Source organism: Stegodyphus dumicola, chromosome 1 (genome assembly GCF_044657685.1).
Source record: "Stegodyphus dumicola isolate Sdum_Otavi_A_Nest chromosome 1, ASM4465768v1".
NCBI lineage: Eukaryota > Metazoa > Arthropoda > Arachnida > Araneae > Eresidae > Stegodyphus > Stegodyphus dumicola.
Window position 1 is genome coordinate 68,063,499 of NC_140768.1, and position 576,716 is coordinate 68,640,214.

The 576,716-nt window shown below is 32.7% G+C and overlaps 1 protein-coding gene across 1 annotated transcript; it reads right to left on the reverse strand.

Moving 5' to 3' along the window:
- Window positions 1-13,883: 13,883 nt before the first annotated feature.
- Window positions 13,884-473,383, reverse strand: LOC118198090 (SCY1-like protein 2). Its single transcript, XM_085816142.1, has 17 exons — window positions 472,954-473,383; window positions 438,453-438,613; window positions 323,692-323,839; window positions 314,743-314,889; window positions 298,689-298,904; window positions 284,428-284,622; window positions 252,089-252,214; window positions 156,004-156,180; window positions 121,660-121,782; window positions 92,357-92,470; window positions 90,167-90,299; window positions 70,877-70,995; window positions 63,856-63,959; window positions 60,471-60,592; window positions 49,590-49,798; window positions 38,393-38,560; window positions 13,884-28,323 (listed from the first exon to the last, which is right to left on the reverse strand). The coding sequence occupies exons 1-17, from the start codon at window positions 473,092-473,094 to the stop codon at window positions 28,300-28,302; spliced, it is 2,427 nt and encodes an 808-aa protein (XP_085672268.1). The 5' UTR covers window positions 473,095-473,383; the 3' UTR covers window positions 13,884-28,299.
- Window positions 473,384-576,716: the final 103,333 nt, after the last annotated feature.

A 576,716-nucleotide genomic window follows, 5' to 3' on the forward strand; every position in this document is an offset into this window, starting at 1 on the left:
TAAAAACATTGTGGCTACAACGTTTACCCGTTAATATGCGTAGCATTATATCTGTTAGTAGTGAAGATTTGTCAAAAGTGGCTACAATGGCCGATAAGATTTGGGAATTAAACCCTGTTACTCCCCAAATAGCTGCTGCATCATCCATAACGGTAAAAACGGAAGTGATTGAAAGTTTACAAAAACAGGTTAGTGAACTTAGCTTACAAGTTTCTGCTTTAAACAAGCAACGCCGCAGTCGTCCCTATTGTCGTAACCGATCCAAATCAAGAGATAGGAGTTACAGTGGTAACAGATCTAGTGATATTTGTTACTATCATAAAAAATTCGGTGATAAGTCATTTAAGTGTAAACAACCCTGCAACTACTCATCAACATCACAGACAAATAGTCCGGAAAACCAGCTCCCCGTCTCTCATTGACGACGGAGGGACAAGGGGTGCAGCTGAGTCGTCTTTTCATCAGCGACAAAGAATCAGCTACCCAATTTTTAATAGATACCGGGGCAGAAATTTCTGTCATTCCTCCCTTGCCTGCAAATAAAAAAAACATCTAAAAATTAGAACTCTTTGCTGCAAATGGTACGAAAATTAAAACATATGGCCAAAAATTACTCAAGCTTGATCTTGGACTCAGACGATCATTCACATGGCCTTTTGTAATTGCAAACGTAAACAAACCGATAATAGGCATGGATTTTCTTGCAAATTTTAACCTTTTGGTAGATTCTAAAAATCGCAAGTTGATTGATGGTACTACATTCTTAACAACCAATGGAACTCCTTGTTTTCAAAATAACAATAATAATAATATTCCGATTTTAAATGCCGTAAATGATCCATATAAACGTATCATTAACGATTTTCCGTATTTGTTAAAACTGAATGTAGTTAATAATAAAGTTAAAAATCATAACATCGAACATTATATCGAAACCAGAGGTCCACCAGTTTTCGCTAAAGCCAGGAGACTGTCAGCTGAGAAACTTAAAGCGGCTAAAAAGGAGTTTGAATTTATGCTCCAAATGGGTTTATGCAGGCCATCCAAAAGTAACTGGTCGAGCCCACTACATCTCGCTATGAAGAAATCAGGTGATTGGAGACCTTGTGGAGACTATCGAGCGTTAAACAACGTCACGATTCCTGATAGATACCCTCTCCCATTTTTAACAGATTGCAGTTCCATTTTAGCTGGAAAAAGAGTTTTCTCATCCATAGACCTCATTAGAGCGTACCAACAAATTCCAGTTCGCGAAGAAGATATACCGAAAACGGCCATTCTCACTCCCTTTGGCTTATTCGAGTTCCCATTCATGACGTTCGGCCTACGAAATGCGGCCCAAACGTTCCAACGTTTCATGAACAGTGTGTTGAATGGACTAGAATTCGTGTTTTGCTATTTGGATGACATTCTAATAGCCTCTCCAGATGAAGAAACTCATCGAAAACATATACGAGCAGTCCTCGAGAGACTAAACGAATATGGCCTGTGTATTAATGCGGCAAAGTGTAAATTTGGTCAAACAAAACTTGCATTCCTGGGATACGAAATGTCAGCTGAAGGACTTAAACCTCTTTCAACGAAAGTTGATGCCATCAAAAATTTCCCAGAACCAAAGTCATTTACTAGTTTAAGACGATTTTTAGGCATGGTGAATTTTTATCACAGATTCATACCAAATTGTGCGAAACTGCAACAACCTTTAACAACATTGCTCAGTGGTATTAAAAAGAACTGCAGAAAAGAAATAACCTGGACGGCAGAAACAAGAAACGCCTTCCATATCTTAAAAGATGCACTTATTCATGCCACAAACTTAACTCACCCATCCGAAAAGGCTGAAATATCGCTAACAACTGATGCTTCCGAAAATGCCATTGGAGCCGTTTTACATCAGATTGTGAATAATGAAAAACAACCCTTAAGTTTCTTTTCCCGAAATTTGATCAGCACAACAAAAATATAGTGCCTACGACAGAGAACTCTTAGCCATCTATACAGCAGTAAAACATTTCAAATACATCTTAGAAGGGCGAACTTTTGCAATATACACGGATCACAAACCACTAACATTTGCCTTCCAACAAAATTTGGAAAAAGCTTCGCCACGACAAGCTAGACAACTGTCATATATTGGACAGTTCTCAACCGATATCCGATTCATACAAGGGCATGAAAATACCGTCGCTGACGCTCTCTCTCGCATAGACACCATTTCTGTACCATCTGCAATAGACTTACAAACTATAGTAGACTGTCAAGAAGATGACGACTTGGAGACACTAAAAAACAACCCAAACTTAAAAATCCTATAGATCCCTATACCGGACAGCAACAAGAAAATTTACTGTGATACTTCTACAAATTATAATCGACCATACATCCCTGCAAAGTTTCGGCAGAAAATATTTTCTTAATCCATAATTTATCTCATCCTGGAATAAGATCCACGATAAAATTGATAACACTACGTTTCATATGGCCCAATATGAATAAAGACTGCCAACTATGGACTAGAGCATGTTTATCTTGCCAAAGATCTAAAGTTCACAGACATACACATTCATCTTTGGGAGAATTCAAAGTACCTCCACACAGATTCCAGCATTTAAACATAGATCTGGTGGGTCCGCTATCTCCTTGCAAAGGATTCAAATACCTTCTAACCATCATCGATCGTTATACACGATGGATCGAAGCGGTACCGTTAGAAGATCAATCAGCAGAATCTATTGCTAAAGCTTTGATTTATACTTGGTTTTCACGCTTTGGAATTCCGAATCGCATAACATCTGACCAAGGTCGGCAATTTGATAGCCAACCTTTTCAAGCTTTAGGAAAATATCTTGGTTTTCATACAAACACTACAACTGCGTACCATCCAGAGGCCAATGGCCTGATCGAAAGACAACACCGAACTTTAAAAGCAAGTCTCAAATGTCATCTACTCGAATCAAAATTATGGCTGGAAGCATTGCCTTTCGTTCTTTTAGACATAAGATCTGCCATCAAGGAAGACTTAGGTTGCTCATCCGCAGAACTTGTATACGGAACTTCTTTAGCATTACCTGGTGAATTCTTTTCAACAGTACCTCATATGAAACAGTCTGAATTTTCTCAAAACTTTCAGAAAATAATAAGAGCTATGAAGCCAAGTTTTACCACCACCCATGGAAATAGAACAGTCTTTGTTTCTAAACATCTTTCCAACTGTTCTCACGTATTCCTATACAACAACATTAATAATTCGTCGCTACAGCCTGTCTATCTTGGACTACCGCTCGAAGAGCAAGAAAGGATAAGTACTTCGATATTGAAATACAAGGAAAAATTAAAAGAGTTTCAATAGATATACTAAAGCCATGTTTCTTAGTGCAAGATTCTGATATTCCTTTCCAAAACTCCCATTCCAAGAAAGCGGAACTTAGGGAAACACCTGCACTCAAGAACACTGAAGAAAATTCAGAAAATCATCACGAAACTAAGACTACTAGAACCGGCAGACATGTGAAATTCCCCAGTCACTTTAAAGATTATCTTCCATAATCGCTGTCACTAGGAAGGGGGTGTGTAGTGTCGCTTCAGTTCCGTCAAGTTTCTAATTAAATTTAGTTAAAGCGGAATGGCAACACCTTCTAGTCTCCGCGAAGAACGAAGTAAACAAACTTTGAGTTTTTGTCACGCGATGCTACGCGCATGTAAAATGTAAATAAATCTTATGAATAAGAATCTATAACATCGTAAGGAATAAAATATTGGTTCCATTGAAGTCAGAGAAGTGTTATTTTCTATATTTGCACACCAGACACTTCAATACTACGACAGATACGATATTTTCAAATCTAACGTATGGCAGCTGGTGTAAACGAGCCCGTAAGGCTATTATTGTTCATTGTATGGAAGTACAGAATAATAAAGCATGAGCAGTGTTTATAATTAACAATGAGTCATAAAGTTTTTCAAAAAGTTTGATTTCATTTACAGACGATCATATGGAAGATTCCATAAATTCCATGCCTTAGCTTGGAATTAGCGGAAGGTCATGTGCTGGCGTCGTCAGACGTTTTTTTGATTAGCTGTTTTTATATCCTGAATGACCTTTTTACGATATAATGAAATGAGGTTCCCCCTCTAAACTTTGGGAAAGATTAAAAATAATTTCCACGAAAACATGCAACTCTTTCATTAGCCTATGAAAACCGCTCGATAATAAAACTGAAGAATACTCATCTATATATATATGAGCAGGAAAGATACGTCAGCTACTCCAAGGACTGTAATATTAGTATGAATCCTTCAGCTGAAGAAGCAAAGAATGACGGAAGAGGATTAGGCGGATAGTGTAGGAAAAACAAAAACCTCCCTTTTTTTCTTTTAAAATTTTAAGGAAAAACATTTTAAAATAATTTTCACTTTATAGTTGCTCATATACCCTTGGGGCACATGTATCTAATATAATGCTTTGTGCTGCTTGTATTTGTAAGAAAAGGATTTCGAGGTTAAATTAAAGGAAAATTCTTTTGTTAGTATTCAGTTGGGTAAATTTGGATTAAGGATTTAGGGTTTTCTAAGTGTGGGCCTATACTCTGAGCTTCAAAATGGATATTTATTTCTCACACAAAAATTAATATGAAATTTGGAAGTTGATTTAAGTCTGAAGTCGCTAAAATCAGGATCACGTTTTCAACCTCCTACTCTGAGTTTTGTAATTAGTTCAAAACTAATGATTCGATGATACTTTAGGCCAGCGGTTCGCAATTCTTCTAGCCTGTGACATATTATATACAGTGCATCAGCTTTTCGAAGCACGCTTTTAATTTTCCTTGTTTTAATATAAATATTTTAATTTTCTTTGTACAAACTAAGGAATACTGTGGCACCTTTAATAGTCACGAAGTAATCTTTAGGAATTACTGTTCTTGGTAGTGTCAAGTTCTATATAGTTTCCGCTGCTCAAGATAAAATCCTTGATTTTACGCACCGGGAAACCCTAAACCCCAAAAATATCATGAAAATTAATTTAAACGCACTGTGTAGAAACCATGGAAAATACATTTTTTATTGTTAAGAAAATAGTTATTTCATGAAAAGTAATAATGAACTCGAATAATATGAATAATTTTAAATATTTTCATAAGGATCTAAAATAAACTGCCAATAGCAAATCAGAGGTAATACCGTGGGACTTATATTAGTATAGGGCTATAACTTAATTTAATGCAATATCTAAGTGTGTAAAGTCAAGTAATGCTACAATTATTTTATCGCAAAAAAACAATATAAAAAAAAAACAGGTTTCTCTTTCGTTAACCTGTGGATTCAACCTACTTTGAATTATGAATTTGTTATTTTATTGGTCCAAATTATTATATCCCTTTCAGTCCATTTAATAATTTCATTAATTACTTAATTCTTTCACACATTGTGCGTTTTTATCACTTTCAACCCATTTAATATTTTTATTTCCTAAAATCTTAATTGATTGTTCGGGAAGAAGACTTTTCGATAACTCTGAGTGGGTGTTCATTGGAACATCAATAGTTTCATCTCTCAATAAAATTTGCTCCATGATATATAGCCAGAGTTTTCACTAAGCTGTTAGTAAATATATATTGTTTAAATTGTTTAAGGTAATGCAAACCGTAATAATTGCATCTATTTATTGAACTGATCTTGGAAAATCGTGACGCTTCAATCAGAGTTTAATAAAATTTTCACAAAATAATTCTTATATATATGTTTATATTTAAAATTTTGAATAACTACTGCATCCGTAAGTGAATTAATATTATCCAGTATGTAAATAAGATATTTTGAACGAAAGACTAATTGAAAATGACAAAAGACGAGAAGCAGCTGTTGAGCATTTCCGAATATTGCAGAAACGGATGCTAGTAGAGCCATCTTGACACAGGAATTTTAACGAAACGGATACTAGATTACAGGGTGCGTCAAACCATCGGATGCCCGATTATCCAACTTTCATAGTATAAATTTTATTGCATCTTAAAAGTTACTAATTTTTTTCGAAACTGTATTTCAATAATAGGAGTAACAACAAGTTTAATTATCTTACAAAAATTAGTCTATGGCAAGATTTCTTGTTCATGCTGTATTATTCCTAAAAATATTCTAATAAATTATAAGTATTTGAGGAACAAAAATTTTTAATTCATGGAGCCAGATGCTATGAAATTCGCAGGTGGACGCCGTCACGGTAACGCGTATGACTGACTGCTCTACATTATAAGCGTTCTACAGCGTAACAAGTGGTTCTGAACTATCAAGTCTCACATCATTGTATTCAGGAACAAGTGCTTTGTTAATGAATTTATGTCCCAAGTTTGGAAACAATTATTTCGTGTGCAATTAGTGTTTTACCTTTGATGGATGTCATGTGTTTGTGTTTCCGTGCAATCGTCAGCAGCCTCACGTGATATATTATGGTGGTAATGCCAAGTGTGTTTCGATCAAGTCCAGAAATTTGTAATTATATCTTAAAAATTAATATCTCAGCCCCATCTAAGGACTCCAAGCTGAAAACCTTTTGGAGGGACGCAAGCTGCTTCTGTTCTTCCTAATTCTCAAACTCTTGTGTTGTTAACCTCATTAAGTCAGTTTTTTACCCGACTTCAATATTTTTCATTTTTCTGCAGTTAAATCAATTTAGCAATTTTCGCCATTACTTCTGACTGCTATGCTGTAACAAATCTCGCTGCTTACCTGTAATTTATTTGTTGGAATCAAAGTTTTTCATTATTAATTAATATTCATTAACGTGATAATTTTTATTATTTTCTAGTGTGCCTGTTATTTTAATACTGATTTAATATTTCTTTAAATAATTAAATTTAATTCGTAAAAATGTAGTATATTTAAAAAAATTTTCTACATCACTTTCAAATTTTCACAGGGTATTCCAATTGCTGCATTTCGTTTTATTGCCCCTAATTTACGTCGTCAGCTGTGTTTGCCTGCAGCAGTGCTAATTAATTATTTACCCTGATTAAAAAGTTCTGCCATTTTTTGTCATGTGGAATCAGTTCTTATCTGAAAATTTCAAAAGTTTGAGCATATTTAGTGCCATTTAACGGATGACTTCTATAAAATATCTCAAATGAGATAAAATTCTGCTTTTGCTGCCTTAATATTATCTCTTACTTAAAATAGTACAGTTATAAGGCACTTTCTCTCTCCTGTGAACATGCATTTCTAGTGTAACTGGAAGAACACTCGATGCGTACTCGAAATGCCTAGGGTTCGAGTCTCGGCGAAGCCATTGCACACTTTTCACGTTTTCAGCATAAAAAGAGCTTGAAGACTGTACACTGTGTAGCGAAAAAGTAAAATAAAAACGTTTCATTATAAAATAACCACAGAAATATTTTAACTTTTTTGACGAATTCGTTAAAAATAAGGAAAAGAAATTAAAAACGAAATAAAATTTTTCTAAACACAATGGTTATTCTAATTTTGGAAATTGTGGAATACGGAGCTTCAGAGTTTTCAATGACACTGCTTGACACCAATTTCTAATGCGAGGTTGTAAGTTAATACTTTCCAGCAAAATTCTAGCCTCACGTTCGATTCACTACGTCATATTTCTTTCAAGCATACTTGTAGAGTCATTAGGTTTGTCCTAGCAGGGAACACGAAAAGCAAAAACCCTTTTCGTGTTTCGTACTCCTAACCTGCCGAGTGCTAGATAGACGTCATACCAGTTCTACCCCAAAAAAATGCGTTATGAAAGGAAAAAATAACTTAAGTGCTAAGGAGAAGAAAACATTCTCACGCAAATATATTTTTGAGAAAAGTCATTGTAAACTTAATGGCATGATCAATGATTCGAAGAAGTTCACTCGCTGTTAGTTTTCTTCGCTCTCTTTAATCCATCTTTCCCAAATGTTAAAGATTATGATTGAAACTGAATAAAAACTGGAAAAAAAGAGACTAAAATTTTGATTGTCATAGAAGTGAAGAAGTAGTTGATAAATGTTAAGACTATACCATTATTTGTGTAATATATCTTCTCGTCTAGGAATGCTCTTTTTGTTGAACATGCTATGCTTTTTTTACAGGAATTTATTTTTGAATGTAAGATTGCTAGTAAGTTACTTTTCAAAATTACTTGAGCTCAGGCGAGAAAACTATCAACAGACATAAAATAGAAATAGTGATTATTTATGAGCTGAACTTAGTTTCTAAAGCACAGCATTATCTTTAGAAGCAGGCTTTAAATATGGCTTACCATCTGTGAAGGTTTTGTCATACGCATTAATTAATTCATAATGAATGTTAAATGCCATTTATATCGACAGCAAAAATGTAAATAAATGTTTATAAAATTAAAATTCGGCTTCCTTTCACTTAAAAATAAAATCTAGCTTAGAATCCAGACACTCATGTTTTAGGAAAAATCCTTTTAGTAAAAATAACTTCATTGAGTTACAGATGAAGCTTGGATCACGAAAGCCTTACTTCACGAAGAATTCGGTTTAAGAGCAAAGTATCTGAATAAATATGCCTCTGATGATAAGGTGTGTTTCGAATTAGGAACATTCAAGCGGGAAACAAATGATTTTTAAAGATATTTTGAGCTAACTTATGCCAATATTTAACACACAAGGCTAACTACAGGATCACGAATTCCGATGGAAATGAAGGCCAAAATGGATTGCACCCAGGTTGCTTAGGACTTTTTTGTTAACTACGATAATGTGTTTCGTGTAAAAGATACGTAATGACCTGAACAAAGCATTAATCTAAATAAAGTTTAGTGATTTATCTTAGCTTAATATATTTTAAGCAATACGTACATTTACATACGAAGGTTAATACCTTTTAAGAAATAAGTTACAACCAAATTAATCTTTATTCTCAGAAATAAGTTACAACCAAATTAATCTTTATTCTCAGAAATAAAGGAACTAGTTGTTGTTATTGTCACTGTTCCTAACTGCTTAACCATTAGGCTAGATCGGATCCACGAGTCCTCGAACCGCCAATAAATTTAAAATAAAGGTAAGTCTTTTAAATAGGTCTTTTACAAATTCCAAACAGGTAAGAAGATAGATGTTCAGGAGTGAAATGATGATTATTACATTTCCTACGCATGGGACAGATCTTATTTTTCAGGTCAAATTTAAGGCATTTCAGGCGTCCACTTGAGGCCCGGTGGTGCAGTGGCTAGCGGATCGCGCTGCAGCACCACAGGTCCGGGGTTCGATTCCCGGGCTGGGTAAGGTCGACTCAGCCTTTCATCCCTTGATTTTCATCACTTGGGTCAATAAAATTAGTACCAAGTTTGCTTGGAAAAATACTGGGGGTCCTGCAACAAGCTGACCACTTGTTCAGGGCATATGCTTACGCACCCCGGGGCACACGGTCAAGAAAGCAGATATCGAGCACTGCAGGTCTTGACCCATTTTAGGGCTGTTACGCCACTGAGTTTAGTTTTTTTAGATGTCCACTTAGGAAGCTCGTCAAAGCTGAGCATGAATAATCCAAAAAGCAATAGCACCTCCCGGCTGCCTGCCAAAGTACCAGTCATGAGCCGGAGGAGAATACCAGGAAAAGGCAAAAGTAGATTTAACTCTAAGCAAGCAGATCTCCAAAAATGTCAGGGTGGGTGCCAGTGGTCAGAGTCACTAAAGTACCTTGCTTAGCTAAGGCATCAGCCATTTCTTTACCACTGAGGCCAGTATGTACAGGGAGGCCCTCCACAATTGCTATAAGTTCGGAATGAAGAACAGAACAGTGATCAGGGTTTTTAGTCTTAATTTTAAAGCTACTGATACTAATAGGTGTGCTAATGAAGACTCTACTACTCGCATAATGAGCAGGTAGTGTAGGTTGGCCAGCTGAATTCCTTTTATTATGAACACACATGAAGATATAATATGCACATTCCCTAAAGAAATGAACTAAACTGATTAGTTAAAAACAATTAATAATTTAATAACATGTTTTGTAACTGTACTATTCGCATAATTGTAATTGTAGTATATGGTTTATAGGTGATAATCACAGTTATTTCCATGGAAATCATGGTTTCAAAAGCACAGATCCATGTTCTATTACCCACGATCATGCCTTTTAAGAACGTCCGACGTTCTCAGAACGCGACAGGAACGTCATGTGGTCCCGACTTTATGCGTAAGCCGACCTCACGAGGAAGTTTCGCCCAGAATGAACAACAAATTCGGTGGACGTAAACACAGTTCAAAACGTTGATTCGGAAATCTGAAGTAAGTCCTTGTCGATATCTGTGAATATGTACGTCTGAACGATTTAGAGCAATCTGCAACTGAATGCCTTGGCTATGTTTCTCCGTATAATAAAGCAAAAGAGTAATTAGTGACAATTTTTTAGATTGATTCAATACAGAAAATTTAGTGTACGTAAAAGAAATCTTCAGAAAGTTATTCTAGTATCACATATTTTCAATAAAACTGATTCATTTACACTCGTTCGTACTTACCTTATACCTTAAATAGCCCTAAAGCCATCCAGGATTCGAATTTGGGTTGAACTATTGATATTCATCAGTTTTATGCACTTAGACATGCGTAAACGTTTTTTTTTAACTATTCTGCTGATTTCTTATTTTTACATGGTACGTTTGCTTTGTCAATTTCACTGATGAAGCAAAAGTTAGCCAAATTTATTAAAGCCAAAATTAGCCTATAAATTATCTCTTTCAAGGAATAGACAGAATAAAACTGTTATTATGGTAACTTTTCAAAAAGATTAATAATTTAATTCACAATAGAACTGTGTTTGAGTAAGAGCGTATATATAAGTAAATAAGCAGTGTTATGTGTTATTTTGTAATCAGTCCATAAGAATAGAATCTATGATTTATGAAAATGCCAATCAACTGCAATTCTATATAGTTGCTATTTTTTCTCATATCACATCATTCATAATCATCCGCAAACCTGTAAATAAAATTTATGTAGTTACTACTAAAACATCTGCGTGTTTTATTGAATTTATGATGCTCGCATGATAACAGATACTTGCCATGTCACCACTGATACTTGTGGATAAATATCTGACTTTCATAACTGTTTATAATGATATGAACACCATCAGAAACTAAATTTCTTTGCTTCAGGCAAACTGAAATTTGTGTTTGATCGCTTTCAAAATTAATAGTTTTATGGAAAGTATAGGGCCCCCTTTTATTACCTAATTTTAAATACCTTAGTTTCTTTGTCAGGACACTAACGTTTAAAAAAATTAGACAGTTTCTATTTTCTGACTACGCAAATCGAACAAATACATAAATCAGATATTACAGAAAAAACTGCAATTTTTTATTGCAAGCTGAAATTAGGTGCATTTGAGTAAAAATTTCATTATATGATGCAATTAAAAATTAAAATGAACAAAGTTTCAGAAAAACATCTTGTAAATACTATTTGCATCATTATCACATTTGTCAAACGAGACGATCACAAGTTTTAAAAAAATCAAACTAAATTTCATATTAAAAATTTTATCCTCATCTTTTTCTGAAATAAGTATCTTTTTAAAATGTCAGCTACTTTTACCACGCATCTTAATAATACGAGTGAAACTGTAGCAATTAATAAATATCAGATTTTATTATGTGGCTCTCAACATACTCTTGTTTCGCAGCACTGCCTCTGTTACACTTTTATGGGACACTGCATCACTGAATATTAAAAAAATGGATATCAATTGCATAGGCTGCATCTTTATGAAAGAAACATTTAATGTAGATTCTGCCAAACTGGGAAATAATATTTGGCAATGCCATGAATGTGTGTTTTCTACATATATCAACAATTCAACTTATTTTCTGTGTTTTCTGCCTTCATCTTCATTATTACCACCAATAGTTCTGTCATTGAATTTGATTTAGTATTTATCAATTATTTTAATTCTCAGGTATGCATATATGGAATTAGTTTCCTTTACTTAAAAAGATTATTTGAAAGTAAGATGCTTGTTTGCAATGATATATTGCTAAAGATATATAAGCATGAGGGAAAAATTGTTTTAAAGGACATAAATTATATCTTAATAGACATAGCCATAATCAACACACCAGACTATAATATAATTTGCTATCTGACAATTTTGAGCAACAATATATATATTTTTTCTTCCTTTTCTTTTTTTTTTCTAAATATCTTTCAAAGCCAGAAAACGGAAAATAAATCCATGACTGTTTCAGAATTTAAATACAAAATATTCAAAGAAAGTGTGAAAAATGTTGAGAACAAAATGTCATTTTAATCATGAATATTTATAAAATTATGTTTAATATTTATAAGAACTGTTCAAATAAACTATCACTAACAGAAACACATGCGTCACAATATAATGAATTGGAAAAGGAAAGAAAAATCATTCTGAAACCTAATTTAATATATATTTACTCATTCATCTACATGAAAGAAAAGAAAATAAATCAATTATTTCAAACATAGCTTAAAATATAGCATTCACTGTTATAGTTTATAATAATTCGTACATTTTAAATAAAAGGAAAATAATTTTTATCATCTTATGCATAGCACAAAAGTTTAATAATTATATTTATAAAATAATTTAAAAAATTATCATGTAAATAAATAACTGATGTAAAATTATTTTATTTTACGTAATAGCAAAACGTAAAATTGTTATACGTTACATTTAAAAGTTTTTCTATTAACATAATTACAGCGACAAGAAAGAATTTGTTTTAAATGAACAACGAAAAAAAAAAAAAAAAAAAAAAAAAAATCAGAAAACAGCTGGATTCAAAATCACAACCTGTTGGTTCATGAAAAATTTAACACTTCGGTAAATCGCCAAGGTTCGGGCTGAAGAATCACAAACAATAGAAAATCGGTGGTGTGTGTGGTGGTGTATTTAATTATGGCAAAGCACACTAGGGCTATCTGCCTAAGGGGAGGGATGCCTTTCGTGGAGGACTTTCTAAGGGAAACTGGCTCGTATACACGTTACACATGGGGAAAACCACGAAAACGCCCATGCAGCCAGCCCGTTCGCGGGATTCGAACCTCGGACCGAACTACCAGTGTTCAGCGTCTTTACCGCTCGGCCGCTGGTGGGCCTCAATAGAAAAAGAAAATCGGAAATATACTCAAATGCAAACAGACGATAAATTAAAATTCTCTTTGTCAGACTTCTCAGAACCTAAGAATATAGTAATCCTGTTAAGTGAAAAAATATTCTAGCTCATTTAATTAATATAAACAAATGAGGTAAAAAAGTACACTGCTTTGTAGCTTATGATAACAAATTGCTTACAATAGCTTTATAGCTTACAAATATCGATTTATAAAGCTGAAAAAAAAATGGTACATTATTTGTAATGAAATTAGTCTTATAAGGTCCATGGAAATTATGATCAGGAGTAAATATTGCGTCATAAAAGTTCGCTAAAATAGTATCAGAAACTTCAAACAATTTGCCACATACGTTATTTAGTAAGCAAACATTGATTCAGTGCCGCCAACACGTGATTTCCATAAGCAATTTCATTGGCTGTCGCCTCCAGCAACACTGTATCCTGTCATTGTAATTGATTACGATTCCTGGCATAGGCATCGAAGACATATATTTGACGCGCCGGTAGTATGTTTCCCCGTGTAGACGGACTGTTATAGCCGCTCCAAACGTCGAGAGATACTTATTCGGATATAAGTTTCCTCGTGTAGATAGGCCTTAAGTGTCACAATATGTTTTATACTTCTATAGTATCATATATTTTTAGAATTTTAAACAATTTTTCCAAACATAAAATTTTTTATTAATGCATCGAATAATGTTACATATCTTTAAAAATCTAAACATATTTAATATATAGAGTGCAGATAAACAATGAAAATTACGAGTCAATCAGAAAACAAAATCTATTTATTTCGATTTTAATCATAAATTACAATGAAGTGTTACAAAAAAGAGCATCATCATGACTTTGAAAGTACAATAGTGGCAGAAAATAAATGTGCAGCTTCAAGTGGGCAAGTACATTCAACTCAAAAGTGCATTAAAATATAACACTGATTGCTCAAATATTCAACAACAATATTAGCCCTCTTTCTATAATATTTGATCTTCACAGTCCTGCTGATTTACAATAACTAGTATAAAATACACTATCCTTTACAAAAATGAGATAGAATATTCCATTTATTGCTAATTTTGTGAATCGAATAGGATACAATTTCGCAGACGTAAGTGATTTTTATATCACCTGCAAAGATTAATAATTTGTTGAATATCAATACCACTTTCAGAAAGTTTAAAACATTTAGAATTTTGTTCAATATATGTAAATAAAATTGATCTAAGATTAAAAAAGATCGGGAATGCGTAATTGTTTATGTTTTGTTTTCTAAGGCTTAGAAAGTATTTTTTTACATAATGCAGTTTGTCTGTATTTGTTCCGTTAAACTGTTGCGATAATTATATGAGTTAAGCACATCGTTCGTTTTATTACATTTTGTTTTCATTTGATTTTTCTTGGTTCATTGCAAAACATGTGTCCATACTACACAGTATTAAAAAAATTAGAACACGAAAAGGCTGTATCAGGTCTAATTTTTAAATTTAACATAAAATTAAACTAATTCAAAACTATAATTTTCATTGATGCCAAACGTTTTAAATTAATTTTATAAGTTTTCATTTTTTATTTATTAATTTAATGACACACAATTGTTTAGTAAGACATTAATTATCCTGAGAATTCGGAATTAAAAAGGGGTTAAGAGCTTTATTTTGTTACATGTTGTTCTACACGAGTACATCTGATTAAAAGTTCGGGAAAAATAACATGAAAAAATTTTGGAAATAGTCTTCATTCCAAAGATGGGAAAAATAAAATTTTAAATTAGACAGTCTTCATTATACTTTAATGAGTTAATAATATTTCCTAAATTACAAGCAAAAGTCGCAGGAACATTCGACAAAAAGCTATTGAATAAGGGCATTTTTCCTTGTTTGTTATCAACTTAAATCCAAGACATTTAAGAATAAATTTGGGTATTAACTAAAGAAACAACTTATTCATTTTGTAACACTTTTGTTAGGGTAAAACAACATTCACTATTAAACCTATTCTGATTAAAAGTTTTTTAAATGTTTTATTAATCGCAACCTCTTAAATTTAGCGTGTAAAGGCAGAGAAGTTTTCTTTTTAACAAGTTAAAGGAAAGTAAATACTTCACTGACTAGAATTTTTGTACCACAGTGTCAATATTTCTTTTTTTACAACTTTTAGACATTTAAAATATTAAGACTTCTTATACAAAGTGCCTTATTTTAAGAAACTTTCAAATTAAAAAAACAGAAATATATGTTTAGCATCAGTATTTAAATAAGAACCATTTAAACATTCTCGACATACCGCAAAGTAATAACTTTGATGATGTTACCAGTAGAATTACATTTTTGAAACCTTGGGAATTAGTTCATTAAGTGGCAGAAAACAAAATTCATAAATTAATTGTAACTTTACCCAAAATAAATCCCTTTCGTTTCTTTTTTTAATATCAATAAAAGCGATTGGGAGAGATAATTGGGATTAGACATGATTAATGTTAAGACCAAAATGTAATTCAGTTTTAATTTCACACTAAGAAGACTTTACATAGAGCACTAAAGTTACAGATTAAATTAAAATATGTTACACAAGTATGCTTAAACGAAAGTCCTATTATAAATATTAAATTTTAAATATACCTTTTAATCATTAAAACTTATACTTTTGAGTATAATTTTTCTGAAGAATAAATATAATTTAAAAATATTGAGGAATGTGAGTTTTTGAAATAATTATATATAAAATTTCAATGCTTTTACATTAAAAAGGAATAAATTTTATGGACAACCTCTGCATAAACATTCCATTACATAAATTAAGTTCTAGAATGAATTTTTTTTAAGAATTTTGTTTAAGAACTTAAGAAATTTGTTTGTTGCTAAGTAGTATATCAGATGTACAATCAAAGCTTTTCCTGTACTTTGCAGTGAAAAACAGCTTGTTATGTCAGATGGTTTGTCCGTAACCATTTTGATTCATTTTTTGAATGACATTGGAAATTGTTTTCTATTTATATGCATGCAAAAATAATTTAAACAAAAAAATTATAAAAAATGGTGCCTAATTTCATTATATTCTCTACATATTTAGCCATATAACTTTAAAATCGTTAATGTACGTTACCATGTTAAACTTAGAAACTTGCAACTTAAAAATGCATTATACAACGCTGCTAAGATTAAATGGTACTTCCTTCTAGAAGCAAAGAACACACGTTGTCGCCCAAATTGACAAACGTATATGCTTAATATGTAATATGCAGATTTCAAATGTCGCCAAAAATTCATGAGGTAATCGCTTTGATAAGAAAACACTCATTTAAAATGTTTTGGTTCCGTTAGAATTGTTCAGGTTAATTATTAGAAAGCGATAATGAACACTTATCAACTATACGGAGAACCTGAAAAACAATAATTGCGACTTCGGACAGCAATAAAACCCTCTATCTGAATGTACTTTATATCTCAGCTCAGTCTGTATAAAACTTGTGATTACAGAATGTATTCAACTAAAAGTTGAATTTTTCTGTGAATATAGCAAATGTGACACAAGAGTAAAATCAATCTGATGTAATTTCGAGTACTATACAATCTAAGCCTTAGATATCCAGTTTTACACATAAATTGCACATAATCTAATTATATTTCCCTGTTTCAAGAGAAAAACACCTTGGAAATTCTAACTCTCAGTATCTTAGAACATATATATCAAAACAGACATAATTAACATTTCACGACAACAAAAATATTTCCATAATTTACTCGTCACAATATCAACGCTAAAACATAAAACACATAACATTCAAATACATTAAATTGGCTTAATACTCAAACAAAACACTATATTTAAAATATAAATGAATTAAGTTTCACTTTTCGTTCATAATTATGAGCAGAACAAACCATGAAACACATATTTCAACGTCTAATTGAAAGTACAGCACTTACCTTTCCTTAAATGCATTTAATTAGTTACTAAGCCTAACACGTTTCACGCCAGACATACCACTTGATGATTGTTGCTTAAGATATGATGTGATTTCAGCATTATGACATATATTTTAATACAAAATGTTATGACATATTAAACATTGAATTTTTAAGTATAAGAAAGAACCATTACGTTATTTTCAAACAGATAACAACAGTAAATGACAAACTAAAATTTCATACATCACTTTTAATATACTTTGTTTACATATATAATTATTCGCTTTCCACCTAATTATAATCTGAAATAATCTTTAAAACAATGGTTTCCAACTGATGCCATACAAAAATAGGCATTCAATAAATTACTTCATTTTGACATTGCATTCAATAAATTATTTCGTTTTGACATTGCTTTCAATACATTATTTCATTTGCGCAACTAAACATTTTATGGAAAACATGGAAGGCTCTTTTAAGAAAATTCATTAAAAAAATCTGCAGTTAATCAAGTCATCGTTTAACATTTCATATATTTAAGAGAATAATAAACACAGTTTGGAACTAATTTTTGAATAAATGGCAAAGTAAACAACATAACTTGTTGCAAAAATTTGGTTTATCCATCAATAAGACAAACGTATACATATTGTTTTCAAGCATTTTTAATAATTTCATTTCGAATTATAAATTAAATAGTGCAGTCATGACGGAAAAGCTTGTTATTTATAACGCTTCATATGAGCGTGTTCTGACAAGTTAAGCACATAATCTAGAACATTAAATGTTTCAGAAAGCATAATATTTACTTAAAAGCAAACAACCCATTTTGATGAGTTTCATTCAAGTATAGGATAGCTTAAGCATGCTAATAAAGTTATAAAGAGAGATTTGTGGTTTTGCAATATATCAATTTTAAGTCAGTAAGCTTGCATATCGAAAATACTATATGATGCATATCAACAACAAAATGGAACAGAATGAGCTAAAGATTATAATTTACTTAACAGTCTGTGTATTTAGCTGGACATCGAATGAAATTTGAATGTAGGACTTTCCTATTTCCCCACGGCTAGGCTTACTTTAGAGATGAAACCTTTTATGATAAAACTTTAAATATGAGGAAATAATTCTATTTAATACAAAGGTAACCTCTTTTCCAAAACTGGGACATAGAAACTCGAGAGAAATTTAATAAACAAACATTAGATACAGTATAAAGGCAATTTAAATTTATACAATAACTGAGCAAGAATTTTTAACAAGTTTGACAGATTCGTAAACCCAACTGATATGCCTTGACCCTACGTAACTTTCTCTGACACAAAAAGGAAATGCATTTCTTTGTCACTTATCAGCTTGCAAGTTACTATCATTGAATTATCTTTGCCGCTTATCAGTTTTCATTCTTGCTCTTAAAATGCATCAGACAGACTAAATAACAACTAAAAGTTATAAGAAAACAAGGAATGCATTTTCATATAATTTGCTATCATTTTATATTCGCATAGAAATCGTACTATAAAATATATTTCTGTCATCATCAATTTTTGTTTCTAACATTGTTAAATACTACTCAAAAACAAACAATTAATTACAATTAAAAAACGGAATAGAAATTTTTATTGTTGTTGGAAACCAGTGTTTTAAAATTAAATGTGTACGGGGTATTCGAAAAAAATGGTTACGAGCTTACTTCCTAGAATAAAGTTTTCAGGGAATTTCTTAAAAGAAGCTGCAGAATTTTATGAAAACATGAAGGTAGAAAATGTCGGTAGAGAGTTTTAGGTGACTAGTGTTAATTTAAAATTCCAATTAATATTAGAGCATTTTAAATATGACCCGGATGATGGAATGATTAAAAACGTTGAAAAGATTACATATTTAGAGCATGCTATTATTAGATGCAATCCTTCTGCTCTGCAATGCATCTTTCACAGCTTTCTAGAAGCAGTTTCATATTTTCTGCAAAGAAGTTTGAATATTTGCACATGCACTTTAAAAAATTTGATGATATGGAGAATGTATATGGATATTAACAGGAATGTAGCAGCATATTGGACTTGCTTATGGGTTACAGAATTTTGTTCCATATTTCATGAAAAGTTTCTTCAAAAATCCTATTCTTTTTAAGATCTCTACCTCAACAATAAAATACTAAAATTCAATTATATGATACAGGTTTATGAGCTTAGAAACTTCCAGTTTTGTCATCACTCTAGTTAAATTCAGCTTCAGAGAATAAACTCCAATGTTTTGTAGAAAATGTAATTAGATATATATGCATTGGATGTCTAAAATTTGTTGTGTTGCAGGAATTGCCAGACAAAATATTCAAACTCCAGGTCATTTGTAAATGCCATGAACTGTGTAAAACATAATGGTAAAATATTCAAGATTCTTTAATTAGTAAAGAATAAAATTTTCCAGTCGGCAAAATTTCCAGAGATACCCGAGTATGTTTGCCGATCGAGATAATGTTTTTGTGCTTATTGTTTGAATCACTCAGACTTCTGGAAGAAAATTTAAGGAATAGTTACAAAACAAAGGTTACTTACTTGGGTGAATAATACATCTGAGTTCGGCCAGAATAATATTGGTCTTTAATATCAGCTAGCTGCATTCATGTATGAAAAAAATATACATGAAAGTTGATCGCCGTGAACAGAATATTTCCAAAAATAAAGCGTGTTCATCTTAATGCATTAATGCATTAATGCATAATGTAGATTTCAGCAGTTGGGAGTTTTATTCTACGGCGAAAATGCATCAAGCATTTAGTTACATTTTTCTTATAGGACGCTTTTCATCTACAACCTTAAACGTTTTCATATAATTCTGCATCTTATTTAAAAAGTGTAACTGAATGTATACGGCTTTGCACCTTTTTCGAAAAAAGCATCTTAAGTGGAAAAACAGCAATGTATTTCAGATTTACTGTTTCTTACTTATTTGAGTAAATACTTTTATAAAATATGTACATTTCAAAAGCCAAATTGTATGAGCTGATACACCCAACAGACACTTTTATTTTTCTCACATATATGAGCATATAAAGGTGATATGAAAAGAATTTCACATGTTAATCCATGTAAAAGTTTAAAACAATAATATAAATTATGACTACTTTTGCTATCAGCTGATACACCAATAGAAACTGCAATTAGCATATCATTTATTTGAGTAAAAATACTGCATATAATTTAAAAGCAAAAGTAATTCTGATAATTAATAATTACAATTTATAAACTGATGCTTATTCAGCTCAGCGAGAAATTTAAATTTTAATACACATGAAAAGCTCAGTAAGAGTCAATTTATTTTTTATCTGTACAAAGGACACATTATTGGTAGCTCAGATCTACATGAGGCACTGTTTATTTCTTCAATAGCCAAAATTATGTTTCAAAATATTTTTAAAGAGAACGAAATTTTATCTACTGATTTTTAATAAAATGAAGTAGCTATGGTATTTGAGAAGATATAGTAACTGAAATTGAAGAACATGGACTTGATTTAGAAGGAGCCTTATCTAAATTAAATACAGTACTCAAGAGCTTTATTGTACAGGAAACAGTTTTCAGCAATTACACTTCCATGGATGTTTAGTTTTTGTGTAAAACTTTATGTTCTTTATCCTCAAAATGGTAGATGTTTAAAACACCCTGCTTAAAATCACAATTTACAGAATTTCTTAACTAATTGCTTGGTGCAACACATCGTTTATTATCACTCGTCAATTAGGTAGAAGATTTGAAGTCTTATTCTTAACCAGTCACTTAGCAAGATTCTGAAACCATTTCTATAATTATCAGAATATTTTCTCTTTTAAAATCCATATAAATAACGAAACTACTTTTCCTTTTACCTACCAACTAACAGGATTTCAAAGACATTTCGTTAAATGTACAGAAAGTTTTGAATTATTTTTAATTTCTGAAGAAATAACGAAATACCTATTTTAAACTTTTACCTTGTAGGAACTTGGAAACATTTCTCTTACTACATCAATATTTTGTATTTTAGTTTCTTTGTTAGAAATAATGAAACCGCATGCGACAGTTCAAAATGGCTGATTATGAGGATTTTTCATTAAAATATTTGGAAAAATCTCGTTAAAAATATTTCTGACGTTAAAAATGAAATGAAGATTTAAATTATAAACATTTACATTAGTGATTTTACATTTCTCAGTTACTCAGTAATTATAGATTCATTATATTGGAAGGATAATTAAAGGTTTTGGCAGCATTCTAAGACCTAGCTGTTTTGCGAAGTCACATGAAGGAAAATGTAGATATTATATTTTGCGCAGTAAGAACTAAGTCGCGAAGAAGGATAATACATGACAGAATAACGTAATGTAACGTTCCCAATTATGAAAATTTGGGAACAGATGCTACAAATATCATAATTAGTAACAAGTACAGATATTGCTTTTAAGCAGATTTTATTACACTGAAAAAAATGCATCGCTAACAACTTCATAAATTTAAGATAATATGTCTAGCAAACTACGGTGCTTTCAGACACGGAAATTTGAAATGATGCCTCTCTAACTGATGCTGTGGTAGTGAAATGTAAAATTGTGGAAAATGTAAACAGGTCTGCAAGAACAAACTAACAACAAACTTCTAATTTTGTTCGCTAGTATATTTCTTTAAAAGCATCTTATCTAATGATAAAAACACACTCGTATGGTACAAAACAGAGATTAAATTATTCATGGACAATTTATTCAGTTACAAATGTTTACATTTTGTTTGTAAACACAAATAATAAATTATACGGAACTTCGATCCTTGGGTTTTAAGAGCAATAACTAGGAAAAAGATCCCAAAGCTATGATTAAAAAAATAAGGTTTGAAATCATCGGGAGTAGATGGCAGAATCATCTTGTATATTGCTATAATATAAACGGGATTACGGTTTTTTTAATGGTTGTTAGTGGTTTTATTCGTAAAATATAATCATAAATTGATTCTAATAGCAATGTTATCATAGTTATTTTCCCCATAAGCTAAGATGTATCTCTAAGAGAAGGATTAAATTATGCAATATGTTTCTCTTCTTTTTCTGAAGACATTTCATATTTTATTTTCGTCAAAAAGTTTCATTAGCGATGCAGACTTAAGTGTCTAGTTTCTGGCAACAAAATTTAAAACTTCCTTTTAATGCAATGCATGCTGTTATTTCTAACAACTGTTGCTATGGAAACGTGCGGTAAATATAAAATGTTCTGCTTCTGCCAGTCTTGATGAGGCTTATTCGGAAACGTTGACGGAGATGATTACTTAGCCCATCGGTTACCATGGTAACAGATTAACTTTTCGAAAACGATTTAAGGGATTTCATTATAAACATTTACAAGCTCTTTTAAGAAGAGTGAATGCTGTTTACCAGAGAATTTTAAGATGAAATTAACACCTTTGATAGAATTTTGCTTTGAAAAATTTATTTTACAGACATAATTAATTTTTGTAATGGGAGAAAGTATTTCACAATAAATGATATATGCAATATATCATTTATTGTGCATATATCATTTATTGTGTTTTCACAGCACATAGTACGTAAACCTCTGCTTATTTTTAATTAGAATTTCTTGCTTTTTATAGGCAGAAATGTGTTAAATATTTTAGTGTAATTGAAAAATATTCTCTATCTTTATTACTTTTAAACGTGATTATTTTATTAAGGTAAACTTCAAATATATACGTGTCTGTAAGACAGCAACATATTTGTAACCGAATAGTTTAGGTGAAAATGAATTTTCACAATACAAGGCTAGGAGTTACTTGATGCGAAAGATGAAAGTGGAGGTGTCTGAAAGTACGTTTTAGAAAAATAATTTGATAACCTTATTAATTTCATTTAATTTGATAGTTTAGATACTTAACGGTTTCGACGAAATTGCTGTTATTCTTGATGTATTTCTTTAAGATATGCATTTATTTTTCATAAACTCAAGACTATGATCGTGTTTGTTGGAATTTTAGCAATCAAGCCTCATCTTATAAGGTATTTTATGTTAATTAACCAATTTTTATGATTTGATTTTTTGTTATAACTTCTCTTTTCCAGTAGGCCTTACCAGGATGCAAATGAGACTGAAGAGTAGTTATCGTGAGGAGTTTGAATATTTTAGATATACAGCTTAGGGCATCAACGCTTGTATCAACTTTACTAACTATTGGTCAATTCTGGCTGTTAATATTCTGATATTAGCCATTTGCTAGCCGAAGTTAAAATTTTGAGCCATCTTAGTGACACCTAATTTGTACAGTCTTCGGCTATGATCTTTTCAAATTGTAAATTCAACTTAAGAGTTATTTATGTGGTATTCAACTTGTGGATATTACGGATTTGTGGCTGTTTAAAAAAATATAAACTCATTATGTTATTTTAAATGTCTACAAGTGGCGGAAATTGAAGTGCTTTTTCTGTTCAGATCAAGCTTAAATAAAAAAGCAATTTTAGACGAAACAGTAATTCATTTGTCAGTCTGAAGAATTTTGTACTGATATTATTGATTTAAGGCCCTATAAGTTTGATTTACAAACCCAATACCTCCTGGTTTTCAGCTTGGTATAAAATTCAAGGCACAGGAACGGGAGAAAAACCGCGATCAAGACTATAGGGTCATTAAAGAAGTCCAAGAACCACTTGAATAAAGTTTATTATTGCAACTTATTAGATTCACCAACTGAAAAACGCATTTGTTTTAACAGCAGTTAACTTAAAGTTAAAATAACTAATTTTTAAAACAAAAACGTCATTAAACGACTAGATTATTTATGTAGAAATAAAATATTTTCAGATTTTCCCACATGTAATATCATTTCATGTTTTGAAATCGGAAACTGGTGATATGGTATAATGTTGAAGTACAATTTATTGAACTTGTAGTCATGCGTAAAAGGGCAAGAAAATCTTGCACAATATGTCATTCCTACAACACGGTTTCTGTCTAATATGATTCGAGAATTAAAGAGATTTCTCCTATAAAACAACATTCTGTAAGAATGTTTCTCTCTATAGTCTTTTACTTTAGAATAAGCAATGCAAGGCCATTCTCCCCCCCCCAAACAATGCCTCAAAACCGCGGAAAGTACCTCGGAAAAGAGGTCGAATCATCTAATTTGCTAAAATTTCCTAGTTCCCTCTGTGAAGTGATGACGACACGTAACACGATTGTAAAAGAAGGTAAGATCTCTTCCATCTTAAAGTGACTATTTTTAAGTAACGGACCATGACAAGAATTGAGCACAAACTGACCATATTGCCATTTTTGAGTACTTATGACATCATAATTAAGAGAAATTACTGTAAGGGAAAAATTAAAAGGACTAGAAAAATTTAAAAGAAAGTGTAACTAATTAATTAATAACTAATGTCTAAACAATTGGAGTTATATTTACTGAGCGAAGATTCTTCGAGAAAAAGAACAAAATCTGGCACGTGTTTCGTCTTATGCAATTAAACTGATAGAAGTTACTCGGGTAAATGTAAATAATAATTTTAATTATATTTATCCGAGAAAAATAAGAGATCTGTTGCAAAACACAGAACACAGACGTATAAGTGTACGTAAGACAATTTCACAGTTGAGGATATTTCCCCAAATGAAAATGCCCTTATCCAGTGGTGATTAGTAATGATAACAAGAACGTATTAGTATCTAATTTAATATTAATATCGAGTACTTTCAATAATTTATTGTTTCAATAAACATATTTGTATTAGTTGAAAAATGAAAATCGTAGAGTTTTCCTCCTCACATTTTACATTCTCTGATTGCTGTACTAGATTTTTGGTTTGGATAACTGAGTTCAATTAATCTCTGATTCTAAGGAATCTAATATCTTCATATTATAAGGAATGCCTGTATTTCACATAGAGAATTATTTAACATTAAAATGTTCTTCAAATGCAACCTTATACCCGCCCCCAAATTCATATATACCAGTTTCATGAGTAAATTGAACAATTTAAATGTTAAACATTTGCTTCCAGAGATTTATTTTATATATTGTTGCAGTTAGAGATATACTTGAAAATATGAAACCAATTAAACATTAAGATAAAATGCAAATTTATGAAAAAAAAAAATAAATTCGTAAAATATATTTTATGACATATTTTTTCTAGACGGTACTTTTCTTCAAGACACAAATATAATATGTAAAATTCAAAGAAAACACTTTTTTAACTGACTTTGTAGATTAGAAGAAAGATTATTCAGTTTTACAGAAATAAGGAAAGTACTCTGTTATTTTGTCCTTCGAAAGCTTAACTATTCAATCTCTCAATTAATCTAAAAGCATTTCTTCAACTGATGATTCTAGTGTTCATAATACTCCAAATAATGATTGTTTCCCTGGTATCTGATTATTTACTGTCTTCCTTAATGTAATCATCTTAATTCTTGTGACATTTTTACTAGCATGACATTTTATTTCCATTGTTACCCAAATTTAGGTGACTTCATATCTCGGAAATAGACATTTTATTTCTATTGTTACCCAAATTTAGGTGACTTCATATCTCGGAAATAAACAGGAGATTGAACCAGATTCATTACCAAAATTTCAACAAACAGAATCCTTCTATGACCTTAGTTCTGCAGTTTTGTACACGATCTGTATACTAATTATATTAGAACAACAATATTTATTGCTGATGATTAAATATAGGTGTTCATGGCTTTTGTAAATTAAATCAAAGAAATTGCTGAGAAGCTTAAACGACTGATAATTTCTTTGTCTGTTGAAACGAAAAGTCTTCAAGAAAAGTATCTTCCCAGGTAAGTATTAATAAAACTGTTATGCATTATATGCTAAAACACTACCAAAATTCTGTCAGTGCTAGACACTTTCATGCACTGAAACCAAAAAGGAACAACAAAACGAGAAGATAGAATTTTAAAATGATTCGCAGATTTTGTCTGTCGTTTTCCGCTAAAATGTTGGCGAAAGTCTGAAACGTTATAAACGTCTACTGTTCCCAATTCAATGAAGACGCTTTCAAGAACGGTTCTGACATTTAATTGTTTTCACATAGCATACATTATTAACCATAAATGTTCAAAATGAACATACTTTTTTAATAATAGGTAACTAGATTTTCAAATTTATGTTTATTATAAAGTTTTTCTTTATTATAAAGATTTTATAGTGGATACAATTGCGGGTTGTGGGGAGAAAATGACAGAAATTCCTTTAGAAATGTGTTCAAGAAAATCTTTTCAGTTGATAACTGATAAAATAAAAATAAAAATAAATAAAAATGTCAGCCATATATAACATTTACCCTAAACAAAAGCTTATGTTTTATAAATTCACAAGTAAAAGATTAATAAAAAATGTGTTACCTTTTTACTGTTTACATCAGACTTCCGCATATAATTATAAGATGTACTTACTATGATCTGTTATTTTAAAATAATTAATTCAAGGTTAATTTACTCCGCTCGAATTGACTCCTAACCATGGAAACAACAGCTGCAGAAAAAAGACGTCTCGCTTAATTATTTTCCCCACTTCATTTCCATTTAGCGTGTTTCGCTTCATAAAAAGCATACAAAAGAAGACTGTCTGAAAGTGCAGTCAGATGAGGCGGAGAAATAAACGCTGTGCGGTGATAACAAAACGATTTATACATTTTTATTATCTTGTATAAAAAAAGGGATTTGTACTTATGACAACAAAAGTTTTTAAAGAAAATCAGGGTAAATTATACTGTTGGGTGAAACGCTTTGTAAAAGGATTGCTTACATCAGTTCATTATCTTTAATAATAATAAAAAAATTAACAATAATCATAAAATTAATAATAATAATAGTAACAAAAATAATAATCAACAAACAAGTAAGTTAATAAATAAAAAACGTGTGTGATACTTGTACAAACTGATATTATTTTTTATCGCGACATGTTTCTAGTACTTGATCAAGCTACTGTTCCCAATTCAGTATAAGAAAAATATATTTATTCCGGGAGAAATGCTTACGTGCGTTTCTTTCGGAATTTCATTACTGATAAAATTTACAAAGTTATTTATTATTTATACTAATTAATATACTAATTATAAAGTTTATGCTATAAATCATTTATGAAAGTGTTTTTCAGCTAGTTCTTAGAAGAGGATATGAAAATACTAATTATATGCAGCTTTGCTTTCATAATACTAGTTCAGTGTAGATGATAAAAGAAGAAGAGATTGAAAAATAAAGGAAAAATTCCAATTGTAATGGAATAATTATTAATAAAATACTTATAGGTTAAAAAGTAATTATCTGATTCGCGGATAATTTCAGATTGAAACGATTTTCAGTTTACTTATCATTTGCAGCGATTATTGGCTTCCAAAATGAAATCATCAACTGTATTCTTTGAAGAAAAACTGTTTTACATATATCATCTAAGATACTATTAAAATAAGATATTATGGGTAATAATCATACATTCCCTAAGATAGAGGTACAGAAGAATATAATGCAGATTACAATTGATGCATACTTTGTTTCAGAATGTTTAGGTTTCCTTATATTATTTTGCTGATACTCAGTACTTTAAAATATTTCTTAATTAACATTAGCAAATATTTATTTACATAGAAAATATATCTAGGCACGAGTGCTAGTGCGATAAACAACTTTTCACCGTCTTTCTTAATCTATTTCATTTTATATACCAAAAATACGCATATTTTGTGCATTATATATTAGCTTTTACATAGCTCCTTTATTCCTAAGTCAAGTCCAGTTCTGCCTTAATTAAACGTTAAATGCACACAACATTGAATCCACTGTAAGGAAGGTCAACATACGCACAACTATAAAAATCTTTTAAAACGTTTATAATATACTTATGACATCCACACTTAAAATTTGTATGAATAGGGAGGAAAATATTAACAATTATATGATATTTCTTACATTACAGTACGAAAATTCCATCTTCGATATATGCAGGCCACGCTTGTCCATTAACTTGCAGTATCAAAATCCACCAAATCTTGATAGTCATCGAATGTTGAGAAATACTATTCAGTAATTCTAAATTTCATCATTTGTACAGATTGTCGAGTGCAAGACTAACATTTGTCTTGCAAAAAAAAGGATTATATACTTATAATTGAGTTTCTACTTTTATTAAGGATATATGAAGAAAAGGGGGATATATTTTACCATGATTACGTATTCTTTTTCCATTTGGAATATTGGACCTTTCAGCATGATTATTTGGTCACCAAAGTAAGATAGGAGTTGTTTACTTATTTTCCGGAAAAGAGTTGTTGCTGAAAAGGAAAAAAAAATATATGAGACAAGATTGTAATCTAAAACAAAAGTTTTGCAGAAAAAATGAACTGAAGAAAACTCTTTGGCAAATTCGGATAATTATCGAAAGTTCCTATGAATATAATAATATAATGAACACGAAAACTCTAACATTAAATGTAAAAGCAGAATGGAACTTTTACTGTAATCTTCGGTACTGAAGTTCAGGAAACATTAAAATGGGGTAAACAGGAAATATTGTGGCTACTGTATAATATCAAAATATTTTATGAATGACAGTATTGAAGGTATCCAAGTCGTAGCTTTCGGTAAACTGTTAAAGGACATACTGTCAACTATCTCTATTTCACACTATCAGAATTAGAAATAACTGAAAAAGGAATAGAACGGAATGCACATTTTTATTAAGATCACTATTTGATTTTAACAATGTAAACAAGGGCTAACGTTCTTTGGTAGGATGTCTTCATAGAGAAAGCCAGTTAACTTTGCATAACATGAGAAGAAAACTCCATATTCTCGAGTGCAACCTGAGTATGCGCTCGTTTTCCTCAGGAAATTCTCTCAAAAGATATCTCTCTACAGATAATTTGGGAGAATTTTAACCAACTGTTCTTTAAGAGAGAAACAAATTAAGAATATTGCTAATTTACTCCCGTTACTAATTGTTCTGTTAATTTAAATAATCTTAAACTAAAATACAGCACAGTAGCAATTTCAAACAATTATTACATTTATTTAGAATAATATATAAGGCAACATATATATGGATTCGGCAAATAACAATCTAGCAATCTTTATTGAAAAACAGTTACGCACTATTTAGGAGCTTAATGTTTTCGCCTCGGTTTCAAGGCCTATGCCAATAAAAGTTAATTTCAGTTGAAGTAGAACTATGTTATACGTTAAAAAATAATAAGGTAACTAGATTTTAGAATTTTCTTGAGAAAAGCTTTTTTTCCATTTTGTGTTATAGAAATAAAGGCGGTTTTTTAGTTGAATCATTGTTGATATAAAATAACCATTAACGTAAAAAATTATTTTACTTGGGTGATTTACGTAAGTATTCCATAGAGTTAAAAATCTGCCAAATTATCTGGATTTTTTGTATATCGGATGGACTTTCACCACAGCTGATCCTTATAGAGTCCCGCCGTATTTAATTACAAAAAAATATAAAAAATAGAAGAAGAAACTTTTTGAAGGCTTTAAGAGTGTTTAGGAAAATGATATCCACATTTTCAACTTCATCCAAAAAATAAAATGCCACATTCTACATCAAATAGCTGATTCTTTGAAAGTACAGTTTCCATTTTGCACTGTGAAAACTTTTCACCTGAATTATTACAAGCATTTTCTTCTCTGCAACAGAACATATTAAATCAATCATCTTTTGGAAGAAACGGATTTAAAAAAACACGTTTTTCGGTGTTCTAAAGGGGACCGTACGACGTGTGTGGATGCACAACATTGTGGATTCTAAAATCCATTGTTTTACTTTATTGTGGAATTCAAAAAAGAGTTCAAGCATAATGCAATTCTCTTCTACTCAGATTCCTTTAAAAATTGTAAAAAAATCTTATTCTTAAAAAGCCTTGATGTATTTCTGATCGAAAAAAGAAAAGTAACATTGTTTTCTAAAAACGGTAGCAGAGTTTACACACAGGATTCTAAAATAAGCGAATAAAGTTGAATTTCAAAGTGATGAATTAGCATTTGCAGAGAAATATTACTCGTTCTTTTTCAGGTCACCCAGATTTGCTTTTGAATATTTACTGAAGAGATCTGCTAGATTTTAATATTCTTTTGCAGAAGTATCGCAGACAATATTCAGTTTAATAATAATCAAGTTTATTATGATCAAAACATATCTTAACGAATATAATGTTATTTTGATTTTTCACCAATTATGAAAAAAAATATATTTTAATATTTTGGAAGTTTGGTGCAAAGCTTGCAGTTGCTTTTATAATTCTCTTCTTGGGTAATAAAAATCATTAATTCTTTCTTTGTAAACCTTATTTAATATAAAGTTCCAGAGAAAGAGCTCTAGCAAGGTAAGATCAGAATTCCTTAACAGTCATAAGATTAGAAATTAAATTTCACTGTTCTGGTAATCGAGATTTCAGCTGTGTTATACATGATTCGTAGAATGTTACCGTGCTCCATCTTTGTAAAAGAAGATTCGTTACAATGGCAGTTTTGGTTGCTCGATTAAAAAAAAGAAAGATATGTACTACTTTTCAGTTTATGCTATACAGCTGATAACAGTTTCGACTAAAACCATTTTACTCATCAGGCTGCACCAGACATTGACCTCAAGAGAGTTACAAATGTGTGTCTTCATGTGCTATACGTAGATGTTTATGTCACAGAATGCACATAATGTTTTCGAGTAGCTGAATTACATAAAAACACTTTTAATTCATTTTTCATGATACATACTTTACAAAGCTCTCATGAAATTGCACTATTCATTTCCAGAAATCGTTTTTTTAAGTGCTGTTTACTAAAGGGTAAAAAAATTGAAATAAATACTATTATTTTTCAATAAAACTAAAATTTTGAATGAATATAATAATTATTATGACAGTAAAATTGCCATTTTCTGCTTCTATTTTAGCAAGAGTTTTCCTGCCTTATTTTGTAAATTTAAAGAGATTAACGAAATAGAATCTCGAAGTTCTCTGCTAATCGAGGAATTCGCAAACTTTTTGGGGAAAAAAAAAAAAAAAAAAAAAAAAAAGCTTTTTGGGTAAATACAAAAACAACAAAACAACCTGCAAACATTAGTCTAAGAGAAGTTACATGTATTTTTTGCACATTTAAAAGTAAAGGTCTTTTTGAATAATGCTTTTAGTTGGAAGTAAAACATTATTTGAAAATTTAATTTTCATATATGAAGAGCTTATTCTTTTATTACATTCCTCTTTTAAGCTATCATATACCGAAATACTTGATACTGAATTCAAAATGCCTTATGAAAGGTACAGTCATTAGAGTGGATTCAGCAATAGTGAATCAGAGAGAAGAGTACTAGAGAATTAAAAACAAATTTACAATTTAAAAAGCTCTGAAGAGCAATTATGGGTTTGCTTTCAACGATAACTAATTTTACTCAAGAGAAAAAAATAAATTAACAGTTATTCTGAAGATGCATTGTTAACTGAAGTAATACATGGCATTTGGAATTACTTAATTAAAGCATATAGTGAGCCGAAAATAAAGCGCGATAAAAGATTTATGATAATGAGCTGGTAGAAATGCAAGCTTTGCATTTTACACGCCATCTGCATTTGAAAACAGCCTTCAGATGCTGTCACAAGCTTTTCTGTTTAGTAATAAACTACAGCTCTCTTTGGCAAAACTTAATTTAGAAATTCTTATCAAAGTGGAACTCCCACGATTTATGTCAGAACCTGAAGGCAGATGTTAAAATTAAAATAATGATAATAAAATGAACACCGAATTGTTATAAATTTTATTTGTTGGGCTTAATAATTAACAACATTGAATTATTGTTACGCAAGCATAATTATGAAAATATTATTAAATGTTCTCTAATCATACATCGAGCAGATATTAATGAACAGATATTAATTATATTAATGAGACATCGATTAGTGATATAAAAGTAGTTCTAATAAGTTGTAATTTAATAATCTAAGTCAACTTCAGATTTAGAGAAAGTATGACATTCTGGATAGCATCGAATACTATGAATAAACGAAAGAAAAAAAATGATTTTTCTGCATCCTTTTAAATGGAATATTTGATTTCAAAATGCTTACTAGTTAATGTCTCAAAAAAAAAAAAAAAAAAAAAAAAAAAAAAAAAAAAAACTTCACAGCTTCTTTAGAATAACTAAAACACTCTTGGAAACACAATGAAATAGATAAAGTTTAACTTTGTCTACATTTTCCAAGATTGAATTATTCAGATTAAGCAAAACACGCATGAGATATTTTGGCTAAGAAATGCCTTCATGGAGGACATTTTAAGGAAACCTACACCGTATTCAAGTTACACACTAAAAAAAACATGAAAACACTCATTCTGTTCGCCCAAATAAAAACCTCAAATTACACGTGTTAATTACCCCTCAAATTACACGTGTTTAGGGGTTTTATTGCTTGGCCAATTGTGAGCCATTTATCTTTTACCTGGTAAAAAAATCTTAATTTACGAATACATATGAAACACAAAAAAGAATCTTTAAGACCTATATTTTTGATCCACTAGTCCACATATTTGAGAAAAGTGCGTCTGGTCAACTTAAAATGTATTAAGGGAAGTATTCGTTAACATTTTCTACAATTTTAGTAAAAATGGAACTTGATTAATCGACGAAAATGTGTAAGTTTGATTTTCGTTCGACGCGACATCTTTAACAACATCTGTGCCCATCGCTTGACTCATATCAAAGTTTAACGTTTCAACTTCTAACTCATATTTCATTCTGTTCGATTTCTTATGCGTTAATATTTCGAATAGCAATTCATTTTCTAGAATTTGTGCATTACAGAAGTTAACTTTTTAATGATAAGTTTAGCACATTACCTCTTAAATGAATAGCCTGTCGGGAGCAAAAATTTAACTCCTGAAGTGGTATGAGTTTTTATAACCGTGCACAAGTTAAAGTGTATAACAAGTATATCAGATGGCTTTTGGCATTCTCAAAAATCCTCTATAAAATGTAAATAAATATTATGCGTTTTTTTAAGGAACCAAGGACTCGGAAGATAGCAAAAATGTTCGAAACCAGAAGCTGGAAGTTCGTCAGTGTTCTATTCCTAAAATAGCACAAAAACTAAATGGTGAGGAATGAGTCTTATAGCGCGCTTTAAGAGTGAATTTAGGACTTAAAAACTCCTTACTTGAAATAACCGTATTTTAATTACTTAACATTGCATAATGTTTTTCTGCATTTTAATTTCTTATACTAGATATTATCTCTGGAAAATTGAATGATCGAAAGCATAGTGTTGAAACTGTATAGCGAAGACTAAGTTTTTTCTCTGATATAAAACCGAACTTAACTACGATTTTAACTATTCATTCTGCTTTTCCTTATATAGAGAGAGGTTAAGCTATTTGAATGTGGTAAGGCACATGGCGTCTATCTACCTAAGGGGAGGGATACTTTCGTGAAGACCTTTCTTTTTGTTACATGTAGGAAATCCCTGAAAGCCACCAAGCAGTGAGCCCGTTCACCTAGTATGGATCCCAAGCCGAACTCCCAGTATTCAGCGATCTTAACTATATACTCGGCCCCTATATATACTCGGCTAGTTATATAGTAACTATATACTAGGACAGTAACTATATTCTCGGGCAGTATACTCGGCCGCTAGTGCAGCCTTCTTATAGGGAGTGATTTTCCATAAATTTCCAAATTTGAGCCTTATGAGCTACTAAGAGCTGAGATTCCGTGATTTTATGGTAATCGAAGATACGCAGTCTCATTTAAGAGCATTTCAAATATATTAAAAAGCTAGCAAATCTTGAGATGTTTCCTACATACTGTCAAGTCAATTACAATCAGTTCTGCCAGAATTGCATACAGTGCAGAAGGTACGTGCATGTTCATACGTATATAAAACTCTTTGCTCGAAGCAAAACAAATGTATAAAATATTTACCCGAAAACTTCAACATAAAAGAAAAAAATACACATATTTATACAAGACAATACAGATTTTAATTAAAATTCCTTTATATTAAACATACTAAAAAGTTCAATATTTTATTGGCACACTGTGTTACTTTTTTGCCGATGTTTGTGTCATATACTTTCTGAGGTTAAGTAATATCCATGCAACGTTCCGCAGATTTATGATTAATTAAAATTCACCGTAATATAAGCTCAGATTCTCAGGTTTCATTGTGCTATCTTTTATTATTTCTCAATATCCTAGAATTTCTCTTAATTTTATTTACACATAAGAAGTGCTTTTCTTAACTATATGAGCAATGTTTACATAGTTCTTTCCACAAAGCAAAATTTAAGTGTATTCTTTGGCGTCAGCAGAAAAATGCTCTTACATATTTTTAAAATGTTCAAAATATGCCTACGACTCGAAATCATGCTAAATTTAAATAAAAAATTATTAACATATTTATTACAAATTTAAGTACTAATCTTTTTGAAATTAGAGAAAGAAATTATTGCTCACTCAATACTCCAAACATTTACCTGAAATAGTGGCAATTATTTAATAAAAGTCGAAGAAATCATGAATTGAATTGAAGAAAAATTAAATAAAGATTGGAGAATAAGAGAAAGGTATTTACTTTGGCAAGTGTTTGCAATTTGATTTTAAGCACATTTCCCTTTCTTAAATATTTCATGTTTTCAAACCTAATTGGTGAATAAGTAATGTGCTGTTGGTTTGTAATTATTTCTACTGACTGATCTCATTTTCATATTGGAAAAACAAAAGTTTAAGCAATTTACAGTACATTTCATGTTGTATTTCAGAGATAAAAAATTATTGGCGTTTTTCTACCTGCCGTTATTTACATTCTTTATCACTGCAGATAGTGTTTTTAGGCATTTTAGGGAAATAGCTTCAAGCTGAGTGCACATTTCTTCAATTTATTTTATAATTATGCTTCGAGTTTACAGTTAACATGCTACACAAAATTTAATTAGCAAAAAATATCAGAAAAATGAATTACAGGAATTTATTATTCTGATTCGATTTCGTAATTAATAGTCCACAAAAAATTTGAGGAAAAGTTACATATACTATTTCCATGCCAAAATTTGTCTACTTACCATCCAAGCGCGGGAAGCGCAACCGTTATCTTTACTTTATCAAAGCTCTTAACACCCTTTTATTGAAGGTGATCAGAAATTATTCGGAAGAACTATTTTTTCCTACTTTTTGTTGTTGCTTATGCTCACTTGTCTGACGTAGTCAGCCCAAGCCCACGAAATTCCTCGTGGGAAGAAGTGCTACATTACGCCTGATGTTGGTAATAACCTTAAGTACCATTCAGGTGACAGTGCGATTCTGCCCCCAATTTTGATGGAGAGCATCCCGGGGGGATGGTTGCGAGGGCCTTCCACCCCTCTCGCCTTTGACCAAACCACATGAGAGGGGTTTCGGCTCAGGGTAAAAACATGCGAGTGCCGCCATGCCACAACGATGCTATACATTTACAAACATTCACGCCTTCTCCTGGATTTGAACCCAGGCCCTTCAGCAGGGCAATCAGCGACGCTAACCACTATACCGGTTGACCGGACTTTCCTACTTGGTATAGGACAATGGTCTTTAAACATTGTTCATTCGGTTACCCTTAAAACTCTTTTGTCGACTTTGGAAAACCGGTAACTGTAACTTTTTGTGGAATCCTTACTATTCTGAGGAACGTTAACGCAAAGAAGAGTCGAAAATAATCAGCGTTGGGTGTATTCTATATCACAAAGAAAAAGAAAAACATTATTTTATTAATAATTTATCGCGAAAAACTGTTCTGTTTTGTACTATTTTAGGTAATAATCAGAACAGAAATAAAACAATTATTAACAATTATTAATTACTTAATTATTTTAGATCTTTAGCTTTCCGATACAGTACTCAAAATATCTTCTCAATTTTGATTTTGACTTACGGAAGCTTTAGAGAAACTATAGGGAACTCCAGGTTTTCCTAAGAACTCAATTTCTTTTTAATGTTTTTTCATATGGTTAAAATATTTTAATGTGCCAAGAAGATAAAAAGATAGCGAAATCATGTTTGAATTGATATATACCATTTTGATTCTTATTAATCCAAATTATTTTAATGTACCAGGTATTTATGCAACCAAATCAACCCAGGTTAAATTTGCAATAGAAAGTATATAGGACTATATAGGACAGGTAAACAAAATAAGCCTATAATTTTCTAATATTCATTTTTAATATTTCCTTATGTTTACACATATATGGATATGCCAATCAATACAAAATATACCATAGTATAAAATCATACAATATAAAATTACTAAGAAAGATGTTAGGTCATAAATAAAGTTTTTCTAATGATGAATTTACATGTAATTTTGGAACAAAGCACATTTATAACAATCGGCATATTTAAAAATAGATTTACATATACATTTATAGCATTAAAATTTCGCCGCTCAACCGGTATAGTGGTTAGCGTCGTTGACTGGCGTGAGAAGGACCCGGCTCCGGCATGGATGTTTGTAAATGCAAAGTGTCGGTGCGGCACGGCGACACTCTAAATATGTGGCGAGCCGAAAGTCCTCTCGTGTGGTTTGGTGGAAGCAGAGAGGGTGGGAGACCATCGGCCCCGCCCTCTTGGGATGCTTTACATCAAAATTGGGGGCGGAACTGAACTAAATCGCACTGTCACCTGTAAGGTGCTCAAGGCTGTTGCCAACGACTGGCGTACCTTGCGCTCCTCGCGTTGAGGTATCTCGTGGACTTAGACTGACTATAGGTCAGACAAGCGAGCATTAGTAACAACACCTTAAAATTCCAAGAACTCCAGTAACGCTGATGTTACGTCATTAGTACACTGCGCGTAGAACAACATCGCGTTCCGCAAAGTTAACTTTTTATGGAAAATCGTATTAGGTTATTACTCAGACTAAGAAAATATTTATAAATAAAAAAAAGACATATTGTTGTAATTAAAAAAGTACAAAACAAATGTTACTTCAAAGGATTTTCTTTCCTGATTATTAAGTACTTGGTAAGTTTTTTTTAAGTTGGTGGATTTTGCTTGGAACAATGACTGATGCAATATTCTGTATAAGTTTCGTGGTAAAGATCGTACGCCTTTTCAATGTCTCTCAGAAAATGTGCTCTTATTTTTTCATTTGGACCAATCTATATTGCAAAATCAGACAGTTCCTCTGCCTTTTTTAACAAATAGTTTAAAATATCTTCTAAGCCCATTTACCTTCTTAAACAAAATTGCTTTTGCTGTCATCATCCGATTTTTCAGTCGTCTTTCTTCGATCAATTTCTTGACTTCTAATTCTTCCATAGCTAAAAATTCTTCACAGAAAAATTGCTTTTGCAATCTGTAGGAATTCTTGAGTGTCATTTTAGATTGAAAAGTGTTAAACACTTCTTCGCCGAGACGATGGCAAGTAATTTGGATACCAGCTCATTTACTGTTCCCGAATGAAAATAAAATCTCGTATGAATGAAATTCTAACGTTGGAAAATTAAATAGAAAAAATTAAAATACCGTGTACATGTGAAATAGTGTTCCTCAAATCCGTACTTGGCAAGTGTTTACTGCATAAAACAGTCTAGAAAGACCCTTTTGGGATACATTCGCAGCACAGTAAAGGTACTCGATGAATACTGTCCTTTCTTGTAATCGTATATTCACCTTCTCCGTCCCTCTAAGTATCGGATTGGAATAGCGCGTTTCAGTTGAAAGCTGATCCTTGCAAATTAAACTCAGTTCGTATCAGTATTTCTCATTTCTCTTGTTCTCCGTACTCGATTTGGTTCCGTCGATTTTTCCTTGTTGTGTCTTTTACTTATCGCATTAAGGCTGCTTAACAATCAGTCTCGCACTCAGTCCTCCAGTTCTTTCTATTTCCTCTTTCTTCTCCCTTTCCGACAGTATTTTCACTAAATTATTAATTAAAACTGACTTCTTGGGCTAAACTTATCGATAAGCAAACACGGCTCTGATGCTTACATGATCTTACTCTGGCTGAAGAGTATATATCACACCACCTTTTTCCAAATCAATTATAAGAGCAACCGATTTATTATTACTCACTGCCCTTTCGCTTTTGCCTCGATAAGGAGAACCTAAAGTCCTTTTTTAAGCTCTCCTTTACGCAGCTGGAGTACAGGAGATTAATCGAAACGACTCTTAAGAATAATAAGAGCCGTTAAGGCCTAGTCTATCTATATTTTATACCTTCAACAGTTCAAAGGAGGTATATAAAAGTGGCGCGGAGTAAGAGATTTTTTTGCATCTGAATAATTATCTGAATAATTACTCTTTTAAAATTTTAGAAATTTTTTATTTCATAAATTTCTTTTACAGACGAAATCTAATTATAAAAAGGAACCTACCACACCAGATCCAATCTGTTGTAGAATACTGGAGGCTTGATTGGGAGCTCCTCCGGGTACTTGTCCCGCAGTACGTTGCAAATCTGTAGCACAAACCGCTGCTGCTGAATAACGTCGCATTCCAGGCCTTGTAGGAGTGAAAAACTCTATATTGAAGTTAGGAGTTACCTGAAGAAACACAAAGCATATATTATCCGCACAGTGCAATAATTTTAAACCATTAATATAATGAACACATGCTGTCAGATATTTGAAATCTGAGCAAAGAATAGCGATAAAATTTTGTTGTTAAGCGAGAAAAGTAGCAACCGAAACATACACTTGAGATGCTGTGTAAAGGGCACGGTTTCAAGCAGTAGCATGGTCCATTGTTTTGTTCCCTTGGTACGGGATTGAAGCTGCTGATGATGAATCCAAGAACGACTGTCATTGGCAGTCTCGAATGAATATTGAAAAAGTTCGACAATATTGTTGAAAAATCGTTATGTGTCTTTTCAAATGACAGCTCGTCAACAAAAACACTGTTAAAAGCATGAACATGAAATAAGACAATAAGACTGGTGTTTATATATCATGATTTGTACAAAATGTATGCATTAATCCTAATTTCTTACAAAAAAGTGTGACGAGAAATGAAATCTGCTGCAGATAAAATGACAATCGTCTGCTGAGGTCGGAGGAGGTTCATTTTGGCCGCAGAGATTTCGGTTTCAAAGATCTTGATTAAAGAACATGTTGATGACTGGGTTTCGAATGGAAAGGAAAGCAATCACAAGATTTTGTTACCGAGGGACTGACGGGGAATTCGATATTTTATAAGATATAAAGAACAGGTTTATGAACACAATTCAGGGCTTGAGGCCTAAAAACCTCAATCGAATAACAGGTTTCTGCCGCATAGCAGTACGATGTCACACAGTTCCATTATCGTCTAGCAGTTTCTAGCAAATCAAAGTGTCACAATTCCACCCCCAAGCTCACTAAAATTTACTTCTTCAGCCTACATCTTCTACCCGCAAGTGAAATTCCACTTAATATTGATGTCACTGTGATGCTGTTCCGAAGGGCCCTTCAAATTCCGGAGAAGGGATGGATGTTTACAAATGTAGAGTCTATGTGCGGCATGGGGTTAATTTAAATATGCGGTGAGCTGAAAGTCCTCTTAAGAAGTTGATGGTTGAAGAAGAGGGGTGGAAGACCCTCGGACCCGAGACAACGACAGGCGCAATATTGCTCTTCTTGCTGCGATTAATATCGTGGGCTTGTTCTGATGTTACTGTCAGACAAATGAGATTAAGTCACTAGAACAACAACACAGTTTAATTGTTTTCTCTTACATATTGGTTATACACAAAGAAATATTTCACCTACACTTAAAATATGCATAATTAAAAACGAAATGGACAATTTATATGAAAACGTTAAGGTACTAATAATAGAAAGGCATGAACATCCGTGACAGTAAATGCCAACATTATTTTTAGTGCACTCCTTTTTAAATGTGACTTATATTTGAAATCATTTAAAAGGAGTGTTTTTATCACTTTTTGTGAAAAAAAAAGTGATAAAAAGGTGACATTTCAGCAGAAATTAAAATTATTTGTGATGCAGTAGCATGTGAGACAATGCTGTCGCCGATGATGTCGAAAGAACTATTGTCGAAAAACAAAATAAAAAATTTTGGGAATCTATCGTTTGTATTATAACGTTGCGCGCCTCTAACTAGCACGCAACCTAGAGGTGACTGTGAAAGCTTGTATCAACCACAGAGTCTTATAAAGGGTTTAAGTCCCTTTTTATTCAACGTACTAAATTACAATTGCGTCCTCTTGACGCTTACAAACTGTGCCAACTAGGCAGTCAAATAAAAATAAAAACCTGAAAAGAAAGTAAAGACAATATTCTAACTACGAGGCTCTCTAAAATAACTAACTCACCGCGTTTTACAAAATACCGCCGCTAATTCAGCAGACTTGAAGCTCACTGGAACAATTGCAACTACTTCCCGCCAAGCACATAGGCCGCAACGCGGGGTTCTTTAATTCTCGATTTCTACCTCCGCGCTCGCGAAGTAAGAATAACTCTCTCACCGAACTCGTTTCCTTCTATTTAAACCATACTACTTCCGCTGATAATTTGAATGCTTGCGCGTTCTACTCAAATTTACATATTCTGGCATTGGCAGTTCCAGGGGAAAGTAAGGCTTGACAGGAAAGATAGTTTAAACTTAAAATAAATGTTAGTTAAAATAAATATAAACCCTACATTTGCCGCTGCCAGAATTTGGAAAACTTGGAAGCAGGTCCTACAAACGACCTGTTGTAAGTTTATCTAATTCTGAACTAACTGGCGAAAGCCTCGTTTACACAAAAAAATCTTATGTAACAATTAAAATTCTGTTAGTCGTTACAAAGCTTTCTTCTTACAGCAACTTTTCCTGGACTTCATCAATCAATCTTGGTCCTTCCTTCCAGCATCTGGAAGGAATAAGTATCAGTATCTTTCTACATACATTATAATTTACACTTTCTTGACACAATAAATTTTTGTTTTTAACGATTCGTTTTTCTTAGTTATTGCTTACTTCACATTCATTCAATTTTTCAAGCATTAATTTAACTTTACCCTGGCTCTCCACCATGTGTGGTGTCAAACGGGAATATTCGTGTTTTAGTTTTACAACACTTCCCCTAACCACCATGATTTGTTAGAAATCAACAACCAAATAGACACACCTTACTCGACATTCTACAACTCAATGAGCTACTTTAATATTCTTAAAAATTCAAATGTAGGTGGAGAACCCTACAAAACACATTCATTCTAACTTCCCCCTCATTCATCTTTAAACATGCAGGCTTTCGCTCTAAAGCATGACTTTACAGTTTAATACTTAAATTTTGACTTCATTGCTTTTAAGCATTCACTTTTAGCATCTACAATTTTATGCTTCTAGACTAAATTCTACTTTTACATAACATGCAAGTATTTACATACATTTACAAAAGTTTAATACATATGCTTTTTACAATTTACCATAAAATGAATAAGAGAAAATAAATTTTTACTTTACTCATTCTTCGCCAAGCTGGCGGTACTGGAACTAAAATTCTTATTAGTACAAGAATACGAAGTTATTTTTATCTCCGGCCAAATTTTGGCTTTAACATAACAGAATTAGTCTTTCGACCAACAGAAAATGCTTGTTTTTAGCTTTTACACTTAAAGAAAATAATACTTTTGCCTTAGCTAAATAAAGTAAAACAAAACTAAGTCTCAACCGAGACATATTGACTTTCGTCAAAACATAGAACTTCGTACTTATGCATAACATTTCGGAACAAAAGAGAAAAAAAAAATATAGAAGGTTTTAACTTATCTTTGAGTTTTCGATGCTTGAAACTCCGTCATCCGTATTTGACAAAATTGATCCCAAGTTAGAGGTGTCATGGATGTCAATCTTCTCCTTGTTGATCTCCGCGTGTCGTCCCCATTGATCTTTCTTTTGCGTCCTCTACATGCTGGCCTCTTGACGGAGTAATCGTCTGGTTGTTGTCCTTTGCGTTTCTGCCTGGGACGGCTGGTCTTGACGTCCTCCGGTCTGGAGTCCTTGAATTTCTTCTGTTCCTCGTACTTCTGTGCCTCCTGTTGGCGTTTCAGTTTCCGGAACGGCGGCCTTGCTGGTACCTGACTCTGTGGCCGTGTGCGCGTTCTCCTTGATGTGTAATTTCTCCTGCCATCTTTTATAGGTGGTGTTTTCGTCTTTACCACGGTTTCTTTACCCGGTTCATCTGTATTTTTGTTTTTCTTAAACGCCGGAGTTTGAAAATCCTTTTTTCTTTTTGATACCGACGTCCGGGTTGTAGAAGTGCTAGGTCTCTCTTCAGTTCTCCGTTTCTTGGGTGGTGGAATAGTTGTTGCAGTCTCTGGCCCTTCTATTTCGTTTAGACTTGAGTCCTGCAAGAAACTTTTAAGGATTTCAAAATCATTTGGATTATAGTATTTTTTCACCTGGTCGGGACTTGCTTTACAGATTTCCCCTCTCTCGTTTTTAAGATATAAGACTACTCCTTTGATTTCCTGAATTACATAGGGGCCTTCAAACTTTGGAGCTAGCTTTGCCATAAAATTGTTTGGGGCACTTGATAAAGAAAATTTCCGTTTCAATACTTTATCCCCAACTTTAAAATCTGCTTCACGGCGTTTTCTATCGTAATATAACTTTTGTCTATTTCTTGCCGTATTCGAAGTTTTAAGCGCCTGATCAATTAGTTTTTGCACGTCCTTTTGTCTAAATTCCTGCTCTCTTTGTTGCACAAAGAATAATTTATTTAAAGGCGTAATTAACTTTCTGCCTAAAAATAATTCTGCTGGAGTTTTTCCCGTAGTATCATGATGTGCCGTTCTTAAAGCATAAGCTAATTCATTTATGTAGCCATCCCAGCGCTTGTGATGTGTGCTAACGTAACTGCGAATTATTTTTACAATGTTTTTATTAACTCTTTCTGCTATGTTAGCCTGTGGTCTATACGGAACCATTTTGATATGGCGTATATCAAGTCCATTGCATATGTTTTCAAATATTTGACTAATGAATTGTTTTCCGTTATCGCTAATGACATTTATCGGTGCACCGTATTTTAAAATGTATCTGTGTAAGAATGCATCTGCGACTGTTTTGGCTGACGCGCGTTTAAGTGGAACAATTTCTATCCATTTTGAAAAATGATCTACTATTACTAAAAGAAAACGATTTTTATTTAACTCGCTCTGGGGGAAGGGACCAAGGAGATCTATGTCTAAAATTTCATTCGGAAATATAGCGCGAATGCTATTTAAGTACCCGGCCGGGCTGTAATTAATATCATTTATTAACTGACATTGATTGCAGGACCTGACATACGCCGTTACTATTTTGTATAATTGCGGGAAATATACCGCCTCGCGTACCCTTTTTAAAGTCTTTCTGACCCCGAGATGGCCCGCTGTTTTTTTTTTCGTGCAACTCCTTCAAAATGCTTAATCGAAGCGAGGCTGGGATGACTGGCTTATACTCAAGATTTTCGTTCGTTGTTTTCGTATAGAATAATAAATTATCTATTATTTCATAGTTTTTTGCTCTATTTCTTATCGCATCGATATCTGTGTGCTCAAAGCTTTCGGGGTCTTTCAAATAAGCATAGATATTTCCAAATTCAGGATCAGCTTTCAGTTCAGTAATAACCGTATCTCTAGAATCTAAAATTTTTGAAGTCAATACAGCGCATTTAAGTTCATTACCTTCATCGTCCAGTTTTATACGAGAAAGTGCGTCAGCTACATTGTTTTCCTTACCCGGTTTATATTTTATTGTGATATTATATTCTTGGAGTTTTAAAGCCCATCTTATTAACCTGGGCGTTAGGTTTTTTCCCGAGTAAAGTCTACCAACAGCCGCATGATCCGAAAAGACTGTTACTGGCGATTTGCCGAAATAAACTCGAAATTTGTGTACAGCCATTAATACGGCTAATGTTTCTCTTTCTGTAGCTGTATAATTCCTTTGTGTTTGATTCAATGTTTTACTAAAAAATGCCAGCGGATGGTTATTTTGCATAAGAACCGCACCCACCGCATAGTCTGATGCATCTGCCGCAATTTCCAGGTTTTCGTCCCCCTCAGGGAATTTTAAAACAGGGGCATTAATAAGCGCTTCTTTTAATCTTTCAAAAGCCGTGTTAGCTTCCGCTGTCCACGTAAATTTACTCCTTTTTCTTTTGATTACTAAGAGTGGTTCAACAATATTAGCGAAATCTTTTATGAAAGATCGATAGTAAGAACATAGTCCAAGGAAAGACGAAAGTTTCTTGGCGGTGTTGGGCGGTGGGAAATTCTTAATAGCTTTTATTTTTGAATCTTGCGTTTCTATACCCTTTTGCGAAATTTTATAACCGAGATATTTAAGTTCTTTAGTTGTGAACTTGCATTTTGAGGCGTTAATTGTAAGACCGGCCTCTTTTAATAATTTAAAAACTTCTTCTAGGTCTTTAATATGTTGTTCCAACGTACTACTCGTTATAATTATATCATCTAGATAGATTAAAGTCGGTTTTCCTAGGACAGGCTTTAGAACAATGTCCATAGCTCTCTGGAATGTTGACGGGGCCCCACACAACCCAAAGAGAATGCGTAAAAAATGCATAAGTGCCCGATTTTGTTATAAACGCGGTTTTATGTATGTATTCGGGTCTCATAGCTATTTGATAGTAGCCAGACGTTAATTCCAACGTAGTCATGTATCTTGTAGATTTAATCTTTCTAATAATTTCCTCTATAACCGGCAAAGGGTAAACTGGGAATTTAATAACGCTATTAAGTTTTCTGTAATCGATAGCAAACCTCCAAGCCCTTTTATCCGAAGGAGGAAACTCGTTCTTTTTCCTACATAATACGACTGGACTCGCGTATTCACTATTTATGGGCGTTATTATTTTATTCTTTAACATCTCCTTAATATGTTCTTCGATGATTACGTCTTTTTGTTTGTCATAGCGGTAAGGTTTAGTCCTAAAAGGTTTTTCGGCATTTAATTGAATCTTGTGAGTCACGATCTGACAGTTTCCCGGTTTTTCTGAAAACAAATGAGAAAAATTACTCACCACTTGCTGTATTGCTTTACTTTCCTGGTCATTCAAATGGCTAAGGTCCAATTCAGGTGTCTCCACCGGTTCCACCACCCTCTGGTCCATCTCCAGCACCACGGAACTATCTTGAAAATTTAATTTGGCCCTCGCGGCCCTTAAAAAGTCCATACCTAAAATAAGAGAGTGTTGGAGGTGTTTCACCGCAAAAATTAATACTTTGAGATTTTCCTCTTTTATCTGTAAGTTCAATGATACTTTCCCGATGCAGTGACATGTTTTTCCTTGCGCCGCTATAATTTCCGTATTTCTGGTTTTAAAGAGTCGTATCCTATAAAAATTCTTTTTGAAGAACTTTTCACTCATGAAATTTCCTTCTGCTCCTGTATCGATGAGGGCTTCTACTGGTACATCGCCAACCAGGACTTGTATAATTGGTAGCTGTGAGTTTTTTACGATGACTGTATTTAGATGTCTATTTGAGGGTTTTTCTAAAACTTCCGGGGTCTGGACCCTCCCTTTCACAGGCCCCTCTAGTCGTTTAAAGCTTTCCTTTCAATCTGTGTCTTCTGGGTACGCGGATGCTTATTTTCAAATTTTCTTTTTGGGCCTTGCCCTTCAAGTTTCGATGCGTTAGCTTGATAGTTCTTTCCCCCATATGAGCGATTTCCATTTCTTGTTTCCTCCTTCCTTCTGGTACTTTGAGAATATGTTTTCCCTCTCGCTCTTTCCGCGATTCTGCGATTTTGAAACTTCACCGCCAATTCGAAAAGTTCCTGCAATGTGGTTGGGTTTCTAATTTCAAAGTAGTCTTGGACAGCGGGTAACAATCTTGGTAATATTATTTCAATTATCTCACCATCGGGTTTTTTCCCATACAACATATCCGTTAGTTTGATTTTTCATAAAATAAAGTCCGTCAATTGTGCTGTATCCCGTTGATAGAAACTATATAGCTCGGCTTCCAGCCGTGCGCGATCTTTCACAATGGGGAAGGCCTTTACTAACGATTTTTTGAAATTTTCAAATGTATACGTCGGGCTTCCAAATTCACCTATTAGAAATTTTCCTATATTTTTCCACCATAGCGCGGCCTGTCCTCTTAGTGCTGATGTGGCGATGGCGACTTTTTGTCTTTCAGGCACAGGGTAGAGCTGAAAGTGGTTTTCTAGACCTTCGAGAAATACCGCCACCGAATTTTTTCCGTCGAAATGGACGTTTGGCTTGATTGATGCTCTCAAAGTCTGGACCAGGTATCCAAATCCTTCTAACTGCGTTGTCATCTCTTGTTGTTGTCCAGCGGCTTCCATCCAGTTTTCGGCCATTTCAGTTCGATAAGTGTTCGGGCGCCAATATAACGTTGCGCGCCTCTAACTAGCACGCAACCTAGAGGTGACTGTGAAAGCTTGTATCAACCACAGAGTCTTATAAAGGGTTTAAGTCCCTTTTTATTCAACGTACTAAATTACAATTGCGTCCTCTTGACGCTTACAAACTGTGCCAACTAGGCAGTCAAATAAAAATAAAAACCTGAAAAGAAAGTAAAGACAATATTCTAACTACGAGGCTCTCTAAAATAACTAACTCACCGCGTTTTACAAAATACCGCCGCTAATTCAGCAGACTTGAAGCTCACTGGAACAATTGCAACTACTTCCCGCCAAGCACATAGGCCGCAACGCGGGGTTCTTTAATTCTCGATTTCTACCTCCGCGCTCGCGAAGTAAGAATAACTCTCTCACCGAACTCGTTTCCTTCTATTTAAACCATACTACTTCCGCTGATAATTTGAATGCTTGCGCGTTCTACTCAAATTTACATATTCTGGCATTGGCAGTTCCAGGGGAAAGTAAGGCTTGACAGGAAAGATAGTTTAAACTTAAAATAAATGTTAGTTAAAATAATTATAAACCCTACAGTATAGCAAATATATTTGGGTTCATTTCTTTGGAAAAGAATAGATTAACAAGTCAAATAAGCTCTGCATATGTATAATATGTGGCATTAAAGGATGTAAATTGATTTGGTGAAAACTAAATAATTGTAAGAACAATGGTGGAAATAATGTTTAAGGTGAGAAGCGGTAGTGTAGAAAACCTAAAGCTGTATGCAATATACACTGAAGACCTTGTAGAGACATTAGGATTTTTTGGAGGCCGGAGAGAGGAAAAATGAGCAACGCCTTCGCCGGGAATCGAACCTCGGACCTCTGAAACACCGGCTCACTGAGGGTGACTGGGGATTTTAGGAGACCCAATTGCCAAATCCTGGGTGTGGAGATTCATCATCCACGACCTTTTTAGTTCGAGCGCCATTGTAGAGACATTAGGATTTTTTAGAAGCAAGAGAGATTGAAAAATTAGCAACGCCTTCACCGGGAATCGAACCACGGACTTCTGAAATACCGGCCCAGTGTTCTGACCACTAGACCACGAAGGCAGGAGAAATACCTTACAACCTGAAAAGGGCACAGGCAATGGTTTTATGTGCTACAAGAGACCAACATCGTAATTTTTTAACATGGAGGTAAGATCACAATAATTCTATGTTTAGGCAGAGATGGCTGCTGAATAAAACTCATCCTGTTCTACATCGATTGATCATCCAGATTGAATGTCATTTAAAGATTGCACTGTAGAAGGAATATTTAGAACTTTTTTATATCCCGTGTTTATAAAACAAATATTACAAATTATTACAATAATCTGTTGATTATATTCGATGGGAGAAGTTAATTTATTCATATTAAGTGATAGATTATATGTACTTGCAACAGGTGAAGGGCATTCTTGAGGCTTCTATATCGACAAAAATTATTATTCGCTAATTGGCAATCGGTGGCCTACATGCTAAGATGGAGTGAAAAAGGCAAGAATTTTGTTTTCAAATTTTATTATTCCCTGACCCAACACATAGTTCTGTTCCATGAACTTCAGGTTCCACATGAGGTAAATAAAAAATCAATGTTAATGTTAATGAAAACATCAAACTATTTTTTAACAATTGTTTTAACGATTTTTTTTACATTTTGTTTCCTGACCCAATACATGGTTGTCATTGGTAAAAAAATGCCAGTAAAACAGTTTCAGCTTAATCATCTTCAGGTTCCACAAGAGAACCAAAATATTCATCTTGGTGTCCAACTTCGTAAATTCGTTCCGGGACTTCATTCGACTGCGTATGAATCCATCCCTGGCTTCTGCACCACATGTTGCAAATGAAGCTTCTATCACTAGTCTCACATGCCTCTCTACTACTTGAGAATGTTGTTATTTATTTATTTTATTTGTTATCTTTTTTAAAATATTTTTTTCGCTCCACCCTACTACACGCATGGTGTCCGTTAGGAAGGTTGAGCCAACAGCACAGGCACCTCCGTTTGCGATATATCGGGAGAGAGCCACGTGGATTTTGAAGTGGCATATTGGGGTGTTTTTCGAGGAACCACCCTTTTGTTTAAGCAGTAACAGTCATTGTGTATGATTCGGAGATGTCAGGACAAGTCCAATCTGGCTTCAACTGTGGAACGCCATACTACAAGAAAACGCGCAGTCACGGTTTGAGACGGCATAGACTACGATAGCAGCTCACAACTAGTCCGTATTGTTGGCAGTATGACTGTGCAACGATGCGCGGATGACGTTCTTCCTCCGATAAAACTACTCCTCCTTCAGTGCGTGCCGAATACCATTTACCACAACGCCAGGCCGCACATGACGCATTTCAGCCAACATGACTTGCAAGTTACAAAGGTGCTTCCTTGGCCATCTATATGACCAGATCTCTCACCCATAGGACATGTCTGGGACGTGATTGACCTCGCTTGTGTGTGTTGAAACCGCCCCGTTAAGAAGACGAACTGTGGCAAATGATTAACAAGGAATGGACATTTAGCCCCTGCACGCTCCTTGCGTCTGTACTCAGATGTGTTGTTGCCTGTATCGCCCCCAGCGGTAATCCTACAACTTATTGAGCGTACCGTGTATTCGATCGTTTTATAAGTGCATCATGTTGCAATAAGCATCATTTATTGTTAGCTGTTGTGTTTCTCCTTCTGCCGAAATTCGTCACTTTCTGTGCATGCGTTCATCACTTTCAGCGTAGTATATTAAACAGTGCTTTATGTATATTAAACAGTGTCTCCATTAGCTTTTAGGGCTTATATTTGATAATTAAGACACAATAACACGCCGAATAAATACTAATTCAGAAATCAAACAACAAAAATCAGCGTTATATTTACAAAACTTTGTAAATATAACGCTGTTTGATTTCTGAATTAGTCTTATATTTGATGTTTTTTAAATTTTTTGTGTTTCTATAAACCTAAAATACTTATTAAAAGGTGAACAAGAAAGGATACGAATTAAAATTCCAGTAAATTGATAGGAAAGGAACTATTATATAATGAAAACTGCATATAATTAATTAGCTGCGTTTAGGGAAATAAGCTACCCTGAAAGGAAATGGAAATAGTAGAGGAAGTCGAACACATGTTTTCCAGGGTAACAGATTACCAATAACTAAGGGTATAGAAGGGAAGATAAAGGAATTCGTGCTTTCACAGCCATTACTACCTTGGGTGTCCAGCTATTGAAGCGATTGTCTTGACCCCCAGAGTGTCTCCTGATGGGTAACATTCCAGCACTTGAACCTCGCTTTAGATTGCCGTCTGGACTGGCTGGTGCGACCAAGATCCTCGGCGGCTGGATGGTGTTATCTGAGTGACGTCGTCCCGGAAGATTACCCTGGACAGTCAATAAGTTTGAATCCGGTGAGGAGGATGCTAAAAGTAAACGGAAGATGATTAGGAAAAGCATAATTGTACTTCATCATAACAGGACTGAATACAGTCTAATAAAATGCGTTTAAATTGTAAATGGTTAGAAAACTAACAGTTACGAATAATTTTATAATAAAAGTAATACTGACAATGAAAACCCCTTGTATTGATCTCCAAAAATGTCACCATTTGATATTTACAAAGATCAGCTCAAATGCTATTATAAAATGTTAACTTAAATTAAAAGTTACCGAGTTAGGGAAAAAAGATAAATAAAAATAGTTAGTTTCCTTTTAAATATTTCGTGATAAAATATCAGTATTAAAATTTGGCTCTAACTTCAGTAATAAAAAAAAATTGCTTCAGAAGATAAAGCAGATATTCTTTTCTCCTGTTCTAGAAATGATTCGTTTCTTCTTAACATTATTTCTCTCATAAAAGCTTCTCGAATTTTGAAAATTTCTACATTTCGTGCTGGTAAGCAAGTCACTACGTGTATTATTTTATAATTAATTATCATCAGTATGTTTATCAGTAACTTAAATGCACAGGAAAAATATGCGATTTAAAATTGGAACGGATTTACGAAATGCAAATTTCTAACATTTTGAAATTTTAATTTTATTAACATTCTAATAAGAATAAAACTCAAATTTTGAGATCTTTTTAAAAATTAAAAATCGTTTAAGTGATACATTGAAATCTTAAGAACTTATTTCACAGCGAAATAAAGTTTTATTTAATTTTAAAAGATTTGAACTTCTAGTTATTTTTTACAACAATTTTTCATAATTTCGGTTAAAACTGTTCTTAAAATGGATACGGATGCATATTATAATATATATATATATATATATATATATATATATGCATTTATATATCTATATAATTTATAAAACTAATAAAATGAATATGAATAAATAAAGATTGAGTTAATCGGGTTTTTTACTGATTGGGATAAATCAGGTTCAATAATAAAATAAATTAAAGAACGAAATAAGCCGTAGAAATTTAATTAAAAAAATTTTATAAGATAATTAACTATAATAAAATTTTACCAACTAATTGACTGCTGATTATCGCCGATGTGGCTGTTATTCTTTGCAAAAATTAAAACGAAAAATGTTGATTAATTTTACGTGGTCAGTATTTTACAACTAAAACAAAATATAAATTAATTTAAATCTTTTTTACATTTAGGGTATTTTTTGAAATGCAGATTAATAAAAGAAGACAATAAAGGACAAAGGAAAAGTGGAAATGGAAAGACTTAATATTTCTCATGCTTTATAATATGTAGATTGATTATATTGCAAATGGCATGGTAGAAATTGTTGATAGTATACAAAAGCTAAAAGTTTGGAAGAGCCAGTCCTAATTAATACTTACTTATTGCTTTCATTAATTTTCTAATTAATGTATCAATTACCTCTTTGCTTCAATTTAAGCACTTCAAGATTTATTAATTCTATTTATCCATTCCATTGATGTTTTTATGTTATTTCATGTTTGTTTCGAATTGGGAAGTACTAAAATTGTAATAGTTTATGAATTTAATGGTTACTGCAACTGCGCAAGATTAATCAATTATTCTAGAAATTTCAAAAAAATTATTTAACATATAATATAATTTAAATTTATTGTATTTATATATATATGTGTGTGTGTGAGCAAGATATAACAAAATATGATAGCTGTTTTAAAAAAAAGTAATTGGCGACCTCAATATTAACATTCTAAATTTGGTGATCTGCCCTAAATTCATCTCTTCTCACAGGTTCCAGTGTTTTCTATCTTACGTAACGTTTTAATGCAGATGCTTCTTGTCCAATCAAATTAATTGTAAACCAAAACTCTGAACTGAAACTTTTCCGACTCCCACCCTGCTTCCTCTGAAGTACTTTGATACTCTGCATTTCCGCACAGCTATCCTGCTGAAGAGACGCTGTTAAACCATGCTGCTGCTTACTTACTTAAGATGACGTTTACTTCAAAATGCAACTTACTGTATTCAAATATAATTAGGAAACATCTTTTCTGAAAAAGGATGATTTGATATGCGTAAAAAAATAAAGATTGTGATTTTTCAAGATACGTAGTGCTAAATTGCGTCATCATCACTCTGCCACTACGGTCTTCTCTGTCATCTACGCAGTATCTTAAGCTGTTAAAGTTCCAGTGTTTTCATCAACGCATTTTAAAATCATTACACAAATTTAAATTAGATTATATGTTATATGCCATATATGTGGTATCACAAAATACCCCCCCCCCCGCCAAATTTTTTATTATACATATTTGTCGGGTATTTTGAAATCCGTTATTTTCGGACTATCATTCAGTCTCCAATAACCATTATACCGACGAGAGAGGAACATCTTAAAAAGTGCCTTTACCTGAAAGTACTGTCAAATTACAAAAAAATATGGCATGTGAAACTTAAATGGATAAAATTTATTTATATGGTTATGCATGAAATGGATCTTGTAAAAGTACTTGTTAAATCTAGGTATAAAATGCACGTGGATTCTAAGAACAAATTCCTAACATAAATATATAAGATAAGTATTTTGGTTTCCTAAAAACTGGTAAATGTAAGTGAAAAATAAATATGATAATGTGATTCAGAAAGGTCAAATGTTTAAAAACAGCGCATAAAGGGACAGAAGTAATATTTATATTAAAACTTTAGAATATACATATTTAGATTTTATTGAAAATTCTGCTTCCAGGTTCTTTAGTTGAAAGTGACATTTTACTGTTGAACGCAGAAATGAGAGGATTTATATTGCTAAAACAATAAATTTTTATTTATGAGGAGAGAAGAGAGAAGAAGCAATATTTCGAAAATATGAAGTTTTCGAAATATTATTGCTATTTCATAAAATGTAAAAGTGATATAACGTTTCACAGTTCAGATGATCTCTTTTAATACTGATGTAATTAAATCATATCGAGCAAACAATGCTTTTCAATGAAACAGCTTTCGAACATAATGTATCAACTTTAAATTTAACTTAATATATTTTATATCACTACCTTATAGAAATTTCAATCACCACTTAAATTATTAAATCCAGAGTACATCTCAAATTGAATTTGTGTTAATTGAAGTTTCAAACTTCGTATTTGGTATAAAAAAAATCGATTCGGAACCAAATTAATCTTTTGCTTTTTAAAATACATTTATCGTTGATATCGATTAATGCCAAATCGATTACTTCCTTTCCATTTCATAAGAATTTGCTACCTTTTCTCTTTATTCAATTTCAATTTCTCAGTTTTAATGATACCTTTCTCATTATATCGTACTTTTGAAAAAAGACCTTGCTATTTAATTATGTCAAGAAATCTTATAATTGAGTAGAAAATTAAATTGCGTTTTATTCTCGAAGACAGAGGTAAGTAAGGAAAATCATCGAAGTGACATTTTTAATTTTCCCTTTTGCGTTACTTTAGATGCCTGTTCGTATTAAATAATATTAATTGCGACTAGATAGGAATATCGGCTAGTTTGAAGTTATATAATTGCTTTGGAGAAGAATAAAAATACACTCATTTCTTTTTCTACAACGATATATATATATATTGTTTCAATTCCTTTATTACGAAACATAAACATTTATAACCTTTTCAGAAAGGCACGTATAAAAATCCAAATAAAATAATGATTTGTAAAAGTAATTAGTTTAGCACATAATGCTTAGCATCACTTCATAACCGCAAGTCTTAATTCGAATCCACTTAAGAGGATAAATAGAAATAGACGAAATAGGAAGTTTTATATCATCATATTAAGAAATTCGTAATCTAATGTGATTATAGGTATGATAATTTAAAAATGCTTTTTAATTTTCTTTTTCTGTAGTATAAAATCATGTATATGTATTTGAATTAAATAATCTGGTAGATTTTTAATATCATTTATTTTTATGGCAGATAAATTGAAAAACGCACCAACGGACTTCGCTTGTTGCAACTTCTAGAGATGGTATCACGAAGCATTAACATGTAGTAAGTTCTATAAATGTATACTCAGTTATACGGAAAAATCTTTTATTCGGAATCAGTGAGGGCCCACTGCTGTCTGTTATCAGAGATTCTACTGTAAACCGAAACGGTGAAGTCTATCTTGCCAAACAGGCAGAATCCTAATGTAGCTTCGAAACTGTTAAAGTATACGGCGCAATAAATAAATAAATAAATAAATAATAAAAAAAAAATAATTAAAAAAGGGAACAGTTCTCTCGTTTTACTGGGCCGATGGACGAAATTCAAATTGCGTTTTTCATGTCTCGAAAGTGCGACTTAGGATATATATTTAGATTACATATAGCATTGTTCTAACATAGGTATTTTGACACAAAATGGGTCTTTTTCTGAAATAACATACCAACTTTTTTTCATATTTCGAGTCTACGACTCAAATTATGCCTAAATATTAAATTTTGTAAAATTTGGTGCGAAATTTACGGAGAAATTAAAAAATTCAGCTTGGCGGACTTTTTTTCAGTTTTCACCAAGAATAATTCACTTGGCGAACTTCTTAATATATGGCAACCTATTTTCCTTTGCCTTCCATTGCGCAGGAGCGGATAAAAAGCCACACCCTTCCTACCTTTTTACATTGTGCATGAGAGAAAAAATATCACATCGTTCCTACTTTCAAATAATTTTAACAAAGTGCGTAAACCACATTAAATGTTATTATTGCTTTCAACAAATACGCCGAATTTCAAAACGCTCCAATATATAAATTCACGTATCTCTTCGGAAATTTTGAATAAAAAGCTCGTATTTTTTGCAGGTTTACTTAGAAATACATGTACTTTAAGATGGCGGTAAAAATTTTATAGGTCATAACACGAAATGTTTTCCAAAAATTTATAAAAATTATTTAAAAATACAAATTTAAAAAATGATTGATAAAAAATGGGTGAATTTTATTTGGAATGAACCTAAATTTCGAACTATGAAAGAAAGAATCAAGTAAGTGCAATAAAAAAGAGATATTAATAAATGCATATCAAATTGAATTAACATTGAGGAGCTAAAAAATTTTGGTAATTTTAGCTCCTCAATTTTTTAAATTGAGCTAATTTTTTAAAAACTACTCGGGCGATTTTTACAAAACTTGGCAGGTGGGCATAATTTGAGTCGTAGAATTGAAATATGGAAAAGTGGCATGTCTTTTCAGAAAATGTCCGATTTTGGGTCAAAATACCTATATTAGAACAATGCTATATATAAATCTAATACATATCCTAAATCGCGCTTTCGAGACATGGAAAACGTAATTTGAATTTCGTCAATCGGCTCAGTGGAACGGGAGATATCGAACTGCCCCTCTTTTTTTTTTGTGCATTGTACATTGTTTATCAGTGAAAAAAATATGCTTGTTAATAATATTTTGGTATTTCTTAAAGTCATTATTTAATGATAATTTTGTTCTGCATCATTATCTAAATTTTCGACCGTTGTTTGAAGATGTTAGATAGTATTTAATGGTTTCAGAGTTAGTTTCTTTCTTTTGCTATGGTTCGTAAACATGTTTCGAGCTAATTTTGCAAAGACTATAAGTTCTTAATTAATTCTTCTATCCTCATTTCCGAATGAGTGCTTCTTTTTTCTTCATTTCTTTCATCAGTAACAACCGAGAGAAGAGAACATTTGAATCATGACTGCAATATCGATCTCTTAAAGACAAATTAAAGAAATTTCACACCTTTAAAATTTTTCTTTTGTTTTAGGATGGGAAACTCGAGCTCTTTCTACAAAGCACAACCTTTGCAACAAGGGCTTCATGCTCTAGAACATTCCATCTTTATAGCAATAGCGACAAAAAAATAAAAATTCAGAATCCACTTTGACTCGGCATTAAGAAGCGTCTGGATGTGATTCATAAATTCAGACAAATGAGAAATAACGTTTACATTTGCGTTATATGTCCTTTTTATAAAGCCCACTGCGTAACAGCATAGTAATTACGAAGTTATATTGTATCCTCGGCTAAAACAAGAACTAGAAACATAAAACATCCAAATCTTCTTGATACTTCTGTGAGAATTATGATAGAACAACTTCTTGTAAAGAACTATTGTATGGAATACGTATAGTTTTAGAAATGGTTGAAGATATACATAGTACATGAGTAAGTTTTGTTATAATTAACATGCTATCTTTTATGGTGAATCTTTCCCCCACTTTCATAATTATTCTACTGAACTAAAAATTGCATATGAAGTTAGTTTAAATGACCAGAAAAAATCTAAGTTTAGAGAGACAGCTTTGACAACTTAGGACTCTTAGTGTGTGATTCTGTTTCTTATTTCTGGAGTGCAGATTGTTGACGAGTTAGCGTTTCAGTTGTGATTACGTTACAACGCGCGTTCGCACAGGACCCGTGTTCTGGATCTTAAATATTTGATTAGTAGTCAACAGACTAATTAATATATTATCAGGCCGAAAGCAACAAAAGTTAAGTTTTGTTACTTTTCTGAGTTGTAACTTAAAGATGAAGTACTAATAAAGATTTTAGTTTGATTTATTCATTTGCTGGTATTGGTATATGTTACAAAAGGATGAAACATTGTCCATATATTTTCTATTTTAATCCCAATATTTTTAAAACACTAAATAATTTGTTCAAATTGCCAAAATTTTGGTGAAATTTCTGGGAAAGGGACAATTTGGTTTGTTAACACCGACTCACCAATTTATTTACAAATCTAATTTTCTTTATACCAAATGGGTATGAATTACAAATCTTGTTCAAATATTTTCCAATAAATTTCCAAGTACATTATTAATTGAAAATACATTTTAACTTTATTTCATATAAAGACAATAATGTAATGCAATTTAACAAATAAAAAGAAGTATAGCTCTCAGGGAATCGAAGGAGATGAATATAGTAAATTATTGCGAAACTAAGAGACTTTATTATTAGCCAAGAAACCAAGAGACGCAAGTAATTATAGAAGCACGATTCTAACCTAAACCAAAGACTCATTAACTTGCTTCGCAGTTAATTTAATCCACGGACCACTGCATGAAATACCAGAAGGACACTGTTCCCTTCTACTGGCATATATGCCAGGGCAAATCTGCCGGAAGTCTTTTCAGCCCCCGTGAGATTAATTCAAACACTGTTCATTCAAAGTTTACTAATCCGTGTAGACCAAATAGAATCAATTCTTAAAGAGCTCATAGCAAAGCTTCTCTGTACATAAATTTTAAGATTCGGTTTGAACATAAAAAATCCTCTTACATTTCTCAAAGCTAAATTTAATTTATTTTCTTTGAAAAATGTTCAGAAAACGCAAGAAAGGAAGCCATAAATAAATTTTAAACTACTTACTAGACGAATAAGAATATTGTAAGCTTTAATAATATTGCTAAATTTGAATAAGAATTTTTCAAGCTGTAACATTATAATTAATGCTGTATCTAAAATTATAAAAATAAAATTTTTATATTTTGTTAGTCCAAGGGGGTAATGTGCACAGAAGGTCTATTAATTTCGTTTTGGCATTTTGCCACAGTTTATTGTAAACAGAATTTCACTTTTCAAATTGTTGCCACCATGTATTAGAGCCCTGCATTATATTTATAGAAATTAAATAATTAAGAATCTGCATGAATGTATGCACCGTGAAAAAGCAACTGTACCTAAAGACATCAAATTTCGAATAAAGTAGTCCTCCACTCGAATACGGGCAATTGGAACCCATTTTTAGAATTTGTTTTATTATCTATTCCATATTTTATAAAACTTATACGAATTTTTGATTAACAAACTCAACGATTTCAAAGCGCGTAATGGCAGCACTGTACGAAAAAAATAAACATTTTTATCTCCAGCGCTCGAGACTGTGTATCGGAAGTTCTAAAGATATGTTCATTTAAAAATTATTTTGCGATATTGCTGTTGAACTGAATTTCATGGTTTAAGTGCGAAGAACATGATATTTAATAAATAAAGGTAACACACAAAACGTTAAAAAAACGCCCCTTTGGGTGCATTGTGTAATCTGAAATCTTTCATATTTTTCTTTTCTTTTTAATAATTGCATTATTTTTAATATGTCTTTTATATGCACTTTTTAGCCCTTTTGTAGCCAGAAAGGCTTTTAATTTTGTTTAGGCGTTTTGCGTTGAAAACTTAAATGCGTTGAATCACTTTTCAAATTTTTGCCACCAAATGCTATCACCCTATATTATATTTAAAGAAATTAAATAATGAAGAAACTGCATAAATGTATGTATGTTCCTTGCAATGTGATAAAACAACGGTACCTAGAACGACATAATCCTGCATTCTAAAGATATGCTCAATTAAAAATTATTTTGCGATATTGCTCTTGAACTGAATTTTATGGTTTAAGTGCGAAAAACAAGATATTTAATGAATATAAGTAACACACAAAATCTTAAAAAAACGCCCCTTTGGACATACTTGAAATTTAAAATCTGAAACGTTTTAGATTTTCTTAATTTTTAAAATTTTGTACTGATGATTCACGTTACTTTAAAATAAGGTAAAAGAACACGTAGCTAAAATTCCAGTTATAAGTAATATAGTCGCATTTATCTTAAATGTGGATCTGAGCATTTAATAAAAATAACAGTTTTCAAAAATATAACAATCTAAAATTTGCTTTGTAAGCCTGAATTGAAAGTAATAACTCAAAATGTTTATTGAGTTGAATAGGCAAGCACCTTTCCCATGGCATATGCATAATCGAGTCTTCTGCTTAACTTTGTTATGTAATGGGAAGACGGTAAAATTTCTAACATTCACTCATCTGCAACATTCAGCTCAATTTGTTCTAACTTGTTGACACAGCACTTAAGGAGAAATAATTACTTTAATATTAATGAAGGAATTTACTCGCTACATACTAAGCTAAAAGAGGTCATTAGTTTGAGCTATTAGATGAAGTTGGTTTCTTCGTTTGGAGGAAGCACTGATTTTGAAGAGTTTTATGGCTATTCAGAAAATACGCTGAAGGCAGATTTATAAAGGCTGCGTCTTTTTTCAGAAATCTTAATTTTAGAGGATATAAAGGAATGAGAACATAACTGTAGACAAATGTCCTAAATATATTTTTATTATTTGCTATTTATGAGCATGGCATTTCTAATGACTGTCGGAAAGTTGCTGTAAATTTTATAAATATGCGTTACAAGAAGGAATTTTTACAAAATAGCTTTAAACACATATATAAAGAAAACTTATACAACATCTATATAATAATATTTATAACTTATAAAACATATTATACATTATAAAACTTATAATAATTAAGCTGAAAATATAAATATTTGGATAGTATTTTAGAGTGTGTCCGTTGCTATATATTTCTTTGTAATATAATTTACATAGCAGGTAATACCTGCTACAAAGAATCAGAGAATTACTGTGAATACTGTTGCAAGGAATCAAGCAATTATTGTCTTTTAGAGATAATAGATTTATGAAAATGGTTTACATTCAGATTTTATTTTAAGATCGGATTTTGGTAACTTTAAGACACTGAATGCATGAAAATCATGGTTCTTAAAATCATGAAATTTTCAAATAAAAATAATATACTTTTATAATTCAGTAAGCAATTCGAAGAAATTTCATTGGAAAAGGAAAGCAAACCATCCTAAGACAAAAAGGCCAAAATGATTTAATGTGAATTAGATATGAAACTTTGTGTTTACACGAGAGTAAAAAGCAATTGCATAAAATTACTGTGAATATAAACAAGGTAATTTAATATTATAATTGAATTTGATAATGAACATTTATATAATTATTTAAATGTAACATTTTATTTTACAATATCCATGGAATTCGAGCCACGTATGCTCTGTGTTAACTGAACGTGTCAACTATTCACATTAAGCATCAGGCATTGAGGAATGTGATAATTTATTATGAAATATTTTTTGTTTTCTATAATATGTGCAATAAAATCTGTTTCATTTATAAGACTTATTAGGGTATCTAAATAATTTGAAGTTAAACAAGCCGTCAGCCAGAAATTCAAAGGCGAACATATGTGATGTTGAAACACGAAACACCAGAGCTAATAAATTTTCAAGCAGCACATACGTTAGAAATTAATTAAAAAAATTCTCGCTTCTGAAAACGAATTCTTATCGCTCATTAGTAAAAAAAAACGCAATGAAGATGTGTTTCCTTAGAATAATATTTTTTTGCGACATGGAAAAATACTTTTTACTTTTATTTTTGTATTTTTTCTACCGGAATAATCCTGAAGAAGCAAGCAATAAACCCATTTGAATAACATCAGATATTTATTTCGGTTAGATACTCATTATTACTATACGTTTCATCAAAAATTTCTTGTACACTGTAATTTTTAATGTAAAATTATTAAATCGTAACTGGAAATTTCAAATTCAGTGTAACAAGCACCAAGAAATAAGATGAACATTACACATACGTATTTATGTATTCTTATACATATCTTCCTTTATTGATTCACCACGAAAAGCAAATACAAAAGGAAGTACACTGAAACTACCGAAGAAAAGGGGAGTAAACTTAAAGTAAATCAGCAAATAAAAAGTGTATCAGTAAAATTCGTTTTAAATAGAGTAGTATAAAGATAAATTTAACGAACAAAGCCTAACAACGGAAGAATCTGTGACTTACCTGAGCTACTCCTTCTAACCACATCGTCCATGCTTACTGATGTTCTTCGTGACTGTAACCGCAAAAGAGGAGGTCTGTGAGGATAACCTGTTGCTTGTTCCATTGAATACTGAACCGGTAAGCTATAAAATAAAAAATATGCAGTCATATAAAATCGTAAAATTTAAGCATGTTAATTGCAACACATACCTGGTGATTCAACTGAGTATGTACAAATTTCTGAAAAGAGACGGTTGCACAAAGATAAGCAGGAATCATATAACATTGCAGGGTTTGAAACGCGAACTTCATATCTTAGTATATGGGAAGAACGAGAAATTAAACAGCCGCACGCCCTTAAGAGATATTTTTGCATACTATATATTAGCAAAATATATTTATAATACAGATTGTGCTCAGATTTGCAACCGTGAACTATAACACACATTTGAGATCATAGGCGCATGGAATCACGTACATTTTGGAATATTCCTGGCTTGTTTTAGACTTTTGAAACAGTTACATAGCGAGAGAAATATGCTAGTTCTGATCAATTTATGGGGGTTTTGTACATCAGCCATTTTATGTAATCATAAAATAAGTAATCAAGACCCGTCGTTAAGTTAAACTACTTTCCAGGTGGGCCGAAACATGACGGCATCCTGAAAGAACATATAAGCAATGGCCGGACAAAACCATTTGCGAATTACATTTACGTCTCAGACCTTACATTTCTACATGATTCTGATTTGTCTTCATGCACTTGCCTCTTCCAGGAGTTTGTATCCGCTTAGCACAACCCCATGAAGTTTTATTGTAATTGTTATCGGATGTTTGTTGTAAAAACTCTAAATCTTTATAAGTGCTACTTAAGAATAAATTGAATGAACTAGGGATGTCTCGAAATATAGCAAAGGATTCTTACCAGCACTGTCAGAGCAACGTACTATCGACCTTAAGTTTTGCAAGGAAGCCAAAATAACAATAAATTTTAACAAAAGCTTAGCTAAAAGTGCTATTCGCTTCGGAGTGTTTGAAATCTTTCTTTTCGTGAAAATAATAAAAATATTTATAGTTGCTGGAATATAATAATATTTATATTCCTGAATGGTTATCGGATTTGACTCAGCGACCAGCAAAATGTGAGAACAAAGAAACCTATTATTTTCATGCCACATGTTAGTTGCTATTTTTGTATTTTGCTTCATGTTATATGACGCAAAATTTTGACAACCAAAGCATTTTGTTCAAATGGACCTTTGATCAAATAATAACATATTGATTTATCCGGAATAATTTTTTTTTCGAATCTTCACACAGCTGTGCATGATCACAACATGCCTAGAAGGATTACTATCAGAACGTTGAAGGAATGTTATATGAAATACTAGTCATTCTATGGACGTGGTTATCTCCTCATGACAGATTTTTCTAAGTGGTGCATCGATTTAAGGAAGGAGGCAAATTGTTTGATGTGCCTAAATGTAAATGTGGTGAGTAAGCAGGATGTGGCAAAGTATAAATGTGCTTTGTGTTAAATGATGGCAGTCTTGTAATAAACGCGTGATAGGAATGACAATTTTATGTGATCTTTTCTCGATATTCTGATTGGGTACATTCGCCGTATAACGCGCAACCTTATTCCAAATGCTTCACCCCAGTCCAAAAATAATGTGTGAAGGTATAACAAAAGCATAAAATGAAATTAATCCTGACATAATTCAAAAGTCATTTAAAACTGTAGTATATCTAACAACATAGATGGAGCAGAAGATAATTATTTATTTATGGATCAGAGTAACAGTGATGGTAAAGATGAAGCAGAATTCGATAATACCCGAAGATATAACGGAAAACCAATAGACAAACTTTTCCTGTTATCCGATAATGAAAGTTTTTAAGTTCATAGTGCATGTCATTTCTTTTATTTCTAAATCAGTTCCTTTTTAAATAGTACCGAAGGGTTTGATATTATTTCATGTAAAGCCTTGAAATGAAATGTCTATTTCATTTATCTTAAATAAAGATAATAGTTATCCACATCGAGAAACAAAGTCATTTTCACAAGCTACAAAATAAATGTGTAAATATGAAATTTTCTAGGTTGTCCTGGAAACCTTGATTTATATTTCTGATTACATCGTTCAAAAGCGTGAATCTCATGTTCTTCTTCTGATCTGGTAGAATGGAAAATATCAGCTGGAAGGAATAATGAAATTAAATAATACGTTAGCGAGAAAAAGTCAAATTTAAATTTCAGATCTGTTTTACAACACCACTATTGCATATTTAGATAGCAATATTTGCTCTCTCGCCTTTTTACGATGAATATACATTATTAAAAATGAATACCCTTAAACCCGAAATTTTGATGAGAAAAAAAAATTAATGTGAGTTCTTAGTTTCTTAAAAATGGGTACTCGAACAGATTATTTTAAAGAAATGTGATTACTATACTTTTTAAAAAAGTTATTAACGAAAAATTCATGAGATAAGAGCAGTGATAACAGGTGATGCATGAGCGTTCAGAAATTGCTTTTATTTACAACGGTAATTTAATTTTATGTTATCTAAAAATTTAAACATCATTATATCACCCAATAAAAATAAATTTCTAAATCGACAAAATAATTTTAGTGTACCGCTATTAATCTCTTGTTTTCCTTTGTCTTCCATCGAAGTATACAAAAGTAATATAAGCAAAAATATTGTTTTTGTCTGTTCTAGAGCGTGCTTAATTCATGTAACAAAGTAAAATTATTCTCCTAGTTAAATTATTTAGAAATACTGGTAATGTGTTAACAATATTTTCCATTAATAATAATATGGACTATTTCTCGTTCCCGTAAATTTTTTAACTGCTGTGATATCCCATAAACGTGGATATCGTACCGGCATTAGCCTGGTTAAACGACAGTCTACCATTTAAGTATAATATAGTGTATGAAAATAATAAAAAAAGAAGAATAGAGTACGAGGACTATTTAATATGTAATAATAATAAGTAAAAAAAGTAAGAAAGAAAAGAGCTCCGAAAAAGTAATTCTGTATTCTTAAACCATTCTTTGCTACTACTTAATGAATTTATCAGTTTTATAGTATACGTGCATGATAGAAGAAAACACACACAAAAATTCTGTAGTATATGGCATAAGTAATTTATAATTTATATAGTTCAAAACTTTTCTTTTGATGCAGTATAATTATTTTGTTAAGTAACCAACTTTTTTTCTCCTCGAATTGATGTAGAGATTATTCGAAAAATATTGAAATATATTCATTCGAACATTATTTTGTTCTAAAAAATTAGATTAAGAAGCTGAAAATATACGAAACAGTGTAAGGCAGTTTTAATAAAATTTTGTGTTTAATTCTGCAGTAAAACGAAATATAGAGCTTTGCTTACATTTCTGTCGAAGGAATGGACAGCTTCTCTAGTTTCAACTTGTTCCTTTGGCTCCGCGCGACGTGTTCCAACATATCCCTCAGCAGCTCCACTAAGGCTGTAAACTGTCAGAGAAAAAGGATCTTATATTTAATTTTAGGATGAGAAGCAAAATCTTAAAATCTTATTTCTAAAATGTCTAAAACTACATTTTAGACTGTTATTTCTAAAAAAGATTTGTAGTGTCTGAAAAAATAAATGTCCAGAGGCTGGATCATTCCCGTAAATCCTTCAGGTACCAGGTCTTTTTCTGTGACTTTACCATCAGGTACTTCGGAAGCAGACAATGCATGAACATACAAAAACTAGAGACGTCGTTACAGAAATACGTCCATCTGTACACACTTCAATGATACATTGTTGGTTTTACAGCTCCTAAACGCTTGTCGTTCTGCCCCTAAGACTTCACAGTTTTTCTTCTTGTAATATAAATATAAACTTTCGAAAAAAATATGGGTTTCCGGAAAACCGGTATCAAAGGATAGAAGGGGTTTACTTGTCAGTTTTGGTCATAATCTTGTTCTTCAGCTTTTCATTAAAAATCAGCTAACCCTGACTGGTTACGCACGCAGGGTGTTTTGTAAATTTTGGAATAGTAAAAGTGAATTAAATTTGCGAAATTATTTTTAAATGTTTGTTAGCATTATATAAGGTCATCAAAAAGATGGACTGATTTTTAAGAAGTTGTTAAGAAAACTGTTTGAGAAAGGTTTGCAAATTTTTTACAAAATTAACACAAAAGTTAAAATTTTTTTAGTGTATAACTAGAAAACTTTAATACGAGTTCTGTTAACTGGTGTGCAGTTGTCAATGCAGTCTTATGGTTCCATCCACGGAAACGGGAGCGTATCTCGTATAACTGTAGTAAAGACAGAAATGATGTCTTTTGCAGTATCTATTTCCCATACGTTAAACGAAAACTGCGTTGAAATACCTGAAATTTTTGTACCAAACGATACGCCCTGAACTTTTATAGTGCGGTCTTCATACGAAATGTGTGATTAAGAACGTGGTAAAACTGTTACTGAATAAAGCTTCATTGTAAAGTTAATCACCCTTTTTAAAATTAAAACCTGGCAATTTTCTAATTATTTCGGTGTAAAAACAGAGAAAACTGATTCATGGTAAACACAACATAGTAATTTAAAGTTCTGTTTAGCATTTTCGATGACTTTGTACTTTGAAAATGTCCGAATTTAGTATTCATCTTGACGAACTCGAAGGTTGAAGCAATTAATCTAAATGGACATGAAAGGTTAGACTATTTTTAAAAGTATGATCTGATTTATGCTTATTAAATACTGATTTGATTAAATACTGATAGCTCGTGTATTTAGTCAAAAGTCTTTGGATACAAATACTGAAAATATACTTAGGAACTTGACACGGACGTAGGACGGAACTTGACACGGACGTTCCTTGACGTAGGAACTTGACATTGCGAAAACAACAGCTTCGATAGTTCGTTCCTTAAGCCAGTCTATTGCTGATTAACATGTAAAAGTGCAAATGATACCTAATGCTACATTATTAATCTGTATGAAAAGGCAGTATTTAAAAGTTAAATTTCTTGATTACACAATTAGTTCAGATGTAGCGTAACACATATAGATGGAACTGTAGCTGTACTAATCGCAAAAGGAGAAATTTCTCCGATATTGAATAATGAAATAAAATATCATAGATCTAGAACAATTTCTTTGAAATTAACGTATAATCAGATTTTATTCACCAGGGTTACAAATGGAAATAATTCATCAATTTTTGTAAAACTTAGATAATAATAAGCTTACCACAAAAAACTGATAAGAAAATCTGCTTACCATTGTGCAATAATAAGCCTGATACAGCTGAAAAATTTATTTAATCACGTGCATCGATGTATAAAATTCCGATGAAAAGGGAAATTCAATAGGCAGAGATTGTAATATACTTCCAAAAATCTTAATGATAAAAATAATATTGTAAAACTAACACTTAACTTTTCTTACGAGTATATTCACCTAATGGTATTTGATTGAATTATTTCCTAAATTTTTACGAGTTAGCTCCCTGACTAAAATCAGTCAAAAGCCTATATTTAAAATTCAACAGATTTTATTTGTTTGCTTCTAGCGGGTTGAAATTAAACAGAAAATTTTCAGGCTGAGGATGTATTATTTATTCATATTAGTTGGAAACACTTTATACAACATGTCTTTAAATTTACAGTTATCAACATCAAATCCTCTGAAGCAAGACGCGTAGTTTTAACTTCAGGTAATCAGTATTGAAAGGCAACCTCCAGTGGTTAGGGAAGCAATGCAGCCTCGGACCGATATTAATTCTTTACCGCTCGAATAGCAAGGTAGCATTTAACGAACAGCAAGGTAACTTTGGGCTCAGAAAGACGTTTGAACTTAAGGAGCTTTTGTACTCCCTTGATTATTTTTTAATTTGCATAACGTTCTGAGCGAATATATATAACACGAATTAAAGAAGCCACTCAACTGGTATAGTGGTTAGGGTCGCTGATTGCCGTGCCGAAGGGTGCGAGTTCGAATCCCGTAGAAGCTACGGACGTTTGTAAATGTATAGTGTCGGTGTGGCATAGTAGCATTCTAAATATGCGGCGAGCCGAAAATCCTCTCGGTCGGGAGACCCTCGGACCCATCCCCCATGTGCTGTCCATCAAAATTGAGGGCGGAACTGAGCTAAATCGCATTGTCACCTGAATGGTGCTCAAGACTGTCGCCAACGGCAGGCGTAATCTAGCGCTCCTTGCGACGAGAAATTCCGTGGGCTTGGGCTAACTTCGTCAGAAAAGTGAGCATAGACAACAACAACAACACGAATTAAAGAAAGATGGTGTTTAAATTACTTTTAACTCTCGGGCAAAAAACTTAAAACAACTGTTAGTATAATTTTATAAAATGTTCACAAATGATGTAGCAGATTCTTGGGTGTGTCACTTTTGTGCAATCTCTGAAGGCAAGTATCTACTCCTAATGGAATAACGTAGGTTGATAATAACGCTGAAGTCCAAACTTTATCATGATAAATGTCAGGATTCAGATGAAAATTTTAATTTCTCATGTTCGAAATTTTTCTTTATATCTCAGACAGACTTGGTAATTAAATATTGTTTCTATATCAGCTCCTCGCTCACTAATATTCAAACCTAAAAATTTTCCAACAACTCTCACAAGATGCAAATTATCGAACTGTAAAGGTCTATCTTAATTTTTCATTTTTTTAATTGGAACGCGAGTTTAAGACAAATTATTCGAGATATAATTGATAGAAGTTTTTTTAAATATCCTATATATTATATATATTAGCTGATAATTAGCAACCTCGATATAAATCTTTAAATTCATTAAAAATTCATTACAATAAATCTCACGAGTTGATTTAGTTCCACTACAGAATAAGACCATTATACTTTTAAATTTCCTCTTTTAGTTTCTAAAAACCGTTAGTAAGAATTTTAGACAGTTCAAATAAATAAGAATTATAGTATTTAAATAGGAAATAATTTATCTTCTCATAAATAGATTTCTTTTGTACTCAAATACAGTAACTAATTCCTGACCCTTTGTTCGTAAAGCTGCATCAAACACTGTTGTTCTTTATATATATATATAGAAAAATACGAAGTATTTGCGTTAATTCTTAAAGTTTCCGATGACCTAAACATTCCTCGTGTCTGCACACCAGCTTCCTCGACAAATCCTACAGGGGCTTAAGTAATAAAATATTTACCTCAAAGTGACATGAATGCTATGAAATATGGACTAATCCCAAGAGCTTCTCAAAGACGTGAGGATTAGGCTTAGCGCGCTGTTGGCGGGCGTTGGAAGAAGGGTAATATTTCAGGATTAACAACGGACTGTTGAGCTTGTATTTGCGCTGTAACTTTTCTGTAGAATTTTATGTTATTTTTCCTTTGTTTTTTTAATGTTTTACTTAAACATGATGCTTAAAAATTCCTGTGTATTGACAAGGAGTTTGTGTAAAAAGTTTTCATAATGAGAAAGTTAAAATATATATTTATAAGACTGATTTACCACAAATTTTTAAAATGCGTTTTAATTGCAAATTAAATAAAAAAAATGTCTAATTCTGTGTGAAAAGAGAATTATTTTTTAACGTCTGGAGCTAGCAATTTGTACTTAAAACATTAATTTTCCCTCTTTTAAAGATGATTGAATGCGCCGATAGATCACTGCTATTTCCAGAAAACTCTGCTTCTGCACTAAAGGCCTCGGATAGGAGTCTCGCTCGAATACTTGTGACTGTAATATTTTTGTAGAAAGGGCACTTAAAATCCGTAGGTATGAAAGTTCATTAGCGAAGGTAACGGCAGAGAAGTGCAAACATGCCATATTCGGTTTATATGCTCAGGGTCACGTTGTCGTCCAGTTTTCGTTCTACTTTTAAGTTTGATTTACAATTTTATGCACTGACTTTTCAGATGTACAGCGTGTCATGAAAGCTTTGTAAAAATAACTCTAAACGCATTATGCACGATTTACAGAAATATTATGCAATGGTCATCGATAACAATTACATTTAAAGAAATGAATCAGATAGGCTTTCTTATTAAGAGGAATTTTGTCACGTAACCTCGTTTTAATAAAATTAATACAGAATTAAAATTTTTATGTGGAGCCTCACAGGAAAAAAAAAGCAAGTACACTTTCCTAGAACGAATTAAAAAATGATCAGTTATTATATGCTAAGATTTTAAGGAACGGTAAACAGATATCGCTGTCGCTGCATATGCTAAGTTCTGCATGCGAATGTCTAAAAAATAACGGCATTGCTATTCAAGCATCGATTTAGAAACATAGATTCCATACTATCGTTTGCAGAAATGTCTAAATTCAAAATAACTGTGTGAAATGACTGTCCCTAAAATCGGCGTGTTTCGTCTTTCATCTCAACGTATAAAAAGTTATATGAATCACATAATTATGAGATTTTTTCTCAGTCCCAATTTTGCACATATAACGGATAGGTTTTCAGCTGAGAAATATTTAGAATGTTAGAAAACAGCTCCCTAACCAAAATATTTCTCGTAGAGGACTAGAACAAAAATTTAAATTCATATATATTTCTACTGAACGATATCATCTGATCAAAACCATCCTAAGTTTTAGACCTACCATAGTTGATTCATTTCTTACACTGGAATCACGAATCTACGATAACCGTTCAAGAAGTACATAAATGTTCAGACCTTAGAAACGACTTGTATATTAAAACTACAATGGTTTGCAAACGCATGACTGTTACATTTTACTCAATTTATATCAATATGTTCCACTGGGGAAGTTTTAATGTTAAATTTTAATAAATGGAGCAATTGTTTGTTTCGTTTGATTGAAGAAACTGTATTCTTAATCAAAACTGGAATGATGCTGGGCAAGACAAGGCTTTATCATTGTCAAAATAAATGCATCCACTCATAAGGTTACTTCATTAATGCTGAAGCCCTGGTTGAACAACAACAATAAAAACAGCATGAGTAAATGATGAATGATTCACTTTATTTGTCTGCGTAGAAAAATTGAAGAGATAAGATATACTGTAGAAATGAGACGAGATTGTAGAAAATTGATAAAATCAGAAGATAAAATTAAACTTAAATGAATGATATCAAAATGGTTTTGTCATTGAACCTTGTTCTTGCATATAATAGATCACGAAAGTTTAAATTTTGTTCAAAGGAATGAGAACGCTCTGGTAAAAAAAATAAAGGAATGTTTCGATTATAAAATTCCATTATCTGACAAAAACAGAATCACGTAATGTTAATCTTTTCGGATGTATTCTGAAAATACCTTGTAATAAGGGTGGGAGCTTAAAAACTTTCAGCTGTATAAGAAGACAGTAAACTAATATGAAAATGTTATTAAAAAGCACATTTTCTACACCATCCAAATCATATTTTCTTTTACCAAACTGCAGGTTAGGACATTATTTTTCCTTGAGTTTAGATCAGTACTTCTTGCAATATATGTAGATTTTATTCTCCTAGCCCAAAAATTGAGTTTTTAAGAATTCCAAATTTGAAAGAAATAATTAGTGCACGTTAGAAGACTTATTGCGGATATATTCAGCTACGGGTAAAGAAAATGTTTCATTAATACGACCTTCGTATAATATGCACACATTTATTAAAATTTAATGAAGATACTTATGATGTAAAACAAACAAAAATTTAATTTTATCTGCTATTATTAGTGGAATGTGCACGTGCCTTTTCTCTCTTTTTCCTAAATATGAAAATAACGAGTTTCGATATTTTTTCTTAATGTTAGAAAATATGGAAAAGTAATGAAAACGTACTACTACTATACTGTATAGTACACGTACAGAACAGTTATATTTTAGATTAGGTTAATTTAGTATGGCAGAGAAATTCGAGGGCTATTTGTTTATGAAGTGGGGTGCGTTCGTGGCGAACAATTTAATAGAGGACTTGTATCAACTTTATACACAGAAAAAAAACAGGAAACCTCCCATGCAGCCGATCCGTTCACCAGGATTTGAACCTGGTCGAAGTGTTCAGTGACTTTTTTGTTAGGCCACTATTGGCCTGTAATAACTACGTGAAGAAATATATAAATCGAAAGTCAACTTCAAAAAAAGTCACATTTTAAGAACAAATTGGTCCACAATATTCAAAGAAACCGGGAAAATAGAAGACTGAAAATTAAATATAGTTGCAGAGGAAATACACTTGCTTAATGTAGATGTAATTGGAGCCGAGACTATTATCCACGTTATCATAGTTAACGCAAGTTCATACTGTTTAATTAAAACAGACTGTTGTTTTTACAGTGACATGCATGCATGAAATAGCGATCGAAAACCGTAGGCACAGCAGTATCACTATCATGACTTTACGACATATAGATATAACAGAATACCTGTTTGTAACATTTTAGGAAACCGAAGTGAAATTACGATATGGTTTGAAATAGTAATATACCTGATCCAGCTTGAGTGCAGGGCTGACGACTACTGGAATCAGCGACGGCATTACCTTTGTAGCTAACAAGTTGACAGTTAAGCCGTACCGTTTGTCACCAAGCATGAATTTGTAAATTCCTAGAACGAAAGAAAATAGCGTGAATAATCCATGATAATAAAGAAGAATATTAGAAGTATCGAAGTAATTTATCTAATAAGGAGGAAAATTTATGTGAATGATGAAATGACATATCGCAACATTCAGTTAAATTATGCAGTCATACCAATATTGCAATTCAAAGGTAAATACCATAAAGCAGAATATGTTGTTATCGACATGCTATTATTTTGAAGCATTTTTAATCATGTTAGTACTACAATTTTTAACACAACTGGAATATTAGTAATTTTATACAATTAACACTAGAAGTATATTATTAGCATCCAAAGGACCATTTTTTGCATAGCAGCAAATTAAAATTCAACTGTTTTCCTTTTATGGCACCTTTTGCTTTTTCCATTTCTTTTCCCTTTAGATATAAAAAAGTAGTGATCTGAGCTATTTAATTGCAACAAAGCAAACTTGGATGCTACTTCGTAATCGTTTGGTTTATTTGATTATGGCAAAATATGAAAGAGCTCTCTGCCTAAGGGGAGGAATGCCTTCGTGGAAAGCTTTATAAGGAAAACTGGCTTGCATCCATGTTACACATGGAGAAAGTCGCGCAAACACCCATGCAGCCAACCCTTCTCCGAGATTCAAGCCCACGTCGAATTACCAGCATTCAACGCCTTTAAGATTCATAATGGTATAAGAGTGCAAGGCTGCTAGCCTTGTTCTGAAAAAAGCTACGTTAATTTATTTTACAGAGGCATGCATTTGAAATTTAATCATTTCGCATGGATTCATGGAATGTGTTACATATATTTAGTTAGTTTTGATTACTCAAAATCTCAAGTTAAACCACATAGTATTCGTTCTTAGTATCATGATTCATAATATTTGTTCATATTATGTACCCAAAAGGACTGGAAAGAAAATATTGTCAAGTTGGCTCTCGGCAGATCATTCATATTCAAACAAAATTAGGATTCCTAAGTCTAGACCATGTCATGTCAAAATGCGACTACTGTACCTATGTAAGCAACGGTAAAACATTCAGTCTTCAGATATCAAATAAAAAGAGTGTAAAACGTATTTGAAGGTTACTTGAAATATGTGCTCCAAGACGAAGGAGACAAACTATCTTGAGACATAGTTTAAATTTTGGAAGTGTTGCCATATACATTTAGCGTCTATTAAAAAAGAAACATAAACGTGCAGTTAAATACCGATAATGGCTTTTCTAAATTATGGAAAAGCGGTGATGTGCCGTGATTTTTATCAAAGGTGAGTAAATATGAATAAAAATTAGAATCCTCTGTACAACGATTAACCCTACCTTTAGATGAATTTATGTTCTCGAAATACTAGGCACTTTTAGAAGTGATCGTCTTTGGGAGGCTTTACATTATTTAGAATAGGAAAACTAATGATCGGAGTATTGCGTAGCAGGCTCTTAAAACCTTAGTGAATGTTCTTTAAACCTTGATAATGTAATAAAAATTTAATGAATAATTTTTTAATTTAATGTAGGCCATAAAAATAAATACTACTTTGGAATCACGGGCACAATGCTTTTTTTATACAAACGAGAACATATGGAGTAGAATTATTCTTTATGATTATTTGTTGATTCTTTTAAAAAATATGGTATCCCCTAAAGATCTGTAGACATATCAATGAGACTAAGGACTGTAACACAGAAAGCTGATCAGTGCGTAGTCATTTAGTGTCTTCATAACTTCCTTCGTAAAGCTGCTTTTGAAGGGACTCATTCTTCGTTACCAATTCTTTCTCCATAGTTTAAACTCCGAATTATTGTGCTAATATATTTACTTCGAATTCTTTCACGCATTATAAGAAAACTTTCATGGTCATGAACTATAATTTAGTATTATAAGTTAAATTAATTTTTTATGATAAGAAATCTGTAGTTAACAACACGTCTAAGATTACTATGGGAACAGGTGAAAATAGCTCTTCTTCTGATGAAGCTGTCGCAACTGGAAAGCATTCCAGTGAAAATCCCATTTGTATGATTTCACACTCGAACGCGAAATGTTTTCGAAACAGGTAGAATGATGCTAAAATTTGTGAAAGCTAGATAAAAATTACTTGAAAGTATTATTATTTAAATACAAAACGCTAGGGGTCTAGACTGATACCTCTAATTTATTAACAGCATGCTGTCGTGCAAAACGATTCCCATATTTTCAATTTGTTTTGAGAAAGAAGCCTCTTACGTTTGGACTTTCAAATTTTTATAAATTTTACTTTCACCTTTCTAGACAACTGCTAAAATGAATTATTTATTTTGCCAGAAATGAACATTCTGCATTTCCAAAATCTAATATCTGTTTCAAAAGCTACATCTATCCAGAAACATACTTGCTCAATCTTTGTTTCTGCAGTCTCTGTTTATTTTTTCAATCGAACTGTTATATACATTATAGAGATAAAAGAGGGTTTAACAAGACATTTTATACTAATTTTTCCATATTTTTCTACATAAAGTTCTACAAACATTGTCGGATCTATTAATATATACAATTATTTAATATTGGTGTGTATCCTATTGGGTGGAGTCATTGCCACAACAGATGTTTCACTTGAAATCATTTTTATCCAATTCTTTTGTCTTTCTTAGTAAGAAAAAAACAACCCTTTAAAATTGTTGATTTTGCTACGGAGTTCGATAAGGGAAGTACTGTTAGCTTTAAACCGCTTCAGCTTTTAGTTAGTGGAAAAGGAATTGAACATAGGCCACACATATCATGTTATTTTTATACTGAAAGCGCTTTCAATTCGAGTGATTGCATCAGGAAAAAAAACCACGGGAGTTTATAAGCGCATTGGAAAGTTTCATTTTGAAAGTGGATTGGATTGTCCAGAAGATTTGTTTCGTGCTACTGAAATAATTTTATATTTTCGAAAGATTTCATAGGATTCTGTTAAGATACTTGTCACATCGAATCTAAGTACGAGTAAAATCTCGCGATTTGAAATGAATTGATCGTTTAGAAATTTAATAAACATTCCTTGCCTTCTAACCCTGTTTTGAAGCGCAGAACCAATGAAACATATTTTTATATTTTGAAAGTGTTAATGGAACGCTATCTAAATTTTACAAAGCCGCTTAGTGTAATATCAATTTAAGGTATACCCGGCTTAGTAGAATAAATTTTATATGCTTAAAATAATTTCAGTAACTAAAGGCTTATTCTATTAAGCAAACTTGATTTTATTTTCAAATGCTTTGTTCAAAGTAAAAATTATTAAGTACATGAAATGGAAGTTAAAAATTAAAATTAAGCGAAGTGAGTCTTATTAAAATTTAACAAATCAGCTTTATTGAATCAATTTTTCAAAGCCTCTACTTTATTTCACTTTTAGTTCACTAGTTTACGTGCAAAAGTTAAGGAATTCTGCATGCTTTTAAGTATTTGAAGGACAGAAGTTTAAAATATGTGCGACAGCATATGATTTGAGAAAAGAGGCAGATTTTGGCACAATTTTATAAAATGAATGTTATTATCCGGAAGAGGCATTAACCCAGAAGGTCTGTTAGTCTCGAAACGCATTTTGCGTTAATTCATTGTAAATGGCAGTATCACTTTTCAGATAGTTGCCACCAAATATTATTGTCCTGTATTATGTTTAAAGAAATTAAATAATGAAAAATCTGCATGAATGTATGGATGTTTCTCGCACTGCCATAAAACAACGGTACCTAAAGCCATCATATTTTAAATAACGTAGCCCTTCACCCGATTATGGGCATCTGGAAGCCCGAATTTGGAATTTATTGTCTATTTCATATGTTGTAAAACTTTAACGAATTCTTGATTAACAAACTGAACGATTTTAAAGCGAGCAATGGCAACACTGTACGGAAAGAAACATTTTTATCTCCGCGAGAGACTCTCCATCCGAAATTCTAAACATATGCAATTTTTAAATATATTTAGCTCAAAGGGGCATTGGCTAAAATGCTCTCGAAAAGTATATGTGTGTGTTAATTAAAAAGTACGCTCCTTTGAGCATAATATAAAGCTTTCAGATTTTTTCTACTAATTTTGCTTTTTATTTTGCTATTCATCGGTTTTATTATTCTACATCCTAATTTTTTTTTTCAATAAACTTCAGGTATGGGGAAAAAACAACGGCCTAGGCAAATTTCATGTCGCTCTGATTTAATCATACTTATCCAGAAACTAGATAAGGCCCCAAACTATTGGATATATAGAACCCTCTGTAAGTCTGTTATAATATATTTTAATACTATTTATACCATATTTCAATTTTTTGAAGGCCCCTAAGAAAGTGGGGGGGGGGGCATAAGCTATAGATTGTGTGGCTTATACGTAAGTCAGGCTCTAGACGTATCATACACAATTTTCAAGGCGGACTTTGGTATAATATTAAAATTATAACTTGCACATAAAATAATCTAATGGAATTCATTTACAATTTGAATTAATTTTATTTCGAAAAAAAAGGATATGGAAAGCATAGTTGGAATTCGCACCGCTGCATAGTTGGAATTCGCACCATTGTAAATGGTCTGACGGAGTAAAAACCAGACATATAAAAGGAAAAGAAAAAAACGACGAAAGTTACGGGATTTTGTCAGCCTAGAAAACTCTTGATGTAGTTCGTCTACACAAACCAGAATAAAAGGTCTAACATGATAATTAAAAGTAAAAGAACAAGAAAATGACAGCAAATGGGCAGCGTAAACAAGAAAATAAGCATATACTAGACAAGATGTTAGACTACGCGGGAGAACAAATTGAGCTCGAATTTAAACGGCGACATAATTTTGCATTAATTTGTGTTCAGCCTATTACCTGAAAAATAATCTCTATGTCTTGTCAATGGAAGACAAGAAAAATTCAATAAAGTTTTTTCCAACAACCTAATTAAAAATTTATTTAAATTTAATTATTGTTCTATTTAAACGTTGTTTTAAGCAATTAATTTTTGCCTTGATTAAAAACCCGTGACGAATGTTTACCTACCTGTGCATAATTAAAATCTGAAGAACTACTTCTGGTTCATGAATGCTTTCCGAGTTTTTATGAATACCTATACATTGATTAGTACATATAATTGGGGAGTTTAATGTACTGCTACTAATAAAAATAATTAAAAAAGTTAAATATTCTTTTGGTTTCCCCATTTGTTCTGTCTATTGATAAGCATTCAGTTTGTTCTCATAATTTAAAAGTAAAGCGGGAGAGGAGAAGCAAGAATTTCATCAAGATAATTTTCAAGATTACACTCATTTATTTGTGTCGATGAAAATTAATTATTTCATATAATGGGAGATTTTAATTAAAATCTGAAGAACTACTTCTGGTTCATGAATGCTTTCCGAGTTTTTATGAATACCTATACATTGATTAGTACATATAATTGGGGAGTTTAATGTACTACTACTAATAAAAATAATTAAAAAAGTTAAATATTCTTTTGGTTTCCATATTTGTTCTGTCTATTGATAAGCATTCAGTTTGTTCTCATAATTTAAAATTAAAGCGGGAGAGGAGAAGTAAGAATTTCATCAAGATAATTTTCAAGATTACACTCATTTATTTGTGTTGATGAAAATTAATTATTCCATATAATGGGAGATTTTTGCTCACGTGCAGTTTATGAAAAATTGAGCAATAAATGAAACAAAATCTCTATATATAATAAAAGAAAGAGTCTGTGTGTGTGTCTTCCGTTCGTGCTTGCGCTTAAGCTAATAGACACAGGGCTACGAAATTTGGTACATAGGTGCATCTAGACAAGAGCCAGTGTACCTCGAAGCGCATTTTTCAAAATTCGAATCAGATTTTTTTTTACTTTATCTTTTTTGATAAAATCGTATCATTTTGAATAGTTTCACACTTTTAAAAATAGGGTTTTGGCAACAGTTTTTCATTCAACGCTTTGTATACCGGACTGCTGACTGTTGAAAATATGAGATAAAATGCTGCTTATTTTCTTTTGATTTTTGGACACACAATTTTTGAACACGCGCATCGCAGTCTTGTTATTCTGACGCGCATGTGTCTCGCGTAGCACAAGAGAAAGAATTTCCTTCCCCCCTCTCTCTCTTTATTAGCTAATGGCAAAGAAATTTGTATATTTTGAAGTATGTCATCCACAAAGCACAATTTTGATTGGTTATTGCTTTCTGATGATAGTTTCATTCTTTTAGAAATGTGGTTTTAGCAACAGGTTTTCATTCATTGCTTTGGATATTGGACTGCTGACTCTTTTCTCTTGAAAATATGAGATTTATTACTTATTTCATTGTAATATTTTTATATTATGTTTTAATTATGCATAATTTTAATTATATAAAACGTTTTGCATAATTTGTTTTAGGAAACAGAATTCTTAACTTCCTTTATACCATTTAAATTCTTAAGATTTTGCAACGGGAAGTTGGTTAATTTATTTATTGGGATAATTAATATTTGTATTAAGGGATATTGCTTATTTCACTGTAATTTGTTTAATGCGGGATACATTTTTATTGATTTTTTGATAAAGTTGTTCTGGAGAGTAAAATTCTGTGCAGGTTTTGAATTTAATGTTTGGTGTTTCCTTTAGGCATTTTTACTGTACGTTTAACAGCCAGACGAAAGCTGGCCGCGTAGCGGCTAGTACATAATAAAATGAAACGCATTTCTACACACATAATGACTGACAAGTTTTCATAAAAAATACTGCTGAAAAAGGAAAGGTCACGGCGAAATATACAGACAAAATTTTCAATGCCTTAATTAGTTATTATCTTTTCTGTAATAAACTTTTCCGATAATTAGTAAGATATCGGAAATAGACACTTGCGCAGAGATGAAAGCATGACATCATGAGATTGAAAAGTCTAATAGCCCGTAGGTACAGAAAAAAGGCATTCCGTAACAGTCTGTAGGAGCTCACTCGGTAGGAGTGAAGCGTGATCCGAAATGCGTCAGGGAATGTTCATGATTCTCTGTTAAATATTATGATTTCCAGACTTTATTTAAATTTAAAATGTACGTAATACATTTTTAATTTTATAAAGCTTGGAATTCAGAATATTTTCATGGTCTGAAAGTTCTTTATTCGCAGTTTGCTCATAAAACTATGGATTAATATTTTACTGACTCTTCGGCACATCAATAAAGCAAGCTTTTGCTGAGTTGAAAAATAGGAACACATTATTGAAATATGGATAGAATTTGCAGTTGCCTCGCCAGGTTTGAATAATAAACAATCATCCTTCATCGATCTGTCTGCCACCTGCCAGGGAAAAAAAAGACATGAATCGGATCGCTGCACTAACATTTCAAAGAGATTCAAATGCAATTTGAAACTCAGTCGGAGGTATCTTAAGCAAATCAATCTAAAATATGAAAACGGAATATTCACTTACGCGATACGTCTTTTTTTTTTTTCAACCCATGGTACGATTCCAAGATGGAAATTTTACTATATTTCATTTCAAGTAGGATTTAAAAGTTTAGAAGGATTTGCAAATAACATGAATCATGGCTGCCGCAACAGAAAATTACTCTAATGTTCAATATTAATATTGAATTTCAGATTTACCTCCAAATTATTTTCGACTATTATCGATATTTTATTAATTTAATTATTTTTAAAATTTCATATAACACTTTTATTGGAATTAAATTATTTGAGCAAAGCTAAGTATATCTTTAAAAAAATAATCCAGAAGTATAGTTTAATATTCATGAAAAAAATCAAAAGGGAATTTTCTCCGGAAATAAAGAACAGTTATTAAGTTGCCAAATGAAGTATGTGATTATTTCTAACTCAAAGGCAATTGGTGCTGATGTACAAAAACATTAAATTTTCCTGAAAACCAATACATATAAACTTCACATCTAAATGTGGACGTTTAGGCTTACAAATTTATACAGTAATAGCACCAACAGTCGGTCAGCTAATTCACTAGTTAGTACTCACACTTTGAGTCCAACCATCTGAGAAGTATTTATCAGAAACTGGAGTAAGATTATAATGGTACTGCATGCTGATTTGTTACATGTGCATGTAATATTTAACACTGCAAGCTTGTTTACGTTTGACGCAATGCGTAGCATAATATTTGCAATAATTATACTTCACTGTATAAGGAATATATTAATATTCCATAGACATATTATATACATGCTATAGCTATGCAATATGAAGTCTGTGTTATATTAGATACACATTTAAATACCTAATATAACATAATAACGCTATACCAGGCAGTTACATGATGTGTGTTAATTTTATAATATCAAATTTCCAACTGACGTAATTTATTGGTCAGTTTTCTGCTTATTGAGAAGTTCCAGCTACTCTAGCCGCAGATCAATCAACTCCTTAAAAATCACTGAAGCCTTTTATTGATTATATTTCAACATCCAATAATCGAGGATAGATCTTTTTTAGCTTTATATACATGTTGCCGAAAATGCCGGGAAATCAGAAGTGCATAGTGGTTGCTTACACTGTAGAGACATTAGGTTATTTCGATTCTGAGAGACGTGACAAAAGAGCAGTGCCCTCGCCGGGATTCGAACCTCGGACATCTCGAATACGCTCCAAGTGTGCTACCGTTACACCACGAAGGCATGCTAAGAAGGCGGGAGAAATACCTCATATTGTAATTTTTGGTCAGTTTTCCCGGCATTTTCGGCAACATGTAATTGTTATATCACATGATATGAAGCTGCCGATAGCAGGATGTTATATACCAGTACTACCAATTTTTTACCCAATACTGCTATTTTACTTTTTGTCTTTCACCTCATTTTCTATAACATAACAGCAATTATCTTAGAGAGTTTGCTCTGGTGTTGCCATTCTGCGTTTTACAAATCTTACTTATCTAGAATCATTATTTATGAGGTTTAGAAATCTTACTTATCTTTTCCATAGCTAAAAAAAAAAACTAATATTTTGCATGCTCGTAATCTTAAATTTCGTATTACAGAAACAAAACGTACTATGAAGAATGGTCAAGAATGTTTAACTCCGACTGAACTATTAATAACCAAATTAAAAATAATCTAAATAATTTCATTACAGTTCTAGATTTTAGGATCAAGGATTCTGAGACTTACCAGTGAAGAAATTTTAACAAAAAGAGTAATCTGCAAAAGCAAGCCGAGACAAACATCGAAAATTTCTCAAACAAATGCATAAAGATTTCCAGTTTGATTTCGTGATAAAACAATTCTTTATATATTTTAAAAGCCCCTTTAAATTACTCAGGGTAAAATAATCCTTAAAAATAAATAATTCACCCATAGGAAATGTTTGTTATTCACGAGTTTCACTTGCACAGCAATTCATATCTATCTAGCTGAGGTTATCCATGCAAGATTAATCTGCTTTGAAACACAGAAATTCACTTATCGCATTTGCTGAAACTATAAAACTGAAGCACCGCAAGCTTGCACATCTAAGCAGTATAGCAAAAAATAAAATAAATATTTCTCTTTTTGAAGAATGAATGCTTACAGTATCATTTTATTTTATATTCAGTTCTACCAAAGAAATGCTTTGGTAAGTGGAGTTCTTCGTTTCTATTGAAGTGCGATAAAAATGGTTAAAAGTATATATTTTCTTAAAGTAGGACTTCAAGCTTTATTGATTGAGTTCATTTTAGGAAGTCGAGATGTTTTATATACCTATCTATACTTATAAATGCTACTGAAACAAAACATATGTCACTGCAAAGTTTCATTTTAAGTTTTATTAACCGAATAAATTTTCAAATTGGTCTGTCTTTCCAATTATCATATTTATGAGCCATACTCATTCCAAGCATGCAATGAAATTGCGAAATTTAGTATAAAAGTAAGATAGTTATGGCTAAGTTATAGCAATAGCGTATAAGAGAGCATCATTCACTCTTTAAATATATAAATTAATTTCGTATTAAATAACATGCATGACGTTACGATATAGCAGTTGCAGCAACTGTGAAATAGCGACGATTATGACCTTTTAGAGATAATCATGACCAATGACCACTGTTAGAAATTATGATGATTATTTACAGACTGTGTTGTGAAAAAGTGCAGGAACATGCTAGAAAAGTTCATGAAAAAAAAACTACTCACATTTTTTTATCAATCTAATTCGTAGTATAGAGGGTATTAACTTCCTTTAGGTATTGTAGGTTAAGCTTAACAGTGCACTTATCTTCAGAAAAAATGTGATGGAAGATTTATCTGAAATGGTTGTTATCATAATTTTGAAACCAGATGCTTCAGAAATTTAATGGGCAGTTGCTTTTCATTTGGTAAAACGAATAAATAACAATCATAAATAAAGCTTTTCATTATTGTTCTTCTGTAGAAAGTTAAAATATTCCTTCAAGTATTAGTGCTGTGATTATTGAAATTTGATGCGGTAATTCGAAGGCCCCAATTTCGAATCTTTTCATGAGCATTCTCAGTATATGAAATCTCTTCTCGATATATCGGCACAAGATCAATAACGGCATGACAAAATAGAAATTTTGATAATTATATAATAATAATAATTAGAAGGATTAATGCATATTTGTCAGGTGTCTTAAATTGTCGCAGGCATACGACCGATATTGCATAGTGTCGACATTGGCATAACATTGACGCCGCGCAGAATAACACGTCGTGTCACTAAACTGGTAACCTAACACTGGCACATAATCAATTTGATTAAACTATTATCTTTACGGTGCCATAAAATTGTTATGACACAGGACGGATGCCAGTATTGAAGTGAAACTAGTTTTTCAGTTGTCAAGTCGATCCTGTGTCTCTTGGGAGGCTGTCAGTATTAGTTGGCTATAGCATATAGTATTGGTCATGTGCCGCATTCCCGTGGATAGGATGACGCTCGTTTGAGAAAATCTCGGATCGGTTTCTAGGATTGCTTATAAAGTTGCTGGGAAGAATTAGTTTCAGGCGTGGTATTTTTGGCGACATATTTTCAGGAAATGGCTAATACAAAAGTATTTCCTTCTTCCTTTTCACTTGTCTAAGAGCCATATCTAACTGAAAATCTGATAATTCGGTAAAAAAAAACAAATCTAAAAGAATTAATCTGCCTTCTGCGGCTGGCTAGTGCTGGCCTTCTTACTGCTAATATTTGTTAAGATTTATTTTGCTTGCTGCGCATAAAATGTTTGCTTGGTATGAAGAAGGAATACCCTACTTTACTCAGACCTGCAGCCATGTAATTACATGTGCGTTGCATATCAAAATGAATAAATTTCTTGTAGTTGATCAAGTTTAAAGTAAATATATCTACAAATTAGATATTAAAGATGCCATTCTCGCAATTCTATTATAAAATATAACACCAACCATTTCTAAACTGTACAAGGTGAGCTAGTCTAACCATCTCATAGGTAACCTAGTATCATGTTCAGAATTGTGTAAGTTTCATTACATTGTTTATGTTTTTTTTGTGGGGTAGTCAGTATATGTAATTTTTGGAGTATGTATTATCAGTTTATGTAATTTTTGTATATCGATTTACAATATCCCGCTTAAATGAAGCAGCAAAAAATATATTGTTCAGCAAGTAAGTCCAGAAACTGTCATTTTCTTAAAAAATAGTTTTTTTTTATTATTTCATTCTGTACAGATATTTATTTGACGCCTAAGAAAACCACGAAAATGCGCATGGAGCCAGCCCGTTCACCAAAATTAAAACCGGAGTCAAATACCAATATACAGTGATGTTAACCACTTGGCCATAGGTAGGCTTAAACATTGGAGCGGTATTTAACTACTCGCAAGCAATGTGAGAAAAACTTTAAACATTATTATTATAAATGATGTATATATAGCATATGTATAAAAACACAAAATTAGACTCTTTCTATAGTGAGAGATTTACTAATAACAGGGGGGGGGGAAACAATCTTTTTTTTTTGAAAACTAAAATTGAAACAAAATTGAATAAACAATTTTTTTAATGAAGATTTTGTTTTTTTCATCTCCTGTTAGTAAATTTGCCATTGTGGAAACATTTTAATTCCGTTTTTTAGCTCTGGATAATTTAATTTTTTTCACATATTGCGTGGCATTAATATTGTTAATTATTAATTTCTTCCAATTTCTAATCTGTAAATTATATGTATAATAAAACTTTTGTATTGACAGGAAAGACAGTGCTGGCCAATAAACATGAAACTCAGTCATGGCCCTTTGACACAATTTTTAACTCTGGCTCAGTATCATTGAAATACACATTATTAAATCGACGCAAGAGAAGCGCTTGTTATTCAGCAATTACAAATGCTTATTTCACAGGTTTGCACTATACAGTTTGTGATAAAAAGAGACTCTGAAGTATAAGTTAAGGCATGAGATGAGTGGAGATTATACGACTGATATTAAATTAAGAATGACAAAGTTACTGCATTTCTAAACAATTTCTAAATGTGAAATGCATTTCTAAATGTGAAACACATAGTATCACGTATTTACTATTGATTAATTAAAGTATTATTTGAATCCTTTTCAATACTGTTCGGTAAATGATATCAGTTTCACTTTTGTTGTTATGAGTACGTTTGTAAGCCGTTATTTAAAAATCTTATGACAGGGATAATTTTTGAAATAAAGCATATCAGAAATATATATATATAAGGGTTGCCTGAAATTATTGAAACGAAACGCAGCACTTCCGATATATTATTTAGTTTTGTTACGTTACAAGTGATACTTAAATAAAATAATTTCTGCTAGTTCAAGAGCGATGCCTGTTATTCAAGAAAATTCGTCATCAGCCCATTTTTTTCCTACGCAATCATTAAAGTCTATGATATACACATACATACACACACATATATATATGTATAATATATATTTATCTGAGTATATTTTAATACTAATATAGAAATGAATTTTAATACACATTTGTGCTAAACAAATGTGTTATACTTGTTTATGTTACACGATGTGTAAAACCACCCAATTTGCAATTTCATTCTCTAACGCTGAAAGTAGTTTTCAAGTGTTATCGAAAAAAATTCGTTATTCTGAAGAATCTGTTTGAACCATATATTTCAGATAAAGAAGTTAACCGGTTTATAATTTTGTGTGGTGTATGAAACATAAATGACAGATAAACACTGGTTTAAGTAAGTTTCTACAGAATAATCTTAAAATAAATATAACAATCCTCGTCTAAAAAAAACACAGGAAAGAAAACGAAAATGCTATGTATAAAACAGAGAAAAATAAAATATAAATTCTTTCCAAAGGCAGCCGTGCGTCGTACAAGCTGCTGCACATGGCTGCCTTTGGAAATCGTATCACAGTCTCTCGAATTCTAACAGGAATCTTTTATATTCAATATTATAAAGAGCAGCTGTTGGAGTCAGGATCAAAGATGTGATTATCTATGAAGTCCGTTACCTATCTACACAAGCGTAGCAAATTCAGCAAAAGAAATTTAAATTTATTAAACTACATACTTCTTTTATACGAACAGGTGATTTTAATGGCCTGAATCCTTTAGAGGAAAGTTGAGAAACAAATTCTCAATGACAGCAATCAATCCAACAGGTTGAATTAGCCCTAAAGAATCCTCTAATAATAAACATTTATATCGGGAAAAAATAATTATTTTGCCCAACTAAAAGACCATTTCAAATTCTAGACATTCTACGTGATCTTTACATTATTTGGTATTTCTCAGGAAGCCTAATTTTATTGATAATTTCAGTAATAATTTAAAACATATAATGCAGAGAAAATTATATTCACTTAGTCATAATATATTCAGTTGCTGATAATTTTGTAGGGAGATATCATTTAGATAACAATCATCACTTCAGGTAGAAATATCAAATATATATATATATATATATATATATATATATATATATATTATCAATTTAAAATATTATTTGTCTTTGGTCAAAGCAGTCCTTGTCAGTTTACATGCATTTGTAAAGCCCCACATGTATACTGCCAAATCGCATGTATTAAGTAATCTGAAAACCAAAGAAAATTTCAAACCTTCCTCTTTGAATAAATAAACAGCATACATATAAAGGTATGGATACAATCACTAATGCAACTAAGATTTCTGAGGCAAATGTCCCAAATAAATGAAAAAATAGGAGACCAAAAGAAACGAAAGATTAAATTTTTTTGTGATTATTTACTTTATTGAAATAAAAACTAAATTAAACTTCCATATAACATGCAGATTTAACAAATCCTACTTCAAAGTTTAGAAATTTACGAAAAGCTTAAAAAATTTGGTTAACAGCTGTGATTCACACACACACACACACACACACACACACAAAAAAAAAAAAAAAAAAAAAAAAGAATACTGATGAAATAAAAATTTAGGTTTAAATTATAACCGAAATACTTTATTCCCATCTACAGCCTAGTACAACGTAAATGAAACCTGCATGTCTAAGGTTCATAGCGCGCAGCCAGTTTAACCTTTGACAGCACAAATATTTTTTGGTGAGCTAACGGTCAGTAATGGGCTTATTTGATTAAGCATTTCTTGCATTTAAGGACTGTCATTGACTAATCTTCTCATCAGTAGAAGTTTTACCGAAATAAATCTTTGCACACAATAAAGGAAATTTTGTGTTTATTAAATCCAGTAAATATACTACGTAGTGAAATTCTTGCTGTAAAAGAAACACATACAAATTTAGATGGTATAATTATGAAGCCACTCCACCACGATGTCACTTCACCACGATGTCAAACTATTCAAATAAACTTGTACCTTATTTTGAATAATATTTGTAATTAGAAGAACAGACGTCCAGGACCAAAATTTACGGAAAGAAAATCTTAAAACTGTAGCTACATTTTTCAAATGTATTGTAAAATTACAAAAAGAAACAAATAGTGCAAACATCCTGAAGAACGTTTCGGCTGCTAAGCCATAAATAAATGTTAATTAATGCAACTAGTATCTAAGAACAGGGAGAGAATTATGGCAAAACAATACAACAATTACTTTCATTTGTATATATTCAGGATGAGCACTCATAACAATATATTTTGCACAACTCCATACAGTTTCCGATAAATTAGAGGTATTCAAAATTTTATTAAAAATTAACTTTTCATACTAAATATTTATTATACAACTGTAAGCTGATATGTATTTTTACTAAGCAAATTTTAAAGATTTGATGTTCAGTATATTAGGTGCTTCTGAATTGCGAAATTTTCAATTATTGGTGGATATATCAGCGCGTAACTTCATAGCAAGTCAAGAAGCATCTGTAACCAAATTATGTAACTGATGCTAGAAATTGCATTTACTACTGAGAATGTTATTCAAAATACGAAAAAATAAATAAAAATGTCCAAAAATAATAAAAGTCTGCAAATTCAATTCTTCGCGTGAACAACTTTAGATTTCTTTATCCTCTACATTCTACAACAAAAGTGTTTAAAGAAGAAAATACAAGCGTGCTTAAAGGCTTACATAAGAGAAGAACTATCGTACATACTAGTAGAAAAACAAAGAGAATTTTTTCTTAAAATTTTTTATGGGTTTCTTTCCCACCATGTTTCTTTCGAAACGCGATGAAATATTGCCCAAGAAAGGGAAAAGAAAATATTTCTGGGATAAAGTAACAACGTAAAAAAAATTCTTTTCTATCTTTTGACACTCATCTTATATCTGGTGAGATGCAAATCCTGTATGTAAGAAGACGGAAATCAATAAGGAAGGACTAAGACTCAATCGATTCACGAAAAGACCGCTAGATGGCGCTCTAAAAAGAAAATATTTCGAAATCGTGTCGGAATAGAATCTGTTTAGCGCTAGAAAGATGAACAATGGCGTATCTTATTGATTAAGAAACAGAACATATTAACTTTTGAGACTTTTCCTTCAACCAAGTAATAGGCACTTCTTTTCTTCTTTTTTATTTGCATTCTGTTTGACTTATTGTTATACGACTGAGAAAGAAAAAATGAAAGATTTTGTCTCTTAAGAAAAGTCAATCTTTCTAAAACTCTTTGAAGCTATGCGAAAAGAATTTATTTGATCTTTAAACTATAGTTTTTAATGATTTATTTCTAGATTTTTCAGAATATTAATTACCAGCTACCCATTTCATTTCAAGCATGAGCAGAATAGCGACTGAAATGATTTGAAAGCACGAGTAGAATGGTACTTGAACTTACTTAAAAGGAAAAGTAATTGAAAGTACATTTCTAAGAGATTAGCTCAGTCTTTCATTTTTACCCCTAAAATATACTATTTTGTACTTTTGTTAAAACTGCAGAAATTGAAGTTATTTCAAAAGCTACAAAAAGATACTTTGTGGATTAACAAATGATAAATTTTAAAATTAAACCAGTGTACGTATTAAATTTTCATTATTTCAGAACATTTTAATTGAGTATGCCGATATATTCTGAATGATGCATGAAGAAGATACAATAAAAAGACCACGTTCTTTTTTACTGTAAGAATAAAAGATTCTATCGAGTAAGGATCGGACATTTAATATTCGAATCTTATTACACCGCTGCATTCCAAAATGCAAAACCCCGAAGCAAGCATTCAGACAAGTGAAATTTGCTCCATATGTAGACTTCAACAAGTAATGCATATGATCAAAATTTTCGCACATATATGCAAATAATGTCCAAGAAGCATCTAGAAGCACTATAAAAAGATAAAACGAAGTACTGAAATTTTGTATTTTCCTGCTCTTACTTAAAGTAAAAATCTTCAGTGTCTTGTCAAAAAAAGCGCAGTCATTCATTTTGGATTGCAGCGAGTAAGTTTCTGACTAGCTTATAGAGACTGCGAAATATCGAAACTATTGGACCAGTCTCGTCAAGCTAACAAACAAGAGGACAAGCATGTTTTGAGATGGCAATGACGGATCACACAGTAGCATCAAGAAATCTGGCCCAAGAGTTAGCAATTTGAGTCAACAATTTGAGTCAGGACGACGTTTTCCTCAGAGTACAGGAATCTTCGCAAAGTATTATTAATACGTAATAAATTTAGCATAAAGGCTATGCAGAATGTAAATTCAACAAAATCTCGACGCGGCTCTTGAACGGCACTGAAGAATGCTGTTCTATACTTTTGCGGGATCCGGGACAACACCCAGTCTATGTAATCCATCTGGGTGTCTACACCTGCTTTCACCTGTTCACCTACCAGCATACTCGACAGCCACCTGTACATCTCTGTTGGTTTGGAGAATCGGCTTTATAAATTTGGCTATACTGAAATGAGATAATGCTCGACCGCGTGTGGCATGCAGCGTTAAAACAATTTTTCATTGCCCACCACAGAGTACTAACTGGATCGCTCATTCTTCCTCTACGGAACCTATCGAACACATCTGGTTGAAGACTTGTGAACATTCATAACTCGAAGAATTTCGAAGAACAACTCGAAGAATTTCTGCTGACTTTAGAAAGATGAAAAAAGTCACGTCAAATAAAGAGAAATGGTAATTGAGTGATATTTGTAACCTACATTTTTTTTCAACTATGCCATTCGACAAATCGTTGCTCAGATCGTTCTCTTTAAAATTTAACTCTAGAATCCAAGGGGCTCGTACTAATAGCCTATTGTGCCAGTATCTTCAGAGAGCGATTACAAGCGCGAGATTGAGTAAGTAAAAAACTTCAGATGTGCCCTTGCCTACTTTTTGGGCATTAGCATTACGTAGGTAACTTACGTAATTATCTCATGCTTTTTGAAGGGCAATGGTCATTCACAGTTAGATTACAGTTTTGTTGAAAAAAATGTAGGAGTAAATAATAAAAAAGTATGGAAAACTGTTTAGATTTATCATTTAAAAAGGAACGGCTTAATGTCTTTAAAATTCAGTTTGATTGTAATGACCAGTTTCTCGCACTCTTTCAAGATTTAGCGTTTACTCACGAGTAATGGGCTTATTTAGTCCAGTTTGGGTTCAAATTATGCTCAAGCTGGAATTTTGTCATTTGTAGTTTTCTCGGTGATAAAATGAAACTATGTTTGGGAAGATAATGAGTAACGTAATTTATGAGTCCACTTATTACAAATTAATATTTTCTGAATTTTGAATAGTTCGTATAGAATTCATATAACTATCAAAATTGACTTTTAAAAACCTTTAAATAAAGAAAATTTCTTAGGATTCTTTTTAATTCAGTAGGCTGATTATTCCTCGAACGACTCAAACAGTGAAAAAGTGACAGTTTTCAGCGAAACTGGATAGCTGTATGAAGTTCTTTTAGTTTTCCTAGTACATTTTTCGTGACCAGTTCACAATACAAATCTTCTATATTGGCATGCCTCATCATAGCTGATAACCTTAATGTATTTCGCTGTAATTAAACAATTTAATCCAGTATTTTTATTAATATAGAATAATTTTTAACGCATCAAATTAAATTTTCAACCATAAATATACTTTTTTGAGCTTCGCAAAATAATATTGAATGAAAATTCATTCACTCTAACAAACGTCGAAAACTAAATCATTGGTCGATATTTTCTACGGTAAATTTATTATTTAATGATATAGTTGCATCTCAATCATATTATAATCTGATCTCTATCGTACTATAATCTAATCTAATCTCTCTCTATTTGTACCTTAGCCAACACATTAAAACCCTTATTCCCTTTAAAAGAATATTTTTCCGAATGAGAAATCATGTCAAGAATCTTATGAAGCATTAGAAATTTTCATTCAGTTTTACATTTCATTCTCAATTGCAACCTGCTTATCTTTCTCACTTTAACATTTACCTGAAATACATTGGATTAAAAACTGCAGTTCGCGTAGTTTTATTTGCTTTAGACATACTATATAAATCAGTGGCTGAATTAATAAGTTTTTAGGCAATGCCTTATTCAGCTCTTCCCGCAAGTGCAATTTTTCAGAGCACGTTAGTTTTTTTTTTAATAATACAGAGGCGTATTCAGTCATACAAAAATAAAAAGACTCAGAATTCTCACTTTCCATATCTATGAGCCTGGAAAACTAATTAATAAACTAGTATTCTTGTATTTATAATTAAGTCTACAAAAATAAGGAAATCTTTATATCATTACGGTTTTTCTGATTTACAATAGAGTGATGACGATAGACTAAATTTTAAATTATTTCCAAGGGGAAAAAAGACGTAATTCAGGGATGTAGGGGTTCGATGGATGTGTAAATAAGATTAATTTACTTACTTACTACCGGCATAAGAATGGCAGGGTCTTGTATTTTGGCTTTGCTGAGCATAGGAAGCACCTCATCCAGTATATCCGTTTTCTCCAGTTTGTCAATTATTTTTTCGATGCATGTCAGTGCATTGGCTTGCACCTAATACAACAAGAAATAGTTCAATTCAGTTTACTGAACGTAAAAGTTTCAAAATGTTCTGAAAATTTGCATTTTAAAATTATTATCTTTATTTCAATCAATAATTCATTTAGTTCAACTTTCCCTTTTTTATTTTATAGATTCTGTTAGGCATTTTATTTCGAAACAGAAGACATGATAAATCCGATTTGGTTTTGCCAGGATTCGAGTTCTGCACCTTCCAACTAGGTAAATATGCTTGTCAATTACACCACCAAAGCATATTGTAAGAAGGGAGAAAAACTTACAATCACAGTTAATACGAATCTATCAAAGGATAGGTACGGAAAGCAGAAAGTATGGTAAATGCAAGCATAGAAATAAGGTCAGTTTGAATTAAAAAAATGACGGCAAGAGATTGTAACTAGACTAGTTTCCAGCCTTACTGGTTTAGAATGTTTTTTTGAATATTGTAGCTATGCCCTAGAAGTTATATATAGAGGAAAGAATAACTTGTAATAATATGTTAATTGTTAGATTATATGGTTTAGATTCATGCCCCAATATATTACAGTGAGATATATTTGATGTATCACCTGATGCTAGACGTACGGGGACGGGAGACAATACTACTTAACCTCTTGGTAGAATAATGGTGTCTCTGGCTTCCCTGTTAAAATTTGGTAATCTGTTAACTGTTAAAAACCTACAGTTATTTAATTTGAAATATGGAATCCTATCACTATGGTAGCTTCAATCTGCCGTGACCAGAATAAATAGTATACGTACCATATATTTAGGTAACCAGCTATGAATATTACAACTTACATCCAGTTTTGAGCGCAAATAATTTCTGCGGCGGTGGAAGTGACGAGAATCTTGAAATTTTTTTTAAGAATATATTTAAGCATTACTTTATATGTGTTATAACTAGGGTTAACGGCAGACAGCAAAATTTAATGAAAGAAATTTTTCTGCATATTATCCATATTTTTGAATAAAGCAGAACATAATACATAAGTATATACAAGAAACGGTTATGGGTGATAATATAAGAAATGCTTTGCTGTTATTTCAATATATATCTAAGAAAATAAATTTATGCTTAACACAGACTCTGATATAAGCATAAAAGTAGACACAGAAAAAGTAACAAAGTGTGCTGTAATTACCAGATATCTGAAATACTCTTTTGATAAGATCTGATTAAATACAGTACAAATTTATCCTAACTACAATTAATATAATTTAAATGAAATTTTCATATCTGCTCTCTTTCAAAGCCATGATCATTCTATTCAAGTAATACAATTTAACTTAAAACATCCAGAACTGAATTACATACAGTAATTGACTACTAATATTGCTTAGTTATATACTAAGCGTGTCCCGGCTACTAAGAAGCTTACGACATCTTGTATCTACTGCACGCTCAGTAGAATTAAGTCCAGTTGGTACTTTTTGATTTACGGAATAGTGACAAAATATTTTTTAACTGTTTCAGGGTTAGGCTTAGTAAATAGGTAGCAATTAAAAGACTGAAAACCATCCTAGCAACACGATGCTAGGCGAAATATGACGAGTAACTTTTATCATAAAACGATTACTCCTCATCTGCCGCAAGAACAGACAAATGCAAAGTTCGTGCAGCTCGTTACCTTTTCCATTGATTCTAACTGGTAACTTCTGATATCAAAAATGGAACTATGCAGCCAGTATTTAGTTAGTTGAGTAGTTTACTAGTTTAAAAAGGCTCTTAGTTTGGAAGTATTCCTCTATTATTAAGAAGAAGCTGCTAAAATAATAAATAATTTCTGCAAGTATTGTAATAAGCCCTTTCCTGTACTTGAAAATTGCAGTAGATTTCAGCTTATAGTAATTTTCAAACTACAGGTTTTAATTACCAAATTTTATTTTTCGCATAAAATTTGACCTGCGTTCCGTTTCGGCGAAAATCAGCTAACATGCTAAAAATTACATGTGGAGTTAGGATTAAACTTCTTTACTTAAAATGTGATATGAGAATGACTGAACAAAATATGTACAAATACAATAATTGAAAGTTTTGCCTTTCTTACCTTTATGCCATTATTATTTTCAAAGACTTGTTTCGTCCGTGGCAGCACCATTTTACGGACGGCAGTTTCTTCTAAGAAATCAGCTGTCTGAGCCACCGCATGAAGAGCAGCACACTAAAAAAATAAGAAACGACCATTTTAGCAGCCAACAATATTCTCATGGGTATTTATTTTTCAATCTAACTGTTCGTTTTCTGGTTTCCACTCTTGGGAGCAGTCGAAAATTCTTGAGAAAGGTTGATGCGTTTACTTTATACTCGAGACAGTCTCCTTTTTCTTAAATTGTGTTTGAAATTGGCTACTGAAAAGAATGGATTTTTCTCTTCTTTTTTGTCTTTTTAGTGAAGTCATTCATTCCGGTTTACGTCAAATTTATATACTTAGATTTAAAGAAATTATTTTAATAATTAAAACTGGTAAAATGCGATATAAAAAGCAGCGTTTAGAAGGAAGTATGGTGAAATTTTAAGTCATTTTTTCCTTCTGTAAAATATTTACTGTACTCAAGAGTAAGAGATGCAAACAATTCCGAAGATCCTCTGTTGAGGACTAATTTGTGGAATAAGATGAGAAACAATAGGCTATTTTAATTGAATATCGAAAAAAGTATATTAAATTATAGAATATTTATGCGTGCTTTATTTTGTGACTTTAAAGTGAACTTGTATTTTTTCTGCTCATCTAGTCACGTTTACTGTGAGACACTATGTCACCTACGCAAGTCCATCAAGAACAAACGGCCTGTGTTGCTCACGGCGGGAGTGATTTTGTTCCACGATAACACGCGTCCACACTTCTTCAAGGTCCCGCAAAGTGTAATGGCCAAGTTCAAGTGGGAGCAGCTTGAGCCATCCCCCCGGATATGTTGCCCTGCGATTTCCATGTGTTTGGTCCGCTAAAAACACATCTCAAAGGGAAACGTTTCAATTCGGATGACGAACTGAAGGATGAAGTGGAAGTCTGGCTCCTGTCACAACGATAGAAATTCTCTTAACAGAGAACCCTTCGGCTCGTGAAACAGTTGGATAGTTGTGCTCATGTGTGTGGTGATTACTTCTGAATAGACTTCAATTATAGACGTAGCGTCGTTTCGTTCCTTTTCATTTGAACACCCCTATATAATATGTATAGAATATACATCTTTTGAAAAAGGTCAAATTTCTTTCCTTTCAACTAATTATTCCACAGAATATATCTATCTATCTATCTATATATATTGAAGAAGAAATTTAATCAGTCATTAACAGCTATTTATAGTTTTTATTCACTCGGGCAAAGCCAAACTACAACATTTCGGTAATTTAAAGTCCAACTTTTGAAAGTTTTAATTTATGGTAGAATTAATGCATCGCGGTTTCCAGTTTCTGAAGTTTCTCTAAATTTATTCAATTACCTTCCTGGCATTTTAGGGTAATCTTCTAAAACGTTTCTGTAAAATATATAAGAATTAAAGTACCTACTGAATTATATTTTTACATGAGATTCGTTTCAGTGTCATACGAAGAATATTACATCGGGAAAAATTAGAAAATGCAGTTTAACAATTCAGGATAGAAATTACGAGAATTTAATTGCTTACTAGATCGTATTTATATATATATAAAAATCATGTCATGTTAGGAACAAAGTGATGGTAACAGTCTGAATATATAGATTTCAGCATAAACTCTTTATTTTCAACTAATTAAACAGTTATTCGTGAAACGTAGCGTTTAAATTTATGATGTTTTAGAAGCTACAACTGACACTTTCAAAAGTGCCAGTGTTAAAATTTGTCATTTGTCAAATATCTATATAAGTAACACCTATACTGAATAATATGACTTCTTTGTTTTTAAGTCTCCTTGAATTTATTAAAAAGGCTAGCAAGTTGCAGCACTGATTGATAATAACTGGAAAGCAATGAGTAGTTATTTACTATCCTTTGAGAATGAAGTTGTAAAAACTAAAACTTTTTGCTTTTACGATCCGCAGTTATTCAGCAGACTGAAGAACGTTTTTTGGAAAAGAATTAAAAATCATCACATTTTTAACTTTAATAAATTTAAAGAGTAAAACAATCCTACTGAAATTACTACATTGAATGATTGAGGTAGGTAACGATTCGTTATGTGCGCAAGTTAACCCTTCTTGGGATCGCTTTCATATAGACTTGTCTACAGAAGTGATTAAATTAATATTATTAACAGCAGAAGGTAAATCACCAAACAGGCTCCATTATAAATACGCCTGTAAAATAGAGTGAAATATAAGGCTAACTAATTAATGTACACTTTTCTCACTTGGATTTGATTTTTTGTTGTGGTAACGTTAATGTCACTTTATTTAAACAATAGGAGGTTTCTGTTAATTATTACTGTTGTTAAAACTTTTAGAGCAAGGTAAAATCAAATCACCTGCACAGGGGAGTAGCTAGAAGGGGCAAGGGGGCATCAGTCTCCGGGTGCGTAATGGCAAACAACACATTGAGTTGATCAATGTTAACGAATTTCGCTTAGTGTGCATGCTCAATGGTGTACCGTTGGTGTGGGAGGAAATATTGACGACTAAGGGGGCATAAACAACACTACACAAATTAGTCATGCTGGTTTTACTGTTTTTACAATTGCAATACTACGGAAATTTGTTGTGTGCTTATTGCATGAACTTACGTTTCATTTCATTTTAGTTTATTTTGTTCATAAACATTACATTTAATATCAGTTATTTGACTTTAATTCAGTAATTTAAACTAGATTTATTCTTTAATTTGTGAAAGTATATACGAATGGAACGTATGGTTAATATTCAATTGCTTTTATGCCTCAGAAGTATAATCAATAAACATTCAGCTAATTTATTTTGTAACATTTCCTCTTTTGTAATCCTTTTCAAACGAAAATTTGCGTAGTTTACAACCGATATTTACACTCTAAGTAATGAAGCAACTTACAACTTAACAAATTTTAAAACCCAGAACTGTTTATGCCCAGGTAAACACAGTATCAATCATATACAGTATTTATCTTCTTTTAAAATTGCGCTAAATTCTACTCTGGGCATGCGCAGTAAGCGAAGTTCGTTTAACTTAGATCAACTCAATGTGCGGTTTGCCATTACACTCCCCGGGCGCAGAATCCAAGGGGCGCCAAACTGATGTTACGACATTTTAAAATTAAATGTTTTCCATCCTTGGAAAGCAGTAGGGGGCGCGAAATCTTCAGTTGTCCCTAGGCGCTGAAAATCCTAGCTATCACTCTGCATCTGCATATAGTTGTACATCATATTATGTACATACTCTATTACACTAATTATCAGATATCAGTGTTGATTACCATTTTAACTATAGAAATCTAGTTTATATATATATTTTGCGGTATGAATATTACAAATATTTCATTCCTGTTTTATTATACTTATGTAATAGTTGAATTTGCTTTTGAAATTATGAATTTGTGTACTTTCGTATTATTTCAATTCCATTTTCTTAGATCATTAGGAAAATTTTATTTAACTTTGACAATTTTATAAATATATGTAATGGTATTATTTGGATTTAATTTACCGTACGCAGTGACAAAGAGTAAGGGATGCTTTTCACATTAAAGCTTCATTTTGTCATTGTAGAAGAATATTTATTCCAAGAATTCTATTAGAAAAATTGTTTTAAAATCTTTCAGTTTATTTTTACAATCTTTCTTTTAATGGGAATAAAAATATTAGGGAAAGTCATTTGTAAGGAAAAACAAGAAAAAATCAACTAATTATTTTTAAATCCATTGCTGAAGTACTTGTTTCTTAACAGCAACGAATTAAAAAAATTTTTCAGCAGATGAAGTGTCCGTATCAATGATGTACTTAGTGTCTATATTGTTTAATTAATTTGCCCAGTAAATAAGCACAAAAGCAAGATATAAATATTTGTACATCTATTTATTACTATATTTGAGTAGTATTCACACACTGAGAACAAGATATAATCAACGGAATTCTCTTTTCATCATATAATGCTTTTTCATTTGAAACAAGGACAATTTAAATTACTTGAAAAGAAGCTAAGTAATTCTCAGAAAAATTAACTGAGCGAAATCAATTAGTTTAGTTCAGTAAATTTAATTAACTGCATATAATTTATTACTGAAAATGGAGATTGGAGTGAAATGTTTTCCAAGCTTAGAAATTGACAGACTTATTCCTCAATAAGATTAAGCAATATGGGTAGAACTCAGTAAATCTTAATAGTGCGTAACTGTTAGAAGTAAAAGACTTAAATTAAATTACAAAGGGCAAGCAGAATTTAATTATGTGTTTTAAAGCCTTCTTTGAACATTAAGAGATTAAAGTGATAAAATTAAGATTTGGTTAGCGCGAGTCTGGGAGTAAGTATATAAAAGGTTTCTTCAAGTCCCCTTAAGGGAGAAAAAGAAACAACACTGAAGAAGAAGATTTGGTAATTAAGTATTATATACGAGAAGAAAAGCAGCATGTTGCAACTAAAGCAAAGAGTGATTTTTAACTCGTTATTTTTTTTTCTAAACTCTGTTCTTTAAATTCTATTAAAATAGTTAAAGAATTTTACACATTTTTTACGTAAAATCGTAGAAATTTATGACAGTATATATAATTAACTCGTTTGCTCGACTAATAAAGTAACAAATTCGTAATGTCCCTTTGGTATACGTAAAGCCCATTAAGAATGAATGTTGCAGTAACTGTAGTGGTATAATATAAAGAAATTCGATAATTTGTTTACTTCCTTATATCACATATAGTTTGAATGCATTTTATACCTAATAATTTGAAGCATCAAATGAAGTCACGCAATAATTTATACGTAGATTTTTCTGGCAAGTTCCTATCTGATTTTGATGGAAGTTCCTGCATGCACATGCAATATTTCAGAATCTACGATTCTAACAAATTTTAACTGAAGAACACATAACTCGATATTTTTGAAAGAAAAACATTGTTCTCAAGTAGGTGACAGTACGATTTTGCCCATATCCATCCCAATTTTGAGGGAGAGAAACCCAGGAGTTGGGTGCTAGAGTCTCCAATCTCTCATCCTCTACTACCAATCTGCACAAGAGGACTTTTAGCTCGCCATATATTAAGAGTGCCTACTTGCCGCAAAGATACTATGCATCTACAAACATCCATGCATTCTCCGAGATTCGAAACATTGGCCTTTCGGTACAGTAGTCAGAGTCACAAACCACTAACCCGTTTGAGCGACTAATACTCAAGTAAGGGAAATATTTAAATAACAATATAAATGAGATCCAAAAAACTGAAAATATTGCACCATCTGATACTATACAGGCGTCTGAAAAACTGTAAATGCAGTTTTTGGATCACGGGATGAGTTGAATGTTATCTAACGGTAAAGATCCATAAATGATCAATTGAATTACAATAGCATAATAGCTGTGTCTAGCCTTACTATTACCTTATATATTACTTATTACTTAACCTTACATATTACTTTACTGGTTAAGAAAATCTCGAGATTTATAAGAGACCTTACTTTACTGGCTAAGAAAATCTCGAGATTTATAAGAGACCTTACTTTACTGGTTAAGCAAATATCGAGATTTATAAGAGACCTGGTAATTAGCCTATCACGGAAAGCAACTAAGTGAACAACATCAAAATTTCGATGTGTCATGCTAATACATATTTAGCATATATATATATATATATATATATATATATATACACGTATATATATGTATATGTGGGATTCTAACTCCATAGCCTAACATGTTTCCTCGCGCGCTGTCTAATTTTTAGCTGTTTACTTGCACGGGTGAAATTGATAGAACTCTCGCCACTTTGTTTTATGAAAAGGAGATGAACGATGTTATAGATATGTTATTAGATGAACGATGTCATATTAAGAAGTTTTATATGTATTAATAGATGAACGACACTATAGTATAAGGTATTTCTACCGCCTTCTTAGCATGCCTTAGCTTCTTAGCATTCTTGTATTTTGTTTGAACATGAATTGTGATTGCCCAAGACAAGAACCCCCCACCCCATATATATATGTAACTTACATTACTATTTTAAATGCAACTATACCTATTTCCGATTTCGTTTCGGTTTTATATATATATATATATACTATATATATAACCGGAAAGAAATCGGAAAGAGGTGTAGTTGCATTTAAAATAGTGATATAAGTTTATTATTACAAATAAATGCTCTTTGGAAAGGATCTATTAAGAAAAATCAAAATTTGTAAAAATTCTTATCTAAGAGTATCTTTACAACATTATATTTTAGTTAGATATATCTGAAATTATGCAAAACAGTTACGATTTAGACTACTAAAATCTATCAAGATAATTAACAGTAAGAGACTTTAAGTATGTAGAGAAGTCCTCAATTGGGATAGGTAATTCCCCTTTGCATTCATTATACGACAATCGCTCTCCATTGCTATTAAAATAATACTATTGATTGTAATTAATGGCATTACGAAAGATACAATATTTATTTAAAAATGTGCTAAGTTATGTGTTACGACAACTTCCCGTCACTACGTTGCATTATATCCTCAAGGCATTCGAGTCTAAAACATGCTCGAATGTAGTCTAGTAACATATCTGTTACAATACTGTTCTTTTTTATTACCATTGTGTTTAGATTCCTTTATGTATGAGCGTTTATAGGGACCAAGAACAATGTTTTAGCAAATAAACTGTAGTTATAGGTTTCGTTGCCGAAGATGTTTATAACAGATCTAATTTGCGAGAACCTCTCTCTCGCTCTAATTCGCGCAAACCTTTATGTCTAAGAGTAAAATGTAAATCCTCGGTTTGATTTTTGAACAAGAGAAAGTGGTCACTAAGGTGGCATCTAATTGATTAATATACATTACAAAAAGAAGTCAAAAGCACTTGCACAAATAAAATATATATTAGAAAGGTTCAGGAAAAGAATCCTCTTAAGTATGTTTTAAAATAGTCTGATTTAAAATTTCACAATAATGAAATAAATTTAGTACCACGCAGAACAAGCAAAATACTTCTCACACATGGAAATTAAAGAAGTGGTGGAGTGAAGTAAGAAGAACATATTTACAGATTTTTTTCCTTACGTATGAACTTATATTTAAACAAAACTTTACTGCCACTTTGACTTCAATAAGTCAAAATTCATTATTTGAGATGGATTGCAACAAAATCTTCAACATGGCTTCTCGTAAGCAATGCAATCTTTGATAATTACTATTTTAAGTTCTGCTGCTGTATTTTGTTGTTTATTTATAGAATAAACACAAATGTGAAAAATGTCGTTGCATTTTTTGAGGTTTCTTATGAAGTTTATGAAGCACTTCATAACGCCATTGTTCCTCCTTAGAAATCATTCTGTAACTGAAATTGGCGCAGAACAATTGCATTAACCTACTGGAAGTTTCGTTTTTCCGAATAACCAAATTTGCATAGGGTTCCTGTTACTGCCGTAATACTAAACATAGAGAATTAAACTGTCATAAACATAATACGTTAGAAAAATCATGCTACTAGAGAAATTTCCGTATTTTAATTCAAATTCCCTTGTTTTTCCAAACCCTTTTTTTTTTTTCAAATAAGGCAGGTTTACTCATTCTATCATTAACATGAAGTATAGTTTCCAGTGCTCTAAGTCAGGGTTTCTTAAACGTTTTAGTGTGGGGACCCCATAATATTTACGAAACGTTTGTGAGACCCCGTAAGCACTGAGGAAACCCGACACACGCGTTAGTGAAACTGTCAGTTTCTTCACCTGTACTATAATATACTAGTGTAGGTTTAGGTCATTAACGTTAACTTTTAAAGTAAAATGAACGTTTCTATTAAAAAAAAATACGTCGAAATGTTTTCGCTTTTGTTTGTTCATATTGTCTTATCCTTATCTACTTTCAGATATATTATGTAAAAATATTTTGTAATTGTAAAATTATTACAATAAGTTAAAGAAATATTAGAATTGCTAAACTTTTTCGCAACCCCTACTGCAGGTCCCTCGAGCCCAATTGGGGTCGGAACGCACAGTTTGAGAAACACTAAGTTATAACTTCTTCTTCACTATACTAATATTCCGCTTTCAGTTACCTCTATTATTATTTAATGGAATACGAAGTATTACTATTACCTTCAACATTTTATTGCTTTGTAATTATTTTCAAAATCCGACGCGATTCTCTCGAAGTTATCTTTTTCTCGCAATTAATTTTTTTAAGATAACTGCGTGAGTGAATATACATTTTGATATCAGAATAAATAAGCTTCTGTAATTGTAATTAAGTTTGTATGTTTCATCACTTTTATATTAGTTTTAATTTGAATATGGGATAGACAATGCACTTGTATCTAATTTACATTACCTACAATATTTTCGCATTTTACGCAAAATAAAATTTCATTTCATTTTCAAGCTGTCCTCATAAATTGCCTTTCAGGAGAAAAAGCAAGGAATAATATTAAATTTGTAATTTATTTTAAATGGACTCCATAAAATAATACGACGTAAAATCGCCTTATGTGATAAATTATAGAGTGTGCCTTATCTGTTTTTTGTGTATTTCGCTGCAGAGACTACTTGGTATTTCAGACAAGGAAGCATGAAAAATCTCCTTGTCCTCTCCAACATTCAAACCACGAATTTTTAAATTTTTGCGAGTATTGCTAAACATTTATACCATGAGCGATTGCACTGGAAAATGCATTTTTTACATTATTTTTCACTTGTAAGCCAATTGGGAAAAGACTCACTTTCAGAAGAATAATTCTTTACCAACTTCTAGGGCCAAAGTAGAGACCATTAGAAATTTTGAAATTTTAAACCAAGAAACATGAAAAGTCAAGGTTGCTGTCGCAAGGATTCAAATCACGGATCTTGCAGTTTTTTTTAACTGAACGGTTTGGACTGGATTGCATTGAATACAGGAGAGTACAAAATGACTATTTGCCTAAAAAGATGGATGCCTTGATGGAGGAACTTTCAAACCTGTCTGGTATTTACAACACACATGGGGAAAACCACCTCTCAGTTAACTTATTTGTCGAGGTTTTAATATAATTGAGGTCCATGAATAGCAATTATTTGCTCAGCCGCTGGTAGGCGAACCTTGCTAACCGCTTATTTCACGACACTATGAAATGAGAAATTCTTTATATTTTCGCTCATTTAAAGGTCAACTGTGGAGAAATATAAGATTCTATCAACTAAATCGAAGCGGTAAAGAATTATCGTCCACAATATTTTAACTTTTGCGCTACTATGAAGACCATTAAACATTTCGGCCGATAAAACACGAAAAATAAACTGTAGCCTCCATATATTCAAGTACCGGACTATTACCGACTTCAAGTTGTATGCCTTTCGCTAGTAGCTTTTTCCAATAGAAGGGAAAAAGCATATATTAAGACCTTTTGTGTCTGCATGGCTATATTTAAGGATTTTCTTTGTTTAATATGAATTATACTCGTTATTTAAATGATCTTTCTCATATTTATATTTTGAGTACACAAGAGATACTGGAAGCCCGGAAACTTCTTTTTATCTGATGGATAGTTATTTAAAATAACTTCAATTTTATTTCAAACTGATTTACTCTCACAGTGTTTTGGAAAAGATTGTACCATAAGGACTTAATGCAGATTCGTAGGTGTGTCTTCTTCAATACTGTCATAAAAAGAAACAAAAACATAGATTTTAATAACTGTGTATAATTTAGTTTATAAAACATCAAATCTCAGCCCTGTACTACATACAAGTGATAAGGATGTCAGAAAGTGTTGAATTCTTTCGATTAACATACACAGGAGGTTTAAATTTAAAAAGTGAATCGAAATTATAACAAATTACAATGGTAACCAGATAAAGTAAAATGATAACGAAAGTAAAATGATAACGAAAGTAAAATGATAACCAGAGAAATGTCTGTTTTTGTAAAACATTGTTTGTCACACACTCTTGAAATGAATAAAGTAAAAGTTTAGAAAACACGAAAATAGGAAAAATATCGATTCTATTGTTCAAATTTCACTCAGGAATGAACACAATGAAAGCACAATTCAAAAATTTCAAAATATAAGATATAAAAGGTTTCGCAATCGCTGATGAAATTGAAAAATTTCCGAAAAGATGATAGAATTTATATTTTACATCAAAGGAAATTCTGAAAGGACGTCTATAATAAAGTATAATAAAGCTGTGTGCAAACTCTCATATTTCTGAAAAGAGGAATAGAATAAATGTTAAGACGCTGTGCACTAATTTATAGTACAGTACACTAATTCATTCTCTGGAATTTGTCGTCTATTTATTTTTGCTCAATTATTCTTATGATTGGCTTCGTTTCCTTGAAATTGGAACACGAATTTCTCAAAATGACATTTATTTTCTAGGTAATGTCAAAGACATTATAACTTTGAATGTTATTTCTATAACATATGGCTACTTAAATTATACTTTCTTAAAATAATGTACATTTAAACATTCGAAAACTGAATTTAAACATGCCCTTTTTTTATCATTTTGCGATTAACTAAAATAGAATAAAAATTAAATTCAGTTTCTACCTCAATAATTAAGATTATTTCCTTATTTCCCACATCGTTAATGTAATGTTACAAAAATTTCTGTTAAACTCAGATATCTTAATTTTACAAAATAGTTTGCATGGAAGACTTTTTATAGTTGGTCGAAAAAGTCCGAACAGTATTTTGCACGTTTCAATAAAAAAGCAAATATTTAAATTAGCTTATTTCATGCAAGGATTGCTGAAACATATGCCGGTTTCAAAATTATTAGTAAGTTAAATGCAAGCTTGCAATATATTTGAATTATTACAATGGACCTTATCATAGAAAATGCATGAGTTTAAGAAATGAAACGTACTGTCTTCAGTCCTTTGACGCCACTGACAGGCGATAACAAAACACAGCTTTTAATGTCGAAGCTGGTAAGTAAAGAAGAAGCTATACTTATCATATTCTATATCAAAAAGCTGAGTAGAGTGACTTGCATTTCAGAGTGGATAGAAAGAAGTCTAAATTTGCAGCAATTTTGTTCCACATAAAAGACTTAAATAGCTAGACATAAAAGACTTAAAGAACTTGGCATTTGAGCTGGAAAAATGCTTTTGACTTTTTTGATGTGTGAGGCGTCAGGTACATCTCTAAAAGATCCGGGATCGAGCCTAGCACAGTAACGAAAAAGAAAATCAATATTTGCTGAAGGTTCCATCAATTGGTAATTCATTGTTTCATTAGTAAGCACAGACATTAATAACTCAAAAAACTTATCTTCAAAAACAATTTGTTTCTCTCTACGAGTACAGATATCATTATTAGACACACAAAGTTGCACTGCAACATAATCTGCGATTTAATTATATAGAAAGGAATCTTTTCCGCTCTCTCCTTCATCCACCGCTCTAAGCTCCGAAAATTATATAAACTCTGACTTTCTAGAATGTTCATTCTTTCCCTTATTCTCGAAAAGACACTACACTGAATACTTTTTCTTTACTTTATGCAGCGTGTGTAATTATAACAGTTTTGTTTTCATTATATTTAAGCACTACTTCAAGTTCAACGCATTATTTGACATGATTTAGCCATGCAAATGATTGCAGCTGCTTTTATTTTACGTAGTCTGCTCCTATGAAAGTTTTCAAGGAAATGCTGTGCGTTTGAAAAGCGAGTGAGATGCATTAGGTCAAAGTAAAGGATGGCTATCTCTTCAAAAGAGGTTTTATTGATTACAGAAGACATTATAATGAAAGATTTTAATAAAAGACATTTAAATGTTTACCATGGAGAAAGAGAGGAACCATGAAATAGTCCAACAACTAACTTCAGGATTTAAACCCAGGCGATATTGTTATAATTCGGAATCTAAGTAGTTGAAAAAGAATTAAAGGTGAGACAATAAATGCATAGTGACTTTCGAGAGAGACGCTCAGTACCAATCATGAGAATTAAACTGCTGCCCCAAATTATTGCAGGTTGTTCGAAACATCGAAATAAGTTGCATCTGAGAGCTTCATGACCGTCTTTCGTTTCTCCTCAGAGGAGATTTATATGGGAAATTTACGTCCCATTGCTCTGCGTAGACGCGACAAACTTAAAATTCCCTGCTTTATCTGAATTTCTAACTATTTTTCCATCGACTTCAGAGCTAGCATCTCTGATCTCAACCTCAACACCAATAAAACGATGATAACAGCAGTCGGAATTGGTTTTAACACTTTCGGCTACTACTGGACAAAAGAATTCTCATTTTATTTATTGCCAGTTTTGTTTTTGAAATCCATATTTTAGGTGCCTGGAATGGTTTATTAAAAATTACTTGTTGAATCACAACTAGTTATGCATTTTTATCTTTAATATAAATTTGATATGTTGCTTAAAACGTATTGTTTTATCAATTAATAATTCAAATACAAAAAAATCGAATTTTTAATTTTATTACATTACTTGTCATAAGAATATTTTCCTATAAACAAATAAAATACTGCATGTTCTAGAAAGGTAGAGAAAGGTTCTAGAAAGGTCTTTATCTTTCTAGCTATCATATTTCAAAATATCATATTTGCTCTTCTACATTCAAATATCAATTTCAATGAGGTATAGAAAAAACATTTTTAGTTTCTTCAATTTTAACAGAAGGTGCAATAACAAACCCACTGTGAATATAAAGTTCTTTAATGGCAGATGTTATTTCATACAAAAAGTGAGGCATTTCACATAAATAAATAATTTGCAATTTTGAAATACCTTATACTTTTCCTAAAGTTTGTTAAAGAAGTTGCTATTTTGGGCCCGACAATGACATCTTGATTAAATAATTATCATTATTTTATAATAAGTAATGATCGTTTACTATCTGAAGTTACAAACTTATACTTTGAAGGAAAGAAATGAGATGGCCTTATTAAAATATAAAAAGAGCGTATAAACTTATTTCAGTTAATTTAGTTCTGTATGTTACTTTATCAGATTTATATCCCTTTCTAACGACTATCTTCGTATGCTTATTACGAAACAAGTAAGAAAATTTTTGAAAATTATATCTTCACTAGAAACTTTATTTTTGAACTTAAAATGTAAACATGATTTTATATTACGTAGAAAGTGGTTACAGCTGTATATCAATTCATTTAAGAATTATAAATCTCAAATTATTACTAGGGGTCTTAATTTAGAAAGAAGCACATGAAAAAACAATCGGAAATTATAGTATAGTATATGGATCAAATCTGCAACAACTACAAAAATACTTTTTTATTTATTACTTAAAGAAGGGGACGGATGAATTTCAGAATAATGAACCTGTTTGTTCTCTTATGCAGCTCTTATGTTTGTCCTAGCATTATGTAAATAAAAAGAAATATCCTTATTTGATTATGATTATAATTTATGAGAAGTCATGCACTAAAATTATGAATAAAATTTCTACATTTGATGCAATTTAAATAAAAGTGCTTACTACACACTTTATCTGTCTTCATAGTGGTAATATTTACATCAAATGTTATCTTCCTTACAATAGACAAAGACCTTTAAATTACACAGTTAAATTCTCTGTCATTTTGCAACTCATTTGAAATAGGGCGTTTGTAATTAAAGAGACCTCATTCTTAACTCTCTAGAGTAAAATTTATTCGATATATGTAGAGGACGTTTAGCATATGTTGTTGCATACTTTTGTATACTGGCCATTGACCAACTTTATCAATAATTCTCTTTTCAGATTTCTCATCCGTAGGAATTTCATTAGGTACAATTTGTATCGTCAAGCACTGAGCGAAAACATCAGTTTTTCCATCATTCACGGAAGTGAATCTGTTCTACTTCCTGATTAGATAAGAGTGAGAACTGGATATTTTAGGCTAACGTAGGTAGTTTCAAAAAGAAACATCCTCTAGATTTAGAGGATCAATCTTATCTCTGAATAGTTCTTTTTGGTGATTACTGATAAGGTGATTTCGGTGATTCCTGTATTTTTCTCGTGAGTCGATTAATCTCCGTCTTGCCTGCAGGATCCCAGGTTCTGTTGAATTCTTTGCGAAGACGGTTATGTCTAGTAATCCTAATATCAAGGGCGTATAGAAACTTCCCCTTTTTTCAATCATCGCTGGCTGGTGTATTGGGTTGACGGAGAAAGCTTCGTAAGTGTGGGGTAAGTTTTACTGCAACGGAGTCAATATCAGTAACACACTTGGGCTGTGATACATGAATAGAAGAATAGGTTGCAATGATGGAGAGTAGTTTTCAGTCCATAAAGGTGTGGGGAGAAGAGTGTTTCATGCTCCAGTTCTAGCGATAACAAAAGCGCAATCTGAGGAAAGTTCAGTCACAACGCCCAGTGCTATAGGGATATTAAAATTGGTCAAACGCACAGTTCTCATGGGTGCAAAAGAGACAGGGTTATAATTATTCATGATGGGTTTTGGATAGCATGATTGAGTTTTCTGAGTTTTCCCGCTGAAGTTTGAAACAAGAGAACAGTCTTCGAGTATAAAGATGGCTGCAGTTAACTCAATAATTATGCTTTTAGCTCTGTCAAGCTTTTTAGTGAAATCTACGACATCAGAAAATTTCATGACTATTTGTGGTTGAGAACAAACAGTTCATGACTACTCTCTCAGAGTTAATCATTTTGCTCTACATTTCACTTTTTAGCTTAATACATACAACTCATAAAACGTCAGTTCCTGGACTCAGTTTACACAAGTAGCAGGTTCTGATTTAGATTCAATGGGAAGATAGATGTAAACATGATTGTTCTCCACTAGTCGGTGGAACACGAGACCATTGACGTTCGTAGAATTGCATCCCCAGTCAACGTGTCTAGAATTAAAATCCCCATTGCTCACTGTGGGGGCTGATTATTAAGTAGTTCCAAATCTGTAAGGTTCAATCTATTGCCCGATGGATTGTACAAGGTACAAAACACTGTATCACCGGATTTTCGGGAGTTTCATATTAACACACACTGACTCGAAACTCTTGCTGTTATCGGCTGTATTGAGAGAAAAACTCAGATTTCGCATAATGTAAATGAGGACACCTTCAAAATGGCGGATATGTCGTTCACAGCAAAAGCATGGAAATTTTGAAGTTTTAAGCTTTTCCGTATGGTTCTTTGTAATAAACAAAACTTTCACGTTATGAACACTATTGAAGTGAAATTCATGCAACGGCATATTAAGATTCTGTGCATTCCTTAGCACTGTTCTTACGGTTGCAAAAGACACAGAGTTCTAATTATTCATGATGGGTGTTGGAGGGCCTGATTGAATTTTCTGAGTTGCTTCCGATGAGGTTTGAAACAAGAGAAGAGGTTTTAAGTATAAAGATGGCTACAGTTACCTCAGTAACGATGCTTTTAGCTTCGTCAAGCTTTTTAATAAGTTCTACGACCTACGAATATTTGTGCTGAGAAGTGTTCATGAATACTCTGTCAGAGTAAATAATTTTGCCCTACATCGCATTTTTGGCTTAAGGAAAAATATACAACTTCTAAAACTTAAATTCCTGGAAGCAATTGGCACACGTATCAGATTCCAATTTAGGCTTGGTGCAAGATCGTAACTTATGATGATGGATCTGACGCACTTTTGTGAAGATGGCACTGAAGAAGGCAGCTTAAGTATTTATACTCGGAAATTCTTTGTTTGAATTATAAGTGATGATTGTAGAAAAGCTCATAGGAATGCGGATTTGTGCAGGGAAAGAAATGCTGTGTCAGTGCAGATGTGAAGGGAGTTATATTATTATTTACATTTAGATTTGAAATTTAAAGACGTACTGCCAAATAAGTATTTTTTACCTAACATGAAGAAAGCAAAGAAGCAGGAAATATGCAAGATTAATCCTGAAAACAAAAGAAAATTAAATTCGCAAGCAAGAATTCAAATGAGTCAATTCCTTTGAACGTTTTCAAGGAAGAAAAAGAAGAAAAATAATAATTATTTTCTTACATTTCTAGGATTAATTTCTTATATTAAATGTTTTTTGCGTTCTTCTTGCTAGGTAAAACCTTTACTAGTTGATGAAAATTCGAAAATTTTCAATTTAGGCTGTTAGGCGTTTTGCAGAATTTTAATAATTCTAAATCAAATACTTTCCAGTTTTGTTATATATATATAATGTTGAATGATCTTAAATTCACTTAGTTCGAATATATATTTCCAATTTTGTTACATATATATATATATATATATATATATATATATATATATATATATAATGTTGAATGATCTTAAATTCACTTAGTTCGAATATATATTTCCAGTTTTGTTATATATATATATAATGTTCACTTTTGCTTTTGCTTTTTTTGCAGTTAAGGAGTTTTCTTTACAGAGATTTATGCTTTTAAAGCAATAGAGGTTTAGAAAATACTAATTAAAAAATATAATTAAAATTCTGATTAAATCAAATTTTTAATTTTTCATAGTTTAAATTCAATTTCTGTTCCATGAAGATCGTATATGTAACGTTTTCTTATTTCTTATTATAAACTATTCGTTTATATATATATTTACACACATAATTTTATAAATGTTTATCGACTAGAGCCGATCTCAGGCTGCGACCAGATCATCCTGTTTATCTACGTATAAATAAATCACCTACGTAATTATTATCAAAGTACATCTAGTAAAATGCTTAAAAGAAAATATATAGTTATTAATGAAGTACTAAAGAAGGCCTTAATTGATTTGATCAGTATCAAATGTAGCTCATTTTGAACTTTTAGCTCACTTTTTGCACATTTAAACACTTACATTACAGATAGAATCTGAAAGTGCATTTTAGTAGAAAGAATACTAGCATAAGTTTTATTATTATCTTCTCATTCTATGAATTAATTATTAGCCAAAAAACTATTGAAGAAGTAACCTGAGCGCACCTTCATTCCATTTTTTGTTAACAAAACTGAGTTGGATTTTGTTTAAGATTCAGTGATTCATTGTACTGTAAAACTCTGTCTTCTCTTCAGAAACCAGTTACACTAAGCATGCATTTCAGTCATCTTTAGTTCACGATTACCTCATAGATAAAATACCACAGATATTAATTTCTAACTGTTATAAACATTAAACAAAGACGAGAAAGTAGCTAAAATAACTGTAATATAAAATATCAACCAATCAGATTTCCTTTATTCACTTTTTCTTATTTTACACAAATGCTCTACATGCCCAATATTTAAACCAAATTATAAATAATTTTACAATAAAATTATATACAAAACATTTTTAAAAATATAAGTAATAAACGAATTTTCGTTAAGATGATTTACAAATACAACATTCAACACATTGGTATAGCTTGCTAAGCTTCATAAAGAGCTGCTGAAAATACATTTTGAAATGCTGATGCATGTATTTTCAAAAATCAAATATATTTTATCTGAAATAGTACAGAAATACATAAGCATGAATTCGTCTGAAAGGATTCCTATCTTTTTCTACAGAAATAAAACCGGATCATTTCATTCGTCCTTCCGCGAATGTAGAAACGGGTTTGAATAAACATCATATTACATCGTTCGAAAAGTATGGAACAAAGAAGGGAACGAGTTCTTCTAAATTTAAAACATCTAAAATTGCGTTTAGATCCTTGGGAAAAAAATGAAAACGAAGGCTTCTTTTCAAAGCCATATTTGGAGGCTGGGTTTGAATGGACGTTTCCTTTTTTTTAACGATTTTGTCAAAGCATATTCACATATTAGTTAAGAATAAAGTTGAAATCTCTTAGCAATGGTATATTTCAGTTATCTTTTTATTTATTATTAGTTTTATTTATTGAAATAGTTAAATTATTGTAAAGAGTTAAAATTGGTTTGAATTTTCTTTTATCTGACTATTAAATTAATCAAATGCTAATAAAAATACAAAGTATATTAAAATGAGCAAAACGAATTACCTTGTGAAAGTTTTTAATCACACTTCAATGGTTTTGAAGGTGAACATACAGGGTGTCCATAATTTATTCATCAGATAAAAATAGCCTTCAAATAATACCGAATAAGAGATCTGACTGAAATTTATTTGGCGTTTCAAGAAATTTTATAGTAATACGCTTCAACATGAGCATCATTAGTTGCTCGAAGAATATCAAGTATGTCCTCTATATCCCTCCAGAAATTTTTAAGTATTTGTTGAGATCACAGTAGCTGTTTCTGTGGTGATTCGAATTTTTAATTCTTTGATGCTGCGAATCTCAGCAGAAAAAACTTGGTTCTTTAAGTATCCCCAGAAAAAGAGTCGAGTGAAGTGTCGTCCGGGATGGCCATGAAATCGTCCCATCTCTACTAATCCAACTATCTGGCCATGTTTCACCAAAGAAATTACGCACATGAGTTGCCCAAATACAGGGATACGATTTTCTGAAGAATTTGATTATCACTACAGATATAGTCAAGGGTGTCTAAACACTTTTTACGGACGAATAGATCATCAGGTTTGATTTGTTGACAAATCTGCAATTTATACGCAATCAGTTTCAACCGTTCACAGAAACCTCTATGAACAGTCGATCAGTGAATTTCTTTTTGCGGACTGGCATGGCGAATTGGAGTTACTGTGACTGCGCACAAATACACTCTTTTGCAAAAAAATCGAAGCACCATGAAGCTTGTTTTTGATGAAATTGAATATGTGCATAGCTCATACACAGATAATAAAATGATAAAAAAAATCAGGGTCATAATACCTGTTCACGGCTCACAATTACCCATTGAGTGTTCAAATTAGTAGTTAGTCGAACCGCCCCTGGCGGCAATGCATGCTTGAATTCGTCGAGGAAAGGAGTGGTAGAAGTTCCTAATGTCATCCTGCGATTTCCTAATGTCCTAATGTCATCCAGTTGTCGCTCCAGTTCTGCGATATTTTGTGGTGCCCGAATATGGTGGCCTACCATGTCCCAGACATGCTCGATTGATGAAAGGTCCCGTGACCTTGCTGGCCAAGAAAATGGCAACATGATGACGTGACATGAAGGGTAATGCAACTGGCCGCAGGATGGTATCAACATATCGTTGAGCTGTTAAAGATGTACGGAGACTGACTGAAGATGATGTGCTGTCATAAGAAATACCGCGCCATACCACCGCACCAAGTACCACACCATACCACCACGGCTGTATGCGTTTGTAAAACAAAGACTGGAACTGTTGGCCCCGTCCAGACACAAGAGTGAAGCGGGATTCATCGCTGAACACTATACGATGCCAGTCTGATGGCAGCTATGATGATCGGCTACGACAACACTCCAGACGACTCCGCGCTTATGTTGTGGTGTCAAAGGCAAACGTCTTAAAGGCCTCTGTGAGTGTAACCCCGCCTCAGACAAGCGCCGTGAGATGGTAGACGGTACCACAGGAGGCATAGACGTGGCTGTAGTGCGGTGAATAGTCGATAATGATACTGTTGGGGCGGTTCGGGCCTGGCGAACAGTCATCCTATCTTGCCTCATATTTTTTATCCTTGGCCTTCCTTGGCCTTTATTTCGTCGGTAACTTCCTTGTAGCACCCATTGCTGCCAACATCTTTGCACAGCAGTATCTATACGCTGCAGGTGGCGGCGTATTGCTCGGTATGACCCACCCAGCTTTACGCAAACCTACGATGCGACCACGTTCGAAGTCTTTTAGTTGTCTGTAAGGTCTTCGATATCGTCGTAATGGCATTTTAGTTGATTCTTTACGAAATTACAGTGGCAGAAACAACAAAAACAAAACACACACACACACAAAAAAAAAAAAAAAAGAATAAATTTTCCACCTTTGTTACTGTTTTTATTCTTTGCGAATTGCGCACTAGAAATGCGCTCTATGATCGCAATTCCTGTTAATTTGCCTTGAAACTTTGATCATATGCATGCTCGATCAAGGTGTTTTTGCATACCGAATTTTGTCACGATCGCAAAAGTCCTTCTTGGTGCTTCGATTTTTTTGCAAAAGTGTGTACATCCCAAATGACGGAAACATTTTTATTTTACACAAAGAGATCTGTGTTCACAAGCGGTCCCTTCAAAGATAACGCAGTTACTTTTTATGTGTTCGTCAGCTCAGGTTGGCGGTAAGAAATTTTTTTAAATAAAAATTTCTGCTTCAATTTAACATGCAGGAAAGAAGAAATCAATTACTCACAACAGAAGTTATAATATCTTACATGTTTGTAGTACAATTACAAGCAGCATTTACTTCTTCGATACTTAACATTGCTTTAGTTAAAGAGTCAGAGACTACAGTTCTAGCTTTTCGAACTACTAAGACTGATTCCTGCCTCTTTAGCATTTCACTTAGACTATCATCGAGGTGATTGAAAGCGTGAACAAATGAGACACCGAAGTATATTGCATCGTATATTGCAGAAAAATATAATAAAAAAGTACCTTAACTATTTAGGGTAAACTAAAAATCTAATTGACTTCCAATTAATATAAATTAATTGTAAACTTCAAGAAGTGACTTGATATTTTGCAGCGAGGTTTTATCCCCTTAATTTGGTTAAGAAAATATGACATCTGACTGAAGAAAATCATTAAGTTGCAGAACTTTAAATACGAAAATACTTGAGAATTCAGTTAGGTGTCCACCACAGTTCGTTAAGCACGCTTTTGAGATTATGCTAGATGTCTATGTTCACTTGTTTGAAACTATTTCATATTCTCTTGTTATAGATGCTACAAGGTCTTTAACAGTGTTAAATATTATGAAAAACAAGTAATTACTTTATGATATGAAAAGTTTATTGATTATCTGTATACTCTATCGGAGAGCTAGTACTAGTATCTATACTTTCACAGCCTAACTGAATGTTCTTTTGTGTATAATATTTTGATAATCTAATTTGTTTGGCTTCTATTTTTAAAATTTCGTTCAGATTATTATAGGATCTAAAATTAGGTCCAGATGAACTGGAGTATATGTACAAAATAATGATAATAATAATTTTAAGACCCGCTGCTGTTAATAAAAGTATCAATGAAGCTAAAACCTTCTTTTCGTAACTCTTTGTTGGAGAGGATGTGTTCAATAAGCATAAGTCACATTTCGGGGAAACAATGAACTTCATACCTGAAGCACAGCGACCTCATCTTGACCCAGGAAAGAGGGTCTTTTCAATTTTCTGAGAATATCAGGCGGAATGATGATTTGCGGTTCTGAGCTACTTTAGTTATCCACTAGGATAAAGTTATTTCAACAAGACCCCGTTTCGTGAATGCTTCTTCCCAGAACCGAGGCCTCCTGGTTACAGTTCCCAGTAACAATTATAGATGACCCCGTGGGGAAATATATTGCACATGACAAAATAAGAGACACAAACACTTCCAATTAATAGTACACATATAAAACTGCATAATAGAAATGATTCGAAATTCAGATGCATAGCAACATTATTCCAGTGGCATAGTGCTAATTAAAACAAACAGTTCTAAGATTAATATTCTCCTTCTTCGCAGAAATTTTCCATTATTGAAAATGCTACTTCAATTGCGTTATCAATTATAGTTTTGTAAACTTGTTATCCATACCCAATTTTCTTTTATGACCTAATTGCGGGTTTCATCTTGGCCATTAAATTATTTTTCAACAATTCTTTGCATCAGAATTTAGCTTAAAGGTTTGTAGACTAACAAGCGATGTCCAATTAACAAGATCACAACAATTTTTCTTTTGCCTCCTTCACACAATTGCTTCTATTCTACTCGCATGCTGATTTTCTTTATTTAATTTGCGAGTATGTTTTGGTATAAATGAATCAATTCTCTTATGTTGTTGATTTGTGGGGAGAAAGACAGACAAAGGATCTTTCCTTTAGTTTTTTTTATTATTTTGATATTAAGGCACGTTAAAAATAAATGTTTAATTAAAGGAGGTTGATACATTCTGAACTGAATAAGATGTTGTTTCAGAGTAGTGAAATATTTGATTTCAACAATCACTAATAAAATATAAAGCATTATTAATTTCTTTTGCAAAAGAACGGAATATTGAGAATTATTTTACTATTAATCAATAATCAATAAAATGTTTTGAAAGTCCAGTAAAAAACTTCTGTTCTAATTATTTTACAAAAATTAAGAATTAATTACAAAATACATTATTGATTCGGAGCTTCAAAAAGAATATCACATAATACAAATTTAACGCATTATTAATTTCTTTTTCAAAAGAACGGAATATTGAGAATTATTTTACTATTAATCAATAATCAATAAAATGTTCTGAAAGTCCAGTAAAAAACTTCTGTTCTAATTATTTTAAGAATTAATTACAAAAAAAATTAAGTTTTCCGTTTCCGTTATATGAGATTATCCTACTTTAATCGTATCATGATAATCAAACGTTTTTCAGAACGAACAGAATTCTATAGTAATGGTATGTGATAGCTGATTTAAAGTAATGCCTTTTTACTTCCTTGTACGAAGTAAAAAGTAAGTATTGTAATCGCGAAAAGTTTCAGGCAGCATATTTCAACGAAAATATCCATTTTCAACTCTATCGAATGCAATTTAACGATGTTTTTGCGTGATATCTGTACGTAAGGACAGAATAAAATACTCTTTTCCTTCAAAAAATTTTAAATCTGCTTTAAAATTAATTCTGAAGAGAATTTTTCGTGGCGTCTGTACGAACGTATGTACGTACGTGCGTATCTCGCATAACTCAAGAACGAGTAGCCTCAAGAACGTTGAAGTTTTGTATATAGGACTGCTATAACATGTAGATGTGCACCTCGTATTTTGGTTGCAATCGGCAGCTCCAAACGTATGTAAATATATTTATATATATATATCCACTCTATTACCCGGCTCAGTGATCTCAGTTTCTTTACTCTTATATATTTGTAAATTGTAAATTTTTTGCTTTAAAAATGGTCGAATTATGTTGTTTTTATCTTCCGGTTAAGGATTTTATGCCTTTAGTAAATCTGTGAGCAATATTTTTAGAATTATCAGCAATTTTAAAGTTGTTTAATTGCCGCTAAGCCTGTTTTTAATGGCGGCCATTGATGTTTACATTTGAAACAGAAGACTAGTGGATTTGTTGCCAATCTAGAGAAACTTAATTTCGCAACAAGAAAGATAACGTATTCATTTATTATTGCCAATTAAATCATGCTTAATTCTTTCTGGAATTTTTTCGAGGAAATAAGCGTTTGAGATTTACTTCGTAATTTTTAATACAGATATTTTGAGTTTTTATGTATTTTTGCCTTCTCGCGAAGTGAGAACTGAATTAATTAAATGAGAAATACTCAATCGTCTGTGAAAAACTGTTTCCTTTTTGGTTTTGTTTGCTTAATTTCTTTTATACATAGTTCTAGCTTTATTATAGTATTTGAATAGAACACGTGGCAACGATTAGATAATTCTTTAAATGATATACATTTTGTGCATTCTTAGTTATAATATGAATGAAATATAATGCTGTTAAGTTAATCTAGTGCCAGAGTGTCGCTATGGTAAACAAAGTGAATTTTAAAGAACGCATTTATTCTATTGTGGTTTATGCGCTGTCGGCGAAGTAAGTTTAATTCAATCTAATAAGTTTAAAGAAAATGCAAGAAAAAATGCGTATAATTTAATATTCCGTACAAGGAAGTCATGTGGTGTACACATCAGATTTTTTAATTAAACTGACAGTATAAACGTAAATACATTTTACCGTTTGAGAAGAATCATACCGTTATTAAAACGTAAATTGTTTTAATGGATCCCACTGTTCCACTCTTGATAAGTAATATACTGTTATAAAGTGAAAGATAACTGGATGACCACCTATGTTACGTGAACCGGCACTTTGCCTGAATTGATAGAGAATTAAAGAGACATGTAGGTCACGAAAGGACGGCGGCGTTGTAGCACAGGATATCGCAACATAATATATTACAACGGGAAAAATACGTGAGTTTTAATTATTTCTAATTACAAAACAATGTACAAGCATGTCATCCAGGATTTCAGACAAATTTTTTTTTTTTTTTTTTCCCAAATGTTTACCACACTAGGAAAGAAAATTAAGAAAAAATTGTTCGATTATGCATATATTCCCATTTAGTTTTAATTACTTGTTATAAACACATAATATTCTGAGTTTTTTTAAACACCATTCTTTTTCTGAAAGGTGATGAAGATTTAAGTTGACTAATGGTTCAGACATTGATAACTATTAAATCAAAATATCAGAATCACAAATGAAAAAAAAAAAAAAAAAAAAAAATTTATAAAACTGTATAAAGTAAAAATATAATAGCAAAATGTGTTATAACTACATATGGAAATTTGAAATTTAAAATTTCATATTAAAGCAATATTAGGGTTTATAATTAATTGTCAGACGAATGTGGTATCAGAGAAAAACCAAAACAGATTAAAATGTGAAGGCTATGAAAACACATTTTTTAATAGTGTAATTTACATAGCAGAAGTGTTTTAAAATCTTGATTTTGCTTTTAACCTTTAAGATAAGCAATATCAATAAGATGAGCAAAGTCTTAGAGTCACATTGCGGTCACCGAAATTACGCTTATCATCTTATCAATCTAAGCATAATGTAATGAAAATGCAAATACCAAAATATTTCCGTAATTAGCATTTTAGTTTGCAGCAAAATGGAAACTGTTTTTCCCTAGAAAGCTACATATGTACTTTCTCTGAAAGAGTAGTTCAAGAGAATTTCTTCAGCCTCTCAGTTTAATTATGTAGTCTTTTGTGTACTAGTTTCGTTGAAAAGCGAGGCCTTTTCTACTATTCCAAAGCAGAACGTAAAAAGTGATCCTCTCACAAGTTGTCTTGGTTATTAGTTTGCGGAGTTTCATTTAATTAATCCAACAGTTAATTTTTTATTTTAAAGCAAATTTTCTTTGATTCTCGTCTTCACTCATGCTTTCTTGCCAGAATGTTAATAAGTTAGCGAGCGTGTACTCAAATGAGGTAGAAAGAAGTTAGGAATTAAGGGAAGATTTTGGAAGCTAATTTTTGAAGGTGATGATAGGCTATTATTACTACAGTTAAGTTTCTCGTTACCTATTTTGAGTTAAAACAGAAGTGTTGGATTTGTGTACGCCCAAGTGGAGCCATCAGTGAAATTATATTGAGTTAAAAAGTTTTTTCTTTTTCACTCTTCTCTTGAGTTTGTCATATTTAAGATCTGAGGATAATTCTTCACACAGTCGTCTTGGTCTCGTTACTTTTATGTTACCGAAAAACACGAGATTCTATAAGTTATAGGTTCAAATACTAGGTAAGGTTTAAATCATCGAGTATTTAAGAAGACTAGACTCAAGTACGATATGGGTGCTTAAAATAACTCTCATATGGTCGGTTCTAAGCGGAAAGGAATGTATGTGTCCTCATATTCTTAATTAGAGTTCTGTCGATATAAATTAGAGTGGTGTATTGTGAAATGTTTACTCGAGTGAGAAATCTGGAGGGAGGTCTGAAGAGAGGAGGGCACATAGGAACCTACAGCTAAAAAATTATGTGTCAATTATTGTGTTGAGAAGAAAAGAAGATTGAGGAATATTATAGCCATCATGAATGCTTACAGGTTTAAGACATAGACAGTATATTAATATTCCAAATATGGATTCAAAGAGTTTTCGATAGGAACACGGGAAAGAAGAAAGGTAGAAAACTCAAAGTACTACAATTAGATATATTTTTGCCTAATTTTAAGTATGCGTCTTCCCTTTATACTGTGGAATTTCGCGTTCCCAATATGGTATTCTTTTTTTTCAAATTAGAAACTCTCTGCATGGTTACTAATAGTGAATTCTGTAATAATAATTAAGCTTAATATTTAAATTCACTTTTGGGTTACACATGTTATACAAGTAAAGCTAGTAACTACATACCAACATAGCATTATCCCCTAAAAATAAAAAGAGAGAAAATATCATTTGAAGTGTAATTGTCAGTGCAAATGCCATACAGATTCCTAAAACTCATATCTGTTATTCGAGAAAAAGGATATTGTAAATTCCTTTCTCTTATATTTATTCTTTTTCTTATTATTTTGTTCAAATGGGTTTATTTTCTTGGAAATAGAAGAAGACTGAAGACGGTAGATCTTTTCCCTAAACAAGGCTGTTGAAATAGAGTAAAGAAAAGTTTGGTATCCATTTTAAGAATTTAATTAATCTTATCCAGTGCCAACGTTGAATGACACCCACATATTGGTGCTATTTAATTTTATTTTCTTACAAGTACGGAAGCGCATTTAATTATATAAACATAGTACAAGAATACATAATTTAATTACAACAGTAACTGTAATTTATTTATATCAGAGTAATAAAAAGATACATAATTTAGTTGTAAAAGCGCTTAACGTATTTTAGTTAAATAAAATATCTATAGTTCAAATAAATCTGTAAAACACATTGGTCTATTTGTATTAAATAATAATTATATGGCGACTCTACTTACAACTGAATTGCAGAAGCTCAATATCAGCATAAAAATGGACTGATAGAACCATCAGCTAGGGATTGAGACGAAAATTAAAACTACCGATGTTTTATTCTGTGTGTTGAAATTGTTAAACGAACGTAAATAGAAATTGATTGTCAAAGAAAATTCATTGTAATATAAACGCAATAAATACATCTGATGGAGAAAAAATAAGATTTATTCTAATAACAAACTACAAATTTTGTAGCACATTGCAAATAGAAATATATACGATACAGAAATATATAAAAATAGAAAAATATACGACGACATATTTTATCAGTTTTAGTGCTCAAACTAAGAGATTTAAAACTCTTCATCAGAATTCTCGAGAACTGCAATTTATGGAGACGGATTCAAGAAGATATTTGTATATTTATAACAAATAAAAGAGGCAATAAATATTCATACATAAATTGTTTCACGAATCCTCTTATTTTATTCAAAAATAGGCACTGTAATAAAAAAAATGTAAAAAGAAATGCACTGAAACTATGTTCTTATAGAAAACAATCCAATCCAATAAAGAATGTAATAAAACGCTGAAATAGCACAGATATTGAGATAAAATAAATTTGAAATTTACTATGTATACTATGTAATGCTGGATAAATGTCGGGTTGAAATAAAGATACTGAAGCACTTTTTGGTCGATTTAAATGTAGAATATTTAATTCCAATAGTTGGGAAATTTATCAAAGATTACTGGAACAGCCAAAGATATTTAATGTAATAAAATGGTTTCTTTACTTATCACTTTGTGTGGCGTTTACTCAAAACCTTCACAGTACGCTATTATTAATTAAAATTGCTTTTCTCTTCCTAAAATTTATAACTACTTCGGGCGTTAATTATTTCTTGTATCCTTTTCTCTTATTAAGTGTTTCTTCTATTAGGATCAACAACTCTAACTTTCCTTTTATGTTGTTGCATAAAAATGCCACCATATAATATAGTTCCACGCTTAATTCTTATCAGTTGAAGCTTGACAGACATAAGAGCTACGTAAATGCACTAACAAGATACTAATAATTACTCGAAATCAAGAGGCAGAATTAATTAATCTTCAATAAACACTTTAGAGAAAGCAAGGTTTAAGAATGCAAGAAATATGAAACATCATTTGTGTGCTTGCCAGAATTTGCATCACGTACCTTATAATACCAGCTGGTCATGCTTAGCCATTTACAGCACGACAGCACGCACAAGAGAATGAAATACAACTTTATATTCTCCCCTAAGTAGAGATGCATATAGCACCACCTGGAATTTATTGACTGGGTAAAAAGAAGAACTCGACCAAATTCAGTTGGTAAAAAATTATTGTCAATTTTACTTTTCGTTAAGAAGCCACTTTGGAGACATTTGCTAAGTTTATCGGCGAAATATCACGAAAAATCTATTACAGATTATCTTCCATTTGCCAACTGGACATGCTTCCTATATGTACTATAATAATATGCATAGGAAGGATGCGATTAATTCCTGACAACAATTAACATATAATGAAGAGACTAATAGTATTAGTCTCCTCATTATTATCAGGACATGTATGGGCTAAAATACATATTCCAAGTACTGAGAAAATCTGGATAATTGAAAGGAGTATCAGAGCAAAAGCAGGTCTTGCTTATAAGAATGGTGCAGAGCCCGCGGCCGAACCCATTCTGGAGCCAAACTTGGGGACGCAGGAATCAGCGTCAGGGCTAGTAGAGACAGTATGCTCAGTAAAGAAACCTCATAAACAGCCTTCATGAACCCAGGAACTCACAGAACAGTTGTTTATCCTGACACGTAGCATTAGCTACCAATTGATAGACATTAGCGGACAACTTTAACCAACAACATTAACAAGCTTCCATTTAAACTGGAGCAGAGGATAAAACAAAGTGTTAGGTTTGGTTTGGTTTATTGAGATTACGTAAAGCACACTAGGGCTATCTGCCTAAGGGGAGGTATGCCTTCATGGAGCACTTGCTAAAGGAAACTGACTTGTATACACGTTTCAGATAGAGAAAACGCCCATGCAGCCAGCCTGTTCAAGGGATTAGAATCTCGGACCGATTTACCAGTGTTCAGCGACTTTACTGCTCGGCCGCTGCTGGGCTTCTAAAAATGTTAGAAACTGTACTTTTCCCCTCAACTCCCAAGCTCCTTCTTTTCAGCCTTGCAAGTCTCCAATTACGCGAAACAATGCAAGTTGTTTTCACACATTTGGATACTAGGGACGAAAGGTCTGCAACTACATCTCATAGTGAACCCCAATGTTTGAAGATGAAACCATATTAGGAAAAAAAAAAAAAAGAAAATTAACAGCAGATGACAAGGACGAAAGGAAAGATCAGTAGGGTAAAGATAGAGATATGATGAAAGTTGAACATTTTGAAAATTAACCCTTTATCTACTGAGATATTGATATTAATTCGTTCTTTAACTCATACATTTACAGTTTGTCGAATACAGCTATATCGCTTTTTTGAGCTATTTACGATACAATATTAAATTATCGTTACGGACTGACCTAGAAGTATAAATTTCATCTTGTAGAGACATTAGATATTTTTTTTTGAAGCAGACGAAGTGAAAAATAAGAACGCCTTCGCCGGGAATCGAACCACGGACCTCTGGAGTAAGCGTCCAGCGTGCAGACTACCACATCACGAAGGCATGCTAGGAAGGCGGGAGAAATACCTTGTTATCTAAATTTCAATAATAAAAGTGTACGTGGATCACAATGACCCAAGTCTTCATTCTGGCGATTATAGCAAAGCATCTAGATTATATAAATGTCAGTTTTCGTTTCCTTTGAGGAAATTAACATATGAACTACAAGCTTACCTGTATTTGAGGCGTAGTAGAGTCGAATGCGTTGTACAACATGGGTAGGACTTCTGATTTTAGATCACTTTTTGGCGTCTTCTTCATGATGATATCCATATTTTCTAGTAGAGTTACTGTAGCCTGAAAAGAAATTTCCTACAATGAAACATAGGATAGTTTTGAGCAATATTAATATATAGTTATCTTTCCTCAGAAAGTAAAAATTGTTTTGTCTTGTATAATTATTATTATTTTTTCAAACGTTTGCATATTATGTAATTAGAACTCATCTACAGGATGATTTGTTTTAGAAAAGCGTTAGACTAACTTTGCTATACTTATGTGACTATAATATTGCATAATAAATATGTGAATAAAATTGGAGTAAGTTTATTAAAAGATTTAAACGCAAAGAGGTTGTAGAATTAGTGCAAGATATCCAGTTATGATGCATGGATTGTTTCAAGCTTAATTTTTTTTATTTTAACTGCGCTTATCATGTACAGTATTAGTATTTTAAAAAATTTAATCTGAAAAGCAGGATATAATTACCCTTTTGCAAACTTTAAAAATATTTTAAACAACGGTGAAAAAATTAGTAGGAAAAATCTGAGTAAGAGAGTCCGGTTCTGTTGAACATCCTCTTAAGAATTCTCAATACTTGATTTCTCTATGTTGAGCTAAAAGGAAAATTACAAAATTCACGAATCAGTTTGGAGCAAAATAAACTTTGAGGTCTTAGACCAGGCCCTTGATAGCCTAAATAATTATCAGACCTCTGATTGGTCAAAGTTATATATTGAATCTAAGAAAATCTGTAGGTGGTAGCCATTTGAAGAACTAGTGCCAAATGTCTAGTTCTGTTTGCATGGATTAGTTTAAAATTTATTTTTACAATTTCAGTTGTGCTTGTCATGCACTGCTATTATTAGGCGGACACCTGTGGAGAAGGATCTAATTCTTCTGCTACCAAACTTGAGAAATATATTAAACAATGGTGAAAAAACAAGACAGGAAATATGATTAATACAGTCTTGAATGTTTGAACATCTTTTCAAAAATTTTCTATCAGCCAAGTCTACATTTTAACCAAAAACTTATGAACCTGCACCAAAAGCAGAAGGTATCCATGTAAGATCTTCTTACATATTTGATCTAAATTCTGTTAAGACTAACTTTTTATTTATCCAGTTATTTGGTTTTGTTTTGGTATAGAATAGCAGAAGCACCATGCATCTGTTGATTTTTTTAAAATTTTAAACGTTAGCAAACTTTAGAGCAAAAAGGAAAGAATTCAGTATTAAAATGTCAATAGAGTAAAAAGAAATTTAATAAAAGGCATTTTAAGAAAATTTCAAAATACAAAATATCTTTAAAATAAAATCTGCTTTTATTCCTTTGATTTCTTTTAATTCTGCTACAGTTTAAAATTTAACTAGATAATACACAACCGTATTTTCAGAGTTAGAGATACTTATTATTGTGTGCCTTAGATGGTGCCCAGACTGCATAGCGCTAAGTGGCGCTGACTATCATACCGAACGACACGGGTTTCAATACCGAAGAAGACGTAAGTGTTTGTAAGCATATTCTGCGTGGCAAAAGGGCGCTCAAATTTCATGGCGAACCCAAATCCTCTGAAGAGCTTGGTGTTAAAGGAAGAGAGTGGAAGACCGTTGGACCGAGCCCCGGGATATTCTCCTTCGGAATTCCGTCCGGAGCGAACCTGGGGGCAAAACCTTAGCAGCTGAGAAGGTTGGGTGACACCTAATATTCCTGTTTTGATGCACAGGTGCCAGCCTTACTTCATTCTGTATGTACCAGCTAAATAAAATGAGAATAAGTGATGCACCGCAAAAGTAAATGTGAAAGTATACAATATTTTTTCCACAACACTAAAATTCACTAATGAGCTTAAAATTATATTATTACACGATCTATATAATGAGGCAAAAAATTTTCTATCCATAATTTTAGTATTATTCATGCTATCAGTTCATATTCTCAGATATCTCTTACATCATGGGTTTACCGTTTGACTTAGGTTACATTGCAAACGCTAAAAATCTATCTAGTTGTGAAACGTGCTTGCTAAGAAGTGTCGGAAATCCATAAAAAACCTTGTAATAACAGAAAAATTTGAGTCAGGAAGCTTCAAAGGAAATAGCAGAAAATGTTAACCGCTAAAAATATTAAAGTTAGAAAATTTCAAATTCCTGTCTAAAAACTAAGAAAAAAAGTCAACAGAGACTTAATGCTGCATATGGGAAAAAACCAAGCTAACATGAAAGATCTAAAGAGTGAACTGACTGGTGCTTAGGAAATGGAAAAAAATCCATTGACGTTAAAAAAGTTAAAAAGTAGGAAACGCAGTGAAAGTTTCAACAACAAATTTTAGAAATGGAAACGAAATTTTCTGCTTTTGAAAATGTAACATCGGAAGTTATTTATTACCCTCAATCTCAATATTTTTCTTACACTACTTATGATAATACTTTTTTGGGGGGAAGGGCTTATTCGCAGGATTTATCACAAGAATGGAATGTATTGGCTTCTGCAGTATGAGAATACATGAAACTGTTTTGCAACTTCCGTTTTATGCAAACTATGTTTTATTTCTCAAAAATTACAAGAAAATGATATAAATTCCTCCTATTTCCACTGAATATTATAATAAACCATAACTTATAATATTAGAATGATGATCGTATTCGAAAAAGCGGAAGACTTTCAAGGTTACACGCCGACTAGTGGGAAATTATGTTGTTAAAACATTAAAGAATTTTTAATACTAGGACAATTAACACATTCCTGTAAATTTTTCCTTTTTGTCCTAAGGTAAAACATAAGTAACTGACGGGCTGCTTCACGTTGCTAAGTGCAGGATACCTTTCATAAGAAACTGGGCTGTCATGTTTCTTGTAAGGATGGCAAATGACTGTTTTGAAAATGAGCAATAACGCTCTCGCTTTCCATGGAAGTTATCGCAGAAAACATAGTCTAAAATTATTCAGATACACTGCTGGCCATTAAAATTGTAACACTATGAAGGACAGCAGATGCAAAAAAGATGTTGCATGTAAAGAGTATGGCATGCAAACAAAATGATAAAATTTGTAAGCATTTTGGAGGTTTGTAGAGGTGCGAAATTAGTAGGAACAGCTGCCACCTCTGGCAACTAAAACGGCCCTTACCCCATTAGATATGAAGTTAAATTGGGATTGGATGACAGAAATTGGCAACTCATTCCATGCTGCTTCAAGTCTATGCCACACTTCATCAACCGTATTAGCCGGAGAGGGATGGCGGGTCAGTCTCTCTGCAGCCCGTGACCAGATGTTTTTAATGGGTGACAGATCTCGTATATACAGCGCAGGACAGAGCAGCAATCGAATACCCTGAATATAGAGGATGATCAGGACACGACGTACAACATGTGGTCTTGCATTACCTTGTTATAACATAGCGTTTGGCAGGCCTCGAAGATAGAGCACAACCTTTGGACGTAAAATGTCAGAAATGTACCCATCTGCGTTCAAATTACCGGTGATGCGAACTAGAGATGTACACGACATGTGTACCCAATGCTTTCCCAAACCATCACACCAGGTGCATAGCCTCTATTCCGATATCAAATGCAAGCAGGCGACGTGCGGTCTACTCGGACACTCCAGACACGTATACGGCCATCAGAACCGGCACGTAGAACCGAGACTCGTTTAAAAAGGCGTCATTGTGCCACTCCTGTACTCAGCTTTGTCATTTGGCGCACCAGAGTCGCCGTCTCTCTTTATGCTGCATTGTCAAGGGAAGCCGAAGTAATGGTCACCCTGGTGATAGTCCACGCTGCTGCAAACGTCGACGCACTTAACGAGCTGATACAGAGCTTGCTAGAAATATGCCCATTTCCTGACTAATGGTCCGTGATGGGGTAGTGCAGTTTTGCAGGGCTCACCTCACAATATGTCTGTCTTCTCTGGTGTTGAGGGGAGGGCGTTGAGATCATGCGTGCCGTTCCGTATGACTCTCAGCAATCCATTGATTCCTTATTCGCATGACAGTGGTTGGATGTCGACCAGTGCGACCGGCGATATCACGGAACGATAATCTGCACTTTCGATTGGTAAAGATCCTGCCTCTATCGAATTTCTAAATTTTCTGGTAAGCATTTTCTCTTCTTATTCGAGGCATAACACGATATTCTGAGCAAACGCGAACCTTACAAAGCACTTTCCAAATGAGAAATCCACTACACAACTTTTCTTTTATGCAGTGCGTCAGGTGATGTTTCTCCCTCCTGCGTCGTCTAAATGCGCTGAAATACTATTTATTTGCATATCTCAACTTCTTCTTCCTTTCATGTGATTTTGACATTCGTCAGATCATTCCTTCCTGGTGTTGCAATTTTAATGGCCAGCATTGTAATTATTCATGCAATAAGCTATTAACAGTTCCTCATTTACTTCAATTCTGAAAAACAAAAGATATGTCTATATGGATCTTATGCAATTTTACCGATGCAAAGAAAATACTAAACAGTACTTCGGAGCAAGTCCTTTCCGAAAACAAAACAGGAATTTACAGGCCTTCAAGTAATTTCCATTATAAATTACCTTTCTCCCTTGGGAAACACTAACAATGTAATTATTATTAAAATTACTTCTCCACAAAATAGTTTTGTAGGAAATTATCACATCGGTATGATAACATGATATCATAGCAGCTCTTTATTTATCTTTCTAAAAATTGATATTAGACTTATATTTGTGTTAAAAAATAGCACTTTTACACTGGTATTCATGCATTGCTTTTTATAAAGTAATAACTTATTTAAATGAATTAAGCTTATTTTAATATCTTATTTTGATAGTTAAATTTGCATACTTAAACGAGTTTAATAAATCAGTACTCATTTACACAATTTGGCTTTCTAATTAAATATGTGTAAACAATATTTTCATTATTAAAAACAGCTCACTTTTTCATGTGTATTCAAATAACTATTCTAAGACTTTATTAAAAATTATTGTAAAGAATATTTAAAATAATTACGAATGATTCGTACTACACAAAGACATATTAAATTTCATTAATGTTTACCACAGCTTACGTAAAAAACAGTTTTATTTTAAAATTATTAAGAACTTATTTTTATAAATTTTTTTTAAACAAGCGAAAAATTGTCTACTGCTAGAAGACGGGAGCGGGGAATTTTTTGGTATTGCGGGAAACATCATTATTTTACTTTTAAGTGGTAAAAGCTGCACGCAGCCTTCCAGTAAAGTTATTTTTTAAGGTATTCTATTTTAATAGGTTGGCAAAAGATTTCAACCTTTTTCAATGTTCTTGTTTTATTTACGTTTTAAACAGAGAAAGCAGGTTTACTTTCTAGTCCAAACTATTAGATAGACGTACTGTGTTAATTGTGTCTTAGTTGCTATTAATGTCCTACTGACCACTTAAATTTCCAGTGATTCTAATTTTCAGTTCAATTTTGATTTGAGTTCAACTTGAAATTCGTTTATGTGAAGAGAAATTTTTCAGACTATTTGATGAGAAAGAATAGGAATGTTTCCAAAGTCTACTGTAAGAAGCACATACAGTGAAAATAATTCAGCACGAAACTGAGGGGGATTGAAATACTTTTTCGTGTTAAAAAGATACTGAAAAAAGTCTGAAAGGTTTCAGATTTTAAATTACGTCCAAAAGGGCGTTTTTTTTAACATTTTGTATGTTATCTTTATTTATTAAATATCATGTTCTTCGTACTTAAACCATAAAATTCAGTTCAAGAGCTATATCGCAAAATAATTTTAAAATGAGCATATCTTTAGAATTTCCGATACACAATCTCGCGCGCTGTAGATGAAAATGTTTTTTTCTGTACAACGTTGGCATTGCTCGCTTTGAAATCCTTGAGTTTTTTAATAAGAAATTTGTTAAGGTTTTACAAAAGATGAAATCGATAATAAAACAAATTCAAAATTTCAAATTTGGTCTTCCACAAGCCCATATTCGGGTGGAAACATTGAATATTCAAAATTTGATGGCTCTATGTATCGTTGTTTTATCACAATGTGAGGAATATACATACATTTATGCAGATTTTTCATCATATAATTTCTTCAAATATAATGCAGGAATCTAACATTTGGTGGCAACATTTTGAAAAGTGATTCGCCCTTTATAGTGATACAACGCAAAATCGCGAAACGAAAACAATAGTCCTTCAGGGACAAAGCCCCTTTGGACAAAGGCCGAGATTCTGTAGCGGAAATTCTAAATTTAAAATTATTTTGCGACATTGCTATTGAACTGAATTTTATGGTTTAAGTGCAAAGAACATGCTATTTAAAAAATAAATGTAACACACAAAATGTTAAAAAAACGCCTCTTTGGACGTAATTTAAAATCTGAAACCTTTCAGATTTTTTTATTTTTTACTTATAATTTATTTTTTTAATAATTCCCCCCCCATTTGCAATGCCATTGTACACTTGTTTACTTATTTTGTTAATGCTATAACTTACCTGTGTAAGACTTGTGGTATACTTTGAGGAACACGAGGAGATGAAATTAAAGAAAATGTGGTATGTGGTATATAGAAATAAATGAATAATTTCTTAGCTATGATTGTGTTTATCTGTCTAAGACCACTACAGTTTAAAATTTACTTATTAGGCTATCAAATCGGGCTTGAGTTGCAATGTTTGCAGTTACATATGATTGTTAAATTGTTCGTTTTGAAATCGCTGATGTAGAGAATTTCATATTTAACTCACTAACAAACCAAGCCATAGATTTAAGTAATGAATTTAATAATGCTTTGATTCAACGTAAAAGAAGGAAAACTCTTTATTCTGGTGATTTTTGCAATATCTTTTTGATCTCCAAAACTAGAATTACAAATGCTACGAAATATTTTATAAAATCTGTAAAACTTTAATTGAGAGGAAAATTGTGGAAGTAATTGGAAAAGTGTTTTGAGAGGAAAAACACAGGCTACCAAACTACCAGAAATAATATGTGACACTAATTCCGAAAATTTTCCGACTGCTACGTAAGGAAAAACTTTCGGTAGACGCCCAGTTCGAAATAAAGGCCAAAACCGAATTACTTCATGAAAAATAACATTCATCATAAAGTAAAATTAAAATTTAAATGAAATCGTCAAAAAGAAATTGGAATATTTTTAGCAGGAAAGAATTAAAAGAAAATAAATCCAAATAGCATCTTATTTTCTAGTAACTAACAGTCAAATATGAGTAGGATATGAGAAAGCATTCTCAGTATTTATTTTGTACAAAAATTAGATCTAAATTGTAAATGATCCTTTTATTTGAGTAAGACAAAATTTAACAGATGACACCACTCGTGTTGACAGAAGTCAACAATTATGGTTTAATGGAAGACGATGGATGAAATAAAACTAAGCCAAGTAAGTTAGCCCAACAGCTGCACAAATAGAATAATGCGCAAGTTGGCTATGACTTAAGATCGGCTAACAAGCCAATTGGCGAGAATAACTCAATGCCCAGAATGACATTCTAAGGAGAATTGAAATGAGCAACGTGGCCTTTAGGCGAGCAGAACGCTGTCTAATTCTACCCTTTCAAACCTTCCTTTAAATACTCTCTTCTTTCTACCTCATCTGCGTATCACAGGAGCTAGAAATTTACATTATGAAAGGACAACGAAAATGAGGGAGATAGGAAAGACGATTAACTTGAAAATAACTTGTTAGAAACTAAATATAAATTGGAAGTAAGGGCCTCGAAGAGATAAATGCAGAAGCAAAAATAATTGTTACAATAGGTTTGTTTAGCATTTAGTAAGTAGTAATACTAATGGTAAGAATATTTTAGTTGTGTTATAAAATATTAAGTGTTAAGGTTTGTATTACAGAAACCAGAAGCTGAGTTAAAAAATACAACTCTTTATACGAAAGAAAAAGCTTCATAGCATTTGCTCTTGATATGAAGAATAGATTTTCTTTCTTAACACTCACAGATGGCGAAATTCGCAAAAAGAATCATGTACACTGCTTTAAAAAAAAAAAAAAAAAAAAAAAAAAAAAAAAAAAAAAAAATGGGACAGTGCTATATCTCCCGTTTTACTGGGGCGATTCACGAAATTAAAATTGCGTTCTTCATGTCTCGAAAGCGCGACTTAGGATATATATTAGATTTATATATAGCACTATTCTAACATAGGTATTTTGACACAAAATCGGACTTTTTCTGAAATAACATACCATTTTTTTTACATATTTCGATTCTACGACTCAAATTAAGCCAGAATACCACGTTTTGTAAAAATCGTACGAGTAGTTTTTGAAATATTAGCTCTCAAAATTTTAGCTCCTCAATGTTAATTGAATTTGGCAAATATTTATTTATATCTCTTTTTTTATTAAACGTTTTTGATTTTTTCTCTCACATTTCGAAATTTAGGTTCATTCCAAATAAAATTTACCCATTTTTTGTGTTTTATTTTTTAAATTTCTATTTTTAAATAATTTTTATAAATTTTTCGAAAAAAATTTTGAATTATAACATATAAAAGTTTTACCATCATCTTAAAGTAGGTATATTTTTAAGCATATCTACAAAAAATTAGACTTTTTTATTCAAAATTTTCTAAGATATACACAAATTTACATATTTTCGCGTTTTGAAATTTGGCATCTTTTTTTTGAGCGATAATAACGCCAAATGTGGTCTATGGATTTTTGTTACACTGTATTGCCACAGCTATTTTTAACCTTAAATTTCAAGTAAAATTTTACGGAGAATGAATTATATGACACTTTTTCCCTCAATGATGCGTAATAAATATTTATTAATACTATATGAAAAGCTAAAAACTATTTTTTTAATAAATTTTTTAATATTTTTTTAAAATTTCTTTCTATCTTTTTTTCTTTTTCTTTAAATAAGAGTAAATTTTTGTAAGAGTAAATTTGTACCTTCGGCGTTTTATCGTCTGCTACTTTACTTCGTTTAAATCGAATTGTCTAAAACTGAGAATTTTCATTTGATGTTTATTTGAATTTTATGACATTAACTGCACAATTTATTTCTAAACAAACTGATGCTTTTGAAGTGGCTGAAAGAACAGCTGGTACTATCATCCATATTTTTAAAGCACAGTATATTTTTATAGAAACATAAGATTTAGAATAATCATTTTTATAAAAGTCAAATTATGATATAAATATACAACCTTCTAGAGACTGAATTAATGGAAGTTCAATGGTTATGTAGAAATGATCTGCAGTTACTTAATCGCTGGATAAGTCAGCAGATTCCGTGGACAAGTAAGAATAATTATATAAAAGACACCCAACATTCTGAATTCAATTAACAACGAGGATACGATGTTTTTTAAGTGAATTCAAGAAGTTTTAAAACATAAAAAATCAACTCATTTTTTATCCTAAAATGTATTTTTGTGCGTAGCGTATTTTCATTATTCTAATTTAAAATTCTAATTTAGAATGTAATTGTCAAGAACTGATTCCTAATCATCAGTTATATAATAAGTAATTATTACGGTTATTAATAAATCCTTCTTATAAAGTAATTGCAAATATTTCAAAAAACTTTCTGTCTGAATGCAAATATTTTTCTGTGCAAATATTTTTAATTTTATATTAATCAAGATTGCACACGATATTATTTATTTGCACTTCAATTCTTAACGTCAGTTCTAGTAGAAGTTACAAATCAATTATATTTAATTAAGGATTTGGATTGGATTGGATTGGATTATTTAATTATGGCACACGAGGGCTATCTGCCTAAAGGGAGGGATGCCTTCGTGGAGGACTTTCTGGAAACTGGCTCGTATACACGTTACACATCGGGAAAACCACGAAAACACTCATGCAACCAGCCCGTTCGCGGGATTCGAACCTCGAACCGAACTACTAGTGATCAACGTCTTTACCGCTAGGCCGTTTGTGGGCCTTTATGAAATGGAAGGCCATAACTTTATTTAAAATGATTGTCAGAAATACCAAAATGTTTCGAAAAGTTGGATACTTTTTAATATACTTTCAGAATGCTTAAAGAAAAAGAGAAGAAAAACAAATTTTTTCGTAAAATTTAGTATTTGTATTTTTTTTTAATTTAAAACTTTTCAATGTTATGATATTTGATTCTTGCGATTTCAAAAATAAAATATTTGACTAAAATATGAATAACATTTTAAGAAACCAAATGTAGGATAAAATTGTGTAAAGCAATGAGCACAATGATAAAACTGTTTAAAGCAGTGTATGCAAGTCATCCTAAGTTAAAATGTCGGTTATACATCTCTCTTATTTATATATATCTTTTCTGAACGGAACATTGAAAGGCGTGTAAAACTGTGCTTTACTGTATTTTCTCTTTTAATATAGTATGCAGTTTTCAAACTCATCGTAGTCTGGGTTACAAAGTATTCTTCCGAAAGAAACGCAGTTCAAATAAATAAAATCAAATTCTGGAAAATTGATATTAATAAATATATTTAAAATGCTCAGTTCGAAGGAATAAATAGAAAATTTTAAAACAATTATTTGAAGAGACAATGCAACACAAACAATTAAAATAAAAGTATAAAAATTTAAAAATTACTTAAAATAATAACTATGACGAAAAATATATATAAAGAAAACTATTAAAAAAAATAAATAAACGCTGCACCTTTATTTACGCAGTTCGAATAGGTAAATAGAAATTTTTGAAACAGTTATTCGAAAAAAAAAAAAAAAAAAAAATGCAATTTAAACAATTAAAATGAAATTCGAAAAAGAAAAAATTACTTAAAATAATAAGTTATAATTAAAAATATAATATAAAGAATATTATTTGGAAAAAAGGAACGATGGTGACTTTTTTCCTCTTACGGGAAAGAAAACTAGGTTGCCATATATTAAGAAGTTCGCCAAGTGAAGTATACTTGGCGCAAACTGACAAAAAAGTGCCAACATAAATTTGTGAATTCCTCCGTAAATTTCGCTCCAAATTTTACAAAATTTCATATTTAGGCGTAATTTGAGTCGTAGAATCGAAATATGTAAAAAAAAATTGGTATGTTATTTCAGAAAAAGTCCGATTTTGTGTCAAAATACCTATAGAATAGACCTATAAATTAGAATAGTGCTATATATAAATCTAATATATATCCTAAGTTGCGCTTTCGAGACATGAAGAACCCAATTTGAATTTTGTCAATCGGCCCAGTAGATCGGGAGATATAGGACTGTCCCATTTTTTTTTTTTTTTTTTTTTTTTGAGCAGTGTACATGCAAGAAAAAATTTCTTGCTCATAATTTCATTTCATTTCAGTTAACAGAACAATAATAAATAGGACTGTAAAACAAATTTTTGTAATAAATTTCAACTTTGAGTTATTTTTTATTGTTTTTGTTTTCTGAGTTCTCTACAACAGAAAAGCCTTGATACTATTCTAACAAATGGCATTCGTTAAAATCTCTCTGAAAAACAAGCTTATTTTCTCCGCTTTTGTTTTCAAGTGCATCACACTTAAGAAACGAGCTGTGCACCTTGGGGATTTTGATGTTTTGACATCTTGATGCAGTTTTGCTTTTATTTCATTATTTATATCTTTTTTACAGTAAAGCAGATGTATATATTATAAGACAGAGACCTCCGCTTTGTCTATATTTTAATTAGGAGGAGAACTTCTCTTTATTAAATTTTAATTAGGGAAAAAGTCATTAAATATTGTTTCGCTTACAAATAAAAGTTTAATATTCTCCAAATTACTTAGTTTATTGGACTCCCTCCAATAGTAAGTTTACTATTTAATCGTACTCATCAGTAATTTCGCTTTTATTATTTTAATTTATTGAAGAATTTCTCAAAAATATAGTTTTCTATTATAATAACACTTTTGTGCTTATTGTATTGCACAGTTTTACATCATATTACGTTTATATGCAGTTGACGTGAAAAATATGCAATACCCTCACGAGGACTCAAATATGCGCCGAGTGTACTATCGTTACACCATAAAGGCATGCTGGAAGGAGGGAGAAAATACCTTATATACTTCCCCTCTTAAACGACGACTGTGGATTAAGGGATCTAATCGACAAATCCTGGTGGTGGCGAATTATTGTCCACCAGGCTTTCGTTCGGGCGCCACTGTAGAGTCAGTAGGATTTCGTTTGAAGCAGGAGACATGAAAAATGCGCAATGCCCTGACCGGGACTCGGACCTGGACCTCTCGAATATGCGCCGAGTGTGGTGCCGTTCTACTACGAAGGCATGCTGGTAGGAAGGAGGAAATAATGTATACATTATTGTAAATCATTTACTCCAGTTTGGTGTTATAATATAAATATCAATAATCAAGGTAATTTAATAAAGAAGATTACGTTCTTGCTGTAAGACATTGCCTCAAGTTCTCAAGTAGTTTATCGCCCATTTATATACTTTCGATGGTAATTTGGAATTTTGATTATATTTAGTCGTTAGCGATTGTGATTCGTTCATATAATACAGAAAAGTAAAATAGTTTGATCCCGAAGGCTTCCTGAAAAGGTACTGATAGAGAAAAAGTGTCAAAATCTAAAGAAAAGTCTTTCTTAAAGAAGGCTATCAGCCTTCTTTAAGAAACTGATATGAGTTGGGTATAGTTGTACTAACAAGAATTTGTTCAGAGGTCTATGACCAACAATTCTCAATGGCTATTTCTGATGTCATCTAAGCATGGATACTTGTTTGAGTGTGAAGATTATTAGCAGCACCAATATTTAGTTTTAGTTAGAGAATAGGTAATGAATGCTAGAGAAATAGCTTGGATTTGTAATAAAATATTTTGAGTATGATATACTACTATGCATGATATTTCATCCGTCAATATATATATAAATGGGTATAGAACTGTTCCTTTATTTGCGCTGTGTACAAATATGTGAAGATATTAAAAAGAATTTTCTTTAGGAATAATCAGGAGCAATGTGCTAAGCATATGTTAAGAACAATACATAAAAAATATTAGTATTTAGTTAAAGTTTTAATTTAACTTTAGGTTAACTTCAGTTTTAATTTAATTAAATTCTAATTAAAATCACGTTTCCAACAACATGCCAGAATTTCGGCACAGCAAGAGCGACAATGCTATTCTCTCTGCTCGGCTCGCGTGCTGCTTTCTGTGAGCGCATGCGCAGAACAGCCAAACACCACGTTGCTGGAACGGTGAAGCGCGCAGTTCCAGACTTTTGTACCTTTCTCACAAAGTGGGGGATGGCTACTGACATTAAGCTTAAATATTATGTATTGTAAAAGTATAAAGAAAAAATTAAAGACTAAAGGGCACACTATATTAAATATTAAAAATAATAACAACTGAAAATAGGGGGTACTGCAGTTCCACAGTGCTTATTACGAGTCGCCAATGCTTTTTACACTTTTTACAATGACTCAAAGTTGGCAACATTTTTTAACACTAAGAGGCATTTTACATTTTACATTTGTAGAATTTACAACATGTGTTTTTACAATAGCTCACACAGGTAGCAGCTTTACACTCAACTTTACACTGTATTAGAGACCTCTGTTTTTACAGTTTGCAGTAAAAACTACTCAACTATTTTAGCAAATACTGGTACAGCTCAGAAATTCAAATATGCATCTAGGTAAGTTAAATTAAAACTTGCTATTTACTAGCATTTTTATTATTATTTTTATTATTTTTTATTAGTTGAATATAGTTTATTTTAGGTTTACATGCATAATTCGTGTTGGGAGAAGTTTTCTGTAGGCAAAAGTTTCTAAATTACTTTGGTTTTCTAAAAAAATTGTTTTTATTACTCTTAATTAACTTTTAATTAATTTAAATTCTAGTCATTTACTTGCTTTTTTCTCAAAATTCCACTGTTTAAATTAATTTTTTTGTAATTCACAACATTTGATTCTACTTTTGGTTTTGAATTTTACTTTTACCCTTGCCTATATGGATGAGAAACACGAATTGAGTAATTGAAGACTTAGGTTTGGGGGCAACTTCCCCTTGATAAGTCTGCCTCGTGTCTGCTCAACAATTATTCACTTATGCAATTTTTAGGAATAAATTTCATTTTTTGGAATAATATATTTTTTCATGGTTTTAGATAAGTGCAACTAATTTACAAATGCTCTTAGAATTTAAATTAGTTCACAGCAATAATAATTAATTTTATTTCTTTGAATTAAAATTATTAATTTAAAAAATTATTAAATATTAAAATTTATTAATTAATTAAATTTTAAATTTTAATTATATATTTGCTTTATACGAATAGAGAATATATGTTAAATTCAAATTTCATTCCTTACAGCAATGGCGCAAGAGAATTATTTAAGTTTAATTTTACTAATTTCTTGTGAAACAAATATGTGTAGATATAGATACAGCTCAAAACTTAATCCAATTGCGCACTGATTGCACCAACACGTGGTGGTAGTAATGGAAAATAAATTATAATAAATTAAAAATTAATTCGTTTAAAATCCGTTCCGTATTCCATTTGGAATAAAACAAATAGTAGTTTTTCTTTATATGCTACACTTAAACCATTGCAGCAATATAGTATGGATGTTGATGTTCGTAACGCAGTTGAATTAGGCATATTTATCAAAATTCTAATATAAAGTTTAATTTTGATTAGACTGTCTAAAAATTATCTATCTCTGTTATTAATTAAATGGGCTTATTTATATTTACTTTAAAGAAATTACTTTTAAGCGAGTTCTATATTCTGTAACATCTTACAACATATTTCCTTTTCTGTGTTCTTTGGATTTTCTATACTATTTTGTAAAGTTTTGACTAAATGCTTCATCTGTGCGCTCTAAGATTGCTCACAACTTTGCTCACAGCTACTAGACATTGTCCTATCTTCATCTCATTTTTAATACCACTCGCTTCTTTTAATCACTACTATTATTTTTTAACTCGTTAGAGTTTTTTTTTATTTATTCTTCAAAATTTATTATAACTTTGTAGAGACATGAGGTATTTTGGAAGCAGAAGACAGGAAAAATGAGCAATGCCCTCGCCGGAACTCGAACCATGGACCTCTCGAATACGTGTCGAGAGTGCTGACGACTACACTACGAAGGTATGCTAAGAAGGAGGGAGAAATACCTTATATACTCTCCCTTTTAAAGGGCGACTGGGGTTTTAGGGGACCCAATAGCCAAATCCTGGTGGTGAAGAATCATCATTTACCACCTTTTAGTTCGGGAGCCACTGTAGAAACATTAGGTATTTTTTAAAAGTGTAAGGTATGTGAAAAATCAGCAATGCCCTCATCGGGAACCGAACCACAGACTTCTTGAATACGCGTCGAACGTGCTGAAAACTACAACACGAAGCCATGCTAAGAAGGCGGGAGAAATTTTTTATAAATTCTTCAAAAATACAAATTTTTTACACATAACTCTACAAATTTATTCGATCGCTGAAATGGCAAAATGGTAAAATTCAATTAGATTTAATACTAAGGATCACAATATTTCTCCTTCATTGAACTGACACATCACTTGATATTTTGGCTCGTAGCTATTGTAGTTGCATTTGGGATTTATAATCCAGGTAATTCGATGTTTGTAGCCCGAATGGGCTATTAGCCTAAATGGGATTTTCGCTATAAATGGCTGTATCATCATAAGCGGCTGTATCAGTTTTCAGATTGTTGTCACCAAAATATTATCGTCATTTATGATTTTTAAATTAATTAAATAATGAAGAATCTGCAAGAATGTATGTATATTCCTCGCATTGTGAAAAAAATTACGATAACTAGGGCCATTAAATTTTAAATAGCCTAGTCTTCTAGATGAACATGTGCACCCGAAAGCCCGAATTTTGAATTTCGAATTTTATATTGCATATTTTATAAAACTTTAATGTTTTATTAACATACTCAACGATTTGAAAGTAAGCAGTGGCAACATTGCACGGAAAAAAAAACATTTTTATTTGCAGGCGACTGCGTATCGGAAATTATATAGATATGCTCTTTCTAGATATTTTGCGATATTGCTATTGAATTGAATTTTATTTGAAACAAGTGGAACGGCATGATGTTTAATTTAATAAATTTAACCAGTTGAAAAAGTTAAAAGCTTATTACGTTTTAGTACTAACTGGATATTAATACTTTTCAGTATTAATATCCAGTTAGTACTAAAAAGAAAAAAAAAATATTTTGGAAGCCATCTTACTAAAGAAACTGAAAATAATATGATAAGCTGAGAAAATTCTGAAAAAAATTTTTAAAAAATGTATGAACATATAACATATACTGGCTACGCTGCTTTTAAAATTTTTGTAATTTGGTTGTTAAATTGTATAAGGCGTTATTACGAAGAAAATTATTCTTAATCATAAAGCTAAGAAGGCAAAACTAAGCAGGAATGAATGCAGCAGCAGCAGACTAGTAGATTGCGAGCTGAACGAAAGCGTAAAAAATATCATTAACAAACACTATTGGACGACCGTTAAAATCTGAACCTTTCAGATAATTTTTTTTCCCTTTCAGAAACTATTTATTTTTACTATGTTTATGTTACATTATACGATTTTCCTAATTATTTTTTAATTATTAATCATTTAAAATTAATTGTTCATCTAATTTCATTACTTAGCACTTGTTAGGCTTAACACGAGTCTTGTGCTACTGAGCATGTTTCATTTGAAAACATTTTTTGCTCTATAGTACTGATTTAAAAACAAATTCTTCTCATTTTACCTCTTAATTTATGTTTTTTAGGTATTAGATTTTCATTTGTTATTATGTTTTCGTGAGCTGAATCATTCATGTTTACATATTTTTTTTTTACTCGGCGTGCTCAAATAAAAAACGTTTTCAAGCTTATTTGTGGTTTTGTTGGGATAATTTTGCCATGTTTTGCACTAATTACTCCGCCCTGTATGGTATCAAATTTCTATATATTATTATTATTATTTTCATGCGTTGGGTTGCCTGTATTCGTATGTTTTATTTAGTGGACTCAGAATGTTCTAAAAAAGGTTTCAGACTTATAAACATATTAAAGCTTTTATGGTTATAGTGGTATAATTTGGAAATTTTTCTCACTACTTACTCCAGCTTGTAGGCGTTGGATTGATAAGAACACCGACTAATTTGATTGATTTTTTGAGATTATTTTAAGTATTAAACTCTGATTTTTAACTTGTGTCTTTATTAGTTCAGAAAAAGGCTAATTTATTTACTTCTATTATTACTATCAAATCCTTGATGACGATGCAACGAAAGATGTAAATTATTTTTTCGTTTTCATTTTCTGGTTTTAACATTTTTTGCTCATTTCATGCAGTTTACCGCTGCATTTTTTTATTTTTTTATTTTTTGCATTTGGTGTGTTCTGAATTTAATATGGGATGGATTTCAAATGCACTACTCACTACTTTAATAATTTTGCATTATATATATGTATATATATGTCTGTAACTTGTGCTAAAGCTGCATCAATAATTTATTATTAAAAATATTTATATATCATTTCCAAGGAAAATAAATTTAATTAAAGCTATGAACTATTATAAAAAACTTTAGAAAGTATTTTTAAGTAGCTTTCCAAATCAGTAAATACTTACTAAACCTTTTTCTAATAATTCATAGCTTTAATTAAATTTATTTTCCTTGGAAATGATATATAACTATACGTAACAATTTCGATGCACAGTCGGTATGGCTGAGTGGTAGGGTGAGATAAAAAAGTTGATATTAAACTAAGTTCAGCCAATTATCATCTTTATTTCCAGATTTCCAAGCACACTAGAATAACTCGTCGTAGATAACCTACTCTTTAATCATACATTTACAATAATTTCTTATACACATTGGTTTTTTTAAAAAGAATGACTCAGGCATTTAAGAGAAGCGAAGCGGGAAGATATTAGCAATGCAGAGCTAGGCAGAAGAATGACATAGTTATTGCGTCAAGAGTATTTATACCAAGTCCAAGGTATAAGTAGAGTTAATCTGTGATTGGTTAATACTAGTTTTATTAGCCCTTATGATCATTACATAACGTAGAAAATCTCGAATATGGAAGAACAGATAAATTTAGGGATAGAACACCAAATCTAGAAATATTAATTTTGAGGTCGCGAATTTTTTTTAAAGCAGCTATCGTATTTTGTTATATCTTACACACATACACACACACACACACACACACACATATATATATATAGAGAGAGAGAGAGAGAGAGAAAGAGAGAAGCGAAATTCGACACCAATAAATTTTAAAATTCCCTATAAATATGTACCAATGAAAGAAGAACCAATGAAATGTGTAATAATAAAATCTCAAGAAATAAATACAAATGCACGCAAAGGAAGAGGAATGCAATCAAATGGAACATAACATTGTCGAGAGGATGTACACCAGACTCAATTGACCCTTCCCTCCTCAATGAAAAACACTGCGTTTCTGTTATCTAAAATTAGCTAATGAAACAGACAAAATTATTTAATTAAAACAGTTCACCCGAAAATTCCCAATTCCTACCAATTCCGGAGAAATTTAGGGAGTTTTACCCCGGAACAGTGACTGAAAATGAAGGTTCGACTTGCTGAGTATACTAATCATTATGGAAAGGAGTTATGATCCGAAGTTATGCGACTGATAAGATCGACGTAAAGCGGGTAAGTAAGAGCCTAACTTTATACATTAATGGAGCATTAAAATAAATACGCTTACATAAAATGGAGTTATTTCGATACCGATTGTTTCATGAAGTTTGAAAAATTGATCTGACAATTCGATGTTTTTTCTAATGTCCGAACGGATTTATTATAGATTAAAAAGACATCACTTTAAACAGAATATATATAAACAAGCAACAACATTCGACTTCGGCTGCAAAGAGATAACCAAAGCAGATTTCAAAAACAGAAGCTGTCATCCAAGCTTTAAAATTTGATTTCCAAATCATTGGCAAATTAGCTTTAGTCTTATTTTCTAAAACTCTTGGGTTTTCAAAGAGACAAATTAACAACGGTTTAAATTTACGGGCACTAGATATATTCGTAACAAATACCACTTACAACCGATCTTGGAAACCTTAAAGTCTGGAAAGTTTTTCTTTCATTTTTAGGCTTAGTATAAGTTATTTTAGTATCTTCTTTCAGAACAAGGATGCTTTTGTCCACGCGAGGCATTGCTTAGCTGCTATAGCAGCTTTTCTCTCTCAAAGTATTTAAGGTCTCAGGAAAATGAATATGGTTGGAAGATGAAGCCATTGTATCTCTACTTCTACACTTGCCACCTCTTTGCGATGCAGTATCGCGGTTTTAAATCGTAAGAACCATTCCTTACTAATTTTAAAATTTTTATTTTGGATGCTTTCTAGCTCCTTTTTTCGTTCTCTCAAAAATCAGCTTAGCTTGATAACACTCTGTGCTTTTAACAAATGAACGACTCTGCTCTCTAAATTGATTATCACACCGTTATTTCATTATTGTTTCCGTCTCTGCGACGCTTAAGAATTATGCTTCAGTTTAAGACCGCGAATTTTTCAGAATCTTAATCTTTCAAAATTGTTCTTATTTTGAATTCCTGAAGATAATATTTCTCTGATAATTCACAAATTTTCATTCACTATCAAAGTTTTAAATAATTTTAAGTTTACATTGCCGCGTTAAAGTTTTACTTTTCTTAGCAGATGTAGTAGAATCAATATTATTTCGTTTAGATGGTGTGAATATATTTTATAACTTTATAATAAATGTAACAATTTATCCATTGTACGGTCTTGCTTTGAAAATAAGTCTTGGAACCAGTTGAAGGGTTGTAACAAGATTCATTCTATTGAAAGCAGCAGAGATGGAACGAAGGAGTGTTAAGTGTACCAATTTGGCGGGAAATAATTTTTTTTCCCTTTTGCTTTATAAAACTTAAAATGTGAAAGAAATCAACGTTATTTATTCAGTAGTGATATAATGCTAAATGAGAATTCTCGCTATTTTTCTTAAACCGCCCGTGATTCTTCAACAGTTAAGATATCTTTTCTCAAAGAAAACGATTCTAAATTTATTAACGTTTTATTCAGAGCATTTCGCCTATAAGAGATCTAGAGAAGTCAGAAATTATTTAACAACTCGCATGAAACACGTCCAAATCTATCTTTTCAAATACAGTATTTATTACAAATGATCGCGAAATGATCTGCATTGTGGGTGAGGGAATAATTCGGCTTATTTCATTACAGCAAAGGACAAGACGACTATCTGCCTAAGGGAAAAGAAGCCTTCGTGGAAGATTTTCAAAGGTAAACTGGCTCGTATTCTTGTTTCAGATGGGTAAAATCACGAAAACGCGCATTCAGCCAGCCCATTCGCCGGGATTCGAACACCCGGACGAACTCCCAGTGTCCAGTTACCGCTCGGCCGCTGGTGGGGGAATGAAGAGGGAACAGAAAATAAAGAACTGCGTTCTCTGTAAGTGGGGATAGAGTAAATTGGGTGCCACTATATTTACTTAAAATTTTAGAGGTCTTCGAAAAACACAGTAATTGAATGCTTCTTGCTTTTACAAACTACATAGTTGTCAGTATTTTTTTTAATAATTTCATGCATATAATTGTACCAGATTTTGCTCGAAGAGATCATTCAATAATGAAATTTGCATTGTCATTATGATAGTACCAGCTTAAGTAATAAAATGAATAATATTTCATCACAAAAATGTCAAACGTAACAACAATTTCATTACCTTTAATCTAAGAATCGTAAGCACAAGTTTTCATTCATAATTTAAATTTACACTTTACATGAGTAAAATGAATTGATTAATTGATTAAGCCAAAGCACCAAGCAGGTAATCGCTTTTTGTGAAGCGTTCTTGAAGAACTTTCAGAAGCAAATGTGTATAATTGTAGATGTAGAAAATAGGCTTAAATAGTGTTCTAACTTTAATTTAAAACTTCGTTTGAGCATACTCAAGAAAGAGAAAAATATTGAGAAACCATGCCTGCATAGGTTTCAAAATAAATGAAACATGAAAAATATATGTTTGCTTTTCATTACTACATTTATAAATTACAACATATATTCTAACAGCAGCTCGCATTTAAAAATAAAGGATTAAATTTCTCAATAAACACTGAAAATTATATTCTTATTCATATTCCATTTCCATTTACTTTTCTTTTGTAAATTTTATATATTAGCCGCCATTATAATGAAAACAAATTGTAATGAAAAACAAATCTGATTTTAAATATTTCCTCAGAGAGTAATTCTGATAATGCAAGAATTCTGCATTTAAAAGTTTCGCAAATGATCTTGTTGTCTTGTCCATAAATTTCATAGACAAGTTGCTAGAAGCAAACGATCTTATTTATCAAATACTAATTCAGGATAAAACGAACGTTTCATTTTAGAAAATAATGAAATATTTTAAAGTAATTTTTTTATATGATTATTTATTATGATGTATTTAGTAAAAGCCAATTTGCCTCCAAGTAACAACACCAAAAACACATCTCTGAACTATAAGTTTTAAAAGCAAAATATATAGCTATAAGAAATTTTAATATTTAGTAATTTTAAATGTTAAGCTCTTTAATATAAATACTGTTGGTACTAAACCAAACAGAAATACCATAAAATAACACAGCAAAATATTTTAAAGCACATTTCAAACATGTATTGATTTAGCTTTATTAAGCATTATATAAATTTGTGATGAAAAGGGAATTGTGAGACTTTATATATCCTTAAAATAATTTCTGATATAGTTAAAATTATAATTATAAACTACACCTATTAGTTTTCAACAATATGCAACTTTCCCAATAAAACAGAAATAGATTTCTTATAAGAATTTTGCACTGATTATAATGAACTCATAAGGCTAGGATATTTAAAAAACATTTTAAAAGCATATATTATTAAAAGACATTGATATAAATATTGTTCAAGAGTGCCATAAGAGCTTCAAGTTGACTATTTACATGAATAACAAACAATGTGTTACCGAGGTATTTATTACATGGAGACATCTATTATTAATTACAGTATTACTAAAATACGTATAAAAATTATCAATTGATATATCATGAATTAGATGACTAAAATTTTACAGAAACTGGTGTACGTTAAATGAAATACATTACAAATTAATGTCATTCAATTATATCAATTGAAACAGAATTAAAAATGAAATGAAGTTTAAATAATCTAATTATAGTATTTATTACTTTAAGCAGCTTAAAGTTTTAAACAATTATTTATTGATTAAAATTGAAAGATAAGATTTTACGCAATGTCGAATAACTAGATTTTTAGAAAATAATGAACTATTTTCCAAGCTGCGTAGAAATTAACGTAAAGTTTAGTTCGTTCACGCTACGGCAATTTTTGCTAAGGCAGTAAGTTAATAAATGCATGGTATTGTTTCATAACGTTAGAGTTTTAAAAATTTCGTTTGTAGCGTTAAAATAGCTTTGAAGGAATTATCAAATATCAGTTTGCCTAATTAAATGCAAATTACCATCGCTCATTTTGAGACATTTTTGTACGTTGTCATTTAGAACAAAGACGAAATGAATTATTTTAATACTACGCAAGTTAAATTACTCTATGAATGCTGCAGCACCCTATATAATCGCATATGACAAGGATTATTCCGTTAGAGAAAAATATTTTAAAGTCCATTTGATTAAAACTGAGTGTTAAAAAAATTCTTTGTCTTTGTCAAATTATCTAACAGAGTTGTTGCCGAATATTACAACCCCAGTATTATTTGTATACGAAATTGCTGATTTGTCATTTCGATATCCTTGTGTCGCTTTTTACCCCTTTTACGCTTTTCGATACTCTGGAACTTTGAAAATTAGACAAAGTTTACATAATATTTGAGTTCACATTATTACTGATCTTCTATCATTGTCACTCGTGCCTCTGATATTTTTTCAGGTTTTAAAACATTAATCAAACCTACGTCACATGGGATTAAGATTAGTTATAGGTCTTAATTTCAGTAACAGCAAATGACATATTCTAGATACTTGTTCTAGTGCTTAGATGCAATGTAAGTAGATGCTATTGAAAAGCTTCAATTGTTACTCTATCATGTTGTATCATGTACTATTAAAGCTTCAGTTGTTTACTCTATCATGTAACTTTCTTGGGCAATTAAAATAAAAGCCTAAAATTTATTTATTTAAATGATTTTATTTATTTATTTATTAAATATTTTAAGAAAATCTTAAAAAGGAGTGGATGAAGTAAATGATGCAGTGTAATATCCAGATACCTAAAACTAAGTTATTTATGATAGTCATTTTAAATAAATTTAAAGTGTATTGAAGTTGAGGTAGATGATAAGATTTTCCGCTTATCAAGAGATGGCAGTCGATATTGTCTGTTTCATTTCAGATTACAGATTTCTTTTGATTTGATATAAATGGCTGGAATTTAGAAAACGAAACAACATAAGATATCAGAAAAGAGGAGAAGAGATACTATAAAGAATGCTGGAAAGATATCCTAAAATTCAAAGAATGCTAATTTGAAACCTAAAAAAACAACTCAGCAAAATATTCTATTTCAGCCGCCCTGCAAGGTAAAAAGTGTCTTGTGAAAGTGATAAATTGTTTAGTGATGCTGATTTGAAAGTAAAATTATAAAAATATTCTTTATTAATATGTATTTAAAAGTCCCTGAAAACAGAAAACTATATGCATGTGTTTGGTTTGGTTTATTGAGAATATGGCAAAGTACACTAGGGCTATCTGCCTAAGGGAAGGGATGCCTTCGTGGAGGACGTTTTTAAGGAAACTGGCTCGTATACACATTACACATGGGAAAAACCACGAAAATGCCCATAGAACCAGCCCGTTCGCGGAATTCGAACCTTCTCGGATCGAACTACCAGGGTTCAGCGATTTTACCGCTCGACCGCTGGTGGGCCCTATATGCATGGGGAAACAACATGTTTAGAGTATTAAGTTTCATAATATATACCGAGAGAAGTGTTAAGAAAAAAAAAAGGTTTTCTAAATAGTCTATAAATTATCTGAAAAATAATAGATGATTTACTTTTCAGAAATTATCAGGAACTATTAATTTTCCTTCACATGTTAAGTGAAGTAAAATTAATAGTTCCTGACACAAACGTACAAATTAGTACTAATTTGTACGTCATGTTTTATTTTATTTTATTTATTTATTTATTTATTTTTTTGTCAACAGGCTTCTCAAGAAATTTGTATACATTTGATGAAAAATTAAGAAAACATTTTATTTTCGTAATTTTATCATCGAACGTTATCATAAGACACTTAATTCATAACTTATTTTAAATCTTGTTATCCAAATTATTTCAAGAAAAGCTATAAACGTGATCCAGAGATAAGGAAATAATTGTCTTACATCTTAAATTAATGAGTAAAATTATGCAAGTTTCAAACATATGTAGTAATAAATGCAACTAAGTGATGAAAAGAAAATAAACATAGCTTCTGAAAACGTGTCTTGAATCAAGACGAGAAACTAAGAGCAAAATAGGAAATCTCTTTATCATTTAATCCGCATATTTAAAACAATGAAATCGTGTTTAGGAATCAAATACCATAATGTAGGAATTTGCCATTAAATTTCTGGTGTTAAGAGATTAAAGGCTCTGAAAGCTAATTATGTTCTATTACGTCGCTGGAACTTATCTAACCGAAATTAGTACAAATTGGAATGTAGTCTTAAGTTTTAAAGCTCTCAGAAAGCAACAAACGGAAAAGAGAAATTACTTGAAATAAATAAATTAAATGTAAAGGGGATCGTATATAAATTTTGGAAAGAAAAACATAAAGTATAAAAAGTGAAAAGTGACCTCCTACAATTTTTTCTAATACTATTTGAATTTCATATGATTCGGAAAACGTATATTGATTTTTTGTGGGAGCTCTGCTTCGTTGAAAGTTGTAGATGTAGCATGACAACACTTCTCTTATAAAGAACCAAAATTGAATGTGTTAATATTTAATTTTTCCAGTTTGCTGAGCTATTAGAATATTTACCGTACAAATTATGATAAATGGGAAAAAAAGGTTAGTTTGCTGTAATTTGTATTATCCATGTAATCGTTCTTAGATAAATAAATATTAAAGTTTTACAAAATATGAAATAGACAATAAAAAAATTAAAAATTTGGATTTCCAGGTGCACAGGTTCGAGTGGAAGACTATGTTATTCAAAATCTGATGACTCTAGGTACCTTCGTTTTTCACAGTGCTAGAAACATACATACATTCATGTAGATATTTCATTATTTAGTTTCTTTAAATATAAAACAGGGCGATAACATTTGGTGCCAACAATCTGAAAAGTGTACATCGCATTCAAGTGATTGAGCGCAAAATACTGTTTCGAAGCTAATATATTCTGTCCTAATGCTCCTTTGGGCCAATTAATTAAAATAATGTTGCAGTAACGAAGCAAATTGCAGATAATCTATTTGGTATACTTTATACTATTTAGACAACAATTATAAAACATTTAATGCAGTAGATAGCAGTATATAAGTAGTACATCTTTAAGTAATAGTATATATGTTGTAGTACACAAATAGCAGTGCAGTTAGTAGATTAAAGTCCAAAAAAGAACAATGAACTGAACTCTTAAGCTATATTACGGATAAACCTTTTCCTAGCGAATTCAATAAGTTACGATTTTAGTTAAGATTTATTCAGACTCTTATGCATTTAAAAAATTCTTCTTTCTTTTAACCGAAGAGAGAAGCGCTTATTTTGACCCTTTCTTTAGCCCTCTTTTTTTAGCAGCAGATAAAATTTCTTCATGTTTAACTGTTCTGTGAGATTTAATTGCCCACTTTCCCACGATATTTGCAGATACTCTTCAGCATTTCTTTAGCTAGGTGAAGTTTACAGGCAATTTCGACAATTCTTAAAAAATGGTCCAAGTATTTGGAAAATGTGTTGTGAACAAAAACTCTCACAAGAAATACGGTTCCATAAATCATTCTCAAACACAAAAGAAAGGTTGATGTAAGGAATGAAAAATGATTTTGCTGAAGCGACGCTGTATTAAGTTTTGTTATTCACAGGGAAAAAATGACACAAGCAAGAAAAATTTAATATGCATGAAATGGCATAGAAGTTGCAGGTGAAGTAAAAGATGAGCGGTAATAGATCGTAACAGAAAAGAATACAGGAAAAGCTCTCAAAAACGAATAACATTTGCATTAACACAAAAGTATATGCAATGAAACCAAATTAAAATAAAATAACACGTATTCTGTTAAAGGTATTACATAATTCTAGAATATTGTATTAAGAACTTTAGACGCTTGGAAAAGTTATAATTCTCTGGTATGTTTCTATGTTACAGCTTGTAGAGTCATTAGGCTATTTTGAAGAAGGAGACATGAAAAATGAGCAATGCCCTCGCCAAGACTCGGACAAGGATCTCTTGAATACGTGCCGAGTGTGCTACCATTACCCAAGAAGACATGCTGGAAGGAGGAAGAAACTACCTTATTTACGCCCCATTTTATAGGGTAACTGGCGAATAGGGCATCCAGTCGCCAAATTCTGGCGGTGACGAAATATTGTTTACCACCTTTTAGTTCTGGGACCGCTGCAGAGTCATTAGGTTATTACACCATGCAGGCATGCGGAAAGGAGGGAGAAAAAGTTAAATGTATAATTCTATTAAGGTTTAACTTGGCTTGATTATTATAAATTATTTACTTAATCTAATGTACTATTATGAAACTTTTCAATTAATGTAGCTATATTTTATGTATACGTAGGAATAGAGCTTTGATTACATATAGTATGCATAAACTACATTTTACAAAATAGCTTAGTGAATAAAAAAGCTACATTAATCAGAAAGATTGGATACCAGCACTGAAATGCTACATACGAAATTTTCTAACACTGCAAATTATTTTGCTTATCTAACACTCCAAGACAAGATACGGCTTTCTCGATACAAAACATTTTATGAATATAAAAGAATTTATATTATTATTAGTATTATTAAAATATTAAATTCGCGATAAATTTAGGGAGTATTTTATACAAGAAGTTTCGAAGAAGACATTCATTAATGTGAATTTCCACTGTTCCTTATAAGTGGATTTTTCTTAACTCGAAAATTTTTGCATGTTGATTTTTTAAATGAGTTTAGAATTACTTTCATAATATTTCTCGCGCTCAATCAAAGGAATTCAAATATTAATCACAAACTACGGAGCCTGTATACAAAACATTTCCTGTGAAATCTTTCATGATAAAATAATTTGAACTCCCCCAGATGTTTTAGCCATTTAATCACTTCGATACGTAACAATTTGCTTTCGCATCGAAATCAGCATTTTTTATGTTTTGAGTTGCTCAAAAAATTAAAGAATCTAAAGATAACTTTTTAAAGTTTTATATTAGCTTGTTTCTGCTGTTGGAAGTAAAGGAAGTTTACTGAACATGAAAAAAAAATTGTTTAAAATTAAGGCAGAGAAGCAGACTTAGTATGCCGTAGATTTTATACAAAACATTAGTAATCATCAGGCAATAAGGTGCAGGCTTCTTTTCTTCAAAAACATAAAAAATGAAAGAAAAAAAGGTTTTTACTCGTGAAGAAGAGAGCGAAACTTGCATCTGGTCGTTCTCGAAATTGATTCGGTTTCGTTTAAAATCTAGATCAAAAATAAAGTTGCTTTTTGCCTAATATCAAATTTCACACTAGTAAGTTTCCCTGCAAATTTTTATGAAAACAAAAAAATCATTCTAAAAATTTTCACCGTCTGTATCAAGTGGGCATAAGGCAGATATTCTACAATAAAGTTATAAAGTTGAATGCTAATATTATTTATCCATGACTATTTTGATACTTTTACATGCTACAACATCACTGGCAATATTTATAATAGTGAACTTCTTGATTTGAAAAGTGAAATAAACAAATTTCCAATGTTCAATAATTGGACAGTGAACAACAATTTGATTTTTAATCAAAAATAATTCATATAGGTTTTCATTTGGTGAGTAAGGCTTCCTTGAAGCCATTCACAATCACAAAAATGTGTGTGTGTGTGTGATTATGGCAAAGCCTCAAGGGCTATCTGCCTAAGGGGAGGGATGCCTTCGTGGAGGACTTTCTAAGGGAAACTGGCTCGTATACACGTTACACATGGGGAAAACAACGAAAACGCCCATGCAGCCAGCCCGTTCGCGGGATTCGAACCTCAGACCGAACCAGTGTTCAGCGACTTTACCTCTCGGCCGCTGGTGGGATCAGTCACAAAAATGATCTTCAGTAAATGGCACTAATTCTTATTCAGTGCTTTCAGTGTATTAAGATCTTTGGTTTTGCCTCTTTCTTTATTAATGTTCTCAAGAAATGGTACTATTTAATTTTCATTTTTGCTCCTCCCATTTATTTCTATACCAAAATCAGTAATTTATACTTCAAATATTTTAAATTATTTGATGGGTTTTTAACAGTTCTTGCATTCCACTAATTCATGATAAGAATTCAAGATCCTTACTGTGTAACAACATCACACAGTTAGTTAGAATTTTGCCTAAATTTGTTAGCTTGCATGCTATTTGGGTCCGAATATTTTTTCAACACGCACATTTTTGTGCATTCTCACCTGCTAAGAGTAACTATGGAATAATATGTAAAGTGCCTTAGAAGAATATAATATATTGGAAAATAATATATTAGAAGAAATTAATATATTTGTCATGACGCGATGACCACGCATGCGCAGTTTAGCCGAACGGCCTGCAACGCCTCTCTCTCATGAGACTTACTAGAGAAGAGTAGTTAGTAGGTAGTAGCGAAGTAACGAAGGAAACGTGTTGTATGTCAGCTTAGATTCAAAATACGAAGTTATACTTGTGTGTTAATCGTTTGTACTTATTATTTTTATTTGTGTGTTAATAAAATTTTGTGCCGTTAAAATGGCTCTTTTATGCAACGCACACAATACGATACGTCTACGGTAGGAATTAAATACATAACCAGAATCTACATGCCCAAGAAAAAGAAGGATATGACAGTGGTGTCAGAACAGGAGGATATGTCATTCTGCAAAGTTCACGGAAAAATGCGTAAGTGAGTCTTCAGAAAGGTAAGAAATTTGTTGAATTTATTTTGTGGTAAAGTGGAATTCAAGGTTACAAAAATGGCTGAAGAGCTAACGAAATCTAAGAAAGAACGGAAAGTTATTCGTTCAGCCATTACTAAAGTAACAAATGCTATTGAATCATTAATTGCAGCCGGTGACCTTGAAGAATCACTGGAAATTTTAAAAGTAAAAGCTATTTCTTTGAGAGCGTTAGACGAAAAAATTAAAACTTTGACTGATGTTAATGACATTGTAACCGAAATCGAAAGTGCCTTGGAATACGAAGAAAAAATTGCGAAATGGAGCTTTAGAGGCACAAAATTATTGAAAGAAAAAAGAGATAGCAATAATTCGCTAGTTTCTAATGGTTCTTCTAATAATAGTAACAATTTATCTATTTCTGGTGTCGATAAAAGTTCTGATTATAATGTTAAATTGCCAAAGATTATGATTGATACATTTTATGGGAATGCTGAAATGTGGCAGACATTTTACAATTCTTTTGACACGGCAATAAATCAAAACGAAAAACTATCTAAAGTAGATAAGTTTAATTACTTGCTTAGCCTGTTAGGCGGTGCAGCTTTCAAAACAATAGAAAGGTTTTTCTTTATCTCCAGAAAACTACGACGAAGCTTTTAAAATTCTCAAGGAGAGGTATGGTCGAAAGGATCTCCTTATTAATTCTTACATGCATAAACTTTTAAATTTACGGCCTGTCCGAAGTTCTAATGACATTAATTCTTTGAGGGAATTATATGATACCTGCAACGTACAAGTAAGGTCACTAAATTCGATAGGGGTCAAGACCGAATCGTATGGAAAGTTACTATACCCTTTGTTAATGAAATGCATACCTCAGGATATAACGCTTGATTTTGCTCGTCAAAACGCAGATGAGGAAACTTTTAATGTCGACAACCTCATGAAATTTCTAAAGCGGGAAATTGAAAGTCGCGAACGAACTTCATTAAATTTATTTTATTCTAAGAGTCACGCTAATTTTCTTGGAAGGCATTCACAACCAAATGAAAAGCGAAACAACTTCCACACTCGGAATTCATTCAACGCCAACAAATTTGGTGCCAGCTATTCCCCTAATGTAAGCAAAATTGCAGTTGTTCGAACTTTCCCTTGCTTATTTTGCGAAAGCGAAAATCATGCTTCGGAAAAATGCGTTATGTCTCCGGAAGAAAGGAAAAAAGAGTTTAAGGGCTTCTAATTGGTGCTTTATTTGTTTCGAAAGGAATTGTAGAATAAAAAATTGCCCTCCTCAATTAAAATGTTCAAAATGTAATTCTAAGTATCATAATATATTGTTGCATGAAGATAAGGAAAGGGTTGCTAAAGAAGAAACTAAGAATAATTCTAACGCCGCAACTGCAAAGATTTCTTCTAAATATTTTACTGCGAATCAAGAAGTTAAAGAATTAATAGATGACTTGCCAACCGTTAAACTTATATGTAATGGTAAATTAATTAATGCAATAGCAGATACAGGCACGTAATTAACCGTTGTCAAGGCCGACATTGTACCAGAAAAATACCGTACGCCACATGGAAGTGTTATCCTCACGTCAGCTTTCGGGCAAGCTTTAAAAGCTCCTCTCATTAACGTACCTTTAGTAATATATTCTGAAAATGATAAATTTATGTCACCTATTTTTATAACATGTTCAATGGTGGATAAGTTATGTAATGATTTACTCTTAATGCGTTAAGGGGAGATGATAAAAGAAAGTTTAATTTTGAATGTAGAAATGTAAACATTACTACTGATAGTTTCGGTGAAATGCCTTTTCAGGAAACTGAAAATTTTGACGAAATACTTAACCATGATAGGGAAAACCTAATTAATGAAAAATCTAATGAAACTGTTAAGAAGATAATAGAATGTTGTGCTCTTGTATATGAAGATACAGGTAAGGATGATTCCAAAGGTAGCACGAGACACGATCAATGTGTTTCGGATTCAGACCTGTTTCGAGTGCAACAAATGATCTTTAAAAACATGCTGGCAAAATGTTAAGAACGGAAGTAATAACTTTATTGTTATTGACAACTTTTTGTATCATAAAGATAAAGTTCTAGGAGAAAGAGTTTACCAGTTAGTCGTTCCTAAAGAAAGAAGAAAACAAATTTTGGACTTAGCTCATTCTAGCTTATGGGGAAGCCACCTGCGAACCAAGAAGACAGCCGAACGTTTGAGATATTCGTTCTATTGGCCGGAAATCAAGAAAGATGTAAATGAATACTGCAGTGCTTGTACTTCTTGTCAACTTCAAGCGAAAAAGCGTCCCTTTGATGGAGTTCCGATTACGCCAGTAACACGTCCTAAAGAACCATTCCAGGTAACTAATGTGGATATCCTAGGACCTGTAGAGCCAAGCTGTAGAGGTTACAAATATGTTCTGTGTGCTGTTGATCAATGTACAAGGTGGCCCGAAGCGGTGCCATTGAAGAATTTGAATGCCAAAGCAACATGCGATGCATTGTTGCAAATCTTTTCACGCACAGGAATTCCTCAATTTGTTGCTTCAGATCAAGGAACTAATTTTACTGCTTCGTTGACCCAAGAGTTTTTGAAAAGGATCGGATCGTCCCCAAGGTTCTCGACTCCTTATCATCCAAGTTCAAATGGCTTGGTAGAAAGATTTAATGCTGTTTTAAAGGGAATGATACATCATACCGTTAGAGAACATTCGAAAGATTGGGAGAAACATCTACCGTATTTACTTTGGGCTTACCGAGAAGATCCTAATGCTACGACTGGTGTTAGTCCGTTCCAAATGCTTTATGGAAGACGTCCTAATGGCCCGTTGTCTATTTTGAAAACGTCATGGATTAATGAAACTCCTGTTCCACATGGACAGTTAAGTTCAGTTACCGATTATCTGAATGATTTGAAGACGAAATTGGAAAAAGCTGCTGAATACGCAGGACTTACAAATGTTGGAAAGCAAAAAGCTTATGCATTCTACCGTAACCGAAAGACTCGTCATAAAGAATTCAAGGAAGGTGACAGGGTTATAGTTTTAATCACTGATAGCCAAAACAAAGTTTATGCCAGATGGACGGGACCTGCTACGATCATCAAAAAGCATACTGATTATAGTTACATAGTACAAATGCCTGACAATTCATCGAAGCACGTTCACGCAAACAAGATACGAGAGTTCAATACCGCTGTGAATAATGTCGGTGTGATATATGATACAGATATTGATTTCGGCGAAGTTGAAAACGTTCCAAGAATTGTTTCACGGAAAGCAAAAGAACACTATTCTAATGAGGAATGTGGTTTTACGCACCTTGAACCGCATAAGAAGAAAGAACTTATAGAAATTTTAAAAAGGCATAAGAACCTAAGAACTGGTATTCCGAAAATCGCCAATGGGAGAGAACACAGCAACAAACTGAAACCTGGAAGTATGCCAGGAAAGCAGAAACCGTATCGAATACCTGAAGTTCTAAGAAATGAAGCTGATCGTCAAATAGATAAGCTTTTACAGTTAAAGCTAATCGTTGAATCAGAAAGTGAATATGTGCATCCAGTAATTTATGCGTTAACAAAATGGAACAGTAACATTATGCGTAGACTAAAAGACCATGCTGAGTTTATTGATGACGTGACTTAAAATGACATGATTATATTTTCTAGTGAGTGAAGCATGACTGAAGTTATGAACTATGAACTATAAGACATTTTGACTGTTTAGTTTGAATTTCTTTTTTTTTAGCTAAAATGCTAAATTTTTTTTCTAACGTTAGGTAATGTGTTTAAAGATTTAGCTAGGGTTTGCTAAAGTATTATGTTTAATGTTAATGATTGATTTGTATTGTCTTGTTTATATGATAACTGCTTATATGATTATGATTATGTGAATGAATGTTACACCTTTTTAAATGAATAGGATTACTGAATTTATGTTGAAGTAATTTCACTTTAAAATGGTAAGAATTGGTTAATTAAGTTCGAAAATTTCATGGATGTTATTTTATTTTGTTTCAAGAAATGTTTATATATGTGAATTTGACAGGTCATTGAAAGACGCAATCAAATCTTTTCGAGGGGAGGTGTCATGACGTGATGACCACGCATGCGCAGTTTAGCCGAACGGCCTGCAACGCCTCTCTCTCATGAGACTTACTAGAGAAGAGTAGTTAGTAGGTAGTAGCGAAGTAACGAAGGAAACGTGTTGTATGTCAGCTTAGATTCAAAATACGAAGTTATACTTGTGTGTTAATCGTTTGTACTTATTATTTTTATTTGTGTGTTAATAAAATTTTGTGCCGTTAAAATGGCTCTTTTATGCAACGCACACAATACGATACGTCTACGGTAGGAATTAAATACATATCTTGAATCTACACGCCCAAGAAAAAGAAGGATATGACAATATTGGAAAATTCTGTCCAATAATACGTGTCTGTTACCTACATTCAAAACCAATAAATCATTCAAAGCATAATTTAAGAGTTTCGTATGGATCTAGACTGAAACCAACATTTTCGTGACAGTATGGCAATTTTGTGGTTTTCGAAGTGAATATAATTCAGTTTTTTCAAAAACGTTCTCCATAAAAGCATCTCTTCCTTGGTAGATATCCCCATGTGATTTACATTACCTAAAATGTTTCAATTAACCATCGAAATTTTATATTATTGTTTACTCTTTTTGCTTCTTTGGGATTTCTAGATACCACATGAAAAACTTCGTGTTAATCATTTTGAGCAGAAGAATTTGAATTTCTGCTCATAATGATTATTTATGATAAGCTATTTTTGAATTTCTAGCAAGCTATATAAAATATTACTTTGAAACAAATGTGACAATTTTATAAAATAAGCAAATGCGCATTACTAATAAAATTGTTTGGAATAATTTACTAATATTATATACATATTTAAAAATGAAAATTCAGTATCAAACAAATTTAAGGAATGCAGTACCTATTTTAATGTTTGGAGTCTTACAGAATGACAAACACGTCCTCATGTTCTTAATGTAAACATATGTTGTCTTGGGTAACCCCAAGTGTTTGTTAACAGTTTGTGGTTAACGCTGACCTAATGAGAGTTAAAAACAAAACTAATGCTAAACATCCTTAAAAGAAGATGATTATCATCTTGAGCAGCATCTTCCTACACGCTAAATCCTAAACTTGAGTCTTACTCGAAATATAACGCTTTAAATGTGAAAGACGTATGGCATAATTTACAGTACCTGTACACTCTTTGGCATGGCAAAGACAGCTCTAAAGACAGGAAGGATAAGTTGCGTATATTCTTCAGTAGTGGACTCTTCTATCATGTACAGAAGCGGCTGGAGTGCTGCTGCTAGTACTTCAGGTGTCTGCAGCTCAGAGTTGAGTGATGGTAAGACATGAAGATACCAAAGTTTCTAGATTTTGAAAACGAAAGAAAGATTAGGAAAAAATAACATTTATCAAAGGATTAGATAGCTGTAGAATATTTTGATCAATTATTTATGGAGCATTAATATATTTGATAAAAGAATTCAAAAATCATATATGCATAAAGAAATTAATTTTCTATGAATATGCTTGTATTTTCTCAGAATAAACCAATTTTTCAACATTGAAGGATATTTATTTAGGCAAATTCTGTATAAGAAACTTTGCACTATTTTGATTTCCAGAATTAAATTATGATACTTTGTAATTGTCTTAAATATATTAAGCCCTAAATTTATTCATAAATATCAGCAACCTATTCTTTCTTGGTAAATTAAAAAATCTTCGTAACCATGCAGTAAAAGAATTTTCACAAATAAGGGTTTTAAATGCACAAAGAGTTTTCACATATTTTTGCAACGATTTGATTTTATCGATGAATTTAAGTATTAACTTTAAAATACAAATGTGACTGGCATACAATTGGAATAAAGTTTAGTTATCGTCTGCAGCAATTAAAAATATTCTTTTCTTCAAAATGTCGCCGAAAAATAAACAATGAATTGAAGGGTATATTATTGCGCTGTCTGACGAGAAATACGCTTACTCAATTATTAAAAACAGAAGTGAAAAGCATGGTTCTAATATTTCTACATGTAAAATAAGTGACATAATTAATATGAAAGGAAAGAAACGTCAACATTTACATCTGACAGGGAAAAAGGCAAAAAATGCATACTCAACAAAGGCACGTACAGATCTTATTAAATCTAAAATCGTATCTCATGCTTTAAAGGAAAATCCAGCTCCCCAAAGAGCTATTGCAAAATCTTTAAATATCTTTATAGGAAATATAAACAAAATTATAAAAAACTAATAAAAATATGATGGTCATCGTCTAACACCGAAACCTGTTTCTCAGCGTAAGACTATGTGCAGATTGCTGTATGAAAATTATTTTGCAGATGAAAAATGGAAATATGTAGTTACAGGTGATGAGGCTCGGATATACGTATCTGATTGCAATAGAAAAAAGATCGATTTACTACTCAAAAAGAGAAGGAAAAGACTTAATAAGTTAGAGAAAATTAGGAAACATTGGACGCACTCTGGAAGAGTGTGAAGGAGGAGTGGAATAAAATTAACCTTGATATTTTAAGAAAGGATTTTTATCTTGGAAATCAAGATGTAATATTGTAGTTCAACAAATTTTATAGGACTTCACAAACTTTTAATTAGTTTCAGGAAACTTTCATAGATTTATAGCATTCCCACAACCTTTAGACATTTATATTGACAGATGCTAATGATATTTGGCGAAAAATGTCTAAAATCTTTATGCATTCTTAAAATGTAAAATGAATAATATTAACTTCCCAAACAATACAGTGTTTGCATGTTTATTTTATACGTCTCCATAATTCGAAATCTTTTATTTTTTACAATAATAAGCCTATACGTAAACTAGGACATAAATATGCTTTATGTAAACATCCTTACATTTAAATTTGATTTAAAATGCAATTAAATTGCTGATTTCTCTACAAAATTATGAAACTTAGTTGAAAGCAACTGGCAGTAGACCTTAAATTAATAAATTTTAATTAAACACATTCCAACTTCAAGGCTACGCTTTGCACCATTTTGTTCCAGTCTGCAGAACGTTACGTCATTCTTTTCTGCATCTTCTCTGCACTGCGAAATCATTAGCCCAATCGCTACTCAGTATTAAAAAAAAGAATTTCCGGATTATAAATATGACTGCAATTAGTACGCATCACCTTTTTCTCGCTCGCTGTTGCGTAAATAAATCACGTCTCTCGCTTCGTCTTCTTTCTCTATTACATCTACAAGAAAAACTGTATATACAGAAATTGCTGGGTGCGCTTGGCATCATTAACGTGGCACCAGTTTAAACAAAAATGCACATAATTTTTTCTGTTGAGGATAAAAATGATGTTTTAGCGATCATCTGCGCCGCCGTTTTCTCGGATTTCTCTAATACATACATATATATATATATACCAATCAATATATATATGTATCTATATATCAATATATAGATAACTATATCAATATCGTATTTTCTACTAATTTTGCAGGTATAAATCTGAACCCTAAAAACTCCAAATATTAAGTTATGAAATTTTAATTAAAATATGAATAAAGTTTTAGAATAATAACATACAGTCCTGAAAGTTAATAATATTTTACTGAAGATTTTACACGCATTTGGTTTCATAAACAAAAAGATACAGTTCAACATGTAAGGCGCTTTAAATTTTCGATGAAACTTTACAATGAAGATGCTTTCTTCTTTTCAATCACTATTACTCATTGAGACCTTAAAAAGAATCTAAATTTAAGAAATTTCATGAAATAAAGCAACTAAAACTATAATGGACATAGTCTCCTATATTTTTGTAAAAGATTTCAAGAAGCAATTGACAGTTCTAGAATTTAAATTAATGAATATAAAAATTACAATTACAACAATTATAATTTTAAATGGTTAGTAGAATAATAATTTTGAAGATATTATTAGGAATTAAAAATGAAAGAAGAAATAGTAGTTTTTCGGTCCTTTTTAAGAGACTTTAATGACGTATCATAAACGGATGTCAAAATAGCATAGCTATCTGAATGAAACAAAATCAGCAAAAATGTCTTAACATTTTTGAAGTCGTCTTTCTAGTGTTTTCCTAATGGAAGCAGTGCGCAAAATAAATGTATTTTTACTCTTTTTCAAAGCAAACATAACTTGTGGACCGTTAAATGTTTCTCTATCATAGGTGTGAAAAATGTAATATAATTAAAATAATAAAAATGTAATATATATTTGTGCTGAGTAAAAGAAAGTTTGATACAGAATCGTAAACTGTGCTTTCTTCGAATACTAAAAATTAAATTTCTTGAAATGGTAGGAGATTTACCGGAAGCACAAACTGAGGTATGGACTATTTGAAATCTTGCAATATATTATATCTCATAATATAGTCCTAAGTATAATTAGTTAGCTAAATTATAAACTAATTGATTTTAATTAAATTAATTACAGTCTATTAAATTAATAACAATTACAGTATATGAACATACTTTTCCACGGAAACTTTAAGAAAATGCAGAAGTCATAATGAATTTTTGTTGTATGAATAAATATAATATTTTGTTTACTTTTTGTCTTAAAATTTCTAATTTATTTTATTCCTTTGAAATTTCATTTTTTGCATAGAAAGTTATTTCACTGAAAATATGAAACTGGTTGTGTCTTGTTTCAAAGCATTAAAATTGCTTCTAGATCATTCATTACAAAGTCTCCAAAAACCATTCTAATGAAGACTTAAATTAAAATGTTTTCCTTTAACATTACCTAAAACAAAAAAAAAGGATTACATTTAGAAATAAATGAAAGCTGATTTTATAACTAACAAAATATTAAGTTTGAAGTGATAAAATTGGTGTAACCTATATATGAAAGAAAATGGTCAGTTATAACGTAAACTAAATATTCTGAGCTTTAGAACTCAGTTCCACTTCTCTTGTATTTAGAATAACCATTTGGTAAATTTAGTATTAACAACTTGCTTATGTTTCATTAATTATCTAAATAAACTTAATATGTCATTTCAAATTACTCCATCAGAACAAAGGAAATGGAATTTAGTATTAAAGGATCTGCAGATGCTATCTTTCTTATATTTTGGAGCAAGAGTTATCCGAAATTCTAGACATGACTGTTGTCATGGGAACTGACCCACATAGTCTAGGAGGATTTGTTCTTTGCGTAAGTATAGAAAAGGTAAACTCAAACCTAGATGCGTTTTAAGGTAGGGTTTTCACCGCGACCCTTTAGGGCTGTCTGGTGTCTAACCACAACACCAATGAATTGCGTAAATGGAACAGCTCAGGAACTATCAGGATTTTATTTACCTGGTTTAATAATTGACTAAACTGGTTAAAAAAAGCTGATGTGGACATAACGTAACTTCCTTTTGCCTCTATTAAATTATACACATTTTTTGTTGCACTTCATTTAAACTTATTTCATTTGAAAGCGAGATAACATTATCCAATTCTATCAAGGGAACAGTTACATAGTTGATAAAAATATGAGTTTTTAATAACATCAGATATTTATATAATTATTAATTCAGCGATTTTACTTAAAATATTAGGAGAGAGTTAAGTGCTTTTATTATTTTTTTAAATAAATGAGGGTTACTTATCTATCTAATATTATATTTTTTAAGTTATAAAAATCGACTCAATGAAAACAAAAACGAAACATTTCTAGGTTAATACATTTTAATTACATTTGCAGAATGTGTTTACTGGGTTTAAAAACCCTTCGAATAATATGCCAGTTGGGCAGTGCTGATTGCAACAAATAAGCGAGGTGTACAAGTAGGTAATATAACAGTTCCAAATACAAAATTTTAACATTATCCTTTTTAGATGCATCATCGTCTCCTAGCAGAGCATGTTAGGGCAAAATATAAACTGTTTCTGAACGTAATATTTTTGAATGACTATTAAAAAAGGTACATCTTAATAAATTAGCTGTTTAACTTATATTTGTGTGAGATCTGGCTATTTTAAAAATTTGTAAAAGACGGAGCGGAAATAATTCATAGAGTCGAGAATTTTAGCCAGTCTGAAGTTTTGTCGTATTACGGTTATTCCAATTATTATTTTTGTCCTATTACGGTTATTCCAAAGTCTGGCCTGGAGCTTCCGAAAGGTCATCATGAATAATCATAAGTACGATCGAAAGCGCTATTCATTGGTCTAAAATCTTCTGTGTATACAAGATAACTTTGTATTATTTTCTTCCTAATTTTTATTCTTTATGCAGATAACTAGATGAGTGAGCGCCAGGTAGACAATCAGCCTTGTCGAGCTAGAAGACCAAATTACAATCGAGACCCGGACGGATGTTCACAAAAATTTTATTTCGGATACTTAATGAAGAGTTACAGTAACAAAACTTGACCATTGATTTACTTGTACATTCATTAAAAGTGAAGTTTATGTACTTTTGTTTAAGTTATGCAATTTTAACTTTAGGCTCCTACAGTTCCACAGAGCCGCGGCACTGGAATCACAATTTCAGGATCCATCGTATTATAAATAGCAGCATGATAAAATTTTGTAGTGCAGAGCGAGACTTTAAAACTTTGATATAATACATCATTCTTTAGTTAACTGTAGATTTCATATTAATAATAATTTTACATCGCTTGTTATCATGATATGTACACTGTGCAAAAAAAGGGGTAGGCACATTTCTTATTTCCCGTTCTATTGGGCCGATTGACGAAATTCAAATATCGTTTTTCATGTCTCGAGAGTGCGAGTTAGGATATATATTAGATTTACGTATAACGTTGTTCTAATATAGGTATTTTGACACTAAATTACAGTACATGCCCATTAAATGTTATAAGTTTTAAGTAATTTTTATATTTCAGATAATAATTATAGTCGAAATATCAGTTGAATTAAAACCTTTAAAAGCTCTTTTGTTTCATCTTGAGTTTTGCTTTGAATTTCTAAAAAAAGGTACTCCATTTAGTATTACAGGTTTAATATATTATCGCATTTGAACGAAGCTTAGAAATAAGCCAGAACATTTTTTAAATAAACCAACTTTAAATAAACAACTTTAAACAAAACAAAAAACTTGTAAACTTAAATGTAATCTTCAGAGCAGAAAACTCGCTTTGCGCAATAGAGATGCTTAAATCATAATAATTGTAATAATTAAATTCAGTTCTAAATAGCTATACAGTTCAAAAGACTCATTTCTTCCAGCCTAAATGCGATGCAACATAAAGCCTAAATGCAACATGCAAATAAGGATAATTTAGCCAACCACCTCGCGTTGTGAGAGGAAAGATGGCATAAGGTTTTATCCTTGCCTTCGAGTAAAACATTATTTCATTAATGATGCTGATAGTTGGATAGCACGCAGACGCATAATTACAGAAGACACAATAACAGACAACTAGTTTTTGTTTTAAATTCCTGATTCTGACTAAAATTGATGTATATTTAAAATAATAAGGATATGATTATCTGAATGAGTTAAAAAAATAATAATTCCTTTTATTCAGCTTCACACTTATACGCATGCTCCGCATGCCCTAAGATGATGCTTTTTCCCGTGTACTATAGACTTTAATTTTCCATTCATTTTCACCATTTAAACACGTATTCTGGTAGGAAAGTAAGGAAAAGTGATGTGATAGTTTTTTTTTTCACTCTATTCCAATTTATTCAGATATTTTTAAGTCTCTAAAGTGGTCTTAAAGTTTTTGAGCCTCATTTAATGAAGTCAATGCGTGGAACCTATATGTCCCATCCGCAGGGAAAAGGTTAAAAGTCTTTGTCCGGATTCAAATTCATGCTTAGTGATATGGCGGTAGGCTTTGTGATTAGACGCACTGACCTCTAAGGGAGTTAGAAGTCTAAATAACAGGAATCTCATAGAAAGCCTAGAAAATAAAAGTAATGAAAAATATGCTATTAAATTAATAATAATTGCATATTTTTCGATTGGAGAAAATTTATTAATAAAATATTTTGTGCTGGACTGATGGTAACCGTTCTGGAATGATTGTACCCACATTTAGACAAAAAATGCTGAATTAAAATACAGGACAGGTTTATTTTGAACCTTAACATATGAAATGAAATAATAACAAAAAGTAATTTCTGAGTTCAGTCTTCTAACACACATAACACATTTGCAAAGTCATACCCTTTTTTAATACTTTTAATATTAAAAATTGTTGATTTGTAAAATTTAATCTCGTTAAGGAATTAAATCTCGTTAAGGATACCTTTTTGTTTTTGTTTTCTGGGTCTAAGCGAAATTTCCTATAATCTTATTCTGCCATTTTATTTTATTCATTTAATTTTTTTCACAGCTTCATCAAAATAAAATATTTTTGTACAAAAATACTTCCAGTGTGTCTATAGCAAGAATTTGAATACAGCACTTTAACAAGACAAAAATTACAATATTTTAAGGTCAGATCATTGTAACAAAAATGAATTAATTCTTCAGAAAGGGATATTAAGATTTTGGGATTATCATAACTCTAAACGCAATTATTGAGCCTATTGCCTTACGTATAATTGATGTATTATTGTGCTTAAACCACCAATGCCCACTTTTGCTTTAAGACTTATTTTTCGTAGCAATTATGCTTATCTTCGAGAATTTTTCTTGTTTTGTCCTGAGGAAACTTAGCCAGAAACAACTTTCCGAACTGTCCACAGATGGCGCTGGAGGAATGGATAAAATTTCGGAAAGCATTTTGCAATTACAAAACGAAATAAGCCAATTTAAAATGAATAATTCTTTATTCATTCTTTCAAAATGGGTGAGCGGAAAACAAGCGGACTTCATTTGATGCACTTCTAATTGTTACGCGTTACAGTTACTCAGAATGACGAGTAAGCCAATTTGTTAGGTTTAAGGATCACGAAATGCCTTTTGTTTCACTTTTTTTAAATTGAAGTGAACAAATTAATGAATTCTATGAAGCATACAGGGCTTTATTTTCTAATTTTAGAGCTTTAATCCTTTCAAAAATAACGTTTTTTGGATGAAAACACGTTATTTTTGAAAGAAAAAAAGAAATAAAATAATGCTGCAAAAGAAAGCAAAAATATCTGATGTGTGCACCACATGACTTCCTTGTACGGAATATTAAATTATACGCATTTTTTCTTGCATTTCATTTAAACTTATTGGATAGAATTAAATTTACTTCGCCGACAGCGCATAAAGCACAATAGAATAAATGCATTCTTTAAAATTCACTCTAGCATTTGTTTACCATAGCGACACTCTGGCGATAGATTAACTTAACAGTATTAATAGTTATATAACAGTTAACTTATATAATAATTATGTAACGGAAACGAAGTTAACTGTTATATAATCCAATAATTATATAACAGTTAACTTATATATTTCGTTCATATTATAACTCATAATGCACAAAATTTATATCATTTAAAGAATAGAATTATCTAATCGTTGCCACATATTCTATTCAAATACTATAATAAAGCTAGAATGATGTATCAAAGAAATTAAGCAAACAAAACAAAAAAGAAACAGTTTTTCACAGACGATAGAGTATTTCTCATTTAATTAATTCAGTTCTCACTTCGCAAGAAGGCAAAAATACATAAAAACTCAAAATAGCTATATTAAAAATTACGAAGTAAACCTTAAACACTTATTTCCTCGAAAAATTCCAGAAAGAATTAAGCATGATTTAATTGGCAATAATAAAAGAATGCGTTATCTTTGTTGTTGCGAAGTTTCTCTAGATTGGCAACAAATCCACTAGTCTCCTGTTTCAAATGTAAACATCAATGGCCACCATAAAAAAAGGCTTAGCGGCACTTAGACAACTTTAAAATTGTTGATAATTCTAAAATTATTGCATACAGATTTACTAAAGGCATAAAAACCTTAACCGGAAGATAAAAACAACATAATTCAACCATTTTTAAAGCAAAAAATGTACAATTTACAAACATATAAGAGTAAAGAAACTGAGATCACTGAGCCGGGTAACAGAGTGGATATATATATAAATATATTTATATACGTTTGGTGCGGCCGATTGCAACCAAAATACGAGGTGCACATCTATATGTTATAGCAGTCCTATATACAAAATTTCAACGTTCTGAGGCTACTGGTTTTTGAGTTATGCCAGATACGTACGTACATACGTTCGTACAGACGCCACGAAAAATTCTCTTCAGAATTCATTTTAAAGCAGTTTTATAATATTTTGGAGGAAACGAGTCTTTTATTCTGTTCTTACGTACAGATATCACGCAAAAACATCGTATAATTGCATTCGATAGCGGTCAAAATGGATACTTTCGTTGAAATATGCTGCCTGAAACTTTTCGCGATTAGAATACTTCCTTTTTACTGCGTACAAGGAAATAAAAAGCAAGAAAATAAAGCTGCAATGCATCAGTTTTCAGATATTTCTAAATGATTTCAAATATTTCTCTTCTGAACATTAACATTTAGAATTATATAAATTATGGCTTGATCTTTATGCATACCAGATTTAAGTTTTATTTCAGAAGGATATGATTCAAATAAATATACATAAAAGGGACATTTGATTTTTAAGAAACCTACAATCAAATATTTGAAAAAGTACAAGAAGAATGAATTAGAAAATGGCAGCAGAAAAAACGATTATACAAATTTGACTAACACTGATGTAGAATCAGATAACTTACAGCACAGCTTTCGAGACTTGTAATAATTTAAAGTCTACTTGTAATAATTTAAAGTTGTAATAATTTAAAGTAATAATTTAAAGTCTACAAGTCACAAACGTTTATTTTATTTCATACTGAACTGACAGGTGTTATCATCCATTTTTGACAATGTTCCTCTGCTGTTTTACATCTTAACTCTAGAACTTTTAACACGCAAATATTTTAAATTTCTTAAAAGAAATATATACTTAGTTAACCCAAGAATAAAATCTACCTTTTGTTATTATGTTCTACGTATTCATTATAAAAGCGAACTTTTGAAACAATGAAATGCGTTTTCCAAATGACAACAGAAAACCGTGATGACAGAAAAATATTGATGTAATATAAACATTAGCTGTTGCTCCTTCCTTTTTGCAGCCAATCAGACTTCCTTTTTTACAATACACTAAGCTTCAAGTAAATTGTTCGCTTTAACATCGTTATCACGTTCAGTTGCCGAAACTTAATATTCAAAGCGATTTCTTCATTCTCAGAATGACGTTCGGTTATTTTTCTTTATTTCATAGTTTTCTTATAATTTTCTCCTTGTGATTTAATAGTGGCTAAAATTTTCATCATTGATGATGTGTAACTGAGACTATAAAAGAGGAAATAAAATAAGTACAATCAAAAATATTTTTAAGGTACGTTTTTATTTAAAATGAATATGATAATTAATGACCTAGCAAGAAATAAAAAAGAATTTATCATATAATTTAATGGGACTAATAGATAAAATACTATATTTACAGAATTCATCTACACTTATATATCAGGAACAATAAAAGTGTGAGGCTCTTAATAATCAAATCCATTAATTTAATTGTATTATCATCATATTTTAAGCCATTATGTTTTTACACTTGCTATGAGCGCCCCACGCTTTTATCATTCGTAATATATAATTATAGATGGATTCTGGAAATAGAATTATGTTATGTACTATTCTCATGAAACTGTATGATAAGTTCTTTTTCTCTTTTTAGTGTATTAATTATCATATCGATTTTAAATAAAAGCTTTTTGCAGAAAAACATTTCTTGACATTGCATTTTATTTCATTTAAATTTAATCTAACATCTTAATAACAGCAGAGAAATAAAGCTGCAAAAATAGTTGGAGTTAACATGGGAATCGACGGAAACAACTTGATGACCTAGACTGGATTCAAACGAAAAACCTGTGAATTCTTGATTTTTCAATTATTTACTTCTTTATTGCTAATGCTTTAATTTATTGCTAATTATTTTTTATTTATTGCTAATTGTTTTTATTTATTTATTGTTAATGCCCAAACTAAAATAAGGACAACGTCTAAAGAAAATTCAGCATTTAGTCTGCCCCCCCCCCCAAGATTGAAAGTTCTAGCGGCACCAATAAATACCATGCAACAATTTGGATTCATTGTAGATACCATAACATTTAAATTTAGATTTTTTGCTTTATATGGTACCGGAAATTCAAAAGATTACGATAGCAGGAGTCACATTACAAGGACCTGGTGCAGGTGTATTGGAGAGTTCTTGTGGTGTCAACTAGAAAAGTGTGACCTACAAGTACGAGATATCTGAAACCATCTCGTGAAAGCATTAATAAAAGACAGGGCCAAGTTCAAAGCAGAACATTTTAGTAAATACCAGTTGACAGGTTGAGGAACTGACCGAGTGTTATGTTATGGAAAATTTTAATTTTTAATTCGTTATATGGGAAAAGGTGCGATGTAGAAATGATTCAAATTGTTTTGCCTAGGCCGCAACTGCAAATTCAAGATTTCTTCAAGTTAAGAAATCCAAGCACGCTCGAGAATTTTTTTAAGCTCGATATTATGTTTGAAAGCAGGAGGGCTGCTGAAACTAAGCGTACAAGTGGTAGGATATAGCTAGAGAGCGAACGGTCATTTTTATAGGCCTATACCAAAAGGAAGGCCAAGGTTAGATGGAAATAAACGCTTTGTAAGTACACAAAAGTTTTGAAACGTGAAGTGACGATTGCCAAGAATAAGCTCAAAAAAGAAACCAAGGGAAAGGAAGCAAGCAGAATTTAAACTAATCAGGGGTGCTGAAAGTAAGAGGACACAGTTCACCCGGCGGGAAGAAAAATCCCTCTAGGATTCAATCCAAGCAGTAGCTTAGCGAAGCATAATTTTCGAAACTACATTAGAAAATATAAAATGTTTGGAGAGAGCAAAGGTATTGTCTCCCAAGGGAAACAGTGTACATGTGTAGGAAAAGTCACAGTAAACGTTTAATTATGGAATATGCAGTAGAAATTAACATTTTTCTTTGTGAAAAATCTCCAAGCTTCATCAGTTTTAGGAATGAATAGAACAGTGGGGTCTAAAATAGATTTTCTGGAGGCAAAAGTGCAGCTAGATATGAAAGAAATTGAGGTAAAAGAAGCGCAACCTTCGAGCATTCAGATGAGCCAGCTGCCGATGGAATAAAAAAGAAATCTAGAACAGTTGGTAAATCGTTTTTCTAAATTATTCGACGATAACTTAGGCCAAACTCAAATTGTCAGCCACAGAATAGACACAAAATAGGTTAACCCGTAAGAGCAAAGACCTATAGTTATGGTAAAGATAAGGAGGATGTAATGAAATGCTGCGAAAAATGAGATAATAATTCCCATAAGTAGTCCTTATGCTACTGCTGTAGTACTGTGCCGAAAGAAGTTTAGTCTTCGACCTGCGGATTATAAAGAATATAACATTTTGAAAGTTGATTACCGAAAATTAAATAATATTACTAAATATCCTATGTATTCATCGCCCATATTAATGGAAGGAATAATTAGGAAAATTAAATCAATTATCAAATTAAAATCAACGAATTACATGAAGACGGTAGATCTTACTTCTGGATATTTCGAAATCTGTATAAAGACAGAGGCTGCAAAGGTTCTATAGGACTTATAATATCGACATTAACAGCTTCGAACGGTAATAATGTTTTAGAACTGGGGTGATTATAAATCATATCGTTATTTCCACGGTAGTTAAGAAGTGTGTTCGGCACTTCTTAACTAGCGTGGTTCGCATGATTGATATTATTCTGCACTTTATCCATATTGTACCAGGAAAAAAATATATCTGATTTTTTCGTTTGCTTTCTTTATTCCCATGTGAGCCCCAAAAATATATACATATGCTAATTTTCAAACATATTTTCTTTGAGTCTTTGGAAGAATTAACTGCTGAACTGAATCATCCACATTTTTATCTTTACGGAAAATTATATTATCAAGTTCCATTCAGTTTCATTTTCTCTGTTTTAAATTACTCCTTATTTCTTCTAAATTAGAGTAAGACATCTACTTCTCTCTGAATTTCAATACATTACTCAGATGGTCATTCTAGAACACCTGTATTGGAGTTTTTACTGAATGCCTGTTGACAAATGTATCATCCCTGCTTTTGCATTTTGGTTTCTTCATATGAGCGAGGGATATTTATTTTAGGAGTGTTGACTCCCCGTAGTTTAAACATCTCAACGTTTCACTTTACTTATTTTACAGACACAGCTACTTAGTAAATCACTAAACCTACACTACTAATAGCTGAAGTATATACAGATTCGATTTGCATCCTGGCACCAATATAAGCACCAATATAAGATATAATATAATGGCTACTGCACCAATATAAGATCCAGTTGTGGCCGGTATCGTGTCTTGTACACAGTTAATGACATCTAGGTTAATCGTTTTCCTTTTCTTTACAACAAACTAACGTATATAAACTTTATACAAAAAAAAAAAAAAAAAAAAAAAAAAAAAAAAAAAAAAACTATATAACTATATTAACAGCAACAGAATAGTTAATTACATAATTCTTTCCAATGTACACGAACCGGAAGCTAAAGTTAATTTTTTTTTCACTTAGAAGGTGCTACTTTATTTTAAGTTTAAAATTTAGGACGAAAAGCACTCAAATAGTATTAGTAATATATTAAAGGCAAAATAATTAATTGTATCGTATTAAATACCTAACGTTCCGAGATAGATTTATGGTTGATAGAAAAAGAAAAGGACTTACTCTTGTGATGGTGTTTTCCACGTGGGCTGTCATATACGAATCCTCTAAAAATCTTTAAAGCCAGTACACATCTGAACTAATTACAAATCTTTTGGTGAGTTTAAAGTGACACTTGAGGAGAAAGACCTTGATTCTTCATTTCCTGGTCATCTCCTTTCCCTTCCCCGTTCGTCGAAGCAGAAATACCGGAAGACTTTTATCGATTAAAATCCCATCTCTTCCGTGAAAGTGGGCAGGCACATTTAGCAAAAGATCTTTCTAAACTGAAAGCGAAGCTTAAGAATTTATAAGAAACGGAATACACTCTCTAAGCTTGATATTTTGACGTGTTTGCTTCTAAAACAACTCATGTATGGGAGGCTATGTTTGTTTTTCAGACTCTAAATTGTAAGAAGATCAAGAAACAAGGGATCAATGTACATAAAACATACGACTCAAATTCTTCATAGATCTATGAAATACTGTTCTGGTTATACTCCCTATAAATAGAATGGCTGCATATGTATTCGAGTGTTCTCATAGTTAACATGAATATTATATTTTCAATTAGAAATCCCTTTATGTAGGCATATTTTTCCTTAGAAAAATAACTCCCATGTGCTATAGAATTTAATTCCTTAATAAGTTAATAAAATAAAATAATGAAATCGGTTTCTAGACCTCTTTATAACTGATTATTATTTGGTATATAAATCAATAACATCCATGAAATAAATTCAGTAATAATGTTTTGAAGAAACAACATGAGCGGACTAACAATTTCTAAGCGAAGTTCTTAGTTTAAAGTTTAATTTCTAAGCGGACAAAGTTCAAAGTTTAATTGTTAAAATCTTTATGAAAAAGCAAAATTAACTATGATATTATTCTTTTTATCTCAACGAATCCAAGGTAACTATAACTATAGTAATAATTAACTTGCTAACGTTGAATAATTATAGATGGGCCTGATCTTGAATATTGGGATAGAATATATCGCTGTTGATAATTATTGCTTATGTATCGCCGTTTGATGATCTAGTATTGTTGATCTATCACTGTTGATGATCTAGTGTTGTTGATCTATCACTGTTGATGATCTAGTGTTGTTGATTGCTGCTGATGATTAAGTGCTTTGGCGTTGTTGTGAGGCTTGATAAACTCGATGCGTGGTCTACTATTGCAGTCATTCACATAATTCAATGAACGTAAGGCTAAAAATGATTTGACTGAATTGAATAGCATTGGAACATTAGAAAATTTGGAATAGGGTAGATCTTGTAAACATTATAATTAGGAAAAATGGAACCATAAACTGGCTTAATTTTCCTAAAACACACTGCACGGAATTCTAGAGAATCTAACGCCTCTCTATGGTGTTAAAAGAAGAAAAATAAGCTATTAATTAACAATAATTACTCTTGAATGTGTTCCCAAAGCATATTTTGCTTCTTCAAGGAGAAAATACGAGTATATGGCAGCAGATATTTTCGAAAGACATGCGGTAATATCAGTCCGAGTTATACCAATAAAATTAGTTCTATTAATTCTGCTTAGTTTTAGACACCGTGTTTTGAAGCAATACATTTCCACAGTTAAAGATTTAAAATGCTTTCTGAGAAAATAACTTTTAATGTTGTCAGATTAAGAGCTAATAAGAATTGCAATTGAATTATCTTTTGAAAAATGATTGTTTTATTTTACTTTAGCTCAGACCTTTTTGTTTCGAAACAGTTGTTTTGTATATGAATTCATATATTCAGTATTTAGAAATGTTCTGAAGTTTATCTTTTAGGTAATAAAATGCATTTTCAATGTGAAAACAGTTCAAGAACCCTTAGCAATCGTTAATGTATCCGGTAAGCGGTCGAAGTATTTTTAATTCTGAAAAGGTAATGTACGATAATTATGAATACCATACATTTCTAATGATTCTGAAGCTTTTTGCTTTCACCTAGGATTAGTATAGTACGACTAGTATAGTCTAGTCAATTGAATTTTAGAATTTTAGATTTGTGGGAAGCTGTATATTATATATAAGAGGTCTCTTTGCCATTCAAAATGAGGGCTGAGGTTCCAATTATTGGATATTATAAGAAATCTGCATTTAATTGAATGCATTGCCGATAAACCGATAAACCGAAAAAATTGATAATTACCGATAAAACACTCACCTAATTTTTCAATAACACTTTAACTATGGCAATTTTTATCAACAAATCACAATTATCATTTGACTTACATTCAGCAAGAATAATTTAAGAACGTACGAGCATAAATAAATAAATAAGACATTTGAAAACAGATAACGTTTATACATGCATGAAGATAAAAAATCATACACCTCCCTTTTTAACTTTTTAAAAAATGGAAATGAAAGGAAAAAATATTTATTATTCTTTAATAGTTATGAATACAAAATATCAATATTTGAGCTGTTGTAAACAATTAAAAATGATAACTTTTCGGCAGAAACTTTCACATGCAAGTTAATGATAATTTTTGTCTACTTCTACACCACATCTCTTGCATTAATCTTGAATTTCGGCTTGAAGAAAGCTATCGGACTGATAAATTTATCAATTACATTGCTTACTGTGATTTTAATGAAATATGATATTTTTTCTAGAAACAAAATTTTCACATTCAGTACTAAACTGCCGTCAAATCTCCACAGAAAAAAAAAAACTGAATTTAAATTTTACAACAATAATAAATTGTTTTGTATACAAGATACAGCCTTTCAGTAGTGTTGAGTGAAACAATTGAGACAAATCGTTAGGGAGAAATAAAAATGGCTACATATGAGAATATTCGTCAGAAACATAATATTTAAATTAACTTCTGAACACAAAAGTAAAGAAAATAATTTGATAAAGTTGTTGTCATATATAATATAAAAAATGCATGAAATGAGACATATTCCTCACAGTTACTTAATTTTAAGATGGCAAAATCTGTATTGATATCTATTTGTAAAATAAAAATATATAAAGCAAAATTCGAACTTTAATCTGTCATAGTCTCCATTTTATTTTCGATAATTTAATTTAAAATTTATTTCCACTTTTTTGTCTAAAATATTAACTGCTTCTAATAAATCTCTCTAAATTGAATCATTACAAATTAATCTATGTCATGTGATCTTACAAACGATATTATGTAAGTACTTAAATGAAAGCTTTAGCCAAACAAGCTAAATAAAATTAAAAGTCTTTATGGAAACCTTGACTTTTCTTCTAAACGTTTTTTGTTTTTAAATGCACCCATTTCTGCTCTTTCTTTTTGTTAAGATATTGCCGCTTACTTTTCTCTTTCATCAATCATATTATCATAATATGTTAGACCAGGTAAAGATGGGATTGAGATGAGTAACGGAGATTGCGCCCATTGCTGTGTGTGTAATTCACAATAAGAATGTGCTTGTCAAGAAGTCGTTTGTCGAGAAATAAAAAGTGCTAAATCGGCACAACGGCTAGTTGATCTGCAGCTTATTTCTTTATACTTCAGTACCAGTTTTCCATATTATTATATACACACATATAAATGCATACATAATACATACACTGAGACATTTGAGATTTTGATGCCGTTCAAATTTCAATGTGGTGCAATTTTTATTCACTAAGTATCTAATCCACTTTTCTTAAATAAATACTTAAAGAGTATCGCTACATATAATAAAAGAAAGAGTCTGTCTGTGTATGTCTTTCGTTTGCGCTGCGCTTAAGCTAATAGACCCACGGCTACGAAATTTGGTACATAGGTGCATCTAGACAAGAGCCAGTGCACCTCGAAGCGATTTTTTCGAAATCTGAATTCGAATTTTTTTAATTTTATATTTGGTGACGAAAATCGCGTCATTTTGAGACATAATGGGCTATAGGAAAGCGAGATTTTACTCTACACACTCCATTTTCACATCGTCATGAAACGTAGACACTTAGCTATCTTACGAACTTAAAATGTGTTTCAATAAATCGATTCAATACGATTTTATTTAACAAAGTGAGCTTAACACCTTTTCAACGGGATTCTTTCTAAAAAAGTTTATTTTTAAAAATGTACAGTTTATTTTTCTTTGATTTTTGGACACGTTAAACTTTCATCCTTTCGACTGCTTTTACAAAAGGAATTTTGGAAAAATGATAATATTTTGTATTTAAAAAAATTTAAAGGAAGCTTCTGAGTACACTTCTAACATCTCACATCTTTAAAAATGTGATTTTGGCAACAATTTTCCCGTCTTATTGTTGTTGATAGATTTTTGATGAAATCGCATCATTTTGAATAGTTTCATTCTTTTAGAAATATGGGTTTGGCAACAATTTTTCATCGTATTTCTTATGTCACTATTTTTAAGAGATTGGCATATTTCATTGTCATTTTTTTATATATATATACATTTTTATTGATTTTTTTGATAATGTTCTTCTGCAGAGTAAAATTCTGCGTGGAATTTTATGTTTTTTTGAGTTGCTTTCATGTTATTTTTTGCTTATTTCACTGTTTGTAAGATATTGAAAAGTTTTGCATGATTTTGTTTCTTCAACGGAAAGTTGGTTAATTTTTTTAGTAGGATAATTAATATTTGTACTAAGGGATATAGCTTATTTCATTGTAATTTTTTCCTTGAAAATATAAGATAAAATATCATTAATTATACTTTGCTTTTCAGAAGTTTTTGTTTTTTGTATTCTTTTATGTTATTTATTGCTCATTTCACTCTCTTTAAGATATTGAAAAATTTTGAATGATTTTTTTAGGAAACAAAGTTCTTAACCTCCTTTATACCATTTGAGTTCTTAAGATTTTGCAAATGGAAGTTGGTTAATTTACTTATTAGGATAATTAATATTTGTATTAAGGGATATTGCTTATTTAATTGTAATTTTGTTATACGTAATAACTTTATTTATGAAGTTGTTTTGCAAAGTAAAATTCTATGCAGTTTTTAAATTTAACGTTTGGTGTTCCCTTCAGCCATTTTCCGGTACATTTAAAAGCCAGACGAAGGCTGGCAGCGAAGCTGTTAGTTAATTTATAAAATTACATGGATTTAAAACAAGTGCCGCTGAGAAGCCATCTTGTTAATGCTTATATTAAATTTATATAATAGTAAAGTGCAAAATATCAAAACTAGTAGCAGAAACGGTTTTTTAAAGGCGAGTATCAAATTGATAATGAGCAATCGAGGTAGGAATTTTGCGATGTGCAGAAGGTGTAAAAATTATAATTCCAAAATTTCTTTTGCTTCCACCTGTAATGTTGCAAAAATGTAATAGTTTCAGTTTCTAATTTTTAATATAAAAATATATCCCTTCCTTTTCTAGGTATTTTACAGATTACTTCGTTTTCAATTTACCTGCATAGTGATAAAAAGTTGCGAACAATGAAAAGATAACACTTACTTCATAGCTATTTGAAATTTAGTCGATATGAAATGATATCAAAAATGCTAATTTTATTTCTTTAATCTCGTGGGCCTTCTATCTGAAAAATTCTGCAGTACTTAAAGTTAATAACATAAACTGATACATGTTCCATATGTACTCATTTTCATGATACCATATTATGTTATGTCGAGAATTTCAATTATTAATATGTGTTTTAAGTCATTATTATTCTAATATTTTTATTTGTATTCATGTGTATTTTAATCTGGAAAAAGAAGTATTCTTAAGCTCTTAAGGTTTTATTTAACTTGTTGTTCTTGAGTAGGAATTGTAACAAAGGCGAGAGACGGTTGCGAGGACACACATCTGGTTTATGGCCGTTTCACTAACAATGTCGCCCTTTTAGCTCATGCGTGTGAAACGGAAGTTGTTTTCTTGCCGTTTGTAAGTTTGCAGTTTTATTACTTCAAGACAGTGGGGGTGGCTGGTAATTGGATTTTCGTAAAAGCTTAGTTTCACTTGTTAGTTGGGGGGTCTATTTTTTTTCTCACGTTATAAGTGCAGATGTTTTTCGGATTCCATTGTCAGATTTTCTGGTGTTTGATTCGTCATGGGTGTGTCATTTTCTCAATTTAGATAACATAAAATTCCGGGATTGGTAAGATATAATTTTATGATTTTTTTGAAAGCCTATGAACTCACAGAGGCGGAGAAACTGAGTTTTCCTGGGTGCTTGAACCATGCTAGAGTTTAATTCCGATTCTGATTTTCAAGAAGAGTAAGAGGAGAAAAAGTGGGGGCTTGACCCTTCGGGTCTTGCTTCTCGCGAGCCGCGTGAACAGCCGGCAGAGGGTATGATTTTTCTCTCGGCTTTTAGCTGGCGAGAATTTGCGTTGGCATAAGGCATAGAGCTCAGCAGAGGAATTTCGATTTCTCTTATCCCAAGAATTGTTCGGCAGATTCTCTTGGTGATCCTGACATCCTGATGCGGTATTCCTGTTTTTTTACCGGCTTTGACTTCCTACTTAGAGTTTGTTCCAAAGGTGCTCTACGCTTATAGTGAGTTTCGGGGCTTCCAGAATGAAAGAGACTCGTGTAGGACCCTTCTAAGGTGTGCATTGCTGTTTATTCTGCCTGTGCCAGCTGCGTCGTTTTTTTTTCATCATTCCATGCTCTGGAATTTATTTATTGTAAGGACAGCTTCAATGGTGTTGCAACCAAGTCATCTTTAAAATTCGCAAGAACTGTCTGCCTCCATTAACGATGATTTTGTGAATAAAGGACAACAGGAATAATGTGGTGCTCGAGTAAACTTTGGACGCGGGACGATCGGTTGAACTCTCTAAAACTCCGTATTAATCCGTCGATGATGGCATTCTCGATCTCTTCGAATGCTCAACGCAATGAGTAGGACGATCTGTTGAACTCTCTAAAACTCCGTATTAATCCGTCGATGATGGCATTCTCGATCTCTTCGAATGGTCAACGCAATGAGTAGGACGATCTGTTGAACTATCAGCACTCCATATTAATCAGTCGATGATGGCGTAGGAGTTGAATGTATGAACTTCACCCTGTGAGTGAATTTTTTTTCTGTCTTTTGTATTAAATTGTAACTGAGTAATGATACTATATTAATATACGGTACAACCGCCTAAATTGTGAGTTATGTAATGTTAAAAAAAATTAGTACACCTAACATGAGTATAAGATTTAAAATGATATACATGTTAATTTACATCTTAAGGTTAATTTGTAGGGGACTACCTCTTAAGGTTAATTTGTAGGGGACTGATCAGTTTACCTAGTTATCATATGTTTGAATATTCTAGAAATTAACAAATGTGTTTGATATGTATTTTATGTTTCATTTGTTTAATTTAGTGTAGTTTCTGTGGTCTCTCATGTCCCTCCATTTGTTTGAGCCGGGAGGCTTTTAAGAAACATGGAGTTATTGATTTTCCCTTTACATAGGTTACTCACAACGCAAACCTAAAAAGTTAAATTGTACTATACCACTATACGATTGATTGATAGATATGATATACGAATATTTATAAGAATATCGAAATGGTATATGAATATTATGAAATAGTTTTTGAATGTGAATTATCTGATTTTGATTTTTTTTTTTTGTCACTGTTGGTGGAATATGTTATGTCGAGAATTTCAATTATTAATATGTGTTTTAAGTCATTATTATTCTAATATTTTTATTTGTATTCGTGTGTATTTTAATCTGGAAAAAGAAGTATTCTTAAGCTCTTAAGGTTTTATTTAACTTGTTGTTCTTGAGTAGGAATTGTAACAAAGGCGAGAGACGGTTGCGAGGACACACATCTGGTTTATGGCCGTTTCACTAACAATGTCGCCCTTTTAGCTCATGCGTGTGAAACGGAAGTTGTTTTCTTGCCGCTTTGTAAGTTTGCAGTTTTATTACTTCAAGACAGTGGGGGTGGCTGGTAATTGGATTTTCGTAAAAGCTTAGTTTCACTTGTTAGTTGGGGGATCTATTTTTTTTCTCACGTTATAAGTGCAGATGTTTTTCGGATTCCATTGTCAGATTTTCTGGTGTTTGATTCGTCATGGGTGTGTCATTTTCTCAATTTAGATAACATAAAATTCCGGGATTGGTAAGATATAATTTTATGATTTTTTTGAAAGCCTATGAACTCACAGAGGCGGAGAAACCGAGTTTTCCTGGGTGCTTGCACCAGGCTAGAGTTTAATTCCGATTCTGATTTTCAAGAAGAGTAAGAGGAGAAAAAGTGGGGGCTTGACCCTTCGGGTCTTGCTTCTCGCGAGCCGCGTGAACAGCCGGCAGAGGGTATGATTTTTCTCTCGGCTTTTAGCTGGCGAGAATTTGCGTTGGCATAAGGCATAGAGCTCAGCAGAGGAATTTCGATTTCTCTTATCCCAAGAATTGTTCGGCAGATTCTCTTGGTGATCCTGACATCCTGATGCGGTATTCCTGTTTTTTTACCGGCTTTGACTTCCTACTTAGAGTTTGTTCCAAAGGTACTCTACGCTTATAGTGAGTTTCGGGGCTTCCAGAATGAAAGAGACTCGTGTAGGACCCTTCTAAGGTGTGCATTGCTGTTTATTCTGCCTGTGCCAGCTGCGTCGTTTTTTTTTTTCATCATTCCATGCTCTGGAATTTATTTATTGTAAGGACAGCTTCAATGGTGTTGCAACCAAGTCATCTTTAAAATTCGCAAGAACTGTCTGCCTCCATTAACGATGATTTTGTGAATAAAGGACAGCAGGAATAATGTGGTGCTCGAGTAAACTTTGGACGCGGGACGATCGGTTGAACTCTCTAAAACTCCGTATTAATCCGTCGATGATGGCATTCTCGATCTCTTCGAATGGTCAACGCAATGAGTAGGACGATCTGTTGAACTCTCTAAAACTCCGTATTAATCCGTCGATGATGGCATTCTCGATCTCTTCGAATGGTCAACGCAATGAGTAGGACGATCTGTTGAACTATCAGCACTCCATATTAATCAGTCGATGATGGCGTAGGAGTTGAATGTATGAACTTCACCCTGTGAGTGAATTTTTTTTTCTGTCTTTTGTATTAAATTGTAATCGAGTAATGATACTATATTAATATACGGTTGTACCGCCTAAATTGTGAGTTATGTAATGTTAAAAAAATTAGTACACCTAACATGAGTATAAGATTTAAAATGATATACATGGGACATGACAGACCACAGAAACTACACTAAATTAAACAAATGAAACATAAAATACATATCAAACACATTTGTTAATTTCTAGAATATTCAAACATCTGATAACTAGGTAAACTGATCAGTCCCCTACAAATTAACCTTAAGAGGTAGTCCCCTACAAATTAACCTTAGGATGTAAATTAACATGTATATCATTTTAAATCTTATACTCATGTTAGGTGTACTAATTTTTTTTAACATTACATAACTCACAATTTAGGCGGTTGTACCGTATCTTAATATAGTATCATTACTCGGTTACAATTTAATACAAAAGACAGAAAAAAAAATTCACTCACAGGGTGAAGTTCATACATTCAACTCCTACGCCATCATCGACTGATTAATATGGAGTGCTGATAGTTCAACAGATCGTCCTACTCATTGCGTTGACCATTCGAAGAGATCGAGAATGCCATCATCGACGGATTAATACGGAGTTTTAGAGAGTTCAACAGATCGTCCTACTCATTGCGTTGACCATTCGAAGAGATCGAGAATGCCATCATCGACGGATTAATACGGAGTTTTAGAGAGTTCAACCGATCGTCCCGCGTCCAAAGTTTACTCGAGCACCACATTATTCCTGCTGTCCTTTATTCACAAAATCATCGTTAATGGAGGCAGACAGTTCTAGCGAATTTTAAAGATGACTTGGTTGCAACACCATTGAAGCTGTCCTTACAATAAATAAATTCCAGAGCATGGAATGATGAAAAAAAAAAAAAACGACGCAGCTGGCACAGGCAGAATAAACAGCAATGCACACCTTAGAAGGGTCCTACACGAGTCTCTTTCATTCTGGAAGCCCCGAAACTCACTATAAGCGTAGAGCACCTTTGGAACAAACTCTAAGTAGGAAGTCAAAGCCGGTAAAAAAACAGGAATACCGCATCAGGATGTCAGGATCACCAAGAGAATCTGCCGAACAATTCTTGGGATAAGAGAAATCGAAATTCCTCTGCTGAGCTCTATGCCTTATGCCAACGCAAATTCTCGCCAGCTAAAAGCCGAGAGAAAAATCATACCCTCTGCCGGCTGTTCACGCGGCTCGCGAGAAGCATTGTTATATCCAAAAAAAATTATATTTCTATTTTAAATACTTTATTCCATTATAACTTAAACTTAACTGATTCACTGTGGTGCCAGATAAATTAACAAAAAAAAAAAAAAAATCAAAATCAGATAATTCACATTCAAAAACTATTTCATAATATTCATATATCATTTCGATATTCTTATAAATATTCGTATATCATATCTATCAATCGTATAGTGGTATAGTACAATTTAACTTTTTAGGTTTGCGTTGTGAGTAACCTATGTAAAGGGAAAATCAATAACTCCATGTTTCTTAAAAGCCTCCCGGCTCAAACAAATGGAGGGACATGAGAGACCACAGAAACTACACTAAATTAAACAAATGAAACATAAAATACATATCAAACACATTTGTTAATTTCTAGAATATTCAAACATATGATAACTAGGTAAACTGATCAGTCCCCTACAAATTAACCTTAAGAGGTAGTCCCCTACAAATTAACCTTAAGATGTAAATTAACATGTATATCATTTTAAATCTTATACTCATGTTAGGTGTACTAATTTTTTTTAACATTACATAACTCACAATTTAGGCGGTTGTACCGTATCTTAATATAGTATCATTACTCGGTTACAATTTAATACAAAAGACAGAAAAAAAAATTCACTCACAGGGTGAAGTTCATACATTCAACTCCTACGCCATCATCGACTGATTAATATGGAGTGCTGATAGTTCAACAGATCGTCCTACTCATTGCGTTGACCATTCGAAGAGATCGAGAATGCCATCATCGACGGATTAATACGGAGTTTTAGAGAGTTCAACAGATCGTCCTACTCATTGCGTTGACCATTCGAAGAGATCGAGAATGCCATCATCGACGGATTAATACGGAGTTTTAGAGAGTTCAACCGATCGTCCCGCGTCCAAAGTTTACTCGAGCACCACATTATTCCTGCTGTCCTTTATTCACAAAATCATCGTTAATGGAGGCAGACAGTTCTAGCGAATTTTAAAGATGACTTGGTTGCAACACCATTGAAGCTGTCCTTACAATAAATAAATTCCAGAGCATGGAATGATGAAAAAAAAAAAACGACGCAGCTGGCACAGGCAGAATAAACAGCAATGCACACCTTAGAAGGGTCCTACACGAGTCTCTTTCATTCTGGAAGCCCCGAAACTCACTATAAGCGTAGAGCACCTTTGGAACAAACTCTAAGTAGGAAGTCAAAGCCGGTAAAAAAACAGGAATACCGCATCAGGATGTCAGGATCACCAAGAGAATCTGCCGAACAATTCTTGGGATAAGAGAAATCGAAATTCCTCTGCTGAGCTCTATGCCTTATGCCAACGCAAATTCTCGCCAGCTAAAAGCCGAGAGAAAAATCATACCCTCTGCCGGCTGTTCACGCGGCTCGCGAGAAGCATTGTTATATCCAAAAAAAATTATATTTCTATTTTAAATACTTTATTCCATTATAACTTAAACTTAACTGATTCACTGTGGTGCCAGATAAATTAACAAAAAAAAAAAAAAAAATCAAAATCAGATAATTCACATTCAAAAACTATTTCATAATATTCATATACCATTTCGATATTCTTATAAATATTCGTATATCATATCTATCAATCAATCGTATAGTGGTATAGTACAATTTAACTTTTTAGGTTTGCGTTGTGAGTAACCTATGTAAAGGGAAAATCAATAACTCCATGTTTCTTAAAAGCCTCCCGGCTCAAACAAATGGAGGGACATGAGAGACCACAGAAACTACACTAAATTAAACAAATGAAACATAAAATACATATCAAACACATTTGTTAATTTCTAGAATATTCAAACATATGATAACTAGGTAAACTGATCAGTCCCCTACAAATTAACCTTAAGAGGTAGTCCCCTACAAATTAACCTTAAGATGTAAATTAACATGTATATCATTTTAAATCTTATACTCATGTTAGGTGTACTAATTTTTTTTAACATTACATAACTCACAATTTAGGCGGTTGTACCGTATATTAATATAGTATCATTACTCGGTTACAATTTAATACAAAAGACAGAAAAAAAAATTCACTCACAGGGTGAAGTTCATACATTCAACTCCTACGCCATCATCGACTGATTAATATGGAGTGCTGATAGTTCAACAGATCGTCCTACTCATTGCGTTGACCATTCGAAGAGATCGAGAATGCCATCATCGACGGATTAATACGGAGTTTTAGAGAGTTCAACCGATCGTCCCGCGTCCAAAGTTTACTCGAGCACCACATTATTCCTGCTGTCCTTTATTCACAAAATCATCGTTAATGGAGGCAGACAGTTCTTGCGAATTTTAAAGATGACTTGGTTGCAACACCATTGAAGCTGTCCTTACAATAAATAAATTCCAGAGCATGGAATGATGAAAAAAAAAAACGACGCAGCTGGCACAGGCAGAATAAACAGCAATGCACACCTTAGAAGGGTCCTATACGAGTCTCTTTCATTCTGGAAGCCCCGAAACTCACTATAAGCGTAGAGCACCTTTGGAACAAACTCTAAGTAGGAAGTCAAAGCCGGTAAAAAAACAGGAATACCGCATCAGGATGTCAGGATCACCAAGAGAATCTGCCGAACAATTCTTGGGATAAGAGAAATCGAAATTCCTCTGCTGAGCTCTATGCCTTATGCCAACGCAAATTCTCGCCAGCTAAAAGCCGAGAGAAAAATCATACCCTCTGCCGGCTGTTCACGCGGCTCGCGAGAAGCAAGACCCGAAGGGTCAAGCCCCCACTTTTTCTCCTCTTACTCTTCTTGAAAATCAGAATCGGAATTAAACTCTAGCCTGGTGCAAGCACCCAGGAAAACTCGGTTTCTCCGCCTCTGTGAGTTCATAGGCTTTCAAAAAAATCATAAAATTATATCTTACCAATCCCGGAATTTTATGTTATCTAAATTGAGAAAATGACACACCCATGACGAATCAAACACCAGAAAATCTGACAATGGAATCCGAAAAACATCTGCACTTATAACGTGAGAAAAAAAATAGACCCCCAACTAACAAGTGAAACTAAGCTTTTACGAAAATCCAATTACCAGCCACCCCCACTGTCTTGAAGTAATAAAACTGCAAACTTACAAAGCGGCAAGAAAACAACTTCCGTTTCACACGCATGAGCTAAAAGGGCGACATTGTTAGTGAAACGGCCATAAACCAGATGTGTGTCCTCGCAACCGTCTCTCGCCTTTGTTACAATTCCTACTCAAGAACAACAAGTTAAATAAAACCTTAAGAGCTTAAGAATACTTCTTTTTCCAGATTAAAATACACATGAATACAAATAAAAATATTAGAATAATAATGACTTAAAACACATATTAATAATTGAAATTCTCGACATAACAATTAGATATTTCACTATTAAAAATTTAGATTCTGAATGCGACTAACTTTTTATCTTTTGCCTTTATAAGAACTTGAGATATGTAACAAGAACAGATGAATGTACATTAAATGTAATTTTTGTACTCTTAGCGACCACCACAGTTCGCTGATAAATAAAAAGCAACATTTTCATTCCGTTTTAAGTTTGTTTATGTCTATTGCATAAATGAGTTTTGCATGGATCAGGATTAATACTATGATTTGAAAACAATTTTAAGGATACAATAGTTCAAATGGAACGCGCAAATAGAATACACCAGGATTTACTTTGATTTTATTTTACCAACAACAAAGCCTAGCCTATGAGATAATATATAATGCAAATACCTCTGCAATCTACAAATGCTATCGTAATACTGGTGATATGAATTTCAAATGAGATTCATTTGCTTCATGCATACAATTCATTCTGATTTTTGCTGCCAATTTGATTGCAGATTACATCTAATGAAGACCTATATATTTTTGATTGGGAGTACGTTTGGTCATATTGTTGACCATGGTGGTACTTGAAGGTATTGCAGATATTGTTTGACGAAACCAACAATGAGTACACAGCTATTATGTTGTAGGGTCTACTTGTCTAACTTCTAAGTGAGAACTGTAAGAGTAGTAACTACACCAAAGAATGGTTAAAAGTACCTTTTATTAACTGAAACCATTGTTAAAATTTACAACGCGTCAACTCGACGCTAACACACTACGCCTCACTTGGGATGTAACTGAAATGACAGAACTAAACTAAAAATTCGAAGATATGCACAAGTAGTAGAAATAAGCTACAGGGCTCAGATACTTTCTCTTTCTTAAACCCGCGTCGAAACTAGGGACAGCAAGTAAATGTAATTATGCAACGTAAACCAGCAATAACTCCGGGAGCAGAAGCGTACGCAACAGAACTGATGGCTATAGCCTAACTCTTGTTTCAGAAGGCAGAATTCGCATTACTTCACGCGCGCTACTAAATTTAAATATTCTGGCATTGATAATTAAGGGAATGAAGGCTTATGTAAAGTTTAAAATTAAACTTTAACTAGTTAGTTAAAATAAATATAAATCCATGCAATGTAATGGAAATTGGAACTAAAAGCCTCCCAAGAAGGACGAACTACTAAGCTTTGACTATTGTATCTTATAGCTGTGAGCCCGGGATGAGAACAGGAGGTGACTTGCTGTCATAAATAATACCATCACATAATGTGATACTTAAGAGATAAGATCGGCGACAGCGAAGAATATCGGTAACCATCTTCTCTCTCGGATGTCAGGAGTTAAGGATCTGTCCATCGTCAACACCCACACAGAATATTGATTTAATATTGAAGGCAACAGTAATCCATTTTTATCCTAGTTTATAGTACTTCAATCCCGACACAATTTGATATTAGCATCAACAAAGATGTAATTTAAAAATTGGCAAATACATAAAATTTCATTCCAACTTTAAAGGGCATCTTTTTGTAGCTTTATATGAAAGCAAGTAAATTAGATCCCCCTCGGTTTCACATTCGTGTAAATCTCTATAGTTTTTAAAGTAGTTACTGATTTGTTTGATGCCATTTTACCCCATGAATGCAAGTCCATAAAATAATACAATCTAATTTATATAAATAAAATTAGTAAGAAAAACAGGCATAAATACCTAATTTGAAATTTAATTTTCAGATCACATAAAAGTCCTGCGAAATTTCATTTGAGGAAAACGAACATAAATATTGTAATCTGAAATTTCATATCCAGATCATTTAAAAGTCTTCTGGTTTTATTTCGTTTTAAACAATCTCATAATTGCATAAATGCATAGCAAAATATTGTAGTTAACTCGCAGGATTGGGTGGAAAAACACAACGTTTAGATTAGAAAAAGAGCGGAAGTATTACTTTTGAATTCCCAAATTTTCTAAAAATATTTAAAGGCAAAATATTCTCGAGAAACAAGGATAGAAATTTTTTTTATAAATCTCCATATTTTTCATTAGGAAATCTCGAGAACAACAGCTCTGCGAAATTCCTAGAATTAGCTGTTTTGTTTTGTTATTTCTTCTTTATTTTTATTGGTTTGGAGATTAACATCTTTCCATATTATCATCTTCAGTGAATTACTATTATCTTGAGATGTGTTTGCGTATACACATCACCTTCTTGCGTCAGACATTTTCAGAACATCGCAAAAGAAATTAGCATTATTTTTATTCAATGCAGCAAATATAAAAAAACATTAAATATAATCTGAAAATTTGCCTTTAAAGGATACAGTGAAGGTAAAAAATGTACTTCATTCAATTACTTTATCTGAAATTATGAAAAGATCATTATTCTTATAAAATATACTTAGAGAAAACAATTTCCACACTATTAAGTAGATCTTAATGCTTTTTATATGAATTAATTGCGAAATGTACACAATGGAATAATTCGGAGAATATATTTGAATTATAATTTAAGGTAAAAGTTTCATAAAAATGTTTCTGAATAGTTATTTTAAGAATGAAGGAAAAGGCTCAGTATTTTAAAATTTTGTGCTCGAAATTCCTTTTAATGTAAAGGATTATTCAATCTGAAATAGTCTCATTTTCTGCAATTCGGTTTGATTTATGCAATTACGGCAAAACCTCGAGGGCTATCTGCGTAATAGGAGGAATTCCATCGTGGACAACTTTCTGAGGGAAATTGGCTCGTATACACGTTACACATGGGGTAAACCACGACAACGCTCAACGAGCCCGTTCGCAGGTTTTCAACCTCGGACCGAACTACCAGTGTTCAGCGACTTTACCACTCGGCCGATGGTAGGCCTTCTTCTGCAATTCGGTATTAGATATAATTGTGATAGACTAGTTGTTATGGAAATAAAAGTTTTAGAGTCATTATGTTTCTTTAAAGCAGCTGCTTCTTAAAATTCTTAAAGATGTGCAATGTCCTCACCAAGCTCGAAATCTGGAACTCTCGAATACGCGTCGAGTATGCTTCTAACTACACCACGAAGGCATGCTAAAAGGACGGAGAATTTACTTTATGTATTCTCCGTTTAAAGAGTAACTGGGGATTAAAATATCCAAGTGCCAAACCTTGGTTGTGACGAATTATCGTCCACCATCTTTTAGTTCCGGCGCCATTGTAGAGTCAGCAGGTTTCCTTGGAGCTGGTGAAGTGAAAAATGTGCAATGTCCTCTCCAAGATTCGTGCCATGGATCTCTCAAATACGCGTCGACTATGATTACAATTTCATTACTAAGGCAAAGGAGAGAGAAATTATCTTATAAGGTCTTAAATACATTGCAGTTGTAGTTAAGAACTGGGTTCGACTACGATGATCAACTTAACCAATTTCTTACACTGCTTTGACAAGAACAATTGGATTGAGATAAAGAATATCTATATGCTTGGTAAGGGAACCAATGATAGACTGAAAGAAACACTGTTCATTTTTGTTCACTTTTCATGTAAAAATATTTTAAATCGTAATAAGAATAAAAGTTGGGAACTGAATAAAAATGGTATAATACATGTAACTATTATCAATAATGAGTTTGGTAGATTTGCAAAACGTAATTTTCACAATTAAAATTTGAAGAGGTCATAGCGATAAGTGTAGTTGGTAGTAAATGTAGCTAATAACAGATAACAACAAAAGAGAGATATAACTTACAGCCAACTACAGAACAATGGATTAATTAAGATGTTCTGATACCTAATTGTAATTACGTCATTTGTGTACACTGGCTACACCTGAAGGATTCTTTCCTTTGAAACAGTAATCTTTTATCACAATGAAATGAAACTACTGTTACTTTAAAAATAAGTACTTAATCATTCGCCGGGTATTTCCTTAAAAATTTAAGAAACTGACAACTAAGATTTCCCTTGGTAAATTAGAAACTGACAGCTACTTTTTCCCTCGATAAATTAAGCTTTTACTTTACACAAGAATTTTTTTCGTTTGCTGTTTTAAACATGAAACCCAAAATTAGAGTTTCTTATGTATTAATGAAATGGTTTTTACTTTAACACGAAACAAACGTGTTCTTAATTTTTTACGACATAGCATTCAATCTAGGTATTATTATAACAAAGATTTTTACGTACGTAGCTTACAGAATTTATACATTTGGCTTATTTAATATCGAATAAGTAGCATTAATGGTACCAATTAAACGGATACATTTCCTCATATTCCTGCTCCTCCTTGAAATTTTCATCCCTTTACGATATTCTAGTATTAAAAGTTGGTAAATGAATTTTTCGATGCTCAGGTAACATTTCTTTATTTTGTCCTGTTTGACATTATGCGCAGTAAAAATACACTAATTATATTTAGTAATACATTAGTAGCGGTTACTTTGGAACCGAGGAGGACATTCTATGATATCAGAGAATGTCTAGGAGGATATTGTGAAACGTATGGTACAGAAATAATCGCAAGACAAAAAGGTTTTGTTTGGTTTATTTAATTACGGTGCAGCACATGTAGGCTACCTGCATAAGGGAAGAGATGCCATCGTAGAGGACTTTCTAAAGGAAACTGACTCGCACGTATACTACGCATGTACAAAACACGGAAACGCCCATCCAGCCAGTCCGCTCGCTAAAATTTGAATCAAACTACTAAGTGTTCAGCGACTTTACCGCTCAACCGCTGGTGAACCCGTAAAGCAAAGAAAAAGTTGCGACAAATTTTCGGTTTCTCAAGTAACCAGTTATTCTGGTGCCCTTTCGGGTTAATCTTCTTATTTTTCCGTGAGTCGTCACTAGAACACAAGTTAAATAAGGTTTATTTTATTTAGTTTGCCTTGAGAATGAATATTTATGGTTTATTAAAAACTAATGAGATTCCTGTGGCCATGAAGACAGTCAGTTGTTTAAAGGAACAGAACTAAATCTCAAAGCATGACTTTAATTGCTGTATACAATATAGTAGAAAATAAGATTAAATTGGTGATTTAATGATTGTTTCACAGAAATTTGATCTAAGTTATTTCAAGTTTTATGTTATGATTTGATTCTAATTCTACGACTATCGATGAACAAGCGATTGTAATTGCAAGTTTTGTAACTACAACTCGTAGAAAATAAGTCCACATTTTTTTTAATTCACGAATTATTTGTTACATCTAGAGAATGGATTGCTACACGTGACAATGATTATTTTCCTAAGTGAGATAATTTTCTACGGGCATGCTTAAAGAAATATTATCAGTTTAATAGCTTAAAAAACCTTATTATCCTTAATACTTTAAGGAGAAACTGGACAAGGATAATAGTCATATTTTGCCTTTTTTGTCTGTAGTTTCCAACGAAAGAAAACCATCGTTGTTTAAGCACAGTATCATTTTGATCTACAAAAAATATTCCATTAGTCTGTGAGCAGATTTCGAAAACATTTAACTCTTTAGAACTTACTTCGAAAACGTTTATACCCCATAAAACTTTTATCACACTTTTATATACGAAAAGGTACTGACAAGTTTAAATATTAAAAAGGGGATTAAGAGCAGAGCAAAATTTCAATCTAAACGCGCGTTATCTTCTGACTCATCCCGAATCGATAGAAACAAATGAATGTAACATGCAATGCTAAGAAAACTGCTTGTTCCTGCTCTATGATCCTAAAGTATTCATTTTAAAATTGCATTCACTCTACAGCTATATGTGGAAGTAGTCACAACGTGTGAAACAGTATTAAACTGGTTACAATCTGAAAAGGATTACCACAGTCGTTAGTTGTCTGTGGTATCTGTGAGCACAAATAAACAGTGCACGATGAGGGAAATCGAAGGAAATACGTAAGCAAAAAGATTATATTTCTGTCGTAAGTCCATCGATACGTCTTTGCATGATATAATTGCTTTGATTGCAATTATTCCACACCTTACTGAGACTCAAAAATACATGAAGAGTTTTCTGTTGTTTTGTTGCGTCACAAGTAGTTACGCCATGCGATTGTTTCTCATATATGGCTGCAAAGAAGTTATAGGAAGGTGGCGAGCAAAGCTTGCATTGGAGGAGGAGAAAAAAGTGAGGCTACCAAGAATCAAGCCATCTTTGAACGTTGGAACGAATGTAATGTTGAGGAAGAGACTCCGTGTATACCAGAATGCACTAGAAACATTAAAAAGGGTTACAGTTCATGTCAATGGGATTTATTAATTTTTAGTTTCGAAACAGGTCATGCAACGAAACAACAGCCATAATTCACGAAATTTTATATTGGTCTAAAAGGACCAAGTTCTCTTTTTAATGTGCAAAGCAATAATTTTTAGGGATGATAAAGGCATCCCTGAAAATTTTATATATGACGGAAGTACTGATCGAAATCTGCTTTCACATTATATTGTAGATAATTTTCATTTTATTTACTTGCTGGAATACCTTGGAACGAAATGTTTTGAACGTACACTACATAAACGAACAGAAACATCGTTATGTATATTACATATATTGCTTATAATTTATGAACATAATTTTCAAACAACCGTTACAGATGCTTATTATGTTTCCAAAGATCACATTCAGTATATAAATCAAACTTTCCAAAGTTTCTGAATAAATATACGTTTTATATAATGACTACTATTTTTCTCTGAGCAGAATTTAGAATGGTAAGGAGATATGTGAAAAGGTGCACCATTCTATATTATTTCCTTCGAATTCTTTGACATGTTAGTGATTAAAATAACATGCAACTACATTTTTTTCACATTTCAAGAATTGTAAATCAAATTTTTACCTTATTTCGATTGCAAGAAGAGCAATATCGTTTTACTTGAGAGCATTCTTCCATTTTATATATGGCCAACCAGCCATGAAGTGGTTGAAAGCGTGTAACACTAGTAGTCTGAAATGCATTCAAATCTTAGCGAACGAGTTAATTGCATGCCAAATTTTGTTCTCGAAGTGTAGCGTGAATACGAGCAGTTTTCCGAAGTGGAACAATAAGGCTTCCTTCCCTTTTAGACACGTAACTCTACTTTGCCGTAGTCTAGTAAATCATAAATATATTTTATATATTGTGAAATGACATTTTTTGCTCTTTATAACTCCCAAGTAATTCACACAAAGATATCAAAAATCAGCATTATGTGAATAAATTGTTTCTCTGATTTCCCCAACCTCTATCAGCTTAGTAATTCTAAACATGGGATATTTACCCACTCTATGTAAAAACTTCTAAAGAATGAACCAGATAAAATGAGACAAAAAAAGGGTGAATCAAAAGTAATAGGAAAAGTAAAAACAAAATGTAACAATAGTATGACGCCGGCTTTCAGAGAAATGCACAGAAAGACATCGGACGTTTTTCATAGTAAAATATTTATAACCTAAATAGTTACGCTATTCACCGATAATTGCTGTTTCCGTTGTGTTAGAAATTCTTGCAGTGGCGCAGCACACTTCTCATACGTTTAATATGACGGCCGTAATTTATGAGAATGACGATCAGTCATTGTACAACAGTCTGCACACCATCGAAGATAGTTTAGCTATAATTTCTATCTCATGATGGCAAAGAACTTCATTCAGCATGCCCAGTCTTTGTAATTTGTGATTTTACGTAAAAGTGGAACTATTCAGATAATACGGGTTTTTCATTATTAAAAAAAATCCACGTCTTTCTGTGTATTTCTGTAAAAACTGCGAACCTGTTAATACTTTTGAATTACTGAAGTTGTACTCTTTTTACGTGTTCTATATCGTCCGGTACATTGCTTTGAATCAGTTGCCAAAAACACCAAGCCAAACGTCAAGAAACTGGAGCACGAAATTGTCCTAAAATTGATAAGAAATTGATTGTATCCAAACACAGAAGAAAATACACAATGGCTGATAAATCGTATTTTGGTCTTAAATTTAGTGGAAACTCTAGAAGTTATCACTAAACATTTCTTAGCACTGACCGGGGCGTTTGATAGTAAAGCATTTGGAAAATTCGCTATAAAAGTAATTGTACGAGATGCCACAAACTTTCAATGCTTCTATAAACTTCTCTAGATACCTAAATAATGCTAACTATTTGTTCTACACATATGGATACTATCAAGATAACAGATCTGTTTGCGCTTTCATTCAGTACATCGATGAACAAGAATGTTTGTTACACATGCAAAGCACAGCTACCACTTGACAACAGCATCTTCCAGACAGAAAGCAATAGCGACGGCAATAGTCTATGTAGTAATCAATAGATACAACGACACCGGTAACCTCATTCTCTCATGACTGCATGCCACCTAAAATCCAGTAAACGTTCTCATGTTAACAATAATATTCAAAAGGATTCATTAACCTCTTGAAACATCTTAATTTTCATCTCCACTGTATAACGATGCATACCAGAAATGTAGGAAATGAGCTAGAAGATGTTTTGGCAAAGGAGGCAGCTCACAACAACCGGCCAAATTCACTACATCTGACTTTATCGCACTCCTACCTCTCGAGGTAGGAGTGCGATAAAGGCAATACCTTGCAAAATGGCAAGACAAATGAGACCTGTATCATAAGGCTATCTCGACACCTAATTCCCAGTCAACTTTCATAAACGCTGCCTATGCGATTCTGACCAATGCATCTGAGAAGTACAGGAATTCGCGAATTTCACCTGACGAGCTGCCCAAGCAGCTTCTCAGATACCTAAATAACGCATATGGTAGAATTACGTAAGAAGAATTGCACAGTACAGGTGGCAGAATACTATATCACCGAACAAAAGGCACTTATCACAAAAATCATGGTCATCCTGGGCAATGCGGCAGCATAAGGAGCTGGATCTGTTACTTACTCTTGTGTGTTGTTACACAGTTTCTCTTTTTACGCAAATACTCTCTTTTTACGCAATTCAAAAATTTTACGCTTCTAGTATTTCAAAGCAACATATAAGTTCATATGCATTACCCAAGTACTAGGAATCTTATGTATTATGTATTATTTTTCAAACTATCATGGAAAGCGGATTCTAGCACAGCGGGATGCGTACGAAAATACAGTTTGACCATCAAAAATGATGGCAAATTCTTATGTCTCCATCCTTTTCCCTTATTGCTGTTCTCCTCCTCGGCAGGACATACTTTCTATTTTTTTCCAAGAAACTGCAAGTGGTTCCGTTTGAAATCAATGCGTTTAAAAAAGTTTAGATTCCTTTAATTACACAACATGATCAAAATCATTAAATGAAAGTTATTGTGAACTATTTAAGTACACACGAAACTAATTTTATGCCTAACTATATATATAAAAGCAGTCTAACGTTATTTAAAAAGTATTTTAATCGTAAAGAAGACGTCTAAAACATGAGTCAGTTCGAAATTTTAACTTTCACTATTTAACTGAGTTTCTAAAAAATAGTGAAAGCATGCATGAGAGTAGCTAGCGCAGATCTTCGTAATATAGACCAAAATAAATTATTCAGCAATTTTTATGTGCAAAAAGAAAATAAAATAAACAATTGAATAACATTTTTCTGTTAGTAAGATTTAGTTCTATATGTAATGTAGTAATAACTTAAAAAAATCTTAAATTTATTTTATTTTCATTTGGAATTATCTTTAGTAAATGCTCTTGCTGAGTATTATCAACAATCTACCGAGAAGATTTGGAAAAAAATGAAATTGTATTTTTTAAACAACATTGCATAATTTTAAGGCTTGCAACCGAGATTCTAGCTTTTCTATAGAGAGGCTCATATGTTTTCTGAGCTTCTTTTATCCCATTTGAACGCATGCTTCAGATAAAGACTGTAGTTGATATCAATAATGATAATTATTATGTAAGCTATATCCTTATTACCAGAAATGAAACCTCTTTTAAAAATTTAGGTCCTAATATCAAGAAAGAGACTTCAGTGCGAAAACAAAGCAACCGTTTCAAGGATTACAATCTGCCGAGGGCAGACAGTGTGTGGTACTTGAGACATTATATAGTCTCATAGATCACTAGACGTCCTTCCAGTAGTTGGTTTTCTATTAGATTAAGTCAAAAATATTTTCTACCATATCAGTATTTTTTTTATCTGAAAGACCCTCCAAAACACTATTTACATACAGTTCCATTATGCATGCTTTAGTCAAATAATTTATGAATTAGATTTTTACTCTGCGACAAAGGGTACAGTTTTCCTTTATATTATAAAGTATTTTCTCTCTCCTTCTAGCGTGCCTTCGTGGTGTAACAGTAGCACGCTCAAAGCGTATTCGAGAGGTCTAAGTTCGAGTCCCGGCGAGGGAAATGCTCATTTTTCATGTCTGCCGCTTAAAAAAAAAGTAATGACTCTACAATCTTATAAATCAGAAATTCCTGTAACAAGATGAATTTGTAGTTATAAATGAGGGAAATTTTACCTTGAGTGAAAACTTCATCTGATTAGAAGATGTACCGTTAGATCTATACTTTCAGAGTTGATTTCTTCATTTACTTAGCTGTAAACTGTAATCGCTTACTGTGATAAATAAGGTTTTATGAATTGCTATCATCAGAAATCGTTTAAACTGTTATTCTTATTAGTTGCTCAATTTTAAACTACTAGTTACAAAGTGCCCGTTTCTTATTTGAGTAGGTTTTTTTTGTTGCTTACAATATGACGTCTAAAATTTAATCATTGGTAAGTAACTAGTTAGAAAGTGAGAGGTTGGGAAATATTAATCCTTCTAAACTGTAGTCATTAGAATTATATTTGTTAGCTTTTCTAATCATTTTTAAAACAGTATTCTTAATTTACATATAAATAATTTCATTGAAATAATTTTTTTTAGATCGTAACTGAGTACGTTTACCATTTTATTTTTTAAATACTCTATTCAGAAAATTAAAAAACAAAATAGATACATGCACCTATATTTAATTAAAAATTCTTACTTTCACGAAACCCACAATATTGCTACACCTTATCACCAGACACCCAGATCTTGTCGTGGATTTTCTCTTCGAGTTTGTTTCAGAAGCCTAGTTTGTATTGCTGAGATAAAATACAGCTGCAGAAGAAACTATGACAGCATAGAAATACACACTTATTTACAAAATATTCCTTCCTATAACCAGATTTCGAAAAATTACTAACCATCACCAAAATATTAAGAAAGATAGAAATTCTTTAGAAAAAAGAGCGGATACCTACAAAAAATTTATTTTTCCTTTAAAATACGGAATGAATTCAGAAATAATACACTCAAAAGCGTTCGGCACATTATCATAGCGGACACCTTCATTTAAAATACGACTCCGTTTCCTTTGAGCAACCGTTTCCAGGCTTCGAACTAACTGAGTCATAGAATCCATTGAATATTTATCCCACTTTTCCTCTAATCTTTCTGGAATACGAACTTTTACAAAATTCCTCTTCCTTCGAATCCGAGTTGTAAAAAAGGAGACCAACAAAGGGAATTCCTTTTTCATTTTCTGTCGTAGGGAGCAATGGGAAAAGAAAAAAAAAAAAAATCCGAAACATGTTTTCGCGTTTGAATCCCAAGAAAATTTTTCCATATAGTCTTCAAACCATGCAACAACTTCAATTTTATTTTCAGTAAATACCTGTTTTCAAGCAAATCATGCAAGATAAGTAAGAAAAACGTGAAAAAGTGCTATTAGTACCTCAGATTATATGAATAGAGAAAATATGGAATTAAGGCACCTGGACTATCATTTTCGAACAAACGAGTAAATATGTTACATGAACGACGAGAACTTAAGTGAGTTTACAGTATGTAAGTAATAAAATAAACATGCTTTCGAACTATCTTTGTGAAAACGTCTTTCATTTAATTCCATGTCAAGTGTAAGTCTTCAGCAATCACTAAACACAATCTTCACTTAAGTCAGAATTAACTAGTCAGTCTCCATTAAATACAAGATGGTTAAACTCAGTCAGAATAAACTAACTGTTCTTTTATAAGAAACTCAATTTCCAATAAATCTCATGAATGAATTTTCACCAGCAGGAACAAAAATATGGTAGGACGTAAAGCAAATAAGCACGTAAGTTTAAAACATTTTATTTCCAATTAAGACATATAAAATTCATTTTACTTATTTTAGACAAAAATAGCATTATAGCCACCATTTACGTAAAACATGTTACAGTACCATTGCTACAATTAAGCTAGTATATACCATATCATACCAGAACGAAAAGTAATAAGACGTGTGAATTAGCTAAACGCTCGCGAAAACGCCAAAGTTGGCGATCGCCAACACTCGTATAATTTTCAAGGCATAAACACTGCCTAGTTCGTAAGAAATAAAAAGAACTTCACTTAAATTTTTTGTAATCTTTTAAAGTTCGTAATCTTTTAAAATTTATTGATATATTGTTATTGCTTAGAGTTTAAAATACAGATGTTTTCTTCATTATGCATAATAAAATCACTTTACAAACAAAAAAAGAATAAGCAATAAAGAAGATCAGAAAGCAACAGTCTTTTATAAGCTAGGCAAAAGCTTTTCAAGGATACGTGGCTGGAAGAGAAACGTATCTGCAATAAATGCGCTTTCATACATAGCATTTTCGCACATTGTTTCAGCTTTGAAAGGGTAAAAAAGAAATCAAACATATGATTAGGGAGCAGCAGGAAAAGTCCACTTACAGTTCAAATCAAATTAAATTAACAAATATCCAGTTTAATGATTTAGAGATGAAGAAACAAATATAACTTTAAATATGCCACTGCTGTCATTAATATTTAAATATTTACCTCGGTCAAACTGCATAAAGTTTTACAGCGTAATCTCTGATTTATTAAATGAAATTAGTGACTTCTTATTTTTCTAAAAGTCAGGATTTCTTTTTGTAAAAAATGTGTCAAATCTGCTATTAGTAAATCACTTATCCATTGTATCAGGATCCGTACATAAATTCCAGATCTAAAAAATGAAAGATACCTCAAAGCAAAATTTTGCCTTTTACACTAAATGCTATCTACATATCTTTTGAACGATAGCAAGAGAGAAAAATAATGGGAAAAATGATTTATTCAAAACGATTTAATTATTTTTTAGTTATCATTGAGAATTCTATTTTTGGTGCATATAATTAGAAGTAGTTATTTTATCGTGACAATGCATACATGAAGGTCAGCTAGAGAAGAAATCAGGAAAGGTTAAAAAAAAAAAAAAAAAAAAAAAAAAAGCAGATCATTAAAAAATAAAAGTTAAAGTAACAAAGCTACGCCATTAAGATGGTTATTATGTTTACTTTAACACGCTTACAAGTTTTGAAGCAAACTAACTAATTTTGTTTACGTCAACCACTTTCCCTTTATACTTTTGCTGTCGCTAAAAGTAATTCAGAAGCTGCAGATCAGAAGAAAAATATTTAAAGCGACAATTCAAACGGTTAGAAACAGAATTAGCAAATGCATCCACCATGTGACTGCTTAAGGGAGTTAGCTAATTAATGTTTAGTCAGCTTCAATTTACTGCAAATAGGAATTTAAGTAAATTGGGTTTAGATTTCACTAGGAACGATTTTAGTGAGACTGATGACGCCGATAGGCCATAACCATTAAATGTCAGAGTCCGAGTCTACTGCTAGGGTTTTAGTTCGCTGTTAGTTTAACTCTGCCATATGCTGAAAATTGTGCACTATAATTTATATTAAAGTTTATATATAGCTATTAGAAGCGTACGTCTATGTAGAGCCACTGGTGTTTTGAAGTAGGAGATTTGAAAATTGTGGAGTTCTCTTTTCGGGAAACGAACTCTGGACCTCTCGAATACGCGTCAAATATGTTTCCGATTACACCACAAACCTATGCGGAAAGGTGTGAGAAAATACCTTATATGCTCGCCCATTTAAAAAGCAAATGGAGATTACGGAACCCACTCGCAAAATCTTGAAGGTGACGAATTTTCGTCCACTGCCTCTTTAGTTTGAACGCCATCTGTAGAGTCATTAGGTTTTTTTGAAGCAGGAGACGTGAAAAATGAGCATTGCTATCGGGCTCTCGAATACACGTCGATTATGCTTCCAATTACACCACGAAACTATGTGGAAAGGACTGAGTGAGTGACGGGGAACGTGGGTACCATTCATCTACCATTGTGGTTAACTGGTTTAAGTCGAAAGGAACGATAAAATACCGAACGATAAAATAACTGGTTTAAGTCGAAAGGAACGATAAAAATTATATATTCGCCGTTTTAAACTAGTCGCCAAATCCTGGAGGTGACGAATTATCGTCCGCCATCTTTTTAGTTCGGACGCCATTTGCAGAGTCATGAGGATTTTTTGAAGCAGGAGACGGGAAAAGTATGCTCTTGATAGGACTCGAACTCTGGACCCCTCGAATACGCGTCGAGTAGACTTCCAAGTATGAGGAAAGGACGGAAAAAATCCCTTATATCAATAAAAGTATTTAAGTTTAATTTGAGTGACTATTGAACTTCTAAAGTACTTTTTGGGCAAAGGCGAAAGCCGCGGGTAATTCTTATGTTTTCTTATGTTTACAGTTTTCTTTAAAATATATAAAATATCAAATATAAGATTTACCGATTTACTGATTTCTTAAAAATATTTCACATGAATAATTTAAGTGGAAGTAGGGTACAGATCATTAAGTTATGCAAAAAATGTGTTATTCAGTCATTTTGCAATTTTTCTTCAAGCAGTAATTTCATTACTTTGCAAGAAAGAGCCGAATTCAACTGTAGAATAGGTAATCGATATTTACATTTAAAGGTCTTCATCATTCTGTGGCTCTGATAACAGCTCACAAAAGGAGCAACATTATTTCGAAGGAAAGTGCATTATTTGGATGTATTTCTTCCCATGATAATAATTACTAATAGTGGTAGGAAAGAAAATATATCTCATAGGAGGTATTGGTATTATCCAGTGTTCAGTAACATAATAAGTGAAGGAAAACATCTGATGCCTTAGATGTACAGAAACATTTCTATTATGCAATGGAGATTTACTGAGCAAGCCAACCACTCGCATGAAACAATAACAAAGAAGCTTGTTTTGTATTATTTATCCAACGTTATTTGAACTAAGCATGTGAATTGATATAATAAGATATTGCCGAAACTGAGGCTAAAGATCGAATTTATAAAATCATTTAATTCACTTATTGCACTCACTTCATTTAAAACGAATAACAAGCGTCTAAGAATACATTATATGACAACGTGTAATGTGAAGTACAGAACCTGAAATACATTTTAACGAAAATTTGTACCTATTTAAATTTTGAAATGAAATATTAAAATTTACTTTAACTCTGCTATTCCTTGTTAAGTCATATCCACAGAGTAAGTAACTATTAAATTATTAGATTCAAATTTGCATATGTGACATAAGTCCCATAAATTTTTCGGATCTTAAATATCTTTGCCAAAGATACATATATACAGTTATTGTGTTAAGTCAGCTGTTTCACTGTCAATTACAAAAGTTTAGTCAGTTCAGATTTTAATATCTGATTACCGCACAGGTCTCAATAAAAGGTTACTTCACACATATGCTGCAAATTCTGTAACAAAGCTAACTAAGCGCTCTGCCTACAACAAATTAAAGTAAAACTAAGTAAATACTTTCTCTGTTAACAAAACACAAAGGAATTATTTTTGGTATATTTTTAAATCTTAGTGTGTCATATATTTTTAACATAAGATGAGAAGATTTTCGTAAGAGTATTTAAGAAAGAAATATATCATTCTATATTCGGGTCAGTAAGGCAATAGACCTTCATTTTAATTTAATCAGCCTTCAGTTTCCTTTTCTTGCTTGAAATTTCGCTCCTTAACTTTCGCTATTTTTATTAAAATTCTCGTTACTTCCACATAAGGATTTTCCATGAACTATACATTTTTTCTATTTTTCTTTTATTTCCACCTTTCTTTTCTTGGTTTTAGTATCTAAGACTTTAGTATCTATCTAGTATAGTCTCTATCTCTTGTTAGTTTAATATCTGTCTCTTGGTTTTAGTATAACAGACATGGACTATCATCTATGTCTGTTAGAAATATGACAAAGACGGGATTTATTTGTACAATTCCCCATAGAAATACAGTTGTTAGCTAAACTTTATGAGATATATTGTACTTTCATAACTAACAGTTGTTGCATTGTCTGCAACTATAATTGACTTGAAGAAAACCTTTCTTTGTAGTTCAGTTTAAGAAGGAGTGTTTTCATGCCTGTTAGGAATCAGATGTACAGTTGAGACTGTAAAGGGATTATTCCCAAGAGTCTCTGCAGAATTAATTCACGATGTGTTGGGAAAATTGAGATAGAGGTTTCTTTTGCATAACCTTGACATATACCTCTAACTTTTATCCTTCTGCAGAATGTATGCAGGCTTTTCACACAAAATTTATCTTTTTCTTACTGACTATGCGTGACTGAGACGTTACGACACAATTCTGAAAATCCGTTGTATTACCAAGTGTGTAATGAGACAAATAATTCTACAACAGGATATGACATTTTAAAAGACCAAATTGTTATTCATCTGCGGTATTACATTATTTTCTGTTATAAATGTGGGAGTAATTCACAGACAAAGGGAATTTTCCACTTAAATAAGAAAATAGCATATAATGAAGGCTTCTCGGAATAAAAAAGTGTTATATAATTATTTGACGTGAGTTTAAACTTAGAACTCACGTAGGCATTCTAATTTTTCGGATGTATGAATCTAAGTGTTATGTCTTCAATATTTGCTAAGACTCTTAACTTGAACCATTAATAATTATTGCTCATATTTTTTTCACGTTAGTTTATATTCCTTCTAAGGTGTTGTCTATATTACATGCCAAAGCATAATATAAGGTACTTATTTTTTGAGATTTCATTGTTCATTTATCAGTTATAAAACCTTTGCTTATTTCCAGTTTGAGTAATGAAAAAACAATAGTCTGGGATCCCGTATGATACGTAAGCTAACCAAAACGTAAGCTAACCTTGCTTACAATCAACTGACTTTACTAGTCAGTTGATTGTAAGTTATTTTAATTTAAGAATGATGCGAGTAAGATATATCTGATGTAAACTATAATGGGTTTCTCAGACCCAACCCCTGCACTTACGACATTTTTTTCCACCGATGCACTCACAGGTTAATTACACAGCATGTTAGGATATATCAATAATATGTCTTCACAAATCACTGGCAAAAATATAGCTTACAGATATTAATGGAAAAATCAATTGTATATTACAACAAATTATATATTGCACATAGCTCGGGGCTTTGTTTGCTCTTGAACTCTTACTCTCTTGAACTTAGCCAAAACAATTGTTTTTTAAAGAAAGGTTAAAATGTCAATGACATTATGTTTACTGTTTACATGCGAGGCAAATAAAATTGTGTGTTTAATATCCATATCTACTTAAAGTTTAAAAAAAATTATTTTGTTATTATTTTTAGCGTAAAACAGAAATGGAATATGTGTTTAGGGAAATAATATACAATTTCTTTATTCAGTACTTTTATTAATAACAGGACATTGAATTTCTTTAACTGAAATAAAATTATCTGATACTATTTAGTTCTAAAATTGAATATGTTAAAAGAAAATAAATTAAAAGACTATCACCTGTTTAACAGAAAGTACAAATTTACTTAAAGAAAAAGGCAACCCAGTTATCTGAATTTTCTGTTTTTAAGTATTTCACACAAATCCTGGTTTAAAAATTCCACTAAATCTGAAACTAGAACAGAATTTCAATGAAAAGTTTCCTTATTTACAGAAATATTCATCAACGTATTCGAATGAATTCAAAATATTTTAAAATTAAAACTCTCTTTCAAATTATTCGCGTTAAAAATATGAAAACAAACTTGATTTTGAAACAATCGATTTTTAAAAACTGGCAGTCATTTGCAGGATGTGAAAATAAAAATATTTAAGAAATTTTGTAAGAATGGGGGAATATTGGAAGAGAACGGAATGTATAGGATGTCATAACAGTGTCGGAGGGTTTTCCCATCTTCCCTCTCCACCATACCTACCATACCTGCGTCATTTATTAGTAACTGCCACATAGTAATCCTAGCCGTAATCTGAGCTTGTGAGAATAGACATTCAGGGCATTATTTTGATTATTCCTCGTTAGTCTAATGGTGATCAAATAACTTGTAAGCATTATGTAGTAGTACAGAACAAAGTAAAGATAGCAGAAAGATTATTAGTTTAACATTATTATCTACAACACTGCATAAAAATAACAATAAGAACATAACTGTGGATGGCTCTAAATTTAGTGAGTAACATGTAATTTTTAAAGTAATGCTGAACACTAATTTCATCCGATAAATGTACGCGGAAAGTAATCATAAGATACACAAAATTCACTCTCGTTAAAGAAAACGGATGCTTGTAATATTCAGTGTTTTCGTTGATTCGGGTGTTATCATCAAATGGGAAAGGTCTGTAAAAGACTTGAAATATCACCTCAAGAAACCTTTTAGTTTCAGAAGACAATATGCACTCCTTAACGGATAACAACAGATGTCATTAAAATTCCTATAAACATGTATATCATAGTATTCCCATTCCCATTGCTATAAATGGAAGTCATAAAGTGATCGATATCGATCTCAGGAATAAATATAACCGCTGAGGTCAAATCGTACTTCTGTGAGAAGTCATTAGCAGTTCTGTAAAATTTCCTGAAAACGGAAAATAATAATTATAGCAATAATGATCATGCTGAACTTTGTTTACAGTGTCAGCAGCTGGAAGCAGTCGCATCGCATTCAGCAAAAGAAGCTATGAATTTTCCACCAAGATGTCATCTTTTTAGATTTATTTTAAAGTATATAGATTTTTAATTAGCTAGGAATCAGTAAAGTAATTTGATTGTTTTGTGCTTCCTTGCCATTTTTGGATTTTAAACTTATTTTTATGAAAATTAGATATTATTTTTCAGTAGCTTTCGTTCCCCAAATCATATTTTAACCGAATTTTGTGAGAACAGGAAATTAGCCGCCCAGTCGGTATAGTCGTCAGGGAAGCTGACTGCGATGCCGAAGGGCCTGGGTTCGAAACGCGGAGAAAGCATGTTTGTAAATGTGTTTCCCTTCATAGGAAAGGCGATGGTGCACCCCCTATTAGGTGCCTCCATAATAAAGAGACCACATCTGGCCTTGTATAGGTTAATGGACTGAGTTACATTTGTAATTGTTAACAATCTGCCATTGGAAAAAAAGAACAGGAAATTATCCGTAGCATATACCGTTAGGAAGAAGCCAGCAAATTGCTAGGCAGAATAACACAAATGTAAAACTATATTCTAGAACGGATCGGAACTATAATACTTCGCAAAATGCAATGCCTGATAGGTTACTATAAGCACTGTCAAACGGCCTAAATTCGAAACATCAAAAACTTATAGGAAGCATAGTGCTTGGCTAGGTTTCTGGAATCATTTTGAAGTATCAATGCATAATAATGAAAGATTTGAAAAAGTCGAAAATATATTTACGTAAAACGTTACTCGCCAGGAAATGCTTTCTACTTGGGGTTGCAGAATTTCACTGCGTAATCAGATATAGTATGACTGTTGACTATACTGACTGTTGTATAGCACTGCTTAAATAAAGACTTGATCAGACTGACTTAAGTAAAAGTCCTAATATAAATAAATTGTTATCATTGAGCTAGTAGAGAACTCCAATAATGCAAAAGCATTACGAAATTTGTACGATGTGTGTCAGGTACGGTTATAAAGTTTATAAAATTTTAACATCACCGAGGTGCTTTCGTAAATATATTATGCCCTTTAATTTTACACACATTTCATGAAGAGATGAATTTAGAATGCAATAGAAAACGTAAATCACCTTCAGAATTTAACATAAGTGAACTTTTAGTTTTTCAAAGAGTGGAAGTAAAATGTAGAGACGCATCTAGCTTGTTAATTAATTCTAATTACAATAACGCTAATAGTAGAGTAGGAAGAAAACTGACAAACAGGATTACGTTTTCGAAAGAGAATATTAGAAGTGAAGCTGCATTAACCAGCTCATTGCAAGAAAGGCTGTATGCTGCTACAAATTGGCTAATGGTCATTCCGGATAGAAAACGATAAAAAAGGGTAAGGGTTATGTTTTCGTTTTTTTTAAAACGTAGACACGTCGACAAATAGAGTTGCTGTAAAGACATCCGAAAATTCTATAACGAGAAACATTTAAATTTCATAGTTAAGATGAATGAGACAATACCTCAGCTTGAAAAATGTACCAGCTTCAATTTATAATTTTCATAGCCACGAAAATGTAAGTATTTTACTATAAACTAGGGGTGTTATTTTAAAAGCAAGAAGAAAACAAGAATTAGCGAAAATGTTATACGATTATGAATCTCAACGTAATACTAGTTCCGACTCTGTGGGGAAAACGTGGCGCTTGCTAAGAGCTTTTAATTAAATTATCAGATATTGGGAAGCACTCGGATATTGATATTTTAATAGAACCAATTATTTGTGCAATCATTTATCTACTTAGTCAGTCAAGTTCAGCAGGAGAATTATTACTGCTGATAGCACTTTCGGGTTCATATTTCAAGAAAGAACATAGTTTGATTCAAGCTCTTCAGTGGCATGCACAAGTAATGTTACGATTGAATAGTAATGTATTTCTGAGCAATTAAAGCCTTATGAAAATTAGAAGTCACAAAAATCAAATCTGAAGTGGAACGGAAACAATGCAATGAAGATATTATGCACTTATTCGAACGTAATACGATCTACAAGGATGAAAAATATGAAACAAAACGTCTGTCGAGAAAATTACACCAGGATTTAGATAATAATTATGAGGTCGATAAGGACTTGCTAGGTTGTGAAATAAATTAAGAAAATATCTTGAACTATTCCAGCAGTATGAAGAAGTATTAGGGAATAGCTAATGGGATTTTGAAGAATGCCAATTTCAGATACTGGGTAATTCGAGTTATTACCTTTCTCAGGATGCAGTTGCTAGAGAAGAAAACATTCACCACTAAATTACATATTGTCTATCGCGCATCATCTAAATATATAAAAACTAGTATCTTTAAATGATTTCCTTGATCCGGGAATTAATTTTCTATCAGATTTGTTTAAGATAATATTGAATTTCCGTAGATTTAAAATTGGATTTGTTGCAGATATTTAAAGGGGCTCATACACCTTAAACCCCTTATGAGCTTCGAATTATGTGACTGTTGCAAGAATTGAGATATTTTATCTATTTTAAAAGCAAATTACCTCCAACCTTTTACAGCAGACTACATAACATAGCTGCTTTAGGAACTAGTAACCAGAAAGTTTGTGTTGCCACAAATATTTTTGTAATTTAATTCGCTTTGTGACAAAATTTTTCGTCATTTTTCCACCTTGCGCGCATGATATTTTAAAAATGGCTAATGGTAGTACATGCTTGAAATTTGATGGAATTCTTTACATGGGCACTATTTTCTAGCTGAACCAAAAATCTGATGAATATTTTAATATTAAAAAATGTTATGCAGGAAAACATTACAGATTTTTTTAAATAAAATACATTTTATAAACTCAACTCCAAATAAAATAAAACATGAAATTCTCAGTTTTTTTGGTTTACAGTAGTTTTCAAATGTTATAAAAGCTATACATAAACTATGGAATTAAATAATGCAACATATAATTTTAAACTGTGCGCGCAAGGTGAAAATATGACGAAACTTTTTGTCACAAAGCGGATTAAATTACAAAAATATTTGTGGCACCACAAACTTTCTGATTACGATTTCAGAAAGCGGCTATATTATGTAGTCTGCCATAAAATGTTGGAAGTAATTGCTTTTAAAATAAAAAAAGTTATCCCAATTCTTGCAACAGTCACATATTCGAAGATCATAAGGTGTTTAAGGTGTATGAGCCCCCTTAAAATATTAAATGCACATTACTGCAAGAGATGCATATTTTCTCATTTGCCTATACCTTAAGAACACTCAAATGAATCACCAAGTGAATGAATTTAAATTTAGATTTGCAAGAGTTCCACCTGGGATTTTATCTTTCAGCAATTTAGCAGTTTAATAAAGCGAATTAAAAAGCAAATATTCTTTTAGTTTGCTTTTTACTTCTTTCCATTTCTTTTTTCTGCTACCATGAGGTTACATTTAACGAAATAGACCGGAAGTAAAAGTGAAGCTTGTCGGATAGTACAAAACATTTATGTAAATGATTTAATTTACAAAGCACACACTGTAAAGAAAGCTTCGTCCTCGTTTCTTGATTGCGAGAAATAATACCGAAAGCCAGCATGATGTTATGAAAATCTGCATACATTCTGTTAAACTGAAAGACGTATGGAAAGACAATCCTTATATTGACAAGCCTGTCTGCAACAACAAAGATATACATTGAAGGTCTTAGGACTTATAACAGAGTAAAGGGGAAAATTTTCTGAAAATCGATTTGCCCAGCGTTTTAAGGGTGATCGAATGCTTTGGAGAAATGCTAGTTGCAAAACGTAACGTATTAATAAGTACCAGAGGAAAAGTTTTCGATCCGTTCGGCTTGACAAAGGTTAGAATAAAAACTATACTACATTCACTTTGGGAAAAGGGAATTGATTGAATGGACATTTACTTAATGATTTGCAGCCGCAATGGTAGGAGTGGTGTATAGAAATTGTTATGTCGGAAAAATTATTTAAATAAAATTTAAGATTTAAAACTTCTTATTGATTAATTGAAACAACTGGCGCCAAAACTAGGTACAATTAAATCCCTTAATTTGACTAACTTCTGATTGAAATTTGAATAAAAATTGCAAGAAAACATATTTTTAAAAGTAATTCAGTTCTTTCAATATTCAAACTCATTTTAGTAGTAAAACGCAAGGTGAAATGAATCTTCTCTGGAGCCTTGTTATAAAATACAAAACAAATATTTTTCAATAAAAAGGGAAATTCATTTTATTCCCAAAATTTAAAAATGACATCTCTCATTAAAATCTGTATACTTAGAGTCTCCAAATAATTTTCCTTAACCCTTTCCGGCACGCTACATGTTAAAGTCGGAGTTTTGATAAAAAAAAAAATAAAGGTAGGCAGTCTAATTAGGTTTAGAGGAGTTCACAAGTAAAATTTTGAGAATATAGCACTTATCGTTTTAATTCTGTGGGTGTGCCCAAAGTGGCACAATTTGTATAACTTTATATAGTTATACAACTTTTTTACATTAGGAACGATATTCGATTTCTCTAATCTTTCCACGATTACAAATGACAGTATCGATACCTGACATATGTAATTAACAAAACCAACTCGTGCTTAGGGTATTCATAAGTGCCAAAACTTAAAACATTTGTAAAACAAAGACCTGAAAATATTCAAAGCATTATTAATTACTTTAAAAATTCAAGGTGATCATGCAGTGTTGAAAGTAATTATAATAACGTTGATATTATGGCATCTGGAGAATCTATATTCCTATAAAAATTGTCCCATGTATTAACAAAATGCCATTTACAAAACAAGACAGTAAAATTTAAAAAATAATTTTAATTACTTGAAGGCACTAAATTTTGCTGATACATAAATAAATTATTTTTAGCTTAAATAAAATTCTAATAACTTAATGTTACTCAGATTATTGGAGTTTGGTCTAGATACCTAATCGTGCATATTTATGGATATTTCTAAAATTTTTAAGTGCCCATATTAGTACATTTCTGAAAAGTAGATTTGACAATCCGTTATTATTCTCGAAAGTAAGTTTTACTTTTAACAGCTGTTTTAAAATTTACATCTCCCACGCATGTTTTGCTGAACCTTCTATCAAAATATTCATTTTTACTTTGCAAAGCCGAAAAGCAAAATCTTATTTTCCACTATGCTAGGCAAGAATTTCAGAAACAAAATATACAGCATTATTTTTACGTTCAAAAAAACTAATCTGTTGAGAAAACAAGAAATTTAGAAAAAGAAAGCAAGTTTCTTGTGAAAACATGTTTATTTTGGTGAAAGATTTTCTGATTTGTCTCTTTGCTACTTTTATGAAGAAGGAAAAAAATGACAAATTGTAATGTTAAATTAGATATGTCAGATTTTTTAGAAGATCATCTGAGGCAGTAAAATTGTTTCTCTGGAGTAAACATAACTTTCTGATTTTTGAGCCTTGTCTGCTGTTTCCTGTCCATACTAGAAGCAATGATTATGCGACATTAATGCACATGAAGTAAACAACATGTGAATAGTTTGTTAAGGCAAAAAGTAGCACAAAATAAGAATGCCAGATTTCACAGAATAACATATTTAGTTGCGTTCTGAGCTCTTTCATTAACTCAATTTCTCTGAAGATGGAGAAATGGTGAGATTCAATTTACAGTGAAAAACCAACTATCTCGCATGATCTTCCATCTCATATTTTATGACTATTGTTTGATTATTAATTCAAAGTTAGTGTTACTTAAAGCTATGATTTCAGCTATTGCTTATATCGTAGTTACAATTTGAAAGCCCGAATACAGAAATAAATAGATTTTACGTCTATTTCACTACTTGTGAGTGGTGACGTAGTGGAATTCTACCTCACTTTGTGAGGATCAAATACAAATAGTACATAACAAAATTATAAATCTTCTTTACTTGCAAAGAAGAGCTAGAACGAAAAATTCTTTCGATAGCTATGCATTTCTAAGTATATGTCTAGGTATCTATTTCTTGGAAAAAATACGTATTGCCTATGATGTCTAAGACCCTCTGGATTGGATAAACTAAAATCTAAATCAAGATTAACTTACCACCTAGGTTAAATGCTGGTAAATCAGTGAAGCACAGGAGTTTTTCTAAATAGCAGGCAAGCACGACAGCCTTGTGCAGAGAGAAACTTCTAACTATTACAACTCATGCGGTTGCACCTTTCTCTCACTTTATACTAAACCAAGCAAATCTGCTTAATTCTCCGGACTGAACGAGTACGTGACGAAATGAAAACACGAGAGAGATGCGAACCAACCTCTTAATTGTTAGTTAAACTCATAATAAACTGTTACATCTTACCATTTTATTCATTAATATTTTATGTTTTTTAAGCTTAAAAATATTCAGTGGCACTACATACTATTCATTGTAATATTTCTTGATTTAGAATGCTTAGTGTTTTTAATTCCCTTCAGTAATAGCTTACATTCTTGCCATACACAGATGATAAAAAGAACAGCATAAAACTCTCCTGTGCAAAACAAATAAACAAATGGATATGGAATAGCATCGCTGGCGTAATATCATACCGTCCCCTTCTAAAACTTTTAGGTTATCCTTAAAACTATTTCAACAGGTAGCGAGCAAAATCGCTTTATTCCTAAGAAATGCATAAAAATGGTTCTTTTGCCGTCGAATATAAAAGCAGTACATAACTTATAGGGGTTAGTGAGCAAGATAAGTCATAAAAGGATGGATCAGGGTAAGGATCTCATTCCGACTCATGACAGAAACGCTTTTGAAACATAAACAGATTAAAAGAAATGTAATGTATTTTTTAAAATATATTCGAGTGAAGGAGAAGAGTATTTTTAAACAATGTATTGATTCCTCGCAAAATCTGCATAATTTATTTCAGTGACAATAATGGAAAAAGTAAACGTTTTAATTCAGATGTATGTGTATGGATTACTGAAAAGCTTTGTTAGTTGTAGTTGTCTTGTCCATGAATTTCATGTAAGAATGGTTGCCAGAGTCTCAAGGAGGTTGGATTTCTAATTCTGCCCTGATATTGAGGGAAAGCACCCCCGGGAGTGGTCCGAGGGTCTCCCACCCCTTTCTCCTACCACAAATCCAGACCAAAAGGCTTTCGGTTCGCCATATATTTAGAGTGCCCCCCATGCTAAAAAGACACTATACATTTAGAAACATCCATGCTTTCTCCAGGATTCGAATCCGGGGTCTTCGACACCAAAGTAGGCTACCCTAACGACTATACCTTCTGGATGGCTAGCTTTGTTACTGAGGACGTAAATATATTTTCAAGAAAAGGTTACCAATCTTAGATGTACCGCTTATGTTTTAATGAAATATTTTAAGAGAAGTTTCTCTTTTTTCATTCGATAAAACTAAATTTTTGAAATTAATATTTTAGGAATTTCAGAGTCCTGAATATTTCTTTCATTTTAAATAGTAGTACTGGAGTGGTATGCAATTATTTCTTTGTAAAAACAGTTGGAGAACTATTTGAATTACGTTGTGATATCTTACGCTTGCAGGCCATAACTAAATAATTACTCATTTTGTTATAATATCTAATATTCATATATGTTTTTGAGAATCCTAATCAACAATTCGGAAAATAAATACAGATTTATGTATATGAATAATTTTAAATAAATAAGAATGTTAACCTATTATTTATTGACAACTCATTTATAGGTTATACCTATAAATGAGTTACTTCATATCCTGTCGTTAGTGTTAAATGTAGAAGTCTTTTAAACTGAAAAACTGCTTATGAAGTCTATATTAGCTATATATCTACTACAGAGGAATTTCAAAAATATCCACTACCGATCATTAAATAGATATTTAAACTATGCAACTATAAACTGCGTTAATCGATCCCGGAAGCAAACAATTTTCTGAAAATAAAACAGATAAAATTTTCTCTTGAAGTCGTTCATTCAGAGTTAATGGAAAGCTATTTACGGCAATATTCTCTTACGTATTTTACAGGAGCTTTTAATGGAATTATGGTTTCTCTGTAAGCAATTTTCTTTGGAAACAAAACAATTATTATTATTAATGACATGGAAAGGCAGTGTACTAAAATCCTCCAAATTAACTATATTAAACTTCAAAATGTGAATAACATAAATTCTAAGATTAGATTCCATTATAAAATTAATTTTATGTCACATATTCTGCAAATAATCTAAACGAAACCTGGTAACGTTTACTAATTTTTTTTTAAGTTTCATGAAGCAGAAAATGAAACGTTAGCAGAATAATTTATTAATGCTAAAAATGAATAATTAATCAGTCATAAGAAACTTTATTTACTTCTTAATGCACAAATTGCCAGATACGCTCCTCCAGGGAGGACTGCAGATGTGATGCAAATGTTGAGATCAGTGCATAAATGCAAAGAGGACTATTGGGAAGGAATAGAATCTGGAATTAATTTCGGTTCACTTTCACATATTTCTCGTCATCTGATTCAGAATATAATTTTTATTAATATTAAATATATTAATAAAAACAATAATTGTATAACATTACATATTCATTTAATTCAAAATGTAATTCATTATATTAAACTTTAAAATGTGACTGGCATACATTCTAAAATATATTCTTATATAAAATACATTCGATTTCACATATTTTGCAAATAATTTAAACAAAATTTGGTATCGTTTACTATTTTTTTTAAGTTTCACGAAGCAAAAAATGAAACGCTGGTAGAATAATTAAATAATGCTAAAATTAATTAATAATAAGGAATTTTACTTAGCATCTCAGAAATGATGTTGAAGCCCCTATAATCAATTTTAAGAAATCAATTTCATTACGTGAGGGATATAGTTTTTATGGTATATCAAATCTTAGAAAAGGAACAGAAAATATTGTGTCTTACTATGACGTTCGTCAAAGATAAAGAAAAAAAAAATATTTTTAATCCAAAGAAGAGGAATATCTGAAAATCGACAGAAATTAATTCTAGATTCTATTTCTTCTAAATAGTTCTCTTTTGCATTTATGCACTAATCTCAAAATCTGCATTACATCTGAAGTTCCCCTTGGAAAAGCATATTTGACAATCTGTACATTAATCTGAATGGCCTACATACATTTTAATCAAAGGAGATGCAGAGATCGTTCCAGTGTTACCGGGTCTAAAATTGATTGGGCACGCTCTTATCTAAGATTTACACAAAATCTTTTTAAAAAAACTTAAAATAAGAGATTTACATCACAATCCTGCCTAATTAGTGTTTCTTCACCTGAGGCAAGAAGCAGAATTTGCTTCCCTGCCTGAAGCGCATATAAAATATATATGTATACTTCTTCTTTTCAATAAATCTTTTAGATTTTAACACTTATATTTTACAGTAATTCAATTATAGTCCTTTATATCCAGAAAAATAATGCATAGTTTATAATTTAAAAGTTGTTTATAATTTAAAATGAGAAAATGGTTGATCGTTTTTGATAACCAGACAAAATAATTAATTTTGAAAACTATAAATTGTAATGCAATAAATGTAGAAAAGATACTACACTAATTTTCAAGACAGTGATTATTGAAATTCAGTAATCGTAATATTTACAAACTGCTTTATTTGGCTATTTGAAAAGGTATCAGGCTTGCATATATTTTAGCTATATAAATTTACATAATAGTCTGCCACCATTAATTTATCCTCAGATCCTTATTTTTCTTGAATTTACTGTACAGCAAAGTGAGCGCATTTTTAATACTGAAAAGGTTTTGCATTCCTGAAATTACCCAAAACATATTTATGTTCATTGGTTCAAATTGCGTAACTATAATGGTTTTACCCATTCATTATTTTGCATTTCTTCACTTTTAACTTAGATCAATTAATTATCCTTTCATCTTGGTAAGTTCTGCCCACTGTTGTGAGAGTAAATAAGAATGTAAGAACATCGACATGGGTATGAATCTTCATGCATAGGCTCGCTGCACAGGATTTTCAATGTTTAGTTATGCGTAGCGTTAAATTTATAATAATAATTTATTATAAATACGTTTTCAATATTGTCTTATCCTTCATCCGTCATTGATTTTCCCAAATAGCTTTCATGTACTAAATTTTGTGATTTCACATGTAATCCGGTGAATAAGTTTGATTCCAAACACTAGTTTAAACAGTGCATACATATACGTTCATTTAAATTCTATTTTACGAATAAATACCTTCTGAAATTTATATTTAGTTTTAAAATTCCTTTAGAAAAATCAGTTCGTTTTAAATATATTTATACCAATTTATCTTAAAATAAGCCGAATAAAAATTTAAAATATATTCTTGTTTATCAGTTTACTTATAATTAGCTGAAGTGAGTGTTTTAAAATAGTTCTTTTACTATCAAATATGTTAGAATTAGCGAGGACTTTTATTTTAATTCTTTAGGAACAAACTTCAGAACATGCTTCATATTTGATATTAAATATTTTGCACTTCTTCATATAAACAACAAAATAGTTCAGAAAAGCAGAAATAATTTCTTACTTTATTTCTTCTGATACTAGCAGTTAAATTTCTTTCACGCCGAGGTATTTTATTCGCTAGTAGTTCTTGAAAAATAAATTTCTAATGGTCCTTCAAATGAAATATCATTCTTGCCAATCTTTAACCCTTTGCGGAACAGTGTGTCCGGTCTAGACACACCTAAAAATTTCCTTCTGTACGCACAGAAAATTTTAATGAAAAAGAATTTATAGGTTGTGAAGTTCCTTCCCCTGATGAAAGAGGAAGAACGGAAGTGACTTACTCCGGAAAAACCGGTCGAGGCAGGCTGGTGGGGGGAAGAAAGACTGGAAGGAGAGGGCACTGGGAGTTGGACCGGCGAGCATGCCGTGTGAGAACGTAGAGAAAAGAAATATGTTTTAATCTTTTTTTTTGCGCGCCTTGTATATATATATTGTATATAGTTTATTTTACCGTGTACTCGTTGTATGGTGTATCCATAGTGCAGTTGGTGTAATAAATTAGTGAAGAAAATGTCAAAGCGGACAAGTGTTATTTTCCCACTATGGTAAGCTTACACAGAAGAACCCACCTCGTGTTTGAACGAGCGCGAGGCATGACAAATGGCGCAGTCGTACAGGATAGTGGGAAAAAAGAAATCACCAAAAATACGAAGGAAGTAAGATCGTAAAAAGTGATTTGAGTGAACGTGGTTTAAATGAAGGAAATAAGTCACGAAAGCAAGGAAGATGACAAAAGATGGTCATGAAAGACGGAAAGTGGCACGCGTAAGCCTACACGTGCAAATAAACGAAAGGGTGTATGAAACCTCGTCGTGTAAAAAGTGATCATCAGTATTACCGTGGTGATAATATTAATTGAAATGTTCGTGCAGTGTTGAAACAGTGGCTGGTAAAAGTGATCATCAGTATTACCGTGGTGATATTATTAATTGAAAAGTTCGTGCAGTGTTGAAACAATGGCTGGTAAAAGTGATCATCCGTATTACCGTGGTGATATTATTAATTGAAATGTTCGTGCAGTGTTGAAACAGTGGATGGTAAAAGTGATCATCAGCATTACCGTGGTGATATTATTAAGTGAAGTGTTATGCAGCGCGATGAGGAAATTGTACAGAATTGAGCACAACTCGTCATTTTCTACTATCGGGATCAAAGGTAAGTCCCTCTTAATTTCTTGGGAAGCACAATATATAAATGAAGAGAGCTCCCTCCCTATAATTACTATAGTAACGGAGAAAATTAAAATTGTGTTAATGTCGGTTAATAACATGATGAGAATGCCAGGCGTTAAAGCCAGTAGACACTTAGAAAGTATATTTTATATGCAAATAAGGAATTATGATTAATTTTGTTATTAAGGAGATAATGTATGCTAAATGAATGTTAAAATAATTCAAAAATATGTCAGCAGTAATTTCGAAACATTTAATGGTGTGCTCATGTTACTAATTAAGGTAGAAATTATCTATTTTTGTTGTTGCCGTGTTTTGGCAAAATGTTTTAGTCATTAAAGTTAATAGGTTAATTAAAAATTAATTAGTTTAATGATTTGAGAACAATAAGTAAATGTTTGTTTCATTTCCAGAATATGTAAGGTATTACGGCGTAAGGCGAAAGTATTCAGAACTATTTTTTTGTACTAATTCAAAAGCTAATATAATTTTTGGTATTTATGTGTTAACAATATATGGTAAAATATATGTTAATAGAAATATATGTTAATAGTAATATGAGAAAGGTATTCATGATTGTGTTCACTAATGATAATGTTTGCTAAATGAATAATGGTAGTATTCAGTAGTAGTGAAATATGTATGTTTGCCTGTAAAATTAAGTGTTATTTATGTGTTGTATGGGTAAAGCTGTAAAAAGAAATACCAGAAGTTAATATGGGTCCTAAAAGGAGAAATAGGGTGTCAGAAGAATCTGATGAAATTATTAAGAACATGCAGGCTCAAATTAAGTTAAAGGAAATGGAGCTGCAGCTAGAAAGGTGTAAGTTAGAGGTAGATGCGGCTAAAGATCGATTAAAAGAGATGGAATTTCGGGAAAGACAATTAGAGAGAGAACACGAGATAAAAATTAAAGAATTAGAAATTCAGAGTAAGAAAATAGATAAAGGAGGAAATAAATCGGGTTCAGAGGATGAAGGGGTTTCAGATGCTGAAAGCAAGGGAAATGATTTCTTGAAACATTTAAAAATAATGAAAGGAGTTATGATTGACCCGCCATCTAAAGCTGAGGAATGGCCGTTCTTTTTCCATCATGCGGAAATGATGTTTAATCTCTATAAAATTCCTGAAGAACATAAGGGGAAAATTATTTTGCAGAGTTTAAAAACTAAAGTTAAAAGTTTGATTTCAACTCTGGGTGAAAGGGATTTGGATAATTATATTAAGATTAAAGATACAGTATTAAAAGAATTCCAGATTACCCCATTGCAACATAAAAAGAATTTAGAAAAATGTGTAAAATGATATGAGGAAACGTATACTCAGCACATAGCGAGGGTTGAGGCAGCACTTGATTTCTACTTAGAATCCAGAAAAGTTAAGAATTTTGATAAATTAAGAGAACTATTGATTGTCGATCAAGTAAAAGATCAATTACCCGCAAATGTTAAGGCGCATATACTGTTAAAAGAGGTAGAAAACTGGTTATCTCCGTCAGAGCTTGCAAATGATTTGGATAATTACGTTGCAGCAATGCCTAGAAATTACAATACGAGTGCTCAGGAAGTAAATAAAGTGGGACCAAAACAGGAACCGATAAGACAAGGGGAAAAATTAGGACGACCAAATAAGAGTAAGGGGAATTTCAGTTCTGATTACAGGGTTGATAAGGAGAAGTACAAAGGGGTAAAAACTTTAGAACCTCAAGGAATGATGCAGGCAAATAAGAAAGTTCTAAAATGTTTTCAGTGTCAGGGTGAAGGACACATAAAGCGTTTTTGTCCAGCGATAAACCTGATAGCAAAACCCAAGAGAGGAAGCGAAAAGAGGATACGGATGAGGTGGAATCAAAGGGATTAAATAAAATATGCGTAGGGTTGAAGTTAGCTAACTATGCAGAAGAAATTCCGTTAACTAGGGCAAGTGGGGAATTACCTAGGATAGAACTACAGATAGGCAACGCTAGATTCAAAGGAGTGATTGATAGCGGAGCAGAAGTTACTGTAATCCGGAAATCGGTAGTTCCACAGAAATATTTGGAGTCTGAAGGGAAGATATGGTTACAACCCGCCGTGGGACCCCAGGTAGAAGCCCAATTAGTTACAGTACCTATCAGTATCTGGTCAGGAGAAGAGGAGGTACAGCCTTATGTAAACGTTCATGCAGCAGTAGTGCATAATTTGAACGAGGAAGCGCTGGTGACACCTCGAGATTTTAGACTTCTCAGGGAACAAGGAGATATTTATTGGGGAGAAAATAAGGAAGAAAAACTAGTATTGGGAGTTGGTCAGGTATCGAGTAACTTGGACGGAAAGGAATCGACAGAAAAAGCCAGTCACGAGGTCGAAGGTGAAGCGGAAATAGCTCGTACTACACCGTTGGTAAGGAGTAAAGATGAGGGGGAAGTAGAAGTGGGAGGCAGTGAGCAAGTGTCAGCTGATAACCCACCCTTATCGCAAACTCAACGTTTTAGACAGGAGCAAGCGGAATGTATTTCGCTGGAAAGCGCGTTCATGGATGCACGTAATAACAAGAATGGGTATTGGCTGGAGTCAGGAATTTTGTACCACACGGGAAGTGTCAATGGGCAGCGATGTAGTCAGTTAGTTGTTCCTCAAAGCCGCAGGAAAGAAATTGTGAAGTTGGCTCACGAAAGCTTACAAGGGGGGCACTTCGCAGCAAAGAAGACGGCGGAAAGGATTAAAAAGGTCGTTTTGGTGGGAAGGATTGTCAAAGGAGGTGCGGAAGTGGTGTGAAGCTTGCAAGGAATGCCAGCTACGAAGGAAAGTTAAAGTGAAGGATAGGGCTCCAATTACAGCAGTAGGGAGACCAGAACTTCCATTTCAAGTGGTTAATGCGGACGTTTTAGGGCCGATTGAGCCGAAATCTTCAAGAGGGCACCAGTATGTGTTATGTATTGTTGATCAACATAGCAGATGGCCGGAGGCAATTCCACTAAAGGCGATAACAGCGAAAGCTACATGTGACGCTTTCATTGATATTTTCATGCGAACAGGAGTTCCGAGAATGATAGCCATGGATAACGGAACGAACTTTAAGGCTAAGCTAACACAAGAATTTTTAACTAGGTTAGGGGCCTCGCCAAAATTTTCTACGCCAGGGTATCCGCAGTCAAACGGGCTGGTGGAAAGGTGGATAGGAACAATGAAGTCAATGTTGCATCACGCGATAAATACTCAAGGAAGAAACTGGGATAAGCAGCTACCATATTTGTTATGGGCTTATAGGGAGATACCGAATTCAACTACCGGAGTCTCACCATTTTTGCTGATGTGTGGTCGGGTGCCAGTGGGGCCACTGGCGATACTTAAATCAAGTTGGGTAGATGAGACGGTATTACCACAAGGAGTTGGGGAATCAGTTACTGAATATTTAATTTCTCTCCGAAATAGGTTACAGGAGGCAGAGAAATTCGCTAAAGAAAATTCGGAAGCTAAACAGCAGAAATATGTTCAGCATCATAATTTGAAGTCTAAGGAAAATGAATTCGAGATAGGAGATGAGGTAGTAGTACTGATACCAACGTCAACAAATAAACTTTGCTCGAAATGGACAGGACCTGGAGAAATAGTTGCGAAAAAGTCTCCACATTCATATTTGGTAAAATTGCCAGATGAATCTGTTAGACATTTGCATCAAAATAAGTTACGGAAATATATACAGCCTATAAATGCAGTAGGGATAATCTATGAGGCTGACACAGAATTTGGGGAGGTGCAGCACGCACCTATTCAAAGAAACCCTAAAGTAGACAAACTTTTAGATAGGATCTGTGTTTCAGAGGAATGGAAACATTTAGATAGGTCACAAAGGGATCAGTTGAGCAGATTAATCAAATCTTTCCATGTAGTGTTTGACGGGGAGATTAAATGTGCGAAGGTAGGATCCCACAGTATCAGGTTAAAAACGGGAGTTGAAAGAAAGCAACCTCATGTTTATAAGGTACCTGAGGCGTTGAAGCCACAGGTGGAAAAGCAAATTGCTGATTTGTTAGAAAGAGGTTTAATTGAACCTTCCACAGCAGAGATTGCTTACCCTATTGTGTGTGTAGCGAAACGGGACGGAAGCGTACGTTTATGTTGTGATTATCGAGGGCTTAATGCGGAAAGTCAGATTGTCCCATTTCCTATGCAAAACGCAGAAGAGCTTCGATATAAGGCAGGGGCAGCACGTTATTTGTCTACGCTAGATATTCTTAAGGGGTATTGGGAAATCCCTATGGAGAAGGAAAGTAGATATCTGACGAGTTTTGTTTCTCCGAAGGGTCAGTATCAGTGGAAAGTGATGCCGTTCGGTTTGTCAGGTGCTGCCGCAACTTTCCAAAGAGTTATGAATCAAGCTCTTAGACCACATAGTGATTATGCTGAAAGTTTCATCGATGATATAATTGTCTATTCGTCAACGTGGGAAGAACATCTTAAACATTTAAGAGCCATACTCAGTACTTTACAGACATTGAACTTTACGGCTAATTTAGAGAAATGCTCTTTTGGCAAGTCGGAGGTAAAGTATTTAGGTCACATAGTAGGCTCAGGCAGACATGGCCCAGATCCAGAGAAATTGCAGGTCATTAAAAATTTGAAGCCACCTAGAACCAAAAAGGCATTAAGATCAGTTTTGGGGTTATATAATTACTATCGAGAGTATGTTCCGAATTATGCAAAAGTAGCTAGGCCGTTAACTGATCTCACGAGAAAATCTATACCTAATGATATACCTTGGGGGTCTGAAGCCGAGAAGGCATTCAAAGAATTAAAGGATGCTTTGTGCACGGCATCGTCTTTATATACGCCGGATATACGAAAACCTTTTGAAATTAACACAGACGCCTCACTAATAGGTATTGGAGCGTGTTTACTTCAACGAGATGAGTATGGGAAAGCTAGACCGATAACATTTGCTAGCCAGAAATTAACTAGCGCTCAGTCTAAATGGAGCACTATAGAAAGAGAGGCGTATGCAATTATTTGGGCTCTCGACAAGTTCGGAACTTGGACATACGGAAATAAAATTCTGTTGCATACAGACCATAACCCATTAAAGTACTTAACCGAAGGGATACCCCGGAATGCTAGATTACAGAGATGGGCATTAGCTCTATCCCGCTTCCAAGTCACTGTAATGCATAAACCAGGAGCTAAAAACTCCGATGCAGACGCATTGTCGAGGATCCCTCACGAATGTTTAAGTGACCAATAATCTGAACTAAATTGGAGAAAAAAAAAGAAACTAATGTTGGTATCATATATTTTTTTTTGTGTGTGTTTGTTTATTATTGTAACACTAGAAAGGACAATGTTCAATGCTAGTATGGCAAAAAGTATATAGATATTGTAATTTTCATTTATTATTTTTTTGTATTATTGTGGTTACTCTGGAAAAGATTGTGTTATTAGGGTATATTAGTAAACGAATTATTCCTTAAAGAAGTGTCAGTGAGTTGATATTGCAATGTTTTGTTTGTATCGCTGTAGAAATTTGGACATGTGCAGTTTTTATGTTTATGTGTTTTAAGTGTTCTTTTTTGTGTTAGTGTTTATAACTGTAGCATGACCCTTTTTTTTTTTTGCTCTCTGATTTTACTGTGATTCCTTGTGCTGTGTCCCGGAAAAGAGGGACTACCTGGTAAGTGCCAAAATAATATGGGTTTCAAATTTTTCGACTCAGTCGTAAATATTTACAAACCAGAGGGGAGGTGTGAAGTTCCTTCCCCTGATGAAAGAGGAAGAACGGAAGTGACTTACCCCGGAAAAACCGGTCGAGGCAGGCTGGTGGGGGGGAAGAAAGGCTGGAAGGAGAGGGCACTGGGAGTTGGACCGGCGAGCATGCCGTGTGAGAACGTAGAGAAAAGAAATATGTTTTAATTTTTTTTTGCGCGCCTTGTATATATATATATATATTGTATATAGTTTATTTTACAGTGTACTCGTTGTATGGTGTATCCATAGTGCAGTTGGTGTAATAAATTAGTGAAGAAAATGTCAAAGCGGACAAGTGTTATTTTCCCACTATGGTAAGCATACACAGAAGAACCCACCTCGTGTTTGAACGAGCGCGAGGCATGACATAGGTTACTATCAATTTCTCTGAAACTTCTTTATTTATAGTAGATGACAGCTCAACACAAACCAGTCTATCTATTTTAGCCATGCTTAGTTTTTTAGAACCGTCCTTTTTCAAAGAAATCTTCCAGATTTTTTTAGAGTATAAAAGGAATTGTTTGAAAAGAAATTTCTATGTTATTTTTTGACTGTATGCTAATCTCCTTATTCTATATAAGTTTTAAATTTTTACCTTGAAATCTTGCCTAAAATCAAACGGCGAAACCTAGGTGTGCCCAGACCGGACTCACCGATAATCTAGGACAACTGAGAGTCTGTATTCTTTGTTTCTCCGCATCTCATCGGTCAGTTCATTAACAACAATGCTCGCTTCAGCACTCTTTTCGAACCTCTATTCAATCAGTGTGCCCTTTTGGGCACACCCACAGAATTAAAACGATAACTGCTATCTTCACAAAATTTTACTTGTACACTCCTCTAGGCCTAATTGGACTGCCTACCTTTTTTTAAATCAAACTCTGACTTAAAAGGTAGCGTGCCGAAAAGGGTTAAAGATGCCACCATTAAAATTAACCGCTTAATGACCGAATTCATAATAAAAATTATGCCGAAAATCCCAGTTTTTTTATTCCATTTCCATTATGTACAGATATCACTAGATGTAGCTTTGTAAGACGCACAAAAAAGCCCTATTTTCGAGAGAAAAACAAGATAGTTATTATGGTTTATGGCATTACCCGAGTTGACTCGGGCTTAATTGAAGCAGCCCCCCCCCAAAAAAAAATCTAGACAAAGGTAACACAGAATTGTAGTCTAGGTAATAATAGGTTATAAGACCTAAAGTAATAATCAAGTAAATACATTATACGATCTATGAGTGTCATTTACAGTATGGTACAATCTGAAACATGGTGTAACACATAGCAGCACATCACAGCCTGGACAATAATACCGCCATTACTGCTCGAGGGTAATCACTTCGACCGGATAATCACAAAAGCCGCTTGGACCCCTCACACAGCTAAGAAAACATGTGCGTGGCAGAGTGTCGATTGCTACGCGATATTATGGGCGATGATATTAAATGACCGTAAAATTTTCAGCACTCAAGTTAACTCGTTCATAAAAGAATCGAAGCGGCATCTATTCTCGGGATATCTCGGTCGTTAAGCGGTTAAGCTAGTTACATTCAATAAAATGTTGACAGAATATTTTCTTCTGTTTTTATGATTTTTTGTGTTCGTGATTTCCGTTTGTAAGTTAAGTCCATGGGACAGGGCACTTGAGAGAAAATGTACTGCGATTGGGGTAACAACCAGCTATGTTTATAAGTTTCAGAAGCAACCACAATTGTGCAAGTTCGAAGGCAAATAAAATATGGATACAACAGGATAGACTCGAAATGTAACAGCAGTCTCGTGCAACAGCAAGCATTATACGAAACAGAGTAAGAAACTGCTATACGATTCCTTTTTGGCTTATGCAATCGCATGATGTCTTCGTAAGACAAAATAATTATGCAAACTATTTAATTCGTACTTAGGCAATTTCGCTCTGACTTTATAATGAGTAAAATGAAAATTTAAGTTTGATAGCTTGACTTAGCAGAAGACTCTGAAAAGTGATTAACGGAAACCAAATAGCTGGCAATACATGAACGAATGCAAATAAACGCACTGTCCAAAATATATTGCGCTAGCTTTTTGTTGCTTAAACATTGTGTTTTAAAACCAAATAGTGTCAAGTTCAATTTTTAGAAGCGCTTTAAGTTTGAAAATTAACAATTATAATTAATTTTTCTAAAAGGCATTTCTAAATTTTTTGCTAATTTGACACCCCTCCTGCACGTTCACCAGAGGCAAATACCTACCTTGTCTCGCTATTGTATTGTCCGTGCTATGACTTACACCTACTAGAAATTTTGACTTCTGATGCTGTCTTGCTGTTTTCTTTTTCGAAACGTTTAATACATTTATCAAAATATAAAAAGTTCAATGCTGTACAATAAGCTAAAAATGGCTTTGTCAAGTGGCAGGACACTTGCTTCTTAAAATTTCATAAAGAATGGCCAAATCCATCAGTCACGCAGTTGTCTCATAATCAAAAATGTTGTTCATGGGCATCATAAAGAGTGAACCGATATTACATCCGTGATAAGCTGAGAAAGGGTACACATAAATAAACAAGTATTAAGCAGGGTTCTTATCCAAACTTTGCAGTTCTCACTGGCAGTCAGATCTGTCAGCCACTAAACCATTCAAGGTGAAGAATATAACATTTTTAAAGCAAACAACCCCTTACGTTCTCACTATACTTTGTGATAAATGAATGGCCTGGTAGCTTTAGATTTTAGTGATTCCTTAAATGGATTTCGAATATGACACTGCTTGAGTGATTTCAGCTTTAAGGAAATGTACATCATGAATATTTTGCTACGATCACAGCAATTCACGTGAGCGCTATCAGGTCAGGAACGGTGTCCACTCATCACGGTATCAGGTCAGGATAGTGTGTTCATGACATCCACTCTGAGGTAAATATGCACAGTGATCTCGCATGAATTGCAGTATTAAATTAACGGATTTAATCCTATTGACAGCGTAAGCATTTCAATAAAAAAGCTTGATTTTATTTTGAAAGACTGAAAAATTGGAGGATTTTAATTGAAGGTTCTTAAACATTTACTGTAATTTAAACTTGAAGCCTTTATGTTTAAGTTTTACTAAGGATATGTTATTTAATTTACTTCTTTCATTTTTGCATCTTTTAACCACAAGGTTCTAACATTCCAATTAATTAATTTACTGTTTACAAAGTCTCTCTTATACAAGGGTTTCGCTTACTTTAGTTTTCCGCCGTTTTTTCCCATACATTTTGTTTTTCAGATTCAAGTCCAAGAACTCATTTTTCCTTTTGTCAAAAATAAATATGAAATACAATGTTGTCAAAGAATCGATTTTCCTTTAAAATTTATAAAACTGGTAAATAAATTGCATTTATCCCGTGAATATAAATAAAATTTAAACAATAAGCAAATTTTATAAAATGTTAGTGGGCAAACCCGCCAGATGAGCAGGCTGCAGCCAAAGCAAAATTCCTAAGTCCTATGTGCACCTGAAAAGAAAATGCTAAAAATATTTCAATATGAAGGAAATCAGCTCATTCTTTCCATGCAACAGATAATTCGTAAATAACCTTTTTGATGCCAAACCAGGAAACAAAAATTTTTTGTCACATACGTATGGCGTCATGATTTAAATTTAATGTAATATAATTTTTTTCTCAATGTCAATAAAAGAATTAAAGTGGCAACATCATACCATACCAATTATCCTAACTTGAAACTAAATCTCTGCTGGTAAATAAATGTCTGCTGGTGTGCTACCAGCAGCGACTGGAAATTTATTTATTTAAGATACTGACGTAAATGAAATATTTTTGACATACAATGAAGTCACATACAATCGCGTTCTTCCTTCAGCATCAAAATATGACCTTATATAATAATAATAATATATGTAATGTTTGACAATGTTTCTTTCGTATTTTGTAATATTTACAAGTGCTTTATTAATAAACTCTACGATTTGAAAGAGAACAGTAGCAACACCTTTCGAAATAAAGCAGATTTTTATCTCCAGTGTGCGAGACTGTTGCCATTCGGAAAAAAGAGGGCAAAACTTAGCGCTTTCAGAGTTTTTAATTAATATCTCGGCTGAATAAAGTCATACGAAGATGAGAATGGTCAAAATGGCTTCCCACGAATATTTGAAATCCGGTGGTACTTCTCTTGAAACTCAACTTCCCGCTGTTCCGGAGGAGATAATGCCACAAATAAACAGACAGGTGAGCACAATTTTTAATAGTATAGATAAGTAGACTTGTCCCAACTATTTTTCCAGTCGCTACGTCACTTCTTCCTACAAGTCTTTCCTCGCTTACGATGAAAATGTTCTAGACAGATGGGAACGTTACAAGTGCTGAGCTAGAATAAACTTGGAATGTTTGGAAACGGCTAACTGATAAAATTACCCCAACAATTTCTTAGTTGATAACCCCCCCCCCCAAAAAAAAAGAGAAAAGAAGAAAGAGAAAAACAGGAAATGAAACACAGATGTGGACCCACCTTTCTGTTATGAATGACCTGACCGATGAGCTGCCGGGAAACAAAGATACAGGTGTTGGTCTTGTCCCAGTTTCTCAGTGAGCCTACTCTGGGCACACCTGATGTTTGCCGTTCGATTTTAGGCAAGATTTCAAGGTAAAAATTTAAAACTATTATAGAATATAATAGCATATAGCCAAGAAAATAACATATAAATTTCTTTTCAAACAGTTCCTTTTATATGCTAAAAAACATCTCGAAGATTTCTTTGAAAAATGAGGGTCTTTAAAAACTAAACATGGCTAAAATATATGGACTGCGATCTACTATATATAAAGAAGGTTCAGAGTAACCTACAGTAACCTAAAAATCCTTTTTCATTCAATTTTTCTGTGCGTACAAAAGGAAATGTTTAGGTGCGCTGCATAGCAGTAATGGATAGATAATCTAGTGACGATAATTCTCCTCACAGAACATAATAAGTTATTGTTTGTTATACTAGCGTAGTTAATTTATTTGGAATCCATAGCAAGTATTATAAACTATTCTTCACTTTAATCGAATACATTTGGTATATTCTCTTCAAAATTATGTATCCATCAAATAGCGGACTGTAAACTACTAACACTGGCAGTTGGTCTCCTGTTATGTTCCTATCGAAAGGATTGGTTTCGCGAAAAAAAGAGATTTTCCTTATATGAAATGGCAAAACGTCCCTATTTCTCCAAGACTTTCTTCTCAAAGACATCAGGAAAATAGCCTTTGTGTCTGTCAATGAGCCAATCAAACAAAAGTAAACATATTTGATAGATGAGTGAAACTAAATCATCATGAGTTTCATTGTCAGTGAAGATTTATTGAAAACATACGGAGGGTATCATAAAACGTTCGAAGGATAATATCGAAACCTACCCTTTTTGCGAAACAGAACTAAAATCCGCTAAAAGTGCTTTTATACAACAAGCGGGATAACAGTTTTGAAAAACATTCCCCAGTCTTCATACGTATACACTAGAGAAATTTCGCCATTTCCTTGTATTATTTATTGATAAATTCTGATCTTCCGAGTTTCTTCGGAATACATAAGCGAAGAAAGAAAGGAAAAGAAGCGCTGAATTTGATACGCTTCTTTTTCGTTGAAGGCCCTTTTATTTCATCAAATTTTTAAATATATCTTCATTGAAAGAAGTCTGAAGTGTCATGTGAAACCTTTTGTGGTGTTGATTTATAAAAGACATTGGTAAGTTTTGTGAAGTGTATTGATGTTTATTTTTGAACTAAATTTTTTTTTACTATGACTTCATTTCAAAAGAATTCAACCAAAGACATGTTATTTCACTTTCAGTTTCTTTTTTTGTCTTTTATTTAGTATGTACTTTGAAATTTGGCACCAGACGGAAAGAGAGGGATGCTCGTGGAGGTCTTTGTAAGGGAAACGGGCTCTTATCCAAGTTACACACATGGGAAAACGCGAAAAGGAGCATGCAGTCAGTCCGTTTGCCTAGACTCGAGCCTGGGACTGAACTACCAATTTTCAGCGGCTTTTACCGTTCGGCCGCTGATGAGCATTCACATTTAGTTTGATCACAGAATAAAGAAATTTAGCAACTATATTCATAAAATTACTGAACAGTAATTATTGAAATTCCAATTTTACTAATGGCTAAAATGAAATAAGTGTTTTCGATTGAGTTTTTAAAATGTCGGGTGTTTTTCGTGTTACCTGTGAAAATTATTATAATTTTTAATTACCCAGAATTCGAAGCATATTCCTGTTCGAATTCTTCCAGAAAGCTCTAGTTTGTATAGAAAATATGAGGAATTTCTTTATTTCTTTATTCTTTATTTTTGCATTTTAAGACTATGCAGCAACGACTATAGAGGACATGAGTAGAAGTATAGATAATAATGACAGTACAAATAATTTAAATCTAACAATGGAGAACACGTTATAACTTTTCACGAAATTTTTTTAATTAATTTGAAAGGCAAAGATGAATTTTGCTTGTTTCCGAAAATGTTAATGCATGCATTTATTTAGTGTATTCCAACAGGTGAATTATCAACTGCTCAAGCACAAGCCGAATTCTTCCAGATGATCTAATTTAAGACAATTTAAAAATAATAAATACGTGAATTTTCTTTAGAAATGCAAAGCATTAGAAAAAATATATGTTCTTATCTTCAAGTAAGAAACATTCTCAAGGAATGCATAAACATGGTATCAGAGAGATCCTATATTACAATTTTCACGTACTCAACTTAGTTTAAAAAGGATAAGCAATTGAGCACTTCCTAAAACCGTTTATGTTAAACTATTAGCTATACTTAACATTATATTTAAATAGGAATTTCATTTCTGAGCTCATGATTATCACATGTAATTAGTTTAAATTCAGGCAAAATATTTTTTTTTATAATTAACAGATACAAAATGCTTTCACTCATATGAAATTGTGTCAAATGTTCTGTGCAATCTTATATTTATGCGCACTCTATATAGAATTCTTCAGTCTAATTCAATAGCTAAAAGATATAAATTCAATAGCCAACTGATATTAATTCAATATTAATTAAATAGCTAATAGATATAAATTCAATAGCTAATTGTTATTAATTCAATTGCTTCTGCTCAAGAATATTAAGAATTTATAATTTTATCTTAATTCTTCAAGCAGAATGCAGTGTGACACGAACTTAATATATGTAATATATTTTAGACTCTTTCTTCCCATACTATAGAAGCATTTATATTTAGACACATCAACCGAAATAATTAACGAAGAGTACGCTAAATGTCTTTGATATACAATACAATAACCCGCGGTCTCAATTTCATTTCAGTACTTCATGAGTACTCCACAGCAGGGGTACTTTCATGGGCTGTGGTTTTCTGACGGGATTTCAATTTGAAAGTTAGCGAATATTCAATCATTTGCAGCTGTTATTATAGCTGAAGGAACAGAATATTTTCCTATTTTCCTTCTTTGTGAAATAAATCGTGATATCTTTTTCAAATTCAATAGTATGGGAAAGAAATAAAACATTGTGTTTAATAGTTGATATTTATATTAGATTCACAGTATCTGATTTTTTAAAACCCATATTACGTATTTAAGTTGTATATTGTTTCATGAATCTACAACTTTTCGCTAATTTATCTTTGAATGAAGATAATTTTAAAATTAAAATTAATAATTAACTTTATGAAACTCTGAGGAAAATTGTAGACATTGCAATCGATGTTTTATTCTATGCTACAGTACCTCAAAATTATTTAAACAATATGAGCTAAACAAGCCAAAGAATTCAAAAATTCACTAAATACTTGTAAACCTATGATACATAAAATTATATTATTAAGAATGTTCTAAATAGAATTTCGTTGCATCATGAATAACTAAACTTTCAATCGTTAATAAATATGCCTTTCAATTACGCACCACCAGCGGCCGAGCGGTAAATTCGCTGAACACTTGTAGTTTGAGCTGACATTCGAATTCCACGAATGAGCTGGCGGCATGGGCGTTTTCGTGGTTTTCCTCGTGTGTGACGCATATACGAGCCAAGTTTCCCTTAGAAAGTTCTCCACAAAGGCATCCCTCCTCTTAGGCTGACAGTTCTCAAGGGTTTGCCGTAATGACATAAACCAAACCAAATCTTATTAATTTAGAAGTTAAACATTAACAGTAACAATCAAAAGAGCTTACTCAAAACAAATAGTGCGCTGCTTAAAATGAAATTCACGAATGTTTGTGTCCAATTTGAAAAATTCACCATCTCTGAGATTTCATTGTTCCGAAAGACAGGCGAGTCATCGATAATGTTAAAAAAATTACAGAAGACAAAGCATGCTTAACTAGAGGAAATCAAACACTGTGATTAATAGAGTGACATTGTAAGCCTGCAAGAAAGGATCTAAAGAATGAAAAACAAGAGACATATTTTATTAATTAAATTGGTATATCTGGTGTATGCTTATTGTGGTAAATCAAAACATCATATCTATTTCCTAACTCTGGATGCATAAACTTATTTCGCTGTTTAGGAGGATCCTTCCCCATGCCTAGCTCATATTTACTACTATCATAGTTATACGTTTTAGGACCATATTCTCGATATTCTTAAGTACACCGAATCCGTATTTACTAATGGTGTATGCAAGTACTTTATAAGGCATTTTCTCCTTCCATTCCCCATATGCCTTCGTGGTGCAATAGTACCACATTTGATGCGTATTCGAGAGGTCCAGGCGACAGCATTGCACATTTTTCACTTCTCCTGTTAAATAATAATAATAATAATAATAAAAACCTAATGACCCTACAATTTATTCTCTGTTTAGTTCATGAGTTTTACCGAGAAACCACAGAATAAATATATGAAGAATTTTGTTTTCATGTGAACTTTGATGTTCATACCATCATGTAACTTCTTTACAAAATCATTAATTGTTAACAAAATGTAACTTAAGCTGACAGGAGAGTCTCGAGGCCACACATACAGAAGTAAATTTGGAATTCCCCCTCCCAAATGTCAAGTGATTCTATTTAAAAATTTTCAGAATATACTGTTGCGTATATAGAAATAACAGGATTTGGGAATTGAATATCGTTTAGTGAGCAATTTAGGTGTTCGTATTATGATAAATATGAAATTTTTATGCGTCGAACATAGAGTAATTCCTTTAGAAAAATTACTTTAAGATTTGTCTAAAATTTTTAACATGCTGTTTAAACAAAAAGGGTATATATAGCAGACCTTATAACTCGTCGTATGTTTGTAATTCGATATGCATTTTTTAATAATATTCATTACTGAATACTAGGTAATATTTTTCATGTTTCAGAAATACAAAGTTAAAACACTATCATGAAACAATTTACTTAGATTTAAAAACTTACTTAAAAGAACTTTTTTCATTTTGATATCAAAGTTAGGAGTTATCTACTCACGTTGAAAAAGTTTAACCTTTTCGAAAGAAGTATGGGTAAATATGCGTATATTTCAAAAGGTTTGCAGTATATGTATATATGACATTGAATAGCGATAGCAAAAGACTATAGAAAATCTCCGTGTCAGCTTCTGTTTAAGAAAGAAGCATGTATTTCGAATCATTTGCCCTTTTTCGTTTGATGAGTTTATGCAGCATTTACACTTCAAGCACATTTATTGTGTACTATTTCTGAGTAATGATCAAATAGATATAGAGTGGACATATAGCGTTTCCAACCCACTGGTGACAATAGAACCATTAAATTAATTCCTATGACTGAAATGCATTAATTAAAGAAGGCAAATGAACGAAAGGACTCAATTTTTAGATTCATACATCTTGATCTAAAAAGCCAAGAACCATTCACGCATGTTGCAACATAAGGAAATGGACTTAAATTATAGATCAAGATTCTGCTCAGTGACCAGATTTCGTATTTTCATCCGGCATTTAATAAGCTTAGTAACATTTCATTTCATTTACCTAGCTTATTTTCATCTGCCTTGAATAAATTTAGTATTAATGGAACTAAACATTTTGTTCTTATCCTAAATATTCCAGCCAATATTTGCATTTTACCATCAAGACGTTTTCCTATCAAAATATCATCATTCATGGTCCTTAGTGTCAATCATATAATTTATAATTGAAAGTATTTGAACACTCTCAAGTTGGAGATAAAACAGCATTTGTCAAACAGTGTTCATCTAGCAGTTCTGCTTCCAGACATGAAGACGAAGACCAACATGGGATTTGATTTTGTATATTCTGTCCAGGTTATCTTACATCTGTAGGATCAAGACCCATAAGAACATTCTGACACCATAAGATCAAAAAGCTAATCTTCCACCTACCACGAAATGTGACTACAGAATTGAATTCTGAAAGCGGAAATAATAGTGTATTTCATAGCACTTCCATATACATTATTTTTAAGGTCCATTGTGTAGAATATCAAAGTGCATAAGCGGCAATTTTCGAAAGTAATCAATGGACCACTTCCTGTCCATGAAAAATTAATACGAAGCCAAAGCCAAACTAACTTAATACCTGGCAGCAGCATACTTCACCGAACTATCACCAAATTTGACAGTGAAAAACTTTCACAGCAACACAGAACTGCCAGCAAGTTCATTTGGTGACCTAAGCTATCCAATGATATGCAGCGAATTTCAAACGTCTTTACGGTTACAAAGGAGACTGCATAACTCTTGATTGTTTATTACAGTAATGGAACTTCTTCAGGTATTCGGCTATAGGCCAGAAGTACTAATTTTTAACCTTTCTTACCAGGGCTCTTTTATTACTTTCTATAAATTTATGAGAATTATTTTAATGTAGTTTTTCCTTAATTTTTACGTAGTTACATAGTTAGTGATTTATGTAGTTATTAATTTTTATATAGTTTACATATGTAATATAACGCACATTTTATTACATAGATAAATTCTCGTTTTCCCATCTCATCTTTGATTTATTTACTTACAGTTAGTTTAGCTGTAATATCATTTACGGAAACATTACTCTGACACGATTAAAAAACTAACTTGCCTGGAATACGGAAATTTTGTGCCCATGTGCGAATCGCAGCATTAGAATATTTCAGCTTTATGCACATATCACATATAGTCGAACTATAGTCCACTAGCCCTTTGAAGTCAGATACTTTTAGCGTTTAATCAGTGAAAAATGACTCTTCACAATAATTTTCTCTTAAAAGTAAATGAACTTCTTCGTTATAATTTCTTTTTAGTGATAAACAGGGATTAGTCACGCGAAGTATATCGATTGGTATCAATTGATTTTCTAATTAGTCTAGAACGAAGGGGAATTTACAAGCTCAAAAAATTAAGACAAAGAACGATTTCAAAATTTAAATTACCGAATTAAAAATGAAAAAAACTTATAAGTAAAGAAACGAAGAGTGTATCCTCGTTACATATTCTGATACAAAAATATCTGCATTTGACTTTAATGAGGCAAATGAAACTAAGCAGTAGATGCATTTGAGATATTTAATAATTATTAATAAATTCTAAAACAAAAGTAAGCAAGCAATATTTTATATTTCGACTAAAAGATATTTAATATTTGCATAGAATATCCCACGATAATAGGACCTATTTCCAGCAAGTCAGAAACACTCTGATATTAATTCCCAACCTCGCTGAGAACATTTCATATAAACTCTGTTTGAATAAAGAGGAAAGTGTCTCGAGTCAAAGATTTCTCTTTCCGGGATTATTTGAGGTCGGAAACTATTAACATTCCCGGTTTGAGGGCATGTAATCTCAGATTTCATGCACAGCTCACCTCCTTGTAGCCACAGGCAGAATGAAGATCGATAAAGCTACAAATATTCATTCGACAGTAAAATATTGATACACGTTTCGATGGTCGTGTGGCCACAGTTCGGATTTTCTATGTTTAAATCTGTTTTCAGGAATTTTACATAAATATATTGCCGATGAATAGTAAACTTAGATGCCTATATCATTCGACTAGTTAAAATCTGTAGAGGACTATTTACTATGGTTAAAGCATCACGATTTCTCTGTTTTTAAGCTCTGCTCTGATTTTACTACTCACAAAGATACTAATGCATAAAAACGGTACCTTTTTTTTTATTAAAATCTTATCTAAAATGCTTGTTTGTATAAGTAAGATATTTTGTGACATTTGTATGCATTTTGGGGTACTGAGTGGTTTAGTCGCACATGTGTCTACCCCACATTAACTTCTGCAAAAAGCTTCTTGTGTTTCGCATTATTATACTCCAGACTTAATGCATACGTATAAATATGCATACCTATTTAATTAAAATTGTTAAGTGTGTAGGTAACAAATTATTTAACTGGTTAAAAAGATAAGCAATTCCGTTTTAAGAAAAGATAAACAATTTAAAAAGATAAGCAATTCTTTTTTTTAAGATAAGCAATTCTTTTTTTTAAGATAAGCAATTTTTTAACTGTTTAAAATCTTTTAAGTGTGTAGATAACAAATTCTTTAACTAGTAGATTGCATTATATGTAAAATGATTGTGAACATGCAATTTATTTAAGGTAGCATATAATTTTATTCATTCTAATAAAGATACGCACGAGGTAGTGTAAATTATTCTTAGAATAATTTACTTATGATACCGAAGAATTTAAAGATATGTATGATTTGATTCTAATAAAAAAAATGTACCAGAATAATTTCTTAGTTGCTATTCCGAGAAGCAAATTATTTTGCAAAAAAATTAAGTCTTACTCTTTTATAGAAAACTAATAAAGTAGCTTTTCAAAATCAAGCTGATAAAGATCGAATTTCAAAATTTTCATATATGTAAATTCAATTAAGACAAACATTTCGAAGGATACCACAGGCTTGAAATATTAGTTATAAGGTATTTCTCCCGCCTTCTTAGCATACCTTCGTGGTGTAGTGGTCAGCACGCTCTGCGCGTATTCGAGAAGTCCGTGGTTCGATTCCTGACGAGGACACTGCACATTTTTTAACTCACCTGCTTTAAAAAAATACCTAATGTCTCTACAAAGTAAATAATTACTGTATTAAATTTTATTGGTTATAGATGAAATTCGTGTATAGATTAGTTGAACTGAAATATGGCTATTAATACAAACATTATCGATTGATAAATTCATATTTCATCTTTTTTCGTTGGAAATGTAAAAGCTGTAGTAATCTAATTTTCATTCTGGCTATTTTATGCAATTCTAAATCAACCGTTACTGTAACAGTTCTTGTATAATTCCCCATTCACTTTGAGTACTGGATTTTCTTTTCGGTTTTCTAAAGTATATTAAGCTCTGTCTTGCGCAAATATGCAAAGAAAATGAAAATTATCTTAAAACCATCTATGTAAACAGATTATAATCTTAGATATAAGTTCAGCACCTTAGTATTCCCGAAACTATGCGTCAGAATAAATAATTTTGGTCGCAACCATTTATTTGTAATTAGGATTAATTAATTTTCATTTGTCCATTAATAATTAATATGTAAATTTGTTTACATTTTATGACTGTATTTTCTTCTTTGAATCTCTTATTTTCCATTCATTTCTGGAGCCATTAAATGCATGCGGAGTGCGATGTATTGCAGCTATATGCACATGGGTTTTGAAGATAGAAACCTGCGCAAAATAATTTTTCCAAACATATTTGTCTTTTATTTATAATTAAATTTCAATTTTTATTTTTCACTCTCTGTTTATTTTTACGCATGGGTGTTTTGGTTAATAAAAACTAAAAGTCTCACTATGACGAAACTAAAAAGAAAATTAAAGTTCAAAAGACCTCAGTTACAAATTTATCAGTAAGTTTTATATTTTGTCCCTAAACGACACTGTAGAATACTATAATGTACGTTTTGTTTAAGTGTTAGAAAAAAATTATGTAGTTACAGTTCAAAAGAACTTCTTAGAATTTTATTAAAATTCTATAACGGAAGGTCCTTTGAAATATTTAAAATAGTAAGTTTAATTTCAAGAAACCATTAATTAGAATTATTAAAAGTATTACTAATCGTTAACAAGCAATATAATTAATTCATTATCATTTTATTAAACATACATATTTTCCTACATTACTCTCTAAGACATTTTCTTCCTCATTTCCCCGAACTCTTAATTTAGAAGTGCATAAAATAACTAGAATGAAAACTTTATTACTACAGTTCGAATGAAAATTTGATATACGTCAAATGAACTAAAACATTTCTTTCAGAACATACTAAACAACTGAAAATACTTAATACATTCCTCTCCAGAAATAATTGAAAGAAATTGCATAGAGACAATAAATAACTAACAATAAAAACTGTGTTAAAAGTGTTCACAAGTATTTGATTTCTAGTCTTTCGAAACTTAATAAAAAGTACAGTTCTAGCAAAAGAGAAAATCGTGTCTTCTTTCTTTTCTTCATCCTCTACCGTCACTCAAGCTGTCTACCGCCATTTTGTGGAGAAAAAGATCTGTTCCTGTCTTATTATTACACCGCCACCCTCCCTAGAGGAAAGGGAAAGGTTGAGTTTATTTTGTGATTTTTTTTCTTTCTTAACGTATGGATCGTATTGCGGATTTGGAATATTATTGCCCTTAGTGGCCACGTGATTATTATGTACAGAAAAAAAGAAAGAAAAGAAAAAACAGAAACCCTGCCGAAATTAGAAGCATCATTTAGCCATCAGGATTCCAGACTTATATAATTAGATGTGAATAAGTGATTCAGAATAAAAAAAGGTTTCTTACAATCCTGATAGTAACAGAAAGAAGTTCTGACAAGAAAAATTGATTTATTATTTATATATAGAAAAGAAGAGAATAATTCCGGCAATAAATCAGTTACATTAGAGAAATATTAACACATTATTATTATTTGGTGTTGATACGTTTAATACTAGTCAGCTCAGGAATCAGGGCTATGTCGCGTAAGCAATATGAAACGTTACATTATGTTAATCTAACCAGTTATTATGATTTAGATCTTTACTGTTACTTCTCTCTTTCGTTCTTCTACCAGAATGCAAATCAGGTTTAGAGTATTTAAGCCAAGGTTATTGGATTGTAAGACAGAGCGTGTTTCTACATTTCGAGGCCATGTTACTAGGTTTTATTATCTCAGATAAGAATATATTATTCAGTTTTGCATTATAATTGTCGACATTTAAATTGCTAAGCCTGTAAGGTATATCTCCGGCCTTCTTGGCATGCCTTCGTGGTGTGGTGGTCTGCACGCTGGGCGCGTATTCCAGAGGTCCGTGGTTCGATTCCTGGCGAAGGTGATGCTCATTTTCCATCCTTCCAAAATACCTAATGTCTCTACAAGCCGGTGAGAAATTTTGAGCCAACTTGGTGTTAAGAAGAATTTGAAAAAATAATAATTTTTAGTTGATTATTTTATTGCATTGAATAACATACATTTAACTAGTTAATGTTTCAATTCGTCTTGCTTAATGTATCAACAAAAGGACGAAAAATTGCATCTATTATAATTGCCAGCTACGATCGTAAAATTTTATCACACAGTTCGCTATTATTCATTTTCAGAATGTTCTACGATGTTCCTCAACGTAGAATTTGCAAGTGCGCATGCAATGAATATTTTTCGTATACAGTGAAATAGCTTTAATTCTAGTAACCTCCGACAGACATGCACAATTTTTCTTGGCAGATAATTAACATGAAATATAGAAATAGTAAGTGATCATTCAGGTATACTGAGGGCTGAAACTGTCAAAAGATGCGCTGTTGTCACACCAAAAGCACAATTCAGTAAAATTTGGAATATTTAAAAAATTATTAAAATGATAAAAGTTAAAAAAATTATGACATTTGCACAATAGGATTACTCGAAATTAGAGTTAGCTTTTCTCGATAACCCGAGCTGTTGGATTATTCGAATTTTTTTCCTGCTTTCTTTAATTTCTGCTTACCAAAATCTGACTGAATGTAATTTGTAATATATAGTATAGAGACTACGTATAGTATAGTATATATATATATATATATATATATATACAGTTTAAACAGGACGTGATAAAATAATGCACGAATTCTATGTAGTATATTATACACTATATACTATACTAGATTTATGCCATATATTATACTATAACTGTATAGCTATTATAACTACACTATATAACATGATATATCATATCTATATACTCTATACTAATTCTACATAATGTCTTCATTTTTGCTTTAGAGGGATTTGAGTGCATTGCATACTAAGAAATTTATGTCATTGACGATAACAAACCTAAGAAAGTACGAACATAGCATGGTTATGTAAGACTTGTTATCTAAATTTTGCCATTCAGAGGGGAAAATGTTTAGTGACACTGACCGCCGCACCGAAGGGACCAGGTTCGAATTCGAGAGAACACATGGATATAATTTGTCCGTCTCTCCCTATTAGGCAACGGTGGGCACCTATTAAGTGCTTCCAGAATAAGAGACCACCGTTTCCAGCTTAACAGTGGCCAACGCCTATGAACGGTTACAGCCCGCCATTGAAAAAAAAAATGCTATGTAAATTTATGCGACAGTTAAAATCATTAAAATCAAAGCTAGTCCTATTATCATTTCGGCTATTCTGCAGTGTTCAGCTACATGTTACTAGCAGAATACGCAGGAGCGTAATTTCACACCATTCTGCTCCGACTATTTCTTATCGGTGTTCATATGTTATCTCAGTACAGAGCTTGAGCTCAAATTTTAAAATGCAATTATATACCCTTCACCGAAAAGGCCTAACATTTATTCAGTGACAGCTCGAATAATTTTTGTTTCAACATATAATATGCCTTGTTTCTAGAAGATGGAATATTTAACATTTTTAATTCCAAAATGTAATGAAATTCGGTGAGCATGCCTTTTAACGATGCATGCAAATAAAAAAAATAATGTTAGTTTTAAGTCTCTTAATCTTATTTTTAACTTTAAAATTTTTTCGTTAAAGGTGATTTCAATTTTTATTACCTATTGTGGTCGATTCTATTTCAAAATTTTAACATATATTCCTCAACTAAGGGCTTTCTTTGGAAAACGCGCCATAGTAGTTGAATCATTTCTAACACAGTATACCACCCCTGACCACAAGCATTTAGACGCGGGAAATTACACACTGGCCAATAAATTAGAAACCTTTGAGTGTTTCACTTGAATGCGCGCTAGGATAAAGTATGCAAATTTGTTATGACGTGGCTACATGTGGTTAGAATGCTAGTATAAGTAAGATGTAAGAGTGCTTTTCATGATGAATGAAGTAATATGGGAAAAACGACAGATCTTTCGCCATTTGCAAAAGGGCTTATTGTTTGTCCCTGTTTAGCAGCGGCCTCAATTTCGAAGACAACAAATCTCACTGGGTTCTCAAGAGTAGCCATATCAAAGGTTTTCAAATGTTGGAATCAGAACCCACAGTCCTTCTCTAGAAGACGTAACTGTGGTTAGAGCACAATTTTCCAAGAGACTGATCGGCGTCGTCTCCGACTCATTGTATGGCGCAACAGGGACTCTAGTGTGTTTCAGCTGACATACGACAGAGCTCTCTTCTTCCATTTCTTCCATTCTCATTCCCATAATTTACAAGATCTAAAAGGCTGCATAGACAATGCATGGTATTCTCTGGGCGTAAATATACTCCAGAAGCATATATACCCAATGCCCAACGAATCAGAGCAGTTATCCGTGCAAAAGTGGTCCAATAAAATATTCATCTCGGTTTTCTAATTCATTGGCCAGTGTGTGTACATAAAAATACTTAATAGTAATTATGAAATGCTGAAATTTCTTCGAGTGTCTAATAAGGTTCTAGGCATATCTTATAAGATAAAAGCGTTGATCACTGTTTATTCGATACGGGTGTTAGTTCCAACCACATGCAGTACATGCGTGTCTAATAAGTTTTTCTCGCTGTGTTATATGAATGCGAATCAGGTCTCCTAAAAATACTCTTTTCATTTAAGAAAATAGTTTTGGCTGGTCTTTGTGTAATTGATTAAACAACTTATGAATAATAACTGAAACATAGCTTTGACAGCTATCCTGTATTCAAACCGAAAACATCTGCCTTCATTTAATGAATATGAAGTATCTTTAAAGTCTTAAACTAATAATAATAACTTTTACCTATGGATTACTTGTGATTGTTTTATGATCATGCTATAATAAGCTTCAAATGAAAAGTGTATGAAAAGTTCAGGTCTTTCTCTTGTTTGGGCAAAAAATACACCAAATATATATCATTACTCTAGGTATATTACTTGTATATTTAATTGCAATATTTCATTCTTTTTATTATTCCCCTAATTGTTTCGGATTTTCAAAAAGCAACTGTTCTCCAATAGGATTGAGCTCATAAAATTTGGGCATTGCTGATGACACGCACAGTTTTTCAGGGTTAATGATGCTAAAATATACCCGGAGTTTGCCCGAGGTTATTTGTATATATGAACGGAGTTGCACAGCCATTAAACCTTTTTTAATGGTTTAATCAACAATGTGATTACTGGGTGTCAAATTTGATATTTTCAGTGCTGTTTTGGTGAGCTGATCGCTAACATTCTTCTTCTGTGAGCTTCAGATTCACAAGAACACATGAAAAAAACTTCTATTCCTTTCAAGCCCACCTTCTCAGCGATTTCATGGTATATATTTATAAGTTAGAATTTAACCTATCCTAGATATATTTGCAACTTTATCAAGTATGCTAAGATATCATGTTCATTACGTACATTCCCTATTATGCTTTTGATAGCAAACACAGAAGCAGACTTAACATACGTTATGCAGAGCTCTCTTCTTCCATCTAATTTACAAGATCTAAAAGGCTGCATAGACAATGCATGGTATTCTCTGGTTAAAAAAAATAAAATGACCCACCCCCCCAAAAAAATTCCGAAAGGTTTCAGATTTTAAATTACGTCCAAAGGGCATTTTTTTAACGTTTTGTGTGTTACCTTTATTTATTAAATATCATGTTCTTGGCACTTAATTAAGCCATGAATTTCAGTTCAATAGCAATGTCGCAAAATAATTTTAAATTGACCATATCTTTAGAATTTTCGATACAGAATTTCGCGTACTGGAGATAAAAATGTTTTTTTTTCCTGTGCAATGTTGCCATTGCTCACTTTGAAATCCTTGAGTTTGTTAATAAAAAATTCGGTAAAGTTTTAAAAAAGATGAAATCGATAATAAAACAAATTCAAAATTTCAAATTTGGTCTTCCACATGCCCATATTCGTAGGAGGATTAAGTCATTCAAAATTCGATGGCTCTATGTACCGTTGTTTTATTACAATGCTTGAAATATACATACATTTATGCAGATTTTTCATTACTTAATATCTTTAAATATAATGCAGAACTCTAAAGCATTTGGTGGCAACAGTTTGAAAAGTGAAACAGACATTTATAGTAATTCAACGCAAAATCGCAAAACAAAAACAATAGTCCTTTAGAGACAAAGCTCCTTTGGACTAATAATACAATTTAAACCCTTAAAATAACATATTAACGTAATTGATGTCCCTCTTGTATATTTTTACATAGCAATTAAAACAATGGTTTCAACATTGTACGACCTAGTTTTATATAACACATAGTATGTCATAAATAAAATAAACAAACAAAATGTCTTATTTTTGTATTTGTCTGGAACATAAGCCAGGTTTCTCGAATTGGACTTTTATTTGCAGAAAATACTATCTGTTTTCATGTCTATGATTTTTTAAAAATCTAAAACAACGAAAAGAATTATACTGAGAAAAATATTTTTACGAAGATATAAATGCTGGTGGAAAAATATCAACGACAGTCTTAGGAGATGTAAGTGGAAAAAAATCAGAATGGCAGTGACTGCGTTATACTAAGGAATGGATACTTCTCTAACATGAAGCGAAAGAGAAAGGATTTAGACATCTAGCGATACGTGTTTGAAATAAGTGTTACTGGATAGTTTCCGACGGAAATAAAAGAGAATTCCACTGTCGCGTAGAAAGACGCTCATAACTTCAGTTAAGTACCTAAGCTTTCTTAAAGATACACGAAGCCTACTGTACTGGTTTATTGAATTAGTATTGCAACTCTTCTAGCAAGTTCAGCTACTTTTATTATTGTTGTGAGATCAAAAGTATTGTAGAAGAAATTAAATTTACTGTTGTCATTATTTGAGCTTCTGTCAGATAACTGGTTATTGTTTTGATTATATACATAATTGCCTAACAAATAAATTTTTCTTTAATTATGAAAATAGTAAATACATGAAAATACAGAAATATACATGGAAATATAATCATTTTATTTCAGAAATGATAAAGATTATCATTATTGAAGTTGACTGGTACTTTATTCATTATAAAAAGAACATATAAAATATTCTAAACCAGCAAGAAGAAAAAAAAAAAAAAAAAAAAAACGTAATCACTTTTTGCACAAGGTTTGGTAAAGGAAAAAAATCATTCCAAAAATAATTTTTCATGAATGGATTCATTAGTCCAAAGGAGTAAGTTGCCCTGAAGGACTATTGCTTTCGTTTTGCGATTTTGCGTTAAAATCTTTAAAACGCGGTACCACTTTTCAAATCTTTGCCACCAAATATTGTAGACAATTATATCTGAAGATATTAAATAATGAAGAATCTGCATAAATGTATAAATGTTTCCCGCATTGTGATAAAACAACGGTACCTAGAGCCATCAAAATTTGACTAACGTAATCTTCCTTAGAATATGGGCATGTGGAAGCCCTAATTTGAATTTGAAATTTGTTTTATTATCTATTTCATATTTTGTGACACTTCAACGAATTTTTTATTAAAAATCTAAACGATTTCAAAGCGAGAAATGGCAACGTCGTACAGAAAAAAACATTTTTATCTACAGCGCGTGAGGCTGCGTATCGAAAATTCTAAAGATATGCTCTCAATTTAAAATTATTTTGCGATATTTATTGCTCTTGAACTGAATTTTGTGGCTTAAGGACGAAGAACATGATATTTAATAAACAAAGGTAACACACAAAATGTTAAAAAAACGCTCCTTTGGACGTAATTTAAAATCTGAACCTTTCAGATTTTCTTTTTTCTTTTCGAAATTATTTTTATCGAACGGCTTCATGCGATATGTCTGCTGTCAATTCAGAAATGACTTTCTTTCCTGTCAACAAGTTATGTGGCTTTATCATTGTTTTCAGTTTTTATAGAATTATATCTAAAAATAAAATTTTTTAATGAAATTATATTTTTAAAATATATATTAAAATATATAATACCTTTTTTTCGTAATTAAAACATATTATGCGTTTCTGCAATTCAGCTTATTATTTTAGGTATTTTTACAAGATGATTCAATGTTTAAATTAGCTACAGATCTTCTTCTTTATTGAATATGCACTAAAGCCATAGGTCTATGCAATTCGAAGGTCTAGCATGTAGTAATAAAAGATAGAGTGAAAACATTTGCATTTATCTTGGTAATAACTTATATAAATTGTAGGGTTTATATTTATTTTAACTAACATTTATTTTAAGCTATCTTTCCTGTCCAGCCTTTACTTTTCCCTAGAATTGCCAATGCCAGAGTATGTAAATCGTAGTAGAACGCGCAGAGTATTCAAATTTTAGCAGAAGTAAATTGAGTTTAAATAGAAGGGAAACGAGATTGTAAGTGTGCTTCTTGAATCGCGAGTGTGAAGGTTGCTAGGTAGAAATTTAAGAACCGCGCGTTTCGGCCTGCGTGCCTATTTCGGCAGTCCGTTGAATCTTTCAACTTCTTAATCAGTAAGTTTGCTGAATCTCAGCTGTATCTTAGAACGCTAATGTAAGTTAGTTACGATTGTAGAGCCTCGTAGGTACTGATTTTGTTATTTATTCATCCTGTCATTTATTTTTAGTTGTATTTTTCTATTTTGTTAAACCGCCGGGTCGGCGTAGTTTGTGAGCGTCAAGTGAACGCAGCTGTATTTCTAAAGTGGAATAAAAAGGGATTTAAACCCTTCTTACGAGTTTGTGTAATTTACAGTTCAAAGCAGTCACTACCACTGTTGCTGACAAGTTGGGACCTCCCAACATTATAAGATATTAAGTTCTATTATTACATAAATAATTATAAATATACATTTAATCTAATTATTAGTATACATATGATAATAGTTATTATATTTCAATTATATTATTATTATTACTGGTTTTATCAACATTTGGAACCATTAATAATTAAAATATCTTTATAGGCTAATATAAAGTTAAAAATAACTAAACTATTTCTCTAAAAATAAATATAAAGTATTAAAAATATCTTTAAAAATGAAAATATTTAAAAATATCTTTAAAAATATAAAGTTAAAACAATTTAATGTTTATGTTATTACTATTTTGAATAAAATTATCATCCAAAATTAGGGCAAAAAGTTAAAACTTTCATAGTATTACCTAAATAAAATTTTTACGCTTTTTTATCTTCTTATTTAACAACTTGAAACCAATTTTGGTATGAAAAATGTTTACATTAGCTTCTTCGGAAATATTTTTATTGAAAAAGGTCAACATTCCTATCTTTTTATTTTGTTACTTTATCCGTACCCTCTAAATATAATTTCATCTTGTTTGACTTGTATGAAATTTATCTTAAAATTCAATGCATTTATTTCAGTAATTTAAAATCTCTTTAATATTTTAGGATTTCTCTTATTTTTTTTAAATTTCAGAAGAAGGTTTCCATTTATATAAACTGCTGTTTAAATGAGGAATGTCCAGTTATTCGATTTTCTTTCATATTTCCTTTTGTGTCAAATTGCTTTACTTTTTTTATTCTTTTGAACAATAATAATATATATGCTTATTTCCTTTTCGTCACAGAGTACATATTTTTCTATTTTGTTAGTTATCGATTTTTTAATTAGTCCCAAAGAGATCATGAGTGTCGAAAATGGGATTTTGCATTTTCTCATTATAAACAGAGCATTACTTTTCAGATTGTTGCCACCAAATATTATCGCCCTATGCTACTTTTAAAGAAGGTAATTGATGATGAATCTCATTTATGTATAAATGTTCCTCGCATTGAGAAAAAACGATGGTATCTAGAGGCATCCAATTTTGAATAACGTAGCCCTCCACCCAAACATGCGCAACTAGAAGCCCGAATTTTGAATTTCGAATTTCTTTAATTATTTTTCCTATTTTGTAAAACTGCAATGGATTTTTGATTAACAAACTCAACAGTTTGAAAGCGAGCAGTGACAAGGCTGTTCGGAATCAAATACTTTTATCTGCCATTAGGAAAAATGTAAGATATTTATGTTTCAATTTTAAATAACAAACTCGGCTTTATGAAGGCTAAGTGTTGCCGCAGCCGAAGCAAAAAATATTATCTTCCACGCGGCAGCATGCTGTTATTTATTAAAGCTTAAGATATTTTCAAATTTAATAAAAGGCTATTGAACAATAATTCAAGCGGTTTAGAAGCAATTAAAATAGTTATTAAGAATAATTTTTTGTGCTTTTTAACATGCATTAAAATTATAAGACGCCTAATCATAAATATTCAATAATTTTTATGAAATTGCACTAGCTGAAATCCTTAAAACTTATTTTAAATAAAACGGCCTGGATAAAAGATATTTCAGATAAAACTTCTTTTATTCATTAATCAGATTTTTGAAGGGTCTTGATATTAAGCCATTTGAAATTGTCTCTTATCCACCAAAATCTAATACAGCAGTACAGATAAACAGAAGTGTAACTTAAATTATCAAAAATAGCATACAAATTATTCATTTGCACAGAGACTGCTGCGGATTTACACGGCTGCATAAAGACGCGAAGAAAATTTTAAATTCGTGAACAAAGTGTTGACAATTCATCTTTCTTTATCTTCTGCATTGCTAATTGAAAACTTCTGCTCCATATTTGAGGAATATGCTGTCCTCGTGTGAGCTGCTTTCGTTTGGATAAAAGTACTTTCTACACGCCAAGCTGTTATATGTGCATGCAAAATTTTGCATGCACATATAAGTGCATTTTGCATGCAAGATTAATTTTTCGTTTAAAATGCTTTTAAAGATGCAGATTTATTTTATATTCGGAGCTTTATCAAAGTAAGAATCTAGGACAGTACAGGAATCCAAAATGTCATCTGGGTTACAAAAGCTAACAATGCGGAAACCTTACACAATACCAACTTGTCGTGTCACAAAGCATCAGGGCATGAACGCATTGCTTAATTTGTCGCATGCTGCATTTTCTTTAGGGGTTCATATTACATTAAAAAGAAGCATAAATATTTTCATTATCCCTTTTCCATCCATGAACTCTTTTGACATACTAATGCAATTTCTTATTAACGTCTTATTTCTTTCAAGAGCATGAACTCGAGAATACGTATAAACTCAATAAATCTTAAAATGATATCAGCTGATTTTTATTGATACAGACGTGAGATAGAGGCAATCTTAAGAGAAATATGTTTCCTCACAACGTCTTTCTCGTAACACTGGCGTGGGTGGAAAAGTGCTTCCTTTTTCCCTTTCTCGTCCATTTTACGCTTTTTTGGAGTTGGATCCGGTTGGGTAGCGTCCGGTGTTTTAAAAGTAAGAGTTTAAATCATCATGCAGTTATTAAATGGTTTTGGAGTGCTAGGTTATAATTTAAGAATGAGACTGAGCATAAATTTTTGTAACTATAAGCTTTTAGTGTTTACTTATTATTAATTTTAGTGTATTATTAAAAAGTGCATTTAATTTTTTCTGATTTCAGATCTCAACAGCTAAGAAAATGATTAAAATCTGAAAAAAATATTTGCGCAGAAAGTTTTATTTTATAAGAGAGAAAGAGAAACATTTAAGATATAATAGAAACCATACTGAGTTAAGAGCCTCAGTATTACCTAGATATCGCATCCCTACCGTTATTCCATATATTTGCTTTGCATAAATCTCTCGAGAAAGAATGTTTCTGTATGATTATAATCTATTAAATAGAACACATTTTCTGTTAAAAATATATACTAGAAAAACAGTTATAATTTCCGTTCCTTTTTCGTAAACGACACAAGATGTGGCTTCTCCTCTAACCTTCCAAGCACTACTCTCATTCAGTGAGATATAGATTCAAAGAGATAAATGTTTTTAATAGTTGGTACGGCAATTTCTAGCAGAATATTCCTACATTTCCATTACTTACATAATTGGGATAGTTCCTTTCGTAACTGTTTCTTAATTTCAAACCATGAACCCTTAATTCGAAATCATGTTACCAAACTGAAAACACTTAATGAAGAAAATACTTCCATATACATTAGGGACCATTTCGTAACTTTCGAATACTCCACTGCATGGTTCACTAAAGTTTGGCATGAAATATTATCACACTGATAGATGGAATTAATAGAAAGAGGTCTCCATAAAGGCATTTCCTTGTTCACTCAAAATATTCAGACAGACAGCAACTGAAAGTATCTACTGGGTAGGTAAGAGGTCCCTGAAGGTTTACTTCGGAAATGTTCTTCTGTTCCTCGCACCCTTTCCAGCTGTCTGGGTTGGTATCAAATATCATTCACTTGACAAATGTCATACGTATAATCATCCATTCACATGATATAGTAAAAGCTAGCATTCATTAACGGTGAAATATTGCTCGATTGTTGGAGCCATGTATCAACCTATTTAACCTATCTATGACTATTAACACGAGTTAATAGTTTCGTGTCCTACGACGGAGAAAAGCCATCAGGATAGACACATGAGTGGGTCTCAGACATCGCACAGTAATACAAACCACAGTTTATGAATTCAGAAAAGTCAGGGCCACTAATCCTGACTTATAAATCTTGTCATCGAGAGCCTTTAGCCCTATAAAAAGAGACGGTCCAATTTTGCTCAACTCCCTGTAATTAGTTATGTTAAGCATCATACACTTTGTCGAAGATACCAAATATAATTTATTTCAGATGACGTTTCTAACACTGCGCGATTGCTGGGTTGCTATGAGGTATTGAGTATTTAGTAAGGAAATATTCTCCTGAGCCTCACATCCTTTCCAATTGTCTGTATTAGTATCACATAGTATTTGATAACAACCCAGCCAAATATTTATACATATATATTAAACAATAATATTTATACAAATATATTATACTAAATATTTATACAATTATATTTGTACAAACACAGCCATCAATTTAAGTAACAAAGAATGCTTCAATAGATCATCATCCTTTCATGTGATATAGCAAAAGATAGCATTCATTAACGATGGAATACTGAGCGATTGACTTGGAACCATGGATCAACCAGTGTCAGTAGTTTCGTGTCACAAATTACATCTAATTGGATGCAAGTTCATACGACAACGAAAAATCATCAGGATAGGCACACGAATGGGTCCAAGACTATGCATACTGATGCAAAAACTGTTTACGGATGCTGAAAAGTCAGGGCTACTAACCATGACTTACGGATCATATCAGTAAAGAGTATCCCCTTTAGCTCAAAAAATACAGGCCGGGTTTGTTCCTCTTCTTATAATTAATTATATTCAACATCACATACATTATCGAAGATTCCAAACATAATTTATTCTGGATAACTTTTATAAAACCACGTAAAATCTTTTATGTGAGCACTACACCAGTGTTACTATTTCAGTGATGTTTTTTATATAGACGCATGGCATTTTGCTTTAGACTTTATTAAAGTAAAATGTATCCTTTACTTTTAAAACGTTCAATGCGAATGAAGCTGATGGTTAAATAAACGCCGATCTAAGAGTCATATACATCATTTTTATCATAGGCACGTACCAACCATTAATTGCAAGAAAACCTGTCTAATAAAGAATAAATCTTTGATATATTTCCACATTGAAGAATTTAGAATAACGAATGATGTTATTCGAATTCAATTTTACTTTCTAACACAGCGCATGATACGTCTGAAATAATATTTTATACAATGAACTGGATAACAAAGTCTGTAGTAATATTTTTTGCACTGTATGTTAAAAATATAAGTCTCAGGAATAATATTTGTAATCCTAAATATTATGTAAATTTTCCTGCCTGTTGAGCGTGTATTAAGCTACCATCCTACAGAAAACAGATTTAAGATTTGCATGTCATTGACTTTGGGTTGGCACTTGAGGAAATATATGGTCCCTAAGGGCTGACAAATAAGATGCCTTGAAAAGCAAATAGGAAATAAAGGAACATCCCATGATCAAATGAATAAATCTTGCTGCATCTCTTTTATATTCAGAGCCTTCCTTTATTTTCTGACCCAGAAATACCTTTTCATCACTTTTCTTTCCGGAAAGGCATCTACCAGACAACTTCTTTATTGATTTCTTGTACAGTGCTTAGACCTGGCAAAAAGGATTTATTTATCTTTCTGCTTTATTTATATCTATGGTCTCAAATAACTAAATGCACATAGATTTTCGGCAATTCCTTAAATTATTTTTGCTTCTAATCTCAATTTAATTAACATAATAATTTGTTATTCAACAGTTTTAAACAATTTTTAGATTAATAAAACTTAGTATAAATATTTCCAAGGTTTATTAGTTTGTGAGTAGGTTAAGAATACAACAAAGTACATAATAGTGCTATTTAAATTATAAAAAGTTTCTGACGAAGATTTTCTATAGAGAAATTGAAGGTATTTATTTTATACGTGCGCGACAGAAACGGTAACTTCCAAGAAGACTGTGGACTGAATTCCAGCCTTTTATGTCTTTACTACTCTGCCACAAGGAGCATGGTATAACATTATTGCACAAAATCTAAACAGAATGATTTATGTTTCGAATTAATGGATATAAAGTTTATTTACGAGGCCAAGAAATTTAGCTGTTTACCCTAACAGATATGGTTTAAACTATAATCCTCAATGATAAACAAAGAGTGTTTTGATGGTCAATGCAAAGGTGAAGAGGAATAATGATACTATTGATTTAACTAATATTCCAAAAATAAATAAATATATACAAAGTGAAGCATTATAGAAAAATTGTTTTGCTATAAATAAATGGTTTTGTAAAATATATCACCTTCATTAAAACTAATGTTTCAAGAGCAAAGAGAAAATGAATTTTTCTTCTCGCAAACGAGAATATGAGATTAACCTTAAAAATCAAAGCAATTTGCAGGATCATAAAATTACATCAACGGTATCTGAAAATTTTGTTTCTTTAGAGATAGCGCGTTTCGGCATGGCTGGTTTTTAAAGGACATACTGTTTCCAATTAGTGTTATCGCGCATCTTCATTTTTCCGACCATTCCTCATTTTCAAGGTTTAAATTAACATCCGGAAGAAAACCTCAAAATCAGCATAATTATCCTAAAACTTCTATTGACAATTTTTAAAGTTTTAAGTTGACTAATCTACATTTAAAGAAGAGGATGAATATTTGAAAGGAGATAATGGCGATTTTCGAAAAGATGTCAAAATTTTGCGAAATATTTGCTTAGAATACTTGAATATGTGGGGGTTGTTATTTAAGTTCTTCATATTTAAAGTGAATAAAATTTGAAGACCTTTCGAATGCAGAGTCATTAGACAAAATGTGAAAGGTAAATGAATTGGCATACATGGTAGCAAATGTTTCAACCAAATCTGCAGTTTAAATAAGCTAACATCCAATATAAGTTAATATAAGAAATATAAGTTAGTTTTATTTCATAAACATGACTTTAGTAAAGTAAGTAGACCAGAAAATGTAAAATATTACTCATAAAAATTACACATATAACCTTTGCCATTCCTGTCCACACAGCTAACGTGACTCAATAGTGAAAAGAATAAAATTTAATTATTGTAGACCCCAAATTCTAATGTTCTTTACTTAATCATGTATGCTGCTGTCTTTGAGATGACAGCGAAAATAAAACGTTTGGCCTTTTGAGCAACATTTTCATTAAAAACTTCTGTATGCAGTAGTCTAGCTATAAAATTTCCAGCTGCGGATGCAAACTCTACACGGAGTTGTCTTACAGTCAAATTATCAGCTTTCCCAGGACTTTCAAAAGCACTTTTATAGTCTTGTTGCCAAAGGACCGATGTATGTCTTGAACCGTTTTAGACAGCTTACCTTTTTTTTTTTTTTTTTTTTTTTTTTTTTTTTTTTTCATTTTAAACAGCCAACAGCTCAAATGGCATTTAGATAATATAAAAATTGTTTTGATTAAATAAATACTGAAATTAAACCCTGAACTGCAAATGTTCGTAGAGAAAGTACTTTTTTTAAAAACGTTTATAATAATTAGCCTTCGATGATACTATATCATGTTTTACAGATCAGAAATAGACTGATCAAATTAGATTGGTAGTGACAGTTAAGTTTATCTTTTGCTTCTTCCAAACATTGGATTGAATGCACATTTCATAAAATGTCACATTTTTATGAACGTAAAATTAGATTTGATTAGTAACATAAAATGTGATTTAATCCCTAAGAATGAATCATTTCAAGACAGTTCAGAATTTGGAAAACTGGAAATGTCCGGAGTTTTGGATTTGCTAATTAAATATACCCTTCCTTATTTTTTGATAAATATTTTAAATGGAAGAAGAGGAATGCAAATATTCCTAAGTGAATATGAGTAAAATTTATGCATATATGAACCTACTTTGAGACACCTTTTAGTACAATTAAACCATTCATTAATTTGTGGACTCAAATATTACCCAATTTATGTTATTAAAATTTTTACTTAGAAATTAATTATACTTTAACAATATATGGTAGTATTGATTCAGTGTCTATTCTTGGTAAGAGGAGAGAATTTGTAATTTCATTAGAGATGATGACATAGTGGTTAGCCTACTAGCGAAATTCGCTATTTCATAACCTCGGTAAGCAAATTAAAATTTTGTTCCATAGAGTAATTTCCTAAATTCTGTTTGTAAATCTACTTTCTATAACTGAAGATTTCTTGTTAAATTTCTATTCGTTCTTGGTTAGTTATTTTCAGCTTAACTTTATTTTCTAAATTCGGAAAAGATTCAGTTTTTTATGAAACGTTTCAACAGAAAATGCACAGTTATTAAGACTCCCTCAGCGGATTGCCAATCAGGTTATAGTTCCGAATCAAAAGTAAATATTTGCGTGTCATGTGCTCTTATTTGAACACAAGAGAGTGCAGAGGTTTCTGTGAATGGTAACTGGATATGTGTTCATTAAGTCCAGAAATTTCGATATCTATAGACGGCTAAAGGGAATCTCATTTTGAAACGAATTCAAGAATTATAAGGACATATTGTTCCTTATTAAGTTCTGAAATATACTTGATATTTGTATTATTAGGTAATTAAATTAAGCTGTACCGCTTTTTATATACGTTTTTGAATTTGAAATTAAAATGTGTTAATTCATGTTGTAAAAAGGTCTTTGTTCTCGCCAAGCTTTTCTAATAAAAAAAAAAAAAAAAAACTGAAGGTTGTAGTATACCAGCTAATATAAATGTGGAAAAGCGTAAATGGAGTAAAGAAAATTTAATTACTTATACAAAAATATGTCGAAACTTCCATTAAAACTTCAGCTGATTCATAATTCCATAATTTGACTAGATAATTAATTACTGTTTTTCGGAATGAAAAGGGGCCATAAGAATTTTAAAATGATGCAAAAAGTTTTACTTAATTATCAAAATCTGTCGAGAGAATCGAACATGAATACCTCTGCTCGAAGGAATAAAAATACTATCTTGATCTACATTGCTGGCCACCCAAATTTGCAACACCAAGAAAGACAAGCGAGATCACAAAAAATTTATTTAGTACATAACATGTTGACCAAGTATCAAATGATTAAATTTACTGACGTCTGTGAAGTGTTGTTCCTTCCAGAATCAGTAGCCAGAGTAGCCGCCATTGTTGGAGATCACCGATGCCACACACCTCCGCATTGATTCAAAGAGACTTTGAATGTGTTCTTGGGGTACAGCAGAACAAGCAGCTTCCACACGTTGCCAAATTTGATCTGGTGTGGCAGCTTGGGATGTAATCTGGGTCAATCATTCAGCAACCATGGACCACATATTTTCTATCGACGAAATCCGGAGAGCGAGCTGGGCACGGAAGCAATTCTATCTGGCGATTGACGAAGAACCCTTGGAAAATGCGTGCCACGTGTGGTCGCGCATTATCCTGTTGAAATAGGGCTGTGGGCAAGCCCTGAAGGTAAGAAAGAACAACTGGCTCCAACACCTCGGAGATGTAGCGCTGGCTGTTTCAAGTACCGGCAAAGCGTATTAGAGGAGTGCGAGAGTAGTAGCCAATACCGCTCCATACCATAATACCAGTGTGGCGGTGCATGACGCAGCTGTTTAGCATCCTTTCTCCAAGTTATTTCCAGACTCGAATCCGATCATCGTGGTGTTGCAGACAGAAGCATGACTGGTCAGTAAAGACAATTCCATTCTGCCTGCCGTCCATATCCTTCTTTCATCTCACTATTGGCGGCGGAGATGTCTGTGGTCCTACGTCAAGAGTAGACGAAGCAATGGGACGTCTTGCAGACACACCACTCTGCTGTAAACGGCATCGAATGGTACGCGCAGACACTTGAAGATGCGTTACAGACTGAATGTGCTGTGCTATGGTTCGTGATGTGACTGAGCGATCCGTCACTGCCATGCGCACAATGTTCCTGTCATCACGCGAAGTGGTGCACTGAGGTGGATGGGATTGAATACTTCGGTCCGTCGTACTCTCCTGCATCCAACGGTCACATATCCGCATTACAGTTGTTTGGTTTCGTCCAATACTACTACCGATTTCCCTGACAGATAATCCACACTCTCGGTAGGCCACTATCCTTCCTCTGTCGAACTCGGATAGTTGATCAAACGATGATCGCTGTTTACTACGAGGCATAATGGATCGTTTTTTGTTTTTTTTTTGTGGGGAGAAACCACAAGAAAAACACAATTGCCGAACTTGAAATCGTCGAAAACTCCAAGCCTTAAACAGCGCTTTGAAGTGGCGCCACAGTCGCGCGTGATGTGCGTCTGCGCTGAAATTCTGATCATTTGCATACCTCACCTCCGCTAATGCATGTTGTAAATTTCATGTTATTTGCATGCTTCCTTCAGGGTCTTGCATTTACGGTGGCCAGCAGTGTATGTTGTTATGATCATGTACGGAATGTTATATCGTTGGGGTAGAGTTCAAATTTCGCAAAAGCTTATTTAAAGCTGCAAAGAATGGTATCTTTGCAGGCATGAAATACTGAGGAGCTTAATACTGACGAGCTGAAAATCACTTTGGAGGTTGGAGAAAGGTGTATACGGACTTTGTATTTCGTTTCTCCGAATGTTCTCAATCATAACTGGAAAGGAGCAGTCTTACAGTCACTAAATAAAGCACCCGAGGCTTTGCTGAACGAATAGCACTGCTTTCCTTTCGGGCATAATGTTTCGTGGACCTGATCGAGATCGTCTCAGATTAAAGTGTTAAATAACAAGAAATTGACAAAAACATCGTATTCTCCTAATCGGAAAAACTATTCTGCAGAATAACTTGGCTTGCTGGAAGATGAATCAATATCATATTCTGCCGATATGCATAAATCTCCTCTGTAAAATGAATATAAATCTAATTCCAAACTCTGTTTGAAAATTAATTATTAGATAAATTTACTATATTCGTTTTTTTATACTGCAGGTTCAAGTGCTTACAAATATACTGCTTTCAGAATACTAAAAGTACTCTCTGTATCAAATCGTTCCCTTGAAAATGAATTCTATACTTTACTCAAATTCTCTTGAATAGATGAGGTTCAGTAACGCATTTTGATGCATTATTTAGTTAATGAATACTTACAGTTTTGCGTATGTATTTTAACACGAGAGTTGATGCTTTAGAGTAACAGTAAGTGTTTTAATTCTGTAGGTTTGAATAAGCTTTGTAAAATAAAAATGTACTTACCTTTGGAATGTTGACTAAAGCTCCTTTTAAGCTGTGATAGAAATGAGATTTATGAGTCGTATCTTTCATTTGTATAACATCTAAATATTGAAGCGCGTGCACCGCGGGATCCATGAAGTACTTTATCTGAAAAGAAAAGTATCGAAATATTTAATGAATACCCAATTTGATCATATAAAAAACAAAACTATTAGGGTATATTTTTCAGGAATATATTAAGTTTATTAAATTAAAATCATGAAATACAAACACTTTTCAAACTGGAAAATAAGCGTAACATTTTAGGATTTTAAATTAGGTCTAAATGCTAAAATTAGATCAATTTATATTTTTAATAAAATTATAACGATTTCAAGGATCATTAGTTATAAGCTCCTATTTTTTTACACAGATTCCTAGCACACGACAGGTTTTCAATCATGGTGATCTTCAACTGAGTTTTGAAGATGCTGGGACGCCCAGGATACAAATAAGTTGGTCTACATGCATAAAATCTGCATGCAAAAAGGTGTTTGCAGATTGTTTGTGTCGATACTCTTCTAATTGCCATTAAAGCAAGTAACTTTAACATCTCGGTGGCCCCATGACATCTTTTTTAGGAGTATTCTTGGAAAATAACTATCATTATCTGAGCTAGTTCAGGATCGAGCTTGATTAGGAAGTCTTCAAACACTTCCCGTTTCGTGAAATCAATCCACAAGCCTACGATTGCACTGCAGCTCTATTCATTGGTGATGGTAACTATCCGGTAGCATGCGGAAATCTCTACTACATTCTGTTGAACTAGTATGCTAACATGAGACATATGCAAAAATCTTTCTTCGGAGAAAAGCGCAGATGAATATAGTTCCAAACGAACAATCCAATTTTAGGCTTTCGCACATTTATCAATTTTAACATAATTCTTGCTAATTTTTGTTTTGAACCTTCTACAGCTGTTTTATGTTCTGACGGTTGTTTTATGAGTTCAATAATATTGTAATAAGCCCTATTAACTGAGTTTATTTAACGCCGAATTAAAAGCAATTAAAGCATTACTAATTCAGAAGTCAAACAACAAAAAGCAGTGTTATATTTTCAAATTTTCACAGGACTAGTTTCGATGGTTTTATCGAACCACCATCCTCAGCTGCAAAAGCGCAAATGAACGAGATAGGATATAATGATTAGATAAGATAATAAAATTTGAAAATATAACGCTTATTTTTGTTGTTTGACTTCTGAATTAGTATTTGTTTGGCGTGTTACTGTGTCTTAATCAATTAAAGTATATTAGCATTATTAAAGCATATTGGAATTAAAAGCAATGAAACATATTAGTATTATTAAAGCATATTAGAATTAAAAGCAGAAATAAACATTCCCCAAGAAAATTAAAGTTTCTCCTATAATTTTCTTGGCTGGTGTTTATTTCTGCTTTTGATTCTGTTCTATTTGTATTATATTTTTTCGTCATTTTGTTATTTTATTTCTGTGGCATTTTAAGTTAAAAAAATGTACGCTATAATACAAAATTTTAAAAACATAAACATTTTTCGAATTACGCTTAGATTTTAATTAAGGAAACAAAATTTAATGAGTTGCCAATAGAAAGAAATATTTTTATTAAGAAGGGAATTTAAATACTTGTGTCACATTCTTGCCGCTAGGTGGCGGGCATCTCTTCCTTTACTTTTCCTGTAATTAAGTTCCGAGAACCAGTCGAGATTGGAACCGCTCTAAGGAACGTAAAGACTCAGAATTAAAATGTACTGTCTTAAAATAATTATCACCTACCTTGTAAATAGTGTATGTTAATGTCTTATTTCAATAAATAATTAAAAGACAAAATGGCTTGTTAGCAGTAATAGAAACTCTTACTGAAAACGTGATTATTAGAAGCCTGGCGTCGTGAACACTGAAGATGCAGCAGGTAAGGAATTTTACATTAATTTTATTGTAAATAGAAGAACCTGATGCAACAGTTTTATGGCGCCCGAACAGGAACGCCAGGTTTTTTGAAAAGTTCTAATAAGTGAATTCAAAAGCTGAATATTAAAATTGAAGATTTTAATACTTGTTCTTGAAATATTCAGCAGAAGAATAATTTTGTTTTCTAAGTAAGAGTTAAATATTTGTTTTCCATGAGACGTATATTTTTTGTGTAAGTGTTTGAATCTAAGAAAGATAATGGCAGAAGTAGATAAATTAAAAAAGAAAAGAAGTATCTCAAGAACTGCCGTTACAAAACTATTTAAGAAAATCGAAAGTGAATTAAATAAATCTGAAGGTAGTATTAATGAGCTCGAAGAATTGTTAGAACACCTTAATGCTAAAGCCGAAACACTAGCTAATGCCGATGTAGAAGTTGAACCAATTCTGAGTGTTGATGAATTCGAAAATGAGTTCGAAATTACAGAACAATATCGCGAGAAGATAACTTTCATGCATTATTTCTCGAGATTTTTCGATAAACTGGATCATCTCGGATTTTTTGTTAAAACTGGCAACAACGTTATCTACGTAGAAGCTACGCAAGGGTTTAGCTATCATCTCCGTATCATATGAAGAATTTTTCATGTACTTTTGTAGATGGAATTCTATAACAGATGCCAAAAGGAAAGGACTACTCTTAAACCCCAAATACTACTCTAGTATGACGAAATATTTTCGTTTTCCTTTCTTCCACATCATTCCACCAGAAAAACCGAAGCCAGTCTCTATCGTGAGGCTTTACACTGATCTGTAAGAAAGCCTTTTCAATGTCTGCTATAGCAGCAAACTTGCCTTCCCGAAATCTCAACAAAAGAGAAGGAATTAGTTCTATCAAATTTGGTCCACACTCCAAACACTTATTTAGAGAAGGAGGCGATTGTTTCCTCGCAGACGCATAGAACAACGGTCGAATTGGTGTTGAGCTATTTTCTTTGATCATCGGTCTATGTGGCAAATAATGTCCATAGTCAACCGCTATATTTTCTTTAACTTCTTCAATCACTCCTAAGTTACACCAGTCATTAAAAACTGCATTGTATGAAGAAAATAAATTTTGAGATAAAAGTTTCTGGGTGGTAGATTGTAGACGTTTCAACGCTAAATCCTTGTGGGTTGAGAGTGGTACATGATTCTCCGCCCACGGAAGTGAGACTTCATAACGCCCCTCTTCGTTTAGAGATACAGAATTTTCGAACTGCAATTTTGCTGGCAAATCCCTTTCCTCTCTAGCCTTTTTTGTAACTGGATCTGTTATTCCGACAACATCAAGCCTCTACAGTTCTGACAGCGTGGCATCAGAAATATGTAAAGATAACGAAAGCGTGGAAAAGGAATTTTCTATTTCATAATTGTCAGTGTTCGCTTTCCCCATGACTGTCCACCCAAGTCTTGTACTTACAGCAACTAATCTTCCCCAAGGAAGAACTTCGATTTTACCTGTAAATAAATTTGCAGCAACATCTGCCCCTAACAACAAATGAATCTCTTGGGGTTAAGGAGATTTATTGCCAGAAGAGGTCGTCCAAGTATTATTTACAGCGACAATGACACTAATTTCGTTGCAACTGAAAATCTGTTAAAATCGATAGATTGGAAAGAAATAGAATGTCATTCAACTAGTATGAGAATACAGTGGAAGTTTAATCCCCCAACTGCTTCATGGTGGGGCGGTTGGTGGGAGAGGTTGGTACAAACAGTGAAGAAGATGTTGAGAAATGTTCTCGGAAAGTCCTGTGTCTCTTACGAGGAAATGTTGACTATACTTTGTGATATCGAATCAGTGATCAACTCAAGACCCCTTACGTACCTTTGAGAAGATCCAAATGATCTTACGGCACTAACTCCTTCAATGTTTCTAGAAGATGTGCACGACGTCGGAGTGCCTGACTTAGACTACCTGGATACCATTAATCTGACAAAAAGATACAAGTACTTGCAGAACTAAGAGAACATTTTCGCAAAGGATTTCGTGATGAATTTTTAGCTATCCTAGTGCAAAAACCATCTAAACGATCTACTCGGACTATCAACAAAAATGACTTGGTGTTTGTCGGCAGCGACAACAAGAAGAGAATAGATTGGCCAATATGTCGTGTTGTAGAACTATATCCTGGGAAAGACAACGAAGTACGTGTTGTCAAAGTGAAAACTGCAAAGTGTGAACACCTAAGACCCGTGAAACGTATTTATCCTCTCGAACTTGATAGACCTAACTTATTTAGTGACTTCACCATGAACAGAGAAAAGTCTGCCGATAAGTGTGGCAGTGATATGAACAATCAAACTAGATATGGACGTAAAACTGTAAAACTTGTTACATATTTTTAAATTGCTATACTAATTTTTGTTTCTTTTCAGTATTTCAGAAATTTAAATGTCCTAACAGTAGTCAATTGAAACATGTTATCTGGATATGGTATGAATGTAATGCAGAAAATGTTTAGATGTGTAATCCTTCTTTGTAAGTATTAATTTTAGAGTATTAGTTACTTTTCATATTTGTGAAAGTTGTACTTGAATTTTTGTTTGATTATTGATAAATTTTGCTTTAATTTTCCCATCTTATGGAGGTAAAATCAAAAGGTAGGAGGATGTCACATTTTTGCCGCTAGGTGGCGGGCATCTCTTCCTTTCCTTTTGCTGTAATTAAGTTCCGAGAACCAGTCGAGATTGGAACCGCTCTGAGGAACGTAAAGACTCATAATTAAAATGTACTGTCTTAAAATAATTATCACCTACCTTGTAAATAATGTATGTTAATGTCTTATTTCAATAAATAATTAAAAGACAAAATGGCTTGTTAGCAGTAATAGAAACTCTTACTGAAAACGTTATTATTAGAAGCCTGGCGTCGTGAGCACTGAAGATGCAGCAGGTAAGGAATTTTACATTAATTTTATTGTAAACAGAAGAACCTGATGCAACAACTTGTATGGTTCTTCATAATTTTTAAATATTTTGTACCTTTCATGCTTAATAATAAATTGTAGGGTTTATATTTATTTTAACTAACATTTATTTTAAGTTTAAACTATCTTTCCTGTCAAGCCTTACTTTCCCCTGGAACTGCCAATGCCAGAGTATGTAAATTTTAGTAGAACGCGCAAGGATTCAAATTATCAGCGGAAGTATTCTGATTTAAATAGAAAGGAAACGAGTTCGAGGTGTGATATTCTTACTTCACGAGCGCGGAGGTAGTTGGCCAGAAATTGAAGAACCCCGCGTTTCGGCCTGTGTGCTTGCCTGGAAGTAGTGTTAATCGTTCAAGTGATCTTCAAGTTTGCTGAATTAGCAGCGGTATTGTAAAACGCGGTGAGTTAGTTACTTTTAGAGAGCCTCGTAGTTAGAGTCTTGTCTTTAATTTCTTTTCAGGTTATTATTTTTATTTGACCGCCGAGTTGGCGCAGTTTGTGAGCGTCAAGAGCACGCACTTGTAATTTATTACGTTGAATAAAAAGGGACTTAAACCCTTAACAAGACTCTGTCTTTTATTCAGTTTCCACAGTCACCTCTTGGTTGCGTGCAAGTTGGAGGCGCGCAACGCTACATTGGCGCCCGAACACTTATCGAACTGAAATGGCCGAAAATTGGATGGAAGCCGCTGGACAACACCAAGAAATGACAAGCCAATTGGAAGGATTTGGATACCTGGTCCAGACTTTGAGAGCGTCAATCAAGCCCAACGTCAATTTCGACGGAAAAAATTCGGTGGCGATATTTCTAGAAGGCCTAGAAAATCACTTTCAGCTCTACCCTGTGCCTCAAAGACAAAAAGTTGCCATCGCCACATCCGCACTAAGAGGACAGGCCGCGCTATGGTGGAAAAATATAGGCAAATTTTTATTAGGGGAATTTGGAAGCCAGACATATACATTTGAAAATTTCAAAAAATCGTTAGTAAAGGCCTTCCCTATAGTGAAAGATAGAGCACGGCTGGAAGCCGAACTATATAGTTTCTATCAACGGGATATAGAAGAATTGACGGACTTTATTCTACGAAAAATTAAGCTGACGGATATGCTGTATGGGAAGAAACCCGATGCGGAGATTATTGAAATAATCTTACCAAGATTGTTACCCGCTGTTCAAGACTACTTTGAAATTAGAAACCCAAGCACATTGCAGGAGCTCTTCGAATTGGCGTTGAAGTTTCAAAATCGCAGAATAGCGGAAAAAGCCAGAGGGGCAACGTATTCTCAAAGTACCCGAAGGAAATCTTCAAATGAGGAAACCAGAAATGGAAATCGCTCTTATGGGGAAAAGAGCTATCAAGATAACTCATCGAAACTCGAAGGTCAAGGCCCAAAAAGAAAATTCGAAAATAAACATCTGCGTACCCACAAGGCACAGATTGAAAGGAAAGCTTTGAACGAGTAGAGGGGCCTGTGAAAGGGAGGGTCCAGACTCCGGAAGTTTTAAAAAAAACCCTCAAATAGACATTTAAATACGGTTATCGTAAAAAACTCACAGCTACCAATTATACAAGTCCTGGTTGGCGATGTACCAGTAGAAGCCCTCATCGATACAGGAGCAGAAGGAAATTTTATGAGTGAAGATTTCTTCAAAAAGAATAGTTATAGGGTACGATTATTTAAAACCAAAAATACGGAAATTATAGCGGCGCAAAGAAAAACATGTCACTGCATCGGGAAATTATCATTAAATTTACAGGTAAAAGAGGAAAGCTTCAAAGTATTAATTTTTGTAGTGAAAAATCTGCAAAATTCTCTTATTTTAGGTATGGAGTTTTTAAGGGCTGCGAGGGCCAAATTAAATTTTCAAGACAGTTCCGTGGTGTTGGAGATGGACCAGAGGGTGGTGGAACATGTGAAGACACCGCAAGTGGACCTTAGCCATCTGAATGACCATGTAAGGCAAGCAATACAGCAGGTGGTGAGTAATTTTTCTAATTTGTTTTCAGAAAAACCAGGAAATTGTCAAATAGTTACGCACAAGATTCAAATAAATGCCGAAAAACCTTGTAGGACTAAACCTTATCGGTACGACAAACAAAAAGACGTAATCATCGAAGAACATATTCAGGAGATGTTAAAGAATAAAATAATAACGCCCATAAATAGTGAGTACGCGAGTCCAGTCGTACTATGTAGGAAAAAGAACGAGTTTCCTCCTTCGGATAAAAGGGCTTGGAGGTTTGCTATTGATTACAGAAAACTAAATAGTATTACCAAATTTCCAGTTTACCCTTTGCCGGTTATAGACGAGATCATTAGACAGATCAAATCGACAAGATACATGTCTACTTTGGACTTAACGTCTGGCTACTATCAAATAGCTATGAGACACGAAGACATACATAAAACCGCGTTTATAACAAAATCGGGCACTTATGCATTTTTACACATGCCCTTTGGGTTGTGTGGGGCCCCATCAACATTCCAGAGAGCTATGGACATTGTTCTAAAGCCTGTCCTAGGAAAATCAACTTTAATTTATCTAGATGATATAATTATAACGAGTAGTACGTTGGAACAACACATTAATGATCTAGAACAAGTTTTTAAATTATTAAAAGAGGCCGGTCTTACAATTAACGCCTCAAAATGCAAGTTCGCAACTAAAGAACTTAAATATCTCGGTTATAAAATTTCGCAAAAGGGTATAGAAACGCAAGATTCAAAAATAAAAGCTATCAAGAATTTCCCACCGCCCAACACCGCCAAGAAACTTTCTTCTTTCCTTGGTTTATGTTCTTACTATCGATCTTTCATAAAAGATTTCACTAATATTGTTGAACCACTCTTAGTAATCAAAAGAAAAAGGGGTAAATTACGTGGACAGCGGAAGCAAACACAGCTTTTGAAAGATTAAAAGAAGCGCTCATTAATGCCCCTGTTTTAAAATTCCCGGAGGGGGACGAAAACCTGGAAATTGCAGCAGATGCGTCAGACTATGCGGTGCGTGCGGTTCTTATGCAAAATAATCATCTTCTGGCATTTTTTAGTAAAACGTTGAATCAGACACAAAGGAATTATACAGCTACAGAAAGAGAAACATTAGCCGTATTAATGGCTGTACACAAATTACGAGTTTATTTCGGTTCGGATCATGTGGCTGTTGGTAGACTTTACTCGGGGAAAAACCTAACGCCCAGGTTAATAAGATGGGCTTTAAAACTCCAAGAATATAATATCACAATAAAATATAAACCGGGTAAGGAAAACAATGTAGCTGACTCACTTTCTCGTATAAAACTGGACGATGAAGGAAATGAACTTAAATGCGCTCTGTTGACTTCAAAAATTTTAGATTCTAGAGATACGATTATTACTGAACTGAAAGCTGATCATGAATTTGGAAATATCTATGCATATTTGAAAGACCCCGAAAGCTTTGAGCACACAGACATCGATGCGATAAGAAATAGAGCAGAAAACTATGAAATAATAGATAATTTATTATTTTATACGAAAACAACAAACGAAAATCTCGAGTACAAACCAGTCATCCCAGCCTCGCTTCGATTAAGCATTTTGAAGGAATTACACGACGCGAAAACAGCGGACCATTTAGGGGTCAGAAAGACTTTAAAAAGGGTACGCGAGGCGGTACATTTCCCGCAATTATACAAAATAGTAACTGCGTATGTCAGGTACTGCAATCAATGTCAGTTAATAAATGATATTAATTACAGCCCGGCCGGGTACTTAAATAGCATTCGCGCTACATTTCCGAATGAAATTTTAGGCATAGACCTTCTTGGTCCCTTCCCCCAGAACGAGTTAAATAAAAATCGTTTTCTTTAGTAATAGTAGATCATTTTTCAAAATGGACAGAAATTGTTCCACTTAAACGCGCGTCAGCCAAAACAGTCACAGATGCATTCTTACACAGATACATTTTAAAATACGGTGCACCGATAAAAGTCATTAGCGATAACGGAAAACAATTCATTAGTCAAATATTTGAAAACATATGCAATGGAATTGGCATACGCCATATCAAAATGGTTCCGTATAGACCACAGGCAAACATAGCAGAAAGAGTGAATAAAAACATAGTAAAAATAATTCGCAGCTACCTGAGCACACATCACAAGCGCTGGGATGGCTACATAAATGAATTAGCTTATGCTTTAAGAACGGCAAATCATGATACTACGGGAAAAACCCCAGCAGAATTATTTTTAGGCAGAAAATTAATTACGCCTTTAGATAAATTATTCTTTGTGCAACAAAGAGAGCAGGGGTTTAAACAAAAAGATGTGCAAAAGCTGATTGATCAGGCGCATAAAAGCTCGGATACGGCAAGAAATAGGCAGAAAGTATATTATGATAGAAAACGCCGTGAAGCAGATTTCAAAGTTGGGGATAAAGTATTGAAGCGGAAATTTTCTTTATAAAGTGCCCCAGACAATTTTACGGCAAAGCTAGCTCCAAAATTTGAAGGTCCCTATGTAATTCAGGAAATCAAAGGAGTACTATTATATCTTAAGAACGAGAGAGGGGAGGTCTGTAAAGCAAGTCCCGACCAGGTGAAAAAATACTATAATCCAAATGATTTTGAAATCCTTAAAAGTTTCCTGCAGGACTCAAGTCTAAACGAAGTAGAAGGTCCAGAAATAACAACTATTCCACCACCCAAGAAACAGAGAACTGAAGAGAGACCTAGCCCTTCTACAACCCGGACGTCGGTATCAAAAAGAAAAAATAATTTTCAAACTCCAGCGTTTAAGAAAAACAAAAATACAGATGCACCGGGTAAAGAAACCGTGGTAAAGAGGAAAACACCACCTACAAAGGATTGCAGGAAAAATTATACATCAAGGAGAACGCGCACACGGCCACAGAGTCAGGTGCCAGCAAGGCCGCCGTTCTGGAAACTGAAACGGCAACAGCAGGAACAAAAATATCAGGAACAGAAGAAATTCAAGAAGGACTCCAGACCAGAGGACGTCAAGACCAGCCGTCCCAGGGAAAAACGGAAATGCCAACAACCAGACGATTACTCCGCCAAGAGGCCAGCATGCAGAGGACGCAAAAGAAAAACTCATGTGGACGACACTCGGAGGTCAGTAAGGAGAAGACTGACGTCCATGAAACCTCTAACTTGGGACCAATATTGCCAAAAAAGAATGACGGAGTTTCAAGCATCGAAAACTCAAAGATAAGTTAAAACCTTCTATAAATTTTTTTTTCTCTTTTGTTCCGAAATGTTATGTATAAGTACGAAGTTCTATGTTTTGACGAAAGTCAATATGTCTCGGTTGAGACTTAGCTTTGTTTTACTTTATTTAGCTAAGGCAAAAGTATTATTTTCTTTAAGTATAAAAGCTAAAAACAAGCATTTTCTGTTGGTCGAAAGACTAATTCTGTTATGTTAAAGCCAAAATTTGGCCGAAGATAAAAATAACTTCGTATTCTTGTATTAATAAGAATTTTAGTTTCAGTGCCGCCAGGTTGGCGAAGAATGAGTAAAGTAAAAATTTATTTTCTCTTATTCATTGTATGGTAAATTGTAAAAATTATATGTATTAAAATTTTGTAAATGTACGTAAATACTTGAATGTTATGTAAAAGTAGAATTTAGTCTAGAAGCATAAAATTTTAGATGCTAAAAGTAAATGCTCAAAAGCAATGAATTCAAAATTTAAGTATTAAATTGTAGATAAAGTCATGCTTTAGAGCAAAAGCCTGCATGTTTAAAGATGAATGAGGGGGAAGTTAGAATGAATGTGTTTTGTAGGGTTCTCCACCTACACTTGAATTTTTAAGAATGTTAAAGTAGCTCATTGAGTTGTAGAATGTCGAGTAAGGTGTGTCTATTTGGTCGTTGAATTCTAACAAATCATGGTGGTTAAGGGAAGTGTTGTAAGACTAAAACACGAATATTCCCGTTTGACACCACACATGGTGGAGAGCCAGGGTAAAGTTAAATTAATGCTTGAAAAATTGAATGAATGTGAATTAAGCAATAACTAAGGAAAAAGAATCGTTTAAAAACAAAAATTTATTGTGTCAAGAAAGTTTAAATTATAATTTATTTAGAAAGATACTGATACTTATTCCTTCCAGATGCTGGAAGGAAAAGACCAAGATTGATTGATGAAGTCCAGGAAAAGTTGCTGTAAGAGGAGAAAGTTATAAGTATACACAGAATTTTAGTATACAATTTGTTACATAAGATTTTTTTTTTCTGTGTAAACGAGGTTCTCGACAGTTAGTTCAGAATTAGAGAAACTTACAACAGGTCGTTTGTAGGACCTGCTTCCAAGTTTTCCAAATTCTGGCAGCGGCAAATGTAGGGTTTATATTTATTTTAACTAACATTTATTTTAAGTTTAAACTATCTTTCCTGTCAAGCCTTACTTTCCTCTGGAACTGCCAATGCCAGAGTCTGTAAATTTTAGTAGAACGCGCAAGGATTCAAATTATCAGCGGAAGTATTCTGATTTAAATAGAAAGGAAACGAGTTCGAGGTGTGATATTCTTACTTCACGAGCGCGGAGGTAGTTGGCCAGAAATTGAAGAACCCCGCGTTTCGGCCTGTGTGCTTGCCTGGAAGTAGTGTTAATCGTTCAAGTGATCTTCAAGTTTGCTGAATTAGCAGCGGTATTGTAAAACGCGGTGAGTTAGTTACTTTTAGAGAGCCTCGTAGTTAGAGTCTTGTCTTTAATTTCTTTTCAGGTTATTATTTTTATTTGACCGCCGAGTTGGCGCAGTTTGTGAGCGTCAAGAGCACGCACTTGTAATTTATTACGTTGAATAAAAAGGGACTTAAACTCTTAACAAGACTCTGTCTTTTATCCAGTTTCCATAGTCACCTCTTGGTTGCGTGCAAGTTGGAGGCGCGCAACGCTACAAAATAAAATCATGCACTTTATAATAAATTGTCTTGCATGAGTTATATAGAATGTTTTCAAAAATTACAAGTATTTCGTTCTTTTTTTTCTTTTCTTTTCCTTCCTTCTTTTTTAACTGCGGATGAAATTTCTGTTGCTAGTTCTGTGAAAACGAACTGTGTGTAGTGTGTTTGTATGAATTATTCTATGCGTTGTAAAGAAGACAAGATGAATATAAATTAGTGATGACTCACTAGTTTCATGTATTAAAAATTTATACATCATACTGCCATTGATACTAACGTTATCCTGCCATTGGTAGTTATTCTTGCATCATTTGTTACCTTCATGTAAAAATGTAATCTTTCGACATTTAACCAAGAATTAAGAAAAAATAGCAAAGTAAAATTAATGAAATTTTAAGTACACAGGTAAAAATCTAACAAACATTTATTTCTTTTATAAACCAGATGCTTCAATTTGGTTTGCAATCTATAAATGATATTTTGTGGCTTTTTAGATTAACTGATCTGTAGGATCTCGTTTTACCTTTAGCCCAATGGGTGCCGTTTATCTGTAGGCTCTTATTTTAGTCAAATTGACGTTAATGCAAAAGGGCTATTAGTCCAAAGCGGCATTATGTGTCGAATCACTTGAAATGTCCGAATCACTTTTAAAATTGTTGCCACCAAATACTATCTCCCTGTATTATATTTAAAGAGACTAAATAATGAAGAATGTACAGTAATGTATATTTGTTTCTCGCAATGTGAAAAAACAGTGGTAACTAGTCATCAAATTACAGTCCTCCGCCCGAAATTGGGCACATGGAAGCTCGAATTTGGAATTTCAAATTTTTTTTATTTTCTATTCCCCATTTTGTAAAATTTTAACAATTTTTTATTAAAAAACCCAACAAAGACTTCAAAGAGAGCAGTGGGAACACTGTAGGGAATAAAAGATAAAATAATTTTATCTCCAGGCCACGAGACTGTTTATCAAAAATTCTTAAGATTTGCTGTTTTAAAATATTTATAGCACAATGTGGGGTTAGGCCAAATGCTCTCGAAACGTACATGTGTCTGAAAATAAAAACACCGCCCGTTTAAGGGTATGTTTTGTTGTTGAGCTGATCTAGGTTTTCTAAGAAAAGGGATTATTCTTTTCAAATATATTCTAAATTTCTGCTTCAGTTTTAAGTAATAGTTTAGGTTTAAATCAGATACCTTCATATTTTTCTAAGGTTAGTAATAGGTTTCTAAGGTTAGTTAGTAAGCTTTCACTGTCACGTTAAAAAGACATCACACTGAATGGTATTCTACGCGATACTCTGTCAGCTTTACCAGCAGCATTTATCAAACCTTTGCATTGTTAAATAACGTCATCTTGGACCCCACGAAAAGATTTAAGATCTCAGCTATTTATAAAAATATTAAGAAGTTAAATAAAACTTTGAAAACTAAATAAGGTTAGTCGATTTGTCGACATTTCATTAATGTCATCAAACTTTGTCCCCAGTCTTTTAAATTTCGCATCTCTGGAATTAGCACAATTACGTACAAGCCACAAGCACCGGTGAAATCATTGTTAGGCCGAAAACAAATGTGTGGATTCGAAACTGAGAACGTTTTCAGTAATAAAAAGGTTAAGTGACTGATGATGGGTTTGGCCATTCCAATGAAAGATGAAGAAGTAAGTGTTTGGTAAAAAACTGTAAAATTATTTAAAAATTTTTCATGACATATTAACCTTCCAGCACGCGCGTATGCGCAAAATTTACGACAAATTCAGTTTTTAATGCACATTTTTCGCATATCGAAGCTGAGACGTCTGAATGTCATTTCTATTCCTCCTTTCTATCTTTCCCCACATCATGGAATGTGCCAACGGGAAGTCATTTGATTTTTTTTTAACTGAACATTTGCGCTACGTGGCAGCTTTTTCGTTAAAGTTACGACACGCGAGTGTTCGTGAGTAAAAATTAGGAAAATATTTTTTCTCAAATATTTTTTAATTTTGTGTTATTAATTGCCGTCTATTATTTTAATTTGAATACATTTATCTGTACATTTTATATCAGTTTTCATGGCAAACAAATATGTGCAACCAGCAGATTTTTCTGGCATTCTTCAAGAATTATCTGATGAAGAAAAGGAAGACAAGAAAACCTTTAGATGAGAGAACAATAGTGATTTCCATTCCTTATTTTCTTTTATTTCTATTTTTTATAAATAAATAAAAATATTCAAGTTAGTTTAAAGTGCGTTTTTGTAACCAGTAAGAAGTAAATTTCCTTGCAGAAGTGAGTAATGCTAAACTTACTTTTTTTCCTACCAAAGTGTTTTCCTTTTTTATTTGTCTATACTTGCCTTTGATGAATATTAATAAGCAGAACTTTTTTTTTGTACAAACGCCATTCTGTCAATTAAGTTCTTTTTCTATTTGCCCCATACTGTATGCGTCCTATTAATGCATTTTACTACTATATATTGTTCTTTCTTTAAGTATTACATTGTGCCTCTGTTTTACGGATTTTATGTCTCCTAGTTGATTGATTGTGGAATTAGATCAAAATCTTCCTTGTGTTTTGCACACTAGTATGATTTTATAGATTATACACAACAAATGTTTCGCGTGGTTAAAAGTAATATACATTATTTTACATTAATGTTAAGTGATTATAATTCTTCAAAAATTAAAGAATTAAAACTAAAGGACATCAGACATACCTTTTAAAGTTTAATTTATTTCAGTTAAAATTAGATATTACTTTAACACTATGTATGTATTAACGAACATCAAAAACAAGAAAGGTTTAGAAAAAGATTTGATTTCTCCTTTATTGGCAATATACTGTCATTTTCAACACCACATATATGAGAATGTTAACTGGTTCATCTAGCCCAGGGAATAGATTCGCTTCATCAGCAGTACCATATTCTAAGAGAACAAGGCAAGAAGTATTTTTAGAATTATCGATAATCAGTGCTTTCATTCTTGAACACAGTCGTACTCTTATACAATAAGATAGGGACTAAATGATTTGTTTCTCCATAGTCAAAAAAAGACACATGAGCGAACAAAGTTTTTGAGAATTGAAGAGATTTCATCTATGATATAATAGTCCTCTTTTGTACGGTTTGTAGCTATAGAAATGAGAAAATATTTCTGTCATTATTACTCTCTTTGTTTGGTTTTTGGGAAAATAGATAAAATATCTCTCTTATCGGTCTACTTGAATTATTTTAAACTAAAAAAAAATTGCCATGTGGAACCTGAGTATTATGTAGCCCAGCATTTGTTAACCTTTCAGTATTTTGACCCAATTTTCCAGACTCCAATAGTCCAACGTATTTTGATCAATAATAATTTTCATTGCACCTCTTTCTCCCACGATAACAATGCATGAAATAATTCTGTATTTTGAGCATTTTGACGCTAAAGCTACTCTACGACCTTAGTTAAGCTTTACAAATTGCCAAGAATAAGTAATTTTATTAATATAACAACACAGATTTGCTCCAATGACAAAACTAGACTTGATGCCTTTCTATTTCAGTCTTACGTCCACCGTATCAGACAATCTTGCGGCTTCGTTAGAAGTTCCGATTTGTCTCAAACACCTTGGAACGTCTGCGCGACCACAACGAAAAATGCGTATAAGTTCTGCACCTTGCTCAGTTCCAGTCAGTGTCAGTCGAGTCGATCCTTCTATCGCGAATGATGTAATTTGCGTGTTAATTGCTATATATGGTATTAAATACTTACAGAACTAGATTTATACAAAATCATAAATAAATGTTTAGTAAGGCATCAGCGAGCATTAGACTACATCAACAAATGCACAGCTCAGCGTAGTTCTGAAAATAAAATCAAGAATATTTAAATTTTGCGTTTACCAATAATAAAATAAATAAAGAAGAAAGCTCTCTGTGTATCATCTGCTCAAACGTTGGGCAGCAGACAGCATTAAACCTAATAAACTTAAACGACATCTGGAAACGCTTCATAATGAGTAACTTAAAAGCCTCTGACCAGCAGGGCCATATATGGCCTAGACAACATATGGCCTATGGGACAACATATGGCCTAGAATATTTCTTGTGACATCTTTAGCAATGAATATATACGTGCATCTTGAAATGTTCATGAAATTATGGCAGTGTATTAAAAGCACATATATCCAGATATAAGGTACTAGGGCTAGTTTGGCATTAAAAATCAAGAAAATATCTCTTTCTCACGGCAGGTTGGAGAAATAGGGCTTTCTTAGCAAATCCCTAGGATTAACAAATTCGAGAATTATTTTAACTAAATTTAAAATCATATGAAAGCAAAAACCATTTTTTAAAAGAATTTTTTAAAAACTTTAGTCTATGGATGAAAGAGCTTTACTTGCCCATTATGAAATTTCGTATAAAACAACCAGATGTGAAAAGCCCCAAACCATATTTGACGTGCTTATTTTGGAGCTGCAATTCAGACTGTAGAAACTATGTTTGGATATAATTTTGCCCAACAAGTGCTCTTCAGTTCATAGCTCTATGATATTATACCAGTGCTTGTTGATTTGGTGATACAGTTGAATATGTGCAACACCAACTTTCCAGGAAGTTGCGTAACAAACTGTTTTTAGTTCCGCTTGATGAGGCAACAGATGGAAAAATGCTAATTTCATTGCCTATATTCGAATTTGTGACGGTATGTTGGAAATAGAAGTAATACGTTTCTGAAACCTGATAGAACCCAAAGCAACACACTCTCATTGTTTACTATCTTAAATGATTCTATAAACGAGACAAAAATTGAGTGTAAACGTTGCATAGAAATATGCACCGATGGTACTATTTCATTGTCTGGAAGATTCCATAGTATACGAGCACTGTGAGGCACAATTTTCACAATGTGTCTGGAGATACTGCATGATTAGCAGAGAAGCATAGACTTCCAAAGAAATTAATTCTGCTTTGAATATTGTGCTAAAGATAGTTTTCCGTAAAATCAATAACCTTCTCTTCCCTTTTTAAAAACACGAGTGCAGTGCGTTCAGCATTACTATTGCATTGCTGGGCAAGATGGTTATTTTATTAGAAATTTTGCAGCATCGTCCTCCAAGAAGGAAGAACAACATTCTCCAAGAAATAAATACACATATATTGGGATTGGGTATGGTACTTGGTACTTGCCAAGCGTTCAAACAGGCCTTCTTTCCAATATATTGGGTATTAGTTATGTTAATGCTGTTTTTAGTTACATTAGTATATAGTTCCAATATATTGGGTATTAGTTATGTTAATGCTGTTTTTTGTTATATTAGTATATAGTTCCAATATATTGGGTATTAGTTATGTTAATGCTGTTTTTAGTTATATTAGTATATAGTTCCAATATATTGGGTATTAGTTATGTTAATGCTGTTTTTTGTTATATTAGTATATAGTTCCAATATATTGGGTATTAGTTAAGTGAATGTTCCTTTTAGAAACACGGAGTTGTAGAGTAGAAATTTAAGGCAAAAAATCCTAGAAATGTTTGCAAATGTGGATGAATGTGTTAAAACTTTCAAGGCTAAAACATTAGCTATGAAAATTGATTTTGTAGCCATACTGTACATATACATACTGAAAGTCATTTAACCCTACTAGCATAGAATTAAAAAAAAAGTATTTTCTTGTTGACGGCAACTTGATAGCAAGTTAGACAGGGGGCTAGGGATCTATTTCAAAATACTGCCGAAGAAGAAACTTTCACAGACTTCACGTCAATTGGCGAAACCAAAAACAATTCAGTTAAATTGTTTCACTGAATTCTGGGCAGGGGTGGATAATGAGATTTCTGAGCTGAAAATAAGAGCATTTCTTATAATATTACCATTTTCAACATCCTGTCCTTACACAAGATTTTCTCGGTGTCTGCTTCGTAGATAAAATATAGAAAAAAGAACTCAAAGTGTCTGTTTCTAATATTTAAACTTCCTTTTAATTTAGTATTGATAAGGTAAATATTAAATTCATTGTACAGTATTGATACAATACTATTTAAGAGTGTATTATATCAGTGTTAATGTGCATTTTACTTTTTGTGATGTCAGAATGTATTTTGTTTGCTTTCCTTTCAGTAAATTAATAATTTTTAATAATATTCTCTTTCTGATATGCTCGCGTTCCCCATTTAAAGTTACCCCGCCCCCTCAGAGCGCCCGCCTGACAGTTTGAGAATCATTTAGCCATATTTTAGAGGACCCTGAAATCATTATGTGAGTTTCTCATAACTCTTTTTTTTTAAAGACAAATGCGTAAAATGGACATTAGGGATCCTAAAAGAAATTGTTGCATTGGGTCCCAGATTGTCTCGATCAAATTCTGTTTACGGTAACTAATACGGAAAGAAACTTTAAAAGTTGAGGGAGAAAGAACGAGAAGCAATGATGCATTGATTATGAAACTGCATTTTGAAACAGTATTCTCAAATCCACAGGAATGTGTGGATGGATGCAACACAGCGAACTCAGACGCGTAAATGTTTCAAATTTATGAGATAATAGTATCACTTATGTCGGACAACTGCAACGAAAAAGTTGTCAACTATCATCTTGCACTATTTTAGAGATTTAGAAAAGTTGCTATCCAAAAACATTTTGTCGAAGAAATGAAATAAGAGTTTTGTATTCGATAGAGCACCAAATAGTACTAAAAATCATAGTTGATGCATGCCGAGATTAGATTGAAATGGCAGACACAAATGTAACGTTTATTTATTTATTTATATTTAAATCCTAATTTATGTCTTATTTTCTCATTAAAGATTAAAACGAGATGAAAAATAAATGAAATATGCAGAATAAACATCAAATACAACGGATTAAAATGAAATACACCGAAATTACCCATTCCTTGCGTACGAGGAAAGTTTTACATTTTAAGTGAGCAGTGGTTTAAATAGCTAGTGATCCCATGGAACAAAAGTCATCAGCATAGCTTGTAGAGCCATTAGGTTATTTTTAAAGCAAGAGTAAAGAAAAATGAGGAACGCCGTCGCCAGGAATCGAACCACGAACCTCTGGAATACGAGCTCAGCGTGCAGACCACTACACTAAGAAGGCGGGAGAAATACCTTATATATTCCCCATTTTAAAGGGTGACTGGGGTTTCTGAGGAACAAAATCGGCATATCCTGGGTCTGGAGAATCATCATCCACTCCCCTTTTAGTTCGGGAGCAACTGGCAAACTCATTCGGCTGCAGAAATTGTATTTTCAAAATTTTTTTAAAAATATCTTCATTAAAACTATGCTGGGAAATTTATCCAAAGTGTACTCACAAGTAACACTGAGGAAACATTATATTTACGGAACATTCAAGTCTTTCCGTTAAGGTTTAGAAAAAATTCATCTGCCGGCCAACACGTAAGATAGAATTCTAGCACGATATAACGGGATAAATTCTAGCACGAGATAACCCATATCTATTCTGTTCTCGTTTAACGTGCTACATCAGTTCGTTTGCCATTGTTAATATAACTGTCAGCTATTTTTCTCTTAGAAAGATTTCACAAACTCTTCTTTCGTAAGAATATGATACACTCGTATTATACTATAATAATCAAGGAATTATCTATAAATCTCATTTGTGGTCAAAAGTCAAATCAGTAAAACATTCTTAGTTCGTTCGGCTTTCACTCCTGTCTGACAATTAAATTCCTAATGCTAAGTTTTTTTTTCTTTTTTTTTTTTCTTATTTTGGTGGGTTTTTTCGTCTGTCAGTAAAACGGAAACCATAGCCCAGATGTCTTGGTTTATTGAGGTCTGCATGTTTCGTTATATACTTCGAAAAGTGTTTAGCATTCTATAAATGATTCCAGAATTCGTAAATATTTACCACGAATATTACTAGGCGAGTCAAAATCAGCATAGAATTAATAAATTGTTTGGCATTAGAGTAAAAGTTAAAGAAAGAATTTCTGAGTTAAGATATCTGCTTTTCGTATTTGAAAAAATAGTGCATAATTCGGTGAGTGTCAGAATGCTAAAAAGAGGCTAGTTAAAAAAATACAGTTAAACGAACGACATAATAGAAATCTTCATTTTTGTAGAAAACTTCATTTAAGTAAATGACATAGAAAATTTAAGAAAATACACTCATGTCCATAAATTAAGGATAATGCAAAATCAGGCAAAGGAAGAGTTAGAAGCAAAACAAATTTGACTTAATTGTAAAGCTTATTTATTAAACAAAAGGTAAAGAGAAAAAAAAGATGCTATATCTTTGGTATTATTAAAAAAATTAGCGATTTTTTCTCGCAGGAGCAAATTAAAAAAAAAAAACTATTTACCAAAAACCAATATTACATGGTTCGTATGATTGTTAATACAATGTATGTCTCCCAGACGATGCAATACAGTCCATACAACGCCCAGGCATGCTGAGTATCAAATTATAGATCTGATATTGGGGGATATTACACCACTCAAAAAGCAATGCTCTCCGAAGTTCCAGTAGACATGTAGGAGGAGGTTGACGGGCTGCAACTCGTCGGCCAAGCATGTCCCACACGTGCTGTATTGAATTCAAGTCCGGTTAGAATGCTGGCTAGTCCATACGGGTGATATTCTCCGACTGAAGCCATTTACTTACCATGTTTGCACGGTGAGGACGGGCGTTGTCATCCATAAACACAAATTGTGCGCCCATGGCGCCCCGAAACAAACGTACATGTTGTTTCAGATTGACGTCCCAATAGATTTGGCTTGTCAAGGTTCCAATTTGAACATGCAGGTCAGTTCTGGAACCCAGAATAATTCCACCCCAAACGAGCACTCCTGCACCACCGTAACGGTGTCGTTCAATGATGTTTTCTTGGTGGTAACGGGTACCTGGAGCTCTCCATATGAAAGTCTGGCGAGAATCAGACTGCAAGCTAAACCTGGACTCGTCGGAAAACATCACAAAAGCCCACTGTTTCGGTGTCCACAATGCATGCTCTCTACTCCAGGCTAACCGCAGGCGACAGCGAGTTACAGTAATTGGAACGCATCTGACAGGTCTACGAGCATATAGACCAATCTTCCCTAAGCGTCTGTACACGGTCTGTTTTGAAGTTGTCGTACCAGTGGCTGAAGAGAGCTGACGAGACAGGTCAGAGGCTGTGCTTCGCCTGTTTCTTTTGGCAGTAACTGCCAAATACTCGTCCTCATTCGGCGTTGTAACTCTGGGGCGACCTGTGCTGTAACATCTACTCACATTACCATCATCTTGGAATCATTGTCAAAGCCTAGAGATGATACTCTGGGGAATTCCAAGTTCGTCTGATACTTCCAGTTGGGTACGCCCACATTCCAAACGGCCGATAATTCTACCACGTAAAAAATCATCCAAATGCGTCCTTTGTGTCATAACTATTCGGTTATTGCACTGAAATGCTTATAAAGCGCCTGCGAACAATTTTACTTCTTTAACTGTATTCCTTATATATCACTCTCTTACACTCTCGTCATTGTGACGTACCGTCGGTGTCATCTGGTTACTTCCTGAAATTTGCATATGATTCTTGAAGATGTGTGTAGTGATTTTACAGGTGATATATTTATTTTAGAGTTCGATTTCCGCGTGACTCAGGATTATCCTTGATTTATGGACATGAGTGTATTTTCGTAATAGAGTAAAATTATAATAATTTGTTAAATTATTGTTAAATTGTTTGTTATTATAACAATTATTTAATTTTTTTTGTCTAAAATATGTATGTGTTGGTAATTTGAAAGATATCGAACAAATAGGCGAAATCACTCATCTTAATAATTTATGACCTAAATTAATTGTTTTAAAGCTATTTTTAATCGTAAAAGAAATATTAAAGAGCAAATATACAACCAATTACATGAAAGTTACCATATTTCCACTAATTGGAGATATGTATGAATTAGGCCATATATGCAAATAAATTTTGTGCTCCTTTAATGGAGAAATGAAAGCAAATTCCAGATGGCATCGTTTACAAAGTGGTTTTTCCAGGTATCTGATCGAGAAACGGTAATCGAAAAATAAGTTGAGGACAATCATAATGAAAGTTTGCGGTAGATTTTAATATGTTTATTAAAATTTTTATTCGGTAGTGTATTGAGGAATGAATGTTAATTATTTTGATCTAATAATAATCACGTTTAAGTTTTCTATATGAAAATTTTATTAGAAGATATTCAGGCTAATATTCCTTGATCAGGATTCCTTGATGCTACTGTGCTAATCCTTAGTGGCTGAAATCTAGCACACCCACAAGGCCATCTATACCTTTTCCTATTTACTTCTGACCCAATGAGGTAAAATTTGAAGCTCTTTTTAGAATTCTTCTGACATATATGATCGACTTGTAAATGTATCTGCAAGAGATATTAATAATATCTGCATTATTTTCGTGAATTTGTTTTTTATTCTCCAAACTGTGAAGGCACTGTGTCGTACAAATCAAACTCCAAACTATGACGTACAAGGTAACGAAATTCCCTGTAACTATGGAATTTCGTCTTCATAAATTTTTGCAAAAGAGTAGTTAAGGAATTTTTATATTGCTTGGGTTTTGGCTAAACATATGCATCATGGAAATATATTCACTAGAGCTTTGGAGACAAGTGAATTATACATCAGAAATTCTGGAGAAGGAATTGTGGAAAACTTAGTAGTATCTTAGTAGGGTGCCTACCAGCGGCCGAGCGGTAACGTCGCTGAACACTGGTAGTTCGGTCCGAGGTTCGAATCCCGCGAACGGGCTGGCTGCATGGGTGCTTTCGTGGTTTTCCCCATGTGTAACGTGTATACGAGCCAGTTTCCCTTAAAATGTCCTCCACAAAGGCATCCCTCCCTTAAAGCAGATAGCCTTTGAGTGCTTTGCCATAATCTAATAAACCAAACCAAACCATCTTAGTAGAGAAAGAAACATGGATCTCTAAATTCCAGAATGATAGCTGACCTTTGCCGCCAAAAGCAAATGGGAAAATTCTTTATGTGGTTACTAGAACTTTCTTCTTTTCTTCGCTATAAACCGAAGTAAATAAATATATTTTTCTTGTCGAATAAACTTTGAACCTAAACACGAACTGCGGAAGAGGAAATATGAACTTTCATGTACTATTTTTTCTTTTTGTTCCATTAATTGCAAACTTCGGATTTGACCTTTAACTGATCCCAGTTCTCTCTCTTTACACGTTTGGCTACCGCTGACGTAAACACTTCAGTAAGGTTATGAAATTGGACCAATCACCACTCGTCAACAATTGCCGTCATTAGGGCCAGCTGCGGAAGTTCTTTGGTGCCAGTGAACATTTCATATTTATAACCATCGATAAATGTTCAACATTCTTGGCAATAGGGGGCGCTTCGATGGCTTAGGAAAATTGTGAAAACGGGAACCCAAAGAAATTTCCTATTCTACAAATACTGAATTTAGAAATTGAAACACTAAAACACTGACACGGTACGTATATGTATATATAGATAATATTCTCTGACATTATGTACTCAATATTCCACAAAAAGTTAAAGATGAACATTATAAAATATTTAATATTTCTTTCGTGATGCATTTAGTATGTAACAAGTCATAAAGATATTGCAGAGATACTTAACAAATTTTGTGTTGGTTTTAAAGCCTTAATACGGTAATTCAAAGCTAGAAACTAATCTGCCGTGCATAAGGTAGAATTTAACATTTAGAAACTTGATTTCACTTGAAGCTTAATAAATACAGATTTTCAGTTATTATAGAAAACATTACAAGAGTATACATTTAATGCCTTGTATAACTGAGTTTTAAGACTAGACTCTTCTTTGGCTCTGTAGCGTAACTGTGAATCCCTGTACTTGTTTATAATGCTAGAGTTGTGGGTAGTCAGACAGGAGTGACTTTCGAACCAGTTTCTGATCAGTATTAGTTTATTTAGTAATTATTATTTAAAACGAACGGAAATGTTCACCTACAATGTAAGTAAAATTCATTAGAATCGGATCATTTTCCTAGATTCTATAAAATCATTAGCATTTTGATAATATCTCTCTAATACGATTGTTTTCTGTTTAAACTGGATTTATTTTTCTTTTACTATTGCCAAGCCCTTGTAGGAATAATTCATGAAGTCTATATATGCAAAAAAAAAGCTTTTATGTATAATAAGCTTGTTTTTAAAGACTATGTTAAAACATTATATTGCAATGATTTAAAATACGTCATTTGTAAATATGGTAACACTGAAAGCTTACTAGCATTACGATTCTTATATATAATACCAGTTTTCATAAATTTTCTGCCTTTCTTCATGTATCAAAATGAAAATGTCTTTGAAAACAAAACGAAGTATAACAAAGCAGCTATTTTAAAATGCGTTAGAAACTAAACTTATGGAAAGAATTTTCACATAATTAGTTTTCTTTCTTTGAAAATAAGTGCCATTTCTTAAGAATAAATATTAGGTGGATAGAGTAAAAGTAGATAAAAGGAACTCAATAACAAACTCAGTAACAAAATATAATGACAGTTCAAAAATTTAAAAGAGAATAGGAGCATAATTTTAAAATATGTCTTCTCATGAAGGAGAAAGCATTTTATTATTTTTCTTTCAAACTGATTTAAGGATTATTTTTGAAAGTAAAATGAGATGAATTTTTTTACTTATATTTTGCAATTTGGGTCAAAATTACGTTTGTATATTTTCCGAAATTAGAGCTTTTAATATTTTAAAAAATAAATTAACAAAAGTATTTTAAAGTTTCTTATAATTAAAATTTGTTTTATTTCATTTACATAATAATATGTTTCATGTTCCCGAATGCATACACATACACACGCATATATCTCATTTTATAAAACAAAAACCTGAATATGTATATATGTGATATTTTAGAGGTTTGCAGTCGTGGCACGTTGATAGGTCTTAGCAGGAAGCTGATTAGAGAAAATGAAACCAATCAACTTTTTAATCGTGACCAAGATGATTTTACGAGAGATAGTATAGCTTCAAATAGCATAGTAGTTGAAATGATGAAACTGCAGACAGATGTGCCAAGTTTAACATACTATAATTTATTCTTGGGTACTCTTGAAACATTTTTAAATGCATTTTAATTGGTACCCTTGATTTTTAAAGGCATAACTGGTGCAAACTGCACACCCACAAATTCATTAAAAAATAGAGAAATTGGCTGAGCAGAGACCAAGGGCCATACTGATGGCAGTAGGCTATAGGATTTAAAGATATATTGCCAGTTGTTTCAAATTGCGTTTAATAATGTTGTTGGTAATTCTGTCCTATATTTTATATATCTATGTGTGTGTGTATAAGATATAATAAAATTAGCTACGCTAAGAAATAACTGGCAACCGCAAAATTGAATATTCTAAATTTTACGTTCTAAGTTCATCTTTTCTCCCAATTCAAGATCTTTCCAAATTACATAAAACTGCTTGCAAAGAGAATCAAAACCTAAAACTGAGCAATCTCAGCTTAGCTGTACTTATGCACCTGTATAATATAAATACTGCTTTCATGAGCAATTACGTCATTCTTTTTCTTAACTTTTGCACTGCGAACATCTCTGCGCGGCTATGCTTAATTGTCTCCCTTTTGCTCTTTATCCTAAAACCTGTGTACATAAAAATTACTGTACTGAACTATGATCGAAAAGTATCTTGTCAAAAAGAAACTGATTTAATGTGCTTTACCAAGGTATAAAATAATGTTTCTAAACGGCCACGTCTCGAAGTTTTTGGTTAATGCATCCATCTTTCTAACTACGCAGTAAAGTCACTTCAAGTTATAATGCAAGAGAACCATTGTCCACCCGTTTCAACTTTCTTTCACACACGCACATATATATATATATATATATATATATATAAATGTAAGATAAAAACATGTATTTAAAAATTACCCGTTAATTCCCGTTAATAATCTCCTTAACTATCCCAAACCAATAACCCGTTAATTCATCATTTTTAATTGTGTATTTTCTCACTCTCTCTTCTAAAAATAGTAATAAATTTTTCTTGAACCATTTTCAACTCAATCCATTTCTATAACGCTGATGACGTAAATTCGAGATAGCCATGGACCTTATAAGAATAAATCTCTTATAAGGTCCATGGGGATAGCCCTCGAGGCTTTTCCATAATCACACACGCACACCAGACGTAAATTCGGTACATGCATTTTAACAGCTGCAAAATTTTAACAGCTTTCTCTTGGCTTCTATACTGGATAACTGCACATTTTGCTTTTAACTTTGATTTCGCTGCTTGGCTATTCTCCCCCTATCGCAACAGTATCAGAAACGTAAATGTTCTTGAAGTATCACGATTAGGGTGCCAAGTGAATTGTGGCTGCAAATGTCAGTTGAAATAAAGCTAACTATTTAATCTGCGTTGTGTGCCAAGTTTGCTGTACATTACAGATTCAACGTTCTGCATTATATGCTATCAATGCTTCTACATCATTACATCTAAGTCTAATGATTTCATTATATATAAAGATTTAGGTGCATATTCAAATTAAAATAAGGAAACAATAAGCTTTTTTTCATTAAAATGTATTTATTAAATAAGTACATGCATTTTATTTCAATCTTTCCGTTTTACTCTCTATCTTCAATCCATTGCAAAATATTTTTACCACACACCTCGAACAGAAATTTAAAATATGTAATATATTATTTCATCGAATCTGTACAATTCAAACACAATATAATAAATACGCAGAGCTAAGAATGTTTTACCAAAACATTATATTCGCATAACTTATACGATTTAATATTCTCAAAGTACTTTCCTAACAGTTAAAAAATCACAAGTGAAACTTCAGACAAACTTTTTATGTTATTATATCTACATTCTATTTTAACTTTTCAAAAATCATGAAATTACATTTATTCCAACTTAGTACTCCGTATAAAATTTAAAACTTTTTACCTTTAAAGTTCTTTATATTTTGCATTTCAAATTTTTTAATGGACTTAATAACCATTTTCTCTACAGTTTTATAGTTTTTCTCTTGTTTTACTTCCGATCTTTTAAGAAAATACAATTTAACAGAAATCTATTTAAGTAACATGTGAAAGTGTAGCAGATACGCACAGCGGCTAGCTAACAATGCAACGGTTTGAGCTTGCCACGTGTAAATTGGTATCACTGATTGAAGTTGCCTACAGTATGCTTCTTAAATAAGATATACACCTTGCCCTCTCCCCGAAAAAGGAGACAATTAGTATCTTTCGTTTTACTAGGCCGATGATTCTGCCTTCAGCCTCCGTGGGTGAAGGTCGTTCCTTTTCTAGCTCTCATTGCGAGCCATGATCCTAATCCTAACAGCGATACATTACCACCGAATAAAACGTATTTGGATTGGAGTGTGTCTACGGATGAATTTTCTGATACTGGCACGATGACTGCTAACGAAAATGGACTTTGAAATGAATCAGCAAATCGCTCAACCTGAAAGTAAAATCCAAGCTAATAAGGATATGAAACGTATGATGGACGCTAGTCGACCTGTCATCACCCCGGATAAGTACACTGATTTACTAGCGAAAAATATTCGGGATCCGAAGAAGGAAATGGAGCACCTTAAGGGTAAGCGTGATTAATTTCTATCACAGTGTGTTAACACCACATTTCTTAATCCTGCTAGTAGCTCTAACACCGCAGTTAAAAGAAAACAACATGATATCTCATAGAATTTTCATGATAACTTAAATCTAGATGAAGGTTTTGTTAAACCAACGTCAGCTGCTAAAACTGGAAACCAAAGCTCACTTAAACTCAAATCCAGTTCCTACTCAAAATAAATTTAGTCCATTAGACTCTAATAACCCCGAAACCAATTTGCAAAATGATAATACCAACGCTCAAACCAGTACCCCAACCCAACACTCAGAGCTACCACATCAAATTAAATCTGCTTCACCTATAATGATCAAACCACCTGCTCTCATTAAACAAAATGATTATCTCAAGCAATTAGCAACTCAAACCTCCACAAAAGCTTTCGGAAAAGTAAGCGGTGAATTTCTTAAAATCTTCCCAAACACAAATGATGACCACCAAACACTCACTCAGTTTCTTAGAAACAATTCCATAGAACACTACCTAATTAATCTTTGCCACCAGAAACCCGTAAAAGTAGTGATACGCTGACTGCCAATAGACATGGATACTACCGAAATCTCTGAAATTCTCACAAATTTAAGATGCATAGTACACAAAGTTGTTGAAATGAGTCGAAATCATACACGCAAACCCATGCCGCTATTCCAAGTTCAATTACTCTTAACACCCAAACATTGATAAAATCTATTATATTAAGTACTTATCCTTATTCATAGTTCAAATCGAAAAATATAACAATAAAAAATTAATACCACAATGCCACAATTGCCAAATATGGCACCATTTCTCATAAAATTGCTTTTTTACTCTTAGATGTGTAAAAATATGCCGACGAACATAAAATTACATTTTGACCACATAAAGGACATATTGAAAAACCTGTTTGTGTAAACTATAATCAAACTCACCCAGCGTCTTACCGTGGTTATATAAAGTTTCCTAAACCAAAATCGCACATTACACAAGCACCCATAAAACATTTTTTTCAGATGTTGTTGCAAACGAAACCCCATAAACTCAAATCCTCAACACATAGATAATACTAATCAGACTCAACCCACACAACCACACAGGCCGCACGCCCTTAAATCAAAAAATGCACAATTTAACCAACCCTCAGGATTTTTAGAATTTGTCAAATCTATCAAAGAACTCGAAACAATCTTTGGAATACAACTCTCACAATTGACTTATTTAATTAACAAAAATTTGAAACAGCTTAGAGAGGCTAACACCGCAATGGAAAAAATGTATTTAATATTTTTAATGTTGGAAGAACTAAATAATTTTATTTTTAATGTTCGAAGTAAATAATTTTAGTAACAATTAATACTTAACCCATTCTGGCACTAGTTTTTATTCTTGGACTAAATTTTAAGAAATAAAGTAACCCAATTTTGCTTGAACACTGCAATTTCCTTCCCTTATTCTGACTAATTTTTTTTTTTTTTATTTCAGCAGGCAATTGCCCCTTCCCCGTCCCTCCCCTTACTTTCGGCCACCCTTCTAAACGTATGGCAATGAAAAGAGCCCCCTCCACCTAGCACACTGTGGATCACCCTCTATCGAATCAGCTCCTTCACTGCAGCTAACTCCTCCTCCTCCCTTCTCAGAGTCAAAAACTTCGTTCAGCCTCCAGCTCGGCACTCAGTTCCTGCTAACCTCTGTTAACTGCCTCGGAAGTATTTATCTATACGGCCCGGACTCAGAAAATTTATCATCGAATTTTCTAATCAATCTACTCTCAGGACGTATCTCCTAATTATTCTCGATATATCGACACTTATCTCCTAATTATTCTCGATATATCGACACTTATCTCCTAATTATTCTCGATAACAATCGAAAAAAATGCAAAAAATTGTTACACTGGGAGAGGGTTTTCACCCGGGTGCCCCTCATCAGTGGACGCATAGTTCACGAGTCGAAGACTAGGCCAAATATATCTAGGCCGACTTCATTTTTAGTATATTGTAAAAATCATATATAAATAGAAAAGCGAAAACTGCTTACAGTCGTAGATTTATAAAATTGCCAAAGTTGGAAGCTTTTATTTTATTGATATATTGATGAGACAGATATCTAGTCGCTGCCACAAGAACGACGGTGTTAAAAACCAAATAATAACAAAAATGAATTTCTTTTATTTTGGTGGAGGGGAAGAGAAATCAAAAATAAATGAAACTGCTAACTAAATAATTTTGTTTCCATGATACTGACTGAAATGACCCATGCCATTAGAATGAGGCTTTATATTCTTATAAAAAATAATATCGGCTTTTTATATTAAAGTAATTTAATTTGTTCACTTTTGTTAATTCAAGCAGTATAAGCTTCCTCTTAACTCTCAAGCAATTACTACGATTTCCTTTGTTGAAGAAAAGGCATGACGTGATTCTCGAAAATCAATACTGTGTAGTTAGTGAAATTCTCGAAGCCACAGCTGAAAGGGTTTTAAGTTTTAGAGTAATCATTAAAGGACTAAGAACACTTTTGATGTGGTTCAGAGGATTTTTTTGAAAGAGCCCAGAGGCATAACGAGGTAGAACGCTACGCTTTTATCTATCTCTCTACTTGTTACAGATTTAAGAATTTAAAGGATCAATAAAGAGCTGTCGATTACTTGGGTAAGGAAAACATTTTAACTATAAAAGGAAATATAATTGAGTACATTATTTTCTTTCCCTTTCTTTTCTCTTTCGTGTTAAAAAAAACAATCAGACTGAATTTAGCATTATTTGTAATGTTCGCAATGTGTTTCAAAGCTGTTGAACTAAATACCTCTTGAATACTGACAATTGAGTTATGATTTGATTGTAAGAAAATTAATGATTCAAATAAGACAGGTCTTTCAGATTATGGAAGTTTCGGACAAGTGGCAATCTAGTAGTATAAAACTTCATATGCCCAGTATTGTAATTATCCGAATCAGTTGTTCTTTCTACGACAAGTAAAATTAAATTTTATAAAAAAATATTTATTTTTTTATTGATGTAAGTAATATAAGAATACGACAAAGCACAGTTTAATAAGTGCAGTTTTAAGTAGTGATTAATATAAGAATACGATAATTTTTCTCGGCAAAATCGCTATTTAAATTATTATAAAAAATAAACAGTTTTGACCGGTTTGCAATTATACTTTGCATTCCACTTCGAGAGGCAGAAAAGATGATTATTAGACTTCCATCCTGAACTTCAACAGTGTTGGTAAAGCGAATGAGCTAGACCAAAAGTTGCGGAATCAGATTTATTGTGTAATGAAAAACTCACAAAAAGTTCTGAAAATGCCGGCAACTCGCTGTTCCATTCTGGCATTCGTGCATTTCGCGAATGTCCTGCATTGCTTTTTGAGATGGCAAAAAAAAAACTGGTTTCTCGGATTCTTCGATCAGCACTGGAAAAGGATGGATGACTTGGAATCCGACGAGTTGGAAACCATTGTTCTCACAATCGGTCGGACTTCGTGTCCATTCTCTTTTGCTTCACCGTATGTGAGGTGAATATCTGCCAATTCCTCATTCGTGTACTCCTTTAGAGCATTCACGAAAAGTTTCGGACGATGTTGCCAAGATTGAAGAGATGAAGTTGTGCCTTTTTCAAGGATGCTTGTTTTTCTGATTGGCTTTTTCCGGTAAAAAACTAAAAGCAAAACGCTGTTTCTTTTCGGTGCAAATTTGCATACTGTTAATTCTTTATAGTCTTAGGAGATAGTCTCCTTGTTCTTCCTCGATGCGTTTCTACTTTTTCTCTTTGCTGCCTCTTAGAGTAGAATGCAACCCTATGTTCTATGATAACTATTGCTCGTTTTAATGGGAACTGTTACCCATTTTAATTTATAAAAACAATTTAAAATCACCCTGTATAATATGCTTTTTATCTAAAACTAGTTTAACCGAATGAGATGATATTACGTATATCTACTTTTTCACCACCCAAAGAAATATTAGCTTATAGTACGCAGCTAGTTACGTTTTGTTAAGCTTTTGATGGACATCAGGTAACAGGTGACGAAGGATGGGTGCGTCTGGCGTCTACCAGAGTATGTATACCCATCGTCCTCTCCTATCTAGCGTTTATTGAAGAATTTAGGTAATTTACATGGTCATACAAAGGCTAAATGTTAATACGTAGCTACTTTTTTAGACTGAGGATACAAGAAATATATTGCAATGAGAGATGCTGCAGTGATGGGCATCAGCGAGCTCAGCTCGCATTATACTCGTGACCGCAATGGATAAAAACGATCACAACTCACATTGCGACTAACCAATACCGCGCGATTTACGACTAACCAATACCGCGCGTATTTCGGATGAAAGAATTGCTTAATCTCACAATCGCCGAAGGATTAGCCTTTTGATATACGTCACGGTTTTAATATGATATATTCATTCTTGGGAATTAAAGGGTAATATTTCCAGTATATAATAGTTGATGAAATAAAATATGATTTCTTATATTATGTTTAATTTTCTGCTGTTTTATTTCTTATTCCACGTTTTTTATAAGATGTTTCAATAAAATTTCTTATTATAAAATCGATAAATCTTTCCTTTTTTAATAATAATTTTCCTAGCAACAAAGAAATATCAAATCATTATTACTATTTATGCTAATTTATAATATATAAATCGGTGTACTTGACTGCGAAGCTAGTTTAGTGATTCGGCCTTTTACTAAGTAGGTATGGTTAAAGTACCTTTTTTCGCCTTTACGATACATCATTAATCATCTATATATCTTAAAAAATGCAATAAAGTTAAAGAATAAAGTTAAAGAATAAAGTTCTGTGAATAAAGTTAAAGGTTAGCTATGTAATACGTTTTTTTTTCTTCTTCGTTAAGAAATATATTAAAAATATTTTAAACAAGAATCTCATATTGTTAAATGCTGCAAAATACATTACGTCAAACTTACCATAGAGAAGTTCTGGGCATTTGGTCTTCTCCAGGGATCTGTCTGCAGGAGGCCTTGCAGGGGCTCTTGTAGGTGGTACGGTACCTTCTCTAAGAGATCTTGCAGGCTGTGCTCTAGTTGGTACAAGGCGCATGTTCTCAAGCGATTGTCTTTGCGATCCTCCCCAGAGATCTTCATGTACTGCAAAAGTATTAGCTACTGCAACAAGTAAGTATGTAGTCACTCACCAAATAAAAAAACTAAAGATAAATAAAAATAGGCCTTAGGGAGGAGGAAAGAAGAGAAACTGTGGAAGAAAAAAAAATCATTCAGTTTTGGAATTTATACTTGAGGGCTTTATATTACTTTCAGGTATTTGCAATCCAGAATCTCTGAATGAATGACAGAATTTGAAGGCAAAAGTAGAGTATTAGTTATGTTTTGAATTTCTATGTAGGTTTCTTGTAAATAGAATGTTTTATATATTATGTAAATTAGTACTGGAAAGATAAGCATTATAAAGTTATATTTTTGAAAGAAATTATAATAATAGTCTTGGTTTTTTAATTCTACAGGCCTCTTTCCTATAAAAGACATTTGTTGTTTCTTAGATTTGTCATTTCACGTGATAGATTTAAATTTGCAATTAAAATTTATATTCCTTCTAGCGAGTAAAGTTCAACATTTCAAGAAATCCCAATTTTAGTTTTCATAATTGTATTTCAAAGGCTTTCAATATCAGTGTCTTCATGTAGAATATATTTTTGGGACAATGTGGCATCCGCTATAGGTAACTAAAATGCAGGTGCCGAGATTGACTTGAGGTCTAATCTATGAAACGGATATTGTCACTTATTTATGTGTTATATTAAAGTTTTATACAGTTATTCATGTCCCTTTTTACATAGTTATTTAGACACCTATAATTGGATATTCTACAAAATTCAGAAATACTCTTGTAAGGTTAGGTTACTGATGTCAAAACACTAGGTAAAGTTTTGATAATATATTTCTTTCTATTATCATACATTGGGACAACAGGACACGATATTTTATAGTTTAAGAAAATAAACACCGATTTTTGGTGCAGGAATACCTTAAAAATGACCACGTAGCTTTTAATAAATAACGATTGATTTTCTGAGCTCTATAGAATATACAAGAATTTTTGTTTAAAAAACCGCGAAACTCAATAAAACGGCATAGCGAATACTATCGAATTATAGATACAATTTATTCATCTTTAGGAAACTAATGCTAAGACTATAGAGGTAAAGGAAACAAAGTATTGCATGATGGTACATAGAATAAAAATAATTTTAAAGGAAAGGTAAATAATTTTTTAAAGAAAACGTAATAAATATTTTATTCCATTTATATATTTCACGATAAGTAAATATATATTTCACGATAAACAATGGAAACTATAATTTTTGTCATAATGAACTTAGGTTATATATTATCATCTTATAAAACATCGTTTCTAAGTTGGTTGAAATTTTTACAGAATTCTTGGAAATTAAATTTAAGATAAAAACTAACTTTCACATTTATTGTTTATTAAGTTAAAAAACTGAGTTGGTATATTTTCATTTTGATAATTTAATCATAATAGCAATTCGAATGAAAGCCATATAAGATTATTTTTCCTTCTGAGCATTTAGAGTCCAAAATTAATTATACTGTTCTTCCACAATTTCGAAACAATAAGTAAAAACTACTTCATGCAAAGCATCTAAAATCACTTTGTCAATAAAATAAATGAATTTGAAAGCAACATTTATAAAAAAAAATCAAAACTACGTTGAAACAAAAACTTTTGGAAAAAGTAAGACATTTTGTATAAACTAATTTTTAAGCCATTTCACACACAAGCAGAATGGTACGCACTCAGTGATATACCAGTGCACATAACTTGTATTCAAAATAAGTTTCCATAGGAAGTGTTAGAATTATAATGTTCTAGTGGCAACTATCAGATTAAAATAAGAGACAGAAAAACTTTAAAGCATACCAAAATATGTCTATATATATATATGAAAATCAAACATTTTTCAGACACATTGAATTTTCACATGTCCTATAGAGCCCTTTAGTAAGAAAATTGTTTGCCGGTTAGAGATTTTGATTTTGCAGGAAAGTGTTTTAAATTTTGAGTGCACAAGTTAGAGGTTTTAGTTCCTCAAGGAACATAATTATTGAAAACATACTATTCAAGAATTCCAAGAAAATAAAGGATAGAAAAATAAAACATAGCACAGCCATACTGAAAAAAATGCAAGTTAACAGGAAAATTGAAGAAATAACTAAGCCTAAATAGATTGTAATATCAATGAACATTTTTAATGACAGAGATTAACTTAAACATAGTTGCATACAGCAGAGAAAAAGGGCGAAGAAGTAAGGATGGTATACATATACATACATACGTAATAAACAGTTACGTCATCATTCATCACCGCGCGGATAAACGCGAACGGCGCATGCGTCAGGAGAAGCTCTCTTAAGCTAAACGTCGTATTATAATTTATGATACAACAATCCCCCTTTCGACGTTTGGCGGCTGAAAAAAAAAATAAACATTAATCATTTACAGTTATTCCAATAAATTTACAGCACTTAGAATGTTTCGAAGCAGTCAATGTTTTTGTCAGTACATCAGCAGGCATTTTCTCTGTTGGCACATATTTAACGTCTATTTCATTTCTTTCATAAATTTCACGAATGAAATGATGTCTAATATCTATGTGTTAAGTGCGTGAGTGATAAACAGCATTTTTCATAAGCTTCTGTGCACCTTGATTATCACAATATATAATGGTTGGATAATCAGCAGTAAAATTTAATTCTTTAAGAAAACGACGTAAATAAACTGCTTCTTTGGCACTTTCTGAAAGACTGATGTACTCTGCTTCAGTACTTGATAATGCAACAGTTTGTTGCTTTCGTGATTCCCATGTTATCGGATTTCCAGCTAGCTTGAATAAATAACCTGTATATGATTTTCTAGTATTAACATCTGACGCCCAGTCGGCATCGGTATATCCAATAAGTGCTTTTCCAGTCTTTCGAAATTTTACACAATAATTTTTAGTTCCTTTTAAGTATCGAAGAACGCGCTTTGCAGCCAACCAGTGTAATTTTCCAGGATTGTTATTAAATTGGCTCAGGTGACTGACGGCATATGCAATATCCGGCCTAGTAAACACAGAAAGATACATAAGCGAACCAATTAGACGGCGATAAGGTACATTGTTCATTTCTTCCTTTTCAGTTTCAGAAGGACACATTTCTTTACTGAATTTTACACTAGGATCTAAAGGAGTTGCTACTGGTTTTGCATCTTACATATTAAACCTTCGTAGAATATTATCAACATATTTCTGCTGAGATAAACTAATAGAATTATTATTTACATCTTGATTAAATTCTATTCCAAGACAATAATGAAGTTTGCCTAAATCTTTAACATGAAATTCTTTAGAAAGATAACCTTTAAGTTCAGCATATAAATCACAGCTATTTGTTGCTATTATTAAGTCATCAACATATAAAATTAGAATTAACTCACCTTGAGATGTTTTCATCCTGTATACACACTTATCTGATTGTAATGGTTGTAATCCAAAGTTTTTGAGTTTTTTGTCTAATTTTTCATACCACTGTCGTTCATTTTGTTTCAAACCATAAAGAGACTTTTGCAAAGCATAAACATAATCAGGATTATTTTGGTCTTCAAAACCTTTAGCTTGTTCCATGAAAATTTCTTCTTTTAAATCTCCGTTAACATAAGCCATAACAAAATCTAGTTGATATAACATAAGGTCATGTTCAGCACTGTATGCAATCACAGTTCTTATAGAGCTTGCTCTGGCTACTGGAGCAAAGGTTTCATTAAAATCAATTCCAGGTTCCTGTGCAAATCCTCTAGCAACCAATCGAGCTTTTCTCTTCTGAACTGTTCCATCTGCATTATATTTCGTTCTAAGAACCCAGCGACATCCTATTACCTTTTTGTTGTGTGGTCGCTTTACTAATTTCCATGCACCATTTTTAACAAGTGCTTCATACTCACTTTGCATAGCCTTATGCCATTCTTCAGCATAACTTCCATTTAATGCTTCTTCTAATGTCGGATTTGTATCTTCTTCAGCAATTTGTGCTTCTTCCTTTTCTATGTTTATATTGTGGTACTCCTTTTTTGGTCTTTCTGGCTTCCCAGTCTTGACTTTCTTTGGACGACCTGGCCCCCTTTTAATCTGCATTTCAGGTAGTGCTTCGGAATCAGAATCTTCATTATCAGATGATTCAGCAGATGCTTCTGCCATATTTGAGGGGTCTTCTGTTATTTCATCAGCCGATATTTGATTTACATTCAGAGGTTCTCCCTTCTTTTTATCAGGAATATTTTCGAGAAATAAATCTTCTAAATCTTTATCATAATTAGTACAGTTTTCAAATTCATCAATGAATCTAACATCTCGGCTTATAACGATTTTTCTGGAATTTTTATTCCACAGCCTGTGTGCTTTCGATTCATTTGAGTATCCTACAAATATATGTTCTTCTGATCGAGGATCGAATTTCCCTTTAGACCTTTTATTAAGTACAAAACATTTCTGTCCGAATACTTTGAAGTGAGATACAGTTGGCTTGATGCCAAAAAATAATTCATAAGGTGTTTTGTTTACTCCCAGGCTTCGATTCGGGCAACGATTACGAATATAAACAGCACAGTTCAAGGCTTCAGCCCAAAAGGATTGGGGAAGATTACTTTGTAATAACAAACATCTGGCCATTTCAGTTAAAGTGCGGTTCATGCGTTCAGCTCTCGAATTCTGTTGAGGAGTCATTGGTGCAGAGAATTCTCGTTTAATCCCGCATTCTTGAATATATTTATTAAATTCTTCTCCGCGATATTCGAGGCCGTTATCAGTCCGAAGGATTTTTATTTTCTTTCCTAGACGATTGTCGACCGCAGCTTTGTATTTAATGAATGCATTTTTCACTTCATCTTTAGTTTTAAGAAAACTGACTTCGACATAACGCGATTTGTCGTCTATGAAAGTAACAAAATAACGCGAACCAGCATGGGATGGGACTCTCATAGGTCCACACAAATCTGAGTGAATCAAGTTCAGTAATTCATCACTTTGAAATTTTGATTCTTTTTGAAAAGGTTGCACAGTTTGTTTACCTCTGATACAGACTTTGCAGTCTTTTAGAGATTCAGTGTTATTAAAATTTAAATTTCTAACCATGTTATCAGACTTAAGTCTTTTCAAATCAGGCTCATTTAAATGACCTAATTTAAGATGCCACTTTACAAAATCACTTACCTGTGCTATTGCAGCTGTTTCAGTGCTTGGATGTATATAATAAAGATCACCATGACGAATAGCCTGCACTAGTATAGATCCATTTGGTTCTATTATTCTAGCATGTCGTTCTGTAAAAATCACTGAACGATTATTTGCAGTAGCTTTAGATGTTGACAGCAAATTACATTTCAATTCCGGAACACATAACACATTTTTGATCGTAAGTTTAATTGTCTTATTTCCGTTAGGTACTGTTATAAGGACAGTTCCAATTCCTGTAATTTTTGCTGTTTTGTTAACTGCTAACTTTATGGTTGAATTCGTTCGAGGGTGAAATTCTGAAAATAACCTTCTGTCATTGCACATGTGAGATGTACAGCCACTATCTAAACACCATGAGGAGGTCTTCTGATAAGCATTGTTTACAGCTAAACTAATCTGCTCTTCATAATTAGAAGCCATCATAGAACCTTGATTTCCCTTATTTAATTGCGCATATTTTCTGTCAGCTATTTTCTTTCTGCATTCAGATGCCTTGTGCCCAATTTTCGAACAGTAATTACACTTCAAGTTTCGAAAATTTCTTTCAGCAGGAAAATTTTTGTTTGAATTTACCTTCCATTTTTCATTTTTCTTCTGTTCTTGATTTCTTCTTTTATAATCAGTATAGTATGCATTCTGTGAATCTTGAGATGTTTTCCCTTTTCTTGCTTCCCATTCTTCTAACATTTTGATTTTCAAAGATTCGGGACTAGGTAACTGATCTCTTGATTCGATGGCGCATCTAAAATTTTCAAAATTTTCTGGAATACTATAGAGCAGAAGAATCGATAATAAATCATCAGCTATGTCAATTTCCATTTGTTTAAGCTTATCAACTATTTCGAAGAAATTATTCAAATGTTCAGACATCGTTTCGCTTTCCGCCATTTTTCTAAATAAAAGCTGTTTTAATAATGTAGCCTTCTTCGCAGGTCCTTTCGATTCATATACCGATTTGAGTTTATTCCACACAGCATTTGATGTCACACAATGCTTTATATGACACAGTTCACTAGGATTAATAGCAAGAATTATATCTGCGCGAGCTTTTTGATCAGCTTGGAGCCATTTCTTTTCGTCTTCGGTTCCTTCAGCAGGTTTTAGCGCTTTACCGGTTACATAATCCCAATGGTCGTTTTTAATCAATACAGCTTCTATTTGTAATCTCCAACTGTCAAAATTATCTTTTCCGAGCTTTTCTATAGTAGTCAAATGCGACATAATGTAATACAGTCTCTCGCAGCCAAAAACCAAGATTGAGCGCTATAAAAATAGGCTTAACTGAACGCTGATCAGTTCTTACCGTTGATTAGACGTAACAGTTCTTGTACTGAATTAGGCTTAAGAGTTCAATGCTCGAAAACTTCAAAATGTTCATTTTAAAATAAGTATTTTGCTAATTAAGCACAGTTGAAACATTCCTGGGCCCATAACCAATGAAGAAATAAATAAGCCTAAATAGATTGTAATATCAATGAACATTTTTAATGACAGAGATTAACTTAAACATAGTTGCATACAGCAGAGAAAAAGGGCGAAGAAGTAAGGATGGTATACATATACATACATACGTAATAAACAGTTACGTCATCATTCATCACCGCGCGGATAAACGCGAACGGCGCATGCGTCAGGAGAAGCTCTCTTAAGCTAAACGTCGTATTATAATTTATGATACAACAAAAATAAAAATAATGTGGTAAGAAGTTCAATGCAGTAGTTTATAATTGAAGACTTTTTATTTTAATGATAAGAAAAAACGGCATGTCGATACTCACTGTGTATGCAGATCATGAGACTGTCGTTCGTTTGTATTCTGGGAAGAATTTACCATCCAGACGCCTACGATGGACTCTTAAATTGCAAGAATACAATTTCATATTTAAACATACTTCTGGGAAAGAAAATGTTGTAGCGTATGCTCTATGAAGCATTGAACTTGATGATGAGTGGAAAGGAGTGAAATATTTAATGTTAGCTTCAAAAATTTTAGATTCTCCAGAAACAATTAGTCCAGTATTACAAACAAATCTCGACCACTTTGAACACCATGATAATTCGAGTATTAGAAACAGAGCTGCAAATCATGAAATCATTGATTATCACTTGTTCTTCTTCAAAATAACAAATAATAATAATAAATTAAGACAGATTATCTCAGCGAGTTTGAGATTAAGTATTATATAGGAATTGCATGATGAGCCAGTTTAAGGTCGTCTCGGAATAAGTAAAACAGTCGAGAGAGTAAGGAAAACTGTTTATTTTCCATAATTGCGAAAATTTGAGACTCAACATGTCAAGTCCTGTACGTTTCTAAGTTGATTAAAAATATAAATTATAGCCCGCCTGGGTACCTAAATAGCATAAAAACTATTTTGTCAAATGAAATGGCAAGAATTGACCTATTAGGCCCTAACGTATCAAAAAAAATATAAATAGATGAAGTAGACAAATATTGTCAGTAGCGAAAGGGTACATGTAATTGAGTTTCTATACAAACAAATTCTGAGGGCACGAAACACCTAAAAGTTAAGAAAAAATGTCTTCTTTTGTTCTTATTTGTTTGTTCACCAGAGTGATAAAAATTCGACATAAAATGGGTGGCAAGTGAAGAACATTTCCTATAATCTAAAATGCTGATCGCGACGTTTTTGGAAAGTCAAAGAGAGAAATGTAGTTGAGGGATTCATTGTAAACCTGAAATGAAATGGTGGGATAAGAGAGAATCACAATACACAAAATATTTATGAAAATCACTTTTTATGCATGGAAATGGCGAAGGTAGTATCAACATGGCGTGCCCAAAACGAAGAATGTTTTGTGTTATCTGATCTCCAATTTGTCTGCGTCAGTAAATACTAGACTTAAGAGTTAGTTTTTCAACCATAGCAATTGGTGGTGACCATATAGAAACTGGCAGCCACTGATTGGTAAACTTTCAATCTAAATGTTGCTTTGATTTCAGTATTTGAATGGATAGATAATCGGGCTCATCAGCAATAAGTTTATAACTTTTGGAAAAATCAGATCGACATATCCATTAATTCTTGGATAATAAGTAGATAAAACCAAGTCTTAGAAAATGCAATACAATGAGTGGTATGCATCTTGCACAAATGTCGACTTATCTACAAATTTAGTCCAAAAGTGAAAAGATCATATGGATCTTCAACGATCTCCAGCAATCGTAAAACTGTCAGAATAATTATCATCAATCTGCCTTAGTAAAAGAAGTACAACGCCAAAATTTAAAATTTAAAATAAAATAAATTAAAAATAATATTAACACTGATGGTGCCATAAAACGATTAACAGAAACAAAACTGGCGGCTGATTCATTACTAGTAACTGATTCCTTTACTGAAAGCTAACTTAGAAGTTTAGATTCGATTGAATGAGGAGTAGAAAAAGAAATTGCTCAACTGAACCTTCTCTCTGGTTTAAACCTTCGCAAGGCAAAAGCGGCTATTTGTAACTTAAACCGAACAGTTAAATTCAACCAGCAGAGAATCTAAATTTTGACGGTCAAACGCATTCTCTAGCTGAATTCAAGAACTTTGCTCTGCTTTGTATATTAAGTAACTTCCACTCTGGTGCGAGTTTATGAAAGTACAAGTGAAAGTAAATAAAAAATAATATAATAACGAGGTTAATTAACACAGAACGTTACAAGATTACTTTAAATTTAGACCATATAAAAAATTTGAGATAGATTTTGGGGTCTAATTTTATCTATCTTACTGATATTTATGGGAAAAAATAATCGTTTTGCCTGAAATGGAACCCGGTTTATTAAAGGAATTAAACATAATAGTCTTATACATCCTACAGTTTATTAACAAAGTTAACACACACTGTTTATTAAAACAGTAGCACAGATTTTTGGATGTGTTCATGAAGACCTGTATCGAAAGAGCATTTATTAGTTAAATCTGCATAATTAATTATGTTAGTTTTTATTTTCATAAACTTCTATTCCTTAATGTGATATTTACTGTATTAAAGAAAGTAAAATATTTTAAAGAAATTATTAGAAAAATTATTAATCTTTTTTTATTTCACCCAAGTATGGATACAAATAAAGAACATAATTTTTCAATCATTTCCCATACTGTTTTATTTTTTAGAATAAAAAATGCACTTCTCGTCAGTAAAATATATTTGACATAAGGCAGAAAAAAACATAATGTTTTGAACATTTTCCGTAAAATTTTATTTTTTATAATAAAAAATCTGATGTGGACACCAAATGACAAATTTGATGTGACAACATGGAGACCACATACGCAGCCTATTAAATTATACAAATTGTTTGCTGCATTTCATTTAAACCTATTTTCTCGAATTATCCTAACTTAACTAACCAATCTCACATGTCAAGTTGAAAATGGCATCAAAAAGTGCAAATTTACTCGTAAATGTTTTTGTAGGGAACCAAAGTTCTTATAATTTTATTTTTTATAATGAATAAAAACATTTCACACTTATAAGTATAGGACATTGGAAGACGCCATTAAAAGCTTTTCGTTACTTGTTTGAAGTAAATAAATAACTTTTTTTTTATAATGTGACATTGACCAAACATGAATATTTCGTCATTTAAAACACTTCTCTGATTGGAAGTATATGATTACCACCAACGATTGCGAAAATAAAGGCCGGGAAAGACGATGGCGATATATAAATATACACCAATATGCAAAATTTCAACGTTTCAATGGGTCATAGGTTTTGAGTTATATAACCTTCTTTACGTACACACGTAGGTACGTATGTACGTAAAGATGTCACGAAAAAATATAATTTAAATCCATTTTAAATTAGTTTCACAATTCGTTTTGGAAAAAAAAGAGTCCTTATATTACAGTTGTCACGCTAAAAAGAAAAAAAAATCCTTTTAAATCGTGAATTGTCAAAATGGATGTTTCAGTTCAAATACGATACCTGAAATTCTTCAGGATTAAATCACTTCCTTTGCTTCATACAAGGAAGTAAAATCACAAATTTCATCTAAAAGGTGTTTTAGACTGCTCGTAGCAGTCCTATGTCGCCGCGCTGAAAGGATTGCTACATGAGTGCTACATATGTGAGCTATATGCTATCACTGGAATCCAAGTTTCATAGTCTACAATTACCTGAAGGCTTCACGATATAAAGTTGTATGCCATAAGATACGCTGTTTGCGTCCTGCTCACTGCAGCACACAAGACAGAGCACCTAGCTTGGTGGAGACAGCATAAGCCATGAACCAGACAATAGTGGATCACCAAAATGTTATTTACAGATGAGTCGAAAACTGAAACTGGCATTATTGAGTAGACAAATTCATTTTGTCTACTCAATAATCCAGTATTTGAGTAGACATCAAATGACTCACCGACTTCTGTTTTATTGCTTTCAAATGCAGCATCAAAACAGTTTCATTTGCAGAAGTTCATATGCAATTTTAATGCCTGTCATTTTGACTTGAATGATTTTTACTCGGCACCGCTTTTAACGAAGATATTTTTAGAAATAGTCTAATTTCCTAAATAAAGAAAATTGCCTAATTCATTTCCTGTAACTCCCACTCATTGCTATTTTAACATCTAAATATCTTTAAATCTTATTACTTCAGTTCATTGTTTCTCAAAGTGCACAGTATCTTATGTTAACCAATAGTCTATTAGAATTCTTAACGTCGTTAGAGATAAGATTGAAATATATTGTCTTGGAATAAGGAATGCTGTTTTTATAAATATACATTACACACCCACATAATGCAAATTAACCCCCAGACATTACGTTTAAAGATTCAAATATTCGGACGCTTTTCCAGAAATCCATTAAAATCTCATTAGAGCCTATTTTCTGTTTTGTGCGGTAGGAAAGAGTGCTTTCTTCGGGGAACAACTGATGATCCACGAATTTCTTAGCAAGAGGAATGCCTCTCGAAGATTATGAACGGTAATGAAATGCTTTAGGTTTTATATTTTGCCCATAGTTAGCAATTTTTTCGGCAATTAGGGTACGAAATATTCATTATACATTTTGAATAGAAAAAAGGGCCTTCTTGTTTAATAAGGGGAAAATATTCGTCAGGAATACAAGATTCTAAATAATGGATAATAATTTTGAGGTCCTACATCTTTATTTTCGGAATATCTGTCCTGAATTTGAATAATAGTTCCGTTAAAATGAACAAGTGTAACTGTCATTAAGTTTGTAATTCTTACTATAAGATGGCTCGGAAATGCCTTTAAAAAAGAGATGTAAATCCGGAAATGATAACAAACTGTAGACAAGTTGATAAAGTTTATAAATATTAATTCAAAGTACTGCGGTAAATGTTTTCTTAGCAAGATAAAATGACAGTTTGTTGAAAGCGTTACACTATACTTTTGCTTGCTTGTCGAATGTATTCGGTAAACGTCGCTACGGCTTAGACATATACTTTTGTTTTCATAGATTTTACTTCACTGTACGTAGTAAAGGAAGTATTGTGATCGCAAAAAATTTCAGATATCATATTTCAACGAAAATACCCATCTTGACGACTCTCGAATCTATTTGAAAGATTTTTTTTTCGTGTGACATCTATATGTACGGACTGAATAAAAAACGTTTTGTTCCAAAAACAGATTCTTGTCGTCTACATGTACTTATGTATGTATCTTGCATATCTCAAAAACAGCTAGATTCTGAAGGTGGAAATGTTATAAATGGGACTTCTATGCATCCAGCTTTGCATTTCCCTTTCTTGTTGCAATATGCAAAACTAAACGTATATATACTCACCCTCTTACATGGCTTCGTGAGCTCTGTTTTTTTTTTTCAGTCTTAAATGTTGGTAACATAGGCATTTTTTGCTTAGAATTATGCTGCTCGTATTTCCAGGCTTTTATCTTTAGTTAATTTAGATGCAATAATTGTAGAATTATCAACAACTTATAAGCGTAAATGGCGCTAAGCCTAATGTGGCGACTATCTGTTTCCATTTGAAACTCGTAGCAGAATATTGAATTTTCAGTTCGTGCACCATCTTCTGTATCTTTTTACCCAGCATGGCCAGAAGGAAACTTAAAATTTTTGTGCACCGAAAATAGTGTTTTTATGCCCGTTGACGGAATTGCTTGTTCTTACTTACAAACTCTAATTTATTTGCCAAAATTGATTTTAACTGTTTTTTAAGATATTTTAAGTTTAATAGTATATTTTACCTTGCCCCGTAGTGAAAATTGAATTGATTAAATGAGAAACATATCTCTAATGAAATTCGAGAATGATAATTAGAGATACATTTCTATAATGAAATTCGAGAAATGTATCTCTAATGACATTCGAGAAAATAAGTTTAAATTAAATGCAACAAAAAGTGCGCAGAATTTAATAGGCCGTAAAAGGAATCCATGTGGTATTCATATTATAATTTTTTAAAAATAAGAGGTAGAATTTTAGAAACATATTGGTATCACTGAGAGTCGGCAGGATTGTATAAAATAAAATCAAGCCTTTTGTATGAACCATGTGGATCAAAAACGCCGGCAACTAAGGCAGACATTAAAATGAAGTTAGTTAAATCTAAAACGGTAGGGCTCTTATTAAAAGAACACCAAATGCGAACCGCAGATTTAATGATGAATATTACTTTGCTTATGACGATGCCATTAATCATGAAAATCTATTAAGTACATTTTTATTGGAGTCAAATCAATATATTTCTTTTCAGTATCTAATATCAACAAGTGGTATTTTTCTTGTTTTCTTACTATATCTCTACATTTGCTTTTATTTCCATTTTACCGTCCTAAAATTTCAAATATCTGCTTCTTTTTTAAGAATAATGGTTTTTGCATGAAACTGGACTTAAAAATATTTCTTTCTTTTTTTCACCAGCTATTAAGACCTATTTAGAAACAGCCTACTTGTAACACTCAATGATGTTGAATATCGTCTCTATACTTAGGAAAATAAATTATTTTGTGTTCCTTAGTCTCTTATCTGAAAATTAACAAAGACGATCCCCTAAAGTCATGCTTTCAAACAAGCAATAGTTTTATTACAATGTTAGCTGAAAGGGGGCCAAAAGTGAATGCCTATTTTTCCGTCGTTTTAAGTGAACTCTCTTTGTATGATCCTGGTTTGTATCAGTTACAATTTCAATTTCATTGATCACGTTTTTCCATAATGGTGTCGTCCCCGTTCGAGAAGAACATTACCAATTAAGTCATCAATCGCCTCATTTCATTTCCGCTGTATTCCGGGAGGTGAAAAATACCAATCCACGAGGTTTTGTCAGGGCTAACGATCCAGGCCACATTAAAACCCATAAAGTGGGAGTTGTTGCTGACGCTGAAAGACACTCTTCAATTTCAGCGAGTCTTTCTTGACAGAAATGGTAAATATGATATGCAGAAACAATTATAACCTTTTAATATTCATAATTCATAAATTCGAACAGAAAATCATTATAATTTTTATAATCGTTATAATTAAAACAGAATTTGTAAATTCATATAACGATTTTCTATTCAGAATTCACCCAAGGAATACTAGCCGTAAGCTTGTAATTCTAGCCTTCTATCTTATAGCAATTTTAGTCTGTTGTAAAGGCTGTTGATCTGTTGTAAGGCTGTTTTACTTTGTGACTTTTATAAAGTAAAGTATAAATATTATAAAGTAAAAGGATTTGGAGAAATCCCTTCTTTTAAACATATGGGGTATGAAACACAGTGACATATTTCAAATATTGAGTTAATCTTTTATGAATGCTTCAAAAGACATGCAAATAAATTTCACTTCGTTATCACTATGAGTAAGAAAATACCTTAAGCGGGGAGAAACTTAGTAATCACATTATGTCTCGTGATATTGAAACACACACACAAACATGCATCGGACAAGTTGCCTGATGTGAAAGTGTCAAAATTGCATACTGACCAGTTCCAGTTGCTTGTTGTAGTTGGTGGCCGAGTGGTTAGCATCGATGAGGGATTTGCCGCGGTTGAAGACGGCGCAGATGAGCATACCCAAAGAAAACATGTCACTGAGAGGGGAACACGTGGAGGTGGCCTGCACTTCGGGAGCAGTGAAGTCCAGGTCGGGTTGACCCATCTTAGGCAGTTTAGAGGTGAACGGTTGACAAGGCACTGGACTCTGCGTCAAGGCATGTGGAAAAAAAACCAATCACAAATCTTGGAAAATAATAGTATGAGATACCATGGCTCTTAAAAATTTTCACGTTTTCTTATTATGAAGAGAAGAAAACTGATAAAAAACCTTTCACATTTTATTACTATGTGCAGAAGAAAATTGAGATTTTCAATTGCATTGTTCCCATATCAAATTCTGCATGAATATTCTCAGATTAAATCTCATTTCAATAAGAAAATCATAAAAATATTCACATGGACTCAATCTCGTATTTTCTATATTTTTGGGAGATAAAGGATTTAGACTAATGCTCTTCAAACTGTTACTAGTTTACACAGAATCCTAGAGTTCCATGCAACTCCTTTAGATGTCCTGCGAGTTAAAATTAAAATTCGGAGGAATTTTTAGTCCGAAGGGGCTTTTTTCTTGAAGGACTATTGTTTTCGTTTTGCGAATTTGCGTTGAATTACTATAAATCTCCGTTTCATTTTTCAAACTGTTGCCACCAAATGTTAGAGTCCTGCATTATATTTGAAGAAATTAAATAATGAAAAATCTGCATAAATGTATATTCCTCGCATTGTGATAAAACAACAGTACATAGAGCCATCGAATTTTGAATGACGTAATCCTACTGCGAATATGAGCATGTGGAAGCCCAAATTTGAAATTTGGAATTGGTTTTATTATCGATTTCATATTTTGTAAAACTTTAACAATCTACGGGGGGGTGGAACCTTTTATTCTGCGCCATTGCTATTGAACTGAAATTTATGGTTTAAATGCGAAGAACATGATATTTAATAAATAGAGGTAACACACAAAACGTTAAAAAAACGCCCCTTTGGACGTAATTTAAAGTCTGAAACCTTTCAGATTTTGTTTTTAATTTTAAGTTAACCACAAAGTTTACCATGAGAAATAATTTATTGAGTAGCATTTTTTAAAATTTCAAATGCTGTAGTTTGAATCTCATTGATTGAATACATAAATCTCATTGATTGAAATAACACATTTCTTTTCATTTTCCAATATTTCCACTGCTATTGATTGAATGCAACAATGCTTCCAAAGCTTGTTTAATGTTTACCATCGTGCAAATGAAAGGGGTTCGTCAAAAAGGAAAAAATAAAAGGTTTTATGCATACCCTATGTTGCCAGAGTTTCAAAACAACAGATCTAAACTAATCTTTTTTCTATAGAGAATTTAAAAATGTGTAACATTTATTAAAACATAGCATTTATGAAAATGCCTTTGTAGCCAAAAATCAGTAACAGCATCTTATTATAATCAGAATTCTTTTATGACATTAACAAAATAACGAACAGATTTAAGATAGTGGTATATTCATAAGAAGCCCTTATATGACGGTCTTATACCTATGAAGACCCTGTATTTTGAATGGCTTTTACAAATAAAACCAGATTACACATCTAACAAGGCCTTTACATGTATAAGTTCGGTACGTCGAAGATGTTCTCCAGAAATTATTATTTAAATACTCTATATAATGTAAGCTGAACCATGAATAAACAGTTTTTTTTAAACGAAATTTAATAGCTAAATGCTAAATTAGCAAATGTTTTAAATGTTAGGCAGCTCATGCTAAGAACATTACTACTTTCAGAAAGGTATTAATGGAGAGGAAAGAATTTTGTTTTCGGGCAAGTGCAGTGTTTTTACATAATTATTCATTTTAAAAGTAAACCAAATTATCATACGGTATAAAAAAAACCTTTTAATTTTTTTATCTAGTGAAATAGTGTTTCTACATTCCACATTCGATAAAATGAAGCTGTATTTGGCCACCTGCTTTTAGCTGAACAATATATGATGAAAATTTACACCATGGAAAAAAAAAGCGCAACGAGATTAAACAAAATGTAAAATACCCAGTTTGATGAAAGATTTAACTAATTATTAAGGAACATGTTTAAATCCCATAAAATATTAATTACATTTTCATAGTTACGAGATATTCCTTCCTTTCCAATAATTATTTTCGTCTTTTTAATAATTTTTATTTGAAGGCGTTCCATCTTTCTCTCTCGTTTCCTTTCTCTTTTCTTTTACAAATTAATGCGATTGCACATTTTCTAGCATTAGAAATGGTTTTATAAAAAGAGACGGAAATTTATTTAGTTACATTTTTAATCCTCTCTAAAAATACCGCCCATTTGTTTTTGCAGTATTTTAAATTATATCCTTTAAACTTCCATGATTCAGAAACTGAAGATGGCAGAAAATCTGTACTCTGTCATTATTAAAATCGCTAATTAGAAGCAGGATTTAAATAATTCCATTAAAGCTATTAAAACTGTGATTTATTGCTACTAAGCACGCTAAGAAAATGAAAAAAAAAATTGAAAGAATTTTTTTTTTACGCAGTTTTATTAAATAGGTAATTTTGAAATCTACCGGTTTTTTCTGGTCTCAGTTTTATGAACTACGTCAATAACTTGAAGAAAAGAATATTAAGATAATATTTTCGTTTGCTTTAATAATCTAAGATTAAGAAAAAGGAACACTGACTTACCCATGTATAGTACCAAAATACACTCAATACATACTTTACAGCTGGGAAACACTCGTTTATTTACGCTATATCTGTAGCAGAAATATTGACAAATGTGTGATCGTAACAAACCTAGGCAACTCCAGTTGCAATCACATTCGGGAGTTTATTCTAGCTCTTCGCAAAAAGCTGTATGGTTTCCGTTAGTTCAATTAACCTTATTATTAAAATTTTTGTTTTCTTTCCGGAACTCGTCAACTTCCTCTTGCGTTTCCTCGCCAGGATGTAAATTTAAAGTTAAGTGAAGTGACTTTTTAAACGGCGGAATCTTGAAGTTTATTCAAAGTGTGTTTTCGATAGCTAGCGCACATTTCGTTTCTGATCTCGCTCTTACGTGGAGTTGCAAATACGCCTTTTGGCCATTTGAATACTTATCACGAGTGTTAGGCCAACCTAGTTAAATTTAAAGTGCTGGTTCAGAACTACTCTTTTAGATTTGGATTTGTTGTGTTACAAGTTCTTAGTTTCCACCGTAAGTTATAGGTTTATTGCAAAAACACGAAGTACGTGCCTTTCTGTTCATAGTTGAAAAACATAAACGGTTATTTTCACCCTTCTTCTGTGCTGGTATTATTTAACACCTCTGCGAGAAGTGACCAGGTTCGTTAGTAGGATCTAGATTAATTTATGTCTCCAAAGAGAGTTAGATACTGTAAGGAAGAATGAAAATTTTAAAACATCGCAAAAATCACTTACTAAATTTTGACGACATACTTACTGGGCACTATAGAACTTGATAAGAATGAAAAATAACCGGCTATTTTTTTGCATAATTGGCATACTCGTTCACAGGTGTGAAGGATAAGTAATGACGTAAAAAAGCACGAGTACATGTCAGCGGTAATGGCGGTGTCGGAGGGCCTTGAAAGCAAAATTACCCGATATGTCTTGCAATGTTCCATTACTCTTCCGTAGAACAAACCTCAAGGTGAAGAGAGGGAGGGAAACGCGAGAGAACTTCAGTTGTCTGTTTAAAGTCTACTGTCTATTTATAGTGTATTTGTAGTCAATTGTTTATTTACAGTCAACGTCCGTTGCCACTGTCGAAATGGAATTCGGGATGAGAAAAAATGAAGGCTTGCCATCACATTCCTTTCGCCCTACGAAGAAAATGAACAGCCATATCACGGCATCGAAACTTGAGTTGCTAACTTACAGGCATATATTCTTATAGAACCAGTCCTATGTTGTTGCTGAAAACTTGGCACACTACACCTTTTACAATCGAGCAATAAGTTCACAATTCTCACCTTTGTAATCTCACTATGCTGTGAATTTAGCACGATTCAACACAGTCATGATTAGTCACTACATTCTTTACGGATTAACAATTTATTTCCATAATTTTCACACATTCATGTTTTGGCACTATATCGTTTTCAAAATACAAAATTTTTACAATACAATACCCCTCGTGTTTGGGCACTACAGAGGGTACTGCCTACTACATATGTGATTTAAAATTGAAAAATTTACAATTGTGTTTTTGCAATTTATATTTTATGTACAATACGTCATTAAAATATTAATTTCAAACCTGTTGGCATATTTTAAATATTTCTTTTATCAACTAGATCATTGATTGTCATCACGTATCAATAGAGTTTACGCAATCAATCATTTTTTGAAAACTTCTAGCAACCAATATACCTTTGTAAGTAGAAATTGAATAAGTCTGATTAGTTACTATTAAAAATAAATATCAAAGATTAAAATTAGAGCACTTTCTACCTCTTTATTTTGCTAAAATTATTCAGATTCATTTATTTCAGAATAACTCGATGTCCTTTACAGTGCTTAATAATTCAGATAATTTAGGAAATGGAAAATATGATTGTTAACATAGAAAGGTATTATTATCAATTTAAAATGGTCAGGGATTTATGTAGTATCAATCAATAATGATACAAAATTAGCTAGATGATCGTGATTAAAACTAGTGTTTGAGAAATTCCAAGAAATAGGAGTAAAACAGGTCTCTAATATAGTGATATATTTTCAAAGAACTTAACGCATAATCAGTATAGAAGCTCTCTTGTATTAGAATGCAAAAATCTTGAATTCATTCATTTAAAGAGAAATAATTGAATCATTCGAAGCTGTCAATGCGGGCAACGCAAAATAATTAAAAATAAAAATAAAAATCCTGAAGAAAAATAGATGCATTCTTTATGGAGTCTTTTCTTTATGGAGTCATACTCAGTGCTTTTAACTGCACTCCATTGAGAAATATTTAATGTTAAATATCGGTCCTTCAGAAATCTTAGTGTTAACGCTTATAAAGTCCTGTAGGCGCAAATGCTGAATCCGGGTTATTAGAACGTGTTACAAATGCGGACTCTTCTATAGTAATGTAATACGTTCCGTATTATTGGTAGATGTATGAGACAAATTTATGTATCTTTGCAAAACTAGTATATCAGAAAAAAACATAATTATTTAATACCTGATCGGTAATGGCAATATCTACCTCTTTCACTTCTTGTAATCTGATTGCGTCATTACGTACGTACGCACGTGTTTACTACGAAGCTTAATTGATCTTTTTTTTTTTTTTTTTTTTTTTTTTTTTTTTTTTTTTTTTGAAAAAAACCACAAGAAAAACACAATTGCTGAGGTTGAAATCGTCGAAAACTCCAAGCCCTAAATAGCACTTTAAAGTGGCGCCATAGGCGTTCGTGATGTGCGTCTGCGGTTAAATTCTAATCATTTGCATATCTCACCTCCGCTAATGCATGCTGTAAATTTCATGTTATTTGCATACTTCCTTCAGGGTGTTGGATTCACGGTGGCCAGTAGTGTATTTCCATTGTAGACAGAGGCTAGTAGTTAAGCCCAGCAAAGTGGGTTTTCGCAGAAGGCTTGGATATCAGCTGACCCTCAGAGCTTTTATTTCATTGCACGTGCTTTTATTTTCATGTTTCTGAGCAAATTGAAGTGAACGTGCATTTAAACTAAGCTTAACTGTTAATAAAACTTAAGCTATTTCCTTACTGTTATCACAGAATTTTAACATTTCCAAAGAGCATATCATCGATCGCACAGATTATAGTTTAAAGGACAGATATGTTATATATATAACATTATAGTTATAGCTAGATATAGTTAAGATATAGATAATAGTTAAGATATAGATAATAGTCAAGATAGATATAGTTAAGATAGATAGTAGTTACGTTATAGATAGATATAATTAAGATTATAGTTTATATATATACTTTATAGATTAGTTTATAGGTAGAGTTTATTGTTATATATATAAGATTATAGTTTATAGATATAGAAACTATAATATTATATATATATATAAGATATGTTTGAGTAATGGGGACCTTTATAAGTCTGTTATACTAATACTATATTTTAATTTTTTGGAAGACTTATAGCTTGTGTAGCTTATACGTAAATACTGCACTGATTATAGCTTATAGTTATGTATATAATTATAGTTTTAAAGGATAGATATGTTTTTAACCTGTAGTATTATACATTTGGTTTGCTGCATTCATTTTCGTGTCTGTGAAAATAAAGTCTTAAGAAAATTTCAAGATTAGTTGGATTTGCTTAGTGTAAGGTTTTTTAACTACGAATTGCCTTGGGTAAACTGTAGCATAAAAATGAGCATAAAAATGAACATAAAAATGAAATAACCGCAGGATAAATCAGTGAGGGAAAAGAAATAATTATACAACAATTCAGTATGGCACTTCATTATCCAATTTCTGAGTTTCGCTAATGCGAAATACTCCAGGAATCCAGTTACTTTTCAATTTAAATAGAGAGAGGTTTTCATAAGAAATAAAGTCTAATTTCATTAAACATTTGAGCTCGCTTCTGTTAACTGATCATATTCTATCTGAGCAACTAGTTAATCCTCTGGTCTAATTCAATGGAATTTAATGCTTCTAATTAACAGTATGCAGATAAGTCATACAGTCAGAACGCTAATGGAGCACATAGTGAAATAAATCTTATTTAATCTGACGTCACACTTTTATATAAAGCTCTATAGCTATTTTCTGGTCTCTGTAATGTGCAATATTAAAAGCATATAATTAAGATCTTCTTCTAAATTTATTAATTAATAATACCGGACAGTAAGAAACTTTGTGCAAAGTCTTTTGAAATTAAATTCTGAAATGGAACCTCTCTTAATACAGATAGCTCAATTTTTTTAATTAATGGTGATCTCCTCCTTGGAGACTTTTCGGAGACTGTAGTTTAAATAATAAATAAACATAGAAGCGCATGCGGAAATTTTGAAGTTAGAAGCAAACTACGGTTAGACGAAGCAACTTTTTTTAAACCAAAATTATTTATTAATCCTTAAAATTACCTTTAATTCTTAATCAAACGTTTTCAGTTCCTACACATATGTAAGAGCAAAATCGACATGGTCATCATACAGAGTGCGGATAAGACTTTGAAACGTACTTTTGAATAAAATTCCATTGAATTCTCAAAGCAAATGATCAATGTCCGAAGGCTCAGAAAAGTGTTTTTCGGCATAATTTGCGTAAAATGTCGTTGAAATTTCTGTTGGTGTTCTTTGCTTTACTATGTCATATAGTTGTTACTGTCAATGACCGAAATTGGGGAAAGTTGACATTCGCTGGTGTTCTCGTAGATGGCAGACAGAGGATTAAACTTTCGATTTGTAATGCGTCCAGACTATGGAGAAATGTGTTGGTATGTCAGCAGATAAATGTAGTTGAAATGAGCTGGTTTAAAATGATACAGAATCTTTGGTAGTTTTATATGCAGAAACTTTATGAAATGAAGTTTTAGATTAAAACCGAATGCTATGACATTATGATTAATCGGTTAAATAAGTTCTATCGTAGACTGTCAAAGCTATGTAACGAAAAACATGATGGTTTTCCCGTGACTGCTTAAATATAGAAAATCCTTGCCAACGATTGAAAAAATCTAAGGGGTGTTAAATTCAGAGCTTTATACATTGGTATGTGGCAAGTTCAAACGATATTGCATGATTAACTAGCTATTCAGAAGTTCTTTTAAATAGGGATTATCCCACGAACTGACAACGGCGTAAAATAAAATGTGTCGACTGGCGCACGAAACATTCTAAATATTTCAACAAAGGCAGCTCAAAGCAATGTATGGCAACGTAACAGAAGGCAACATTTTTGTGTACTATTATGAAGGACGTAGCAAACGACAATCGATACAGTGGGTCTTTCTGGTTGGCAAATGATGTAATGGGTCTTTACAAATAAATGTCCAACAATGAAAGTAAAGAGATAATATCGTACTAAGAGTAAATAAATAAATGTCATATTTTCTGTCAGAGAGGTCATGTTATCTGCGAAATGGCGCAGGTTTGTTTACCGGAAAAGTGCTGAAAAAAAGCCATTACTTCTACTGCAATAAATTCCGAAGGAGCTCTGCAGTAAGAAGAATGGAGATTTTTGTGTTTCAAACTTCGATGAACTGACTCATCACCCTTGTACTTTTTATTACTTTTTATATAAAAATCAAAAAACAACTGCAGCAACAATAATTATATTTATCCAGGCATTGAAAATGTGCTTGCTGATATGCAGAACTCTTGCTTTCAGAAATAATTTTAGCAAATGGCAAAATGTATGAACTGCAGTGGGGCACATTTTAAAAAACTTAATTTGAAAACTTCAGGCTTAACATGTTTAACTTTTGTCTGCCTAGAGCCGCTTTGTTTAACATAATTTTATGATAAACATGCTTTGTATTTTCAATTATAGGAAAGAAGAATGCAAAATGAATATTTAACTAAAGGTAGATTATATAAAAGATTTTTAATAATGTATATACTAGTGCTAAAATATCAAAATCACAGCGCGGTATATGTTTCTCATTTGGAGTGACTGGGTAAGAGAAACACATTTATAAACTTAAAAATAAAATTGTAAGTAAATATTGTTACGAAATGTACAGGCGCGGTGAGATAGCTTCCCCGCAAAGCAATTTTAGGGTTGCCATAAAATGGCAAAGGAAGGCAGGGTTGCCACATTTGGTGAGAAATCGCCCATTTGGCAACAAAATTGGCAATATGCCATGGACGGATGGAGAATCTTCTGGAATGAATTCTTACTGGTTTAGCCCAGAATGTTCTTGAACACAAGCCGAAAGCTATATAAACCCTGCCCCTCCTCCTGGTGCGCAGTCAGTTAGTGTGTGCCTCGTCTAGCGAGCTGATATTCAGTCATTGAGAGAGTGCCTCGTCGAGAGGGCGAGTTGGCGCGCCTCGAAAGTGCGAAATAGTTAGTGTCTCGAGTCGATCGAGTTGACAGCCAGGCAGCAAGTGCCGAATGGGTCGTCGAGTGCACCGAAAGAGTCTCGTAGTGTATCGTGGTTAGTGCATCGTTGAGATAACGTTTTGAGCTCCGAGAACGACTGAAACGAAGAGTCGGGAGCTGTGCTCGGTGTGTCGTCGAGTGCATCGCGAGTTGTAGCGTCGAGAGTCTGGAGAGTACGTGGAGTTTCGATAATGATCAACCAGAGTCGGGAGCTGTACTCTAGTGCTTTGCCGTGAAGCTGTCTCCACCGTGATAGCCTGATAACCTGGTGGTTGTGTCGCTGATCGTACCAGCGTGTTTATAGTAGTTCATCGACGACTGTAAAAACGTGTTTTGGAGCTGTCCTGAGAATACTGGCCAATAAAGTGTGTTTCGATACTTCATCAAATAGTATCGTTGTTATTCACTTCAAATCCGCACGAACCGCGTACGAGCGTGAAGGAAGAAAATAACGTAACAACTGGTGTAAAAAAAAACGTAACAACTGGTGTCAGGAGTGGGGTTTGCGAGTGAATGCCAGTGACTCGCCTGCAGAGGAAAGCCATGATGGAAGAAACGAAGACTTTGATGGATTTCTTAACCGAGATCATAGCCGGACAGAAGGAGTTGAAAGCCAGATGTGCTGGGATAAAGGACGGATATGCTGAGATTAAAGCCAGATATGCTGAAATAAAAGCTGGATATGATGGGATAAAAGCTGGATATGAAGAGATGACAGCTGATATCAAAGTTGGACTAGAAGAAATACATGTCGACCAAGAAAAGGTACGAGAGCAACTCCGACAGGTGAAAATGGAGCTTGCAGAAGAAACTGAAGCCATAAAAGATGATGTGGAAATGAGAGAAGAGGCTTCTGAAGAATCAAAGGATGAAGAAATGAAGGAAGTAACTAACAAACTGCCTGAGAAAGATCTAGAAAAGATGGATGAAGCATCTAACGGGATTAACGAAAAAGAACGAAAACATGAAGAAATAAAAGACGGGAAAGAAGCTTTTAATTCTCAAGTGTCTGAAGTGGAAGTGAAAGAAAGTGAATATGCGACTGTTAAGTTCTTCGAAACTGATAGTGAAGGTATGAAAACGCAGTCAGCAAGTGTTGAACCATCTGAAAGTTCATGTGATACTGAGATTGAAGAAGCTGATGTACAGCTGAAGCAGTGTGCTCCAATATTGCAAGAAAATTGATCCACCTCACAAACTATGTGCACGTCTAAAATAGTCCTGATTGTGCAGATAAGGACTTGGTTTTAAACTTCAATACTTGTGTTTGTGAGAAGTTAGGTTCCGTTCATGACTCTGATGCAGAAATTGGAGCTGGTTCCCAGGAAACGAAGGAAAATAAGCATGTACCATCTGCTAAAAATACCAAGGTGAATTGTACATATGATGCAAATAAACCGCATAATGGTGAACGAACTGTTTTAAATCTTCCAATGGATCAAAAGTCTAAAAGGACTGAATCTTCAGACTGTGACATGAAAAACAGAAATGCATCTGAGGACTGCAGTGGAAAAGTATTTGACCCGGGTATAAATAATGAAAACACTGAGACTGATATTTATTCAGAACTTTAATTTGTATAATTTAAAATTTTTATGTGTTTAATTTGTGTATATAATTTGTACATTGTGTAAATATTTGTTTCATTAGTTATGTTATTTGTTTGTTTTATAACGTTTTGTTTGTATTGAATTTGGCTTCTGACCAAGGGTTGTATTGCCCAGGACGTGCAGTCCTTGGGAGGGGGCAGTCTTTCTGTACAGGCGCGGTTAGATAGCTTCCCCGTAAAGCAGTTTGGGTTGCCATAAAATGGCAAATGAAGGCAGGGTTGCCACATTTGGCGAAAAATCGGCCATTTGGCGACAATATATTTTCCTAAAACAACAAACGAACTTTTTGGTTCTGTTGCTAATTAGTTATAATAAATTATATAATTATTAAATTATATAATCATATTAAAGGCTGAATAAGAATTTTTCGCCTTTTCATTGCAGTAATTATGTTATATATTCTTTGAGTTAACCTAAAACTGCATAGTAATTCCAATACCATACGTCATCTTGCACCTTTTTCTAATGCGGAACCAACATTCTTGAACAAATCATTATTTTTCGAGAAAGAATGTCTAGTTAAATCAAGGGAACAGATTTATTACTCGGTTTGTTGCCATCATTAAAACTTGAATTTGGTAGATAATTGAACATTCCAAGACTTAGTGAACTAATTCTAAAGGGAGAAATTAACAACTAGGTTTGAATTCCACGGGGCAAAATTAATGCGCTATTAATTGAGAGGCGGGAGAACTTTCTCGGAATTTCTTTTAAACCGGGATATGTCCTGTATTTTATAGGATTCACTAATTTGACAAGGAAAAGATTTGGAAAAGCCTCAAAACATATACGACTGAATGAAAATCATCGTTTTATGCGGAACTAGCTGCTTAAAAAAAGAATTAAAGAAAAGGTTCGTGATAAAGGCATCTTGATTGTCATTAAGTTATATTTCTTTTAAAATCCTGGAAAATAATAACTAGAAAAGATTAACACAAAAATGAAATAATACATAAACACCGACACCATTTAATTGGATTAGAGTCTCTTTTTCAAAATTTATAATTACGCAATATGGAGAGAACTTCGATTATTTCAATTTTAAGACAAATGCTATTACAAATGCCGGAATATATGCTTTCAGAAGTCCATTACGGAATATTCTAATGCGAAATAGTTTAAACTATTTCGCGTTAGAATTTTCAGCAGCGGATATTGAAAAACATATTTCAATGCTCTTCTCTGCAGTTAGTGATTTCGAGATAGTGCTGTTGTTAGTCTTTAAAATCTCTTTTAGAAAGCTATTATGTCTTCACTGTTATCGAAATATATAATTTCGTCTAGTATGAATCTATAGAACACGTTTCTAAAGTAAATAGAGTGAATTTCTTTATTATGTGTCAATATTCTCAATATGCAAAGAAGATCTATGAGTAATGTAAGCAAAAATTTCTATTTTATTTTATAAAATGCTCTTCCATGGATTTTTAACTAGAATAACAAGCATTAAATCTCATTTATCGAATTCTCTATTAAACAAACGTTTTTCGACTTATCGAAGGCTTACTGTATTTCTTTCATTTCACGTTGACTGATAGCAAGATACAGTAAGCAACCTAAAAAATTCCATGTTACTAGGTTTTTCTTGTTTCATAAATTATTATAAACAGTTTTCTTTTCTGATTTTATAAGTTTATGGCAATTCGTTCTTAAAATATTTCTTCTGCCAATTAAGTGCTTTCTTATTGATAGTGATTTTTCATAGGATCTCTAGCGAGTTTCAGTTCCTTTTCATATTAACAATTTTCTTTTAAAATAATGAAAAATTAAATAAATTAAAAAACATAAATTTCATTCTGTTTTATTATTTGTCCCAATGACGTTAGCCAAGAAGGGCTATTAGTCTCGAAACGGGATTTTGCGTTGAATCAGTGTAAAAGTCAGAATCACTTTTCAAATTGTTGCTACCGAATGTTATCGCTGTGTATTATATTTAAAGAAAATAAATAATTCTTTCTTTTCCATATTTGTTATTTCCTTTAAAAATAATGAAAAATAAATAAATGAAAAAATATAAATTTTATTCTATTTTATTATTAGCCCAAATGACGTTAGCCAAGAAGAGCTATTAGTCTCAAAACGGGATTTTGTGTTGAATCACTATAAAAGTCTGAATCACTTTTCATATTGTTGCTATCGAATATTATCGCTCTGTGTATAATTAATAAAACGAAATAATAAAGAAATGTGAAAAAGCAACGGTATCTAGAGACATCAAATTCTGAATAACGCTGTCCGACACCGGAATATGAGCATCTGGAAGCCCGAATTCGGAATCTGGATGTTTTTTTTTCTTATCTATTTTATGTTTTGTGAAACTTTCATATTTTGCAAAACGAATTTTTGGTTAAAAAACTCTACGATTTCAAAGGTAGCAATGACAACACTGCAGGAAATAAAACATTTTTATCTCCGGAGCGCGAGACTGCCTATCAGAAAGTATAAAGATATGCTGTTTTAAACATTTTCAGCCCACAGTGGCGTTAGTGCAAATGCTTTCTAAACGTGCATGTGTCTGTAAAAGAAAACAACTTCCGTTTGAGCGTAATATAAAGTATAGACACTTTCAGATTTTCTTTTTCTTTTTTTGGAATTTTTTTAATGTTAGAAAACAGACGTAGCCTAACGTTTATTTTCTATTTTGTCACTTTGTGATGCTAAATCCTTCGTTTTACTGTATCAGTCTTTACCTGCCCTAGCGAGCTGTAAATTTTCAGACCTGGTCATCTACGTAGCGTACAATATTTGATTTATATTTCAATCTGTGATTTTTTTTATTTTATTATAATGTGTATCGCTTTGCAATGAATAAACGCAAAGAAAAAAATACATAAATGCGACAGACATAGTTTTTTATAATATTATTAATGTTCGACCATTATTGTAACTAATAAAACAGGCATTTACAATATTATAATATCATGTACGTCTTTTGCAAAATTTATATTATCACCGTTTCATACCAAGCTCTTAACCAATGTTCTTAGTGCCTACAATTCACATTTTTAAAAATAAAAATACTTGGATAGTGAATGAGTATCACTGTCCATGTAATTGGGTAAGTTCTCATACATATAAATTAATTCTTTGGTTTTATAGCAGTCTCATTCCTTCATTTAATATCAACATTAAATATAATATTCTCTTATTCAAAATAATATCTCCTCAATGTAGCTGATTTTCCATAGAAAATTTAGTTATCAGGCTTAACGTAGGACAAATTACAGTGCTTCAAATTCATTTCGGAATCAATGCGATAACTCTAATTCTGCTTATTTTCTGCATGCAAAATTAATCTGTGCATCAATTTATTATTCATCGTGTTATTAACTAACAGCCAAAAACATGACATTCGTGAATGCTGAAATTTTAGACATTAATAAATACTTGATTTTCGTATGAATAAATACTTGAAAATCGCTGGAACATCTGAAAATCGATTGGTTGGTTTTCAAAACAAAACAGTTTTTAACACTGTTTTCCCTATTATGTCGAGGGAAATTCTTCTGTTATGTATAAATTATAGCATTTAAAACCTTAAAAATCAAATTGAGAAATTCAGTTATATAACATTAAATTTATATTTTGTTTACTCCGGTACGCCTTCTTCTCCATTCCGGCAAATGACTTCCTTAAGTATTAAATTAAATTAGAAACCATATTAGGCATAAAGTTCTTATGTTTAATAGCTGAGACAAAAGCAAATACTACATGGATTACTCTGTCACTGTGTATACGATATGTAGAATGATTATAATAGGAGTTTTCGCAATCTGAGATCTATATAACTGTAACTAATAAGCGTAATAACATCGTAATCTTTACATAAGGTACATAAGAAATGGGAAGAATCGTTTTGCAAAATTCATTGAACTAGTTCATTTTTATAGAGAAACATTTGCAATTGTGTTCAAATATTTAGAAAATCAGCTATAGTAACATTTATTGCAATAGCTCCAAAGTATTCATAACAACTACGTACTTTCGTAATTATGCAGTTGCAAGAGAATTGTTAGATGAACAAGAGTACTTTTAAGTAATAGGGATAGAATCAGTAATTGCACAGAGAAAAAAATTCACTAACAAAAGAACAATAGTTACTGCGGCTATTTTCGACTATTTGATCACCTCTGTCTACTGTAACTCTGTTTAAGTAACTATTTATCGAGGAAGAGTACATACATGCGAATGCAGTGAAATGTAAGACTATTGAAGTAACTATTTATCTAGGTAGAGTCCATAAATTCGAGTGCAGTGAAAAGTAAAGTTTTTAAGTGCAGTGAAAAGTAAGATGTGCTTCACGGTGTTCATATATTTTTACGAAGCGATTAACGATACGAATGCGTAGTTAGAAAGGCGAGTATAACTTGACGTTTCTTGTTAGGACGCTATTTTTGTTTCGACGAGCTTGCATCAGTCTAATTTTGATCTTGATTTGGTATACAAAAATACATGACGATCTCTTTTATTTATATTTAATGAAAACACCAAAATATATCACAGTAATACAGACACATCGCAACGGCGAACCTACAGTTACATAATGTAAACACACAGAAGAATTCTTTCAGCTCAATAGCGTCCTCTATACTATGAAAAGTTCTAACAAATATTATTGCATTGTGTAATCTAGCACGTTGCATATCGAACAGAGTTTCTAACTTTAAAAAATGAGAATTATGACAAAGCTGAATATCAGCGTTATCGAGATTTCTAAAACGATGCTTATGCGAAGAAAAATCATATGCTGTAACGCTTAGGCTTCTAGCCAAATTCCGTAAAATATATACAAAACTTTGAAGTAATGTAATATTTCCCCTTCTCTACAAATTCTGGAATCTGACTTATTCTTGCAAAATGGTTGCTCAGATTTTGATCCCTCTCGTACTGGAGCTATAGAACGCTCTAACTTGGAAAACTTAATTATAACTACTACCTTGGATTTGTCACGAGCTTAGCAGAACATCATGGTTCGTATCACATGAACTACGTGACTGTTGACAGTTGAATACTTCAAGGATGCATGAAATGGAATCACGATACATATGATGACACGCAATCACAAACGTAGGAAATAACTAACTTGGGATGTTATCATAAGCTATCCGAGTAATGACATCCTAGTTTAATAAGTTCATTTAAGTAATGAAAATCCATATCACAGCCAGGACAGTAATTTTAAATGCTTTCGTTTACTTGATTTGTTTGTGATATCTCTATTTGTAATGTAAATATTCAGTTTACATAAACTTCTACTATGAATGATAAAAAATATATACTTTACTAAGTTTACAATGAATAAAATTTATTAGAAGAAATGTATTAACATTTCTTAGTGAGTGACGTGTATATTTACCATTAGGTCAGATTCGTTGCACCTCTCAGCAAACTCCAGTCCGGCCAGCTTCCACGTCCCACGCTTATTCACGATCACAGACTGGGGACACAGATTCCGGTGGATCAGTTTGCAAGAGTAGTGAAGAAACGTTAACGCTTCTGTCAGCTACAGTTAAAAGAACAGTAGCTTAGTTTTAATTAAGCACAGAACGAAAGAAATTGAAATATAATTATCCGTTTAACACTTTTAAAAATCTTATACATAGTTACTTAATTCTTTAATTCTTCGAAATTTAATATGATTCAAAATTAAGTAAAGCTCTAATTGTAGATGCATAATATTTTGCCCAGTACTCGTTTTAAACTCAAATGTTCTCAATTTTAGTCTCATTTTCACGCTGTACTTTCTCAATTTGTTTACATAATTTAATAACATTAAAAAATTTTTAAATACTTTCAAGTTTTGCTTTCACAATAACTCGAAGATATTCCCTCTGTTTTCAGTACTAATTTAACAAATTAAACATAGAATTATTATACTAAATAAATTACAAATGTTTTCTTTGAAATTATATGCTATTAGCTGAATTACAGGCTTTAACGATTAGATAGACTACCAAGAAATGTAAAGTAGCAGTAGGGTTTTGCAACAGGTGTTGTTCAGAGTTTCTGAAATTCAAGCGATTTTAACACTCTGTTTTTCATAGAAAATTCGTCAAGTTCCTTGTACTCTTTCTCGGCATACTTAAATAATTCATGCAGCAAATTTTCGATATTTAAAGAGGACCTCTATTATTAAATAGTTAGAAGTTTATACATAATAACGAACTTTAATATATCTGAAAACTAAGCGAATCAGAAATAAAATTAACATTCTTGGTGCGTCGGCGATTATACTGTGGTGGATAGATACGCAAGGAGATAAAAGTATTTATTCTTTAAATCTAATAAGAATCACCTAGCAATTGTAAAACGAAAATAAGAATTTTTTTAAATGCTCCATCTTCGAGCAATGAAGTAAAATTATATTTTAATCGTTTGAGGTTGTAAAACTACTGAATTTCATCTTGCAGTATGTAATGCTAATTAAACGTTTCAAGCCTCCCTGATGGTATAGTGGTAAGGGAAGTAAACCGCTGAGTTGGCTTCCGACACAGGTATAGATGCATCCATGCAGAATTAGTTACCAACTCAGCCGGAGTTAACCACTAGCTGCCAGGCCGCAGCCCCAAGCTGAGCAGACGACATTTATAAAATGCAAAAAAGAAATATACATGTGCATACAAGGCACTTGAAGAAGAGTACAATCAAAGCGTATGTATATACATATAAATACCAACTCAGATACAGATATATACACACTTATATACATATATATTCCGAAACAACTAAATAAATAATAATAAAAGTATACATACTCTCACTCATATTCATATATATATTTATACAAATATACGTTATCATGATAGTTGAAGTTTACATGAAGCATGACATTGAGGTACGTGTGATCCTTAGTATAAATTAGGTACAATTAATAAAAGATATAAACATGTACAGATATAGTACAGCATTCAGATACAGTACAAACTTTTTGTATGAAAACCTGGCACAGTATAAATACAAAATTACATATTGAACATACATATCACACACTCTGTTGCTGACATATTGAACTAGCTTATAGAGTTCTAACGTGTATAGTGCTATGCTTTGCAGAGCAAGTAATCTGTCTTCAGGTTAATAAATGTACCAGTTCAAGAAGAGTTAATACCATACTGAAGGTGCGATATCTATTTCTAAGAAAACTGTGCTTAGAAATGGCATTGTTAGAACCGAATGTGTGTTAGACACGACTCAAGTTTGTAACTTATGGCTACTATCTTCCAGCGTCAGAAGAGTAATTATTAGTGCAGTAGTCAATTATTGTTTTCAATTTCCGCTGAGCAACTCTGTTACTTTGTAGATTCTGGAACCAATTTGGCCAGAAACTGGCTCCTGGATGATTGAGGCTGTTAAGTGCTGTGTGTGGGCAAGAGAACACAAAATGGTCTGGATGACCCTCCTCCCCACATTCACAGTTACCATTCTCTCTCAAGCCAAAGCGGCAGAGGTATGACCTTGGGAATGAGATTGTAAACGCCTCCCTGTGGAGGCTTGATCCCAACGTTCTTGCGATATTCCTAGGAGCTGATGATATGCCCGACTCTTTATGTCCGAGACTGGCCTAAGGGTCGGAACTTCTCGCAAAGTGGATGAATCCGCTGCTTCCTTTGCGACAACATCTGCTCTCTCATTTCCTTCTATTCCCGTATGAGTGGGCACCCAGATGAAGTGTTTAGGGAAGCCTACCTAGTGCGATACCGAAGGGCCCAGCTTCGAATCCCGGAAACGGCAAGGATATTTGTAAATATATAATGACTTTGCAGAATGGGGCATTCTAAATGCATGGCTTGCCGAATGTTCTGTCGAGAGGTTGATACCAGGATAAGTTGGTTGTGAGACCCTCGGATCCGACCCCCCCGGGATGCTTGAAGTCGAATCGAAGTCGAACTCCCTCGAAGTCGAACCGTCACCTGTATAGTGCTCAAGGCTCTAGCCAACGACAGGCGCAATCTTGCTCAGATTGCCACGATGAATTTCGTGGGCTTGTTCGGAAATTACTGTCAGCCAAGTGAGATAAGTTACAGCAGCACAAATGTTTCGAAACAGAAAGCATGAAAAATCAGCTACACTTTCAACGGGTCTCAAACTCCGGATCTTCTTTCTATTACCTGGCCATGTTACCAATTAGAACACGAAGACACGCAATGAAAAATTGAGAAAATTCCATATATTCTTTCTTTTCTTTTCCAACGACATTAGGGCATCCGTCAGTGGGTTTTGATAGCTTTTCAGGAAAACGCCCTATTATTGGAACTATCTTAAATCTTTATGGTCGTGCCATATCCGTCGGGTCTGTCCTAAGGATGCAAACCAATTATACATATAATGATGGAAATTTAACAGCCATTTCATGATTGGAAGTCTACCAAAAAGACGAGTATGTAATATGTTCATGTAACTAAATTCTGTGTATTGTATTATTTGCATGCACAGAAAGAAATAAAATAGTTATTATAATATGCATTGATACACTATTATTAAAATACTAAAGCTATTATAAAGCCACAAATTATAGCAGAACACAGCGATAAAATGTGGATATGATAATATTTGCGTATATGTTTCCATATGAATACATGTAAAAACAAGGTATAAAACTACCTGTAAAATAATATTTTTGTGTAAAATAACAATGTATTGATACAAAACTAATATCAGAAGTATACACTAAAGAGCCAAAACACTATGACCACCTACTCAATAGGGCGTTGCGCGACCTTTAGCCTACAAAATAGCTACTACTCCCCTTGGCATGGATGCCACAAGTTCTCGGTAGGTGACTGGAGAAAGATTGTACCAAATGTTTAAGCAGAGGTAACGCAAAGTCAAATTATTCCATTGGCGTTGACCCGCTCGGAGATTCCATTTACAGGCTGGAAGACAGACCCCATGTAAGGGTTCAAATGATCTGCAATTACGTTCAGATAGTCCGTAGCTTTCATGATCTTTTCTACCATACTAATGGTCTCAGAACCGCCCAGAGAATAATACTGCCACCACCAGCCTTAGTATAGCCTGCTGTACAGGGGGATGCAATTGCTCGACTGGAAAACGGTGTACTCTGGCATGGCATCAACGTGATAAATGCGAAATCGTGATTCATCCGATTAGGCAACTGTCTTTCACTTATCCGTGGTCCATTCTCGATACTTCCGGCCCGCTGCAGGCAAAGTTGACAACGACGCATAGGAAACAGAGGCACACGGCTGGGACCTTGACTGCGCAGTTCCATATCCAACAGTGTCCGCTTAACTAAACTCTTGCAATTGGACTTGCAATGTATTGGGCTGTCAACTCATCCACCGTCTGGTGCCGAATTTGCTGTACCATGCGGGACAGTCTCCGACGTTCTTTTTCTTTCATGATGCGTGGATGCCCAACACATTGACATCTATTACTGGTTTTACCTTCATTTATCTTCTTTGCATAAATACTAATAACGGCAAATTATTAAACAACTTACCAGTCGTGCAGTTTGGGAGATACTCGTTCCGAGTCTTTGAGCGATTACAGTCTGCCATCTATCAAATTCGATCTTTTCCATCACTCACAAAAGTGAGGACAAGAATGATTACTTACAATTTCTAGCAGTAGTAAAATATCATTTACACTTAATCAAGAGTCCTCCACGTCATCTAGACGAGATCATAGAAAAACGTTGGGAGGGTTATAACGTTTGTACTCGTCAGTGTATAGAGACAAATCATACAGCAGAGCTATATATCATCCAGCAACTCCAAAACCTTAAAATTATGTACAATAAGTAATGCAGGTATCTAAAGCAGAAGGTAATACTCCATATTAAGAAGGGAAAATACATAAATATAAATAACTGTACATAGCTTTAACTACAGTGTTATCGACGTTACCGCTGGGTCGCTGATGAGCTCTTTTCTATAGGAATTTTACAAAGAAAAACGTGTTAGGGTTCCTTGCTTAAAAGAGGGGTGGAATGGTTTTATAGGGAACTCTTCACGCAGCTTTTTTCCAGACGAAAGTTGATTATATTCGCGTTACGCATGGGAAAAACTAAAATGTTCATGCATGAACACTTTTATCAGAATTCGAACTGGAATCAAACCATAAACAAATCAACATTTCTCTTGTCCGTGTGGCTATAAGTGGGCAACATTTGTGGAATGAAGTTATTTCTGAATAACTTTAAAGTGTTTCTTTTTTAATCGATGTAGCACAGCCCATGTGTAAATAATATTTGTTTTACTAATTTTGAAAGGCCCGGTGGCGCAGTGGCTACCGCATCGCGCATCGGCACCACAGGTCCGGGGTACGATCCCCGGTCTGGGCAAGGTCGACTGAGCCATGCCATTCATCCCAAGATTTCCATCCTTTGGGTCGATAAAATGATTATTAAGTTCGTGTGGACTCTAAACACTAGGGGTCCTGCGACAAGCCGACCACTTGTTCAGGGCATATGCTTACGCACCCCGGGGCCCACGGTCAAGAATGCAGATTTCGAGCACTGCAGGCCTTGGCCCATTTTAGGGCTGTTACGCCACTGAGTTTAGTTTTTTAGGTGTCCACTTAGGAGCCTCGTCAAAGCTGTCTGCTGAGCATGAATAATCCAAAAAGCAATAGCACCTCCCGGCTGCCTGCCAAAGTACCAGTCATAAGCCGGAGGAGACTACCAGGAAAAGGCAAAAGTAGATTTAACTCTAAGCAAGCAGATCTCCACTAAGGCTGTTACGCCACTGAGTTTAGTTTAGTTTTTTTACTAATTTCGAATCTTATACCTTCACACAATACGCTAAATGGTAATACCAAGGAATTTTTAAAGCACTAGTTTACAACGTGTAAAATATAAATACTTAAAACCTATGTAAGGTAAAACGAAATCACACTTTCGTTTTGAAAGGTGTGACTGAAAAACAGGAATCTAAGTTTCTTATGGTCAGTAACTAGAGACTAAGCAGTGAATTTTGTATCTTATTAAAAACATTCATACATTATAGTTAAGTATTAATACATCAGCAGAGCTCATTAACTACTTGAGAACTATTAATTTAAAATCCAAAGTAGGATAAAAAAAATAGTATTGCGTTTCTGTTATAATGAAGCAAAAATTAGTTCCCGAATCAATACAAAAATAGGGTGTACTTAATTAAGACTTGATAGTTTTTTTGTCCGCAAATTCTTCTTCTCTTTTTCTAAAAAGATTTGGGGAAGAATCTTCTAAAACAAGTAAAAAATATATCACACGAAATTCACGGGAAACAGTTTTAGCGTAGAAATTATTTAAAAAAGGAGATAATGAAGTGCTAATCAGTTTTTGTGAACTGAATTCTTTTAGGTTAGTGTAACATAAATTTAAAGAAACCGAAAAAAAATTAGGAGTTTGCTTTTCGCTCAGAGAACTTTGAGACCAAATTAAAAAAGCTGATAAGATTACCACCTTTAAGGTTTCATAGCATTATTCCTACTCTTTAAAATAACTCCTTCGATTTCATAAGTATGTTAAAGGTTTATAGAATGACAGGAAAAAGTGTTGTTAAGGATTTGATGTGCAAAAAATCAAAATATATGATTATTGAAAATGATTCGATTATTTATATAGATACTGTATTGTGTTATTAATTTACGCTTATGAGGTTACGCTACTTCAGTAAACTTACCTGTATACCAACGTAATCGTAAATATTTTCGAATAAAGTTTGATACCCTGATTTCCAGGCTAGAAGTATCACAACCAACGTAAAATTTAAATACAAATATTTATTAATACGTCTGTCTAGCCGACGGTTGGAAAAGCTGAAACCGATATAATCAAGTCGGGTAGTGTAACTGCTTCTCAAAACGAATTCGAATTAAATCGAATGTAACGTTAGTTCAGAGTATCAGAAATGATTAGCGAAGAATCGCAGTCAACAAAATTTTGCCAGCAAGCTAATGGAAGCAATAGAAATACGAAGCAATCAACCTAAACTGCTCCAAGCTCTCAGATAAACTCTGAGACTCTTACTTTAAACCAATTTACTTTCTGATGGAAGATGACAAAATCAGAAATGTAAAACAAACAATTTCTAATTTTTTCATCTTCCAATATATTTACGCAACGGATTAAATAAACTGAATCCCTGAAACGGGGCTCGTGCATCTTAACGCCCTCAAGATCGATCTTCAAATATGATGCTGTTGTACAAATGAGGATAAACTATTTATTTTATGATTAATTACTTCCAATTATTTACAATTGATTATAAAACATAGCTACTATGAGAATAAGCAACCAGAAATTTTGTGTTATTACAGATATGTTTTTTATTTAATCTCTTTTCTAAGATAAGTTTTTATATGGTCACGCCAGATCGTGCGCAAAATTTAAAACATTCTGTTACATATTTTAATTCCATACTTAATATATAGCTTTTAAAGCATCTGGAAACTGCTATGAGCCAGAAATATAAGAACTGTATTATTAAGTTCTCATTTTATTTTGAGCTGAGATTATAAATTTATTTCAATAAAAAAATGATAACACTCCCATGCATAAAGTTTTAATGTTAAAAGTTTCATTAGATTTTTTTGGTTCAATTAGAATGTAAATCCTCATGTAAAAAAGTCCATTAAATTTCAAGTATGCGATATAACCTATTTTTAAATATGCTCAGAATAGTGAAAAATCAAGTTTTTATGTAAATGTTTTTAAAAAAACATTTTGTCTGAAACTAAATTTCAGATAATATTTTAGCGAACTAAATATAGGATGGTCAAATTGAGAAAAGCAATGGAACAGTAATAAAACTGAAGATTGAATGCTTTCTCATTTTCTAATCATATTTATATAGTTATCATTCTAATTTATAATATAGATTATTCATATTTCTCATTTATATATCTGTTTTGAACGGCACACTGAAGGTGCATTGAGCGTTTCTGAACACATACTGAGTGTGCTTACTTTATTTCAATGCCGAATGCTGCTTTCAAAAGCATCGTGACAAATGCATAAGTTACAAAGTATTATTTTGAAAAAAATGTTGTATAAATAAATAAAAATAAATTACAAAAAGCATTTATATGAATAAACGTGCTTAACTGAATGAATATAAATTTTTAATATAATTCTTTGAAGAAATGTTATTCAACTCCGCAACTCAAACAGTTAAAAAGCCCACCAGCGGCCGAGCGGTAAAGTCACTGAACACTGGTAGTTCGGTCCGAGGTTCGAATCCCGCGAACGGGCTGGCTGCATGGGCGTTTTTCGTGGTTTTCCAGATGTGTAACGTGTATACGAGCCAGTTTCCGTTAGAAATTCCTCCCCGAAGGCATCCCTTCCCTTAGGCAGATAGCCCTAGTGTGCTTTGCCATAATTAAATAAACCAAACCAAACAGTTAAAAAAATTCTTTAAAAATATTTAAAAAATTCTTTAAACAGAAAAGTAAAAAATGTGATTAAAAATTACATATAAAATTACATATTTACATATTTCAAAAACAAAGAAGAAGCGAAACATTTTTTTTCCTCAGGCTGAGAAACTGAAGGCGAAATGATTAACATAAACTGGGAAGTTCGCTAAGTGAATTTACTCTTTATGAAAAGTAAAAAATGTACATCAAACTAATTTTGGAATCACTCGGTACGTTTCTCACCAAAATTCACAAAGCTACAGATATAAAACTGTTCCACCATTTTTTTTTTTGATTCGGTGTGCACTAAATACTTCTGTATATAATTTTATGCAATATATCAGGCATGGTAGAAAAGTTAAATTATTAGAATCTCTCTATATATAATGAATTTTAAGAAAGTAATGACAAATAGATAACTTATAGATTTCAAGGTAATTTTATTTTTAAATTAAGATTTCATAAACATGTGATTTTTCTGCTTGTGATATTTCTTTGATTTGGCCAGTTATCATTTTAAGAAATTTCAATTGTTTGTGTAAATATATCAATTAACAAATATCCTGTATTAATATATTATATTACACAGTATTACTCCCTGTAATACGTAATACAAAATAACCTGTACAAAATGCTCAACTATTGTTCTTTTATCACAAGAGTATACAAAAATGTAACTAAGTATGAAATCATATGAAAATTTCCATTCGAACGTTTTACTGTCTCAGTTGAAATTATGATGATTACGTAGTGTCGTTTACATATTTAATTATGCTTACTTACAGAACATAACTTTTGAATACATTTTTATATTTCTTTATTAATATTAAGGAAATAATGCGAATTTTCAAAATTTTATAAGGGAAAGGAAATAATTGTATGTAAAACATCTACTGAAATCAAGCCTTGAAGAAAGAGAATAGGAATATCTTATACATACCTGCAGAAGGCCATATTTGATCTCTATGTCGAGGAAGGAGTATTCGCGAACTGAATTTGGAAGATTCTGTGGTAGTCTGTCTTCTAAATATCCTAATATATTGGCCAAACTTGCTAGTACTGGTTCCGTTGCAAATGCTAAGGTCTCGCTATCAGGAAAAAAGAAACCGAAAATTAGGCATATTGATAGTAAAATCTACAGTTAAAAATTAAAACTGTAAATATCACAGATATATGTAACAAAAACACTAATTATTTGTAATCACAGCAAGAATATTAATCGAAAGTGAATTTTTCTAGAAAGTGAAATAAGATAACTTATACCAGTTATTTAATAATATTTAATAAACAGTTTAAAATCATATCATTTATTAGTTACATAATTATTAATTATAATATAGAGTAATGAGGTTTTTTAGGCAGGAGACGTGAAAAATATGCAGTAACCTCGACGAGACTCGAACATGAACCTCTCGAATATGCGCCTAGTATGGTACCGTTACACCCCGGAGGCATGCTGGAATTAGGGAGAAAATATGCAGTTATGTCTTTTTCACAGAGGTGTACAACTACGAAGAGGTTTTACCTGTGCATTCTATGTTGCCGCATTAAGAACGGCCGGTCACGGTAGCGAGAAACTAATGGGACATAACGTCCACCACCCGAAGGCGAAAATCTAAAATGCCGAAGGCATGCAGTCATTAATGCCTCCATTTGAGGCGAGAGAGTTTGTTCAGAGTAGTCAATCGCGCTGTGATACTTTTGATGTGCGTTCTATGCAGTTCAGTCCGCCCTGTGGCAAAGTTAAGTGTATTAGCTGTTCGACGACATGAGATCAAAATGGTCTTGAAAGTCCTCAATCATAATGACTTAAATTTCTTCAGTTGCAGATTAATCCTCTGATTCCGCTATCCTTTTCAACGTCATCGCAGCTTGGAAACCTGCTGTTAATTTTCCTACTGTCGTCTTTGCCGATCTTATGTTTTCTATTTGCGAAATTATAGTTCTGACGAAATTATTAATTTTCTGGTCAGTTATCCATTCCAGAGCTTCTCTTTCTTCTGCTGGGGGACGCTTTAGCTTCTGCAGTTTCTCGCTGTACAGCGTCTAGGTAGGGTTTTCATGGTTCCTGGTATTTTCAGCCTGAATAAAGATTTGGAAAGTCAGCTTTTTTAGGCGGTAGAATCGTCTTCCTCAGGATCCTTCGTTCAAATTTCTTTTTATACTTCGCGCAGCCACGATAGCTACAAACGTGTTTTTCTTAGCAAAAAATGCACTTTGGTTCTGCGTCTGGTTTCAAGTTACACTGATTACTTCTGTGGTCCTTCCCACATTTGCAGCACCTCTTTGCATTGCCTCATAGCTGCTGTGTGTGTCCCCAATCTTGACACCTATAACACTGAATAGGTCTCTTTTTCGGTGCATATTTTTCTATTCTGATGTTAACACTAAACATGCAGTTTACGCTATGTATGGCATACACAGACTTCTTTTTCTCAAGCTCCAGCAGGAAGATGGACAATTTTTCCGAATTATTTTTTCTACGTCTCTGGAACTGTTTTACTTTCAATACTAGGAACTTTCTCTTTTCCAAGTCCTGGAATATAGCTTCTTCAGTTATGTTGTCTGGGATGTTCTTCAGTATCATTTTCAGGAAGAAAATATCTTATACACTCCACCTTTTAAAGGACGACTGAGGATTATAGGACCCAGTCGCAAAACCCGGGTGGTGACGGTATTGTCCACCACATTTTAGTTTGAAAGATAGTTTTTTTATGTCAGGAAACTGTAGAAATCCTCAAGAGCCCTAGCTGGGATGCAACACTGGACCTCTCGAATACGAGTTGAATGTTCTACCGTTACACCACAAAGACATGCTGAAAGGAGAGAGAAAATATCTTATCACATAAAAAACACTAAGATAATATTTGCAATTACTTATCGTAACTCATGGCAATACTAAACGTATTTAAACAAAATATTAAAAATTATATGAGATAAAAATTATATAAACATTTTTTAATTCCACTGCTATTTAAAGACTGCACGAAAGAGTATCTTACTTAAACAAGTTTAATATTTCTCTGGGTCATAATCAGAGCCCATATTTTGATGACCTGAAATTTCACTGAAAATGCCATACATATATAAGGAACGTGGGACAAAATGCACTTAAAATAAAAGTTCCATCCGAAAAATAATAATAATAGATTTTTGCGTGCGTAGGAATCGTAATAGATTGAATACGCACAGAACCGATGGTAGATGGATAAAATATATTTTCCCCAAAAGAAACATTTTACAGCTCTGAAACTTTCAACAAATGCATTTGTACAGCTCTTCGCAGTATTACAGAGCACACTCAATAGTTACATTTCAAACTACTAGCAACTTTAAACACAACGTAATGCGAAGCACATCTAAAAAGCGAAGTTTTCAGGGATATCCATTACTCCGAAGGATTTCTAAACTAATAACTCAAGAACCGATGCTCTCTTCGGTCTGATATAGTTTTAATCAGGCCGGCGATAAATCGTCAATTTCTAGAAATTACTAGAAAGCATATACGGTTAAAGTTACATATAAGGGCCGGATAAGTTTACGTTTATATATAGGAACGTATTACAGCTATTCAATTACACTCATGTCCACAAATTAAGGATAATTCGGAGTCACTCGGAAATCGAACTCTAAAATAAATATATCACCTGTAAAATCACTACACACATCTTCAAGAAGCATATGCAAATTTCAGGAAGTAACCAGATGACACCGATGGTACGTCACAATGACGAGAGTGTAACAGAGTGATATATAATGAATACAGGCAAAGAAGTAAAATTGTTCGCAGGCGCTGTATAAGCATTTCAGTGCAATAACCGAATAGCTATGACACAAAGGACGCGTTTGGATGAATTTTTACGTGGTAGAATTACCGGCCGTCTGGAATGTGGGCGTACCCAACTGGAAGTATCAGACGAACTTGGAATTCCCCAGAGTGTCATCTCCAGGCTTTGGCAACGATTCCAAGATGATGGTAATGTGAGTAGACGTTACAACACAGGTCGCCCTAGAGTTACAACGCCGAATGAGGACCGGTATTTGGCAGTTACTGCCAAAAGAAACAGGCGGAGCACAACCGCAGACCTGTCTCGTCAGCTCTCTTCAGCCACTGGTACTACAATTTCAAGACAGACCGCGTACAGACGCTTAGGGCAGATTGGTCTATATGCTCGTAGACCTGTCAGATGCGTTCCACTTACTGCAATTCACAGTCGCCTGCAGTTAGCCTGGAGTAGAGAGCATGCAGTGTGGGCACCGCAACAGTGGGCTTGTGTGATGTTTCCGACGAGTCCAGGTTTAGCTCGCAGTCTGATTCTCGCCGGACTTTCATATGGAGAGCTCCAGGTACCCGTTACCACCAAGAAAACATCATTGAACGACACCGTTACGGTGGTGCAAGAGTGCTCGTTTGCGGTGGAATTATTCTGGGTTCCAGAACTGACCTGCATGTTCAAATTGGAACCATGACAAGCCAAATCTATCGGGACGTCATTCTGGAACAACATGTACGTTTGTTTCGGGGCGCCATGGGCGCACAATTTGTGTTTATGGATGATAACGCCCGTCCTCACCGTACAAACATCGTAATCCAATGCCTTCAATGGGAGGATATCACCCGTATGGACTGGCCAGCATTCTCACCCGAATTGAATCCAGTAGAGCACGTGTGGGACATGCTTCGCCGACGAGTTGCAGCCCGTAAACCTCCTCCTACATGTCTACTGGAACTTCGGAGAGCATTGCTTTTTGAGTGGTGTAATATCCCCCAAGATCAGATCGATAATTTGATACTCAGCATGCCTAGGCGTTGTACGGACTGTATTGCATCGTCTGGGAGACATACAATGTATTAACGATCATACCAACCATGTAATATTGTTTTTTTGTAAATAGGTTTTTTTTTTGTAATTTGCTCCAGAGAGAAAAAATCGCAATTTTTTTTAATAATATCAAACATATAGCATCTTTTTTTGCTCTTTACCTTTTGTTTAATAAATAAGCTTTACAAATAAGTCAAATTTGTTTTGCTTCTAACTCTTCCTTTGCCTGATTTTGCATTATCCTTAATTCATGGACATGAGTGTATTATACTAATTACAATTATACAGAAACCGGACAAAAATGACGACAATTTTGGAGACTTTTGTCGAACTCTCGCCAAATATGGCCAAAAAATCATATCATCAGTTATCATCGTCAACTTAGAGATATCTCGCTAGTTTAGCAAAATAGCCTATTTACTTCAATTTTACTTAGACCTCAGTTTTAAATACCCTCTAATCTTATTTTTATCTATTAATATCTTATCTATATTTTTGCGACAGAATTTCAAGCTCATCGGGCTTTTCGTGTTATATTATACAAAAGGTGATACAATTTCACGTATTATTTCACTAAAACTATTTACATATATCTAAAATTCGTAACGGTGTTCCCTTCTTAAGGAATGCAAATTTGGGGTAGTACAATCCCTGGACAGGAAGTCATACTTACAACTAAGAAAAAGCAATGCAATACTAAAACATAATTTCATTAAATAACATGAAGAAAATTAAATACTAAATCAATAAATCTATGCATAAATTTCATTAAATAACATGAAGAAAATTAAATACTAAATCAATAAATCTATGCATAAATTTAAATTTCTATACAATAATGATCATAGATTTAGTACAATATTTACATTATATACAGTATAGGGATTATGCACTATAGCCGTAATAGGGAGCTAGCCTGTCGTAATAAAATATTTTAGGCTTAGAATTTTATAACTTAACGCATTCGAACTATGACGTCCTTTAGCATGTTTACGACGTATGTGTCATATATGGTCTTCCTCTTCTTCGCAAAGTTGACTCGTTCTCATGCAAAATCGTGCATCAATTCAAATCCTGGTTGGAGATCTTGGATGTACTCCTTGTTTGATCGCCCTCCGGATGAGTCTTTATTCGCATCCTAGGAAGCTTCTCAGCTGGTGGACATTTTCGGGAAGTTTCCAGGATTTAACGGCTGACACCTTTTCAGGATACGTGCGCACACCTTCTGCAGAGATGACATGTCCGAGGTAAGTCACTTCCTGTCTGAATAATTTGCATTTCTCGGGGCTCAACTTTAAATTGGCTTATTTCAGTTTCTGAAGCACCTTTCTAAGGTTTTCTAGATGTTCTTCAGAAGTCTTTCCAATGATGATGATATCATCCAGGTATATCAGACAGGCCTCGTAGGAAAGATTTTTTAAAAGAGTCTCCATTAGGCGTTCGAATTAGCCGGGGCATTGCAAAGTCCAAAAGGGGGGGCCCACCAGCGGCCGAGTGGTAAAGTCGCTGAACACTGGTAGTTCGGTCCGAGGTTCGAATCCCGCAAACGGGCTGGCTGCATGTGTGTTTTCGTGGTTTTCCTTATGTGTAACGTGCATACGAGCCAGTTTCCCTTAGAAAGTCCTCCACGAAGGCATTCCTTCCCTTAGGCAGATAGCCCTTGAGGCTTTGCCGTAATTAAATAACCTAACCTAACCTAACCAGAGTCCAAAAGGCATCACCTTGAACTGCCGAAGTCCTTCTCTTATAGTAAATGCCGTCTTTCCGATCATCAGGATCTATTTCTACCTGCCAATACCCACTCTTTAAATCAAGTAGTGAGAACCATTTGCTTCCAGAATGATTGTCTAGAATGCCGTCAATTCTAGGAAGATGGTAACTGTCTTTCTTCGTAACCTCATTCAATCGGCGATAGTACATGTAAAATCTTTTTGAGCCGTCTTTCTTTCTGACGAGGACGCTGGAGGATGCCCATAAACTTGCTGAATGCTCGATGGCATCGCCTTCTTCCATATCCTTTAATAGTGTTCGTACCTCTTCCTGTTTAGCTATCGGTACACGTCTTGCATGTTGCTTGATTGGTGGATAATCACCGATAGTATATTTCGTAAGTGCACATATGTATCGCATCGAGAGAGTGGCTTCTTGATTAGATCAATTGGCTTCCAATAATATTATTGTCATTTCACATGACCTTTCCTGTGCTCTAAAGCAAGGTTGCTGAAAACATTAGGCCACGCAATGTCCTGTACAAAATAATTAAATCATCGTGCATTTCTTGTGAAAACTTTTAGTACGAAGTTAGATAGAATATTAGCATAATTATATATGCAAATATCAGAATTCTTAGCATTTTTTATTGCAGTCTATATGAAAAAGGTATTTTATAATAATAGCCAAAACACAGTTTTATTCAAAATAAACTTTCCCAATTTACATTTGTACATACGTATTTTATGTGTTAAATTTCACGTTAATAACTTTATTCTTAACTCTTTCGCATCGGGAGACGACCAAATCTGTTTCCAACAAACATCGAAAACGCCCGTGTTTACGAATTTGTCTTGGAATAGTTTTTCTTTTCCCCTTTTGCGGTTTCATCCATTCATCCATTGTGCGCAGTTTCACCTTAGGACCGGATTGCACCTGCGAACGTCAATAGCTTTCCGTATTTCTCCTTTATTTGCTTCAAAAGAATGATTGACATGTCTTTTAACAACTCGCGAAACCAATGAGCCATACACTAACGTTTAGGGGAAAGAACTAGGTAGAAAATAAACGAGGCGTTCGGGCGGTTTGCCGTTGCCTGAATGAATGGGCGCTACGGGCGATTTCGATGCGAAAGAGTTAAATGTATTTCCTGCACAAGAAATACTCTTTTAACAGAATGAATGTATCTTATTCAAAATGAATGTATTTAATTTATTCATGTACAACTTTTAATGTTAACAATCGGTATAATCAGACCCCTCGCAATATATATTTTGATCCTTACACTTTCAAAATCAAAGTAGTGGAAACGTTGAGATAAGAAAATACCAGATTCATTGTAGTACTACCAGTTATTCTCAGCTCAATAAAAAAATCATGCACTTGAGTTCTCTTAATCCACAGGTGTTAGTAAATGGGTAATATTCGAGCTAATTGTAGGTTGATTTATCTTTCCGTCGATGTCGATTTTCTCACCGGACACATTCTGGAGAGAAAAGCAGGGCGGCGTTCAGATAAGTTTGCTTCCCAGTTGTTTAGCCAAATCTTTTCGGATGACGGTAACGTTAACTCCTGTATCTATCGTCATATTGCAGGGAATTCCATTAATATGCCCTATGATGAAAAAACATATTAGTTCCGCCTCTCACTGCAAGAATCTGAAGCGCTTTAAGCTGAGGTATTTCAAAATCTGGCAACCTCCGCCCCGCGAGATGGCCACTAATTAGTTCCTTTGCTGCTTGCTAGGAGTGGTCTTAACATCCGTGCCCTTAGGTATTCTGCAGTTCTGTTGTATGTGTCCTTCAGCTCCACAAGGTCGATTTCCTGTCATTAATATACCGTATCAAGGCATTGAGTTGTCGGGTTAAATCATCTAGACGGGCAGCCATTTGGTCCTTTGGCTTTTGGACTCGAGCAGCTCTGACTGGGTAGAGGTTTCTACGAGTTGCTTGCTGGGCTGCCTCGAATTTCTTGGCATACACTAGAGCGCTTTTCAGATCTTTAACATTCACCATTCGTAGAGCTTTCTGTATGTCAGGATCCCGGATGCCGTCGATAAAGTATTGAAGGGGCAGGATTTCCCTTGTTTCTGTCGTGCACTCCGAAGCGGCAAGATGGGACAGCCTTTCAAAATTCGTGACGAACTTCTGGAGTGTTTCAGTGGGCTTCTGTTGACGGGATTTTAATTGAAGCCTGCTTTAAACATTTCTTACCGAAGTCTTTTAAACATTTCTTGCCGAAGCGCAGCTCCAGTGCGCCGGACAGAGCTTCGAAATCTAGCCTTTGGTTTTCCGGAAGAGTCTGAAGAATATCCGCTGCCTCTACTCTCCGAGAAGCGGCGAGATGACAGGCCTTAACTTGGAGTCTGATCGATTTGCTTCCGCCACTATAGGAAATTGTGTTTTATACATTTGCCAAGAGGTCTTCCCATCATACGTAGATAACTTTAGAGAGGGAGGATCAGGCATGAGTAAAAATTTAAATCCCTCAATTGCTTCCTGCTGTGGCTATGCATCTCTTTAATGTGCCAACTTCTTTGGCGACGACAGCAGAAAACCTGTCTTCAATTTGTTGTTCGATTTGTGCTTGCATACGGCAGATACTCTTTCTTCAATTTGTTGTTCGATTTGTGCTGCATCCGGCAGATACTCTTTCTTCAATTTGTTGGTCGATTTGTTGTTGGACGGCCGTCCTTCGATTTATTCTTTCACAGAAGAAACACTTTCTTCAATATGTCCAAATTTATTTTCAACTACGTCTGTTCGGCCTTCCATAGCCTCGACCCAATGCTCTCTAACCGCACAGTGGCATGTGCAGCTTCCGGAATAGGCAATTTCTCATAAGCGTTATCTGATCAAACAGCCAGCATTTCGCATCAAAATATGCAAGATAATGCAGAAACTGGAGGAATTGGGAACAGATTTGTGCAGTGCGGAATAGTTCCCTGTCAATCTCTCTTTTCTCTCTCTCTCTCTCTTCTATCTTATTTTATTGTATATATTATGAAACACGTATGTATTACGGCCACTATGTATGTATCATGTAAAAGACTCAATATATTATGAACTATGTAAGCAAGTATGAACTATGTAAGCAATTTTGAACTAAATAAGCATGTATATGTATGAACTATGTAAGCAACTTTGAACTATGCAAGCATGTATATGTATGAACTATGTAAGCAAGTATTATGAAAGATCTATGTAATTACGAACTACTTGTATATAAGCATGTACTATGAACTATGTAACTATGTAAGCATATATTATGAACTATGTAACTATAAGCATATGTTATGAACTATGTAAGCATGCATACAGGACCAATGTATGCCCTTATAGGCCCCATGAGGTGTTGCCTCGGATAGTTGCGGAACCTGGACTAGACCCGAATAGTCTTAGTAAGCCGCACGGGTGTCCAGATTCTGCTCTCAACTCAACTCAACTTCCATAGCCTCGAATTTGTTTTCTATTATGCAAATAATTTCCTTTTTCATTTCTTCTTGACCTGCTTGAACGGCCTTCATCTCTCCCTTAAAGGTTTCTTGGCCGAATTTCATTTCTTCTTGACTAGTTTCCATCTCTCTCTGACTGTTTTCATTACTTCTTTAACGGATTGTCTTTAACGGTCTACCTGGTGGTGGATTGACCTGCTTTAATCTCCTCTTTAAATGTAGCAAAGGCTGCTATCAGCTGTCTCAACTGCTCTTCCATCGCTCTTGTTATCGGCATTCAAAATCCAACTTCTGACACCAAAAATTGTTGCGTGCGTGCGGGTTCGTAACAAATTGAATGCACAATTCCGATGAAAAGTGAATAAAATTTATTATTATCACAACAAATAAAACAAAATGCTTAAATTTCCTCATATTCTTACAGTACTGCAATATCTCACAGTAGTTATCTTTCAAACTACTCAAACGTTCAACAGAGCTTAATTCAAAACAAATAAAGCTAATCCGATTTCACCGCGAATTCGCTACAGTAAACAACAACAGTTTTCTAAACAAACACAAACTCTTAAGACAACTGAGCTGAGATGATATCTCTCTGGCTTTTACAGCTTTTTAAATCGGACGCACGAGCAAATTCTAGAAATTTCTCGAAAGCAAAAAGAGTAGAATTATGGTTACAGTTAAATACACTAGTCAATTACATTTATTCGAATTAAATACAAATTAAAAGATATATTTATGTATATAATGTTAAATGCACGTGCTCTTGTATTTTTAATTTTCCGGCTTAGCTTTCTCTTAATATTTGTCACGCGCTGCACTGCACGGGGAGCAAAACAATTTAATTTATAATTGTACTAATATTAGCTGTTTAAATACCAAATCCGTATCCATTTCGAGAGCATTGGGCTTAACGACTCTTTGGGATAAAAATGGTTAAATATATATATATATATATGGTGTGTGTGTTACCGTAAACCACCCATATACGATTTTCCAGTTTGTAAGTATGTATTTTGATGGTATGTACAATTGTAAATAAATCGCGTATTTTTGTTCAAAACATTCTGAGGAATCAGTGTTTTTACCATGCATACAAAATTTATAGCATTTATAAATATCGCAGATATTGTCCTTTACAACAAGAATTATATTGTTGCGTTTTCCTTTTCTGACACCAGTCTGACACGTTATTTTCTTCCTTAACTTTCGCACGTGGTTCGTGTGAATTTGGAGTGAATAACGACGACACTTGATGAAGTATCGAAACACGCTTTATTGGCCGGTATCAATCAGGACAACTACAAAGTCACGTTTTTACAGTCGTCGAAGATCTACTATAAACTCGCTGAAACAATCAGCGACACAGCCTTCAGGTCATCAGGCTAGAACGATGGAGACAGCTTCACTGCAAAGCACCAGAATACAGCTCCCGACTCTGCTCTCGGTTCAGTCGTTCCCGGAGCTCAGCACGTTATCTCGACGATGCACTAACCGCGATACACTACGAGAATCTTTCGGTGCACTCGACGACCCACTCGGCACTCGCTGCCCGGCTGTCAACTCGATCGACTCGAGACACTATCTCGCACTCTCGAGGCGCACCAACTCGCCCTCTCGACGAGGCAATCTCTCAATGACTGACTATCAGTTTGCTAGACAAGGCACACACTAACTGACTGCGGAGCAGCTGGGTTTATATAGCTTTTGACTTGTGTTCGAGAACATTCTGAGCTAAATCGGTAAGAATTCGTTCCAAGTGGTTCTAAATTCGTCCATGGCATATCGCCAATTTTGTCACCAAATGTGGCAACCTTGCCTTATCTTGCCATTTTATGGCAACCCTAAAACTGCTTTGTGGGGAAGCTATCTTACCGTACTTGTACATTTCGTAACAATGCATTAAATAGTTGGGTCTAAATCTTACAGTCACTGCCTGAACTTCTGTTTTGCTACAAACTGAGTAAATGTTTGATAAGGAAACCAATGGCTTGCGTTTCTATAAACAGCAAACGAGGACCCACTTTTAGTTTATACAGAGCTCATCAGTCACTTTTACATCTGCTGCGGTTCAAGAACAGGAAATTCCCACCAACTGTAGAGATTATGGCGAGTTAGAAGGTGGAGATATGGGAGGTTATGGGGAATAATGATAAATAATGATAGATAGATGAATTCTGTGAATGTGTTCGGCTGAGAATCTGCTTCTGTGTGAAGGTACCGAGATGATGTCCTATTACTTACGCAAAACATTTAGAAAAGCCTTTTTTTTGCAGTACGCAAGTCTGACGTTTTTATAACAGGCGATAACTCGCATTTACGTTGGGCTACCTGGTGGTGGAATTTCGTGAAACTGGAGACACTGACCGAATAAACAAGTCAAATAAATTTCAGATGTGAAAGTCGCAGAGAATGTATGCCTTCGAAGTACAGCTGCTCGATGAAACTCGATGCTTTGCAAATCGCATCAGAGAAGAAATAGTAAACGCTACATCAATTCTAGTTAATAAGATTATTGAGAGAATGAAATCGCATTGTAATATATATATATATTCGCGTTGTAAAAAATCACAATTTTTACTAATGTCGTATTTTACAATTGTTTTCGAGGTATTTACTTTTTTCTAAAATTTTCTCATTGCATACTTCTGAAAGTTATTTGTTTCATAATATTTATGTGTTTGTGCTTTATGCATGCATATACGATTTTCCAATTTGTAGGTATGTGTTATGATGCTATGTGCAATCCTAAATTATTCATGCATTTTTGTTCAAAATATTCTGAGGAATCAATGTTTATACCATGTATAAAAATTTTACAGTACTTAATAATTTATAGTCTATAGGCAAAGAGAAGAAAAAATTACATAAATAATTTTAATTTTGAAACACAAAATTCCATGTAAAAAATTTAATGTACTGAGTATGTAGATGGATTTTTGTCCTTCCTTTCTCACATTTATGGTTTTCGAATTCTACATATAAATATAATTTATCGATGAATACAGAAGTAAAATAATCCAAACAAATGAAAATGGAAAAGAAAAAACTCGATTCAACATTTAAATCCTCTTTAGTTTATTAAATTCCCATATTCTTTATGTAGACGTTTCTTTTCTCCCTTAGAGGTTATTTTTTGTATTCTCACACCACTTTTGCAGAATACATGAATTTAAATTCCATAAAAATATAATTTTTTCGTTTTTGTACTTAAATGTAATTCGAAAGCAGATAGTGTGAGACAGTTTTCAAAAGCCATGATCCGCATAGAAGATTAAGATACAGAAATATATGCGTTATAGATCAAAACAAATATGCATCAGAAATGCGTACCGGACCTTGTAAGCAAAGAACACTTCAATGCGTTTTTTGACATTTAAAAGTTCTACCGTTTTCACATTAATTTTTTTTCTTTTTTGAACGGTTGAAAAACTCCTTTCAAGTTATCTTACATTTCGTGTATTATACGTAGAGTGCATAATAAATACATAATCGAATAGTTTATCATCTGCAGTACTTTAAATTATATCAAGAAATAGTGTATGCATACCTTCTTTTATGAGACTCCGGATCCCATTTTCTCGAAATTTCTATGCTTTTGAATGGAATTTTACTTTGGATGATAAAATGATTTTCTGTTTATTTCCAAAGAATATTCAATACATTTAAATTTATTTTTAATTCAAAGAAATGTTATAATTATTGATTAAGGGCAATTATTGAAGTTTGAAACTAAAAATATGAAGCTGGAAAGATAATGATTTGTTTCCTGTTAATTTTCAATATGTCACTCATATGATAATAAACTTTCAAGTTATAACTGGAAATGCAAATTATCTTAAGAGAGCAAACTTGTATATTTTCACTCACTCAATCACATTGTTTAGTTTTTATAACATATTTCACACTTTCAATTATCCAGATGCAGATCATGTGGTTTGCGAAGCACCCTTGTAATGTGCGCCCGAAATTTTCTCAGCCTAACGCTTAAGAAAGATAGGAAACGTGGTATTTTGGAAAATTCTGAGACATTGGTGAAGTTTAGAGGGAAATAAAGAGTTTAATGCCGATTGGAGCTAGAAGAAATTGATCTTTGACGTCAAAGGGGAGGAATGTTCTACCAATAGAAGAGGGTAACAACATAAGAGTTCAGCCAAATGTGATGCTGAGAGATGGCAATAGCAAAGTCTAAATAAGAATATGTAGTTGAAATCGAAAGGATGGCCAAGTTGAGGCATTGAAATATCTAAACAAATCTATTAGCTTACAGTCAAACGTCAATTATCCGAATTAATTGTCACGAAGCTATTTCGAATAATACCGTTTTGGGGATAATGCAGTTTCAGAGTTGCTTTTAAGAAATTGAAATAATTAATTTTTGCTGCAAAGACGAAATAATTGAATACGACGAAATCTGACAGCACTTTTAACTCAAAATAAACTTCAAAAGATGCATTATAAAGTATTATTTTATTTCATATAAAAATCGCATGAAAAGTTGGGGTGAGAGTCTGGAGGTTTTGAAAGCAAACGTTCCGTATTCTAAATTACTTCCACGTTATTTATCTGTCATTATTCATTATAATAGAGTTGTTCATTAAAATCAGTTAGATAAATTATAAATTATTTGCGTTTAAAATTGTGTGGCAGTGCAATAAATTTAGATAGATTGGAGTATATCAGTGCCTTTTAATGCTGTCAGTCAGCGTGACCTACAGGGGGAAGTTAACCGAGCTATCACGACCCTTGAGGCAGTGCAGTAAATTTAGATAACTATTAAAATCTTAAATGAATCACACTGATGCCTGTTATTTTTGATCGTCAGCGATCTTTGACGCCGATGAAGATGACTGGTGACTGACAGGTTGAGGGTTAATTGTTGTCAACATACAGGTAACTGATGCGTATTGGAGTCATTAAGTTTTGATCGGTATTTAAAATGAAATTAAATTGGAGCATATTGATGTATTTTAAGGGTGTTAAAGCTGTGGGATTTACACTTTAAGGGTTTTTTTAAATTGAACCAATAATTCACGTCTATAAGGCAACTACGGGATTTGTATCTGGACAGGCGACTGTGGGGTTTGTATTTAAATTTAAATTAATAGAACTACATAGATGTCTGTAAAAGCTATTGATCATAAGTACCCATCAATGCCTCTGGTGACAAATAGATTTAGTATTTCTTGCAGTCTACTAACGGATCGCCGTCGCGAAGCAAAGCTGTAAATATAGGTACAGCTTTAAATCAAAGCTATATGAGAACAGAGACTTTAGAAGACTTGATATAAATAATGCTCCGTGCTAGTCACTATCATGGGCAACTTACAGGTTGAGAGTAACTTGGGATGAATCAGTGGACTACTGGTATAGGGCAGTGCAAAAAAAAAATTAATATCCATATTTGAAGCAAAATGAAATTAAAACTTTAAAGATGTTAACTCAACGTTAACATGTAAACTGACGGTCGAAGAAGGTCAACCCATTTGGCATCAGTTCTGGGCTAGGAAACAAATCTGAGTAAGTTTTAAAAATAAATATAAATTAAATATGAATTTAAAAATAAAGATACTGTCCATTAGAGCTGCGGTTGATCGGTGATCCATAATTTGATCGCTGGGAAGTTACGCACTGGTTATCCAGAACATATGGTTACTGACGTTAAACTTATATGGTCGCCGTACGATGTACGATGTGATGAAGTGGAGAAAATTAAGGAAGTTATATTAAGTAAATGAAACTGAAGAAAACTGGTGATCGTAAGCGAAGAATATCGGTTACCATGAAATCTATAGGCACTGGTCACCATCAAGATCGTTTATCCTTTTTGATTTGTAAAATTTCAGTCATTACAGTGTAGAGCAGCTCACTGTTCTTACAGAAGGAATACTATTAATAGAGTGGATGATAAGTACTTTGTAACATAGCGTAATGCAATGTATGAGAAAAATCCAAAAATTTTGAAAATTCCTCTAAAATTATTCTTAAAGTCAAATTTACCAATCCCAGCATATTTTGATTCCATCTAAAGTATTCTTGAGATTTAGCATTGTATAGTCAGTACTTTTTATCTGAAGGTCTGAAATATATTTTTCTGTCTAACGTTTGAGAATTTGGTTTTCAATTTGAATTCGAAAATGTAATAAATATAGAGTTCCTCTTACATAGCTATAACAGCATGCATAAAGTATTTGTAACTGAATGTAACTAACTTGTAACTGGAATGAAAGCTTATTTAATTTATCTCTTTAAAAAAATTGCGAATATATGCTTAACCATTCTATAGATATTTAAACGTGCCATCGGTATAAAACATCCTGTACATATACGCACACACATTCGACTTTTCTGGTTTCATATAACCAGTATTATAGTTTTTCAGTGAATTTACAAGAAATATCGAAGGGAAAAATTTAAATAAATGAGAAAGCAAAATTTATGCTATATTTGTATGAATATAAAAATGCGTGTGTCTTGAATTTAGTTCATTTTTTAAAACTATATGTTGCAGCTAGAATGCAGAATTGAACCCTTGGAAAGCGAGTAGATGTGCGTTTTGATGAAAAAGGCAATATGACTGAGGAAATTCTTTTACATAATTTATTTAAAAGAAATCGACTTAAAAATGCTTTAGAGGGGAAAACACCATTTAAGTGTCTGAACTTGTCTATGTAAGACAGGTCTCAGAAACTTGGTTTTAGCTTAGATGACAAAAATAATCAAATACGTTGTCCAAAACACTATGTGAAACTTTTATCTTAAAATGCATGAAAGCGACTGCATGTGAGAAAAATAAAATAAGTCATTTTAGTCACTACGATATTTATATCAGTCAAAAGACATTAATTATCTGTCCAAAAGAATGCACATTTGCTTGATTTTTCACAAGTTTAGTAATGTAGTTTTATGGATCTACTTTTATTAAAGGAACATGCACGATTTTGATTTAAAAACAATTCCGTTATCGCTGCTAACAATGCACGTCGCGGCCTTTTGCAGTAATAAATGAATGCATTTTTACATTAAATACAGACTTCCAAATTCAATTACTCTAACATAAATTATACATGAGATACGTTTGGTAGATGGGAATTTATTCTATACAGAACTCAGCAGGCTAATTATACAATGTTTATGTATTTAGTTACATTATTGAATAGCTTAGATTACCGAGCAATTGTTTAAACCGTCTCTAGTTCAGGGATTACATGGTAATCGTACGTGTTGAAAGTAAGCCAATGAAATCGGTGAGACAGAACTTTCATTAAATAGATTTTCCTCGAACACAAAAACATACACAGTTTTTTAAGTCTTATGCTTAGTTCAAGATACGTTTTGTACCTACGATATGTATCACACAAAATGTTTCGAATATAAGCATTTTTAAATGCAAGTGGGTATTCAGCTTTGTAATAAGCAAGATTTGAAACTGAAAGAAACGGCAATTTCCTGAGCTTAATGGAATAGGAATGCCTTCTTTTAAGTACATTTCATGTTAATCCTATATCGAAGAATAGTATTAAATCTTACAAGGCCTTTAATTATGAGCAAATCGTGCCATAACAGAATCAGCTGATTTCTTTCCCTGTTTATTTATTTACTTATTTTCCATCAGTTTGGAGCAGCATTTTCAGTTGATGTTCACAGATATCTAGGTGTCTGTGTTAAGTCGCTAAAAGACAAGAGCTATGAAAGTGATACTAAGAATCACAAGAGACATTGTGATTAAATAAAAATTTATTCGCTCAGGCTTCAGCAGAGGAAGATTGAATCCTCTAATGGCTTACAGAAGACAAAAATTACTGAATTGAAAAGATGAAAAAATTTACAATATGTAATGTAATTAAGCGTAAAGTAATTAAAACTTTCAGTATTATATGCAGACGTCTAACGACATATCCTTCTTCAGCTGGGAGTACGAAAGTCATACAATAGAATCAGGTGTTAAATTTCAAAGTTAAAAAAACATTCTAGAAAGTTCTAATCACATAACAGAGAATGGAATACCAGATTTCATCATTTAATGAAAATATGAACGAGAAACTGATGATAAATCACGTTCTTTGAAGGTTACGATTAATAGGAGAGGGGATTATCTACATAGAAATCGAACTCATTGTGCTTTTAGAATCCTTATTTAAATGAGTTAGAAATATCAGATCGGTGGCATGATGTTCAAACCTATAAATATTAATATTTCTATTCGTATTCGAATTGTAATTTGAATCTTGAATTCAAGGGAAATGGCATTTATTAGAAAACAAAGTAGAAGATTTAATTAACCATCTGATGAATTTTTTGAATAATTATGGGAACAATGACTGAAAAGTGCACATTTCATACTCGTAAGGATGTGCAATGGATAATATATGAATTTCGTTCTCCTGAACATTCAACTGTGTGTTCCAGAACACAAAATTTCAAGGTTCACCTTATTAGGGTAATAAATTTTTTATCTCCTGCGAATAATATGTGACAGGTAAGTTAGAATTATGTAAAATGGGGGAAATTTCGAAAATATTCGAATGAAGAATGGAAGAAATTCTAAATCATTGTGATAGCTTGAACTCAAATAATAGCTTCTTTTAATATATGGGAGTTTCGTTTACTATTTATACGTTTATATTCGTTCGAGTTTCGTTACTTTTAATATATGGGAGTTTCGTTTACTAATTATAAGTTTATATTCGTTCGAGTTTCGTTACTTTTAATATATGGGAGTTACAAGAAATGTTAACGACACTTTAAGAATAGACGGAAACAAAACAAGATATAATTTTCACCAAAACAATATCAGGTTAACAAATTTGAAAGAAAGTAATTTGATAATTAGCAATTTTTATAGAGATAACCTCAAGCAGTTATTTATCTTTCTTTTTTTGAAAATGTGTAGGCTGTATTTTCATGAAAAACTATGAGTAAAACCTTATAAAAAAGATTAATTTATTAATGATTTTTGTAAGTTAACTATATAAATTTAAAATTTTATTAAGTGCCGTAAGTTACATTAATTTTCTACTCATTTTCAATTTTTAAATATTTAAGATGCCTTCTAACGTTTTCAATAAAAATTTATTACTTCAATCAAAAATATGAAATATAGAAGTAAAAATATCCCTCTTTCTTTCTTGCGCTCTTAAACTATTATTTGAAAATGCTTTTACAGATTTTAAAACCTTTAAAACGCATGTGTGCGATTTTATCGTCCTGCGATGATTTGTACGTACTTTATCTTTTACCATGATGTTTTCAACGACGATGTTTTTGAACTGCTTTATTTTTTATGACGATATTTTGTACCACGATGTTTTCTCTTTTATCTTTTCTGCCACGATGTTTTGTACCACGACGTTTTCACCTTGCGTTGCTTTCTTCGCCATGTTTACATCCACGATATTTTCGGCGGACACCCCTCCACCCGAACATAGGCACCTGGACGCCAGATGTTTGAATTTCGAATACGTTTTATTACCTATTTCATATTTCGTAAAACTTTAACGAATTTTTGATTAACAAACTCAACGATTTCAAAGGAAACAATGTCAACACTGTCTGGTGGGAAAAGATTTTTATCTCCGCACGAGACTGTTTGTCGAAAATTCTAGAGATAGGCTGTTTTTAAATATTTTAGCCCGAAGGAATATTATTCTAAATGCTCTTGAAACGTGTATGCAAATGAAAAAAAAATGTTCCTTTGGGCGTAATGTAAAATCTGAAACCTTTCAGTTTTTTTCCCTTCAAAATTTCATGGGCAAAATCGACAATATCGCTTCAAAGCAGTAATATTTACATCCCTTTTCTTAAAGCATTTTCACTACCACGAGAATTAGTTGGTTGCTGTGTTACAAAAGATACGTAAAATTTAAGCTTCGCAATTTATTTGCCTGAACTGTATAGTGAATCAATAGTATGGCAAAAATAAATAAAATAGTAAAAAATAATTTTGGATCTCTTTGATGTATTTTTACATGTGTCAGATTTCTTTTCACTAGATATATTTTAATAGCTTGTTATTAACTTAACAACTATAAATACACAGTTGGTTATTTCTAATATAAGATAAAGTGAATGAATAAAATATTGCATTGGTCTAAAAATAACCAACCAAATATTCTCTCATTACTGCTCTAACGGTAAAAAAAATTCAGTTAGATGAAAATAGTCTAAGACTATCATTTCCTATCACGCAACATTCTTATGTCCATATCTGACAATCTCTGACACATACGTTGTCCATTTAGGCTAAGAATTCATATTAAAAAAAATAGGTCACCTCTTTGTATTTTTAGATGTGAGTCTGCTTTTGTATGGGGGCGTCACGGTATGGCAAACTTCCCATCCACGCACTAAGGCTTTTGATCCAACTAAGCTTATCATCATTTAACACTAATCATTCTTTTTATAAAAGGATGGGACTACTATAATTTCAGGGAAAATATTCTGCGTGCTCAAGTGTATGAAAAAGGGTGTTTAAGAATGGTTAGGTTAAAAAAAAAAAAAAAAAAAAAACATAGAGAATAGAGTTGGTGATTTGCAGCCCTTGATTATTTCTACAAATACAGTAAATATACACTAGTCTAGTTATTTCTTAGTACTTGTTTTATGCTGAAAATAAATTATTAATAAAAATGAAGGCGCTTTCTACATACAGAATTCATGAACTATTTGGAATTTAGGTTGTTAAATTTTAGATGTTTGAGCACCGAGTAATATAGAAGGTTTCTGGCTTTCTGGTTAATTCAATGAATTTAGAATAACGCATGCTCAGTATGTTTCTCTCATATAAGTCTCCAGTTCATCATTTTCTACAGTGTGATGTATAGTGATCGGAAAAGATGGTCACAATCTTCATTGCCTTAAATGCGAATCTGACACACGACTTCTAGTTACAATGTTTCTCATAATATATATTTTATAAAAGAACTTTCAAAATAGATGTAGAACTGTTCTGTCCCATAAGACTCAGGTAAAGTAAAAGATCCAAGTGTCATAGATCCCCAATATAACCACTCACCAGCAACTGAACGTATAAATCCACTGGATACTAATGGTTTAGTGCGGATTCTTCTCCCGGCCAATGGCTGGCTGCATTCAGCGTTTTAGAGGTTTTATCCACGTATAACGCGAATACGAATCAGTTTTCCTTGAAATATCTTCCATGAAGGCATCCTTTCCGTTAGACAGATAACACTATTGTACTTTCCCGTAATATATCACAGTAAAATCTAGGACTATCAGCCAGGAATTCTCTTCGAAGTTTTAATCATAGATACTATGCACAGTAGAATAATGGCTGTAGTTATCTGAATATGACAATGCCTTCCTTTAGGCTTCTGCCTAAGAGAAGAGATGCTTTCATGAAGGACTTTCTAATTGGCTTATATTCATTCACGTTACATATGGGAACAACCGCATAAAAAAACCACGCAGCCAGCCCGTTCGCCTGCGACTGAGCCCGAGTCGAACTCCTAATACTCAACCATCTTAACCTCTTGGTCATCGGTAAGACGCAGAGGAAGATAAATTTTTTGAATAACTTTTCTAAGATCTATTTATAAAAATTCAATTTAATTCATTCAGTTAATTAAAATAGCTGACTCGATAAATTTAAAATGATTATTCGTGTCCACTAACAAATCTCTTTGTGCCGATATCAAACTTTCCCTGGAAAAGATATAGAATCCTAAGATCTCTAATTGTTAATTGATGTTAGATCAAGATAATACTGCGTAGTTAAGTTAAGTCAAGAAGAGACTCTTTGCATAAATTTTATAGTGTGACTCAGATTTAATTCGGATCTTTCAACCTATTTGCAGCTAAAGTGACTGAATTCTGGTCAAGCATTATTTAATAAGAATAAAGCTTCTCTACATATAAATGGAAGTAAAGCCGGTTTGAAATTCTAATTTCTATTGTTTAGTCAGTATTATTTATCTGCATAAAGGACCTTCCTACTGAGATGTTAGCAGATCATTGTATAAATGAGTTCTTTAATGCCAGAGAGTTTCAAGAAAGAGTTATTGAAAGCTTATCATGCTTAGAAATCGCATTACGTGATCTCATAAATTTTGTAGAAGGATAGACAGTGTATCCTGATGGCGAAGCATTCAAGTACTAAAGTTAAGATATCATAAAATACACCTTATCTTTATCATAAAATACCTATATACCTTTTATCTTTTCACGGAATTTCAGTTTTGAAATCCACTGTTGCGGAAACTTTATCAAAATGCATTAAAAAATACAAATTCAGCGCAATTCCTATTGGCATACTTTCATGAAAATGCAACAAATAATTTGAATTTTTGAATTCAGAGAGAGAATTTCAAAAATGCCAATGAATGCGTCCAATGAAAGTTTGAATTATCAAATGGCATTAAATCTCACAAGCTTAGAAAAAAGCGCAAGTGACATATCTGACAGCAAAAGCATTTACTTCATTTAAATTCCCATTAGCAAACATGGAACTCCATAATAAATCAACAAATCATCATTATTTGAATCAAAGCAACATCAAAAGAGTTTTCAAGATCTTTCATAATTCATCGCGCCTCAAGACTTTAATCTAAGTATATGCGTAATGGGATAATAATGACAACAGGATGTTAATGGGATTTCAGTTTAAAGAGGCATCAAAAATACTTATGAATAAGTCATCAGACTAAGCGCCTGTCACAACCCTACATGGTAATTTCCATACACTGCAACGCCCTCTAATTCATGATGATATGCATATTTGTTAACTAAGATGTCGGGTCTCATTATTGACATATTTTGAGTTCACTCAGCTTCGTGAATGGGTATTTTAACTTGTGGAAAGAATATTGCCACAAGTTAGTTTTTGACAAGGAAGATGTTGTCTTTCTGAAGAATCTAAATTAAAAACCTGTCGCTGTAGCTTAAGTTTAAGAATGACTAGAACGAAATTCCTCAGAACTTTGTCCTCAGGAAAACTTAAAATACTTTTTCTGTCTTAAATGACTAGTTGACTTGAATTATTTCATTTCATTGCGTAGTTATACCCAAAAGGTAAACGTTGTTTAAATTACAGGAGATACTTCGACTGGTGCAGATTTTGAAAGCAAATTTAATGACTTCAATCCGTTATTAAATTTTAAAATTTGCATGCTTCTTTATGACATGCTTCTCTTCTGATAAATAAGGGTTATTTATGATAGTGGAGGACTTTACAAAGCAGACTGGCTTGGGAACCTCGAAATCTTTCTTTGCTAGCGTTTTGAGCTGTTAGGACATAGAAGAGATATAAATGACCAATATTTTATTATTTAATCTTTGGCTACTTGTGGAATGGATAATTTAGAAATTTGTTTTTCATTATGAGTCCTGTTTTTTGTGAAAAGTATTATGCGTAATTCAGATTTTTTATACCGTTAAAGGAAATACAAATATGCTCTTTCTAATATGTTCCTTCATTTTATTACTTTATTTGAAAAGACCTAAAAGAATTTTCTCCGGAATGTAACACCAAATGTTTACCGAATAAAATTAAGAAGTTAGCAGAAATTTCTTCTCTTCTTTTCAATTCTCATAGCTGTATAATCATCCACTATCGAGAAAATGATATTATAGTCGTCCCCAAACTCAAGGTTTCTACTGGTATTTTTATGCAATAGATCAGTTATCTTATATATTCGTCCAGATGTTTGTTCTTATAACGGACTGAAATATCTGACAGTAACTCATATGCATTTTGATTCTTATGCTTATTCTTCATTGAGTATTAGGCAACAGATATCGCAGATATTAAATTCATACATCAGTTACAGAGAAAAAAGACAACAATGCTATATCCCTGAACGCGAGTCTATTAAAATTTAAACAAAAAGGACTGCAAATAATATTTTTTCCGCACGTAGCCATTGACACGTATCGTAATATTTCAATATTTAAACGAACTTTACAGTCATATAATTTTGATTATTAATTTCTGTTCAGTAACTGGAAAGCATATACAAGAGTATTAATTAAGAACAAAGTTTTGAAATCCGATATTAGCCTGTGAGGATTTATTCATTTAGATTGACTAATAGTTAATTTTTAGTTAAAGCAACTTTCCTTTTCACTCTTCTTTTCAACCACGCTTTCTTGCCAAACTGTTAATTATTTAACGCGCAGTTATTCAAATTAAGGGGGAAAGAAGTGCTATCTAAGCAAAGGTTTCGAAAAGGGGTTTTATAGTGTATAATGCCTGCTTGATAGGAACACTTTCATTTGCAAAGAGAATTATCATTCTATGTATAATAGAACAGATGTACCGTTAGTTTATCGTTTTGAGGCGAAAATATCTCGGGAACTTATTATAAAACGGAAATATACACAATTTTGCGCTTGAGACGCACTATCACTTAAAATGATTTTTTTATTTTTTATTTTCCACTTACTTGAACAGGAAATAAAGCTCCTAATGTTAAACGTACGTAAGCTTTGATCGAAGATATCTCGAGATCTATTACAGCTACAAACAAATATGAATAATAGAAAAGTTGGTTTTGAGGAACTCTTTCGTTTGCAATAAGTGGCGTTGAGCGCTTCCAGCTATTAGGTTTGTTCTGCCGAATTCTACGAGTCAGAGCTTTCCTGCGCGATAAATTTACCCTGTTAGTCGTTAGAGTAGTTTAATTACCATTTTATTTTCAGTTCAACATTACGTGTTTCAGTTAAACCAGAAATGTTGGCGTGAGTAAACCGAGTGGGGTAGTTTGTGAAAATCTTTGTGATTGAATAAAAGGTCACTTACATCCTTCATCTGACCTAGTCTGTATTCTAATACCCAAAGACAATTCCTCTACAGTCTTCCTAGAGCTCATTAGTTTATGTTGCCAAAGATGGTTTGGTTTGGTTTATTGAGATTACGGCAAAGCACACTAGGGCTACCTGCCTAAGGGGAGGGATGCCTTCGTGGAGGACTTTCTAAGGGAAACTGACTCGTATACACGTTACACATGGGGAAAACCACGAAAACGCCCATGCAGCCAGCCCGTTCGCGGGATTCGAACCTCGGACCGAACTACCAGTGTTCAGCGACTTTACCGCTAGGCCGCTGGTGGGCTTATGTTGCCAAAGAAACCGAGACTTTATAATCCTAATTTTGAAAAATTAAACGAATGATTTAATTGGTGAACATAAAATAATAGTAATAATAATAATAATAATAATAATAATAAAAAGAAGAAGAAAAGAAAACAGAAAGTTTTCAGATTTTATATTACGCCCAAAGGGGTATTTTTTTTTAACGTTTCGTGGGTTACCTTCATCTATTAAATGTCATTTCTTTGCACTTAAACCATAAAATTCAATTCAACAGCAATATCACAAAATAATTTAAAAAGAACATATCTTTAGAGTTTCCGATGCACAGCCTCACGCGCTGGACATAAAAATGTTCTTTTTTCCTTACAGTGTTGCCATTACTTGCTTTGAAATCGTTCAGTTTCTTAATCAGAAACTCATAAATGCTTTATAAAATATGAAATAGATATTAAAACAAATTCAAAATTCCAAATTTGGGCTTCCAGATGACCATATTCGGGTGGAGACGTACGTTATTCAAAATTTGATGGCTCTGAATACCGTTGTTTTATCACAGTGCGAGAAACATACATATATTTATGCACATTCTTCATTATTTAATTTCTTTAAATATATAATACGAGACGATAATACTCGGTGGCAACAATTTGAAAAGAGAAACGGCATAAAATACCAAAACAAAATTAATATCTCTTCTGGGCTAACGCCCTTTGGGCTAACAAACAGCTTGTTGAATATCAAAATACATTTTTAAAAATCTGAGATTAAGCTTTGGTCAGTTTTCGCAATGTATGATTTGCCGCCAGTTGGAAATGATAGACCTATATCACTCCTTTCTTTTTACGGTTAAAAATATGAATACAGACGTTCTTACTATGCAGAGTCTGTTCTAATAAATTAGAAATCTCAATAAATAACTCTAAATTAATGACTTTTTTGAAATTATTGTAATATACTGAGGAATAAAAATGAAATCACGCATTAAATTCAAAATGTGTCTTCTTTCACATATTAGGAAGCTACAAATTGTTCTTTATGAAAAAATATTTTACTGAATAAATTTAGCAAATACCGCACGTAACAAGGCTTTTAGAAACACGACGCAAATACTGTCTTGAAAATGGCTTCGTTATGGTAAAAAATAACGTATTGAAAAAAAAAAAAAAAAGATGATGCCGAGGAATTGCAAAAGTTTCCCTCAGGCCCAGTTAGATGAAGACGTGCTACTAAACACGACAACTTTATCTTTACGAAAGGAAGGCTTCTTAATATCAAGGTTATTCCTACATATATACATGTACACATGTGCATGCTTTAGAAAAGATACGGATATCTCCTTTATGTTAGAAACACAAATTTCCTTTTCAATTTCAGCTAGGATCCCGTGTCATAAATAACACTAAAGCGCCATTATGCGAGTTCCATGAACATAAGCGCTATTATGGGAGATGCACATAACATAAGGACAATTTTGTAATTGATATGGTAAAGCAGCTAAAATAAACATTTTTCCAAATACTGTAGTTCCGTTTGCTTTAATATTTTGTATGGGAAAAATATTAAATAATTTATTATTTAAAAGCGCTAAAAATCTTGTCAAGAAGTATAAGCAAACATAAAATAAGCTATTTAATGACATTAGATTTACAAATAAATCATTAAAAACTTCTTTTAAAGTAGTGAAAACATTACGTATTTTCAAAAGTTTATAATGAATATTTTAATATTAAGCTGCGTAATTTTCGTCTTTTACATCACTCCACAGAATATTGCATATTTATTAGTTAGACAAAAATGCTATCATTTTATTATCCATTGAAAACACTTAAAGTCGATTTCACACAATCTGTGCAATATATGTCTCAAAGTCATACAATATATGTTTCATTCTAATGGAAGGCAATATTATCGAAAATTAAAATCTTATAGTAGCATATATATGAGAAAGGATCGAAACGTAACACATGCCTTTTTCTGAAATTTAATACGCCGACAAATCGAATCGGGTTTAGAATACGATATTAATAACAGCCTTATTCCTCGCTGTATGTGATATCCATTCTTGTGAGTAATTAATTCGTATATGACTTAACTCAACTGAATGGCAGAGTTAGTCTTTAAAGTTGTTGTTTTTTCCCCGTAACAAAATAGATGAATTCCCCAAGGCTGTAAACTTGATTTGGAGTATTCCGTTTAGTTCACATAAATAAAAATTGGGGTATTGCAAAATGTTGCTTTTTCTTTATTAATAGATGACAAATGCGACTTTTTGTTAACACATCTCCTTTCTCTCTTAGAAAAAAAATCTAGAATGTAATGGTCCAATTTCCTGTGAACTTCCAGCTTCTGTTACAGGCGAAATAGAAAGAGGACAATATGTTCGACATTTCCTTTCTAGGCTATATCGTGCATGTGCAGTGCTGGGTTGAAAGCAAATGCAATTTAGATAAAGAAGTATACAGCTGTGCATTAAAATATTCTGCGTAATTATCTTCCAATCAAGCAGAAATAAAAATTTGGTAAAACGGTGCTGATAAAACAATTTCTTCAACTATTTGACTTCACATATTCTCATGCCAAACTGTAAAGAATTTCGGAAATTTTGTGACTGAAATAAAAGAGGGAAATTCCTTTCTAAAGTAATTGAGATGCAAAGCATTAAAAGAAATATCATATAATTTATTCTGACTTATCGATAATATGCAGCGGCTCCATTTACGGAATCAGGTTTTAGTTTAACATAATTAATACTACTACTCTTCCTATAAAAAATTCGTTGTTAATTCTGAAAAATTCGGTTTAGTGAAAAAAAAATAAAATGCGTTAAAGAAAAAAAATATATGTACATAATAAGAATTGATCTAGTTAAAAACGTTTGGTACGTTTTGAATACCCGACCCCGCGGTTTCAGCATTCATATAACATTCCTGTGTTTTGAAGCATGTTTGAGGATATATGAGACAGCCAAATCAGACATGACCATACTATACACGTGTTTGAGTACATACCGATTTGTATGCTGACATATTTACACCGCTGTTTACTTAACGGGAACCACCGGCTGTAAATACATAACTAATAGGCTATACATATTTTTTCGTTTTCCATAAATTTCTTATTTTTCATAAAATGAGCCTTTTTATTATTATTATTCAAAAAGAGCCGCAAAAATATTTTTGTGGAGTGCGGGTAATCAGAAACTATCTTTTTGTTCTTCTTCTATCTGGCGCTGAACTGTATTTAACAATCTTGACTAACGTTCCGTTTTCAATCTTCGTCACAGAAGTCCATCACTTGTGTGATATAATTTCAGCAAGTGATGAAAGTAGAGACTCCTAACTTTAGGGAAAAAAAAAAAAAAAAAAAAAAACTCTCTTAATTTGAGTTTTTTTTCTTACACAGTCCTTCGTATAAACGGAATTTTCCTTTCTTCAAACGAATTACAGGTTTCCTTTGTTGCAGAGTTCTGTATTTCGTCATATTATCGGGATAATATCATAATGAAGGTGCAGTTCTTTTCCACTGAACTGAACAATGAAAGCAGAATTGTTTAATTGGTCATGTACAGCAAAAGAAACCTGTATGTGCTGAATTGATGCTTTTATAAATGAACTTTAAGAGAAACTGGCGCATAATAATATTGTCGTCGGAGAAAGCGCGACAACTTCATGGTACTGACTTATTCTCTGCGAAGGGAAAATGAGATGATACACCAGTGTCTCGTATTCTTAATTTCTTAGCCACTGATGAACGAAAAATGAACAGAACAGTGATACATTGTATGTATGGGACCTTTCTTTTACATGGACCATTTAACTGAAAATTTAAAATGAACACTTACCATTTTGTGTTTCGTTTTCACCCAAGCTTTCCTGCCAAAATTCTAATAAGCTAGCGCGCTTGTATTAGAATTGAGGTAGAAAGAAGTGCTATTTAAGGAAAAGTTTTTGAAAGTGATTTTGAGCGTGTTATGCCTGCTTGAATGGCATTTTGCTATTTTGAATTATATACTAGCGATTAAATTCTATGGCGTTGAGTGCTTCTAACTATTAGGCTTGTTCCGCTGGCTTCTACGAGTGATAGTCTTTCCTGAGCATTAAATTATCCTGTGAGCCGTTAGGTTAAATTTAATACATTTTTAGTCCAAACGGGCAATTTGTCCTGAAAGACTATTATTTTCGTTTTGCTATTTTGCGTTGGTTCACTATAAATGTACGATTAACTTTTCAAACTGTTGCCACCAAATATTATCGCCCTGTATTATATTTAAATAAATTAAATAATGAAGAATATGCATAAATGTATGTATGTTTCTTGAAATTGTGATAAAACATCGGTACCTAGAGCTATCCAATTTTGAATAACGTACATTTCCATCCGACCGGGCATCTGGAAGCAAAAATTTGGAATTTATTTTATTATCTATTTCACATTTTATAAACCTTTAACTAATTTTTGATTAACAAACTCAACGATTTAAAAGCGAGCGACGCCAGAACTATGTACGGGGAAAAAAACTTTTTACCTTCAGCGCGCGGAACTGTGTATCGGATATTCTAAAGGTATACTCATTTTAAAATTATTTTGCGATATTGCTGTTGAACTGAAATTTATGGTTCAAGTGCAAAGAACATGACATTTAATAAATAAAGGTAACACACAAAGTGTTATAAGAAAACGCCTCTTTTGAAGTAATTTAAAATCTGAAACTTTGCAGATTTTTTTTCTTTTAAATTGAACGTTACCTGTTTGAGCTAAGCCAGAATTGTTAGCCTAGTGTAGGCCAAAGTGAAGCCATCTTTGAAACTATATTTTATTGTACAGAGGGTTCTTTATAAGCTTTTTCTGGCTTTCTATTATCATTAAGACCTGTGGATTATTAATCATACAGTTGTTTAGAGCTCGTTAGTTTATGCTACCAAATAGAACGAGAGTCTCTATAACAGCAATGATAACTTCATTAGGCAAGTGCCGTACAGTGTGCTTATTTCACTAAAGTGATATTAGGAATTGGTTACATTTCTATTGTTGTATAGCCAGACAAACAGCAGTTTTTATATTTTTAGATTAGTAAAATTAGAATACTATTTAAATTGCTTTTATGATATTAATAATGAAGAGGGAAATGTCTTTTTAATTATTTATATTTACTACGTTGAGAAGAAATGCTGAATCTCTGAAATTGAAAGGAAAAAGAGCACTTTGATATCATAGGAGGCTCTGGTATGTCACATTAGCAGTAACTTTTTTTATGCATAGAATTCATCATTTGAGGCAAATAATATGCGTTGAGAACAGTGGCGTGCGTTAGGTTTTCATGCAGGGTATGCAGAGAACAACAACAATAATAATAATAAAACCATAAAAATGTACATTGAAAACTTCTTTAACTTTTTATTATTCATTTGTACACAAAATCCATACGTCTATCCGTATTACTAACAAGATCATCAATTACATGAACATAAAACTCTGGTTTTGACTGTAATAAGTGTAACATTTCTTTTTCTATTGTTATTAGAGATGAACTGCTTAATCTATCCTGGCTCATTGTAAATCACGTGCATAATTTTTTACTCTTTTTCAATGCTGAAAATGATTTCTTCACCGAAGCAGTTGAAAATGGAATTGTACAAATTAAATGTGCTAATTTATTTACTTCGCTTAGGGCATCTGTCAATTCATTCAGCATTATATGCTGAATAAGTTTCGATAAATTCATTTCGTAAAATAAAATAAATTCATTTCGATAAATTCACTACGATAAAGAACGCGTAATTCATTGGTTAGCTTTACAAAATCGAAACGTTTTGCATAAGTGTTCTTTAACGAATTAAGTCCTTCATCCGGAAATTTACTTTGATATTTCTTAAACAAACTAAAATTCAATACTTCAAAAAAATTGAGCGATTTTTATTTTTTTGAAACGGACATCTAACTGACAATAAATAGTGTCCATTATTTCATAATATAAATTTTTAAAATGTTGGTCTTGGTCTACATGTGAGTTTTGTAAATTTGCACCACGTTTTTTTTAAATTTGGAGGACCCATTACAGAAATAGTCTCTTCATAAACTTCATCAAATGCAACAGAAGTTGGCATATTTTGAATTGCATCTTTTACTTCCTATACTGTTTGACTAGAATATGCTATATCTAAGTTAGTTTTTTGTAAAATATCAAATAGAACATCAGTATAATTAAACACTTTGGCAAAAATATTTAGGAGAAAATTACCGTTAAATTCTTCAAAAAACATGTGATAACTCTTTACAATATTAATTGTATCTTTATCCCAGCCTTCTGGATTCTCAATAATATTTTCAAATAAATCAGATAGGCCTTGCCTGTCGCTTTTTATGGTATTTACCAAACGACATGAATAGTTCCAATGTGTTGTAGCTAATTTTGAAAATTTTCTTTTAATAATTTCATTTAAAACATGATTTCTTTTTGTAGACACCGAAAAAAATGAGGCTATGCCAGAAATTGTTGAAAAAATAATTTATAATCTGTTATAAACAATACAGATTGCGAAATAACTAAATTAAGTACATGTGCGCAACAATGCACAAACATAGCTTCTGGGAAAATGTCTTTTACTTTTTTCTGCGTGTCATTCAACGCTCCTGCCATGACTGCCGCCCCATCGTACGTTTGAGCAATCAGTTTATTCTCACACCCGCAACTCAAAATAGTTTCTTGCACAACATTACACAAAGCTTCCTCTGAACGATCACCACTAACATATTTAAAAAGCAAAAATCTTTCCACTGGCGCACTACAATTATTAACATATCGTAGCACAACCGATAATTGCGATTTGTGAGATATGTCAGATGTGTCATCCAGCATAATAGCAACGAATGGCGTTTCTTTTACCTCATTTCTAATTTCTGAAATTACAGTATTTTTTATCCATGCAATAATATCATTTTGTATTCTATTAGAGGTTCCAGAAAATACAGTTGCAGTTCTTAGATGGGTTGATAAAAGGTCATCATATTGAAAGTTATTAATTCTATATAATTTCCTCGATTAAATGAGTTTATATTATCATTGTGTCCACCAAATGCATCTTCTTGTTTTGCTAAGTAACAAACTACATCTATTAATCTCTTGAGAATATTTCTATTTCTTATTACTTTTTCATTGTGTTGAACAATCTGTGAAGCCTTTTGTTGATCTAACATTAAATCTATCCTGGTGGTACCAAATGTTTTTAATAGTATTACGGCATTTATGTGAGATTGCGTTTTTTCATCTTTCTTTGCAGTTTCGTGGAGGTGATTTAAATCACCGTAGCCTTGTTTTGTCCAAATATTCTTGTCCTTTTCAATTACAACAAAAAGTAAATATGGCCAACAGTACAACTTATTTAATTCACTGCAACCGGTTAACCATTTAAATTTTTCATACATAGATTTTTGAAAATGCCGTACACACTGTTGTCTTTTAATCTTAACGTTTTGCGATAGAATAATATCCGGCATCGGTCTACTTAATATAACTATTTCGTTTTTTGTAGTAAAACGAACCGTTTCTTGTTCGGTCAGTGGATTAAATTATATTCATTAATTGTTTTTAACATTTGGAAATAATATATTGTGCGGAAAACATCTTGACAATTTTTTAAAAACAAAACCAGGGATATGGTGCTAGACAGATATAACTTATATTCTGGCCGTGAGATACAATGAATGGTATCACTGAAATTACTTTACCACATTAAAACATTTCCCTTTATATTGATGAAATACTTCTTTTATATTTCCATGAAAACAAAATATTACAATATATAAATTTAAACATTAACCGTCCGCAAAATCGTATGGCCAGTTAATCAGTTAAAAAACCCAAAGCTCTTCAGCACGTCAGTCCCCGCTCTAATACAACGCTTAATAAACCGTACCTTCGGATGATTCTGAATACCAAGTGCAGAAAAAATAGCTGCACTTGTCTCAGTGCTATAGTATGCTGTGCTTCTCCAGTACGCCATACATATAAAGCGTGATTTTCTATTAGTGTGCATTGCGTACACATCAAAACTTCCTATGTTCGTTTACTTTCGAACGCGCTACGTGGTGCAGCACCGCACGCACTGCGGAAATACAAGCAAGCAAATCAACATAATATTTGAATATATTATAAATAATATTTATTATATACCATATAGAGATAGGTGCAGAAAATTATTGTCTCTCATAATTTTGCCTTTTTAGCTAAATTTATATTTTTACGCATACCGTACCTTTAAAGTAATTAAGAAAAAAAAAATGCTGTCGGCATTTTAATACGGATAAGTTATGAAAAAGACATTCGGCTTTATATAGCCTTTGTACTTAGAATTTGTAACTGAAATTTCTAATGATATTGCATGTTTACTTTAACCACAAACATATAAAATGAAATAAATAAAATTCTTGCAATGAAGTTTCAATTATGTTCTAGAATTTAATTTTTTTTTATCTTCAGATTTATTTGAATGGTATAAAATCTCGATTAATTATCCTCGTAAGGTTCCAACTACCAGATGTAACTTTAGGAACACAACCCATGATGCTTCTCATCATGTGGCAAAATATCATAAATCGTAAAATATATATTATTACGAAATGCCCAGTCGCGGTAAGATAGCTTCCCCTCAAGGCAGGTTTAGGGTTGCTAGAAAAATGGCAGGAGAAAGCAGGGTTGCCATGTTTCGCGCGAAATCACCCATTTGGCGACAAAATCGGCGATATGCCATAGAAGAATGGAGAACCCTCTAGAAGGAATTCTTACCGGTTAGGCCCAGAATGTTCTCGAAGGCAGGGCAAAAGCTATATGAACCCTGCCTGTACGAGGAGTAGCAGTCTGCCGAGTCAGTCTAGTGTCGATGTGTCTCGTCGGTGTATCGCGAGTTGGTGCATCGAGAGCGTGAAACGTTGACGCTATCAAGTATATCGTCGAGTGCATCGCGAGTTGTAGCGTGGAGAGTCTGGAGAGTATGTTGAGTTCCTAGAACGACCGAACCGATTCGAGAACTGTACTCTAGCGCTTTGTCGTAAAGCTGTCTTCACCATTATAAACCATTATTGTTTCAGAGTGCTTGTCGTAGTTTTTCGACGGTTATAAACGCGTTTTTGGAGCTGTCCTGAGTAATACTGGCTAACAAATTGTCTTTTCATTCTTCATCAAGTGTTCTCGTTAATCACTCGAAATCCATGAACCCGTACAAGAACGCGACAATATGACATTTCTCAATTATGAGATGAGATGACTGAGCTGGGATATTATTAACACAAGGATAAGCCGAAGTCAATCGCGAAAACTTAAGCTGGAATTAGTTTATAGCTTGAACCAGGTTCCAGAAATTTTACTTTTAATATTTGTCTTTTTTTCATGACTTTCTTTGACTATAGACATTTATTGATTAGCCAAGAATTTTACATTCCTTAGTCCGTTTTCAATTTTTTTTGTATAATGGCTGTTTGATCATTCCAGGCATTAACAATAACATAAGATTCCTATTACTACTACCTTAATTCATTAATGCATTTGAGAAGAATTTTAAAAATTTCAAGATACAAATTTAATTTTAACAAATGTATTCGAATTGCATTTCCATTTCTTAGAAATAGCAAGGCTTTTAAGCAGCTTTACACTTAAACCACTATTGTTTAGTATATTAAAATTTATGAAGAATGCAACCAATTCATACGTGCAGAAGATCTTTCAAGTTGTTAGTAATTTATAAAACTTCCAAAGTTATGATAAAAAAATTACGTGAATTAAGTCCAGTATAAAATGAAGCAACAGCAGGAACATCGTATGCAAAAAAATTACATGAATTAATCATGTCAAAAACCGTGATGAATGCTTGCTATCCGACGAAACTGTGCAAAAGGTTAAGTTTAAGAAAATGTAATTACCGAAGATTCTTAGCTAAGTAGACATTTTCGAGTATCCATCTCAATCTCGGTATCATCAAGCAATTTCCTTTCAGACGTTTCATATTAAATTTACGTGTTTCTTAAACTATAAGTGTTTTCAGGTTTGAATGGAATAGCAAGTAGTTAAAGTGTTTAGGTTTTAAAGAGAATAGTGCTTTTCTTCATAAAAAAATCGGCTTTTATCCTCATATTATAATGAGCAAAGAGCCAGTGACACAACTCTGTCAGCCAAATAATTTAAAGAATAATCACAGAATCCTTTAAATGCCATGTAAACTTATAAGGTATTTTCTTCCTCCTTTTCACATCTCTTCGTGGTATAATTGGAACCAAACTCAACGCGAGAAGTCAAGGTTTCGAGTCCCGGTGAGGACATTGCACGTTTTTCTTAATGACAGATTGTAGAGTTATTCTTAATGACAGGACGTTGACAGATGTTTTTCTTAATGACAGATTGTAGAGTTATTAAGTTTTTCTGCTTCATTAAGAAAAAAATTTTCAATGCAGTTCTAGTGTCTACCAAGCTGATTCCCGTTCTAAACATTTTACAGATAATGAATAGATTCAAATCAAATAAATCACTAGATTGCTGTATTTAATAAAGGCAAAGCACTGGAGGGCTATCTACCTAAGGGAAGGGATGCCTTCTTGGAGGACTTTCTAAGGGAAACTGACTCGTATACTCGTTATACATGTAGAAAACCACGAAAACGCCTATGCAGCCGGTCCGTTCGCGGGATTCGAACCTCGGACCGAACACTAGTATTTAGCGACTTTACCGCTCGGTCCCTGGTGGGCCAGTAAATTACTAGAAAAACTTTATATGTTACAAAATAGGAATATGGCATATAGTAAATAATTTATTCACAATATAAAAAAAACCAGCTTTAATATTAAGTCAAAAATCTATAAATGTCGTGTTGCTTATATAATATGTTATTCTATTTTATTTCAATTTATTTTTTCCTTTTAAAGGAGAAATGATTCTAGCATAAAATCTGGTACATAGATTATTACTATTTTGATTTATCTTTTGACTTATATCTTGTTATTTTCAGTTCCTCGAATAAAAAATTATTCAATTTTAAAATGCAGTTGCACGTCATAAAATTGCCTTCCCCAAGTGAACAAACAAATGAAAATCTTTTCTAAACCACCTTACATATTGCATCTGTTTATTTCCTTTGAATAAGTATACGTTCTGGGACCACTAATACATGCTTTGGTATTAGTGTGATATGTTTTATATATCATTTAGAAATGATTGGAAAGCGAGAGGCTACTTGAAAACAAAATGTATTAGGTAATCTTATGAGACTGGTGTAATAGGAAAATAGAAATAAATTATTCCCTGCTCATTATTCCTGCTAATGGGAGAATCTGAAGCGTTTTTTTTTATATTATTCGCAAAAAAAGAAAAAAACACACATATTCTTGCCTAAACATCCATTACCATTATTGGATTAATTTTCACTTTGTGTAAAGCTGATTTGTTGAAAGAGTTTTAAAAAAATGCCACAAAATTTATGAACTGCACTTTTTCCTTTCAATAGTTAAACATACTTTATTTTATGGAGAGTAAATATGCCCAGTTCAATTTTGTGTATTTATAACGTTAAATTCAATTTGGCTTAGTCTAAAATCTAGTCTTATCTTCTTAGATTAATAGATGAGTTATGATCCTGACTTCACCTTTCAGTCCCAAAACACTAAATACATCCCAATGTAAAACTCTTAAAAGGTTTATTTTTCACTCCAGAGCATAGCTAAGAATTTGAATGACTAAAGCTTATAATACATTACTAAATTAACAGTAGCTATAAATGACCCGCGTGAGGGCATTGTGAAAGTAATAAAACAGAAATATTATTTTGCTGATAAGTAAGCATATAAAACAAATAAGGGGAAACACAATTCGAACGCGTTTCAAATAAATACACACACACACACGGAAAAAACGGAAAGGTTCCAGATTTTAAATTACGTCCAAAGGGGTGTTTTCTTTTTTTTTTTGACAGTTTTCTGGATTGGACACTTATTTCAAAATATCAGATATTATCAAAGGCTTTTCCGCAGAATATAAACACAAACTAGATTGGCCTCATATTTGTGCATGTTAAAGATTACTAGAAAAATTTATCATTTACTATAATAACCATCTAATTCATTGTGATATCATTTCTAGATATTGTGGGTATCCGTCGACAGGTAGCGCTTTTGACTTCTTATGATGATTGGTACATTTGTGAGGTTGCGAAATACTTACTGCCTTACTGAACTCAAAACATATTAATTGCATTTACGAGAAACTCTTTACACATATATATAATTCACGGATAACATAGACAGAGCTTAAATTGCGCCGGAGCCCACCGCTGCCTGGATCGAGCACTCCTTCATTTTTGAGATAACTCGTAATTACAGCCGGAGCTCACCGAAGCCCTAAATAAGAGGCCTGCGGCATTTCGTTTATGTAACGGAAACACACTTTTAGCTGAAAATTGTTTTAATCTCGAAAATTTTACTTAGAATTAAAATGAAAATAAAAACTGATTTTTAATTCAGAATGGATGCCTTTTTTTTTTTGCTTGGAAACAATCCCTCGACGAAGGTTGAGATTTTTACTAAAAATCCCCATTTTCAGGAAGTATAATGAATTTATGACAGCAGATGATTTTTCGTTTCAAAGCTAGTGTTTTCCCTCGGAAAACAGTGCCTACAGACATTTTGGAATGACGCAACAAAATACGGAGGGACGAAAATATTCACTCGCTACTCAGTTAATCTTCGGATTCAGATGAAATATTTTCTCCCTGTTGTATTATGTTTGATAGCTAGAATTTGCTTCTTTTTTGTTCTCATACCTACACATCTCCTTTAAAATTTCCTTTTATACTCTCATACAATTTTTTAGTATTCTCTGTATTCTTATTAGTGGTGCTTCAACCATTTTACTCATTTATTGATGGTGTAATGGGAAAACAATGATCTTTGTTTCTAGCATCCCTTGAAATAATATACTTTATTATACATTCAGAGCGTAAGTTCAGCCAAAGCCAGCTCAGTCGAACTTAGTTTTGAATGAAATCGTAATTCCAGCCGGAGCTACAAATAAGAGCAGGTCCATTATTTTACTTTATTTTTAAATGTTTATTATTAATTTAATAAATTATTAAATTTGTATTTATCTCTTTCCATTTTATTGAATATTAATTTTGATTATTTTATTATTTTGATTATTACTTAATTTTTTTAAATTATGTTATCAGGTATTTTATTAATGTATTTTTGTTCCTGTTACCTGATGGTTTTCCATAGGCACTTCTAATTTTAGAATTTAAGCCCTGAGCGTAGAACAGTAATTGAAGTGAATTATATTCCTTGTGATGTGAGGAACCTGCTACGAGGGTCTCTCTAGTCAAGAGTTCAAGAGCATTCTGACGTGTTGCTCGTGTTGTTCCGATGGAATAAAACTGAATTAGCCTCGCCTCCTTAATTTTTCAGTAGTATTTTACGTCCTCTGATTCGATACATCTGGAACGCTATCAGAGTAAAACAAGATCATTAATTCGTCAGTCCTCCTAAAATCAAGAGGCTTTAAAGACAGACACAGCGCAGTACGCTAAAATCTCTTTATACTGGTCGTAAGTTACGTACTGTCAACTGGAAGGAATTATTGCGTCAGCGATGTCAGACTATGTCGTGTGACACATCGTAAAAGCTTGGAAACAGTGATTTGCGGGGACCGCACACACAATTTGCTCATTTTTGGGTGGTCCGCCGCAATATCATACTTTATCTGAAAGGTTTATTACTGAAAATGCTTCAAGTACTTCTAGTGTAAAAATGCTTCAAAATTTCAAACATTAAGCGGCAGTTTCTTTATAGAACACTCGGATAAGTAAAATATGGTATTAGTTCCTATATATAAAAGTATTGCAAAATGTTATGCATCGGAAAGAGGTTTTTCAAAATCTTTCGAAAGCTTTCATAACTACCTAAGTATATTGATAAAATAAAGATTTGTGACATTATATCGAAGAAGGACTTCTCCGAAGAAGTCATAAACGTCATATTCAAGAAAATAATTTGGAATATTTGCCTAAAATTTGCTTAAAAGTGTAATTGTTTTTAATCTTCGATTTTATTATTTATTTGCTCCCTATGCAATATTTTTAATTCATTTCGCCATTTTAAGTACATGAACTCCTGGATTGAATAATCTTCTAAATATTTTTGTTAAACTAATTTTTAATTCCTCTTTTAAATATAATTTTTTCCCTATTCTCTTTAATAATAATTTTCTAAAATTTTGTTAAAATCATTTCTAAAACATAAATTTAATTCTTATTTTTTCTAATCATAATCTATTTCTCTAATGCGAATTTATTTCCTCTTTAAAAAATGTGGCGTTCTGTAAATACAGAGTATTCATCTCTGCAAATGCATAGCTAATGTGGGGGGGAAAGGGGGATAACGCCGAAAAGCCTGCATCATGTCTTGAGACATCCACTCAGAAATAAAAAATGAAGAGTGTAAAAACTATACGGACATTAGGTTATTTCGAAGCAGGAGATGTGAAAAATGAGCAGTGCCCTCGCCGGGACTCGAGCCACGGAACTCTTGAATACGCTCTGAGCGTGCTGACCATTACCACGAAGGCATGCTAAGAACTGACAGACTGACTGATAACTTATAGCCAGAATACCACTGAGATCAGTAGTTTATCTGGCTCAATCACATTTATGCCAGATAGGCGCAATAACATAGAACTATCTTCACATAATGTCCGCCGTTAGGAGGAGCATACAGATAAAGGATAGGAAGACCAGCGGGAGAAATACCTTATATACTCACCCTTTTACAGCGCGACTGGGGATTAGGGGACCCAATCGCCCAATCCCAGTGACAAAGAATCATCATACACTAACTTTTTTAATTCGGGCGCCACTGTAGAGTCATTAGAATTTTTATAAATGCTAGAGACGTGAAAAATGAGCAATGCCCTTGGCGGGACTCGAACAAGAACCTTTCGAATACGCGCCGAGTGTACTGACCTTTACAGTATGAAAGCATGTTAAGAAGGCTAGGAGAAATACTTTATTTATTCCCCCCGTTTAGAGGGCGACTAGCTCAAAACAACAATCACTTTCGATGAAGAGACTTACTACCCTGAAGACTATGAAACGAATGTCTGCCCACTCAACACCCACTCAGCAGTGAAGGGCAAGGGAGGTTTTGTCACTATTAATCCTACTACAACCCATCGTCTCGGAGAATTTATCATGTACTTGGACGGGTCAAGAATAGATGAAAAGGTAGGATGCGCATATGTAGCCATGACGCACGACACAGTAAACGAGCAATGGAAAGGTCAACTCAGAGAGAATAACAGCGTCTTCCAGAGCGAAGCGGTAGCAATCGCAAAAGCAATTCGCTGCCTGCATACACATCAGCATAGCCATGCTACCATCAAAACTGATAGTCTATCATCGCTGTATGCCATATGGAACCCGGACCACCCATCAGATATCATACAGGGCATACAAAAGAACCTCAGGGAAAACTTTCCTTATTGCACGAAACTGGAATGGATCAAAGCTCATGCCGGCCACCAAGGCAATGAGCTAGCTGATCAACTCGCCAAGGAGGCCACGACAGATCCATCCAGTACGCAAATAACAATTCCATGGCCCCACTCGTTTCTCAAAAACACACTTCGCTTAAAGGCCACCGGTTTATGGCAAAGTGAATGGGACACCAGCGCCACCGGGAGGCACACGCACTACTTTATCAGCTACGTGGATCCCAGCAGAAACACTGCCAACACACAGCTGGTAAGATTTATATCCGGACACGGACCTTTCCCGGAATACTTCCACAAACGCGGCATCAGCCACACAAGCCAATGTGCGTGCGGAGAAAATGGCTCACCAGGGTACTATCTTACATCTTGCCCACTTACAGAAGGGCTGCACATCAATCTACCACAAGAGAACCGTCAAACCTTTTGTAAGTACATGATAAAACAGCGGCACCTAATTAAAAAGATAGTGCTACTGATGGACAAACTGTCTGACTTAAACACAGACCTGTGCCATCCTTAGATTTTTCACTTTACCTGTAATATAACTGCACGTAATATCTACACGAAGTGTATTTAGCATTTACCATGAGTACGATGGTAATATAAAGTAAATATAATAAAATGCAAGCTGCGACATGCAGTGTACTGTAATACGTAAAATAATGACCTTAATAAGTAATGGACATAATAAGCATTATGAACTTAATAAGTAAATGCATACGAATGCAGTGTATATCTTATAAGTGTCTTAATTATGAAGGTAACATAAATTCAGTGTAACGCAAAAGTAATAATAATGTGCACAATATGTATTATAATATTAATGCACATAGAGAATTAGTAAAAAATGTGAATATCATGTGCACTCCTTAAGCGTTTATGTTTTAGACGTGAAGATAATGCAATGTAAATGTATCATAAGGTAAAGCAATATAAATGCAAATAGCACCATTTAATGAACATAATAAGTAAATGCATACGAAAGCTGTGTATATGTTACAAAAGTCTTAATTATGAAAGTAACATAATTTCAATGTAACACAAATGTAATATAAATGCAAACAACACCAAGTAATGAAAGAAATTGTGAAGGTGGTGCACATAGAGCACCAGTAAACAATGTGCACAGCATGTACCCTCTTTAAGTTTTTATGTTCTAGATGTGGAGATAATGCGAAGTAAATGTATCATAAGATAAATGCAGTATAAATGTAAATAACACCACTTAATGAGCTGAATAAGTAAATGCCCATGAAAGCTGTGTATGTGTAATAAATGTCTTAATTATGAAAGTAACATAATTTCTATGTAATGCAAATGTAATAATGTAAACAACACCATGTAATTATTCTGTAAAGGTGGTGCACATGTACACATAGACAATCAGTAAACAATGTGCATAGCATGTACCCTCTATAAGTGTTTATTTTTAGACGTGAATGTAATGTAATGTAAATGTATCATAAGGTAAATGCAGTATAAATATAAATAGCACCATTTAATGAACCTAATAAGTAAATGCATACGAAAGCAGTGTATATGATATAAATATCTTAAATTTGTATATAATGTATGTAAAATGTAACCAAATGTACTTAAATTTTCAATGTAACCTATGTTCACAAACTCTGTAAAATGTGCATCCAAATGTATAATTATGCCCTTGTTTGGCCCTGTATTGCAACTAATTATTCTGCCCAAACTCTAGATAAAGGTGGACGTGGCGCTATACCAATTAACCAATTGGCAGACGGATGGTGCCCACGTCCTCCGTCGCATGTCGCATGTCGCATGTCGCATGGAGATTAGGGGACCCACTCGCCAAATCCTGGTGGTGGAGAATTATCATCTGCAAATTTTTTAATTGTTCGGGAGCCAATGTAGATTTATTAGGTTATTTCGTAGCAGGAGATGTGAAAGATGAGCAATGCTTTCGTCAGGACTCGAACCACGAACCTCTCGAATACGCGCCGAGTGTACTGACAGTTACACTACGACAGCATGCTAAGATGGCGGGAAAAATACCTTATATACTCTCCCTTTTAGATGCAACTGGGAATAAGGCTCCACCACCAGAATGTGGCTCCCAATCGCCACATCCTGGTGGTGGAGAATCATCAGCCAGGACCTTTTTAATTTCGTAATTAGGATTTTGTTTAAATGCTAGAGACATGAAAAATGATTAATGCCCTCGCCGAGACTCGAACCACGGACCTCTCAAATACGCCCCGAGTGTGCTGACCATTATACTACGAAGGCAAGTCGAAAGAAGAGAGAAAATACCTTACAACACTTCCCCGTGAATTAAGACTTAACATAATTTCAAGGCCAAGAGATCGGTAACAGAATAAGGAAGGGGTATTTATTTTACATTTTGTTTAAAGAAGTGATAACGTACAACCTCTCAAAGAAGAAAAAAAAGATTTCGCTTTCAAAACGATAGCGAAACTTATTCTCGGGCCTTTTTATCATTCAACGGCCTAGTTAAGATTGCTTATTTCTGTAAGTATTTGCTCAAAAATCTAATTTTTATTATTTTAAGTATATAATTTTAGTCATTGTTTTAAAACTTTTTGTGGAAATTTTTAATACTGTATTTTTAAGTCATTTTTACTAGGAAATCGGAATATCCCTCTGCGTGTCCTAGCTAGAATATTAATGTTTTAATTATTAAATTTGTTCTCATCAGTTTTTCGGATATTTCATTTTTGTTAGAAAGAACCTGAATTTGTTTGAACCTGAATTTGTTTTGAACCTGAATGAAGTTTAAGTCCGTCAGTAATTGAAAATTTAAAAAAATATAGAATTGCTAATTTAATTCATCTTAACGATGTTCCAGGTTCATTAGAAATTCATGGCGGTAGATGTAATGAAGAAGTTACTGTTCAAAGAAAAAAGAAACCTAAAAAAGAAAAACCCATATCAAGGTGGAAAAGAGAAAGAGCATCATTCAACATTTCTAGTCAGGGAGAAGAAGAGTGCGAGCAACGTAGAATGACCATGATAGAAAGAGTAAAAGATAAAAGACCAGTAGAAATTTTTGAAATGTTCTTCACAGATGATCTAGTAAATCACATCGTACAGCAAAGTGTATCTTATGCAACTCAAAATAATCGTCACCAATTTACGGTCTCTTCAGACTGCTTCAAAAAATTTTTGGGATTTTTACTGTTAACTGGATATCACTCTTTGCCTCAAGAGCAGATGTATTGGTCAGAAGAAGAAGATATAGATATTGGAATTGTAAGGAAATGTATGTCGAAAAATCGTTATATTGAAATAAAAAGAAATCTACATTTCAGTGACAATACAAATATACCACTAATAAATGGAAACAAAGACAGATTATTTAAAATACGACCAATCTTGGATGAGCTGAATAAAGCATTTATGCAGTTCGGCGTATTTTCTTATAACATATGTATTGATGAACAAATGGTACGTTATTATGGTCATCATTTTCTAAAGCAGTTTATTAGAGGAAAGCCCATTCGCTTTGGGTTCAAGCAATGGGCAATGTGTTGTGGTGTGACCGGATATTGCTATAATGCTGACATCTATGAAGGTAAGCCAAGTAGAATTTCAGAAGAAGATAGTTTAGAAGGAGATACTTATGGATTAGGTGTGTCAGTAATATTGAATAAGATAGCAACCATAGACAAACCAGAGGAACACTGATTTTATTTCGATAATTTTTTCACAAGTTTTGATTTGCTGAAAAATCTAAAAGAGAGAAATATACCTGCGACAGGAACGGTGAGATGTAATAGGATGAATAAGTGCCCTATAAAAACAGATAAGGAAATGAAGAAAGAATTTAGAGGGGCTTTTGATTATAGATATGATGAAATAAATGGAATATTTGGTCTTGTTTGGAAAGATAGCAGCATTGTTAAAATGTTATCAAATCATTTGGAAGTTTTACCTTTGGGACGTGTGCCGAGATGGTCTAGGGCTGAGAAAAAAAAATATTAATTCCACAACCCAATGCCATTATAAATTACAATAAGAACATGGGAGGTGTTGACAAGCTTGACTGGAATGTACAAAAGTATAGGATAAAAATTAGAGGCAAAAAATGGTACTTTCCTATTTTCACTAATGCAGTGGATGTGGCTCTAGTTAATGCTCATACAATATATTGTATTGCTAATGGAAAAATGCCGCTATTAAATTTCAGACGAGAAGTTGCACGATTCTATTTGAATTTACATTCCGTGTCTGACCCGAAAAATTGTGGACGACCATCGTACAGTGTGAGTTCACAGAAGCGCGTACCAGAAGACGTAAGAAAAAATCCTCAAGGACATTATTTAGAAAGAATATTGGACGGAAAACAAAGAAAATGTGCGGTTTGTAAAAAAAAATGTTCGGAAACAGTGCGTGAAGTGTGATGTAGGATTACACGTAGAATGTGTTATTCCATGGCACTCTTAAAAAAATTTACTGTTATTTACATGCAATGTACCGTGATCCCCAAATGGGGATTGATTTTTAAATCCATAAAAAACATATTTTTTTTCTGTATTGTAAAATTTAATGTACTACATTGGTTGACATGTAAATACGTAACTATATATTAAAAAATATTTTTAAAAAAATCTGGCAGTTAATGGGTTAATTTGAGTTTAGGGACTTAAGTTTACTTGTTTTTTGTACTTGTTTGTTTGTGACACATAAGGTTGTTATGTGTCACAAACTTTAATTATTTTAAGGTTTTGTTATTGCACTTTTGGTGTGTTAATTTTAATTTTTATTAGGTAACTTATTTTTTACCCCTCTTTCTATTAAAGTTTCTCGAATTCATATTTTCTGACTGGTGGTAAGATCAATCAATTGTAAAAGAAACTCAATCTTGAAAATGAATACGTATACTTATTTCTTATAAAGAAACAATTTATAATGTGCGTATTTCAGTAACTGAACTTAATTGTTAAATAATAGTTTTAATTTTTAAAGTACTAAATCGTTTATTGCGTTGGAAACAATTCACTGGTTCAGTAATTTTTTCCATCCAAAATTGTCGGCTTGGAATTCGTTTCTCAGAATTCCTTATCTGGGGACTGCTGCTCCCCGAATTCTTTTGCCAAGTATTTTACCATGTGTTCTGCTTTGCATATTCTGCACCCTGTTTGCCCAGGCATCTCTAGCATAGAAATATTCTGCGGGAAGATTGTTTACGGGAGTGAAGATTCGTCAGTTAGGTTGCTCGCTATACTAGATAGAGACACCGAGAGAGGTTAGTGCTTTCCCCTTTTCTTCCAGAAGAGGGGTATTTGACCTCAGGCCGTGGCCTTGGAGGACTGCATTTGTTGAACCGCGATGGTTGTCAATTTCTGGTAGTAGGGAAAATCCTTCCCTTGAAGATTTCTCTGTTTCTTTTCTTTTTTTTTTTTTTTTTGGAGGGGGCTGCCGTGCTCGGCGATTTTGGACATCTCATACTTCGCAAATGATTCAAGATCTTGCCAGTGTTCAAAATGAGTGCTGCGCTGTTGGGAGGAAGACGGAGACCGGCTGCGAAGGAGAACGTGCACGTCAACTAAACAGCTTGGAGAGTAGCAGCGGCGTCCTGAATTTCGAAAATATGCTACCTACTTCTTTCATCTTCATGGCTGACCTGAGAGAGCTTCAGAGAGGCGGACGGGCACCGAAATTTGAGACTGTTTGCTGAAAAGAATTTCCTTTTTTTTCTGCACCGAAAATGGCCTACGGAAAGTTGGAAGTTCGGAACCATCCTGATGGAATTGCTGTCCAGCGGGAAAATTGGAGCCTGACCCCGTCCTCGATTCCTTACCATAGTTGATTTCACTTTGCTCATCACTCGACAGATTTTCTGAATGCCAGTTTTTCCTCTAGAATGTTGAAGTTCTCTGTGTAAAACTACTTGTATTTCAAAGTATTAGGGCCCCCACTTGTTAACTAATTTAAAGGTATGTTGTTTTTATAGTGGACTTCTGATAATTATGTTAACAAGCCACCTACTAATATTATAAATGAATATTGTTATTATCATGGCACTATCGTAATGTAACTTCGTATCAATATCACCATGAATAAACGTTAAATAGTTTTCTTACTTATTTGTATTTGTTTTAATTTTAAGTAATTTAAGGGGTCATACCTTTCTTAAAATGCTAAAACGTCGAGTAAATTACTGTATCTCATGATATATAAACAGGAAACAAATAAATTTTTTACAGAAGACACTTAAAATACTACTCTATCTGAAAATGTGACTAAGCTTATAAAATAGAAAAAAAAATATTTAATAATGCTGAAAACTATATGGCACTTTATGTAATCTGAAAATGAAATATCAGTTGCGCGCAAGATTACTCTTAAATTATATGCTTTTTCAAAATATTTTCACCTGTAATATATTTATTATAGTCGTATTATAATTTTGAACCTTTAAAATTTTAAATATATATAAATTTTTTATTTTTTAAAAACAGTGGTTTTATGTTACTGAAAATAGCATACTTTTTATTACTTTGAGAACCCAGAAAAATAACAAAATATAAATGGAAATTGCAAATTTTAGGTTCAGGTTGTAGCAAATTACATATTGTATCTGTGATACAACTTTCATTAGAATATATTGAATCTTTCAATTGTTATGATGCGCGCAATAATGAAAAATCATGTTTTGAGAAAAATGACTTTAAAGTTTTTTTCACCACATATTACCTAATAACCATTATTATGGCACCTTAATTTTATATAAAATGAAAACCTTATCACCTGATATTGTTTTCTTTACTTATTTTGTATTTGATAGAAATTTCAACTGTTTATACAACATTCACACTAACACGACAATTCATGTCGTGATGTGAAATTACACCGAATAGCAAAAATGCACAAAATATATCAATACAGATTCATCATATAATAATGATACACACACTATTAGCATTAAAATGCTCCTAAAAGGTATGTTACTCCTTCAGCTTTATGAGTCTTTTTAATTTCATGCAATTTTGCATGACGCTTGGCGCGACGAGCATCAATCGTACGAGCTATTACTCGTTTCTTCGAAGAAGTTACACGTTTATAGTCACTCCTGAATTGTGCAGTAATGCAATTAATTCCAGGGTGTATATTCAGGTATCTCAGAGTAGATAATCTACCCTTTCTACCATCATTAAAAAGAGTAACTGCTTCATGAACTGCTATTTCTGAGATGATTCTGCCACTACCAGATGTCTTTGGACATATTTGCCAAATCAATGAGTTCAGTGACTCATTTGGAGTTTGAGTATGAGCTCCAAGACAGCGTTTTAGGAGATCTGGATGCGACAGTGAGTTGAAAACTGGTTTGATCACATCCATGACTGCCAGTGGTAAGGTTTCTTTATGGCGAAAATCATTCACAACCCCTTTCGCCGAAGCAATTTGGTACTTGCACCATGAGGACTCACCACTTGGACAAAAAGTATGTAATGGGTCACTGTCTGTAGATCGAGTATGAAAATACAAAGCCCAGATAGCATTTCGGATATCTTTCAGTGAATCTGCATGTTGGCGAATTGCATTTCCATAATACAATGACAGTCGGCTGATTGCACTATCTGTAAGTCGACCTTTTCCAGATAGACTTTTGCCATCTGAAAGCTTTCGTCCCTTATAATCAGCTTTCAGTTTACGTAAGCGAGTGCCCATCCTCTTCTGGATGTGCCCTACACACTCTAGTTTTGGCACAGTCACACCTTCATGTGGTTTGCTTTCTGTTATGGAAAGAAATGTTTTTGAATCACCATCACCAATATAATTGATGTATCTCACACCCCTTGCACTTTGAGACTTCTGAAAAATTTTAACCATTCCTTCAGCTTCCATTTTGGCAGATGAACTGAAATGATTTCTCCTGCAAGTGCGAGAATGGGTTTTCTGCCACTCATCAAAGGCTTCACCAGATCGAGGACCCTTCCACAATTCGCATCCTTTACATGCTACGGATAAAACCTCTACGTCGATAACTTTTCCATTCTCAGCACCAATAACCGTACATACACCAATCTGAGATTGTATGGCCTCTTGTTTTCCAGGTGCCATCACCACTTACACTTATGTCTGTAGAATTACTGAGTGATATTTCTTCTGCTTCTGCATTTTTCATGCTTTCAATTGCAGTCATTTTTGTTGCATTATTGATTAAGTTATAGATTCTGTCATAAGTTTTTTGCATCACAGGAGGATCTAAATCCATTATTCCACAAAATGTTTTCAATGGTTCAAGACCTTGACCAATACAACGCATTGCATAAATAATACGACGATTAATTTCTGCAATGTTCTTTTTCTCCCCAACAAGTTTAGTGTTGCTTGTCATCACAGCATTTTTGCATCCTTGACATGTCAAGATCATTCTGGAACACAGACCTGCAGATCTTTTCGCAGTAAATTTTAATTTACCATGCCATACCTTACACACAGTGTTTTCTTCCAAAAAGGAATACAGAAAATTTTTATCGACAATCATGTTGCCATCAAATCGATTGCTTTCACTTGAAAAATCAATGTCTGTTACATTTAACTTTTTACAAGAAGCACTTGTATTTAGTTCATCTGAATTTCCAGGGTATGGAAACTATGTGCAGCTGTAGTTTCACAAATAACAGCTTGGTTTGGGGAAGAAATAGAAAATCCATTATTTATTTCATTTGAAACTGTCGATTTACCAGTTCTGGTGAACTGGTTTCCATGAAATCGGCGCTTTTTTGAACGCTTTCCAGAAGCACGTTTATAAGCATTATCAGCCATTTTACGGAGCAGTGCACAGTAAGATAATAAAATGCTTTAAAAACTTACAATTATATTTAAATTCACCCACAAACTGTTCTAAAATCACAACTGAATGATCATAAGTGACGGAAATAACAAGTGGAGTGATATGAAACACTACTAAAATAAAATGAAAGGAAAGGAAAAAAGAGCAATAAAAATAAAACGCAAGAACGGTTAAGAATGTAAACAAACTAACCGAAGAGTTGAGAAATAACACTGCTATTCCATAAATAGATCCTTAAAAAATAAATCATTAGGCTTGCCACATAACACTTCGCTGAAACTACTGACGCTTTTCGCTTGGACCTTTAAACCTTGTTTACATTAGTTCAGCTGGTACATTTTCCTTCATAACTCATGAAATTGTACGAATTTTTGCTTTGGGTTTTTTTTAAACTGCGCAGAAGGAATCAGGCTATAACATATATTTTTTTCAAAAAATAAAAAATTTTGATGGTTTAAGGGAAGTATGACCCCTTAAGTCACTGGAACTAAGGAATAGAATGAGTTTTTGCCATATTGTTAACAACACAACTCAAACCTTTTTATACTTGTATTTTGAATTGATTTATTGTTTATGTTCACTCTGATAAATACACGAATTGTTCTTGAATATCATTTACACAGTACAGATGTTGTATTGCACAAATTGTTAAATGACTTATGTTATGTGTTCTTTACTTAATATAAAACAATTACAAAGACAACTGTAGATAGAACAAGCAAATGTGAAAGAGAACAACGAAACTGAAAACAGTTCCCTAGTATAACCTATAAATCTATTTTGTGTCTTGCCTCCCAATATCTCTTCCAGAGTAATCCAGCATAAAGTGAAGGCCAATGACTGAGATGTGAGGCGTCCATTTCCTTATGGGAGTTGCGCAATTCACAAATTGGGCTTTGGACAATATTTATTCGATGCAGATGTTTTAAAGGAAAATCATGGCCAATAACAAGAAGAAAAGGTGGCAACAGATTTCTTTCTGGTCCACAAAAGAATGTCGAAAGTTCTGTTAATCATTACTTCATGACTATTCCTTTCAGCAATTGTTTTCCAAAACCTTCGTTGTAGTAATTTCCAATTACTCTTTTGGTAGTGAAAAAAGAAATACGATTATCAGTTATTCCGAGAATATTGGTCACTTTCTTTGCAAACAAGAAGCCTGAAGATTATAATATTAATACGCTTCAGAATCACAAAGTATCCATAATTAAAAAAGATTTCAGGTTTGCTAAACAAATGCACTTTAACTGGTCCATTTGCCTCAAAATGTTTCTAATTCCTTATCCGCCATAACAAAAGCTGATGCTTGGAGCATAATTGAAGACGGCAGAGCATACAAGAGCTATCTCCGAACAGTGTCTGATAAATCAACATAAGAGTAAAACAAGAGGGCTTCGTAGTTGCTGGATCCGTTTTCAATATAGAAAATAAATAATAATAAATGAAGAAAAATATTTTTTGGTAATCTTAAATAATTTATAGTATTTAAAATATTAATTTTGAATAATATAAATAAATATCGTCCCAATAACTGACAAAGTCTAATTTGGTAATATAGTGTAGCAGAGTATGCTGCGGGTGAGATAGGTTTACATAACAATTCCAGATGTGCATACTGCTTAGTAGGTTCGCGGTTTGTCTATGTGCAATTATGATTATTATTGTAATAAGTACAGTAAACACTTAATTTATGGTTTATTTATTCTTTCAAACTGAACTTACTTAAATAGGGTCCCAATTTAAATACTGTCTAGCGCTCGTAGGACGCTTACTCCAGCATTATGCTCGTACAAGGGAATATGTTCTTGGAAGATTTGCTGTGGCTTGTGCTATTTACTTAAGGATTAAAAAATGAAGGAGCTTGATTACATTTATCATAATTCAACCCACTGGCTACCTATACGCAGATTTTAGAATCGATTTATTAGGATCCGAGGTTTTTAGTCCAAAATCATACTGACAAAGGTTGACCTTTTTTATATACTACTAGAGATCTTATAAAAGCTTATGTGGAAGCTGAAATTTAACTTTTTTTTCCAGGTTTTAGTATACGACGCGGAAAGAAATACGTTACATTTTATCGTATCTTTTGCTGTTAATAAATATTGATCTCACCATGGTAAAATAATGTAATATCTCTCTGACAGCTTCTACAATAGATAGAAAAGAACAGAACGTATGTACCATATTTATCATCATCTACCGTTCGTAATATTGAAGCTTCCAAACGTATTTCAAAGCTGTTTTTATTTTTGTGTACTTCATAACTCCCACCTGCGCTCTGCCAGCAGACTCTGGGCAGATCAGCGAATGGAAGCCATAAATAACAATAACAATCCTAATAAATAATGATTGGTTTGGAAAGTATGGATGACAACTCACAAATTTTATTATAGCACATAATATACTCAAGATAAAGGATCTGATGAAATAAAGCAGACAAAAAGGTTATGGCCAGAACATAATTTTTAGAAATAGTCGATGTTCGTGTTTGGAATGTTTTCTCTTTTCCAATTATTCAATGATATGTCACTAAAAATACACATCTCTAATTTGGCCACCCTCGACCTAATAACCCTAACCCTAACTATCATAAAAAATTACTTCCTATAGAAGCCACTAAAATAGCTCATTCCTAATTAGGTTTAGTGACATGAAACAAAAAGAAAGAAAATTTTATGTTTACAAGGCATTTTATGCTCATAAATGTTACATCTAAACCCCATTAAAAGACTAATATTGATCCTAGTGTTCCTCAATAATAAATTTCATGGTCATTAAGTATTGAGATAATTATACTGCTTCGAACATATCGATTGAAAGTAAATATGCTTGAGGTATTCATTTTCAGTTACCCTCCGAGGAAAAGCCACATTTAGGAGTACAAACGCTAATTACCTTCTCCACTTACATAGGCTGGATGGGAATAAAACCAGCAATATAAAATTTTATGTTATAAATAACATGTTCGTGTTCTATATTTAGGTCATAGCAATATCATACACTGGTTATCATAAATTAAGGAAAAATCACGATTATTGAAAAAGTTACATGTAGAATTTAATGAAACGTACCCACATTATACAACACATAGTAAGGTATCAAATAACATAAAAATGAATTACCAGACAATTATGGTAGTATAGAAATTAGCACATGTATAAAATAAACAAATCGAAGGTGTCAGTTTGCTATAGGAAAAGTAACTTCAATAGGGAACATGGTCGCCTCTAGAAGCAGTACAGCACATACAGTGATGAGTGATGCTTTCAATTATGCGGTCTATTAGTTCCATAGGAAGCAAAAGCCATTGGTCTTGCAAAGTTGTTGCAAGCGCAGCAAGGGTCTGAAGGGGCAGAGTGAGAGCAGCTAGACGTCTCTCTAAATCATTCCAAACGTGCTCGATAGGATTCAAGTCCGGGGATCGAGCTGGCCACTCCATGCGCATAATTGTTTCCTGTTGAAAATAATTATCTACGATGCGAGCCCTGTGTGGTCTTGAGTTATCGTCCTGTAACAGGAAAGAATCACCTATTGCCCCGGCACCTGGGCGCACATAAACATCAAGGATGTCATCTCTATAAACCGGAGCATTCACGGTTTCCGTTGGAAAGACATGGAGGTCTGTGCGTCCACCCAAAGGTATGCCACCCGAAACATAGACACTGCCTCTTCCGTATGCATCTCTTTAACGGATGATAACGGGTTTCATATTCTCTTCATATCAAATAACGACTAGTATCGCTTTCTAGACTAAACTTGGACTCATCCCTAAAGAGAACCGCAGTCCACTGGACGCTTGATCAGTACACTGATCAAGCGTCCAGTGGACATTTTGTCGTGCCTACTGCAAACCGTCCCTCCTATGCCGTGACGTGAGCGGCACGCAAATGGCTGTTCGTCTCGCATACAGACCACCTTTGTGAAGCCTTCTACGCACAGTTGACGTTGACACCAACCTTCCGGTGGCTGCAGCAAGGAAAGATCTAAGAAAAGTTGGAGTAGCGGTTCTATTCCTGCGTGCACATAATGTCAAATATCGGTCATCATCGCTCGTCGTAGAAGTTGGCCGTCCTTGGCTGAACCTCCGAGAGGTCAAATCTGTGGTTTGAAATCGCCTCCAAAGTCTATGAATCACAGAAGGACTCCCATTTAGCCATCTGGCCACTTCTGCTTGACTTTATCCTGCCTCTAGTCTCCCAATGGCTCGCCATCGTAGTTCTGCAGGCAAATGATGCCTGGAGGTCATTGTTACGAATTGGCTATCTCAGATTTCTGATGTCACTATCACATTGATATATGTGGGCTTGCTCTCAAACATAGACTTTTATTCTCCCCGCAGATGACGTATTCCGAGTGCAGCGCCACTAATTTGCATATTGCAGTTTCACTCAGCTACTCTTACTTGGCAACATATTCAAATTTTACACGGTTTGGCTTATTTTTGAGGGAGTTATCGCTATCTTTGTGATTTTTCCTCAATTTATGATAACTAGTGTAATTAGATTACTATATTTAGAAACGAAAAGAAAAGAAATGTATATTTCCTTTCTGAATCAAATTTTAAAATATGCACGGACATTTCTTATTATTTCTTCACGAAATCTTTCTTTTAAGTAACGAACATTTATTAGTCAAAATGAACAGATAGTCCCCTACAAATAAAAACATGAATCAATATTAAAATTTGTCTTAATGGTTTATTTGAGAAATCAGGCAATATATGAGAACAAATATAACAATAAATAATGCTAATTGATAGAAGGGTGTGCAATTTTGTATAGTTTTGATAATTTAAAAAAACATTCTTAGAATAAAATTTTTAAAAGAAAATTATAGGCATAGCTTCAGATATTACAAGGCCGGTTGTAAACCACCTCAATAAAAATATTCGTATGAAATTTTCGTTTTCTTAAATAGATTATATGTTCGCAGTATATACTACAATATATCAATAAAATAAAGTTTCTTTCCTTTTGTTTTGCGTGTTTTCGCTGGTAAAGACAGGTTAATTGCCTAAGGCAAAGGATTATGTTCTTAAAAGAAGAGATGCCTGGAGGGTTTGCTAAGGGATGCTTCTTCGCATTTCGGATTGTATATGGAAAAACCACGAAACTTTTCATGAAACTAGCCCGCTATTAAGAAAGAACTCGTTTTGAACTATTAGTTTTCAAGTTTTCGTTCGGCCATTGGTAGGCATGTTTTTGCTGAAATAACATCTTAACTTCCTCTAAAGTTTCTCTTTGCCTTCATATATCATATTTATTGTTCATAATTGTTTAGCGCAACACGTCTAGATTAGTGAAATATTAGATAAAAATATTTGCCTATTCCAGATATTTTTCATGTAGCAGCGACCGCTAAGTTATAAAATGCTGTGTTTACTGATGAAACATGAAAAATGTGATAAACATTAGGTAATCAATTCTCTTTGAATGTCTATCCGGCTGATCTTGTCTTCATCAACTACGCGACAAATTCAAGATGTTTGGTTTGGTTTATTTAAGGGGGCTCATACACCTTAAACCCCTTTTGATCCTCGAATATGTGACTGTTGCAAGAATGGGGATATTTTATTTATTTTAAAAGTAATTACTTCCACATTTTTACAGCTGACTACATAATATAGCTGCTTTAGGAACTAGTAACTAGATAGTTTGTATTGCCACAAATATTTTTGTAATTTAATCCGCTTTGCTACAAAAATTTCGTCATGTTTCCACCTTGCGCGCATGATATTTTAAAAATGGCTAATGGTACGTACTTCAAATGTCATGGAATTCTTTAGATAGGCACTATTTTCTAAGTGAACCAAAAATTTGATGAATATTCTAGTATTAAATAAATTTATGCACGAAAACATTACAGATTTTTTTTAATAAAATACATTTTATAAACTCAACTCCAAATAAAATTAAAATTTAACACGACATTCTTAGAATTTTAGGTTCACAGTATTTTCCAGATGTTATAAAAGCTATATATTAAATATGGAATTAAATTATGCAACAGAATGTTTTAAACTGTGCGCGCAAGGTGGAAAGTTGACGAAAAATGTTGTCACAAAGCGGAATAAATTATAAAAATATTTGTGGCAACACAAACTTTCAGATTACTATTTCAGAAAGCAGCTATATTATGTAGTCAGCTGTAAAAGTTGGAAATAATATCTTTTAAAATAAATAAGTTATCCCGATTCCTGCAACAGTCACATATTCGAAGAACTTATGAATTTTAAGGTGTATGAGTCCCCTTAATAATAATAAAACACGTTATCTACCTAAGAGCAGGTTTGTTTAGAAGAAAACCTTTTAAAGGAAACTGGTTCATAAATTATTTTACGCGTAGGAAAAGTAGGAAAGCGTTCACGTTATAAGGTATTTCTCTCGCCTTTTAAGCAAGCCTTTGCGGTGTAGTGGTCTGCACACTCAGCGCGTAATTGAGAGGTCCGCGGTTCATTTCCCGTCGAAGGCGTTGCTTATTTTTCACCTTGCGTGCTTCCAAAAAATACCTAATGTCTCTACAGTGGAGCCCGAACTAAAAGGGTGTTGGATGATGATTCTCCTCAACGAGGATTTGGCGATTGGATCCCCTAAAAACCCCAGTCGTTCTTTAAAAGGGGGAGTATATAAGGTACTTCTCCCGCCATCTTAGAGAGCCATTGTGGTGTAATGAATAATGTTATTGAACGCACATCTCCGGAATTTCTGCTTCAAATATGACCATTTCCCAGCAACGACGCAGGAAAAACATTAATGACCATATCGAGGAGCAGAGGTTGCCAGATAATGAAAAACCATGTTTTAAAGCGCTCAAGATTTCTACAGGCAGTGGCAATAGTAAGCGACTCTCTATCAATGGGCATAACGATAAAGTTCCTTGCAATATCATCATTGCTAGAAGAGCTAATGCTGCCATCATTCGAAAATATTTAGCTCAACAATTTGAACTCATTTGAGCGCAATCCTGTGTTACACTCCAGATTGCGTCTGGTGAAAAAATCGACATAAATGGGAAGTTAAACGTGAACATCACGTCTGGAAGTATCGCCTTCTATCACACGGCATATATGCCAGATATTACAGATGCTTGCATAGTCGGATTGGAATTTTTAAGGAAGCACATTTTTACTTGGACTTCAAACTGCTTACAAACTGCTTTAACTGCATAATAATAATAATAATATATACACGTTTTCCAGAAATATGTATTAATTTGCAAAATTTCCTTGCTTGTATCCTCTTATTATATTGGTTATCTATTTCCAGAGAACACACAGCTGGATTTCAAAATCAAGCTCCTCACTTCTGAAGATCTAAGAAAAAGCACTGACGTCGATGCATTACTGCATCATGTGTACTGATGAAGAAGCGCAAAATAATACTCTTTATGTGAAATATCTATCCTTTGTATAGAAGCTTAAATGGACTCGTATGATGCCATCATGCTTTGTCCACTATGGAAACTTCAAGCATTTTCATGAAGCTAACACGGTTTTAGATGCAGTGTACGAGAATGCTTATGGAAAGTTTCATCAAAGGATTTTGCAGTTTTGAAAGCATTAAAATAAGGATATATATAGCCGAAGTTAGAAATTTATCTTATGATTGCTAGAATAGGAAATACGTACATGTAGTCCATACGAGTTATAATAACCACTCATTACAATGACTCATGCAAAATGTATCCACTATGAGACTATATTTTACCCATTTTCTTTATACTTATCATCCGTTAGAAAAATATTTCATAGGATATAATTAGTCATTATAATAAGTTCTGATTGTATTATTTTCAGGAGAAACAAAAACGTTTGTTTGTGAATGCATAGGAATATATTACATACTAAATTAATTTATATGCCTAAACATTCCCTGAGTTTAATTTTTTGTATAACTCAGTCATAACTGAAGTCTTCTTTACAGTAAAGAATTCAGGTAAATCTACAATAATATATATCATATATTCTTTCAAAACCTCTAGCTTATTGAGGAAGTATTAATATGTGGATTTGTGAACTTGTATTTATGACACTCTCAATCCCTTAAAGAATTAAGTTTCTACTTCTAGCTAACAGTAATATTTGATCCGCCTCACGTATAACGCCATATTTTTAAAAGTTCTATATGAAAGTGAAAAGGGAAACGAAATCAGTTCTTTTCCAAGGAAATTTATTTTTGCTTCTAACTTATTTCAGAACCAAAGCAAAGAAAGATTAAAGAAAAGAACTTTCTATTCTTTTATGCTTTTGTGTTCTTTTCAAAGAAAGAGACTGGTAAGATACGTTAGAAAAGAAGTAGCTTTTTATATAGAACTTAAGAACCATTTTGAAACAGACTCTGTTTATTTTGTTTAAACGTTACATTGCCACGAAATGAAATATATTTAAAAAAATGTAGAAAGTAAATAAAATGATTATCATAGTTCGCTTTGAAAACAGGTACAGGATATTAAAACATTATTTCCTATAATTGTTAATTTTGCTCACCAGTTCGAATTTCCAGATTTAGTGTCGTCGTCTGCTTCCATTAGTTTTCATCGGATCATTCCAGAAATACATAAATGAGAAACAGAAGAAAAGAGGCTTAAACGAGACTATGTAATGGTTAATTATACTTGAATTTAATACGTTCTTGATAGGAAAGAGTAATTTTAACAAACCTTTGTCCGATTGCAAGTATTTAATCTTTAACTATTGCGATAGATAAGAGTGGTGATGAAGGATTGCTATTTGGTTACAGTTAGTCAAGTTTAAACTCATTTAACATACCTTTGGTACTGACATGGGTTTTGTAGGGTCAACTGTCATACCTCCTGGCCAGAATCAAAGTTAAAGGTAGGGACCAGATATCTTTATTATCGATGTTGTTAATTTGCTGCTTTAAAGTCCATAAGACCAGTACTCCTACTCTTTAGTTTGTCTTTGGGAAAGAAGAATCCGAAAACCTCAGAAATATTTGCATGTCTCTATCTAATTTGGAGTAGGGCGATGTTGCACGAAAGAGATAAAGTGTCACATTTTTTGCTCTCGAAGCCTATAAACAACGCCATACGCGGTCATATCTTCCATCCACGATTGAAATTATCCACAATTTTAAATGTGCTCATTAATTTGGATCCCCCAAAATTGTGTCTTTCATCATATAATAGCAACGCCGGTTACAGCACTTCATGCCTGTTAACAAAGTAATAAATTTATTAGAGGACGACAAAAGGTAGGTGTATTTCTTAAGATGCTTCACTAAAATTATAGTGCACACTATAATAATTTTATCAGTCTGTCCGTTTGTACTATCAGATCATTAAAGTTGCAGTAATTTTTGCTAGCTTTTAGCTCTCTAACCATTAGAAAGTTTTATATTTTATCGTTTCTTTTATTCGTTACCAAATTTTGAACATTTTGTACATTTATCAGACGTTAGCTTTTAATAACTTTAAAGTAAATACTTTTATTTGCGTTAACTTACAAATTGCAGATAACACAAGTATCCCGTTTAGCAACAATACACAAAACAACAGTAAGGAGTGAAATAAAAGTGCTTTAATATCATATATCTTTGAACGTTATTCTACAGGCATAATTGCACCAAAACGTTGGCCAATTTTTTTCTTTTCTTTATTTTTCATCATTCTAGTACTTTTATAAATCTTTTTTCAACATCATCCACCATTTTGAAAATATTCTGTAGCAAAAATTGACGGTACGTATTTTCAAAAGACATATAAAAAATGGGACAGTTCTATATCTCCCGTTCTAGTGGGCCGAATGTCATAATTCAAATTGCGTTTCCTTCGGAAGAATACTTTGTCACCCAGACTACGATGCGTTTTAGAACTGTATATATTAAAAGAGAAAATACAGTAAAGCACAGTTAACACACATTTCAGTGTTCCGTTCAGAAATGATATATAAATAAGAGAGATGTATATCCGACATTTTAATTTAGGATGAGTTGCATACATTGCTTTAAATAGTTTTAACATTGTGCCCAAATTGCTGTACAAAATTTTATCATCTTACATTTAATTTCTTAAAATCATATTTTAGTCAAATATTGTATTTTTGAAGTCACATAAATTTTAAAAAATACTAAATTTTAAGCAAAAATTAAATTTTTCTTGAAAATATATTGCTCTTTTTTTCAGGCATTCTGCAAGTATATTAAAAGCATCCAAATTTTCGAAACATCTTGGTATATTAATTTTAAATTAAATTATCGCCTTCCATTTGAAATGGGCCCATAAACGACAGAGCGGTAAATTCGCTGAACACTGGCAGTTCGCTCCGGGGTTCGAATCCCGGCGAATGGGCTGGTTGCATGGGCGTTTTCAAGGTTTTTCTCATGTGTAACGTGTATACGAGCTGGTTTCGCTTATAAAGTTCTTCTCGAAGGCATCCTTCCTTTTAGGCAATTAACCCTGCTTTGCCGTAACTTAATAATCCAATTCAACCCATTTCATCAGTATTTGGTCAGAGCCTTTATCATTCTTTAGAGGCTAGACATTTTGAAGACATGAGATGAAAGGAAAGACTGGTTTCATGGAGAGGGAAAACGTCTTTAGATCATATCCATATACGTCACTGGATAAGTTCCTGAATCTTCAAATAATTTGACTGAGAAATCATGGGATGCTCCGCTTATGATACGATGTGATGTTCTATGAAGTAATTTAAATTTATACAACCATACAGTCGAACGCTAACCGCACATCACTTTAATCTGCAATGATATCGTTTTTGTCTTTTCCGTTAGCAGAAACTAAATTGCTGCTATTTGCTGGTGTACATGTCCAAGTGTTTTCTCTTTGAACACCCAACTACCTTGAAGTTTAGATTCCCTTTAAATTTTTGCTTTTTCCCCTAATTTCCTTCTTTTCTTCTTGTCTTCAGTGCTGACACAAAACTAAGATTTTTCGATTGTTACACTTCCATAAATTTTGAATTCTTATCAATTTTTGAAAAATATCAGTTGTATCAAATGCGTTGCAGCTGAAGACTGATTTTCTAGACATTTTAACTATAAATAAAATTTAAAGCAAAGTCCAAAGGATAAATATGTGAATTAAAAGATTTTTCTTAAATGAAAAAGAAATAAAACACTCCAGCAGCGCTTATCCAGTACCACCGAGTAACCCGATTCTTAGATCGGGTGCAAACAATCTAAATCATATTATTTAAGAGTTTTTAAGCCTAATAATTTCTATACTAAAGAAGATTTTTTTTATAATCTACAACACTAGGGATAATTACTACTTAAAACATTCTTTCTAAGAGGATTAATGTAAACATTTATATTTATATGTATTTTTTTTTATGCTGGGACATGACCCAAACTGTCAACGTCCAGTTTTTATGAAAATAAACATGAAACGAACTTTCTCAGTTTTAGACAATTCGATTTAAATGAAGTTAAAGTAAAGTAGCAGATGATAATACGGCGAAGGTAAAAATTTACTCTTACAAATATTTAAAAACAAAAGAAGAAAGAAAGAATTTAAAAATAATTTTAAAATTTTGCATAATATCATGTATAATTTAAAAAAAATAGCTTCTCATATAATATTAAATATTTATTACGCATCATTGAGAGAAAAAATTTCATATAATTAATTCTCCGTAAAAATTTATTTGAAATTTAAGGTTAAAATAGGTGTGGCAATTCACAGTAACAAAATCCATAAACCACATTTGGCGTTATTATCGCTCAAGAAAAAGATGCCAAATTTCAAAACGCTCAAATATGTAAATTCGTGTATAATCTTAAAAAAATTTGAACAAAAAACTCTAATGTTTGCAGATATGCTAGAACTACACCTACTTTAAGATGATGGAAAATATTTTATAGGTTATAATTCAGTTATCTTTTCGAAAAATTTTTAAAAATTATTTAAAAATTGAAATTTAAAAGATAAAACACAAAAAATGGGTGAATTTTATTTGGAATGAACCTAAATTTCGAAATGTGAAAGAAAAACTCAAACAAGTTTAATAAAACAAGAGATATTAATAAATATATGCAAAATTCAATTAACATTGAAGAGCTAAAATTTTGAAAGCTGTTTTTTTTAAAAAGTACTCGTACGATTTTTACAAAACTTTGCAGTATGGAATAATTTGAGTCGTAGAATCGAAATATGGAGAAAAAATGTGTTATTTCAGAAATATATTGCTCTGGTGTTTATCTCTTTTCATTCGGATCTGTTCGCCACTTGGATAAAACTTTTGATATTTCACTAATACATGTTTCATAAAATTATTTTCTGTGTACGTAGTAGTCTGTTACTTTCCTGAAATGGAGTAAAATGCTTGAATAAGAAGATGATTTAAATTAAATTCATTAAATCAAGTAGTTAAGTTGAACTTTTCTTTCTGTTTTCTTTTAACGGATTATATTACACGTGTTTCTCGTTTAATTAAGAACGTATTTTTTTAATCTGGACTATTTAATTGATAAATGTAAAAAGTAGAAGATATATAAAACTGCTTCGGAATGCTCAGACCTTATAGATAAAGCTAAATTGACATAAATAAATAGCCAGAATTAAAAAAAAATAATTGGATTAGTAAAAGAAGAAACAACATGTTTAATATAGTCTGTTGGAGAAAAGTCAAGAAAGAAAAATTCACTTTTAAAACTTAATGATTTTAAATTCCATTATATATCAGCTTCTTTATAAAGCGTTTTACTCCTGCTCATGAAAACATCACACACACATTTATTGATAAGAAATAGTAAGCTGTTATTTAAATAAAACAAGAAGGAATAAAGTTGTTATTTTCAATAAAATTATCAGCAAAATCAGAGGAAAGATCTTTGACGAATGTCATATTTGAATTAAAGATTTGACTGATGATTAGAAATTTATCTGGTGACAGTATGTAACCCAAATCGTATTAAATATAATATACGTTCCCCTTAGAAAGTCCGATGCAACCAGTATATGATTCGGTGAAGCTGGATGGTCACAGCATTTTTTTGCAAACGGACTGGATTTTTCTGCTAGTATCAAAGGAAAGACATTTAAGGTGGCCACTTATTAGCCTAGCCAAAGCAGTCTAGGAGCCACGGTCACATTTGATTTCCAGCAGGGAGTCAGGGGATGTTCCTGTCTACCATTGGTGCGTAGGTGGAATACGCCATATTATATTTAGATCTTTCATTTGAGTAAAGTTCTTGGTAAGTAAGCGAAGAGCCAGCGACCGTTTCATTTTCACTACCCTCTTTTGACAGTCATCAGTGACTTCATTACCACTAATATTAATTTTGCCTGTAGGATCTGTTTCTCTGCGAATCAGTAGTACGCTATAACAACAATACATGTGTTCAAAACCGTGAAAAACAACCTTATATTTAGCGTAGGTATAATGAAACACTCAATCGATTTCGAGGGCAGCTGAAGGTCCCTCCTCATCAGGAGAAAGAAATACATAGAAAGAAGAAAATAGGAATCACAGAAACACGTGGTGCTTATCAGCACTGCACGTCGTTATAACTAGATTTTTAATCATTATTTGAAGTTCAGATTTTGAGCGTAATGTGCATTTGCCCCTCGCTCCCTATTTTAACTTCGCTAATATTTCTTTATGCTTGATCAGACAGCCTGGCTCAGTAAAAGTAGGCGGCCAGTGCAACTCTGATTAAAAATCTAGTTATAACGACGTGCAGTGCTGATAAGCACCACGTGTTTCTGTGATTCCTATTTTCTTCTTTCTATGTATTTCTTTCTCCTGATGAGGAGGGACCTTTAGCTGCCCTCGAAATCGATTGAGTGTTTCATTATACCTACGCTAAATATAAGGTTGTTTTTCACGGTTTTGATTGTCACATTAGCGTGTTTCTCTTCTATTCTAGTCTAATACATGTGTTACTTCCAACTTCATGGCTTTGTTGCTGTCGATTCTTGGCAGTACGTATAGACATCCACGGGTATTAAAAATGGATGCACATTCTTGTTGATTAGGCGTCATTCATGCTATTGGTTAAATATTACTAATGTCAGAGGCGTACTACTCAGAGTCGTGAAAAGTTCAAACATTACCATTTCTGAGATTTTGCAGTTTAAGCGATACCCAGTCATGGAAGGTTTTTTTAATGTGTACTTTGTGAAAATCCAAACTCGTGCTAAGGTCTGATGAACGTATTTCTCTTATAAATTTAAAATTTTTGTTTTGATACGAGGCTAAAATTTTAGCAGAAAATAGCACGAGAGATCGAATGAAGCACTTTCCATAGTTTGAGCCAAATCATAATTCCAGCTGAAGCCCAAGCAGGTGGAGCTTGGGTACTTTGGGGTGCAAATAAATCCCAATATTAAAGGAAAAACCTACCATTAATGCAATATTTAGTTTAGCATCTCGGAAAACTAATAATGAACACTTTCTAGTGAAAAAGCTGTGAATTTTTGAATTTTGCAGTTAAAGAAACAGCTATTAACGGAAGTTTAGACTAGTGCACATTTGATACTCATCCAAATCTCTCGCAAGCTTTGCTTCTGATAGCGTACATCGTTTGTGACTTTAAATTTACTTTACGTACATGTATTTATTCAGCGGAGATTTCTAGTGAAATATGTGAATGGTATCAGAGCAAAATAATTCGCATTTTCCTATTTTAACATTAGGAAAATAAACTAAAAATAGTCTTAACTTTTCTCCCTCCAGATTAAATGCTGCAAAGGCAGAGTAGATAAAGCTGAGTACACTATAACTCTCGGAAAACGAACGGAATAAATGTAAGAAGAAGAATACATTTCTTCTAGAAAATCCTCTACAATGGTCACCTACATTTTGGGCAGATTACCGTACTGAGCGCCATTATGATTGTCGCCCATTAAGTTTAGCTTACTATCATAACTTTCTTTAGCTAATTAGTTTTCCAGTACTTAATTTCTCTTACATGATCAATTCCCATATTAATCTTACTCTTTCGCATGCATGTAAGCCATGCATTCAAGTGTTAAGAATAAATTACAATGAAATGAGTTTCATTCAGCGGCGTTGGTTTCCCTTCTGAAATAATAAAATTCGCATAACCACATTTTAACCACTTACCAGTGCAGAAAGAGAAGTAAGTATTCTTAATCTCTAATCTATTTACTTTTGCGGTTAATTAGTTCTTTCAGGACATTTTTGGTTATTAAATGAAGAAATATAAATAATTTGTTTGTAATGTTCATTTTTGAGTACGTCTGGAACATATGAACCTGCATATGCAAAGACTGTTGAAATGCATAGCTCTGTTTGATTTCAAACGCTAAATAGATTTGTTCTTCTCAAGCTTATTCGCACCGTTTAAAGTGTAACTATACAAGATAACCACTCTGTCACTGTCAGAGTGGCACCTCTTCAAAAAAGGAAAATCTTTCCTGAAAAATAGTAACATTTCTCGTCTTCCCAGTACTTTCTTTACCCATTAAGCCTATTTCAAAGAGGTCAGAGCCAACATAAAATACCATCACATCCATTAAGAAACCTAAATCTCAACACTTTTAGAGCCTATTATAGCTCCCACAGGGATGTACCACCTGCTAGAGAGGCTGCGAGAAACTGCGTAGTATGAAACCGCGAGAATATCTTCCGGGCTATAAAGTGACCGTTTTATCGCACTTATGGCTTGTCTTACATTGAGGTTGTGCGGTCGTCTTTGACGTGTTTGTTAGTAGAAAGGGATTTGTGTCGCTCAGATATAGAGCTTTAGGGGTTTCAGGTATTTTGCTTTTGGCTCTGATAGATGAAAATTATTCTTTCATAAAGATTTGCTCAAGTTTTGGTTGCAATCTACAGTAAAATTCCATCCGACTATGAAAATATGTTACATGTATAAATTATTAAGCGCTTGTATTTTAGAGCCTCAGTAAATCTGAGTCACACTGGAGAAAGAATAAAATTTATCTGAGCAAACGTTGGTTGATGATTACTGAATTTTTTGCATTACAGGGAAGGTTGTAATTTCCCACTCATAATCTAAAATTAAAAGTTATATGTTAGAGTTCAAATGTAACCAAACTGAAATTCTTATTTAAAAATGTGGAAATTATATGACATAAAAGGCAGTGAACGCGCATGAAGCGTAATAAATTAATAATAAAGAGTGCAGGCAATTTAAAGGTTAATCTAAATCGTCCTTTTGTGACTATTTACTCCTTTAGGATACTTAATAGTTTGTTATACATTCGGTTTGAATTAATTTTATTTTGAATTCTTATTTGGTTTTAAATCTATGTCGTACCAGATGACTTGTTAACGTTTGTATGCTCTCGCTGAGCGTCGCAGATTACCAAGTTACTCTTGGATTACCTCTTGTTAACACACTTTTTTTTTGTTTTTTAGCTTTATTATTAAGCATCGCTTTCTACTTTAGAATTGACGAATGTTAGGGCTAGTCATACATTTTTTAAAAATATTATGTGCATTATTTCTTTGACAACTAGCCACTCGAACGGCCAGCCGTCTGAAAGAGTTATCATAAAAAAGAAAAAAAAAATATGTAATGATTTTAATGAGTCCAGCTAGTGTCATTTCATTAAAATATTTAATATTTGTAATTAGAAACCATATGATTTAAGTGGATTTTTATTTAAATCAATAAAATAAAAAAAAACCGGAAACTCACACAAGCCTTATATCAAAAGCGTTTAACTCTTTTGATATAAGGCAAGTTTTAATTGATGTACTCCATCAGTACCTGCATATATTCGAAGTTCTATCCCGAATAGGATTATTTTTCACAGTTCACTGTTGCCGCATACAATGAACTAAATATTTGCTTCTACTTAAAAGTATGTATTTGCATTTAATAGCACAAACTATGGAAAAAATTGCCTAAAATTATTGGAAACGAAGGGTTTTCGTTTCAGTTTGAAGTTACATTTCCAGTTCAAAGTTATTTATTACTATAGCAGTTGAATTCAGCTTTATTGGATATATAAATTTAAGACTGCTTTTTGAAAGCGGAAAAATAAATTATTTAGTGAATCCTTATCGAAATCACCCTTATCCAAAGCCAATGTGACATTAAGTAAATTAAGTTAAGCATGGTACATTGGTGATAAGTTATGAGATAACTGCGGTGTAAATAAAGAAGCAACCGAGGGTAGTTTACATATATGCGTATACGTATATACACAAATATTTATACTACATAAATCTAGAGTTGCAAACATCTGAATTATCCACATTGCAATTTTCTTCCTTCTTGGTCCAATTTTGAACATAATATTACCGTCATCAACAGAATGATAACATAACAATAATACAGTCCATCCTTTCAAACTGTTTCATTACAATTTTAATTTTATAACAAATTTTAAGAGAGAAAAGTTTTTAAATATTTACTAGTTTGAAAATTGATTACATACATTATTAAAATACAAGGACTGTACTGATGGTTCTCGTGTAAAAGATTGTAATGACAGCAATATCTCTATTAGGATCCGTCACTTTGAAACTACAATAAAGCAACGCAACCCTGACACTTGCTGTGTCTTCAAAGAGCGAGTTCATTGCGATTAATGTCGGGCTTGATGCTATCATGGTTTGTGATTGTGATTTTGGGAAAGTATGGATTTTATCGTACAGCCGCAGTGCACGACAACATTTTGGTCGTCCGGCAAACCATGAACCAGCATATCTATTCAGCTCAAGTTGAGGAAGATTTCTCAGACCCACGACGTTCACCTCCAGTGGATCCCATCACATGTTAAGAGCTATAAATAATATAAAGAGAAAATAAATCAGAAATAAAGTGACATTCTTAACACGCGAAGTGTGTCGTATATCTTTGGAATCAATTGCAAAGGAATCAATTATATCTTTGGAATCAATTCTAAATCAGTAATCAAACAGAAAACTCACAGTATAAAACACAGCAAAGTCTCGATTCAACTCATTTACGGGTGGTCGCAGATTCTTATTCATAGAGTACTCAAAGAGCAGAGAAGTATTGATGGAAGTTTCGAAAAATACGGATCTTATGGTTTCCAAAATACAGTTTCGGGAAATTGCAGAAAGAAATTTGAGAATTCTCAAGTATTTCCAATTTGGTCACAAAATGTTTTGTCAAAGCCCTTGAAAATGTGTTTGTACATATCTCCTGTTCTTGTTCTGCTATAGCATAGGTTCTTAACCAGAGGAATTTTCGTAGCGTCAGGGAGAGAAAGTGGTCAACCTTTTGCTTAGCTATTAAGTATACAGTTTTAGTTTATTTATATAAAAAAAATATTTTCTTTCAAATTTCCGTATTTATCAAAATTTTCGATATGTTTTGTTTAATTTACAAAATACGTTATAACTAATCTAAATAAATGAATATGTATTTGAATGTATTTTTCGACATTTTTTTGGGGGGGGGGAATGATCTAGAAATGGAGAAAGTGGTGCATGGGACAAAAATGTTTAGAACCAGCACGTTAGCGTTTACGATACAAATGTCGATCGGTTTAGAACTAACAGATCGGTTTAGAATTAACAGATCTATAACATAACGTACGAAATAAATAACTTTAAAAGTAATAAGTTACCTCAGTTTTCAAAATTATATGAAATTTACACTCTGTAAATGTAAAATTACAAACGAAATACTCTATTTAAGTCAAGTAAATAAGAAAGAATGCATAACAATAAAAATGCACAAAAATCCGGTTATAAAGAAATAAATACAAGATATTACACAAAACTATGCAACCATACGTTAAGTTAAAAATATAAAATGTTACACAAAAATATGAATCAATACACTCGTTTCAAAATGCAATAATTAAGGCAATGTTGCATATTGAAGCTCTATGTAATTTCAACTGCTTCAACAAAATAGAATGTTTTACACTTCCAGACAACTTTCACTGAGTTTCTTTTCTCAGAAAATTGATAATTCTAAACCTCTAATTCTAAGAATTTAAATTTAATACACTGCAGAAGTAGGGACTATTGGATTTGTTGCTCTAATAATTCAATTTCTGAAAATTACATAACTTGACAAGAGACAAGAACTTAACTCCAATTTGCCAGTCTCTCTCATTCGAGATCAAAGTCCCCGCTCTTTTGCTCAAATCGGTTTCCTCGTTACAATCTAATCCATGGTACGATTAATTACTTTCACCCATTAGAGGAGACTTTAAAGTCACCTTGTCAGCGAATTCAATTCGCTGTGCCCGGAAGGACGGCTTCAACAAGCTAGGAGGGGAGAGCTTAAGAGGAAATTCTATTGGTCGTTATCTGCAACTCAGTTTATTAATGACAAGGAATATGCTTTAGATGTGCTGTGAAGATTCGCTTCGGGTCTCTGGGTGTTTTAATTAAGATCGGAAATATTGCTGTTGGGGCTCTTCATAATACGAGAGGAACAATACACTAAGCTTAGAGTTTGAGGAATATGTGACGCCATCATAAAAGACTGTGCTTATAGAAAGACTAGAATGTTCTTACAGATAAAATTGTTAGAATGCTTAGAATCTGAACTAAATGAAAAATAATCATGTTCAAGAAATTTCTTAACAAGCAGTTTTATGAAATAATTTAGAACAGTCTTTCTTAATCAAGGGGCTCAATGTTTTACTGATTTGTAACTGATAACCGAAAAATTTCAAATTAATTAAATGATAATCAGAAAGCGACAAATCAATTATTTAGTTGTTGACTATATAATAACATGATATAGGAGAACTATTAAGGCTAAGTGAAGTCCAAGTATTAATACATGATGGACAGCAATGTGTATAATCATTTTTATATTAGGCAGCCTGACAAACGATTGACAATTATGCTACACCTCTAAGGAAAGCAGTTTAAGGAAAATGCAGTTTACAGCAACTCGCTATGCTTCTTTTCTTAAGTTAGTCCAGAAGGTTCTTTAATATTTTTTGCCTAATCTAAGGGTTATTGCTTTAATGTTTAAACAATAATATGGTATTTGGTTTGCATAATTTATCAAATTTTACAAAATAATAGGTTTTACAACATTTTTTCATATGCTAACTTAATTGAGTTTTGTCAATTAGTTTCGTTTTGTGACAGTTTATTTATTTGAACTCAAATGCCAGGGGATGAAAGGCGCATATGGCAACCATACTTGTGAATTCATCTTGCTAGTTTAAGGAAACACAGTTTTGGGATTAATCGCCTTGTTCGAAGACACATATAGTTAATTATAGTATTATTTGACTTTTTACTTCTTATTGTATTTGTACTCATATTATCTGTAGTTTTACATGTTATCTTTATTACGTAAATTGACAGTGTCCTTCAATTATTTACCCTAGTAGTTATCATATTTTCAGTTGCTTTATTTTTAAATGCAGAAAATGTAGAAGACGTATTGTACCAAGTCACCAAACTTACAAGGACTCAATATTACTTAGGGTACATAACGTTTTGCTTTGCAAGGTATTATGCTCTTCCATTTTATTAACTTTCTAAAGTTTTCTACATCCTTAAGTTCACTCTGTATATACTCTTTATTAGATAAGCTTGCGTACATTCCATAAGACTAATATATCTTTTAATAATTAACATTTGAAAATTTCGAATAATTTCATGCATTATGTTGCAGAAATAATATCAATATAACTCAAAGATAGTTGCAGCAACATCCTTTAATTTATAAATTATTTAGTTGTTGATTATATAATAACATGATATAGGAGAACTATTAAGGCTAAGTGAAGTCCAAGTAATTAATATCCGGACTTTATGTGACAGTCTCGCATTCTTTGGTAACATCAAATCTACGAGAACTCTTAAGAATAAAAGCGGATTATCGCTATGTCTTGTAAGTACCACAAAGACAGGGTGAGGGTGTAAAGAACTCTTTTATTTGTCTCAAATAAAAGTTAACAGACGGATCCACTCGTACTTACAGAAGCCAACAATTCTGGCTTAAATTAAAAATAATGGATTGACTAAAACTAAGAAAAGTAAATTAGCCCAACGACTGCATAATTAGAATAGCGCGCAAGCTGCTTGTGACCTAAGGTCAGCCTAACAAGCCTACTGGCGAAAATAACGCAACACCGCAGAATGCTATTCTCAAAGAAATCAAATTAGCAATATAGCCTCCAGCAGCAGAAAGCGCTCAAATTTTACCCTCTAAAACCTTCTTATTTCTACCCCATTTGAATACTAAGCGAGTTAGAAATTTACATTTTGGCAGGAAAATGAAAATGAGGAAAATAGGAAAGTGGTTTAACATAAAATAGCTGTTAAAAAACTTCGTATCGTGCCCGAAATTTCAATTATCAGGACTCCAGATATTTGGAATTTTAAATCTCTGGAATATTTGTTTTTCACGTATAATTAAATTTCGTATTAATTCATTCACTTGATTTGTAATTTTTTAAACCCGTATACTATAATAAACAGTGTCTTATGTTTTTAGTTAATTAGCTTGAATAAGCACTGTACGCAAAGTAGCCTACAATTTTCGGCAAACATATACCTTATCAAATAGCTGGAAAAGCAAATAGATATTGTATATACACACTTTATAAAAAAAAAAAAAAAAAAAAAAAAAAAAAACATCGGCGCACCAAGGAGGAATCATCCGATTGTTTGAAATTTCGTATGCGTAAATGATTTGACCAAATATGCAAATAATTTGGTGTCCAATGAATGAATAGTGCGATCTCCAGCGCATCGGAACGGCGCATCCAGTAGATGTATATGAAAAGCTATTCTTGAACTGTTGTTAAAAATTTCTGTTGCATTGCGATTTAGGATGGATACCTTTCAACGACTGAAAAAATGCCTCGCTGCAGGATTCGAGCTCACTACGAGCAACTGTCAGAGTTTGAAAAAGGTCGTATGATTGGATTGAAAGAGGCAGGTTGGGCATATGGGAGAATCACTCGTCATATAACTCGAAGCGATGCGGCGATTAGAAGATGTTGGCAAGAATGAGTGGACAATGGCAGATTTCAGCGTCATGATGGTAGCGCTCGACCTAAGGCCTCAGCAAATCGGGATGACAGAGTGACTGTCAGATGAGATGTTACAGAGCCTGAGTTATAGCTATCAAGAGTCAGACGTGACACCCGCACACGAGGGTCCACCATAACCATTCACAGATGGCTGATAGAGCGAAACCTGCGCTCGTACCGAACGTTACGCTACCTGCCACTCACGCCTGCACACTGCTGAGCCAGATTGCATTGGTGCTTGGTTCGATCAGGTTTGAATGATGCTAACTGGGGACATATAGTCCTTAGCGACAAATCCCACTTCCAACTGTGTCGTGACGATCATCGAAGGACGGCCGAATCGAAGGAATCTGGAGACCCCCAGAGCAGGGACAGGCACAGGGAGAAGTGGACGGAGCACCAGAATTTCGTCAGTGACTTTTAGAGGTGTTGCTCCGCCGCACTACTGTATGCCGCTGGGCTTTCGGTTGGCCCGCATCCGATGCTAGCCTAACAAGACATTTACATAGAAATTTTACATTAATACTAGACTTACGTATTGAATATATAATTACAAAGGCACAGTATACAATTATTACAAAGAAATTAACCTATTAACAAAAGTTGGATTATGGCAAATTAATATAACATAATTACTTCGAACATATCATAGAAACTTTAAATCGAACATTGTACATTGTACTTCATACAAACAATAGATTTACATTAGTATATCTAATTACATCGAATTACAATAAACATCTTTTTAAGGAACTAATTGGGAAAGAATGTTTTTGTGCATCTCATTGTACTTAATTGTATTCCTAAGGCAAATTATTAATACATTTCCTTTCATTTTTTAACTTGTTACACACAATTGCATCAGCACTGAAGTCTTACATTATTATTTTTTTGTAAATTAATGTATCATAAACACAGAAAATATACATTAGAAAATCACATAATACTTACATTTACACTAATATATCTAATAGAGTTGTATATTATTTTTTTAATTAATGATTTAATTATTACAAGATTTCCCCCCCCCTCATCTCCTAATACAGTCCAAATTCTTAATGTAATTATTTTGTAAAAACTATTTATACCATATTTAGCATGTTTCAGACATTTGCAATATTTCTGAAATCTTGCATTATTTTTGCAAGTTATGGAATAAAAAGTATTTATATACTAGATGTGATAACATCTTGAAATACGTCTTCTCTTTTATATGAGAAAAGTTTCTTCATAATCAAGGAAACCTTTTGTTGTAATTGAGGGATCGTTAGTAAGCATTTAATGTACTCAGGCGTAATTTGTGACCTTTCTTTGCTGTGTAGCTCTTTTGTGAGCTGGCACTTGAAAACATACTAGTGCTCTGGGTCTCCCTTTTCCCCACATACGCACTTGACTGAATCGCTCAAATTTCGTGCAAAGTAGTACGTGGGGAAAGGACCATGTTCACATCTAGAGATGGATCTTGAGCTGCAAATTCTTAGCAAGCGCATCTGCCCTTTCATTTTGGGCTTGTCCAGCATGCACTTTTACCCACTTTATTTTAATAGATGTTCTGTTGTGCTGTGCTATTAAGTCGTAGATATCTTGTACTATTGATGATTTGTTTCTTGCTTCATCGACAGCTGTAATTGCCGCTTGGCACTGTAGATGGTAACATGTGTTAGATGCTTTTGATGAGACCATAGAATAGCGTGTTTTATGGCTGAAAGCTCAGCTTCAAAACGCTGTTGTTGTTTATTGGTGTCCTTTTCATTCTGTTGTTTCTTGTTCTGAGAGGAGTGTAAAGAACGCGCATCCTACTTCTTCGTTTAACTTTGACCCATCTGTGTACGCGACTGGAAATAAAGGTACACTGAGGATGTCTTCTTTTGTAGATATTCTGAGTTTTGCGTGTACTGCAAGGTGTCTTAGGTAAGGATTTCGAGGCTGTTCAAAATCAAGGGGGCACAGGTCTTGATATTCTACCTTTTTGTTTTTCTTGAGGTGGAATAACGTGGCTAAGTCTGCATCTTTTTTTTTTTTTTTTTTTTTTTTTTTTTTTTTTTTTCTTTCAGATGGAGGGGTGGAATTCCTGTTAATATACAGAGAGCTGCCGTTGAGGTAGTTCTGTATGCTTTTGCTATTCTTAAGAGGCAGGGGCGTTGGATCGAAGCTAAGAGTCTTTTCTTTCTCACTATCATAGGGTGAGCCCATGCTGATGCCCCGTATTTTTTCGATCACGGTATTATAAAGAATGTTTTGCATCTTCGACTTGAGGCCCACGTTGTGCCTTGCATCCTTGCGAGGGCTCTAGAAATAGTTTGGGTCTTCTTCCGAATGTCCGTGAGGTGTGGGATCCAAGAAAACTTTTGGTCAATTTTCAATCCAAGAAATTTTATTTCTTTTGAGGTCTTGATTCTTCTATTGTTGATTTTAATGCAAGGTCGCCTTTGTAGCAATTTGCTCGGTTTTGGAAATAAAATAATATGTGATTTGGGCTCTGAAATTATTAGTTTTTGATTTACGCAAAGGGAATGGAATATGGAGAGTGTCTCATTACTATTCTTTTCTAGTATGTCTCTTGAATGCCCATTTGTTACAAAGGCCACATCGTCGGCAAAGGCGATGAGTTTTGTATGGTCTGGCCAGTTGTAGGGGGTGATATAATTGAAGGTCATGTTCCACAGGTCTGCACTTAGACAAGAGCCCTGTGGACAGCCCCTTGTTATTCTTCTTTCTACTATGCAGTTGTTGCTGATGATTATCGTTGCTCTGTTTGTTAGGAAACTATTCAATAACTTGAATATGTTCTGAGGGCATTAAATGTTGCGCAAGGCTTCAAAGATACCAGGCCACTACACGGAGTCAAACGCATTTTTGAGATCCATACAGAGTACTGCTGTACTCTGTATGGAGTTGAAGATTTATTCCTACGGATCTGCTCTTGAAGTTCTGTTATCGCATGTGAAGTAGATTTGAGAGCTCCGAAGCCGTATTGGTTGGGGTTTATGGTACCGTTTTTCGCTCATGGTACCCATGTTTGAGAACTGGCTGGAAAGAATGAAAGCAGAAAAATATAAATGTTATTCAAGAAAATGTGAAAGTAGGGCATTTAAAATTGATTTAAGATTGAGAATTATATAGAGAAGTACCGTGTTCTTTAATGAAACACGGTACTTCTTTATATAATTCTCAGCGAATTCTGTTTCTTAAAATTAAAAGAGAAAATGAAACGCATTAATCAGTTTGAAGTCAAACATTTTGTATCTGTAATGTGTCATTCTTCCGAAAGGTCATTTAATTTGGGAGAATTTTTAACAAAGAATGCTATCAAATTCATGATGTGAGACTTAGCACAGGGTTTATAAAGAAAGTCATTTCCCCTGAATTACGCAAAGACAACTGAAATTGAAAAAATTATCGTTTCCTCTTTGTTGTGTTTATCTACTAATGTTTCATTTTGTTAGTATCTATTGAAAAAAAAAACTGAACGCAATTTTCGGACTCATTTCAGTTGCATGTTTTTAAATAACAGAATGAATAAATTGAACGGTGAAAGAACGTAGCTCTGTCTAGCAATCACAATTTGATGAAGTGAAAAGAATAAGTTCAACAATCAGAACAAAAAAATTGACTGAAAAGCGTTAACAATTAAAGTAAAGCAAGAAAGAGAGATTAAAAAAAAAAAAAAAAAAAAAAAAAAAAAAAAAAAAAAAAAAACAAGCTTCCATCTTTGAAAAATTAGAACAACAGCTTTAGTAATTGTAGTGTCAGTTAGCACCTAACAATGGATATTAACAGATTAAAAATAACTAACTAAAATTGGCTGACAATTAATAAAAAGAAGTAGATAGTTAGTTACACAATGAAAATTTAAAAACATGATTTTAAGACTTTCATCAAAACAAATATACGGAAACAAAATGACCAACAATCCAATCACCCGTAATATATAAATCCATGGAGACTAAATTTCTGATAACATCAACGAGTACTCGTATACGTATGATGTCACAAAATGACATCATACGTATACGAGTACTCTTAATGTAAATGATGATCTCTGACGTCACTCTCTACTTTTTGTTACTTTTCGATTCTTCTTTTGCAATTTAGCTCAAATATTTTCTGGAACACTGATTCAGATGCTGTGTAAAGATTACGTTAGTTTTATTAAGAGTTACATTTTGAGTTAAAATTCCTTTCCTATCGCTTCTTAATTTCAACTTACAACTCCCGGCCAGAAGGTAGTTTTAGAATCACCTTTGAATGCAAATTGAGGAAGAGCGGTATTTACCCGCGAAGTTCTACTGTCTTAGTTAGAGGGAACCAAAGATTCTGGCTAGCTCGAGTCCGCCTTTTTAGGCTACACTCTCTTAAGCTTTTATTACGCTCGGCTGTAATCTAGGCCCTTGATAGCTTCGCAGTCAATTAGCGTTAAGGGGCCAACTCCCTTAGAATCTAATAGTATATCTTTTTAGTTAAGATTAGTTAAGTTTTAATTCTTAGTTTCCTAATTTCAAGCCCGAGTGTCGGCTTTATTGTAAAACTCCAAGACGGAGTTCTGTTAAATGTTTGAATAATAAAGGGTCTTTTTTACATTTTTCAAGTTTTGATTACTGTCTCACGAACTCAAGCGATTATTCGCTTACCAAATTCTTAAGATTCTTCACTTTCAATTGTTACTTAGATATACACAGTGGAAAGTCCTACAATAAGATAACAGATTTCTTTACTTTTTAAGATATTTTCAACCTACATATATTTGCATCTGATTATGAGAGCAGATACAACTCGCTATAATGCTGGAGGGAGGATGAATCAGAATTAAAACCATGTTATTAAAACATTCCCGTTAGACGAAAATGATTCTATTGAAAAATAAATCGAATACTTACATAAAACTTGCGTAGTTATATCTATGAACTTCAAATATACCTTTTGTGCTTTTTAAGCAGTAGAATATGTAATTTAAAAGCCGAAAACGAAGTAAAACATATAATACACATTAAATGCAAATTCATGACGATAATATGTAATATACTTAGATCGAATTCCAGTTATGGGCAAATCGTACAGATATTTTACCTATATAACAGGCATATGCATATTTTTTATAAAGCTGTTTTAGATGTTAACAAATATTTTCGTAATTATCATTCCCTTTCGATTTACATACTACTGAAAAAATTACATCTTAAAATATGTGGGTAGTTTTAAAACTTGCTCAAATAGAAAATTTATTCTTAAAATGTTCCAAATAAAATGAGACTCACAGGCGAAATATTTTGAACCTGGATGAATAACTACTCTTATTTTTTACAAATTTTCGGGCGTAACTTTATTTAAAATGGTTTCAGGCGACAATAACTTAATCTCTCAAATGTTGGTATACCTACGATAGGTAACAAAAAATATCGTATACTGGAAATGGCCATCTTGATATTTTCTGCAAAAGTATAGTAAATTAGTATCTATGTGTAATTGTAATTTTTCCGTGGCCGACATTACTTGCTTCCTCTTTCCCTCCACATTTTAATGAGATACATTAAGTGCATTGTTCTGGCAATGACAAATGCTCCTGCTTCAGCATTCGTTGCATTTCAAGACACAGAAATGACATGCATTTATCTTCTCAGCCTCTAAATATCTGCATTTATTAATGTTAAGAAATCTCATAGAGTGCAGTTCCCTAACGTAACGACAAGAGCAATTTTTAAAAGCCTACAAATCATTGATTATGGAATTTAGAATGCATGTTTTTAGAATGCAAGTAATATGTTTTCTAAATTTAAGATCACTTACATCAGAACTGATACGGAAAAACACTGCAAGCAGTTTTGATCTGAGTATGTCAAATAAAAATTTAACTATCGGGTATTTTTAGAAAGTAATCAAAGGGAACATAGCATTTATTAAAGAATTCAAAATGAAGTAACTGATAAAAATGTACAATCATATGTAGAAAATGTACAAAAATGAAATTAATCAGCTATATTTTATTATATTGCAAACTCTAAGCTTGTTTCACACTTTTCGCAGTTTGTATTTTTATAGGAAAAGTCTGCAAGTTTACTCCTGTAATTTAAGCAACCTCTTTCACTCTTTGTAGCTCTTCGAAAAACTGATTTCTTAAACTAATGTTTACTGCTCATATTTTTCAATTGCTGCGTATTAATAGTATATTTCCCCTTAATTCTACATGACAGTTATGTTTCGTATATTTCAGTATATTCTTTCTAATTTGGATTATTTCCTTCCACGATATTTTGATAATCACGGAAATGTATGAATTGTCTCACCGAGACAGAAACAGGCAATAACTCTGTCATTAAAAAATGAAGTATCTATATTTCTTCCTCGCACTGAAAAAACGGTAACATCTATAAACTTTTACTTACAATTTATGTATTATATTTCATTTACGATTGAATAGAACTAATTTTTAAAGAATTTGTTTTAAGGAAAAAAATAATATATTATTACATATTTCTTAAGGAAAATATAGCATAAGTAGATGTTTCGATCCAGCATAAACAATTGTTCATCTTTTCATTTAATGTTAGAAACACTTCTGATATCTATTACATTTCTTAATATAATACCTAAATAAAATAGAAATAAATAAGCAAAAAAACTTAAATAATAACTATATTGAATCATCGTCTGGGATATATATTTTTTTATAAATTACACAATATTTTTATATTAGTTATATTTATCCTGTAATATTTATGAATATTTGTAGAAATAAAGAATGGAAAGCAGAATTCTTAAGTTGTAATTATTTACTAGTGAAATGTTAATTACAACTTAATTTAAGGTAAAGCGTGTGCGTACAGTTAGCCTGTTTAACAATGAGAATATGTGATGCTTAAAAATGAATTTATATAAGTAATATTCTTATATAAATTCATTTAGAATATGTGTTATTAGACAATTTACGAATATGTGTGATTAGTTATTAATTTTCATGGAGTTTTAAACCTTTACAGACATTAATTGCTACATTTCCATTTCATTAATTATAAAAATGAATGAAATTTTCTTTTTCAATTAAATATAATATTATGGATGATATATAAATTGAAAGTAATATGTCACACATCGTTATTCATTTCAGTTAATTTGGAAGCAAGAATGACGACGTTCTTATACATAGTACGTAAAGCATAATTGCATTTTATGTGCTTAATTAATTTTGTCTTTTAAATATGAGCGAATAAAACTGACAGAATTAATCTTCCTTTTTTTTTTTTTTTTTTTTGATTAGCTAATAATGCCCTTGAGAATGACTCACAAAAGGAACGTGGGAATAAAGTACAGTCTTAATTTTCATTGTTTACAATGAATTATTCGCATCCAGTTATTTCTGAAGGCGTTCAAAAGTATTTCATTATTTGAAATACATTATGTATCACATTTAATTTAGAAAGAAATCCTCTCAACGAGTAATATGTGTAAATATTGACAGTGCCCTAAATCTAAAATTATCTTCTGTGTGAAAAGAATGCTTTTTTTTTAACAAATATTACGATTATTTATTCCATCATTTTCCTTTTGTCGCTTAGTGACGTTCGAGCAGAAATGTCTCCATTGTCAAATTTGAAATTACGATAGAGTTTATTTTAGCAATTAGGAGGAAAGAAACTTGGTTTAATTTGACCTTCAATATTTAATTTATACATTGCATATTATGAATGAAATATCCTAAACTCGGATTTATTATTGAGAGTACTGAAGGGTGTGAAACTGAATAGTTTTAACATGAGTTCTTCATGAAGTTTACTTATTATAAATACATTTTCATTTCTTATAACTCTGTTTTGAGGGTACAAAACTGTCAGAGAAGTTACCATTTATCAAATTATCAAATGATTTTCATCATTTGATATTTTTTTGATTTGGTTATATCATCATTGCTACCATTAACTCATTGACAGCGTAAAGTTAAACAAAAGAGCAACATTAAACTGACGTAGGTTTAAAAAAGTACTCTATAAGTTCAATCTGATCTGACCAAATTTAATATTTTGTGCCATGACGCTTCTATTCACCAGAAAAGAGTTGCTAATCATAAAATGTTTAGATCATTTTGATTTAATTTTTTTTTCAAATCAGTTCTGATGTAAGTGATCTTAAATTTAGAAAATAATATCTTACTTTTACCATACACAGGCAGTCTAAATTTCATATATAATGATTTCTAGGCTTGTGAAAATTTCCCTTGTTGTTGCTTTAGGGAGCTTTGCTCTATAAGATAGCTTAACATTAATAGATGCAGGGATTTAGAGGACGGAAGATAACTGTGTGTTATTTCTATGTCTTGAAATGCAGCGAATGCTAAGGCAGGAGCGTTTGTCATTGCCAGAACAATGCACTTAATGTTGTGCATTAAGATGAGGAGGGAAAGAAGAAGCAAGTAATGTCGTTCAAAGAGGAAGCAAGTAATATCGGCTATGCAAATAAACGACATTTTAAATTACGATAATAAATTACAATTATATACAGATACTAATTTGTTACAATTTTGTAGAAAATATAAAGATGGCCATTTCCCGTATACGATATTTTTTTTGTTATTTATTGTAGATATCTCTATACCACATTCGGGAGATTACGTTTTTGTCTCCTGAAACCATTTTAAATAAAGATAAGCCGAAAATTTGTAAGAAATCTGAGTAATTATTCATCCAGATTCATCCAGAATATTTTGATTGTTATATAAGTCTCATTTGAATTGGAACCTTTTAAGCAAGAATTTCTGTTTGAGCAAGTTTTAAAATTACCCACGTATTTTAAGAAATATTTTTTTCAGTAATATGTAAATGGAAAGTGAATGATAATTCTTAAAATTTTGTTAAAAAATAGAACAGCTTTATAAAAAATATATACATATACCTATTATGTAAACTGTCTGTACGAAATACGCATGATTGGAATTCGATCTACCATAATCGTACATTACATAATTATGGTTATATATTTGGCATTTAATGGGAATTATATGTTTTAGTTGGTTTTTCGCTTTTAACTTACATATCCTATTGCTTAAAAAGCACAAAAGTTATATTTGAAGTTCATAGATATATAGTTCATAGATATAACTAGCTGTAGAGAAATTAGGTACTTTTGATATGGGAGACATGAAAAATGTGCAATGCTCACGCCAGGACTTGAACTTTGAATCTCTCGAATACGCGCCGATTTTGCTGGCGAACACAATGAAGGTATGCCAAGAAGGGGGCGAAATACTATTTATATACTTACCCCTTTTAAAGACGACTGGGGATTAGGGGACCCACTCGCAAAATTCTGGTGGTGGAGAATCATCATCCACCACCCTTTTATTTCGGGCCCCACTGTACAGACATTAGTTTATTTTGAAGCAGGAGACAGGTGACAGGTGACGGAGGACGGGGACGCCTGGCGTATAACATAGGTAAACAGGCATATGTCCCACGTCCTCCACTATCTCGAAAAAGCAACTCGCTGGAGCCCCGTGAGGCTGCACCGGGAGTTTACATGGCCATACAGGTGCTAGATGTCGGGTAGTTTTTACATAGGACGTTGTTAATAACACAAAGTAACTTAAAAAAGAATATAAAGGATAGCATTAGAACACTGAAACACTCATATAAGCTGAAACACATAGATATACAAAATTCAACGTAAAAGCATAAAAACACACTCGTTATTACGTAACATAAAGACATAAAAACACACACGAGAATACATATCATGACACATAGAATACATATGGAAACACGTAGAGCACATAAATGCAAATATTACACACAGAAGAAGAAACATATGAGACATAGTAACGTGTGCGTAAAGCAGTAGCGCTGTGCGGAAATATGCTCAGTTCACATAATACATAATGTACATACTTTCATTAGGGGCTTCTGTTGCATGAATTACATATTTCGTTGCATACACTATATTCGTGCATTGTACGGATATTATATATTTTGATTTACGATAACACATCATTCCATTGGGTGCGCAGTGCTTTACACTGATAAACATGTCAGTAACATTATTTCTGCAAGTTGGTGGCTATTGAAAGCGGATGTTAACACGAGGCTCGAAATTGAATGTGGAATGTGTATTACAGAATGTGTACATACTGCGAATATCTAATCGTTGAGTACATTGTGTGCAGTACCATGCTACTGTGGCTCGCAAATGTCTTGCCCTAGGGCGTTGATTTGCTGTACAACTGCGCAGATACTCCTTATAGCTGGCGGGTGTTTGATTATGAAACGATAGTAAAGTGTTCTATCATTCATTGGATGTGGTAAGTGGTGGTTTGTTGTTAGACCGCAGTCAAATAGGTAGTGCTCGGGAGAACCTAGCATGCCACAGACACAATTGTCAGATGCTGAGATGCCATGACGCATAAAATAAGATGGAAATGGGCCATGACCCGTTATGTACTGTGTCAGTGGGGCTATTGTTATAAGACGTTCCGTGTCTACCTTTGGTAGGAAGTTATACGTCCTTCTCCCTGTGTCGCAACTATTCCATTCTTCTTGCCACTTTTCTTTACAGATATTACGCAGAGTTTTTTTGAGGTGTGAGACGGGGGTAGGGGCTCTTATAGTTTGAGCGTGGATGTTGTTGGCAGCCTCATTAGCCAGACGGTCTGCGACGTCATTCCCTTCGTTGTCGGAGTGTCCTTTCACCCATACCATGTTAAAGCGGGCTTGATGATTATTGCGTAAAAGTTGCTGTATATGTGGTGATGATCCCTGAGTGCGTGTAGCACTGACATGCTGTCCGTGTAAAAAGTCGCATTGCTAAGGGTAAGGTTGAGGGCATGTAGTAGCGCATTCAATATTGCTAGTGCCTCTGCTTGGAAGATACTATTGCTGTTAGTGAGATGTCCTTTCCATTCCTTTACTAGTGTGCCATGTTCGTAGTGAGCAAACGCGCAGCCCACTCCCTGATCATGTTTTGATCCATCAGTGAACAGTTGTGTAATCGCAGAGGAAGTGTGTTGTCTGGAGTGCGATTGCTGATGTTGGATTTTGACGTGGATCCCTCTACCTTTTATGGCAGGGTGGATGTGTTGCACACTGCCAGGGAGTTCATAGTCTGTTGTTCTGAACGTAATTCCTGCATATGTGGCTTCTTGTCTGTGATGGGTGATTCGTACATAGGTAGCCTCTGCCTCTGCCTTTATGTGTAATGGCAGCAGGCCTGCAAGTATCGTGGCGGCACTGGACGCTGTTGTGCGATAACCTCCGCAGATGTTTAATGCAAACGGCCGTTGAATTGTGGTCAGTAGCTTGGTCTTTCGGCTGCTCATTGGTTGTGCCCATATGACTGCTGCGTAGAGAATTATTCTCTCTGCCACTGTTAGATACAATAGTTTCCTGATATGGGGGTTTTGTCCCCAATTTCTCCCTTGAAATTGCCTGGCTTTCCTTGCGATGGTCGACGTTTTTGTACGTATTTCTTGGAGGTGCGGTAACCAGGTGAGTCTTTGATCCCAAGTGACTCCTAGATATTTAATCGTCTTCGTTATTTTTAAGTTCTTGCCCAGTAGCTTTATACATGGACGTCTTGTGGGATTTGTGCCAGGAATTACGATGGCTGCGGACTTTTGTCGAGAGATGATTAACTTAAGTTTATTGCATAGGTCCGTGAATATCGAGCAGGTTTCTGTGGCATTCCGTTCCAGTTCATCTCTTGTGCGGCCAGACACCAGAAGAGCTACATCGTCGGCGTATGCTATGATATCTGTGTGCAAAGGCCATTCATGTTGTAGTATGGAGTTAAAGGTGATTATCCAGAGCAACGGACCGGCGCAAGAGCCTTGTGGACACCCTCTTTCCTGCCGCTTGATAGTGAGGCCATTGTTGTTGGCTACTATGAGGCTACGTGCATGTAGATAGTCCGTGATGATGTTAATGATGTTTTTGGGACATTGTGCCTCTCTAAGTGCTTGCTTTATAGCAGGCCACCAGAGGGTGTCAAAGGCGCTTTGCAGGTCCAGGGATATGAATGCCGTGTGAAGATTTCTGCCTCTATTTTGTCCTATGCTATCTTTAAGATGACTCAGGGCATGCGTGGTTGACAAGCCAGTTCGGAACCCGTATTGCCGTGGGCTGAGGAAGTTGGTCTGCTGGAGATGGAATTTAAGTCTGTTTACCAGTAATTTTTCATAAATTTTTCCCAGAGACGAAAGTAGGCAAATTGGCCGAAACGAGCTTGGGTCATCTGGGGATCTCTGCTTCTTCAGGAACAGGACCACTTCTCCTTTTTTGAAAGCAGTAGGGAAGATCTGGTATTTTAAGAGCTTGCCGAAATATTTCTCGAAGAAGGTAGGGCGGGATGTGTAAGCCACCTTTATTATTGCATAATCTAAACCGTCTGGTCCCGGAGCCTTTTTTATGAGAAGAAAACAGAAGATTTGCTGTATTTCAGCTGAGTCGAAGGGTATGTCGTCTGGTGTGTTAGGAATGGAATGGTTGTTCCGTATCTTCTGTTGTTCTGTTGAGTCATCATCCGGGTTATCTGCTAGGAAGATTACATTAAGGATAGCATATGCTGTGGTTTCTGCAAGATTGGTGTTGTCTGAGTTATTGGCTGACTGGGCATAAAGCTGGTCAGGCTTGTAAACTTTATTTGTAGCTAGTTTATGCAGGATTCCATAGACGTTGGTATTAGCTGTGCAAAATTTCCGCCAGCTATTGACTTTGGCTCGTAGTATGCATTTTTTATAATGGGCTCTTTCCCTGCGGAATGTGGTCAGCAATGCCATTTTGGTGGCTTCGTCCATTACACCTCGGAGACGCCGTCTTAGGGCTCTGCACTTTTGCCGTAATTGGCGTAGTTCCTTAGTCCACCAGCATATGCCTTGTATGCGTTTAGCAGTGCGAGTCTTCAGGAGCTTGTCGCAAATACATCGCAATGTATTGAGGAGATGATCTGTATAAGTGTCTAATTCCTCTGGGCTGTTTATTTGGTCTATTACTTCTTCTTCACTCTGTAGGGTATCCGAGAAAGCCTTTGTTAATGCACGCAGTTTATTGCCTGGGATCTTGTAGCGCTTAAGGATAGTGATGCTTGTGTCGGTATTAATTGCAAAGTGGATATATTTATGATCAGAGCAACTCTCGTCGTCTGTGACCCTCCAATCTGTTATATTGTTGGCTATGTTACTTGTAGCTATTGTTAAATCAGGCCATCCTTTGTTGTATGAGTTGTCGAACGTCGGTGGGGCATTCTGAGTATTTATTAACTGTAGATTGGCTGTCATTATAAATTCTTCTAACGCTGTTCCTTTCGGTGAGGTATCTGGGTATCCCCAAATGACGTTGTGCGCATTTAGGTCTCCACTTATTACGTGAGGAATGGTAGTATGTTTTCTGTGTATTTCTGCTATACTATCTACTGCATTGCTGATGTCTTCTGGTGGAGAGCTGTAGACGGATGATAGGATAATCTGGGAGTTATTATAATTCAGAAGAATTGCAACATGATCTCGTGCCTGCTTGATAATGAGTGGGGACCATTGTGGATTACAACAAATGATCGCCGCTCTCGGGGGTAGTTCGTTAAGATGCGCTTTCCGCTGGAAGATCTTCCATGAGAGTGGTAGGCAGGCTATTGCGCCATTTCTGCAGTAAGGCTCTTGGAGAAGAATGATATCTATCTCATGATCGAGGAGATGCTGCACTAGTTGCGTATTAGCTGCTTCTACCCGCTGGAGGTTAATTTGCGTGCATTTTATGAAGCCTGCTGAAGAATGAGTTAGAATCAGGTTGACTGGGTTGTCGATATTTGTCGGTAGGATCTCTTGTGAGAAAGTGTTGCTTTCTTCAAACGCATTAGGTAGTAACATAGCATTGGTAGGCTGCTGTGATGTTATAGCTTTAGTATTGTGTGTTGCAGCGTGTGTTGTAGACGGCTCTCTGGTACATCGGGCATTCCGGGTGGTATGCCGGATGTTCAAAGTAGTAGGAGGTGCCGTTGCGGTAGTTACAGTCCCCGCAGTTGATACAGGCTGGTGACTCTGCTTGACAGACTTTGGTGTTGTGCGACCCAGCGCAGAAGGCACAGAACTGTTTCTTACTGCGGCAGAGATCCTGGGAGTGCCCGAATTACTGGCATCTATAACATCTACGGATTCCCAAGAACTCCGTGATAGTATGAGCCTGCCATGCTGTGAACAGACGTCTGATGTTGATGGCGATTCCAAAGCTCTCCGTGGTACACTCGAGAACCCATTTGACTCTGTTTGCTCGGCGCTCTTTAAGTCGGAACAGGGGTTTGTATACACTTGCTGATAGACCTGCTGTTGCGCTGAGCTCTGCGATGAGCTGTTCTGGTTTAACATGTTCTGGAACATTATGGATGGCTACTCTCGGCTGCCTCTTTTGCCTGAGACGAACCTCTGCCTGGACCTCAGCTCTTTTGATGTGCTCCTGTAACTTGAGTACCTCCTCGTTTGTATTACAAAAAACTTCTAGTCCGCCTTTTGGAGCCGGTTTGATAGCGTTGACGACAACTGGGATCTCACTAAGTGGAACCTTTTCTTGTAACTGTGTTCTTAGATCACGTGGATGGATACTCCCTAAAGGGTTGATGATCAGACTGGGTTTACTGAACTGTTTAAGCACTGCCGCAAAGGTTGGTCTCTGGGGCACAATCGCTGATGGTGTTGTCGCTGACTTCAAGTGGCTATGCCTTTCCCCTGTGTTCCTGGGAGCCTGCGTAGTTGCTGCTACTGGCAGGGAGTCCGTGTTTGTACTTGAAGTAACCACCTCAGGGTAAGGGGTGTTAGTGCCAGTGGTACAGCGTGGGATTACAGAAGTGTTCACGTCTTTGTTGACTACCTCTGTTCCACGTAATGCGATGTCCCGAAAGATCTCTAGAGTGGCTATGAGGCGTGGTAATATATTTTTATTACCTCGAACTGTATTGGCTATTTGTACGCTCTCGTCGAAGACCGCTTTTATTTTTTCTCTATATGAGAAGTCAGTTGAAACTAAGTGATTTGGCAAATCTAGATCACTGCAGTGTGTAGAGGTACGCATTTCAGACATACTGCATTGAGTCTATTGTATGAAATCACTAATGATAAATAAAAAGTATATAAATTATTCTGCTATTCCACAGAGTCACTAAATGCTATTGGAATCTTTAAAATTATGCACTAAGTCTCTAATTTCACTGTGTAGACTATCTCACTGAATGCTGTAGAAATCTCTATATTATGGCAATTAGAGGCACTATACTGAGCACTAAATTGTGGCACTATAACAAGGAACTATCTTTAGGCACTGTAATCTCTGTATTAAAGCACTGCTGTTGAAGTCTTATATTAGGGAGCTGTTGAGATCTCTATATTAAGGCACTGAGTCTCTAATTCACTGAATACACTAAATCACAAAGCCACTGCATAACTGTAGTTCACTTGAGCAGTGCTTAAAATTGAGCCCGCAGGAAAAATTACAATGTAAAGTGCACACAAATTATCACTTGCGCAGAACTTGAAACTGAGCACGTAGAGTTACAGTACACAACACAGCAAATGTGTGATGGAAATAATTAATTATTAATGCACAAAAGTTTCAATAAGCACAATAAATAGCAGTACACATGATATTTTGTAAGTATACACATATATTTAAGTGATAAACACGTAAACCGAGAGGTTATAGTGGTATGCCAGAGGCCCGAAGAATGTTAATAAGTCAAAGATAGCAAAGAGAAGACATGAGTGATGAAAAATGGGAGAGAATGTAAAGAATAGCTGAAACGTGAACAGAAGGAGAATCGCAGGTGCAGAAAGAGTAGTAAAAGACCTTAAAGAGGTTGCGGGTTTACAACCCGCAACCTCTTTTCGTCAAATAATTAGCTTATAAGGTATTTCTTCCTAGTGTGCCTTCGTGGTGTAGTGGTTCTGAACGCTGAATCGGTATTCCAGAGATCCCCGGATCGATTCCCGGCGAAGGCGTTGCTAATTTTTCAATCTCTCTGGCTTCAGGAAAAAATCGTAATGTCTGTACATTGGCGCCCGAATTAAAAGGGTCGTGGATGATGACTCTCTACACCCAGGATTTGACGAATGGGTCTCCTAAAAACCTCAGTTACCCCTTAAAATACCTTTTAAATATAAGGTATTTCTCCCGTCTTCCTAGCGTGCCTTCGTGGTGTAGTGGATTGCTCATTTTTCATCTTGCCTGTTTCCAAAAAAATACCTAATGGCTCTACAAGCTAACTACGATGTAATTTACATTTTAACCATTTATGTCCCAAATTACTTTATTTTATGAAAAGGCGCTTGTAACCTTTTGTTATATTTCTTTATGCACGAGAAACATCTCACATTAAACTTATTAAAATGTTATAAGTTTTTCATTCCTTTTTTTATCATTTAAAATTGGGGCTTGAAAGTCCCATCGGGCCACAACTGACGCTTTTATTGATGGGGCTTTAATTCCCGTCGGGAAACAAAGGGTTAAATACCCTAATACCTACTACTCGCTCATACGCTAGCAAATGTATTCCTTCATTTAAATATAGGAAATTATTCTGTATTCCTTCGAATGTTCTCCAAGATTGCTTCTACCTTTTGGGCAAATTACTTTTCTCATATAAACCTTCTTAATCAATTAACATCAGACACTTTTTAAAATGTGCACATAAAACCGCGAAATTCTGGGTTACGTCGGATTTCTTTAACGTATTTATTTCATTCAAAGTATAAAGAGACAGATATTCAATAACGCAAGCTCTTAATTCGTTGCTGAACTGCAAGATAATTGTTTCAGGTAACAGCGATGGAAAAAAAATTACGTATATTTTATTGCACAAACAGTTCAATAAATGTTTGCACACTGCTTAACGCACAGTTTGCGTTCTGCCCAATAGCATGTAAAATATTTTTACAATTTTTTCACTTCTTTATTTCGGTTTTTCTTAAAGAGTATTTGACGAATGTCTGAGAATTACAAAGCAAGAAACTTTTTAAATGACTGATATGCAATATATTATCGAATTTTAATTATTTAACATAAAATTTGCAATTCAAATTCTTCAGAACATTCTAATTCCATTTTATTAGTAGATTTCCTGTCTCTAATTATATTACTTATTACTCCATATGATTTAAATTTCTTTGTAAACATAGGATTTTATCACTAACTAATAGCATACTGAGAAAAGACAAATCTTCTAATTAAAAGTGGATTAAGAAATTTTAGGTCTTTGGTTTTGCACTAGAGAAAGTGTGAAAAAAATGGAGCAGTTATAGCACTTTCCATTCATTGAACCTGACTGCAGCACCATTTTGATGTTTCTCATCCGTTACGGTAAGACATCCGTTAGTGAGCGACGTTGATCCCTCCATCAAGATATTTTTATTTTCCCTTTAATTTTCTGACTCAGCAACGGCGCTTCTGAATATGACTTATGTGTTCATATATGGTGCCACTATTTAAACATAAATATATTTCACATCACAAATCACTTTCAAAAACATCTTCTGATGAGTATCATTTTAGATTTACTAGTTCACTCAATGGAAATTGCTTTATTAAAATTATCCTCGATTTCATTTCCAACCCGTTTCATAAATTTGTTCTTTATGCATTTACGTTTACAAACACGACTTCGATTTTTTATCACCCTTTACTATATTTCTAACTCGAATGTTATTAAAAATAATCAAAGAATAAGATAAATCTAATTCCAATATGCATTGTTTCGAATCAAATCAAACTCATATGCTAGCGAAAATATACGCTTTCAACATGTAAATAATAAAAATATTGCATTTTATTGGAAATAATTTCACATTGCTGCACAGGTTATAGATAAGATTCTTTTAATTCCCTCTCTTTAAAAGCCTTTGCATTGTATTTCAACGAGAAAAATTGTTTATGTCCATTTCTGGCTCTTTTCTACTCTTTCAATGCGCACTTTCAATAACTTAAATGTTCATTTCCGACTTCTGCGTCTTATTGAAATCCTTAATATCTCGATTTTTAATTAAAGTAGAAACAAAAGCAGACTAGTTTTTGAAAAGCTAAATAAACGATCTACCCAACATACGAATAAAAGAAAATTGCCATTTTTTGCTAAGATTGGCCTAGCGTGTTCGAATACCTTAAATTTAATAATTTTTACATTAATCCTTTTACGTCTAATAATTTATCATGTGTGTAGTAGTATACTACAGGTATATTGATCCCTAAGAGGACATTAGAGAGAAGAAAGTGTGTAGTTGCACCTTGAGTTTAAAAAGAAAGTTGGGGAAATTTTCATTATCGCGTTCCGGAAATATGGGATTACGCAATGAAACGGAATCTTACATACATCCTTAGCAATAGCAGTTGTAAGGCTTTATTAACTTTTCAGTCATATATAAAATAGAACCTAAAGTATTTCAGCTTTGAATGCAATTATGCATATTTTTGTAGCATATGAAAAAAAAATACATTCCGTTTTATATCCTTTCATATCTCCCAACCTGATCGTACAGATAAGAAGTTTGGATCGTACAGATAAGAAGTTTTAAATTTATATTCGCCATACAAATTTTATTTCTTTTAATGTGATATGTGCTAATTAACATGAGATAAACTATACTTCAAGCATAACAGTTATTTTCTATGACTTGAATTTTAGATCGCAGAAAGCAGTTTTCAAGAATGACGTTTGTTACTCTTTGTAGAATTTTACAACTTCTGAGTCATATTGCCGTTTCGAATTCATCCACGAAATAAAGTATTCCTTTTATTCTTTATCACCATACTTTATATTCAGCATTTAATATTTCTTGAGATTAACTCTTGTATTTTCTTGGAAATCATCTCTTATGGTTATCTTATATATTCTTATTCTTAAGATTTTACTTTATCAAACTCTACTTGTTCCTCTGCCTTTATCTTCACTGTTTCTTAACAGTAACTTTATACTGAGTGAAGAGACCTTTTTCTTGTTATGTCACAATGACATATTTGACAGTTTCCGTACAGAAAACTATATGTACCGAAACAATAAATGTTGCTTAACTGTGAACAGGAAACAAGCTGCTTGCATTAATCTAGGTGGTCCTCGACTGATTTAGTTATTTTTTGTGTATGTGTGTGTTTTTGCAATAAAACCATCACAGTTCTCCAGAGGACATATGTCAGCATATCTTATGTACTGAGTTCAGTATGTTTACTTTCAAGCAGTGCTAATGAAAATCAAAGCGTAACAGAAAACGAAGAATTCCCGCAAAGTAAATGAATGATAGAAGACAGAATTTACCACGTATTCACACTTGCGAGATTACGTGGCAAACTTCGGAAGGAATCAATTGTGCATGATCTGAGGAAAGGAGGATGCAGCAGAAAAGAAAAAGTAATGGATAAAAATGTGAGAATGGTGCTATTGACCTCACACTGTTGGACTACTGCACGACATGACAGAAATAAAAGCAGGCAAGATGAAAAGTTAGCCACGCCTTCGCCAGGAATTGAACATTGGACCTCTCAATTACGCGCTGAGCGTGCAGACCACCACATCACAAAGGCTCGCTAAGAAGGAGGAGAAATACCTTGTATACTCCCCCTTTTAAAGGGCGACTGAGGTGTTTAGGCAACCCAATCGCCAAATTCTGGGTGAGGATAATATCATCTAACACCCTTTTAGTTCGGGCGCCATTGTAGAGATATTAGGTAATTTTTGGAAGCAGGAAAGATGAAAAATATGCAACGCCTTCGCCGGGAATCGAACCACCGACGTCTCAAATACGCGCCGTGCGTACAGACCTCTACACCACGAAGGCACGCTAAGAAGGTGGGAGCAATACCTTATAAACTTATATTATAATTGCAACTTAAGCCTTCTCTATCATTGCCGTTTGAGCTGTTTATCTTCAGGCATCAGATTCTCAATCTCAAAAAAGAGCATCAATACTTTGAAAGATTAGGACCTGTCTATTCAAAACAGAAGAGAATGAGCTTAAAATTAAATTTGTGCAATGTAAATATGAGAACGTTTCCAAAGAAAGTTCCTGGAAACGAAGGAATCTCTTTTATGAAAAACAGTCCTCGCGTGATTTTGCGTAATTAAAATCAACTAACCAATAAACCAAACATCGAGCATGCTGCCTAGGATCCCTCACATGGGATAACCAGTATTTTCCTTGCAATGAAAAAAAGAAAATATACATAAACAGACAACCCTAAGACCTACACTCCTGGATTTGAGCTACTAGTCAGCTTTCTCTGGTTAATATATCGTCTAAAACGTTTAACGCAGTGCATTCAAAAATATATTCTCATGAAACAAATGAAATGTATACTTGAAGGTAAAAACCGAAGGAATTATTTTTATAAGTCAGAAAACTGAATAACACTTGAATCAAGATCTTAATCACTTGTAAAGTCCCATGGAAAACAATCTCATAGACTTGCAAAAGAGATTAGAAAATTTCACTTAAAATGTATATGGTAGACACCATAAAACTGCTAGATGATATAGTAGATACCCTAATCTGCTCGTTTAAAACTATGTATAGCCTCAAAATGCAGCATGACTTGAAAATTTCTCATTTTGCATTATGCCGATATTTTCTTTCCGCGAAATGTTGTGTGCAGAATGATATGCATGATGCGATTTCAGCAGAATATTACTTCTTCTTCTGAGGCACTACGGCCTCCTGCCGGCTAAGGCCGTCTCAATCAGTCTACTCCATCTGTAAATACCTATTCATGGCAATACTCCTTCAGTCTCCCCTATGTATAGTATTAATGTCATCCTTAACAGAATCAAGTCACCTATTTGGTGGCCTTCCTTGCTTTAAGCTTCTATAGGTTTGGTAAATGTGAGTTGTTTTACTGGGTTTGTGTCTTCAGTTCCGTATAAATGACCCAACCATCGAATCCTGTGTTTTTTTATGACCTTGACAATATCAAGCTGTCTAAATGTTTGGTAGATTTCATGATTATACACTGATCTCCAAACACCATTTTCACAAACACTGCCAAATATTTTTCTTGGTATTTTACGTTCAAAGATCAGTAGTTGAACCTTCAGTTATTTTAGTCATTGCCCAGCATTCGCAGCCATATACTATTATAACGGGACGTTGAATAATGACAATGCTACTTGATGAAGTATCGGAACTTACTTTATTGGCCAGTATTGTCAGGACAGCTCCAAAACACGTTTTTACAGTCGTCGATGAACTACTATAAACATGCTGACACGATCAGCGACACAGCCTCCAGGTTATGAGGCTATCACGGTGAATACAGTTTCACTGCAAAGCACTAGAGTACAGCTCCTGACTCTGCTTGGTCGTTCTCGGAACTCCACGTACTCTCGAGACTCTCCCCGCTACAACTCGCCATGCACTCGACGACGCACAGAGCACAGCCCCCGAATCTTCGGTTTAATCGTTCCCGGAGCTCAACACGCTCTCTCGACGATGCATTAACCGCGATACACTAAGAGACTCTTTCGGTGCGCTCGACGACCCACTCGCTGCCGGCTGTCAACTCGATCGACTCCGCAGGGATTTTCTCGCTAGACGAGACACCAACTCGATACTAACTAACTCGCACTCTATGCGAGGCACTCTCACTCGCCCTCTCGACGAGGCGGTCCAGCAGCGTTTGTATAGCTTTCGGCTTGTATTCGGGAACATTCTGGGCTAAATCGGTAAGAATTCGTTCCAGAAGGTTCTTCCACCGTCCATTATATGTCGCCAATTTTTTAACCAAATGTGCGATTTCTCGCCAAATATGGCAACCCTGCCTTCCCTTGCCATTTTATAGCAACCCTTAAACTGCTTTGCGGGGAAGCCATCTTATTGCGCCTGTACATTTCGTAACAATATATATTAATTTTAATATTACGACAGATAAATCGAGATTTGGCTAGTTTTTTAAGACCATGGTAGCATCTATTTGCAATGAGGAGCCTGTTATTAATTTCCATGGATAAATAAATCATTATTATTAGTGACAATAGTTCCAAGACATATGAATTGTGCTACATTTTCAAAAGTGTTGTCGTTCACCGTCAGTGGCGACGGATTACTTAATTTAAGGGCAAATTCTAAGAAAAAAAATATCTTCATTTATGCTTAGGTTTAATTTTCTTACCTCAGCTTCTAATAGATTGAATGATTCTGCGACATACCTTCTGGATCTACTCACTAAAGCAATGCCGTCGGCGAACGCTAAGATATGTATTGTCTTATGGTAAATGATTCCTCTATTCATAAAACTAGAAGCTCTCATAGCCTTCTCAAGGGCTAAGTTATAAAGTAAACAGGACAGAGCATCACCCTGCCGTAGACCTCTGTCAGTGTAGAAAACTTCAGCTAAATAAATTATTATCAAATTTAACCCTACATTTTACCCTTTTAAGTATAGCTTTTTTTAAATTAATTAATTTAGACGGCATTTCAAATTCCTCCATTGCGTCGTATAGTTTCTACAAATAATGCTGTCACACGCAGAAAATTACTAGCATTCAGAAATTATAGTAAGCTTAATAGATCGTGCATATTTGCTGACATCTTAAGAAGAGATGATCCTTGGGCTGTAAGCGATAAATTAAGATGATATCGTCTTCTAAATGATTTCTTAACTCAGCTCATGTACGCATAAATCTCCTATGAAAGCATATTCAGGTAAACTAGATGTCATAAAATTGTCGTCGCTGATAGAAAGGTTTTCACAAAGTTATCTCTTTCTTTAATCATACAGCCCTCGTGTGCTTTATCATACTCGCGCGATCTAATTTGTGGTGATTTTGTCAATGAATTCGTGTTAAATTGTTTCAGGAAAAGAAAGAATAAAATACAAGTAACAAAAGTATCCATTGCATTATAGAAATTTATTTTATCTTTCTCAGATTATCTTGATGCGCAAAATGAAAATCGATTTCCTATTAATATAATAGCCTGCCATGCTTTTCTTATGCAACAGGAATAACGATCCAGTGAACAAATCCATGCTGAAACAAAAGCAGATCTCTTTGTACAATGAGTGACAAGACGCCAATTCTGAATCACATTCCCAGCATTCCGTTCCGCTGCTATTTCAACCAGGTGTCATTTGTAGTAGAGCTTGCTTTCACACCACTTTTCCAAAGATTTCGAGAACGTTTGCCGAACACTTTTCTGCTTTCAGACACGCGTGAGGCTTGACTTTCAGCTTGAAAAGAAACGAGACGGTGCAAAATTATTTACGCTGCTTTATGTATTTCCCTCTTTGCTTAGGAATAAGCTTCTCTATCACATATTTTAGAAAATATTCGAAAAGGCTTAGAAATGTATTTTCAAATCAAAAGACGATGATACGCATCCTGGAAACCACTCAGGAAAAATTCTCTCTATGTACAAATAAATATTGGACAACATAAAAGAGAGATAAAGAACCTTTCAAAATTCTCAATAAATTTCATAATTTATGAAACGTTTCGTCTTACTTATTGATACACATATATTATAAGTAATATGTACGTGTATTTTAAGCAAACTTAATTTTAGATTTTTGTATATACATGTTTGTTAAGAAAAGTAAAGAATATGTAAAAGATAAATTATAATTAAAAACAGCAAAATAAATTAATTTCCCTTTTGTATTCTAAAAAATGTAATCTGTCTTTGCACTGCGTCATTTCGAGACTAATCCATGCCATATGACTCTTCCATTATTCTGATGATATCAATGGAATTAAAACAGCCAATAACAATTTTAAAGCAGTATTAATTATTCAATCAAAATGCATTCAGAACCAAAACTAATTCTGAATTAAGATTTTGTCCTGAACATAACACACTTGCTTTCTCCTCTTCGGCCTAACTGGACTGCAGTCTGCTGATATCTTCTGATTAAAAATCCCCCAAAACTGTAAACATTTTGAAATAGGCACTAATAATCTACCAAGTTGTTTGTGGCCACAACATTCTTACTGAAATAAATTTATCTCCCTAGGTTGCAAGTTTATTATTCATTGTTGATCGGCATTTAGGCATTCTACGCCATCAAAATTCTTGCTCTTCAATACGGATTCCGTTTTCCACGTTTTGAACCAATGATATTACCAAGTCCTTTTTTATTACATACACATATGTATATATGTCATGTTTTTGAAGCGTAGTCGTGTTGACAGAGTGGCAGGCTGGGAAGACGAAAAGATGACGCTGACACAAAAATGAATTAGATGAATTCCCAATCTTTATTTCCACGCATATAAAATCCTCTCTGTGGATATTTATTCAATCATGATGAAATCCAATACATTTGTATGATTCAATCACAATGAAATACGATAAAATTCTATGGCTTTTTAAAACAAGCGAAGCGACGTGAGGATGACGGAGCATCACTTAGGAAAATAACGGAAGAATGACGCAATTAACTCGCCAGCGGTATTTGTACTAAGTCTGAGGTATAAGTAGAGTTAATCTGTGATTAGTTAATTTGAGTTTGTTTCATAACATTGAAAATTCTCGAATTTGGGAGAACAGATGAATTTAGGGACCAAATCGAGAATGTTAATTTTGAAATCGGAGGTCGCCAATTATTTTTTAAGCAGCTATCGTATTTTGTTATATCTTAAATATATATGTAATAATAGCACAATTTTGGAACCACTGATGTATGAACAGGACAGGAAACCACGAAATAAGCATTTGCACCGACATAAAGACATATCAGATTAGTTGCTTATTACGTGGGCCATCCACTATCTGCTCTTTATTATAAATATTTCAATATTTACATAATAAAGACAATATTGTATAATTTATTTACATAATAAAATATATAACATAACAATAAACTCAGTTATATATCAATAACATAGCAATTACATATAAGTAACATAATAGTTGTTTTTGGTAGCATTTTGATAATACAACAATTAATTTTGATTACGTAAATACATAATAATATTTTATTACATAATTATATGAGAAAGCTATAGTATTTATGCTGCCTTCAAATTATCTCAGTGTTTATTGATAAATAGCTTATTAGATTTTGGAGCTTTTGTCTAAGCATGTTACTTTTTAGTAATTGTCTGGACCACAGTTTGGCATTTTCATCGTAAGAACACTGAGATGTAGATGTGTAGAAATCCTGATTGCGTAGATACTTGATGCTTAGAGCGTCCATCCATTTTGAAGAAGAAGCAGTCGAGCCGGATTAAATTCCATATTTAGATTCACATTTGTAGCAACAATTCACTTGGCACTCGAATCGTGCCTATTTCCAGAACAATTGTGAAACCATAGTGATAGAAGTGAACACACATGATTGCAACAGCGACTTAACATGATGAAAGCGTAAGCGAGGAGAGAAGAGTGTCGCAGTAGTAATGCAGAGGAAGAAGGGAGGGATTCAAAGGGTTTTGGTTTACAATTACTTCGATTGGGCCAGAGATATGTGCATTAAGGTTACGTATGATCGCATAGAATGACGCAGTTTAGACTTATGGCGCTATTTCTAGACAGAGAGAGGAAGTCCCCAAATTAAATAAAAAAAAATAAAAAGGGTTGTAGCCAATTAAAATTAGAAGTTTGCATTCATATATTTTTATCGTACATATATATATATATATATATATGTGTGTGTGTGAGATGATATAATTCAGTTCCTTGCAGTAATTTGATAAAAGAGGTTTACTTGACTACGGAAGACATTATTTTGCAGTCGCGAGTAATTGAGTTCGATGATTATTGAAAATATCAATTCCATAGTAGCAGTTGCGGAGACTTTTGAAGAATCACAAAATCACTTGATAATCGAGATATTTTTTCATTACTTGCTGACTGCCCTATGGAATCGCACATCATAATTGGGACAATCTTCATCCCATAGTTTTGATGACGATGCATTACATTTTTAACAAAAGCAGCTAAGCAAGAGACTTCCTTTAGCTAGCAAGCTTTGACAGAGAAAGAGGGAGGTTAATTTGATTGCAACGCTATTTATAGTAAAATGTTTTGTTAATCCCATTGGCTAAAACTTATAGGCAATGCAGAAAATTAAGATGACATAATGCAGAATTAGTTTTTAGAAAAGACTCAGCTTCAAGAAAGTTATTACTAGAGGGAAAGTACCCAAATTAAAAATGAGAAATTAAGAGGCCTTTGTAAATTATAATTTTTATTTACATATTTTTATCTGATATATATATATATATATATATATAACTTGGAGTAAGCTGCAACAGAATGACGATGGTTTTGTGCATTATATCCTGCGAAGACTTTAGTGCGTAGTTATAAAGATGACACTCGAAGAAAAGACCTGTAGACGGACATGGTCGAAGTGATATAACTTTTATTGATAGATGCGAAATAATTATGAAAACAAATTTTTATCACACATGATCATTTGGGTAATACGTACCCCACAGTTGCACAGAGAATATCGCATTTTAGATAATGACAAAGTTAGCAGCATGATAAAGCATATACAGCGAAGTAGCATATTGACTGCAGGAGAGCTGAAGCTAAAAGATAGGCAAAATTATCCAATATGGAGGCTCACCTGGGTAAGTTTTTGGTTTAGATTAGAAAGGTTTCAGGTCTCGAAATTTTGAGTTCAGGTTCGAGTTATGTACGTCTTCAGCGTTGTGCAAGCCATGCAAGATAAACTGATATAGAAATGACACAGTTCAGATAAGCTATTATTAAAATTTTTGAGGAATTAAGGGTTACGGCTAGTTTAAATTATAATTTTGATTTATATTATTCTTTATCTTACACACACGCACACACACGCACACACACATATATATATATATATATAAATACAATATAGTATACTCAGAGAGAGAGAATTATTACGATCTTTGCGAATTAAAGGGGTTACTTCTAGTTTAAATTTGTAGTAACCCCTTAATCTGCATATATTATATATATATATATATATATATATATATAATGCAGATAGAGAGAGAGATTGATATAGCTATATTAATATATATTAGGTATGTTGTATATTGTATCAATATATATCCTGACATACAGCAGGATAAAAATAAGCGAGGTATAAAATATCAAAAAGATAGAATTTACGTACAATGTTCATTAACAGTGCGCAAAAGCAGCAACCATAACTTCTTAACATATTTAAGGACGCTATAGTTAAAAAGGTTTTCAAATACTTGGCGAACAAAACCTGGTTCCAAAGATAAAATGAACATCGCTTAGCATTCAAGAAGCTAAACATGAGAGAAAAACGGTTAATTTAGTTATGCAAAAAAAGTGATTAATAATATGAAAGTGAAGAAAAAAACATTATGATGGCATGTGATTTGAAGCTAACGTAATCCAAAGTTTCAATACTGATGAAACTAGTTTGTTTTGGAAACGTATTTCTACTACAGCCTACGTACATAAAGAAGGAAAATATATTCCAGTGTTAAAAGCTTTAAGAAAAAGATGAATTAACTCTTCTGCGTGGCGGTAATATCGCAGGTTTTAAATGAAAGACATTTATAACTTATCATCACAAGGGCATTTAAAAATATTAATAAGCATACATTGCCAGCTTTTTTTCGTGCTAGCGCCAAAGCATGGATGATACAACCTCTTATAGAAGAAGGATTTTAATTCCTCCATTCCACAATCACAAGTATATTGCGTGAAAAACGAGTTCCTTTCAAGATTTGATTACACCAGGATAATGTACGGCCATTCTTCGCATTTAGCAGATTTAAATCCAGATATAAATATCTTTTTCTTATTCTCAAACATTACATCCTTGATCAGGCTTATGGATCAAGGCTGCTTTGCTCCATGTAAGGCAAATTACTTACGTGTAACATTTGAGGAAGCTATTGCAACACTTATGCAGACACTCAGGTTTCGTTGCATTATTTCTGAAAGATTGATTTGATATTTTGAAGCTCATAAAAAAGTTTGCTATTGCTTAGGATGGAGTTACTGTTAAATACGTAAACTGACTTAGGCAAAAGATTTGTTAAGCGTGTTTAGAAATAAGTGCCTATGATTCGACAGTGAGAATATTCTCTGAACATTTTGTGAAAATAATGTTACACTTACTAAAGATCTTTCCTCTGAATGTGAAGATAAAGATGTGAACTGTTGCTAGACCAAAAACCTAGCGAACTAACCAATAAGGGGGGTAATTGAGACAGAAAAAGGAAGAATTGTGCAATAAGAAAGACCAGAAATAGAGAAAGAAAATTAAAAATTAGAATAAAAAAATTAACTACCTCAAAGCATTTATCTGATTGCTTTAAAATTCTAAATCACCTTTGCTAAGTTAGAAACCATGGGTTTAGACTTTGAAATTTACAAAATTCGAAAAAAAACGGCAAATGAAGTTTTACGTAATTATGATTATAATTACAATGAGAAAAAACAGTTCGGATAAAACTAACATTTTATGAAAAGACATTGTTATGAAACGAATGTCCATCTGCAGTAACAATCGTATTTGATGACAGTCAGGCTTCTATTAACGATGGTGAAAGCAATTAAGATTAAAGTTTTCTGCTGCTGATAAGCTTTGCAGCTAATAGGAATTTATTTATTTCTCTTTTACCATTGTGTTTTAATTGAGATCGAGATATGACCGAATCGACTTACGACAGATCCACCGTAACCAAATGCGGTGGTAAGTTGAAGGTACCTAATATACGCAATAATGGGTAATTTATAGTATAACGAATTAAGAATGTGGAGAAACAATGAACACTAAATAATGTAAAATACCCCGTTGTTTATGAATGATTATATCAAACGTATTAAGGATTCATACGAAAGTAAAAGAATCACAACATAATAAAATAAAAAAAAATTGATTTTATTGTTTCACAGAGAATTACTATATTTTATTGCACTCATTGATATAACAGCATTTCCTGATTCTTATTAATATATTTCAATATTACATTTCTTGGTTCGAAAAATTTACTTATATTACCTTAAACATCATTTAATATGCTGTGCTATACTAATACATTTTTAACCTACTTTTATCCAACTAGGTCATGCAATTCTTGTGTCATCAAAAGTTTTTTCGTTTTATTTGTGTAAATAATAAACATCGTCGTTTAAATTACTTGAAACTGCTCTGGATTAGGTACTTAAATATTTCATATATATATATATATCATTTATTTGAGATAATCCTGGTACAATCAAATTCAACTTTCCTATTACGAAAACCATTTTGGAATGTTATTAATGTCTGTGTTGCAATGCGACGAGAGTTAGTTCTTTTCTTTATAAAAACCGAGTCACTTGAGCTCGAACGTGCAGGGAAGTATCTAGTAGATTCATTTATTATTTACAAGATGGAGTCAGAGCAAAAGAATTATTTATAAGTTTACCCATACAGCGATTACAAATATAGGAATTTAAAAGCAAATGCTATGTTGCTGGAAACTGGGTAAATTTATAGCCAGTAGAATGGAAATACAGCATGACCAATAAGAAAGAAAATTGAAATATGAATCGGAGATAAACGTTTCTCAAAATCCAAGTCACTTTATGAACAGAATATTTATAAAAGGTATACACAGCTTTAAAAGTAAGGAATATTGATTTGAAGTTGATTTAAATGGCAAAGGTTTAGTTCATTTACAGTCACCAACTAAACCAAATTTCTCTTCATCAACCACAGATACGCACGTGTATTCTTCTTTTATCGGCTCAAAGAAAATTTGATTTACCGACTGAACAAATGCTTTGGATTATATTAATGCAAAAGAAAATATTTCACGAAAGGTCATCATTTGGGGTTCTTGTGGATTTATCCTATTTACACATATATTTATCCCCATAGCGTAATTTTCCCCGGAGGGTTTACAGCGTATGAGTTATAAAATTTTGATTTATGATAACAACATATAAATATATCTATAAATAGAAAATTATTTGGTGTAATTCAAAAGAAAATTATTGATATTGATGGACCCTTAAAATATATATTATGATAACAAGGTATGTCTTTATGTGTGCTTTTTAATGCGCTATGTGTATCATTTAATCCATCTCTTTAGATATAGTAAATACCGCGTATGCTTCCTCTCCCGGTTTTCAAGTGGTAAAATCAGTAGGAAATGAATAAAACGTATTCGAGCAAAACGATAAACCTATGTATATAAATCCACATTTTAAAGGAGTGTTGTAAATTTTTCAAAAATATTACAGATAGATATTACAGGATATTTTAAATACTAAACCATAAATTTTATTGAATGTTATGAGAATTTGAATTCATGGGAAATCACAGAAACCTAATTCATAGAATAATTTTGTAGTGCCTAGTTGAGAGAAATAGGATGAAATAATGAGATTATTGTGGTTTTTGACGAAATAATGTCCTTTGCGGAGTGAGAAGAAATAACTGAAAGCTTTATATCAATAGCAAAAAGATAATTTTCGCTAGTCCCGGTTGGCTAGTAATCGCTGCCGTCGTAAATAAGCAATATCGTGAAAATTCACACCGTATGTAAGCAGCATAAGACGGAGAAGAAACAGCCGTTAATTTAAATTTTATGAAGGGAATTGTATCAGGAATCAAAAACGCATTTAGATACATTGCGAAGCTCAAATTAAAATTATTGCATCTTGTAAAAAGGCCAAATAAAATGAAGGTGTTATGAAGTTTTATTCCGCAGCAAATATTTAACAGCACTGTAAAAGCATCTGTCATTTAAAACACAAAATTAATGATTATAAAATACATTTAATATATCTCACAACATTCAAGTAATGGGACTGTTGTAATGATTTCTAACATAAGATATATCATTTATGGGTTGCAATACTGGCAAAATTTGAAACTATCAATATGTAGACACAGATCCAAAGTTTGCAATCCTTCCAGGAAGCAACAATGAAAAAAGCTTAGACGAAATTGTTTGAGGTATCTAAGAAGAAAATTCACGGTATTCAAAGTTTTATCGCCAACAATGCAATAACAAGCTGTTGTTCGGCCTTTTATAATCTAAATCTAAAATTCTACCAAACTAAAATCTAAATCACAAAAAAACACATTTTACTTTTAAAGTTAAATAAATACCGCAAATTCTTGGGAAAATTTTCTTTTTTACTTTGAATAATGATGAGCACTGAAACATTAAGAAATCCATTTGATAGTTTTGTAGTACATGTCAGAATGTAGTAACTTCATTCTTATCTCTAAATTTTTTATGGTTATGAGCCAGTACATTTAAATATAAAGTAAATATTGGTATATAGATGTATATTGCAATTTGATAAAAGAAATTATTAAATAGGATTAACTTGTAGAGCCATTAGGATTTTTGAAGGAGTACATGAAAAATAAGCAATGCCCTCGCCGGGACTCGAAATTAGACATCTCGAATACGTGCATAGTGTGCTACCGTTAAAAACCACCACACCACGAAGACATACTGAAAGGAGGGAGTATTATTATTAAGAGAACTTATATGAAGCCTTTTAATATATTTCTTCTCATAATTTTAGTTTATTTATTAATCCATCAAATAGTGTGATTCCTGAATTCCAAATCCAATTAAAATCTTAAACACATTTGTCTCAAATCTTCATTTTTTTTTACCATGCTAGTATTGTAGCCCAGAATAAAGTATGTCTCAAACTAACTGAAAAATACGGCTCCTCGCAATGAATATCGTCATTCTTCAATCGGGATTTAGGCCGCAAATTGAGTCGAAAATTACAGTTCAAACAAAAACGTGACTGAGCAAGAAGGCAAATCAACCGTGTTCATCAAAATGCATAAGAGTTCACCATGTAAAGATAGAACTAGAGTTGAAAACCTTTAGCACTTACTGCTAGCAGAAAGAAATATATTCAAAGTCTAAAAAATTGTCCAGTTTGGTTTACTATTATTAGATTATTATTGTGTCATTATTTTAAATTTAACAGCTTGCTTGTATGAGCAATAACAATTTTTTCATAATAATTATTTAATGACTTACTTCTTAAAACAAAGATGAGTGTCCTGAAACTTTTAAGTTACCTGTTTCTTACATATATAAATATTAACTATTGCAAAATGTTCACGAAAAGTAGCATTCATAGAGTAATCACTTCTTATCTGCATATTTTTAATAAGCCATCATCGCGTTGAGTTTATTTGAATAAACCTCAATGCAAGCAGGCTGGTTGAGCAAACATTTGGACATTTTTAAACATTTTTCTAATTAGTCTAAAGGTATACGGATTGATTACTATACTCCAAAAATAGCAGACTATTTATAACGTGTTATATAAGTTTTCGAATGCATAACTGTACTTATACTTGTTGGTTGCATTGCAGTAGCGCTAAGTATAAAAAGCGGTTACATATTTTTTCTCTGTTCCTCCATTCATCAACGGTAATCATAGCGGTTGTTGCGCACTTTTGTTAAATGGTATAAGATGTCTACTAGAATGAGTAACCACCAATATTTAGATAATGGATTAAGATGGAGAATTATTAGTAGGATATGTTAGGTTAGGTTAGGTTATTTAATTACCGCAAAGCCTCGAGGGCTATCTGCCTAAGGGGAGGGATGCCTTCGTGGAGGACTTTCTAAGGGAAATTGGCTCGTATACACGTTACACATGGGGAAAACGACAAAAACACCCATGCAGCCAGCTAGTTCCTGGGATTCGAACCTCGGACCGAACTACCACTGTTCAGCGACTTTAACGCTCTGCCGCTGGTGGGCTCTGTTAGTAGGATAGAGACCGGGCAATCCCAACTACAGATTACAAGTGACATCAGTGTAAATTTCAATTTGTGAAAATAATTTCAGAAGACCATATTCGTCTCTAGAAAGCTTTGGTAAAAATTACTAAGGGTCTCAACCCTCGATAAAGATCGATATTTGGTACTTTCAGCCAGGCGTCAGACTTCTGCTATAGTTGAACAGCTCTGAACTGTTCCAGAATCCTAATTTCCATAGTTCCAGTTTTACGAATGGTTCGTGAAAAACGCGCTCTTCCAAAATGCATGCTGTTTGAGTTTTGCTCTTATACAGAGCGAAAACTTTTGGCATGATGCATTAGCATTTAGATCCAATTTTTTTAGTGCTTAAGTTTCTTTAATGACGAAACTGGATTAAACCTAGCCAAAGACTCTCGACGTATCTTCCTTTATAAAATCCTGCGATACGATATCTATCCTTCAACAATAAGGAAAGAGAGAGATCGTCATGACCTCGGAGTTGTTATTGTCTGAGTAAGCATCAAGTTAGATGGTCGCACATTACTTGTTGTAATTGAAATAGTTTTCTTGATTATTCATATGCACAGAAAGAACTTTAGTCTTATATGTACGACTTTTCAATTGAGTAGTTTGCTCTCATTTCATTTTTATTAACAACAACGCTCGTCCGCATAGAACTAAATAAATAGACGAATGTACCCAACTAAACATAACTCTTGAAACAACAATTGCAATATAACAACCATTGTCAAGAACCACTCGAGCTTCAAGAAGCTAAAAACTGGTCTTCTGGAAATCACGTTACAGGTATTTTGAAAACCAAGTGAAAAACAAATTAATACCCGAAGTTTCATTTAATGGCAATGATTATCACGTTCTGTTGATAATAAATGTATGGTACAATAATATAACTGTCAAATTTGTCTAAAAACTCAATTTTCAGTATTTTCCCTTTCTTAAGGTTTTTGTAGCATTGTAACTTGACAACCGCTATCAATGTATTGGCTATAACTAAAATAGATGGTTTAATATTTCGAAGTTTCCATTCACATAATAATAAGAGGTTTGAACTAAAATTTCAGTGTTCTGAATAATTAATTCTACTAGCAGTACATAGTACACACATTTTCAAAGTTACTATGATAGCTTATTTAAGTAAAGCAGACAATTAATCCTAGAAAGTTTCGAGAATTTTATTAGCTAGATGTTTCCAGCAGGATACAATAATGCTTAACATTATTAATCCTTTCCAAGCAATACTTTGTCAAACCTCAGAATTTAAATTTTTGCTGCTAATGTATTCCAACATAAACACAACTCTTTTCATAATTTATCGGTAAATTTGATTTATTTCGAATTCCTTTTATTTTTACCTGGAGATTTCATTATAAATTTTCAGCGTATTTCTTTTAATTATGAAGACATTTTTGGAAAATTCTTCAGCAAAATTCATTTTGTCGAAACTTACGATAATTTTGTTATTTACTTTTAACTTTAATTTATACTAAATATTCTGTTGTCTTGCCTTTCGGATTAATGAAGTTATTAATGTTTCAGAAAAACCGCTGTGTATCACTTCTAAAGGATTAATTCAAAATGTTTGTGGTTTGATAGCTCAGGACATAAGTTTACAGTTTCTTTCCCTAGAGTTCTTTTTTCTACAAATCTTCTCATGGTATATTTTATCAATAATTTTCTCTGTTTTAAATATTTCATCGGCTCTTTGCAAGTAAAAGACAGACCTTATTTATCTTTTATATAATATCTTTATTCTGCCAGTCAGAAGACCAAACCGGTTTTATCACACTTTTATTAAAGGTACTGTTTATTGTGGCTACGAGGCAGAAGCAAATATCTTTTTGCTTTCCCAGATAGAGTTATTCTTGTTGATGGCGTACAGTTGCCAGGTATTCTGAAGAAATGCAAGGCAGAAATGGCTTGCAAAAAGACTTTCGTAAAATATTCTGACTGAGTAGTAACATCTGGAGTTGCAGCCATTTCTTATTTTTTACCCGAAAACAATGGAAATATTTCGCTTTACGAATGGAAAGAACGGTTTATGAGTATTATCTTCAAACTGAATTTTTTTCACTGCATTGTAAAAGTTCTCAGAACTATTACTACTTTACAAAATGCATATATATCATGCAATAAAATGAATGAATTGAACTTTTTGTAGAAACTAAATACTAAAAATGCTATTCCGACTCTTCAGAAAATAAACTGTTTTAGTTTAAAAAATTAGTAAATTAAACGTTAAATGCAATGTACTAAAATACTTTTATTTTGTACAAGGAATAAATGAAATTTATATAAAACCTACGCATCACACCATAATAAAATATATCCCGAAACATACTTATGAATGAAAACCAAAGTAAAAAACTAAAGAAATAGGATTGAATATAAATTTATTCGAAAATCTTACATAAAAAAACACAGAAACAGAGAAAAGCAAGCATTTTCCATATTTCACTTCGCAAAGTAGCACATACAAGCAGCGTGCTGAGATAAAAAGGTTGAGAAACATTGAAATATTGTTTATTTGTAAAGGAGGGATTAAATGTAAAAATCCTGAAACAACGAATGTAGTCATAGAAATATGTATGACTGATCGGCTTATTTAAAATAAAATTAATGTGATGTAGTCATTTTTAATGAAATATCGTAGTAATGATACCATCATGAAAGCAGACCTGTAACTTAAACTCCTAGAGTAAATGCTTTCAACATAATACTGGCATAACAATATTCTTACAGAAATACTGAGAAATGAAATTTCAGTATTTCTGTACTACACGTCATTTGTATAGATAGAAAATATAAATATCGAACATGTGAGGGATAAATACAAATACTTAACACTTATTTTTACTGGGGCAAATGTTTGCAATTATATAAAGTGAATCTTTCTGTTTGGTTTTATCCTGGAAGTCTTTTATGCAGTTTATTATTGAAAGAAGTATCTAGATGTCCGCTTATGCAGATACGTGAATTTTGCGTATCTTTAAATGCAGGCACAAACATAACATGTTTCACTGCGGCTAATTCATTGAATAACTCACACGACACAGGACTGTATTTTCTTTAGCTTTATTTAATTACACTAATTCTAAATACGAAATAAGCGATGTGAATTAAGTAATACAAAATAAGCGATGCGAATTAAGTAATACAAAATAAGCGAGCCATTCTACATGGCTAACTCACACACTTAAGTTCTATCAACCGCTAGTCGGCTCAGACAATCTTTGATGTTGCAAGTAGGGACCCGCGCTTTTCGCGCTACCCTCATCTAATAATTTGCCGATTTTTCTATTCTGTGTCCTTTCGAAAATAAAGTTGACATAGTCTAATCATGAAAATTAAGCAATTATATAGCATACGTGGAAACAGTCTTTTTGCCACTTACAAAAAAGGAGCAGAAAACCTTACACATATTCTAAAATGTAAATCATAGATCAATCACCTCAATTCCGCGGGGGAAAGGGCCGGACTGATGATTCAGCCACCAAATAAACAATTTAAGCGATTTAGGATTTTATAGCTGCTCACAGTACTCATGTGAACAGATGCAAAGGTTAGATTTAACTTGATTTCGTAATCTTTAAATATAAATTATAAAAAATGAAAATTAAACAAAATTAAAATAATCAAAAATGATTTAATAATAAAAACATTCAGTAGTGCTGAAGTAATACGAATACGATTCTTGCCAAAATCAATACGAATTCGAATTGCTAATATTATTACCAAATAGATAAGTGTTCATTAATTTTTATTCACCTTCAGAAAATATCACGGCCTTTAGTTTAAATTTAAAAAATATAACGAGTATGTGATTTTAAACTTTAATTATATAGAATCATGGAATATCAGAGTTATACAGTACTACATAAATACATTTAGTTTTCCAGGCGTTATTATTATTATTTTATTAGCCCAAAGGATCGTTAGTCCAGAAGGGCTATTAATCTCGGATTGGCATTTTGGGTAGGTACACTATAAACAGCGTATCATTTTTTAAGTTGTTGCCACTAAATATTATCGCCCTGTATTATATTTAAAGAGATTTAATAATGAAAAATCTGCATGAATATATGTATCTTTCTTGCATTGTGAAAAACAAGGGTACCTAGATCCATCAGAGTTTGAATAAGGTAATCTTAATGTAGGTAATGATAATGTAACGTAATGATAATGTAACGTAATGATAATGTAGCACAAGATCTTCAAATTCTTCTTGACAATAAATCTTGACAATTTATCTTCAAAATTGTCAAGATTTATCTTCAAAATTCTGTTTAAACAAAAAGGTTGTTTTATAGCTTTCATAAGACTCTAACATTCTGTCTGGTCTTAGAAAGTGGTTCAGCGGTGATTCGGTGAGTCGCCGGTTCGGCGGTGGATTCTGGAGACTTTATTTTCAAGTCACTTGATCCAAGATAGCTTTTGATTGGATTGCCAACCATGTGTCTGATATGTAGGGGTAGCTCAATTGAGACCTGGTAAATCTAGTGGCTTTCATTAGCCGGAATATGTATTTAATTTTACTTCCCTACAATCTGTAATGAAGTCGTTTGATAACTGCCGAAAACCATTACATGATCCAAGCTTCAGAAACATGCATAGCTCAACCTGAGCCTCTTTGTCTAATCAGGTTAAATTCAATGTCAATAATCTGAAGTTTTCTTCCCTACAAGCCAGCTATACAGTCCATGTATTTTTGTAAGAGAAATAAATGCTATTGAAGCTTAATTCCAAATGTATTTGAATCAATTCAGTAAAACTACTTCATAAATTACATACGTTTCTTTAATTGTACCTAAATAGATTCAGTAGGCAACCGCTCTCTTATTTAAGTATCAAAATTAACTATTATTATTATTTTTTTTTTTTTTTGCTTCTTTACTGAGAATTTGTGTAATTCATAAAGCCTTAAAATAATGCCATTTTTTCCGGAAAACTGTGCCTAATAACTCTTTTGAGTAGTAAATAGTGAAGATTTAAATTAACCTTCGTCTTTTCCCATATGCCATTTAAGACAGACACGAAATTCAATCTTTTAAATCCGCAGACCATTTCTCAAATTCATATTTAATTTATTCATCGATTCAAAACGCATGCAAAACAAGAGCAGCGAATTAAATAAATAAGTTTTTTAAACGTTTATTCACATGATGCCATAAATATTCTAATTCAATTTATTAGGCCCCATTGCGCTGCATTTCATAATGACAATGCTTATGGATAAAACGTGCATAGCGTGAAATTTAATGCACTGCACTTTTTTTTTACCTTAACCTATAAAAATATGCTTACAGAAATTTTAGCCAAGTAATTACATAAAGGTAATTAATTTGCATATACAAGAGAAATGTAGTGCAGGTGAGTTACCTCCCATGAGTAAACAGTGTAAATTGTAACTATATGCCAAACTAAGAAAACCAAGAACTGAATTTAAAAACAAAACATTAGGTTTATAAATGTTCGCAATTAATGAACTAAAACATTTTATGTCACTTTCTTTCCAATTTTAATATATTATTGGTGTAATTTCTTTGAAACACCTTTTTGAATTTTGAATTTTGCGCCTTTTTGTATTACTAAGTATTGTTTCCATTTATTTGTTTGCTGAATTTTATGTAATCGTGTTTGCTTGAATTTTTGTTTAATTCAGTTTTTAGCCACATGTTGTAAGTACTATTTTCATGAATAAAATTGTAAATCTTCTTATTCTGAATTTATCTATGTTTTAAAAGTGAAAATAAATCAGTTAGAAGCTGGGATATAGGCAAACAGGTCTCGTTGTAAGCCTTTGCCGCAACTGTTGATGCCAAATTGAGATACCTTCCGATTTATCGCCAATCTTATAACATTCTAGATCGGCGGTTCTCAACCTTTTGATAATGCATACCATCTAAACAAAAACTGAAAAACGTTAGTACTACCACTACATTTGTCAATGATTATTTTTTCAGTTTCTCAATAGAAATATTATAAAAGGGGATTTTGCCATTTGCGCAACCTATTGGCTATTTGTATTAAATAAGAACACATGAAAAAAACATTAGATTAAAAATTGGTTACCATTCTGATTATCAAAATTTAAGTTATAATACTTTAATTCTAAAATTAAGTGTGAAATCTTGGCCTGTTTAAGAGAGATAAATTTCTTGATCTGATCTTATTTCACTTAGTTTTAACCGTAAATTAAGATCCACTTTTAATTTTGCTCTGTATTTATTCTTCAAATGTAACATGGAAGGGAATCCTTGTTCGAACAAACACAGATTGTGCAAAAAGGCAAAAAAATCGGTTCAGCCAAAACTCAACAAGTGTGTTGTTTTTGAAATCTTCAGTTAGAATTCGATCAAAATTTCTATCAGTTATTCCTTTTCTTAAAGCGATAAAAATTTCAGGTACATTTGAATCAAATGGGTTTCGAATCCAATTTTCGTTTTCTTAATTCTCAGGAAAATAGATACTGAAATTATTTATCATTAAAAAACAAAGATTGTTAATGTCAGATGATAATTCTTTTATTTTCAAGTTATTTCTTGTTAGAAAATTTTCTAAAAGTGGCAAAAACGCTGAAACCAATTCTTTCATTATTAACTAGAGTTTTTTTTTATTTATTGTACTTGTAATGCTAAATTTAATTCATTTAACTTTCCAAAAATATCAGCAAAATATACTTAACGAGCCAAGCATAATTCACTAAATAAACAACTTCTCAATTCAAATTTTGAATCACAGCAGAAGATTTGCATTTCTGATCGAAGTTTAAAAAGATGATTTAAAAGTTTGTCTTTGGATAACCGCCTAAAGTTCGGAATATAACAAAAGCGTTTCATATTCACTGCACATCCCTTGGCATAAAATCAAAGCATTCTTGAATTTAAAAATTGTCTTTTAATAACATTAACAATTTCCGCAGCTTGATTCAAAATTATTTTCAGGTATTGGTTTGGCTACTGCTGCCTGATAAATGGAGCAGCGAGTAAATTTAGTTTCAGGTGGGACTTTTCTGTATTTGAAAAATAACACTGGAATGTTTTCCTGTTAAAAGCCGAGCTTCGTAACTGCATACGACAACGCACTTATTCGAAGAAATATTATTCTTAGACATAAAATTGTCAGTTGCTTTGAAAATTTCATTTGCAGTAGTTCTAATGAAGAGATTCACTAAATAAGTTTTCATCGGCGATTCTTTTATCTTCTTTGAAACGTGTGTAACTAATATTTCAACAAAATTCGTTATATCAGTATTTTCATCCAAATGCAATGAGAAATACTGTGTTTTATTATTTATTTATTTTTTTTGAATAAGTGTTTCTTTCATAGAATTTGCCATTTCATTAATTCGTCGACTTACTTTTGATAACGGAATATTATCAAGTTAATTAGCTGCATTTTTGTTGAATAATGTTATAACTGCTGGTAATATAAGGTTTTCTTCAATAGTGTGAGCCTACCCAGTCTTAGCAATACTTAGGTAACTAGCTTCCAAAACTTTTACTCTTAAAGTAACAAAACCTTTCATTACTTGTTTACTATTTTTAACTTCGATAATTTCTTCTTAAAATATTTTTCAGATTTGCCATTTAAATTGGCATGGTTATATTCAAGATGTCATTTGAGAAACGATGGTTTCAAACTTTGATTTTATAATAGTTCACCTCAAACAACACTTTGAGATTGAGGGTGCATTTCATTGCCATTCTAAGTAATCGAAATGATAAATAACTTTAATTATATTTTCTAGAAATAATTTTTCTTTTCTTCCCAATATTCTTAGTGCTAGTAGATTGTCCTGGATCTATCACCTTTTTTAAAAATATAAGTTTTGTTTTATTAATTTTTCACAAATATTGAAATACACAATATATTACGAGTTCTTTCAAAACAAACGACTGTGTTCTCAAATCGTGTAGAAAATAAGGAATACAAAGAAAGAAGACAAAATACCTGCTGTTACAGACAGGAAATCAAATGTAAAAAAAAATATTCTAATTGAAAATAGAGCAATGTGAGTTCAGAATGATGGTAATATAAAGTGTAGATATGCTAATAAATCGATCAACCCTGAAAGAATTAATGAGATACTATTACCTTTTTATATTTTAATTTCCTATTAAACACAACAACCATTTCTATTATTCCTTTTAAAAACATCATTTATGACAAATTTATGTCTATGATGCTAAAAGAATATTTGTGAAAATAAAAACTGATTATTTTGCTAAAGTCTATGAGCGGCTATTGATCTTTAACAAAGCTCAGAACGCATAAATTTAAGAATGTTAGAGAAAAACAGGATGTTGGGTTATTTAACTTTTGAATTTACTAGTTCAAATACTTTGTTTGCGTACCAACTATTTTTCTCTTGCGTACCACCGATTAGAGAATCGCTGTCTAGATGGTATTGGACTGCGCGTTTTCGAAGCAATAGGTATTCAATTTTTCCCTAATCTTCCATTTGGTAACCGTAAATATACGACTACGTTTGAGCTGGGAAAATCAGTTTAGTTTTTAAAGTTAGCTGAATGAATTCAACATTTTGCGGCAGTATCAGGGATTATTATTTCAAAGAGATTATTGCTCTAGGGATGATATATGTGATCTGCGATATTTTACAAGTGCTTAAGTGATCAGCTTTATATTTATTTTATTTATAAGGCATATACAGCTGTTTACGTAATTATAAACTCCTATTTATTTAATAAATTGCCCATATCTTTCTGCTCATCTAGCACAATTATTAGAGTGGTCCACACGAACCCATATACTTTAATAATGTGTATGGATTCACTGATGGAACATCAAATCACAAAACCAAGAAGAAGTTGCGCTATGTAAACGAAATTGGAAGGCGTGCTTCCATATCTGGAAGATGATCTCTGTTCAAACTTCACTCTAGACGAGTACGTGTGATACTCATAGCGAAGCTTAGCGTAGATTAGCTAGTAACGTAGACTATGAAGACGTAAATCCCATTTGCTTTACGCATGTGGTGTAATCTTTATTACTTCATTTATCTTCTGGGCATCTGCAGCGAGATGTGAATCAAAAAGACGCTAAGGAGATGATTGCAGTATTACTGAGTTTAAACGAGGCCGTGAAAGAGGGCTACGAGAAGGTTAATTGTCTTTCCATGATATTGAGAAGGACATGGCAGGGATGTAGTCACTGGACATGCGTGTTTATAGCAGTGGTCACCGGTTCTGGACCGGCAGCACAAGCGACAAAGCTCAAAGGGAAAGACTGCCGTATTCCACCATATATGTGTGGCACATCGCACGGTATCTGCAGCAGACATTTCGAGTATTTCAGAGGTACATAGAGAAGTGTAAAATAGCGATTACTTGAGAAACAGCTCCAAGTCAGATGCCCTGCAGCGATCATACCACTAACACCAAATCACCTCATCTGGGATTTTCATCAGTGGTGTAAAGCTAGATCTTTTTGGAAGGCGGAGTATAAATCTTTTGTTTTCTCAGATGGTAGCTATTTCTGTCTTGGTGCCAGTTATGGTCGTATGTTGGTCAGAAAGAGGCCAAGTGAGCGGTTGAAACCAAGGTGTCTGCGGCGTAAACTCACTGGATCTACATCAGGAGTTATGGTCTGGGTAGCAATGGGAGTAGAGACAGACTCATTGTTATCCCACCCACTTTGACAGCAAAGTTGATTGCTCCGATTGTGCTCGTATTCATAATATATATTCCAGGGTGTACGTTTCAACAGGATAGGGCTCTTCCCCATACCACTTCTATAACCCAACGTGCTCTACATATTGTCGATATGTTACCTTGGTCTGCGATCACTTTCTTCCATCGAACACCGCCATCAGAATATGGGACATGATTGAATCTACTTATGGGACATGAGTGGACAATTTAATCTTCATCCACAACCAGTACGAAAGGTTGCTTAGACTAATAAAGTGAAACAATAAAGGAACTTCATCACACAAAATGACATATGGCACATGTATGACACAATTCGTGCTTGCAATTAACAACGCGGAGATTAGAGCGGTACCACCGCTTCCCATATAAAATAAATCTATTCTTGCATAAGTTAACCTTTAACCTTGGACAAAAGTCCTTACCGAGTCTTTCTTTTCGAAACAGTTAGTCGTAGACATAACGTTTCGATTACAAATTGGTTTCGATGACCTAAAGTTTCATGTTTTAACATTCTGATATAATAAAAATCAGTTTTTGAAAATGTATGAAATTTAATTTTTCATACATTAATCCGGTCCCTATCAAAATATTTAAGAAAATATTACATACATCATAAGCACGATAAAAAAATTTTTTTTTTGACTTCTGTGCGACAGAAATTGACCGAGATATTTAGTCTTAAATTTCTTTATTGTATCCAAGGGCAGTACATACTTTGAAAAGCGAAGTGTTTGCACTTGTACTTAACTAAAAATAAAATAATATTTTAAGCAAACATTTCTGATTAAAAACAAATTAAATGCCGAACATTTCCGTACCTGTTCATATATTCAAAAGTACTGATAAATATGCAGGTTCATTATTATTTTATGTGACCAGTTATTCATAACTTCAGGTTTACTATCACTTTCTTTTCAGTTTCCTCACCAGAATGCAAATCTGTTTTCAAAAGCCTTGAATATTAAGAAAGAGTGTGTTTTAATCTTTAAATCAAACGTACAGTTTTTGACTATTAGAATTAGTTTAACTTTTGAGACTATTACTTTAAGTTTCATGGCCACAGGTGGTGGTTAGTACGAGACCTGCATTCCATATTCAAGTTCTGATATAATAAAAAGGTTGTTTTAAAACTTTTGAAGAATTTTTTGTTACTTCAGACCGAGCAAAATTCGTTAATTAATTCGTTAAAAGCGAATTCTTAAAAAAAAAAAAAAAAAAAAAAAACGGTTAGTAGTGCAGGTACGTTTATAATGCTTCAGTCAATAATAATTTTAAATTTACGAACTGAAGCTTAGACAACCAAACAGAATGAAGCTGAAATAAATCTGAATCAAACTGAATCTGTATCGAGAAATCAAATGAGTGTGTTTGTTAGAAAATGAAATGGAAATGTCTGACACTATCGCCGCTACATGCGTATGCATCATCACTTCGTCATTTCAAATAAATCAACTACTGAAAATATATTTTGATTAAGATATATTTGATGTGATAGTCACCTGAATAAAAACCATTATTAATCTTCGATTTATGCTAAAATTATGTACGTACGCTTTTCAAGTGAATCACATTAAAATTATGACTTACAATTTATTCTCATCTTATTATAAACTGACATTAATGTTATGATTATTGTAAAAATAAAACAATTGCGTTTTTATTTCTGCAATAATAAGCACTTTAGAATCTTTATAAAAACGAAATTTATACAAAAAAACAAAAATCTTAATTTACAGAGAAAAATTAGTTGTGACTATGGCTGTTTAGTACGTCTAAACCGTGAATAAAATCTTTTGATATCACAAACATTTTCCTATACAGAAATGCGTGTCATTCTTTCGCATTGTAATTCACAGCAAAATTACGAACGTTTAGAAATTTATTACATTTTATAGCATTTTGAAAATGTATTTACTTTTTTTTCAGAATAGTTCAAATAAATTGTAATTAAGAATGCATTTATAATTTAACAAATCATATAAAAATGTTACTTTGTTGCTATCACAGGAATTTCACAAAATATTAAAATCGTAATTAAAAGGGCTTAAGATGAAACTGGAAAAAAGTGTGTAATTTCTCACTTACCTGGATTCTTCTATGGGATGATATAAAGTGAGCATTTTGGGGTGTTTGAACCTGTCCAATTGCCGGACACTGAACCTCAGTATCTCCGTAATTGTCTCCCGCCGTTTTGGCTTGTGAAGTTTCTCGGCGCATCGCTTTTCGAAGCAAAACACAGCGGCCTCCTGTAAAATAAATTTTTTTCATTCTAACACTGATTTAAATAACAAAGATATACATTTAAATAAACATTTCTGATACAGATACTCAATAACATTAAGAGACTTCAATGGCGGTTTCAATAAGAGAGATTTATCCTTTTCGAGATCAGAAAATATATCTGAAATTTTGAAGTACCAAAGATTTGTGAATAATATAGTACATTCATTTAGTAAGCACTTAAATTTTCAATATAACGCATATACTATTGATAATTTAATTGATGTATTTATTAATATAGATAGCATTTCTCTTTACAGCGGGTGTTATCAGCTATTCATAAATTCTAATTGATTAGAATGTTTAAAACTTTTTTAATGAAGAAAATTAATTTCGAAAAGAAGAAAATTAATTTCAGTTATAATAATTATTCTTTAAGCTTTAATAATAGATAGATATCAGATTTGATTGCATTCTTCTTATCCAGTTTTATTTTCTGGAGATGAGGAAACTTCCTATTTTTCAGCTTAGAAAATTATACGTATATTAAGGGGGGGCATATAATACGTATACCTGCCCTAAAATACACGCTTTCGTAACACCTCAATAATAAAACAATAACATGCATAATAAATTTGCTTGATTTCAGCTTTAACGTATATAAGTATTTGAACGAAAATGAGTCATAAAAGTCCTTTTTCATTTATAATTATGTTCAGGAACAAGGGAATAGATATTATCATAATAAATAAATTGAAATTTCTGTTAATATAGGTAATACTATTGAGTCATTAGGATTTTTTATAAGGGAGACAAAAAAATTATAATGATTATAAAAAAATCCTCAATCAATACAATTAATCAATCAATCAATTAGAATGGTTCTCGGTAAAGAGACAGTCTTAACAAATATTAATGTGTAGAGAGTAATATATGTATATATATATATGTCTTCCAATTTTAATACGAATAATAATACCACTTCTGGAAGGAAATATGTTTTGAATGATTGCTATTTAAGATCAAAACAGACAATTTTTTAAACCCCCATAAAGGGTGCTGGATGAATGAATTAGATAGAATTTTTAATGAAGGAAAAACGAATAACTTGCATGATTGAAAAGAAATTTTTCTAATTAATTTCGAGCTTTCGAAGTCACTGTTATTACCACCACAGAATAGAAAGATAATAAAATGCCAAGTTAAGAAGCAAACATGTGCTTTCCATTAATCTGAACCTTATTATTGCTAATTATTACGTGGGTTGTAAATAATTAAAATAGGAACGGCATCTCAATGATTCTTTGAAGACGCAGAAGGTACAACATTTGCTTAAAAAATTAGATACTGAATACCATGTCAACAGATGAGTGAGGCATGAAAAATTAATATTTTATAATAAGTAGAATTCCTTTAAACAAATTATTATACGTCAAACTATATATTAAAATCATGAGACAATACACACGGTTAAAAGTCATGTGTGTGTCTTATTAGTAGGATACTTATAAATTATTAAAAATTGCGTAAAAAATAACAAATGCAGCATTATTCGTACAATATATCAGAGGTTGATGACTAATTTTCAGTACCTTCTTTAGTCGATGTAAGTTCATTTTAAATTGTAAATATTTTACCCACAATAATGAAAATAATATTTAAGAGATTGGTGACTAATTTCGATAGCGGGTTATAAACAGGTTATAGAATTAAAAATATAAGCCTCTCTTTTTTTTTGGAGGGGGGAGAAATAAATCGTTTTATTCGGCTTTTAGTAGTGTGAGTAGTTATTAAATATTCATTAAAATGCATTTTTTCCAGTAACCACTTAATTATTGCGATATTAAAAGTAATATATTTATATTTTTCTTCTTTATTGCTTTCTCTCGCATATTTCGTCACCAGTGTCCAAATGGTTCGGTGACCATGGAATGCTGTCAGCTTATATGTCGCCTCTATTATACTACAAGAATGAAGATATCCTGTGAATAAACGTAAGCTCTGTCTGGATGTTTGAATTAGCGATATGTATGACCTAATACCGACCATCTATATCAATGTTCCCCAACCATTTTTGTGCTTTGCCCCATCTCATCCTCTTTAAAATTATTATGCTCCCCCTACCATATACATAATTTTTAATATTCAAAAAGTTGAAATGTTCACGAAAGAAATTTGAATTACAGGTTTAGAAAGAAATCACTAGCTAGGAAAAGCAGTGATATTTCAAATAAATTTTTAAAATGTTCAAATTAAAAGAAAACTGTAGTATGATATGAGTCTCTCAGTTGTATTTGAAAAATCTACTTTTGAACTCAAGGAGTACATACTGTTAGTATGACTATTGCATTTCGATTAATAATTGCAGCAAAATAGTATCTAAAATATTTACTGAAATAATATTGTAGTAAACATTTGGTTTTATCTAACAAAAACTAGAATGTACAAATGTTAAATGCCTAACTTCGGAATAAGCTTTTATATTCTGAAGTAAAAGCTTTTATATTAAAAATAATATGTCAATAGATTCATTTTTTAACATACATCCGCAGTAGAACAGAAAATGGGATAAGAATAAACATCTTAAACGTAACTTAACTAGTATATCCTAAATTTATATACTGCCATACTCAATACAAATTTAAGAAATAATTAATTAAACATTACTGTTCCTTATTTAATCATAATCAAAAAAATATTAAATATTTTTCAATTTAGCACTCAGTTACTTTCAAATTTTGAGCGTATTACACTCAAGATATATAGATTCAAAACACATTGCAATATTTAAGCCGACCCCTCAAACCAAGGCCAAGCAATTTTATCTTGCCAGAGTAAACTTTTCCACAATAAAGAGGTCAGCTTCTTCTTGACCACAATAGTCTGGATTTAGAATTCGGCTTTATCTGCATCCTGCTCTCACCGACGATGCGAAAGTCTTGAACAATGGCATAGTAAGATTATTGTGCTTCAGGTCTTGTGCATCTGCCTTGCTTCTCTATTCCACCATTCCGTATGTTGAGATTTACTCCCAAGATAGGATAGACTTAAGAAGTATCTCTCTAGGCGTTGCCAGATGATTCACAAACAAAGGAAAGAACTCTTATGAAACTGTGCGGTAATTCTGAATCTATAAACACTTTTAAGAAGGATAATTTTCATTTAGACTCAACGCTAATAATTTCAGTTTAATAATATTTAACACAATATGTCATTTCAAATTAGCAATTTTGCATAAAATATTTGCATACCTCTATTTCCTTATAATGATTTAAAGCGAGGTAATTAATGGTTTGGTTTATTTTCATCATGGCAAAACATATGACAACTATTTGCGTAGGAGCAGGAACGCTTTTATGCAGGATTTACTAAAGAAACCTGGCTCTTACTCATATTATTCATAGTAAAAACCGTGAAATTCCAATGTAACTAACAAGTTGCTTTCTTGTGTATCGTCATAAACATATAAAAAGGTCAAATTTACTATTCAACTAAATTCTGTCTGCAAACAAATTATGAAGTTTTCCAATAATTGTGTTTTTCGGAGATGTGTTGAAACACGTTCTCACATGTTTAAACACCTGATTTTCATGTGTGCATAAATACCACTGAGAAAAAACAGCTTCTTGAGATATGTTAAAATACATTATAACATGTTTAAACACCTGATGTTCATGGATGCATAACTATTACTGAGAAAAAACAGCTTCTTCAGATAAATGTTTGCTTGCAAAAACGTGGATACTACTCTGTTGCTTTGAGAACCCTCTCAGCTAATGGCTTTCACCGAAGAGCATCAAACATGCAATGCTTTATGACAACAAAAAAGGTAATAGTGCATATAATGCTGTAAAATGCGAAGGAAGTGTATAATAAAGGCATTTGTAATATTCGCAGGTGTCAATAATGGTTATATAAATTTCGACAAGATTACCTTAGCTTGAAAGTTACCATCGCTGGGGATGTCTTGTTTATTTTGATAATGATGTGTTGAAAGCTCTAAAAGGAAAAAAGCACCTACAGCTGTTCATTTGGAAGAAGACTTTAATTAATCGTCTTCAATTGCCCATCCTTTTTTGAGGGAATTTGGAATAGTACCTAAGCCTGGCATTTTGATTCCACGTACACTTATTTATGCTAATTGAAAGGGAAGGTAGAAACTATTCCATGCTTCTCCTTCTAATGATCCATCTAGTGACTGGTGGTACTGTGCGTGTACAATTTGTTTAATTGATGGAAATACGAACCTGGAACTGAACTTCAAGCTGCCTGGGGCTTTTAAAATTTCATAAAAACATATTACAATAGTAGATATATATTATTGATTCTAATGGCGAATATATATTTAATTATTAGTCTTACTTATTTTTTATTTCTTCAGAACTCAGAACTTGCTTCAAAAGGCTACATTACTTATGGAATGGCGTGAAAAACGAAACTCTTCAAGAATAGCATCGCAATGGAAAATAGCAAATAAAAGTGTTTTTGGCATGATCTGCATAAAATACCATTGAAACGTCCACTCATCTTCCAGGTTTTACCGTGTATACATTTGTGTTATAAATATATGATTTACACATTTTCATGAACCTAGATTTGATTAAATCTGAAAGAGTTATTTGCAATCCTTCTGATTTTTTTCCAAGTTGAAAACTTTTACATTAAATATTAACATTAGAAAGGAAAGCTTATAAATGCTCAGTGTTGAATAGCTAAAATGTAGGGAATACCGATTAGAATCTTAACAAAACCAACCAGAAGTCCTCTTATGGCAGCTGCCATTGTGAGTCGTGACGTCATACCGTGACGTTTCATAGATTCATTTGCATTTCAAGGTTGGCTTACTCTATTTATCCTAACCTCCTTAGTTTGTTGATTAAATATGAAAGAATCTTACGCTTTGTCAAGTCGCAACACGTTTTTATAAATCGCCGAATTTTATGATTAATTTTGAAGCGTAATTACCTTACGCTTTTCCGAATGGTAGTACTTCATTTTACATTGCTGAGTTTCTTAATTATATTTCTTTAAATCACACAAATGAAAATAAGTAGAAAAGTAACTCGAAATTCAAAATTTGGGCTTCGAGGTCCAATTGTTCAGATGGAAGACTATGCGGGTTGAAAATTTGGTGGCTCCAGATGCCGGCGTTTTTCCACAACGCGAGAAAGATACCTACATATTGCGGTGGCTCATAAGTCCTGGCCGTGCGTGAAAAATAAAATATTTTGGCAATGAGTTTCATGCTATTGAATAGAGAATTATATACTCTACAAAATAACGTGTTAATGTTTTATGCTGATACACGATCTTTTGTTTTCCTGTCATTATAATGAAATGTCAAATCGACAAAAAAGATAATTTTCTACATCTTCTATTTTTTTTCCTTGTACGAAGTAAAAAAGGAAGTATTGTAATCGCGAAAAGTTTCACGCATCATATATCAACGTAAATATCCATTTTCACCGCTATTGAATGCAATTTAACGGTGATTTTGCGTGACATCCGTACGAAAGGACAGGATATATAGGACTTTCCCCCCAAAACAAATTATAAAACTTATTTAAAATGAATTCTAAAGAGAATTTTTCGTCGCGTCTGTGCGTACGTACGTACGTATGTATCTCGCATAACTCAAAACCGAGTAGCCTCAGAACGTTGAAATTTTGTATATAGAATGCTATAACATGTAGATGTGCACCTCATATTTTGGTTGCAATCGGCCGCACGAAAAGAATATATATACTCGTACATATATATCCACTCTGTTACTCTCGGCTCAGTGATCTCAGTTTTATTATTGTTTTTGCTTTAAAAATAATTGAATTATGTTGTTCTTATCTTCCGGTTAAGGTTTTTATGCCTTTAGTAAATCTGTATGCAATATTTGTACAATTATCAACAGTTTTAATGTTGTTTAAGTGCCGCTAAGCCTAATAATTTTTTCCATGGTGGCCATTGTTGTTTACATTTGAAACAGCAGAATAGCAGTTTTGTTGCCATTCTAGAGAAAGTAAGCTTCGCAATAACAAAGATAACACCTTCTTTTATTATTGCGAATTAAATCATGTTTAATCCATTCTGGAATTTTTTCGAGGAAATACGTGTTTAAGATTTGCTTTATAATTTTCAATACAGACATCTTGAGTTTTAATGTATTTTTGCCTTGTCACGAACTGAATTAATTGAATGAGAAATACTGAATCGTCTTTGAAAAACTGCTTCTTTTTTGTTGTTGTTGTTCTTTGCTTAATTTTTTTTATACATCGTTTTAGATTTATTATAATATTTGAATAGAACACGTGGCAACGACTAGATAATTCTTAAGATGATATAAATTTTGTGCATTCTGAGTTAAAAAATTAACGAAATGTAACGCTGTTAAGTGAACCTAGGGCCAGAGTGTCGCTATGGTAAACAAATATAGTGAATTTTAACAAGTGTATTTATTTTATTGTGGTTCATGCGCTATCGACGAAGTAGATTTCATTCAATCCAATAAGTTTAAATGAAATGCAAGAAAAAATGGGTATAATTTAATATTCCGTACAAGGAAGCCATGTGGTGCACACGTCAGATTTTTATATTTAGTCGAGGTGCTAAACTACGGAAACTGCTCGAGACATTTGTGAAGTGTATGCATTATTAAATAATGGAGATTTAATAGTTTTATGAGCTGCATTTAAATTAAATTTTTATAAACATGATTTTTTAATTTTAACATTTCTACAAATAGGACTTTAAAATATATTTTCCATGTTTTTCTTAAATTTGTTTTTCAAGAATTCATGTACGAAAGAGAAAAATGCGTAACTTCTTAACAGAATATTTATTTGAAAACGCTTTATAAAAATTTTATTTATTAATATCTCCAATAATTCAGGATCATACTAGGATGGATATTTTTTTAATTTTACTGTCCAAGCAAAAGCATTTTTCTCTGTGATAATCTTTTCCAAGTGATATCGTTTTCAAATTTGTCATGTTATTCCTAAATGAAACATCACTAAAATTTTCATAGACTTTAGCCTTTCCATAGTTAATTCATTTTAAAATTTGAACATGTCTTCGCTTTACGACTGTTATTCACGATTTTTTCAGTTGCCCTCTCTGTCATAAATATTGAGGAATACTGTTTAGTTTTATCTTGCATAAAGACGATCGGTAAAAAAGACAAATATAAATATCATCCAGCAAAAAGTAATACTTATTTATTAATATTATAAATTATTCTCCGCAAAACATTTTAAGTATTTTATGCAATTTAAGTCAACACAAAAGGCAGTTCAAGAAAAAAATGATTGTAATTTCTTTAGAGTTTTATCCAAAATGCTATTGAAAAAAAAATATCTAAAGTTTCGTAATTAAGATTATTCCCAATAGGGTTATTCTTCATTAAAACTGCCTTTGTTTCTTGCTTATGACAAAATTTTAAATCTTGAATACTTTGCAAGAGCTGACACGTTTTTTGAGGAGTTAATTTTTATTTAAGTACGTTAGCATAAAACCTTAGGGATATTTACTCTGCTCTGAAAGTTTTCGTTTGTGTAGAGCCCGAACAATGCGTTTTGTAATGACTATATATTTCTTTAAAATTAGCTTCAAAAGAGAGAAACTTTTATTTCAAGGGAGAGAATATTTTTTAATGTTATCGCAGCTTTCAAATTTATCATTTATATTTAATGTTATCGCAGCTTTCAATTTTATCATTTTTCAAAATTTTATCATAGTCTGCATTCATCAGTAACTTCAACTGTTTAAAATTTGCTTTCTTCTTAAACTCACTTTGTCCGACACCGAACAAGTAAAACGACTGGTGCAACATTGCTTGAAAACACGTATTCTAAGGATTGATCAAAAGTAATTACAATTTAAATGTAATACTTTATGTATCATTTTGGATAAATGGAATTAAAAGCGTATTAATGTTTTAAAATAACACCATTATCTGAAAAACATTGAAAGAAAAAATTTCTCATATGAAGCATTATTCAACCAATTAAAAATTTAAAAAAAAATATGAAAGCTTTCAGATTTCATATTACACCCAACGGGCGTTTATTTCATTTACGTTTCGAGAGCATTTGGGCTAGTGTTCCTTTGGGCTAAAAATATTTAAAAACAGCCTATCTAGAATTTTTGTTAGGCAGTCTCGCGCGGTGGAGATAATTTTTTTCCCTCCCGGTACAGTGTTACCCTTGCTCGTTTTGAAATTGTTGAGTTTGTTAATCAAAAATCTGTTAAAGTTTTAGGAAATCTGTAAATACACAATAAAATATTTAAAAACAGCATATCTTTAGAATTTTCGATTGACGATCTTGCACGCTGGATATAAAAACGTTTTTTTTCCACAGTGGAATTGTATTCAAACTGGGTAATGGCAGAATGAAATGATGGGAATTTTATTGAGGGAAAAAAAAACAATGAGTTTCAGAAACCACTCCTAGATGGCGTATCATAGCTGTATTGAGAACTAATCTACAAACGTTAACAAAACATGCTTGATATGATGTCCACCACTGTCTGATACTACCTGGAAGCGTAAAATCGCATGCTCGACTGTTGAAAACAGCATAAACTGGGGAAAGTTACGCACATGACGTTCTATGCTTTCTTTAAGGTCGGATAGAGATGTGATGGGATCACGGTAGACCGTGCCCTTAACGTATCCCCACAGCCAAAAGTCGCAAGGATTCAAGTCGGGAGATCTAGGAGGCCAAGCTATAGGAAATTGCAGGCTGATGATTCTGCCGTCATTGAAATGGCGGCAGAGCACTTGTTTCACCCAACGGGCGATGTGTAGAGGGACACCATGCTGTATAAACATAGTTGTATCACATTGCCTTGCCTGAAGAGCCGGAATAATGGATTGCTGTAATAATGAAACGTAACGTTGACCGGTGACGGTGCATGTCACAGGCCCTGTGACCAAACCGTTAGATGCGAACAGTGTAATGGAATTTTTAGGAATTGATGTGAATTTGTAGCAGTCCAAATACGGCAACTGCGCGTGTTAAGCACACTTTCCATATGAAAGTGGGCCTCATCGGTCCACAAAATGTTCCATGGCCATTCATCCTGGAACTCAACTCGCGCAAGAAACTGCAGTGCAAAGATTTGTCGACTATCCAAATCAGTTGGTAAGAGTTGCTGCACTAGCGACAGTTTATAGGGATAGTAGCGTAAGACCTTTTGAAGAATCTTATGAACCGTGGAACGAGGATAGTCAACAGATGCGGCAGTAGGCCGAACACTAGTGCTGCCGGTGTTTTGCGATCTATCGTCTCTACATCATCCACTACTTGTGCTGCAACATACTTTCGTCCCTTCGTGGTTGAATTGACAATGTTCCGCTTGCTTCAAATTTTCTAATAATGTTTGTTAGTCCTTGACTAGTCAGTAGACCGTTTCGTAACCACTTCAAAGACCGACATTTCTGCAACGCTTCGGTAGCAGAGTCTCCAGTTTGGTAAAACAATTTCACCAGGAAAGCACGTTCCTGGAGAGTCAACGTCATCTTCTTAACGACTATGACTGCGGTTCACCTCTCCCATCTTTATAGGGTTGCTGTGCGCGCACAGGGTTACTATGGTTACGACATTTGCATATGCCAATAATTTACACTGCTGAACGCCATTTGGATGTGGTTTTTAAAACTCATTTTTTCCCTCGATAAAATTCCCATAATTTCATTCTGCCATTACCAAATTTTCATACTATTCTGCTCCATAGGTTTTGCTACAGACTGCTCACAAATTTCATGTTTAATTATGGACACCCTGTATATTTGTATATTTCAAAATGTTAATGTCCCTTGCTATTGAGCACAAATAGTAGACAGATGGTTATTACAGAGGCTTGTCCAACCCTGTATTTCACTTCCAATTGAAAATATTTGCATGATTGTAAAAATGACAGTTAGTCTCAAGAATTCAAATAATCAAGCAGATTTTACTGAAGCTTAAATTCCATGCTGGTATCATCTCATTACAATGAATGAACTTGAAAAATATGGGAGTAACATTTAAGTCATTATATCAAGAACTATTGTGCAAAACTAATGAAATAATACATTATAGATAATTTTTGTTTAAGCTTCTAAACGTAATAAAATTTTGGAACATTAATTTTAATGCATGAGATTCCATTTAAATATTATAAAATATTATACAGTACTATGTATATGGTATGCAAATATTATTCGTAGATTTCAAGTATAAACTGCTAGTAATACACCGCTTCACAAAATATATCTTGATGCAACTGAATAGTAACATTCCAGATACATGTTACAAAAATTTGGGTCAAACCGAATACTAAAATATCACAGTATCTACCAATAAAAATAACATGAAACTCAGTTAACGTGAAACAGTAGAGACACGCATTATAAATGTTAGCACAAGAACTTTCAAAATTTGTCTTAGTTTATCTGCAGCAATCAGCTACAAACAATGGAAAGAAAAGAGAGGTAAAAAGGAGGAAAAGCGCTTAAGGGCGAATTAGGTTCTTTGGTTGGATACATGAACTAAGGAAAAGCATGCATGGCCCATCAACTTGATAATAAAATGCATTTGTGGAGGCCTTTCTGAAAGAACTGGGTCGTATTTACCTTATACTTGGGTAAAACAAAACAAAAAAAAAAAAAAAAAGAAAGAAAGAAAGAAAAGAAATGCCCACACAGCAAAATCATTCGCAAGAATTTTAGTCTGGGACCTACGACCACGTTTCTGAGATCTTATTTCTCAGTTACTGGAAAGCTAGTAAGAAATAGAAAATATTTAAAGCTACAAAGACTGCAGAATGTTGTACTACTTTAGAAAAGATGACATATTCATTCACTTACAAAGAAGACTGAATAGTCTTGGAAATAAAGCTTATCTTAGGATTGCTTGATAAGATTAAGTAGCATTCCTTATGTGCTTCAGCTGCTGCACACAAGACAAAGGTAAGAGAAATAGGAGCCAAAATCAAGTTGACTCTAATGTGGTTGGGCAATAGAGACAGTAGTGGAAGCGATTTTTGTAATTTGATTTCTTTCCTATAGTCACTCCTATTGAAATTTTTATTTTAAATGTTTTACTATATAGTTCCATTGTCTTTGATTTATCATTATAAAATGTTGGGTTAATAGATTATAATTTTCTTTTCCCATTGGCGGGCACTTAGATAGGCTTAGCTTCTACCAATGCCACCACTTTCAATAACAAAAAAGACACCACAATAACACCACTCACAATAAAGTGGCCACCACTTTATTGTAAGATGAGTACCACCTAAGAGTTCGGCCACCGTTACCTACTATGAAAGGACGGACAATTACAGCCATGCCTTCTCCGACCCCCTTCGCTTCTTCAAGCTCTTCGCTACCGCAGCAAGCTTCCCTAATCACTATACCGTCTGGGCAGCGGTTAATTGACTATGGTATCGCATCTTCATTTGTGCATAAGAAGAGATTCTTTCATGGATAATCTTTTATGAGAAACTGGTTGTATTATGCTCTACTCATATGAAATACCGAAAATATCGCAAATAGTTTGGTTATTAAGAAATGATCAGTGACTAAGTACAATTTTTCCGTGTTTATCTATTTTATTTCTGACGGGTCAGGTAACAGTAAAATGGTCTCGATGATCCGACATTGAAGAAATTAAAATTAATTTTGCTAAGCTTTGATTTCAAAATTTAATTACGTGTGGGATGAAACATAAGATAAGAATTTTTGAGTAGGACGAATAAAACATTATTGTTAAGAAATCTTTTAATACGGCTTATAGAAAACAGCTACAATTTCCAAACCTGTATTATCTTAGCCTGCAGTCGAGTGATAAAAGGAAAGAGTTTATATAAGATATTTCATAAAAAAGTTTGCATGTTAAAGAGTATATTGACAGGCCATTCTTCGACATTTACTAATACATTAGAAGATGTGATAAAAGATGTTTTACTTTTATATCTAAAAATGTATGTAAATACTTGAAATGAAGATTGCGCACTTTCTAAACAGATGCTGTTTTCGGCACCACAAGGAATAAAAACAAATTTTTAAAGCGTGTTCATTTAAAAATTTGACTCTTTGGAGAAACAAATTTAAATTAAAATATTTTACATTTATCTCAGACATTTACATGATTGTCTTTTACAATAACATTAAACTGCAAAAACAAGTTATAAAACCTTTTTAAGTAAAATAAATGAAATTTCACGTCTTTGACGAGGTGCTGACGATTTTATAACATTTGCAGAATGACGTTGAAATGAGACAAAATCTATCTACATTAATATTTTGCGTACGTATGTGTCATATCTAAGAAAAGTAAAATCGGGCGTTGACTGCGAAATAAAAAGAAATTAAATGAGAAGGAATATTTAAAAATTTTTTGCGTGTCAAAGAGGGAAATCTAAACAAAATGATGGAACTTTTGAAAGGGTGTAATTGGATTCTAATGGAAGTGTCGATTTCTCTCAAGTCACAGCAAGATTATTAAGAAGCGAGATGCATTCACATAGAACTTTCTAAGAAAAAAGAGTTCGCATGTAGGTTACACATGGTAAAAATACGTAAATTTCTATATGTAGCTCGTTCGCCAGAATTTGGATTCATGTTGAAAGTTCAGAGACCTTACGCACTTGGCTCCTGGTGGGCTATAACATAATTCTTATTTCTTTATATGTGAAATTCGTAGACAAATATTAAAAATAATCAAGCAAAAGTATAGGTCTACCAGTAATTAGATAAGTTAATTTGAATACCTAGACCTTGTTAAAAAAACAACGAAGTGAATTTATTGAAAATGTGTAATCGACTGTCAGTCTTATATTTTTGTACCTCTTTCAGTAAACAGCTGTAAAATGCTCTTAAAATAAACAATATTACAATAAAACTTCACCATATGCTCATGTTTACCTATGTAATAAAATAATATAAATTTTTGTATTTTTTTTGTTATATTATTATGGATTTTGACATTTACAAAACAAAATAATTAGTTACAAATTTTAATACAATGTAAATTTTTGCAACTTTTTTCGTTTTATTATTATGGATTTTGACATTAATAATTTCTAAATTTGATTCCACTGTAAATATTCAAACCATCTAACAATAAACGAGTTCAGACACAATCTGGGCCTATAAAGATTCATGTATTCATCTCAAAACATTATAAAATGAATAAATGGAGATTCATTTTAAGTAACAGAGAGAATGAATTTATTCTGAAATTATTTTATACAAATTAGTATTAGACCTAACAAAAATAATTTTACATCAGGTATAATTTACAAGTATAACAATATTACCGTTAGTAGTAACAAACGTCTTGTACCTAAATCTCTTATTGAATGTTTATATTAAAGAATCTACATAAAATATACCTTTTAAAGGAAATAGATAATACTATAATCCATGTTATGTTATACTGAGAATAATAAATTCATTTGGGCAGTAATACACATGAGAAATCAAAATTACATTAAGTACACTTTTGCATAAGTTAAATGTTTAAAATCGAATTTTTAAAACTTTTCATTAGACTTTTGAGAGCAATAAATAGTCTGAAAGTACTGAAATTCTATCCACCATACGACTTCAATTGCCTGTACAGATGGCGCTCTTCAAAGGAACATTTCAGCTCGGGAAATCGGATGCATTCGTCTATTCTGCCCAGAAATCTTGTGGAATGAGTATTTCATGGAATTTTGTATACTGCGAATGCATTTCGAATTAATAGCGTCAATGGAATATAGCGTAATTCCGCAAGTGGAAAATCTGACCGTGGTTTCCAGGTCCGTTGTTACCTTTTGATCAGGGCACCAAAACTATCTCCGAAGCAACGTTGCCGCATGTTTGAACATTGAAATTAATATTACAGGTCTCACTAATGAGTTTAATGGCTGATTGCTTGTAACATGGAATTGTTACTTGGTATATGTTTAACGTTCTGCACAGAATTATCCAAGGATCACCTGTTGTGGATTTTCAGTCATGTGTTTCTAAGATTCAGGAAGATAACAATGAAAATAAAGATGAATTGATTATATTAATGGATTAATGATGAATGCGCTTATCCAAACTGAGCGCTGTTCTTAATATTATCTCCTATATAAGCTTTATTCTGAATCGCGATAACGCGGATTTTTGTTTTATATCTGACTATCAATTGTTTTCTACGACATCAGTATTCTTTTAAGAAAATTTTATGTGGAATAATATCTGTGCGTTACCAAAATCTTCCTCACTGTCACTCTGGAGGCTGTGAGTCACTCTGGTGTCATTCTGGAGGCTTGTTTCTCCCGCAAACAGACTGGCTACACGAGCAGTTTCGTGGTTTTCCCCATGTGTAACGTGTGTACGTGCCATATTCTCTTAGAGTTCTCCACGAAGGCATTCCTTTCCTTTGGCAGATAGCCCTCGAGCGCTTCTCCGTAATCAAATAAACCAAACCACTGTCACTCTGATTAGGTATTGTTTAGAAGTACTTGCTTAGTTATCCAAGAAATATCTAAAAAATGTTTATTTTCAATAGAATAAACAAATGGCTAAATGGAAGAAGAAAAGTTGAACGTTAACAGTTGTTTTCCGGCTCGTTACTAAGCAAAGGGACTACTTATATGGAGTTCTTGTGAATTCTCCATGTGGAAGGTAATTACTAGGCAGTTAGAAAAGACCATAACGGAAGCACGTAAGATAGAAAAATCATCGTTAGCTTCGATATACTCAATTAAGAAGTAAACCAAACATCCAAGTTTTCGGAAAGCATGCAAATTCCTTACTCTGACCAATATGTGTGTTTTAGATATTACACGAATCAAACTTACTGCGAAGGAATTTAAATAAGGACATTAAGTCCTACATTAAAAATCAGAATAAACGTTTTAGCTTTTAGGTAATGTTCAAATAATTATCAGTTCTTAAGAATGTAAAATTTTCACCTCCGTTCTATTACGTATCTCCGTTGTCAAACTAATAAGACTAAGAAACACTACAAATTTGTGTTCTCTACATTTTAATTGAAGGCTTTACGCCTCTGCATTGAAAAATCTGGCTGAAACTGAAAATATAACACTTTCCTTCATTTCTGTCGTTCAATAAATGACGATTTTCACTAATGAATTAAATTCTGGTCCATGAAGTAGACTGATGGAAGAATTCCTATATACCTCTAACCTTCATCTGCACAGCGAAAACAAAAATCAGTGCTAGATTCAGAGGATTGTATCGATTGATAAAATCTTACTTTTTCATCGTATTATCAGATTCACAATATTATCAGTCACATAATTAAAGACATTAGTCTTTTTGTCTAGCGACAATTGCATTAAATTCGACATAGAAGAAAATCCTATCTGTTAACATACTAAAAGAAATAAAAAGAAAAATGTAAAAGAAATGTAGACCTGAATCAGGGAAACGGCATCGTTCATGCAAATTTTATTTGACCACTGCATCAATTAAGTTCATTAAATAGTTTATTAGGTAAATACAGACGATTTATAATAGCATCATTAAATTAAGAACTCGTACTGACTTTAAATTACAGAGAATACAAATTTTCGTGTGGAATAATAGTATTAGAAACCTGAAGCGAAATTTTAATGTACAGAAGATGCAAAATATCGAAAAGCCGGTTGAGGCAAGTACAACCGGTAACGTGTACTTGCCCCAACCGGCTTTTCGCTATTTTGCATTACTTAAAAGCGACTACTTATTGAATCTTAATTAAAATGTTGGAATTTATACTGTGTCAATAACAAAGATATCTATAAGTCTCTGTACGACACAGGAGTTAGAAAAGTTTTCAAAACAAACTAAACTTGTGTTATCAAGCCTCTCCATTTTAAGCCCTTCGAGTAATTTTACTTTGTTAACAGCAACGTATACTTGGGGGTTGCTCTTAGCAATATTTGTACGGATAACAGTTTCCTATATAAATTATTGCATAATCTATGGTGCTGTCTTGTATTTTTATAGTAATATGAAACATGATAAATTACACGAAACATCCTTCTTTCTACTCTACCGCAACTGTATTTGATAGAAAATTGTTCTGATGTGGGCTGAATACTGTATAAGCGGATTTCAGCAGAGTTTATGAAAAGTAATAGTAAGCTTGTTTCACACATTTGATCGCCCCGAAATTAAAACCGTTTAATTTCTTTTAAAAATCCAATAGCTCCTTGATAAGTCCTTTGCTAACATGCACGCTAGATCTCAACATTGTTTAAGCTACAACAAAAATTCCTAGTTATCTTGGTATACGTAGTGTTTTATTAATATCAATCAGTACGATATCATCTAAATATAAAGCAATGTCTGAGAATTTTCCCGAACTTTATTATTCACAAAGGTTCAAGATCATATTTTCCTTGAATTCGAATTACTACATTAGCCCTTACACATGTTGCTTTTATTAAAAGCTATTCTAACATCGTGCGAGTTTCTATTCCAGTAGTCTTCATATGTCATGTCACGGCGTACGGATATCTTATTAATAGCGTTCTCCTCAAAATCAAATCATGAAGAAAAACAAAAATTATGAGCAAGAAGTATCGTCTAACCAACGTAATGACATCATAAACTTGAAATTGCATTAACAAACGAGAACCGAATTTTTTCCCCTTCAGAATCTAACATACTTTATAAAAATGTTTAAATGTTGAAAAGCGCCAAGTTAATATTTTTTATCATTCTTATTTTAAAGCGTTTATCTTATAATCAGTAAAATTTTAATAATTTTGTATGAAACATATTTTTAGGTGTTGAAATTTAAAATAATGTACGTCAAAGAGTAAAATATCGAGCGATTTTTGAAAATTTGCCAATATATTAGAAATTTGGTGAAAACTTTATTGATTTCATTCAAAAATTTCTTTCGCTCTGCTTCATTGAATAAGCAGTAGAAATGGTCAGGAATTTACTTTATTCGTTAAAGAACGATATGTTCGAAATTTCGTTCAGACATTAATTAAAAAATATTTAAAGCTAGCTTAAAAATTGAAAAAAGAATGTTTCTCCTTATTGTAGTGTTATTTACAAGCAGTATGTGTGCAAAATTTGAGCTCGATAGCTTATCAAGAAATAATCTGAAAATCGATGACCAACATTTGACAATTGTACTTATGTGATTGTAATAGAAACTGATTATGTTATTGCAATAGAAACATTGTTATCACATGCGTATATTATTCGAATATAAATTTTTAGATGAATTTTGAAAGATAATTGTTTAATCTTCTGTAACTGTATCATAAATTATTTTTCTATTAGCTACAAGCACCAAGATTTTGCTGAATGAAAGCTTATAAAAACAATCTGGACCTGATTTTTTGGACAATTTAGTAACTAAATGTTTCTAACGTAGTTCTCAGGATCTCAGTAAACTACCGTAGCCATTGTAGTATATAAATTTATTTATAACGTCGTCCTCGAGATCTCAGTAAACTATTGTATCCATTGTGTAACTCTCATTTCATTTCTAGTCATTTTTTTAAAAATCAATTATATATTTCTACAAAATAACAAAACGTCTAGACTGTCCACATCCATAGTAACTCTGGGAAAAACTTGGACAAAGCAATAAGCAGAGACTAGTTTCTAAAATAATTGCTCCAGACTTCATGAAAGACAATATCATGGAAAGAGTAAGATAAAAGAATGTACTTCGATTTCATTCATAACTACTTTGTCTAGACTACTTTACTAGCCTTTCATTCGATTTGGTAACTTGCAGTAATGCAGGGGTAAGAGAGTTTTTTGTAGGGGTTTTTCTGCCTTTATTTAGCATTTGTGTGTAATAGTTAGTGAGATCCTGTCTTCAAAAGCTGGGTAGAAACCACAGGGAACTGAGATGTGATATTACATTAAAAGCAACCTCCTAGATCAATGAATTCATTGTAAATAATTAAAAAAGAGACATATAATCAATGAACTCCAATTAATTTTTCTTTTCTTCTGTACTATAATTAATTAAATCATAAGTACGGACGTTGCTCTGATTAATGGCTTTCCTGTAGTTTTATATACTGCAAATCATTAGTGTTTAGCTAAGTATTTACACTTATATGTAATTAAACAACTTACAAAGCACTAACGTTTCCTAATTAATAAAATGTATCTTGCAAAATAAGCAATACGTTCCTAATTAACTACTCGCTCATAAAAACTGTATAACTTACAAAGCATCAATATTCTCACTAAACAAATCTGACTGAGATTCTGGCGGGCTTTCTTCTATTCATCATGATGCTTTATAAAATGGTATTCAGACCTTTATGTGAAGTATCTCAGTAACTTTATATTTGGCAATAAGATGCTAATAGCTCTAGGTGGTTAATACTTTTGAGGGCGACAGCTTTCCTAACTCGGTACGAGGACAGGTACCGGTAGCTTCCAAACATGTACTTGTATTTACGCTAACCAGATCAATATGAGATGATTTACTATTATCCATTGAGCTCCTGATTCATTTTTTTCTCAAATAAAATCTTTTAGGAATAGTTTTGATGTAATCTGTTCTCGTATCAAAAATCCACCAGTTGCAACCATCTAAGGAGTGAATCAGACTGCCTATACCCCTTTTCTTATCATTTATCATTAGAACTAAAATAACAGTATTTTAGAATCATCTATGACGAATATGTGAATTCAGTACACAAACTTCTACAGAAAAAACCTTTTGCTGCAAATACTATTTAAATATCCATGCGAAAGTACGCAAAATAAATGAAACACGTAATATATATATATATATATATATATATATATATATATAAATCATGCAGATTTACTGAAAAGTCATTAAAACATCACTTTTACATACTGATTATATTACCTCTGTTGACATTTTGATGTTGACATTACTGTCAAACATCTGTTAAACAAAAATATTCTAAAGAAAATTTTAAAATGCTCAAAGAAAAACAAATTTTGCTTCTTTTATTTATACTCTTCTAATTTTCAGACTGTTACACGTATCATCTGTATATATATATATATAAATGTTGCAATGTACACATTTTTGTGGTAATGTACATGATTCGTGTAGCATAAAATACATTAACAGTTATGAAAAGAGTCTTAATGTGCTATTTAAAAACTAAACTCAGTAGCGCAAACAGCCCTAATGGGCCAAGGTCTGCAGTGCCCTGAAATCTGCTTTCTTGACCGTGGGCCCCGGGGTGCGTAAGCATATGCTTTGAACAAGTGCTCAGCTTGTCGCAGACCCCCCAGTATTTAGTCCCCAAGCGAACTTGTCTATGTGCTATTTAAGGCATGAAATTAAGCTAAAATGGAGTTTTTCCTCTCCCCCTCCGAAAAACAGTGTTTGAGATTTTCAATGCAAATACATCTTCAGTAGTTGAGGTTATTCCCAAAGTTAATTTGAAGGATGCATATTAGCCATGTTAACAGGTGTTGCGTTAATCCTTGGTGCTAAATTTCGTCCTTTTTATTAAAGCCTTTTGGTGTGCAAATTTGTAACATTTGTTGATAAACGTTCTGCAGGAATTCAGAAACCATTTATTTGTATGTAGAAATGAAAATTAAAACATCGATTTGCATGTGAAAGCAACTAATAACAAATAACAGAAGAATGTAGATACATAGAATAATGGCATTATTTCATAGCTAGTAACCACTACACGCTGTCTTGTATCAACCAACTGCTCAATAAATTTTCAGAAAAGATTTAAATAAAAGCGAATATTGGATTTTAAATATCATTACTACCAGTGAAGCAGAGTAGTACTTTTCTTTAATTTGAATTTTTATTTAAACTTTATGATTTATTTGATGTTTATTATGAATTTTCCTGGGAATAATTTCGAAAATAATGTCCTGACTGCATTCAGAAAACTTACTTAAAAATAAGCATATTAACACTATTTTTAAGACATTTTTATTCCTTTAAATCACTTAATTATTAAATAGTTAAGTAGTAAGTAACGCTAATAAAATATTAATTGCGTATTTAATTGCCCAATGGATTAATTACTTCATTCGAAAATGAAGCGGATATTAACTAGTATTTAAGCTAATTAACTGGGCTATAAAAGCTAATTCTGTACGAATTAAGTGCTTTAATTTACTACATTTTACAACAGCAAATGCGTTGCATTAATGGCGCTTGTGGAAATTGTATGATGAAATATGTTCACTTAGATGATTTGAAATGTGTTTGGATATCGTTTGAAAATAATGTGCAATTTAACGTAATAATGTAAAATTTTAATAAAAGCTGTGGATAATATTTTTCATAACAAAATAATTTATGATAATAATTTACATTAAAAATAATTAAAACATAACTTTATGCATCTCAAATATTTACCATCTAACATCTGTTACTAAATATTCCAGTTTTAGTTTAGCAAACCCGTATAAAACGAAGTCAAAGAAACAAATAAATTGGTTTTCAGAGTTTTTGAATTTCGTTAAACGAAATAGTGACATTTTCTGAAATGTAAATCTTATAAATGTCCCTTCTATTTATTAATTTTTAATAAATCAAAAGAGAACATTTTACTATAAAATTTCAATTTGATTTAGGAGAAATAAATATTTTGTTAGGTAAATAAGGAGGAAATAAAAAATAAAATATAAAGAAAATGTTCCATTTTTTATTCCGTATAAAATATGTTTTAAGTTTATTTATATATCTATTTTAATTTTCTGATGCAAATATGATAGTCCTTCAAAATCACTTAAGTCTTAAAAATACTTGCGTTACAACTTTTTGTCCGACGCTAACGCAGTTTGAGATCAAATAGCGCTAGATATTTATATAATGACTAGAATAGGATAATAAAAAAAGTTATTAAGGCTAGAAAAATATAGTAAAACATAGCAAAGAATATGCAGATAAAAGAAAGAAGTACGATTAAATACATCATAAGGGAAGCTTGCAAGAAAAAGATAAGAGACTATTAAAGCATACTGAAAGTCATGAGCAAAAGTGAGAGATGAGCAAAAGGAAGAATAATAAAGAACATAAAAATATAAAATTATGCTGTTTAGGTTTTCAGGAGGAAAGTTAATACAAATAAAAGCGTAAAAGGTAATGAAAATTCCTATCTAGAATGAGACGAAAAAGTGAAAGAAAAAATTATTGAAAAAATGATACTGTTAATAAAAAAAGAATATGAAATGCATTATTATTTGTTATATATATTTTTTCCGACACTTCAACTGCAAAGTTCGATTTTTACAAGACAAGTTGTGTAAAGTCCTCCCTAATATTACATAAATATTCATAAAATTTGCTGCAAGAGAAAAGGAAAAATGGATCTCCACCCACGCACTTCCATTTGTTGAACACCTCTGAAAAATAACAGAATACATCAACTCATGAACAGAGCGTTGGCTGGCGTGAGAAATCGATCGCACTCGCATCCGACCAGATGACATTATGAATAGAACAGAGCATCTATTATTGAGTCTCTCCGTGAATAAATTTGGCTTCCGGGCTTTGTGTCAGAGTACGGCGAGGCGTAAATGCAGATCTTGAGGTTTCACATTGCTTAACGACTTGGTTCGATGCTTTATTCGAGATACTTTACTTAAATAGGAAATCCTCGCATGTTTCTCTCTTTACAAACTCTCAGTAAGTGAGTTAAAAGAGTTCTAAAGAAGTCAGCCAAGTGAGTAACTTGTAAGGCGCTTATAGAAGTTTTTTAAGAACCATTTTCTGTATTCTTTTCGTTAACTTAAAACATTATTTATACACAGCGCCTATGCAAATAAAAACTGAAACTAAAGTCCACTGTGATAACCATTTGTAGACCAAGGCAAAGTATTGTCATTTTTCACGTATAACGGAACATGAGTGAAAGATTTGTAAAATCTGATCGAGTTGCATAACGTGGAAACTAATCAAGTTTTTATATATTCTAACAAATTCGTCTTAACTTAATAAGCTTGTCGGGGTGTGCAGTCAGCTTTTGAATTCATAAAATGAACTGAATGGTGAAGAGGTAGATCTAGATACAAATGTACGTGTACTAAAAGAGAAAATATTTACAAATGAAGGAAATTTTTATGCTAATCAGCTGCTCGTATGTAGCGCATATAAAATATGAATGAAATATGGCTCATTAAATAATAGTTAAAAGACTCTACAAACAGAATTTTAACGTGGTACCAAATGAAAGTTGACAAGAACGCTAAGAGTTTCAGAAAAACACTGTAATGGGGAATGAGACGGCCCTGGTTTGCGACTAAAAGACAGTATTTTTGTTTATTTTTCTAATTATTTGATAAATTTCAGCCATTCTTCTCTTTATCACCTAGGCCATGATTACTATTTATACAGAAAGTGAGTTGTAAGAGTTCAAATAATCAAGTGCATAACTGAATGAAGGAACTAAAGAAAAACATAGCTAGTAATGGATTAATTCATAACAGACTGGTACAAGGAATAAATTAGTTTTTTGAATCAAGGATTATTTGAAAGATTAATTATTAAGGTATCAAGGGTTAGTTTTTACAACTTATATTATTGTGTTGCTTATTTAGCTAATTAGATTATTTAGTTTATGCCATTTATTTATCGGTCATCTACATATGAAGGTTCTTGGTGTAGCCTGTAAAATTGTAAAATTTTTGCTGTTTTACCAGATGAAACAATATGTAAGTTAAATGTGTAAATCAGAGTTAAGTTTAAATAAATTAGAGTTCTTTTATTTTTAAGTTACATTTATGCTGATCTTGATTCTAAATTTATAGAAATATTTAGAATTTTTTTGAAACCGAGAAACATGAGAAATTAGTGACGCTTTTGCGTGAACGTGAATTCCGGACCTTATGACTTTTCAGTTCAGTACTAGCCGATGTACCTTTCAGTTGCACCAGAAAGACACATAGTAATGATAGATACAATTATTTATATTCCTCCTTACTTTTTGAGGGAAACTAAGAAGTAGGGAACCCATCTATCAAATTTCTGTGTGATGAAGTATCGTCCGCCATATTTTAGTTCTGGCGCCACTTATAGATTCTTTTAGAACATTTTGTAAGATGAAGCGTGACTAAATCAGCGACGTCTTAACCGAGACTTAACATGCGGTCTTCTCGATTGCTATCAGGCTATGTTTTCCAATAACACGAATGCCTGCCGTCACGAAGGACAAAATTTCTTCAAACTTATAATCACTGTAAGACGTATAAAAATGATTGAGTTAGACCTAAAAATGAAAGGTAAGGAATATATAATTGTAAGGAAATGACTACTCAAAAAATCTTGCGAATTTTTAATAGTACGTTACTGATGCAAACAGAAACAGAAGTAATTCTTTTCCCGTATAACGAGAAAAAGAAAGATCATGCAAAAAAGTTTTTTTTCAATATCATTCTGTTTATTTCAAGAGAATTTTGATAGCTTTTTTAATGTTTTAATAATAATTATAATCAGTCTATGAATCTGCAAATTTTACCCTTATATAATTACATAAACACAAATTGCTTTAACTATTATTATACCACTCGCATTATATTAAAATTTTAAATGGTTTTTAATAGATATGGAAAAAATATATAATTTATTTCAATCATTTTGATTACGAAAACGGTTTTCAACGTGAATTTTAATGTTTGGTATGAAATTTTGTTTTATTTATTGAAATTGGCCAACAGTTTCCTTCTGGCCAACAGTTTCCTTATTTTAATTTACGCTGCACAGAATGTCATGTTAAATGGGTTAAAAAGCATGTATTGCAACATTTTATTTTGTTTCACGCATCCTAACTAAAGCAAATTAAGTATTTAAAAAACCTGAATTAATTATGATATTCTCCCTCAAACAGTAACGAACATTTCTAAACTGGCAATTTTTAGAATTATCCAACTATGCCTAACAAGGCATGGCCGATATATTTACTACATTCATCGTTTTGGTTTCAGAAGTAAAGAACCCTGAAAAGCAGTAGCGTCGGTCATGTTAATCACTCCTTGCTTGACTGTACAAGTACATATACCAGAAGGTATCATTTAAAAACCCTCCATGGCTTACAGGCAAGCATCTTTCTATAACACAAATATTATCATATCCACATTTCATCAATGTGTGCTTTGCTATAATTTGTCATTTTCGGTTTTTATAACAACGTATGCCTTGCCTTAATTTTATACCGCGCTTTTAACTGTATTCATATGAAAATGTTTAAGTAAATATTATTTTGTGCACATTTCATCTATATGTATTCTGCTACAGTTCATGTCTTTACAATATTGCATTATGTGCATATATATAACTCTTTTGTTTCCTTCCGTGCATGAAAATATTGTATAATGCACAGAATTGAATTGTTTGAATATATTGCCTGTCTTTCCTGGCTGCTGGACCTCTTTTCATTAATTGGCCAACAGTTTCCTTCTGTGGATGCACATACTTGGTTTGCGTCCCAAGGATAGATCTGGAGGATATGGCATAAGTTATTAAGCAGGTCCGATAATGGGGATTTTGGCCATAAAGCTAACTAAGCTCAGTAGGCGGCTGCCCGTTATCACTGGAAAAGAAAAATCTTCTACTCTGCAATTATTTAACCAGTTAACTGTGATTCACGAGTATACTCGTCATGGAGAAGAAGCGGCACGATTTTGTGTATTGACGAGTGTACTCGCCATGCGTATAAAGCAATGTAAGCAACGCGCATATAAAGCAACGTAATAGAAACAGAGAAAATAAAAATAATAACAAAGAAACCGGAGCTAGTGATTGATTATAATTAAAAATGGGTGGAGTGGATATGAGCGATGGAATTATCATAGCGTACTCCACAGCAAGAAAACGACTAAAAATGTACTACAAAAAGATATTTCTCCACTTCTTAGCTATTATGTGTCTGAATGCATTCATATTATACAAAAAATAATGGAATATTATCGCGTATCAACCCTTTGCTCAAATTTATTGAAGACACTTTTGCGACGTATCCACTTGAAAGAAATAAATCGACACAAACTCGTCCATTTAGACCTAATATAAGCCAATTAGGCGAGAATCATGTTCCGGATTATACACATGGAACATCGAAAAAAACAACCCTACGCGAAGGTGTTCGCATTGCTACAAACGTAAGATCGGGAAGGAATCGCGTTACTGGTGTTCGATTTGCAAAGTACCCTGTTTCGCTGAATATCACTCACACAGCAGGAATTTAAATTCTTACTTTTATATGTATAATATTTAATTTAATTAATTGCGTTTTTAGTTTAATATGTATGTGATATAAGCTTATGTTAACCAAATAAGTAAATATTAGCAGTAAAATTTTCAATTTTGTAAATTAACCCAGTTTTTTCATCCAATATATTACCAGCGCAACTTACTCTGTGATTGACGAATATGCTCGTCATGGCTCGATTCGGGCAATATAAAACGGTGCGCACTCTTAAACGAGGGCGCCACAGTTAACTGGTTAAAGCAACTGACTCCGACAAAGAAAATAATAATACTTATAAAATTAATTTCCAAGTTTTGCTTTACGAGGACCAAAATGAAAACATATATACCTGAAATATATATGAATGAAATATAAATGAAATATAGATACTTGAGACTTCCTAAAAATCTGAAAGCATTATCACACTTTTATATCAAAATCACTAAGATCTTATTTAATATACCTCGCCCCCCATTTCAATACTCCTTTTTTCCAATTATCAATTCGTCATAACATTTTTAACACTTTCTGAGCAGAACTAGATCCTGTACGCTTCCATGCGTTGAATGCTGTAATACGCATTAAGAAATCACTTAAGTTTTGAAATTTCCTATAGAATGTTAAATAAGAGATTGTAAACATAATAGAAGAAATGCAGTAATAAAGAGTACACAAAAAATGGAGTACAAAAATGAATGAAGGATATATTTCCTTAATAATACTAAAAGTTTTCTATAGCTAATACTTTCTAATAGTAAATTTAACATAAAATGAGCCCATCGCAATAGAAAATTGTTAAAAAAAATTTTAACGAATTGTAAAATTTGTTAAAACATCTTCCGTCTTCTACCGACTTAAAATTCTCTTGAAAATTTTGTTTGACAATTTTCTCATTGGTCAATTACCGTAAATTGTTTATCCGTTGACCAGGGCATAAAATGCTTGGAGAGAAACTACAGAATAACAGCGCTTAAGTTACTGGTTAATTAGATTTATTTTCAAAATGCTCCGCTGAGCCATGTGGGTAATTTCTCAGGTTGTTCAAGGCAGTCAATCAAAAGCGATACTGACATTTATCGACTTTTAAGAAATAATATGAGATTATAGACTTTAATCAAAGCAGAAACTCAGTAATGTGGTTCGTAAAGAGGTTAACGAAAATAAAGTTAAGGAAGATAAAGAAATTTTATTGTTTAGTGATAATACAAAACAAACTCTGTAAAAGAAGTTATTTTAATTTCAGAAACTCTTGAGTATATAAAATTGAGTCTATTGGTCCTTTTCTTTATGCCATATATCAGTCATAAAATACATGTATATGAATGTATACATATGTCATAGTATACATATATATCACGAGAAAGACTCATCGGCGGAGGAAGTTCTAAAGTAGAAATTGCAATTTAGAACAAAAACAGCGATAATGGGATGTGTAAGTATCCTCCAATAATTATACAATTCTAGAAACATAAAATCATACTAAAAATGGAGCAGTTTGCGAATCAATGAGGCAGTTGGTGCCAGTCCTGCTGCGAGAGTTTTGTAGCGATGCATTTGTCAAGTCCTGCAGGAATCTAAGAGAGAGAAAACGAGTTGAAATTGCCCTTCATAGAAACTAGAGAACTACAGAATTACAGCGGTCGAGTTCATTGTTCATTTGACCCCCGGTTTATTTGTATGATCGAAAACCCTTGTCTACTTAGGACTAATATGGGGTGAAATTTTGGAAAATGAGGATAGTAACCCGATAGATTGAGCAGCCCGATATTCAAACCTAAGCTCTCTATAACATGCCTGGGATGCTCTTGGCAGAGCACGCCTTCACCCTCAAAGAACCCTCCAGGACCAAAACGAGTGGAACCAGGTGCTTCAGGGAATCATAAACTGCTTCCCTTCTACACTGGTGACTCCAGAACTACTGGACAGATTTTAATAAAATTTAGTGTGAACATAGGTTGACGTAATACAAAGAAAATAAACATTCAACAGTTATAATAGACACACATGTACGTGTGTAACACTCATAGGAGCCTGAAGTTCTGAAACAGCGGTTGCAGAAGACACAAAAGAAATGGGTTAATATTGGGTATGGTTCCCTCTTGCAGCCATACAGACCTCGCAGCGTGATGTCATACTGGAAAGAAGGCAATTGGTTCCACTCATTCAAAAACGCTGTTTCCATCGGAGGGGGTTACGAGTTGCAGTGGCCCTTCTCAGAGCGTCTCAGACATGCTCTATAGGGTTGAGGTCTGGAGACCTGGCTAGCCAATCCATCCGGCAAATATCCTCAATCTTGAGAAATTGGTCGACCAGAAGAGCAATATGTGGCCTCGCGTTATCGCCCTGTAAGATGAACTTAGGGCCCACTGCACACCGGAAAAGGCTAGCCTACGTCTCCAATACCTTATCATTATATCTCACACCAGTCACGGAGCCTCTGTAAAAGACATATTAGAGGTGTGCGGCCATCCAACATGATGCCTGCCTAGACCATTACACCGCCACCGCCACAATTGTTGTTTTTGCGGACAGGGTAGATAGCGGGGCCTGGCTCTCTCTATATGAAAGCACGGCGAGAATCGGTGTTTAGGCTAAAACGGGACTCATCGGTGAACAGAACTGTCGCCCATTGCTCCGTACTTCAATCAATATGCTGCCTGCACCATGCTAATCAGACTCTGCTGTCCGTAGACGTGAGAGGGACGCAAACAGCCGGTCTTTTGACAAACAACCCTCTCTCATTCAGTCTTTTGGAAACAGTCATCCTTGTTACATAGGTTCCTGTGGCTGCATACAGGTCCCGAGAGAGCTGAAAAGCTGTAGCCTCTCTGTTACGCCTAGCTAAAATGGACAAATAGTGATCTTCTCTGGCCGTCGTGGCTCTTGGACGATTTTGCCTAGGCTTTCTCTCGATGGATCCAGTATCCTGGAACTGTTTCCATAGGTTAGACACGACGCTGGGCGTTAAATTAAACTCTCTGCATATCTGGACTTGCGACTGGCCTCCCTCTAGCTCCCGACAATTCGCCACCTCATTCCATCATTTAAACGTTGGTGGTTACTCAATTTTACTGTTCCGATGTTAATTTGACCAATTGTTGCAAGATAACACCAAGAAATTCGCCAAGGTGTGCCAGCGAACGCAATTCGTCTTACCCTCCACGCGCTTATAAAGCCTGTTTTTCAGCTGGCTCCACGTACACACACGCGTACCCTTACGTATTTGCCGTACAAGATTTGCATTTTTATCTGGAAGCAATGGTTTTTCCTTCAGTTCAGTTCTTTTTGTGCAATTCGATAAAAAATACAAATTTTCTTAATTTATTTCACCAGTGTAGTATGAAGTCATGTTGTGAGAGCTGCATGAATGTTAGTGAGGACTGTAATCGATCTTGCAACCACTGTCAACTGCGTCTGTCAACCTTCGAGTTCGATGATCCTCACGTACCACCATGAGTTTTTCATGGGTGTTGTAAAGTACATTCTTCTGCATTATATCAAACTATGGCTTTACCAAATTCCGTTAAATCTCATCTTCATATAAAAAATATTTGAACTTGTGGTAAATTTCTCTTAAATTTGAACAGCAGTTTACAATATTATGCAAAGTGGTATCTCGGTGTACGTCATTGATGCATTCTAGATCCTTGAATGTGTAACAAACGAACGTTTCCAGTAAGAAATAAAGGAGAAATAATTATTCTTTTCTTATAGAACGTTCTATTGTTGTTATCATAGCATTGTTTAATACTAAAATATAAAAGCAGTGGGTGAAATATAAACTGTACATAAATGAATCATTTCACATGATATAGTAAATACATGTTTTTCTGCTATACAGATCAGTAGTAAACTTTCAACATGCTCTAACGTCGCTGATCTTTGTTTGGGAATCGATTTCACCCCTTCGCAACGTTAGCCGCTTTAACAGTATTTCTGTTTCCACAGTCATAGATAGCATTGTAGTGAGCATACGGTAAGGAACAGCCAAGTTCTGGAAAGGTTTTTCATCTCCATTCTTCTCAACAATCTCTTTTTATCACCTCTTTGGTAATCCTAACATTTTGCTTCGTCGCTTGACGTTTTCCATTTTCTTTCCTAAAATGTATTGTTAATGAATTTAAGAAACATTCACTGGAAAAACCCCGAAATCACTTGAAAGTTCACTGTTATAGAATATTAGCAACTGACACTAATGGGCAGTCGTAGCATTTTCTTGAAAGAGGTAAACATGTGCAGAGAGAGCAGTCGTGACTCATCTAACTCAGTAGTATTCCAAACAAAACTTTTGAACATTTCCAAAATGGGATGTATTTTAAACGAACGTATACCGATGTAGCACTGTATGTGTATCATTCAGCTAATATTTCTAGCATTAATTAATCTGTTTCAGGAATAAATATGTAACAGGCAATATAAATATAATCTTAACTGCAAATAACCTTTAAATCTGATTATTCTCTTTTTTTAAATCTTAAACATATAGAGACACTCATAACCAATCAAGCTTTGCGTGAAATCCAACGCTTGCCCTGGAATTTAAATTAGCAATCTGCTTCCGCTAATGACTATATTAACCTGGACGATTAACAAATGATTATGTGACAAAACTTTTATTTTTCTATTTCCATCCAGCAATCCAGAATGTAAATTAATTCATTTGACTCAACTTACATCCACAGTGGCTGAAACCACAGGATTGCATTGCAGAGAATTTTCGCTCTTCTCTCAAATGTAAAATAAATTCCACAAACATTTCTAAATTTAAATTATCCACGAAAGCACCATTTCTGAAACATAACTGCGTAATTATTTCGGAAGGGCATATCCACTCAATTATCAGCTTATAGCTCACACTTAATCTTCCCAGACAGATAAGCTGCTAAGTATGCCTTTCGCAAAAAATCATATCCTGAATTCGAATCTCTTGAAAGCACTAAGCTTATTCGTTTAATGTCAATTTCCAAGCGAAATTCGAATTTTGCTAGTTAGCTCGAAATAAATAAAAAAAGCACTTGTCCTTGCTTAATATCTATGCCTCTTCTGTGGATATAAAGTCTTTATTCATCATCTTAGGAGAATAAAAAAATAAGTGCATAATACTTCTTCAACCACAAAAACGATGATAGCCACTAAAATCTTCTGTGAAAGACGGAGCTAGTTTTTCTTACGGATTATACCTGCAATGTTTTATTCATTACTGTGTCTCGCAACATCTAATTGCACTTTTCGAGCAGTCCTATATCATTAAGGCAGTTAACAAAGAAAGCGCCTGTAGCACTAATTAAAAAGTGCTTAACGCATTATCGATTTGTTTTGAAGCTTGGATCATCTTCTCCCCGAAGAAATTAGGAATTTCGCCGTTTTCAAGTAAGAAATTCCTTGGATAATTCTTCTCTTTTTATTCTTATTTGAGGGAAACGATGTTGTTCATTTTGCCTGCATAGTTTATTGTGCGCAAATAAACACATCCGAAAGGAAGTTGCGGTTAAGTAGAGAAAACAAAATTAAGAAAAACTGGTAAGAATTTTCTATACCGTGTTAAAATCACACTGTTGAAAATAGTATTATTTTTTCATTAAACTGATAACAGGATAAAATTGCAGTAGAACTCCAATTATCGAGATGCGGATTTTACGAACTTCATTTATTTGAATCATTGTTCTTTCTAGATTAATTAACATAAGCTAATTGTTATTTTATTTACATATTTTTTACTTTTTTTAATCGATTTAAATTACAGAAGAAAATAAAGAAATACAACACATATTAGTTTTAGAAAGCAACTGAATAAATTTATTTATCGATTTAAATTACAGAAGAAAATAAAAAAATACAACACATATTAGTTTTAAAAATAAACTGAATAAATTTAAATGATTGTGCATGGCATGAAAATAGAATAAAGTACTTTACTTCTTAATTCTTTCATTTAACTAAAGAGATATTTTAATGTCATTAACAGACTAGAAAAAGTAAAAAATCAAATTCCTTCAGCTGAATTTCAGTAAAAATGTATTTACCTTATAGAAAAGTGCAACACAGGTATTTGGAATTTTATAATACTTAGATGAATATATAAAGTATTTCTCCCGCCTTCCTAACGTGCCTTCGTGGTGTAGTGGTTCTGCAGGCTGGGCCGGTATTCCAGAGGTCCTTGGTTCGATTCCCGGTGAAGGTGGTTGCTAATCTTTTATCTCTCTGGCTTTTCCAATGAACCTTATGTCTCTGAAAGTTATAATACTGTAAGTTTAGGAGTCAGGAATTCCGTAATAGCGTATTTTATCTTTTCTGACAATTAATTCACAGAAATTAGCTTTATTCCTTCCTTGTAATTTTCTGCATAGAGTATTTAAGGTATGGCACAGATCAAACATTAGCCTGGAGGCTGTTCCAAAGGAACCCACACTCGCATTCATGTTCCACATAAGAAAAAAAGACGAAATCCTCATGCTGTTATTTCGTTCAACCACAAACAAGTAGTTTGAGACGAATTACAATCAAATTCCTATTAAGCCATGCCTAAAACCTCAAAATTTGTTTATTAGGGAATGATGAAAACCTTAACAGACCTTCAATGTTCAGATTAGCTGCAGAACATGCAAAAATTGCTAACAACTATCTGCGGGACATTATCAGTGGAACTACCTACGAATTAGTGCAAAACCTCAAATAATATATGTGTAGGAGGAGAGTTTAACCTCAGTTAAAGGAGATTATTTCTTCCAAGAGATCTCTTGTCAAAAGCAAAATTACTTACTGACTATTTTACTTGGGTCTGAAGTTAAGTTTTTTTTTAACTCTCGTGTTGCCCTTAACTACTTTTCATAACTGAGCTTCTTTATTTCTAACGATGTTGATTCTTTCGTGTTATTTTTATTGGGTGTAAGAACGATTGTAAATTATTTAATTGTTATTAGACAAAATATCTATTGAGAAAATGGCAACAGCTAATTTCCTGATGTCGTTCTATTTATAATTTTAAAAAATATACATTGAGATGATGTACGCTTGAAATGTTTAATGGTACGATGCAGTAAGTACGCTTGTTATGTTATGTACGTTTACGAATACGTTACGTGTAGGTTATTAAGATTTATCTCTAAATAATGTTTGTCTTTTACAACCATTTTATGAGTGATTAATTAAACTACAAAAGGAAGTTAACATGGGTTATTTTTAATATTCATTTAATAGTATTAACGCACCAAAATGAACTTATTCCCCTGGTAAAACTGGTATAAAATATAAGTAAGCTGTAAATAATATTTTCTTTTAATTGTAATATGGGTTGTCCTTCGCATTCAAATTCTAACTCTTTTCGGATTATCCGTCATTTGGAGGCAATCGTGGACATATTTCCGGTTAACTAAAGGCTGACTCTATTGCTATTCGTGATCTTAACCACTCCACTTATAATGAAAGATGCTGGTAATAAAAATAGCTTTTACAAAGAATTTAAAATATATCTTTCTACAGAAATCCATTTTAGCATTTTTTTTTTTTTAATCTTTAGTTTTTAGAATTTCCAAGAAATTAAGCATAAGCAAAACCCTAACGTATAACTTATTCAAACGAACGAATTCAGTGCATATGCATCTTTATTATAGCAACAAAAGTGTTGCTATAAACAAAGACCAGTTGTGCATTGAATCATAAAAGTATCACATAAAAATGAAAAGAAGTTATAAAAATCCCATTTGATACAGGTTTATAGTTATAAGCATAAGTATGTGCCCATATAGTGTCATGAAACCTAAGTTTGGGTGGAAAAGAAATAAAAGGTATAAAATTAGAAAGGTTCCCTATTAAATGTATACATTTCGAATTGATAGAAATTGAATCTCTATAAAATGAGGAAACAATTTTATTTTACTGTCTATTACTTTAGCCAAGAAAACGCAACAAGACTAATGTGAACTTTAGAGTGCCGTAAGCCTACCGCTTTAATATAAATAATACCCTGAATGTGGAAACTGTAGGGTCGCTTTTGGAAATCTTATGTAGACAGTGACCTTCCTCTTATTTTGAAGGTTAAAGAAGCAAAATTTCATCAGGATCGGAATAAAACTGTAGATTTGTGTGAATTATACGCACAGGAACAGACACTCTTTTTCATACTTGCAGGGGATTTTAATTACTCCAGCTAGTCTCATATCATGGATCCAGTTAGAATAATAATTGAAATGAATCTGCATTATCGCTTTTAGATTGCTTTGTTTGTTAATCAAGAACAATTAAATAGTATTTCTTTGCTGAATGACAAACCACTGTTGCACGGAAGGATATCTAAATATCTCTGATTTAGCCCGGCAAAATATTTTTTTGATATCTCTGATTTTATTTATCAAATTCGAAAAGAAAATATAGTGCAAGTGGAAAGAAACTTTTTTTATGTCACGGAGTCTTCTGATCAGATATGAAACGTAAATATCTTATGCTTTGAAGATTTGCAGCTCAAAGCTTTTACAATGACACACTGGTTTACCGGTTTACATTAAAAGCCATATTTGCAATTGTTTGTTCTTTTTGAAAACCAATGGCAGTTAAAGTATACTCATACATTTAAATCATGAGAAAATAATAAGTACTAGGTTAATATTAAAGATGTTGACTCTTACTTTTTAATAAAACAGTATTTGTGGCTTTATATATATTTGGTCTCTTGGATGTAATTATCCAGTATTTTAAGATGGTGTACATTTTACATAGTATTAATTTGAATAACAAAGCTAGATGAAACAGGCTATAATTCAAATATCATATTTTAAATGAAATACTGTTATTTAGTAAATAGTGCTTAGTTAACCAAAGATAGTACACAAAACCAGCATCTGTAGGTTTAGCATTAAATTCTAGCTTTGCATGAAATTTTATGAATTATGTAATAGCACAGTACAACACTTTGACATTTACTCATAATTCAGATCCTTTATCCTGTGTAACTCAGTAAAATTAATGCCATACACAGATCAAGCAATATTGTATAGATATAATTTAACCATAAACTTTTGACATTATTTTTCAAATCATTTGTAGTTTTCTCTAGTTTTCATATATTAACTTAATCATAAGCAGCAGAACCAGTTCGTTAATTTCTTTTTAATTTGCGTACTCATTTGTTCCATGACTTTCTACTGCGAAACAGTACTTCACATAACGTTCAGTTGCTCACGATACATGTGATTATAGTTGCGGCACTACTTACCCTCTTATCAGATTTTCGAACAGCTTCGTATATCTTCCACACTAACTCTGGACCGGCACTCCCGATCTGTCTCCCGATTTCGTAGTACTGGGTGATTGGATTAGTATCCGAGGGTTGGCCTGGCTTGAATTTCGAGAACATTGCTATTCCACCAGCTGCTGCCTTCTCTTTCTTCTCTGGCTATCGACAGATGATCATTGGTGCAAATACCTAACAAATCACCTGCAAAGATTGAAACATGCAGCTATGATACTAAGACTATACAACTATCATATTAAGAAAAACCTAGTTGGATGTTTAAAAGAAAATTACATTGGATATCCAGAAATGAGGGGTACAAATTTCATTGCATTAAATATTGATTTTAAAAATATATTTCAAATACAAAATTTCTCGAAAAGAAAACTACTTTTGAATTAGAAGCGGAGCAGATCCCCGCAAACTAGCTCTACTAAATTTAAGCCCCAAGAGTGGTAGAGTTGTTAAGATCTATGAATATTGGTGAGTCGACCTGGTTTGGATTCGATCCCAGGCGGACGAGCTGGCTGCATGGTTGATTGTTATGGTTTTCCAATGTGTAATATGATTACGAATCAGTTTCTGTCAGAACGTTCTCCAAGAAAGCATCCATCCTTTTAGTTAGACAACCCTCATGACTTCGTCCTATTCAAATAATAGAACCGAACCGAATCTGCTAACTTTAAATCTGAAATCTGAATAGCCTTTTTGTATTAAATGGTGCCCAGAAGCAAAAGATTCCTTTTGTAAAATATCCATAAACTAAAATTAAACGATCGCTACCTTTGCTTTCAAATATTTCGAAGGTATATAAAAACTATAAATTGACTATTAGATCATTTTGAATACATTTTACCTTCGTAATTCAAGACATTTGCAAAAGAGTTTGAAGAAAAGGTATAAAGGCAAAGCTGCCAAATAATTGTTTCCATCTAGGATAAAACAGTATTTGTGGCCTTATATGTATCTGGTTTCTTGGATGTAATTATCAAGTATTTTCTGCTGTAGATTTTGTTTTCAGAAGTTAGGGAATTTAGTTTTGTTTAAAATTATAGTTCCAAAATTCTGATTTTAATAACGTTTTAAATTATGTGAATGATGAACATAAAATTCCAGAACCTGTGGTATGAACAAAATTAGTATTTCAAAATATTTTCTATTCAAAGTCACGTAACTTAGATTTTTTACAGGCTCACCTACCTAGTAATGAACCGATTACCATGACATTTAATACCTTATTACGAGAAAACTTGCAATGGATATACAGATCTACGATCAATATTTAAAGACATTAATTCGACAGCTACTTTGCAAAAGAACTGTCTGAATTGCCTGGGGTAATTTTCCATTACGATCTCTCAGAACGTTTAATTTGTTTGATGTAGAAAATGCATGTTACTGCCAAACGAGACAACAGCATTTCTAAATTCGAAGAGGTAGCAAATAGAGTACCGTGTTTACTTGCATAATAGTAGCACTTTTTTCTCCCATATTTTCATTGTGAAAATTTAGGTTCGACTATTATGCGACTACTACTACACAATACTCCTATTGTACACTTTTGATGATTTTTTCTGCTTCAAAATGCGGGGAGAGACTATTGCGCCAGCGCGACTATTAAGCGAGTAAACATGGTAAATATTGCATAGTATTATACTGTAAATTTGTAATTATCCTGCACGATGTTTACAGTGTTTTTAAAGCAAACTTCGCATTTGTAATCACAAGTTCATTATCCACAGCACAGAATATATCTGTTACGGAAGACTTTCCTTTTCAGATATATAATATTCTTTCTTTATGATATAGGTTCAACTTCACTCTTACTTGCTTATTTTAAAACCATTACATATTAATGCATTGCCTATGAATAATAAATATTTGTCTTTTAAGGCTAATAATAAACATTTAATTGTTAATTAATAGCATCTTAGACAACAACAAGCTTTTTAAAAATTTCTTTGGTAAGAATGCTGCCAGTTCGCAATTACTCGAGCATTCTATAAAATTGCAGAAGGATCTAATCTATGAAATCATTATGCAATTAATGTGAAGATCTTACGGATATTCTCAGTATGATTCTTTGTTAAATCTTCAAGATTAGAACCTTTCTTTACTTCCCATTAGCTTGATTAGAGCAAAATGATGTTTTTTGAAACAGTATAAGATTCTATTTGATTATGAAGTAAAATATATTCAGAAATTAAATTTCTTAACGGCATTTGAAATGTTTTTCTTTAAACAGATTGCAATGACATTCATTCACAATATTCTTTAATACTTTTGGGAATTGAAGTGAATATTACTTTTGGCAGCAGTCAAGCAATTTTAATTTTAAATGTCTGCACTTTTACTTTTAAATGTCTTAGAAAATTGAATGTATCACCAAATTTGCAAAAATCCTTTACTGTATGTTAAGAAAAACATGTTGCTAGCATATAGTGTTCAGAACAAAGTTGTAAAATTTCTATACAATATCCCATACCTAATTGAATGATCAGAAAATGAATAGCAGAGTTTATTTAATAATAGTGTTGGCTATGAAGAGCACAGTATCAGAAACCACCTATCACGAAAAATGATTTTGTAAAGGCTGTCAATGGGAAACTTCGGGGAGACTGTTGTTATAATTTCTTCACGTTTATTGACCTCCCATGCATGTAGCGAACTCATCAATTACAACTCTCAAAAATACCTTGAATTACTGATAACTGTACTCTGGCTGTATTACATCAATGCTCTGTGAAGTAAAAAAGACAAGAGGCATTTCTCCTCACTCAGTTTCATAACGAAATATAACGATTTTACAAAGAAAGCATCTTCGTTCCCTTTTCTAATATTCCATGTTCTAAAACTTTCTGCAAAGTATTTATTTTCACTTCATTGTTTAACTAATCTAAATTTCAGCAATTGTATATAATTTCCATAAATATGTTTTGCATTTTTCAACAGTTTGTTGTTGTTTAGCGACATTTTTAATGAATATGCTTTATTCCTGAAAATCATCAAAGATCGGGTATATCATATTCTATTGCTAGAAAAAACACCTCTCACTTTATATTTGAAGTTATTCTATAAAACTTATTTTTCACTTTTAGAATGATGCTAATAGTACAAAAGGAAATCATGTCTTTTAATATTTCTAATTTTTACTTCACATTTTCTATGATGTAAAAGTAACTAAATAACTAAATTCTTACATTTTTAGGATTTTAAAATCCCATTTGCCAAAAAAAAGCTTATGTTTACGAAAGCATTCGGAAATCGTATACAAATGCTACTTCTCGCGAAGCGAAATATTTGAACTTTAAAGGGAAATATTTTACTTACTCTCTACCCGAGTTCGAATGTAAACATTTTGAAGATTTCATCCATTCGTAAACTAGTTTTTTTTAAATAAAAGCGAAAGGTATAATAACATTTTATACTGCATCTGATTTACAATAGCCATAAATATTCTATTAAAAGTACATTTTAGTTTAGTTGCTTTAAAATAAGTAATAAAATATCGGAAAAGAAGAAAGAAACAAAAACAAGCTCATTTAAATGCAAAAAGTAATTTATATTTTTCGTTAGATACACAAAAACATTATTTCTTATTTAAAGCGAATGCCAAGAAGAAAACTACATTTTGCACAAAGGTCGTTCTGATAAGAACGATATGATTTTAAAAATGAAATAAAACAACAAGCTATTTCTAATACAAAAATTTGTTTCTATTATTTTGAAGTATGGTTTAGAACATTACGTTTTGAATAAAGGCTCAATTAAGTGCCCAGCATGATATAGTGCATACGAGCGAAATCGATGAATAACATTTTCGATAACTGTACGTAATAACTCAGGCCTAATATCGAGAATGCAGAGTTCTATTTTTATTCTTAATGCTTCAATGATTTGTGATATGTTTGTATAGACCATTAATTTAAAGTTTAAATCGCAGACAAGTCAGTACGTTTGTTTTGCTTGTGTCGTGCAGGGTGCTGTATTTCTGTGTCTGTAGTGAGGGTGAAGACTAAGAAAATAGTTATTCACCATGTCAGGAGGGGCTTCTAAAAAACAAAAAATAACCGATGAAAGAAGACTGTTTCAAGATCAGTGAGAAATTGAGTATTTTGTAATGCAAAATAAACATGAGTCAGCAACTTGTTTAATTTGCCGTGAAAGTGTTATATTAAAGGAATATAATATTGATCGCCATTTTACAACAAAACACGGATCGTTTAGTGAAAATTTTCCTCGAGGATCCACCGTAAGACAGGAGAAACTGACAGCTTTGAAAAGTTCCTTGGTGCAACAACAAAACGTTATGTCGGCGGTGAGGTCACAAGATCCAACGGTAACAAAGGCATCATATGAAATTTTTATATACTTGGTAAGAATATGAAACCATTTACTAATGCAGAAATAATAAAGGAGTTTTTTTTAACTGCTTCCAGTGTATTATTTGATAAATTGAACAAAAAAATTAAGTAATTGGAGAAATTAAAAACCTCCAGCTCTCAGATTCAACCTGCGTTAGACGTATTGAAGACATACACAGTACACTATATTCGCGATCGCATAGTTCAAGACTTAAAAAACTGCAAGTTCTTTAGCGTAGCTCTTGATACCAGCACTGACATTTCAGCAACATCACAGTATTCTTTTGTTAGATATTGTACTGAAGACAACTTCAGTTCAAGAAGATTTTTAAAATTTCTCCCAATGAAGGGCCAAACCAGAGGCTCTATGATATTATTTGCGATTTCTTTGAGCAGAACAATATAGATATAAGAAAATTAGTTTCTGTGTGCACCGGTGGCTGTCCTTCAATGACAGGCTCGGAAAATGGTTTTATTTTTCTGTTAAAAAAGAAATATGGTTTAACAAATCCAATAAAATTTCATTGCATTATTCACCAGGAAAACTTGGCTGAGCGCATTAAATATCCTGAAATAGACTCTGTGATGAAAAATGTCGCAAGTACAGTGAATTACATCCAAACAGGAAAACTGATCCACAGAACGTTCAAAAGCCTTTTGGAGGAGGTGGGCAGTCAAAACAGCGATGTTTTACATACTTCAGTTCGTTGGCTTAGGTAAGGTGTTGGAAAGCTTTTTTTCTTTGCGGCAAGAAACTATGCTGTATTTACAGCAAAACAATAAAATACGCAGTGAATTGCAAGATGATGGATGGTGGTGTATTTTAGCATTTCTGTCTGACATTACAGATAAACTTAACTCGCTCAATTTGGATTTACAAGGTGACAATAAAATAATTTCACAGATGGCAAATAAAATATTTGCATTCGAAGAGAAGCTTAATGTGTATAAAGAAGAGATTCAGAACCAAATACTGCAAACTTTTCCAATAATGACTAAAGCTAAAAAGGAATGTATTAATATTTCTTCAGATAACTGTATGAAGATTTCAAATTACTTAATGGCATTATTATTATAATTTTAAAAAAGATTCAGTGATCTAATGAAAATTAAAAGCATGCTGTTACTTCTCGAAAATCCTTGGCACTTAGATCCAACAGTCATATCAGAATTGGCAGGCATATTGGGATGTTGTTACGTACAGCTGTTTGACGAATTTATAGAGTTCAAGAACAACACACATTTGGAAGCTTTATTTAAAGAAAAGAGGGAGGAAATGGATTACGCCGATTTTTGGAAAACTGTGCCTGGACAATACAAAACTGTCCAAAAATGTGCTCACATTTTTCTCACATTTTTCGCATCAACTTATCTTTGTGAGTCGTCATACTCTAAAATGAAGTATGCAAAAAATGTGTACAGAAACCGGCTCACTAATTATCATTTGGATGATGTCTTACGAGTAGCTTGCAGTAACTGTAAGCCTGATATAGAAAATATTGTTAAAAAGTGTACGCAATTTCAATGATCTCATTACTCTTTGTGTAATAAATACATTAATTATGTAAATTGCGTTTCTTTTTTATTTTAATTCTATTACTTGTCGTAATTTATTAAACTGAAATGAAGTGAAAATTTTTTTAACAAAAACTGAGAAAATTTTAATTAACAATACGTTCGGCCATATTTCAAAATCTAAGCTGTCAGAAACATACACTTCTCTAACAATTATGTATTAAAATACATTTTCATGATAAAACAAATGGGTGTGGTTATTTCGCATTGTTATCTTGGCCTGTGATAATGTTGCGGCCCACTTCAAATAGCGCTTCTGAGAATGTGGCCCGCGGAAGAAAAAGGTTGAGTATGGCTGATTTAAACTAAACACACAAGAAAAACTGCAACTTCTGGAAGGCCAGCTAACATAAATCGTAAAGTTATCGTTTTACGGGTTTTATTTACTTATTACAATATGTCGATATTGGCTTAGTGTAACATTTAGCACCGTTTTCTTTGGAACCACATGCCTCAAAATAGGCCTTAAATAATTTTTTACTCCCGATATTCCTCAAAAGTTTCAAACAGTACTTGAAACGGCATCTTGTATCAACAACTAGATGTCTTTTCAAGTACTGTTTGAACTTATATTTCCAATGTAAATTTTGTATAACAGTGTTAATATTCGTACAACAGATCTGTAAAGTGCATTTTATTGGACTATAATAGTCTATCAAAATATTGTACTAATATTATAATTCTATCATTCTGCTCTCTCTCTCTCTCTCTATATATATATATATAATTGTACTGGGCACCAATACTTTAATATTGCAATATTGCAGAATATTTTTAACTGCTTATGTTTCTCTGTCGGTAAAGTCATTATAAATGCACCTTCTCCCACGTTTCGATAAAAAATGGTTAGATGATGATACTATGTTCTTCATCACAGCAAACTGTGAACTTTTGTGAATTCTTCCTTCTTGTGCATCTCTTACGGTTCACAACGAAAACTGCAGTTTTGTTTTTAACATATCCAATAAAGCAGCAATGAGCTTTACCTGAGACGATAATGTTTCGTTTAAAATTAAAGTTCTGAATTAAATATGTATTTAGCCATCATGAATTTCTTGAACATTCTTACCACAAATCAAAATTAGTGACAGTGATAACATTTTAAACATGTTTGCCATTTTGTTTTAAAATCATATCATTCTTATTGAAATAACATTATTGTACACATCGTCGCAATTTAAAAGTCTTATATTACATAAAATCATGCATTAATCAAGTCTGTCGTGCTTTTTGTATAAACATAAGAATAAAAGTATTGAACAAATCACTTCGGGGAAAACGAAACAAAAAACTGATTTATTAATCGAAATATAATTCAGATATTAATTTTCATCATATTTAAAATAAAATCACGTAAATGTAATTTATATTTACTAAATACTGTTAAACACTTATATTATACGGTATTTTCTCCCTCCTTTCTGCATGCCTTGGTGGTGTAACGGTAGCACACTCGACGTGTATTCGAGAGCCGGTGAGGGCGTTTCTCATTTTTTATGTTTCCTGCGTCAAAACGCCTAATGATTCTATAATAATATTTGTACATATAACACGTACAGTACATTAAACGTAAATTGCTGAATGTACGAGGAATTTATATAGATATTGTTCCTAGGTTTCTACTCAAATGATTCAATTATTATCAAATAAGCATAATAGGAGGCTACTTTAGTCTATTTATAATTGAATAATGATATTCCCTTTGCAAACATTTGCTTTAAAGTTACTCAGACCGTTTTGCATTCTTCAGTGTCCCCCACAAGTAGTAAATAATTATTATAAAATGCACTTTAATACAATTTCTATTATTGAGGTATCAGGAAATTTGCTGAATATTGCATATTGAAGTTTATTGGTAATTATTTCTTAAAATTAGCTCTGCATGTAAAACATAACATTTATGACAATATGTATGTGTTCACTTACAAGGTTCATATAACTCATATATTTTCACAACGTATTCCTTTGGCGATATTTGCAGAAAATTCGTTAGTGATTCATAAATTTACATAAACAGTAGCGTTTGGAAAACATTTCAGTAATCACTCATTTAGCTAAAGTTGCCCATAATATGTGAAGTAGAACGTTGCAATTGATACCTCTTACCGTGCCCAGCGTATTTTTGGAGTCATTTTAGCATTAAAACTTAAGATTCCGATGATATGAAGAATCCTCTAAATAGGACAATGGGACAATAAGTGTGCAATTGACACGTTCTTTCCCTCTTTATAAATAAGAGTAAAAAAAATTCTAGTGTTTCACCCCTGCTGAGTTATGTCAGTGCAAAGGTTTCTGAAGTTAGAGGAAGCATTAGAACTATTCAATAGTTTTGATTCAGATGAGAGCGAAGTTGAAATTGCTGTGTTACCACCAGATGCCAGTGAACTAACTGACGAAGATGAAGGGGAAGAGAATGAAGTAAATACTGGTGATATTATTGTAACTGATGTTCCTGGGTCTCTGTAGGTTATAACTGAAGATCCAGCTTGAACCGTCCACAAGCTCTAGTGTTTCCTAAGAGTAGAAAAAAAGCTAAAAGACACCAGTCATCTTGGATAAAGAATAAATCACCACAATATACAAAATGGAAAACACAGAATGAATCAATTGCAAGTGACTTGTTGAAGCAGATGGAAACTGCATTGAAAGATAAAACTCCATCAGAGCTTTTTGAGCAGTTTTATTTCAGTGAAGTCTGCGATCTCATTGTAAAAGAAACTGTGCGTTATGCAACAGATGTAAAACACGAACACGATTTCTTGACCACTGCCAACGAAATACGTGTTTTTATCGGAATTTTGTTTCTAACTGTTCATTATTCAAATACTTGCGAACGTGACTACTGTTCAGATGCGGGAAAGAATCTGATGCGAGAAATGATACTTCTCTTGATACTCGGTTTGTGATGAAACTAACACAGAATATTATGAATCCTTCAAGCTACACTTTATATTTTGATAACCTTTTTACTAGCACTTATCTTTTGAAAAGTCTTGCTGAACAGAGTTTTCGAGCTACAGTAACCATACGAGAAAATCGGATAAATCACGAGTTTCCTTTAGAAGAATCTAAGTCTATGCGGAAGAAAGAAAGAGGCACATCTGATTTTGCAGTTGACGAGAAATCTGAGATTTTCCTGGTGAGATGGAATGAAAATAGTACTGTCACTGTTGCTACAAATTTCAGCACTTTACAACCATTCTTTGATCTGAAAAGGCGAGTAAGAGGACACAAAGATAAAGTTAACGTAAAGATGCCAAATTTGATTAATTCTTACAACAAACGTATGGGCGGTGTGGATCACCACGACTGGTTGGCTGAACTTTATTCCATTAAAATTCGTGGAAAAAGTGGTACTGGTCACTTTTTATACGTTCGCTGGATATGGCTATCGTAAATGCCTGGATAATTCAAAAACCTCTGAATAAAAATGAAGCTCTAAACTTGAAGGAGTTCCGAAGAGCTGTAACAACAGTTTATCTAAAAGAAACTGTGATAATAACAAAAGGTAGACCTAGGATCTGGACTGTACCTTCTGATGCAAAAGAAGACATCCGTAAAGATAGTGTTGGTCATTTTTTACTAAAGCGAAAAAAACAGCGGCTACAAAGAAAAACCTAAAATATACTTTGGCAAATGTGACAAAACACTTTGTCAGGCTGGCTTTGGACCTTTCCACCAAGATTAGAGTGAAATTCATCTGAAAAGTGAACTATCTTGTAAATAAGGAAGTATTAGTCGAATAAAGTAAAATTTGTACACGGAAATCACTTTTCTGCATTGAATAGAACACTAAAAACATGTAAGTGCAAATTCTATCCCCTTTATCCCAGTGTCCTATTTAGAGGACGGGCCAGATTTCTTATATAAAATATAAAAAATTTTCTAATTTTGTTATATTTAGATTTTTTACCTTTAATTAACCTTAGAAAATATCATTCTTTTCAAATTTGAACAAAATAAATAAATTGGAATAAAATGGGTTAAGGAAAACACCTCATGTTTGTTATACATAAAGAAAACCTTTAAAATATCCGGGCTCCGAATTCAAGCATGATAGAACTTCCCATTTAGGAGTGTTGTTCATAACAAAACTGGAAAGCGAAAGTAACTGGATTCTTACTATATTTTCCTTACAGTCTTACTTACACATAAATTATACGGTTACATTTTGTAAAATAAAGTTTTATCCAAACATAGAGAATTTTTTACCATAGTAGGTATACATTAGAGTATAAAAATTATTTTAATGACCAAAAAATATCTTGTTCTTGTTGTTAAAAATTTTACTATACCTATAATTCTGATAATATGATGATTGCTCGATCAGATACAAGTTAGACCAGTTCTAGACGCAGTGTGAAGTATATGACAATTTAATGAACGAAACAATTATATAAAAACTAAAACCTCTTTATTCTCGACCATTTGCGTATATATATATATATATGTCTTTAAAAATAGGAACAAAATAAATGATAACAAAATTGAATTAAATTGCCTTTTAGCTTCACCGCCTTTCAGTTTTGGAAGAAAGACAACTGTTACTAATAGAACGTGGAAAGTACAGAAGCCGACATAATAGCACTAGAAACTCTGATTACCGTAATTATCGTATAATAGACAATAAAGTATTTAATTCACTTCCTTTCTTCTATTTTACATTTTACAATTGAAAAGTTTTGCTTTATTATTTTTGCCGTGTAAACTTGTTTTACAGTAGATGTATATAAAATTTAATAATTTAATATAATTAGTTTTGTTTACTTGATACATATATATATATATATATACGAGAAAACAAAACCAAAACACGAACAATAAGTTTTAATACATATTTCACCTTAAACGTACATAAATCTGCAATAGGACAAAGTAAATTAGTTAAAAAAATTAATAGTGGGAGAACTCTTATAATTAAAAAGATTATGCAAATATGCAAGGAGGACGAATATTGATATATAATTTGTCATTATATGCATATATTTACATAAAGATATGTATACACACTTGCTCAGATTGAAAACACAAAGTTTGTTATTTAGTGCTTGAAGTAAAATAGAAATCTGAACAACTACTTATAGAAATTATGTTTTACGAATATAAACGTTTTCGCTGTATTTTTTCTCAAACTGTTGTTCTTTTATAATTATAGAATATTATTTTAAATATAATAAAGCATTAGTTTTTACATGAAATATAAAATAACATCTGAGTAAAAAATATAAAAGGAAACACTTTCATAATAAATATGTCATCAAAGTTATAATCGGAAGCTCTTAAAACATTGCTTACGATTTTAACTTCGAAATTAGGTATTTTAGACACAGTTGAGCTCAAATTTGCTTTTTAAAATATTGTAGCTTTGTAATTGATCGAGAAAACACTAATATGAAAGAAATTTGGGAATTTGAAATTTGGAAACATTTATCTGGCCAATTCACATTCCCTCGGCGCTACAGGAAAAAAATCAATTTCATAGCATAATTATTGATTAATATAGGTTAGAAAATAAAAGCAACTTAACGTAAATCTTCAGAAAAATCTCAAGCTCAAATCGCAGTTGAGGCATAGTTTTTAAAAAGTAGTATTTTTCGAGTACGCTTAGCTTTTCATCGACATGATTCGCAGTTGAGCCTATTATCGACATGATTCAAAGTGCAAGTATATGGATTACACTTCTAATAAAGTTTTCAAGCCTGGCAAGTTGACAATATAGTTGACAATATTTATTACTATGACAACTCGGCTTGCTTTTTCTAAAATGTCATCTAATTACAACCAGAATTTTCTAAGCACTTATTTCTTGTTATGATCCAGTGAGTCATTGATTCGGTAGCCTTTGATTCAACAATCACTGATTCGGAAACTAAGCAAATAAACTGATCTAAAACACAGATATCAATTCTCATTTTTTGCAAGGAACGTTTAACTGGAAATGAAATATTGTGCTCTTCTCTTGATTCTGAAATAACATGGTTGTCGTCTGTTTACTCCGAGTAGGATTCATGACGACCGTAGATACTTTAATTTACAAATTAAGGAGTAAACATCATGCCAGTGAACATTGTTTGATTGGCGAGTGGTAACACACAAGGAACTGATCCTGAGTGAAAAAAGGTGACTCCATTTTTACTTCCTTGTACGAAGTAAAAAGGAAGTATTGTAATCGCGAAAGGTTTCAGGCAGCATATTTCAGCAAAAATATCCATTTTGACCGTTTTCGAATGCAATTTAACGATGTATTTGCATGATATCTGTACGTAAGGACAGAATAAAAGACTCTTTTCCTCCAAAAAAATTATAAAACTGCTTTAAAATGAATTCTGAAGAAAATTTTTCGTGGCGTCTGTACGAACGTATATACGTACGTACGTACGTATCTCACATAACTCAAAAACGAGTAGCCTCAGAACGTTGAAATTTTGTATGTAGGACTACTATAACATGTATTGGTGCACCTCGTATTTTGCTTGCAATCGGCCGCGCCAAACGTATACAAATATATTTATATATATATCCACTCTGTTACCCGGCTCGGTGATCTCAGTTTCTTTACTCTTATATGTTTGTAAATTGTACATTTTTTGCTTTGAAAATGATTGAATTATGTTGTTTTTATCTTCCGGTTAAAGTTTTTATGCGTTTAGTAAATCTGTATGCAATATTTTTAGACTTTTCAACAATTTTAAAGTTTTTTAATTGCCGCTAAGCCTTTTTTTTATGGCGGCCATTGACTGTTTACATTTGAAACAGCAGACTAGTGGATTTGTTGCCAATCTAGAGAAACTTAGCTTCGCAACAACAAAGATAACGCCTTCATTTATTATTGCCAATTAAATCATGCTTAATCCTTTCTGGAATTTTTTCGAGGAAATAAGTGTTTAAGATTTACTTCGTAATTTTGTAACATAGATATTTTGAGTTTTTATGTATTTTTGCCTTCTCGCGAAGTGAAAACTGAATTAATTGAATGAGAAATACTCAATCGTCTGTGAAAAACTGTTCCTTTTTTGTTTTGTTTGCTTAATTTCTTTTATACATCATTCTAGCTTTATTATAGTATTTGAATAGAACATGTGGCAACGGTTAGATAATTCTATTTTTTAAATGATATAAATTTTGTGCATTATGAGTTATAATATGAACGAAATATATTACTGTTAAGTGAATCTAGCGCCAGAGTGTCGTTATGGTAAACAAATACTAGAGTGAATTTTAAAGAATACATTTATTCTATTGTGATTTATGCGCTGTCGGCGAAGTAGATTTAATTCAATCCAATAAATTTAAATGAAATGCAAGAAAAAATGCGTAGAATTTAATATTCCGTACAAGGAAGTCATGTGGTGTACACATCATATATTTTTATCAAGATATAATGCACACTTTTCTGAACATAACTCAATGCTTTCAGCTAAACGAAATATAATTGACTGTTGCACGTGCTCACAAAATTCCATTCTCACAGAGAAATTTTTGACAACAAATATGCCAGAACTTTTATCCGCATCTTAATTACTAGATTTGAAACTAGAAGACTCCCCTTTTCTCTTTTCCAGACTAAAGTTTCACTTCAAAAGTCTCAATAATGTAATGAGTGTAATAATATAATGAATTTCCGATATGTGTGAAACCAGAGGATGTGCCTAAAACCCCATTTATTTTCAAACCAGGAGTTCATGCTTTTCCTAGAATACCGTTTGGCCCAAGCAGAGCATACGTACCTTCCAAAGAGTCTTACGTTTATTTACTTATACGATATAATAGTCAATAGCGATACACCTGATGGACATAGTCTAGATTTTCACGAAATATGTTCGCTTCTAAAAGAAGAAAGTTTAAGACTGAATGAGGTTAAATATAAATTCGCAGCCAAAGAGCTTCGTTGCCTGGGCTACAAGATATCTCAAATGTGAATCAAAACCAAATGCTATAAAATCGTAGCGATAAAATATTATTCGTCGCTCAATATAGCAAAGAGGTTGGTCTCATTTTTTGGCTTGTGCTGCTGTTATAGGTCATTCATCAAATGTTTTGCTCATATAGTTATAATTCTGTATTAAATTTAAAAAGAAAAATATCTAGATTCACTTTTTCAGCAGAAAGAAACACGGCGTTTAAAAGACGTAAATCGACATTAATATGTCTTGAAATTTCCTGAAGCGCACGATAAATTAGAAATCTCCGCAGATTCGTCAGATTTTGCGGCACGGGCCGTGCTTTTACAAGACAGACAGCTGGCTGCTTATTCTAGTAAAACAAAACACTTAATCCAACTCTAAGAAATTATACCACTGCTCAGAGAGAAACTTTCTGTTGTACAGAAATTTTGAGTAAGAAGTTATCATCCGGACTCGTACGATGGGCTCTTAAATTGCAAAAATACAATTTGATATTTAAACATGCTACCGGAAAAGGAAGTTTTGTATCGGATGCTCAACCAAGAATCAAAATGACGAGGGAAAAGACGTGAAATATGGAATGCTAACTTCAGACAATTTTAGAATTACTACAAACTTATCTGAAAAATTCTGACCACTCTGAACACTATGATATGACGGGTAATAGAAACAAAGCTGCAAATTATAAAATTATTGTCAATCTTTTGTTCTGCTCCAAAGTGACAAATAATAATAATAATGAATTACGACCTTTATACGAATGAGTTTAAGATTAATCATTTTCCGGAAATTGCATTATGCGCCAATTTCAGGCCATCAGGCCAGGAAGGAAAGCAGTCCAGAGGGTAAATGAAGATCTTTATTTTCCACAACTACAAAAATTTTGAGTCAAAATATTAAACTTCTAACATTTATTATGTGATTAACGATATTAGTTATGGTCTGACCGGGTGCCTTTATTACATAAAATCGCTTTTCCTTAATAAAATAATGGAAATTCACCTATTACGTCCCTACCTTTGTCATGAAAAAAATAGAAACAGGTATTTGCTAATAATCGCGGATCATTTCTCAAAGTGGGTAGAAATTATTCTCCTCAAAACAGTTTCCGATAAAACTGTTGCAGATTCTTTCTTAAATAAATTTGTATTAAAGTACAGAGATCCACTTAGAATAATATCAGACAACATAAAACTGTTCATTAGTCAATTTTTAAGGACACACGTACAGGTCTTGGCATATAACATTATAAGATGATCTATTATCGATCGCTGTCGAACATTGGAGAACAGGGGAATAGAAAAATAGTTAAAATTATCCTCAGCTATGTACGAAATTATCACCAATGTTGGGATGTGTCAATAAACTATCAATTGCATTGTGAACGGCCAAACATGGTACAACTGAGAACTCGCCAGCTGAATTATTTCTTAGCGGAAAGTTAGTAACGTGCCTCGATAAACCTTTTTTTTTTTTTTTTTGTTAAAAAATAGTTTACGGAATTTAATGGGGAATGGGGAATGCATTCAGAAATTAGTGGAAGAGGCAGATAGAAATTCGGATATGGTTCGGGCGAAACAAAAGATTTACTACGCCAAGGAAAGGTGAGAAGTTGATTTTAATGCGAGAGGTAAGGTTTTGAAAATTAAAAAAATTTTTTGTACGTTTCAGAAAGTTAGTTTGTGGAATTTTGTTTTCCGTTCGAAGTCCCATTTTAATTAAGCGAGTAAGGAAAACAGTGCTATTTCTGAAAGGTCGTAGTGGTGAAAGCACCAAAGCAATTGTAGACCAGCTCAAGCGCTGAGTACCTTACTATGCCACACCCAAAAGGTATTTTCTGGAAATTACCTAGCGTAAGCAATGAAGGGTCATCTAGGAATGCGCCAGATACAGTGTTAACATCCGCAGTGCAATATCCGCAAAAAAAAAAAAAAAAAAAAAAAAAAAAAAAAAAGGGAAAGGAAGTAGGATATGGTGAAAAAGAGAAGAAAATACAGAAACTTGGACGAGCCTTCAAAAACCAAGCTACAGAGTTCGGGTGCAAAGAAGATAAGAATTTTATCGAAAAGTCAATGAATAATACAATGATCCCTCGGATGCGGCGGCCAGCCGAATGATTAAGCAACGACTGCTTGGAAGTTAACGAATAAGAAACTCAACTATAAAGATACCCACAGCGATGGGAAAATGTCAGATCAACCCAGCCACAATTTATGTTGCAAATGAGCATCAACATCATTATGATTAATAATGAGCTAGGCTAACAGTCGAAGTTCTAAGCGATCCAAAGGAAGCCGGAATTCCAACAAACTAAGCTGAAATGTATACGAAGAGATGACTAGTGACTCAAACGCTAGCGACAAATGGACATGCCAGGAAAGCAGCAGCCCAGTAGGAAAATACGTATTCATCCCACAAGTGCTCTTCCGTCCTTGAAGGAGTTTCAGTGGAAAACAATAGACGATTTCTAGACTAAGATAAAAGAAAAGTTAATTTATTTTCTTTAAATATAAGTTGATTTTGATGTCTTAGTGCAATATTTGTTATATAATATTGAGTTTTGCTTCAAGCGAGAACATCATACTTTTATTCAACATGAGAACTTTCAGGTTAGTTATAAATCTATCTTGAATCATTTTTAGTTTTAGCCTAAACATTATACTCTCTGTTTAGTCTAACAGGTTATGACAAGAAACCTTTTAGCACTATTGTAGAATAGATATTAGCAACTTTGTTCATTGTGAAGCAAAATTCAAATTGTAGTCATTTTAATGTGTATGAATTTTAATGTTTTTCATGAAGCACGTTTGTTAACTGCTTTTCAAAAATTAAGTGTTCTGTTAATTGTTTGGTAAAAATTAAGTGTTCTAATGATGTGTTTGATAAATTTAAAGCTTGTAAATAATGAGCGTAATTAAAGTAAAAGCTAGCACAGTGAATTTAAGTACTTAAAAGTTTGGCTCTTCAGGTAACACTTAAGAGATTTAATGAAAGTTAAGCTTAGAACATTAGGTATACACTCTTGAAAAAGGCCCTGTTGAGGTCTAGTGCGTCTAAGCTATTAAAAATGTAGGATTTTGTTTAGGAGGAAGTTTGTTAAAACTCTGCACGTTGTTATACGGACTTTCACGTATTACAGTGTTGGAAAGCGCAAGTGAGAAATTGAATTTAGAGAAATCAAAATATTCAAAACGTTTTGATGAGATGAAAGTGGCAGGCTAAAAAACATAAGTGGTAAGCCAGCTTCTAGTTTAATATTTAATTCTGTAGTCTTTGACTACTGTTCAACGTTTAATATAGATCTGACTATTGCATTTATTTGCATCACTACGAGTTGGAGTTGTAGCACCGTATGTTCCGTGTTCAGTTTAAACAAAAAGGTTGTTTTAAACCTTCCTAAGAGTTTTTCGTTTATCTCTGACATAAAGGTAATTCGCTCCTGTTAGGGTTATAGAGCTAAACTCAGCATGACGGTATCGAGTATAAACCTATGAAGTAGTAATTTAGTAGTAGTAGAATTATGTTGTCTGCTACGAAGTACACTGTTCAGTCTGACATTAATGTTTCATCTGTAACGCGTATATTTCCTTCACGTTGTCTAAACCATTATCCTTTAAATAGTATGTCAATATTTCTGAGAATAATTATTTTAAAACTCGCTCATATTCTCTAAAAAGTTCTTATAATATCTAACATAGTATGTGATTCTATGAAATTGATGTAAATAATCATTTAATTTATGCTATGCAGCTTTTAACTTATGATATACTGTTCTACTGTTTACTCTTGTACAAACACAGGATTCCTATGTAGTTCCATCAATATCCTTGTACATCCATGCAGCTCAACAACATTTGTTTAAATTATGTCGCCTGTTCAGTCCTCCTGGGTCTTGGTCGTGGTTCGCAGATAGTAGATTTTCTCCTCCAGAGGACACGCAATAACAGCGTAAACACATTAGCAGACTTGCTGTCATCATGGTGGTGCAGAAACAAGGGGGAAGAGGAACAGTAGGTAACTTGATTAAGGAAATAATACATATTGCTTTTAAAAATATGTGTTGTAGCATTTGGTACACGTGATAAATTTAATACCGGCAGAAAACATCAGATTAAAAGTAAAATTCGCATTTAAAATCTGCTCTAAAATGAAAAACTAAGGGCAGACAACGATTTCGATCAAAAACCCAAAATTAATTTTTCTTACACCTGGTTACCATGGCAGCATGACACAGATTTAGTAATGTAGTTTTTCCTCAATTATATCCTAAAACTTCGAAAGCTTTATTAATATACCACTCTTTATTCCTTAACATCAATAGAATTGAATTACTTTGCGAGGCTTGAGCAAGAAATTAATTTAAAGTTGACTGTTCTTCCTTAAATTAGAAAAGTCATGGTCAAACTCTAAAGAAATAAAAAAACACTTCCATTAGCGATGTTTACTTAAGGTTTTCTATCTTTTACAAAAGGAGAGGGGAAAAATTATGAAAGTACTTTTTTCTAACTTTTGGCAAAATGTTTTTTCACCTAAAGCTAAATGAAGAATAATGTGAAAGAGCGTTAAAAAAGTGTGCTAAGCGGAAAAAACTGTATTTTTTTTTATTTAAATTAAAGTTTTTATTTGCGAAGGTTAACATAAATGTGCAGTAAAATATTACAGTATACATTTGGTTTCTTTACAATAATCTTTCGGATCTGAATAAAAAAATCCTTCCCTTTTATTCTAGACAGCATTCATTTTTAAGATCTGCAGAAATAATAAGATTAATAGCACTTTTTGAGAAACACAAATGCTAACTGCTTAATCTTTTTAAAACGTTTCCCTGCATTCGTGCACTTCAAGAATATTTTTTAGTAATATTAAACCAAAATCAAGCTCAGTCATTTTAATAAAATTTGATTCGGGCAACATGAAAATGATTAACCGATGTGCTGCAATGATGTTTGAGATTGCCGATAATATTTGTAATAATTTGTAAATTTAAATTTATAAAACAAAATTATAAAAGCATATAAGTAGAAACTCAAAGAAGGAAAGCAAATTTTAAATTAGCGATATATTTGGGAAATCAGCCTTGAAAAACTGTTACGTTTATATAGAGAGATAGAGACAAAAATGTATTTAATGAAAAAAAGATTTAAATTATTGTAAATATTAATTAGGATAATTGTTTTGATACAAAACTTTGTCAAAGCTTAATTCAAGTCGAAAGTCATAATGACTAATAATTTGCAGTTGAAACTTTCTGCGCATTGCGGCGTGAAACAGTATGGTTTTGTAGAGATTGAAATAACACAAAATTATTGAAAATGATAAAGAAACGTAAAATAAAAAAGCTTTCTTTCTATCTGACACCGTTATATTTCTCTACAGGAATAGGAAAATTTTGTGAATAAGAAACAATAATAATTTGCGAATAGGAAAATGAAAATATAGTAATGCAATTAGTGTTATAGAAACAATGTTCCAAGACAATGTGTTTTAGTTTCTTTATGAAAACGCAGTGAAATTTCCACGAGACAACTCCTCTTGGCTCTCTGTTTTTTCTAGTAGAAGGAGGCCACTTAAGAGGTCGATGTTGTTCAAAATCTGTCGTCTCCGCGAAATTATAAAACTATACATGTAATTCCTTACAATCTTCTATGAAAAAAAATCTGATATGTACATCACGTGACTTCCTTGTACGGAATATTAAATTATACGCATTTTTCCTGGATTTAATTTATTAAATCTAGTTCGTCGATAGCGCAAAAACCACAATAAAATAAATGCGTTTTTTTTTTTTTTTTTTTTAATTCACTATATTTATTTACCATAGCGATACTCTAGCGCTAGGTTCGCTTAGCAGTGCTACATCTCATTCATTTTACAACTCAGAATGCAAGAAAATTATATTATATGAAGAATTATCTAATCGTTGCACATGTTCTATTCAAATACTATAATAAATCTAAAACTATGTATAAAAAAATTAAACAATTAAAAAGTAACCAGTTTTTCACAGACTATTTAGCGCTGCTTACCTTATGCGCATGCGCTACTCGTAAACATTCTCCTCTGCCCGAAACAAACTGGTGACAGTATTTCTCTTCAATTAATTCAGTTCTCCCTTCGCGGCAAAGCAAAAATAAGAAAACTTCAAAATATCTTCATTAAAAATTGAAAGATATAGAAAAACATGAAACACCAAATGCAGTTAAAAGTAATAAAAAAAAATTAAAAAAAAAAAAATCTGAAATTTTTCAGATTTTAAATTACGTCCAAAGGGGCGTTTTTTTAACGTTTTGAGTGTTACCTTTATTTATTAAATATCATGTTCTTTGCACTTAAACCATAAAATTCAGTTCAAGAGCAATATCGCAAAATAATGTTAAATTAAGCATATCTTTAGAATTTCCGATATACACAGTCTCGCGAGCTGGAGATAAAAGTATTTTTATATATATATAACGTTGCCATTTCTCGCTTTTAAAGCACTGAGTTTGTAAATCAAAAATTCGTTAAAGTTTTACAAAATATAAAATCTATAATAAAATAAATTCCAAATTTGGGATTTCAGATGCCCATATTCGCAGTAGGATTTCGTCATTCAAAATTCGATGGCTCTATGTATCATTGTTTTATCACAATGCGAGAAATAGACAATCATTTATGCAGATTTTTCATTATTTAATTTCTTCAAATATAATGCAGGACTCTAACATTTTGTGGCAACAGTTTGAAAAGTGAACCGACGTTTATGAGTCCGACGCAAAATGCCAGAACGAAAGCAATAGTCCTTCGGGACTGAAATCCCTTTGGACTAAAAAAAAAATTTTTAGAATTAAAATTACAGTTTCTTGTTGTTGCGAAGCTTAGTTTCTCTAGATTGGCCACAAATCCTCTGTTCTGCTAAGTTTCAAATGTAAACAAATATGGCTGCTATAGCGAAAGAATTAGATTTAGTCTTACTTAAACAACATTTAAATTGTTGATAAATCTACAACTACAACGTGCAGGTTAACTAAAGACATAAAAACCTTAACTTGAAGATAAGAACAACATAATTCAATCATTTTTAAAGCAAAAAGTGCACAATTTAGAAACATATAAGAATAAAAAAAACTGAGCTCACTGAACCGAGTAATAGAGTGGATATATATATCCACTCTGTTAGTCTCGGCTCAGTGAGATATATGTACACATATATTTATATACTTTTGGTGCGGCCGATTATAACCAAAATAGGAGGTGCACATCTTCATGTTATAGCAGTCCTATATACAAAATTGCAAGGTTCAGAGGCTATTCGTTTTTCAGTTATGCGAGATACATACGTATATACGCACGTACGTACAGACGCCACAGAAAATGCCTTCCATTTTACATCATTTATGTCCATTTTACGTCATTTATGTCCATTTTATATCAGTTTTATAATTTTTCGGGGAAAAAAAGAGTCCTTTGTTCTGTTTTTACGTACAGATGTCACGCAAAAACATCATCATCGCAGAAACATTCAACAGCGGTCAAAGTGTATATGTTCGTTGAAATATGATACCCGAAATTTTTTGCGATTACAATTCTTCCTTTTCACTTCGTACAAGGAAGTAAAAATCAGACGTGTACACCACATGTGTTCCTTGTACGAAATATTAAATTATACGAATTTTTCCTGCATTTCATTTAAACATATTTCCTCGAATTACATTAAATATGTTTCTCATTCAGTTAATTCAATGCTCACTTCAAGGCAAAAATATATAAAAACTTAAAATATCTTCATTAAAAAATGAAAGATATAGAAAAACATAAAACACCAAATACAGTTAAAACAAATTAAAAACAATTTTTACAATTAAAATTACAGTTTCTAGGCAAAAACAAGCAATTGGGCCTGAAGGCAAGAAGGCACATTTTTCGGTTAACAAACTTAAAGGTTTCCTTTTGGTCCCACTGGGCTAGACACTGAAGATGTAGAAAAATTAATCACTATTCTGTTTAGTTTCAAATGTAAACAAATATTGCTGCTATGGTAAAATTTAGGCTTAGCCGCGCTTAAATTGTTAATAATCTAAAAATATTACATGCCGATTAACAAACATAAAAACCTTAACTAGAATATAACAACGTAATTCAATCGTTTTTAAAGCAAAAAATGCACAGTTTACCAACATATAAGAAAAAAAAAAAAGAAAAAAAAAAACCGAGCTCACTGAGCCGAGTTAGGGATCTTAGGGATGTATTAAAAATTTGAGATTACGTTGCGTGAATTTGTAACCAAATATCTAATATGTACACCACATTACTTCCTTGAACGTAATATTAAATTTCATGTCAGCTTATTATCTAGAATTTCACTGAATCTGACTTAATTTGTTGTGGACTCTATGCTGAGTCAAAATATGGGATAATTTAATAACTTAAATCTTAATTCCAGATTTGATTAAACATGATTTAATTGATAATGATAAAAGAAGACGTTATCTTTGTTGTTGCGAAGCTTAGTTTCTCTAGATTGTCAGCAAATCCACTGTTCTGCTATGTTTCAAATGTAAACAAATATGGATACTATGGTAAGCAAAAATTAGGCTTAGCAGCACTTAAACAACTTTTAAATTGTTGATAATTCTATATTATTGCATGCAGGTTAACTAAAGGCATGAAACCCTTAACCGGAAGTAAGAACAACATTATTCAATCATTTTCAAAGCAAAAAATTATTTAATATTAATATTAAAATATTTAATATTATAAAAAGCGTAAATTACTTAAACAAATGGTGTGAAAGATCTTCTTCCATCCCATAATTCCAGGTCGTAATGAAGGAGAAGAATGTTAAACCTGACCGTTTCTTCTGAAAAATGTTCATTGTTTTTTTGAAGTTAATAGTACCCAAAATGTAATGTTAATAAAAAATCTTAATTGAAGAGAAATTTAGTATGTAAAAATGGAAAGATAAAGAAATTCTAAATAGGTTTTTTAAAATTATTTGCTAAAGGTGATAATTCCTCTTTTAATATTACAGTTAGACATTCATTTCTGGATCAGAAACACTGCGAAATATTTCGTTTCGTAATAAGAATCATAATCAATTGCATACCAAGAGCAAATATTTCAGATGACAGAAAGAAGTCTTCACAGCATCGTCCTATGTTGAAATTTAAAAAAGAAGAAAAAAGAGAAACCGAATGAATACGTTCACATAAATTATTCAGTAGTAAATCTCGCTATTTGAATGCGAAAATGGAAAGAAATCTTGTTAGAGTATGGTATGGGAATGAAAGCTTTACCTCTTCCACATTAGATTCAGACACATTTCTATCCAAACATATCTCTATCAGAGATTTCCCTTGCCGTTCCTTTCCCCGAGTATCTAGTCATACAGACAAGGCTTCTGGTAGATATTGAAGAGTAGGTAAGATTATTAATGGAAACTGTTGGCATGACAACGATGTTTTCAGGTAGGATATCATTCAGTGGTTATAGCGAAGTGCAACAGCGATGTTATATAGATTTAGCATACAGTAGATGGAAATCATGTCATAACATTTGATAAGAGTAATCAATTGCAACGAGACTAAGTCATACAAATGATTTAATGTATCAAACCTGAAGCAAAGATCAGTTTGGAAGATGTTAAGTTATTTTGGTTTTGAACGTGGATCATCGAAAGTTTACCACATTATACCCATTTAGCATTTTTCCCATGATTAAATTAACTTAGTTTCTAGAAACAAAACCATTTGTTCTGACATATTTCTTTAATGCAACTTCGGATCAACAATCAATTCTATACATTTTACAGCTCTGTTGCCTCAGCAGAATTTAGCAAATAAAACTTGATGACTACCCATTTTACTGCGGTGTATTAATTTATTTAAAAAGACAAAAATGTGAGCTAAATTCTTAAGCATAACTCCTTGTAATACTTGGTATAAAATTAGTCATCCTTTCCATATTAGTCAGATTGGCTTACGTTATTTTCTTGATGATTTCACTTCTTCGTTGTCTCCTTTTCAATTAAAAAATGCATTTCAAAGAAAACCTGACACATATGCGAAATAACTTTTATTTTCAACTGCCGAGATTGTTTTTCTGGTTTGGGATTTATACTTGACTGTGCCCACCCAAAAAATATAATGTTCTGTATAGCTGGTATGGTTTTGTATGAATATGTATTTTATTAAGTAGATATCTTCTTCGATACTTCTTCCAGAATGTTGAGAAAAGGCAAATGTTCTCCCGCTCTGCTCTTCTTGAGATATTTTAGTGGTAACTGAAATATGTATTGAGAGAATATCATCAGCATCGTGCCTAAAACCCAAACCGGCCAAACTGCTGCTTTAAGATAAACATATTTAAATATTCAATAGTTGGTAAAAACTAAATTATGACTCTTACCGCACGATAATTATTTTATATGCATTTCAAAGTATACTAGTTTCAAAGCATTGAACTTTTTCTTTCTACTGCAAACTTTACTTGGGCAAAACGCTAAAAAACGATAACAGTTAGGTTAAAGCGATAAAAAATGTATAAGTATATATTTATTTATGGCTTGAGAAGCAGAAATTATAATAGTGAACTTAATTTATTTCACTGAATATCGATTATGTTTTTATTCTGTAAATAACAGAACAAAGGGCCATCGAGAATAAAATTAATTGAGAGACTGCGGGGATATGGAAACGTTTCTGCCCAATATTCTGGGTCTAATGTAGCATATATGCAATACATTATAACTGCTTTCGGATTTTGTATCACAGTTCCATTGTCAACTTTGCAACCTCCTGGAAATAGTCAGTATTTCAGTTTGTTCAAAAGATCTAGAAATATACGGATTTCATCTTTTTTTCTATACTTGTTGTTGTACCATTGTTGTTATTATCATGTTTCAGAAGAATGTTATCACGACTACACCGTTCACTAACAATCGTCATACAAAATTTGAAGAGACATTTCTAAGTTTGCTCTCGGAGTTCTTGATTTTTAATGTATGTTTTGCCATCAGAAATGAATAATTTAGCTTTTCTTTGGAAATATTTACAAATATTTACTAACGAATGTATACAACGTAATAGATGAAGCTTTTATGTTGCCTGTTATTATTCGATTGTTTCGATCAATAGCACTTCTTTAGATTAATCTAATAAAAATAAGATATTCAGTTATTAAACATTCATATTTGTTATTTTCAGATCATTCTCAAACGTAAAGAAAGAGTAATATATTAGGTTGGTCAATAAAAATGCCACCTTTCGTATCGCGAAAATCCTGCGTTTGAAAATCGGAGCTTCTATTATAAGGTGCGTTTAAATTTCAGAAAAATTAAGCTAATTTCTACTCGATAAACTTCTCGCATTTACTTCACACAGTACGCCGTTTTCATTTGACATAGTATTAAAAATAAGGAAAACAATAAAATGCAGCGATGCGTGATTTTCAACAGTACCTGGAAATGTTTAGACTCATAGTCATACAGTAATCAATATTTTTCGTAATAAAGATCATATATAAAAATAGCTTATCAGAAATGAGCAAGTTGAATTAAGTTTTCGAGGAAGTATGTGTGTATTTAACATTAAAGCTTGTAATGGAACATGTATAAGAATTTTAAGCATTTCACTGAATCCTAATGACATTTTACAAATGAAATGATAATTTTTTCCAATTATTATTTGAACAAAATAAGAGAAGATTTTTTTCTCTTTTAAATAAATGACAACATTTAGTTACATATGTAACTGTGAAACACCTACATAATTAAAATCGCATTTTCGCAAAACTAAATATTTTATTTCAAACAAAAATTTTCCATTTACTTTTAATAATAAATAAAACTTACTGACATTTTAAATTAAGTATCTTACATTTAACGTTTCTCTTGCAAATGTTACGCTATTAGCTATAAACAATATATATTACAAGAACCAGATAAATGAGTCACTTAATTAGCTTATTAAGTATTAAATTGTTGCATATTAAGTTAAATAGCTCAAACGTAGTGCTTGCTTTCTTTATGATTAAAATGAAGCTTTAAAATTTAATATCTTTTTCTCAAAATAATACCTTTCGAAAATCAAGACTAAAAGAACAAAGATTGTTAATTTACAGTTCATAAGCAACGTTTTCATAACTCCAATTTGTTTTGTTAATTTGGAATTTCATTTCAAAGCAAACATTTCAGTTTCTTCATTAATAAATCATATTTATGTGATAAAATATGTAGAAACTCTGAGTTATTTAGAATTCTTTATATTATTCGAAAGCGTACTTCATTTTTTTATTTCTTGGAAAACGAGATATTTTCTTACATTTATTTGGAATAATTTCGCATTCAACAGCCTTAAATACAATTTTATATTATGTTATAAAAACTTCTGGATTGTTCTTTTAAAATTCACATCGTGATTTTTATATTAAATCTTAACAACGTGATGCTTAATTAACATAATTAAAATGTAAGGATTCCTTATGATTATTAAGACTTTTTATTTGATAACATGCTTATTTTGTTAAAAAAATTATTCTTATTTTTAGTAAAGAAGCCAACACATTTCATTATACTACATGTATTTTTTATATGCAGGTTGTAATAGGAGCATAAATTCTTTCACTTTATACTTTCATAATATGTAAGAAATGAATTTAACATGTGCAAAAAAAATGCTTTGCGGTAATAATTTTCAGTTCTAAACTAAAAATATTTTATTTAAAAAATACATATATTAAGGTTATATATTTTTTCTCAAGAGAATCACGCAAACACTGAAATCATACATAGCGAAAACAGATCAGGATAGGATTATTCAGAATATGATAAAACACGCGAGGAATATTATGATCTAACACCTCTGATCTTTGCTTCGGAATCGATTGCAGCTCCTTCGCAACGTAAGGCGTTGAATATCGTTTTTCTCAGTCCTAAACACCATCTTACTTGGCATGTACAATATTCCCGGATACGCATGTCCTCTTTATAATAATTATTTCGTTGCATGACTCTTATTAGTGACTTTGCTGAAATTCACTATTAAGGAATTTATAAGACATTTAAGCGAAAAAGCACAAAATTATTTGAAAACTCAACAGTTATAGCTTGCGTTGTTTACTGAGCAGTAGCAACATGCGTACTGATGCCAATGGGCAGTGGTTGCATTGTCTCAAAGTGCAATGAGCGCAATCGTGGCTCATCGAACTCAGTCGTATTGCTAACAAATGTCGTATACCAAACAAAACGTTTCGGCATATCAAAAGTTGAACGGGTTGAATTTCAATGCTGAGGGATCGCAGTATATGCGTATCATTCAGGTAAAGTTTCTAGTGTTAGGGATTTTGTGTTTCACAAATAATTATGAACGATAAAATAATAGATACGATAAATATTAATCTTAACTTCCAATAACCTTTTAAATTTGATTATTCCTTTCTTTTTTAATCTTACAAATACAGAGACACTGATAATCACACAAGCCTCACTTCTAGTAATGCCTCAGGTCTAGTAATCCTGGAGTTTAGACATCCTGGAGACGACCTCCACTAACCATTATGCTATCCAGTGCGACTAAAAGATGTTCATGTTAATCCAAAATCGTATTTCTTACTTTCGTTCAGCTATCCAAACTGTAAATTAATTGATTCGTCTTGAGTTAGGTTTCCAGTGGCTAAAACCAGTTGAACACAGGCAATTGTTGTACTTCTCTCAAGGGTAAAGTGTATGTCATAAACATTTATGAACAGAAATTATCCCCGAAAGCACCATTCTGAAACTTTACTGCTTTAATATTTGTAAAGGGTGGATCCACCGCTGGCTAACCGCTCCAGGTTATTTGCCCCAAACAAACAAACTGGTAAGTGCGCCTTTCGCAGTAAAGCATATTCTGAATTCGAAACTCTCGCATGCGCTTGAAATACTATCAAGCATTTGATGTTTCGGAATGTACTAGGCTTTTTCGTTAAAAGCCAGCTTCCATAAATGGAATTTTGCGAGTTAGCTTGTTTTAATTAGCGTGCCGGCCCTTGCTCAACAGCTACAAGTTGTTCCGCTTGTCTGGAATTAAAATCTTTATTCGTCATCTCAGCAGATTTAAAATAAATGCATAATACTTCTTCAACCTCAAAAATAATGACAGTCATTAAAATCTTCTGTGAAAGGCGGTGCTAGTTTTTCTTAGGGATTATACCAGCAATGTTTTATTCGTTACTGCTCCTCGCAACATCTAATTGCACTTTGGAACAGTCCTATTTCATTAAGGCAGATAATAAAGAAAGAGCCTGTAGCACTAATTAAAAAGTACTTAACGCATTATCGATTTGTTTTGAGGCTGGGTTCCCCTTCTTCCTGAAATTAAGAATCTCTCGCGGTTTTCAGATAAGAATTCCTGGGATAATTCTTTCCGTTTTGTTCTTATTTGAGGGAAATCATGTTGTTCATTTTGCCTATTCAGTTTATTCTGCCAAAAAAAGGGAAAAAAAAAAAAGGAAAAAAAAAAAAAAACATCCGAAAGGAAGTTGCAGTTAAACAGAGAAAACTGAATAACAAAATTTGTAATTTGCATTTTTCAAGGCAAAAGTTGGTAATAAGAAATGACTTATAGAGCTATAGTGTACAGAACTTAACCGTAATTTATTTTCAAAATAATGCTGACTCTTTTGATAGCAGTAAAACAATTGGAAAGAATGTAATATTCAAACAGAGTCAAACTGCCAACATTTGACTATTTTTCTTTCAGAATTTGTTTAGTATGAATTTGAACATACATGCTATGCGTTTTGAAAGAGTAGAATTATAATGATATTTCTAAATCAATTTAAAATTGGCAAAAAGGAAACGAAATTTAAACATTTCGCCGGCTCGTACCATCGTAACATTTACTCAAATTTCGAAGAAAACTGTGCGCATTGGTGTAGAGGTAATTAAATATTTTCCACCAGGAACCATGAAATATCATTTGCATTCTTGCCAGGATTCAAACCACAGACAAGATAAAGGAGGCACAACATTATAACAATGTGTACTGCTATTTCATGCTAGAAGGAACGCACTAATACCTAACATTCCTCCGTAATTAAAGGACAAGAAAAACGCAGCTGCATAAGGTCCAGTCGGTGAGGAATTATCGTTCCCTTTATTTTAGTTTGTGCTGAACTGTAAAGATTATTACACATACGGAGTAGTAAACATGGTAAATCCCCTAAACATTAATAGCGATTCGAATAATAGATCTTCCAATACCAGCTGCTCAAAATAATACAGTAACTCCGTATACAAATACTTCGGAAGGAAACTTCCAAGTTATCACCTGATAACTTTAATTTAATCGTTACATTTTGAATGTTTTAGAAACAGATGTAATCAGCGTTACTTGCAGATATTAGTTTAATTTGCATGTCCTAATGAATAAAATAATTCCTCGACTATATATTCATTTGTTAAATTAGCATATATTCGAAAGCGTAAGGAATTATTTTACACAAATTCCTGAAAATCTTAAACTGACAAATGGATTAATTTTCTGAACATCCGTTATGTATGCAGGGAGATTAGATTTTACTCTTTAGAAATACCATGGTGTGGTGTATTTAATTATGGCAAAGCACACTAGGGCTATCTGCCTAAGGGGAGGGATGCCTTCGTGGAGGACTTTCTAAGGGAAACTGGCTCGTATACACGTTACACATGGGGAAAACCACGAAAACACCCGTGCAGCCAGACTGTTCGCGGGATTCGAACCTCGGACCGAACTACCAGTGTTCAGCGACTTTACCGCTCTGCCGCTGGTGGGCAGAAATACCATGGTTTAAAATAAGGATTTAGATATGCAGTAGAAGGAATATTGAGGCGCATGCATTTGACATAATATATTTGGATTTCACGTTATAAATGATTGCAGTAATGAAATGCATTAGAGGTGATTAAAATATCACATATTAATAGCGGTGTCTAATAATAGATTAATTAGAACTTTCACACAGCTCAGTTTAATATATTTAAAACTTGCACCAGTGTTCCTTTCGATTCTTTACGTTATTTAAAGAACGCCCCCTCATTCTAAAGCATCGTTCTAATGTGGTTTCACAACGGTGCATCGAAAAGCCTGTCCATGCTTTAAAGATTATGCAAATTAAGACTGCTCTTTCAGCGCGAGCTTCGATAAAGATGAAGATTTGAAGCAGTTGCATATTAGTTCCGGTTTCCGCGATCATTGTTCGTTTCGTGTATTTTATTACGTAGTGTTTCACCGCACCCAAGAGAGGTATTGCTGTAAAAAGGAAGATTAGTTGCCTCACACAGGTGTATTATTTAGAGGATTTAAACTTTTGGTGGATTGTGATTATTACTCCGCGTAGGAGAAGAACAGATAAGTTTTTAATTAGTTTGTTCAGTGAACTGTAACTGCATAGGTTTAATAACGTGAAACATATATATTTTTTAATCTGCTGTTGAGATTTTAATTGAATAGTGAAATAAGTAATATTAGACTACAGGTTTATTAATTATACCTTTATCAATTTATCTTAAACGTTGTTTATGATTCTTAAAATGAAAGTAAATGTGGCTTAGTCGTTTGATAGAATTGTATTCGAATTATTAAATGATATCAAAAATGAAAGGGTTTTAAGCTTTTTACCAAGATAATATACATGATAACATTTACTAAGATAACATCAAGAAATAATCAGATTGCGTATCATTACGTAAACGTGAAATATGATGAAAATTTTTAAACTGCTGATTGATGAGGATTAGTTTTTGTTGTGTTGCATACCTTATATTGTCTCCAATATTAATCGTTATTTATTGTCATATATATTACAATTATATTAATATTGAATGTTAAATTTTACTTTAGTTAATTTATTGATTTTATAGTTATCTAAGATGTTTCCAAAAAATTAATTTAAAATGAAATGTTATGATTTTTTATTTGAATAACCACTTGTTTTAAGAAAGGATTAATTCTATCAAGTTATTCGATAGCAATTCAGTTCAATTCCACGTTATTCAAAAACTGAAGTATATTTTAAGCCTTTTTATTAGCCTGCAACAATTTAATGCTCAGTTCCTTATAAATATGTTATTTGTGGCATACTATTACCAATTGACATGACCACAAAACATTTGGAGAAACTGTTGCGCTTCTTCGATTGTCTTCAATCTTAATATTAATTCATTGCACTATTTCTTACTCGAATGTTGAAGATAAAATTTTAAGTTTTTTTAAAAGATCTATGATTACCTAAGGCTTTTACGAAAGTTAAATTTATTTTTCTTCTTAATACTTAAATACTAACTTTTGGGGATAGAGAATAATTTTCTGTTTTCTCAAGTATTTCCGATGTAGTAGTGGTTCAAATACATTTTTATGATTTATGTTATTTTGGGACTGTTTAATATTCAACTGTTAAAAGAAATATCTGGTTTGACGCCTTGTTAATTAATTGTAAAGGTAGTAACAACCGCAACTGTTTCAAGAAGGGAATGTTATTATAGCATGAAATGGAGCACTATTAATTATAAGTAAACTGAGTTCAGCTTTTTTTTGCTCTTTTTTATATAATAATTTTTTCATTTTTTTTCTTTTCTGTAATATTGCTGCATTGATGGTTCGCTAACTGGGGAAGAAACGAAACACATAAATATTGCAAATTTAACAAACTCAAAATATACAGTGGGAAAGAAACCAGCAAGTACTAGATTTAAGTGGACGTATTGCTTTCCAAAACATCATAGATACATTACCTGAATCAAAAATAAATTACATGGTATCAGCTGGAACACATGGTGGTAAAAATCAAGCTTCCGGTGTATAGAAACATTTGCTGAAATATAGACAAGCGAAGTCTGAGTAAATTAAATTTTCAAAAGGATACTGTCAGCTGAATTTGACATCCGCTGCCTTATAAAGTAAGTTTGTGAGGTATTATCTCCGCCCTTTCCACATTCCTTTCTGGTGTAACTGGAAGTATATTGGCGGCGTTCGAATCCTGGCGAAGGTACTGCATATTTCTCACGTCTCCTGGATCAAAAACATAAATGACTATATAATGGCACCCGAACTAACAGGTGGCGAACTAAAATTCGTCACCAACAGAATTTCGCGATTGGATCCCCTCATTCCCAGTTTCCTGTTATAAGAGGAATATGTAATGCATTTTCTCCTTCCCTTCCACATGCCTTCGTGGCGTAATTGGGAGCACTCTCTACCAGAAAACACATTCCGGTGTTCGAATCCCGACCAGGACAGTGCACATTTTTCACGTATCCTGCATCAGAAAACCTGATGGGTGTACAACTTGGTAGTAGGACTCAAAGATCCTAGAATCGTGTTTTGATTAAGATACTGAGCTCAATAGGAGAGGTTCCAAAATATTTGAAAAATTTCCAAATTGATGACATTCACTTAAAGTTTGGTAAACCTTGTTCGCAGCTCGTACAATTTCTGTTTTTGCATATTAAAACATATATGACTGCTTTTTTAAAATGCATGAAAGATTACAGTCCACCGCATATACTCTTTCCGTGCAAAAAGAAAACCTAAGAGCATTACAAAACTTGTTTGATCTTGATAAAAATTCGACATCAGCAATGAAAGATGAAAATGTAAATAGATAACAGTCAATTAGTTTTATGAATAAAAACATAGATTAAGAAACACTTGTATTAGCACGCAATTATAATAGCTCTCGTACTGAGACTATTTATGTCTTACACAAATTTCTAATGTTATATCGCCAAACTTTCTGTAAGATATTTCCTCAACACTCTTTTGAGGATTCCCGATTGGCGTAGACCCAAGACATAGTATGCCTAATATGCGCTATACCGGAGAAAGGTCCGGAAATCTAGTAGGGCAAAGAACATTTTTGACACAAACAATCTTCTGGACATGTTCACAATGCTCTTGATTATCGTGAGTCTTACCTTTCTGAAACGTGTACGACATCAAGCGTAAGGGTATCAGGAAAACAAAAAACAATAATTTGCTTGTAAATACTAAACTGGGCTGCCACAAGATATATATATATATATACGTATATATATATATATAAGATAAAAATATGTAAATCAAAATTATAATTTAAACTAACTGTAAAACTTTAATTCCCCCTCTTCTAAGAATCGTAACAACTTCTCGGGATTGCGTCATTTCTAGATCATTCTATGGTCCGCAGCTCTGATGAAGTAATGATTGGGAACCCACACTTTTATCTTCTCGTGCTTCCATATTGCATAACTAAGCACATTAGCTTCGTTCTCTGCTCTGCTAGGATGTAATTTTGTTGGCCTGTTCTCTATTGCAATAATATCAAAAATGTAAATGCTACATATAAAAAGGCACGGCTAGTGATTGTGGCCACAAACGTGAGCTGGAAAATAAAAAATAGAAATAAAACTGCCTCTCTACCAAATCAACATATAAGCATACTACCAGTATTACCAAATCAACATATAAGCATACTACCAATATTAACAAATCAACATATAAAGCATACTACGCAATAATAATTCTTACTCTTTAATATGGATCTATGTACGCATCAACAGTGTTCCGGCTTTTCCTTGCTGCTTTTATTGTAATCATATATATATATATATATATGTATGTATGTATGTATGTATGTATTTAGCAATCGCCAAACAACTACCCTGAGAGTATTGCGTCGCCTTTTCGAATTAACCTGGTTAGCCGCATATATGATCGTGTGTTTTTAAACCGTTTTCAGACTCTTGACTAGACGCTTTTCAAGCTAGGTTTAAATCTTTGCTGACCACTGTGAGTGCCTGCTCTGCCACCATTCCCATAATCGCAAGCAATTTCTCACATTCCGTCAGATACCTTCTCAGCGGTATGTTCCACCTTCCTCATGCGAACATTTCATCCAACTACTCTAACTCGTTTCAGTAATTATACTCGTATATTTCCTGAAATTAGAATTTGAAGCACCCCTTGAATTTCCTTTCATACTTACTAGAAAAGCATGCTCAGAAAGTGCATATTTCTGCTTAATGGTGGAGTGGGGGTGAATATTAATTGAATTACGCGTTAACATTAATTAAAAAATGGTACCTTTTTATAGTTTTTCCTTTAATTTTTCGTTAAGTGTATTTTGTTGTGCAGAACGAATTACCAGAAAACAAAAGTATTTTTTGAATAATAATTAATATATACCATATCAAAATATACTTTAGGATGTTTGTATGTGTCGAATTAAATAGCTGCATTTTTATTGCCATTGCTGATCGTGACACGATCATATTGTTGCTAAGAATCTCATCTGATTTGTTTCATTTTATTTTCAATATTATTTAATTTTTGCGTTTCGGGACACTTACATGCAACTCGCAGATTTCTTTACAATAATATTAAGAGTACATACCTAAATCACATAAGAAAATTAAATTAGAAGATAATATTATCTATTTTTTTATTATATCTGCTATTTTGTGAAGGTAAAATGATAAACCTAAGTGCAGGAACCGTTAGACATCATACAATAATATTCAATGTGTTGTAAGGCCTGCATTTTCGTAAATGACGCATGTCTAACACTCTAAGAGATACAGGAGACACAAAACCACTGGGTGAGCAGCTGTACCTCCAAGAAGACTTTCAGCTTTATTGCTCACTCAGTGAGACCATGTTTGTTTAAATTTTATAAGTTTTATAAGAGATACAGAACAATCCTAAATTGCAGGCATATGTTAAAAATGAAAAGAGACAACGCCAGACGAAATGAGAAAATAGAAAGAACAAATACCCAGCTGCCTAGTATTTGCAAGACAGCTTATATTACACTTTTCAAAATAAATCGTGTAAATTACAATAAATGAAATATTTGCTTTTGATTGAAAAAAAAAATAATAAAAAATCTGAGATGTTTCAGATTTTAAATTACGTCAAAGGGGCGTTATTTTAACGTTTTTTGCGTTACCTTTATTTATTAAATATAAGGTTTTTTGCAATTAAACCATAAAATTCAATTCAATAGCAATGTCGCAAAATAATTTTAAAATGAGCATATCTTTAGGATTTCCGATACATAGTTCCGCGCGCTGGACATAAAAAGATTTTTTTTCTCGTAGAGTGTTGCCATTGCTCGCTTTTAAATCGTTGAGTTTGTTACTCAAAAATTCGTTAAAGTTTTACAAAATATGAAATCGATCATTATACAAATTTCAAATTCAAATTTGATCTTCCACATGCCCATATTCGCAAGAGGATTACGTCATTTAAAATTCGATGGCTCTATGTACCGTTGTTTTATCACAATGCGAGAAATATGCATACATTTATGCATATTTTTCATTATTTAATTTCTTCAAACATAATGCAGGACTCTAACATTTGGTGGCAACAGTTTGAAAAGTGAAACGGACGTTTATAGGGCTTCAACGCAAAACGAAAACAATAGTCCTTCAGGGACAAAGCCCCTTTGGACTAAAAACTGTTTCCGGATTTTAGGAACTGTTGTACGAATAATTCACGTTACAAAGTTGAAAGTGAATTTTAATTTTCTTTCATTTATTATTCTTTAGAAGGTTTCTCTAAATAATAAATTATTTCAGAGAATTGTAATCAGATGAATTATAACTTTCTGTAATGTGTTGTTTTCTTGGCTTTACACTGCCATGTAAAAAATAACTACATAAATTTTTTCCAGACCTAAGTAATGGAAGTCAAAAGAAGAGATTATAATTATTTCTTTCAAATAACTCTTCCATTAATTATGAAATTATTTGATCGCATTGTTATAATAAATCAAAGTATAAATAAACGGTTGCTTCATTTGGAAAACTTGCTGCACCTGTATTTCAATATTTCATATACAAATAGTGTTTTGAAATTTTCTCTCTCAATCGCTATACATTCATCATACCTTCTTTAGAAAAGACTATATATATTAAATAAGACTATATCAATTAAGAAGATGCGAAGTTAGGTTTGATTTGACTTAATTAAGAATTGCTTAAATCCAAGGATTTACTAGAACATTCTAGTGTTTCTCTACCAATACTAATTTAAGAGTTTCTAATTTACCACAGGAAGTTTAATCTCTTTTATGAGTACGTATGTTTGAAATTAATTTATTTTTGTTTAACAAGAGAATTAGAGATACGTACGTCTTTTCGTTCCAAGTTTTAATTAAACTTTGTGTATTATTATGTCAGTTTAATAGAATGCGTTCTATTGTGTTCTTAGCTTGCAACTGGCAGCTGTTTATCTGCTACAATTTCCAGCTTATGAAATTAAATTCTAGTAATTAATTTTGGTAAATTCAAAAGTTATTATTAATTGTAGATAATATTAAATGCTCCTCAGATAGTATATTGCTAAGAACAAAACACAGAGATCATTCAGGACACCGATTATTATCACTTAACTATTTATATCTATTTATATGTACAAAGGACAAAAGTAGAAACGGTTCAAAACTAATCCATTTGTACGCTGATAGAAGCAACAAGGAAGGTTAATATCGCAAAATGAAATCAAATAAAAAATACGTTTAAAATTTATCCCATATTCAATTCGGAATAATCCATATGCAAATACCCCCCCCCCCGATAAAAAAAAAAGAAGCACAGTGTGGATTTCAAGAAATAGGAGGATAAAAACATGCCAGAACCAAAAATTTTAAATTATATTTACATCTTTCGCTGCATTGTCATCAGGAGATTCGTCATCGTCAATCCCGAACGACGATGCAGGAAAAGATGGAAATACCATTTTTGTTTTTAGCATGCTTTGCACTATTTTTTAAAGTTCGCTTCTGTGCTTCTGTTTTTTGGAGGGGGGGTTTGCATGTAATTTATTTTTATTATTTTATTTCATTTTACATTATATATATATATATATATATATATATATATATATATACAAAATTCTGTACAGTTTACATCTTTTTAGAGAAAGGACAAGGTGAAACACCAAACGATGCACGCCTCTTAGCAAGCAGCGAGCTGAACAAGGTAAAGAGTTGCGCATCAGTAGCAGTGATATTTATAGTTTCTTTAATCTTGATTGGATGAGAGTCGTCGACATTGCAACTTGATTGCATACGAAAGAACGAAACGGAATAATTTTCAGACAACACACTTTAGATTCATAATTAGTAGTTTTTAAGACAGGAAGGGGAGGAAGCCAAATTAATATTAGGAATTAAAAAGACTATTGCTAAATTAAATATGTTTTCGTATTTTATATTTTACAAATATACATGCAGAGCTATATTTAATTTGTTTATGTTCAGGAAAAGGGAAATATTTAGAGCTTCCTATAACAACAAGTTGCCAAATTAATATTTTTTTATAGTTTAAAGTTTTACATTTTTTTTCGTTTTTCGAAGAATTAAAGAAACCTTCTTTGGCAGAAGCATAGTGGAAACAACCTGCTTGTCTTTAATTAAACCGATTAAACTTCTAGTGTTCAGCGGTCTTATTCAACCAATCAGTAATGCGAGTGCACGTTTTCGAGAAGGGCAGCCATTTTTTTTTTTTTTTTTTTTTTTTTTTTTTTTTTACGGCCATTCATCAAACACTTGGAAATACAAATGAGTGAAAGCTCTTATGACCATACCAAGAGTTTTGTTTTAGACGTTTCCCGTACTACCAATATCTGGAGAAGATTTTTGACTCAGCAGCACTTTATGATCCTCCACCCATGCCTGAAAGACACTATAAACATCCAGTATTACGTACGCCTATGAACTAAGGAAAAGTTGAAATGTGCACAGAGCCGACGTCAATGTAAAACCCCATTTCTGAAATCTTTGTACTCAAACACGGCACACGTTCATGATATAAATCTATAAACTATTCATGATAAGACTATTTAAGAAAAAATTGCCAGTAATTTTAAAATAAATTTTATTATTTTTTCAAATTAATTAAAAAACAACTATAAGATTGTATCACTGTATTCAATGGCTACAATTTTTCCACACTTTTATAAATTTTCATTAGAGTTTAAAGGCCTTTTATCTTTTCATCATACAAAAGCGATTGGGTCAGTTCGCTGCCCCTTAAAGTAGACATTATTTTGTTCTCTCTCTTTTTTTTTCTTCAATTTCTGCCTTGTTAAATTATGGGCTGAATATAATACATATATTACGCCTGTAATATACTTAATTCTGAGAAAATTTATTATTAAGAACGTAAGTAAAATTAATTCAGAAAATTGTAAATTTGATGAAAAATTTAGAAATGAAGTTTTATTTGCAGAAATTTACTTAACTTCAAAATATATCAATGAATGGGCTTCAGATTAAAAGGAGAAGCTTCTTCTGAGAAGAAATAATACACTCATATGAAAGAAAAAATTTGTTTAAACAGGCTTGAAACGAATTACCAAAATTTCCGGTTGTGTGTATTTTCACGATGCTTGTAATTAGAACTTCTTTCTATCTGTGGCTCAAATATAAGCGAAGACACATTTTATTTTTCATATTTCGTGCACTTGAATATCTTCATGGTTTCTAGAGTAACTACTGAAATAAAAAATGTGGTGGACGATAAGTAATCACCATACAGATTACCTCGTGCCTCTTCTCAGTCGCCTTTTAAAGGAAGAGAACGTAGTAGATTGTCGCATTCTCCCTAGCGTGCTCTTGTATAAATAATTAGCACGTCGAGCTAAAAACTGACAACTGAAAAATCACAGGTTAAAATCTCAGCCGAGTTTATGGCTCATTTTTCACGTTTCCTGCAATTAAAATTCACATTAAGCTTCAGAAAACGTTTTCTTGTTTCCCTTGCGTAACAACGGATGTAAGTGTTAATGAATAGATAACGCGGCAAACTCGTAAGATCTTAAATATGTGTGGAATTCAGATTAGATTTTTAAGACGTGCAGCATATGTGTAATATTAGAAACTAAAATAAAAAAATATTAAATTAAATTCTCTAAAAGTTTAAGAAATGAATATAAATTATTTCATTTCTTAAACTTTTAGAGAATTTAATATTTAAGTAAATTATTCACTCCGGATAAACCTTTTTTGTGCAATGAGATATTGTGTGTGTGTGTGTGTGAATATGGCAAAGCCTCGAGGGCTATCTGCCTAAGATGAGGGATGCCTTCGTGGAGGACTTTCTAAGGGAAACTGGCTCGTATACACGTTACACATGGGGAAAACCACGAAAACGCCCATGCAGCCAGCCCGTTCGCGGGATTCGAACCTCGGACCGAACTACCAGTGTTCAGCGATTTTACCGCTCGGCCGCTGATGGGCCAATGAGATATTGTAAAAAAAAAAAAAAAAAAACTTTGCATATGTAACTAGTAAACTGAGGGAAAAAAATTCATATGTAATCTAGTTAAGAGTACAAAAATATTTTCTGGTCTGCTAGTGAAAGATATGCAGTCCTTTATATAATTGTAAAAACTCCGTATCTGTATTGCCATATTCAATAATGGCAGAGAATGCACTTGCTTTACTGGCATGTGATTAGTGTTGCGTGATGGATGTGCATTAGGAGAAACAATGCTCTCTCACGCAATGGGATGAAAAGCATTTTTACATGAAACCTCAAACCAGATCTAGTGGTTATCAGTCGATCAACAGAATACAGCAAGAAAAATCTGTCTAGGACTCATCAGCCGTTCTTAACATGTGTAGAACAAATTGCCAAATATTGATTTTTCGCTACTCTCGAAATCACCTTGGAACACGACATATAGGTATATTTTCGATGTCATGCTGCTGATGACATCTAACAAAAGATAAAGATCACGAAAATCTAAAACTGCTAAAGGTCAAAACATATCAATACAATTTTAATAAAGAAGCACATTGTGATATTGTTACATAAGTAAGATTATGTTATAAAACTGCACTGCAAATCGAAAATTAGGATTCGTATCTGTAATATGTAACGATAGCTCAGTGCATTTAAATATTAGCGTATTTCGAAGCAGAATGTAAATTCATGTTGTCAGCAGTTTTGGATTTTACAATAAACCGAATTTTGCTGACAACATTTTCTGATTTACTTTTTCTATCATAAATTTAATATACATTCTATTATGAATTAATTAGCAGTTTTCCAATAACAAATACTTGTTATATTTATCTGTCACGAGTTTGAGCTGCTTTTTCGTAGATTTTCTTTAAATATGCTAACGATTTTCCATGCTCAATGAAATTTTTATGATACCCCTTCTGCTTGATGACAGGATGTTAAAAAATTTTTACGACGGGTGTTTTTAAGTAAGGGCCGTTTGAAAATAAAAACCAAACGAAAGAAAATTTTCAAAAACCAAATTTGTTTTCAGATTCTACATACGTTCCTCTATTTTTCAACATAGTTTCCAAGTTTGTTTAAACAACCATACTTTACAACTAGATTTTGAATCCCCTCTTCATAGAAACTTGCCACTTGCTCTGATAATAGAGAGGTTACGGCCGTTTTCACGTCCTAGACTAGACACTTCAGGAAATTTGTTTGAAAGTGTGCTTATGGTGAAACTTTTGTTCTCAAGAATTTTCGCTTCAACTGAAGCTATCATATTGTCTGTGGTCATAGATGGGCGACTGGAGCGGGACTGCCGAGAAAAAAGCGTATCACTCACCGTACTTCGCAAGGGGCAAACGATTCGATAATCTTGAACATTTTGAACATAACAATCTTTAAACACATAAGACCCAGAACAGACCGCACAGGTTACCTACACGGCTACAACTGAGCACAATTGTTTCCAAGGAATGCCGAAACATGACGCAAGCAGTATTAGTGTATATAACAAAACGGTCCTTACTTAAAAAAACATGCTACGTATATCGGTACATTCTTTAGAAAGTCTTCCACGACGTTATTCGACATCTAGTAGATCAATAATTTACATTTGTTAGCTATGCTATCATTTCAGAATAATTATCAATGAAATTTAAATCCATAGACGCATACTGAAATTCTGTTCCCATTTTTCGTAGTTTAAAAGTCTTTTCTTAGTATAATAGATGATACACTCCAGCTAAAATGAATTTTAATAATTTTGTTATTATAATAATTTTCCTTTGATCTCAGTTGAAAGTTGTTTGAATTCTTAGCATTCAATTTACAGGTTATTATTAAAGAAGTAGTATATTATCATTTTCTATGTTCGAAGTCGGAAAATCTTTATTGTATCTTGTCAGTGTTATTATCAAATTAGTTTAAAGAAAGCTTCCAAACGTCTCGTTTGGGAACATTACCTTACATCAAGAAAAATAAATTATGAAATCATTTTCCCGTTAGCAGCTCTATTTTCACACATCGCTTTCACCATTTTCATTCTAAATTATCCCAAAATATTTTTTCAGACTAGCGAACCAGATTTCTTTCATATGTTCACCTCTAAACGTTATAGATTCATGGTTTTATGGAATGTCTTGCAGTTTATGGCGCGCGAACCGATTATTTCTTTGTTAGATCCAAAAATGTATTTCAGTAGAATTTCTATAATTGAGTTCCACTTGCTGTTTATATACATATACTGTAAATATACATATACACACACATTAAGTAACAACTATTGACCAAAACCGGAAGTAGAAATAAAATGAAACCCCTGGGATTCTTCAACTGACACAAATTTCTTATTAATGAAGCCCTTAGGTAGAATGATATTGCGAATGTCAGTTTAAGCATGCAACCGATCATACGAGATGATGTATTCCAACTTACTGAGTAAAAGAATTAGGTTTCTTCTACTGTATATGCCAACTGCAATTACTTTCAATACGACGCCAACAAATGATCAGCACAAGAAATACTGCTTCATTAAGTAAAACCTCCCTGCTTTGTCTTTGGTGGTTGAAAAAAGTAGGCATGCTTCGCAAACTACAATATTTTCAGAATACAGACCGTGGTGTTTCTGAGAAAGCATATATTTGCGATATTTAAAAGAAGGATGGCCCAATTAAGCTAGTCTAAGGTTCTTAATTCCTACATTTTCCGTTTATAATAACGACTGAAAAGGTTTGTGAAGTATAGGATAATATCGAGGTCATTAAATTTGGGAATCTAAGACTGGACAATGCAAGAATAAGAATAGGCGGCAGTCAGGCCCCTCGTCGGCTGGTTCACAAAATAGTTACGGGGAAGGGGCAGATGCGGTCAATCTTTTATTTAGCTGTTTAGTATTTAGTTAGTTCAGTATTCAGTATTAGTACAGATACCAAGAAAAATTTTAAAAATTAGTATTAATCACCATTTTCTACACTTTTTTCTATAATTATTAAAAGAGATTTAAAAACATTAATCTAAATAAATGTATATGTATTTTTGAAATTTTGGAAAATGAGAGTAGGGAATGAACTCTTAGCAATGGTAAAAAGTGTGCATGGGGCTAAAAATTGCTGCGAATTCCTAGTCTAAACCGTCAGCCATCAGTATCGATAACAATAAAAAACAATGCGTTGAAGATCGAAAAGTTCTTCCGTGCATCCTCACTGTTAAAATGATACAGCAAGCTACCTTTGCATTAATTTATAGATTTTTCTATCACAAAAACACCTTGTAGTTAACGGATAATTGAAAATTTCGAATAATACAACAGGTAATGTATTCCACTTAAAATGCCCCAGTTCGATATTTATAGAGGACTCGGATGAAATGAACTTCAAACTATTATATATTTCATAGGAAAAAAAAACGCGTAGATAAAATTTACAAAATTGTATAAAATATTTAAAATGAGAAAATAAAAACTAACAAAAAGACTATTTATATTTTATAAATGCATTAACTATAAATTCCAGAGTGAGCATGTTTGAATAATCTTATAAAAATACGAAGAATGAAACTATTCATCGCATGTTTTAATAAGCAGTGAGACTGTTTTTATACATTTCTGATAACGCACAGTAATTTCAAAGAATGTTTCAAAGCTAATAAAGTCATGAAATATTTGCATTAATAAAAGCCATTCCATCTAGCACTGGAAGATTCGTGGTTTGAATCCTTATGGGGCCACCGTTGGTTTTTCTCTTTTCGGCTTCGAAAACATTTAATATAAATGATAAAGAATAAATAATATAAATATAAAGAATCTAGATATAAATGTCCATTCTTTACAATTTTGTTTTTATGTTTTATATAAGCAGTTTCTAACTTTAAAAAATGCATGTTTATTTGCATATATTTGTTGGATAACATTGCACTTTAGTAATATTAGCATCTGATTATTTGATTACTTTTCTTTTTGATGTTTTGAGTGCTTGATGGTTTCTATGAAAAATATTAACAGACTGTTTCTTTAAACATATTTAATTATATTTATTTTCGTAAGTAGAAAGCAAACGGAAGATTATCTGAAAAGTCTGTTCTTTATAGCTTGCAAGTACCTTGTCTTTAAGTTTCATAAGAGTGAACTAATTTTTGTCGAAATATTCCAGCACTACTTTATAAAATCGGAAATGTAAATATTTTATTTGCTTTTAAAATTTCAATCTGAGACAAGTTTGTTTAGCTCCGAGTCGTACATTATTTTAGAATCTGATATGCTGAAAGCGCCATAACATATTTACTTGGATTTTTCAGGCTTTTATTTAATATTTTTATGCTGTTATGATTCTGTGGTTACGGAGAATATTTTGGCAAAATATCGATTGCGAGTAAGGAATCTGAAAAATACAAAAGCGGTTTTTATTAATTTGTCGGCATAATCAGCTGTTGATTTATGATATCTGAAGGGAAATGTTTATAATAACCACAACTGGTGCAAAATGAAAAATAATATATTTTATTGTTAATATGCAACGAAATATTTTATCATCACCTTTAGTGAGTTTTATTATATGGCTGATTTACAGAGCGTTTTGCTTTCATTTCGTAAACGCATATAAGAATCTCGCAGAAAAAACGAGCGATCCAAAATATCCCTCATATTCAAATGCCACTCACGTACAGAGAAAGAAATCTAGTGAAATGATATTTCCTTATGATATTGATCTGAAAGAAAGTATATATACTCGCAGAAGCTTTTCATAAGAAAATTTGACTTCTGAAGTGCTGAAAATAATACCCACGCTTGAAATCATGTAAAATAGTTTTCCTGAGATGTCATCATTTGATCTGTCAGAAGCGAAATCAGATTTTTAAATTTATTTTTTTTTATGTTGGAGAAAATGGAGAAGGAACTTTATATGCCAAGGGTGGCAGCTGTGTCTACTGATTTTAAACCCCTGTAAACCCCAAAAATGCTTACAAATTTAATCATTTTATCATCGTGCTCTACTGTTTGCGTACAATAAACATCGTTTTTGTACTTGCTTTTCTTCGTGATGCTGCAATTTTAATGGCTAGGAGTGTATAATAAAATGATTCTATATTCTACTACTTTACAAACAAATATTTTCTATCCTGTTCTTCCTTTTACGTGCGTATGTGTGTGTTACAAAAGTTAATGTGTAATTATGTTTGAACAAAGCTAAATAAGAATTTCTGCTGAGTAGAGTAATGCAAAACGTAAAAAAATAAGCAATAATGTGAAGCTAGGTAACTGAAGCAATATATGTTGAAAAGTGTAGTCTTGATCAAGAAATTTTAGCTGAATGAAGCAAAAGAAAAATTTTTAACAAAGCTTACTAAAGATGAAAAACATAATGAATAGCATCAGGAACGGGAGAACTATGTGAATTAAAGAAAACCGGAAAATCTCTAGAAACAAATTTGAAAATTCTGAGGGTAATATTTACAGGGTCTATCAGAAAAATCTGCACAGACTTTCACAGTGGTTATTTGCGTATTGATTTCAAAACGAATTGAATTACTTTTATTACATGTAGAAGAATGATTGCTCAACACTTGTCGGTACTGTTATGACTATAATAGGTGACATTTGATGTATGGTAAACATCAAAAGATATCAAGTAGCACAGGAAATTGGTTTTGTTGGTGACATTTAATCAAAAAATCACACGCCATATGCAGCAGTCACCACGAACACACTGACCTTGCTAAAGCAACCACTCGCCGTTCTGCTATGGCTTTGGCTGCTAATAGTCACCATTCTAACATTTTAAATACTCTACACAAATACAGGGATAGAAAAATTAAACCTAATCTAACCCAGAAATATGCATGGTTATATTGAGCTATAATTGATTTCCGTACTAAACACAATTAAGATTTTTTCGTTAAAGTGTTGCGTACACTTTTTGACGAACCATGTATATTGCTGTATTGCGCAATTTAAAGTGATCCACAAAAACTTTGCCATCAAGATCGTAATGCTGACTTCGAATAGTAACACAACATACTTTTAAGCAATGAGCATTGGCAAAAAGTGAATTAGAGAAATGGGTCTACTATATATTTATTTTTCTCTCAGTACAACTAAATACACTATAGAACTACGATGGCATTATTTTCTTTAGACCTGATAATCGCTTTAGTATCTTCATGTGCACAACATTCTGCTGCTATCTTTAAGTTCGAAACAAAAGCGCATTTCATTTCTGGATAAGCTATCCCTTTCTTCAAGTCACCGTTAGTTCTCGTGTTACGAACCAGATTATAACTTTTGTCTAATCAGCGTTTAACTTTTAACAACTAAATGAACAATGAAATGTTAAGCGGAAAATGGTACCAGAATGTCTCGTTCGAAAGCCATTCGTGTTTTTGGAGCATTGACAAACTTTTTATTTTCAGAAAACAACTTAAAATTTCGCAAGTTGTCATCAACATTTGAGTTGATGCTAGTCTTCTGATAAGGCGATCTTAGTGGTAGCAGCCCTTGCACATATTTTAGTTCAGTAATAGCAGATGACAGTAGTGCCTCTGCAGGATTCTTCGGTTTCTGTAGAATTAGCTGCCACACTGACACTCTTTAGTTTGTGCTCAGATCAGACATACTAAAACTTGATTGTAAATAATAAAAATAACACGGTAGGCTTCAGGGACATTTATGAATAGGAAATAGAGAATCAACCATTCAATTACTTCTTTTATCAGAAGTAACAGATTTTAAAACTGTTAGTGTAAAATCTTCAGGCACTTGAAAAATTTTTTTCCAAAAGAAACGGTGGAAAAAACTTACAATATCTAAGAAGAAATTTGACAGTCTACGAAGTTTAATAGCCAGCAATGCAACACGAAGCTGTGCTTGAGCATTTTACAAACTTTGAATCGTAAAACTATGTTTTGAAACTTATGTAAGTCAACGCTCTTTTTCGCAAATTTTTCTTTATATTTTTATCTTTTGATTAATGAATGAAACGTTAAGAATGCTTTCTATAATTCTGTAGTCTATGTCACAATATGGTAACATTTGTAATAAACTTTAATTCCCTGTCTTTATTTTTTTTTTATTGTTCTAAGCCATGAACTTCCAGTATTGTTCAAAATAATATAAAAAAACGAAAAAACAATAAAGCAATTGTATAAATTTTTAAATGCTAATTTTATACAATTTTATAATTATTAAGTTAAGGCATTTCAAAGCCATCGAAAACATTAAACTCAGTCACCTCAAAATTTCATGTTTAGAGATGTGTCAATATTGCAGCCCATGGACGATATATAAAGAAAAAGGTAACAGCAGCTAGAATAATTTAACATTTTCCTGACAATGTTCAATAAAAGCATAAGCTGAGTCAAAATAATTTACAGTAATTTGGTAAAATTGTGATAATAAGTAAAATGTATGAATTAATATTCATATGAAATAATAATACAATGGAACCTCGAGATACGAGTTTAATTTGAGCTCTTATAACCAGTTTCTCGTATCTAGAAACAAACTTCCTTGAAAATAATGGAAATCCAGTTAATCCATTCCACACCCCCAAAAATTTCAACATGTAAATCAATTTTCCTAATAATAAATAACACTGGTAAGTAATATCCGGTGTTTTTCAGAGAAGGTCACACAACAGATTCTTAGCGCAAATGATAGCTTCCGACACCGAATCGCCTTTCAACTCCTTCTCGTTAATCCACACCACAACAGCTTCTTAACATCTAAGGAGCCCACCAGCGGCCGAGCGGTAAAGTCGCTGAACACTGGTAGTTCGGTCAGAGGTTCGAATCCCGCGAACGGGCTGGCTGCATGGGCGTTTTCATGGTTTTCACCATGTGTAACGTGTACACGAGCCAGTTTCCCTTAGAAAGTCCTCCACGAAAGGCATCCTTCCCCTTAGGCAGATAGCCCTAGTGTGCTTTGCCATAATTAAATACACCAACACCTTAACATCTAGGAGTTTTGGCCTTTGCTTGGAAGTAACGGTAACTCCTTTGTCTACATCAAGATTTTAATTTCTTCGTTCTTCTTCAGAATAATGCAGATCGTCGATGCCGAATGGCTGTAAGTCTTCGCCAATTCTGCCACTCTTACACCACGCTTATGTTTATCTATGACTCCTTTATTACTTTCAACGGCTACGGCTTCCTTCCTTTTCTTTGTAGCACTATCTGAGGCAACAAGCTTCTTGTGAGGCATCGCTAAATAATTATTTTCACGTTAAATGTAAAAAACAATTAACTCACAATCGCACAAACACGTAGATCAAAGTACACTGAATGATCTGACGAGGGGATTTAACGAGTCTAGCCGGATCGGGAAACGAGCCACGCATAGCAACAGCCTGCCTTGTGGCTCGTCACTCGAGTGAATGATCGTATTTAGAGACAAAATTTTCGCTCATACTTTTCTCGTATCTCGAATTTCTCGTATATAGAGGTGCTGGTATCTCGAAGTTCCGCTGTACTAATTACTAAATTTTCAAAGATAATAATAATTACAAAATTTTGCCATAATAATACTAAATACACAGTTTTACATATTACCTCAATTTTACCAAAATGCTATAAATTAATTTGATTAATCTTATACTTTTCAAGTTGTATATTGTTAACATAGAATTAAATAACTGGTATAGTTGAATTGCGTGAATGATTTGAAAATATGTTTACATGTGATTTAACTCACTTAGCATCATTTATCAATAAAGGCCTCATGATTTCTTGAGAAAATTAAAGTTGCAGGAACACCGGTTCAAGCATTCTAACTCAATTTATTTGCAGTTATGTTTTACTTTTGTGTTACGATAAAAGTCTCTTAATTCAGTCTAAATGAAAGTTTGTGGGGAAAAACCTTGAGCATCATCCAAAATTACTGTGTCCCCTGACTGAATTCCATTTCTTTTCTTTGTTAGCAAATAAGGTAATTAAGAAACGCGGAATGTAATGGAAAGCAGGGAGCTATTTTTTGTAAAATTCGGTATTTCGAAAATTTTATGTAAAAATATATATAAGTATTTCACTTCCGAGATTTTATTTTAATATATATATATATTGTGATTTTCAGTAAGAAATCTAATCACTTGCAAAAGAATAATTTACATTACGAACAGCCAGCAACAAGATAGCTTAATTTAGTGTTGCTTTCAATGGCACAGGTAAACGGAAGGGCCCAGGGTTTTTCCTGGTTAAACAAAAATTAAATAAAAAATATCAAACTTGTGCTTAAGAGCCATTATAAAGTTTCAACAGAATACTTAAAAGGGCAAACTGAGTGTCACGTTAGGAATTTCAATGTCAGTATATAGGGTTCTTCTTCATAGTTTAACACAAATATGAACCACATTCCCTTAAAAATGCCTGTACAAAAGCATATATCCTGTTACATAGTCCTAACCTTATCTACTAACTATACAGTCAGTTTTGAGTTCGATACATAGTTTCTAAAAACCATGTTGTTTATATCAGATTTTAATTTGCTTGGTATTTAATAAATGGATAAATTTCTTATTTGTTGCTAAACGAAAATAGTCGTTTTCTATTAATTACATTGTATTTGCCTTCTGGCTCTCATCTACGTTCTATCTAAAGATTACGCTGCTTTTTCTTATGTCTTATACTTTTTAGAGTCATTAGGTTAATTTGAAGCAGGAGATGTGAAAAATGTGCAATGCCTTCGCCGGGAGTCGAACTTGGACATCTCGAATAAGCGCCGAGTGTGTTACCGTTATATCACGAAGGTAGGCTTCAAACGGGGAGTATCTTAATAAAAATTAAATTTAAATTTCAATATTTTCTTTTCATGAGTGAGGAACCTCGAAGAAAGTATTTTGAACTTAGTCGAAAAAATATGTATTTTAAATTTAGAAATTTATATAGAATAAAGTTCCAAATAATAAGCTAATATATCTATTTTAATGTTAGAGATAAATAACTGTTTGCAAGGCTAAGTCTAAAATAAAGATAAGATAATCTAAGATAAAGAATTTTATGTGCAAGAGAAGTATGATATGTTAGGCGAATCTTGCATACCTCCTAATATAATTTGATGCAGCTGTTCAAAATTTTCAATCTATGCAAGTACGCTTCTACAGACCTCTCTTACGTCAATATTAAAATATTACAGAGATAATCTATGGAGTCAGAAAAATATCAGAAAAATCATATGATAACGTTTGTACATCAAGCGAAGAAAAATTGCTGACAAGAGATGAAACATTTTTGGAACATAAAATAAAGAGTATTTTTGCTTTTTGAGGAGGATTATTGAAATACCTCGGGAAACCGTTCTGAAAAGGATATATTGAATATTCTGACAATTTTTTATTCGGTGTTGCAGTAATAGAAAGAAGAAAACTCTCTTCAATTTCTTCTGCTTGAGATCAAGGGGTTTTCTGTTTGAGATAAACACTCTCTTGAATGTACACAAGGATGCTCACCATTTCTGATAAAGATTACTAAAAGCAATGGTTTTCTAAACGTTCAAGCAGCATACTGAACCGAAAGAGCTGACTGATTTCAATATCAATAGCTATAGAGCTCAAAAATGTATAAAAATATATAAAAAGGGATTATTGTTTTTCCAGCTGGTATTTCAATATGCTAAATAAAATGCAATGTGTTTCTATTTGAAATATCCGCAGAATGAATTAAGTTTTTCTAAAAAAGTTAGTTTTATTTCACTTAAAATATAATTCGAAAATCTGAAGCATTTATGTGTAAAGATCAGTGACTTGGTATTATTTCATTGCTCACGATATTGAGTTATACCTCATTGTTCAAGACTTGTATGAAACTCCGGAAAAACCATTGCAAATGAAAATACCTTAAATTTTATTTCAGTTCTAAGCGATAATAATTTTGACAAATTAAGAAAAACAGGTAAAATGATTTATGCAGAAGCAAATTACCAACACTGTTTCTCTTAAGCAAGAAAATAAATATCTTTGGAGATTATTGTCTGTCGTACAAATTACAGCTTGAAAAAAATCCAGTAGATTTCTAAAATCACTGAATAAATAACATAAATCTATCCAGAAAAAAGAGTAAAGTAACTCTTAATTAACTCCCTACTAACTCTATTGTATGAATTATTATACTCTTGTCAAAAGCGAAACGAAAATAGATTAATGGAATATTTTGGTGAATAGCTTCTAGGCTAACATGAATTTTCATGAAATTCCATAGTATCACCAGCTTAGCCATTACAGCTTTGAGATATTATTAATTTGGCCGAAATTTGTCTCCAAGTTTATTGATGACTAACAGGCTGGAATTATGCTGCGTATAAATAAATGCATGTCTGGTAAGTTTAAAATAACTTTCAGTAACTTACTCTTATTCAATATTTTATTCTTTTGAATACAGGGACTTATGTCACCCAAATCTTATAAATGTTAAGACAATACCTAAGTCGAAATGAAGTCTCAAGAAAGTATTTGAAAAGGTTTGCTAAGGAATTTTTCTTGATTTTTATGAAATTCCTATCCAGAAGTTTCAGTTCATTCTTAAATCAAAGTCTGGAACTCCACAGTTTATTCTGATTTCTAATTTTCTGTTAGCAGTTTAAAAATAATTAGAAAAATGAGCGCTTAAGTTTCTTTAAAATATGGAAAAATGAGCTTTTCATTTTCTTAAATATGTGTACGGCATCCGGTTTCAAATTATGTTAATGTTCTTTTATGTTTTTGCATTTTTAAATCTGGAGCATTTATTGGCTATATAATTTTTCAAACACGGTGCGGAAATGGATGATAAAAATAATTAGGTTTTCACTGTCAAACAATAGCACGCAACATTTAAAATAATTTGATACTTCACCATGCAGGACTGCTAGTACCACTGCCTCACATACCGTCTTAAAGCAGATATGCAAGTACACAGAAGCAAACATAAATTCATTAAATTGGACAAATTCATATCTTCCGTCAACGGTACAGTGCATAAAGTCGACATGTGCAAAACAAACTTTTCCCAAACCTTAATATTATTACAGGTATGGCACAAAATTCAGCTACCCAATCAAGTTCTGAAACACATCCAAATTAAGAAAAATTGTGTAACAGGAGCTACTCTGAGAGTTCCTTTTGTTTTGAAACCTATCGACTGAAATGTGTCATGCCACACTTTACTACTGCTCACAGAAATATAAAAAGCAAACAATTAATCTAGAATAGATGTTGAAGTCTGTATCCAAAATGCATTCTGATTGTGACTTATAGTACGTCTAATGCGTTTGGCTTCTGACTGTAATTTAGAAGCCTTGTTCTGAATGAGTTGGACTTTGTTTGTTCATTGCATCTCAAGAACAGTTGCAGGATACAAGTTAACAATGTTTGGTTATTTAAAGTTGCATTTGAATCATCAAAGAGGTTTGGAAATCTGATTTTATTTCAATAATTCGGAAGCTATATCAAATGTCTTCCATATCCTTTCCCAATTTGACCAACAACTATTACAGTAATGCAGTTTCGCTTATATGAAGCTGATATATTAGTAGCCAAACTATGTAACTTGTTATACTAATGTGACGCAGTAGTTTCAGAGCCAATCTATGCTAATGTGCTTCATTAGAATTATGATGCATTTCCTTGGTAAAACAGAACCTTAAACCAGAATATGTCGTTCATCTAAGCAGTTTAGTAAACATCAATACTAATGTACAAATTAATACGCAAATCAGAGATTAATGAAGTAATCTCTCAATAAATTCAGTAAGTCAATCTTGTATTGCCGGGAAGGTTAAAGGCGAAATATGTGCCAACAGTTTCATAATCCATGCTGTCTACAAGTACAGTAAATAAAATATGATAGCTTCAGGTTATTTATTAAAATCATTGCAACATGATTATACGTGTCCGCAAATTTTAGAACGACTCGTAAATATTGAACACCCATAATGAATTTTCTTTAATCATAAACTACGCAATTTATCTTAAGTTGAAACTTAATTTTAATGCTATGTGATCCGAAAATAGTAAAATAGCAATTCTAAACTAAATAGCTTAAACTCAGAAACATTAAAAATGCGTCAAAAACATAGTAATTAATTTTATTATAGACGAATTTAAAAGGAAAACCAAGAATGTAAGGTATCCCTTTAGTTTGTTTTCCTTGAATGAGGTCATGTTTCAGTGGCACATGTACGCCTACATAAAATGACTTCAAAGTGCTGTCGATTTTTACTTCCTTGTACGAAGTAAAAAGGAAGTATTGTAATCGCGAAAATTTTCAGGCAGCATATTTCAGCAAAAATATCCATTTTGACCGTTTTCGAATGCAATTTAACGATGTATTTGCGTGATATCTGTACGTAAGGACAGAACAAAAGACTCTTTTCCTCCAAAAAAATTATAAAACTGCTTTAAAATGAATTCTGAAGAGAACTTTTCGTGGCGTCTGTAAGAACGTATGTACGTACGTACGTACGTATCTCGCATAACTCAAAAACGAGTAACCTCAGAACGTTGAAATTTTGCATATAGGACTACTATAACATGTAGATGTGCACCGCGTATTTTGGCTGCAATCGGCCGCGCCAAACGTATATAAATATATTTATATATATATCCACTCTGTTACCCGGCTCAGTGATCTCACTTTCTTTACACTTATATGTTTGTAAATTGTACATTTTTTGCTTTAAAAATGATTGAATTATGTTGTTCTTATCTTCCGGTTAAGGTTTTTATGCCTTTAGTAAATCAGTGTGCAATATTTTTAGAATTATCAACAATTTTAAAGTTGTTTAAGTGCCAATAAGCCTAATAATTTTTATGATGGCGGCCATTGCTTGTTTACATTTGAAACAGCAAAATAGTAGATTTGTTGCCAATCTAGAGAGACTAAGCTTCGCAACAACAAAGATAACGCCTTCATTTATTATTGCGAATTAAATCATGCTTAAGCCTTTCTGGAATTTTTTCGAGGAAATAAGTGTTTAAGATTTACTTCGTAATTTTTAATACAGATATTTTGAGTTTTTATGTATTTTTGCCTTCTCGCGAAGTGAGAACTGAATTAATTGAATGAGAAATACTCAAGCGTCAGTGAAAAATTGTTTATTTTTTGTTTCGTTTGCTTAACTTCTTTTATATACCGTTATAACTTTATTATATTATTTGAATAGAACATGTGCCAACGATTACAGAATTCTTTAAATTATACAAATTTTGTGCATTCTGAGTTATAATATGAGTGGAATATAATACTGTTAAGTGAATCTAGCGCCAGAGTGTCGCTATGGTAAACAAATAGAGTGAATTTTAAAGAATGCATTTATTCTATTGTGGTTTATGCGCTGTCGGCGAAGTAAATTTAATTCAATACAATAAGTTTAAATGAAATGCAAGAAAAAATGCATATAATTTAATATTCCGTACAAGGAAGTCATGTGGTGTACACACCAGATTTTTTTAAACGTTATGCATTCATAGCCGTTGGGATGCACGTATATACCCTTAACTGGATATAGATATATTAAACGTATTAGATGCAAATAAACAAATATAAGAAAGTTAAACACATTGGACAAGAGTCTCTTCGAATATTACTGATGCATTACTTCACAAGGTATTTCTCCCGCCTTCTGAGTATGCCTTCATGGTGTAATGGTCAACACACTGGGTGAGTATTCGTGAGGTCCTTGTTTGAGTTCCGTCGAGTGCAATGCTCATTTTCATCTCTCCTGCTTTCAAAAAGTATCTAATGACTTTATAGTGGCACCCGAACTAAGAAAAAAGGTGGTGGATGATTTCCCACCACCAGAATTTGGCGATCGTGTATTCTAACCTCCAGTCGCCCCTTAAAAAAAGGATTGCATAAGGTATTTCTCCCGCCTTCTTGATATGCCTTCGTGGTGTAATGGTCAGCGCACTCGTCATTGCGTATTCGATAGGGCCGTGGTTCGAGTCCCGGCGAGGGCATTGATCATTTTTCATCTCTCCTACTTAAAACAAATATCGACTATCTCTACAACTTACCTAAAAAAAAAAAACTATGAAATATGGATGATTAACCTGAGGATAGTTTCAGTTTGTTTTTCTTATGATAATTTCCTTTTTTATCATCTGTTCTTTCCGTTAGCTTTATGAAATGCAAATTGGTTTGAGCTTAAACAGCGAAAGATTTATAATTTATGGAAAGTGCTATAAGAATATCCTGAGACGACTAACCAGCAACCTATGGATTAGTTGAGTAAATTCAGTGTCTATTAGAGTGTAGGGTTAAAATCTTCATTTCCAGAACCACTTTAGTAAGTGAAAATTATATTTTGTATTATATCGCTTCATATACTTAAAATTCTGTAATTCCGCAAGTAACGGTGGACAATATCTGTTAATTTTTAGCTATATAGCAAGATGTAAATTTTAATAAATATTTTAGTTGAGATTTATCGCTTTTCTGTGTCATTGAAGTTTAATTAGATTGTAGTTTAGTCTGAAACTAGTTATTCATAAAATCAAGGCATATTAAATAATTACAATTAGATAGTTAATTATCTTATCAAAACCGAAATTATGATTCATGTTCTTACAGAATGGCACATGTCTTATCAATCTGCGCTGATACGCCTTACAGTAAGATAATAATGGCATTGCTAATTAATTGCTTATCATAAGAAGATATAAATGTATTCGTTTTTAAAAATGATGTATACCACTAAATAGTCAATTAGATGCTCCATTTCATAATTCAGAAGCACTTTTACTTTTATGTAAGCTAAATGAAAAGGTTTCTCTCGAATTCGGAATCATATTTTAAGCAGATTTTATTATATTTTAGTATTCTTACGAGATAATCCTAACAGCGGAAAACATTTTATCTGAACCAATGAAAACATTATGTCTGAAGGTGCAGTTTCCTGCGATAATATATTTATGTACCTCCATTCATTTGTAAATCACGCATCTTTTTAACAATTATGCTCAAGGTGATGAAAAGACGTTTCGTTCAAACACTCAAGTTTACTGTTAGTTGAGGATGAAATCTTTTAAAACAATTAAGTAACAACAAACAAACAAGTAACAGCTTTTAAGTACTTATTTCCTGTTGTAAATAAGTACTTAAAAGTTTGATGAAATAGAGGAACTAATGAATTAAAAACGTAACACAACCGTCTGCTATAATCTAGAACAAAACTTATATATGTGGCATCAGAAAATTTCCAATAGTATGAAAGAAGTAAGACATACGGTATAAATTTTTCTTGCAGTGCAATCATTTTAACATACGATTTAGAATGTAGCGTTTGTTAAATTTGTTAAATTGTTGTCCACATTAGGAAGAACGTCCTAAATATTCTCCGCTTAACGAAAGTTTACTTTATAACAGTTCGTTTTTGATGGAGGGCAAGATTATCAAAAAAAAAAAAAAAAAAAAAATTACTAGCTAAATAAAAGCGAAGAAATTTTTAGTTTTTATGAAAAGAAATTAAAAAAGAGGAACATGCATATCTCAGAAAAGTATTAACGTAATTATTAAACTAGCAGCAACTTTACGATGTTTTTTGTTACGATACTTTGCGTGCAAAAGTATACTACTAACTTCTCCCTACAAAAACAAGATGCGTATACACGCCGATAGCTTTTAAGAGATTCGAAAGACGATGTTCCCTTCCATACTAACCTTGTAGACACATTAGGTGTTTTGGAAACAGGAGAAGTGAAAAATGAGCAACGCCTTTGCTGGGAATCGAACCACGGATAAGCGCGTAGCGTGCAGACCACCACACCACGAAGGCATGCTAAGAAGGCTGGAGAAATACCTTATAACCTCAGATCTCTGTATTTTATCAAATATACGGTGAAAATTCCATAATCGGGGTGAGTGCCAAGCTTGGCGAGAATTTTTTATTTGGCGCGATTTTAATTTGGTTGTGGTTTCCGGCTGTTTGTTTTCTTGTGGCAAACCTAGAGCTTTATTTCGGTAACTGTAAGAGCACGAATTTAGTGTAGCCAGATTTTTTTTAATTTAATTTAAAAATACTGTGTTTGTTTTTATAAGTTTTACTGTTTAATATAATTGTTATATATATGTTTAATATTATATTTATATAAATATTTGCAGAAGGTTAAGCTGTTGTTGGTGGGAGAATGCTGGATTTCATATTGACATGAAGTTTATAATTTGTGAATGCTTTCATTTAATTTTATTTAGTAATTTTTTTTTAGTTTTGTTTCTTGCATGTGGCAATCGAAAGATGTGGAATATTTAAAGCTTTGAACGAAAGTTGTTTAGTGTGCTGAATTCCATGACGATAGTAGCTTGAATATTTTAGTTACTTTATGATGCTGAATACGCATAATTTGCTATTCCGTTTACGTTTAAAACTGACTTCGCAGTGCTCTTATCTGATAAGTGTATACATTTATTTACTCAATAATTATTTACAAGAATTGTTCATTCTACTATTTTATGATGAATTACATATATATAGGACTATGCTTTTACTTGCAAAGCTGTTGGACTTTGTTTTACTCATCTAGTATTTTATCATCTCATTTTACTATTCTGTTTACATAAAATAACGGCGGTTCACTACTGCAAAACTTAAAAGTTGCTATTCTGTTTACGTTTAAAAATCACATTTTAGTGTTTTCATTTACTGCGCCTAAAAAATTCGCCTAGTTTGGTGCCAACTTACCCCGCTTATGGAATTTTAGCCAAATATTCCTCTATTCTGGTCCTCGAACAGCTCATTTCCAACACATCTCAGCTTAACACCATTTTCGCTATCCGCATGCCTTGTCCTTCCAGTGTTCTTGCTGTCTTGCTAGTTCTGGAAAGTGATATATTATTTTGATATTTACTTATCCGCAGGTCTCGTAAATGGGGCTACTGGCTTTATTTCCTTAAATATTGATTCTAGACGTGTACTTTTATTTAAAATATTTCCTAAAATATTATATAAAATTTTAGGGTAACAATTTCAATACGGTGGGAAAAAACGTTTAAACAAAATCCAGTTTCCCACATGGTATCTTAGCAGAATAAAATATGAATTAACAAGACTTTACTTTTATAATTTAAATACAGAACATTCCATATATTTGTGTACAAATGTTTCAAAGACTAGTTAATAATTCCGAGTTAGTAATCAGTTACTATGTTAATAACGAATACATTTTATTCTATTGTAGTAACCATCAGACGAAGGGTCTTTTCTTTTGGATTCTCTCTAAGTGTTTTAGAAATCTGTTATTAATGAACATATTTTCAGTAATTATTCATAATTTATTTTGAACAGATTTCCTCTACTACTGAAATCATTTGGAAATTCGTAATGGAATATTTCAGCAAATTTTGCGGTTATTAGAATTCGTTCGACGCCTAATGTCGACTTTGTTTTTAATTTTTAACTTCTCTTACGATTTTTTTGTCATTAGAATTAAAAATTTAAGGATTAAGAACTAAGTACTTTTTAACAAATCTTGTACAGGCTCTGTAATACATTGTTTAAATCCCGCTTTTGCTCTTAATATAATTTTTGCATTTATGTGTTACTCGATGCATTCGATAAGCTTTTTATGTTTAGGAAACCCAAAACACCTTTATATTCAAATAAATTGTAACTTGCTTCGTCGCGTTTCGCCGTTTCAGATTGGGAAAAGTTTAAATGAAAAACGCAATTTTCTTGTGCCAAGGAAAACTGTATTCCAGGTTTTTTATGAAAGAGAAAATTGCTTCTCTTCTTTCAAATATCCTTCTTTCCAAGGACAGAATTTTCTACACACTGCTTATAATGCTAGGCAAGCAGACTGCAAATTTATATCTGTCTTGCATGTCATCGGTTAACAGCCGACAATTTGCTCAAGCTAAACGTTTTATTCATATCTCAATAGTCTCCTTGCTGAAAATATACATATTCCTTCTGTAATCCTTCTGTTTTCTTCTTTCCTGCATTAGCAAAAGACATTTTAACTTTTCTTAATGTAAAAGGAAATGTTTGCGAAAGCAAATCACGTTTTCCTCTACGAAAGAAAACTGAAATGGATGTCAGTACTAAAGAGCTGTTCTTCTCCATTGATTGGTATGCAAGGAAGGTTCCTGAATCCAATAAAAAGAATGTTTACAAGTGATGCAGTTATCCTTGTTTAGAGTTTTAAGTATGTCTGAAGTGATAAACAGAATATTCTGTTTATTTATGAATGAAACAGAAGAAACCCTCGTACGAAGTTAAATTTATTTATCACTCTGTAGACCACATGTTTATGAAAATTACGAAGGAAAATCGGTTTAGTGATATTTTTTCTTAACTTCGAAACACATTTGTAATTGATTATGATTTTTAGCTACGCTAACGTGTGCGTATATTAGGCGAGTTCCAATATGAATGCATTGTTTATTACGCTTATCTAAATGCAAAAAAATTGCAATTTTACGTTTCTCATAAAATGCATAAAAATCTCATAAAATGCAAGATTTTTCAAATTTGAGTTTATTTATTTTGTAACTAAAACTTATCTTGTTTCAACACATGACGAATTAATAACACATGTCGATAAAAGTGAAAAAGTGAAATATAACTGAGAAAATGGAAACATCTTTGTAAATTGCACTAATTATAGGCAAAGGATCTTAAGCCCTAAGTTCGCCTTCGCAGCGATGATACTCAGTTCATTTTAATAGTTGATACTTAGTTCATTTTAATGGATGGCACAATTTATCCACATAGGGATAATCTAGTGGATGATTTTCTGGAAAGTGAGGATATTAACCGGATGTACTGGCAGTCGGAGAGATCTTCTAACCTAAATCCTGTAAAACATGTCTAGGATAATTTGGGAAATGTGAGCGAATGAAGCGCAAAAAATGCCGCGTGCGCTTTCCAAGACATCTCCCCTAAATAATCTGCCAACATGCATATATACTTGTATGTTAGCGTAATTAAACATTAAAGATTTCTGCAATCTCTTTTTATGTGGAAGAGGATGTGAACCTTTATCACATCACTCATGAACGTTCTGTGGTTTGAATGCCGGTGAGCGCGCAGTTCATTTTTTTTTTTTTTTTTTCATGCCTTATATTCAAAAGCTTAATGAGTCTTTACAGAAAATAAAACTGCTAAAACTAATTTCTTGAGTGCTTTGCTCTAACACAATGATGTAACTAACTTTTATTATATTTAATCCTTATTTAATGTAAAAAATGATATTAACAGCTAAAATTTTCAAAGCATTCTGCAGTAGTTTTAAATATTGAAAAGAAAGGTATTTTAAATAAATTCCGAGAATAAATTAAATAAAACTAAGTCTAATATTATAAGTATTAATTCAATATCGTGAGTTTCATGAGTACTTATTGGATTTCACTTGTCTGGCCAACCAAGCCAGTTTTGTCAGCTTCCAAACTTTGATTTCGTTTCTTTATTTATTTGAAGGTGTTTGAAGAATATAAATAATTAATCGTATCAAAAATAGAACATTTATTATTTTCTAAAATTGACATTACTGAAAACAGCAAATAATAGCATGTAACATTGAGGTTAAAATCGGATAGAGTAAGCCTTCTACTTATGTCCCTTGCAATGAAAATGAAGCCTTGAAACGTCACGGTATGACATCGCCACTTATCATGATGGCTTCCATAAGCGGACTTCTGGTTGGTTTTGTTTACATTCTAATCGGCGTTATCCACATGTTAGTTATGCATCACTAAGCGTTCTCGTTCTAATTTTAATACTTAAATAAAATATTTCTTATTTAGCATATGGAAAAGTCACAAGGATTGTAAATAACTCTTTCAAATTCAATAAAATCTAGCTACATGAAAATATGTAAATGGTATAACTATAACACAGATGTGTATATACAGAGCCAGATTTAAACATGATAAAGCCTAAGCTATTTGAGATATGGGGCCCTTTATAAATCTGTATAATATATTTTATTGTTTGGGGCCCTCCCAAAAAGTGGGTGCCCTAAGCCATAGCTTATACGTAAATCCGGGCCTGTGTATACACAGCAAAACCTGGAAGATCACTGGAAGTTTCAATCGTATTTTATGCAAACTATGTCCAAACACACTTTTCTGAGTTTGATATTTGCTTTCAAATTCAGTGTAATTTATTTAACAATATATTTTGTAGCCTTACCCGTACGTTGTGTGGCGGGCATGATAAGTCTTGGCGTCACGTTGCAGACATTTCCTCGGCTTCAGTTAAGTCATTTTAACTCCATCTATTCTAACCTCCATGCCATGAAAGATGTTGTTTACATGGAAATTATGTTATTAAAATTTTGTTGCCACTGAAGAATAAAAATACATAACTATGACGCATTCGCTAACTTAGCTACTCCGATCAAAATAGTCTACTGCAATTCAAAGTGCAATGACTTGTCCATTTCCAACGTTGCATTAATTTTTTTTTATTTATTATTGAAATTACACTCAAGACAAAAAAGGAATCTTGGCAGTATTTTAAATTAGATTTTTATTTAAATTAACAGAGAAACGATATGCTTTAATAGACTCAGATTTCACAATTTGCCAAATTTACATTAATTTCTAAAGCATAATATTCTGAAAGATTCAGAAACACTTTCTCCTTGGCAGTAAGTTGTTAACACCAAGATGACAAAAAATTTTCAAAGTAGAAGCTTATACTAGGTGACGCACCCAAACATTTCTCATCCTTTAAATCAATGTAATTTCCGGTTCACCATCGCATAGCCCATCCAGTCCTGTTTCTCGAAAAAGAAATTAAATACGAGAAGCATTAGTAAATCCCGGAGAAATAGCGTCTCCAATATTAAGAAAGCATTACCTCTAGGGTAAAATATTTCGAGAATTTAGTGAGAGAATTTCATGCTTGGCGAGCTTTGTAAAGGTGGAAAATTTCATTAACTATCTATTCAAGCTTTTCAGAAGATTTCTTTTCATTTACGAGAGTAACTTTATATTGGCGTCGAGAGAATTGTTTGTTTTCTTTGCAGCTTTAATAATCTTTGGAACATATGATAGTAACCATATTTCGGAGAGGCTGTAACAGCTCTTGACAGCTAGAATGTTTCAGTAGTTATTTCTTGTTTCACTTACGATCAATGGGTTCAGATGCGGAAAGATAATAGTAAATAAATATGTGAGAAATCACTATGTTTTAGAGCCAAGAATTTAAAGAGAGTGATAAAGTTTCTTTTCAAAATTGCCATTTTGTTAATACGCTAAAAAAGAAATTTGCTTTAAATTCAGTTCTGCGTGTTAAATTTGACACAATATTATTTTACAAATACATTTACTATAAATTATTTTTTAAATTCAGTTGCAAATTTTTAGTTTAACTCAGTGATCATCTGTATTAAATGATTTTAACTTTTTCTGTTCTTGAAATCAGCAATCTCACTTATGTCTACTGACAGTTATTTTCTGATCTCCTATATCTAAATTATTCTGCATACTAGTATTATGTTGCTGACAGGAAATGAAAGCAATGGAAGTTGAAGTTTTGACGCTCATTTATTTGCGTATAATAGTGTTTAAATGTAGCCGGAATGTACCAAATTGTGTCAAAAGTGTAAGTATCGAAAGGTCTTAAGCTATTGTATAAATTTAGGCGTTGCGAACCAAAATTTAGTTGTTGCCAATCCAACATGGAAGTAAGGTTAAAAGATAAATAAAATGAATACCTTTATAATTCTCATCATCTTCTAATTCTAATAACCATTTAGAATAATGAAACAGCAATAAGAACATAATCATAAATTACGAAACTGTCATAAATGATACTCTGGAAGCGAAGAGTTTAACGGTTTAGTAAATGCACTCTTATTCCGTCTACAAATGGTAATACAAATGTTAATATTAATAGTAATTACAATTTGTGTACTGATGATAAAAATAATTATTACAAAGATTTATGTAAAAACTGATTAAATCAATAGTTCCTTAAATGATATGCTTTAAACTTATTTTGTATAGAATGAATTATTGGCTCAAGATAACGCTGATAATTTTCTTAGCTTAAATTCTAATTGTAATTTAATATTATATCTTGTTTTTCTTCCGGGGGGGAGGGAGGAAGAATTATTTTCTAACAATTTAAATAAGTTTCTTAGACAAATAATAATGATAATAATTTATTTTTCAACTAATCAAACTGTGAATCTGTTGTAAGGTTGGTTTTAATTTCCCCATTAGTTACAATAAGTTACATTACTTTCCTATCAAGCCTCATTTCATTTCCTTGACAGAATGCAAATTTCTAACTCGCGCGATTTCAAATTAGGTAAAAAGAAGGAAGTACTTATAGGATGGTTTTGGAAGTCAAATCAGAGCGTTTTCTGCTGTTTGAAGGCAAGTTTCTAACTTGGATTATCTAGCGTTTAGAATTCTACGGCGTTGACTTATTCTTGCCATCAGACTTGTTTATATCGACTTCACACAGAGCCAGCTTGCGTGCTAGTTAAACTGTGAAGCCTTTAGACTATACTTCATTAATGTTTCCCTTAGAAAGTCCTCCACGAAGGGATCCTATCCCTTAGACAGGTAGCCCTCGAGGCTTTCCCATAATCACACACACATTAATATTCTTTGATTTTAAGCCAAAATTGGTGGCTTCCGCTAGCACAAGTTGGTGCCGTCTGTTAAACTTTATTCGGATTAAAAAGCAACGGTCTTTTATACACTTCCATTGTCCCTATGGTATTTACAAGGTACAATGAAGAGTCACTAGCTGTCTTTTAGAGGTCTGTTCTAATTGTATGCTCACGAAGAATACAGATCATATACAGTAATTAATAATTTTTATAGAAAATCTTAGAGGAAAAACAGTGATCATACTATTACAGAAAAAGAAAAGAACGCAACCATGTTACTGGACTAATTTAACAGAATTTAATTTTCAGGAAATCTTGGAAGTGAACTGTTTCGACTTAAAAATTGGGAAAGGGCCATAAAGATGAATCCCATTCTTTTATTTAGATAATCATGATTTGGCTCGCTAATGAATAAATTTCATGAGCCAGGGAAGAAGAGATTATTTTCTGATCCTCACAAGGAAACCACTTGAGATTCTTCACTTGTCAAGACCAATATGGAATTACCTTAGATAACTGGAAAGCGCTAATTAGCGGATGCCAATCACCGTTCAATTACCCAAGAATAGAAATCAGTTGGGGAAAAAAAAAAGAAAAGAAAACGAAATCATGCATCAGCGGAGAGGGAAAGAAAGCCGACATGTGGGATTGGGGAAAAGCCCCTGCTTTGGCAAATATCATTTATCTACGACTGCATAGCGTGAGCGCCCAGAGTCAAGAAGCCATTGACGAACCCCTATGAGAGGAACAGAAGAAAAGTAGACGGCATTTTATGAACCATGGGTCCCGGCTTGTCAAGACAATGTACGGACAAGAACAATAAGTCCCCTATGTGAATTTATTCCCTTCAGAGGCCAAACAGCGTTTACGTTTGTCATCTTCGAGGAAGGTGATCCTCTTCAACAGGAACTGTGCGCCCTTGAAGGGATGCTTTTTTTATTATTTTTAATATGGGATCCCACCTTCGACACTAATACAACCTTAAGTTATACAGTTACACAGTTTATTTTATACAGTTACACAGTTTATTTTATACAATTACACAGTTTATTTTATGTATACGAATTAAGCTATGATTCTCGTTTAAAATTTAGAATTTTTTCTAAATATATATATATATATTTTTCAAAATATATATTTCTAAGTTATTTTATAATTTGGAAGATAAATAAATATGAAACTAAACTACTTAAGTATCGCATTTATTTTCAAAGATATAGTGGTCACTAATGGAAGGTTAAGATTAAAATATTAACATTAAACAGTGTGCCACCCTTCATGATAATTATTTAAATGGAATGAAGTTTTTTGTCTTTCTTGTAATTACAAAACAAATCACGTACAAATGTATTTATTGGATTAATCTGATTTCATGTTTATTGAATTTGTTCGATTAATTAATACCTACTAATTAATTAATTTCATTCAATTAACTAACCATTGAAAACTTAATCGTCTAATTAAAGAACCGTCACCCAAAACCAAACAGTACTACGTAATAAAATGGAATTCGCCAGAAACCTTTGAACGGAATGCGGAAAAATCCACTTACTAAAATTCTAGCTTACAATGATTAACCTTTTTGATCTGACTTAGCGATGTTTAATTCCATATTTTTCATTTTAAATAAATATCTGAAGCAACAGCACAGTTTTCAACCTACTTTTGGCCAATCTGTACTGTATTAAAGAATTCAATTCAAAGTGTGTTCAAGGTGCAGGATTAAATCAAACTGTTACAAAAAAATTACTGCTTAATATGCATAAATATTAAAATATTTGATCTTTGTACATATACTTCCATAACACTTAATTCTCCAACATACAGCAGTTAATTCCTAGACTTTACGTCCCATGATTTTACTGTGAAATACACCCCATGCTTTACAAAACATATCCGTTTTCTTGGTGTAATGTTATTCATCATTTGAAGAGATAATAAGTTTAACGGTTGAAAGGAGTTACCTTGGAACACTGGTAATTCCATTGTATCTTTGATTCTAATGACATATTGATATTTTCTCAGCCGATAAAACCAATAAAACTGTGAGGTATAATATGAAGTAAAAGTAAGTAACGATTTTAATGTTTTCCCTCAGTGCTATTTCCAATGTACACACGAAACACAGAAAGGCTTAAAATTTGAGATTTTTTCCCTTAGAAATTTTTATTACACATTTTTTCCTATTCCCGTTATATTCATCTAAGAATATGCAATTTAAAATATTTAATTAATTAAAATAAGTGCATATAAAATACCTCTCTATAATTAATGAAAGTGGCAGTCGATATCTCTGCACATTGCAAGAAGACGCTAAGGAGAGCTGAAGTAGCTTGTTCTTAGTCATAGCTGAGCCATACCACCACATAAAATTTTAAAAACTGCAAAAGGCATTAAGTAATCTCTACAATCTTCTGACTTTCTAAACGTTCAAATCAGAAACTTCAAGGTTTCGTATTTATGGAGCATTTCAATGCTGAAAGTGAAGGCTTATCTCCCAAAAGCTCAAAAGATATTCTACTTTCAAAAGGTATTTACGGGAGAAACAGTATTATGCCCTCTTACATAAATATCACAAAATTCAATGTTTGTCTTCCGCCTACATTAAAAAAATCATATTTCTGAAAGGTTGTTATTTTAAAAGCCTTAGCATTATAGTCATCTCGTGTTTAAAGAAGTATTGATATCGAAAATTATCTGAGATCATCAATCATGAGTGCCCTTTTCATGAATCGAAGCTTTCCTGAATCGAAATTTTACTTACATGATCTAGAAGTTATTAATATCGTTTGTAAAGTGCTGAATGAAATATTTTTATTTCATGACACCTAAATAAAAAAATATAAAAAAGTGGAGTTTATTTCTAGCAGCGTTTTAGTAAAACATTATATTAGACTCAGTTTTTCGCATTGTAACACCGACCTAAATCAATCGAAGTTCATTAAATGTTTCTGCGAAAGCTACATATATTTATATTATACTTCCATTCAATTTGCGTAACATATTAATGACTTCTATTTGCAACTAGAAGGCGCAGAAATTTACGGATACTTAGGGAAACTTTATTTTTCAGTTAGCAAATTTGCATTCTAACGAAATTAAAATTTGAATTTTTACAACAATGCGCAGAGTAAATCATTTCAGTAATGCACTTTATTGCGAACATTTAAATAATAGTTTTCTTAGAAAATGGTCTCTACAAGTAAACGGAAGACGTTTTCGTGTATTTTAACAGAATACTTGCTAAACAAAGTTTCAAATAACACTTTTTACTTCCTTGTACGAAGTGAAAAGGAAGTATTGTAATCGCGAAAATTTTCAGGCAGCATATTTCAACGAAAATATCCATTTTGACCGCTATCGAATGCAATTTAACGATGTTTTTGCGTGATATCTGTACGTAAGGAAAGAATAAAAGATTAGTTTCCTCCAAAAAAAATATAAAACTGCTTTAAAATATATTCAGAAGAGAATTTTTCGTGGCGTCTGTACAAACGTATGTACGTACGTACGTACGTGTCTCGCATAACTCAAAAACGAGTAGCCTCAGAACGTTGAAATTTTGTATATAGGACTTCTATATTATGTAGATGTGCACCTCGTATTTTGGTTGCAAACGGCCGCACCAAACATATATAAATGTATTTATATATACATATATCCACTCTGTTACCCGGCTCAGTGATCTCAGTTTCTTTACTCATATATGTTTGTAAATTGTACATTTTTTGCTTTAAAAATGATTGAATTATGTAGTTTTTATCTTCCGGTTAAAGTTTGTATGCGTTTAGTAAATCTGCATGCAATATTTTTAGACTTTTCAACAATTTTAAAGTTTTTTAATTGCCGCTAAGCCTTTTTTTATGGCGGCCATTGACTGTTTACATTTGAAACAGCAGACAAGTGGATTTGTTGCCAATCTAGAGAAACTTAGCTTCGCAACAACAAAGATAACGCCTTCATTTATTATTGCCAATTAAATCATGCTTAATCCTTTCTGGAATTTTTTCGAGGAAATAAGCGTTTAAGATTTACTTCGTAATTTTGTAACATAGCTATTTTGAGATTTTGTGTATTTTTGCCTTCTCGCGAAGTGAGAACTGAATTAATTGAATGAGAAATATTCAATGGTCTGTGAAAAACTGTTACTTTTTTGTTTTGTTTGCTTAATTTCTTTTATACATCATTCTAGCTTTATTATAGTATTTGAATAGAACATGTGGCAACGGTTAGATAATTCTATTTTTTAAATGATATAAATTTTGTGCATTATGAGTTATAATATGAACGAAATATAATAGTGTTAAGTGAATCTAGTGCCAGAGTGTCGCTATGGTAAACAAATACTAGAGTGAATTTTAAAGAATGCATTTATTCTATTGTGGTTTATGCGCTGTTGGCGAAGTAGATTTAATTCAATCCAATAAGGTTAAATGAAATGCAAGAAAAAATTCGTATAATTTAATATTCCGTGCAAGGAAGTCCTGTGGTTCATCAGATTTTAAACTTTTATAATCATTTGTTCGTTTGTACAGCAAATTTATTTTTGATGAATCATTAAATTTAAAACAGTATACTAATTCAAACACATTAGTGAAATTAGTTCTTTAATTAATTACTATGAAACTTTCAAGTCCTCTGTGTATAAGGAAAGCAAATCTTAATTAAATCATCTACATATATAAAGAAGAATGTCTGTTTGTGTGTGTGTTTGTTCGCGATTAACTCGGGCACTACTGTAGGTATCGTCACCAAAGTTTCTACAATTTATTTCAGGTTTCTGGGAAAGGTCGAAGTCCAATCGTTGCCGGGGGGGAACACTAAAATCAGAGCTATTAATTAAAAACTCTGAAAACACTAATTTTCTTCCTCATTTTCTCCGAGTGGCAACAGTCTCTCGCGCTGAAGATAAAAATCTATTATATTTCGAGAAATGTTGCCACTGCTCGCTTTCAAATCGTAGAGTTTGTTAATAAAAATTTTGTAAGTTTTACAATGAAGTAAAAGTAGCATTGCCAAATATTAAATACCTTATTCCAAAAATTCGTGGGAAGACATTTCGACTATTCCCATCTTAGTATGACTTCAATCAGACGATATATTAATTAAAACCCTGAAAACACTAATTTTCGCACTCATTTTTCCGAGTGGCAACAGTTTCGCGCGTTGGAGGTAAAAATGTTTTATTTCGAAAAGTGTTGCCACTGTTCGCTTTTCAAATCGTAGAGTTTGTTAATAAAAAATTCGCAAGTTTTACAAACTCTCTCTCTCTCTATTTATATCAAGAAGAATGACGCTAACGTGATTGATTTCTGATCAGTTATGAATCAATTTTTTGCCACATTTAATCGACTAAAATTGAACATAGGTGAAGTATTGGATGGAACTTGAGCTTTTATAAACTTTTGATTAGAAAGACGAAAATCATTAAAACCTGCGTGCCATTGCTGCTGATATAGAGAATTAGTTTATTTTTCTATCGAAGTATTTTATATGGGTTCCATATCGCATCAGACTGAAAAACGAATGATTATGAATCGTATTTTTTGCATCTTTATTAGAGAAGGATTACAGCAGTATCTTTCGTTCTCTCTGTTGTTAGATACATTACTCCCAATCTAACTTATCTGGTATGCGGTACTTCCGCTAGTAATAGAATAAACTTACTCGATTTAGACTGTACGTGGCAAAAACAACAACCGATCTCTAAATCTAATTTCTCTTGTAGAGAAGAAGTATGCTTAAAAATAGATCCTTCAGTGAACTTTGATAAAATTTTTTCTGTAAGAATGAATATCCCACTTTAAAAGTCCTTTTTATAAGTCCACCCATCTCCAGAAAGCAACTTAAAACTATATTTATGAAATGCACATGTTTTGGATACATTATTCCTGTTGTTCTTGTCCACCTGTTTTGATATATTTTTTATATAGTATTCACCTGTTTTTGAAATATATTTGACGAAATTCATCAGTTAAAATTTTTATTTTAAAAAGCATACTTACATTAACTCAAAAACACGAAAAAACTTTTTACGATCGTTCACAGCACTTTTTTGCAATAAACTTATACTCATAAGGCATTCTTAAACTAAGACTTTCTTACATACAAATTCTTACTTATTGCTTGCTCAAAAAATGCTTCTTTCAAAAAATGTACATCCATTATTTTATGTTTAAAATAGTGTGTTTATTCAAACATGAAAGTTCAAAGTGATTGATTGCACTTGAAAGCTAAGTATGGTTTCGATGGAACTAAACTGTTGTTCGAACTAAAATGAATTTTTGATGTAAAATTTTAAATTTGTATTAAAAAGTAAAAAAATTAAAATTATAAATTTGCCGAAAACGACGATATTAATAGTTCCAAGTTTAAGATTTTAAACCAGTGATTTTTGTACAAGAAGAAAACTTTAAAATATTTTAAAAAGTGCAATCTTAGCTCGTTATCAAAAACGTAAGAAAATTGTAATATTTCCTTTCACTATGAGAAAACGATGTTAAACTTTTTTTCATTTTTTAACATTTCCTCGGATACGAAAATAGATAGGATTTCAAAGGAGGTACAGAAATAAACATCTGCACTTAACATCAAAGATAAAAATTGAATATTTAACAACTGCAATATTATTTTCAAAAATTAAACTTTAAAAATGTTACCCTATATTAAAAAGTACTGAAAAAAGGTATAATTTCTAAAGAAAATTCCAAGGTAATAAGCGATGCATACATACAGGCTCTTAAAGGAAACGTAAAGCATTTTGGGAAAAGTAAACATAAAACTATTGCATTAAAATTCGTTTTCAGACTTATTAAAATCAACGCCAATATTCGGATAATGTTAGCTAATAAAGCTGACATTAAATAGGAGAATAAGATTATATCCAGTATTTTAAGACTGAAATTTTATTTCAAGCAACTTTTAGCACTTGATTCGTTTAATAATCAATTTAATGATTTTTTTTATTTAATAATAATCAAGTTATTGCGTATCTGAGAGTGAGTATTACAACTGCAAGTTTATATAAAAGACAATTTTTATTTTGAATTCTTCAGTAAAATATGTAGCCGATAACTATATATTTATTCGAGAAGTATTGAAGTGGGGAGAAGAAGAAATGCTTTATATTTCACCACAGGGAGTAAATTTATTCTTTAGTCTGATTTTCAAGCTATTTTCATAATTCGTACATGTACGTCCAAAAATAATCTTATCCTTGAAGGATATTAATTTACTGAAATTTTCAATAAAGTTGTTCATTGAATACTATGGGATTTCTTAATAAAATTTCGTATACTGTATCATTAAAGTTTTATTATTAAGTTTAAATAACAGATTTTTTTTGTATTTTCGTAGGTTTCCAATACCTGGTTGCCCACTCATTCTTTCCCAGGAAAATGCAAATTTCGTTTCAAGAGGGGGGGGGGGAGAAGAAGCAGCAATATTTAGACTACAGGTACAAGTTTATTCGCAAAAGGCTCTCGTGATTTCGCATGCATCTGGTTTTGAAATTTACAAAAGGTTGGAATAAGAATAAGTTAAAGTAAAAGATAACGCTCAGGTCTTACTTATAAGAATTACATACAATTTCCTATTGTTTATATGAATAACTTCAAAAGGATAATCATTTTTTAACCGACTTGCTCCAGCGCGTTTTTATTACGATTATATATGCATTAAAATTTGAATGAAATCATGTCATTATTGGAAAGAAAGTCTGTCTTTTCTTAAAAGGCAGCTTCTCAGTTTTCGAGTTTAAAGAAAGAAAAGCAGCTCACTTCGTCACCTGCAACAATGTGCTCAAGGAACGTGATGCCTTCAGGTGACAGGTGACGGAGGACGGGGACGCCTGGTGTTTAAGAGAGATAAAAAGGCATATGTCCCGCGCCTTTCCATATCTAGTGGCAGCAGCTCCCTGGAGCCTCATGAGGCCACCTCCGGAGTTTATTGGAGAATTTTACGTAATTCTGCATGGCCATACAGGGGCGTCTTAAGAATACATTAGTTTTGATCGATAGGCGAATGATTTGTTACATTTTGGTTTGTTAAACACAAATTACAACATATGCAAACACATACACTTATACTTGCACATATGAAGACACATACAAAACACATATAAGAGCACATATATAACACATATAAAACATGTAAACACATTACAGATTAACAGAAATTAGATATTAGTTTGCACACACTTATACAAGTAAAACATATACTTATAATGAAACATAATTAAGCTAATATAGTACACTACACAATTAAGGACACATATAGATCACATGTGAAATACTCATATAAAATATACATAAAACATGCAGACACACTGTAGAATATTAGTAGATTGCTTGCACTTGTACAAGCAATATACACAATGCTTATATACTTTGAGTAGTTACGCAGTGCTTATATTAGATGCACGATGCTTACAGATAGTTACACAATGCGAGATCAGATACACTATGCTTGTAGAGTATTAGCTATTAGATTGCACACAATTATACAGACAGAATAAAACACTGTACAACAAAATAAAACACAATTTTTACACGCAGCACCATGCAGGCTGTGTTGCGTGATGTTGCCAAGCCCAAGTAATACACATCAGATGCTTTAGACAAAAGCCATCCGATTCGATTTTTGTTCCATATCCAAAGCCCAGGGTATCCACTGTCTGCAGACCTAGCCTAGTGTCTGCCGAATAATGTATTGTACGCTGCAGTAGTTTAATGTCGGGATCTTTCGCGTTCTCAGGAAGGGATATGCCACGTTCCGCCTCAATCGCATCATCAGCTGCCCCCTTGTTGTTACCTGTTATGGATGTGGAAGGCCTCCTAGACCAACTTGCATCTTAAGTCGAATCGCAACTAATACTGAACATAGTACAACGCTGGTTTTAGTCACGTTTGCTTATCCATACACATTCTTCATTCTCCAATGAATCTCTAGCGATTTGTGTCCTTGGGAAGCCAAAAAAGGAATAGCAGCACGTTGGTTCAGTGCAGATTTATTCGGTAATAGCATCGCCATTGTTTAACGTTTGAGTATTTTTCACATGTTCTTCGGAAATAACCAAATCCCATAATAATGCCATGCCAAGATATCGGTGCTTTTTATACCCGCATCGGCGACGCATTACTTTGCATATGCTCTGCAGACACGACTTAAACGGAAACTTTTAATCGCCCCTTATATATTAATTCTTATTTAAAATTATAAATAATATCGCTTCTCCTTAATAAATGATTTAGTTTGAAAGACCACTAATAAGTAAAGTATTCCGTTCTCTCTGGAATTCTCCAAATGAGCCTTTCTTACCTTAATCTAGGTTCTTAGTACACTCGCATGAAAAAATTTTCAACCAGAAAATATTTTGTATGTTACATTAAGAACACGGATTCAAATTCTGCTCAATATCTTATTCGCAAATAAATGCCACTTAAATCGTAAAACCTTTATAAAATGTTGAAGCAGTGTTTGCAAATAAATACGGATCTTAAAACGCATGAAAAAGAATATTCCACTCTTTTCGTTGTTATCCTTAAGCGTTAAAACTTGACAGTTATGCGTATTGCATGCTTTTTAACGATGGAACACATTCTATATTTGCTACTGTTAATTGATCACTGAAAGTGTTTTAGGATACAAATGAATACTTCGAGCTGATTTACCATTCACCAAACTACAGATAGCCAAGTTAATGTTTCAAGGAAGGTAGTTTACTTTTCTACAATTATTTTTGAGATAATATCACTTGTCTCATTAAAGAAGATAGCTAGGTATCATCTAAGAGGAATGGCACTTTCGTCAGAAAATTAACGCGAATCATAGAAATACGTGAAATAAGATGATATAACTTATCATCGAATGACTGGGAGGAAAATAGTATTAAGGGCTTCGAGAACTGAAACAGCAAGTAAGAAAGATAGGAAAAATTAATAAAAGGAATGCTTTCATAGCATTATTCGAGTTGATGGAAATAAAGATAACCGTAAATGCCTACATATCTGCTCAAAGATAAAAGTACAGAAAAGGAATGGGTTCCTTACTTTCCGTACCACATAAAGGAAAAGTATTATCTTTTATTAAGTCTATCTTTTATTAAGTCTATCTGCGTTACTACATCATGATTAATCTTTCATGAAATTGATATAGGTTTCATTTGGATCTGTTTGAAATATTTCCGGTTAATTTCTTTTGTTTCCATTAGAGTTTCTTAAAACATATTGTTAATGCTATGCATTTAGACAGACCAGGAAACAGATGCAAAATTAGTATTAATACTGTAAAATGAATGTAAACTAATTTAAAACAGTTATTTAAGAAGAAATAAGCATTTTAAATGCAAATAAGTATTTCAAATAAAGAGATGCTTCTTTAACCCTAACAAAGTGATGCTTTAACCCTCTAAGCGGCAAGGCCGTATATATACGGCCTAGAATATTTATTTGTGATATTTGTTAGAACGTTAATATATGTGCATATTAAAATATGTCAACGAAATGAAGGCAATATATCAAAAGAAAACAAATTCAGGTATGAAATACCAAGAGAGGTTTTGCATTAAAATCAAAAAAATAATTTTTTCTCTTGGTAGTATTGGAAAATTTGTGCTTTCTTAGCGAACCCTGGCCGCCCAGGTTAAAGAAACATTCGAAGCAATCAGTTTTTTTTTTTGGGGGGGGGGTTGCTTTTCTTTGGGGAAAAACATATGCATTTCTATTTAAGAAACGTATTTTAATAAAAGTTCGCACTCTGCAAAATAAACGAATTGCTTCTCTGTTAGCTTCAGGATAATGTTTCTCCAGTTTATTAATTAAAGAGCCAATTACATGCTTCCCTTTATAGTAAGTTGTACCATGAACTGCACAAAATATGTTTTCGAACTCATAAACTGTATTCATCCATGAATGAGAAGGTGTAGTCAAACCTCCTAAGGACAATAATTTAATCCATTCTGAATTAAATATTGGTTCATCAGCACTATTTTTAGATATTGTTCCCAATGATGGATCTTTGTCTCGCACACGATAGGCAATATAATCTGCAACATATGTTAATGCTTCTTTTTCGGCGGTCGAAAATTGTCTGTCGGAATTCAATTCTAATTCCCAAGCCATAGGAGAAGGTTCCTGTATGAAATCCAAATCCAAATCATCAATAGTATTTAATGGAAAAGCATCTTCCTCCTCAGTTTTCAAAGCCTTTTCAAGTATTTCTAATGTTAAATATGAATCAATATTTCTGCTTTCATTAGTCATGCATACTTTTGAAGATACATTTGGCAGCTTATTAGCGAGTATTAATTGCTTTAAGCGGCGTATAACTTCAATAGGTAACGGATGGTCATTAAACCCACTAAGCCCTCGAATCTGACTAAAGAGACTTTCAAGTGCATCCTGAGTTAATCTAGAGGTTAAAATATATTTAGCATCATACGATGATTTCAAATCCTGGTGTAGGCCAAAAAGAGAATTTATTGAAATTATTATTCCTTTTTGGAAAGGCAGTAAGTTGGCTTTTCCCTGAACTCTTAATCCACCAATGACTTTCTTCATTAATTCCAAAACTTGAATTTGTTTTCATGATGTTCATTTAATCCAAATGCTGCTTTCAGTATTTTATCTGAAGGAGGGTCTGACTTGCTACTATTAATAATATTGAAAAAATTGTCGATTAACTCAAAGAAGTCGGATGCTTTTTGATTTCCTTTGAGGTGGAGTATACCTTTTGCGGTAGTTCTTGAAAATAATGATTTCGCTGGAGCGACTTTTTGTCTTTTTTCCCTTGACCATTAGCTAATTTGATTTTAGTTTGTGACACAATTTAATTTCTCCGAATCTTTATTTAAAACCTCTTTAATAATATCAATATTTAAAACAGTTCCATCTTCTAAAACAAATCCTTTATTTAAAAAGTGGTTTCTCAGTAATTTGAGGCAGTGCGTAAAATCTGCAAAACCCATATTTTTTTTTTCTTTTGCAATACTGAATTTGGAAACTGAGAACTATTAATCGAAATCTGTAACTCTTTCCACAAAGTACTAGATCCTCCTAAATCAGACGCTATTGCTTTCACTTCTACTCCAGATGATTTAATATGTCTTATGAGTGAAAAAAGAAGTTCTTTCTTCATTGGAGTGTTAAAATAAAAATTATTGGTTGTTTCCACTGCGAAATGAGACCTCTGATTAAAACAAACTGCACGTTTTGAAAAGGACCAAGAATTTGGTCCAGTTTATAGTAATAGCAGAGTTTAGAATCTATGTGCATTTCGATGAAATTGAGAACGCATATTTTTTCTACAGAATTCCAATTTTCGCATCTTTACTTCATTACAGCAAGAATATCAGTCTGAATTCCTGGACTACATGAAAATTTAGCGCACCATCTCTTTAATGTGCTAGTGCTAGGTAAAGGAATTCCCATTTTTTCTTTCCAAAAATCGTAGTTTTTAGATGACAGAGCTCTTATTACAATGCAACGTGAAATATCTTCACTAGTCCACCTGAGTTTTTCCTTCTTTTCTAGCAATGCGTTAATCTGCGTCTTTGTAAAAATATGCTTTAGACTTTTTTTTTCCAAATTCTCCGATCTGTGCTGTTTTTTCCTAAATTTCGCTGTTATGGATTTTAATTTCTGAATTTCCGATACAAATTTCTTTCTAGATGTCATCCACCTTCTTTGTCGCTGAGCAAACATTCTAAAATTTTTCTTTTCTCTATTTTTCAATATTTTATTACAATTTTCTAAGGATATTATTTTGTTCTTCAAATTATCAATACATTCTTATTTATCTTTACACTTAGGGCATTCAGGGATATTGTCACATAGGGCATTGTCACTTGTGAGTTTTATTTCAAAATCATTCACATTTGATTTATTATTGTCAGCTTCTCGGCGTTCTCGGCCTCAAAATAAATTTTCTTTGGGCTTAATTCGTGTAGTCTTTCAAAAGCACTCTGCATTAGTTTTCTTTTCAAACGTCTCCGATTTCTTGGTGTTATTTCTTTTACTGCATACGATAAATTTACTTTCGGCACAGTATTGCATTTCAACAGTTTCTTTTGCGGCAATTCAAGCAAGCGAAATCTCATGTCATCTTCATAATCACTGCACAGAAAATGTTCGCTGCAAATTCTTGCGTTTTTCACATTAATAGAATTCTGTTTTCGACATTTAAGTATCCATTCTTTCGTCAAAAGCAAATTGTCCTTGAGGAACGCATGAAATACAATATCTCTTCCTTTCGTATTTCTATAAGTGTTACGGCACGTTGCTACAGCAAAAGAAGCCATATTATATAAAGAATACTTTAAATATAGAATTTAAAAGGAAAACTGACTAAAACTATATATATATATATATATACAAATTATTTTAAATATTTGCATTATTAGAAAACAAATATGTATGATTAAAATTAATTTGGGATATGCGACCTCCAGAAAATCGTCTCGGAACTGAATGAAACTACAGTTTTAAACGCGCGAAATCAGAGCAGGTGCAACAGAGACACGTCAGACTACTTCCAGTTCACCCCCTCCATGAGGCTCGCGTCTGCGAGGAGTCGAACAAAGGAATGACCTAGCCCTTCTATTTATCCCTGTAAACAAGGCCGAGCAAGATCGACTACAAGGATGAATGTGGATAGCTAGTTGTCACTTGCAGCGCTGCAATACAAGACTGCTACAGCATTACAGCCCACGCGTGAGCTAAATGTTGCCACTCGAACCCGAATTTCACGGTCTACACCTGCTTGAAAGCTTAATGCAATTGGGCTATATGCCAGAAGACCCGATCTTGCGTCCGCCTCACTACAGCACACAAGAGAAAGCATTTAGCATTGTGCTTACAACGTGCCCCTTGGACTAGACTTCGGTGGAACAACGTGCTTTTCACATACGAGTCGAGATTCAGCCTGGAAACTGATTATGAGCGTATCTGTATATGGAGAAGGATACCTTCCCTTTCACATTAATGAAAAGGATCATTACGGTAGTGGAGATGTAATGGTTTCAGATAATTTTTTGGACGGCCCCACTTCCCTGAATATGTATCAGACAAAGGCTTCCTGACTGCTATTGAGATACAGAGAAGAGATCTTAGAGTCTCATATTCGACTTTTGATGAGTGCAGTTTGTCCTGGGTTCCTGTTAATGGACGATAACGCTTGTTTACATAGAGTTCAGCCGGTTGATGATTACTTGAGAAATGAGGATATTCGCTGCATGGATTTGCTTTCCTGATCTCTTGAGAGACACACTTTCCGTTCCATATCAGACTGCGTATTTTCGATATCCCTTCAGTATGATCTTTGCTGATAATTTCTTGCATACATAATATGTCTTTTGAATGGTACATTCTCTTGCACTGTTATTAATACAAACTCATATAAATTTTATAAAAAATCTGTCCATTAGTTTTAATAAATTCGGCAGCATGAGCAAATTCGCTTAATTTTACACACGAATATATTTTTTCTCGCAAAAATTTGAAGACCTCTGGCATTGCATTTTGCAGCAGTCACTTTCAAAATAAATTCCTCCAACCATTTTTAAACTATGTTTCAGCTTTAAAATTACATCAAATAAAAGAGGCGCTCAGATATTCTATTAGCACTAGTTAGTAATATTTCAGTAAATAATAAACGCTAAATTAAGTTTCAGGCAGATTAATCTTCCTTAGTTTATTCAGTTTCGCAAAACGGTATTATGTTACTTCAGTGAAAAAGAAAAGTCCATATTCCACACAGGTAGCCGCCAACTTTATTAACACATAGTTAGTATTAATAAATGTCAGAATAAATTTTAATCAGATTAAACTTTATCACTTAATGGAATTTTGCCAGGTGAGTTTTATGTGACATTAATTGAAAAGGGAAGGCCTGATTCTTAATAATGGAATTAAAATCTGTGAGATTACAAGAATTTAATTAGACGAGAAAATCATGAAAGATTTAGTTCACCGTAAATTCAATTTTGTCAAACCTGAATAGAATTTTGAGATGGTACCTCATTTTTAAGAGATATTTAAGTAACAATATTTAACTTTTCTTTGATGCATAAGAATTGAATCAGATTTATGTGTCTGAATGTTTTGAGTATGATGAGGTTCTAAAAGATATTTTTGAGTTGTTTAGGTCTGTAATGACTTATCTCAGTTGTCTGACTTAATAGCAGCAGTGAGGCTAGTAACGCATTGTTGGTCTATATTTGGTTCGAGTCTATTCACCTATACCAAATACATTGGGATGGTGCATAACTCCGTAAACACAGTTAAAAAATTTTTCCACAACAGTTTGAGTCTAAACAAAGAGTAATAAATAATTAACAGTTGTTTTTATGTCTAACAGAGAATTATAGATTATGAACAAATGCTTTAGAGAAATTAAAGAATTATGTTAAGTTGTAGAGACATTAAGATTTTTTGAAGCAGGAAAGATGAAAAATAGCAAACGCTTTTGCCGGGAATCGAACCGCGGACCTCTGGAATACCGGCCCAGCGTGCAGAACCACTACACCACGAAGGCACGCTAGGAAAGGGGGGGAGAAATACCTTAGTTAACAGTTGTTTTTGAGGGCAACTCGATAATTTCGAAATTAATTATTATATTCTGAGTTTGTATTTTGCATGTTGTTATGTAAATAAAAATTTCGTGATTAAAATTTATGTTTTATGTTTTCTGAATGTCTAATATTGTTTTGAAGCGATTCTTTTTCAAGTGACAAAGTGACATTTCACATTGGAAAACAGAAAGTAGTCTATAGAAGCACCTTTTTGTTTGCAAAATTTGTTTATCGAATAATTGCGCTACATAAAGAACAGTTTCTCGTTTTTGTTGGCATGTATTAAATAAAATAATCATAGGGTTCATTTTTTTTATAAAACAGACGACAATTTAATCGAAGCAAGTTGAGATTCATTAGTAAGTATTACCATGAGTTTTACTCCTCTGAAATTCGTTGGTAAAAGTCTAGTTCTTAAACTTTGTAACTGAACTGTGTGTTACAAAAATAGTTCATTAGATATTTATAATTTAACTTTCATTTGAAATTTCAAATTTATCTTCACCAAGATAAAGATAGAAGTCAGATTCTTGCATACGCTTTATTCAAGGTCAAGGTCTTCGCTAATTACGAAATAACGCGAAAACTCAAAACAACGTTTTAAGAACAGTTAAACATTCACAACATTTTTCAATATTACTCACAAATGCTATAATATAAGGCAAAAGTTAAGCTGTCATTGGGACAAAAGTTATGTTGTCATTGCGATAGGCAATCATTGGGATGATGTCATTGGAATTTCATAAAAGCAAGCTTTTTTTTACTACCTTTTTAATTCACAACTGGACTTTTGGTAGAAGAGTACAATTATATTCGACCACAACCTTGCAAAAACAAAGCAAAATTTGCTATTTTGTAGAATATTAGTTGCTCTGTCGTTCGTAAACAATGACGTTATCTCACAAAGAGAATTTTCCATGATTACTGTCTTTCTAACTACCTGTATTTTCAAATGAGGCAGCTATCCAACTAGTTAAAATCTTACCCTACCTTGGTTAAAACACAACTTGGTTCCTTTCATTCAAAAACGAGGTGGTGACGCTAAATATATACATTTTTAAGACAAAGGAATTCAGAATTGAAATGGATGAAAACTGCACATTAGTAGAAAGAAAGAAATTAAAAATATGTATTATTTTAAAGACAATTAGTTCCACTAAACATTCATTTGGATTCTTTGACCTAGAGAGACTGATCAACATGCCACAATAGTTAATAAAAATAATAATAAATAATATAACAATAAGCAAAATATATAATACTATAAAACGGAAAAATTTGTTAGTGATGACTCATAATTTGAGTGGCCTATCGTAACGTGGCCTTAGAGATCTATCTACATGCTTTCCCTACATGAAGCAGAAAAGTTAACATATTTGTGGATTAAAAATTTGAATCTCTGTGTTTTTAATAATAGAGAAAATTTATTTTTAGAAAAGTAACAGATTTCAATATGGATATAAAAGTTTGGTAAAGCATTATATTTGAAAGCCGGTTATTGTACATATTAATTGTCCTTCAAATCATTTTATCATAATTCTATTGATGTTTACAAATACCTTGACAGAACCCTAACCTCTCCTTCACAAATTCTGAATGACTACAACTCCTTTCCCAATACAAGACATTCTTCTAACTCAACCGCACTCCCTCACAGAAACGCAGCAGAAATTATTTATTTGCTCTATTTAATTTTGAAAACTTCTATTTGTTCTTCTTGCTAAGAATTTATATTCATTCCTATGTGTCGCAGTGCTGAAAAATGGAAAATGGCATATCGAAGTAGGATCAGTCGCAGGTTTGAGTGCTTCCATTACGGTTTTTTATTGAGTTTCTCTTCGATGTAATAAATAAATAAAATAATTCTGGAGAAAATAATTTTGAGAATTTCTGCAGCTTACGTTATAAAACATTTTCACCAAATATCTTCCTATTTAATAATGAACTCCACTTTTCTAATTTTCTTGTTTACTTCCCAATATGAGGAAATCAGAAAATTAATCTGTGCAAAATTAGCACAGGCATTCTCACAGATGATTAGTTTAACACGAAAACGTTTAAGACAGATTTACACGTTTTACAGAGATAAATAATCATTAAAAATTGAGAGAGCATGATAATATACATCAAGGGTCAGAAATATGAGCTAAGTGTTAGAAGTAAATTTAAGTATAATTTATTTTAATTTAGCTAAACATTAACTCTAAATTTTCACTGATATGAAAGAAAACATAAAGTAGTGAAGATTAGAAAAGTACGACAAGAAGAACTTGGAGAATTATTTTATTATTTAGAATTTTATTTTATTATCAAAAATTATTTTATTTAAGTATGATACAAATACGAAGTGGAAATGTAGAAGAAACAGAAGTAATGAATAATCGCGCATTTAAAATAAAGTTACGCTGATTAAAATTTTAAGGAATCCTTAAACCTTTACAGCTGTATCAGTAAATATAAAGCTAACTTATAACAGGTATTTCGGCAAATATCCAGATAAATTACCAATATTACATAGCTTATAAAGGCAAATAAAATTATTCATCAACGCAGTCGTACTTTCATCACACTACTAGACCCATCAAATTATCAAAGAGCCATAAACTGCCTTATGACTGCCTGGCTGCTAAATGAGGAAAAAAGAAAATAACAGAATAAATCATAAGTTCTGCCGCAATAACGCAGTATGGTATATAACATGCGGAGATTTCACAAATGATGGTTATTTCAATAATATACTGTCCAAAGATTAAGAAAGATATCACGATAAAGCGCAGGCATTCAAGCTGAGGACTATATTTGTCTAAAAAATTGTCTAGACGTAATTCAGTAACTGCTATAATGATTTCAGCGTGATTTTCGTTATTTCTATGATACCTTCTGAATATACGATTCGTTATTCCAGGAATTCATGCGGCAAAATGAGAATATAAACATGTTCTTTGTAGTCCTTTAAATAAATATTCGAAGAATTTCACAGAACTCATAGACATTACCGTTTGTTCTACATGCCTTCTTCACTTAGGCAGCGAAAAGAATTTATGAAGCATTTTTAAGTTTTAAATTATCTGAATTATTTATGAAGCATTTTTAAGTTTTAAATTATCTGAATTATTTATGAAGCATTTTTAAGTTTTAAATTATCTGAATTATTTATGAAGCATTTTTAAGTTTTAAATTATCTGAATTATTTATGAAGCATTTTTAAGTTTTAAATTATCTGAAATATTACAGTCATATGTAAACAATTTGCTTTTAAATAAATTTTAATTAAAAATATTTAGTCAGATCGCAGCAGGTTTGAGTAGGCAATTTACTGTAAACTTGAAACACTTTTAGTAGAATGGAAGTACTAGAATTGAATAAAACTTAATACAATTAGACACCCAAATTATGCGTTAAAAATTTTTAAAAAAATTTAATTCGAAAGCACTAGCATAGCAATAAAAGAAATAAACAAGAAAACCATCAACTGCAAACAACGCACATATAACAGATGTTTAATGATTCTGTTCTCTCTTCATTTAATAGAAATTCTAATCTCTCAGTTGCTTAACAAGCTCAATTATGTAAGCATTTCTAAACTGACTGATGCACTTCAAATCTCCGAAAACAATTCTCATTTAGAGGAATCATCGTAAATCCCCATAAACGACAGTGTGTTTGCAACCAATACATAGCAATACAAATTGCGAGACCCTCTACTGTGTTAAAACGGTTAATTAAAGTCATTAGCAAACTGAATTTACTTTCCAAATGCAAGGGCCATAAGGATTTAATTTTGATAGTAGAGCGACCATTAGGCGCTGTTCACTTTTAAATGGCTGTTAATGGTGTAAGCTTTTGAATCGTTTTATCGCTGATGATTTTTTTCGTAAAAGATCAAGAAATAATATTTTTATCGAAATGTAAATTGAAAGAGTGGAGGGAGGAAAGTTTACCCATACATTTCTTTGATTGCTTGTGCGTATTAAAGTCCTTAAGTTTTCAAGTATGTTCAATGAAATTAGAAAAGAAATTTCAGTTCATTTTTTAACTGTAAGACCTTTTTGTATATATTCTGTTAAAATGCAATACAATAATTTTGATAATTTGTAACATGTATAGTGCAAACATGTTTTGTTCATGAGATTATAGAATACATGCCATTGCTTATTTTCATAATACATAATAAAAAATATTAGTATTATTAAATCGCCATCGCAAAAATAATGCTGCAAAATATTATTTATCAGTTACAAAATGCATTTGGCGCAGATTGATTCTAAATCTGTAACATGCAATTCGGACTTGAATAGGAAATTAAAAATATGTTTTTAAAATTTTAATCTGAAAGAAACAGTTCATTTAGTATTCTTATATAATGTTTGATGCAACACTGAATATTATGTAATATAGTTTTATTACAATAGATATAACGGTTTTTCAACTGTTTCTTATTATTTTATATGCGTTATAATACTTGCATTGATGTCATGAATAATTTCATATGTATTTACGCGTGAATTATTGAAATTGTGTGCTTGAAATCTCCACCGCAGATATTATTTTTAAGTAACGTATTTATTTTGAAAGATATTATTATGGTATAGTTTTGGTTAAACAGAGAATAAATTTTCTCTGTAATATATATATCAATGCTTAATTACATATATATTATTCATATTATTCAATAAAATACGTTGTTATTCATTTGTCACGATTTTACGTGGAATGTATCGTAATTACTATCGTTTGCCAATGTAATGATGTATTGCTTTCCAATAATGTAATCCTGTAAGAGATATCTTGTTTTAAGAAAAATTAACATCAGAAAATGTAAAAATTTTGAAACTATGAAATTTTTCGTAATCTTAATAGCAGCTATTTTAAATGGAATTTATTAGGCTTAAAATCATTATTACTTAGTAGTTGTTAATTTATTGTTGAGTAATTATTTAATGAATTAATACGCGCATTAACACTTGTTAATTCAGCAACCAATATTTTTTAATAACAGCTTCACTTCTTTTATTTCAGCAGAAAATAAATTCTAATAAGACTAGTAAGTCAAGTATCTAATAGCGTTAGTTAGATTCATATTTTTTTATAATTTATTACTTTTTTAGAGAAAACTTTGCTGAAATAAAACTGTTCTGTTCGCTTTATCAGTATTTCTATTTTTCAGCTCCAAAAGACTGAATTTAATCTATTGATATGGGAAGAATTCTTCCCGATACTCAGTTACATAAAATCTTTCATTTGCTAACAAACACAAAAATGCTAAACATTAAAATATTATCAGTTTTGGCTATGACATCCATTTTAGAAATTTTTTTAATGTTTTAGTCGCACATACGTATAAATATTTTTCTCAGTTATTCATTACAAATTAATATAATTTTACTTGTTAGTTAATATCAAGCAAACGAAACAATTTTCCTAATATCAGTTTTTCCTGATCGAGATTTAATTTTGCAACCATACAGTAATTTAATCCTGTTTCCGGTACTGAATACCCTTTTAGGCATCATTCACGGGAACAAATGTAGGCAACTTTCAAAACCTTGTATGTGACTTCCGAGAATATAGATGTAAAATTTCATATCGAAGAATGGCTTTCCCGTGAACAAATGAAACTTTCTGCCAGATCCTGATCAGTCCAATTTGGGGTTCAATGTAAACTGCGAAAAAAAAAAAAAAACCTGAAATTCTTCAGATTTTACATTATGCCTAAAGGGGCGCTTTTTAACATTTTGTGTATTGCTTTTCTTTATTAAATATCATGTTCTTGGCACTTAAACCGTAAGACACAGTTCATCAACAATATAGCAAAATAGTTTTAAAATGAGACTATCTTTAAAGTTTCCCATACAGAGACTCACGCGCTGGAGATAAAAATGTTGTTTCAACAACGTTGCCATTGCTCGCTTTGAAATCCTTGAGTTTGTTAATCAAAAATTCGTTAAAGTTTTACAAAATATGAAAATAGACAATAAAACGAATTCCAAATTTCAAATTCGGTCTTCCACATGCCCATATTCGTTGGAGGATTACGTCATTCAAAATTCGATGACTCTTATTCGATGACCGTTATTTTATCACAATGCGAGAAATAAACATACATTTATGCAGATTTTTAATTACTTAATTTCTTCAAATATAATGCAAGACTCTAACATTTTGTGGCAGCAGTTTGAAAAGTGAACCGACATTTATAGGAATCCGACGCAATATGACAAAATGAAAGTAATAGTCATTCGGGATTCAAATCCCTTTAGACTTAAAAAAAAAAAAAAAAAATCTGAAAGGTTTCAGATTTTATATTACTTCCAAAGGGGCTTTTTTTTAACGTTTTGTGTGTTACCTTTATTTATTAAATAATATCATGTTCTTTGCACTTAAACCATAAAATTTAGTTCAACAGCAATGTCGCAAAATAATTTTAAAATCAGCATATCTTTAGAATTTCCGATACACAGTTCCGCGCGTAGATGAAAAGGTTTACCTCCCCGTAGAGTGTTGCCATTGCTCGCTTTGAAATCCTTCAGTTTGTTAATAAAAAATTCGTTAAAGTTTTACAAAATATGAAATCTATAATAAAAAAATTCCAAATTTCAAATTTCCTCTTCCACATGCTCATATTCGTAGCAGGATTAAATGCGATGGCTCTATGTACAAAATTCGATGGCTCTATGTACCTTTGTTTTATCCCAATGCGAGAAATATACATATGCATTTATGCAGATTTTTCATTATTTAGTAGCTTCAAATACAATGCAGGGCTGTAACATTTGGTGGCAACAGTTGGAAACGTGAAACGGACATTTATAGCAATTCAACGCAAAATCGCAAAACGAAAACAATAGTCCTTGAGGAGCAAAGCCCTTTGGACAATGGAAAAGAAAAAGACAGGTCTATATCTCCCGTTCTACTGGGACGATTGACAAAATTTAAATTGTGTTTTTCATGTCTCAAAAACGCGACTTATTATATATATTAGATTTATATATAGCATTGTTCTAACATACGTATTTTGATGCAAAATCGGACATTTCCTGAAATAACATATCAATGTTTTTCCATATTTCGATTCCACGACTCAAATTATGCCTAGATATTAAATTTTGTAAACTTTGGTGCGAAATTTACGGCGAAATTCAAAACTTTATATTGGAGCAATTTTTTCAGTTTGCGCCAAGAATAATTCACTTGGGGAACTTCTTAACATATGGCAACAAAAAAGGCACCTCGTTCCTATCTTTTTACATTGTTGCATGACCTGAAAAAAATCCCATCGTTCCTGCTTTCAAATAATAAAGTCGGAAATTTTGAATAAAAAACTAATTTTTTGCTGGTATGCTTAAAAATACGTCTACTTTAAGATGATTGTAAAATCTTTATAGAATATAATTCAAAATATTTTTTGAAAAATAATACAAATTATTTAAAAATAAACTTTTTAAAAATAAATCATAAAAAAATGGGTGAAATTTATTTGTAATGAACTTGAATTTCGAAGTGTGAAAGGAAGAATCAAATAAGTTTAATAAAAAAGAGAGATTAAATATATACCAAACTCAGGATTAACTAAAATTTTGAGAGTTAATTTTTTAAAAACTATTCTTGCGATTTTTTACAAAACTTGACAGTTTGGCGTAATTTGAGTCGTAGAATCGAAATATGGAAAAATATTGGTATGTTATTTCAGAAAAAGTCCGATTTTGTGTCAAAATACCTATATTAGAGCAATGATATATATAAATCTAATACATATCCTAAGTCACGCTTTCGAGGCATGAAAAACGCAAGTTGAATTTCGTCAATCGGTCCAGTAGAACGGGAGGTGTAGAAGTGTACTCTTTTTTCCCGCAGGGTACATTGCAAAATTTAGACAAGGTACAAAGAAAGAGTGTAATTTTGGAATTATAATAAATAAATATCGCTTATTAATGACATTTGGAACTGTCAACTCTCAGGGCTAAGCCTGTAACGCTCGAAAGGCTAGAAAGTTGGAAAGCAGTTTCACAGATCTAGCAGTTATCTGTTTAAATACCTACTGATGACAATTAAGCTGCGTTGAAAATAATTTCACTGTGATGGAAATAAGCAGACGGATTCGCATTAGCAATGAGAAGAGGCGACCACACAAAATTTACGGATGTTTATTTCGGCATACCTATTGCATAAGGGGTGCTTAATGAAATATAAAATAAGACGCAGTGTTTAGAACTGTCAAGCAATTAATAAAGAAATTTGAATGTAAAACTTTGAAACTTTTTTAAGTTCTAATAGCATAGTATACTTTACTAAAGCATAATATACTGCATAAAATTAATTTTGAATATTTTATCCTTTTACTTATATATAAATTACATTTCATATATTCTGTTTTCTGAGAGTTAATGCCAAGTAATTGAATATTTTTGTATTTTATTGCATAATTTTACATTTGTTAGTATTTCGTTGCTTAACAAATGATCTCGTTCTAATGCATTTTTTCCGCCGATTCACAAAGGAATATTGAATCTAGATTCGAATAGATTTGTAGTCTTTAAAGCGCAGATTACGATTATTATGCTTCAATTTATATTAACGGCGTTTTAAAAATGTTACAGAGTATCTTGAAGATTATGCTAAAATATCGGAATATTTAAAGCTATTCATTCCTACTAGCATTGTAAAACATGATTCTGGACACACCTAGCAGTATTACATACAGAATATTGACCAATAAAAATAACAACCAATCTTATATATAAAAAAAAATAATTTTGTGGTCATTGTAAGATACAAAGGTAAGTTTGCATGATTTTTACTCACATTAAAAGTGTTCAATTATAAATTAATTAAGTATAATAAACAATTATTTAAGTATGAAATTAATAAAGGCAGCACTGTTAGGTTTTGGAGTCGAGCACTCAGTAGCTCAAGAATGAGTTCAGGCAGGAATGTACAATATAACTTTATAAGGTATTTGCTCCCTCCTTTCTGCATGCCTTCGTGGTGTAACGATTAGCACACTCAGCGCGTATTCGAGAGGTCCAGGTTCGAGTTCCGGCGAGGTCACTGCACATTTGTCTCTTCTCCAACTCCAAAAATACCTAATGTCTCTACAACTTAATGGAATGATCTTTGATGAACTTAATGAAAGATCTTTTTTGCATAGAATTCAACTATGCCATATTATGAATTTTAAACTAGTATTATGTCATATTTGTAGTATCTGATATTATGTGTGGATGCAGAGTGGTACTTTACATTAAAATTAAAAACTATTTGGGATTACACAAATTTCTTTACATATTTTAAATTAGATGAAGTATCTAGATCTACGGCATAATTATAAGAAGAAAGGAAATCTGCTATACTAAAATGAAAAAAAAAATTGATTATGAAATTTTTTAATTTCTTACTAGCATCTTAGTCATATGTCTAGAAGAACGACAAATACAGGTATATAAGAAACGAAACATATCCTTTATAAGTTCATGACTGTCATACTCTGTTCTTTTTTGTGAGAATTTTGAACCGATCCTTTAGCAACGTTTGACACAGTCGTACTTCAGAATAACAAGCACGAAGTAATTTTTCAGAAACGTCTCAAAACGAAATAAAGTATGAAATAAATCTGACTGAAATATCACATCTTTCTTGCTTAAAAAATAAAAGCATTTTGAGAATGATCTCTACGGTGATAACGATAAGGCTACAATTGTTACAAAAGAATATATGCTAGCCTACACATAACGATTGAAGAAAATGTAAGTAAATCCTTTCCGTTCTGGCAGTAAATATTTTATATACTAATACTGGAGACATTTCAAAGACTTTTAGACATTCACCAACAACTTAACTGGGCGTTATTTGTTTTCAGCAAATATTTCATAGTATTTCACTGTAAGAATATACATCAAATATAATATTTATAAATGTTGAAAACTATAGAATTTTAAAGTATAACTGCAAAATAATAATACGAATAAAGGATATTATATGATTTCTCCAACAAAACTCGGAGGCTGTATAATTTAGCAATTATGTTTTCTACGGTCGTAAATTGTTTCTCTTCTAAAAAAATATATTCATTGTCACGTGAAATTTTATATTTACACTTCGTCATTCATTAATTCATTGTTAATAATATCTAAGATATGCAAACAAAGAAAGTTCTATACAAGAATTGAGCTCTACCAGGAGCCGAATAATTAACAACGTTGAATCCTAGAAGATCGACACAGGTTCAGTTATAGGCGAAAAGAGTGGCTGCATGGTTGCTTTCTGTAGTTTTCCACATGTGCAACGAGAGTATGAGATAATTTCTCTGATCAAGTCCTCGGTGAAGGCTTTTTTCTCCGAAGTTGGGCTTTTCCGTATTCAAATAACCTAATCTAACGTCTTCACAAATTGCATACAAAAAATAACGATGAAATTGATTAAATGAATTTGAAATGTTTGTCAATCTTATGCCACTGAATAATTTAAATACTTGTCTATATACACACACATATATATATATATATATATATATAATTCTTGACCACAAAAGTCTTTTTTAGTTTGTTCTCCTTATATTTATATTTATATTTTGTATATATATATATATATATATATATATATATATAAATTATAACAACATATAATTATAATACATTGATTTGTATAAATTATAATTACATTTCAATTTAACGACTGCGCAACTGCTATCGGAGACAGATAAATTTCTAGTTTTAAATTAGTTGATCCTCTTTTTTTGCTGAATTATAACCCCCCCCTTTTTGTGCTATTATTTTTATAAAAGTACAGGCTGACGCAATTCTGGCACCTGTGCTTTCCCGAAGCTATATTAACTATCGTGAAGATTCCTAACTGTTAAGCTCTGCCTCATTTTTGATATAGAACAAGACGGGGATGGTGCGAATATCTCGCACCCTTCTTCCATTAACATAAAATTATCGAAAGAACTTTCAGATCGATTAAAGTTAGAAAATTTTGAGTGTCCCTTACTGCACAGATACTATACACCTAAATCCATCCATGCAGGTTTCGAACCCGGTTTCATCGGTACGGTGGCCAGCGTCACAAACAACTACACCTAAAGTTTCTAAGACATTTCCTATATTTATTTTTATCAGATCTTTTCCTTTTTATTTAAATTTTTCTCTAAAACCAACTGTACTTAGAGTCATCAAATTTTGAATAACGTAGTTCACCACTCGAATATGGGCATCCTGAAGCGCGATATTTGAATTTCGAATTCGTTTTTTATAGTTCGTGAAATTTAACGAATTTTTAATTAAGAAACGCGAGGGTTTCAAAGCGAGCAGTGGCAACTCTGCGCGGAATAAAACATTTTTACCTCCAGGGAGCGAAACTGTCTAACGGAAATTCTAAAAATATGCTCTTTCGAAATATTCTTAGCCCAAACGGGCATTAACCCAAATGTTGTCGGAAAGTGTTTGTGTGTTCAAATGAAAAAAAAGTCCCTTTGAGCGTACTGTAAAATTTGAAAGCTTTACTTTTATACTTTTTATTTTGATTTTATTTATGCTTTTTTACTTGATTGTAAGAAATTTTCAGGTATGATATTTTCACGAAAATACCCATTTTGACAGCTCTCGAATAGATTTGAAAGATGTTTTGCGTGACATCTGTACGTATGTGCAGAATAAATTTCTTTTTCCGAAAATGGATTTAAACCATTTCTATTATTTCTTTCCATTACATTTCTATGAATTCTGCCCATAGAGATTAGGCTAACATACACATATACAATTGCTCCGACACTTTTAAAATTTATTTGCATAAATCTTGTGTTAAATTTTGAAATATAGACTAAAACTTTTTTCCATTACTTTTTCTCTATTTTAGAATTTCCTTGTAACAAATTAAATATTTTCAAAATAGTATTCTCGTCAATAAAATAATTTGCCAAAAGGAATAAATCGGCAACTCACATAAGAGTTCTGAAGACTCGAAAGTAATTTTGAGATGTTTCAGAAGACGACTCTTTTTGTTATATTTTATTGTTTGTTTGTTTTAATTAAGAATACATAACAAGGATTGTCGTCAGCTACCAAAATATACTAATAGTTCCATATCTAAAGTAAACATAGCAGGTCGCTCCAAATTATTGAAGGGCTCTGTTCGAAACTGAACTAATCACAAATTTTTAAACGATAAAAGCATTCAAAATATTTTTAAATCCTTGATTCAAAGCGTTCAACTGGACTTGCTGTATTAAAGCTATGGAACTGCGTGGAACTATTCAAAATGCACTAAAGTTTGCACCATATTCCAAGCTAACACAAAAGAATCGGAAATTTATCCAATGAAAAATCAAATAAAACCTAAAATTAGTTGCTGTCAATTTCGCAGCGAATTTAGAAGTCTTGCAATAGAATTTAATAATGAAAATATTAGAAATATCATAAAATACCATGGATACAAAGGACGATCAGCCAGAACACAATTCTTTGTCAACAATGAAACGATGAAAATATACCTCGCGTTAATAAAATTCATTATAAGCAAACCTGTATCACATAGAAATAATGTTATATTTTTACAGGAGTCTTAACTTAATATATTTGGGTCCGATGAGCAAACTGCTGCGAAACAAAAGCCAAATGAGGAACCGAATCCAAAAAATATATTGATTACCCTTAAGCATGAAGGCGGAAGAATATTGATTTGCTATATTTCACTGGGAAATCGATTTTTCATTGGAAATAATATCTATCAGTGTAAATATATAAATATTCTTGATGAAAACTAGCAAGTATCTTCAAGAAAATTTGAAATGCAAAATACATTCAAATTCACTCAGGAATACGATTCTAAACATACAGCACTGAATGCTTGCTTGTGGTTATTGTACCAACTACTATTCTAAAATTATCAAAACTCCTCCAGTTTCTTCGGGTTTCAATCTTTTCGAACATGTATGGAATGAGTTTGAGAAAAAAATAAGTAAACGTGATTGAAAATTCTCTTAAAAGCAAATTTTAAGGAGGAATGTAAACAAATGGTGCCAAAATGAGATATTCTTATTCGAAAAAACAGTTAAATCCATGATGAATCCCATGAAAAGTTTCATTTTAGTTAAAGGATATCTCATGAAATATTTGGCATATCTCTATTTTCATGTTTTTATTCTTCCGAATGCTAAAGTGAATTCATTTTCAGAAATTTTTGGAGAAACTATTTTTTTACCAGAAATACTTCGAATAACCTTTTTGGAAACAAGCAAGTTAAAAAAAATGATCAATAGTATACGTCAAAAATAAACTCAATATTAAAAACTGTGCTTCAAAATAAATCTGAAAACGTGTTCTAAAATAAATATAAGCACTATATTGATTTAACTTTTATTGACATACTTTATATATCCCCGATTTAAGCTTAATTTCATATATTTGTGCATTTGTCCTTTCAGAAAAAAAGCTTCAACATTTACGTTTGTCGATACTACTACTCCTGATAAAGGTGTACCAAGACGTCAAATACATTAACCTTTATTTTTGCACGCCTGTTGAACTTAATTTTTGTGTATATACCAATTCGGGTAAAAATTTTGTTTTTTCGAATGAATGTAAATGGTGCCCGTCTATTAGGTGCCTCCAGAATAAAATGGCCATCACCTTCGGCTTTAGGAGTGGTCAATGCTAGTGGTCAATGCAAGTTACCGCCGTATGAAAAAAAAAATGCAGTTATTAATGCACATGTACACATGTAATCTGTTAGTACGAAGGCAATGTGGATAATTTGGAGGACTTCAGTATTTAGGCTTGCTATGTTATAGTCAAACACATATTTTAATTCAAGAGCATTATTCGTATACGTACTATAATATTTTACACAATACAACGTGTTAAATACTAGCAAACTGATTTAATGTAAAAGTTGAAGTTATTCCATATTTTTAATTAAAGACTTTAAAATGTAGTTATAGTTTTTGCTACATAATAAATGGAATTTCACCGCAAGTGCATTTAAATTCTTTCTCTTCTAAAAACGATTAAAAACCTTTTAATTTTTAAGGATATTTAAGATTTCTTTTTATTATGTTTCTTAGCTGTAAATAAAGACAAATAAAATATGCTTTTGTATATCTCTCATAGTGATTAATTGTTATCATTGAATTATTACTTACACTCCTCATTTGAGTAATCATATTCCTATAAATGTAACTCATATTAATTATTACTATACTTTAATTAGTAAATAATAATGAAAACTCCCAGTCCTTTATTGAAATAACCCGAAAACATGTTCTAGGTACCTATACAGCTAAATAAAAATTTCCTAATCATCATTTTCCTTCCATAAGAACTAAATGCTCTCTCTACCAAAAAAATGTTATTGCAGTATTTAGATATGGAGTTGCGAAAATTTCTCGTAGCGGAAAAACATGTTGACCGTTAACACTAGAAGCGCCAAGCTTTCTCCCTAACTAGAAGCGCCAACGGCAGTCAACGAATTAACGTATATATTCAAATGTAAATGCTTTATAATGCTTTTAAGAATATTAATTACAGTTGTTGAAGAACTTTAAAGAATAACAGATTATTTTAATAAAAAATAGAGGATATTTTATTATAAATTTCAGCCTACCCTTAATAAAACACATTTTACAGCTTTTCGCAATTTTTACAAAACACAACTTTTTCAATATTGGAAGTGCATTTTCCACACACAGAACATGAACATTTTTTACACACATCACTTGTTTTGTTGTTGTTACAAAGTCCAATCTGGTACTGATGTCTTTTCTTCGAGAGTCTATTGCTAGATTTGGAAATTTCCTGGGGCAATTTTGCGGTTTTCCTTATGTTTAAATAAAGCTGTCTTAATTCCTCTGCTAATTGAAATAGGAAGTCGTGCCTTGTAATATCTTTATCACACAATTTATGGTAGATAATGTAGGCATTCGTCCCTGCTAAATCCAGCATATTATAGAAAACATGCACAGGCCATCTACGTGAAGCAGCCCGAACAGAATATTTACGTGTCATCTTGTCAAAGATATCAACTCCACATTTGGTTTTGCTGTTCTGTTCTGGAAGCTTTTTTCTAATTTTGTGAGTCTATATTTACACTTTTGGATGTAAGGTACTTAGTAGTAGGACATTTTTGTCCCTTTTTCCCTGATAGACAGTGAGCGTAGATTCACCATTTTTTAGCAAAACTATTTCAAATAGCCGGGTTTTTGATTTCCTTAGTTCATGCGCAATTTCTTGTCGATGTCTTCTTACTGTGCCGACAAAATTTGTGTTTTTAAGTCTTCTAGCTAATGATAGTGAGGAAAAATAATTGTCCGTTGTCAAATTTCGACCTGAATTTAGATAATGGCTTAGAAGACGCATTACTACATTTTCAGGAAGACTTTCAGTTCCACTTCTCGATGTACTTTCCAAGATATGGAAAAGCATTGCACATATACTTCGAGTCTACATCGACTAACATCCAAAATTTTATAGCGAATTTATCAGGTTTATTCGGCATATACTGTATAAACTTACACCTGGCATTGGATGGAAATAACTCATCCACAACTAGATTTTCTCCTGGTTTATAGGAAATCGCACAGTTCTGTATAAATTTATTCCAAATATCGGAAAAAAGTGCAAACTTATCACTTTCTAAACGCTGAGTCCTAGTTGACTTCAAGTCAAATCTTAGATATTTCATAATGTCTCGAAAACGATTGCGAGACATTATTTCTCGGAAAAAGGAGGACCCCATGTATTATTCCACAAAAAATCATAATCCATATGCTCCTCTTGCATAAATAATAGCAATAAAAGCATAAAGCTCTTCTAAAGATATTGCCCAGTTTTCTTCATTGTTCAAAACTGCCTCTGCTTCCGTGCACTTTTTAATATGTCGTAACATCGATTCATCCACAAACAACCTCCAAGCACTCAACATATTGTCCCCAACATTTCGTTTTGCATAAGATGTTGGAGCTTTCGTTTAGCACATTTTGAGTTTCATATTTCCCAGCTGTAGTTTGTGAAGTAGATGTCACAGTTCACGAGATTCCATCTTTTGAGATATATATAGAGCCTTCTTCGTGGTTTTGGAAAAGACATCCTCTTCCTCGTGCGTATCCTGAGTTAGGTAAATCATGTTTTCGCTTTGATCCTATACCTTGTGCATTAGGGGAACCTAAAAAATAATATATATGTATATTTTTTTACAATAAATGACTCATCACATTTAAAAAAATCGAGTACATCAGAAATTGTCAAAACAAAAATAACAATACATAAACATATATATTTCTTACCTATTTCAGTTGATGTGGATGCTGCAGTTACTGATGACGAAATATTTGCTGCGTAAATATCGATGGGCTGAAAACCTTGGTCCAACGATTGCTCTTCCGTGCTAGCTTCAGATTCACTAGAACTATTATTTCTCTCAAAGTTTTGTGGAGGCTCATAATCCATATCATCATTAATATTATGTTCTTCAACATCAGATTCATTTTCAGATAAATCCTGTAAAAATTGTACAATTTCTTCTGGACTCGGATATCGCGGTCTTCGAGCTGTCATTACGGTGCGCTTGAAAGAATGAAATGTCATGAAACAAACTGACTGAACTACTGCAAACTAAGGACTATATAATTTCGCCAAAAAGCGGTGGACCGTTGACAAAAAGGTGAGGAAGTATTTGATGTTGTAAATAAAGAGGAGTGAAAAGGAATGTGTAGGCCAGATGTTTTTCCAACAAAGGGATTTTCTGAGCGGAAGGGAAGTATATCCTTCTGTAAATAATCAGTGAATGAAAGGAATGTATATGTACGCTAGATGTTTTTCCAAGAAAAATATTTTCTGAGCGAGAATACCATATAAATCTACCCAGTATTACTAGTAGTCATTATGACTGTTCATGGCGCTTTTAGGTATAACTAATAATATCTCAGTTAATTTTAATTTCATTCTATTTATATTTGGTACCAATAATTTTCGACATATTTTAGGAAAATACCAAAATTTGTGACTTCTTAAGATAAAGGGGTTTTAAGGAATCCAAGGTCAAATGACGAAAGCAGTCAAAATAACTGCTCTGGCGCTTCTAGTGTTTTAAATGATAAACACCATTCTTTGTTTTCAATAATATTCCTCTCGATTAGATGTAGATATTATGGTGCATAAGTATATATACATTAGTACGGACTGTCTGTAAATCAGGTTTTCCTAAATATTCTAAAATTTAGTGAAACTTTTACCCTTTATAATAGCATTCTTTCAGTAAAAGAGTCTTAATGTTTTATTAAACATGTAGAACATAGATGTGATGATTATGTTACAAGCAAGGAGCTACAAAAACCTACGAATGTTATGTAGTCAACTTAAACACCAAGAAAATTGGTACTCTTCTGTTATCGGGACCGGCTTAAGTAATGCATGTATGTATGTATGCACTTGTATATGCACGTATGTGCGTATATGTATTTACTTGAACATATACATCCGCCACCTAGACGGTATAGTGGTTAGTGGACACTACTGCGATGCCGAAGCGCACGGCTTCGAATCCCGGAGAGGGCATCGATGTTTATAAATGTATAGTATCTGTGAGACATGGGGGCACTCTACATATATGGCGAGCCGAAAGTTCTCTCGAGAGGCTAGTGGTAGGGAAAGAGTGTCGGGAGATCCTCGGACCCGTTCCCCCGGTACTGTCACCTGTATGGTGCTCAATGCTGTTGCCAACGACAGACGCAATCTTGCTCTCCTTACCATGATGAAATTCGTGGTCTTGTTCTGATGTTACTGTCAGACAAGTGAGATAAGTCACAACAACAACACATATACATCTACACAATACATTTCTGAATCCGGTATCGATAGCAAAATTGTGCCAGAAAATTTTCTTATAATTGACGAGAACCAGAATCAGCTTTAAAGCATATGACTGAGAAAGTCAGTGGTGGTTTTTGATTATGATTAATGAAAATAAATCATATGATAAAAGCTGATTGAATGTCAGCTTTTCATTGATAACATTATTCTCCATAAAAGGTTCCAAAATACGCATATTAGTTCGTAATTTGCCGAAAGAATGGTTGAAGGATTAATGCTCTCTTAATGTTAATGCTCATCAAAAACAAAATGTGTGGGAAATGTTAATGCTCATCTCAAACTCTTTTTGAAAAGTTTGAAGATTAGCGAAGATCAAAGACAATGGAGCTATTAAGCTTTATTTTAATCACCAGACTGTAAAAAATATAGAAAATGCAGTTAGAAAAAAGATTACAACCATTCTTTTTATGTTGTCTGAAATCCTCTTCGAATAAGAAGAGCTTTTAGTAACCATTGAAAAAAATCTAGTAAAAAAATCAAAACAAACTTGCATTACATTTTCGGAATACTAATACCATGCATAGTAAAGCAAATGTTATCACGTAAAAAAGCATTAAGGATGATTATCAAGCGTTTTAGGAATGATGGACAAAACTGTGTATTTTAGTTTGAGAAGTCCAGAAAAAGCTTTATTTTAGCTTTCTTAGGCTATCGTGCGTTTAAAGGTTTTTAAAATAAAAGCCATTTAACTGAGAATGGTTTTAGTTTGTAATATAAATCATTTAAATTGTCAGATATTGAGTGCATAGCTTGACACTCATATTATTTGCAAATTTAGGAAAATGTACCAATTAATTATGTCAGTATAAGGTTAGACGCCGTTTACCTTGTCGCGATGTTACTTGTCTAAAACGTCATGAAGTGAAGTTGGATGAAAGCAAGACGGTAAATAATGTAAACCAAATATTATAAACAAACGCATAATTAGAAGAAGTCATGCTTAATTAGTGAAATTAACAGGAACAATTGCGAAATCTATACAATAAATATCCCCAAATGTGATACCGAATTCTTTCCTTGTAGTAGCGACTGTCAATGCATAAAAAGATGTTTTTCCAGGAGTTGTTCTTTTCTAGCAGCTCCTCTGTTGACCCTTGACAAGCGACGGAGACACCATCTTTTTATTAACGGTTAATAAGTTTCGTCCCATGTGGCCCCACTGTACACTAAGAGAGAGCCCAGCAGGAAAGTAAGCATCTTCAGCAGGTGAAAGAAGACCAACTTCTTTAGCATTATCTTAGAGCGCTGTATATCTACAATTGTTTTCTTTATTTACCTGCAGCAAGCAGCTCTAATGCTCTATGTTACGTACTTGCACTGAATGGTATTAAGTCTTCGACGATTTCGACACAATATGCTGGTAGCTATAACATCAGCACTGAAAAACGTCAACTGCCTAGGAAATTTATATGGCTCTATAGTAAATTGCTCAGCAAGTTGAAACCTATAAATAACACATAACAGCAAGAACATATTAACAAATCAGAGGCTTCCCCAATGCTCGTTTACAGGATTATTACTATATAGCGTTACATTTCGACGAACTGCTACCTGCAGAATGGGCTGAAAACAACAGAATATGGCTTTTGCTGAAGACGCAGCACTAATCATCCGTAGACCCACAAAGAAAAGGCGAGAGCATATGGCTCAACCTTCTTCCAGTTATTCAATAACCTCTATATCGGGCTCAAGCTATTCATCTGAGACTCCAGATCAACAGTACTCAGCATTCAGCAACAAACGGTAAATAGGTCGTAGCGGTCCAGAGACTGAGTGGCTACCAGAAGCCGGAGCTTCAGTCCAGAGTGGCCGAGTGATGTCTGAAATTAGAACATGTACACTATAGTATGGCCAGAATCCTGACCTAGGTTATTCGTTTCTTTAATACGTTTTTAGTCGATTGCGTTTATAAGGGATTCTATATGGTTTCAGGAAATAAAACCACATTTATCTAAAGAGATTACTTTTCATAGGACTTGATATTCAAAAACAGATAATTTCAGTTTTACTTATAAACGAAAGGAAAATAAAACCGTGATATAAGTAAATTTATAACTAGGGTACGGAAAAGGACACATAAAAACACCGATATGGAAATCTCAGTATCCCCACTTACCGGGTTTATTACATAAAAATTTCATTTTCATTTTCGTGTGCAATATAAGTATGAAACATCTTTCCTTATATTAATAATACTAAGAAAGTATTTACTTCTTTCTTTGTGATGTAACAAACTACTCTATTCTTTGTCAGATAGCTTTCGTGTGTTTTCCCATAATTAGTTAAAAATCGTATACATGTAAGGAATTTAATCTCCAAAAAAACATAACCATTAGTATCTTGCCCCTAAGACACAATCTCTTCTTCAACGCTACAAGAATGCTCGTTTACAATGATGAATTACATATTATAAACATTTGATCAGTAACTTATTTAGGATTGTTAAATTAACTATGAAGAAAAGGTTAATATTTTATTGCAACAAACGAAACTAGGGATATTTGCTAACACATGCTTCCATAGAAGAAATTTCAACTTTTAACACTCATATTATACACGGGAAATTTAAGAAAAAGCTTATGATGCACATGTTTAGTAAATGAACTGTTCTGAAACCGAAATTCAAATTCACAAGTATTTCGCCTTTGAAATTTTAAAAAGGCACATAATTATAATGCATAAACCGAAAAAGCTTAATTTATTAAAATTATTACATAGCAGCTTTAAGATTAATACAACCTAAATTATTTCTTGAAACGTTCCTGATCCGCTGTTAATCATTAAAATTGGCTACACCATTTAAAAAAATTCTCCATCAATTCATAAGATGTTTCTCCCGCCTTCTTAGCGTGCCTTCGTGGTGTAGTGGTCTGCACTGTGGGCGCGTATTCCAGAGGTCTGCGTTTCGGTTCCCGGCGAAGGCGTTGCTCATTTTTCATCTTCATGCTTCCAAAAATACCTAATGTCGCTACAATCTAAGAAAATAGTTAGCAATATCATATTTAAGTTGGAAATGCATAATAAATGAAAAAGGAAATAATTTAATCTTCAGGTAATTTTAAGGCGTAAAACATTCAGAAATCAGTACCCCATACGTCTTCAATTTACGGTAGAAGCTGCTCTTTTATTGCTCGGCATGGAATTAAATTTTATGGCAGTTACCGGTGTCGCAGTCGTAACGGCTAGACAATGATCTCCTGTCAATTTCTCTGCAACCATTGATTGAATAGACGTCTTCAGTCTGTTAGAGATGTGATGGAAGTTCTGCCCAAATCGTAAATCGAATACTCTGTGAATTGCGAAAAAGTAGGCAAGGCTGGGTAATGCGCGGTCTAGCTTTGTCTCATTGTAACGTGGTATGACTGAAGTCCCACAGATACAAAATAACCAATGTTCTTAAATCCAAATTAATATAGAGGTGGCTTGTCGAAGTACAGGATATGCAGACTAGATCTGAGTAATGCGTGTACCCAATGGCATCTCATACTATCAATCCAGGTACAAGGCTGTAACGACGATGCAGAATACAACCTTCCAATGAACAGTCTCCTCCGTTCTTCAGCACAAGGATACGACTGTAATTGCAAATAAAAGGAAGATTCATCAGGCCGTTGAATCTCACACTTCGTGCTTGTGCCCTCAGGGAACCATCAATTGAAAATTCTGATAATATTCATAGATTTTCTTAATTTACACAAGCAGCTTTTGCGAGGGGCGATAATCAGCCTTTTTAGCAGACTAACATTTCCACGCGACCGATTTCTTAGAAGATGTGATACGAGTTCCTTACAAGAGGCATAACACGACCTCCAGCACAACTACTTCCAAGTATTATTACTCTTGCTTGTAATGTGAAACTCTTGCTTGCTGTGAAATGATGATTATATGCATAACCTAGTTTACTGTACGTATCATGGAATTTTGAGGTTTATTGTGTCCCTTCATTGTGCTGTAAATTTTGTATATATGAAACATATCCTCTAACACACTTGTGCATAGCTTTAACAACACAAAATTTACTAGCGATCTTTAGTTTAAAGAAACAGAGATTGCAAAGCTTTACGCAAATTATTTCTAGAAATCCTTGTGTTAGTCTCTTTTACTGTGAAAAGTACTCCCTAAATTTCGTAATAAAAACAAACTCAATAATAGATTCTGTAACAATTCAGCATAGGAGATATTTTACACATTAAATGATCGTGTCACATTAACTATTTTATCCAAAATATGTACATTCTTAATATTTAAATAATTTCTAGCTGTTCATTGAAATCTAAATTCTCACAACACGAAATATTAGCGTAATCTCAAACGTACAGTTTCTCAGTCATTCCACTCGGAATGTAGTTAACGCCGATTAATAAATCAACTAATAAATAAACTGATTGCTGAAAAATAATGTTATTTAAAAAGAAATTCTATTCATTATTTTCATTTCGATATTTATATGATATCATGTGTTTCCGGATTTCAGGCTTTTAGCTAAATAAAACACCAATTAATACTCTCACACATTAAAGTAAGAATCCCTTTTCATTTTAATAATTTAATAGACTCCCATTATTCGAAAGGCTGTTCTATGTTCTCCAATCTGTTTCTCCCCGTATCAATTGCTAAGCGCACTGATGAATTTTTTAGAGCTGCAGAATTTTTCTAGGGTTCAAAAAATATACCCGCCCAACTCACTGAGTCATATACCTCATATGAAGGTTTCTTTTATTGTGTCGCTTTGTCGGCAGGAAGCGTAGCTCCCTTCTCTCCGCCTTCTGTTCTCATCGATCCCCCCCCCCAAGAGGAATGACAATAAATCTTTTCATTCCATCTAATCGCTGAGATGCATTTTCTCTTTTGCAGAAATGTTACATTCTTGTCAAAATAACGTGTCTTTCAAGTATTCTCTTTGGAAATTACAATTTTAAATTTGCCTTTCCGCATTGATCTCAATCTCCTATTCGAGGTAAATTTTATAAACTCGCTTCGTTTCCGTGCAGCAAGAACTTCAAATCTTCGGAAGCCTTATTCTCCAGTAACTAATTCTCTGAATATTTCTCATTTACTTCATCCCTAAAATCGAAATAAGAATTTTGGTTTTTCAATGCAGATTTTCTGCATCACGCAAAATTATGATCTATGAAATGTCTACTACAATAACTATGTGCTTAAAAGGTTTCATACTTCGAAGTCATAAAAAATTGAGTTAGGGTTCTGTAGCATATCTCTTTTATTTGTACTCAAAACTGCCTTCACGAAAGAGCAAGAAAAGTGTAAGAAATCTTTAAACTTCATGATTTGTGCAGATGAACAGCGGAATATACGTTCCTGAGGTTTCATAAGAAAGGGTTTTATTATTTTTCATGAGAAATTGCCTGGAATCTATAAAATTACACTCTGCACACAAAAAAGAACATCTCCTGTTCTACTAGGCTGATTGACGAAATTTAACTTGCATTTTTCGTGTCTTGGAAGTTCGACACAGGATATATGTGTGTATATATATATATATTAGATTTATAATATAGCTTATTCTAACATAGGTATTTTGACACAAATTTGAACTTTTCTGAAATAACATTCCGATATTTTTCCATGTTTCGGTTCTAGACTCAAATTGTACCTAAATATTAAATTTTGTAATATTTGGTGAGTAACTTACCAAGAAATTTAAGATATTATCTAGATGCACATTTTTCACTTTGCACCAAGAATAACTAATGTGGCGAAATTCTTAATTTATTGTAATATATTTTCCTTTCTCTTTCATTGTGCATGAGCGGAAAAAAAGGTGCATCATTCGTTCTTTGAAATAATTCTAATAAAGTGCGTAAACCATATATGGCGTGATTATCAATTCTAACTAATGTACTAAAATTTCAAAACGCACCAAAGTATGAATTCACATTTATCTTGCAAAATTTATAGGAAAGCACCGAAAGAAAAAATAATTTAAACTAAAACGGATTTCTGCTGACGAGAGGGTGCGGAAATCCGAAGGCCACGAAAACCCCTCTTCCTACAAGTTAAATACAGTAATGGTGAAAAATTTAACTCTTCCGAAGATTGAAGTCTTGGTAAATAATATCCCGGCCACCGCACTCCTGGATACCGGCGCGCAGTGTTCCTGTGTGGCAGAAGTCTTTTTTAGAAAGTATTTTCGCAAATACCGCATATATAATGCGGATAATACAACAGTATTAGCGGCGCAAGGAGAACAATGTAAGTGCGTAGGTAAAGTACCTTTGTACATCCGTATCAAGGACGAACAAGTAAAGGTGATGTTTTTTATAGTAAAGAATTTGCAAGCACACTTAATACTAGGAATAGACTTTCTTTCAGACGCACAAGCTACACTGGATTTTAATGAAGCGTCTCTTAAGCTGACGATGACACCAGTGCGTGTAGAAAAGGTTGAACCGCCAAGGGTAAATCTCGACCACCTGCCTAATGACGAGCAAGATAGAATCCGACAAGTGGTAAGTGAATTTGCTTCCTTATTTAGTGATATTCCAGGATTTACCCAGGTTACTAACCATAGTATTGACACCGGAGATGCATTGCCGGTTCGTCAAAAACCATACCGGTATGATAAGAATAAGGAAAAAATTATAGAATGGCATATTACCGATATGCTACGTAAAAAGATCGTAACGCCTATCTCAAGTAGTTATGCTAGTCCGGTGGTTTTATGTAAGAAAAATAATGATTATCCTTTGGAGCATCCAAAAAGGTGGAGATTCGCTATTGATTACCGTAAATTAAATTCCATAACGAAATATCCGGTATATCCGTTACCGATTATAGAAGAAATTTTAAGGAACATAAAATCAACCAAATTTATGACAACTTTAGACTTAACGAATGGTTATTTTCAAATAGGGATCAGGCCTGAGGACGTGCCTAAGACTGCTTTTATAACCAAGTCTGGCACTTATGCATTTTTGCGAATGCCGTTTGGCCTTTCAGGCGCCCCAGCAACATTTCAGCGATGCATGGACATTGTGTTAAGACCTGTTCTTGGAAAGTCCACATTTATCTATTTAGACGATATCATTATTACTAGTGATAATCTAGACCAACATGTACAGGATTTAAGACAGGTGTTTTCTTTATTAAATGAGGCTGGTCTAAAAGTTAATGTCGAAAAATGCAAATTTGCAGCCCCTGAATTAAAATATTTAGGTTACAAAATATCGCAAAAAGGGATCGAGACAGATGAATCAAAAATAATCGCTGTACAAAAGTATCCGACTCCAAACACGGCAAAGAAGCTCTCTTCTTTTCTAGGACTTTGTTCATATTATAGGTCCTTTATAAAAGATTTTGCGGCTATCGCTGAGCCATTGTTAAAATTAAAAAGGAAAAAGGCAAGATTCTCGTGGACGGCCGAAGCCAATAGTGCTTTCGAAAAATTAAAACAAGCATTAACGCAAGCCCCTGTGTTGAAATTTCCTGAAAAGGATGAAAATTTAGAAATTTCAGCGGATGCTTCGGATTATGCGGTAGGAGCGGTACTTTCGCAAAATCAGCAGCCAGTAGCATTTTTTAGCCGAACTTTAAATCAAACACAAAGAAACTATTCCGCGACCGAGAGAGAGGCACTTGCAGTTCTGTTAGCAGTGCAAAAGTTCCGAGTCTATTTTGGAAAGGCGCCGATAACAGTATATTCTGATCATGCGGCGGTAACTAGATTGTACTCTGGAAAAAATTTATCCCCAAGGTTAATAAGATGGGC

What these genes read in the sequence shown, in the direction of transcription:
- LOC118198090 (XM_085816142.1), bottom strand. Translation starts at nt 473,094, where the DNA reads ATGTTCTCGAAATTCAAGCCAGGCCAACCCTCGGATACTAATCCAATC. An exon ending in TCAAATATGGCCTTCTGCAG is followed by an intron (nt 314,890 to 323,691) that starts GTATGTATAAGA and finishes TTTTAACTGTAG; the next exon opens with CTGACAGAAGCGTTAACGTT. An exon ending in CTGCACTCAAGCTGGATCAG is followed by an intron (nt 63,960 to 70,876) that starts GTATATTACTAT and finishes TTTCTCTGACAG; the next exon opens with TTTACAGCCTTAGTGGAGCT.